Raw genomic sequence first — 576,716 nt, 5'->3', positions numbered from 1 at the left:
CCCTCTCAAAGATTTGTGTACCCTCAATATCCACTTCAGTACAATATAGGGTCTTACCCTTTTACAGCTGGGAACCGTTGTGGCTCTGTATATTTAATCTATATGATAATAGTATTAAGTTATTGGTCCCCAAATTAGACTTTATGGCCTAAAAGGGGATGTTAAACATGTGTTTTCACATGTTGGCTTTTCACACACACACACACACACACACACACACACACACACACACACACAGGCCTGAGTATCTGGAGGTCAGTGTGAAAGGTCTTCCTCATTCATTGGAAGTCCTGTCTTCAGATCACTTCCCCAGAAGCTGTTTGGGCTGTTCTGTCTCCTGGCTCCCTTCTGACATCTACAACTCCCCTCCGCCCCGCCGAGGTTAGCTGCATAACTTCATTGTTCACTGGTGCAAGAGATAGAGAAGACAGATTCCACAAAATGTTTGCAACTGTCTCCTACATTCCTAACTCCAAATCTGGTCTCGCACATTTCCCACCTCTGCAAGCAGGAACAAGTGAAAATAAAGTGGTTAGAAGAACAGAATTAGTGCCTTTTAAGTGTTAACAGTGGTTCTACCATGTGTCAGAATTGTGTCCCTGGACAAATTGCTTAGCTTCTAGGCCTTATGTATGAAACAAAAGGATTAAATCCACCACTTGGAATTGGACTATTTTTACATTCTGGTGTTCTGAGATAAGTTTTCAGGTGTATCCCAAGTAATTTTTATTAAGGACAATTAAAACACTGATTTCTAGGCTGTTGCTAAAATGATACCAGACTCACTTGACTTCTGACGATTTCTTGCAAGACAGAAGGTCGTATGTTTGCAGAGAATGCACTAGAAATTGCAAATAGCTTATCGCTGATTTAATAGTAAAACCATGGATTGCTAGTAACTTGTTCTGTGAGTGTTCTTCAAGGTGAGCAAACACTTGTAATAAATTTTAACTTGATCAATGAGCGATATCTTGCAATACGAGTGGTACGTGATGCCCAATGACACAGGATCACACTTGAGCCAATGGTTCTTGAAATTCGCTTTGATATACGAGTGCTTTGGATTATAAGCATGTTTTCAGAACAAATTATGCTCGCAAACCAAGGTTTTACTGTATGTACTCTAGCTGGTTATCTGTTGCTCATCGTACGACTGATCTTGTGTATGTCACAGCAAGAACAAGGAGTTGAGAACTTGCAACTGGGTGATATTGATGTACCACCCAGCTCAAAAATCTGTGATTGATTTTCAGGAGTATTATTCTAGGAACACCACCATTATATACAGTCTTAAAGACAGGAGGAACTTGTCTTACTCATCTGTGAAGGATGATAGAGTCAGGGAAAAAAGTTGCAGGTGCGAACACCTGTCTGTGTGATGTGGAACAGCTGTGTAAATTTTGAGACCTCTTTAGGAAGTCACATGAACACATGGGGATCGTTGTGCTCATTTGTTCAAAGATGGCTAATACCAGTCTTAACCACCTCGAATTATATTGAGGATGTAAAAGTGTTTGTAAATTATAAAGACTTCAGCTAAGTTGATTATTAAAAATGGTACCTGGTACATATTGTTGAAAAATGGAAAAAATAAGTTAATATGTAATTATTCGGGTAATACATTTCACTTTTTATTTTGGAGTCATTATAAATGCTGATAAATTGTATTTTTAATTCTCAATTATAAAATCACTTTACAAATTTCATAGTATGTTGTTCCAGCTTCTTTAAAATCAAGCTAACCTCATGGCAGAATTGGGTCTCATTTTAATATCTTACCTATAAACTTCGAATAAGTTCTTACTCTAATAGGGATAAAGGGAGATTTCACTTGAGCATTTTGCCTTGGAATAGATCACCTAAGTTCTTTTAGCTAGTTATGGACAAGACCCTGGAGCATGTAAGTGAGCATATGAAATCTTTCCAAGTGGCATTAGAATAGTGGCCTGGAAAAATGGAGTAATTCATATCTGATTCCTGAAATACAAGCATTTCACTTGATTATAATAAATAGATTATTTATTTTTAGTAATCTCTACACCCAGTGTGAGTCTCCAACTAATGACCCAGGGATCAAGAGTCCTGTGCTCCTTAAACTGAGCCAGCCAGGCTCCCCGCCCCCCCCACCCCCCCGCCATAGTATATATGTCTAAATGTTGTTCAGGTGCCATCAGAGAGGGTCTTAAGTTAATTGAACACAGAGGTTCCCAAGAAACTGTGCTTTGCTGAATTATGTAAATATTTTTTATTTAGCCATTTATTGACCCTGTTTCCCATATGGAAAATATATTGAGTGAGCTGGCCTGCCAAAGATGTTCATGAACTTTCTGTTTATGGACAAGTAAGGAAGTTATTTTCTGCTGAATTGTGAAGCTGTTTCTGTAGGAAACACCAGAGTAGTTTTGAGTATTTTTCTGATAATGCATTCTCTTCTGTTATGTACTCAAAAGTCATTAAAATTAGTTAATATTGAGCTACTATTCATTACTGAAGTTTAAGCTCTTAGATTAGCATTTTACTAACAAGGATAGTTTAATTCTTTTTTTGTTATAGTACTGTATCTTACTCTAAATTATCTCTCATCAATCCTCAATCATATAGGTCATGACTTCATGAAAAACTAAAATTTGATTAAATGTTCTAGAGAGATGAAGCTGAATTTTGTGAAATGACAATGCACTGTTTTTGGAGTGTTTGTTAATTACTTTTGAGTCAGAAATTTGTTAGAAATGCATCTGTGCTATTTTATTAGAGTTTTTTCCTCTCAGGATGAGCTAGCTTACTTTAATTTTAAATATGTATTTAGTGATAGCCCTGGGGTATGAATAATTAGAATGAATTTACCAGGGTTCTCTCAGTGTTGCAAGAAGAAGTTAGGTAACACACTAAATATGTACAGAAAGATTGTTTCCAGCACTTTGGGATGTAATTAACAAAAAAATCACTCCCACAGTATTCTGGCCACGTGATGTAATTTATCCTACACAGTCATAAATGGCTTATAACCTATAAATCTTCATGATCATATTCATATTTAAAAACAGGGCTATTATGTTATAATTCAATAGCGTAATTGTAAGCATTGCAGATGACTCTGTATCCTGCAGTTAAAATAGGAAAATAGACAATTTTCAGAATGTTCAACTGGAGATGACCAAAATGGTTAAAAATAAAACACACGTCTTTTTTTAAAATGTTTTATTTACTTTTAAGACAGAGACAGAGCATGAGTGAGGATGGGGCAGAGAGAAAGGGAGACACAGAATCTGAAACAGGCTCCAGGCTCTGAGCTGTCAGCACAGAGCCCGATGCGGGGCTCAAACTCAGGGACTGTGAGATCATGACCTGAGCTGAAGTTGGCTGCTTAACCAACTGAGCCACCCAGACGCCCCAAAACATACTTCTAAGAAGGATTAAAAAATGATCTTTCCCTGGCTCTGAAGCCCAGTCTGCTATGACCACGCTTTGCTTGATGAACACATGGGCACATGGCTCAACGTCTCTTGGCCTCAGTTTCCCTGTGTTGAGTCCATCTCTGAGAGCCATCCTGCTCTCTTTCTTTATCTGAGGCCGATGTGATATTTATCTCCAGCCTTTCTTGTTCCCTGATTCATATACTTGGAGGCTAAAAAAGTATATCATTAATTAGGAAATTGTTTCAAGCGTAGAAATATGGAGAAAACAAAAAAGGCACTTGCTATCTTGTGCATTCTAATTTATATACGTTAATATCTTGCCGTAACAGCTGAAAATTTTTTTAATAATACAAATGCGCCACCTGCAGGGAAAGTCTCCCCCTGCTCCACTCCAGGTGACTTGGTCGTCTTTGCCTCAGCTATCCTGCCCTGTGCTCATTCTGGTCCAGTGCTCTGCTCCCAGTTGACTGATGTACTCAGCCTGTTCTTGCTTTTTTCACAACCATGGTTCCCTCAGGCTCGAATGTTCCCCCCCCCCCCCCTCACCTCCATCCTCTCTCCACCATCCCAAGGTCACTCTTGTCTGCCTAGCTGGGGCTTCTCAGCTGACCTCCCTAGACCCCTTGTTACCTGAACACACCCCTTCCCACAGCCTCCAGTTCTGGCCTGTTGCACGCAGAGCCCTTATTATCAGTTCACCTCCCATGCTATCTTCTTATTTATTTTATTAGTTACCTCCCTTTGACTACAACAGACGCCCCACGTGGCCCAGGATGTTTAATCTCTGTGGCAGTGACAATGTCTGGAGCAGTGCTTGGCGGAAGGGAGGCATTCAACAGATTGTCGAATGAAAGAACGATGTCCGGTGTACCTTTGGGAGAGTTTCCATGTAGATTGTCCATTTTGCGGGGCCTAAAACTCATTATACTTGGGGGGACCTTCTTCAAGAAAAAGAACACAGAAATTAAACAACAAGTGAAGTTGAATATTTATTTAGAATAAGAAAGGAACAGAAACAAATTTTAAATGTAAAAAGGTGACAGATACCACAAATATCACACAATCCGTAAGAATAACAATGTTTTTTAACTGCCCAGTAGACTTCTAGAGTACTTTTCCCCACGATTTATTGCTCATATTCTGATTGGCCCTTTATATGGCGATGATTTTACAATATTTTTATAGGATGAATAGAGATTTATTTTTATAGCTGCCTGATCACAATTTGTATTTTATTACTGGTAGTTTAAGCTTCTTCCAGCTTCACAATTTGGAACTGAGCATGTCATGAAGAGTTTTAGGAATTTTACCAAATTTGGGAAAATCGATGTGAAGCTTCTTTTATGCATGAGCTTTAACACGTCAGGAGATTCACATTTTCTTAAGCAATGACTCATCTTAAATAATTTTATGAATTGAAAGCACTCATTTCCTGGTATGTTTGAATTTTGGTATGAGAAATAATTTTGAAAAATTATATAAATTTGGTTTCCTAAAATATGAGGTATTAAAGTTACACAAACAATGATTAAGGCATAGTCAAAAGCATTCCACGGTTGCCTGCGTGGCTCAGTCGGTGGAGCGTCTGACTTCAGCTCAGGGCATGATCTCACGGTTTGTGAGTTTGAGCCCTGCATGAGGGTCTGTGCTCAGCGCTCAGAGCCTGTAGCCTGTTTGGATTTTATGTCTCCCTCTCTCTCTCTGCCCCTCCTCTGCTCATGCTGTCTCACCCTCTCTCTCTCTCTCCCTCCCTCTCTCTCTCTCTCTCTCAAAAATAAATAAACATTTAAAAAAAAGCAACAGCATTGCAAATGTGTGTCACTCTAGGCAAATGTTGAGCGTCTTTGCGTCTGGAACCACCACACTTCACGTGGATACGATGTGTTTGATGCCAATAATTTGTCGAATTTGTCAGATATTGCAGTATCTGAAACGTGAGAGTTCCTATACAGACGTACTCGTGTATAGCACCATTGTAGGTTTGTGCCTTCTAAATACGAAGTTTGCGTAAATGCGTTTTTTGTGAATCGCATCAAAAACAAAAGCGTATGTGCAGTTATAATTGTATATGCTGCGTTATCAAGTCTATTCCTGACAAAAGAGAACTTCCACTAGGACCAGATACTTGTGAAAATCAAATTTTCGGTTTCTAATTTTACATATCTGGCAATTAAACAATTTTTCCACTGACTGGGTTTGGGTTCTGCATATTTCAAACCTCAGTTTCTGTTACATATTCCAATGCCTGGCACATTGGAACTATTTCTCATATAAATATTTCCCATATCAGAATATCCCATTTGACCTCTGGCCTTGAACTTTTGTGTCTCCTTACCAGGAGAATTGACACAGTGGGCGGTAGAAAACTTCTAGAAGCCATTCCCTACGCCAGGCCACCTTGCAATTACCCAATTACTGCAAATGTAATCACATACGTACATTCCATAAAACACAAACTGGATGTAAGAACAAATCAGCTTCCCTTTAGCTGGATGTCAGCGATATCCATGGAGAATATAGCACTTCCAGAGGTGATGGAAGGTGACAGAGAAGATAAAAGAGTGACTGTCAGGGGCGCCTGGGTGGCTCAGTCGGTTAAGCAGCCGACTTCAGCTCAGGTCATGATATCGCGGTCCGTGAGTTTGAGCTTTGCGTCGGGCTCTGTGCTGACAGCTCAGAGCCTGGAGCCTGTTTCAGATTCTGTGTTTCCCTCTCTCTGACCCTCCCCCATTCATGCTTTGTCTCTCTCTTTCTCAAAAATAAACGTTAAAAAAATTTAAAATAAAAAAAGTGACTGTCATTATGTTGGTTGTATTTTTAAAACTTTGCAAATACTCGTGACTCCATGAACCCTGGAAGGGACTTTTTTTTTTTTTTTTTTTACAAAGAACTCTATTTTTATTTTTTTATTTGAGAGAGAGAGAGAGAGAGAGAGAGAGACAGAGACACAGAAGTAGAGGGAGAAAGAGGGAGAATCTTAGGCATGCTCCTGACATGGGCTTAATTCCATGACCCTGGAATCATGACCTGGGCCAAAACTAAGAGTCCAACACTCAACTCCCTGAGCCACCCAGGCACGCCTCGAAGGTGCCTTTTTATAAGCTTTCATCAAATGGAGAATTCTATTTCAGCACAGACTAATCAGTCGAAACAACCGTCTCCCCAACCACAAGCTCCCAGACCATGTGATTTCAGTCCAGTTGAGGAAATTGATTCAGTAGCTCAATGTGTTTCAAGCATTCAGCGAAACAGACTGAGGACTAGAGTTTACAGCTGTAGCTGAGTAACACATGTTCCTTAGGCCCATCTTCTTGTTCTTGATGGCTGTCGCTGCATTTTGGGAATGTGCTACTTTATCCTTAATGAAGGCCATTCTTCCCATTGAGATAGCGTCATGTTAATGGACCATATACATATTAAGCATCTATAATGTGCCAGATGCTGTGATAGAAGCTGGAAAGAGGAAGATGTGCAAGACACAGGCTTTGCCCCTAAAGAACTTAATATTGAGTACTTAAGTTCTTACATTCCAGAGATGAATCAGATACAGTCTGTAAGAGATTTTTTTAAAAAGTGCGATGTGTGACTCGAAGAAAGATGCTGTGTGGAGTAGAGAGGCACCCAGATGTCACTGGGGGGGCCATTCGAGATCATTTTTGAAAAGTAAGAAGGACTTAACAGTCATTGTAGAGAAGAAATGGAGGTGGAGAGGGAGGGAGAACGTTCAGGAAGTAATCTTATTTGGCTGTGTGTGTGTGTGTGTGTGAAACTGCCATCATATTGAGGAGTGCCAACTTTTAAAGCACTCCTTTAAAGGGGATGATATTTTTAAATACCAGAGGGAAGAGATTTACTTTATTTGATAGGCAGCAGGCAATACTTGAAATTCCTGAGTAGAAGGAGTAAGATTGCATCAATAGGAAGATGCCTTTGGTGTAGGTGCATAAATGGGCTGGAAGAAGAGAGTGGAGACCAATCGGACACTGTCTTCATGCCCATGAGCCATGACAGGAGCATGAACATGGGTCGTGGCAGTGGACACAGAAATGATGTCATTGGTGCACTAAGATGGGTGGTGGGAGTGAGGGGAAACTGCGTGATGGGCATTGAGGAGGGTACCTGTTGGGATGAGCACTGGGTGTTGTATAGAAACCAATTTGACAATAAATTTCATATTAAAAAAATGTTTCCTAAAACACCCTTAAGTAAACTATGCATTTTCTTTTTATATTGGGTTAATAAATGGATTTTTCAAAGATAAAAAAAATGGTGCACTAAGAGAAAAGAGAAGATGTGTGCTTACGGGTCCAGAGGCTTGGTTTTCTTTCTTTGCAGGGAAAATGAGGTTTTGGATACTTTGAATCTAAGGTGACGAGAAAATGCTTATCTGGGAGGTGTAAGTGTGGTTCTGGAACTCAAAAAATAGCCCAGGGCTTGTGAGAAAGGTTCTAGAGTCCTCATTCTTGGACCCTGCACCCAGCATCATGCTAACAGATGATCTCCTTCTCTTCCTGTCCCTCCTCCTTCTTTCTCATCTTCTTGGTAGAAAGACTAGTGCTCTGGAATACTCCAGTGTTCTCTACATAAGAGCACCGTGGAGTGTTATCTTTAAAGTACATGAAAGTAGAAGCTTTCCAGAAGGGGCAGAACTCAGTTTAGGGTGGGAATTGCATACTCTGAATTGAGAGTCACTGCTCCACCATGCAAAGGGGGCTGGATGTTGAGCACTTTTGTCTTGGGGGGGGTGGCGCTGGGACAGTCCATTATCATCTCCTGATACCAGAGCAGGTTAATGTGAACAGGAGACTGAGGTAAAGGAGGGCTCTGAGACCTTGGTCATGTCCATTTGCCAGCTGGGGCAATGGACAGCTTCTAAAGCTCTTTGACTCTGAACATCTGACTCCTGACCAGCTAGTGTCAGTAAATGAATGGATGAACGGGTGCATAACTGAGTGAATAAACTTGCCACACTGTGCACTTTGCACCAAGCATGGCTTACAGGCAGGGAACTCTTTTCAACGGCTTGACCCTCTGTAGCATCACATGTGTCTCTTGGCACCCATGACCAGTTGAGAGAGATGCTTCCAGTTGGGGAGAGTTGGTGAGTCCTGTGTAGACCCCTCTGGAGGATAACAGAGAGGAAGATGGGAGCAAACATCTCATTCACTCTTCAGCTGGGCCACCATGACTGGGCAATCTGGGAGGTTTCTTTCTTTCTTTCTTTCTTTCTTTCTTTCTTTCTTTCTTTCTTTCTTTCTTTCTTTCTTTCTTTCTTTCTTCCTTCCTTCCTTCCTTCCTTCCTTCCTTCCTTCCTTCCTTCCTTCCTTCCTTCCTTCCTTTCTTTCTTTCTTTCTTTCTTTCTTTCTTTCTTTCTTTCTTTCTTTCTTTCACTTTCCAAAAGGGTACACCAATTAAATCCTTTACTGTAATAAAAATAAAGTACACCTTCCAAAAAAAAAAGTACACTCTCCAAATTAATCACTGTGATTTTGTAAGAATAACCAGAGAAATTGCCATGACCTTTTATAGACAAACACCATGCCCATAAATCTCCAGGAGGCACGTGAGATTATGAAAGCAGTGGCCCGGGCTCATCCCGTATGTTTTAAGTTTCCGAGAGCCCTATGTAAATTGTTTGTATTACTTATAGCTTTCAGAGATGACAGACTAATCTGAGCAATTAGATTCTTGGGAAAGATCAAGACACTTATTAAATCTTATCTTAGTTACTCCTAATTATAATCATCCATTTATCCCTGTGGAATAAATTACTAATGCAAAGCTCAATTCAATCACAACATAACTAGTCTTTATTTTAGATGATTAAAAAAACCAACACTATCGCCACATATGCATAAAAGGGATCTATGATTAATTAATGAAGTTAGACCCAGCAGATCACTAATTGCATGAAAATGCAAAGTATATCCTCCAATTTGCTTCGCAAAGTGACACATACATCTCACGATACCGGGAACAGTGCATTCAGTGGTGCTATGAACTGAATGTCTGTGGCCTCCTGCCGTGTGAATTTGTATGTTGAAGCCCTAAAGCCCACAGAGATGGTCTTTGGAGTGGTGCCTTTGGGAGGTGATCAGGTCCCGAGGGCAGGGCTTTCATGATGGGATTAGTGCTTTTCCAAGAAGAGACCGGGAGGGATGATCTCTCTCCACCTTGAGAAGACACATCAAGGGTGTGGCTGGCTACGACCCACAAGAGGCTCTCACCAAAACCCAGCCACGTTGGCACCTGGTCTTGGTCGTCCAGCTGGCAGAAGTGTGAGAAAATAATGCATGCTGTTTAAGCCTTCTGGTCTGTGCTGTTCAGTTCCAGCAGCCCAGAAGAACTAAGGCAAATAGCAACAGGTATTTATTGAGTGCCATGGAGAATGCTGTGGATACAGCAGTGAACAAAACAAGGTCCCTGTTCTTATGCAATTGGATTCCTGCAGGCACAAGAGAGACAGGCAGTTATGTAAAGTATAAAACACGTCAGGGGGAGACCAGTGCTCTGAAGGAAGATAAAGTAAAAAAGTGCCAGCGTGCAGAGAGGAGGTGGCGAGGTGGGTGTTGTTTTGTATGGCGCAATCTGGAAAGGCTTGTCAATAAAGTGCTATTTAAGGGGAGACCAGGGAGGAGGGAGAGGAGCCCATGAGGTACAGGGAGAGCATGTCTGGGCAGCCCCAGTGGGGAAACCCCTTTGGTGCATTCAAGGAGCTGCCTAGAGAGAGAGAAGGTTGGGGTGGGAGCAGGGGGGTGGGGGACAGCGCAGGGAGCAGGGAGGAGGAGGAGAGGAGGAGGGAGCAGAGGGGATGGAAGGTCTGGCTGGCCACAGGAGGACTCTGGACTTTATTCTGGAAGGAAAGAATGGCCACTGAGCAGTCTGAGCAGAGAGCACTCTAGCTGTCCCTGGGTTTGGATTTCAGAAGGGAGGGTGAAGGTAGCATCCTACGGGGGAGCCCATGGGCAGTGGTGGGGTCCCTTTGGACCTCTTGGGGTGGAGCAGCAGAGTTTGCAGAGAGCTGCAGGTGCCGAGTGAGTCTTCAGTTCACCCTGAACTTCCGGTCCCAGATCAGAATGCACCTGCTGAATGAGGTCTCTGATAACCTGTTCTCTGCATCAGGCCTCTGCCTCCCTCACACCAGTCCGCAGGGTCTGCTTGGCTCCCCCCGACCTGACATCACCAGCTCTTGTCACCAGCGATTTCAACCCCACATGCAATGTGGCTCCAGTCATGGGACCTTGGCACATTCCATTGACCTGCCACATGGGGTCCCTGGGACACGAAGGACACAGGATGGAAGAGAAGCAGGGTTCCAGCCACGCTTGGTGGGGCTGGGCTGTGCCCCCATCTTTCAGACCTGTTCCCTTCTTCCCAGCAGCTGCTAACTTTCCTCACTGTGGTCTGGGTAGAGGTCTCTGGAGGAGGGGCGCAGCCCTGGGATCCTCAGGGTAGGTTGTATTTACTCATGATTTCATATCATGTGGCTTGAACATGTATTAGACGGTGATTCAGCTGTGCGCATGCACTCTGCGTTCTTGTTCAATGATGCTTTTGTTTTATGCACCTGGGCTGTTGGGTAGCTTTGTGACTGCACTGGGCGTTTTGCAGTAACAGTAGAATTAAGAAACTTTGTGAATTCTCTGTCGACATTAAATCATTTGGAAAATTATTTGGATGAGCCAAGCTCCGTAATGCTCTCGCCCCAGCCAGCAATTTCTGACGTGGTCGTCATGTGCCCCTTCTCTGGATGCACACAGATGCATGCACATCGGTACTGTTCCCCGTCGAAGTGCCCTCCCAGGATGCCGCTGGCTGTGGTTTAGGAACCTCATGGTGCAAATACTGAATTCTTCTGCAAACAGAAGCTAAGTGTCGGTCGGTCACAGTAGATATCGTCTCTCCAACAACTTAGCTCATCAACGTTTGGACTCCCAAAGTCAGGTCCTCTGACGGTTGGACAGACGGAAATCACCAGCTGTGCTGCTGTGACCTCTGGGGGGGTGGGAGGTAGAGGTGAGGCGGGATGGGCTGGCCCTGCCCAGACCCCCTTTATTGCTTAATCAATCACACAACTGTGCAAACTTTGTCAGAAATGGAGAATATGAGCTTTTGGTCTTGTGGTGCCGGAATATTTCACTTTTCAGAATGTTTTTTTTAAGCGGTGGACGTTTTCCTGGTTTCTAATGCCGTTCTCTGGGATCTCAGGATGATTTTCACGAGTTTTGGCTATTTCTGTTGGTTTATCCACCACGGGAACAGCCACCTTCCAAATGCTGCATTTTATTTCACGTAACCAACTTCTAAACAAAATAACTTTGAGACCCATTCTACTATTAACTGCTGTGGTCAATCACGGTGGAAATGTTGTGGAAATGCCAGTAAGGGTCGTCCCCAGTCATGGGGAGATCTCTTTGAGAGGGGCGCCATCCATGTGTTAGCGTTCTTAGTGAACACAACATAAAGCAGATTCGTGAAGGAGGCATAAGGAGGCTTGGCGTGATATACGTATTTGGGTTTATTATTTCAGTAAAAGTGATGCCAACCTTATGTGAGTTGAGCAGATATGCACGCTTATGGTGAGATTTGCCTGTGAGATTTTTTTGAAGGAACAAGAAGAAAGCTAACCCTGGTTGTGAGGCTCTTATGCTTAGCTATTTCAGGAAAGAAAACTGACCGGAGTCTTTTCTGGTGAACAGCAAACAGGCTAGACAAAGGCACCTTCTGTTCCTTGCCGGCTCCTGTCACACCCGATCTTCCTCCTCCCTGTTTGAAGCTAATACCTTTGGCAGGAGGAAGCTTCTTTAGGGTCCAGAGGAAGCCAGAGGAGGCAGGGCTTGGGAGAAGAAGGGAGAGATGTCCAGGAGGACCGTGGGCTTTCTGACCGCCGATGCACCCACGATCCCATGTGTTTGCTGCAGGAAAGACAGAAGGGGGAGCAGAAGGCCTGGAAAGTGGAACCTCCCCCCCCCCCCCCCCCCCCGCCCCCGACAGCTACCTGCTCAGATCCTGGCCCTTCCTGCATGCTTTATTACGTGCAGAGAATTCAGACCGTGGTGGAACTCCCAGAACCTGGGAAGGAAAAGGGGGAAATCTTCTGTAAGTCTACCTGTTTGGGCAGGTTGGCGTAACCCTCAACTAACTAAATCCAGTCGGATAATAGTGAGTCTGCCCCAGGCAAAATTACGTACGCGGTCTTTCGGAAGCTCAAAAATCAGTTAACTTTTTATTTTGAAATAATTTCAAACTTACAGAACAGTTGCTGGAAGAGCGTGAGAACGCCTGTATACCCTTGGTCCAGAGAGAGTTGGGAGACGTGATGCCCTCTTGTCCCCAAATCCTATAGATTTGATTTCCTAAAAACAAGGCTGTTGTTCTGTGTGACCAGAATATACCTGTCAGCATCAGGAAATGAGTGTTGCCAGAACCTTCTCATCTGATCCAAAGATCCCATTCAAATTCTATCCACTGCTCAAAAATGTACTTTATATCTACCCACCCTCCCTTAAAAAAAAACAAACCCTAAACCAGAGCCCTGAAATCTTCCTTTTACTGCTCTCCTGTCTGTTCACATCTCATCCAGAGTCCAGCTTTCACGTTTGTCTGGAGCATTTCAGTCCTTCCTTGACTGTCTTGACCTGACATTTCTGATGACTGCCAGGCCAGTACTTTGAGGACGCCCCTCAGTTTAGGCTGATGTTTCCTGATGTTTCCTCGTATTAGAACCAAGTTATGTATTTCTGACAGGAATCTTCTGGAAGCTGTTTTTCTCAGGGCAGCCTTGTCTGGAGACCTGTCATGTCAATTTATTTGCTGCAGTGTTCACTTTTACCACCTGGTTAAGATGGGGGCTGGCATACTTCTCCTCTTTCATTAATTAATAGGCAGTTTCACATATTAATTAATAGTAATTAAAATGCATATTCAATACTATGTAAATATCCTGTTCCTCAGCAAGCTTTCCCCTGTGAATTTCTTTTTATCCACTGGTGATTCTTGCCTGAATCTGTTATTTCTCTGATTCCTGTGATGAATGTCAAATGATGATATTCTAATTCTGTCATTCCTTGTACATGTATTATTTGGCATTTTACTGTAAGCAGGGATTTACCCTTGCCTTCCATAAACATATACATATTTGTATGTGTGTGTACGTGCCAATATATATGTGGAATATATATATATATATATATATATATATATATATATATATATACACACACACATATATACATATCAGAATGGCCCTGCAGATGCTTATTTTATTAAATGGGTTACAATCCATTACTATCATTTGGCTATTGGGAAGCCTTTAGGTTGGGGTGTGTGTGTGTGTGTGTGTAGATATCCCCATTATTTTTTTGAGCACTTTTTCTTTCTGTGGACCAAGTTATTTAGAGCCCATGTTATACTTTACTTGATCCACTCCTAGAATGAGCTATATTTCCATTTAGCCCTTGAACCTTTTAGTAGAGAATGGCATTTCAAGACCAAGATCAGGGTGCTAAGTGTTACCTGTGAGTGTGGTGTCATTCCTTCCTAGATCCTCCAAGTGGACTGAACTACAAAACATATGTATATGTACATACACACACACACATACATACACACACACACACACGCATATACATGCACACACACCTATTATGCCTATCTATTTATGTACATTAAAAACCTTGAATTTACATCAATTCCTCTAATTCTAATTCAAAGCCACAAGTTTTATTTTTGCATACGTATTTAAAAAAATTTTTTTTAGTGTTTATTTTAGAGAGAGAGACAGAGCATGAGTGGGGAAAGAACAGAGAGAGAGGGAGACACAGATCCCGAAGCAAACCCCAGGCTCCAAGCTGTGAACACAGAGCCTGATGTGGGGCTCAAACTCACGGACTGCAAGATCATGACCTGAGTCGAAGTCAGATGCTTAACCGACTGAATCACCCAGGTGCCCCTCGCATATGTATCTTTTTAAGTTTACTTATTTTGAGATGGAGAGAGATAGAGCACAGAAGCAGGTTCTGCACTGTCAGCATGGAGTCCAATGCAGGGATTGAACTCATGCACCATGAGATCATGACTTGAGCCGAAATCAAGAGGTGGGTGCTTAACCGACTGAGCCGCCCAGGCGCTCCTCCGCATGTGTTTTTAACAGCTTCGAGGGGGTATAATTGACCTGCAGCTAACCGCACATAGACTCTGCTACGTCTTTTTAAACCATCTTAGCCATTTTTAGATGTCCAGTTCGGCATCATTACCTATATTCATGATGTTGTGGAACGAGCTTCCCGTATCTGAACCCCCATCACCAGCTCTGAGAACCTGGCTCCATTGTCGTCGGCATATCTACTCCTTTTCTCAGCCATCCTGTATGACACCAGTTTCTTGGCCCTGGCCCTGGCTCACAGGTGAGCAGGCCGGTCACTGTCCACTGTCCCCTCCCACCACGTTCTAGTTCCTGCCCCCTGCGGCAGCCACACTTACTGTCTCCTAGGTAATGTCCTCAGCCCTGCCATGCACTGCCGATGGTCAGGTTCAAGTAAACTCACTCATTTCTTAGCTCAACCAGACTTGAGTGACCCCAGTACCTTGAGCCAGATCACCTAGTCCAGCACTAACACGTGCCAAGGAGAGAGGCAGTGCAGGCCAACAGTTAAAAGGACCACCTCTGCAGCCATGCGGTGTGACCTCAGGGAGGCACTCAGGGCTCTGTGCCCCATTTTCTTATGTGAAGCAGAGGACATAGGACTCGTACTTACCTCTTAGGACTTTGGTTGGAATCTGGGCCGGTCTTACACGTAAAGCACATAGTAGAGTGCCTGGTACCTCATAAGTACTATTTTTATTGAAATATTGTATGGTTCTGTTTCTTGTGCACTAATTTTGGCTTTCAGCACAGGATAGGAGGCAGGGACCATACTTGATGCTTTTTATCTTCCCACAAGAAAAAAGCAGTGGTGATTCCTCAGTACGGCCTCAAGGTTACCATTCGATAGGATCCCAGTGCAGTGTTACTCACCAGCCCCTGGGAGCTTGTTCGAAATGTGTGTTCCGGGCCCCACTGCAGCCCCGCTGGGCCAGCATCTCGGGGCCTAGGGCCCAAGAATCCGTGTTTTAATGGCTCCTCAGGTGCTAATGCGTGCCATGGCCCATTGGGTATGCCCTCCCCTTTACTTCTTAGCTTTATTAAGGTGTGGATACAAAAGTGTAAGACCTTTTAAGTGTACCATGCGATGACTTGTTATACGTGTGCATTGGGGAAGAATCTCCCCCTGGGGTTCGTGGACACATCCATCACCTCACATAATTACATAATTACTTAAATGTGAGAACATTTAAGTCCCACTCTCTTAGCAAATTTCAATCATGTGATACACTGTCATCAACTGTAGTCACCGTGTTGTACAGGAGATCCTCAGATCTTGATCCATTTTTGTAACAGAGTTTCTAGCCTTTTACCAATTTCTCCCGATTTTCCCCCACCCCCAGTCCCTGGCAACCACCATTCTGCTCTCCATTCCTAGGAGTTTGACTCCTTTTTTTAGATTCCACATACAAGTGACGGCAGCGTATGACCGCCCTTGACCGAGCTTTGTGCTCGCTCTGGTTTCCTCCCTCCGCTGGAGCTTATCCGGTCTTTTCCTTCCGTCACCATCCTATAAATCTGCTACTCTTCCCGTTTAGCGTATTTGTATGATAAGAACGACAGATAGCAGACAGAGCATCTACAGCCACTTTTTCCCAGTGTGTTTGCCGAGCAAGGGGCATCTCTGGACTGTCACCACGAGTGGCAATGGAGCCCTCCTGCCCACTGCATCTTACTATTGGAGTCACCGGGAAGGCACAGTGCAGCCAAGCACTGGTGGAACGTACCTCCCTCACCCAGCGAGGAGACAGAGTAAGATGAGCTTTGGCAGTGGGTACTGGGCCCCCGTGGCCAGGAGCAGCTGATGGGGGGGCAGTTAACCTACACACACCCCTCTTGTGCTGAAGGCACACATCGTGTCTGCAGCAGGAACAGATATTCCCATGTGGGCTGGTTATCCCAGCGCAAGCTGTGAGGAGGCTTTATCTCCTGGAAGGACATGTTCCAGGGCCGTTCTTAGTGGCCCGAGTAAGGGTTAGAAGACAGCACCTCGGAGAGTGTCTTTCCTAACTTTCTGCTCAGCGGAACTATTCACCCATCTAATAAATTAGGAAATTTCCTCAAATGTATTAGATACATTTCCAAATTTTCCAAACTTATCAGATCAGGAAATAGAAGACTTATAGATTATCAATATCTTTTTTTTTTAATTTTTTTTAACGTTTATTTATTTTTGGGACAGAGAGAGACAGAGCATGAATGGGGGAGGGGCAGAGAGAGAGGGAGACACAGAATCGGAAGCAGGCTCCAGGCTCTGAGCCATCAGCCCAGAGCCTGACGTGGGGCTCGAACTCACGGACCGCGAGATCGTGACCTGAGCTGAAGTCGGACGCTTAACCGACTGAGCCACCCAGGCGCCCCATCAATATCTTTTTTAAATTAAAAAATGTTTTTAAAGTTTATTTAGTGTGTGTGTGGCGGGGGAGTGAGGGAGGGAGGGACAGAGAAAGAGGGAGACACAGAATCCAAATGGGCTCCAGGCTCTGAGCTCTGAGCACAGAGCCTGATGTGGTTCTCGAACCCACGAACCACGAGATCATGACCTGAGCCAAAGTCGGACCCTGAACCAACTAAGCCACCCAGGCACCCCTAGATGATCAATTTTCAAGAGAGGGAACATGGTATGCAGTGTTTCCCAGATTTCTTTTACTGCAAAATCTTAGTTTGGGAGGAAGAATCTTAGAGTTCTTGGAACATATTTGCAGAAATACTACCTTATCAGAATAATTCTCCTGATGGAAAATTCAGAGGATGTGACAAGAGTGAGTTATGTTTGAAAAGGTCCTTAAATTTCACTTTCAAGATACTTGGTTCTCAGGAGAGGCCATTATAGTATGATCAAATGCGGAATCCATTTAACAATGCCTGTAAAATTGAAAATAAAGACGTTCACCCAAGTACTATTGCCCTTTCCTTCTATTTTACCCAAGATAAATTTTAGTAGAATATAATAGCTTTGATCAATGTAGATTGCATTTTATGTCACCCCTCAAAATCTTTTAAACAATGTCACAAACCTCAATGCACATGTAATGTTAAAAAAAAAAAAAACTAGACAGGAATCTGAGTCCTCTTAAGGAAAGTTGCTCAGTGTTTCCAAGTCTAAAAAGAAAGAAGCACAAAGGAGTTAGATCGGTGATTGACAGTTGTTTCTGCCACTTCAGACTTAACTATTGAGTGACATTGTCTTTGTTTAAGTATCAAATAGTCTTTCAGTCAGATTCTGTTTTGATTTTTCCCTTTGCAAGACAAGAAAAAAATCCACCAAATTCTAGTTATTTTAAACACCTTAGCTTAATTATCATCTAGAGATTTTGAATTGTTCCTTTTTGGAGTAGGGTGCACTCATGTCTTGTTGATGAAAACATTTTGCATAGACAATTTTCTTTGCTGTGGTGCTGAGTCACATACAGTGATCACAATTGCAATTCAAAATGTTTCCTTTGATTGTTTTCCCCAATATGTTCATGCTGAGATTTTCTTCCTTCCTAAAACGATTCATTTGAGAATGGAGAATATGGTCCTTTATTATTTTTTCTTCTTTTAAAAAGGACACTAAGTGAATACAGGTATTTCATGTGAATTTCCTAAGTAAAGCTAGAGGTCATTATTATATATTCACCAATTGTGAGGAACTCATTTAAAAGAAAATATTATGGCCATCATGGCTTTCCACAATCTCGTGTGGTGCTTACAGGGATTTGACAGAGCAAACTTGGAGGTCATTTATTGTTCTTTGCTTTTGTCCTATTGATGATACATTTTCAATTGTTAAATTCTATTATGAGATGTTCCAAAGGATGCAGTCAAAATACACTGAGAAACTAAAGAAAATTATTTTAAGGAGATCCCCTCGAGACATATGAAGCCATAGCAAGCCTGTGTAGTGTGAACTCTATTATATGAGGGGTTCCTGGAATAGCCCTACACTAACACCACTGTTATTCTATCTCAGTCGGTTCCATGCCTTCTCTTCCTTATTGATTTTAGTCTCCCCTGCACTTTGGTCACCTTATCTATCTGCTTCTGCAACCCACAGCTTCGTCCTCATGTCTAACCGTCCCCCACTCAGCCTTGCTTGGAACCCTTGCTTCCTATAGATTTTTTCTCTAGCTTCCTTCACTCATTCAACAAATGTTTGTTGAGCACTTACTATATGTTAGATACTCTTCATCAGTGACTGAAACAAAGGTCCCTACTGTTTTCAAGTTTACATTCTTTTTTGTTTTCTTTTTTTAGATAGAGTGCAAGTGGGGGACAGGGGCAGAGGGAGAGAGAGAGAAACTTTTTTTTTTATTAAAAATTTTTAAGTTTATTTTGAGAGAGAGAGAAAGTGAGAGCAAGCAGGAGCAGGGCAGAGAGAGAAGGATACAGAGAATCTCAGGCAGCCTCCATGCTTCAGCACAGAGCCTGATGTGGGGCTTAAACTCATGAACTGTGAGATCATGACCTGAGCTGAAACCAAGAGTCGGATGCTTAACTGACTCAGCCACCAGGCACCGCAGGTGAGAGAGATTCTTAAGCAGGCTCCATGCTTAGCAGAGAGCCTGACACAGTGCTTGATCCCACAGCCCTGGGATCATGACATGAGCCTTAATCAAGAGTTGGACACTCATCAACTGAGCCACCCAGGAACCCCTTGAATTTACATTCTATAAGGAAGACAGATAATGAACATGATGGAAACTGAACCACATGGTACATTAGTGGGGGTAAGTGCTGTGCCCTCTTATGTGCAGATGGGTAATGGGGACAGGAGGAGTTTAGGGGTGAGCAGGAGGGTAGTAGCAGTACTGAATAGAGAGCTCAGAGCATACTTCTTCGAGAATGTGCATTTGGTTAAAAATTTGAAGGTGGTAAGGAATTTTTCTAACACATGTCTAGAGGAAGAACATTCTGGGCCAATGGCACAGCCAATGTAGCTGCACCTGAGAGAACAAGGGAAAAAGTAGTCAGAGATAAGGTCAGATATATAATGAGGGCCAGATCATTTAGGGCCTCAGACCATTGTAAGGACTGTGGCTTTTACTGTGAGTAAATTTCAGGGTATGGGACAGAAGGTTTGGGACAAATCATGATGTGATTTACAGTTTAGTTGGCAGGTGTGCTGAGACTAGACTGTAGGTATTCAGTGTGAGGAGCAGGTAAACCTCTGGAGAAATGACAGTTATCTAAGTGGGAGATGCTGGTGGCACAGACAGGGTGGTGGGAATGGAGGTGGTGAGGAGTGGTCAACTTCTGGGTATTTTATCAAAGAGGGAGAGAGACTTACTGAGAGTCTAGTGTGGAATGTAGGGTAGTTGGAGGATCCCGGATGGTTCTAAGAAATAAGAACGTAGTTGTCATCAACTTCGTTGGGGATGATGAGTAGGACATACTTTAGGAAAGGATAGGAGTTCAGTTCTGAGTGACAGAACTGTTACACAAGCAGAGAACTTGAGTTAGCAATTGGATATATTAGTCTGGAATGTAGGGGAAATGTCTAGGCTGGACATGTAGAATTGGATATGGTGAACAGATAGATGGTACCGGTCATAGTCCATGCCAGTTGCTATAACAAAAATCCCATAAACCGCGTAGGTAACAAACAGCAGATATTTATTTCTCTGTTCTGGAGGCTACAGGTCCAAGATCAAGATGCCAGCAGATTTGGTGTCTGATGAGGACAGTCTTTCCGGGTCTTACATGGCCATCTTCTCTTTGAGTCCTTTCATGCACGGGAGCTCTCTAGGACAGTGTAGTCACTAATTACACCCATGAGAGCTCCACTCTCATGACCTACTCACCTCCCAAAGGCCCTGCCTTCCAACAGCATCACCTTGGGGGATTAGGATTCAACATGGGCATTTGGGGGATACAAATATTCAGACCACAGGAGTACTTTAAAGACATGAGACTGGTGATCTTATGGATGGGGATGAGTGTGGAGAGGGAAGAAAGCCAAAGCTGAGAGCAGAGTCAGGCCAGCACTAGGAGGTGGGGGAGAAGGGAGAAGGCAGAAATGTAGAGTGGAAGGGAGTGGCCTGGAGTTAAGAGGGAAGTCAAGGGTGTGTAGGATCTGGGAAGCCTAGTGAAGAGTGTGTCAGGGAGGAGAAGGTGATCGCAAATAAGTTGAGGAGAGAGAATTGACCACTGGGTTTGCAATGTGGGTATTCCTGTGATCTTGGCAAAGAACCATTTTGGCTTAAAGGGGTGAGTTTAATTAATAGTGAGAGGAGGGCAATTGGAGACACATTTTAACATTTTTGATCTTTGCTGCATCTTATAGTCAGTGATGTCTCACAGTTGCATAGGCCAGGCAGTAGTCATGACATGGTTGTTATTGCCTGCCTGCTCATGACCTTGGTCACAGGGGTTCTGCGTGTTGGTGTCACACACGTATTGTTGATATGATAGGTGTGGAGTTAATCACCACTTAAAATGCTTTCTTTGCTGTCATTTGAAGATGTTCCCTTGACACATTCTAGTAAAATTTAGGAAGTGGGAGCATCAAAACTTAAAGAACAGGTGTCAGTAGCTTGGGAGAAAATGCTGGAAACAAGAGTGCAACTCTTCTAAAAAGAGAGTGCCTTTTTATTTTGCAACCCTGAGACTTTATACACCAGGCAACATTAAAAAAATTTATCGGAGGTAGATGTCATACTAAGTGTTATTACTTCAATAAAAATCAGTAGGTAAATAAGTAAATAAATAAATAAAATTCAAAAACAATTCATGATGGGATTGAGATCTGTGTTATATGGAAGTTCTCAATGATGAGAACAAATTAGGTCCATTTAATTGGCACTTTTTTTTTTTTAGTGGTCATAAAATAGAAATGTGCCTTATAATATACAGCGTCTTAGAAAATGTGAAATACGGCGTACTAGCTAAGTTTTTGTTTACAAAATGTTACAGTTTTATAATATGTGGATTCCTTTCATCAGCATATACAGACGGAAAATCATTGCTCAGTCGTGTTCGCAAATTTCTGTTTACCTGGTAGCCAATAAATTATGTTCTCTAAAGAGAGTCATTATCCCAGTAATGTTATTGGAGACTGGCTGATTTAGCTGAAAGATTTGCAAAAATCATATGTGTAAATGATTCCACTTATGGTAGCAGCAATTTATTCTAAACAAATTGGATCCATGGCCATCTGTTTTAGCTGTTAGGATAGGAAAAGCTTTCTCTTCTCTATCTCCACAAACTTATGCTCAAATCACAAATGGAAAGCTATGCAAGTAGACAATGCATCCTTTTTGAAGTGAAGGAAAGCGCTGCAGAGAGGCAGTTCAGACTCCACGTTCCTGCCAGCCTCTTGTCTCAGGGATAGAGTGATTCTAACCCAAAGCCAGAGAGTTTTGGGAGTTTTCATCTTGGATGAGGATTGTGAACTAGCCAAGGATCAGAGGAATATAGGACTGCTGCTTTGGTCTTGGTCCCGTTCTTCCATCCCTGTCCCTTCCCTGCCTTCTTTCCCTGTAGCTCTTCCCCTCTGTACCTTCAAGTCTTTAAAGGCACATCAGCGAAGCCACCTGGGGCAACAGCACAATCATCTCTATCTTGAAATCTCATCATGAATTCTCTTTCGGACAGCTGTCAGATATAAATCCAGATGTCATCTGGACATGACTAAGCCCCGTGGGAAGGTCCTGCTCTTATGTCTTGCCCAGTGTCAGGAAAGAACTGCAGCTTTGTACAGGAAGGCAAAAAGTAACAAGACTCCAAAGCAAGCCAGCAGGTTGACTTGTGGCAGCTCCATCGGTGCTCAAAGTAGGTCACAGCACTCAGCGGGCCAGAGCTCGACACACAGGACACAAGCACAGCAAGACCTGGAGCATCAGAGGGACCGGGAGCACCAATTCTCCTTCTCTGAGTCCCATGGGATGATGTTATAGACCCAGATGTCAACTGTGCACACAGTGGATGGTGCCACAGTTGACATGCCTACGGCCAGGGACCCTGAACATTTTGTAAAGCTCTGTATAGGTCAGCGCTCTCCCCCAGGCCCCAGTGCCCCATTGGGGAGTCATGCGTGTTATGGGTGCCTCAGCCTATTTGATACCTGGGTGAGTAGCTACACAGTAACCCAGGATCTGAGGACAGTTAGGCCTTGTAGATGGGCATCCTCAGCGAAGATCTGCAGGATGCTTGGGGCCACCCCTCGGCCCTAGAAGTTCTCGTTTGAACTCAAGTTTTCACATGAGTCTGCCACCCTGTCAGAAACTCCAATTAGGTGCCTTGACAGGAGCCGGGACAACATTTATTTATGTCATACAACACTTGATTGTTTTGATATTCTTAACCAAATTCTGTCACTTGGATGATGCCAATTGGTAATACTGATCTTTGCTATGCCCTCCAAATCCTGGGCATAACTAGCTGAGTTAGTCCCAGAGTGGCCTAATAAGTCTTATTTCAGATGACTATTTAGCTTTCTATCTTATGATATGTACGAACTGTCCCACATGAGTAGTGGTATTAATCCATCCATGACAGGAAGTGTTGGTGACCATGCACATACCTCCTTGTGCAGGTGTGGTCTGAGGCCAGTCCATTACCTGGTATGACCCATCATATATTAGGAATTTAGACTGCCCTGTTGATTCTCTAGGGCTTCTGTCTCATTGTCTGAAGTAGCTCAAGTCAAGGATAGGTTCCATTCATTGTGTTTAGGATGTGGATTCTGAGGATAGGAACAATGCTCGTACTACTTTGTGGAATTAGGGGGCTTTGTATTCCTCTTTACCCAGGGACCCAGTGAGGAGAACATGGTGTCAGTGCCAGTAATTATAGGGGGCAATAGATGGGCAAGAAAACAACTCCCATTCCCAATGAAAAGAACTTCCATGGCCCACTCTCCTTAACTTATAACTATGTGGGCACAGGTCACCCATGTGGGGTTTATGTTATTTGGATTACTGCTGTATAACTTTTGTTAAGCCATGTGGATAGTGTCAGTGGTATTTGCAGTCTCGATAGCCATACGTGACTTAACCCAAGACTGCTTTGTCACCAGAGGAAGTGTATGGATTTGTATTAGTCAGAATGAAATGAGTTTTAGGTGTTCATTTTGCCAGGTGGTATGCTGGATGCAGAGGAGGGAGGTAAGCATTAATTATGCCCTCCTCCCTATACTGCCTGCAGTCTTAGGTAACCCTGTCCAGCTGCTTGTTTCTCCCTCTTCACAGCCAACTGGTCTGTTTATCCAGTCATGTAGCCACCACTTCCTGCTTTGCCCAATTCTCAGATGACACCTGTCAGTGTTGCTGGTGCTATAGTAAAAGGACAAGAAGGAAACAAGTGGTCAGGACATGAGGATAGAATCACAGAGAGGGAGAATCCAGACTCCTTATTCCTCCTCTCCTCTGCCATTCCAAAGGGAACATTCCCTTGCAGGGAACAACTACATCTAATTCCCATACTGTCTGGTTAAGAAGTGTCATCCATACTGCTGATAATTAGTATTTATCAGGTGAGTGTTTGAAATCTGTTCAGGCTCTTGATGATGACTGGAGAATGTTCATCAAATGCCATGATATCAGCTTACTGCTGGTTTTTATTCTTTTTATTTTTTGCCATGCCCTGTGTGCTACTGTTTGATTACAACTGCCTGGATTAGTTTCATATGCTACAACTGTGTGGTCACAATGTGCCACTCTCACACAAATAGCAATTCTGTAATGGGATTAAGTGTCCATGGCCATTAGACCCTGCCATCAGGTGGTGGCAGAAAACCAGTATGTCTATTAAACAAGAATGGGTAGGACCCTTTTGAATATATGTCCTTGCTCACTTATAAGAAGTCAGATCAACTGCTGACAGGTAGGACAGTCCTGACAGGCCAAACTTAGCCTCCTTGGCATAGAGATAGAGGCCCTCTTTTGAGCCCATTGAGTTATGATAGCAGGATTGAGAGGCCAAGTCCAGTGATGAATCCAGGCAGTACAACTGGGCTCTCCAGTTCTGATCAGCTTCATTGTTTCCATTGATGTCTTCAGGTTATTGATCCTTCCCATGGCAGGATAGTGGATGTCTCTTTGGGTTACATAAATGTCTCATGGTATGATGGCAATGGCTTTGAGGTCCCACAGAGAGGTGTTTTTGATATTCCAGTCTGTCATCACCCAGGTATCTAACTAGATAGGTAGTCTGCTAGCCACAGCTCAACAATCTGTGAAAACAGAAAATATCTGGTCTTTAGGAGCATTGTCCAAGGCAAGGGTAATGGCTTTTAATTTGGTCCATTGTGCTGAGTGGCTCTAACCAGTCATTCATTCAGAGCTGTCATTGGGACTGGATGCCTGATGCCACCCATTGGACACCACTGTCTTTTAGTTTGGACAAGCCAACACTAGCATACTTGGGGTCTGCCTGGAAGTGAGTCCCCTAGATAGCCAAACACAGCTCCAGTCAGTGATCGGGGGAGGTACAAAACCCTCTAAAGGTGTGTCGCAAACTTTTATGTAAGGAGGACCTGCCTATAGGACCAGACTTGATTTTCATTTGAATGTACCATTTCCATTCAACATGAGGAGACTATTTGCCTTTTTAGCTCGGTCATTAGCATCTGAGTGGACTCAAACCAAGGTAGGAATATCTGGGTGCAGTGTCACCTAGTAGAACTGTGGAAGTGCCTGCTAGCAGACCAGCAGCAGTTTCCCCAAAGGAGTTAGATGACAGCTACGTTGGAGAGGCTGAGGGCTCAAGACCTCAAGGTGCACCTGTAGGTGGTGGGTCCTCCCCTTGCCAGAGACGCCATCATAGTTACCACTAGCAAATGCCCGTAATTCAGAGAGGTCCTTGGTTTTCAGGTCACAAGGGTATGATTGCTGAGACTGTGTGTCTGCCTCTGGTGCAGTCTACTACCTAGGTTCCCACTAAATTTGGCAGGTTTTGTGGTCAGCTTGTTCTCGGGACTCAACAAAATGTCATGTGAGGCACATATTGTCTCTGATACTCAAATTATCCAGTGAAGTGCTGGGCTTCCTTTTTGTTAGCAGAGTATATTTTCCTTTGTGGTCTCAGGGATCAACTTTTGTGCCTTAACCTTCATTGCTCTCAGGAACTTGACTTGGGTTTTTTATCTTATCAGGATAAATGAGCCATTCGTGGGATTGGTGGGAGTTAGTACCTGCTCCAAAGCTACTGCCATTTTTTGAGGGGCGGGGAGGCACTTGTGAACTTGAAGCCTTCAGTATAGTGGAACTAAAACTCTCTTGTACCAGGTCTCTGCCAATCCACTGGTGGCAGATAGCAGGAGGATTTTGGTACATTACAGCAGCACAGTGCATATGAATCAGGGTCCCAGCTAAGAAAAGATTTTGATCTTCCAGTGTCAAAAGGATCAAGAAAAAGGCATTAGCAGTATTCAAGAAGGCATACTAGGTGCCATCAATGTGTGCAGTTGATTCAGTTATAGTCACAATGACTGGAGCAGCTGGGGCTATAGGAGCAACCACTTAATTCAGTTGGCAATAATCCACTGTAATCCTCTGTTCTCATTAGTTTTCTCAGTGGCTACACAGGCTATTGGATTAAGATATTGAATGTCTCAATACCTGCTGACATTAATCAGGCTGTGATTTCTTGCTCTCCTCCTGAAGTTCTATATTGCTTTTGTTGTATAGAAAGGAGGGCAGCCTTGTTGGTGGTCTCTTATGCATTCTTCCTCCTATCATTTCTCTGTGAGTGGTGTTTCTCAACTAAGAAACTCACCCTTGCGCTTTATGAATACCACCATGTAAGTATGTAAAATATCCACACCAATTATACATATGGGAGTACATGACAGGTGTGAATGGCCTGTCAGATGGTTAAAGTTCCTTTCCTTCTCCATTTTTTGCCATTTCCAAATCTGGCCAATTAATGGAACGGACCTTGTCTATCAAGAGAATCTGGTAAGCTAGCTGTTTAAGCCCTTGTATCCAAAGAAACCTCATCCCTACCCCCCTGTACCTCACTAGTGCTTAAATTCTCTGTTTCCCCAGGGACAGAGAGGCCTCAGCCTTGCCATATGCTCCCAAGCAGGGAGCTTAAGGTTGTCAGATCAGGACATAGACAGCAGAGGAGTTGAAAGAGTAATCTGTCTTAAGGCAGCATACTGGCTTCTTGGTCCCTACAGTAGAAAGAGATTGATATTCATGGAGGACCTTTTAGCTTCAACCAGGGAGACAAGCTGCCTGTTTAGGATCCCACATTGCTAGATGCATGGACTGGATTTCTTCTGCCTATTGATCTCTTCATTGAGAACCCCCTGTGGTAACAGCATTGTCCTATAACTGGAGCAGGTCTGTTTTTATTCCCAACCTTGTATTTTTTTTCTTCTTGGATTGCAGAGAGATTGCCTGGTGTAAGAAGATCTCTCTGTGTCCTGGGCATCTTTTTGCCTTAAATTATCACAGCTTCTTGCTTGGGCCACTGGTTCTGATGACCAAGTTAGTAGAGTGCTCCATACTTGGGGGGAGAGGGAAGCATATCTTGAAAACTTACCAGTCTTCTCTGTGTTCTCTGTGTTATTCTGTCCACTGTACAGTGCCCAAGGTATTCCATGAGATTTTATTGGTTTCAAGAAAATACCCTCAGGTTAGCCATAGTGTAATTATTGTAATTGAAATGTATAGTAGCAAGTATTATTGAGGGACATGATTCTGTCCCAACGGAATAGCTTCACTATTGGCGTGGAGCATGGGATCAAGTGTGAGACAGCCTTGTTGCTGCCTTCTGCCCTCTGAGAACATAAATTTTCTTGACCCTTTCATCATACAGAGGCACCAGCCTTTCCTCTAACGGCTCCCCAGCCTCTTGACCAAAGGGGTCCTGTATCTCCCTTCTCTTGCTCTAACTACAGATCTGCATCGTGTCACTCTGTGCGAGGGCTCCCTGCCCTCCATGGATGGTTCTCACTGAGGTTAGCAAGGTGCATTTGTACTTTCCTCCCTGACAGGACTTGAATGCCCTCCTGCTTCCTGATCCCACAAGAGAGCATGCAAGAGTCATGGCACCACTTTTGTGGCTTCTTTCAATCCCTCTTCTTTCCCACGTCCTATCCTTTGGTATTAAGGATTGTCATTCATGGGTAGGACAGCAGTGGGCTCCATATTTCCCATTTTTCCCATCATTTGGGCAAAAACATTTGCTAATAGCTTCCTCAAATTTTTGAAACTGTCCTGTGGGGCTTTTGCATTTTCTTTCCCAAAAAAATACCTGCCTTTCCTGGTACCTTGCTCACTATCCCAGTTCGTCAAGTGAGAAGTTCAACGTCACAGAACAGGGGTTGGCAAACCATGGTTAACAGGCCATGTTTTGCCCACTACAGAATTTGTGTGTATGGCCCACAAGCTCTGGATGGTTTTTCGTATTTTTAAATGTTGAAGAAAATCAAAAGGAGAGTAATATATTTTTAAGAAGAGTAATATTTTATGACACATGAAAAATTATGCAAAACCCAAAGTTCAGGGTCCATAGACATTTATTGAAACACAGCCATGTGTTGACCATTTGTTGACATGTTGTCTATGGCTGTTTTAGTGCGAAATGACAGAGTTGAGTAATTATGATAAGACCAAATGGTCCACAGAACATACACTATTTACTATCTGGCGCTTTGCAGAAAAGTCCTAAAGGGTGGTTAGACGAACAGGCTCCAACGAAGACAAGCTGGCAGGTCAGTTTGCCACAGCTCCATCCAGGCCATTTGTAGACAAGGTGTCTGGTTGGATCAGAATAAGACAGGGTTTGCTCACAGTACAGCAAATAGTAGGGACATCAGCTTAGGAGGGCTGCTTCCCCAGCCCCAAGTCTCATGGAGTGATACATTCGGCCCACGTGGTGGCCACATTCACAGTGGGTTATGCCACAGCTGAGGAGCCCCAGGACCACTGTCTTGGTACCTTTTAGAGTAAGTGGTGAACAAGCCGGTCCCTGGGGGAATGAGTAGCTGTAGGATGGTTGCACTCCGGTGGCCTTGACTGACTTACTTGCTCATATGACTGGCTGCAGAAAAATCTCCAAGTCTGAGATGGATCTGGGCTGTGGTTTGGCACACTCCCCGGGTCTGCACAGCAGCGCACGAGGTCCACAGTGGACCCCTCTTCTCAACACCGTCATCAAAGGAGGGCACAGCACTGTATTGCATTCCCCACACCACAGCAAATGCACCTCCAGTAATAGCAAAACTTAATAGGAATTCCCTTTAGATGTTGCTCTTCTCTACCATGTCCTGGCTTCCTTACAAAGCTCCTGTCAACATTGTCTCTCTAGCCTCCGGGGGGTCTGCCTCTTCTACATCCCTAGACCCCCACCACCTCCCCCCAGGTCTCCCCTTCCCATGGGGAATACTGGTCTGTTCTCCAGGCATTCCACTGAGTGTTCTCATTCCCACTGTTAAGCTCAGCAATCAAGAAGCTTGCCTTAGTGTCTATCCCTTTCAAAAGACAGAAGGAGTAGGGGTGCCTGGGTGGCTCAGTTGGTTAAGCATCCAACTCTTGATTTCACCTCACATTTTATGGTTTGTGGGATTGAGCCCTGCATGGGGCTCTGCACTGACAGCAGGAAGCCTGCTTGGGATTCTCTTTCCCTCTCTCTCTCTCAAAATAAATAAACAAACATTTTTTTTAAAGATAGCAGTATCCTCGATAACAGATAATTTTCACCTGTTATAAATGTGTGTCATAAAACATTGAGGTAACAAGTTGACTTTTGTGCCTTAGATCAGTGAGGAGGGATGGGACCACTGCACGGGATGGATTAAGTTTGTCTATGGCTCCAGATTCACGATAAATCTGGACCTGTCCAAGAGCCTCAAGTGCCTAATAGACTGTACTAATCGAGCTAGGTCCCACAAACTTGAATTCAAATCTAGGTCTTTGGGTCCTTATGCATAAAGAACAATGTCTGTGTCTCTGCAGTACCTCGGGTCTCTCTTCTCCATCCTCAGAATTTTTATTTTCTCGGGTTCTGGGAGAAATCCTTATGTTCTCCTTTTCTTCAATTTTTTCTCTTGACTTTTCTAAGGAAAAGGCAAGAGTGAGACTCACTTTGTTTGCAGTATTCTCTTTTTATCCTTTTCTCCAAAGGAGATCAAAAGATGGAGACGTTGCTTTAGACTTCTCCAACATAAAGAGGGTGATGTCGATTATTTTTCTTGTCCACCATTTGCTCCTAAACTAAGTGATCTGCCCACCGACCAGTCCTCGGATCTTCCTGCACTCCCAGCTCCAAATGCACAGCCCAGGGTGCAAATCCTGGCCCTGGCAGAATGTAATCCCTCTGCTGAGTAGGAACCATTGCTTTTTGTTGCTTGGGATTCCATGCAGCACATGACATCATAAAATAAGCATAAAGACATTTGCCCTGCTGTTTTTCAATATTTGCAAATGGTGTTGGTACAAAATGTATCCATTTCCGACATTTTCTTGTTCTTTCTCCCCTCTTTCCGTTTCTCCTCACTGTGATGGAATTATCACTGGCAGAGAAACTCCAGGGTGATGTTAGAAAAGACCAGTTAGTCGTATGGGATGTCCTCCACAGTGCCCGCTCTGCCAAATCCAAATAGCTCCCCTGCGTGGATAAACATCTTTAATTTTGGGGGGTTAGCAGAGCACATGCATTTTTCATGTATTTACATAATGAACCTTACTCTCTCTCTGTCTTTCCTCTGTCTTATGAAAGCGATAATCAAAAGTATATCTCCATGTGAAAACCATTTTTGTAGACAGTGTCAAACTTCTCAGAGTGTTAGAAGTGATTTGAAAGAAAGACTTCAAGGCTCTTTCCAGTCCTGGGAGGCTCAGTACTTCTGTCTTATCTTCTCGGCTTCAGCCTGCGCTCTACCTGCCTTGCCTGCCACTGCACCTGCTGGGCTGCTTCTGCCTTAACTTCCATCTGTGCACCTGGGCTGCCTGCTCAGGGCTCCGTGCTGCGTCCCCTCCTTTCTGGGGCTCTCCAGCTCTCACCGTGATCAGGTTGGCTCAGGTGCCCCGATACCTCTCGTCCTCTGCACACTTTTGCTATAGTGCCTCCCACCCTTCACTTGGAATGATCTGTGTAGGCATCAGCAGTTGCGCCCTTCCGTGTTTGTGCCCAGAGAAATCAGCATCTCTTCCAGAACCAACCAGCACCAAGGATGCTTGCTGGATTGCATGAAGTCCTGTGTCTTGTGTCCCCTAGGGCAGCCCTTGTTAGAATCAGCACGAGATGAATATCCACTGAATGAAACAATGATGATTCTTCTGCCCAGGCTTTTAGATAAAAACATTTATTCCTCAGTTTTTTAAAGCTTATTTATTTATTTTGAGAGAGAGAGAGAGAGAGAGCAAGCAAATGTAGGGGAGGGGCAGAAAGGGAGGGAGAGAGAGAATCCCAAGCAGGCTACACACTGTCAATGCGGAGCCCAAAGTGGGGCTCGATCTCACGACCATGGGATCATGACCTCAGCTGAAATCAAGAGTCGAATATATAACCTACTGAGCCACCCAGGTGCCCCTGCTGGTTTTTTTTTTTTAAATGAATGGTTTTATGAGTTTGTAACTTCAAACAATTTCTTTTCAATAATCCATAAAGTTAGGTCCAAGAAGGATCAGATTTAGATATAGTCAGTAATATGTTAAACTTAGAATATGTATAAATACAACTTCAAATGTATAAATAGGTCTGTTGATAAGTAGTATACTCTTTAGCCAGGAAATAATGACAGTGTGATATGAGGATATAGTTCTTTATTTACACACATGTTAAATGCATATTTTATGAGAAATTAGGCATTTTAGGTTTATAAGATCATGGTGGATATTGCAGACTTTTTTGTTTCTTTTTTATTAAAACTTTTTTTTTTTTACAATACTTTGTGTGTGTGTGTACACATGTATGTAGGATTAAAGAGAAGAATTTTAAATTAAAAACTAAGCTTGAGAGGCACTATGGGAAATAATTTGGGAGAAGCACAGAGGCGTTGTGGAGACAAGACTTGTATTTGAGACTAGTCACCGACTGGTTTCGAAGAGACCCCAGGTTACTCTGGACTCAGTTTCTTCCGCTGAAAGATAGGGTGGGAGTTGAAATAATAATACCTATTTTATAAGGTGTTTTTCATGCATAGAAGTAGATGACACGTGTATACTATTTTATAAATTATACTCGTAGGATTATGAATATAGTCAATCCTGCTATTACGCCAGTTTTGAAAAACGTGAAGTTTCCCAGTGCCCTTGCTATATTTGGAAGCAGTCTGAGCAAAATGCAACGTCGGATTTGTTTGAGAACGATCTCACCCGTATGGCACGCTTTGCGACTACACGATTCTTCACCAGCTGAATGTGGTGTGCAGGAATACACAAAACGGGCATCTCAGCCATCAACCAGCCACTTGTGTTCAACACCCCTGTCAGGAGCCGCACCGCCCACACCTGACATTCAGCTGTCCGATTTCAGACCATGCTCCTTCACTACCATGCACATGCCGGAACTTCTGGAACTCACCTCCACAAGCAAAGCTGAGCTACTTTTTAGTACAGAGTCTCACATGGATTGTCTAGTACTTCTATATTTTTAACCATTTGATGCTGTGCTGCCACTTTGATTAAAATCTATCTCTTAAAAAATATATATGTCACTGATGAAGCGTTTGAGTGTTGTCCTCTTGACCCGACTTTCTCTGGCAACCCTGTGGTTTTATTGTGCAATTTTGCAGAGGGTGGTGATTTTTTACGTAAATCTGCACATCGTATGTATTGTAGTGGAACTGACTGTGTTTCAAAAACTATACATTGACGTGTAAAGAGAAGTCCCATCTGTCGCTTTGAAGTCATGGTTAACTCTGTCAAGGAGCTTGCGTAAATTAGCACAGGGAATTGCATCTGTGATGATATAATTAATAAACACTGAAATGTTTTAAATTGACACGTCACAAGCCAAGTGGGAAAATAGGAGAAAATACAAGTTTGTTGCAATGTGAAATGTATTGCAAGAAAAGTTGGGATTCATGAGCGCGTCAAGGGCTCGAAGTTAACCGGAAGGGATCCGGGCAAGGCGCAATGACTCAGAAGCCACATCTCTGGGTTCCCTTTGCCGCTCACGTATGCTCCCTTCATTGTAGTCAGATCATGGCACATGGAGCAGCCTCACTCCCGGCTTCCTCTCAGTTTGTTCATATTTCGATTTTTCTTTTACTGTGACCTTTTCGCTTTGTGTATATTTTTTTCAGTGTATGTGTTTTGGGGCTGTTTTGGGGCCTTTGGAATCTGCTGGGGTGAGATGCTGATCCTGCAAGGACTTAGTAGCCATGTGCTATCAGCAAGTGTCCCGACGTCTCCAAGGCTGTGTCGTCCTCTGTGAAGAGGCAATCACTGCAGTGTCAGAGGATGGGGTGTTGTAGGAAGCCAGGCGAGGGCTCAGGGGCACCATCATGAATAATTAAGTACCCTCTGCCTTCTTGGACCCACGTGCGACAGCCCAGCATCCTTATGTCCCCCAGTGCCCGCCCCCATGATTTCCACGTTCATGCTTCACACTGATGTTCGACTTTGTTTCTTGCTTTTCTGTGTCACCTTCAGTCGTCGTGACTGAGTCTGCGGCAGCTTGGACCTGTTGCATTTACGCAGCTACATTTACTAAGTTTCAGGGTGTATTAGGTGCAGTGGACGCGAGGAAGGATAAAAGCGTGGCTTCCCTGTCTGCTCTCTTTGGGGAGGCAGACAGGAAACCCTGCGATTATGGTGCAATGTGCAAATGATTTCTCTAACGGAGAGATACAGGTAAATGACAATGGTGAGGATGGGTCAGTAAATCTTGCTAGAAACAATAGTCTGGGGCTGAATTTAGAGGCATAAGGAACATTCACCAGGACCTGAAAGCAGGGGAATCACGTTTCTTTCTCAGGTCCAAGGAGTTTGCTTAGTAAGGCAGATCATTCCACCTCCGAGATGCTCTGCTGCATAGCCGTTTCTTCCTTGCAAGGAGCCCCAAATCTCTTCTTGCAGCTTGTGTCTGGGGGGTCACGCGTGATCGTCCGGTGGGGGCAGAGGCAAATGTCACGGTGGGCCTGTCTGCAGCGCTCCCCAGCCTCCACAGACATCATTTCGCTCTCTTCACTGTGTCCCCAGTCCTCTTGATCGGCTCCACTTTGTCAAAGTCACAGTGAAATCACAACGCTGCGGACGGCAGACGATATGCCTGTGTGCCCTGCTGGCCGGGAGCACCGGGCCACCATAGACAGTCCCCGCCCTGGCCCCGGTGTCTCTGCTTATCTCCTCTAACCTGACGTGACTCGGACTTCGTTTTCCTTTTTCCTGATGGGAGAGCTGATAGCAACTGTTACAGTCTCATGCCATCATTCAGACTATGGTGCATTAGCTATCATAATAAATGTCAAGATGTCCTGATCTGTCCCAAGATCCCAGACGACTAAATCAGATGAGACAGCAATTTCTTGGTTGTTAGATTTGCATCTCCCTCTCTTTCTTTTTTCGCCACATGCCGGGGGCTTTGTGAGCACTGATTGAGCCACCCAGTGTATGGGTTCTTTCTCAAGACTTGTGTGTTTTTGTTTTTGGTTTTTTTTTGGTATAAAAGCTACAGAAGTGAAAAAGAAGGTGATGGCTCATTTCAGGTAAAGCCATCTTTGCCCAGCAGTAGCTATGCTATCCGAGGCATTATTGAACACCTAATGTACTCTTACCGTGTCTTAGTTAATACACGTTGGTTGAATGGACAAATAGCCTCGATTTCATTCTTTTGACCCGTGTGTCTGTGCATGCATACGTAAACATTTGTGTATCTATAGATTCTGCACTTGAAAATCCTTTCAGGGAGCGTGCTTCACATAATTCTCTTTTCTCCTTCTTAACGTTCGCTAGCATGTTAAACCGCACAAGTGGGATTTGATTATCTTATAAGAGTATGGAAGTTAAAAAAAGGTTGGGTAAATAGGATCACTATACATCCAGCTGTTCGACTGATTTCATGTTCATCTCACAATGTAATTGAGTCTGAAGCTCCGGAAGAAGCAAATTGAAACGAACGGTAACGGAGCACATCACTTTTGCTCGTAATACCATGATGGAAATGAGCTCCACATCAAGGTAGAAAGGCGGCCACGTGAGTTATTTACACAGCACTTATCTTAACGACCTCGATTCACTTTACACACAGTGCACTGCCTCTTACACTGACCAGAGAGAAATACCTGCTTCTTTGGACAGGGGGCCGTGTCACAGGTGAAAGGGTCTGACCACCTTGCATTAGCTTGGAAAACAGCTGGCAGCAGTTTGGAAAATGTACGTCTCCATTATCCTTTGTCGGTGGTCCATCCAGAGGGGAAGAGAGGGTGGCTTTCCCAGCAAGGTCCTTAAGGTCTCAAAGGAGAGCGTTTCTCTCTTGTTGGAGATTCAGGCTTTCTTCCTGCAGGAAACCTGGAAGCCTTACCACGGGTTTTATGCAAATTGCTCTGAACTTGCAGGCTGCCTTCTGAAGAGGGGTCACTTTACTTCCCTTCCAGAACAGAAGATCCTGCCTGCTTCCTTTATATGTTTTTGTTGACGAATCTTCAAAGATCTCTTCTGTTGCCTTTACCACACCCATCTTGTCATGTCAAGTCATTAATCCTTCCCGTTTCAATGAAGAAGGATCCTTCGGTAAAGGGATCTCATGGCAGATCTGTATAATAAATGTAAAATTACATATGTTTGCTTATGTTGTATTTTGTATTCCATACAAAAAAAGTACAGCATAAGCGAACATATAAAATGTTGTTATATGGAATACTATTATGTATATTATGTGTAATTGTGTTATACATTACTCATAATATACGTAATATATATTATCCTTAGCTTTTATTCAGCCAAGTCTCTTATTCAAATATTTAAGGGGTTCCTGGGTGGTTCAGTCAGTTAAGCATCTGACTTCAGCTCAGGTCATGATCTCAGGGTTCATGAGTTCGAGCCCTGCATTGGGCCCTGTGCTGACAGCTCAGAGCCAGGAGCCTGCTTCAGATTCTGTGTCTCCCTCCCTCTCCGCCCCTCCCCCATTCATGCTGTGTGTGTGTGTGTGTGTGTGTGTGTGTGTGTCTCAAAAATAAATAAACATGAAAATAAATAAGTACATCATAATTAAAGAAGCAGTAGTTAGACCTCACATTCTTAGCTGATTTTATTTTATTTTTTTAATGTGTATTTATTTATTTTGAGAGAGAGAGAGAGAGAGAGAGAGTGAGTGTGAGTGAGGCAGGTCAAGTAAGGGAGGGGCAGAGAGAGAGAGAGAGAGAGAGAGAGAGAGAGAGAGAATCCCAAGCAGGCTCTGCACTGTCAGCACAGAGTCTGATGAGGGACTCCAACTCACAAACTGTGAGATCCTAGCCTGAGCTGAAACCAAGAGTCTGATGCTTAACTGACTGAGCCACGCAGGTGCCCCACTCGTAGCTCATTCTAAGGCAGCTCAGCCCAACAGGTACCACTGAGCACTGATGACGTCAAGGGTCTGGTCTGCTTGCTGACGATACACAGATGAGTAAGACATACTCCTGCCCTCAAGAAACTGTCAGCCTCATTATTAACCTATCTCTTGGACACCTCCAGATCTCTTTATGGTCTGGCTTTTGGTACATTATCCGAAGCTCATGCCCTAAGTTGAGTGCCCATGATCTAGGTTCCCATGGGACCCTGCACAAAGCTGTCTCACATGCTTACATTAACCACAATGATTCGTTTACCATCTGTGCCTACCATTGGAGGAGAAAACCCCTACGTGACACTTCTCTAGATCTACAGCTCTGCATTAGTCAGGGTTCTCCAGAGAAACAGAGGCCATGGGATACATTTAGATATATAGGAGGAGATTTATTATAGGAATTTGGTTCACACAGTTATGGAGGCTGGTAAGCCCATGGTATGTCTTCTGCAAGATGGAGACCCAGGAGGGGCGCCTGGGTGGTGCAGTCGGTTAAGCGTCCGACTTCAGCCAGGTCACGATCTCGCGGTCCGTGAGTTCGAGCCCCGCGTCAGGCTCTGGGCTGATGGCTCGGAGCCTGGAGCCTGTTTCCGGTTCTGTGTCTCCCTCTCTCTCTGCCCCTCCCCCGTTCATGCTATGTCTCTCTCTGTCCCAAAAATAAATAAAAAACGTTGAAAAAAAAAATTAAAAAAAAAAAAAAAAAGATGGAGACCCAGGAAAGCCAGTGATATATGTAAAGTCTGAGTCTGAAATCATGAAGATCAGGGGCTCTGATGTCCCAGGGCAGGAGGACATGGATGTCTCAGCTCAAGCAGAGGGGGATAAGGAACTCTTGCTCAGTCTTTTTGTTGTATTTAGGCCCCGGACAGATTATATCATGCCCACCGCCATGAGGGAGCCCTGTGCCCACTCAACTCAGACATGAATCCCTTCCAGAAACATTCTTCCAAACACACCCAGAAATAAAATCTTACCAGCAGCCTGGCATCCCTCAGCCCAGTCCAGCTGACACATAAAATTCACCATCACAAGCCCCGGTATAGTGTCTGGAAGTATTTGGTGCTCAGTAAGTGTGTGCTGACTTGAGCAAAATTTGTAGCTTTCTCTGTTTGAAAAAGACCAACTTAGCTTAGTTATTAGAAACGTTTTGCCACCAAGCCCTTAAGCCCTCCATCCAGTCTGTCTCATCGCCTTTAAGAAAGAAATGGGTTACTTTTGTGGCAAATGGTGGCTTAGCCACAGCTGTCCCCAAATAGGGCTATGGATGTCACGTTGGATAAGTGTCGTATGTCTACACTTGATGTACACACTTGACATATACACTTGACATCCTATCTTCTTATGAGAAGACCTTTTCCAGCTCATGCAGAAATAAAAACAGTGGAAGTTATAGAATATTCTTTTTCATATCCTTCACCACTTACCCTTGGCTTCCAATCTCTATGGAGAAGCACCTTGAGTCCAGGAAGGACAAATGTGCCAATATGTGCATGTGACACCACGTGTCAGGGAGCCCGCAATGCATTTATCCATCGGTCGGAAATGCGGTACTTGAGGCATGTCTGAGGGCTCAATAGCTGACTCAGTTTCAAGTGAATAAGAAGAAATACATTCTTAACCGCCAGATCAGGGTGACCTCTAAATTAGAGGTATTATAGGTTATTACCTTCTTACTGTTTTCGAGGCTCAGGGTATAATTAGCTCATGCATTTAGCACCAGAGCGAGTGAGGGCTGGGCTGGGCTGTGCCTTTGAGCTTCAGGCAGCCACTGTGGTCCCTTACTTTGGACTGCCTGGAACCTTTGTTCTGAGGAGGACATACGGATGTGAAAAGGGGATAAAAACAAGGATACCAGGGGCGCCTGGGTGGCGCAGTCGGTTACGCGTCCGACTTCAGCCAGGTCACGATCTCGCGGTCCGTGAGTTTGAGCCCCGCGTCAGGCTCTGGGCTGATGGCTCGGAGCCTGGAGCCTGTTTCCGATTCTGTGTCTCCCTCTCTCTCTGCCCCTCCCCCGTTCATGCTCTGTCTCTCTCTGTCCCAAAAATAAAAAAAATAAAAAACGTTGAAAAAAAAATTTAAAAAAAAACAAGGATACCAGTTTCTCATTTTCTCCACTAATTGTTCAGATGGAGCAGGGCATTCTAGAGTTGGCTTCACTGTTCACCATCTCTACTTACGGAAGACTGGAGCTCTTAACGTCACAGAGTAGTAAGAGGTGAACCTCATGAAAGATCCGCTTTAACCCATGTATCGGGAAGGACGCACGGTGCTCCCTTTTTGCCTTCCTGTAAAGAGAGCCTAAGGCGGGACCTCTGCCCTCAGGGAATCTCGGGAGCCGCAGTTCTGGACCCGGAGCTGCTTTTCCCAGGTGAACACCAAACTTCTGCTCACAAATGGATATAAGAGGCAACGTATCGAACTACTGTTTATACCAGATCTCGGATCATCTTCATTTTGAGGTGGACACCTGAAGTGTCTTGAGGCACAGTGGATGGTGTTATGGCAACTCATGCACAGGGAATTTATTTATTGCGTCCTTTCCAAGCTGTCGTGCTTCCTGGTGGGGACTGTGGGCAGATAGTGCTACTTACCATGAGTGCTTCTGTGTGGTCAAGGCAGACATCTTGCAGAGAAACACGGTGTCACCAACCCTGAGCCTTTGGGTGGCTCTTTGATGGAAATCAGGGCACTGCCTGGCCTTCTACACTCAGGCTGAAGAATGAGCTTCCCGGTCCCCAGTTACCCTGCCTGCTTTCCTACTTCCCAAACTTTCTCTCCTTTGCCCTTTCCTGTTCTTTTTCTCCTTTAAATAATACCTTTAGAGGCTTGTTTTGGGTGAGGGGAGATATTAGAGACAATTTCACAAATTTGAGCCACCAGAAGGGTAAGTCTACCTAGGGAGAGAGGAGATTTGGAGAGAGTATGTGTGTGTGCGTAATGAGAGAGGAGAGAGAGAGAGAAAGTGTGCAAGAGCGTAAGTGTGTTTAGAGAGCCACCCCAGCATGGTTCTGCTTTTGAAACTAATTTACATGTGTTGAGTTGATTCCACATTCCGAGGATGCATTTTTCCTCTGCTATTGGAAATCACACCTACTGGTTATCATGATGAGGGCTGATGAGAAGGCTTAGTCAGGGAGGAATTGTCTGACCACTTCCCACACCTACCTGTGATGACCCTCTGCCCTCCCACCTCCCCCCTGTCTCCCCCTTCATCCCCCCCCATGGCCTCCAGCACTCCTAGTGCTCTGCTTCTCTCTTCCCACCTTCTTACCTTCCCTCCTCCAGGAACTGCCCCAGTGTCTTCAAACGCTCTTATGAGCAAAGATGCAATCAACCTTGTAGGGACATTTGACCTTGAAAATACTGTTGACATCTCATCTTTGTGTGGCCACCTCATATCCAAGGTTCCTCTGGGTCTTAGCTTGTATTTAAATTTTTTCTAACAGTTATTTATTACTGAGAGACACACAGCGTGAGCAGGGAAGGGGCAGAGAGAGGAGGAGACACAGACTCTGAAGCAGGCTTCAGGCTCTGAGCTGTCAGCACAGAGCCCCACGTGGGGCTCGAACCCACGAACCACAAAATCATGACCTGAGCTGAAGTCGGACACTCAACTGACTGAGCCACCCAGGCGCCCCCTGGCTTGTATTTTATCACCTACTTTTGGCTACTCCCCTTTGGTTTTAGCAATTTCAACAAAGCCAGACAGAACACACAAATTAAATGACTTTGCTGCCCGGAATTATCATTAATTAACTCAGTTATTTATTAAGTATCTACTATGTGCCAGCAAGGTGCTAGACATGCAAGTAGATATGGGGCAGAATCCCCCCTGAGAAGGTCTCTAGGGTTGGCAGAGGGGGACGGATTACTAACTAATCCGGGGTAAGGAGTCAGCTTGTTCACGTCGCTTCCTGGCAGAATGAGGGGACTGTCATTTCTCCCTCAAGTGGGGGCAGGAAGGTCTCAGAGAGCTTACAGATGGGCTGGGAAGTGAAGAGGGTGTTCTAAACAATAAAGGAAAAGACATTAATAAAAGATCCACCTGGGGGAGACCGCTGAATTCAAAAGACTATGGTTTGAGGATTATCTTCAGATTGAGAATTTATGGGCTCGTTATAAAGAGCATTGAGGGCTGACAGAAATAGCAAAGAGAACCTTCTCCTGGTCTGTTTGTTTTCTGTGTATCCAGGGCTTACATACACAGTAGACATCATGTACATGCTTGTGAATGAATATATGAATGAATGAACACAAGCAAACAGATGATGGATGGATGGTTGGATGGATGGAAAAGCTAGATTTCAAAAAATTTGTTCAATTCTGGCTTTTTAGGATTCAGTTGGTAGTTTTGAAAGTAGAATGCTTTACTCCTTAACGCTGACTGAGATTAACAATTCATTTTATAAAGGCTTTTCTACCAAGTGAGACTTTTAATTACTGACAAGCCGACCTGGCTCTGAGTTGGAAATGTAGCTGGAGAAAGGCTTTCAGCTTTCTTATTAACTCCTCAGGGCATCTGGTTGTTAACCTTCCTGGATATTTCAGCAGTTCAGTGCTGTGGATTATTGCTAGGGACTTGGCTGGAGAGGTGTCGCCTCATTTTCATCAGGTTCGGGGAGTTTTGGTCGCATTCTGGCGAGTTTGCCTCCTGGATTTCTGCCTCCTGGATTTCTGCCTCCTGACCAGGGAGGATGCATGAGACCCACTGGGCACTGCCTGGAGTTCTCACCTCCTGTCCCATGGCTGGGCTGATGGCTCGACTGCTTTCCCAGCTCCCCACCCGTCACTTAAGAATTTGCCACCCTGCTTGTGTTCTGGAATCTGGCAGAGGTTCAGGGAGGAATTGCTTGGATGTGAACAAAATGTGCAGGAGAGTAAAGAGAGGCTGATTAAATCATGATGAATGCATAGGGCTCTTCTGCTGCTTTATGCTTTCACATGCTTGCATTCTCTCCGACAGCCAATTATCTGTCTGTGGGTATGATTTGAATACCAGTGTTTCTTTGAATGACCGGACATTGCCTAGCCTTATGGATGTTTGAGTTCAATGTAAATTCATATAGTTCCCTATTCTTGAGTCTGTTTTATCACTTCGAGAAAGTTAGAGGGAAGAGGAAGGAAGGGGGTATGTTTGTGCCTGTGTGTTTGTGTGTGTGTGTGTGTGTGTGTGCGTGCACGCACGCGCACGCTACGAAATGGTGTCGATTTAATCTCCAGAAGATAGGACACAGGAAAGTAGTTTTCCCTGGTGTTTTCAAGTTTTAACAAGACTGAAGTGTTTTAATGATCCACTCATCTGCTTTCAATAATTATGCTGTATCCCTCACTTTGCTATGCTGCTATTGGTTTTCTAATAAATTTCAGAGCTTGTTGGCCTGTATAAAGCATGGGAAGTTCAAAACTTGGTCAATATAACATTTTGTTTGGTCAGTAGCAAATAGGGTCAGTGAGGTTACTCACTTTGTTTTAAGTTTATTTACTTATTTTTTGAAAAAGCATGCTCAGGAAGGGCAGAGAGAGAGAGAGAGAGAGAGAGAGAGAAAGGGAGAGAGGGAGAGGGAGGGAGGGAGGGAGGGAGGGAGGGAGGGAGGGAGGGAGAGAGAGAGAGAGAGAGAGAACCCCAAGCAGGCTCCTTGCTGCCAGTACAGAGCCCAATGCAGGGCTTGAACCCATGAAACCATGAGATCATGACCTGAGCCCAAATCAAGAGTAGGACGTTAAACTGAGCCACCCACATGCCGCTAGTGAGGTTATTTTTATAGATGTGTCTGTGGTCTACAAACGTGCTCTGAAAATATGAGTCATAAGAATTTTTTAAAACTTTGTGAAGCCAATATTACTTTCAGTGGCCAGATGAAGAAATACCCAAATTGCTGACTGTCTGAATCAGCTTTAAGAGCTCATGAATATTTGTAATGTCCTTTTGTAAACAGCAAAGGTGTTCTTTTTCCTCAGTAAAAACCAAGGAATATTCTTTGGTGGTAACTGTTGGGTACAAATAAAATATGCCTTTACGCACGTAGAAAGGCTTTCAGGCAGGGAACAAACCTAAGTGTTTGGCTGCTTATTTTTTCCTAAAACAGGAACTCCTACTATTTCTTTTACCTTGGTTTTAAAAGTTCTTAAAACTTCAGGGAAGATTCTTGATGAAAAAGCCAAGTTATTTGTTTTATTAGCATTCTCATCAGTTCTGCAGAGACAAGTCAGGAAAATTGGAGAATGAAAAATAGTCAGTTTGGATGCCAATTACAGTAGTTTGGAAGTGATTACTTTCTATAGACGAGTCATAGATACGTTAAAAAAAATTGTAGGTTGAAATTTGAATTTTGTCCAAAATTCCTGACTGCGAATGGCCAGCTGCAGAAAACATTTTTCTGGGGTTCTGGAACACAATTTTCTGGGGTTCCTTCTCTCCACTGCCACTGCTCTGTATTGGGGGCCTCACTTCTTAACTTCTGCCATAGCTCCCTCTCTTCCCATGATCCTCCCGTGCCCCTGGGTTCTCCCTCTTGTCCAATGATACTTTTTTCTGACTCTTTAGGGCAAAGAAGCATGATAAGTGTCTTCCACTCATCCACAGTTCCCATGGAAAGAATTCACTGACAACAGTCAGTGTTCGGGTGAGTTGGGGTGTGGGGGGTCACGTACAGATTTACTTGGGCAGCAGGAGCATGAATGGTCCGATTTTAACTCCACTTTACAGCGTGCTTAAAGTCTACACTAGTGAGCTCATGGGCATTGCCAACACCATGGGTTTCAGCAAGCAATTCAAGGAGTGTAGGTTTTTGTTAGAAGCCAAGCTAGCAATGATTTAATATTGAAATGCAAGATATGGCAGGGACTGAAAACCATACCAGCTCAGAAGGTTGTTGACAATGAACTAATAGTATGACCGAATATTTTCCAGAAACACCGGCCTCTGTAGGTCCCTGTGTAGTGGATGTCTTGCCTAGTTGCCTAGCCGTTGAGGGGCAGGAAGACCCCTTCCTAATCAGGATTTCCAGCACTCTCCTGAAGTGTGCTACTCTCACTGTATACATCCTCGTGATGGTTAATTTTGTAAGTGAACCTGCTTGGATCACAGGGTGCCCAGCTGTGTGGCTAAATGCTATTATCTTGGAGTGTGTTTATGAGGATGTTTCTGGATGACACAAACATTGGAATTGGTGACTCAAGCAAGCATTTTTCCTCTCTAGGTGGGGGCAGGCATCATCCACCCATTGAGTGTCTGAATAGAACAAAAAGGTGGGTGAGGGGAGCATTTGGCCTTCCCTGCCTGATTGCTTGAGTTGGGCCATCCATTTCCTTCTGCCCTGGGCACTTTCTTCTTAGGCTTTCAGACCGGGATTGAATCTACATTACCAGCTCCCTTGGCTCCCAGGCCTTTGGACTCATCACTGGCTTTCTGGGGACTCCGGCTTGCAGACAGCAGACTGTGGGATGTCTCAGTCTCCATAATCAAGGGATGCAGCTTCTTATAATCAATCTCATCCTATGTATATATCCCATTGACTTTGTTTCTCTGGAGAGCCCTGGCTAATACAATACCAAAATTTGATGGCATTGAAAAATAACTTCATAAATCAGAACTTAAAAACCCATAACTAAGGTGACCATATAATATGTCATCTGAATTGGACAATTTGGAGAAAGGGGTCATTGTTAATAATTAACACCAGGACAGGTGTCACCTGGGTATTCCTTGCCATGGACATAAAATCACAGTATCCTGAGACCAAGGTGGAATGAGCCACCATTTGTACATGACAACAGATGGAGGAACCTAATTTTGAAGTCAGTTGGGTAACCCCAGGGTTACCACAGGCTGGACACTGGGAGTTAATGGTGTCATCTAATCTATAAAACTTGACAGACCTGTGGTTCATCTCTGTGCTCCCCTGCTCAGAAACTATTCGTGGTGAATGCTGGACTCCAGAAGTTATTGTGTGCTCTCCCTGTGTGTTCTGTTACCTTCCCTAACTTGAGATCATGGTGCCTATTTCTTACTTTTTCTGCAGGAGTCTTTGCAGAGGCCAGGTGAACCTTGCTCTCTGGTTCATGTGGTTCCCCTCCCCACCTTTTCTCTCCACTACTTACTTCTTACCATTTTTTCCAAGTTAAATCTGCTTTGAGAAAACTTAATCTCAGCTATTCTAGTTTATTTTATCAGTCTTTTTCTGTGAGCCTTGAGAATTAAAAAATATATACACTACACGTTTTGCCGATCCTTTGGAAACATGGCATGCCTTCCCAGACTGTGGAGGAAGCCAATGAAAGACAGTATCTATATTTAATCTTTCCCTTAGTCCTCTTCTCTCCTGTTCTAGCTCTCAGACATAGAGATATTCGGGGCAAATGGTTGAATAAATGACTGTTAATGTTTTAGAAAGGTTGGAAAACTTTGAAAATCAGATTATATGATTGCTAGGTATTTTCCTTTGTGACCTCTATAAATGAGCTTCCTTGTTTGGCCACACGGAGCTCACGTAGCTTGAGGAATTCTGAGTTTGCACTGAAGGGTCACTCATCTTTGATGGATACAGAGAGATTCGTGTTCTAAATCCAAACGGAACTTAAAAATATTTTTTTAAATGTTTATTTGTTTTTGAGAAAGAGAGAGTGGTGGAGGAGGAGCAGAGAGAGAGGGAGACACAGAATCTGAAGCAGGCTCCAGGCTCTGAGCTGTCAGCACAGAGCCCGACGGGGGGCTCGAATCCCCAAACCACGAGATCATGATCTGAGCCGAATTCGGACGCTCAACCTACTGAGCCACCCAGGCGCCCCTAAATGGAACTTTAAATAATTTTAAATCTTTCCTCAGTCTCTTGCAAAAGGTAAAAAGTGTTTGATTCATAAATAAGAGAGAAAACTTTAAAATCTTCTCTTGTTCCTTGCCACACCCACTCAACATAGACTGCCAGATGCCTTCAGCCTCTCTCTCCCTCTCTCAAAACTCCTGAAGCCTTGCTCAGACTCAGTCCAAAGCAAGCTTTGTATTTCTTGGTTTTTCCACCTGTTTTCCTCAAGAGATGCTTTGCCTGTCTTGAATAATTCAAGCCAGCCTGATTTTAAAAGGCTCAAAGATGGAGCTGCAGGACAGAAGGCTCTCCACTGAGTGCATGTAACATGTTGGCTCTCATGCACGACCAAGAGGGCAAAGTCTGGGGAAGCTGAAGCAAAGAGGCTGTGAAAACTCATTGTAATTTTCCCTGTCACAGTTAGTCTTGCATTAACTTCCCTCCTTGTGAACTGATTGGTGCTTGTAAATATTCAGTGAATGACCAGAGAGATATGATGTTTTATAAATGAACTCCTCTTTGAAGTGATTGAACTCCAAATGAAATCAGAAGTTGTTTTTGGACACTGTACCATTTCAAATTTCACAAAACACAAACATTACCAGAGGACTTTTTCAGCCTTCTTCTTCTCTTAGCTTCAAAAGGAACATCTTCGGGTGGAATCTGTAGTCATAAAGAATTAAAATCTAAATGAAAAAAAAAAGGGGCAAACATTATAAACTATTAAAAAGAAATCTTTGAAAGGAAGACCCATTTAAAAATTCTATCTTCCCTCCTCTATTGGGGTCAGAATAGCTTACCATTTTCATTCAGAATCTGCAAGTATTTATTGAGTGCTTACTAAATCCCAGGCACTGTGTGATTTACTGGGTGTGAAGGGGACACAACACAGACTGTCCTTGTCCTCTTTGAGTTTATAGGTTTAACGTGTGTGTGTGTGTGTGTGTGTGTGTGTGTGTGTGTGTGTGTGTATGTGTATTTTGAGTAGCAGGGAAGGATATAACAATAATGACAAAAACACTGCATGTGTACCTTGTGATAAGTACTGAGAATGAAGATTGTGTACTAATATAGAAAGCAAAATAGAGGTAAGGGAAGGCATCTCTGAAGACAACAAGAGTCAGGTGCCCAGGAACAGGAAAGGGACAACCAGGCAAGATGGTGGCCACGTTGCCATGTGGCTAGAGTTTTCTACCTCATGCAGGTGAGTGGGGTGAGGCGAGGAGGTTCACAGAGAGGTGGGAGGGGTCGACAGGGCTCAGATCACATAAGGTCCTAGGGGCCATTTAAGAATTTATTACATGTTGTTGGTGCAGCTGCTGTGGAAAACAGTATAGAGATTCCTTAAAAAAATTAAAAATAGAATGAACACATAATCCAGCAATCTCACTTCTAGGCACATATTCAAAAGGAATGAAGTCAGGATCTCAGGAGGTATCTACGTTACCATCAATCACAATAGCCAAGATTTGGAAACAACCCAAGTGTCCGTCAGCTATAGAATCACACACACACACACACACACACACACACACTCACACAGTATCATTCAGCCATTAAATAAAATTCTATCATCTGTGACAACATAGATGAACCTAGAGGGTACTATGCTAAGTGAAAGGAGTCAGCTGCAGAAGAGATCATACTGTGTGATATCACTTATATGCAAAATCTCAAAGAGTCAAACTCTTGGAATCAGAGAGTACAATGGTGGTTGCCAGGAGATGGTCTAAGTGTACACATTGTCGGTAATATGATTAATTTCTGGAGATGTTGTGTATAGCCTCGTGCCTTAGTTAATACTGCATCTCACACTTGAACTTTGCTAAGAGACTCGGTCTCCCGTGTTCTCCACACACAAGCAAAGGTAAGATGTAAGAACATGGGTGTGATGGTTCCGGTGGTCAATTATCACATCGTACACTTTAGGAAAAAAACCTCACATTGTAAAGCCAAATATATACAATACTTAGTTGTCAATCAGACCTCAATAAAACCGTGGGAAGAAAAGGAAAAAATTACTAAAATAAAGGTAAAAAATAATATGGAAGAATAGAATTTTGACTACAGTTAAAAAAAAAAAGAATTTTGAAGTTGGTCGCAAGGGCGCGGAAAGCCTCGGGATGTAATCACTTGGCCTGATAGCGTGATAGCGTGGGTGGTAGGTTCTTAGTGCACAGACTAGGTGTTGGGGCACCTGGGTTCTGCCCTTGGCTCTGTGGGCAACTATCTCTGTCAGGGGCTCCACAGTATTTGTTAACACCTGGATAGGCTTCTTTACTCATCCATAAAGAGGGGACAATAATAACCACCTGGTACTATAACAGTACAGGATATAGTTATAAAATAACCAGAGACTTTCACATATGAAACCAGGCTGTGCCTTATCCTGGTCTCTTTGGTAGCCGGGAGGCGTAGGTATCACCACTAGAGAGTTATGCACAATGAAAATACCCACTGGGCCTGCTGTGATCACAGATTCTGATGCAATGTGGCAGTTGGCGAGAACCATAGCCTCTCACGGAACAGGCACTGTTTTCTCACATGTTCTAAAGGGAAACAGTTGGTTCGGTTCACAGCGTTTTCATTATGGGCGGTGTTTCCCAAAGAGAGAAGGCAAAATCTAGTTCTTCCTTCTTTCCTTCCTTCCTTCCTTCCTTCCTTCCTTCCTTCCTTCCTTCCTTCCTTCCTTCCTTCCTTCCTTCATCTAATGTCACTTCCCTTAACATAGCCCATGTCAAGTGAACACGTTCAGAGCAGAGAGAAATGCCTCAATTTGGGTAGATTTTGGCTGAAAATTGCTGTTTCCCAATCCCCTCTCCAGGACCTGTGAGGTGTTTTGGGGTGTTGTTGTGGAGATAATACAGCCCAAGTCCTTTGAAAGGAAGAGGAAGCCAGCTGTGCTTTTCCTGTTGTTAAGCCTTCAGGCAACCTTTTAAGAGTTACCATTTACCAAGACCTACCTCCAGATACCTGCAGAAACTGCATTGCCGGCTAGTTTGAAACCTTCAACACTGCACGCAGATCAATACTGCCGAACTAATGGCTGGCTGGTGAGTAGCTGACTAGTAGCATCCGAGGGTGACACGCTCATTAATGGTAAGTTCACTCAAGAGGGACCGGAGGAGTCATTGCCACAGCAGCGTACCTGTTCCTGCAGGTGGGCATGGGGTCCACTCTGCACCTCTCCCCCCCCCACCCCCACTCCCAGCGAGGAAACCTTTGTGATTCTCCATAACAGTTACTGATGACATTGATACTGACTAGCACTGGCCAAAGTCAATGCCTTTATTATGTGCGTGCTCCCCAGGGGGCAGCTCATGGGCTTTCTCATTGAAAAGTTGATTCCCGGAATATTTCCAAGTTGAGACCATCTCCTTGGCATATGTAATGAAAGAAAATGACTCTGTAACTACTGCGTTTGTGAACAGTCCATTGAGAGGTTCCGTACTGAACTTTTAGGGAGAATTACTCTGCCAACTCTAATTTTTAAGCCTGGGTAGGTAATAGTTTGGATTTTTTTTTTCTCTCCAGGTATAGCTGGCAGGGAGGGGGTGCTTTAAAAGTGGGTGTTGGGAAGTCCCCTTCTAGGCTGTAACCGGAAATTTGACTCAAGGAACACAACATCACTTCTCTGATGCTCTCTTTTCACAGCTGTAGAATAGAAGGATCCGTTGAGATGGTCTGAAAGCCACCTCTAGCCTGGCCATCTCTCATCCAGTTGTATGCTCTTTCTTGCACTTTTACCTCACTACTCATGCATACTTTCACTGCTACTTCTTGATTGCTGGTTTTATTTGGGGAAGCTAGGTTGTGAAGCCATACAAATAAACCCTGGCATTCAAGTACTTCACCCCAACACAAGTGTCTTTCTAGGGCATGCTGGAGTCTGGTATGGGCTGGATAACTCTCCTGGGAGGTTCCCCTGCAGACTCCGACTCAGGCATCCAGGCTCCTTCCATCCTGTGGTGTCACGGTTCCTAACACAGGTCCCCAGGGGGCTTTGGGGCCAGGTCTGGAAATGGTGTTTCTCTTCTATCCACATTTTACCGGCTTGAACCCTGTGAGAGGTCCCCAACTTAATGGCCAGGGAGGCCTATACATGATGCTTCCTGAATGGCTAGGTCAGCGTCTGGTTAATCTCAACCAAATCATGTTAACCTTGAGAAACCGGTTAAATGTGGGTGAGTAAAAAACAAATGATATTCAGGCCTCCTGGTGAGCGGAAGGTCAAATATAACTTGTTCATATGTGAGTATAAAATCAGTCTTTCTGGTAACAGTGACAAGGATACTTTCTCTATCGAAGGCACGAGGCTAGTGTCCTTCCCAGGCTTTGTCACAATCTTCAGGGTCACCTACACAGATTGTCGTTCTTTCATTCACAGATGAAGAAGTTCAGGCTTAGAGTCTCCCAGGGTCTCTTAGGGACTAAGTGACAGACAGATTGTACCTCTAAAGCCAGACTCCGTAGACCGCTCCCGTCCCCCACCTCCCTGAAAAATAATGGTGCTTGGTTATTAGTTATGGTCAGTCATTTAATTTAACCCTTACTACAGATTTAGGATGGAGGGGATTTTACCGCCTTACAGCGGAAGAAGATGAAATCTGGAGAGAGTGTCGTGCACCAAAACCACAGTTTAAAAACTAAGAAGGGTAAATAGTAAGGCAGGCAGGAAGGTTTGACTTAAAGGAAGGCTTGCGGTAGGACCTTCAGACCTTGACTCTCCCCCAGGACTCTCTGGGTTTCCAGCTAGGGATCTCCCCCTTCCGAGCACAGCGTTCTCCTGTCTGTCCTCGCACACAAGCCCCAGCAGGATATTCACGGTGATGCCGCCCTAGGATGATTGGTCCCCTTGGCGTCTAACTTCACTATTTTGGTGATTACCGCTGCTTTACGAGAGCACTTTGTGGCGTTCCCACCCCATTCCGGTGTGTCTACACAAACAATTTTCAATTACTAAATTTCATTGAAGTGTGCCACAAATCACTTCTTAGTTTACAATATTCTCTATCTTTAGCTCTATCACAGAACTGAGCGAAGATTTCCTTAAAAACCAGAACATAAAACACTGCGCTGTGTATTTGACAGCAATTTATTTTGAAGGCCTCTTCTGTATTCATGGGGAGAAAAAAGCAACTGTGATAAAACCATAAAGCAAAATATTCTGAAAGGTTACATGACATCGGGTTTTTTAAGACGCTTTCATCTGTTGCCTAAGAAACGGGGTAATATAACTTCAAACATGCAATTCAAAGACATAGCCTCTAAATTACATTCTTAATACTTAGTACATTTTCCTTTTGGTGACAATAAACTAATTTGATATAATAAATCTGTAGCTTATGTAACACGGTTTTGTGTGTGTGTGTGTGTGTGTGTGTGTGTGTGTTTAACGCATGCTCCCAACCCATATGCAGCATTATTATAAGTAAGGGTGCAGCATGGACCCAGACTGTCTGCCATGGACTTATGTATTGAGTGGCCTTGCTCAGGTCACTTAACTGTCTATGCCGTGGTTTCTGTAAGTGAGGTCATGACAGCACCCATCTCATAGAATGGTCATGGAATTAAATGGGAAGTATTTGTAAAATATATAAGGAGCATTTCTTGGTGCAATGAGGCAGCGGTGTAAGTAGTTTTTTGTTTTTGTTTTTGTTTTTTAAAGCTGCGTTTTATGTGTATCATTAATCTGCAGCTCACCCTTGCTAGAGCTGACATAGTCTATATTTCACATGGAGATTGGTTTCCTTTCGAGAGAGCTCAGTCCAGTGAGACTGGGAACAGGACAGCCAGGTAGTGGCCAGCACCCACCCAGTCCCTGGGCACAGGATGCACTGTGTATTCTTTCTTTTGCTGAGAATCCACCCTGAAGAAACAGACTTCATTCTGGCAAATCAAATGCAGCGACACTTCACTCGTCTTGAATCTTCTTAATGTCACAAGCTAATATTCAGGAGGCAGGGATGGAAATGCACTAAGTGTCCGTACAATGGGATATGAGCTACGAGAGAGGACTGTGAAAGGGACCCAGGAGAAGAAGGCTGTGCGGTACAGTGGGCAGGAAGAGTGTCCATCAGGAGAGCAGCGTGAAGGTGACAGAAGATGGTGTCTGTGCACCACAGAGCACCCAAGACACGATTCCTCTGGATGCATTATAATATTTCACTTCCTCTGGTTCTTTCGGTTTTCTTTTTTTTTTCACCCTAATTGTCAAGACCCCACTTCAGGTCCTCTTTATCTGAAGGTCATTCCATCACTGTGACTTCCTTCACGGTGTCTGCTGTACTGTTCCACGCTTTTCTACTTGATTTACATTTATTTGCTCCACTGGGAAGGAGTCCTGCCCCCTTTGAGGAGTCTTCTCTCCTGGACAGAGCTACAACTTGAACCAGCATGGGGCCAGACATCCAGTTTGTGCAATAAAGTTTGGATTGAAGAAATGTAGCGTACAAGGAATATTCCTTGGAAGGACAGCAGCAAGAGGACATCCCAGTGGGGAGGTTCTGAAACCAGAGTACATTGGGAGTAAGTGAGTGTGACTGTGAATGAAACAGATTTTGGGTAGCAATTTTGTGGGTCCTTTTGTGGCTCCCGGTGGCCCCCATCCCCTGGGGCAGGACCGAGGTGCTCTTATTAGCTGATCAACCTTGGTAATCAGGAAGGAGACAGATCAGTCATTCTCCCATCTGACTGGAGTCCCTTCTTTCCCTCCTACCTCCTGTCACCTGTTCAGCTGGTGTCCTTCTCTGGACAGAGGTATGGGCTCCTTGGGATGTGTGGAGACCTTCAGAAGGGACGAGGGGCTGCACCAGGCATCTTGAGTGTCTTCATGCAAGGTGCTGGGACAGGTTTTGAGGAAGCAAAAGGTGGAGGTTCTATCCTCAGTCCTTGTTAAAGAGAGAGCATGTTCAGAACAAAAATGCAATGGATGTTTTCTGGAGAGAATCTGGCAGGAGCTGAACAACAGGTGTAGGAAGCGTGCTGTCGCTTTTCTTATCTTTCCACTGTCCGCTCACGGGTGTCACAGGAAAGCAGAAGGAATCTAAAGCCATAGTGCAGCTCTGACCTTCTGTAATCCCTTTGTCCCCAGGGGGCCATCCCTTTTGAGGTCCACATGACCTGAATGGCAGGTGTGTATCTTCACGAATATCCTCTGCTCCCCAGCTTTACCTTGCTAATAAATAGAAACCAAAGACCCAACACTGAGCATGTAGGGCAATCGGTCAATTTTCCCTGGATTGCACTGAGTTCTAATTGTCATGAAAGAATCTGAAGGTACCTATTCACACTCTTTTGGGGCCTTCTTCTTAAATATGTGCAGACTTCAAGGAAATAAAGCCGTCCTTTTCCACAGGTGTGGTAGGAGCCCATCAAGTGGTTTATCGTGCTTTTAGATTTTAAAACAATTAAAAAAAACTTCATAATTGCTTACTAAATATTTGTGGATGAACTATTGCTGTCTGATATGTGGGAAACACAAGACAGATGACTGGTGTAGGTCAGAGAGAGCGCCTTGTTTTGGCCATTATACCACCTTGGCCACTGGATAATTATGCATCAATCCTGTGGTTTCCAGGAATGGAATGTTCTCAGAATGAGAAATCCATACATCGTCAAATTACACCATTCAATACTTTTAATAGACTAGGAATTCCAGGAAAGTACAGTTAACTTTCATTTTTAATATCTGGGAACAAGAGAAAAACGAAGACCTTTCTCTCCTGTGTCTTATAGTTAGCCCTCTGAATGAGGATATATATCTGTGTAGATATAGGTATAACTTAAAAATTACATTTAATTAAGTTAATTAAATCACATTGAATTAATTGGTTAATTAAATCATTTTCTTTTAACGTAAGCATTGAGGCTCTGGGTGTTGGCATCCGATTAGAGTCAGGGCAAATGTATGGCTTGGTCTGCATGAAGATCCTCGGGCCCGACCTGGGTTGAGCCAGACATTTGTCACGAGTGACTACAAATTACATACTACAAGACATATGTGAAAAACACAGGGAAAGTGTCAGAAAGGGTAAGGACAACAGAGAGAAGTCTGGAAACAGGATCCACACTAGGGTGAGGGCAAGTGGGTCAGCGCACTGTGGGAGCAAGGCAAGGGCGTCTGGGACCCAGCTTGTTGGGTGCTGGCCTCAGGGGTCGTTGTCCAGCTTAAAGTCCGAGCCTTTCTCCAGTCACATGATGGGTAGGCCTCAGGCCTCTCGCCACCAGACCACACATGTGAACCGTCCAGCTCAGCACCTCACCCCCACTTTCCCCTCTCAGCACGTTTACAACTCATGTTGGAGGACTGCGTGGACTGTGTGTTTGGGGCCTGGGTCACACCGCCACAGAATACTTCACCCCTCGCTTGCCCTTTGCCTCTTTGACCCTTCCTCTGCTCTAAACGAAGAGACCCCTAAATTCACTATTCAGGCAAGTGACTTCAGGTCTGAACCATGAAAACCACAGCTCGATCACTGGTAGGAAATAAGGCATGCTCCTTATCTGGCTTTATCTGAGCTCAAAGATTCTGAAGAAGTCTGCCCGCCCCCCAAGTCCTTAACCAGGAGTAGCCCCCTGATCCTTCCTGTCTCATCAAAGATGACCCGAGTGTTTGCAGACAACTGAGACCCTACTGTCGCATTGGCCAAAGCGTGTGACTGCCTGAGTCACTCCAGTCAAAAGGGGACTCTCTTTATTAACTATATGCAAATCAGACAGTCGCAATTTCTTTGGAGAAATAAGGAAACATAGCACACTCATTTGGACGAGCCCCATCAGGGCCTTAGGAGCACGAAGATTGAAGATTGAGCTGAAAATCTTGGATGCCTGCATTTGCTCCACACTCCTAGGCACCTTTGAGTCCCTCGAAGAGCCTTGTTCCTGTACCCCCTTCCCGTGTGCAAGAAGTATTAATTAAAAGCAATAATTTGATCGTAGGCCAAAGAGTTGAAGAGAGAATAATGAACATATTGAGCTATTTTCTTGAGAGAAAATACTTAGCACCTTTATTAAGATAGTGGAAGAGACGTTTCAGTTCTTTAATGAAATTCATTAATTTTTTTTCAGATTTTTAGTTAAGAAACATTGAGTTACCGATAACCCACCTTTGCACGTGGATGAACCAGACGTTCTCATGTGTGGTAACATTCGTGTGTATTGTGGACTTTCCTGCCTGTCCTGTCTGTTCTTAATCATTGGTGATTTCTGACCAGGAAGTCAATTAGATTTCAGAGAAATGGATACTCCCCCCAGTTTAAAGGGTGAAGCATAAGACTGCAGCCAAACGTGTGGGCACATTCTGACCCCTGAGCCGTGTGTTAGCTGGAGTGGGATGTGACTCCAACCTGTATGATTAGAATAAATCTCAGGGCGTGTATTAGTCAGTGTTCTGCAGAGAAACATAACCAATGGGATGTGGAGATATTATACTTGTTATGAGGAGTTGGATGACAGGGTCATAGAGGCTGGGACGTCTGCAGTCTGCTGTCTGCAAGCTGGAGGCTCAGGGAAGCAGGTGGAATTGAAGTCCAAATCCGAAGGCCCCTGAGTCAGGGGAGCTGGTGGGCAAGTCCCAGTGCAGAGAACAGAGAAGATGGAATGAGAAATCACAGCTCCACCAGGGAGGCTGGAGAAGGGGTCAGTTCTTCATCCTTCTGCCTTTTGCTCTGTTCAGGTCCTCAGTGGATTGACGATCCAGGCCAATCCTGTACCAGGTGGAGGCTGGGGGGGTGGGGGCAGAGAGGGGGGGAGCGATCTACTTTACTGAGTCCATCAGTTCAAATGCTAATGACTTCTGGAATCATCCTTGCAGACACACTCATAAATACTGTTTAATCTAGGTAACTCATGGCCATTTGAGTTGACCATAAATTTAACCATCATTGGGAATTTCCTGAGAATGTTGGAGAGATGATGCTTTCCCATGTATGGATGGGAATAAATGAGGAAGCAAGTAACCCTGGGACTTCTGGCAGGCATCTTGAGACCATCAGGGCACCCAGGTGACGTGGTGGAAGGCAAAGAGGGAGAAGGAGGGGGGTCCCTGATGACCTGGCTGAACTGTTGGATCAAGCCTCACCTGAGGCCCCGGGACTGACTTGCTTTGAACACTTCATCATGTGAATCAGTCAAGCTCCTTTCTTGTTCAGTGTCCTTTGGGTAGGATGTTCTGTAATCCATAGGGGAACGATTACTTCCTGCCACAGAACGCCTCTGGGAGAACATAGTTCATTCACCCTGACATGCTATATCGCCCAACGCTCCTCAAAGTTGCAGAACTTTCCGGGTTGTTAAATGGATGTTTCATTCCCATTCGACTTCGCTGTGCTGGAGTGTTATGGTGCTTTTCATGAGACAGGAGAATACCCTCAGTCTTGTACTCGCCACAAAATGTTGTGTTTGGCAGCAAAGGGTATGGGTGGGTGGGAGAGAATCTGGAGGTCCAGCTACACCGTCTGCTCATCTTAAGACACTTACTGCTTGCCTTATATTCTCGGTGGGAGATCTGCAAAACTTGGACCACACCTCGGCCTTTTCTAGGCAGACAAGCTTCTTTCTGAGTGTCTCACACTGTGGTTTTGCAGAAACGCAACATCCCTGCCAACCCGGCTGAGTTTTGTCAACAAAGAAGAACGTCCACACAACCACAAATTTTGTCAAGGTGTTGGTGAGATTTACCTGACAGTAATCTAGTCCCAGCAGGGGCTCTGCATTCAAATTGTGTGTGTCTGTCCCTGTTCCTCGGCAGGCTGACTGCAGTGCGGCTTGATGGCCTCAGAGGATCCTGATTAACCAAGCTGTCCCAGTGCTGGGAGTCCTCCCTACATCTCACCATGTCTCCTCTTGTCCCATGTCACTGGGCATCACGTGTTTCCCTCGCTGTCTTCTCAACCCTCCGCTTTGAGGGCCTCTGGACCAAGACTCTTTCCCCTTGAAGGTGACGAGGGGTGGAAGCAGAGAAATGTTCACCTGCAGCCCAGAAGGCTGACCTATAGCCTGCAGAGTTCCCAGAAAGATCAAATGGATGGTGGTTGCTACATTCTTAAAGGGTCTCTCCACTGCCTGTACATCTCACCGATAGTTAATGCCAAACTGAACGATGTGCACCAGAGAAACTTTGTAAACGTTGTTTTACAAGTAGAAATTCGAAGAAGACATTTATGATCTAATCCTCCCTGCACGTCCCCTCCCCCTTGCGTGCTAAGTATATCACTGCCAGCTTCATACAGCAAAGCCGCAGCTCTGTCTGCCCATGGGTCCTGCTCCTGTGCTCCTTACATAAACTTACTAAGTTGCCCTGTCAAACCTCTCAAGAATCCTTCTCTTGACTGTTGCACTCAAGGATCCTGCAACAAAGGTTTCCTTTGCGGAATGGAAAGCAATGTGAGCAAATGGATGCCCGGTAAGTTGGGTGAAAGAGCCAGTGTTTCCGCAGATGAGAAAGCAGCGTGAGCAAAGTGAGACACCACACAGGTGGCGAAAAGCACAGTGTCTGGGTCATGCCCGGGCCAGTCTCCTGGCTCAGCTCCTTGGGTGTAAAGTTATTTAACTTCTCCAAGCCCGTGTGCAGTCATTTGTAGAAGGGAGGTGATTGGAATTCTTCCCTCCGAGGGTGGCTCTGAAGGTCACAGTGAGGTCCTGTGTGCCCTGGGTCTGGTGTGGAGCAAGGTCACGAAGATATAACTCATGTTACAATTGACAAAAGGTTGGAATTCAGACTCTCCGGTTCCCGGTCTAGTATTCTTTCCACTACGGCTTGCTGTGTGAAAACTTCAGGTTTTTTTCACACTCCTTGAAACTACCCAGGTAAGACAGATAGACAAAGCACAGAAACAAAGTCATGTCCTAAATGAACCGTGATCTACCTTCAATAGTTAATTACTCTGTAACAGGACAAGGCTCTGTCTTGTACGCTCCAGTTGGTTAAAATCTACGTGTTTCCAAGACTTGACCCCGGAATTGGGTTTTCTAGGGATCTTCTTGGAACACATGCCCAGTGCCCACCACCTGGCTCTCCCAATGCAGACCCACCATCCATTTTCTGTGGGTGACACACTCCTTTCCTGTCCCTCATGGACACTGCCTCCTGGATGCCATTGAAAGGGTGGTCTCACCTCATCCCCAGAACTGACCAAAAGAGGCCAAAGCGAAGGGACTTGGGGACATGCCATGGGGTTCACAGGTCAATCCTTTGCTGTTGGATGTAGTGAATTTTAAATGAATTCCAACCTTACTGAAAATGCTTTTCTCCTACTCAGTCCATTTCACGTGACCTGGTTTTTCTTATATCGGCAACACAGACCAAGCTCCAAGTAGAGCGTGAAGGTCTCAGAAGTGAGCACATCCAGAAGCAGATCAGTGAGGGCTCTTCTGCTGTGTCTCCCATTGTGGTGCACAAAGAGAGGAAGAAGTCTTCATTGCCTGAGACTCAGAAACGTGGGGGCTGGGGAAACCGCCTAGTGCCAAGGCCTAACATTTTGTTTTCTGTGCCCCAGAAGTCACTGGTATCCCTAACTTACCGCCCAAATGTTCTGTCTTAGCTCAGGCTGCTATAACAAAACACCATAGACTGGGGGGCTTAAATAACAGACATTTATTTCCTCCCTGTTTTGGAGGCTGGACATCTGAGGTCTGGGCGCTAATATGGTCAGGTTACCATGAGGGTCCCTTTTGCATTGCAGATGACCGTCTACTCACACGGTCCTCACATGGTCTTTGCTCGCTTGATGTGTGAGCATGGGAAGAATAGGAGAGAGAGAGAGAGAGAGAGAGAGAGAGAGAGAGAGAGAGAGAGATCTCTTCCCCTTTTCTTAGAAGGGCACTAACTCCATCATGAGGGCACCACCTCATGACCTTATCTACACCTGGTCACCTCCCAGATGCCTCATCTCCAAATACCTTCACACTGGGAGGCAGGGCTCCAACATAAGACTCTGTAGAGGTGGGATGCAAACCTTTAGGCCACAACAAATTTTACAGGACACCTATACCCAGACTTACCTGTGTTCCAGCAATATGCTTTGGACAGACAAAACCCCTGAATGTGCAGGGTGCTTGGGAGTTGTCGCTCCTTGTGTCACCTGATGGGGTCTTGCAAAGTGCGCCTACAGACTTGAGCTGGACTGACTTTTGAGCCCTTCTGTAAATAGGAGGGGTTGAGGGAACCGGCAGTAAGCTTTCTAAATGACCTCATTTCTAACTTCCAAACTGATACAGATGTCACCTTTTATTTACCTTTTAATCAAAACGCAGGGTATACATACCTGTTTTGTATTAGTTTCACTTGCCAAGAGTACTTTTATCATTCGAGAAATTATCATTCATCTTTGTGTGAGTGCTTCATAGCTTCATAATTTAGCACTTGAAAGCCCTCTGTTGAATTCATCCCTTGGCTTACAGACTCTGCTACAATGTGGGAAGAGCCAGGCTGATTAGCAAAAGAGAGAAACTCAGGCCTTAGGAGCCCTAGACTTGCACCATGTTAATGGCTCCTGGTTCTCGGGAGTAAGTTGTCGAAACCAGCGTTTTCTATAATCTACTCTTATCAAGCAAATAAGCAGAGAGAGGATTCTAATTAAAAGCAGCATGCACATGTCGCGTGGCTAATTCGGATTTGTTGTGGTGATTTAATTACAAGCCGCAAGAAATTTGTGCTCTGATGTTGGAGCCCATAGGATGCTGGCCCCGGTAAGCATGGCCTGATGTTAGAGATTTGGCATTTGAAAAGAGAGAGGATCATTCGGAGGAACTGCAGCCTGATCGCCTCATGGCAAATGAGAGTGTGCTCAGAAATGGGTCCTTTTGAAAGAGCGTGTCCGCTGTCAGAGAGCACATTTGACATCGCCGTGTGTGCGTCACGGTACGAGATAACCTGCAGGAGGTACAGGTCAACGGTGCGTTCCTTCAGAGTAGGGCCTGTGTCTTAGCCCTTTTGGGTCTATGCCCCTAGCAGATTCCCAAACTCATGGCAGGTAATCAACAAATGCTTGCTTTTTTCTTTTTTTGAATAATTTAAAAAATTGTGGGAAAATATCAGAACGTAAAACTCATACTTGTAGCCATTTTTTGAAAGTGTTCATTATTTTTGACAGAGAGAGCGCGAGTAGGGGAAGGGCAGAGAGAGAGGGAGACACAGAGTCCGAAGTGGGCTCCAGGCTCTGAGCTGTCAGCACAGAGCCCAACGGGGGGCTTGAACCCACAAACCGCGAGATCGTGACTGAGCTGAAGTCGGATGCTCAACCGACTGAGCCTCCCAGGTGCTCCTACTTCTAATCATTTTTAAGTGGCTTTGGGGATAGTCACATTGCTTGCAGCCATCACCACCACCCAGAACTTGTCATCTCTAAGTGAAACTCTGTAATGGCCATTAAAAGACAACTCCCCGTTACCCCTCCTTACTGCAGCCCCTGGAAATCTCCATTCTGTTTTCTGTCTCTCCGAATCTGATAACTCTAGGTACCTCATAGAAGTGTGAATTATACAACATTAACCCGGCGTGACTGGCTTCTGTTACCCATCGTGGTGTCCTCGAGGCTCATCCGTGGTATAGCAGGTGTCAGAACGTGCTTCCTTTTTAAGGCTGAATATTATTTCTCTGTGCGTTGTGCGGATTAATTTTATGGGTTGAGGGGTGACCAGAGAGCTGGGTGTGTCTATGAGGGTCTTTCTAGGACAGATCAGCATTTGAGTCGGTGGGCTGAGTAACGAAGACACCCCTCACCAATGTGGGTGGGCAACGTCCACGCACTTGGGGGCCCAGATGGAACCAGAAGAGAAGAAGGGAGTGTTTACTCTCTGCTCAATCTGAGGCATCCCGCCCGCCTGCCCGCAGACATCAGCGCTCTTGGTTCTTGAATTACACCACTGGCTTTCCTGGATTGCTGGTTTGTAGATGGTAGACCATGGGACTTGTTGGCCCCCACAGTCTGGTGGGCCAATTCCCACCCTACCTCTCCTCTTCGGTACCTCCGTATGCTATATTGTTTATGCTCCTCTGGAGAACTCTGACTCGTTTGCACGTACATAACCACATGCCATTTATCCATTCACCCATCTGTGGGCAGCTCGGACTGCTACCAACTTTTGGCTACTGTGTTTAATGCTGCTGTGAATATGGATGAACGGATGTCCCAGGGCTTGCTTTCAATTCTTCGTGGCATATATAGTAACTGTTTTTTTAATTGTTTTTTTTTAATGCTTATTTATTTTTGAGAGAGAGGCAAAGAGCATGAGCAGAGGAGGGACAGAGAGAGACACAAAGTCCGAAGTAGGCTCCAGGCTCTGAGCAGTCAGCACAGAGCCCGATGTGGGGCTCAAACTCACGAACCAGGGGATTGTGACCTGAGCCGAAGTTGGATGCTTACCTGACTGAGCCATCCAGGTGCCCCAGTAACTGTGTTTTAGACTGGCGTTTGAAGTGAGAGGGGAGGTGAGGACCGAAGTACTTCATCTAGATTGAGGCCCCAGATAACCTGTGCAGACTGACCTGCCAGGGCTCCCCCATGGCCTCCCGTATACCTGTGCTGTGAGAATCCCACCTTCTGAGTCTGGGCCTGCTCTAGCCCTGTCTGGAATGCTTCTCCTCTATCTCTCTGTCCAAGTCTGCACCCTGCAAGGCCACTCTATGCCAGTCCCCACAAGACCTCTTAACTGGGGCAGATCAGATGCATCTCTGTCCTAAGCAGTGGTAAGACCGCCCTGGGGGCGTCCGACAGTCAGCCATGCATGATCCAACAAAATCGCAGCCTTCTTGAGGGCGAGGCTGTGTGCTCTGCCAGCTCCCCCTGTCCCAGCCTAGTGCTGGAGGGGCCTCTGATCGAACCCCTGTGGCTGAGTCCGTTGGGTTCAGAGAACAATCCAGGGCCAGTGAGCTTGAATGTATTACCTGAGAATGTTGACAGTCTGGAGACGGAGCCCAGAGGATTCGCTGGCACTAAAAGACAGAGTTTAGAGTCTAGAGGCAAGAACTTTAGGGAAGCAAATGAGTTCGGGCTTTGGAGATTTACACAGCTAATAATGGCAGGGAGAGTGGGGGGCGGGGAAGGGGAAGGGGCAGAGAGCTCACACTCACCAGGTGCTTCCTGGACGTTACCGAGCACTAATTTTCACACGGGAGATGGGCAGCTCGTAAATGAAAAACCTAAAAAGCCCCGAGTCCCAGAAGGCTGTTGATGTGCTGTCACACAGCCACCTAGGAGAGACAGAATCCAAAGCCATGTTTCCTTGGCCCCCAAACCTATATTCTTCGTTCTGTCATCACTGCTTCTCTCTTTCTTCTAAGAAAACCTCTTCATCCTTCCCCTCCATACATGGTCCCCACTTTCCCCTCTTCTTCCTGGTCCTTTGCCTTTCTTCTTGTCCTCGTGCTGACTTTAACCCACTCAGAAGTCAGGGATTTCCAGATGCCGGTTCTGAGCTCAGTGGGCTGCATGATGCTGACAGTCTATACTCCGTTTTTGTGTATAAAATCATAGCGTCTGTTATGGACCGAACTCATATGCTGAGTTGGGCCACAAGCCCCCACTGTATTGTATCGGGAGCCCCCCATTGTATTGGGAGACGGCGCCTTAAGGTAGATCACTGAGGTCGAACAAGGTCCTTAGGATGGGTCCTAATGCAATGGGGGGGTGTCCTTGTAAGAGAGGGAGAGACACAGGGCTGTAGGCACACAGGAAAAGCTGTGTGAAGACACAGTGAGAAGGTGGCTGTCTGCGAGGCAAGGACAGAGGCGTTAGGGGAAACCGAGTCTCCTGGACCTTGATTGTGGATTTCCAGCATCCAGGACCGTGAGGAACGAGCTTCTGCTGTTGAAGCCACTCAGTGTGGGGTTGTATGTTACAATGGCCGAGCCAGCTGGTGCAGGGTCAGCCCAGGGTATGGCTGGAATGTGTGCCCCCAGGTAGAGGGATTTCGTCTTGTTCACTGGCATTTCCAGCAACCAGAGGGGAAGCAGGAAGCGAAAATGTATGTCGGGTCATTTGAATGATTCCTAAGAATGTCTGGGTGATCCTTTGTGTAAATAAGCTCTGGCGTGGAGTCTTAATGTACAAAAACAGACAATATGGGCGCCTGGGTGGCTCAGTCAGTTGAGCATCCGACTCTTGATTTCAGTTCGGGTCATGATCTCACAGTCTGTGGGATTGAGCCCCACGTTGGGCTCTGTGCTGACAGCACAGAGCCTGCTTGGGATTCCATCTTCCTCTCTCTACCCCCTCCCCTGCTTGCTCTCTTTCTCAACAATAAATAAATAAACATTAAGTATAACAAAAACAAAAACAAAAAAAGACAACAACCGGTTTTTCTAGGTCGGGGATTGGGAACCCCATCCACCCAGGCCCCTCCTGTCCCTTGAGGCTAATCCTCAGGACTTAAGGCTCCATGTGTCACCGGGAGGTTCTCCTTCTCATCCTGAGAAAGAACTCAGGGACAGAGCAGTGCAGTGACTCACACAGCCTAGCTCTCCTACAGCAAGAGGGCACACTGGAGGTGACAAGTGGGCTGGGGAAACCAGCTTCCCTGGGGACCAGGGTTGTGGTTTTAGGCTCGCATGGGTTGTGGGACATGGCTAGGGTGGTCCCTGATGGAGGTTGTCTCCAGTCTTCTAAGTTCCTCCTCCTACAGGACGGGATGGGGAGTTTTTATCCCTTTCTGGTCTTTATTGGAACTTTCATGGCAAATCCCCACCAAGGGGGGTGAAAACAGCAATGTAAATGAGCTTGCTGGGGCTAAATCAGGTCATTTTCTACTCCATGATGGTCACTGTTGCAGCCGGGTGGTCCCTGCAGGGTGGGATGTAGGCGTTACTTTCCTAGCTTCCTCCCTGCCTGTCTTTGCAACGTAGGGACAGCTCACCTCTGAGGCTCCCTCCACCCCTGCCCCCGCGCAGCCCTTCCCTGCCAGGGCTCCAGGCATGAGGGTCTTGGAAACAGCTGAAGCAAAAGCCAAAACAGTGTGGAAGGAAGCACAACCCAAGTGCTGTGCTAATCGGCTGTTGGTTCTCGAGTCCCTCGGGGACGTGACTTGCCTTAGGTCCCTGTTGTCTTTTTATCTATTTACCTATTTTGAGAGAGAGAGAGAGAGAGAGCGAATGAATGAATCCCAAGCAGCCTTCGTGCCATCAGAATAGAGTCCGATGTGGGGCTTGAACCCATAAACCGCGAGATCATGACCCGAGCTGGGGTCAAATTGGAATCTTAACCGACTGCGTCGCTCAAGAGCCCCAGGTCTCTGTTGTGTTCACCAGAGTTAAGCTGTCTTGACAACCAATAATTGATGGTAGTTTTATTTCATTTTAATTATTATTGTGGCCTATCTCCTCTCCCCATACCACCTACACAAATTACCCTGGTTAATTAAGAATGGACTGCAATTTCATCAGTATTTAATGATTTATTTTTTTATGCTGTTGTCCCAGAGTCCTGCAGTGCCTCCCACTTCCTGCTATATTTTCACCTCCTGCTGGGTGTGAAGTTTCTAACAAAGGGGTGTTGCATGTGGAGTACAGCCTGTTTTAAAATAGAGACGTTACATATTGTTGGAGGAAGCATTTCCAAAGGGCCTGGTGGGCAACAATGCCTTGCCCGGAGCCACGAGCCAGCCTCCCTTGGAAAATGTCCTGGACGGGGAGCATCTTCATCATGCACGTTGGATTTGCCAAACGTGAACCTAGATTTTTGTCGTTGGAGGTTTTAGGGGTGTTGTTGGGTCAGCCTCTCTCATCAGGGAACCAAAAGAAAAAACAAATGTTCTGGCCGCCTAGGAGAAAGGGTATATCCTCCACCACAGAGAGAGAAAACCCAGCTCCATGCTGCCTGCCGGTGTCAGAGGGAAGAAGCAGGTTATTTCAAGAACGTATGTGTGTGGGGTGTGTTCAACAAAACAGTGATCATTTGGAGTTAGAAATTGAGAGAATAAGAGAACAGGGCAGCAGCTAAGAGGCAGATAAGAAGGTGGTCGTAAAGCATCCTGGACCCTTTACAATTTAAAAAAAACTGGAAAAGATCGAGATTAAAGGCACATTTGCACATATAAGGACAACACATTTAGCGTTTTCTCCCGCAACATCGTTGGTTCCAGGACCGCATCCGTGGGTCCTGGCATCGGTAGATTCTAGGTTAAGAATCCTGACTGATCTCCTGATTCTGCTCTGTCTCGTCTCTCCGACTCACTCATTGACAGAGTGAGCGTTCCAAAGGGTATATCTGATTGGGCTGCTCCTTGGCTTAAACCTTTTCGAAGAGGAGATTCTTTTTTTTTTTTTTTTATCTATTTATTTTGAGAGAAAGGGAGGGGGGAGGCAGCGAGAGTCTCCCAAGCAGGCTCTGCAGTGTGAGTGTGGCGTCGGATATGGGACTTGCACCCACGAACCGTGGGATCATGACCAGAGCCAAAACCAAGAGTTGGCTGCTTGACCAACTGGGCCACCCAGCACCTTGGGGAGGTTCTGAAGTGTGGCATTCACCGCCCTCTGTCTACTCTGCTTCTTTTGTAAACCTCCCTTGTACATGTGGCACCAAGCTGCCCTTAGGTGGGGGCAGTGCCTCTCAGGCTCCTACATATTCATAGATGTGCACGTGGTTTTGTGTGCTCACTTGTTTCAGATAGAATTTAAGAAGCACGCTGCTTGGAACATGCTTGCCCTGACATCTCTGCCCGGTTGAGTCTTCTCATCCTTAAACACTCCCACTGAAGTGTCCATTCCTCTGGGAACTTTCCCCGAGTCTTTCCAACCTGGATTTTGAGTCCTGCTTACGTGCGCTTGAAGCATCCTACGGGTACCCCAGTGTAGCATGTATCTCCCCACCTTGTGTCAGTTTCCCCATCTTGGGAAGCTCCCCAGGCAGCAATGAAACCTCCTTGTCCCCAGTATATAGTTGCCACTCAAACTGTGTGAGCCGTTGGGGACAAATTGTCTGTCATTGCCTGACTATCAGGTTAAATAACTACAGAAGATGGAAATGTCTGCAGAAGTAGAAGGGGAGCCCGGAAGCCAATGAGACGAGCAATTTCAAGTCACTAGTTAAAGAAAAGAATGCAGAAAATGTTCGAATGAGGAACAAAGTGATTAAGAAGTTTTAACTTAAAAAAAAAAAAAAAGGAAAAGAAACCAAGTAATTTTATCTTCTTAGTGGTCATGTAACGAAGGTGTTGCTTCATGGTTGCCCGCCCCCTGCCCAGCACGAGTCAATACTGGTCCTGAGTGAATGGCTTTGTCCAGTTACATCGCGCTAAGTGTCCAGAACATCCCCGGGTCCCTGATGTGGTGACAGCCCCCTCCTGGCAGCTCCCTTTCACAGTGAGAGGTGGCGATTCTGATGGCGTTCCCATTCATATATCTAAGCGTAGACCACAGTGTGACATGCATCATTTCCGAATGTGCACACGGGTGATCTGTCCCGGGCTCCTGAGACCTCATTGGTCACTGAAGGCCACTTGAGAACTTTACTCCTCCTCCTCCGGACTCAGGAAAACATATGACGTAGCAGAAGCCTGTTTTTCTCTCTCCCGTCTAACTTCTTGGGAACCTCCCACATTGTTTGCTTAGGGCTTTAGGTTTCAGGTTATAATACCAACTCTGCTTCTCCTATTCAAGGGTCTACAGGCCTTTATCTCACAAGGCTCATGTCTGCCATATTTCACTCTTTGGTTCTCATTTAACTACTCCAAAAGCATCTCACTGCCCCAGCAACTCAATGTTAGTGCTGTCAGCCATTGTCAACAGAGACAGGCACATCCCTGGAGGGAGGGGAGGTTCCCAGAGACTTTTGAAGGGATGATGTGAACACAGATGGGCGCAGTGGTGCCCCAGTGAATCAAGCCTCCTAGTGATTCTGGGCCAGGCTGAGTGGCTCTCTTTGGCCTTTGGAACATGAGCAAATGTGACACAAACAGAGGCTAGATGACAGTCTGTCCTTTGGAGCTTGCCCTGTGGGAACGCAGCCTGTGATGAAGAAGTCTGGGCTGTCCTGGAGACCAGATGACAGCTCCAGCCACCCCACCAGACACGTGATGAGGATCACGTGCCCTTGGACCATGTGTCCCACATAAGCCCCAGATCAGTGCAGCTGCAAGGAAGCCCTGGGCGAGACTAGCCTGAGAACTGCTTGGTGAAGCCCAGCCTGAACTGCAGAATTATGAGCAACAAATTGTGGAAGTTTTAAGTCACTGAATTTTAGGTTTTCTTCCTTCCTTCCTTCCTTCCTTCCTTCCTTCCTTCCTTCCTTCCTTCCTTCCTTCCTTCCTTCCTTCCTTCTTCCTTCCTTCCTTCTCTTTCTTTTCTTTCCCTTTTCCTTTCCCTTCCCCCTTCCCCCTTCCCCTATCCTCTTTCCCCCTCCCCTCCCCCTTCCCTTTCCAATGCTTACCTAAGTAACTGATACAGAAATTGGTACCTGGAAGTGAGGTGGTGTTAAATGTTGCAAGCCAACCTAAAATGTAGCCTTGACCTTGGTGTGGGGCAGCAGGTGGAAGGTGAAGAGCAACTGGTTCAGCTCACAGAGGCTGGAAGAGGGCACGCTGTTGGCGGAGGTGGGGAAGGTGAGGGGTTGGAATCTTAGGGTGATGTGTGCCCTGTAATAGTGACAAAATGGCAGAAGTCCGTTTTGTGGAGACTCGGAAGATAGAAAATGTACGTGATGCGCTTGTGAATTGGGCCGAGGCTTTCTGGGCCGAGTCCACAGTGCCTGTTGGCTGCTTTTAGCAGCCTGTGAGAAGGACCAGGAGAGGGATACCAGCTGCAGGGAAGGCTGTCTTGTCCGTGTGCAGAATTCTGGGGAGGCGAGGAACAGCAAGACTTGCTGGGGGGAAAAGAAAACGCATTGGCATTTCTGGTGGCTGCATCTGGTGAGATTCCCAAGGTAAGAAATAGCCTCTTGGTCAAGATGCAGCCCATGTGTGGTGCTAAGAGCCTTCGTGACACCCTCAGAAGGGTGTGTGGCAGGTGTAGCAGACCTTCTCCTCCAGGTGAAGATGCATCCAAGCATCGCAAGAACACCGCCCCACAGTGGCCCGACATAGCTTGGGGAGGATGTCATCTCAACAAGACTTAGGTTTGTAGATCCTAGGAGGTGTGGACCTCGAAATCCCAAGGACAGCCACAAAGCCTCTGAGAGACGTGTGTTGGTGAAAGTGCCCCAACTAGAAGGATTAGGGCACAATCCAATGGGAGACAAAGGTGGATCTCCTTGCAGCTCCCTGATCTGGGGCTTATCTGAGACCCGTGATCCAAGCACACGTGAGCCTCATTACACATATTGGGTGGTTGGAGCTGTCAGCTGGGCTCCAGGTCAGCCCGGACTGAGATAATTCAATGGGGAGAAGAAGGTGGGGCCTGAACCCTGGGAACACTGTATGAAGGGACCACACCAAGGAAGTAGAGCTGGGCACAAGGGAAGAGACATTCTGCGCCAGCGACATGGGCCTGGCTGGGGGTCAAGATGACTGTGGACTACTGATCATATGCTCTCACTCCTGCCAGTTTTCAATGCCGTGGTCGGTGTCAGTTGGGTGTGTGCTGCACGAACAGATGAATTTTCCCGTTAGGTAGCAGGTTTCTCTGGACCAAGAGGAGCTGTACCCAAAGATCCTCTTCCACATTGAGGCCTGATGCAGGTAATAAGGTCATGGACTTCAAGCCTGATCCTCTGAGTGCATGAGAAGCTGGGGTCCTAGCCGGGGCTGAGCATGTTTTGCATGGTGGGGAGATGATCCCCTGAAGAAGCCCAAGGAAGACCATGGTAGATGCTTGCAGTCATGCTTCTGGTCCTCATGCTCATGGGCAGTCCCTGCCAGCATGGAGTCTGAACTTGCCACGCCATTTGCTTCATCCAGGGGCATCAGTAAAAGTGAAACAAGCAGAGGTTCATAAACATTTGCAAATGAGGACTTGCCCAAGACCACCCAGCACTCACGGGAAGAAGAGCACACTATCCTGCTTCAAACTTGTGAGAAGGAGAGCAGAGGTGCCTTAGCCAGCAGCCCTCCAAGCCCTGGGCATCTGAGAGGGGCCATCATGGGGCCCCTCGGCATCTCAGCTGCACCCGGGGAGACTGCACAGTGGGAGCGACCATCGGTATGACCACCAAGGACCTGCTCTGCTGAGCAAGATGGAGTGGAGTCATGGGCAGCACATGCTGTTGAGTTTGTCCTGCAGCGATATTTAAGGCAGAGGGATGCTCTTCAGGATCCCAATTCCACATCCCTGACATGATTGTGCCCTCCTTTCAAGGAAGCTTCCTGGGGTGCAGGTGCCTTGCTGGTCCTCTATTCCTGCCTCACAATTGCATTTTGTAGAGGAAAGATGTACTCCAGAGCCGCTGTGAATCTTACCAAGTGTTCCCGGAGCCTACACCTATAAAAACAAAACCAGGAATGCAATCGATGCTGAACTCTGTTTACTCCAGCAATAAGCTATTTTTAGCCTTGGATGCATAATCCAATTGAAAATAAAACGCACATAATTTGTCATTAAATTTTGCTTTTCTGTTTAACAATCATTAAAATGTATGTTACTTTTTGGAATTGTTTGTATAAATGCAAATGATTGAAATAGTTTGCAATAATTATTACAAATAATTATAATGACTAAATCTAGAAGAAATATTTGACACTTGGAATCTTACGATTCAGGAAATTTAAGAAGTTAATTTCTCTTGACACATATACACACAAATATGAATACATAACAGAGCAGTATAAGTGTGTGAGCAATAAATACTTTCAAGCATAAAAATGTATTACAGTAGGAGAAAATTCTGTGAGAGATATGGAATGAAATACAGGTGAAAGGTAAAAACAAACTATGTAAAATTTCCAACAGTTTAGTAAGAAATTATTCATATATCTAATTGATTTTGCTTTTAAATTCCCTTGGATATGTATAAAAGAGACACAATGCTTTGTTTTTTTTAATGTCAATATTTACAATAATACACCAGGATTTGTACAAACGTGTTGTTCTTTTGGGACTCTTTAAACTTTGGTCAACAAATTTTACATGTCAATTAAAAGGTGACAGATAGGGGTATAATGTGATTTTCAAATTATTTTGGGGAGTCAAGAAGCATAAATAATAATTTTGGGAGTGGAGTTTGAAGCCTACTGCTCTGTATTTCACTGAGGTTAATTTTCCGCAGGTCGAAGTTACCGACATTTCCTATAATAATGTAAAATTTAATGAGATGAAAAATAGCAAACTCTTAGAAATGTATCAAAAATGGAGGGTAGTAGTAACCAGGATGATCAGGTTCTTTTGAATATTAGAGGAGGCTCGGAATTATTTTGGGGTTGACCATTAACTGTGTCTGAGGCTCTCCCTTGGTCTTTGATTCAAGGTCACAACCTTCAGGCTACTTGTATGTCGGAGTAGACACGTGTTCTTTCTCTGCTGCACAGAGTAACCAAACAGCCATGCCTTCAGCGAGGTGGGTTGGAGCATTACCTCAAACTTGCCACCGTCCGCTGCTGTAGAGCGAAGACCGCTGAGGGAAGTGATATTTGCAGAGGGCTTTGGCAGAAACTCAGTTCACGCGTGGTGCTAAGACCTGACTCGGTGAAGGGAGCCCCCACGAACCACCTGCATCCGGCCGTCCTGTGGATGTTCCTCTAGGGACTGGACTGTTTTTGTTCTGACACCTTGGCCTTCATGGAGGCGCGTTACAGGCTCACGTCAAGGACGTGGTGCCTTTCATTATAGGAGACCCTGGGAAGAGATTTCTCGTCAGTTGGGCATCCATTCACTCAGTGATTGGTCTTAGCCCTATCATGAACGACACTTCTCGCTTTATATCGCCTGCTGGAAAATGTACACCTGAATTTCTGCATAGGCCTTGCAAATCAACAGGAAGTACTCTGAGTATTAATCTTATTTTTGGCTTTCTTTCTGTCATGGTTTTTCTTAGTCTAGGCTTCCTTGCTTCCTTGCCGTGAGCTTCCTAAGTTCATCTTGTTGTATTGCACGTAGCTCCATAAATCACCTTAAATTATTCTTAAAACAAAGAGTGGTGTAAATAAATAAACAAAATAGTTACTAGGAGGCAGCAAACACGGAGTCCATCATTATTATGTGTGCTGAATAGACGGATTTAACGGGAGCCTGGTGAAGCTTAGATGGCCCCCTTCCAGGACTCTGTACCTCATTTTGTGTTTGTGATTTCATATTCTTTTTGTCTTAAAGATGACTCACCCTCCAAATCGCATAAGCTCCGCATAACGTGTGCTTCTGCACCTGGTCTCATGGCGTAATGACCTCCAGTAGAAAGAGAACAATAGTTGGTGCCTGGCTGGGTCGCTTGGGTTCCATCTTTTGCAGTCAGTCACTGAGGGGTCGCTCAGCCCTGGAGCGCCGTGGCCGGCCTGGACAGTCTCTGAATGTTAGAACCAGACCGTGCTGCCCGGGTGATCATGCAGCTCTACTCCCTGCATTTGACAGAGAAGGGAAATCCATTGGGCATTTAATGAATGTTAATTATCTACTGATTATCCTGAAAATGTGCCATGTATATGAATGATGTATGTAAAAATGATTTTTTTTTGCCCTTTTAGCCCTTTCTTTTCTTTTTTTTTTAATGTTTAGTTTTGAGAGAGAGCACATGTGCAGGGGAGGGGCAGAGAGAGAGAGAAGGAGACAGAGATCCAAAGCAGGCTCTGTGCTGACAGCAGAGAGCCCAATGTGGGGCTCACACTCATGAACCGCGAGATCATGACCTGAGCTAAAGTTGGATGCTTAACCAACTGAGCCACCCAGGCACCCCAGCCACTTCTTTTAATTTACAGTTTATGTTCAATGCAGATCAATTCCATAACATGTTAAGTTACCACGAATCAAAGCATAAATACACAAACACAATATAAAATCCAAAATAGACGTACAGCATCTACAGAATAGAATGTTGGTTCACACACGCAGTAGCTTGAGCTCTGTTGCATATGGTTGCTCTGTCGTGGGTTCCTAAAGATGGGAAAAAAATGACTTTGGTCATCAATACTACTGTGGCCATATTAGATATTGGAACGTCGAAGCATCAGTGTGTGAGCATGGGAACCAAAGACTACATAGAGTGTCTATTTTTAAAAAGTAAAGACTGGAAGCTTGCTTACATTAAGTTAGGGGAAAAAAAACCCTTTTATACTCTTTCTGTAAATCCTTTTTTTTTTCTTAAACTCTGAATCAGAATAGGCACATTTGGAACACTTTCTGTTAGTCAATAGTTTTAGATAGTTAGAACCTGGTTCTAAGCCTAAAGTGAGCTTGATTCTGGAAATTAAATCTTTTCACAACTGTCTTGATGTGCAGAGAGCTTTGTAAACATGAACTGTTGAGCAGAATAGAGAATACTTAGGCATTAGTTGAGTATTTAACACTCTGATCCTTCCCAGCTCTGACAGTGGATGATTCTAAGGGTGGCTTACATAGAATATGCTAAAAATAACCCATGCCAGGGAAGCCGAGGGGCCCTCATTCCAGTGGTGACCGATCTTGCAGGAACAGGGGAAGCCATTGCTCTGCTTTTGAGGGAAGCTTTTGATTCTGGTTGGTCTGAGTTGTTGGAGAGATGTGGCCCGAGAAGGAAAACCTGACATAGTGTTTAGTTGTTCACCCCTCGATGGAGAGGAGGAATGGGTTGGCTCTTACCTACAAGTCCCTCTTTCATAAGCACTTTGTGACACTAATAGCCTCTTTTTTGGTTTGGATTTTATTTGAATCAAAATTCTAGCATTGGTATAGTGGTGAGTGTAGCTGCCTTTCAAAATTCTGAGTTTACTGTGCGGACAGAGTCTTATCTTTTCTGTCCACTCTCACATTGATGTGAGACACCCTGCTCTTTTTAGCGATTGTTTTCTATTTCTTTTTCTCTCCTTTCTCATGGAACCAGTGATGGCATGTAGAAATGTAGTATCCTAACTCATCCCTGGTGCTGCTATCACAGGGTCATTCCTAAGTGTTAGTCCTCAAATGAGGAAGTCTTGTCCCACACTTGGTGCATCAAGCCCGTGGTTGGAATCAGATCTCTTACCCCTAAAAGAGCCTATTCAGGCGTGATGCCATTTTCTCCTATTGCTTTGATACAGAAGAGAATAGGACTATATAATGAGATATTCTGGCATGTTTAAAGTGCAAGGTAAAAAGCGTATTAGTGCCGATACCGTCAATGACCCCTTCTGCCTGCTAACTTTTGTCGCATGTGTACTTAGAGTGGTGGCTTCAGATTTGCTGAACTATGTTATTTGGAAAAAGATAGCTTTGTGCCCTTTTCATTGAAGCTGGATTTTCTAATTACAATGATTTATGCTTTCCTGTCTCTGGATCCCACACCAATGTGAAATCCAGTTATTTTCCTTGCTTTCTGTGTTTCCTGGACTTTGTAGTACTTTAGAGTCTCCTATTGGTCTCCTTGACTCCAGTCTTACCCTGTGCAGATTTCTCTTACACACAGCTGCCCAGAATGGAGGGATTTACCTTCTCTGGCTCACCATTACCTGCTCTGGGCTTACCACTTCCTCTAGCAGCGTTGTGTGCCTCCAACATCCAAGTCCCCTGAGCAGCCTGCGTAAGCCCCTGTGAGCCACAGGCCACATGATAGTTTGTCTTTGGATGTTAGTGTGGAACCTTCTCCGCTACCCAGTGCTTCCCCCACCTCGTTGTCCTTTGTACATTTTAAAGTCATATTTGCAGACTTGTTTCTTCTGGGAAGGCTTCACCCAATCACCTCCCCAAACCACCAGCTCCAATTAGGTGCCTCTTCTTTGTACTGTCTTGATATCCTGTTGTCCTAAGAATGCACCTGTTATACATGGCCTAGGAAAGTCAGTGTGGTCCCAGGAGGAACCCCCCAGGAGGAAACAAGAATGGAGCGAGGAAGGAAGAGCTTTATTATTCTTATAGGTCCCAGCGAAGGCATCATGTGGGCCCACAAGGAAGAGCACCACGATGGCCAGGAGGCAGAAGGAGCAGGGACGAGGGGAGAGATGAGGCTATACCCTTTGCTGGGGTTTGTGTGGGAAAGCAGGGCAGGGGGACCGGTTTAGGACTGGGAGTTTGAATAATTTTGGTAGGCTCTGGACTATAGGGCTAGCCCCTAGTAGCCTGGTGCCAGCCCTGGGATGACCAGGGCAGAGGACTGTCTCCTCCTGGGGTATTCAGGCCAGGCAGAGGAGATCTGGCTTTGGGCTGGGCAGTTTGCATATGAAAGGCATGGTCCTGGGAAGGGCCCTGGACAGAAGGGTCTCTCCCCAGCCAGAAAGGTTTTCTGAGGTGTCGCAACACCATACTATACAAAGTTGGGAGATGAAGTCAGACACTCAACTGGCCGAGCCACCCAGGCGCCCCCTAGTTTGGAATTTTTTTAAGTGAACATTTCAAAGCCCTTTATAGGGTTATGCAGAGAGGAACATAAACTGGTTTTGAAAGTTCTGAGCGACTGACCGATGTTGCAATTGGAGTGGTATCAGTTGAAACTGTGCAGAGTCGGAATGACTTTGGGGGAGAAAGAATAAACCAGGCAAACTGGAGGGCATTGTGTTCCAACGAGAGCAAAGTCATTGGCTAACTGGAAACAGAACCCCACCCAAAACACAGAAGTCCAGTATGTGGCCGGGGGGTCGGTATCAGCGCCCAATGCCTTGGGGTCTAATGCTGGCCCGGGAGAAGTCAGGATGCGTGAGAACTGAAAAGCTAAGCCCCGGAAAAATGCTCCTGCTGAAATCTTTCGTGGCGCCATTAGTTTTGGCCACAAGTCAAAGGTGCCCCCCAGCCTCTAGTGATGGCATAGAGGTGTCAGGAGCACCCAGTGTTCACGGCGCCTGGGGACAGATGGTTGGGTGAGCTCTCCAGAAGAGGCAATGAGTTTGCAAGAGAAAGCAATAAAGGGGGGAATCTCAGAGGGGTGGTGACTTGGCCAGTGGCTCGAGCAGAGAGCAGAGACCCCATCCGAAGGTCAGCTTGGCCCTTATCCTGGAAGCATTAGGAGTTTTTCAACTTCCAAGTGGTGCTGTCCCCATGATTGCTACATCTTTGGTGAAGTCTTCCCCGGTCTCTGTAATCCGTCACCTTTTCCTTTATGACATCAATTTATTTATCGAATGAATGTTTACTGACATAATGCCACATAGGAAGCAGTGGGGAGCAGGCAAATAATCGGGGTGCCCGGGAGGGACCCTGGAGTGAGTCCCTGGGGGTGGAGGGACCCAAACGACATAGCCCTGGGAGTGAGACTAGAGATTCCATGGGGGCAAAAACGCCTTTATTAGGTGTTCTTTGACGCTGCCTCAAAGTAAAGTGTTGTGTAAACTAAACCAAGTTTACAAAACTTTGGTGCCCCTCCCAGTGGAACAGATGCTTGTTTTAATTCATCGATCTTTTTGGCCTTGGCTCTGAGCCCTTCTTCCCTTGTCCCATTGCCATAGGATCTTAGATCAATGGTCCTGGTTTTCAAATGCAGCCACTGCCAGGATTTTACTTGTTTGATGACACATTTTGTTTCTAGGGCAGAATTTATACTTGCCCTAACGATGTGACCTCTCACTTGCTCAAGTTCTGGTCCCTGAGGCCAGTCTGCTAAAGCTGTCCCCTCACTGCTGGGTGTCAGGAGAGCCCTAAACACAGCCCCAGACTAGGAGCTTTTGAGGCCCCCGACTGTTGTCACCACACGCAGGTACTTCTGCACAGCTGTGCTAGTTCCCCCACTTACAACAGCCAAACACCCTTCATTGCGATCAAGAGAAAGATCACTTTGTTGCCAAAGCACAATGAGGCGTTATTACCTTATTGACGCATCCCTTCCGGAGGACGGTAAGCCAGCTGCAGCACTGTGGTTCTTGCATGCATCAAGGAGTGAAGGTCCTGTCCCCGGGCTAGGAAGGCTCAGACACAACGGCTGTAACACTGTGCAGGAGGACCCACGCCATGTTCTGCTTTTCTGCGTTCTTTCTGCGCACCGGGGAGCCCACGCCCCTCGGCGCAGCACCTGTCCTTGGACGGTGACACGTGGCTTTGCCTGGGCTGGCCACCAGTTCCTCTCTCCAGTCGTGTCTGAACCATGGCTTCATCAAATAATTGTTTGAAGCAGGAAGAAAACTCATATGAATTGGCTAGTCTGTCCTGGATAGTTTATGCGCAAGCCCTGTCGGTATTCCATAAAATCCTCCAAAGTGGGTAGCGTTTGGTCCATTTTTGCAAGTGAGGAAACTGGATGCCACATGCGTTACCTAACTTGTGGGGGGTCGGGAAATGTCTTCTCCTCAATTGGCTGGAGTTGCCAATTTATCAGCCCATTTGTTTTTGTTGTGGGATAAATATTTGCTGAGGGTTCGGTAGGTGGCCTCCCAGTCTATGGGGGAGACCAATAGAACGTCACCGCTCACAATTATAGGGAGTTTCAGGGAGGGAGCCCATGAGACGTAAAACTGGAATTGGCCTTGGGAGAGGGAGGTGGGGGGCGGGAGGGTGGGGACCCTACAGGCGGTAACGCTTGATCTTGGTTGTAAAGGACAAGCTGTGGATTCCCAGGTGGGGCATGGAGGGAGGGCATTGGAAGCGGTGGTGTCTCATGCTGTGTGTGCACACCGACCGGACGACGCAGCATGGTTTGCTTCAAGGATCAAGATGCAGAGAACTTAGGTGCTCAAAGCTGGGACCTTGAACAAGTCGCCAAGCAGTAACGTATCCTCTTATCCCACCGTGTCCCGTTATAACTTAGTGTGACGCACTTGGGGCCATAAATGTCCTATGCTAGTGTGGAAAAGAAGAGAGGGATGGAGTCAGCTGGGCCACATCAGAGGGAGCCCTGCAGAGAGGTTGCCTTTGCGCTGGCTCTGGAAGATGCAAGGGATTAGGCAGGCAGAACACAGAGGAGGGCAGTGCAGGAGAGAGGATGACAGCAGACAGCATGAGCTAAAAAAAAAACCCAGACCCAAACCCAAAAAACCATGGTTTCTATGTGTGGCAGTGGGCAGAAAGAGCTGGGACTTTTGTTTGACTTCATATTGCAATGCTTTCTGAGGTTATGAGCGGTTTTAAAAGCAGACTTTGATATTTAAAGCCATCTCAAAATGCCAAAGGAATCCTACTGTAATGGTAAAAATTTCTGGCCTCCCCCCTGCCCCCCAAACAGTCAGGAGAAGTAGATGAGGGGTTTTTTGGTGCGCTTTCAATGATGCTGCATGAGCGGCTGCCCGCTAGGCTCCGGTGGATAGCTCAGCCTGCTGGTTTCTGCAATAAACAAAGGGCAGAAATGTATTCGTGTTAATGTTAGCGTCGTGGGGTGCGAAGCACAAGGCAATAATGTGGATGAGCTAAATGGAGAAAAAACTGAAAAGGAATGAGGAATAGACAGTTTCCACGGAGCAACTCGTCTGTACGGAACAGCACTTTAGAAGGAAATTCGAAGCCATTGTTTTAAATGTGGCTGCTTCATGTACTTGAGATGCGTTCGCATTTGGATGGCAGCTGCCGTCAGAGGGAGGGGTTTGCGTTCTTTGGTGAAGAACGACTTCAGGTTTTGCTTGTGATTCCATTGTTCTGTAGTGATGTGTTTGTATACACAGCAGGCCATTGTCTGTTAGCGTCAGGCTTTTTCACCGACAGGGAAAATGGCCTTGCTCCACAGGCACATTCTTCTTAGCAGGTGACCATCCAAACCATCTACTCTATCAGGAAATACGCGGGCGGTAAAACGAGTCCTTAGGGAGCTACGTGTTCGTAGACGGTCCCTGCGCCCTGGGAGGAGAGGGGCCCACGTTCCCTGGCTTTGGAGAGGTGCTTCCGACAGAGGTGTCTCTTGAAATTCCAGAGGAATCAAATGCACGACTAAAAACATCCTTTGCAGAAGATTTGCAGGTACAGAAACACTAATAATTCAGTGAGCTTGAATCAAGCTAAGTGAAGCCAGTGAGGCTGCCTAAAAATTAGTGCTTCTGGCCCAATCCAACAATCAATCAATCAATCGGTCAATCGATCAATCAAACTTTAGGTCCTCATCCAGGGCCCTCAGAGAATATGGCTCCATGAAGACCTACAGGTATAAATACTGTGAAAATAGTCTCCAAAGCGCAATGGGAACCACTGACTAACAAACTTTTTATTTTCCGATTTGTTAATTTTTTAGTATGATTAGTCACAAAGACGTAACAAATACATCACATTGAGTTTCAGGTTTAGGGTTTATCTGTAACCAAAGCACATGATGCAAATACACCCATGCTGGAAAAATTCAAGATTCAGGGCTTTCACAAATGGGTGCCTCCTTTTCTTATCATTTCTGCATGAATGATCAGCTAGTAAGCATGTACTAGGTTATTGAAAAAAAATACTTGAATATTCCTACAAACCTGTGTGGCACTAGAGAGTATAAATTCCAATGTAGTTGGAATCTTTGCAGCCCTGGGGAGGGGGCTGTGTAAAATTCCTCAATAATTTCTAGTATTCACCATTTCCTATGTGCCCTGTAGGGAGCCAGATACTGGTGTGTGTGTGTGTGTGTGTGTGTGTGTGTGTGTGTGCGCGCGCGCGCGCATACACAGTCTGAGTCTCAGTGATTCCAAGTCAGCTCAATAATTAAACTATAATTATCCTGTCTTTCTCCATGAGCATTGTTACAGATGTCTGTGTCTTATGGTATGCTAGCATCTGGGACAGTCAGCACCTGTCATATTTTCGATTTGACGAGGATAATATAGAGGGTGAAAAGCTCATAAAAAACAACAACAAAGTACAGACAGTTGCAATAAAATGTGTAAAAGGGAAAGAAGAGAATGAGAAAAGCAGGAGTTAGGAGTACTTTGCTGGGGATGGGGCGGTGATGCAAAATATATGGCAAGATGAAGACTTTCACCAATGTCCTAGCTTTTATTTTGTATTTTATAAATAATCGATATGTTAAAAATAGCTACTCAATTACACACACACACACACACACACACACACACACACACACATATACAGGTACACATAGGCACAGTACAGAAGCAGGGCACACATAGACTAGCGATGAGAGTAGGTCAAGGATTGTGATGAAGTCAATTCTGTATGCCCAAGGTCCAAAAGACAAATAACACAAGAAAAGGACAGCCTCCTGTTGACTCAGAAGCTTTGAGATTTTCCCCAAAAGCCAAAACAGCAACAGCAACAACAACAACAAAAATAGACCAAGAGAATGAAAACTTACACTATGGGCCAACAGGTTAATCCAATTTATGGATTATTGGTGTCTATAAAAAGAGAATCAATATGACTTTTCAGATACTACACAGGCACAAACCACGGAAGAAGTAACTGATAAAACAGCTTGTGAAAATGAAAAATCTGTTCTGCAAAAGGCAGCGTCAAGAGAGTAGAAAAACAAACCACAGAGTGGTAGAAAATTTCTGCAAAAGACCCATCTGATGGAGGACTGTCTCCAAAACATACAAAGAACTCTTAAAACTCAACAGTAAGAAAATGAATAACCAGGTTAAAAATAATGGGGCGGGGGCGCCTAGGTGGCTCAGTCAGTTGAGTGTCTCGCTTCGGCTCAGGTCACGATCTCACGGTTTGTGAGTTTGAGCCCCACGTCGGGCTCGCTCCTGTCAGCCTGTCAGCGCAGAGCCTGCTTTGGATCCTCTGCTCCCCTCTGTCTGCCCCTCCCCTGCTTGTGCTCTCCCCCAGATAAGTATTTTTTTTTAAAAATGGGACAATGACTTGAACACATACGCCATCAAAAAAGACAGATGACAAACATGAAAAGAGGCTCCACATCATGTGTCTGTCATCAGGGAAATAGATGCAAACTGGAACAGCAGTGAGATCCCACTAGACACGTATTTGAATGGCCCAAATCCAAACGCAGGTGATGGCCGAGAACAACAGGAACTCTCACTCAGTGATGTCGAGGATCTAGAACGGCACAGACGCTCTGAAACAATTCAACAGTTTCTTACAAAACTAAACACATTCCTACCGTATACTCCAGCGATCACACTCCTTGGTATTGACCCAAATGAGTTGAAAACGTTGGTCCCTACGAAGACCAGCGTACAGATGTTTATAGCAGCTTTATTCAGAGTTGGCAGAACTTGAAACCGACCAAGATTCAGTAGGTGAAGGCATGAATAAACTATGGCAGGTCCGGACAATGGAACATCATTCAGTGCTTAAAAAACGAAAAGCTCTCCAGCCACGAAAAGAGGAAATTCGAATGCGTATTACTAAGTGAAAGAAACCAACCTGAAAAGACTACATACTGTGTAATTCCAACTATAGGACATTCCGGAAAAGGCAAAACCATGGCAACCATAACACAACCCGTGGTTGGGGGAAGGAGGGACGAACGGAGGGAGCACAGAGGATGTTTAGGGCAGGGAGACTCTGCTATGTAGTACTGCATGGTGGGTGCTTGTCATTACACTTTGTCCAAACACACAGACCGTACAACATGAGGAGTGACCCTAATGTAAACGGGGCTCTGGGTGCTGATAATGTGTAAGTGTAGTTTCGTCAGTCGTAAGGCTATTCCTTCTGGATGTGTTTAGTGGGGGAGGGTGTATGTGTGTGGGAGTTGGGCCTATATGTTTCCTCTCTGTACTTTTCACTCAGTTTCGATAGGAACCTAAAACAGCTCCAAGAAATAAAGTTTATTAATTGAAAAACAGAGGAAGAGCCAATAAAAAGAATATAAGCGCTAAAGACATAATTGAAGACCGCACCCCTGGGGCGACTGGGTGGCTCAGTTGGTTAAGCGATAGACATCAGCTCAGGTCGTGATCTCACGGTCTGTGAGTTCAAGGTCTGTGAGTTCGAGCCCCACGTCAGGCTCTGTGCTGACAGCTCGGAGGCTGGAGCCTGCTTTGATTCTGCGTCTCCCTCTCTCTCTGCCCCCCCCCCCCCCCCACTTATGCTCTGTCTCTGTCTCAAAAATCAAAAAAAACAAACAAAAAAAACCCCAAAAACCCACACCCCTCGTTGAAAAGAACTGGGTTGCAGTGTGACAATGGAAAACAAATATTTATCTGTGAAAATAAATCGCAGTAACTCGGAATGATAGGCAGCTATGGAGAATATATTTGCATTATTTTCTAGAGAGTTCTGAGAATAGCTTGCAAGGCAAGGCTTCGGTACATCTGAAGTGTTCCATCTCTCCCGCCAGCTAGTTGTGCACTCCAGGAAAGCTGGCATGTCTGGGCATCAGGAATTAAACTAGATGCTTTCTAATCACAGTTTGAATTCTAGCATTCCTATTTAAAACTTTTTCCAGTAGAGAAGGCATTGCTGAATACATAAGTACGTCCAAGGGCTCAGCTGTATTGTGTTTTGGACAGCCAAGGAGAGAAATGTGGCCGTAAAATATAGTCTAAGTAAAAACGCTTTCAAAACCGCAGCATCATTATAAAGGCACTGGAAATCAATATTAAAATTATCCATTTTCTCCTGATGTATTAACTTATGCATCTAGTTTTTTTTTCTTTTGGGAAGGAAAAAAAACTGAGTAGCAATGATATTTTAATCATCTAAATTGGCTCTTCCCTACAATTAAAATCTGTCGAAAAGAACTCTCAGAAGATTTTTTTTTTATTTCCTTCAAAGAAATGAAAAGCGAAAGCAATGTTGACAAATATCATTGTATATATCTTCAAGTGAATTACGGGTTTGAGGCACAATCATGCCAAGTTGTTTTAAATGCCATCAGTTGAATAAATGCACTCCAACAAAAATTATAATAGTTGTACTTAATGAGGTCCAGCCAAAGATTTTTTTTTTCCAAATTTTTTGTGGTGAGTTAGGGTTGTTTGCTTTTTCTTTTTTCTCTAAAACCTAGGATGTGGAACATGGTAATGATTTTTCTGAGATTCAGATTTCAGTCAAAAGCACGGCGCGTGATTGACACTCATCATGAAGTGTCAGACTTTTCAGGAGCAGAGTCAACCATCAATCAGTGCAACACTGATTCCTTTCTGTATTGCATCTGATAAAGCAATAAAAAATGCCTCTTTGTGGGAAATTGTAGTAGGATTTATACCTCTTTTGGATGTCGGAGGTGTAATGTGTAATGCTAATTGATGATGTGTGACTCTCCTGGCTTAGCAGCATACCTATGAACACTCCCAGGCAACATATCCAGCTAATCTGGCATCTTTGCTTCCAGTAATGATCTTTTATCTGCATATTCAAAAATTCCTGAGGTCCCTAAAGAACTTTTATTTTTTCATTTTATTTTTGGTACTGTGTGTGTAGTGAAGAGTGTCTCAAACTTTTTCATCTCAGGACTCCTCAGCCCTTCTCTTAAGGGTAATCATATTTTCCACATTTTATTTATTTTTAACATTCATTTATTTTCGAGAGAGAGAGGGGGGCAGGGCATGAGCGGGGGAGGGAGAGAGAGAGATACAGAATCCGAAACAGGCTCCAGGCTCCAAGCTGCCAGCACAGAGCCCGACGCAGGGCTCGAACTCACGAACTTCAAGACCATGACCTGAGCTGAAGTCGGACGCTCAACCGACTGAGCCACCCAGGCACCTCTCTTTTCCACATTTTAAACTAGGACACATATTTAGAATAGCATTTATTTTTAATTCATTGAATGGTAACAAATGACAAACCCTTTATTTGTTCATATATATATGCATTTTTGCAAATCTCTTCAAGGTGATATTGCACCAAACCTCGGCAGCTGTTGGTTGTTTAAGGGTGAGTTGCAGTGTAGAAACCACATCCGTGAAGGGTTCATCGTCTGTGACGGTAACACCCATTGGCTGTTATTGCCCTCTGAGTGGATCTTTTACCCCGGGATGATTGTGTAGCATTGTGCGTTGGCCATTTGAAAACTAAATATGGCTTTGCTGACGTGTTGACACCTTCAATCACACGGTTTCAAAAAGCACGTTTGTTCGTATCATCACCCACCTTAGCAGCACAGTATCGTAAAGCCAGCAAGTTCCTGGTGGTGGATACGGGTTTCCCAATATTCCAGTTTCCACTTAAAACTCAACTTTTGTCCTTCTTTTCTGCATTGTTTGAGAGTGTGCCTTCTAAGTGGCGAAGGCTGAATCGCCGTAGCCTGTTGGTCATTCTTTTAAGTGAAAGTGATGTCCCACGAGGAGGCAGCTCACAGCTCAACCACCAGGGAAAGTGAGTGTTTCCCAGACGTGGTTGTTATGCCCCTGTGTGCAACCAGAGTAGTCTACACACGCTTCCCGTTGTGTCATGCTGAACAGTAAAAAGACGTGTGCTCACAGTTCAGGTTTAGCCACATGATTATCTATGGAATATCTATTGCTGTCCATAGTATAACTGCTTCGTCAGGGATCTTACGTGAAACTTTTCTCCCTGCAAGTGTATGGAGTTGGGGAATCGGATGACCCACAGCACACAGGATGCCGCCGCCTTGATGGCTGGGAAGGCTCCCCGCGGTTTGACTCGGCAGCGCGGGTATCAATCAACCCAGGAAAAAGGCAAATGATGTTCTAGCATCGGTCCGAAAACAGCTGGACCCGGCAGAGCCCTTGAGGGAGTCTCTGGGTGCCCTCGGGGGGGCCCACCCACGGTGCTTTGAGACCCCCCGGGCTGTGGGATTGAACGCACACTCTGCAGCATGACTTCTATATTGGCCTTGGTACCCCTTTCCGGATCCTCTCCCGCCACAGGTGGATGCTGGCCAGTCCAGGAAGGCGCTCCACTCCACGCCGTCCATCGCGGCTGGAGTTTCCTACACATGGGAAGCCTTCGGTCTGCAAGGCCGCTGTGCCAGCTTAGGGGCTGGATGTGCCAGCAGCGAGTGCCCCCGACCGGACAGGAGTGGGGACTTGGGTCCTGCCCACTCTCCTCCTACCACACCCTGCAAACTAGAGGAAAGGGTGTCTTTTTCCTTTGCACGTTTACATCACCTACTGATGTCCTGTGGGGTTGTAGTCACGTGCAGGAGGGACATTTGTCATCTGCTCGCCCTGAGAAGCCTTTTTCTTTTTTTTTAGTTAATTTTTATTTAGAAATTTTTAATGTTTATTGATTTATTTTGTGAGAGAGAGAGAGAGAGGGAGGGAGGGAGGGGCAGAGACAGAGGGAGACAGAACGCCAAGCAGGCTCCGCTCTGTCAGCACAGAGCCCGACGCGGGGCTCAAACTCACCAACCGTGAGACCATGACCTGAGCTGAAGTCAAGGTGCCCTTTTCTAATGGGCAGCTCGCCATCTGGTCTTCAGCGAGCACTTTCCCTTTTCCGATTTCAATACCACTTTTGACGACCTGTATAACTTCTATCTGTCCTTCCATAGCCACGTTCTGGCAACTTCTCTTCTGATGCCACATTATCCCTACCCCACCCCCAGTCTAGCCTAGGTGCTTCAGTATTTCTGCCCGTGACCCCAGACTTTCTCTGTCAGACCAGGGATCTCATTGTATCAGCACTGTTTATTCATCCGTCCTCCTGACTAGATTGTAACTGCTGTGAGGGCAGGCTCATTGTAACACAATACCAGGAGTACAGCTGACTTTGAATAATGTGTATGGAATAAAAATTATACACTGAACAAAAGGAACAAAATCTCAAGCTGTGTGAGGTCTTACGACAACATTGAAAAAAAGCAAATGACAAAAATGTCTTCCTACATGAGACAGGATCTTCTGTTGGGTCTAAAATTTGGTGATTCTGGTCACTGCTTGGATTGGCGTCTCGGGGCTCCTGTTTTGTTTTGTTTTGTTTTTTAATATGGACAAATATTTATTAGGAAACTAAAAAATAAAGCCTGGGGATCAGTGGGAGAGGGGTGAGGTGGTGTCGAGTGAGAGGGGTGCAGAAGAAATGTTAATTGCAGAAGAGATTAAATCACGGGAAAAGCAGTTAATAATGTAAATTTTCCAAAATTTTATAATTTCATGTTGATGAAAGGAACTGTCCCCAATGAAGTTATATTATGCTCTTTTATGTGTCAATTAAAATAGCACTCACGTTTATGAAGCAGGAGCTCTCAGACGTAAGGGAGAGATTGATAGAAACACAAACGTTGTGATGGCCTTTCATGCAGAAATTATCAGCATTTGAAAGTCATGTCGATTTGTCAAATAGGCAAATGGAAAAGCAGAATTCTTGAATATTGTATATGATTTTAATTCTCAGTCTATACTTTTCAACATTGAACTTTATGAATTTAAAAGAGCATTAAAGAAATTTTCACTGAAGTGTAACTCACATAAAGAAAAGCATATGCGTGCCCATCAGTGGAGACCATTTGTATAACCAGCGCTCAGAAATCCCCCTCATGCTGCCTCCCTGCAGGGTCATCCCTCTCCCCCCCCCCCACTTTTTATTCTGCCACTGTTGTCTTGGGACAGAGCAGAAGTCCCTCCAAAACAGCCACTCAGCTGATTTCACTTGCCTTCCTTTCCTTCACTCATGCTTAATCTAGATACATGCTCTAAGCTCCCCAGTTAAGAAAAGGATTATGTCTTTTAAGTGTCTTGTAATCTATTGGTTTTCCATCATGCCCTCCTTTTTCTTACAGTTTATTTGTTGTATGACTTGAATCTTTTGGCTGGTAGATTTTCCCACAGCTTGCATCTTGCTGATTTCAGACTCATGGACAATTCATGTACCTCTGTTACATGTATTTCCTGAAACTTGGTGGTAGAATCCAGAAGTTTGATCTGACTTTGTGCCAACTCTGTGGCTAGACTACAGGTGGTAGTCATCCGTTTTTTGGGAAGTACGTCATGTCTGTTTTTCACTCTTTTTCTTTTTTTTATGTTAGCTCAATGCCTTGATTCATAAATTAACTGAAGGCTGCAAAAGAGTCATGTGCTAATTCTATCCCTTAGCTTTGTTCATTAGCTGGGGGTCTACTTGTAAGGAAATAACACCGTTCATCTACTCTTTGGACACCAAATGGTATATCTTTATGGGTTACAATTCAGTATAGGAAAGGAAATAAATATTTGAGTAATTTAGCCATTATTCCTGCCATGAAAATTTCCCAAGGAATCTACTAGAAAACAAGCTTCAGACAAAGAAAATGACTAGACAGATATGTGGTTAAATACACAGTCACTTGAAGTAAGAAGATTGAATGAGAATCAAAAGGGAGGAATTACAATATATAATGGCTTATTTATCTAGTTTTCACAATGATGAATTGGCTTCTTGTCATCCTTAGGTGATCATTTATTATTTTTAAATATTACCATAAATTCATAGTTTTATATACATTTGGTAGGTTTTAATCCATGGCAGTTGTTATGTGTATGGAAACAAATTGTCCCTACTTTGGCCAACGGGAGCCTTCTCTGGGTATCTCCTGAGTCCTTTTGACACAATCCTGATTTGTCTCTGTTAGCTCTCGATATTTCCAGACACACCAGGCACGTCTTGTATATTTCCTGCTCCAGATGTAGAATCAGCCATGTCTTTTAAGAAGCCTATGTTTTATTTTGTTTACTTTTGTTTCAATTGGGAAATGGGCATTTTAAGGCCATGCTCTGGGTATTAGGATACTCCCGGCCACTGGTAGGATCATTGGTTTTAGGCCTTTTAAGAGGACAGAGCTAGAATTCAATGAAAAGATACAGCACCTCAGAAGTTTCTGCTGATATTTACAATACAAATTTGGGACAACAGTGTTTCTATTTGACCACTTACCTTATATCTATATCTCCTTTCTTCTTCTACATGGAGAAGGTTGGTTTTCAAGGATATAGAGTAGACATCAGAAAACTTCTTATTTAATTTTAAAGACTAGATTGTAAATAAGCTAGCAGACCATGCATTCTCTGTTACAACTACTCAACTCCATCATGGGAAAACAGCCCCATACAAAATGTAAATGAATGGGGATGGCTGTGTTCCAATGAAACTTTTTTTGTAAGAACAGGCAGCTGGCCCATGTGCCATAGTTTGCCAACCTCTGATATAGGAGAAAAATAATTCAAATACTGCATAATGATTTGCTTTTTCCCACTTTACAGATATGTCTCAGATTGTGAATATGAATACAACTATCATGAATCATGATTTCCTAAAAATAAAGATCCTTAAATATACTATCTTCATCCCTCCATTTTTTACATGCTTGTCCCATTTCTCTTTTGTTAGATCACATAGCAATTATACACCTTTAATTCTCATTTAATCTTCTTACTTCATGTGACTGTGTATTTAACCACCAGTGTTTATGTCCACATCTGTCTAATATGCTTTGTCTGAAACTTGTTTTCTAGTAGATTCCTTAGGAAATTTTCATGGTAGGCATAATGGCTGAATTACTCAAGTGTATGTTGTACTTGAAGGTCAGGTTTGCTGGGTATAAAATTCTGGGCTCATATTTTCTTTCTTGACAATCTGAGCTATTTTATTCCTCTCTTCAAGCATAAAGTATTGGTTGGAAAAATCAGATAATAATTTTATTTTATTTTCCTAATAAGTTAAGTGCCCTCTTTGCTTAGATACCCAGTGGATTTTCTTCTTCTTCTTTTTTTTTATTAGAGTATTTTTTTTTTAATTAGAGTACTTTTTATTAGAGTACTTTTTAATTTTTTTAATAGAGTACTTTTACTAGTAAATGTCTGGGTGTTATTCTGGGTTGGTATTTACAGATACTCTGTACTCTTTCAATGTATGGTTTCAAGTATTTTTTCAAAAAGTGCTTTACAAATTTTTTTTAATTACAAATTTTTTATTTATTTAGAGAGAGTGGGAAAGGGGAAAAGAGAGAGAGAGAGAGAGAATCCCAAGCAGGCTCCATGCTGTCAGCACAGAGCCCAACACTGCTCTTGAACTCATGAACTGTGAGATCATGACCTGAGACCGAAGCAAGAGTCGGATGTTTAACTGACTGGGCCACCCAGGTGCTCCCAGAAAAGTGCTTTTAAATGGTAGTTTGTGTTGTTATGCTTCATTTCTTTGAGTTTCTTCTTTAGGGGCCCCTTTTAAACTTACGCTGGATCTTGACTGCCTGTCTTCAGTGCTTTTCACTTTTTCTTAAAATATCTTTTTAATATTTTTTCATTTTGTGTTAAAATCAAAAGCTTTTTCTGGCCGTCCATTTTTCTGAAGTCTCTGCTTGTTGTCTTGTTTTTTTTCTTGTGGTCTTGCTAGTTTTATCTTCACTTCTAAAATGCTTTTCTCTTTTCCTCTATTTTTTTTTCTTGAGTTCTATCATTGTCTCATTTCTGAGTGTTTCTACTTCTGATTCATGTTGTTTCTTTCATGTCTTTTATCTTTCTATTAATTTTTGAATGGTTTTGAAGTAGTATGCCACAGTTTTATTTATTTTTAGTGTGACTTCTGGTGTATTTTCCCTGCAAAGATATTCTGTTCCTTATTCTCTTTTTTTCCTCATTGTCACTTTTATGCCACTTTGATACATTTCTGTTAGCTATGTTTCTATTCTCAGTGTGTGTGTGTGTGTGTGTGTGTGTGTGTGTGTGTGAAATTCCTTTCTTAACTTTTAGGAAAAAGCTTTGTTCAGATAGTTTTTGTAACTTTGACCAGGTCCTCCTCCTCCTGCCTCTTTTTTCTCCCCTCCTCCTTATAGTGTCGAAAAAAACATGGCAGTGTGTCTTCTGAGATTTCCCAGCTCTCTTCCTCTCCCTTATTTGTCTGACCTTGTCTTTCCTTTGTCTATGTTTTCCCTGTCTTCCTCAGTCCGGATTCTATGTTCAGCAGCTTCTCCCCAGTGTGGGGGCAGTGTCCGTTTCAGGAGTGTACTGGGGTTACACTTGTCCAGGTTCTTTAGTTCTTGCCATTGGCCCTGTGCTTATCCATCACACCTGGACAGGAACCTTCCTGCTTCCACCAGCCGTTCTCCATCTGGAACCTCCTGCTTTCCCATGAGAACCTGTTGACTATTTGTGTGTGGGGTATGTGTTCCTGTTCTCAGGGCTTTACCTTATTGGTTTCCTCTCCCATACACATGCTGATAACATGCACGTTTTGTGGCTAGAGGTGATTATCCCCCACCTAGTTGTCTTTTAGGGTTTGTAGAGTGACCTTATCATCTGGTTTGGTTGTAAACATTGATCATAGGGCTGTGGCTTTGATAGCTAATTGTTGTGTCAGTTTTTGTGTGAATTTGGGAATTTTCCAAACACCAGGCTGTCATCACCACCTTCATCTTTTAATTAAATTTTTTCTTCTTAAGGAAGTATAAATGATCATTTGCTAAAATTGAAAACAGGGGTTGACCTGGAGCCCTGGGACAAAACTGCCTTTCTAAAAAGTCTCAGGACTAGGGGCGCCTGGGTGGCGCAGTCGGTTAAGCGTCCGACTTCAGCCAGGTCACAATCTCGCGGTCCGTGAGTTCGAGCCCCGCGTCGGGCTCTGGGCTGATGGCTCGGAGCCTGGAGCCTGTTTCCGATTCTGTGTCTCCCTCTCTCTCTGCCCCTCCCCCGTTCATGCTCTGTCTCTCTCTGTCCCAAAAATAAATAAAAAACGTTGAAAAAAAAATTAAAAAAAAAAAGTCTCAGGACTAGATCATTTTAATATTAAATTTTGTTTAAAATTCTGAGGGCAGGGTGTCCGGGTGGCTTAATCGGTTGAGCGTCCAGCTTGGGCTCAGGTCATGATCTTGAGGTCTGTGAGTTAGAGCCCTGTGTTGGGCTCTGTGCTGATAGTTCAGAGCCTGGAGCCTGCTTCAAATTCTGCGTCTCCCTCCCTCTCAGCCCCTCTCCTGCTCATGCTCTCTCTCTCTCTCTCAAAAATAAATAAACATTAAAAAATTAAAAAAAAATCAAACTTTTTAGGTCAATCAATTCTTTGAAATGTGGACTTACAGAAAAATAAAACCTAGACATTGCCTCATTCATCTTATTTTGAAAACATATCTTGTTTATTTTGCTTATAAAGGATACGGTCTTTTTAAAATAGTCAAACCATACAGAAATTTGTAAAAGAAAAGCAATTATCTCCAGTGTCTGCGTTTGCTAGGGCTGCCCTAACTAAGTACTACAAGCTGAGTAGCTTAACCAACACAAATACATTTCCTCACAGTCGTGAAAGCCCGGAGTCCAAGGTCAAGATGTCAGCTGGGTTGGTTACTTCTGGGGCTGTGAGGAGGAGTGTGTTCCGTGCTTCCTCCCTAGCTTTTGTTGGTTTCCCGGCCATCTTTGACATTCCTTGGCTGGAAGAAGCATCACCCCACCCCCGCCTTCATCTTCCCTTGGTATATTGTATGTATGTCTGTGTCCAAATTTCCCATTTTTAGAGAGTTGTCTTTGTTTTTCTCTTTTATTCACTTGGTCAATGCACAGTCATTGTGTAAGTTCTTATGCTTCCTTCTAAGGCAGGGACTGTCCATTGTCTACTTGGTACCCATAATTGTTTCCTCCTATGAACAGACCCTTCTTTCTATTGAGGGATAATATGCTTGGCCTAGAGACTATATTTTTTCATCTTCCCCTAAATTTGTGTGTGGGCCACATAAGACCACTCCGATGAACATTTCCTCCCTTTTCCCTTTCTCTGTCTGGGAGAAGACAGAATGGCTACGCACCGGGGCCCATCTTATGAACAGGAGGCAGTCTTGGAATGGAAACTACACGTCGAGGTGAAAGGGCAGCAAGTAACCATACTAGCCCTGGACTCTGTCTATCTCCAGCTTTATTTTATTTGAAAGAAAGATAACCCTTTAAATTTGTTAAGCCACTGTGATTTCGGTTTTCTTGTATGTTCAGCCAAACCTAATTCTGACACAGACATATTAAGTAATACTCTTAAACTTGTATTTCTCCATTCATCAATTTCGTAAGTGAAACTGAATATATTGATTTCTCCCATGACAGAGGAACAAATCAGCACATTTTCCTTATCCTTTTCTCATTTCTAACCCTCATTCATTTATTTGCTACATCCATTTGCTGACGCAGTCTGGATTTTATCCCAATCCGCAATCAGCAGATTATTTATACATTAGTTATCTTTGGTTTTAAGAATTTCAACGGCACACAGTGACATTTTAACTCTATTTGCCCCAACTGTTGTGACTTAGTCTGTGTTTAATTGAATTTACTGTTCACTGCAATTCCTTTCACAAATGATTTCCTTAATTTGGGATTTAATCTTTTATTTGGCTTTAGCGTCTATCGGTGTCATTTAGAGTCAGATTTGTGGCAGGTGTTTGAAATCAGAAACTAACAGAGGCTCAACTAAGATAGGAGTTATTTCTCTCTCCCAGAAGGAGTCTGGAAGTGGTCAGGCCAGGGCTGAGACTGTGGCTTCATGAGGTCCTCAAGACTACAGGCTGCAGGCACGCTGTCCTTTCTGGAAGAGGGAGGGGAAGAAATGGGATGCCCCGTCCCCTCCCCAACTGTCTCCTGGAGCCCCGCACACAGCACCTCTTCTACTCCTTTAGCTAAAACCTGGTCAACATGGCCACAGCTGGAGGGAAGGGAAGTTGGAAAAGTATAAGTTTCAATCTGGACACGTAAGTCTTGCTGAAATAAGGGATCCCATCACTAAGAAAGAGGGGAGAAATGGGTTGGGGCAAAACCAAGCAGACTCTGGTGCAGTCTTCAAATATACATTCCCCCGTGAATAAAAGTTGTAGGTTCTCAGTCTTTGAAAATATGAGCATGATTTTTTTTCTTTTACAAACAAATTACAATGCACAAACTTGACACAACATACCATGTGCTTAAATTAACACAGCATCAGTGTAACTTCATTCATTTGTGGAATTCAGTCCTGTTGAAACACCTGAGGCTGGGATTCTCCTCGAATTGCTGCTGGTTTCTTATTATGTCAGGATGCTTACGGATACTTCTTTCTCCTTGAATTAGGCAATGGATTGATTGTCTGTTACATTTACCGGGAATATGGGATGCTCGTTTTGTCTACAGCTCCGTGCGTTATTGCTGGAAAATTTTTCGTATGCGATTCCTGAATTTTTTTTGGTGACCTTTGTTTTATTTTCTTCTTCGGAAACAATTTTGACCCGATTGTGTCTCCTGGGTAGTTCTGGTGATCATTACCATAGACTGTGTGTTTTCACATGCCTTCTGTCCTTCTGTCTGTCTCTGGAATATATATTATATGTCTGTCTATGTTGTACATGTATGAAGTTATAGATATGCCCGTAATCTACCGTACAGCTATATGGATGAATTTTTATATGCACAGCCATGTAGTCTCACTTAGGAATTAAAATTGAAATGACCCCTAGACGCCAGCACCACCGTCCCTGTCTCCCAGCTGAGAAAGTGGAGGCCCAGAGTAGGTAGGCGGCCTGGGAATGAATGAATACTCGCCTATCGAACCCAATCAGGACGCAAACCTAAATTGTCCCGACTCTTAAACCCCTGCTTTCCCCCGCGGTTGCGGGGTCTTGGGGGCTCCCTCTGGTATTCAAAGTGGAGAAGTGGCAGGAAGTGTGGGGCTGAAGGAGGCACGGAGAATTCCAGGCGCCAGGTGAGCGCACACCTGTCCTAACTCGGGGAAAACCGTGTCGGACTGGCGTCCAGCGTCTCAGCAGGTAGTTGCAGGGAGGGGAGGGTGCGGAGGGCTGCGACGCTGGAGCCTCTCCCCGGGCCGGCAGGTGCGCGTCTCCCGAGACCGGCAGGTGCGCGGGCGCAGAACTGCCGCCAGGGGGCTCAGTCAGGCCGCGGTTCGGGGCCGCGCTCTCCTGGGCTGGCAGGCAGGATGGTCGGAGGCTTTCAGGAGCACAGGGGCCCCGGGAGAGGAAGGCGCTGGAAATCCTAACGGGGCTGCGGGGAAGAGCGGCGTGCACCTGCTCGCCGCCTCCACAGTGACGCCCGCTGGGTCCGTTCTGCCGCGTAAGTGATGGCATCCCGGGAAAGGTCTGCCCTCAAAAGTACAACTCTCTGGAAGAAGAGAACACTTCTTTATGTTTGAGTCGTCCCCACCGTGGATGGTCTTCTTGCATCGAGGACAGAGACCCCGAGTCCAACCCGACCCTTGAGAGGGACGTATAGACGGCGCAGCAGAGGTTCCCTACACCTGGGAGCCCACATCCCACAGTCCCCGCAGCTCCGGCACTCTGTTCAACCCGAACTGTGAGCCCAGCACTTCGCGGATTAGCAAATGTGGTCTCACTTATTGAGCATGAAAACTCATTCTTCCAGGCAGTTCACACGTTGCCTCCGCGGCTTTCGCCCCAAACGCACCAAGTGGTGTCGTTCCCATTTTACAGACGCGGAGGGGACGCTCGGGGGGATAGCGGACCGAGGGGTGGAACAGGAGCCTTAATCTGCTCTTAGCAGCGCTGATGCTGCGGGTCGGGCAGCACACACCGAGGAGCAGTCCCCTGGCCCGGAGGGGGACGCCAGGGCTGCAGAGGTAGGGACTTGTTCTTCAGGTCACCCGGCTTGGCCGATGTATCCAGGGTGCTGGCCGCATTTGACCTTGGCCAGAGCTGACAGGAAGCGCTTGGGCTTTGGTTCTGGCTCAGCTCCGGCCGCCTTCTGAGGACCGAATGGCTTTCTGTGCAGTGGGACCAACCGCCTGACCGTGGAGCCCTCCCTTTTCCGCTGGGGACGCACTGGAGGTTCACTTTCAGAATCACACTGATGTTTACTGAGAGATCGTTTCACAAAGTACCAAAAAAAAAAAAAAAGGTGCTTCTGGTAAAACAACAACAGCAACAACAACAACAACAACAACAACAGCAAAACAAGTCAGGTAGAGCAGAGTCCAGGATTCAGACTTTGCTAAAGACCACAAGGCCAGGGCATAATCCCAGGGAAGAGAGAAGTGGCCACAATGTAGGCGCCCGTGCGTCTGTAGTTTTACGGTAAACTAAACCACTGCGGTGGAGCGAGTGACAGGCCCTCTTGGCAGTGAACTCATTGCAGAAGGAGGTTCCAATCGTGGGTTTGTTGGAAGCAGACGGTGGTGCTGGCTCTTGAGTGGCTCAGGATGCCCGCTTGACTGACAGCACCCAGCAGGGATGGCATGCCCCCAGCCCCGTCCCGTAGTGCCTCAGAACAGGGTAAAGAAATTCTGCTCACCCAATAACGGTGTGGGGCAGGCCAGGCTGAGCTTCTCTCTCGCTCCTCAGCACCCCTCACCGCCACCAATGGAAAGGAGTCACGGAGAGTTGAGCCATGAAGTAGGGCCACTGCCGAATGTCACCAGCGAGGACTCGAAGCCAAGAGACCGCCTCTAATGAGATGGCGTGTCAGGATCTGGGCTTTTGGCGGACTGCAGCTCAGAGATCACCTCTCTCACCTCCTCCCCGGGGAGGGAGAGCTTCAGGCTCCCTCATTAAGTGGTGTGAATGCCGCAGCTGTGACGTCCTGGAGCCTGTCATCGTCGATGGTTAGCGGTCCACCTGCCCTGTGGCAGCGAGAAAAAAAATTCCGACATAGTCATTAAGCGAAAGGAGAACTTTAAAAACACGACTGCTATTACCGCGCATGAGAAAGATCTCAAATATCTGGCGAGGACTTACCACCCATGTGAGATGGCTCCCGCTTCTTGCCCGTCTTTTCAGAAATTCTCTGCAGCTTGGCATGCTTTTACCTCTTACTTTTCTGAAACTCATGTTGAAATGCACTGTAGGGTGAATTCAGGTCCCCTGTCGGCTAATTAACTCTTAAAATAGACCCACTAGCTTTCATTTTCAGGAAAATAATTACCTGTTGAAGTAACACACCTATTTTTAACTCTATCGCTTATTCGAGCTGTGAAAGAAAAGAAAAAAAAAAAGAAAGAAAAGAAAAAAAAGAAGAAAAGAAGAGCCATGTCTGGGACCGTTGTAGACGGGGGTGTGGGAAGGTCAGGCCAATGGCACATGCCCCTGATTTGTTCTCCTATCCCCTGTTGCCCGTCTGGCCTCGTGCTGCAGAACGCAGGGAGGAGGAAGAGAGGCCAAAATGAACTGAGAGCTTTCTACTGATATGTTAGTAGTTTAGAATAATTCTACCAGCTCTGAATGCTCACCGATTTTTTTTAATATTTATTTTGGAGAGAGAGAGAGAGAGAGAGAGAGACAGAGTGTGAGCAGGAGAGGGGCAGAGAGAGCGAGAGAGCGAGAGAGAGAGAGAGAGAGAATCTGAAGCACGCTCTAGGCTCTGAACTGTCAGCACAGTGAATGCTCAACTAATTTAAGTCACTCTTGGCTAGCAGTCTCAAACTCAGGGTCAAGTTTTCCAAATAGGACACGACTCAGTCATACAAATGAAGCAAAACATACTTTAACATTCTGGCGATCAATAGATTTTTTTTTTCCTGGGTGGAAGTGGGCTTTCCCACTAGGAACTGCAACCCTGGAGTACCTCATGGTGCACGAACTTAGGTGACAATTCTTGTTAACAGAGCACTTATTATGGGCCGATCATGGCGTCAGAAATTTACACTCATCATTTCACTTAGTTCACAACAAAAATGGGGTCCATACTGTGTTATTAATCTCCATTTCTCAGACAGGAGAGTTATCCACTCATGTTAACACAACTGCCTAGTAGGGCAGTTGGGGATTTGAATCCCGATGTGTCTGCTGTTGGTGTTTAAGTTTGTAAGCCCGGTCTGCTAAAGCAAACCCAGCCATCGTCCCCTCCCTTGTCAGGTGACTTCCCCGAGTGCAGGCTGGGCATCACCCCCTCAGTTCAGTGCTGGGCATCTTTTTTTTTTTTTTTTTTTTAAATTTTTTTTCAACATTTTTTATTTATTTTTGGGACAGAGAGAGACAGAGCATGAACGGGGGAGGGGCAGAGAGAGAGGGAGACACAGAATCGGAAACAGGCTCCAGGCTCCGAGCCATCAGCCCAGAGCCTGACGCGGGGCTCGAACTCACGGACCGCGAGATGGTGACCTGGCTGAAGTCGGACGCTTAACCGACTGCGCCACCCAGGCGCCCCCAGTGCTGGGCATCTTAAGAGGAGTCCTTCTGGGCATCCTGACTGTACATGCACATTCGTGCCAGCTGAGATCGGCTGGCCGCCTTTCGTCAAGAATTATGTGAAATGGAATCCCCCTTTTCAGCTGTCTTTGGGGAGCCACCACTCAAAGGTGGTCACAACTCAGACCCTTCAAGAAAAGCCCTTCCTGTCCCCCCAAACAACAAACACACTGAAGAGCGAGTGTGGGAAGTTACAAGCTTGAAGAAATAGATTGTTTCCAGAAGGCTCCCTCTGAAATACTTGAAGGGCAAGATAGCCCAATGAGCAGCTGCATTCAGAAGGTGCTGTGTGTCTGGGAATGTGCCACACGGTCTTTTAAAATCTGTGTAGTTTCAGAAAGTAGGCTGCACCCCTGGAGGAACCCTGGTACCTGAGACAGCCAGCAAAAGGAAACAGGTAGAGAAAGAAATGCCTCCGGAGCATAGATTTCCAAAGCAGCCTTTTGCCACTGGCCTCCCCGTTCTGCCTTGTCCAGACGCTGGTTTGCAGAGGGAGATCACAGATACTGTCCTCGCGTCGGAGAAGTTTCCTCCTCTTGTGGAACACTTCTCCCGCCTGTCAGAGGGGACCCTGCTTTCGTCCAGTGTGGTGCCATCTGTTTACTCTTATGCTTAATTTAAAAAGTGATTTATAGCCTCATCCTTCTGAGGATTTAAGGCAGAATTCCATTAAAGCAAAGAAAGTTGAGTCCAACTCGTTACTGCCCCCACAAATGCCCTCCACTGTGTCCGTTTCCTCATTGAATCACAGTGCCACGGACCCATGTGCCCACATCAAACACGTGACCTCTTCCCTCTCCCACACGCCCTGTACCCAATCACGCATTTTCCTCATCTTGGAGGTTCTACCCTTTTGAGACCCTGTGAACCCACCCGCTCTTCTCTTTCCATCTACCTCCATCTGCTTTCTCACCCTTGCTATTTCCCTCAAAATCTCTGGGTACGTTACTGCCTTTGGCAGGGAGATGGCCACTTGTGTGAACCTTGTGAGTAACTGGAGAGACCAATTAATTCAAATTCAAATTTTAGATGTATACAGCACGAGCTCTTTGACAATCTCCCAGTAGCTAACACCCCAGCCTAATTTGAGCTCTGACTCCCATTTTGGGGATTCCTGATTTAGGCGGCCCTTAGCAGCGTAAAGGGGATGCTGGGAAGGCTGTATGCACAGGTGGTATGACGGCGGAATCCTAACATATGGGTACGTACAAAGTCCCTGGGGAGAGACGAGAGCATGGCTAATCGAGAACACCTCTGCTAAATTTACCGTTACCAGTGGTGGACACACGGGACCAAAGGAGGCAAAGAAGGGAGAGAAGAGAAAGAAGGACACGAAGAAGACATTAGAGAACTATACGCCATCGGGTTGTGGAGGACCCTCTTGATCCAAATGCATGTTTCCTGAGCTATAACTCACCTGCAAAGAATACCAGTGGAATTTTAAAACGAGTGTGGAGTAATTCAGGGCAGCTTGATGTGCTTTATGGAGATCTTAACTCCAAAGAAATGCTCTCCCCAAGAAACCCAGTGTCTGGCTGAGCAGAGCATTGCCTGGATGACTCCTTCCACTGCCTTGTTTATTATGCACCTTATTGGGTTGAGCAACTCCATTTGGGACTATCCAGCCTTGCATTAAAGCCACTCTTGATTTAAAGCCAAACAGTTTCATTGAACAAGCTGTTACTCAACAAAGACATACTGGTTCTGTGTCCTGAATCTTTCTAGGAACAGTGGCGTCATACTGGGACTTTTCTGAGAAATTGCACTTACCCCGCCTATTTTAGTGAAGGTCATGTCTCTAAGAGAGGTCTTCCACACAGCATCCCCTCCTGTCAGACAATCCATTTGCATTTTAGAGCTATTCCCCCTCTGATCACCAGCATGGACCCGTGACAGAAAGCAGGGGTGAAAGCATTCGGCTGATCACTCTTCGAAACGCAAGTTAACAAAACCCCACTCCTTCCCTCTTGCCTCCTCATTTGACCACAACTCCGGGCTGCAGGATGGAGATTTATGTTCTGGGAAGGAAGCATGGGGGTTTCCTAAGCGCTTGCCAAAATGCTGAAACCAAATGCTTTTCAGTGAAAAGTGCATTGTTGCTTTTGTTTAAGTGCCATTCATGGGCGATAAGCAAATTACCCTGGGATGAATATATTTGGTTCCTGATTCCCACTTTGTAGAGAGACTATTAAAATATAAAACAATAAACACCAGTAACGGATCTGCTGGGAAATTCTGTAGGTCAGTAAAACACATAAAAACACTGTGGATCTTTCAGTAGGACGGTGTTTGCAGGCTGAGTCACTACTGAACTGGGCAGGCAAGGGTCATACCTTGCAATTAGCTGTGCGCACTGAGAGATTTGAATCAGCATGGGTGCCTGGTGTCGGTCTCATGGGGCCATGCGAAATCTCTTCCACATCTGAATTTGTTCTGCTGAGGAAGTGACCATTGGGTGCCTTCACCGGACTCCCGGGACCCTTGAGTAGTTTTGTCATGTCAAGATTTGGGGATGTAATGCCATAGGAGCTTATTACAACAAAGCCAAAAGTTTCTTTCGGGCAAGTCAAGAAGCAGTTCAGGCAAGTTTGGTCTTTGTTGGACGTTGAAGGCCTTTGTTACCCTTGGCATGGTTCCCTGGCCCAGAAAGAGCTGGGAAACAAAGCGGTGTGATTCAGGGAACACTGTGGCTGTGTCGACTTATGCACACGGTTTCAAAATAGGTTTACGTCAGTTAAAATGTGAGCGGATTTAGGTGGCATCTCCAAAGAGATCACACACAAAGAACCTTGGGAAACACAGACAAAAGCATGCTGCGGGTGTCTGATTTATATCTGGTGGTGGGCTTATGGATTAAGATAAAAAAATCCTCCTAAGTGCTTTTTTATTAGCATTTCTGTTTTTCCTTTATTGTGTTCCCATGGCCTGGACTCTCCGGGGTCAATGATTGCTGAGTCCTAGGCTCCAATGTCAGAGAAGGATGGTGTAGAAGTGGTACCTCTCAGGAGGCTTGCACAGTTTACAAGTTGGAACTGGGAAGGTAGGAAGGTTTGGAAAAGAAGGGAGAAGACCCAAGACAGAAGACTAGGTATTGATGAGATGCACTTTTGGGACATGGGTGATGTAATGTTCTCTCTTCCCCCCACACTTTGTCATTTCTTTCTTTCTTTCTTTCTTTCTTTCTTTCTTTCTTTCTTTCTTTCTTTCTTTCTTTCTTTCTTTCTTTCTTCCTTCCTTCCTTCCTTCCTTCCTTCCTTCCTTCCTTCCCTCCCTCCCTCCCTCCCTCTCTCCTTCCTTCCTTCCTTCCTTCCTTCCTTCCTTCCTTCCTTCCTTCCCTCCCTTCCTCCCTCCCTCTCTCCCTCTCTCCTTCCTTCCTTCCTTCCTTCCTTCCTTCCTTCCTTCCTTCCTTCCTTCCTTCCAAAGATTTTATTTTTTTCAAGTAATCTCGACACTTCATGTGGGGCTCAAACTTAAAACCCCGAGATCAAGAGTTGCATGCTCTACTGACTGAGCTGGTCAGGCACCCATAATGTCATTTCTTTTTACTCCATTTCTTAAAGCTGGGGTTCATTCCAGATTATCTTTTTTAAAACACATTTCCTGGATTTGATCCTACTTGTGATCAACATTCCTATTAGTTTTCTCTTCTTTTAAAAGCACCTTTTTATTCTGAAATATAAAACATAAACAGAGAAGTGCATATATATATTAAGTAACATATATATTATAAATCATTGTGAATAGCTATGTAATCACCACCCAAGCAAATAAATAAAATACTGTCAATACCCAGAATCCTAAGTATTCTTTCCTATATAAACACCTTATTCCCTACCCTAGAGATATTTCAACTTTTACATTTAATTTTTTTAATTATTTATTTTAAGAGAGACAGACAGAGTGCAGACGAGGGAGGGGCAGAGAGAGAGAGAGAATGAGAGAGAGAGAGAGAGAGAGAGAGAATCCAAAGTAGCCTCTACACAGTGAGTGCACAGAGCCTGACTCAGGGCTCAAACTCACGAAACTATCAGATCAGGACCTGAGCTGAAGTTGGAAGCTTAACCAACTGAGCCACCCAGGTGCCTTTCAACTTTTATGTTAATCATGACCTTCCCTTCATTATAGTTTTGCTCTCAACTTAGTATCCCTAAACAGTTTAGTTGAATTACATCTCTCACTTTCTCACTCTCTCTCTCTTTTAAGCATTGTGTAAGTGGAATATACAGTTTGAGTTTTATGAGTCAGTCTTGTTTCTTTCAACTCTATGCTAAGTATTCAGTCATGTTGTTACATGAATTTGTAGTTTGTGCTCAGACTTGTTAGATCACACATTGCTGATCCACACCTCCAGGGCTTCTGATTTAGTAAATTCTGGGATGGGGTGTGAGAGTTTGTATTTCTAATAAGTTCCCCGGTGACACTGACACTGGCATAACACTTTGAGAACCCAAGTGACACTGTTGTAGGCATAACACTTTGAGAACCACAGCTCTATAGTACTTTGTTATATGCATATACTATGCTTTATTCATTCTATTGTTCTTAAATATTTTGGTTGTTTTGGTTTTAGACTCTTGAACAATGCAGGTGTGAACATAATTGTATCTTCTACTGGCTTTCTTTTGGCTGTGTTGTTGAAGTCTAGTTTTGTTGGGTATAGAATTCTAGGGTGGCAGGTATTGGTACTCCTTAGAACCTTGAAGATAATATTCCATTGTCTTCTTCTGATTTCCATTGCTCCTGTTAAAAAGGCAGGTGTCAGTCTGAGAGCTGTTGCTCATTTGAAATTTCTCTCGTCACTTTTGAGATTTTTCTTTTGTGTTTATAACATGTCCAAAATTTGTCATTTTTCTCTTTGTAAACGTATTCTTCCTCTTTTGGCCATATGACAGTAAATGACATAGAGAATCTGGTTAATCAAACAAGGTCTGTGAAAGACATCTTACACTTCTCCTTTGCTCTCATCTTGCCACCCTGCCTCCTCCCTCACACAATTATCCAGACCTATTATTATTATTAACAGTAGCTTCTAGTGTTTAGTGAGAACTTATTTTGTACCAGACACTGCTAGGCACTTGACTTTTATTAGCTTATTGATCTCCCTCCCGAATAGCTCTTGATTCCAACTTGACTGTATTATTCTTACAATCATGGACCTAGTCCATCTCTTATCTTTTTTTTACTGAATCTTTTCATCACACTCTTGCCTTCAGTAGCAGTTTATCTAGGGAGATGTCACTGTGATCTCAGTAAAATGTCAATTTGATTATATCGTTTTGGCTTAAAAGCTTTCAGTTGGCTTTCATGTAGCAAAAAGCTACACAGAAAATAGAGCTCATTAAAACACACAATGCCCTTTACTGGTCCCTGTCTACTTCCCCATTATCATCTCCTTGTTGACTTTATTAACCCTGATGGTGAAACTGTTTTGCTCATGTGTTTCCTTTTATTCTGGAATTAAAAGTCTTCTGAATTTCTACCTCTTTTGAAAATGAAACTTAAATATGAATCCTCAAATCCGTCTTTGTTAGATTAGACTGTTTTCAACAAATTCACTATTTTCCACCACCGACCCCCAATTCTGTGGGAGGAGTATACTTCCTCATCCAACTGATGTTGAGCTTTGTCCATAGAATGTGGGCAGAAGTGACTGTGTGTGAGTTTGGAGCATAGGTGGGGCATGGGGCTTGGTGGTTTCTACTCACTGCTCTGGGAGGTTCAGATCTCTGGCATGAGAAAGACACATAGCTGCTGGTATCATCAAAAGGAGAGACACGTGGAACAGACCTAAAAGTTCTGAAGCCCAGAACCAGGCTCAGTCAAACCTAACCACGTTGAGTTGAAGCCAGCCCATCTATATGTGTGTGAGAGAAATAAATGATCCTGGTTTTAGGCTACTGCAATGATTGGTATGTGCTGACTGCTTGTCCTCTCCTGTGCCCTTTTTCCAACCCAGTGAGTGTGGTGGCCCTCTTTTGTACCCTCCTAGTCTCCCGTGCTCGGTTATATGATATTGTATTATTCCTTAACTATGTTAATGATCTATTTTTATGCCACTTATTCTTCTCTAAGTTCCTTGGGGGTAAATAATATATTGTATATATGTTTTTTTTTATGTCAGTGATTATAATTACCTTCTATATAATAGGTGTTTTCAAAATGCTTATTGAAAAATGAAGGAATAAAAACTTATATTTCTAGCAACACTGATAATTAGATAACTTGACCAACCATGGCTGGACAAAATATAAAATAGGAAATATCTGTCTTCTCTCAGGAAATAATCCTAGAAGTTAAAAAGAATGGAAAAAATAAAGAACTCAGAGAGTTCTTCAGAAGAGTGAAGTCAAATTTTGTCCTGGGAGCAACTGGAAAACTCACATGACTGAGCTGTTCCTTTTAGGGACAGGGTGACAAGGCCCCTGGAACAGGTACCAAAGCTTAAGCCTACCCAAGGCAAAGAGTCTGAATAACGGCCACTGGCTAACTAAGACGCCACACAGGGCTCCATCGACTGCGCAAGGGTGAGCAAGAACTTTGCATGTTTCAGCAAGAACTGGCTGAAATCTTGCTGTTCAGAAGTGAAAGGTTCTTCCCTGATGAAAGTGTAACTACAGTCTGGGTTTCTATGGCCCCCAATCACTCTATACCAGTGGTCTATTATTCTACATTTTGCCCTTGGATTTGTCTTAGGTTGATGGTCCTCAAGGTGCCTGGCAGAAGCAAATTTAAAATGTCTACAGGGAGCCCATCTCCAACTCTGGCCTCAATGAATTCCCAAGGATAGATTTCCAAGACATATGAGCTTACTATAAAAGAAAAAATAAGTAAAAGGAAACAAGAAAAAGAAAGCGGTTACCCTCAGTGTGAGCAGAGACAACAGATAGCAGAATCTGACCCATGAGACTTCAGATAATGCAATTACTAAAAGCAATATAAATGATGGTGTTTCATCCATTTAAGGGGACAAAAGACGGGTTTGATGGTGAATGAAGTCAAGAGGGGTAGGTGATGTGGGCAGAAGGATTGGTTGGTGCCTCTGACGATCCAGATGACCACGCGAATGGTGAGTAGTTATTTGAGTTAATTCAGTTGTATTTATTGAGGTTGTACTATATGCCTGACAGTACGATGGGGCAGGATGCAAATGGGATTGAGAGGTCATATTAGTGCCTTGGGCCTCTCACATCGGGTGGCTTTATTCCTTTTGAAAAGATCAGTAGGTCAACTATCACGAGAAATGCAGGCTGGAAAGGTACCGGAAGCATTGGAGGAACTGAAAGCAATGAAGACTCCAAGAAAAGTTCCCAGTGGATTGTTGGAGACCAAAGTCCCCCTGGAAGGTTAGCCTCTTTGGGTGCCGTGTGGACAGATGCCAGAGCCACCCAGCAGTACAGAGGGGGTTACTCTGTGTCCCGAAGCTGGCGCTGTGTTTCTCGCTGCTTCCTTCCCTGCTTAACTGGAGGTTAGCACGGGTCACACGAGATTTTACATGAGATCTGGAGGGTGAAGTGAAGCCTTGGTCTCACGTTTTATGCGAGGAAGGTCAGTGAGGTACATGTGGTGCTGCCGCGTTGCAAGCACGTCATGGATCTCTGGCCCCTCTAGCTGGGGTGCATCAGTCCTGCAGACCTCGTCCCTTGGTTCCTTAGACTCCTGGCCTGCTGGGTGTTTAGCTTCATGATGAAGGATGCCAGCTTCTCCAGCAGGGCATGAGCATCACCATGCTGGAGGCCTGCAGCAGGTGAGAGACTGAAGCAGGCGGCAGTCTGCTCTTGGGGGCTACAGCTTGTCCTTGACCCCACACTTCACGGCCATCCTTTCTTGCCGTCAGGTGATGTCAGGCTCCAGCACCAGACCTGGTGCTGTCAGGCTCCAGCACCAGACCAAAAAAGCATCATCCTTGCATAGCCGGTTTACAGCTCTCATAGCTGCTTGTGTTCCAGACTCTGTAACAAACCCTTTATTATGTATCGCTCCCCATGGTTCTGCTTCTTCAGTCAAACCCTGAATGATAGAAGGAGCAGGAATCAGCCCAGCACCAGACCCATTGCAGCTGTTCGGTGTTTTGGGCACAGAAGTCATTAGATTTTCCATGGCTACATGATGAGCTTGGCCCTCCTTCTTCTGTTGCTGAAGCCGAGGATGTTCTGGTGCAGCCGGGGCAGGTATTGACTGTGGTGTGGTGGAGGGGGGCTGTGCTATGCTCCATGCATTACTCCATACCTGCTTTGTGTCAGAAACCGCAGCAGCTCTTGAGGACCCCACAAGCTTATATCTACTGATATTTAGCATATTCAGATGAAGACAGGTATTTAAAAACATGTACTTATTAATTCATTTACCAAGACCAACAGTAAGCCCATTACATGTTAATGTGAAAACAGACAGCAGTAAGTTGTGCAAAGAGCGGTTTGCTTCCCACTCTTTCCTTTTGCAAATCCCTTTAAGTTTGGCTTACCAGAAATCACCCAGAGTCTCCTATCCGCTTCTGGGTTCAAACGTTTGTACTATCGGATGCCAGGGAGCCTCTGGAAAACTCCACGGCATACCCGTGAGAGATTAAAAGTGGAAGAGACAAAGAGCATCTTAGTATTTCTATGCGAATGGGTTTGTCATGGAAAAGTTTTGGGGATCCTCCCATGTTCCCAGACCACACTTGAGGACCTGCTGGTCTAGGGTGGTGGCTCGTTTTAGGTTGAAATGTGGTGGCCCAAGAGTTCTTCTGGTCAAGGTTTGAAGGCAGAAAGTCATGGTGCGTCAGTGGCTAGCAGCATTGCTCTATGGCTGTTACAGGGGTTGGGACAGAAGGGGGTTGGAGAGAGCTTGAGAACACTGGTTTTGATACCTTTGCTCCCAGAGGCATGGGCTATGTTACTTTTTCTTAGTACCTGTCAGGTGTCTGTGGAAAATGGTATGTTGTTCTCTCTAAGGAAGAAGGTGAAGAAATGAAGGCAAGAAACTTTAAGAGATGACTGTGAACTTTAGTAGGACAATTGTAAGATCCTGTAGACAATAGTGGGTACAGACATGAGTTATGTAGGATGATAGGCTGGTCAGTGAAGACCACAGTGTGACAGGACCAGAATGTAAGTACCCACAGACTTGGTTTGTGTGCTGTAAAGTGGTTCCTGCCTCTGTGGGTCATGAGATATGTAGAAGGGAGTAACACCTTCTAGGTCATTCCCGCACAGAGGTTCTGCGTGTCCTCATTCCCGCCCACACACCCGCAGAGCAGACTGGGAAACACGTTTGGCCAGAATACTTTCTGTATTCTCAAGAGCCTGTAAGCACTCACAGGAGTGCACACACAGAACTTTCTTTCCTGCTCCTGAATGTCTTCATTGTCCCCTAAGCACAAATCCATCCATTGCCCAGCAGGAGGGGCAGGACTTCCAGGCAATTCTTTTATTATAAAGCATGGTCCTTTGTCCCAGTCCTGACAGGCAATGAGTTTAATTAAATAAGTGCTGAGCCTCTTTCTTCTGTGCGGAGTGCAGAATGGAATCAAGATTCTGTGCTTATTCATCTGCTCCCCCTGGGGGAACTTTCTCTTCCCTGACTCCCTCAGCTCAGATGAACCACGGTGGTGACGAACCTTCCCCAGAGTGAGTGCTGGCCTCACAGCTCCAGCATTTGCTGGGTCTGACTTCCTTGAGGGGTCAAACTCTGTAAGTGGTGAGGACAGCAGTCCTGGCATGCCACTCCGACGTCGTTTCTGAAACCGTACGTTCACCGGCATATCCACACTCAAGCAAATGAACCTAACATTGTTTCCATTTTAAGAAAGGTGTCTACCCAAAACATAAGAGACTCATAAAAATGGAGAACAAACTGAGGGTTACTAGAGGGGTTGTGGGAGGGGGGATGGGCTAAATGGCTAAGGGGGCATTAGGGAATCTACTGCTGAAATCATTGTGGCACTATGCTAACGAATTTGGATATAAACTAAAAAAAAAAATTAAAAATTAAAAAATTAAAATTTTTAATTTTAATGGCTAAGGGGGCATTAGGGAATCTACTCCTGAAATCATTGTGGCACATATGCTAACGAATTTGGATATAAACTAAAAAAATAAAAAATTAAAAATTAAAAAATTAAAAAAAGAAAGGTGTCTATCATGTATCAAACACTTCCACAACTCCTGGAATTTGTTTTGTTTCGGAGTGGAAATATAAAGGGGAAGTTATATAGCAAACAGTCATGTGTTCCATAAGAAGGCTGGCCAGTGGACCAGATAACCTCTAGGAAATTCTTTTCTTAGTTAATTAACGTGCATATTTTAAACTTTGTCTTGTTGGGGACACAATGTGAATGGCAATAGTGTCTCTTTTTCTTGATTTATTTATATCCCTTCAATAGCTCTGACAGCTTGCAAATGCAGCCATTCATTTGTCTCTGTGTATGTGGGGTGTGGTATGTATGGGAGAGTGTGTGTGCATGTGTGTCTGGGAAAATTCCTGTGTTTTCTGTCTATTTGCAGAGTATTCTGCAGGTATTCAAAACGCGGGGGTTTTCCATACACCAAGCAATTCTGTAACACTAGCTGGGTGTCTGTCCTACAATTTGATTCCATTTTGACATTATCTCTTTGGAGATAGCGTCAGATCCCACAAGACTGCCCCATCCAACTTCAGGGGCCAGTCAAAAGTTCAGATTGTCACCTGTGCTGCTGACCAACTAGCTGTAAGTTGGAGGTTCCTGTGAACCCCCCCCCCCCCCACCTCCCTCAGGTTCCATTTAATTTATTAGGGCAACTCACAGAACTTACGAGAACGGTTTATTTACTAGATCGCCAATTTATTACGATTATCTAACCCGGTAATAGTCTGATGGGGGAGATGCATAGGGCCAGGTGAGTGAGAAGGGGTGTGATCTTCCTGGCCCTCTCCTGGCGCCCCACCTTCTGAGCATCTGCTCCTGTTCACCAACTGGGAAACTCTCCCAGTTGGTGGAGTCTTCATTTTGTAGGCATGATTGAATTAAATCACTGGCCCTTGCAGACTAAGGCAACTCCAGCCCTTCTCCCCTCCCCGAAGTTAAGAGTAGGGGTGGGGCTGGAAGTTCCAACTCTCTAATCCTGAGGTTGGTTCCCAGCAACCAGTCCTCATCCCATAATTCACCTGGGGGCTTTCACGAAATCGCCCCATTAACATAAACTCAGGCGAGGTTGAAAGGGGCTTGCCATGAATAATGAGTCTCCTCTCACATTTATGGCTCTTACCACTTAGGAAGTTCCAAGGGTTTTCGGTAGCTCTGTGCCAGGAATGGGGTAAAGACCAACTATACATTTCTTATCATAAATCACAATCTCACAGTAGGTGTCTATGTGTTCAGGTTTGTACCACGGTCAATCAATATTAGGAGGGGGAAAAACCCTGCTTTCACCAGACTCTGAAACTGCCCTGTGGATAACAATCTATTCATGGCAACTCGACCTGAATTATTTTGTACCTTCTCAGCTTACTTTGTGGTCTGACTTGAGTTTTAAGAAAGCACTCTTTCCTATTTGGGGTACATTGCAAGTGTGATAATGTACGTCTTACATTCCTAGTGGAGTTATTTATTTATTTTTTTCCAGGGATCTCCTCTGACTCATTATTAAAAGCCAGGAAGTATGAGTCCAGAAGACACGTTTGAGCAGAAAATGTAACATTATTTAATTTACATGATTTAGGCAATTTACTAAGGCAATGAGAGAGATTATATGAAGAGTCATTTGCTCTCTAGAGACTGAAAAATCTTTCTTTCCTGCCAAAACATTGTTATGAGAATTTTGGCGAATGTCAGAACTAATTTGGACATGAGTTCATGAGCTTTCCTTAACTCTATATATTAACATTCTAGGCTTTTAGTTTCTAGTCAGTAGAATTGTCTTTTGTAGTTTAAAAAGTCAATGCTGTTAAAAATTCTATAGCATTCAGAAACCTCAACTGAAATTAAAAATCACATTTATATTAACTACTCATTTCAGTAGTCTTTATTACTAATTCTCCAATGTTTACAAAATATTAAAATTAGCTTAGTGAAGAAGCTTCGAAAATAGACTTAGGTTGAAACCAGGGTGGCAGTCTCTCTTAACTTCATATTTTATACCTAATTTCTGTCTAAGTATATGTTTCAAAGTATGAGGGGTTGAAAGCAAGAATTTTTTTAAAAAATTTTTTTTAACGTTTTTATTTATTTTTGAGACAGAGAGAGAGCATGAACGGGGGAGGGGCAGAGAGAGAGGGAGACACAGAATCGGAAGCAGGCTCTAGGCTCTGAGCCATCAGCCCAGAGCCGGACGTGGGGCTCGAACTCATGGACCGTGAGATCGTGACCTGAGCTGAAGTCGGACGCTTAACCGACTGAGCCACGCAGGTGCCCCGAAAGCAAGAATTTTTTTAAAAAAGGTTAATCTAGGGGCGCCTGGGTGGCTTGGTCGGTTAAGCGTCCGACTTCGGCTCAGGTCATGATCTCGCGGCCCGTGAGTTCGAGCCCCGCGTCGGGCTCTGCGCTGACAGCTCGGAGCCTGGAGCCTGTTTCAGATTCTGTGTCTCCCTCTCTCTCTGCCCCTCCCCTGTTCATGCTCTGTCTCTCTCTGTCTCAAAAATAAATAAACGTTAAAAAAAATTATTAAAAAAAAAGGTTAATCTATTAATATTGCATTTTAGAAGGAAAATGCGGCTTCCCTGTCATCTGCATCTGTTACCATATTTGGTTATAGACAACACACTCTGACTTTTAAAAAAAGATTTATTTAGGAGCGCCTGGTGGCTCAGTGGGTTAAGTGTCTGACTTGACCTCAGGTCGTGATCTCATGGTTTGTGAGTTCGAGCCCCATGTCTGACTCTGTGCTGACCGTGCGAAGCCTGCTTCGAATTCTGTGTCTCCCTCCTCTCTCCGCCCCTCCCCTGCTCATGCTCTGTGTCTCTCTCTTTTCCAAAAAATAATTAAACATTAAAAAATAAATAAATAAAAATTTAATCTCTACACCCAGCTTGGGGCTCCAAATCATGACCCCGAGATCAAGAGTCGTACGCTCCTCTGGCTAAGCCAGCCAGGTACCCCTCAACTCTGGCATTTGTCAGGGTAAAAAAAGGGCAGTAATTTTCATAAGAATATTGGGTAGGTTACATGAGTGCCGGGAAGGTTGAAGAATCAGGCTAAAGAACACATGCCCCACATGAAGCCATAGAACTGCTCAGAAGGATGTGTCATTACAGCTCACACTAAGCTTCAAATACTAGCCGTTTTTAACCAGCACCATGACCCATGCATGAGGCTTGAGTTACCACTGGTGCTTCGGGATCCTGCTGGATCCCTCTTGCTGCAGCCCTACTGTGCCTCCTGAGACAGGCCACCATTCTGCAGTGTCTGTTCTTGTGTCCCTTGCTGCTGACTCAAAGTCTGGACCAGATGCATCTGAATGGCATAGCCTAGGTCAACACCTGCATCCTAGCTGCAAGGGAAACAGTGGAAGCAAGTGGATATCATTTTCTGTATCGGGAGACAGGAAGATTTCCTCCTCCCGCCAGGATTCATTAGAAAGAGAATTCTCCAAACCTAGGAGAAGGGCTCAAAATCTGGGTGGCCAAAAAGAATGAAAAGTGGAACATTCTGGGACCCCTGGGTGTCTCAGTCGGTTGAACATCTGACTTCAGCTCAGGGCATGATCTCATGGTTTGTGAGTTCTAGCCCTGCATCAGGCTCTGCGCTGACAACTCGAGCCTGGAACCTGATTCAGATTCTCTGTCTCCCTCTCTCTCTGCCCCTCCCTCCCTTGCATTCTCTCTCTCTCTCAAAAATAAACATTAAAAAATTAAAAAAAAAAGCTGAACATTCTAAGATGACTTCCTTATCATCAGTGGATGAGTAAATCCTGCAAATAATGTAATAAGGTGGAGTGTGCACCTAAAAATAAGAGGATAAAGCCACCGAAAGAGCAAATCCTACTGGCAGGGGGGTCACTTAGGGTTGTAGCAAGAGCTGGTCTCCTAACTCTTGCCTTGATGATTGTTCGACAGATGCAACATGTCACCTGCTAGGAAGTTTTCACACTGACCTTAAGTGGTGGAGTGTGCTTATGATAACTTCCTATGTACCTGGAATCCATAAGAGTCTTTATTAGTGGATATATCGTGACTCATTTCAGGGCTACAGCGATCATACTGATCTCGGGTCCTTCCTGACTCTCTCATCTTAAGACTTAAGGATACATTCCTTTTTTGAAAGGACCTATGGCTGTACTGTTTAACTTTTACTTACATTTTTCTTCTCGATTCTTCTTCCAGAAGCAGGGCTTCCTGTTTTATACATCTAGTATTTTCTTGGCCATCCTATATTGAAGGATAAGAAGAGAAAGGAGATGCGTTGGCAGAAATTCTGTAGTCTTGTTTTGCAGGGCAATTAAAAGTGATTGTTAAATTTGAAAATAAAGGCAAGTAAAAAGGCAGGAAAATTATGTCATGATTTCACTGCAAAAACAAGACCACTGTTAATATCTTGGAATATTAATTTTCAGTTTCTATGTAAATGCAAACCTTTTTATGGTAACTGTCAAACTGTGCACACAAGTTCCTTCTCAGGTTTGACATAAGTAGGAACTTTCCAGTTATTTCCATCATGTTCACGAATGCTATTTTAATGGCTCTTGTCAAAGAAAAATAACACATGTGACACTTGTTAAAATGGTAGGGCAGACTTTATTCAGGATTATTGTGATAGGTCTAGGGATTACTGAAATGGGGTTTTTGCAGTAATGGGGAGAGATTGGGCTCCACTGTGAGTACAACCAGGAAAAGTGGGAACTTGTTGCCAAGGAGCAGAGTAGGGAGGTCGGTGGATGGGATGTTACTGAGAGGTTAGGGTTATTCTGGCTAAACCAGCCTGAATAAAATAGTTCTTTCTGCAGGCAGGCCAGGTGGCCAGACATCAGCTGGGGGATGGAGGGCATTGAGGGGGTGATCAGATATTGAGGGTATGGAGATTCTGGCTAAACTGACCGAGCAGGATTCTTGCTAACATTGGGCTCTTGAGGACATGTCCAAGGATGAAGCCAAGTTGACAAAGTGCTAGAAGGAGCCTGACTCAGACAGGTCAGGGAGAGTGAACTGTATACAGTTGACTCATGGGGATGTAGTCAAGTTTATTTAACCATTGCTGTTTTTTTTTAAATTTTAATGTTTTATTTATTTTTGAGAGAGAGAGGGAGACAGAGTATGAGTAAGGAAGCGGCAGAGAAAGAGGGAGACACAGAATCTGAAACAGGCTCCAGGCTCTGAACTGTCAGCACAGAGCCCGACGTGGGGCTGGAACCCATGAACCTGAACCAAAGTCAGATGCTTAACCAACTCAGCCACCCAGGCACCCCAACCATTACTGTTGAACATTCATTTTTTCCCAGTAGTCCATGATTAGGGGCGCCTGGGTGGCGCAGTCGGAAAAGCAATGTTTCTAGACACATATTTGTGCATAGCACATTTCTATTATTTGGACATTTGTTGTTCTTTTAGTCCTGGTGAGGCTGACGTTTCTCAATGTCATTTGTTACTCACTTGTACGATCTGTAGAGTGTAAGGGTCTGGTGGGCGGAACCTGTGTCTTATTCATCTTTTTGCCTGCAGACTTTGGCTCAATGCCCAGCAGCTGTGGGACACTCAATCATATGGGAGTGAAGAATGACATATATTTATTGTCTCTTTATGAACTTCCCCCACTTACCTACTAAGGGCTTAGTGTTTTCAATAAATATAGATCTAATTGTAAAGATTAAGATTTTAAGCCCTTCTGTTGGTTGCAATACTTTGAGAGGAATAGGGATCCGAAAAGGAAATCTTTCTAATAACCACGCACTAGCCCATAGGCTGTTTCCATGGAAACTGAAGCCTTGAATGAGCTAGCCGAGCACCTAGAAACAGAGTAGGTAATAAATGTAATTTCCCTCTCTCACTAACCTATCATCTTAAACTTTAAAGTTTCACAACATCACGTTGATAGACATTGTCTCGCAATAGAAGAGGTCTTAAAAATTTAGATTTTTAAGTATGGATGGATAGCACCGTGAAGCCAAAAGGGACCGCCAACGATTGGTGCACAGACCCCTTTAGAACTCACCAACAACCCAGCTTGTAGAGAACTCGAGAGAGAATCTTCTCCCCTCCGGCTTTCCCAGCCAGAAAGAAGCTCTCCTCAGTGGCAATTAGTGGCACGATGAAAAAGATTTACAACCTGTCAACAATCAAGTTCTCCAGTAACTCTGGGATAATTGGAATGTAATGTCTGCAGAGGCAGTTGCTTTCTTTCCTTTTTAACCCTTCCACATTTAGAGGCATTTATCCACTCAAATGGCAGTCTTGGGTTTTCAGTGACTACTAACCATCCACTTTTCGTTTGTTTTGCAGATGTTTTAAGAAGACCCTTAAGACTCCACCAAAATCGATACTTAGGTAAATTCTCTCACTCTCCAGGTAAAACCTACAAACAGCCCCTTTGCTGTAGGGGCCTCGATAAAAGTTGAGTCAGCAAAGGATAAGGGAGCTTTGCCCTTTGTTGGACATCGAGGAAACCCATGCAGTTGTCAGGAAGCTTTGGCTCTGGGCTGTCCAGGACCTTTATCCACAAGCTAGTAGGAGCGTTGTCTTGCCTCAGTTTGACATGCCCCTTTTCTGATCCAGTGGGCATGTGCTTTTCAGATGCCATCGGGACATAAAAACCACTTGAGCACAACTGAAGGAGCTGTGGGTACAAATGGTTCAGACCCGGCAGACTGTTATTCTGATACGTAAACCAGCCTGGTGGAGCTTGATAGGGCTGCCTTTATGTTTCACACCAAGTTCTGTCCTGTTCTGGATTTAATCCCAAAGTGTCCAGCTGAGACAGTTCATCTACTCAGCCACCTGACAGTCCGGTGAACTAGTCAGTGGTGAGGTTGGCCCAGGAGTCTCCAGAGTGTACTCCTCGTGGGCTGCCAGTGGGGCAAAAGGTAAAGGCGGGAGCTGGTGAAGGCCAAACAATTCTCAGTATTGAGTCCTTCATTCTTTAACCATGGCACTTCAGGTAATGTCCTTCACTAGTAGGATTCCTCACAGCTGGACTGTGGGGAAAATGAAATATAATTAATCACCGCATATAACGCTGGGACAAAGTAAGTGCTCAAAAGATAAAACTTTGCGTGGCTTTCCCTTCTCGATGACTTACGGATCTTTAGGCTACTCCTCTGCTAGACAGAAAAGGCTTTCATGGTGGGATTTCAGGCCAAAAAACGGGAAGGAAGCAACGTTAGGGGAAACAAAATCGAGGCTCCTCAAACCCTATCTGACGGACAGCTGCCCACTCACCTAACCAGAAAGCAGGCTGTGGTAGCAAGCTCCCCGTGCAAATTCAAGGTCCCAGTTGGTCTTGTATTCCTGGATATAAAGAAGACTTGGTACTGACTGTATTATCATAATCACTGAGATATTTTAGAAGTTTTAAGAAAATCATTTTACAAATCATTTCAGCATCTCTTACTGGGTGAGCATCATATTTCCCCCCTGACATTGGCTGCTAGGAACTGTGTTACTGTTCTGTTTATAACTTCTGCGTGTAGAATGCCAGCTGGCCCCAATATCAATGCCCTTTACAGTGGAGAAAATTGAGATGTTAAGAAGAATTAGAATCTGGACGTGCCATGGAGGCTTGTAAACACTTGGGTCTTGTGAGAAATAAGCCCGCTGGCCCAATCAAAGGAAGGTCATGGGGACTCGTGGAGCACAGCGAAGCCAGGCTTTAACCAATGTTCTTGCAAGAATAGGTGACTGATGGACAGGCACACGTGGGAGGGGGTTTCAGCAGACAATTTATCTCCCAGTGTGTAAGTCCCTCCCCTGGTTCCTCATTGGCTGAGTGCTACAGAGGCAAGTTCCTCCCTTGGTTCCTCATTGGCTGAGCACTACAGAGGTTATAGCCTTACGCAGAAGGCTCCCATGACCATGTAAGGCAGAAAGTAGTCCCACCGGAACAAATGTATATTCCTTGAGGTGATGCAGAGACTTCAGTTCTTTGGTGCATGCTCATTGCAAAGCCCATGAAAAATAAGCCTGTGAAATAGGAGAAGAAGAACCAGGAAGTGAAGTGTCTAAGGGTTTGGGACTCCATTGTTGGGGGGGTGGTTGGTACATACTTCCAGTAGGTTGTAAATCTATTGTTGACTAGACAGCACAACTTTTATTTGGTATTTCTTTTTTTTAAATTTTTTAAAATTTTTACATTTATTTATTTTTGAGAGACAGAGACAGAACACAAGTGGGGGATGGGCAGAGAGAGGAGACACAGGATCTGAAGCAGGCTCCAGGCTCCAAGCTGTCAGCACAGAGCCAGACACAGGGCTCGAACTCATAAACCACAAGATGATGACCTGAGCCGAAGTCGGATGCTCAAACGACTGAGCCACCCAGGCGCCCGATATTTCTAAAAATGAATCATCTCTCTTCTCACAGGCTTCTCTTGTTTTTTGGTAAGCCTTGGCTTTTCCATGCAAGGTTGCGCCTAGTTGAAGCTGAACATCTAAGATTCCATGTTAGACCAGGTCTTGGGTGAAACCCATCAGGGGAATTTAATGCTCAAATAAAGTTTAAAGAGAACACTAAAAGAACAAAAATTATTTTATTGCTTGTTTTGATTACAGACATCTCTCTGGGGAGCAGGTAGTTTTTCTTTGCTTCCCTTTCTCTTTTTCTTTTGGCCATTCGTCATCTTGTATGCTTTAATGTTATCATGTTAAATATTTATCATTTAATACAGGAAAGTAATAATAGAAATGATCTCACTTTCCCAAGCCGTGTTCCCTCTCTGGGGTAATTACTTCGATGAGTGCTGGAGGGCACGATCTTCCCAGGGTGAGCTTCGCTGGCTGGAGAGAGGATGATCAGGACGGCTCTTGCTTTCTGGTTTTGTATTCCCAGAGCTCTTGTGGAAATAGTGGATTGTGGGCAAAGGCAAAATGAAATTTTAAATCACAAATCCTTTCATTAGGAGATGAGTCTATTTATGGACACAAGGAGGGGAGGGGCTATTTGTCAACTCCAGGAGGAGTTCAATCTAGTGCTTACTGACTTAACCAGCTAAATTTAATTACACGCCATACTTAAAATTTCCAATAGGGTAAAATGTGTAGTGTCACTCCTTAGGTTTGTCATTACCTGGGCAGGAGTATGTAGGAACATCCACGTGCATGGTACGCATATTTAAGAGCATGGGCACAACCAAAAAGTACAACGCCATCCAGCATGTGCTACAACTCTGAAAACACGAGTGTTCTGGGGTTAACCACCCTCCAGACATAGGCGTGCAATAGAGATTTTTAAAATATCTCTATTGTGATATCATTTACGTATAAAATCATATAGATTTAATGTGTGCAACTTGATATTTACATTGTACAAAGATCACCACAGTGAAGCCGAATAACTTCTCCATTACCTCCGCACAGTTAGTGTGTGCGTGTGCGTGTGTCCGTGTGTGTGTTGAGAAAATTTAAGATCTAGCCCCTTAGCGAGTTTCAAGTATACAATCCAGTATTGCCAGCCATCACCACCATGCTGTAAGTTCTCCAGCACTCATTCCTCTTTCGTTGCTGAAGCCTTGTGCCCTTTGGCCAACACCCCCCCATTTTCCCTCGCCCTGGGCTCTGGCGACCACCAATCTACTCTCTGCTTCTGAGTCTCGCTCTTAGACTCCACGTGTCAGCGCAACCGTGCAGTATTTCTCCTTTTTGTGTCTGGCTTATTTCACTCAGCCCAGTGCTCTCCAGGTTCACCTGTGTCGTTGCAAATGGTAGGATGGCCTTCTTTTTTTTTTTTTAAGGCTGAATAATATTCCATTGTGTGTGTTTGTGTGTGCGTGTGCACACACACGCACACACAAAACTTGGACTGGAATCCAGTTTTCTGTAAGTAAGTTTCGGTCCTCCAATTTTGTTTCCTCACTAGAAAATGGAAGTAAGGATGGCGACTCCTCTGTATGACTGCTGGAAAGATTGGCAGACATAATTGCCCGTGTCATGGAGGAGTGTCCACCCTGTAGGGAACCCCCTGTCATCTTGGAACTTGCTTTATTTATGAAGACTTGCAGGGTACATCTTACTATCCCTCCATCACTTTTTATTTTAGTTTTTAGTTTTTAATTTATTTTCTTTATAACATTTTTTTAATGTTTGTTTCTTTTTTAGAGCAAGAGAGACAGAGAGTGGGCAGGGGAGAAGCAGAGAGGGAGGGAGACACAGAATCCGAAGCGGGCTCCAGGCTCTGAGCTGTCAGCACAGAGCCCGACGTGGGGCTCGAACCCGTGAACTGTGACATCATGATCTGAGCCGGTCAGACACTTAACCGGCTGAGCCACCCAGGCACCCACTTATTTATTTATTTTTTAAAAATTTTTTTTAAACGTTTATTTATTTTTGAGACAGAGAGAGACAGAGCATGAACGGTGGAGGGGCAGAGAGAGAGGGAGACACAGAATCAGAAGCAGGCTCCAGGCTCTGAGCTATCAGCTCAGAGCCCGACGTGGGGCTCGAACTCATGGACCGTGAGATCGTGACCTGAGCTGAAGTCGGACGCTTAACCGACTGAGCCACCCAGGCGCCCCTATTTTTAACTAATCTCTACACCCAATGAGGAGCTTGACCTTACGACCCTGAGATCAAGAGTTACATGCTGTACTGACTGAGCCAGTCAGGCGCCCCTCATTTTGATATTGTGATAAATTTACGTGTTTGCCGCAGGCAAGATGACGCCGTGTTTTGCCTTGAGTAACTACAAGGTTCCATTTTCATCCACTGTCACGCAGCCTTCCCGGATGGTGTAGTCGCTGCCTCACTCACCTGGTGAACTCAGTGGTCCTCGCTGTGCTTGGGACCAGCCCCCACTCCCGCTGAGACAGACTTGCCCTCTTAGTACACAGGACACCAAGCAAGTGGGCAATCGCTTTCTCTTTCACAGGGGACTCCGAAACTGTGGGCACAGAGCTAAAGGGTTACACATCTCCAAGGGGCTCTTTACCCCGGCGCCCCATGGAAATAGCACCACGTACAGTTGATGAGACATCCTGTGCAATAGTTATAAGCAGGGTATATAGTTCCTGCTCCAAGCCTGGGGTCTAGTGTGCAAGAGATCGTGTTGTGAAATGCTTTGATTTTGGGGGTCTTGACCCGCCTCCCTTGTGCACTTGAATTTGAAAATGTTTTCTAGTTCTGACCTCACAGCCCGCAAACGACCTTTGGAGCCCCAGGGAACAAGCCCAGCTCTTTCATGGCTCTGTCACTGCACCTTCTAGTCCCCCTGTGGAAGCGGCGTGCACCTGTTTTTATACCTGGTAAGCTCCCCCTTCTCCCTCAGGGTCTAGATTAAAGAGCCACTTTATCTGTAAAGTCTTTCCTGATTTTCCCTGCCTGAGTTACTGTCTCCTCTTCCCTTCTACAGACGGACAGGGCTCGATGGCAGGCACCATGTCCTTTTGACAGAGTGTGTCTGAGGACTTACGCACATCATCCGGGGGTCTTGTCGAAGTGCAGCTTTTGATTCAGCAGCTCTGAGAGAGGGGCTGAGATTCCACAGTTTTTAACAAGGGTCCAAGATGCTGCCGACGTGGCTTGTTTGAGAGCCATACTTCAAGGAACGTGGCTTTCTTATCGATGAGCCCCAGGGTTTGGCATGCAGCTTGCCTTCCGTCCGGTTTCGCTGACTGTTGAAGGAGTAATATCGGATGTCCTTCCCCTGCGACTTTCTCAGTGGGGAAGCGATTCTCTGAAAAGCACGCACGCGCAAATGCAGTGTGTGAGATCGTGTTTTGCGGCTTGTTCGAATCAATTATGTTCATCTGTTTGGACTGAGACCCCTCCATATCTTTTTTAAAATAGTAAAAATAGCCACGATTTCCTGGGTGTTTCCATACTATTTGCTAAGCTCTCCTCCAGGCCTCGGTTAACTTATTTCATTCGTAATTACAATGATTAGCTCAGAGCAGCCTGAGGAGAGAATGTACCGGTTAAAATAATGCCCCGGCACCCCCCCCCCCCCCCCATAAATACAGGACAGCTCCAGCCCCCTAGCGAATTCACTGTGTGTTCCCGTACAACCCTTCGTGGGGTTCCCCTGGGTGATGGCTCTTCTCCAAGCACTGACTTGGGGACCCGGTCTGCTTCCATCTTGGGGCCCTACCTTCTTCAAAATGTGCTTGTCTGCATCACATTGATGAACACACTAGCCTGTGGGGCCGTGGGAGTGCCACGATCGCTCCTACTCTTCTGCCTTTGGCCATTACTCAAGCACATGGCCATACTTGACTAAGAAGGAAGCTGGGGCGGATGGGCTAGCTGGCAGCCCAAGAAAAAGAGGAATTTGGGGTGACTACAGTCTGAGTGTGACTTACCTAAATATCTGGATTTGTTTATTCCTTTCCCACTGATGTCCAAGGATTCTGTAGCAAGTCCTGTATGTTGTCAGGCGGACAGGAAACCCAGGGAGCGATGCAGGTGGATAGGGAGGGAAAGCGCGGGATATACTTATGCTGGGAAATGGCCATGGCTGTGGGGCTGTGCGACTTTCCTGCGGGGTGTGTTGAGTGCCGCAGGAGGAGAGCAGGGATCTGTGGGGACCAGGTCAGGTCTTGGGTCAGAAATCTTAGCAGGGACAACACTTACAGTGAGAGGGCACCGCCTTGTTTTGGGGAGATTTATCCCGGGGTTCCGGGATAGACGGTGAGGGTGGCTGGGGGAGCACATCCCTTCTCTGCTGAACTGCAGCTTGGCTCCTCGTGTTCCATGGGATGTTTGCCCCCCGAAGACGCTGGATGAGCCTTTCTGAGCTCTGAATCCGCTAACGTCCCATCTGGCTGGTCTCTGTGGGCTCTGCCTGCAGCCCACTCATGCCACCGCCCTGAAGTCACGGTGTGCCACCTGTGGTTCCTGCTTGCACGGTGTGGCATGAGCCCTGAGCCTTTGCTTTGGATGCTCCTCTGGCTGCCACACACCCGTCAGCCCCCTCCGTGGTCTTTCACCCACTGCTGTTGCCACCGGCCTTGCCTCAACGTGGTTTGCTTTGCTGATTCCCGTTGGCCCCGAACAGTAGCAGGTGTAGTGTCTGACCTGGGCATACGTGCCGATTTAGATCTTACTTCCCGTGGGGTGTGTGCGGCTGGCGTCGGGCTTCCTCTTCCATGAACCCACGCCATGTGAATCATGCTGCAGTGGGCTTCTGCTCACTCAGTGTCTCCCTCTAGTCCACTGTGATCTCGTCCAAAGCAGACCCTGTGTTCTGCTCCCTGTCGAATTCTTACACCTAGAGTACTGTGTGGCATAGAGCAAGTGGCAAAAATTGCCGGGGATTCTTGAGAATCTGCAGTTCATAAGCACCCAGGTCTTAGCCCTCGTGGCAGCCGTGGGGATGGAGTGTGAGGGCCCCAGAGAGAGGGTGCTGGGTCTCAATGGGGACTTAGACCGAGCTCTGCTTGACAAGGAGCCTGGAGCCACAGGTTTGTAGTGTAGCAGGGACTCGACAGGTTCATCCTGCAGGGTAAGCCAGGTACGGCTTAGGGAGACTGACAAACCTTGAGCAAGGGTGTCCTGTGAGGGAAGAACTGCTACCCACCGCTGCGATTTGTTATTGAAATCAAGCACCTTTTCCTTAAGTGGAACTTGGCTCCTTTATGAGACTTGGTATTATATTAAATATGAACTCGGTGCAGATCCCGGAGTTAGGAAGCAGGTGCCAGAGGATGGTCACCAAAACATTTACAGGAAAAAAAAAAGACTATAAAATCGAAACTTATTTTGTTTCATAGCCAGAAAAAAAAAGATTTATAATTGGTAAAATATCTCTTGCATTTTCCAGTTCCAAGAAGAGTTCTAGCCCATCCTTTTTACTTCAGAGTAGCAGGAATTTATGGGGCTAAAGCACCGTCTTTCAAGGGCCCTGGTAACTGCTGCTCTCGTTCAGCCGGTGATTTGATTTTAGAAATTCAGAATCCAGCACTAAAATCCCCGTAGTATCAGCGGGAGCTCTTGATAAGAAATCTTGCCCAAGAATCCACTAAACCATGAGCTAAATGCCAGTGAGGGAGTAGAACTGAGAACACAGGAGACACAGGGCTTCACAAGAAGGAGACGCGCGCCCTCCCTGCCTCCCTGCTGTGGAATGTGACACCACGTACCTGTACGTGCGCGTAAACACGTCACACGCATCCCATCTCCAAGACGCAATGGTCTCATGTGGTGCGGGGCAGGACTCTGGAGCCACACCCCCCAGGGTTGACATCCTGTCTCTGCTACTTACCAACGTATGACTTGGGTGAGTTATTTGAGCTTTTCTGTGCCTCAGTTTTTTATCCTACAAAATGGGAATGATAGTATACTTCCCTGTGGCAAATATTGGCAACGTGTTCCCCTAAACAGTTAACCCTTTTCCTGAGACAGGCAACAAGACAGCATTTCTAGCTTCCCTTTTAGGTAGCCGTGGCCTTGTGATGTGAGTAATAGCCAAGTACAAACAAACAAAAAACAAAGAATAGAAAGGATCGGCTCCACTCGAGTGGTCCCACATGCTAATTGCTTTGCTATTCATGGGATGCCTGGAAGTCAGGTTTTGAAGAAGGCAGGGCACTTAGATGTTAGAAGCCTGGGTCCCCGACTCAGTGCTTTCAGGAGGCCCCCCCCTCCCCACATCCGGGGAACCCCTGATAAGGGTTACGGGAGCATGCAGCGACTTCGCTGTTTGGGTTGTTTTACCTTCATGGGTTGGTTTGTTACAGGATTAGTTTAAGCAAAACACTCCCTCTTGGGGCTATGCTGAGGGTGGAATGAGTTAATCTATGCTCATTGCTTACAGGAGGGCCTAGCAAATAGTACACCAGCACCTAGGAAATGTTGGGTATTAGTATTTTTATAATATATTTTTATCATTAGAGACGTAGGTTTTTTTTGTTTGTTACATTTTTTTAATCTTTATTTTTGAGAGAGAGAGAGAGACAGAGTGTGAGAGGAGGAGGGGCAGAGAGAGAGAGAGAGACACAGAATCCGAAGCAGACTCCAGGCTCTGGGCTGTCAGCACAGAGCCCCACGCTGGGGCTCGAACCCACAAACTGCAAGATCGAGACCTGAGCTGAAGTCGGACACTTAACGGACTGAGCCCCCCAGGCGCCCCGGAGATGTAGGGCTCTCTCGTGCCACAGCAGCTGGAGAAACCTAAAACAAGGGCAAAACACAAGTACAGTAACTGTGCTGTGCGTGGCCTCGACACTGTCTGTATTCACAGCCTGCTGCTTGGAAATGCCCCAGAAGTGCCCAGTGTCTGAAACACTGGAATGTCTCTCTCTAGGGACGTCCCTCTCCAGGGCTGGCTTATATTTGTATAATTTTATTATTTTTTTTAAGTTTTATTTATTTATTTATTTATTTAAAAAATTTTTTTTTCTAATTTATTTTTGAGAACGGGCAGGGGCAGAGAGAGGGGGGATTGGAGGATCTAACAGAAGAATGCAGTTGATGAAACCAAGTGTTCAGCACACCCCCAGTGAACCTCATTGTGTGTGTGCATGTGTGTGCGTGTGTGTGCGATATTGCTTCCAGTTCCCACCAGGATGGATGCCTGTCCTTAGGCAGCTCTGAATAAGGAAGCCACAGCCATGAGGATTAGCCCATAAATTGGGTCGGGGCATTGCTACCCTTCCGGCGCGGGGAGGCGAGCCTAACACGTGTAGTCAAGGCAGAGTCTGGAGCCAGGCAGCCTTGCCTTCCGCCAGTGACCCCGCCTGCTGGCTGTGCGGGCTGGGCATGTCAGTGTCCCCTGAGGCCCCCTCTGCTTCTGAGCTCTGAGAGGGACGAAAGCCACTTCGTCAGGTGGACGGGTGAGAAGACGTTCAAGGAGCACCTGCAGCAGTGGCCGACGCAGCCCAGAGGTCGGTCGGTCAGTGCAGACACGGGGCCCCTAGCCTTCCCTTGGCCTTCGCTGTCCACATCGCGACGCCCTCTCCTTCCCTAAGCTCCCCCCTCTCCTGCTCCCACCTCGGCCTCAGACACCCTCAGCGGCCACGGATTGCACACGTGAAGGACGTGACTCCACTCCCTCCGTCAATGTGCAAGTCCTGCCGCGCAGCCAAGGCTTAATGTGGCTTTTCCCGACCGCACAGGCGTGGAAGTTTGGACTTCCCCATGCGAAGCGCACAAGAAAAAGATCGCCGTGAGCCGAAGGAAGCTTCCCATTCCCAGGCCCCCCTGGCTTGGTTTCCCAGAACGCCTCCACCGTCCTTCCCGTTTCATTTCGTTTTTGCCCCGCGTGAGCTCGCTCGCTGCCTTGCGGGCCCCGGGTCTCAGGCTGCTTTCTCACCGGCAGGGGGCTTGAACCTTGACCAGGCCCGCGTTCAACAGCATCGTGTAGAGGAAGAATTGTTTTCAAGTACAGCTTCGACTGCCAGCGGATTTTCCTTGTACCTGGAAGACAAACAGGGCAGTGTGACAGGGGATTAACGGAGCCCCTGGGGTCTGGAGAGGGACGTTCCAGTGTTTCAGACACCCGGGCACTTCTGGGGCATTTCCAAGCAGCAGGCTGTGAATACAGACAATGTCGAGGCCACACACAGCACAGCTCCTGGGCCTGTGTTTTGCCCTTGTTTTAGGTTTCTCCAGCTGCTGTGGCAGAAACGTGGGGCTGGCTTATATTTGTACAATTTTTAAAAATTTGTATGTATTTTTAAATGTTTTTTTTTTAATTTATTTTTGAGAGCAGGGAGGGGTGGGGGGGGGGGTGGAGAATAGAGGATCCAAAGCAGGCCCTGCACTATCAGCAGTGAGCCACCCGAAGTGGGGCTCCAGCTCACAAACCGTGAGATCCTGACCTGAGCTCAAGTCAGATGTTCACCCTACTGAGCCACCCAGGTGCCCCTGGGACCGGTTTATATTTGTAAAAACTGCACTTGCCAAGAAAGTGAAGAGAGCATTCCCGAATTGCCTGTGGTGGAGGCAGGTGATCATTGACGGCCCCTGTCACCTTATAGTTGCTGACTCTTCCGCCTCTTAGTGAGTGGCAGGGAATGAGCACTGTCCCTCTGTGTGCCCAGGGTGCACCCCAATGCCAGGCATGGAGGGGGCCCACAGAAGATTATGAACAGATGGCAAGTTAGGGGATAATGCAGGAGCCTGGGCCACTCACTCGGTTAAGCGTCCAACTCTTGACTTTGGCTCCAGTCATGATCTTACAGTTCGTGGGTTCGAGCCCCATGTTGGGCTCTGCGCTGACAGCGTGGAGCCCGCTTGGGATTCTGTCTCTCCTTTTCTCTGCCCATCCCCCGCTTGCACTCTCTCAAAGTAAGTAAACATTAAAAAAGTAAGATGTCACAAAATAAAACCGATGATGCAAGTTTATTGGCAAAAGTTGTAGTCAAAAACTAATTGCGATTGTTTTTCTCTTTTCCTGATGTTTCTGATGCTTCTGACATTGTGACCGCTTACAAACCTGCAAGAATTTTCCTTTACTATAGTGTTAGTCTTGTGGTGTGCTTATAAATGAACAAAACTTAGAAATGTTATATTCTTTTAGTTGAACAAATGGTTACCATGTTTTTATAAAACCGTGCAATAGAACTACAATCAATAAGTTGTAATTATTGTCTGATTAAGCTTTTCTTTAAATCAACAAGGCAAGCATGCTCACTTGAGGTGCTCGGTAAATCACCCTTTTGATTACCGAAGTGGAAAAATAATGATTTCATTTCCCCTGTCCTGTTTTTTTTTTTTTTTTCCTTAAGAGATGGGAGCAGAGGATGATGAGTGAGTTATAAATTTAAGATATTCATATGTTCTAAACATTTAGAAAATTTGAGAATTGAGTCTTGTATTATGACAATACATAATGGTAATATCTCATGTGTTGAACGCATACCCTGTATTTTACTGACATTGTGCACTGGTCCTGTGGGTTAGACACTATTGTCTTCATTTTACACATGAGATCACTAAGGTTTGGTCCCCATTTGCCCAACACCACACAGAAATCAAGATGCAGAGCCGAAAGGGGGGGTACAACCCCATTCGATTCCAAAGGCCGATTTCCTGACTATGATGGACGGAAAGTACAGGATGTAGAGATTGGCCTTCCAATGGCCTTTTTGCGGGGGGAGGGGGAGCTTTTGGAAAATGATTTACCTAATTATCTTTATCTGCAATGGTCATGCCAAGTTATCCTGCTGGACGAACTTCTACTAATTTTTCCAGTTGGCAGCATTCCCAACTTTTAAGAAATGACTCAAAATCCCCCTCCTCCTCTATGAGCCTTTCTGATCCCTGGGTGGATCAGACCGGCTGACCCTCTCTGCTCCCAGGCACACAGCCACGTACACCGTCCATCTCCCCCGTGGTCCTTGTGGCCACATGCTAAGTTCTAGCCTGCTTGTGAGTTTCAGGCCTGCACCGCGACAGCCCCCAGCCAGAAACCCGGAGGGAAGCAGAGTGGTGAGGCGGCCGGCACCTGGGTCCTCACTGCCTGGAACACACACTTCCCTGCCCCCCACCCCCACTCCTGGCTGGATTTTGAGTGGGCAGTAAAAGCCTTCTATCATGTTGAGCTGTCAAGGTTGTTTGTTAAAGCACGTAGCAAATCTTGATGAGGAGGGTCAATTTTATTCTTATTTATTTCTTTATACCCTCTAATCATAATAGATTGCTGGCAGAGAGTACATGCTTAACGTATTACGTTTGTTTACTTATTTATTTTTAAGTTTATTTATTTTGAGAGAGAGAGAGAGAGAGAGAGAGAGCGAGCAGGGGAGGCGCAGAGAAAGAAAGAGACAATCCCGAGCAGACTCCACACCATCAGCGTGGAGCCGGACGCAGGGCTCGAACTCACACACCGTGAGATCATAACTTGAGCCGAAATCAAGAGTCAGATGCTTGACCAGCTGAGCCACCCAGAATCCATATGTATATTTATTTTTAAAGTAATGTGTGGAGTGTTGAGAATATTTAGCAACTAATGAAAACTAGGAAGAAGAGAAATGAGTACAATTATTCTTCATATGTTGGTATATTTCCTTTTAGCTCTTTCTGTTGTTTTTTGAGGATTTTTTTCCCTCCAACATGGTTGATATCTTACTGAATTGATGATTTTGTGTCTCTACTTTTTCTGCTTTACCAAATAGCATAATCCACATGTTTTCCGCCGTGTTAAAAATTCTTCATAACAACAGCTGCTCGCCATTCACATTCTCTGGATGTGCCGTGATTTATTTAACCTTCCCATTATCACTGATGGTTTAGTTATTTCTCTGTATTCAGAATTAAAAAAAATAATGCAGTGACGATATCTTCATCTGTAAATGCTCTTTCTGTAAAGAAATCACTGAAAAAAATTTTTATGCTTATTTTTGAGAGAGAGAGAGAGAGAGAAGTAGAGGATGAGTGGGGGAGGGGGAGAGAGAGAGGGAGACACAGAATCCGAAGCAGCTCCAGGCTCTGAGCTGTCAGCACAGAGTCCAACGTGGGGCTCGAACCCACGAACCATAAGGTCATGACCTGAGCCGAAGTCTGATGCTTAACGGACTGTGCCACCCAGTTGCCCCAATAAATCACTTTTCAATTAACCAGATTACTCGTTCTTAGAGACATACCTGTTTTTCTTTCAGCTCTGCTACGAACATTCTGGAAAGAGTTCCCTGTCTGAGCAGAGGGTCAAGCAGGGGCTACGTGAGCACCTAGCGTCCCGTGCATGGAATCAAAGGTAGGACCAGCTGACTTCAAAGGTTCCCGACGATTTCCGTGATTGTAGCACAGACCAAATTTTCTTTGAATTAAACTATCTCTTAACAACATCCTAAGTCCTCTCCAGGTAAAGGTAACTATGTTGGCAAAAGCCCAGATGTAGGCAAGTACAAAGTTGGTTGGGCCACTTAAGAAAATTACTTTTCAAGTAGGTAAGATGTTAACCTGGCTCCATGTTCAAAAGATAGAAAAAAACAACAGTAAAAATTCTCTTTATAACTCGTGCTCTTACTCAGTGTATTTTCCAAGAGACAAGCAACAATTTAAGTACCTTGTGTATCTTTTCAAATAATTTATTTTGTACATCTACTGAAAAACACACAGATCCTTTTTCTCTTTACCATTTTACACAAATGGTAGCATGTTGTAAACATTGCTCTGAAACTTGCCGTTTTATGTGCCGGTATATCTTGGTGGATGTTCCACAGAAGGGCCCTGTTCTGTAGTTTCGCTGTGATCTATTGTGTGGCCATACCACCTTGTAACTAATAATCCTCTATGATGATTTCCGAACAATCTTTGTTTCCAAGGTACAAACAAACTGCGATAGCCATAGGTAATTTTTACAATAGTCATAGGCATTTTGCACATATGGGCAGGGCTTGATTGGGATCAGCTGGGCTTGGTCCAGTACCTGCAGTCAGCTGATAGGTTGGCTTGGGTCTGGCTAGTCTAGGGTGCATCTAGGACACCCTCACATCTCTGGTGCTTGGATGGCTGTTGACCAGAGAGACAATGGTCTATGTGCCTGTCCTCCTCCGGCGTGCTGGCTTGGGCTTATCATATGGCGATGGCAAGGTTCAGAGAGAGAAGAATCCTGCAATGCCTCTTGAGGTCTAATCTCAAAACTGCCATGCCACTGCCTTCTGTTAGCCAAAGACCATCACAAAAGCAGCCGAAATCCATCGCTACTGATAATCACGTGATAGGAGTCACATCACATACCTGCAATATCACCTTTAAATAGGTCATCCGTTTACCTGGTGCAATGTTAAGGGCATGGAGAAGCAGAGAGAAGACTGAAGCCTTGCAGGCCTTTTGTCTCAAGCTACTGCAGTGCGGAAGCACACGTAGAGTTTCGATAACCTTTGCAAAATAGACTTAAAGGTTTACCAGTTGACCCGACTACGGGGACTGTCTGAGGGTCTCTCTTCACCGTAGCTTCACCCACAGAGCATGTTATCAAGTCTTCGGATTTTTGCCAGTTTGGGAGTTGAGAATATAATCTTGGCTTGGATTTTAGTTTCTACTATTTTCAATGATGCTGATTTGCATTTCATTCTCTCTGAATTATTTGCTCAGATTCATGTATTTAGTAGCTCTAAGTAGCATAGAGTTTGGGGGCCGAGGGAAGGAAAGAAGTGGGGGATGCTATGGGAAGGGAAAAAAAAGCCAGAAAGACGGGGGTCACACCGTGGGCACTTGTCACTGCCGTGTTAAGAAATCTGGACTCTGTACTACAAAGTAAAGAAGAAACTGTGAGTTTGAAGCCATAGGAGTGATGACATCCAAGCTGAGCCCTGTCCTGGGGAAATCCTTCCTTCCGGGGGGTGAAGGAGGTTGGGCAGTGGAAGGTAGCCAAGGGTGACCTTGGCCGTGATCCCAGTGATGGGCGTGGCCAGGGGAGAGCTCATGCCACAGGCCATGAGATGCGGTGGAACAGGTGGCTTCGAGGGGAGGACGGGGAGCTCACTCTTGTCCATGCCAAGCTCAGTGGACCAGGTGCCTCTCCCTAGAGGTCTCTGCACGCCATTTCCTATTAGAGACTGGTGCTCAAGAGCAAGGTCAGCACAAGAACTGAAACCTCGACAGTCATCCGTATAAAGTGGTAACATTACCGGAGAGGTGTCCCGTGACTCAAGAGCCAAGGACAGAGGCTGAGGAAAGACATTTTTTAAGGTGGGGTCATACGAGAGGAAATGACGAACGAAGGCTGCGAAGTAGCCGTCACGATGGCTCAGGCTCCTGGCCGCTGTAAAACTCAGCGGTTGTCTGGACAATAACGATGCATCAGGCAGTCCCACATGTGGTCTGACTTGCACAGAGCTTTGCTGCGGAGCGAGCCGCTCCTTGCTTCCGGATTTTCCTAGTGGCCTGGCTGCAGTCTCTCTCGTTCCCACCGGCAGCTCTGGTGGCATATGTTGTGGGTCAGCAGTTTCCCCCGCGTGCACTCAATGTGACGACAGAGCATCTCGCAGAGTTCAATTGCAGCGAGCACAGCCCCGCGGCCGCTGGGCCGATTGTCCTCCAGCACCGTATTGTGGGTGAATTTGTCTTTCTATTTGCTATTAAGTTGGGCTCACGGGGAACTCTGACAAAATGGGCTCCAAAGTGAATGTGACACCAGCAACGGGTCCGGGGTTTGCATCTACTCAGTAGGGTTGGAGGCCCTGCTTGAACTGATTGAGAAAGCTGAGTCAGCCACCCCGTTCTTCCCAACCTCCCAGGGGATGCGATATCCCGTTTTGGTTTGGTCTGTGTTTAATCAGTAACAATAAGAGACCCAGTCGACAGGGATGGGCACGCTGCTCTCTGTCACTGGAGAATTTAGTCGCACCGACGTGCTTGGGTTTGGTAAATGGGTCTAAGGTGGTGAACGAATTGATTAACCATTGGAACTACTTGGTTTTCCACATACGAAACAACTTGAGTAAATCACAACTCAACTTTTAATCCATTGAAAACCGAATGGCTCTTAAGGAAAGGGAAGGGGGGCAGAGTGGAAAACCTGTCAAGCATGCCTGATGTAAAAGTTGAAGCATATTTGAAAATTCCCCATGCAGAGTTGATAGGGCAATTTAAATATGAGAGGGGACAGGTGGAGAAAAAGACATACCTGTGGGTAATTCTTGGGAAACCTGGAAGTAAACGCTGGGTAACTACTTGGCACTGTTATGCCCAGAATTCGTGATCCCCAAAGACCACTAGGGAGCCGAGTCCGATGCAAAAGCAAAGAGCCTTTATTCGAGCTCGAGCTCAATCCCCTACCTGCATCAACGCGGCGGTGAGATACCAGGGAAAGAGAGCGAGTTTCAAAAGGACAAAGGTTTTATTGGGGCCTAGGGGCAGTTGGTGCGGTAATGGCTATGGCCTCAGCCGATTGGCTGGGGAAGGGTCCTGGGGAAGGGTCCGAGTCCTGTTAGGCAGGTGAGGGGGGGGTTACTCAAGGGGAGGAGGTGTGGTCAAGGTGAAGGACACAGAACAAGATGGAGTCGGCCGGCGTAGGCCCGCCCTTTCAGCACACTTTTCTGACCATTTGGACTCGAAAAGCAGATGGCTGGCACATGGGATGTTTGCGCTAAACTTAATAAGTTCCACTCAGTATGGTGACAATTTTATAAGGGTGAGTCTGCTGAGAAGCCATAAGATGTTGGGACCTTAAGAGCCCTCTCTACCTGGAAGAGGACAAACAAAACAAAACAAAACAAAACAAAACAAAAACACCCACAAAAAACAAAAAACAAAAAAAACCTAGCTGAGAAAGGCAAGCTTGAACAAGTTCCTAGGGAGCGACTTTGGGCTTTCTGAATCCTAATCCTGAGTCTGGGTAGGATCCAGTCCCCAGTGGTTCCCAAAATGTGGTTTCTGGACCAGCTGCAGGAGCGAGGAGGGTCTTGGAGGCTGGAGGGGAGTTAGGTAGGGGGGTGGGCTGGATGGGTGATGGCCATTAAGAAGGGCACTTGGGATGAGCACTGGGTGTGTATGTGACAAGTCACTGAGTTCTACTCCTGAAACCAACACTACACTGTATGTTAACTAACTTGAATTTAAATAATTAATAAATAAATAAATAAATAAATAAATAAAATACAAATTCTCAGGCCCCACCCCAGTTGCTACTGAATCAGAAACTTTGCCCCAGGGGTCCAGCTCTCTGTGTTTTAACGAGCCCTCCAGGGGATTCTGATGTCAATACAATTTGAGATCTACTGTTGATTGAGAAAATACTTCCTTCTCTTGGAACAAACGTTGGTTTGTTTCTTTCCTTTTTTAGGCTTTAGGTATATTTCAACGTTGCAGAGAGCACATGTGCTCTCAGGCCAAATCTATATTAATTAAACCTGACACGCATCACTGCTAATCTCTGGGTTTCAACAAAGCTGGGTTTTTTTTCCTCCTTCATTGTTCAATAGGCGACGTTTCCAAATGAGAAAACGTATTCTTTGCAGCTAAAATACTGTCAGCCAAGAAATGGTAGCACGAAAGTTTCAAAACGCAGAAGTGCACTGGTTGAATAGCATGTCAAGTTTTTCTTTCTCTGCCCCCTTACAGATAAGTGGTAGATAGTATTCACTGTAATTGCTACCTACTCCGTTACAAACGTCTAGAAGCGTCAGAGCCTTAGTAAGACTGGAAGGGTATGGCCCGTCTTAAAACTCTGCTGTAGCTGAAGGTCATGCTCTGGGGATCTGAAGGAGAGGGCAATTTGGTGACATGTGCCTCTAAAACTCTTATCAGTGCCCAGCTGATGCATATATCCTGTTTCTCAGGAGGATGTTTTTAAAGTACCCTTCTGTAAATGTTTTAAAGTGGAATACATGTTTAGTGAAGACAACTTTATATGCATACTTATTGTGGTTTATTATACCAACAAGTCACAGAATATATTGTGGGGATCATTAAAAAAATCTCCTAGGTGGATTGCAGGTGGGTCTAAAATTCAGTTAGCACTAGTAACGAAGTATTTCTTTTTCTTCTTTTAGGAATAGAAAATTTAATATGTAATCCGTTATTCTAAATCAAGAAATTCTATAGTACTCTGCACCACGTTCTCATGCTTGAAGTTGGTCCAGTTTTTGGATGCTGGGCATTCACATATTGGATGTATGCATCTCTAACTTATGTAAGGACACTTGTCCTTTGTTTAAGGTTTAATAGGATTTCCCCAGTGGACTTTGTTTAGGCAAAATCTAAAGGGCCTAAGCCCTGGGAGGCTATGGGTAGATGTAATCAATAGCCTTAATCTCTGTCCTGGGAAAATTACTGAAGGAGTCACTGGTGGAAACTTCTGGAAAGGTGCCTACACATTCCTTGCAGAGGCCACACTGGGATGGTGAAGACATTGAAACAAGCAGCTTCAACACAGGCAGGGGCCATTGGAGTTTTCCACCTTTGGGCACAGAGATAAAGTATTTCTGGTGATATATCTGAGTAATGTTTAAGTATAACATTAATAGGGAATAAAAGGCTGTGTGACACCTTCAGATGGTTTTTGCTTCTTGGTGATCTGAAAGGTTTACCTCATTTATTTAAAGCATTCAATATGGTCTAGCCAGGGCTGGGAGTTACAAACTCTAAAAGCTAGAGGGAGCCTAGAGACAAGCGATTTTTTTCCCTCTCTTGACATTTGGAGATGCAGAGGAGAAAGATCTTGCTCAGAATTGCCTGCCTTTCGGCTCATTAACACCAGATCCCACCTTAGATCCCATCTTAGCTTGTCTCTGACATGATGTTTCTATTTTAGTTTCTACCTTACCTCGAAATGATGGAACATATGCAGAGATATATATTCTCTGTGAACTTGACTGTCTTTTATGTGGCCAGTCATCCAAGCCTTGCATACTGACCCTACCACTCCTGCATTGTTTCATTCTGTCTCAGTCACTTTGAGTTGTTATAAAAAAAATGCCACAGACTGAGTGGCTTGAGCAACCAACATCTATTTTTCATAGATCTAGAGGCCAGAAGGCCAAGATCAGGTCAAGGGCTCTCTTTCTGTCTTATAGATGACCACCTTCCTGTTGTGAGTCCCTTCATGGCAGAGAGAGAGATCATTTGTTCTCTTAAGTGTGCTAATCCCATTCATGGGGGTTCCATTCTCATGACCTAATTACCTCCCAGAGTTCCTACCTCCTAACACCATCACACTGGGGATTAGGGCTTCAACACATGGATTCTGGCGGGGGGGCACAATCATTCAGTCCATAGCATATCCACGGTGACATCACTCGTATTTGTAGCAGAACCGAGCAGATCTATGCAACTCTAGCATTAGGTTTTATTTGAGATTCCTGCACAGACCACTTTTTTTTAATTTTAAATGTTTGAATTAGATTGAAGAAGACCCAGGTTATTTATGATAGGTGTCAACAGGAGATTCAAGAAGATGCCAATGGCTGATGGAAGAAGGAGATCAGCAGTTATGGTGGGTGGTCACTAAGGTCGATCACCTGCTTTCTCCCCTCAGTCAGCACAAGCTCAAGGGCTGAGGAACCTTCTTCTAGTCCAAACAAAAGCAAAACAAGGGCCATTAGCCTCCTGCATGGAAAACCTCAGGCTTTTTAGGAACTAGAAGTTGGAACATGCTTCATATAATTTCAATTTAACAAATATTAAGCATTCACTGTATGCCTGGCACTGTGTGAAGCCCCGTGGGGCATAGAAATAAATGTGGCTATGCCTCCAGCCTCAAGGAGCTTACAGTTTTGGGACCAAAATGGGAACAGACATTATTGAAATACAAAGGAAGAATAAGGTAATTTTCCTCATAGACTTTTTTTTTTTTTTTTAATTTTTTTTTTCAACATTTTCTATTTATTTTTGGGACAGAGAGACAGAGCATGAACGGGGGAGGGGCAGAGAGAGAGGGAGACACAGAATCGGAAACAGGCTCCAGGCTCCGAGCCATCAGCCCAGAGCCTGACGCGGGGCTCGAACTCACGGACCGCGAGATCGTGACCTGGCTGAAGTCGGACGCTTAACCGACTGCGCCACCCAGGCGCCCCATCCTCATAGACTTTTTAAAAACATCAAAATATTATAGTGCAAAGAAAGTCAAAGTGCATTTCAGAATCATAGGGACTCCAGTTCAATTTCTGAATTTGCCAATTACTATCTGTAAGAACTTGGGTGAGGTCATCTAACATTTCAGCTCCTTTTGGCTCCCTGTAAACACTGCCACAGGATTGTTGTAAAGAAAAAATGTCTCATAGGTAGAGTCCCTGATATGTTAGCACACCTGAGAATTGGGAGACCGGAGACTTGATGGACACAGGGGTGAGGTCAGAGAGGGGCTTCCTTCATCACTTTGTCCTTGGGGGATGAACAGAGTCTATGAAGAATTATAGAGAAGGAGAGCAGAGAAGCTGTCAAAGCATAAATGAGAAACGGGGGCTGGAGCACTGAATGTGGTAGGTGAGGGTATTTTAGAAACATCTGGAAAGCATATAGAAAAGTTGGAGCTCTAGATTATTCGACAAAGGGAGGCTATGGAGTGGAGTTCAGAGAGATGCCAGAAAACGATGGACATTTTGTATGATAAGGGGGATGGGACGGGCACCCCATGGATTCCATCTCCGGGCTCCTTTGGGTTTCAGTGTTGTTGTAGAAGACATGTCTAGGTCCCATGTGGAGAACCTGCAAGCTTGCGAGAAGGACCCGAAGGGTGACTTCAAGGCATATCCCTTCTCCAGCCATGGGCAGTGATGGTCCTGGACTGTGTGGTTCCCAGGTTGGTGAACAGTGTGATCAGCCGACCCGATGTCCCTGGCCTAGAGGATGTGGTGCAGCGAGTATAACCACTTGTCATTGAACTTAATGCCTGTCATGCTTCCCACGTACAACCAGATGGGTGCCGGGGGTGGATCGTGTGAGGGAGGAGTCACACGGACGGTGGCGTGGGAGGGAGTAGCGTCAGATTGGAGCACAGGGGTCATACGTTGTAGACGGGGGGTGCGCTTGACTGACCGTTCAGTCGAGAGAGATATGTGAAATGCTGATGAGCTAGCATGGTAGAGGGCTGGAGCGCAGGTCACCTGATTTCTCATCTGAGCTTCTCACTCCAAGTGGCCTCTTACTAGTAGAAACACAGTACACGCACATATGCATTCATGTTCTGTGTCTATTTGATAACTGTATTCGTTTTATAAGATCCCATGAACACGCCTCTTCCTCTGAAGCATTATAAGGACTTTTGTGGATGGAGTAAATCACTTGGTCCTATGTGCCCCTATAGGACTTGGCCCCTAACTTGATGGTGCAGCTTAATTGCATGTTTTTCTTCCTGGCGAGACTGAGAATTTATTTCTTATGGATCCTGAATTCTTAACCTCTCATCTCCCCAGGACCTAGCTTGGGATAGTGGCTTGTTCAAGAGATGTTCGTTAAGTGAGTAATGAGTCCGTGAATAAATGAATGCATATAAGGCACATCACCATGAAACTCTTTATCTAAGGATCGCACAATAATCCTAAGCACGTCTATAGAAACAGTTTTCCTATGTAACATGAAATATATTAGTCTAAACTCTATATCATGGGGTTGAATTTTAACGTTGAATACCCTGTGATATTTATGGAGCTGAGACAGTTTTGACATTTTTATTGTTCCAACGTCATGTTCTATGCAGATTGAAGGGACTTTCTGACTTTGTAATATGTAATGCTAGAAAAGATATATCTGAACAGAGGTGGAATCGAATAGGAATTTTAGAATTAGTGAGATTTTTTGGAAATAACTTTATGGCAGAGCAACCTTCTTTACTATCAAATCAGGCCACCCTTGCCTTAGGGGCCATAAAGCACAAACCAGCAGCAAAGCCCATGCAGATTCAGTCTGGAACATGGGTTAGTTAAGTTAGTTACGGTTTTATGAGGTGACGCAAATGCAAAAGCAGAGAGGAAGAAGCCCTGGGAATGAATGTTTTTGCCTTTAAAAAGATCATTGGTTCACATTTTGAAATTGGCTGCAGTCAGAAGTCATTTCACAATCAGAGCCAGAAGAAAGACGCTGATGTGCAGGCAGAGGAGAACATTCTGATGGAATTGTCACCATGTCTGCTTGTGGGAACATAACCAAGTGCGAAAGGAATCTGTTCATCTGATTGTCACCTCAGTTGATTTATTCCCGTTGGTCGCACCGCATGCAACTGAAGTTTAACTTAAATTAGGATTCCAGGTTGTTTCTTTAAAAGGCTTGAAAACGATACACTTTGATGCAGCCCCGAACAAAAAGTTATTGTGCATTCAAAAGAGCAAAAACTATAGACTTTTGGGATATAACAAGCAAATATTTCTTGGCGCAAGAGTGACTCACTTTAAAAATTTATTGTAAAGTGACAATCAATTGATGTGCAGATCCTTTTCCCCAAAGTCAAGGCATTCACAATTTAATACGACTTTCTCATCTTGGACATATGTGGATAAGTTTTGTCTGTCACCCACCAGGCGATGCAAATTAAGGCATTCAGAAATGTCACATCTTTGAGTCTAGATAATAGGATGCCAGAACCAGGAGACGCTGATGGAACTATCTCAAGGGTAGTGGAGAGCCGTCACTCCGTTAGCAAATGTGTCAGAAATTCCAGCTCACTTTCAAAGGAAGCCATTTAGCATCGAGGGCTATGTAATTCTCTCAGGGGGTGGGTGTGCCAGGCTGAATTATGGCCCCCAGGATGCCCAGGTCTGAACCCCTGAGACCTGGGGCTGTTACTTTATATGGAAAAAGAGTCTTTGTGGATGTGATCAGAGTGAGGGTCTCAAGGTGGGGTGACTTCACCAATGCAACCTGTGCTCCACTAAACATTTAGCTTACACGTGGGATGTTGGCCAGAGAGGAAGGGCCAATGTGACATTTGCTTGGTGTCCTGTATGGCCCAGCTCATCCCTTAGCATGGACCCTCACGTTTCCAACCTTTCCCAGTTGTTGTCTTACCTTTTGGGGTCTGAGTTGAACTTCTCTTGGGTTATTCTAGTGCTGGCTTGAGGGTGTGGAGCCCGCCCACTGGCCCAGCAGGGTGCCGGGCTTCCTTGGGAGCAGCCCAGAGGTGTCCTCAGGGCTTATCCGGAGCAGGAGCAGGGCGGAGCTCATCAGTAGTGACCTGGATTTTGGTAGTCACATGGTCTCTCTGAACCTCGGTTTGCGTTATAAGCAAGTTTATGCTAAAAGAGAGCAGGGAACTGACTTAGATACTCTTTGAATGTGCTTTTCTTTGTTTCTTTCTTTTCAAATATATTTTTAAAAATGCTTATTTATTTATTTTTGAGAGAGAGAGAGAGCACAAGTGGGAGATGGGCAGAGAGAGAGGGGGGACACAGAATCTGAAGCACGCTCCAGGCTGTCAGGTGCAGAGCCCAACATGGGGCTCAAATCCACAAACTGCAATATCATGACCTGAGCCAAAGTTGGACGCTCAACCCACTGAGCCACCCAGGTGCTCCTTAACGTGCTTTTCAATTCCAGCAGCTAGCATTCCAAGATGAAGTTAGGTCGGGCTTATTTTCCTTAAAGTTTTATAAACAAGTCTTGCTTTTTTTGGGTTTTCCACTATGACCAGAACATCCACAGTGAGTCCAGAATCATTGTTACCAACATGTGCCTTTTGATAAAGGACCTTTTCAATTTATGATAGAGACCCAGTAACCCCGATGACCTTGGGGAGACACCAAAGAGTCAACCGGCCTCCTACAGGGCTTGATCCTGGAAGCATCTCTGTTGCTGTCACAATTGTTGAAAGCATCGCTGCTCACGTGTAATTCGATGATTTTATGTTGCCTTAATTTGATTCCCTACCATTTCTTCTTTCAGGAAATACTAGCCTCCTTTCCTGGTTCCCTGTAAATGGTATTATGTTAGGAAATGTTGATTGATGAGTGACCAGGTATGGGAATGAGGTGCGGGTTTTATGGTCAATAGTAATTCACACAGTAAAAGTGTGTCAGAATCCAGCCAGGAAGACAGAAACCACTGTACTTGAAACAAAGGAAATTGAATATAAAGGAACTGTTTACAGATGATGAAAGGCTGAGAAGCCAAATGGGGCCATGAAGTGACTTAGAGATTAGCGACAGCAGGAAGCCTGGGTCGGAGGGACAAAGCGAGGAGGTGTTGGCCCTGTGGCCCCTGGTGGGACCTGGGGTGGAAGCTGGAAATGGGCAGGTCTGTCGCAGGCTCAGTGGTGGCCGAGCCCTGGAGCAAATGTTACTGCAGAACAGAGCAGAGGACAGGTGCTTCTGCAAACCCAGCCAGACCCTGCTGAGGACGCAGTGAGGGAGACACGGCTTGCGGGGCGCAGAGTGGGGAGAGGACCAGGATCAGGCATGGAACACACACGTCTAGAACCCTCAACCACATGACCAAGTCACCCTGATCTGGAGGTCATGGTTTCTAATCTCAGTGACATGTGACAATTTTGGGAGTGGACAGCAAGGATGACTGTTCCCAACCTCTTAGAAGAATTTTTACGGAGGGCAAAACTGGGACTTGAGGGGTCTGGCCCTACTCGAAAACCTAAGAGTGGCTTTTCAGGCCCAGTCACAGGCAGTTCCGGGGGTATACCTGGCAGGCCTCAGGGTGGCCACCCTCCCAGCCAGGCTGGGTGCACAGTGTGTGCACTGAAGTTTCCAGGGCAGCGGCCAGTGAGGACTCAGGCTCTCATGCGTGTCTGCACTCAGCCCAGGTGCCCTCATCCCTGGGTCTCTTTATTTGAGGACTTGATCTTCCCCAGGCTCTTGCTGGGTCGTGGGTCGGAAGCTCACAGCTGTTTTGTCCACCCTGACCCCGTTCTGGGTACTGTTCTACTCTAGGTGCTGTACTTCCCTGAGCCCTATGGTCCATGAAAGTGTCAGGCCTTTTTGTTTGGGGCTCTGTCATCAGTGAGACAACCGCCATGTCTGCGAGGAGCCACCCATCCCTCCACCGGTTCACCATTGCACATGGACATAGGTCTGAGGGAGGTGGCACTTTCTGCAGGGTTCGCCTCCTCCTTGTTACATCCTAATAAGTGATTACAGGCTCGACTTTGCTCTTTTGCTTTCATTGGCTGCCCTGACACCTGGGGGCGCTGCACTCTGTCCGGCTCCGCTGAGGTCCAGACAAGAGTTCAATGACACATGCACGCGGAAAGTGACAGGGTTTCTGTCTAGAGCCCACACGCTTATGTGGGCACACAGTGTGGTTGAGTTACACGTGTCATGTCAAAGGTTGAACCGAGTCTGTCTGCCTCTCAAGCCCAGAGTCCCAAACTGTGCTTCTGAGCCCATCTCACCATTTCCTGGGTTTTTGTTGTGTTCAGAGAAGGAACAGAATATATTTGGAATTCCGGGAGTATTGGGGGTTTATATGGTTGGTCACTAAGCGGGTAGCTCAGTGTCTTGAATAGGAACGTGAGAGTAATGTCACAAGATGCCTGTCGTGCTATTGGTTGTCAGGATTTAATCTACTATTGGGGTGGGAGGGTGATCTCGTCTTTCCCCCTCAGCTGTTCCTGAGGTTGTAGGTCTAGGAAGGCTGATTTCATAGAAAGAATCCCATTTTCTACTTCAGGTCGTACAATCCCTCTTTTTTTCCTTATGTTAGAATTAGAATGTCTAAATGTTTTCAATATGTATGTATGTATGTATGTATGTATTACTTAAAAAGTTTTTTTTTAACATTTATTCATCATTGGGAGACAGAGAGAGAGAGTGCAAGCAGGGGAAAGGCCGAGAGAGAGGGAGACACAGAATCTGAAGCAGGCTCCAGGCTCCAAGCTGTCAGCACAGAGCCTGATGTGGGGCTTGAAACCCTGAACCATGAGATCATGACCTGAGCCAAAGTCGGACACTCAACTCACTGAGCCACCCAGGCGCCCCTTCAATTGGTTTTTAAAGAGTTAATTACAGTGGATTTTCTTGGCTCGTTACTTTCACATAGTAGTTGCTCACTACTATGAGCTAGAGACAGTCATCGAATGAATGAATCATACGTCCCAGTGTTATAAAGACACTACATACCTATTGAAGATGGGTGAATCCCCAGAGGACTTGAAATACCTTGTGAATTCAGCTTTCTTGGCTTTTATTGCACTTTCAGTGACTTTGATGTTATGAGACAGTACACAGTCTTGAAAAACTAGTGAAGCTACATTATGCAAATCTGACTTAAAAGAAGACGATTGTTATCTAATTTATTCACCATTTTAAACACTCCCTGGCTTCTACGATCTAGGAAATAGCATCAGCCTTGAGATGGAGGCAAGACTCAGGCTGTGAAGAGTACTCTTCCTCTACTCCTTCCCCCTTTTCCATTTCCCCCGGATTTCTAGAACGTACATCTCCAGGTTTGGCGGACACGGGTGGGTAATAAGCATTTGGGTTTCAAAGATCCCTTGTCGGCCTGAAGTGTAAGCACATTGGAAATGCAGCCACAAGGTCACGGGTGGCTCGACAGAAGCCTTCTTTTCTATTCTGCTTAATTCGATTTGTAAAAGTAGAAAGCAAGATTTTCTGCAGATAAACTGTGGAGCAGATGAGTGCCTTAGGAAAGTTGATAATTGGCTCTGCTTGGCTGTGCTATTTCTGGGGTCTTTTGTCATGAGGTTTGGTTGGTTATTTCTTTACCTGTAGAGCTTTTAAGCTGTGCAGTCAAGAGATAGTGTGGGGGTCCTTAACTAATTTCCCTGGAACCTGTGTTGCCACCGGAGTCTTAGCAATTGCCTTAGTCATTTTTTCCTGCATTCGTTCATTCTTCATTCATTCATTCGACTCATTTGTATCAAGTACCTGTGAACTACCAGAATCTCCTCTGTGCTGGAGAGCGGTCTCCAGCTATAATCAAACCTGACGGCTCTAGAGGAGTATGTATGCTTCTATAGCCATCGTTTTTCTTTTCAAGAATGGGTCTCTTGGTTACATCCACTCAACGTAAACATCAACTCGCAGAAGAGACCACCTAAGTGCACGTTTTAAGAAAGATCTTCATGGCGGTTCCCTCTGGTAACTTGGTGGTGGGTGCCCGTCAATGATCAGAGTTAACCAAGCCCTAATCTTGGAGATGACTTTTCAATTCTGCCCTTGTGACAGAGCATCAAAGTAGGGCGGTTTCCCTCAGCCATGGCAGCTTCTGTGATCTTTCTTGGGAGTGGCCGTTGCAGGGACGGCTACCTGGGCTTCATCTTTGAAAAGATACTGATTTGTTAGGTTAAAGTTGAGTCACCTGAATGAGCATGACCAATCCTTGAATATTTCCTTCTGGGACTCCATCCGAGGGAGCAGGGCAAGGTCCACTCTGAAAGGGGGATCACACATTACTTCTGCCTTCCCGGAGGCTCTGCACACTTAGGAGATACCTCTTTTCCTTTCTTTTCTTTTTCTTTAAGTTTATTTATTTATTTTGAGAGAGACAGAGACAGCGCCAGAGTGGGAGGGGCAGAGAGAGAGGGAGAGAGAGAATCCCAAGCAGGCTTTGGACCATCAGTGTGGAGCCCGACATGGGGCTTGAACTCAGGAACCAAGAGATCAAGACCTGAGCTGAAACCAAGTGTCAGACACTTAACTGACTGAGCCACCCAGGTGCCCAGGAGATACTTCTTTTCAAGGACCATTAAAAAAACCTAACAAACACAGGGCACCTGGGTGGCTCGGTTGGTTAAGCGTCCAACGTCAGCTCCGGTCATGATATCACAGCACATGAGTTCAAGCCCTGCGCTGGGCTCTGTGCTGACAGCTCAGAGCCTGGAGCATATTTTGGATCGGTTCTGTGTGCCTCTCTGTCTCTTTCTCCCACTTGTGTGTTCTCTCTCTCTCAATCTTTCTCTCTCTCTCAATCTTTCTCTCTCAAAAATCAATACGTAAACATTAATCAATAAGTAAACCTTAAAAAATTAACAAATACAAAAAGCTCAAATAAATACACTTTGCTCCAAGCCCCTGTACTTTGGATGCTATCGGCTTCTCCCACTCTGTCTCTGCAGATTCTCCGAATAACTCTCTAAGGATTGCATGGGACGATCCTTTTGAAGAACCTTTGGCCAGGGAGTTTCACCAGAATAAAAAAGAGACAGGCATCTGTGACGTGAGGCGTGTGGCTGAGGTGAAACAGGGAACATCTTACGTTGGTATTTTGGATTCCAACTCAATTCGTCACCTACTTAGAGTGCCAGTTGCTGATTTAAAGGAGAAAAGGTTGTGTTCTCATGGAGCTCACAGTCTCATAGACTGATGGGTGACCAAAATACACAATGCAGAAAGCACTTGGATCAATAGCCCTCTGAGAGGGGGAGCGATGATAACTAACTGTGTCTGGAAGTGGGCGGGATGTCGGACGACTGCGTGTCAGAGCTGGGGTTTGAAAGATGTGCTTTTTCGGGAGGGAAGGAGCAGGTCCTGCCAAACGTCCTCTTCTTTCTTGACCTCTTCTCCTCTTGCTTTTTGCATGGCTGACTTCTCCTCATCTGTCAGGTCTCCACGGGCATCGTCTCTGTAAGTTGTTAGCCCCTGGGTTAGCCCATGCCTCCCCTAGTCCTGCCCACGCCAGCTGGCCGGGTGTCCTCCTCCCAGCCCACATCAGGACACAGAATGAACCCTTTAGGGGGTGGTTTTTGAGTGTTTCCCTTACTAAACAGTAAGCTTCTTCAGAGTCGAAATCGTGTCTGTCTTGGCTGTAGCACCGAGAGCCTGGAGGAGCTCCTGGCAGGAAATCGGTGTCCATATTTGCTGCAGGATTGGATGTATGTAGTCTTTATTGTGGGAATAAAGAAAGGTGAGAACTCTGCTTTGACCTCTTCAGGTGCATAGAGGTGACTTCAGCTGATTTGTCTGGTACAGATGACCAGTGAGTGATGAAGTTTCGTACACGATACATTAAAATACATCCTTGGAACTGTACTTGTGGTCCCGGTGAGACTCTATCCCGACAGCGTAAGGTTGTAAGAGATTTTCACGTTCCTCTTGAATAGGAGAGCATTCAGAAAGCTCTGCTTCAGGGGCGCCTGCGTGGCTCAGTGGGTTAAGCGTCCGACTCCGGCTCAAGTCATGATCTCGCGGTTTGTGAGTTTGAGCCCCGCGTCGGGCTCTGTGCTGACGGCTCAGAGCCTGGAGCCTGCCTCGGATTCTGTGTCTCCCTCTCTCTCTCTCTCTCTCTCTGCCCCTCCCATGCTCATGCTCTGTCTCTCAATAATAAATAAACTTCAACAAAAATTAAAAAAAAAAAAGAAAGAAAAGAAGGCTTTGCTTCGTTTCACAAACTGGTAAATAACCTTCAGTAGCTCTCCATTCCCTACCCGGTCTCGTCTGAATTTTCCCCACCATTATTTGAGAGTCTATAAAAATCTGACCTCTCCTTCTGTATCAAATTATTTCCTGGTGTTCCTGGTACACAGCTTCCACTTTAAACCATTTCTTTTGGGCCACTGCACGCTGAATCCACACCTGTTCCCCCTCTTTCACGGATGTCTTTCCCCCCCCTCATTCTTCACTTTCACTAACATTTGCCGAAATCCTTCTCAGCTCAGCCTCTGTCTGCCAGCATCCTGGCTGCCGGAGTCTGTGGCGATCTCTCTCTCTCTGCATGCTTAACATGCCTCCTGTATTTGCTCTCAGTCCTACCCTGTCCTAGGTGTTCAGTGCGGGTTCATGTGTCCTGGGCTTACCCTTCCGGCTGCATGTATCCCTATTTCCCTACCTGCAGACTAGAGCTAATGCATCTATCAGAGATGAAGGAAAAGTGCAATGCTTGAAGTGGCTGGCAATACAGATGGTCGGTTCCCTCTTGCTCTGTTTTGTAGTAAAGCCCGGGTTTCGGCACAGCTAGTTGCTTATAAATGGAATCTGCTTGTCTGATTCCTAGGGAGGTGATTCAGACGTTTGCAGAGGCAACTCAGTAAAAATCAGAGCACGTATCATCCCAGAACTTAAAGGAAAAAGTTTTGTTTCCCCTCTTTAATAGCTTGAATTGGCCTATAGAAGATCGTTTCGGCACTGTAATCAAGGAGAAAAAGTTATTGTGGTTTTCTGGTTTCTTAAATACGAGCTGGGAGCGGGGGCGGGGGCGGGGGGGGGGCAGATGAGTAGGTGGGGCACAGACGATCTGCAGGGCAGTACTCCTAAAAATGGAGTTCAGTCAATGGGTACATGTCATTAGACGTTTACGCACACCCACAGAATGTACATCACCAAGTGTGAACCCTCGTGTGGACGCTGGGTGATGGCGATGTGGTCAGCGTGGCTTCATCAGTTGTGACAAACGCACCATCGGGTGTAGGATTTGCCCTGTGGGAGGCCGTGTGTGTGGGGGCAGGGAGTCTGTAGGAAATCTCTGCACCTTCCCCTCAGTTTTGTGGCGAACTCAATACGGCTCCCCCCCAAAATAATAAGGTTCTGATTTTAAAAAGTCGGAACTATTCTACGTTTGTGGAAAATATTTTGACCAAACGTTGTCATCAGTAGGATGGTTTTTCACAAATTCTGTTGGAGTGGCTCTTTGTAAGCATAAACTGGGGAAGGGGAAACGAGTCTGTTAGCCAGTCGCGTGTGCTGATCACCAAAGTCCCAGTTTGAAGGCCCCTGGGAAAAGAAGGCAATGGATCTTGAGAACCAAGCTGATTACATGGCCAGAGATTGTTCTCAGGATTTTCACCGGCTGTGAGCCTCCCGTGGGGCCCTTCGTCTCCGGTCTCCCTTTCCTGTACACGCATATGCACACACACGCACCCCTACGCACACTTTTCACTCGCCTCTCCGGTGTGGGGACACAGCCTGGCCACCAGGTGTCACTGTATGAACCCCGGGAAAGAGCTGAGCAGGGCGCGGCCAGGAGCTGTCCCTGTGCCACTTTCTGGATGACCTTTAATGGAAACAGAACGGCCAAAGTAGCTTGATGGCAAATTTTATTAGTAACAGAAAATCCATCCTAAGACTCACTATAGAATTGCGCCGATTAGTTTCTCTTATCTAAGGCAGTCACAGTAAAAACAGCCAAAGAAAAGAATCAGGAATTGCCCACTTCACTGGGCCCCTATGAACTGGAGGGAAGGACAATTTAAAATGGCCTCAAGTCTCGCTATGCCTGGGTCTCAGTAAGAAGAGGGCGATTTAACTATGGATTAATAAAGATTTTCTTTCGAGATCAGGTGGAGATGGAAACGAATTCCTCAGGTCATGTGCTGAATGCCAGAAATCAAACAGATTCCTCCGGAGTATTGTATTCAAATTCACCTCTACGCTCCATGTACAGCTAGAACAATTACATCATTCCCTGCTGGATAACTAGCATACTTAATAAGCCTTAAATATGCATCTGCATGCCAACAGGTCCTTCAGCAAAGGCAATCTGCACATTTCAAAAATCAAAAGCAATTTGGCTTAAATGACCTATGGTATGACGTGGTTCATTCCCGTGGAAACCGCTAAGTCTAGAGCGCAGGCGTTTTGCAAAAGGGCACAGTTTTGCAAAAGAAATGGCTTCCCATTTTTTTTCCTGATACAACTCACATTGGGGTGTCTTATGGATTATCGATCCTCCCCTCCGGGGGAGGGAGCATTCCCGTGGCCGTGGCAAGGAGAGCCTCTGTCCGGATTCCGGTGTCCGCGGTGAAAAGCAGGCAAGACTCTGCAATGGGAGGTTCCCCGGAGCTGGGAGAGGGGTTCTGATGGAGGTCAGCTACAAAGCCACTCACCCAGGACTCCCTGTGACCGCACCTGAAACCGGGCGGCGTTTGTGGGTAGGCTCAGAAAGGTGTGGGGTGGGTTTGAACTGGAGGGGCATGCACTGTGCCAGCAGACTGATGGCCCAGGCATTTTTCCCAAGGGCTCACTTGTACGCACATCATCCAAGTGTTCGCTCCCATGGGCACCCTCGCTGCAGCTACTCTGTTCCTACTACCCTCAGGAATCCAACCTGGAAAATAAAGATCTCTCTCTCTCTCCTGGACGGCTGTGTGCTCGCATCCACTGCCAGCCTCTGTCTGCCCCGTTTCCTGCGCCCGTATGCGTCACAGTAGCTCATGGATGCTGTTGTATGCAGGGTTCCTGGAATGCCAGCTGCCCCGTCTCCCCACCTCTGTCATCCTCAAGCTGCCGCCTGGTAACAGGGCTGCATCAGGATTGCCCAGGGGTCTCTGCTCAACGAAACCAGAATCTCTCGGTTGGGCTTGGGCACCAGACTTCTTGCAAAGCTCCCTGGGTGATATTTTTTAAGTAAGCTTATGCCCAGCATGATGCCCAGTGTGGGGCTTGAACTCATGACTCTGAGATCAAGACCTGAGCCGAGATCAAGAGTCATGACGCTTAACCCACTGAGCCACCCAGGCGTGCCTCTCCCAGTGATTTTTAAGGAGGCAGACTTCATGGTGAAAAAAATTCATCATTTATGTAGCTGAGAGGCAGGACAGGAGCCTCTGGTGACATGCTGGTGACATGAAGTGGCCCCGGGCCATCGCTGCACCTCCTCACATTCTAACAAATCATTCTCGTTCCTGCCTGTGGGGACGAGTGCCCTTCTCCTTGTCTGTCGCACCTGCCCACAGCTCTCCCCTGGCGGGGGTCTTACCCGTCTTTTGGCTTGGCCTCCTTTCTGAGTCCCCCTCAGCTATCTGGTTATGCTGTTCTCTCCTCAGAACTGCTGCCATACCCACCTTCTGCAGTTCTGACACCAGTTCCTATGTGGGCTTTCTTGCCACCAAGGAATTCCCTGACACCAGCCAGAGTCCCACGGTTCACCTCAATTTCTGACACTATCTGCCTGCAGAGAGCATCGGGTCCCACAGGTTAAGGGCCCGGTCCTACCAGCCTGCCCTCCCTTCAGCTGCCATTATCAAGCCCTGTGTTTCCAATCAATTAGTTTTAGATCAGAGGTTGCTACAACCTCTTCCTTGATTTCAACGAACGTGCTAGAGTGGGTCACAGAACTCGGAAACATTTTGCTTCTCCTGTTACTGGCTTAGTTATAAAAGGACGTAATTCAGGAGCTGCCAGATGGGAGACATGCATGTGCTGAGGTATGGGGACAGGGTGTGGACCTCCCATGCCACTTTCCCAGTGGGTCACTCTCCCAGAACCTCTGTGTGTGCACCAACCCAGAAGCTCTCCGAGCCCCACCCTTCTAGGTTTTTATGGAAGTGTTATTCCATAGCCATGGTTGATGAAATCGTTGGCCATTGGCGATTGAAACCAGTCTTCAGCCCCTCTCCTGTGCCTGAGCTCTGGCGTGAGACTGAAAGTTCCAACCTTCTAATCACATGCTTGGTTCCATTGCGGACCAGTCTCCTTCTTTGGGTGATCTGAGGCAGTCCAAGAGTCATCTCATTAACATAACAGAAGGCACATCAATTGCTCTCTTAGGAAATTCCAAGGGTTTTAGGATCCCTGTGCCAGGAATGGGGTACAGACCAAATATACATTTCTTATTATGAATCATAATCTCATGCCTTCGTTTTATTACCTAATTATGCACTTTCACTTATGCCCAATTATTCACTATGCATCTGTGCCCATAATACCTTGGTTAAACGTGTGTGTTTGTGCCTAGAGATACACAATGTAGCTCTCGTGTTCTTTCTTTCATATCTTAGTGTTGGGCCGTGAGGGATTTGATGTCAAGGCCTGTGGTTCATACTTTGTAGTAGGCTCAATGCCCTATCACTCAGCTGAATAAATACTTCATGAATGTTCTAACCATTTACGGTTGTGATCTGCCTTACAGTTGAAGACCCGCTCCTCCATAACAGAATACCTTTCATTAGATACCTAGGGAATATGACACTATACACAACTTTTGTGATTCTTAGTCAATAGCAGCACAGGTGATGAAAAATGTATGTGATGAACACGTATGGGGAAGAAAGTCAAGGAGACTTTTGTTGCTATTTATAAAAATGGTAGCTGCAATTCCACGAGTCCTCCTAAGTGTTAACACCAGTACCCGGGTAATCCTCATGAAAACATGCAGAGCTAAATTTAAAATTTATCATTCCCGTTTTAGAGATGCAAATAATGAGTGCAAAAATTAGAAATGACGGGCACGCGCGATTACAGACTTTGACAGAACTAAGTTTAATTCCCAGTGGTACCTGCTTCCTCACGTTGCCTTTTTTTGGGGATTTGAAATCGATGACCTTAGGTGGAGGTGGAAGGGAACCACAGTTCTAGTGCTGTCTTGGAGATGCTATAGGAGGAAGGCGAGGACAGTCACAGGTGGATCGAGCCAGGATACAAGGGTGGAAAACTTGCCCCAAACCAGCCCCTGGTTAGTAGAGGAGATTGTTTGTGTGCAGGTGGGTGAAAGTATTTGCTGTTCATTGTTGCCCCTGTTCCCTCTAGACCAGGCACCTGCTCTCTTACTGACGTATGTGTGTAGCTTTGTCACACTCATCAATGGACTCACCCCGGGGAGAGGACAAATTGGCTTCCCAACCAGACCTCGGTGAGGCCACATCTCCAGGTAGCTGGTGGGAGGCTGCCTAGAAGCAAATGTGTTTTCCAACTTGCTCAGTCCCCAGATTTCCAGAGAGGGAAACATGTGACGTGAACTAACTGAAACTTGCCACCAGCTTGTCTCGTCTCTTCGGTGACACAGTAGGAGAGACGCGGTAGATAATTACTCATTTCTGTGCCCATGTCCGGATAATAACTCTCACTTCTTAATAACTTCCCTCTGGCCATCGGTATCTCAAATGCAATCACATTTGGTAAGCTGGCAGAGGATATTTTAGTAAGACAGGAAGCAGTTTTATCTAATCAACGTATAGATGATACAGAGCATAGTTCTCTGACTGAATCCAGAGGTGGGCTGGGAAGTGCACAGAAATCGTGCTTGGGTCAGAACGAGGGGGCCTCTGGTTCCCAAGAGAGTGACAGAACTCCTCATTTTCCTGACCTTGTTGCTGATTAACCTGTCTTGGGACTTTGGAGGTCGGCACTTACCGGAACAGCCCATGTGCAGGTTCCACACGGGAAGCTGGAAGGATGTGGTATGACAGGGCACAGAAGAGACTCCCTTCCCACGTAGGCTTGTGGGTGCAAGAGCCCCAGCCATACACGGCAGAGACCTGGGGTCTTGTTCTGGTTTGGGTGCCGTGGAGATGCATGGCTCGAAGCAAGTCTGTTCACTCTCTGCCTCACCAGCACCCTTCTGCTCTGAAATGCTACGCTTTTGCCCCATCCCAGAGGTAAACCTAACAATCAACAAGGCAAAGCAGTAAGATTGAGAACCAAAGTCAGAAGTTCAAATGGTGCCTTGAGGAGACCAGGGGAGAAGGTGGTTACAGTGGACCAGGTATTTCATGGAAGGGTTTTGGTCTCAGCTGTCCTTGTAAGGAGCCCACAACCTGAGTCTTTGGTGAGAAAACCTTCTAGAGTCTAGGCAGAGTGGCCAGAGGAATGCCTTCAGTGAGGCTTCGCAAGTCAGGACGGGAGAGAAGGTCTTTGTCATTTTAATGGAGAATTCCTGACCCCCCCCCCCCCCGGTTCTTCAGAATACCCTAGAAATGGTTTTAGCATGTGATTCCAGAATCCTTAAGAAAAAACGTCAATAGTTATCAAGCAATATACAGAGATGCTAAGAGAAATTATGAAATGGGTATTATTTATATTTATTGGCATATTTATGGTAGATGATCTACTCATCACGTCTACTTGCATGTGGATATTAAAATTTCCTAAAGACAAAGAGCATTTCATCCACATTTATACCATGATTGTCCAAGGGCCCTTGCCTCTAGTTATAAGAACTTAGTTAAATATGCTCCTATGTCTGTCTATATTTTGAACCATCATTTCATTTTCCTCAATCAGCATTTGAAGTTGTTCACCAGAAGTCTCCAAATTGATAATGTTCCTCTCATTTTATGTGGCTTTCGTGGTGGCATGAAAAAAAAACCCCAAATCTTCAAAGTCATGGAAATGGCTCCAAAATGCACCTGCAGCAGTCAGCAGTCCTCGCTCTCCAGGACTGGTTCCTTCCCACCTGCTTAGAGATGCACCTGTCAGCACTCAGCCCCCTCTGCAGCACAGCCCTCTCCGGGACGTGAGAGTCGAGGAGCAAAGAGGCTGCAAACCCTCGTCCTAATGGTGCAAAGATGGAAATGCTGCCTGACTGGGACGGACTGAGCTGTCTTCCTAAAACCCATATGTGGAAGCCCCAACCCTCGACATGACTGTATTTGGACTTAGGGCTTTTATGGTGATAATGAAGGTTAAATGAGGTCAGGTGGGTGGTCCATAATCCAGTAGGACTGGGGTTCTCATATGAAGAGGGAATTTGGGGGCACCTGGGTGGCTCAGTCAGTAATTGTCCGACTTTGGCTCGGGTCACGATCTTGTGGTTTGTGAGATCGAGCCCCGCATTGAGCTCTGTGCTGTCAGCACGGAGCCCACTTCAGATCCTCTGTCTCCCTTTCTCTGCCCCTGCCCCCCTCAAAATAAATGAACACTAAAAAAAGGAGAGGGAATTTGGATACACACGGAGACACGAGGGATGTGCACATGCAGATGGAAGGCTGTGTGAGGACACAAGGACAAGACCGTCATCCACAAGCCGAGGATCTTGGACTTGCAGCCTCCAGGACTGTGAGGAACAAGTGTCTGTTGTGTGTTATTGTGGCAGCCCCAGCAGACTGATCCAGTGACAGTAGAAGAAAATTGACCCAGAGGAATATAAAAGCCAACAATGGTATCTTCTAAAATGACTGTGAACAGCTTGGGAAAACGGTCCACCAAGGCTCAGAGTAGATGATTTAGAGACGGATTTCAGAGCAGCAACAGAAGTGGCTGGAGCTCTCGCTCTTCGTGCCGTCTGCATCTGTGACCGGGAAGACTCCAGGTGAAAAGCCAGGCAGGTGACTCCAGGCGCTTCGGACCAAGGTAAAGGGGTCAGGCGGGAGCCACGTCGGTTTTCTGGCCAGCTCCATACTCCTGCCGTGGGAGCCTGCTGGTGGGCGGGTTGGGGCATAGCGCCCGCGGTCCCTCCTGCTTCAGTGAGTCGTTGTTTGAGGTCCCTGCTCTCAGGAGTCCATGTTCAATTTTAACAGGCTTAATTTTCTCCTTCAGAAGTGAGTAGCTGGGGAAGATGGGGAGTGTGGGAAGGTGCTGGCCGAGGGCATGTCTTCTCTTTCCTGTAATCCGGACGCAGCGCTGGTTTTATCTGTAGTGTGGCAAAGGTGACCGCGATTGTGCCTCATGTCTCATCAACCGGGTGAGACCTCAGGCCAGGGAATGGGCTAACTCTTCCATTCTGCACACAGCCATTCTGTCGGCTAGCACCCCGTGGATGCCTAATTCCTCAGATTAACGACAACCCCAGAGCAATTCTGTGACGGGCCTTTCCCATGGAGACCTCGTACAGGTGGAAAATGAGGTTCCAAGGACGTTTACTGGGGAACACAGAACAAAACACGAGCAACATAACCCACCCTCCAACCAACACAATAAAGACATCTTACCAAGTAGTTGACTCAGTCCTCACAGAAACCTTGGTGTACGGACCCAGAAAGATAATATTGTCTCCATTTCGATTAGAGGAGGGAACAGAGAGTGAAAGAAAGCAAACTAAACACACACACACACACACACACACACACACGAAAAAAGAAAGAGAAAAGAAATGCTCAGGTCTGGGCGTGAGGGAATCCATGTGTGACCCAACAGTGGTCGTTTAAGGAGCCATGCCTGCTTTGGTCCAGGAGCGGTAAGGGATGTTTCTGAAACAGGAGCTGAGCCTCCTGCTTTGCTGAGGTCTGCCTGGGTTTGGATCCCTGCTCCACCATTTATTTGTCACGCGGTCCCGGGCAAACAGTCCCTCTGATGGGCAGAGATGAGATGACACCACCTGCCCGATAGACTGGCGGCACACTGGCTCAGTGGCGCGTGTACTGCAGTGGCCGTCCTCTGCAGGGAAAGCTGGGTTATCATGTTCCCGACCTTCAGGTGTGTCCCAGGGGCACAGCGCGGTGTTGACACCCGTCTGTGTTCCCCATGGGTCCTTGCCCTTCCGGTATTTTGTGGCCCTGTGCCCCAGCGAGCAGCTGACACTCACCAAGCGTGCGCTAGTCAACATGGGAGGTTCTGAGTGCCTTATACACATTATCTCATTTTCCTTCCAAACTCTTTTCATCCCACTTGGAGGAGACCGAGGGAGAGAGGGTACAAGTTGGCTGATGCGTTGGCACCAGTGGAGGCAGACCTGAATCAGAGACCAGGCTCCCGGCCCCGAGCCCGCCCTCCTCCAGCTCCACCCCAGCCCCCCCTCTTTAGCGTGAGGCAGAGATCCTAATTAATTCTCTCTGCCTTTCTCCACGGCCACTGATTTGGATAATTGCTTTTCAGTTAATGTTCTCATGATGTCAAAGCTTTGTCACCAAGTTCTCTTAAGTAAAAGTAAGCCAGAGGGTTCCAATACCCACAGCTTTAGGGTTTGAAGGCTTTGGTGTTGGATGTGTGTGAGTGTGTGTGTGTGTGTGTGTGTGTGTGTGTGTAAGGTGGGCAGGTTGCCATTTTATTTTCCTCTAGTGGTCATTACACTGAGATGAGCCATCCCACTGAACGGACACAGATCAGCCCTAAGATAGAGAGAGATGAGGGGATTTCTAAAGTGCTCCCTGGGGCCCAGACCCGAGAGTGTAACTGTGTGTGTGCATACCCATGCCACATACATGCACTCATGCACACATACACCCATCACGCACACAACACGTGCACATATGCACACACATGTGCACACAGGCACATGTTATGGAATTTAAAACACCCAAAGAGCTTACAGACTGAACCATGGTTTTCTTTATCTTTTTACCACCTAACATAATTTAAATAACTTTTAAACATGGGGAACAAAAAAGTAAATCCTATCTTAGGGTAAACAAGGCTTCAAAAGAAATGAAATGAAGGCAATTTTAATTTACTGTGAGTAGCAGCTTTTTCCTTACTAGCTAGCATTTAAGGCCAATTAGCAAGTATGGGGAAAAAAAATTCTAAACACGGTGAACTTCTTCGTAAACAAAAACTCACTAATCCAGGAAGCCTGATGGCTCGCTGCCCAATTACACTCCCTGATGCTACGCATGGCTGTTGCTGAGTGTAGCCAGCAGCCCTGCGAAATGAATTTTGATGGTGTAGAAAACATCTAAATTACAAAATAATAGCTTACGTTGGTACAACGTTTTTATCTGCGGTATCTCTTTGAACATCCACAGCAGCCCCGAAACAGAGATAGTGCAGGTACTACTACGTCCATTTCATAGAAGGGGAAACTGAGGCCAGGTGGGATGAGCTGACTTACCCAAGATCACACACTGATCAGTGGGAGAGTGACATCCCCCCTTCTGCGCTGTTGACCCTTCTCTTCTCCAGCCGCCCCCCCCCCCCCGAAATCCACAGGGAGATAAATGCATAAAGGAAGGACTTGTAGAGACTCTGAAATTCAGGTACATTTAGTAGAACTGTGGAGGCCAAGGGTACTCAAACAAATGAGCCCTTCAACTGGAATTCTCCTCCCCCAGCATTGTCACACGCACTCATGCATGCGTATGTGCATACACACACACACACACATACACACACACACACACACACACAGAGTGTACCTGGGGATGTTAACTCGTCATTAAAATGAACTTTGGATGGTAGCTGTTTAATAAAGCTCATCGCGCAGTGAGCCAGTGGTTTATGACAGAAAGCGATTTTACTTTCCTAATGTGTGCAGAGCCCCTAACAATACAGCTGGGATTTTAAGTCAAATTTTAAAAATAATTAAAGAGGAGCTGATAACTTGATAAGGAGGAAAGATGCACAGCTCACAGAAGATGAATTGAAGAAAATGAGAGGCAGAAGCCGGAAAGGGAGGTTACCATAGCAACCTCAGGTTCACCTTTCCCCCCCCCCGCCCCCCCCCCCCCCCCCCCCCCCCCCCGTAGTGACAGGTAAGGTCAGAATGAGCCCTGGGTCCTGGCCGGTACCAGTGGAATTAAAGGCAGCAGGTATTCTATGGAAATTCTCTCCCAAAGCACTATCTGGGTTTTGTCGATGTCTTCAAGCTAACCTTCCCTGTTTTTAATCTTCTTTGCCTCTTAGGACCTTTTTCAATCTCTCTACATTTCTGCAGGGCCTATCACTCCACCCCATCTTTTGGGGGAATTTTATCCTTTTGCTCTTAAATTGAATTGAGTTCTCGGTTATACGTTGACTCAAGGGTCTGCAAGTAATACATGCATTTTGAAATAATGACAATAAAACCCAAGCCCATCGAGTTGTAGATTTATGCAGCAGCCCCCCCCCCCCCCGCCCTTCCCTGGGGTAGGTTCACAAGGGGGAAAGCCACCGAACTCTATCCGTGGAGACGTGTCCTCGTGTTGGAGAGCAATGAGAATTAAATTGACTCTCCAGGGCTCTTGAAGTCACAAGGGGCTGAGATTGCATCTCACTTCAAGTCTAGATTATTAAGAGTTTTATTTATCATCAGCAAGAGCTTTATTTATGATCAGCAAGAGCTTGACTTGGAGGAACGATACCTTATGTAATTGAAATTGCCGAAGAAGTGTAGGGAGGAAGAATATAATTACCGTGCTTGGTAATTAGCTCTATTGGCAGAAAGGGGGCCATGGATCACAGAATGAGATGTTGGAGGGTAATCAGGAGCGCTGACTTCTTGTTCTGGCCTCGTCCCTAATTGCCTGGGCACCTTGGGGGGATGACGTCATTGCTCCTTCCCGATTTTTCTTGTTGCCTTTTTGCTGTATATAGTGGAACTGCAAGATGCTTGAGGGAAGGGACTCTTACTGTCTTTTTTCGAAAGGTCACTCTTTGGTTTTGAGAAGCAAACCACTCCTTCTCTGACATTTTCTTTTTTTGCCTGTAAAGGGATAATTTGGCGGGGGGGGGGAGATCAAGTTTTTTACATTCTGTTAAATCCCTTTATGTATCTATCTCCCCTGCCCTTTACTTGATTATTTCCCCCTGGGTTTCTGATATTGTTCTTCCTTTCTTTTTTCTTTCTATTTATGCAAGTCCCACGTTGCAATTCACACACTTCCTTTTTCTTTCTTAATCTGGGCTCCTGATGTGACCTTGCCAGTTGTTTCCCCCTCTGGTGATGTGCGGTGTAGGTTTACTCAGAAAAGGACTTAAAATATTTGGCCGCCCCAACGGCTTGAAGATAAACCAGATAGAGATTTAAAGTGAGCTCGCCTATTTCTCGAAAGAATGGACATTTATAATGATGTGAATTTCAGATGTTTGTTATTACAGAAAATGGCTTTGTAAAGGATGCAAGTCTGACTGAACAAGTTTAGATATCGGCATCTTGCAAATGTGCAGGGCCTGCAGGCACTCGTCCCCAGTGGTTCTCCAGCATTGTGGTGTGTCCACCTCTAATTCTTTACTGGAATCTCATGACATCTACATTCCCTTGGCTTGTCAAAACAAAACTGCACTCACAGAGTTGAAGTGGCAAGGAAGACTACCCAAGATGGTTGAAATAAGACCATGAAATAAGACGGAAATGAGACCGTCACAATAGGAGGAGAAGATACTGGACTGAACTCCATTGGGCCAGAAAGTGGGATAGGTTTTAAGTGGCGTATAAGTGCCCAAGTCCTGAAAGGCCTCCGGGATGGGTTGCTCACTGTCATTAGGCCATCCTTGTTGGCGGACTGGCGCTGATAGAGAAGTCAGGTTCCTGCCCTCCCACAGAGACTGGGAGACAGGGACCCCAGTCCTGGAGGATGACATTTCAGAGAGCTGGCTCCCAGGTCCTTGAGAAGGACAGTCCTGGGTTGTGGAAGATTTAAATCTCAAAGGGCAAAGAAAGAATTTATGATGGAAAGTTTTCTAAAGTAAATGCTCTAAGAAAACGGAGATCAGGGAGAAAAGTCAGGAAGAAGCCCGTCTGAGGTTCAGTCAGGCTGAGGAGCTCAGGAAGGCCATTTGATGAAGCTTAATGATTCATATGAAAGTCTGATATATAGAAATAGGCAATTTCTTGCAAAATCTGTGTGATTTATCATCGGTTCCTGGCACAGAATACAAGGATTAACTAATCCTTGGCCAAGGAAAATGACTTTGGCTGCACACCAAATTAGAGACATTAAAATAAAAATAAACAGACCATGGCAGCACCATGGGGAACTTCAAGAGTGGTCCTGTGGCTGGAAAGGGCAGCTAAAATTAATCTAAAGTCCCCATGGGAGCATTTATTTATTGATTAATTTAACATTACAGACTTTAATCTGTCTAATTGGCTAATTTTAGCTATGTTTTCTATGTGTCTCTTCTTTTGTTCTCTGATTTTTTATCTGAGCTAGAGAGACATTATGGCATTGTAAGAAGGTCCTGAACCTGGGTTCCAAGACCCGTCCGATGACTTTCTGTTGCATTGGCCAAACTCAGTCTTTCCCACAGATGGACATAATAAATCGCTTGTATCTCTGTTGTGAAGATGATTGTAGACGCTCAGTGCGTGATTATGACGATAATTATTCTGCAGGAAATAATTCTGCAAAGGGTCTCAAAAGAGATCTTATAGGTCCTTTAATTGCTAGAAAGCCTACCGTGTATAAAAGGACAGCTTTACTTAGCATTTGAGAACACAAGATGCCATTTGGTTAACACTCCTAAGTGTCTGTTACAGGGATATCATGCTCTTAAAATAGTGGCTCCTCTTTCACTCGTTTCACCCGAAACAGGTAAGAATAGACCCAATTCAATATGTGACGCCAGTTGTAGCAGGAATCACTCGGAGGATTCATTGCCCCTTTTCTTAAATTATTTGCATATATATTTTTTGGAGAACACAGGTGCATCAGCATCAGGAATGGGCAAAGCTCACTCTTACTCCCATATTTACTATTTGGCTTTATCTCCTATTTGACTTCAGATATTCTTATGTTCTTGGGTGATTCAGCCTCAGTGACTTTTAACCATTGGGAGCATCAGAAACTAACAATATATAGTGCTCCTAAGGCAATTCTCATTTTCGAGTCCCATGAGAAGTCTTTGCTGACTGATCTTCATTGCTCTTTGGTGAGCAATACTTCAAATACTCGCTCTGTCTTCCCACTCCCAGGACTAGGAGGACTCCTGCCAGGTCCTGTAAGAGGCTCATTGTGACCCACCCACTGCCCTCGACTCACTGGCCAAGATGGCTTCTTGGCCCAACCTGACCTCTATGAGAGAGGAGTGTCTTTCTCAAGGATGGGCAGCAATATTGTAATTTTGTAATTGGTAGGGGAGATTGGGGTCAGAGGCATTTGATGAAGATTAAGAGATGGTGAGATGGTGTCTGTAAAATCACCACAGTCGGGAGGGCAGACAGTTTCAAGTGTGGTCGGTGCGATAGAGGAATGGAGTGAGACTTGAACACATTAACCTTGAGATGCCGATAACCAGTCCAGTGAGGCATGCCCAGCAGCCAGCTGGATCAAGGGGTATGAGTTCAGGGACCACCAGGAGTCATCAACACGAAGGGATGGGGTCTAGAGAGTAGCGAAGAGAGGCAGCACAAATTGGGGTGACAAGGAGAATCCAGTGGAGGACATGTCATGGCATGTCAGAGGAGCAGCACACCAGGCAGTGTCCCCTGAGCTAATGTCGGAAGGCATTTCAAGGAGGAAGTCTCTACTGCTGGCCAAGTCAGGGAGCTGACAGTGCACATTAAGTGTCCGTGTGGGTTCCCTGGGGACCATAGGACAGTTTCAGGGAGGTGGTGGGAAAGCCCCATGGAAATGGGGTTAAGAAAGACCAGAAGGAATTGAAGACAGGGGGAATAGACAACTCTTTTCAGGTGCTTTATTGTGAAGGAGAACAGAAAAAAGAGACTATAGCTGGAGGGGAAAAGGTTATGGGTTTTGTTTTGTCTACTTTATAGGATGGGAGAAAACACAGCATACTGTAGACAACTGTAAATAATCTGGAGAGTGGAAAAGTCAACATCAAGAGAGGAGACGGAAGGGCAAGATTGCCGGGCGATCTTCCTGTGTCTGCGAGAAGATGGAGTTCAGTGTGTTAACAGAGGGGTAGCCCGAGAAGGGGAGGTGAGCTTGGAAATGATGGTCATTCGGCTCCCTGTAGGAGGAAAAGGAGGGCAGGGCAGATATTCCCAAACAAGGTCCAAGGCTTTTGTCCTGCTCCATGGGTGATCGTCAGCTCCTGAGAGTGGGTGAGGTCACTGGGAAGGTCTTGAGGTCATCAGTAAATCCTTCCCTCACTGAAACTACAGAACACTATTGTGGGGGTTGTTTCAGGATTGGGGGAAGACTTGCCAAAGAAAGCATACAGGAAACAAGGAACATGAGCAAATATGTGTGTGCACACACACAAGCAGTAGGTACCATATTCTAGAAAACGAAAGAGTCTGGAAAAGTGCACATGAAAGGCCATTCTAAGGATTATATGTTACTTAAAACTAAAATATCTCTGTTCTGTGGTGTCATATCTGGCCACCTTAGAAAAAGGTAAAACCTTTTTATCTATCTATCTATCTATCTATCTGTCAATCGATCTATTTAAAGTTTATTTACTTATTTTGAGAGAGAGAGAGAGAGAGAGAGAGAGAGAGAGAGATAGTGTGAGTGGGGAGGGGCAGAGAGAGAGAGAGAGAGAGAGAGAGAAAGAATCCTAAGCAGGCTCCATGCTATCAGCACAGAGACTGATATGGGGCTCGAACCCGCGAACCATGAGATCATAAGCCAAAATTGAGTCAGATACCCAACTGGTTGAGCTACCTAAGTGTCTCCATAAAAAGGTGAAACCTCTAAAAAAAGCTTTTTAAGTAAACTCTTTGTCACAAGTGGGGCTCAAACTCACAACCCTGGATCAAGAGTTATAGGCTCTACTAACTGAGCCAGTTGGGCATCCTGAAAGGTGAAAACTTAAAAACAGCTTTTAGAACAAAGAACAAGGAAACTGCTAGGTCGAGGCATAACCATCGGCTGCGGTAGAGGGCCTGCTTTGGGCTGTTCTGAGTTGGACAAAGAAGGCAGAGTCAGAGGAAAGCTAGGGTCTTCTTCCCTCCGCAGGCAAGAAAAGCCCCCTTTCACCTAATGGGGAAGAGAGGAGTCACAAGGTTACTTGGAATTGTGTGCAGGTGGTAGTCAATGGGAGAGCCAGGGAAAATTTACAACCCAAGCTGCGGGTTATTTCTCCATTTTATAATCCCTCATCTGACAACAAGGCGGTGGAGGAAGACAAGAAGTGAGAACCAGCTAGGGAGCCACTGCATTCAATCTGTGGAAGGCAGCTGGGGGCCGGTCTTCTGGGGCTGGCTTTTATGATGGCTGGGACACAGAGAGAAGAGGAGGCCAGCATCCCTCCTGGCCTCCTGTCTATGTGGCTGAGAGAATGGGGGCATAGCAGGCGTAACTGGAAAGGGGCAGGGAAGAAGGTGTGTATGTCTGGGCAGGTCAGTTTAAAAGTCCTGTTCAGGAGCAACTGGCTTCCAGTTGCTGGGAGTTGGGATTATTAGATTTATGGCTCTATCTATCAGGTTTCTAGCAGAAATCTGATGCTCGATACATATTGGTTAAATATCTTAAAATAATGAATGCATGCATGAGTCAACAAGCAGGTGGCCACAGCACCTGGGCTGTTGGAACGTGGACGTGGTCAGTCTCTTCGAGGGCGACACTGAAACGTGCACAGAAATGTCTTCTGTTTTTAAGAAGGAAGGCAGGTCTTTGGTCCAGGGCATGGGCTGCTCTTCTCGATGGCTGATGAAAGGACTCCGTAGTTTGATTTTAAAACATCCCTTAGGTTTTGATTTGTCTCCTGATCACCCTCTGAGGCATAAACTTGAAATTGTAAATATAGTTCCAACCCTTGAGTTTTACCCTGTTTTCGGGCACGGAAAATAACGAGCACTTGAGCTGCGTAGCGGCGACTGCTGGTAGTTGAAGTGGCTGTTTATTTTCCAGAATTCCATCATCTCATCAGACAGTTTTCACTTGGCTTGCGAGGCGGGCTTCTCTCCTGGAGGAAGTTTGGGGGAAGAATACGTCTAGCTGGAGGACAATACATTTGTTTTTCCCTTTGGCTGAAAATTTTTCATATCTGAAAATCAGCTCAGACGGACACTGCAATTTGCTAAAATCAATATAATTAGAGAAAACAAAATGGATGTACCGAAAAGACGATTCAGGAAAACGACTGAACGTGACTGAAGTATTTAATAGCCTGCACCGTCTTCCAAGATGGGGATGCCAACAGGAGTGAATCCCGGACTGCTGTAATGGAAATTTTACTTTAAGGCTCTTATAATGCCACTTCCCGGCAGGGTGATGTTTGAAGAAATCTGGATAAGGATTTATGTCCCTTTGAAAGGCTGGGTTCATGCTGAGTATCTTGACACCAAAATGCCATGCTCACACCTAATTTCTTCACATTATTAACGTTGCCCTCCATTCCCAGAGTTGGGGTGTAAAACTGTTACATTCTTCTGAGTATCAATTTGTTCTTTTAAGAGTGTAATTCTCCTAGGTGTTCTTCTGAGCCTTTTGTTGTTTTATTAACCATTTGTCCTCTGAGACGCCAAGTTGGAAGGAGCTGGGGACCAACTGGTGTAGCCTCCAAGATTTTGGTTTTCGCACAGAGGAACGGACTCTGTGCTGCGGGTTGGAATATGATTCATCATGCAGATGACCGGGCTCTACTTTGCAGAGCCCTGCAGTCTGCAGGCTGGAGCTCAGCTAGACTGGGCCAGGGGGTCCCTCATTCTGGAGCCTTCCTGCAGTGAGGGGCAGGAGACGTGACATTCAGCAGCATTCCTGAGTCTCTGGAAAGGGAAAATGGCATGACTCATCCATGGGTGCTCGTCAAGACCAATGAACTAAAGAGGTTCACTGAGTTGAACCAGAACTTTAAATGGAAAACGTATAATAGGGGGAAGCAGCTGGAGAAGTGGGAAGAAGTGTTGCTCTGGGGCCGGGTACCCATGGCAGGTGTCCTAGGTTGGCCACAGCTGTGCTACCTTGAGCCCTGCTGCTTTGTACCCGCCCATGATGCATCTGCTTGTGCTGAGGGTGGGAGGTAAGGCGGGCCTGCCTGACATGGTGGTTGAGACTACAAATGCAACATCATGTTGTAAAATATGTCAAACACAAGGCCAGAGACTGGCAAAGTAGGCATTCTCTGTGGTGGGCACTTGGGGAATTTCCTTTCTGACTTCTCACTACCACCATGGAGAAACCATGGGCCACGGTCGTCAGTGCTCAGACGTCACACGGTAACACCGCTGGGGTGGTATTTCTTAAACTTGGATACTAACGAAGATAAGAAATCTATGCATTGGCAATGACAGAAACTCCGGTGCAAGAAGAACGATACTCAGTGAAATTCAGAGTAATAATCAGATGCGCGTTCTTGCACGCACACGCACGCGCACATGCACACCTTGCGGTGACGGGCAGGGTCAGGTACTGGAATCCCTCCCGATTGAGTGTCACCAAGTTAACCCCCTTGATGAGCACGTCCGAGCTGGATGGCACTGCCTTCCTCCTCGAGTTGCTGCTGATCACCTTGCTGGTTGTTATGCGGCTCTCTGCTGGAGCATTGCTTCTTTCCAAGACACTTCCTGAAACTGGCGGAAACTTCCAAGCATCTCAAGGTTGGGATCTGAGGCAAGTGTTTCCTCAACCTCTTTCAAAAGGGGTTGTTGCCTTCTGACACGCTTTGTGAAATCGCCACTGCTGCGTGGTCATTAGAGAGGAGGACACCTCGACTCCGTCCGAGCTGGGCCTTGTGTGTCTGCACCAGGCGCCCCCTTTGAGGGCATTCGTGTTTCTTGCTGCCTGTGGTTTCTGCCCACGATTCGGTGGAGGGACTTGGTTGATGCCCCAGTTCATATTTCAGGTCACATTGAATTGAAACCGGTCTTTTTTGGTGCAGAAGCATGGTTCTTTGACACTCAGTGAGTACTATCAAATCCACTTTGTAGGCCCTGTGTTCTAGGAGGGTTGTGACCAACCAATACGTACTTGGAGTCATGGGAGCCCTACTGGTGCCTGGTACCGGGAGGTGTTTTGTCTCGGCAGCCGCAGTGGTGAGGCTGGTGGGGGCGGTGCTAGTGAGGGTGGTGTGGGTACCCCTGGCCGCGTGACTGCTCGGGGCTAGGTTCCCTGCTCTGCACACATCTGATTTCACTCTTCCCCCAAAGAGAGTACCAATAACACTTCATTCAATTATTTCATCCCTTTAAATGTGTCACGTGCGCCAGTTGGAGAGTGAAGTCAGCTGAAGCGGGTCTGGTGGATGTGGGATGTGCTGCCAGGGCCCCGCAGGGAGGGACTCCTTGTCCCACCTGCCAGGCTCAGTCTCTTGCTCTCAGCCCCTTGGGACTCATGGGAGCTGCTGGCCCTTCCTTCTCGGGCACAGGCACGTGGACATCCAGGAGGGCCTGGACGGCTGCAGTGCTCCCTGGGGTTGGCGAGGCTGTCCCGGACCTCCCCCCACCAGACCCCATTGGATTCTGCTCTCTCCACCCCTGCTTCCCTTCCCCCTCATCCTCTACTCATCCGTTAACCCCCTGCCTGGTAATAACACTAATAGACTCTGCTTCCCTGGACACCCACCTGGCTGTACCACGTGGTTAAGTACAGCCTGGGCCACTTTCTTCAGGCGTTATAAATTCCCAAAGCTGCTATTAGGTGATTCTGCTTAAGGAGCTGAAATGAATAGCCCAATACAGGACATTCTCGACATTCTATTAGAATGTGTCCTTAATAAAATAAGAGTCTATTATAGATGACGAGTGATTTGCATTTACACAGAAACAAACAGCAGAACTTCTACTTGAAGCAAGTTATAAAGAAATAGCAACACCTAGGGGCTGGTAGCTGCCCTTTTGGGTCCCACAACTGAAGTTAATCTCAGTCATGCACTTTATTTGCTTGTTTTACTTAGGACGTGATGCTCTGCTTGTTCGTAGCTTAGTGCTCTCTTCAGAGCCCCACGCTCTTGTAATACACATGAAGGCTGATGGGTTGTATTCCTTTTCATCCCAGGACACTGGATTCTTGGTATAATCCGGTTCCATGTTTATAACATAGCAAAATGAAAAGTGGTTTTCCCAGCACCACTGTATTTGTCTTTTCAGTAGAAATGATGTCACATCTCCTTTCAGAGCTTATTCTGCTCACGAACAGAACAGTTCCAGCTTGTTCTTTCTCTCTCCTGCCTGCTCTTTTCTTCTCTACTCAGACCGTGCCATGTGATGCCAGCACAGAGTGATGCTGTGACATGTGTGCATTGAGTACACATCACAGTCCTGTAAATGTAGGATGCGTTCTCTTTCTCACCCTCTGAACAGCTTGTAACTGGCCTTCAGTAACTTTCCCATAAAGGGAAGGGTGTGGGCATTACAGGGGGCACATGTTGGATCATGTGCCCAGTGGATTCAGGGTCCCTGGTCCCAGTTTGCTACTGGCTCATGAGGCTTTTTGTGTGACTCAGAATAAGCTTTCCCTTTGGGGATGCTACATGCCTGGGAGGACTTGGCTTGGCCGCTGGGCTGGCTTTGGTGTGAATTAGAAAACATCATCCCGCGTAGGTCGGAGATTCTCAACCTTGGCACTAAGGTCATGTGGGCCGGATGATTCTTTGCTGTGGGTGGTTGTCCTCAGTGAGGTGTTTACGGCAACATTCTGGCCTCTACTCACCCGGTGCCAGTAGCATCCACCCCCTGTTGTGGCAATCAAAAATGTGTTCAGATTGTGCAAATATCGCCTGGGGAACAAAATTGCTGCCTGTGAGAACCACCGGCTTAGATGAATGTAGCTGAACGCAAGAGTGCACAGATTATAGAAAAGAGAGTGAGCTGGCTCTCCACCTCCCACCTCTACCCCCTGTGGCTGCCTTGGCCAGCTGCATTTGTGCAATGCACAGTCTGTACAACTGTAACAAGTGGTCCTGCTGCTTCCCATATATTTCTCTGTCCTACCTAAACGTCTTCCGTTGGCATCTCCAAGACATTCCTGAATCCTTAAAACAAATGTGCCATTTTGGCTTCTTCTCGCTTGGGTTGTTACTTTTATTTGTAAGCAGACAGGTATTCTCCTCTTTTACCTTCATTCCTCCGGTTCACCAGAAATTTTGAAAAGGGACTTTCCTGTCTATGTTAGCACAAGTAGCTACTGTCTCTCTTTTGAAACTTCGGGCAAGTGTGAAAGTGTTTGATTTGGAAGGTGTTATCTTTATTCAACACTCATCGAATCCCTTTATAAGGGGGCTTTGCCCTTTTCTCTGACCTTTTCCTTTTGGACAAAACACATCTTAGATGCCAAATATCATACTGGTTTCCTTACAGGAATGTAGCGGGATCATTCCCTTATTAGCACCCATTTGATCTTTGACAAGTGATAAAGACATGACGTGAAAACATATAATTTCTCACAACTGGAAGAGACTTAAATTAGTATGTATGAGACAGGAACAGATAGATAAGAGGGTATTTACTAATTGATTGAAAATTCCATTACATTTAGAAAAGTGTTTCTCACACTATCAGAAATGCTGGTCTAAAATAATCTCATTTTAAAACTTGCTATTTTAAAATAACAGGAATAAAGTAATATTTTAAGGAACAGGGCTAGGACTTTCAATTGCTATGTTGCTGAAAGGCATGGTGCTCACAGTCTCTCTCTCCAGTCTGGAAGCAGGCAGTCAGGCAGGTAGTCTGGGCAGTAGGTCAGATTCCCCGAATCTCTGTGTCCTTTTTTTCTTCTTTCTGTGGAATGAAATATCCTTAACTCGTGATTTTAGGTGGTCAGGAATGGCAGCTATTGTAGAGCATTTTCTTACCCAAACATGACAGTGTGAAACACAAAATCGCGGAGCCTGTGTCTCCCTCCAGAGCTCCAGAAATGTCTCCACGTGGGTGGTGGCAAGGAAGGAATCCTGCAGTCACATTCAGCCATATTTGGGTCTACAGAATGTATTTTCATGTTCAGTTATCACCTTGGAGTGAGGTTTCGGAAGATGCTGTGTAGTATGGCACCTACACACAAGAAAACAGAAAAGGTCCTTCGGGATTGTCCTGCGCCTAGAGCCTCCGGCCACATGGACCTCCTTCCTGGTTCTCAAACACCACGATTCTGCTCCCATATGATTGTTTTATTTTCTTAACTCTCTGCAGTATTAACTCTTTTCCATCTTTGGTTCTTGCCCCAGATGCGACCTCCCCAGAGAGGCCTTGACTGCCTGGCCATTCTGGAATGTTCTCACTCAGCTGCTCTCTGCTCATGATCCCATTTATTTCCTTCACGGAAACTGTAGCAATCTGAAATCTGTTTGTTTCCTTGTTTGTTGTGTTTTCTCCCTGGAATGTGAGATCCAAGAGTGGGAATTGGTTGTATAGCTCCTTTCCCAGGGCCTGGGACATAGTAGGTGCTCAACAGACAGGACCAGTATAGACTGTGCTGTCATACTCTTGTGAATGCATTTGTTATTATTTTTTAAATGTTTATTTTTGATAGAGAAAGAGAGAGTGGGAGAGCAGGAGAGGGGGATGGAGGATCCAAAGTGGGCCCTGTGTTGATAACAGACAGCCCGATGCTGGGCCCAAACTCACAAACCATGAGATCATGACCTGAGCTGAAGTTGTATGCTTAACTGACTCAGCCACCCAGGTGCCCCTCCTGTGAATGCATTTAAATTTTGGTTTCCTATTTCTCTTTTTTCAGATGGAAAACTAAATTCTAGATGGACACCATTACTTTGCACTTCGTTCTGGAAAAGAAATTGAATGGTTTATCAGAGAACTTACTGTACTTTATTTGACAATAATAGGAGGGCGCCCATGGCTTGAGTTGATCCTTTAGAAAATGTTCACAGCTGTTAATCCACGGGGAGGAAGTGGGGCAAATGGTCATTGGTGCATTAGAGTCCAACTTTCAGATACCCACGACTGGATGTTTTTATTCTCTCATTCTCTCCTTTTCAACCGTTTGTAGTGTTCACACTTTTGGATGAAATGGTCCCAACATACACAATTTCAAATTCTATGTCCCCACAAAAATACTGTTCACGGTTGATATGGGCTAAACTGTCCTGCACTCCCACAAACTCGTATGTTGAAGTCCTAACCCCCAATGGGACTGTACTTGGAAGTGAGACCTTTAAAGAGGTAATTAGGTTAAATGAGGTTATAAAGGTGGGTCCTCGTCTCATAGGATTTGTGTCTGTATGAGAGGAGATACCAGATAAGCATCTGACTCTTGGTTTCAGCTCCGGTCACGATCTCACGGTTATAGGATCAAGACCCACATCTGGCTCCACACTGAGCGTGAAGCCTGCTTAAGATTCTCTCTCTCTCTCTCTCTCTCTCTCTCTCTGCCCCTCTCTGCCCCTCTCCCCCACTAGCACTGTCTCAAAAATAGACATTAAAAATAAAATAAATAAAAAAACTTTAAAAGAAGAAGAAGAGACACAAGAGATATCTGTCTCTTCACATTCATACTCAGAAAGTCATGTGAGGACACAGGTGAAGGTGGCCATCTACAGGGCCAAGGGGGAAGTCTTGCCAGATGTCAACCCTGGTGATACCTTGATCTTGTATTTCTGACCTCTAGCACCAGGAGAAAATAATTTTGTGTGGTTTAAGCTGGAACGTAGTATGTTATTCTAGCAGCTCTAATATAGCTTCCGGCAACAATGTATGTGTAATTTTGAACCTTAGAATTCAGTGTACCATTCTCAACACTAGTGCTGTTCTTTATTCCAGGGAACGGGCTTTGAACATTCATCTATTTTTAATTTGGGGATAATGAATAATCAAATACTAAGAACCTCGGTTCCAACAAATGTAAAAAACAATAGTCACTTGATTTGAAAATACCTTGGACAAGATGAGTTGCACATTGTCAGCAAAAATTTAGTGAATTCAAACCAAGCACATGTGTGACCTTCAGGAATATAATGATGATTAAGATGAAATGAGATTTCTGTGAAACTACAATTAATGCTAATGGTTCAAATGTTTGAAATATAGGCAAACATTTTTTTCATTGCTTTTTCCCCCCTGAAATGGAAATGAATTGAAAACTACCTGATAGGATTCACATTATAAAAAATACAGATCTTCCCTTTCTTCCAAATTTTATGTTTAGGAGATGGAGCCTTCTCATGGATTGGGTTTGGGGGGTCCAATAAGAATGTAAAGGTCACCTGTAACTTGTACTGAGTCTACTAAGCTGCATTTATAAGCAGACAGACACAACCTTAGCATTAGTTTTGAGGGGTGTCTGTTCTGTTTGCTCTACTAGAGCACATCTTCCCTTCCGGGCCCTGGTCTGTGTTTCGGGGTGCTGACCTCCATGGGCTGTAGCAGCAGTGTCCTTGCCCTTTGGGCCTTGGTTGGGTTCAAGTGATGGGGAGCACGAGGTGGGGGGGAGTTCAGAGAAGAGCAAGCTGAATAATGGCCTTACCCTAGAAGGTACCCACATCTTAATCCCCAGAAATTGTAAGTATGTTGCCTTATGGGATAAAGGAACTTTGCAAAAGGTGATTAAGCTAAGGATTTCAAGATGGGGAGATTATCCCTAATGTAATCAAAGGGTTCTATAAGAAGCAGGAGGGTCAACCTTAGAGGAGGTGATGTGGGATGAAGCAGAGACTGGAGTCACGGGGTCGTGAGTCAGGGAAGACAGGTCACCTCTAGAAGCTGAAGGTAGCAAGGAACACATTCTCCTTAGAGTCTTCAGGAGGAACCAGTTCTACCCATACCTGGATTTTAGCCCCACAAGACTCATTTCGGACTTCTGACCTTCAGAACTTGGAGTGAACTCGTGTTGTTATAAGCCACTACTTTTTTTTTTGATATTTTGTTACAGCAGCAACAGGAGTCTAATACAGAAGGAAGAAAATTGAGATCAGGGAATTCATCACCCCCATTCCAACCCCAGCTCCCTTCCTGGGTGGTTTCTATGTGCTGGGCATGTCCTCTGCCCTTCCTTCAGATTTGTCTCCTTAAGTTCTGGCACCTCCCTCCCCGCTTCCCTTCAGGCCATGGGGGCAGCATGCTCGCCTCATTTCCACTCCACAGGCCCCCATCACCGTGGCGTCTTTGACATCGACCCCTCAGCACAGGTGCATGTGAGGCAGGCAGGGTTTCCTATGACAGAGGACTTCAGAAGGACTGCTCAGGTCCAACTTGTCACCCCACTGCGCTCACACAGTGGGACTTTCTCAGTCACTTCTGTAAAGGCACATGAACTCTCAAAATAGGGGTCTGATGCCTCTCTATGAACTTCTTCAAGTGTTCTTCTTAAGGAATTTGTTTCATTCTCTCTTTTTAGACTTCAGGATTATTATACACCCACATCTCCTAAAACTGGAGTATGGCAGTTTTGAATCCCACATCCCCCTTGTTCTCTGTAGATGGGCTTTGGCTAATTCCTCATGCTGGGTTCTTCACATTCTTCACAACTGTTCTCCTTGCATGCCCACAGCATTTCCTGGAAGGGAGGATGATGTCTGCATCAGTGTCACATGCACTATTTAGCAAAGCATGTGGATAATTCCTAAATTGCATTGTTTTGCAATGACCCTAGGGTCTGAGAATCCTGAATAAATGTTGGTTACCTGGCCCTTCACTAAATAAACCCTCTTCTCCTTTTCCTTTGCTACACAATACTCTGGATCTTTGATTCTTCTCTCCATCTTTCCTAATTGTTTTACCTTGGGACATGGCTTTTAAAATACATTTCCTGGCTTCTTGAACATTCTGTATTAATTTTCTGCTAAGTCCTGTATCTTGCAGGAAGCACATCACTCTTTCCTTCTCTTAGACTTTGCTGACATCTTCTTTCTGTCCTTCACTCTGAAGTTTGCTCTGTAAAGTACTTCTGGTTCCAATGCTTAATGCCAACCTGCTTGGAAATCATTTCTGAAAAGTTACCATTTTGCTGAAAATGTATTTCTTTAGTGAAGTCTCCAGTGACAGATGGTCCATTTCAGTTTTGTTCTGCCCACAGAAAATCCCTATAGTGATAGAAAAGCAACGTGTACCTTTGTAGAGCACCCTTTTGGTGGGGTTGGGGTTTGGCTTCTTTGCTTGTCTTCTCTTGCTGGAAGTACTTAAGACAACCACTGCATCCTGTGGGCCTGTGCATAATCCTTCACCCACTATCAGCCCTGCGAGTTAAAATGTGATAATGAAGCAAAGGTATTTAAAGTTCCAGATAGCTTAGGCAGTGTGGAGTCAATCATACCTGCCTAACTGTCCAATTTGAGTGTGTGTGTGTGTGTGTGTGTGTGTGTGTTACTTTCAATTTTCTGAGATGAATGACATTTTTACTTGGTAAGTTTCATGATTCAGATAGAATCACACGTATTTTCTTCAAAATCTTTTGCCCAAACTGTGTTGGAAATCTAGGAAGGATGATTTTCAATAGAGAATCGTGGTCCATTAGGTTGTGACTTTTGAGAAAAGCCAATGCGACATATTTTCACATTTTCAGCAGCAGTAGGACAGCTACAAATTCATTTACACAACTTATTGGGAAACTGCAGAAATTGTTTAAATTTTATTTCTACAAGAAGTGAGAGCCAGAGATAGTAAGGAGGAGCAGGAGGAAAAAAAATAAATGTACTTCTTTGGATAAGGCTAAACCCTATCAGCAGTAGGACTCAAGGTGGACAGAAGCCAGCTTGAAGAAAGGGGGAACAGTTTTAGCCTCAGTTTGCCACTGCCCTTTTGGCCACGTGGAAGTCTGTGCCATCATCATTGGAGCACATAAAACCTGATTGTTTGAGACCAGAGAGCCCTCGTAAATATTTCCAGGGTACATAGCTTTCTTGATGCCTTTATGAGATTGGGCACAAACAGCATACCTGTTCTCTTTTCTTCTAGCATTTTAAAAAATGGGCTTTGATATGAGAATTCTCAATGGCAACACTGTAGGTCAGAAGACTGTGCACTAATATCTTCAAGGTGGTGGGAGTAGATAGTCATCAGGCTAAAATTCTATGCCAGATGAAACTATCATTAAAATAATAATAATAATTGATGCTTGCACCTGTAACAAATTTTGTTCAGGAGGAACAAAATTGAACTCAGAAGGAAAGAGTGAGATGCAAAAGGGTATATAAAAAGCAAAGAAGTTAATAAATATTTGGATAATTCTAAATAGGCCTTGATTGTATAAAGTGACATAGTAATGCTGAATTTGTGGTGACAGAAATCGGATGGAGCTGAGACAAGATGGAGGACAAACTTGGCTTAGAGTGTTCTAAAGTTTTCCTATTACCTGGGAGGTGAGACATTTATTGGCCTTAGACACTGAAAGTCACAAGTGCATGATCAAATGTGAATTATCACCACCAGAAGAAATATATATTTTTCAAATATACAGCTTTAAAATAAAGAAATGGGCTCTGGAGAAAGCTGGGCCACATATGAAAGAAGTGGCCTTGAGGAAGGGACAGGCTACCTGTCATTGGGGATCCTATCACAGCCCCACTTCTGTCCTTCATCTCTTCTGTGGGGAAAGTCCCCAGTAGGTAGGCCCACCTGTCATTGTCCCCCTGATTCCTTCTTCCTCTTTCATTTTCAGCAGTCTCTGTTCTGGGGCTCCTTGGTCTCTTAATTTTTGTTTTTAGAGACCATGTACTCCACTGAAACTGTGTGACAAAAATGTGTGTGTGTGTGTGTGTGTGTGTGTGTGTGTGTGTATACATATGTATATAGTCTCCTGGAGAAGAGGCTCAAATATTTTTGTCATGTTTCAAAGGATTCTGGGATCCAATGAAGATTAATTAAGAAGTACTTCTTTCTAAACCTGTTCAGCTTGAATTCTCTCAATGAAATTAGATTAATACTTTATATAGCCTAATAATGTGCCTATGGATTGCAAACTCAAAAGGCCTCAGCAGCCAGGCAGCAGAAGCAAAGAGCTAAAGCAGGTAGTACCCAAGATGGAGAGTGTGGGGGGCCTGCAGTCAACTCGGAGAAAGGCAGCCCGTTATAAAGGCATCCCAATTCAGTTTAAAACATTTACGTTCTGCTCAAGAAATAAACCTCAACTGCTGGCCAAATATGGTCCACAGGCACTGGGTGGGCCATTTGTGATAATTTCTATGGTTTATGATAACTTGTGCTTGTCAAGAGCAGGAAAGAGGGATTGCCTTCAGGTGTTGATTTTCTGTTAATTTGTTAGAAATGGCGATACAATGGCAGGTAGATTATCAAGGATTTGGTGATGGCTGACACCATCAGTGTGTTGACATGATTTACAAGGGTTAGATCACCTCAAACCCATAACAAAGCAGAGAATTGCTAGCATGGCCTGTTAGCCAGGCTGGCACATCTGGCCGGGACCTGCCTCCCCAGCTTTCTGTGGGGGCTCTTTTCATCCGTCACTGAGCTGGATTTCCCTTCTCCCCACCTGCCCTGGCCTTTTTCCTTGTCAGAGTCTTTGTGTATGCTCTTTCCTTCACCTGTTAGACTTTTATCCTCCCTCTCCTGGCTGACTGCTGTTCAACCCCAAGGCGTCAGCTTCCAGATGAGACTTTTCCAGTCTAGGGTTGCAGAGTATCCCGTTCTTAATTTTGCAGCATGTGCAATATAAATACAGTTAGTGTATTTTTAAAAAGTACTGCTTTCCTCTCTGGACTGTGCGCTCCACAAGAGCAGGGATCATGCAAATCATTTTACTGCTGTGCCTGGCATGCAGTGAGTACTCAGTACACACTGAGTGAATGAGTGAGTGAGTGAGTGAGTTGAGTGATTGAGCAAGTGAGTGAGTGAGTGTATCAATGAGTAAAGGGTAAAGAGAGACCTGGGGGCCCAGCTTGACCTCTCGAGTGGGAATTTGCACAGGACAGACCCTTGGTGTGGTCACCATATGCCAAGGTCTGATGCTCAATTTTGTAGGTCCCTGAACCTGAGGAATGTGTCTGTGATAACTCAGCGATTGACTGACCCACACAACCTCATAGGAGGAGACCAAGGTTTAAACAAGATTGCTAACTTTGGAATTGATAATCAAACAGCACCTGCCATGTGGTCAGAATGCGTACGTCAGGCCACTCGGTGAATTTCCTCATTAGACATCACTCGGCATGGAAGACAGTGTCCGCTGGGAAGGTTCCGAAAGAATATGGAAGAGGAGCAAGGCACGGTGTAGGCCCCTGGTGCCATGGTGAAAAGACCACAGTGGCCACGAGAATGGAATAATTTATGGTAATTGAGCAGACCAATGGGGATGTCCTTGTCTTTAACAGTATTAGAAGCAGTTTGACAAGTTATTTTTCTTGGATGACCTTTTATCTACACTCCATGCTAACTATGGTCTAATGAATACTGTTGTGTTTCCTCAGAAAAAATAAAAAGGACACTGTCATTCAACAAATGCTAAGCAACCATATACATTGTCAAGCCTTTATTTGATGGCAGAACTGCCCTTTCTGCTTTTGACCTAGGAGACACAGTGACTTTTAAAGTGATTTCTACAGCTGGCTGATCTAATCTAATGTGAATTGATTTCAATAAACGCTCAGAGGGTGAATTTACCTTGAACTGCTGATTCTTATCCTTGTGTACTAAGTAACTTATAAAGATCACTAAAGATCACTAAACAATTGTTGATTAAAGACAGTATTTGAATGACATTATGTGATTATGACTTGCTATTTGCAACATTCCTAGGTAAACAAGGTTGGAAAAATAGAGGCTGTGTTATTATTTAATTTTGGCTTGTTTAAGTTACTTTGAGATAAATTTTCTAATTGATATGAAAACATATGCAAACAAATAGCAGCTAATAATAGAGGAGACGCAAATAGAATAAATGTTCAAGGAAGCGAATTTATGTTCTTTTAAAATCGAAACAGAACTAACCATCAACATTTCATATAGCTACTGTTAAAGAATATTCATTTATCTGTTTCGGTCACTTAAAAAGATTTTGGATTTTTTTTTTGCTTCTAGGATTGGGAAGCAGCATAAAACTGATATTGCTTAAAGCAACCTTATTGATTTTCTGTCTGAAACCCCATTTATGCAACCCAAATATGGCCATGTTCACCATGCTGACAAGAGTCGAATTATGATTCATATTTAGAATCTTAGAAAATGCAATTATAGGAGAAATCAGCATGTGTGGATTTTTTTTCCTTCCTAAACTCTGACTTAGAGCACGATCCTCAAAGCAGGGGAGTGTGATCATATTATGCTATTTATATGCATCAACAAGGCTCTCATAGATGCTCAGTCTCTTGCTGCAAGGACAGCGGCTCCACAAAGCCAGTGGAGATGACAGTGCCACATACTTTGGTGTGTAGGACAATGCAAAGCAGACAGGCTGCTTGTAAGCCACTGCCTTTTGCTATCACACAATGAGAGGATAAATGGATATTGGACAGGCATGACCAATAACTATTTGCTGTTGTTCTCCTTATACACTTCATGTCCTTTTCAACCTGTCATATGATGCCAAGATAAAAGGTGACAAGTCAAAATCCAATTGACTTGTTTTTACAAATGGCTAAATATCTAATTGAGTTAATTAGCAGCCACCAGAATAATGCTCCCCTCTCCAAGATATCTGGTCTTAATCCCTTCGAGCTGTAAATGTTATATTATTTTGCAAAAAGCATTTTTGCAGATGTGACTGAATTAAGGTTTTGAGATGCAGTGGTCCTGAATTCTCCAGATGGCCCCCAACTGCCTCACACATGTTCTTATGGAATAGAGTATTGAAGGTGTGGCTGACCTTGAAGACTGCAGTGATGTGGCCACAAGTCCAAGACTATGGCAGTCACTAGAAGCCAGAAGAGCCAGGGAATGGATTTTCCCTAGAGTCTCTAGAGGTGGTGTTGCTCAGTGATGCTGATTTAGGACTTTTGGCCTCCAGAACTGTGGGAGTACATTTCTGTCATTTAAAATCACCACACATAGTAATTTGTTATTAATACATGAGGAGTCAACATATTGACTGCTTTGGCATTTGCAATCTTAAACAAATGTGTTACAAGTTAATAAGATAGGAGAATTGGAGTTCCATTATCTGCTCTGCTAATAACAATTAGCTTACTTCCTGCCCCTAATCTTCCATTTTTCTGCCAACAGAGCCATTTGTTGTTATTACTCACTAGATGTTTTCCTATGTTCATTTCTCCTTTAAGATATTATATCCTTGGCTTTTCCTGACACTATGGTGGCTTGCTTGACACAATATTCAGTTTTGATTTTATTTCTGTTTAACCAAAAGGACTGTGCAATCCACAGAAACCTGGAAATATAACTATAAGAATTAAATTACCATGGAAGATTGTCCTGATGATTTTCATAAAAACATAGGAGCAACACGTTTTGGAGTTGTTTTGGTGCTCTGTTTGGAGATACATCTTCTTCCTACATGATGACACTGGCCTTTCTCATCATTCAAAATAGCAATATGAATTTTAGCTTCCAAAAGACAATTTTGATTCCTCACAAAGGTAATAAAGAGAAGTCTCTCTCCCTCCCTCTCCCTCTCTCTCTCTCTCTCTCTCCTCTCTCTCTCTCTCTCTCTCTCTCTCTCACACACACACACACACACACACACACACACACACATACACACACATACACACACATACAGAAAAAAAGTAGGAAACACAAAAGGTAAATCCCTTCAAGGAACTTGTATTTCTTACCTAAGATGAGGCATAGTAGACAATGAAAGTGCCAAATTGTCATAGCAAATCCTTTAAACCTTTACATTCTACCATGGTTCCTCAGTACTGTCTCACATAATAGTTCTGGAGGCTATAAACTCAACCTCCATTGGGTAATATAGAATCGTTATATTTTTATGACTCTATAGCTGACAATAAAAGAAGTGATAACAATTTTTCAAAAATGTAGGTAGACCTGGGGAGCTCTAGGTGGACAGATATCATCCATGTACATTGGCAATTAGCAATATGGAAACAGTACTTCAAGGAACTTATATGTTACACAGTATACAACTTAAAGTCGGCCATGTGTTGATTTCCTTTCAAGTATTCATGATTTTTACATCGAAACTCTTACATATTACATGGCTTTTATTTACCCAACCTCATTGATGGATATTGGGGGCATATTTTTAGGTCTTATGAAAAGAAGTATGATGATGTTTTTTAGTGATGATTTCATCATTAAATTACGTATTAGCTCATGGATAATTCTAAACCTTCCAGTGAAGACAGTTGGGGAAATAATCATTATGAGATGATAATAATGTGCTTTTAATAACAAGTGAAGTATACCACTGTAGTGAAATGTCTGTTGGTAGACATTTCTAGGTTTCACATTTCTTGCTTACAAGGGATTCATCATTGACTCTCTGAGGAAATGTTATATTCTACCATCATATCCCAGTGGAATAACTAGAAACAACTGTATTTAAGAAAATTTGCTTACATATCTGTTTTTAATAGGATAATATGATATCTAGTTTTGATTTTGATATTATTTCAATGAGTTTGCTTATTTTGAATTTGTGGCAATGGTCAGGCTCCCAGGGATTAGGAAGCAGCGTATATTATTTTTCACTTTCTAATACCGTAGCATGCCTTTAAACCTTTATAAATATTTTTAATTTCCAGTCATTCAATTAATTGGTGCTTAAATATTAAATGACTTTGAATGGCCTTTGTACATGGCTCATTCATTCAACTGAATCTAAGCTTCTGTCCTGAATTTGGGTTATTTTATACTCTATTACTCTACAGCTGAATTTGGCTTACTCTACTATATCTTCATTAAATACCATATATCTGCAAAGGAGACAGCAAAACACTTATATAACAATGAAAGACATTAAAAACTGATTAAAGTTCATGAAATCACTACTCATTTCCGCCTGAGTTGCTTTATGAAGATTATCTAATACAAGAAGAATCTACTTACTAAAAATTACTCATTCTGAAGTTATACATATATGTATGAGCTTATCAAATGATCTTGAGTCTCAGATATGAGTGCAGTGTTTAGATTTCCATTTCATATATTGATAGATGCAATATCCTACTTGCTGCTCTATTATCCCAGCTATCAATAATGCTGCTAATGGTGGAGAATTACTTGTTAGTTAAACTATATTATAAAATAAAGTTTTCTCCATTAGTGTTTTCCCCTCAAGCCTACTATAAAAAAAAAGTCCAAGTAAACATTTCAATGAAAACAACATGGGGTGGTAGTTCAAACTGTAGATGAAAATTAAAAATTAAAGCAAATTCTTCTAAAATACAATAAAGATGAAATTCTTGTCCTGGGAATTGTGAGGTAAAACAATAGATCTTTGGAATAAATTACTCTTTCGAGAGGCAGAGAAATGGTAAGTTCTTAGAAGAAAAGAAACAGAATGGTAGCCCAAGTATATAGATGTGTACTTTTGTTTAAAGATAAAATGGAGTGAGAGTTTGGGGCCATGGTAAAATAAATACATCACTAGTTATCTCTATGTATAGCTTGGATTGGATTGCTTAATTTTATGAGACAATTGGGATAGGTTGTTTCAAAGTTTCAGAGCGACGGAAAGGAATTAACTGAGGGCATAATATATCTTTGGGTTTCATGTTAGTGGGTCTTTGGACAGAGAATGTAGCACATTAAATTAGTTTCATTGCCTTACTGATTCTGATTGATAGGTAGGTGTAGAATCTCATGAATGTATGTGGCTAACAGATGTTATTCAAGCTGTCTGTGGCATCAGGCACAGATGGGCTGGATATGTCGCTTGCCAACAAGACAATAGATGGACTTTGTCTCAAAGACTCTATTCTCATTGAAGTACAGTTGGCCAACAAATGTCTGAAACTATCCAAAAGAATGCTTGAAGTTCAACATTAGAATTAAGAATTAAATCCAACAGGTGTTGCATGAGCAGGAGCACATGCCAAGGGTTAGGCGTGGTGTGCGGCATGTTTTCAAGCTTGTTATGCTTTACAAGCATGTATGCGAGTAACTATAACCCAGTGCACGATACAAGGTCTGCCATAAAGATAAGGACAAAATTTGTCAGGAAAGGGAAAATATAGGCAGCTTTATGAAGGAGGATAAATCTGAGAAGGGTTTATGGAGCAACCCTAGTAACTATATGTTAGAGGAGAAGAACTGGGTAAATGAAAAACAGAGGCAGGAACAGTTGGGTGTGTTCAAATTGGTACCTGAACTGCATAGATAGCTTTGGAATGGAGAAGAGCATGAAACAGAAAAGGGGTACGTGGCCAGATTATGGCAAATGTGTAATGCAATTCTATGGATTTTTTTGTATGGATAAAGAGGATGCATCAGAGATTTTTAAGCAGGAAAGTAATCTGATTAATGTTTTAGAGAGATACTTGGGTAGCAATGTGGAAGAGGTTTGAAGCAAGAAGATTAAAGGCAGAGATACTGTATAGAAGACAGTAAAGCTGTTGTACTGACGTAAGGTAGTAACAATGAAGGCTTGAGTTTGGATAGTGGTCTTGGGAAAATTTCTTTAAAAAAAAGGATCATAATCAATTCCTAGAAACATATAACCTACCAAGGCTGAATCAGGAAGAAATAGAAAATTTGAACAGACTGATTACCAGCAATGAAATTGCATCAATAAAAAACAAACAAACAAACAAACAAAAAAAACTCCCAACAAACAAAAGTCCAGGACCAGATGGTGTCACAGGCAAATTCTACCAAACACTTAAAGAAGAATTAATACCTATTCTTCTCAAACTATTTAAAAAACATAAGAGAAAGGTAAGCTTCCAAATTCACTCTATGAGGCTGGTATCACCCTGATACCAAAACCAGATAAAGACATCACAAAAAAGAGAATTATAGGCCACTATCTCTGATGAACATAGATTCAAAAATCTTCAACAAAACACTAGTAAAACAATCCAACAATACATTAAAAGATCATATACCACCATCGAGTGGGTTTTATTCCTAGGATGCAAGGTTAGTTCAGTACTCACAAATCAATCAACATGATACATGACATCAATATGAGAAAGGATAAAAACCGTAAGATCATTTCAGGGGATACAGAGAAAGCATTTGACCAAGTACAACATCCATTCATGATAAAAACCCTCAACAAAGTAGGTCTAGAGGGAACACAGCTCAACACATTACGTGAAAAACCCATAGCTAACATCATACCTAATGGTGAAAAACTGAGAGCTTTTCCCTTAAGATCAGGAACAAGACAAGGATGTCCACTCTCACTACCTTTATTTAACATAGTACTGGAAGGCCTAGCTACACCACTCAGACAACAACAACAACAACAACAACAACTAAAAGGCATACAAATTAGTAAGGAAGAATTGAAACTCTCAATATTTGCAGATGACATATACTCTGTGTAGAAAACCCTAAAGATTTCACCAAAAAAGTACTAGAACTGATACATGAATTCAGTAAAGCCACAGGATACAAAATCAACATACAGCAATCTGTTGCATTCCTATACATGAATAATGAAGCAGGAGAAAGTGGAATTAAGAAAACAATCCCATTTATAATTGCACCAAAAACAATAAAACATGTACTAATAAACTTAACCAAAGAGGCAAAGCTTGTACTTTGAAAACTATAAAATATGGATGAAAGAAATTGAGGATGACACAAAGAAATGGAAAGACATGCTATGCTCATGGGTTGGAAGAACGAATATTGTTAAAATATCTATACTGCCCAAAGCAATCTACAGATTTAATGCAATCTGTATCAAAAGACCAACAGCATTTTTCATAGAGCTGGGGCAATCATAAAATTTGTATGGAACCACAAAAGACCCTGAATAGCCGAAGCAATCTTGAAAAAGAAAAACAAAACTGGAAATATCATGCTTCTAGACTTTAAGTTATGTTACAAAACTGTAGTCATTAAAACAGTATGGTACTTGCATAAAAATAGACACATAAACGAATGGAACAGAATAGAAAACCCAGAACTAAACCACAATTATATGGTCAATTAATATTTGTCAAAGGAGGAAAGAATATCCAATGGGAAAAAGACAATCTCTTCAACAAATAATGTTAGGAAAACTGAACAACAACATGCAAAAGAATGAAACTGGACCACTTTCTTACACCATACACAAAATTAACTTCAAAAATGGATCAAAGACCTAAATGTGAGACCTGAAACCATAAAAATCTTAAAAGAGAGCACAGGCAGTAATTTCTCTTACATCAACTGTAGCAACATTTTTCTAGATATGTCTCCTCAGGCAAGCGAAATAAAAACAAAAATTAACTATTGGGACTACATCAAAATAAGTCTCTGCACAGTGAAGGAAACAATCAACAAAACTAAAAGGCAACCTATGGAATTGGAGAAGATATTCACAAATGACACATCCAATAAATGGTTAGTATTTAAAATATGTAAAAAAAACCTGATACAACAACACCCAAAAAACAAATAATCCAATTAAAAATGGGCAGAAGACATGAACAGACATTTCTCCAGAGAAGACATACAGATGGTCAACATCCCTCATCATCATGGAAACGCAAATCAAATGACAATGAGATACCACCACACACCTGTTGAGAATGGCTAAAATCAAAAACGCAAGAAACAATGGGTGGTGGCAAGGATGTGGAGAAAGAGGAACCCTCTTGCACTGTTGGTGGGAATGCAAACTGGTGCAGCCACTGTGGCAAACAGTGTGGAGGTTCCTCAAAAAGTGAAAAATAGAACTGCCCTATGATCCAACAATCATACTGCTAGACAATCCCCCAAAGAATACAAGAACACTAATTCAAAGGGACACACACACCCTGATATTCATAGCAGCATTGTCAACAATAGCCAAATTATGGAAACAGCTCAAGTGCCCATCGATTGATGAATGGATAAAAAAGAGGTGGTATATACACACAATGGAGTATTGTCAGCCATAAAAAGAATGAGATTGAACTAGAGAGAATAATGCCAAGTGAAATACGTTAGAGAAAGTCAAATACCCTATGATTTCACTCGTATGTGGAATTTAAGAAACAAAACAAACAAACAAAGGGAGAAAAGAGAGAGAGACAAACCAAGAAATCGACTCTTAACTATAGAGAACAATCTGATCATTAACAGAAGAGAAGTGGGTGGAGGGATGGGTTACGCAGGTGAAGGGGATTAAGGAGTACAGTTGTGATGAGCACCGGGTGATGTATGGAAGTGTTGAATCACTATATTGTACACCTGCAACTAATATGACACGCTATGTTAACTATGCTGGAATTAAAATAAAAACTTAATTAAGAGAAAAGAAGATCATAAGTAAAAGCCATGCACTGTGACTAAGGAGTCAAAAATGTGAACTCAGGAGATACAGGAGCAAAGCAGAAAATGTCCATCTTTTTGCACATACCCCTGTTTGAGAAGAAAATCTTAACTGAGCTTAACATATTTATAGGAAAGGCAAGTGTTATGGGGAGGGTCATGTAACGACACATTTAAAAGTTAGAGTTCTTTGATTTAAAAATGTGATGGAGGATATTATTTAAATCTTCTACATGCAGTTTTTATGAAATTGCTGGAATTTCTGAGTTCTACAACCATTTGGTAGTCCTTGAAGTGTGGAAAATACAACCCCAGGAAACACTGATGGAAATCCTCCCGGTTGAAGAGGCAGTACATTTATGGAACTCATTTTCTTGGGTTTTCATGCCCTTGGAGATGCTTTTCCTCTTCCTCTTCCTTTCCCCAGGTCTGCAGAGCAAGGAGTTTGTTAGGTAGATGACATTTCTGTGCACAGAGGATGAAGAGGTCGCTAGAAGGCAAGGGTTGGGAGTTTGGGATCTTGGAGATAGGGAAGGTTGTAATGACTTTTCTGAGCATTGGACAGGAGAGAAAGGGTGGGGGGTGGGGAGAGGAGAGGGAGCAAGAGAGACGTTTGCGCAAGGGATTGAGATTTCAGTACCTTAGTTGTGAGAGAATCCATTTAAGCATAGCTGCACTGAACAACTCAACTGTTTGCCCAGAATGTCAGAGAAGTTGTGCATCTCTTCTTTGGATAGAAATATGAGGATCCTAGATGCAAGAACATGGACCACTGTTCCATTTCCCTGGAAGTTAGGTCTATGAAGACTCAACTCCAGGGTCAGTGCCTTGGGATGTGTTCCTGGACATTGTTACCTTTTTTTTTTCAATTGGATCACATGCAGTAGACTGCTTATAACTCTCCCATATGACTTGCTAGCCATTTATCCATAGCTTGCTAGCAGTATGAACCTGCACAAGTTACTTACACTCTGCGATTCAGTGTATTAGCTATAACCTGGGGACAAAATATTACCCATGTCACAGTGTTATTAGAGTATAAATGAGATAATTGATGTAAAGTCCTTAGCCCGATGCCTGCCACTAAATAAGCTCTAAATAAATATTACTGAAAAGTGGTTCTAGGTTCTACCTAGTGGTTCTACCATGGCGGAAGAAGATGTCCGTTGTCCCTGTCTCCTCCTTAGCAACAATTTGTCGTCCCTCCATGGGCAAAAATGCCTTTGGGGGACCTGTGTGATCCAGCACCACAGCCAACGGAAGTGGAGGAGCTTCACCCCCTGGGTACTAGGTCATAGGCAGACAGAACTGGTCCTGCCCGTGGACTCTGCAGTGGCCGTTGAGATGGCTCCAGCACCACTTGGCCGTGGTCTGAGGTCTCCCAGAGAACACTGTCGCAGAAAATCACCCACAGGCAAGAAAGCCTTTGCACAAGTCCACATTTCCGGTGGAGACATTCCAGCACAGCCCTGGAACAGACACATAGGAGTTTGGACACACTAGAGAGAGTAAGAGGACCGGTTTGACTACCCACATCACCCCTCTCCCAAGGCAGCACAGCTCAGAGACACTTTTGCTTCTGTGGTGGTGGGTGAAAGCTTGTGAGTGTGCATCTGGCTTCCCCACCTGTGCCAGATGCTGCCACCGAGGACCCCATCCTGAGTTACATGACTGGGGTTGGGAAGAAGCTGGGAGAGTAGCCGGTAGGACTCTCATAGGGCAATAAAGGGACTTGGATCCTGAAAACTGCACTGCAGACTCCATCAAGAAACCCAGCCAAGAACCTAGAGGGAAACCTTGCCCATGGACCCCCCCCCCCAAAGACCCATGGGCACCCCTACATTCTGTGTTCCTCACCCACACCGCCATCCTGTGGCCAGCTCCCTGTGCATGCTCCTGAGAGTGGCATCGAGAACAAACTTTGGCAGATGACTAGTGAGCTTGAATCTGTGGGCTAGGGAGAGACCACACACTTGAGCTTTAGTGCCATCCTCCAGAAAACAGAAGGGAGACTGACAGCACCCAGTCTGGTGTGTTAAAGGATCCAGAGAGGACATGCTTAAGAATTCTACTACAAAAGGGAGAAAGGAGTGTGGAGCACACATATCTATAGACAGTATGAGGAGACATATAAATGGCCAATGGGTGATGAAAACGTGCTCATCATCCTTCATCATCAGGGAAATGCAAACCGAAACCACAGTGAGGGATCACTTTATACCAATTAGAATGGTTCTTATCAAAAAGATAATAAATGGTGGCAAGGATGTGGAGAAAAGGGAACCCTCACACACAGTTGGTGGGAATGCAAATTGGCACAACCACTGTTGGAAAACAGTGTAGAGGTTCCTTAAAAAATTGACAATGGAGCTACCATGTCACTTCTGGGTATATACCTGAAGGATATAAAATGACTCTCTTCAAGAGATGTCTATACTCTCATGTTTATTGCAGCGTTATTCGCAATAGTGAAGACCTAGGAACAACTTGAGTGTCCATCTCTGGATGAATGTATAAAGGAAATGTGGTATATATACAATGGAATATTATTCAGCCATGAAAAAGAAGGACATCTTTCCATTTGTGACAAATGTGAATGGATTTGACAGCATTGTGCTAAGTAAAATAAGTCAGAGAAAGGCGAATACCATATGATATCACTTATATATGGTATCTAAAAAAAACCCAAAGTAGTGGAAATGGGAAAGTGTATATGTGGATCACATCATCACATCTCTTTTTTTTTTTTTTTAAATTTTTTTTTTCAACATTTTTTATTTATTTTTGGGACAGAGAGAGACAGAGCATGAATGGGGGAGGGGCAGAGAGAGAGGGAGACACAGAATCGGAAACAGGCTCCAGGCTCTGAGCCATCAGCCCAGAGCCTGATGCGGGGCTCGAACTCACGGACCGCGAGATCGTGACCTGGCTGAAGTCGGACGCTTAACCGACTGCGCCACCCAGGCGCCCCACATCACATCTCTTAAACTTGCACAATGTTATAGGTCCCTTATTATCTCAATAAAGCCAGAAAATGTACACATCGGTAATTGTTATCTGCCATTACCATTACTATCATCTGTGTTTTCCATGACAAGACCAGGATGAAATGAAATTCATTTGCTACAGTAATTGTCTGAATGTCAGAGTTACCACACAAATGCTTCTCAAGGATAAATTACACAAATCTAGATATTATATTAAGCATTTTATCAGCAAAGTACCCTGCTGCTCAACTTCTCAGTTGAGTGCTTGGCCGAGTGCGTATGTAAACACAGACTATTTTAGAGCAATTTTACAGCCAGAGACATTTGACATGTTATCGTCTCCATTGACTTTGGAATTGAAGATTCTACTGAGTTGTCACACAAAGTCTACGTGCTTTGGAAGAATGGTGGGGGAGGATGGAGAAGAAATAACCTGAACTATATTTGAAGAACGGGGTGTATCCTTTTATAATATCCATATTATAGCAGGCTTATCATTTGAGTGTAAAATCAGAGCCGAATGTCCTTGTATGCTGTTTATTCAAATTTTTAGGGAAAGAATACTATTCTCAAATGTATCATGAAATGACATTTACCTTTCCCACCCACCAGCTTGTGTTGATTGAATCGTCAAGAATGTTCAGGTGCAAGCTCTTGAAAATGAAGCTGAAGTGAAGATATAAATACAATAGGCTCCTTGTTGTTGGATAAATTGAAGAAAAAAATAAACTTGTTTTTCTAGGTAGCACGTGATTTCAAGGATTTCTGATGCAATATTTAAAAAGCCAATAATGTTAAAACTGTAGGCAATATTAAGAGCTTTAAGAAGAGTCACATCTGGCTAGTCAACAAAACAAGCATCGAGTACTTTCTCCCAAATGGCATAATGAATTCAAAACCGTTCTTTGGAAGTTTCCCCAAACTTAAATGGGGATAGTTTTTTCTGTCTCAGACTTATTTCATGAAGGATTAGTTGGAAAAGCTCATCTTCACAATTTCTCTTGGATTTATTCTTTCTCTCTCCATGCTTGCTTCCATTATTCAAGCTATGCTTTTTTTTCAATTTTGAATTATTGTATTGGCCTCCTAACCATTCTTCCACTTCCAACGTGATCTAGATGATCTTGTCATAGTTTGAGCTTCTGTAACAAGGATCCCTGAGGCTCATAAATAGTAAATATTTGTTTGCATGGTTCTAGAGGCTGGGAAGTCCAAGGTTAAGTTCCAAGCAGATCTCATGTCTGGTGGGAGCTTCCTGCTCAGAGACAGATGTCTTTTTGATATGTCCTCACAGGATGGAAGGGGGGCGGGCTCTGTGGGGTCTCTTCTACGACACACCTCATGACCTGATCACCTCCCCAAGCCCCACCTCCTGATACTATCGCACTGGGGGTTAGGTCTCAACACACGGATCTTGCTGGGATACAGACATTCAATCTGTAGCAGTGTTGCTGGGCTAATGTCTGTACAAGGCTGTTCTTGTCATGTCGCATTTCCTCCTCAGGAATCCATTATGACTTAGTTTTTTGGTTCCACTTGATCCAACAAATAGCTGTTCCTTCACATTTTCCTGCTCAGAAATCCAGTTCCATCTTGTGCATCTATTGTCATTTTTACAACTCGTCATTATCATCCACCAGGCAGCCCTGCCTTGCAGACACTTCCTCCCCTCTCTGGACCATGCCCGGTCTGTCTCTCCTTCCTGCTTTGATGGTGCTGCCACCCCCGGTCCTCTCTCTCCCCGCTGGCCCCTCCACTTCACCCAATCAACTTCATCCTTCCGGCCCTTCTTGCTGCAAGCTTGGCCATGACCTCAAACCAGAATCAGCTCTCCCATTCGACAAACAGGAGAAGGCTCTTTCCAAAATTTGGAACTAATGACCTCACGCTCCACTCTGGCCCACCAGTGTCTTCTTCTGAACTTGAATTTTTCTTTGTGCCTTCCAAAGCAGTGCTTATTTGTTTTTTTTTTTTTTTCATCAAAAAACGTCCTAGCCAGCAACTCAGTTTGCATCAGTTGGTGTGACAGGTGCACATTCTATTGCTTTACGCCTGCTCTGGGGTGCTTTTTGCCAGGCGATTCCTATAGACCTGGATCCTGGCCAACATCAGCTGCATAATGAGCTCATAAAAATAGAAGTGGATGGCAGAAGATGGCAAAGAGCACACAGAAAGGCCAGTTCTCATGCATTATTTTTGGTGGGGGAGATGCAAGGTGCTGGCTAAGGATCAGTGTTGATTATATGGTAATACTTGGAAACCTCTGAAGTACAGATGTTTTTCCTTCAAATGAGCCAAAGAAAAGGCTGTCGGGGGATGGTCAGAGCTGCACTCTCAAAGTTTAGGGAAGGAGAAAATTCATGTGTGCACACCACGAGTGGGAGTGAATAAGGAATGAGTATTGCTGTACATTTTATTTGCAGTAAATGTCAAACGTGAAAGACATTTTATTGAGAGGGGTTGGCGGCTTTGAGGCTTCTGTTCTTGTATTTGGTGTTGATCCCTTGCTGGCCAAGGCACCATGGACTTTCTGAATTGAAAGAAACCTGAGGGACCATCCATTTTACAGTTGGGCAAACTGAGTTAGGTCGCTCTGGGAAAGCACAGGCTCTTTGTTTTGCCTCTGGAACGTGTGAAGTTGATTGAGAGGGTCTGGCAGGTTCCAAGTTGGAGGCCAAGCTGAGAGGCCACCTGAGGCCCAACGGTGTCTTCTATAGCTCTGACAGAGCCTGCTTTGTTCCGAACCATTAAACTCTTTTGGTTAGCTTTGGATCCTGCTTACAGCACACAATCAAATGCCCATCTGACGGTTTGAATCATAACCGTCACTCTGTCTTCACACAGAATTAGCCAAGTTTTAGGCTAATTGAAAGAGAGTACCTGCCCCAAAGTGGTGGCTTTGATTTTTCAGGTTGAATTCTGGTTGTTCCAGCGATTTGGGGGTTTATTTATCCCATCTCTATCTTGAGTGGTGTTCAACGACATAGCCTGTGTTTGCTTCTTCTAAACGAGGGCACGTTGCATGGAAAGGATTCGCTCCATGCCTAGCAGTCTCCTGAGAGCAGTTGTCTGAAAGATAAACTGAGGCGTATTACAAATTTTAAGAATTTATTTGAGTAGAAATGGATCCGAATGGGGAGGCATCCAATCCAGCAGATAGAAGGGAGCTCTGTGGAGTTGTGCAAATGCAAGCCTTTTATAGGCAGAAGGGAGCACAACAAAGAAGTCATCCCAAGCCGAAAGCAGGTTGTTCCCTACAAAGTCAGTGTCCTTCAGTGGATGGTGGGGGTCCAGCAGGCAGACTCATGCCCGACTCGTGCTGACCAGGAGATTCCCAACTGGCTGGTTTAAGGGTCCACTTCTGGGAGATCCTGAGCTCTAATTGAGTCTCAGTTTGGTGACGTGGGGCTTAGCCATAAACAATTCCACTTGGGGCCTGCTGTCTTGTTCCTAACAGGGTCTAGTGTTTTTATTTCTTGGTGGGGAAATCTGAAGTTAGAAGCATGAGTGGCAACTCTAAAGTGGTGATTTGAATCACATCAGCGCACAGATGTACTGAAACAGGTCTGTGCTTGTGCCATTTCATCCTGGTTCTATACCTTCCTCTGTTATCTGTGCAGGTGTGGTCTAGCAGAAAGAGATGTGTTTTATTTTTTATGTTTTTTACTTTTAGAGACAGAGAGAGCACATGTGCAAGTGGGGGAGGGGCAGAAGGAGAGAGAGAGAATCATAAACAGGCGCCACCCTCAGCACGGAGCCAGATACGGGGCTTGATCCCACCACCCTGGGATCATGACCTGCGCCTAAATCAAGAGTCAGATGCTCAACCGACTGAGCCACCCAGGTGCCCCTGAAATGTGTTTTAGGAGCCACGGGACGTGAATTCATATTCAGACCCTGGACCCTAATCGCTATGTGACCAGGAGCAACTTCATCCATTGAACCTCAATTTTAGTACCTCACAGGCTTATTATGATGATTAAATCAGACAGTTAATGAGATTAAAGCATCTTCAGTGGGTGGTCCATCAAGAGGTGAGACATCTCAACCAAGGGCAAGACCACTGAACAGTCAGATACTAGTTCCTTAGCATGTTAGTATACGAGACTCTGACTCTCTGAGCAAATGTGTTCTTCTTAGTAGACTGCCATCTTTTCATTTGGATAAAGAATACATTTTCTAAAACTAAATATTCCATTTCTCACCTTTTTCTTAGTCATTGTTTTCCTCCTTCCTCTTTCACTTATATTTTGTGGAGAGTGTGTGTGAAGGCTTGTATGTCCTCATGGGTAGACGTTGATTCAAACAAAATAGGGTGTGTTTTTCTTAAAATTTGGTTAGCAGCGTGCCTGGCTCAGTCAGTTAGGTGTCCACTCTTGATTTCAGCTCAGGTCATGATCTCACGGTCCATGAGATTGAACCCCATGTGAGGCTCTGTGCTGGCAGCATGGAGCCTACTTGGGATTCTCTCTCTCTCTCTCTCTCTCTCTGTTTCTCCTCTGCTCACACTCTCTCTCTCAAAATAAATCAACTTTAAAAAATAAAAAAAGATGGTTATCATATTTATTAATTTCATTCCTAGCTCATTTTGAATTTCAACCTATTCAAAACATTTCAAAATAATACAAAAGACATTTGATCTAGACATAAAAATTGCCTGATTACATTTGCTTTAGGTGACTTTATGAAAAGACGTAAAAAAAGTATAGAGACAGCCTTATACAGACAGTCACAGACTTATTCCTACCTTCCTTCTCCCCATGCCCCCTCTCTACTAAAGTCATCTGTGTCCTTCTTTTAAAAAAAAAATTTTTTTTAATCCTTATTGATTTTTGAGAGAAAGAGAGAGACAGAATGCGAGCGGGGGAGGAACAGAGAGAGAGAGGGAGACACAGAATCCAAAGCAGGCTCCAGGCTCTGAGCTGTCAGCACAGAGCCCGACGCGGGGCTCTAACTCAAGGAACCGAGACATCATGACCCGAGCTGAAGTTGGAGGCTTAACCAACTAAGCCACCCAGGAGCCCCGACACCTGTGTCCTTCTGATACAGGGTTTTAAACTTCAGTAACAAATGCATGTGTCTACAAAATAAAGTATTACTTTCTGTCTTGAAAGTTTGTATTTATTCTTACTATATTTGCCACTCTCCAATTTGCTCTGTCTCTATATTTAGACTTGTTAAAACCTATGAATGTAGTTCATTAATATTTACCATTAATCAGCGCTCAATTTTATGACCATTCCAGAATTTGCTTATCCCTTCATTATTGTTGGATCTCTAGAGGTTATTTCCAAGTTTCTGCAACTGTAAGTGTATGTATGCACGGTGAGTGTTCTTGGATACGTGTGCATGTGAGATCCGCTGGACTGTATGCCTCCGAGTGGAGTTGGCTGGATTTCAGTGGCTTTTTACACACCTGCTCATTAAAGTGGCTGAACCAATGCACAGTCCTGCTGGCAGTGGCTAAGTGCTGCTGTGACCCTTTATCCTTGTCAACGTGTGCTATCATTCAGCTTCGATATGTTCGTCAAACTTTTCACTGTGGTGTCATTCGTATTTCTTCAATGACTCATGATTTGGTAGTGATTTGGCCATGTTTTCCTATTTATGCTGGCGATTCAGATTTCATCTGTGAATTGCCTATTTCTTTTTTTTTATTTATTTATTTTTTTTTTTTAAATTTTTTTTTTTTTTTTTTTTTTTTTTAATGTTTTTAATTTATTTTTGGGACAGAGAGAGACAGAGCATGAACGGGGGAGGAGCAGAGAGAGAGGGAGACACAGAATCGGAAACAGGCTCCAGGCTCCGAGCCATCAGCCCAGAGCCTGACGCGGGGCTCGAACTCACGGACCGCGAGATCGTGACCTGGCTGAAGTCGGACGCTTAACCGACTGCGCCACCCAGGCGCCCCTGTGAATTGCCTATTTCATCCTTGGCTCATTTCTTCTATTGTGTCTTTTGTTTAAAAATATTTGCAGGAATTTCAATTTTCTCTGCTCTCTTCTTTTGTCAGTCCTACGCCTTATGAAAATCTTCTCCCCATCTGCTTCACATTGTTTTACGACGCTCGTAATGCATCCTATAATACATATTTTAATTTCAGTGTGGATAAAATTGTCCTTTATGCTTGCTGTTTTGCTTTTGGGTCTTATTTAAGCATTCCATTCCTACCTGGGTGTCATAAATATATTTTCCCATGGTTTTACTCTAGAGGTTTTCTCCTTTATACTTAATGATATGGGTGTCATGTCGTGTATGGCTAAAGAGATCCGAATCAGAAAAGGTAATGCCTGCTTTACCAAATAAACCCCCAATCTCAGTGGACTAACCCAATAAAAATGCCGTGGAAGACCAAAGCGGGTGATTCTGATTGACAGGTGCCCCTCCTGTAAGACCTGCTCAGGGACCCAGGCTTCTTCCACACGTGGCTCTGCTCTTCTATACCTGTCGTGAGGTTTCCAGAGGAGCGGGAAAGGCATAGTGATGTGCAGTGTAGTCTTCAGTGGGTCAGGCCTGGAAATGTGTGTGTTGATTCTACCCACCTTCCTGCTGCCAGAACTCAGGCATTCCTTTTTTTTTTAATGTTTATTTATTTTGAGAGAGAGAGAGAGAGAGAGAGAGAGAGAGATGATCGGAAACAGGCTCAGCACTGACAGCAGAGAGCCCGACGTGGGGCTCAAACTCAGGAACCTCAAGATCATGATCTGAACTGAAGGTGGACACTTATCCAACTGAGCCACCCAGGTGTCCCAGAACTCAGGCGTTTCTAAAAGCAAGTTAAAGTTACAGAGAGGGAGGGAGGCCAACTGTAAGAGACTCTTAAAAACTGAGAACTACCTGAGGGTTGATGGGGGGTGGGGGAGAGGGGAAAGTGGGTGATGGGCATTGAGGAGGGCACTTGTTGGGATGAGCACGGGGTGTTGTATGGAAACCATTTTGACAATAAATTATATTAAAAAAAATAAAGACAAGGTTAGGCTGGGATGTGCCCGTGAAGAAGAAAATAGAAAGAGAAAGATGCGTTTGATCAACTACCATGGATCTAATTATAAATCCCCCCCCCCGCCCCCCAGTAACAGTAGTTCCACAACTTTTAAAAAACAACCTCACCGAATTCTCATGGCCCCTCTGGTTTAGACCAAGTTCCTATACGTATGTTTGGTTAAATTTTCACTCTCTTGTTCTATTGGTCTCTAAACCTCACTATTTTCATTAATGTAACTTACGATTAATTTTGACAGCTGGAAGAATAATCCTCAGCTCACTTTTATTCTGGGTGTGCCTTTGTATACTGAGGGAATTCTAAAACTGTGAATTCCGAAGCAATGATAATGTACTTGCCTTCGTGGGCCCCCCCCCCCTTTTTTTTGAACTTTTGCACGATCTGTGTACATTCTTTGTACGAACTGCTTTTTTCACACATCTTTGCCCCAGGCTGGAAGGGTTTCACCTCCAGAATGAATTTCATTTGTCTGTGAATTTTGTAGCTAACAACTATACTACTATTTGTTCAATTGCAAAAGGTACGAAAGCTGCCTCTAGCCCTGCTTTATTATTATCTTTAAATGTAGACAGAATGTCTTGAAATCCTAGGAAAGCAATCATTTTAGACAGTTTAGGGTTCTTGTTTCCTAGACTCCTTAACAGTAAATGAGATACATATCAAGGGCAAACCAGATTCTTATGCCATGTTTTGAAATGGATATGATTATGGAAGCTATCACAGGTATTCATAGGTGCAAATCATTTGAATACAAAAGTATTTCCTTAATTATTTCTTTAGAAATCATAGGTGTAAGTCATCTGAGTACAAAAGTATTGAATACAAAGGTGTTTCCAAAATTATTTCTTCAGAAGGTAAAAAACAAATAAAGAGAAACATTTTTGTTAAAAGTAGCCTGCTACTTCGAGGATGTCTGGGTGGCTCAGTGGGTTAAGTGTCTGACTTGGGGTCATGTCATGATAGCACCGCTTGTGGGTTCGAGCTCCCCATCGGGCTCTGTGCTGACGGCTCAGAGCCTGGAGCCTGCTTGGGATTCTGTGTCTCCCTCTCTCTCTGTTCCCCCCACCGGCTTGTGCTCTGTCTCTCTGTCTCTCACAAAGAAATAAAACATTCCCAAAATAGCAGGTTTTGTTTGTTTATTTACACATGGTTTAAGATGCACGAAATGTGGAAAGCCCGGGGACCCTCTGCGTAGGCAGAGGATGGGTCTTCGCCTTTAGAGAAGGACCAGGGCAGGTAAGCATGGGAGGGAAGCCGCGTGAGGACACAGTGCCTCACTGTCTTCCCTTGAATCTTCTCTGTCCTTATATACTGTTCCCTGCCCTCATCACACCCCACATGTGCTCTGTCACCTCCCCCGGGACCCTGGGTTTAGGATTTTGGTTAGCTCGCCTGATGGGGGAAGCGAAAATACATGGGGTGTGCTAACAAGAACGTCTTGGGGCAACAGAGCTACCGTGGGGGGAGTGGGGGTACTTCCCGCACAGGCCCCCAGCTGCTGGTTCCCTGGTGGGTAAGGTCAGTGCTCCTTTTATATATTTCAGCTCACTGTTTATGAACAGTGCTAGATGTTGGAGATGCTGTCCTCCAGTCTGCTCACCTGTTCATTAGTTGATCAAACGCCCATTTTCATAATTCAGCAGCTACTCAGTCGAGCACCTACCAGAAGTCAAGACTTTGCTGAGTGTTGTGGATTCAGCGTTGAATATGGAACAAAACACACATGGCCCGTGCTCTGATGGAGCTTAGGATTTAATGAGGGAGCGAAGTGTTGATGCATAAGCGGGCACACACACACACACACACACACACTGATAAGATTGTGAAGGAAAGAGCAAGGACAGTGGATGAGGTAAGGGGGGCAGAGGGAACTTTCTTAGAAGTATGTGTAGGCTGGAGGACAGAGCCCCGGCCGAAGCTCCATGGGGTTTGCAAAGACAGTGGGGAGGGATGTGAGCATGAAACCTTTAAGCAACTGGAAGAATACATGTTGGTTCAAGGGTAGAGACTGAGAGAAAACTGGCTCCTAATGAGATTGGAGATGTGACAAGAATCAGATGATGCAGCGCTTTAAAAATGTGAAGAACCTGGATATGGTTTTTCTTTAGAGCAGCCGTACTGGGGACAGTTTAGAGGGCACAGCATGATGCGACTGGATGGTGGCTTGACTTGAGGAGGTGGATGTGACAATGGAGGAGAGCAGACAGGTGTTAACAGACAGGGCTGCTCAGGATCTCAGGAGACCCTACTGGATATGGGAGGTGAGGTGGGGGGAGGTGTCGGGGACGACTCAGGGCAGAAGTGTTCCTGTCCAACAAGGGAGAAGAGTTAAAATAAAGCTACATAATCAAAGCTTTGAGAATGAAAGCTATTTGCTACAAAGACCCCGTAAAAGAAGAATGACCTTGTTGAAGTCAGGAAATAGATTGCGTGTAAGCAGGAAAAGCTTGCGCGGACTGTAAGGAAATCTCCAGAAACCGCAGCCAATTCTGATACTTTTCAACAACAACAAAACTCTGTTCTCTACTGCCATTTCTATTTTGGGATCTAATTAATTATAAACATAGATACCAGATTGAACTTACGTGTAGGCAGTTTAAGAAATAAAATATGACAGCAGGAATAGGACTTTGCAATTATAATCCACCTCTCGAAGCACTTTGAGGATGAAAGTCAGGTGATTTCTGTCCTAGAAAGGAGCCTAGGAAAAATTATTCTGAAGCAAGCCATCTAGAGCTTTCCATTTAAAATGGTCCTAAAATAAAAATACATTCGGAAAATTCATTTATATAATTTAAGATCTATAAAATAGTATTTTATACCGACACAGGTGCATAAGGATTTTGTAAAATCATACATCACAGCATGCGTAAATACCAAATTGAAGTTAGTGGTTACCTCTGGGGAGGGCGGGGATACAATGGGGTAGGTATGTGGGGGTGATTGGCTCTATTGACATTTTTTTAGAATAAAAAATAGGAAAATGATCGGAAACATATAGATCAAACTGTTAACAACTAGTGAATCTAAGACTCTAAGATGATACCTCACATTATTTTTGTCTTTTCTGCATACTTGAAATATTTTATGATTAAATGTTTAAAAACTGACAAGGAATTTTTATGTTTAGCATAGCATGGTGATGTAAACTCATGGCTTGGAGAAAACAACACATTCTGTTTCCTAAAGTGTTATCGATCCACTCTTTAATCATGTTTTTCTTTGTTTCTATTGTTCTGTTAGGAAAAAAAAAAAGGATACATGGCCAAAGAAATGATTCTTTTAAATATTTGCTGCTTCAAAATTAAATTTATAGGTTATTTTATTTTCCTATATTTTGATGGGGAGAATAGTGTTTTGTGGTAAAGAAGGGGCTGGATTTTTAAGCCAAAACACTGGTTCTGATTTCCCCTCTTATACAAACAAATGAATTCATTTGGGCCAATCAAATAGCTTCTATTGGCTTTATTTTCTTCAGCCATAAGAGGAAGATTATAAGTTACTGTTCTTTATATTATGGTCTTTTACTTTCCAGAATTATGTTACTATTTTGCTTATGATGATACTATTTTATCTCATGGTAACGACATTGTAATAGCATGACAATAGTTGGTAGATTTTGTTTTAATGTAGCCAAAAATAAATGCTTATTATCGAAGAAACATGTGGCCACACATATGGAAAAGTGCAGAAATCAGAAAGGTATAATTTGACCAAATTTACAAAGCAAACACACTAGTTTAACTAGTGTTCAAATCAAACATTGGAACATTACCAGTATCCAAAAAACTCTTTTAATATCCCCTTCTGGGCACATTCCTGCCACTCAGGCAATTTCTATCCTGAATTCCAACATCGTAGATTAGCTTTACCTGTATTTGAACTTTATATAAATCAGCAAATCAGTATGTGTATGACTTTTTTGCTCGTCAATATGTTGAGAGAATCATTCATATGTCGTTGTAGCTGTAATTTGCTCTGACTCATTAGCATGTAACAGGGATTGGCAACTTCTGGAAAGCACAAGAATGTAAATGCAGTCAGTTTTGTGAGCCATATGGTTGCTGTTTTTACTACTTAGCTCTGATGCTGTAGTGTGAAGAAGCCGTAGACGATATATAAAACAAGGATATGGATGAGTTCCTGTGAAACTTTATTTATAATGAAACTTTATTTACAAAGCCAGGCAATGGGCTGGATTTGGCTCATGGGCCATAGCTTGCAGAATTCTACCATGTAACATTCTGTTGATAATCTATCACAATTTATTTGCCCTTGTATTATTGACAAGCATTGGGTTATTTCTCGTTTGGGGTATAATGCAGAGTACCTATGTGCATATTCTTGTATACCTGAATTGGTGCATACGTGTATTCATTTCTTTTTTTTTTTTTTAATTTTTTAACGTTTATTTATTTTTGAGAGACAGAGATAGAGCACAAGCGGGGAGGGGCAGAGAGAGAGGGAGACACAGAATCTGAAATGGGCTCCAGGCTCTGAGTTGTCAGCACAGAGCCTGATGCGAAGCTCGAACTCATGAACCATGAGATCATGACCTGAGCTGAAGTCGGACGCTTAACCGACTGAGCCACCCAGGCGTCCCATACATGTATTCATTTCTGTATACCTCAGTATCTTAAGTGCTGGGTCACAGGACATGCATATGTTCAGCTTTCACTGATACTATCCAGCAATTTACCAAAGGGCTTCTATCACCTTCTATTGCTACCAACCAGTGGAGGAGGTTTTCGCTTGATTCACGTCCTTACCAATATTTGGAACTGTCCTCCTTTTTAGTCATTTATGTGGGTGTGTAGTGCTATCACATTATGGTTTCAATTTGTGTTTTCCTGGTAATTAATACAATTAAGCACTTTCTTCTTATTTTTGTTGGACATTAACATTCTCTTTTGTGAAGTGCCTATTCAAATATTTTGTCCATTTTCCTATTCGGTTGTTTGCTCCCTGTGCCCCCAGCTTTCTTGAGTTATAATTGACATATAACTGTGTAAGGGTAGGGTGTACATGATTTTCTTACATGTGTGTATTACAAGATGCTTACCGATCACAGTGTTAACTAATATCTCCATTACATCACATGATTACCATTTTTTGTGTAGATAGTGATGACATTTAGGATTTACTCTCTTAGCAACTTTTAAGTATGTAATATAGTGTTATTAGGTCTAATCACCATACTGTACATTAGATATCCAAAACATTCGCGTTGTTTTCCCTTTTGAAAATTGATTTGTAGAATCAATTGTGTATATATATATATCATATATATATATATATATGATATATAAAAGATGGGGATGCATTGTACTGTATATATATTGGAGATACATGTATTATAAATACAATATAAATATGCATATACTGCGTAAACATGCATATGTAAATACAAATATGCACATGTATGCATAAATATACATCTATTACAAATACCTTCTTCCAATCTATAGCTTACCTTTACCGTTACAGTCTTGAAGGTATCTTTTTTCTTCAATTATACAATCCATGTTATCAACTCTATTACCATGGTGTATATGAGATCCTCAGACATTATTCGTCTTTTAAGTGAAAGTTTATACCCTTTTACCAACATCTCTTTAGTTCCCCCATCTCCTAACCCTTATCAACCACTTCTCTTATTCTCTGTTTCTGTGAGTTTGACTTTTTATTTTTGGATTCCATAGAGAAGTGATCCATGCAGAAATTTGTGTGTCTCCCTCTGGCTCATTTTACTTGGCATAACGCCCTCAAGCCATTAATTTGTGGTAAAAGGCAGAGTTTTCTTTTTTCTTATGGACGAATAATATTCCATTGTGTGCATGTGTGTGTACCCCATCTCCTTTATCCGTTCATCCATTGAGGGACGCTTACATTGTTTCCATATCGTGACTGTTGTGAATATTGCTGCATTGAACATGGGGTTGCAGATAGCTCTTCAAGATCTTGCTTCATTGCCTTTGGAAATATACCCACAGGTGAGAGAGCTGGGTCATATGGAAGTTCTAGATTTTTGAGGAACCTCCATATTTTATTGACTCTGGATAATAAAGGTGTCATTTCTCCTAAATTATAATATAAATTGAATACAAGCCTAATCAAAATTCTGACAAGATTTAAAATGTAACCTGACAAGGAGATTTTAAAATAGAAGGGCAGAAGGATAGGAATAGACAGGCACTTGAGGAGAATGAGAGCAAATTTGGGGAGCCCTGCTTTCCTAGGTGACGATCTTTTCATAACATTAGAGTAATTAAGGTAGCATGTGATAGATACAGAGATAAACCAATGGGCCAAGGGGATAGGATAGAAAACCCAAAGTAGACTTTTGAATGCCAGGCAGTATCATTGCTGAAGAATGGTGTTGGAGAATTTATTGGCCCCCCAATAACTTAAAGCCTTATGCCACAGCAGTCTTAAGTAGATTTAAGACTTTCAAGCCTAACTTGGAAGAAAATATTAAAAAAAATAGATGATTCTATCTGCCTTTCCAAAATAAGTAACAAAAAATACAAACAGCAGGGGAAAAGATTGATATGCTCAGCATATTAAAAAAAATAACTTCTCATTAAGAAATAGAGGGACACCTGAGTAGTTCAGTTGTTTGAGTGTCCGACTCTTGACATTGGCTCAGGTCATTATCTCACAGTTGTGGGATCGAGCCCCGGATGGGTCTCCTCGCTGACAGTGCGGAGCCTGCTTGAGATTCTCTCTCTCTCCCTCTCTCTCTCTCTGCCTTTCCCCCACTCATGCTCATAGCCCCCCAACCAAAATAAATAAATAAACTCAAAAAAAATAAAGAAATAGAAAAAAGTGAAAATAGAGGTGTCAGTCATTAAGGAGACATTTGTAGTGCATATCCCTGACAAATGTTTGTAACCAGAATAAAGAACTCTGAATCAACTGAGAAAGATTAACTCAATAAAAAGCAGGCAAAAAACATAACCAGGCATTTCACAGAGATGGGGAGTCAAATGACTGAGGGACGTGAGAAAATCGTCAAGCTCGCAGGTAATACTGAACACAGTTTCATCCAGGAAATTGGCAAATATTTAAGAGTAATAATCCCAGATGTTGGTGATACTGGAAACCACAGCAACACTTCGATTTGGCCAGCGTGAGTGTGAACTGAAGCAACCAGTTTGCTTTTCAACCCGTCAAGGGGAGTATGCAAATACACTACCGCACGGTAGTTCAACTTCCAGGTAAAGAGACGTATGACAATGTTCAGAAAAACCGTGTAAATGCAGAAGAGCGGAAACAAATGTCCATCGGCACCAAAATGGGTCAACGAATGACGGGACAGTAAACAGGGGAACCAAAGAGTGAGTGCATCGGAGCTACGCATGCCAACATGATGCTGAGTGAAAACAAAGCAGTGCGCAGAAAAGCACATCTGATTTGATTCCTGGGGCAGAGGCGAAGCCAGCCTGTGGGGATGGAACGGTCGTCCGTGTTACACACTGCAACTTTCCTCCGTGATCTGTGCCGAGCACACACCACTCTTACCACACCAGATGCCCTGGCTCCTGTTCCCTCGACTTGCAGATGATGTGGCAGTGAAAAGATCACGCCTGCAATCCCAGAGCTGTGGCCCATGCCACACGGAGGGCCAGGTATTTAGATTTTCAACCCCAATAATACTCCAAATGTTAAAATATATATATATATATATTTTATATAATATGTTATATATTAATATATATATAATATTTATATATACATAAATAATATAAATAATAATATATATTATATATTATATAATTATATATATATACATATATATATATGGGCTGGTAAATATTGACATGTGTATGTATGGAAATTACAAATAAATGAGTGACAGCCCCGTACACATTACATTCAGCACATTAGGGGGTGTAGAGTTGTGGATAGAGCGTTAGAAAGACACAGCAAGGGGCGTTTGGGTGGCTTAGTCGGTTAAGTGTCCGACTTCAGCTCAGGTCATGATCTCAGGATTTGTGAGTTCGAGCCCTGCGTCGGGCTCTGTGCTGACAGCTCAGAGCCTGGAGCCTGCCTCACATTCTGTGTCTCCCTCTCTCTGCCCCTCCACTACTCGCACTCTGTCTCTCTCAAAAATAAATAAACACTAAAAAAATTATACAAAAAAGACAGTGATTCACTTGGGTAATGGATACAAAGGGTATTAATGACACTGTATGATTTTTGTACCTTTTTTATGTTAGAATTAATGTATATTCCTTTGTATGTAATATTATAGAAGCATTCAGTCCTAAAAATGATATTCTCCCTGCATTCTGAGTTTAAACAAAAGATTTTCCTCTCTTATCTCTTTTACTTTTAAGAATCTAAAGAAATAATAAAACTTTATCTATCTACCTATGTATCTATGTATCTATCTATTGAATAATTACTAAAATAGTTGTGCTCAGGATGACCCATTGGGGTACAAGAAGAACATATTACACTTTTATTGATATTTATTTTAACTCTCTACTTTTCATTTTATTTTTATGAGATAAAAATTGATTAAGAAGATATGTCCTATAGCTTTTATTTTCAGAACATCATGGCACCAGAATATATTAATATATACAAAACATGCTAGTGCTTCATTAATATTGGGGCATATTAAGTATGTCTGTCTCAGAAGTAGGTCTGGTAGACAGCAACGACAGAAGGAACTTAATACATGTAACAACTACACAAATGGAAAAGAAGGTACCATCCAGAATTTTGTAATCATGTAGACCAGATTCTCAAGTTCCTATGCCATGAATTTAGAAATGGACAACTGAGGAGCATGAAGAATTTTGATAAAAGGTCCTCCTGAACATCCAAACAAATCTGTGAATGCACCTGAGGTATCCCATGCTTTAAAAGTACTCTACGTGACTCCTGGGGCACCTGACTGCTCGTTTGGTAGAGTGTGCGACTCTTCATCTCGAGATTGTGAGTTCAAGCCCCAGGTGGGGTGTAGAGATGACTTAAAAATAAAATCTTTAGAAGTATTGTAAGTGATTATGTTACACAGCCTGAGTTGAGAATGACTGCCCTTTGTTTCGTTGTGCTTTCCATATTCGTTTTTATTTTTGTAGGTTTGCCAGAGACACACATGACCAGGCCCATTTATGTCATTGTGTGGGTTCATAGTTAAGGTGATTTTCTGTTATTGTGAAAAATAGGACATTAGATATAACAGATGGAGAAAAACTCTAACATTCTATTCTGAACAATGTAAGGAAGATATTAATGGAGCAATTCCTGTAAATGAAGTAAACATTCAGCTAAAAACCATTCGAGAAAAACCACACGATAAGGAAAGAATTTGATGGAGAAATCAGTACACGCAGAAGGAAAAATTAGTGAATCAAAAAACAAAATAATATAGGACTTGAACAGACAAAACAGAATATAAACTTACATCTTAAAAACCAACAAAATAGATGAATTGCCTCTTTCAAGTCTGTTCAAAAAAAGAGAAAACACGCAATTTTACGAAGTAAAGAAACCTTACCATATAGATTCGGGGTTTAAAATACCTTAACATATTATGAATGACTTTTCTAATACAATGATGGTGGTAATAATTAAATAATTACTGGTCATCTGCTATATATGCTGGCATATAATTCTCAGTACAGTTCTAGGAGATTGGTTATTATTATATTCTTTTAATTAAATCTTAGGCAAAATGACCTACCTGAGGTGACGACGCAGCAAAATCAGGAATCAGACTAGTTCCGAGAGCTCTTAACCACTTTGCAATATTGTCTCTTGAAAAGAGTATATTGCTAGGGAAAAATGAGGCTTTTTTCCAGACAAATTGACCCCTGTTACTGTGGAGACTCACCGTTCTGTGATCTTAAGTGCTTGGGAACCAAGTTGATAGGTCCCGATGCAGATTGATTCTTGTTCATTACAGGTTTCCTGAGGGCATTGCTCTGTGTTTTTTCTATAAACTCTTGTTAGTATATGAGGGAAGGTTTAATTGGTTGTTTCTCTTTCAAAGTTCAAAGGTCAAGCTAACATTGAATTTAAAAGTCAGGTTTATTTTCTGAAAGGAGAAAGGAAGATTGTCTCCGAGGAAATTTTCTTCACCCGTCTTTTCTGTTTCTTAGTAATATGCGGTAGTGAATTGTAACCAGTGAATCACTACCTGCTTATTATTTATTCTTATTCTTTATTCTGATCCAGAAGAGCATTTAAAGTTAAAATTATCTTGAATGACACAAAATGAGTTTATAGGTTTTTTTTATGGTTTTCCTCTATCAAAAATGGAGAAAGGAGATCACTGATAATAGTACATTATATACAGTCCTACTTGAAGTGAGCCAACTTATTTTCACTTCCTAAGCGTCTTGTTAGTTTTTTGCTTTTCTGGACGGTGGTTAGTGTTGTTTCGGAATGGTAGTGATACAACCAGAATCACCACACAAAAGGCTCTGAAAACTGTGTCAGGAAGGACATCGATGTCTACGTTGACTCGGTTTCGGGGTTAAATTGTGAGGTAGTCTGGCATTTGGGAATATTTGTCCATGACAACGGTGACCATGAGAGACCATGTGGGCTCCCCTGGGCTTCCTGAAGGCAAGACCTATTTCTTAATTTCATCTTTGTACTCTAAATGTTTAGCAAGTACCTGACAATTAGTAGGTGCTCCATGAACTAATCCAAAAACTAGGTTAGATATATTTTAGGTAAATGTAAGCAAGTTCGTGGGATGATGATTGTATCATTACATCGAAGACTTCGGCCATTATCTGGTACAATTTTAAAAGCTGGTGTTTGTTAATCATGCTGTGTGTCCTGGGGGGTTTGTTGGTTTTTCAAGAAATTATTTCCCAGAAATCCCAAGGTGTACATTATTACAATTGAGACTCAAGGCATAGTTTTGTTTCATTTTTTTTTTCTTCTCAATTCTCAGATGCTGTGTAAACGCGCACGTTATACACCACAGATACGAAAATTCCTTTTAGCTCTTCTCCTAACAAAAGTTTTCACAGGATGCAAAGTGTACTTTCTTGGAAATGAAATTTTGTTTTGATAATTTTCAATGACACAGTTGTACAATTACATCATGGCTTTTAAAAATGCCAAGTGTTTTTTATTAAGCTTGTACTTTGGCATAGTTGAAAAGCCAATAGTGTTAAAAAGTCTTGTAATAAAAACTAGCTATCAGTCACCCTGTCCTCCCCTCATCCCTACCCAAGGAAAAGATTTCAACTATCATTGTTCTGTGGGTAATTAGGTGTTTACTTCCAAATACTATGCTTTACTGCTTTGGAACAATCCCATTTTAGATATTATGTGTTGGTTTCCCTGTGTGGATGACGATTTAACCCCTCATACATTCTCCTCGATCACAATTTCTTTTTCTTTCCATGATTTAAGGATGCTTGCGTTACAGCCAGTATTTTATTAATGTTCATGATGGAGCAAAGTAGTAGGCTCAGGCACCTTTTAATTTTTCATAGAGTAAATATTTGCCTCGGTGTCGGTGTAGCTTTCTTCGTTCCCATCAGGAATACATTTTGGAACGGCCTCACATACTGCTGAATGTCTCATCAAGATTCTTTTCCAACTACTTAAACGTACCAGCTGTTCTATTATTTTCCCCCCGAAGACCTCTCTAGAGATGGTCCTGTTCTCATCCGGGCCACACATGCCGGTGAGTCTTTGTGTTCTTAAAACAAAGAGACTAGGAGAATTTTTCCTCTACTCTTTTCCAGGCTTGCTTTTGTTTCATTTTACTTCCTTCCTTAGCCCCTGCTCTGCACCTCTTCTGAATCTGGGGACATCTTCAGGGGAAGCTGGCTGTGTTGAGATCCTACAGATCTTCGGTTGTGACGGTGTTTCATTCCTCCTCCAGCTGTGGCTTCTGCCACTGAGGATGGTGGTTTGGCACAGGCCCCCGGGGAAGGGTCTCCAGATATGCAGCTCACCTGTTAACGTTGCCTCCTTCTCTGCGCTTTGTGTCCTCTTTTGTGTTCTGAAGCTGCCTGATACCTTACATATCTGATTCTCCTTTGTAATTGACCTAAGCCTTCTTGTTCCAAGACGGAGCTCTCCACTCGCCGTGCATTATTCTGTAGGATTGGTTATGGAATTTCATGTATTCGGAAGGTTTCTTAGGTTCAAGTAAGGCTTTCTTGAGTGTCTTTATTCTGTCTTTCTCTCTCACTGTCTTTTCAGCTAGACACAGTGTTCTAAAGAGAGAATATAGAGAATCCCCTGGCAAATGCATGCTTTTTGTTCTATAACCTACCATCACTGGTCACGTTTTTTTTTCTTTTTTAATTAATTAGAGAATGCAAGTGTGCACACAAGCAGGGGAGGGACAGAAAGAGAGGGAAACAGAATCCCAAGCAGGCTCTGTGCTGTTAGCGCAGGGTCTGACGTGGGGCTTGATCCCGGGAACTGTGAGTTCACGACCTGGGCTGAAAGGGCGCTTAACTGACTGAGCCACCCCGGCGCCCCATTGGTAAGTTTTTCTAATCTCCTGCTTTGATAGACTTCAATGGAAGAATCTAGGTAAAATGCTAGAGACCTCGAACTTCCATTTCTAAATTCGAGAGTTTAGTGCCACATAGAATTTCTAGTTCTCAGCTGCTTTCCACCCGCTGGCTCTGTCAGCTCCACAGAAGTCCAGAGATAGGAGGTGCTAGTGGTTGCAGAAGCAGGGAGAGGGAGAAATGGGCATCTACCACTGATGGAAAAGACTGCACGTCCTCCTCCTTTCTTCACCTGCAACTTTATTTTGCCCTTTTTTTTATGGTAGCCCTCGATGTCGTTCCCAGGTGCGAGTTAAAATGGGAAGAGAGAATGTGGATAAACACAGCGAGTACTTTTATAACCTGTCAAAGAAAAAGAGAGAGAGAGAGAGAGAGAAATAGAGAGACTGGGCACGCTCCTTTGCCTGAGTAATTTAAATATTGGATAGGAAGCCAACACTTGAGTGGTTTAAGTAAATCCAGGATGAAAGCAATAAAGGAGAACAGAGGAGTTCCAGAAATTTCTTTCCTTTTTGTGCGCAGTCTGTGAACATATGGTTTGGAGGCAGTCGGCTCAGTTGGCTAAATCGTGGTGCTAATGAAGTGGAGATCCCTGAATGAGTTATTTAGCTTCTAGCAAGAAAAAGCAGTTTGCTTTTAACAGATTACATGCCTACGGCAGGAAAACTAACCTTCACCTACTAGGCAGGGAGGCTGGAGGATGGTTAACCCAAGCAAAACTGATGTCAGGACCAGGAATCAGGGTACAACTCATGGCTTTGAGGTGATGCCTTGAGTTTGCTCGTAGGGTGGGCTGTTTAGTAAATTTAGCTTGAATCAAGTTTCTGTTCACAACCGCGTATTCGCTGACTGTTTAGTGCTGCCCTAAATACATGACTCAGCAAATCCTTTTTTGGTGGATGGTAATGGATATAGCCTCATTTTTGTTTATTTGTAACTTCGGCGGAAAACGTAAACATCCATTAATGATTTTTCATTAAATTTTGTTTGTATCTGTTTTGGAACAAATGAAATTTTATGCTATTAGAACCGTCAGTGCAGGGGCGCCTGGGTGACTCAGGCAGTTATGCCTTCGGACTTTTGATTTCAGCTCAGGTTGTGATCTTTATGGTGTGAGATAGAGCCCTGTGTTGGGCTCCGTGTTGGGCAAGGACCTGTTTAAGATTCTTTCTCTCTCCTCATCCGCCCTCTCCCCCATTCTCTCTCTCTCTCTCTCTCATAAAAGGAAAAACAACAACAAAGTAATGTAAGTTTCTGTATAGGAAATAAAAATGGAGCCTCTACTTAACTTTCAAATTTAAAGATTGCACTTTCAAATTTTTATGTTCCCTCACTTATAAGGGTTTGACTTCTAACTTTTCAACTTTGTGATGGTATGAAAGTGATATGTATTCGTAGAAACTGTGCTTGGAACTTTGAATTTGGATCTTTTTTTTTTTTTTTTAAGTTTTTAGACTTCTTTTATTTTTTTGAGAGACAGAGGGAGCAGGGGAGGGGAAGAGAGAGAGGGAGAGAGATTCCCAAGCAGGCCCTGTGTTGTCAGTGCAGATCCCGACGTGGAGCCCCAATCCATGAGTTGTGAGATCATGACCTGAACCGAAACCAAGAGTCTGACGCTTAACCGACTGGGCCTGCCCCGGGCGCCCTTGAATTTGGATCTTTTCCTGGGCTGGCACTAGAGAGGTAGTAGGATCTTCTCTCGTGATGCTGGGAAATGGCAGCCACCCACACTTCCCCGTCACCTACGTGGTCGGGAAGATAAACAGCTGACACACTGACAACCATCCTGCACCCATACAACCCTTCTGTGTGTCGCTTTCACTACAGTATTCAGTACATTGCACGATATAGTCAATACTCTGATAAAATGGGCTGTGTGTGAGGTCACTTTGCCCAACTCTAGGCTCATATACGTGTTCTGAGCACGTTTAAGGTTGGGTGAGGCTAAGCTACAATGTCTGGTAGGTTCGGTGTGTTGCGTATATTTTCAGACTTAAAGTATTTTCAACACACGATGGGTTTTTTGGCATGTGAGTCAAGGAAGATCTGTGTTTTGTTCATATTATCCCTGTGCAAACCCTGCCAAACAGCTATTCCTTATATCTGGAGATCATCATTGCCTACCAAGACTTTGAGAAAGCCGACAGTTCAGATGTAATACTTCTGATTACTTGAAGGGATTCTATCACATCTGTCCTGCCTCTCTCAGAATGTGAGCCACTCATCTGACCCTTCTGGGGAGGTTTGGCCTGATTGCTCATAGTAACTCTGTGGGGAAGCCTGAGCTCAGTTTCTAGAAGCAGAGTTCCAGGTGTATGAGCTCGGGAAGCTGTGCCCAACCCCCGGTGACTTTGTTTCAGAGGTGGATGGTGTGAGTTGTCCAGACAGCCTGGCAGTGCTGTTATGGATATGAATAAAATACACTGCTATATTCTGACTATACTAATAAATCAATAATTTTGATGATTCTAGTGAAAATAGGTGTGCAATTTATCCATAATGATAAGGGAATGAAAAGTATTCAGGGTTATGGTGAATGTATAGTATTAGCAAAATCATTTTTTTAAGTTTATTTATTTATTTTGAGAGAGAGAGAGAGAGAGAGAGAGAGAGATGGGCAAAGAGAGAGGGAGAGGGAGAGCATCACAAGCACTGTCACTCCCACTGTCAGTGCAGAGCATGATGGGGGGCTCGACCTCATGAACTGTGAGATCATGATCTGAGCCGAAACTTAGAGTCAAATGCTTAACAAACTGAGCCACCCAGATGCCCCAGCAATATAATTTTAAATAGACACACTGTGGCCTGGCTTTATAGTATCCACATGGTCAGGTCTTTCCAATCCTATCTGCCATTATCGCATACAAACCAATATGGTCTTCCTGCCAAGTGACATGCAACACAGGAGCCCTTTGCTCGTGATGGAGGTTCTCACTGCTTCAGGTTCTATTTATCCTTCAAAGCCCATCTCAAATGCCACTTCTTCATATCCTCTTTCTAGGATTCCTTCTTCTTCACCGACACGGGAACCTTTAGTTGTCTACCCAACTCCTAAGGCACATTGTCTATAATACATTTTTTGAAAAGTTTATTCTGAGAGAGAAAGAGAGCACATGTGCACATTGTGCAAGTTGGGGAGGAAGGAGAGAGAAGGAGAGAGAGAATACCAAGCAGGCTCTGCACTGCCAGCATGGATCTCAATGCAGGGCTCGATTCCACGAACTGTGAGATCACAACCTGAGCCTAAATCAAGAGTTGGACACTTGACCAACTGAGCCGCCCAGGCTCCCCCTGTCTTTAATACATTTCTGGCTCTTGCCACTTTCTGCTTTATGTGTGAATTATTTAAACCCTTGCTTTTCCATTAGATGACTAGCTTCTTAAATATATACAGTGAATCATAAGATAGGACACATTTCCTAGCATTAGCTGTGTTCCAGGAATTGTGCTAAAATTTACACATCTGCTATCTTATTGACTCTTCCCAGATATCTGATGCATTAACTACTATTATTATCTCTATCCTACAGATGGGGATTATTGAATTTATTAACTTGGTCAACATCACAGAATTATTAAGTGGTAAAACTAGACCCAAGTACAAGCTTTCACAGTCTTGCATTTTATACCCTACAGCCTTCACGTACATAGTATCTTCAGTTGGTAATTATTTGGTCTCGTGGAAAACGATATACATATCATTGGGCAGTCCCTAACAAAGCAAGAAAATTAGGAAAAGATCTGCCATTTACCTTGTATCACCGTAGGAGAAATTTGGTTAAAAAAACAGACAGACATATTGACTGTTTGGCTAGTTGTCAAATAGCATTTTACACTTTGAGACTAGAAGTATTAAAGAAGTTTTACTGTGTACTTGGGATTAAAATATCTTAAACTATATTAAATTGTTTTGCTAAACTATTTTTAAAGCATGGAATTGTAGTGTATATTCTGCTCTTCAACCGTTCCATCCACCAGTTGATGTGTGGCTTAGTTCTGATGCAGCCGATTTGACTTTGCATATAAACTTTAGGGTGGTGTCCTCCCAAGAATTTTCTGAAGCATGTTGTGATTTTTCGCTTTTATTTCCTGGGAAGGCAGGTCCTCAAAAGGAAAACGCTGTATTTCTCTGGAGTATTTTTGGTTCAGGAATTTTGAAAATCTAATAAAAATACTTTGATTTGAAATGAAAGTAATTCTTTGATATTTATATCCTTGTTATTCACCAGATGGAGGGGTACCACTAGGTGAGATTTCAAAGAAACTTCATTACATTGTTTTCTGTAAAAGCATGTGGAAAAGGGCAGGTCTTCATGGGACACAGGCACATAAGCACTCAGGGGGAGACAGTGGTCTTGAACCTCTGTTGGTCAGTACTCAAACTGAGTGAACCACCAGGTTCTGGAAATATCATGCCTTTCCTCACTTTTGTAAGGGATTTTTGGCAAGTGCCTGGGCTGTTCTTGCAGTTGTTGGGGGGCGGGTGGCAGGTAAGCAGGGGGCTCACTGCGATGCAGGTCACCTGCGGGCCTGCCCCAAGGCACCTTGCCTCATCCCCACGCCTCTGTGGGGCTTCCTGTTGTTGCTAAGGACCAAGGTGTCATGGCTGCTCAGGGATCTGAGTGAGGCTTTCCCCCTCAGCAACCGATTCTACAGTTTTTCAGCTGGGGGTCCCACAGTTCAATTCGGTTCTGACACTAATTACCCGGAGTTAGCATCAGATCCCAAAGTTAGAGGGATCAGTCCCACAAGACTGTGCCCACTTCAGATACCGGTGCGAGACTGAACCACTTATATGTCTTACCCACTGTCTATAAAATGGGGGGGGGGTCTCATGAACCTCTCCTCAGGTTCAATAGTTTGCTAGAACAGCCCACAGAACTCATGAATGTATTTTATTTATGTTTACCAGTTTATTATAAGGACGCAAGTCAGTAACAGCCAAATGGAAGAGATACTTAGGGCAAGACATGGAGGGGAGGCAGAGTCAGAGTTCCCATGCCCTCTCCAGGCATGCCCCCCTCCCTAGCTCCTCAGTGTATTCACCAACTCACAGGCTCTCTAACTCCATTATTGTGGGGTTTTTTTGGAGGCTTCATTGTGTAGGAATGATTGATTAAATCATTGGCCATTGGGGATTCACTTGATCTCCAGTTCCTCTCCCCTTTCTGGAAGTTGGGGAATGGGGCTGAAATTTCCACATCTCTAATCAATGCTTGGTCTTTCTGGCAACCAGCCTCTACCCTGAAGCTATCTAAGGGGACACCAAGAGTTACCTCTTTAGAACAAAGGACACATCAGGGCACCTGGGTGGCTCAGTTGGTTAGGTGTCTGTCTGACTCCTGATATCGGCTCAGGTCATGACCTCACTGTTGGTGAGTTCGAGCCCCACATTGGGCTCTGTACTGACATCATGGAGCCTGCTTGGGATTCTCTCTCTCCCTGTCTCTCTATCCTTCCCCCACTTGCTGTCTCTGTCTCTCTGTCTTTGTCTCTCTCCCTCTCTCTGAAAATAAATAAGCAAATAAGCATTTAAAATAATAATAATAATAATAACAATAAATAACAAAGGACACACCTATTGCCTCTATCACAGAAAATTCCATGGGCTTGGGGAGCTCTGTGCCAGAAACTGGAACCACAGATCAACTGTCTTTCCATGATAAAGGTCATGTGTGATCAACAAGCACATGCCAGGAGAATGCACTTCAGTCTGGGGTGGACGGTGACTTCTGGGTGACAGGGCATAATGTCTTTTAATTTTCTTCCTTCAGATGGCTGGTACAGTAACATAGTAGTTTTATATGGCCTCTCTGAAGATGTCCCATGAGTCTAAGTAATCAGCTCATCCAAAAAACTGTTGCCAGCTTGGCAATGCACTTTCTTGTATCTGATTTCCCTTTAGCCCTGCCTCAAGCTTTTCCCTCACCCCTGCTGCCCAGGTATTGCACTCTCAAATAAACTGCTAACGCGTGATTTGTTTTGCGTCAAGCTCTGTTTTTTGGGGAACTTAAGCTTGGGCACTGACGGGACACTTTTAGTGACTTGCAGCAGCCATAAAATGCTGCCTTTTACCAGAGGGAATAATAAATTACAGAGGCCAAAAGCTTTGGTTTCCTGATGGAGGTGGGAGTCTGAAAACATGGTATATTGAGCTACGATGATCTCCTTTCCTGCTCCAAACACCACTTTGTTAGGTTTCAGCAATAAAATTTCAAAAAAAAAATTATATATATATATATATTCAAAATTTTATGTATATAATGGAAGTTTTATACATAGAAATACATATATTCAATTTCACATTACATAATATACAATTGTTTTAAAAGGAAGGAGATAGAAATAGCTAGTTGCCAGAAAGAAAGGAAGATCACACCCCCAAGCATAAGTACCTGTCTCACACCTATGGATCCCAGGGATGGAGAGAGTATAGACCTTATAATGTGGTGGTTGCTCAGGAACAGAGAACATGGTCTTTGAAGAAAGGCAGAGAATTGCAACTGAAACCTCTGTAGGAAAGCTGAACCCACCCCCGCCCCGGCCTAAATTATGCCATTTCAATGTAAAATAATTTAGAAGGACTTTATCCATTGTCATAGAAAAGTATCAAGAAATCATGACTTTCTGAAATACTGAGTAGAAAATCTTCCTTGAAAAAATGTAACATCAAGTCTGTTCCCTACATGGTTTTGAGTTCAAATTTATATTCTCAGCATTGTAAGGGAAGTCCGAACTCAGAAGTTAATATAAAAACTGGTCCTAGACCCATAAATCTACTGGGTACCTAACACATGTAAATGGAAATTATCATTGTACAAAGAACCAATAAATATTCACAAGAACAAACAAAACCAAAGAGAAATTACAAGGCACAATGGAGTTAATGGACAATAGGGGAATTGAAAGAATGAAACAATCTGTAAGAGTCTATAAAGTAACTATGTTAAAAATAAAGAACAAAAGCAATAAAAAACTACAAAACATATTGGAATGATAAGTATAAAAAGCAGGCATATTTGGAAAAGAAACAAATAGTATGCATAGAAACAGGAAAACATGGTTATTAAAATTAAATAATTGTATGAACTAAAAGAGTTAGACTTAGTTGAAGAGAGAATAGATAAAGTAGAAGTTAGATCTGGGAAGCTACACAGAATATGTGTGTTTGGGGTGGGGAGGAGAAAGGGAGAGAAGGAGGGTGCGAGGGAGGGAAAGAAAAGTAATAAAAGTTGGTAGAGAGTCCATTTGGAAAGAGTTCCCCAAATAGACAGTAGAGTGAATGGAACAAAACTAGTAATTGAAGAGATCATTACTAACCATTTTCTATATTATAATAAGTATACAAATCCTCAAGTTCAAAGAAAAAGTATTTAGAAAGGAAAAAAAAAGTTATCATTTGCAAACAGAGCTGACTTCACACATCTCATCAGTAGATCACATTGATCATGTAGCTCAGACAGTAATGTTTTCAAAATGGTAAAAGGAAAAATATATCTAGAATAGTATAACCAACTAAAATATTATTCAGGAGTGAGGGCCAAACATATTTTCAAAGACTGAGAGTTGGCCATTCAAGGACTCTCACTTACAAGAAGTATTAAAGGAAGAAAAATATTGACCTCCAGAAGGAGGGAGTGAAATGCAAGTATTAGTGATGAGCAATGATGAGCAATGAAGCTGGCAAATAATTCTCATCAAAATACATCACTGAGAATAAAAAAACCTCACCAGTTTTGGATTCAAGAACAGTGTGCAACAAATACTAGACCATGATCACAAGGAAAGAGGCAAAGCGGGATTAGAATTTGAACATTTGAATTTATTTTTGCAAAGATGGATAGAGATATGGACTTAGAGTATAAGTCACACACTCATTTATACTAAAAATTTAAAAGCAACCATGTAAACAATAAAATTAGAGTATATACCTTCTATTCCAGCAAAGAGGGAATGTGGGATAAATCCAACGGAGGAGGGAAAAGAAGGAAGATAAAGAATGAAGCAAAACCATACAAGTAGAGAATAATAAAATGATGACAACCATAATTACAGGTAATGGAAGTGAACTAATGTATGTGGCAAAAGAAAAGAGATTCTTAGAATGGTTTAAAAAATCTGGTATATGGTATTTATAAGAGAGACATGTTAAGTCCGGTGACATGGACAATTTGAAAATAAAGGAATGAAAAATAGATATTCTAGATAAGTAGGTGAACCTAGATATTCCAGATGAATAGCCAGTGTACCAAGTAATATCCGAAAAGCAACACACACTTTAAGGTTAAGGTATTGTAGCAATTGATGGGTAGCATTACCCAATGGTACAAAAGGTAGTTAACCAAGGTTTACTAACCAGTGACCCATAGGAACTAACATGGATCCCAAACATGGAATTAGAAAGTTGAGAGAACTTGATAATGTCTCATCCGTAGTGGATGCTGGTGGTCTCCTGCCTGAGTTTCCTTGACTTAACCCCTCGTGGAGCCACTTAGCCTCTGTGTCTCTTTGTTTGGGGGTGTTGAGAGTGCAAAGTGTTGCGGCTGGCAGTGAGGAGGAGTTAGTGTCCTAGGAACAACTCCCAACTAAACAAGAATTGGTGGATGGATGCTTCAGCTTGTTGCCCACGCAGTGGGTCCGTTCTGAGTTCTGTTCTGTGGCTTTTGTCAGGGGGAGCCCGCATTTAGTTTCCTGTGGCTGCTATTGCGACTTGCCACAGGCCTGGGTAGCTTAAAATGACAGGCACTTACTGTCTTACAGTTTTGGAGGCACGTCTGAGATCCATTTCTTTGGGCAGAAACCACGGTGTTGCCAGGGCTAGGCTCCTTCCGGAGGCTCTAGGGGAGAATGAGTTCCTTCCTCTTCCAGCGTCGGGTGGCTACTGGTGCTCCTTGGCTGTGGCCACATCACTCCATTCTCTGACTCGGAGTCACGTTGCCTTTGCCTGTATGAAATTCCTCCTTCTCGTAAAAATACATTGGGCCCACCTGGATAACCTAGGATAATCCCCTCATCACAAAATCTTTAATTTACCATTGTTACAGAGTCTTTTTTTTCCCATATAGAGTAGCATTCCCCGGCTTCAGAGATTAGGGTGTGGATATCTTTTTGGGGTGAGCAGGGGTCATTATTCAGTCCCAGTGGAGTGAGCTGAATAGCAGTGGGTTTACTAATGCAAGTTTACTGATTGTCCTCCACCCCTGTCCTGCTTCCCTGCGTCCCTAGTGCTTCCTGGGATCACCTTCTAAATAAGCCACTTGTACTTAATTCCTTGTTCACGGTTTCAGGAAGAAACAAGGCTAAGATAACATCCACAAAGAGTGATTTTAAAATCCTTTTCCTTTGGCGAAGATGCGGAGAAAGGGGAACATGCTTACAGTGCTGGTGGGAATGCAAACCAGCACAGCCATTCTGAAAAACAGTGTGGAGTTTCCTCAAAAAAATTAAAAGCAGAACTACCCTATGACACAGCAGTTGCCCTGCTAGGGGTTTATCCAAAGGCTACAAAAATGCTGATTCGAAGGGGCACATGCGCCCCAGAGTTTATGGCAGCGCTATCGACAAGAGCCAAATTATGGAATGAGCCCAAATGTTCACCAACTGACAAATGGATAAAGAAGATGTGGTTTATGTATACAATGGAATATTGCTTGGTGATCAGAAAGAATCAAATCTTGGCATTTGCAACAATGTGGCTGGAACTAGGGTGTATTATGGTAAGCGAAATAAGTAAGTCAGAGAAGATAAATATCATATGATTTCACTCACATGTGGAATTTAAGAAATACAACAGATGAACATAGCGGAAGGGAAGGAAGAATTAGATAAAAAGAGAGGGAGGCAAACCCTAAGAAACTCTGAAATACAGAGAACAAACTGAGGGTTGCTAGAGGGTGGGGGGGATGGGTTAAATGGGTGATGAGTATTAAAGGAGGGAACTTGTTGAGATGAACACTGAGTGTTATATGTAAGTGATAAATCACAGGGTCCTACCCCTGACATCATTATTATACTATATGTCAACTAACTTGGATTAAAAAAAAAAAAGTACCTGTAAAAAAAAAAATCCCTTCCTTAATAATTGGTAAATCAAACAGATAACACTTATAAGTATAAAGAATATTTGAATGATTAAAACAACTTGATTTCGTGGATTTGTCTTATAACATGTAACACTTGTATAACAGCGATTATATGCTAGGCATTGAACTGATGTGCTGATTGAGGCACAGAGAGATTAAGTGAGATTCATCCAAGATCACACAGCTTATAAATGGGAGTTAGAGTTCAGGGTGTGTGTCTTAACTAGTTTGCTGTATTAGTCTTGAAACCCTAGATCTCTGCACCCGGCAATTACCGTATGAACAATTACTTCCCAATGCAAGGCACATTTACAATGATTATCTACAAAGCCAAAATGAGGACCCCCCCCCCCCCCCGCCAATAAACTCTAAGAATCAATATTAAAAGACCATGTTCTGGAACAAAAATGAATTATAGAAACAATTTACAAATAGCCACAAAATCTCTTACAACTTTGGGAGCACACATAAATAAAATGTCCATATTTCTCATTTCCTTATGGAGAAAAACGGTTCCCTATGTGAAATTGGAAAATGTTCATGACCGAATGATATTGAAAGCTGTCCTCATGAAACTTTGTAAGGTGCTGCTAAATTGGCATTGGCTGAGACATATACATTTTTAAATATTCATCATAGGAAAGGTGTCTGAGAAAGCCGGGGAGGATTCTGTGTTGCAGTTTTTATAAACAGAACTAGTAACACTCAGAATGAAGCACTAGAAAGGAAAGCATACATCGGAGGATGCAGAGGACATCCATGCTGGCCGCCATGTGTAAAACTATACATATTGAAAAAAGAGGGGAGAACGTTCCCTTGACTAGATAGCTCTTATCATTGGGTTCATCAGGAGCACTCAGAGGACAGAAAAGCATCCAGTGTCAGGAGAAACATAGGCCCTGGACTATGTGTCAAAGCCAGTTTTGAACGAGTGGAAAGAAGTGTAGGGGAGAGCATGGGATTTCCCCTAAGGCTGTGGATCCCGTGCTGTGGAGAACTGGTTGACCCCCTGATGGTTGGCTTGGCCTCTGCACAAGGAACCTGACAGTGAACATGGCAAAGACCATCAGCTAATTTCTGATTGCCCTGATACAGGTAATATTTCCAGAATAAGTCAAACAAAAATCTGAAGGACATCGGGGAGCAGGTAGTATTTTCTTGTATATTTCCAAAGGCAGGTTGGGACTTCGGAGGAAGAACAGGGCATTAGAATTGATTTTTATATATTTAATATGGCCAGAGTTAATGGCTTATAGATTTTTGTAACATTAGGCTCAGTTAGAGGTGTTGGCTTTGAGCCACAGTTTCAAAAGACTTGGGAAGAAACCTGTTTTGTTTTGTTTTGTTTTGTTTTCAAGTCAGACTGAGAAATCTCTTTGTAGGTTATTTTGGTTTACATGTATACCTCTGAAATCTCCAAGAACATGAATTTCCGATAGTTGTCATAAATCTATTGTATTTTTAGTCAAGTTACAATGGTGTGCTTGGGCTATTGGTGGTAGAGATATCGGAGAAATATTCCATGCTTGCCCTGGAAAAGTTCCTGTTCTCTAATGCATCAGATGCAGTATCTATTTAATGGGGTATATTTCCATGTAAGAGGTTGATTTGTGTTTATGTCAGTCTTTTTAATTCCAGGTCATTCGTGTAACCATGTGGAGTTTTTCATGTTTTGGGATTTGGTTACCTCCATCTGGTGCCTCGAAGTACAGATCCTTGTGTTCTGACTCCTTCCCATCTAAATTCTAGGAAATGATGAAAATCAAGATTTTATTTTCTGAGGCAGGGTGTAGGTGGGATCTTGGAACACTCAGTGTAAGCTTTGGAGAACTGTAAAGAGTATGTATGAGGAGAGATGCGTGTCTAATCCTAAAGCTTTAAAACTGAAAATAGAGGGTGAATAACATATGACTCAAACCGTGAGCCAAATGTTATGGAAAACACTGAGTAGGATACTGAAAAAGAACACCTCAAACAAAAGAAATGCTAACAATGAAAGTCATACTGCATTCATTCACAGGAACTGTTAGTTTAGACAGGAATTGTGTTTGGTACCTAAGACTTTCGAAGGGTTCAAGCTTGAGTCTAGAGGTGAAATAGACAAATAGAACTGAGTGTTCTAGAAGTATGTTAACGGAGGTGGTACTTTGTTTCTTAACATTATATATTAATGTTTCATGAAACGTATGGAAATATTAGGGGTGTAGCTCTGTGAATTTACACACGCACACACATGCACTCATGTAAGCACCATCCAGATCAAGAGAGGGAGCATGTTCATCACTCTAGAATGCTCCTGATGTCTCCTTTCATTCATTAGACTTCTCAATCTGTTAATTGCTGTCCTGATTTCTGTCACCATAGAATAGCTTTGCCTGTTCTGAACTTACAGAACACATAAATGAATTCTAGAGATGTGTTGCTGCATGACCTTGTACCTGTAGTTAACAATCGTGTATCATGCACTTAACAACTGGTTAACAGGGTAGATCTTATGTTACGTGTTGTTACCACAATATAAACAAGGAAATAGAAAATATCCTGAGTGAATGAGTTTGGTACAGTTTAACACACAAAGATTGATCCAAATATCTGTCTTACCCTTTATTGCCAAGAACACTTACTTTAAGATCATTGTAATGCTTTGAACTCAGAATGTTCTAAGGAAACTGAAATTTACGGGACACATAAACTAAGTACCTACAAGTTTTCTCCAAGAAAAAATGTACCTACTCAATAGGATTTAAGCACTCTGAAATCTATCAAGATAAACTGGCAAAATTATACTGAGCATCCAAATAATTAAAATATATATAAGTATTTTTGAAACTAGGCGACACTGTGTCCTCGTAAGATGTTTCCATAAAGAGTTATTAGATGACCATCACCTATGAGCAATTTGTGAAAGATGATTTCTTTCTTTCAGAAGAAAAGATTGAGTTTAAATCCTTGTTATATTTTTGGTCAGAAGACATGTCCACCCAGGGTGATATCAAATTTTATTTTATTTTTTGATTGAATGAATTGAGCCCTACTGATGTATAGGACACTCTCTGATACGGATTATAGTGTTTGCCACTACATAAAGCTGTTCTTTAAAAACACAGTGAGACAGGTATTTTTGGGAGCTTGAACTGCGTGGCCTTTTCTCTTGAAAACAAACAGAAACGTGTCATTAACAAATAGAAAACTATCTCACGATATACATATGAGAGCTTGAAAGCCTTGATCATGACAAATTAGATCTATAAAAACTAAAATTTATATCCACTACCAGAAAGAATATTAGGTGACTGCACAGTGGAAACTTTGAAAGTTGATGGCTTCTTACTGAATTACTTTACGACTATTACCAGATCATTAAAATGTACTGAGTAATATGCATCAATATTACCCTCTATAACATATAGTACAGAATGGACGTACAAGGAAACTCAATTCCTACACTCACGTAGTTTGTAGTTTTGGAGAGGCAGATACAAAACTTTATCCAATAAAATAAAATGGAAAATGCTAAGTGTGAGGTGAAGGCTTCCAATTCAATTCAAATTGAAAAGGGCAAAAGGTAACTTATTTTATCAAGCATGTTTTTTTTTTTTTTAATCCCTCATCTTATTCTTCACTTAAAAAAAAAACACTTTGCAGTTGTGAGGATGGCTATGATACAAATGAATAAATAAAAGACAACAAATGTTGGCGGGGACATGGAAAAATGAGAAGCCTTGATCACTGTTGGTGAGAACGTTACATGGTCCTGGGTCTGTGGTAACTAGTATGGAAGTTCCTCAAAGAGATAAATACAGAACTGCCATATGATCCGCCACATGATCTCCGTTTTGCATATTTTCCCAAAAGGATTTAAATCAGGATCAGAGAGACGTTAACACTTCCCTGTTCATTGCAGCACTATTCATAATACCCAAGATGTAGAAACGACATAGATGTACATTGATGAATAAATAGATTTGGGGAAAAAAAAAGGTGGTGCATACATACAATGGAAAATTATTCAGCCTTTACAAAGGAGGGGCGCCTGGGTGGCTCAGTTGGTTAAGCGTCCGACTTGGGTTCAGGTCATGATCTCACTGCTTGTGAGTTCGAGCCCCACGTCGGGCTCTGTGATGACAGCTCAGAGCCTGGAGCCTGCTTTGGATTCTGTGTCTCCCTCTCTCTTTGCCCCTCTCCCTCTCCCTCTCCTCTCTCTCTCTCTGTCTCTCAAAAATAAACATTAAAAATAATTTTTAAAAATGAGTAGGGTAACAATAAAAATTAAGTAAATATTGAAAGTTAAAAAAATCTCATGTGAGGGGCACCTGGGTGGCTCAGTCGGTTAAGCGTCTGACTTTGGCTCAGGTCGTGATCTCGTGGTTTGTGGGTTCAAGTCCTGTGTCGGGGTCTGTGCTGACAGCTCAGAGCCTGGAGCCTGCTTCGGATTCTGTGTCTCCCCCTCTCTCTGTCCCTTGCCCGCTCACACTCTGTCTCTTTCTTTTAGAAATGAATAAACATTAAAAAATAAATAAATAAACAAACAAAAATTGAAATACATCTCCCGGGAAAGATTATTACTACTATTTTGGAGCTTAAAACCATGTCAGGTAAGTTAACCAAATCACACAGCTGTTAAAGGACCAAACCAGGTTTAATTTAACTCCAAAACCAGTATTTTCCCTCTATACAAGGTTCTATAAGCAAGAAATAGGACTCTGGCTCAGAAAAGAAAACCAGTGACCTGGCTGGTGGACAGGATTCATACACACAGACGAGGGTAAGGAGGATATTTTAGGTGGGGGTAGGGGTGGGGGTGGGGGGTGGGCATTACACTATTATATTAGAATTGCATTATTATATAAGAAATTACAGGGGGCACCTGGGTGGCCCAGTCAGTTGAGCGTCCGACTTCGGCTCAGGTCACGATCTCGCGGTCCGTGAGTTCGAGCCCCGCATTGGGCTCTGGGCTGATGGCTCAGAGCCTGGAGCCTGCTTCCGATTCTGTGTCTCCCTCTCTCTCTGCCCCTCCCCAGTTCATGCTCTGTCTCTCTCTGTCTCAAAAATAAATAAAAAACGTTAAAAAAAAAAAAGAAATTACAGAAGAATAAACACACTACCTTGACCAGAGCAGACATTTTGTATAAAGGAATGCAGCTAAGCAACACTAGACTGACAATGGAAAGCAAATCACAGTACGCCTGAACCAACATGAGAGGTTCTCTCTTTTCTGCAGACAAGGACGAAGCATGTAATGATTTGGGAAGTGGAAATATGGAAAAGGCAGTGTACTCTGGAAGGTTATGCATTTTCAGACAGAATAGGAAGGAGTGAAAGTGTAGAAAGTTATGTGTGCCAGGAACGAGACAATAAAGGAATGTGAATAGGGACTGAAAAAAGGAAGAGATTGTATAATAGAAAAATCACAACACCTTTGTGACATTTCAGAATCAAGGTGATACTAAGATTTGAAAAAGCCAGAGTTTGTTTCTGTTATAACCGTACAAAAAAAGAACTCAGATGGCCTTGCAAAAAGAAGTGAAAAATCAAATTAACCCATTAAGAATATCAATAATATTGCTCTGGGACTGCACGGTTTTCAAGTGGACCCTTTTGTGTTAACCCAGTCCACACCTGGGAAATAATCCACTGCTTCTACCCCTGTCAAGCAGCACAACCGGATTTGCTGAAACACAGAGAAAATGAGTCCAGTCCAAATCATGCGGGATTGTCTATTGGTTCGACCAGAGAACAAAAATATAAGGAATTCATAAAAATCAATATTTATAGATGAAAACTTCGTAAGAAACACATGCTTTCAAAATAAGATGTCAAGAGTCTATGATGAATTTAAGAGTTAGTAAATTATTTGTAATACCCTTGATATTCATTTTGAGATACTTCTTCCGGCACTGAGTTATCTGTCTGGAAGAAATAAGCAAGTCTATCCAAAACAAAGAAAGGTACAATCGGCAGCTCTTAAATTGTTGCCACAGAACTGAGCGTGATAATCCCTCCCTTTTAAGATCCCGTCATCTCAGGAAAATAATTCTGCTCTGATGGGCAGAGAGGCCTGTCAGCTAGTGTTAAAAACTTAAACAGCAGATAATTGGTGTCTGAATGATGCTGAGTGAAGTGTCCTGAGATGGCGAATCACGGAACAGTTTAACCCTTGACAATTCAGGGGAAGAAGTTGTTGGAAGACAGATTGGTTGCACAACTTTGTTAATGCCACAGACCTATCCACCTGAAAATGGTCAAAATGATAAATTTTGCATTACGTGTGTTACACCACAATAAAAAATACCAAAAAAGAACATTATAAGCAACTATAACAGATTGCTCTCTTAAGCTAGTAATCTTTCTGTTTATTAGAAGTAATGTTTAAAAAGTGCAATACTGATTTGGATAAAAACATTTTCATTTCTCAATTTACCCTCCTTTCGCCTTCTTAATTATACCTTGAAAATATGTTAAGGGAAGAAACTAAGGAGAAATATTTTTAAATGTCTATCTTGAACGTATATATATTTTTGAAAGAAGTGCTCTACATTAATATAATATATAATCATATAATAATTATTTATAAAAATAATATAGATTATATATAATTATATAATATAATATAATTCATGATATATAGGGTATTTTATACATTGTGCACCATGTACATTTTATATATAGTATAATATATATCTGTATGTAAATATATTAAGTAAATAAGCTCCAAATATTTTTGAAACAAAACTAGAGGCAAGAAAACAAAGCAGAAAATGTGACTTAAACATTTTCCAAAATTCAGCTTTGGCACTTAATTAGTTTTTGACAAAATAGGGGATGCCGAGCAGGTGCTATAGTCCAAGCTGACCACCTAGTATATGTTGTCAAATGGCAGGTCACTTGTTACTTAGCAGATCCCAGACAGGACTACTCATTTCTTTGAGCTAGTTTATACAAAAAAAAAAAAAAAAAAAAAAAGAGAGGAAGAGGAAGGAGGAGGAGGAGGGGGAGGAGGGCCAGGGGGAGGAGGGGGAGGAGGGTTAGGGGGAGGAGGGGGAGGAGAAAAAGAGAGATTCCATTGAGAATCTCCATTAAGAGAAAAAGATTCCATTGAGAATAGTGGAGTAGTAAGAATCTCCAAAAATCACCTTCCTAAAAGCAATGCAAACACCAGCAAAATTATTGGGGACACCTGGGTGGCTCAGTTGGTTGAGCATCCAACTTTGGCTTAGGGCATGATCTCACAGTTTGTAAGATCGAGCCCCGCGTCAGGCTCTGCACTAAGCATCAAGTCTGCTTGGGATTCTCTCTCTCTCTGTCTCTCAAAGATAAATAAATAAACTTTTAAAAAAGAAAAATAAATAAAAGAAACATGATTACTCTTCTATTGTAGCATATATTCTAGTCTACTCTAATCTTATGTTTTCATAGAAAACACACAATGAGAAAACACCAGTTATCAAACGCTGCATCTGAAAATTATTGCTTTATTCTGACTTGTGAGTTTTATGAAAAAAATTAGTATATAATACACACATACATACACACACACACACACACACACACACATAGCTCTACAAATTTTAACGTGTTATTCTCTCACCTGAAAAAAATTTCCCTTTTAATATGGTATTTTCTTAATATTCTTACCTCCCCACATCCCTTCATGCCTCATTTTAACAAAAGAAAATTCCCCCAACTAAGAAATTTTCTGCTACTTTTTTTTTTTAATTTTTTTTTCAACGTTTTTTATTTATTTTTGGGACAGAGAGAGACAAAGCATGAACGGGGGAGGGGCAGAGAGAGAGGGAGACACAGAATCGGAAGCAGGCTCCAGGCTCTGAGCCATCAGCCCAGAGCCCGACGCGGGGCTCGAACTCACGGACCTCGAGATCGTGACCTGAGCTGAAGTCGGACGCTCAACCGACTGAGCCACCCAGGCGCCCCATTCTGCTACTTTTTTTTAAAGTAGTCATTGCCTTTTGAAATAACCACGCTGGCCTCAAACGTTGTCTCCTTGAGAGTTATAACCATCAATCATTTTTACTGCTTAAGGCAAAGTGGTGTTTATCAAGTGCTTTCAGCACGAAGTAGAGTCTTTATCCTCATCAGTGTAGACTTAGGGAGAAAATAAACACCCATTTAGCAATGATTCACTACTAACACTGGCCTTCCTTAGGGTGAAGTTCAGGACAGCAGTTCGCACTATTTTGTGAATCGAAGTACAGAGAGAGAACACAAGAGTGAGTACAGATTCCTTTATCACAGGTGGGCTTATATGATGAACTGATTTTCCTTGCTCTCTTTCTCACTTCCAAGCCCAGTTGAGCTGACTTTCCAGAAGCCCCACCTCCACGCCCCACAGTGGCCCTTGCTGCATTTGATGAATATACTCCGTCACCCTTTGGACATCTTCCCACCTCTGTCAATACCCAGGTCCCCCTCATTCTGTTGGAGAGGCAAGTTTTATTCTCAATCCAGGTATGGAACTGCATTTATTGCTGTAAAATGTCATCTTGTTAAATCTGACTCACGGTTCTTGCTTGTATATACAGCTGGGATTCTAAATCTATCAATATCTCTCCCTCATGGCTTCATGTCTCCAAGGAAACCTAATAGGTATAGCTTCTTATAACTATAGCATCTACTAGGCACAGGAATCCTTGAGGATGGAAATTATTATTTACGTGGCTCTGATCACCAAAGATGTGAGATCTGGGCTCCCACTGTTTCAGTCAGCTGTCACTGCGATATTATTTTATTAGCTGCAAGTTGTATGCACGACCTTTCCTCATGGTTGTTCCTGTTCCAGGGACAGATGTCTACATCTAGTAGATGAGGCACAGCTACATTTTAAAATAATTTGTAATTATTAAATACTTAAAATATACCTAAAATATACAGTAATAAAACTCATATACTCCTACCCTACCTTTAACAAACTGTCCTATTTGCTTAGAAGGTTTTAAAGTAATAAAATATAATAAATACCATGGATATCCTCTTTCTTGGATTTCCCTGATCCCATTCTCTTACTTCCCAGAAAAGTCGGAGTAACCTGCAGTTAGCATTTATTACATACATGAATTTCCTTATAGTTTTATGGCATGTTATGTGCATAGCACATAGACACGTATCTATATCCCTAATGATTTATAGAATCATATATACCTTTATAGGACATAGCTTTTTGCAACTAATACTTTCCACATAACTTTCTATTTCCTAGAAAATACTCCTTTTTATACATGTAGCTCTAGACTGAAGTAATACCAGGATATTATTAGTTCATATCCAATGAGAATATGCAATCTATGTAGAATCCTTTATTAGAATCTTTCAGCTCTAATAGGGGAGAGCGCAACCCACCATGATCCTTTCTCTGCAATATTGGTGGTCTTTACCCCTGTTCTTCTGTGGATAACAATTGTAGGGAAAATATCACACCAAGATAAGAAAAAGCTATATAGCACAAAAGCACAATAAAGTGTGAAATCATAACTAAAAACAAAGTCATTCTGGCTTCCAGTTTCACTCATGACAGTTTAGCTGGTATCAGACATCCTCCTACCATAAACACCCGTGAGGCATACAAAACAGATGACAATTATTTCCAGGAATTGGACAACAGTCAAGGAGGGCTGTTGCAACCCTCGAAGAGTAGGGGGCACTTGAGGCATGCCCACATTCACCCAAACTTTCCCTGTGAACAACTTTTCTAGGCCTCTTGAGCTATATAAGTTTGGGATAACACAACAGAAAAACTATCAATGAATGGTTTTTCAGGAGGCCAGTAAATGAACAGGGACCAAGGAATCTGAACAAAGCTGGAGAGATACTGAAGTCTGGGTCAGGTGAAATCATGATGATATGGTATGCTGGTCAATACAATAATTTAAGGAAAATTTAAGAATTTCTTGAAACACACAACACAGAATACAAAATAGAAAATTTCAATAGTTCCATACCTGTTAAATACATGGAATAGACTTTTGAAAATTCTAATCACAAAGAAAATTCAAAGACCCAAAAGCTTTAGTGGGGAATTTTAGCAAACACTCAATAAAGAAATAACAAAGATGCACAAATAATAAAGACACACAAAATTTCAGGAAATAGACAAAAAATGAGACTATTTTTGAAATCATTTCATGGTCAAGAATAACTGTCATATAAAAATCAGCCACTCTGGAAAACAGTATGGAGGTTCCTCAAAAAACTAAAACTAGAACTACCCTACGACCCAGCAATTGCACTACTAGGCATTTATCCAAGGGATATAGGTGTGCTGTTTCGAAGGGACACATGCACCCCCATGTTTATAGCAGCACTATCAACAATAGCCAAAGTATGGAAAGACCCCCAAATGTCCATCGATGGATGAATAAAGAAGATGTGGTATATATATACAATGGAGTATTACTTGGCAATCAAAAAGAATGAAATCTTGCCATTTGCAACTATGTGGATGGAACTGAAGGGTATTATGCTAAGTGAAATTAGAGAAAGACAAAAATCATATGACTTCACTCATATGAGGACTTTAAGAGACAAAACAGATGAACATAAGGGAAGGGAAACAAAAATAATATAAAAACAGGGAGGGGGATAAAATAGAAGAGACTCCTAAATATGGAGAACAAACTGAGGGTTACTGGAGGGGTTGTGGGAGGGGGGATGGGCCAAATGGGTAAGGGGCACTAAGGAATCTACTCCTGAAATCATTGTTGCACTAAATGCTAACTAATTTGGATGTAAATTTTAAAAAATAAAAAATAAAATTTAAAAAAATCTGACAAGACCACTACAAGAAAGAAAAATTATGTGAATACTCATTTCAAAAATATAGCAAAAACAATCCAGCAACACACACACACACACACACACACACACACAATCCCACATATTATAGCCAAGTGAGATTTATCCCAAGGCAAGTTCTGTTTTACCTTTGAAAATCAAATCAATGTAATTGACCACATTAACAGAATATAGGAAAAAAATGATGCCATTACCTCAACAGAAGCAGACAACAATTATTTGAAAAAATTCAACATTTATTTATAATAAACACATCAGCAAAGAGATGTAGAAGGAACTCCCCTAATCTGATAAAATTATCTTCAAAAAGAAAAACTAATGATAATACCTTAATGATGTAATAATGAACTGTTTTCCTCTCTGATTGGGCACAAAACCAGAATGCTGTGTTTACCATCCCTACATAACATAGTAATAGTAATCTCAACTAGTGTAATAAGGTAAGAAAAAAAATAAAAGCACAAAAACTAGAAATAAATAGGGGTAAAATTGTCTTTTCACAAATAGCACGATTGTATACATATATTATATGCCAATATCTTAATGGGTATAAACTCAACAAAACCTAAAAAAAAATAGTAAATATAATCTAGCAATAGATTTAATGAGACAGTACATCATGACCACATGAACTTTCTTCAAAATGGCAAAATAAAAAAGAATCCACAAAAGTTATTGGAATTTACATGCAAATTTAGGAAAATCTCTAGATACAAAGTCCATACAGAAATATCAAATGGATTTTTCCACATTAGATAGCAACAGACACTACACAATGAAATTTTAAAAGTGATACCTCCTATAATAACATCTCAAATGTCTAATAGCTAGGAGGAGAAAAAAAGGCAAAACATAAAAGACTCTATACAAAAAGTATGGTACATTGTTGAGAACAATAAAGAAGAACACTTAACAAATAGAGAGTAGAGCCCTTGTTCGTGGATTAAAACCATAATGGTGTTAAGATGTAAAATCCTCCTAAATTGCCCAATAAACACAATTCCTATCAGATTTCATAAGGGTTTTCATAGTGATTAACCAAGTGATTCTGCAAAACTATATGAAAATGCAAACGATCCAGAAGAACCATGAACATCTTGAAGTATCAGGAAATATACACCCTAGTTTTCATGATTTACTAGAAAACTATCTTAGAAACAGTGTGGGGGTGCCCGGGGGTGGGAGTGCTCAGGCAGTTGAGCATCCAATTTTTGATTTCAGCTCAGGTCATGATTCCAAGGTCATGGGATTGAACCCTGTGTCAGGTCAGGTGCTGTGCTAAGAGTGGTGCCTGTTTAAGATTCTCTCTCTCTCTCTCTCTCTCCATTCCCTTTGTCCCTCCTCTGCTCATGCTTGCTCTCTCTCTCTCTCTCTCTCAAATCAAAACCAAACCAAAACAAAAAACAACAGCAGTGTGACATTGGTACAAAGGGTAAATAGACCAATGGAACACAACAGTGTATAGAAAAAAACATATTTATACATTGATTTATAACAAAGGCACAATGTAATTCAGTGGGAACAGGATGGCCTATTTAATACACTGTGCTTAAGAAGTTGGATAATCTTTTAAAAAATGAAAACAAACCTCTATCCCTACTTCACACATATGCAAAAATTAATTTGCAGTGAATCATTAATTCAAACGTTAGGTTAAAATGTTCAGGCTTCTAGAAGAAAGCTTTGGGGAATATCTTCATGAACTTGAGGTAGCTTAGCTTAAAGGATTAAAAAAATGTATTACTATGGAGGAAAAAATGATAAACCAGAGTTCAATAAGATAAAGAATTTCTGGTCATCTAAAGGTACCATGATAATCACTGATATGCAAAGTATTGGAGAAATTCACAATTCTTATATTTGAGAAAGAATACATCCAGAATACATAAATACCACCTTCCCATCAATAAGAAAAAGAAAATCCAATATTCAAAATTGCCAAAAGACTTGAACAGGTGCTACACTAAAGAATATATCCAAATAATGAATTCTGAGTTCAAAGTATTACAATGATCTTAAAGTGAGTGTTTTCGGCAATAAAGGGTAAGACAGGTATTTGGATCAATCTTTGTGTGTTAAACTGTACCAAACTCCTCCACTCAGGATATTTTCTATTTCTTTGTTTATATTATGGTTTATCTACCCTGTTAACCAGTTGTAAGTGCATGATACACGATTGTTAACTACAGGTACAATGTCATGCAGCACAGCACATCCCTAGAATTCATTTATGTTGTGTAACTGAAACTTTCTGTCCCTTGAACAGCTGCTCTCCATAGCTCGCCTCCCCCAGCCACTGGTAGCTTCTGGTCTATTCTATTCTCTTTGAGTTTAACCATTTCAGGTAACTCATATGAATCGAATGAGCAGTATTTGTCCTTCTGTGATTGGCTAATTGCACTTAGCATGATGTCCTCAAGGTTCATCCGTGTTGTATCTGAAAGAATTGGAATTAGGGTCTTAGGGCACCTGGGTGGCTCAGTCGGTTAAGCGTCCGACTTCAGCTCAGGTCACGATCTTATAGCTCGTGGGTTGGAGCCCCGCGTCGGGCTCTGTGCTGACAGCTCAGAGCCTGGAGCCTGCTTCAGATTCTGTGCCTCCTTCTCCCTCTGCCTTAACCCACTAGCATTCTGTCTCTGTCTCTCTCAAAAATAAATAAACATTAAAAAAAAAAGAATTGGAATTAGGGTCTTGAAGAGATATTAGCATTCCCATGTTCACTGCAATATTATTCACAATAGCCAAGATATGCAAATAACATAAACATCCATCAACAGATGAATATGTATGAAAAGGTGGTATATACATCCAAGAGAATATTGTTTAGTCTTTAAAAAAAGCATGAAACACTCAGGGTATCTTCTAAAATTCATGGATTTACTTTGTCAGTCTTTTATGACTTGTGTTGTACCATATGTATTATATAAACTATCCAAAAATATTTTTTGGAATGAGGCTGTATCTGTCTGTCTGTCTGTCTCTCTCTCTCTATCTGTAACTGTATATACTGGGTCTCCAAAGTTGATGTTAGATTGAGAGTGGTTGTTTTTTTTTAAAGGACAAAACTTCTAAACAGTAGAAGGTAACGTACAAAGAGTAAAGAAAAGAGCTCAGGACAAGAAAAAAGTACTTATGTGTGCATGATATTGGCATCCTATTTCTCAATGGTGCCTCTGCTCTAATAATACGATAATGCTAACAGTATCAACAATTACCTACTTCAAAATTTTCTCCCTGGAAAATTATTGTCACCAATCAGACTTACCTTCTGCTACCTGTAACACTTGTAGTTAAAAAAATATATACATATATACATATATATAATTGGTAAGTTACAATGAAGGTGCAAAAATGAATACAAAAGTACTTTTCTACCTACTTCTATTCCTAGTGCAACTGACAATGTAAGTTATCCGTTTCTTCTTATCTTGTTATCCTTGCTGTTTACCTTTAGAGATAGCCTGTGCAAATAAAGGCATATAGGTATTCTTCCCCCTCTTTCCCTTTTTCTGTTATCAATTTAGCTTTAAGATCATTCTAGAATTGCTTTTAGAGGCTGCACGGCATTCCATTTTTTAAAAAGATATACATCTCTATTTATTTGTTTTATTTTTTTACACCTATTTTTTCTAGGTTTAGAAAATGTTTTTAAGATTATTTATTTACTTTGAGAGAGACAGAGAGAGTGTAAGCAGGGAAGGAACAGAGAAAAGGAGACAGACAGAATCCCGAGCATGCTCTTTGCCGGCAGGACCCAAACTCACCAAACTGTGAGCTCGTGATCTGAGCCAAAACCAACAGTCAGATACTCCACTGACTGAGCCCCCCAGGCGCCCCTTTCCTCAGTTTTAGTAAGATTTAATTGCCATGGATTATACCTATTTTTAAAATTTTAATTCCAATACAGTTAACACAGTGTTAAATTAGCTTCAGGTACACAATATAGTAATTCAACAATTCTGTACATTACTCGGTGCTCATCATGATAAGGGTACTCTTCATCCCCTCATGCTTCACCCACCGTCCCACCTACTCCTTTCTGGCAGCTCTCTGTTTGTTCTGTATACTTAAGAGTCTGTTTTTTTGGTTTGCCTATCTTTTTTTCTTTGTTCATTTGCTTTGTTTCTTAAATTCCACATGTGAGTGAAATCGGCTGACTTACCTCACTTAGCATTCTACTCTTAAGATCCATCCATGTTGTGGCAAATGGCAAGATTTCATTCTTCAGATGGCTGAGTAATATTCCGTTGTGTATGTATAGCACATCTTTATCCATTCATCCATAGATGGACCCTCGGCTGCTTCCATAATGTGGCTATTGTAAATAATGCTGCAATAAACATAAGGGTGCACGTATCCTTTCAATTTCATATTTTTATATTTTGGGGGGTAAATACCTCGTCGTGCAATTGCTGGATCATGTGGTAGTACTATTTGTTTTGTTTTGTTCTATGGAACCTCCGTACTGTTTTCCACAGTGGCTGCATCAGTATGTATTCTCACCAACAGTTTTATGGAAAACCCACAACTTTTCGAGTCATTCCCTAACTGAACTACACCGAAATAGTTTCTAATCTTTTCATATGACAAGCAACGCTGTAACAAAGCCATTTACACGCCTCACTCTACATGCTGGGAAATTGTCAAATTGGAGATGACAGTAGGTCACTCCTGCTGACAATTATCCGACTGCCTGTTTCTTTTTTTTTTTTTTTAACGTTTTTTATTTATTTTTGGGACAGAGAGAGACAGAGCATGAACGGGGGAGGGGCAGAGAGAGAGGGAGACACAGAATCGGAAACAGACTCCAGGCTCCGAGCCATCAGCCCAGAGCCCGACGCGGGGCTCGAACTCACGGACCGCGAGATCGTGACCTGGCTGAAGTCGGACGCTCAACCGACTGCGCCACCCAGGCGCCCCTGACTGCCTGTTTCTATCCACCTCTGCTACACATTCCCCCCCCACCCAGTTTTATTGAGATACCATGGACAGACAAAATAGCACATATTTCGGGCATATCTTGGGATGTTTTGAAATACACGTATGTTGTGAAATGATTGCGACAGTCAAGCTAATTACTGCATCTGCTTTCCATCATGTAACCGTGCATGAAGCGAGACGTTACTGCTGGCTTCCACTGTGGTGCTAGTTTACACGTCCTTCAGCTATTTCCAGGAAAGCAATTTTTCCTATAGTCTTCTCTCCTTGTGAAATCGAAGTCTTCTCCCGAGAGCTATTTCAGGCAAGTTCTTTGACCCCAGCCGGAGGAGACCAACTGGAAAAGCAGGGAATCAAAAGGCACTTTGGAAGTCTGAGCCACGTGGTGGAGCGTGGGAGACTTCGGCAAGAACATACAGGAAAGGGGAGCACCTTAATGAGGTTGCCGGTTGGCCGGCCCTGCTCTAAACCTTTATCGCCGAACCTGCGAGTAAGAAACAAATCTGTTTTCCTACCAGTCCACAGCACAGAGTTATTATAGCTCCAGATTGTATCTTTGTCTCTTTGCAGCTGGCATCTTAATTGGCCGAGCTATTTCTGTAACAGCTGCTGGAAATTCTGCCCCTTTCTCCAGCCGCTCTGCTATTTTCACGTGGGCAGCACATCAGGTGCATTGTGTCCCTGGCACAAAACTGTTGATGGGTGTGTGGCTCATCGAGGGTGAAACCTGCCTACAGGGGGCACTCAGGGGACCAGGGGAAAAGGAGCTGTCAGAGACGGGGCGGCTCTCAATCCAGGTTGCACCAAAGGGCGCTGAGCCTGGGAGGGTCCTCGCAGGGAGTGTTGGAGGCTGGGCTCTGCCTCGTGGGGTACGGGCTTTACAGGAGCTAGTTATTAGGAGAGAGTGAGGAGGCTCAATACAGGTGATCTGTGAGATCAGGTGAGCTACCTCTGCAGTTGCCTGGGAGGGGAAGGCCAATGCGGAAGCCAAGTAGCTTTAATTGCCTCCTTAAGTGGCTTCTCCTGGGTCTGGGCGTGGGGCTCATTTTCTGACATCAAACCTACTTAAAGCCCTAGCTGGTTCGGCCCTGGTAGGGTTAGGATGGGGTTGCGGCTCTAGAGTGCTGGCTGAGATCTCTTAGTCTGCTCTGCTCTAGTTTTTGTGAAGTGGCTGGAAATTCTTCGAATCCAGAGTTAGAAGCTGTGTGTTTGTGTTCTGAGTTTGTCCCCGAGCTGGCCACATGGCCTTTGGTAGGTCGTTACCCCCACTCGGGGCCCCGGTGGTCTCTGATGGGATGGTGTGGGGTGAGATTTTCTTCAAGGGTATCTCCAGCCATCACGTTCTCAGCTCCCTTGACTTCCCGGAATGTTCCCCCATCAACACCGAGAGTCTGTACACCCTGAGAGTTCCCTTTGGAGGAGACCTCTGTGTGCAGGTGAGTGGGCCAACCCATTTCCCTGTTTCTGGTTTCGAAGGTGAGAATTGTGTGTTTCCCTCTCCTGTGTGACTAGTGCAGGGGACCTACTGTGTCTTAGGTGCCGGGAAAGCTTGAGAGTTGTGGTGTTTTGTAGCCAGCGTGTTTTCAACAACCCTTGTCCATTCAATCCGTGCTCTTCAAGTTGATTCTAAAAAAATGACCCTTTCACTGAGTTCTCCCTTAAAGGTCAATGGAATGCTTACTAACACTTGAGCGTGTCCTAAAAGTTTAAATGATTGTCAGGTCCTTGGTAGTTTATTTACCTTTATCGAAATGTTCTTTTCTTTTTTATTCCCTGTGACTTGGGTTTTCCCTGGTATATTTTAAGACAGACTTTCTCCATTTTTAAAAAAAGATCATCTATAATATGTAATCTATAATTGAATCACCAAAAAATCTAGGGCTTATTAAAAAATGCAGACTAACTTTGGTATTTTTAGGAAACGTTTTATCATTTGTAAGGAGTCGTCCAGCCATTTTTGTATCTGAGTTTGTACGATAGTCGCAGGGTCTAAGACATGAAATATGGAGAAAAGAGGACTAAGCCATGAGCTTGGTGGAGAATTTGATGGGATGATTCTAGTAAAGTGCTTAGGATGCACCCTGTGCTGGTGACCAGGCAACAAATTCTGGTGTGTACGGACTTTTCAGATCTAGCTTATTTTACTTCATTTAAAGCGAACTCAAAAACTATTAGTGTCCCAGCACGTGGATGGGAAGTGTTGGCTGAAATGTTGGAGAAAAGTAATAACCAAAAGTCCTGAGCTACAGAAAGGGAGAGGGGAAACCCCGTAGTGCAACAAAGAGCCCTCTCCCCTCAGTACAAACCCCAGTTTGCCTCACCAGTGGCTGTGCTGTTAGGGGAGAGTTCTTTGCCCTCTCTGTGCCTTGGTGTTCTCGTCTGTAAAGGGGAAATAATCATGGTGCTTTTATTGTGGGCTTGTTGTGAAGGTTAAATCTGTTCTTAGCAAAAGTACCCGAAACAGTGCCTGGTGTATAAGAAACATCCAGTGGGCTGTGGCTAAGTTTGGGCAGAATGAATGGTACATACTTTCTAGGTTAACAAAACCTTAGATGCTAAGATGGAATTTTAGGCCAGTGAGTTCATTTTTCTACTTGATTAGCAACAACCCTTAAGAAATCCTGGCAGTTGGGGCGCCTGGGTGGCTCTGTTGGTTGAGCCTCTTACTGTGGAGCTCGGCTCAGGTCGTGATCCCAGGGTCATGGGATGGGGCCCCATTGCTGGTCTCCACGCTGAGTGTGGAGTCCGTTTGGGATTCTCTCTCTCTCTCCCTGCCCCCCTCTCCTGCTAGGATGTGTGTTCACTCTCTCTCTAAAATAATAATAAAAAAGAATTCCTGGTAACATTTCAATTACTCAGAAGTGAGACTTCCATCCATTTTGTATTTATAAAATATGGTCCGGATGCCCATGACAAAGTCTCTGAGGTCCCAGAAAGTACCACTCCATAGTCCACACACTTCTCTCCTGGGGGAGTCCTGGGACAATGCAGTGAGCCACTCCCCTGCCATGTGTCTGTCCCTAGCTGGGCATCTCCTCGGAGCGGAGAGGTGGGTGTTCAGACGTGAAGACCCGGTCTCTATCCTCAGGAAACTTACAGTCTAATGCGAGTGGGGGCAGGATAGAAGGGAAACAATCTCCTAGGACATGGTCATTTCATAAGATGGCTGCACAGGGGATACCCTAGGACTATCCACCTAGGAGGTGCGCCCAGCCTTGTTGGAGGCGGCCAGGAGGCGTCCCGAGTAGAGAGGGCGCTGTGGGCTGAGGGAGGATCCAGAGAGGGCAGGCGGAGCCCTGGCCACATCAGATCAGGTGGACAGAGGTGGCTCATGTTCCCCTGAACTGGGCTGAGGGCGCGAGCCACGATGGGTAGCGGTGAAGGGGAATAGAGCAGCCTGCCCCTGATGTCCCTGTAAATCATTTTTAAAAAGCCTGAACCTCAGCACTGGTATAACGAAGAGTCACGGACAGGCTTTAACCTGGAAAATGCCACTGTGAAACTAAAGTTGTGGGAAGATTCTTCTGCCAGTAGCGAGTAGGGGGGAAGGGAATGGACTCCCAGGTAGACAGGATTCGGTGATGAATTGAGGGGTGGAGCCCTTAAGGGATGTAGGTAGGACGCGTTTCTAGTTTGAGCAACTGCCATCCCCAAGAAAGAGGGAGCAAGTTTTGGTGGGAAGAAAAACGTGTGTAGTCTTAAAAAATAATTATTTGTGAGCGAGTGTGAGTAGAGGAGAGGCAGAGAGAGATGGGGACCGAGGATCCCAAGTGGGCTCTGTGCTGACAGCAGAGAGCCCCATGTGGGGCTCGAACTCCGCAGCTGTGAGATCATGACTTGAGCTAAAGTTGGACGCTCAACCGACTGAGCCACCCAGATGTCCCTGTGTTTAGTCTCCAAAGAAGTTTGAGATGCATTCCCCAAGTGTAAGTGGGAAAGCTTATCAGGCAGGGGCGCATGAATGAGAGCACAGGGCAGAGGCTGGGGCTGGACAGGAGTTGGCACAAGTGGTGTTGGATGGCACGGGAGGGATGAAGTGGCTCAGAGAGCCCTCCCTGAAGCCAGCATGGCCTGAGACCTAATTTGTGTGGGGAGGAAAAGAATCTCATTCAAAGCAACTGGAGGGGGCAAAACTGAGTCGAACCTAAAGAAAGGGGAATGTGGAAAGAAAGCATTAGCTCACATATAAAGGGAGTGTTGGCCAGAGAGAGATGTGTTTGCTGCAGGTTAGAAAGATCAGTAACTCAAAATGGATGAACAGTACTCCCACTGGGAAGAGCAAGATGTAGGTCCATGAGAAGACTCCATATGTGAAAGACTTGGCTTCAGTGTTCCTTAGCTACGCCTTAATTAAGGATGAAAGAAGGAGAATGAGGAACATGTTTATTATTACTATAGCAAATGAATCACCTCTAACAAGTTCAGTTGGTTTCTTACACCTTCCATGCTGGGAACTCCATGGGATGGTTTCCATAAAGAAAAACATAAGGTACGCCTACTTTCTCTTTCCCTAAATAAAACACAAGTGTCAGCCTAATGCAGCTACTCACTGTTGCCCAGGTTTCGCACCATTTCCCAAGCTGAAAAGTAACCTCTCTTCCAGGCAGCCTTTTAAGATTGCCTTAAACTGGGTGTTTGGTCTTTTGTTCTCAGAGTTTTGGAGCGTTCTCATGCGTTTCTCTGGGATACTCACGTGTTCTTTGTGTTGGTGGTTTGTGAACCTGCCATCACATTTACTAGATGACCATCCCTTAATGGTCAGGGATTTTGGTTTTCTGAGATGTGGATGACAGCCTAGTCTCAGAATATCTCCTTGGTGGAAAGGAACCATTTCTTCAGTATGTGTCCCACTAAACTGATGTATATGTCCAGCATGAAATCAAGGACAGGATTAAGATTAGACCTATGGGAAGAAAAATCATTGGTGATTTGGATTTAAAAAGCTGATGTATGAGTTCTTGGGTGGCTCAGTCTGACTCTTGATTTTGGCTTGGGTCATGATCTCACAGCCTATGAGTTCGAGTCCCACGTTGAGCTCTGAGCTGGTATCACAGAGTCTGCTTGGGATTCTATCTCCCCTTATCTGCCCCTCTCCTGCTTGTTTTCTGCCCCTCTCAAGATAAACATAAAAAGTTATATAAAAAATTATATACATAAAAACTAATGCACTCAAGAAAAAATAGATAGTGGAAGAACAGACAATCTCTGCATAATCCAGCAACATCAGGTAATCCATTACTTCGGAATTTGGCTGTGCCCAGTATAGCAATCTTCTGAACTGCCAGGGGATACCTGCACAGTGGAGCAGGGAGGCGAGGCCTTTGGCCTCTGTCCCCTGAGCCACTTTGGGTACCGCTTCCATATTGAGCCACAAAGATGCCTCAGGAGGTCCTTGGCAAAGACAGAAAAGGAATTCTCCTACTAAAACTTGAAGGTCTCCAACCATCCGGTCTGGTGAGAGCCAACAAATGTAGATACAGAGGAAAGAAAAATAGGGATAACTTGTAAACCACTGAGTTTGGGGCAAGCATTTTCATGAAGGCTGGTAGAAGTGAATGAAGAATGTTGAGTTCTTGCAAATGAAACAAGGCTGGGTATTCTAAAATAGGAGCTGATTCAGAGAAGTCTGGTATACAAAAAAGGGCTTTGAACTTGTCCTGTTTTTGCAAGGGTTTTGAATTCCATTTCTCTGCCTCTTATTTTCCTTCTTGGCTATAAGTCCTGGATCACTTTGAGAATCTGCTGAAAGAGATGGGATTCTCCCTAAGAAAATGCATGTACATGCGTGTGTGTGCACACACACACACTCACAACTATAGTCAGAGAAATAACGTATATATTGTCGAACCTCTGTGTGCATACACCTTTGCATATATGTATATACACTTCTGACTTTCACAATTCAAGGTTTCTTCTTTAGACACCCTTTCGTGGACCTTTAAGGCCCCCCCAGTACCCCAAACAACAGCTCCTCGCTCTCCCGTGGCTGCTAAGTTGTCCCTCTGTACAGGCTGGCCCTTTGGATGCCATTCCGGGCACCATTCCAAGAGTCTGTGGTGTTCCCTGGCCTCTGGCCAGAGGCATTCACACTGCTCTGCACATTTTCTTATCTAAAAAGGCAGCAAACAAATGCTGAAAGGCTTAGGCAGAACTAAGTTCCTCTTTATTTTCTTTTCACACAATTTTTCAGTGTCATCAGTAAGCAAAGCTCCATCTCTGCGAATTGTTTGAGAGCCTTGGCTGGGGATTATGTGGGAACCAATCAGGACTTTGGCCTTTTTTGCCTCTGACTTGCCATCTTGAGTCCATTTGGACAGAGAGCAAAGGGTTCTCTTGCTCGCCAAGCTGTGGATTAGTTTATTTATTAATGAGGCAGCACTGACAATTTATTTCCAAGAGCCAGCATGCTGGGCAAAGCAATTTAATACTAAGGCATTCCATGAAATTCTGAGGAAGAAGGCCACATCAGGACCCCCACAATATAATGAGAAGGAGGGTCGGAAAATCAGACACTAGGGAGGTGTGAGAATGAACACTAACTAGGCACCAACTGCATATTGTTCCTGTAAACGGGTTGATTGCAGGTCCCTTGGAAGCTTCATGAAGTAGAAATGGCCATCCCCATTTTCAGATGAGAATGTAGTTGAATAGGAGGTAAGCAGCCTTAGAAGACACTAGGTTGCCCTTTATGTTGCTTGGTAGGTTGGAATGGAGTCTGGGATGTGATTTGGGAATGGGAATGGGGTGGTTGGGAAATCCACTCCTGTGGCTCTGGCCAGACTCCTGTTACTGTGTAGATATTCTACAGTTGATTTGTTGCACCACAGCTGTAACACAGACCACATTTTAGGGCTTCTTGTACGTTATGATTGCTTATGAGGACCTGTCCTGTAGCTAGTACTGCGTAAATATTCCATCCAGTGATTGTGTAAGAACTGGTCTGTTAGAGCAAATGGAGTCTTACTAACCATAGTTACTCATATTTCATTCCTGCATGTCTTGGGTTCATTTGGGCCATCCGCCTCTGTGTGTTGTAGTCCTCGAGGATTTCCAAGAGGACCTGGGGGTGTATACGTGGTTTTAGTTTCTTTGAGCCTCCCTTTCTCTCTGGCATTGTAACAGAAGCCATTCTAGATGATGAAATTAATGATCACTGTTGATGTGGGCTCTATTAGAAGGAAGAATCGGCATGGAGCGTCCTGGCTCTTGGCTCCTGCTCTCCGTCAGCCCAGGATGAACATGTAACTGGATTGAGAAATTTTGTTGTTGAAGTGACTGACATTCAGGGGTGCTTGTTAGTGCATCATAACCAAGCTGGTACTGACTGTGACATCCTCCAACGCTGGTTTTCAGTGAATACTCAGTTTGCAATTTACTTGTCATTTGCACTGATGCTATTTTCTCTGTCATCCCATTTTGATAAATCCCTGCCTCCTTCGTGATGCCTCTTCCCATCCTGCCATTTGAATTGATTTTCTTCTGCTGTTGTTCCACAGTGCAAGGGGTTAGCTTCTTGGTGGTATACAAGCACAGATCCCCTTTGGCTCTTAATTTCTAGAGGATCAAGGTTGCTAGTGTAGGAGGTAAAACAGAGCTTGTTTTACTTGTATAGCCTTTCTTCCCAAACATGTGGACTCTACTGGGCGCTCATGGATGGGTTGAGGTAATGCAGCTGTGCTACCTGAGGGTTGCTTATTTTCCTCGGGTCGGTTGCTCAGTGGCTTTATCGGCGTTCTTTACCTTAGGAGGAATTTGCTTTCAGAAGCCTGGCTGCTGCCCTTTGATACTTGCCCTCTGATACCTCCCGTAACTACTACATGATGTTTGCCTCATAGACACTTGGAGGCTTAAAATTATTTTCTCGGGGGACTCCTCTACTCCTACATAAATTGGATGAGGCAAAGAGTAGGATGGCACTGAGGTGTGGCTCACTATCATGTGCCAGCTTACTTCTGATGGCTCTGAAAATGCCGCTTGACTTTCGGAAACTCATTAGCATGAGCATGAGCAGTTGGCGCCAAACAATGGGTTAATGTGCATTGGCATCCAAGGCTAATGGCCATTAATAATCAGGAAATGAACACATTCTGCCCTCTCGAGGGAAAGATGGGCTTTACATGTATGCAGAGTGTGTCTCTGCAAGTCTGGAGGACTGCAAATTGCTATTTTCATACTTACTTGGGTTATCTTATTTGGGGCAGAGTACACATCTGGATCAGCAGCTTGAGGCTCTAAGGATGGAAAAGGAAAAATGTGGATTTTAGGGAACTCTAGTCATTAACAGGGCTCCGCTGAGCTCTCATTGGTTTCTCCCCATCTCCTTCAGCATCACTAGCCCTCCAATCAAAGGCTTCATCTTAAATGGCCTCTTGGCAAGGTGAGGAGTAAAATCAAGCTATTAATTGCTGTAAATAAAACATAATTTAAAAAATAGGGGAGATAAATAAAAAGAATGCAGCAGCTCCTCCTTGGTAAACCTGTAAATTATGCCAGACATTTCTGACATATGTAATCCTTAATAATAGAAGTGATTAGAAACCTCACTTTGTAAATAAGGTAATAGCAGGTCAAAGTTTAACTTGGCAAAGACCACACACAGTGAGTGTCTGAATTTACCCAGGTAAATTCTCTTGTGACTGATTTTTCTCTCCTCAAATAAAATATTGATGCACACTTTTCTCAAAATAATAATTTCATGACTTTTTTGTTCAATAGATGCCAAAATTTTATTTTGGTTTGCTGCAGTTACATTGGTTACTCTTAATACTGAATTATCTGGAACTCTACACTCGTTTGCAAGGTTCTTGTATGATAGGATCTCACCCTTACTAAAAATAATTTTATTGCATTAAGTTCCTCAACAAATAGAGCTGCAGTTTACCGGGGTTTATATCAGCCAGGAACCAGAAGCATGGCCTGGTCCTCATTAAACCTTCCCTTCCTTTCTCACTTTTACCACCCAGAAACCTTCTGCACCCAACCCTGCATTTCCATAGAGGTCATGGTTTGCAGGAGGTAACCACAGCCTTCCAACCCAATTGTGTTGCTCTTTTGTAAAGAGACTGGATTTGTTTGAACAACCAAGGGCTCTAACTTCGTGAACTTTAAGCTTGGAGGTGAATTAAGTCTCTGCGGTGACAATGTCATGGGTTCTCATTCTTGGCTTTTACTTCTGGGCTCCTCGCACATTCTCCCCATCTTTGTATTTCCTTCTGATTCCTACCTGCTGCTCTCACCATGATCTAGGCCTTGCAACTTGTTCAATCTCCTGCTCTTTGTAAATCCTCCTCACCCCCACCCCCCACCTGACGAGCAGCATGGCCACACTTGGCACCTGTTTAGTATGTGGCTTTCCAAGCTTTTCAAGTGATCTGGATGCATGTTAAAGCTTGAGCACCACAGTTCTAGAGTGTTCACCATTACTGAATAGGCATTCCTTCTCGAAAAAGCTCTTTTGTTGATACTTTAAAATGTACATGTCTTGATAGCTATCAAGGAATCCATTTGTATTCTCTAATAATTTTCATGTGTTTATGTTGGGGTTTTCTCCTGCCTCTCTGACATCCTTCCCCCTGACCCCCTGTCTTTTAGAAGGACCTCAGTCTTCTTTTGGTCCCTGTGAGTTTCCCCTTCTGAGCTTCTGCCCTTGTTCTTATTTTTTTGCTATTATCTCTTACTCTCAAATATTTTTAATAACCTCATCCATGCTGTGATTCACACTTCAGCATCATGGATGTGAACCTCTCAGAGTTAGTTACGTCTTTCCAAAGGTCTAAAAGTTGTTTCTCCCTGTATTTTCTTAACCTGTATTTCAAAGGATAAAACCTTACTCTGTAGTAGGAAGGGTTGTCAACTTCAGAACAAAATTAAGAGGAGTTTCTGGAAAATAGATACATGTTTTATATTAAAAAGGTGGGATTGATAGATTCAACAATAAATATGGCTCAAAACACAAGTTTAACAGTTACTATAACCCAGGAGTAAATCTAGAGAAATGCTTAGGGAGAAAACAAGAACAGGAGGTTGCTCCAAGATGATGATTAGGGTAATTGATTAAATACATGAATATGGGACAGTGGGGCCAAAGTTCAGCCTTTTGTCTCTCCCTGTCAACACATGTGCATGCCACACATCTAGTCCTGGCATTTGTGCACAGACCAAACGAAGTAAATCACCTGCTTCATGTTGAGTATACTGGCTTCAGCGAACTGAGGTCAGACGTGGAGATAACTCTAGAGCTTTGCAGAATATTCTGTAAAGGTAAAAAAGAATGTTCTGTGTGTCATTTCTACCAAGAAGAAAAATTGATCCCAATTCCCAAATTCTAGAGTAAAGATTGTGTTGTTGTGGCCATTTGGAGTCCCAAATGGGACTGAATTCCCACCTTTGTCCAGTGGTCTGTCCATTGGCAGCCAGCATTCCAATTCCAGGAAGATCTCAGCTAGAGAAACAGGTGTTTACAACCCTGGAAAGAACCCATAAATCTGCCTCCATAAGTGATTTTAGGCCATTATATTTAAAGGGGGAATAGAGAGCAAGGATTACCAAATTTTTGAGGAAAATCAAGCATCTTTTTTTCTCAATTGAGCAATTAACTACATTGAGGTGTACAACATAATAAATTGACATTTGTATACATTGTGAAATGATTACCCCAATAAATTAACAACCATCCCCATATATAGTTAAAACAATTTTTATTTCTTGTGATGAGGTCTTTTAAGTTTTACTTTCTTAGCAACTTCAAAATATGCAATAGTGTTACTATCCATAGTCACCATGATGTACATTACATGTGCACTATGCTTTACCTGAGTCTTAGTAGGATCAAAGTGCAGCAAAAGAAAGGAAAGACTGATTCTAGAAACAACAGAATTCAGGGTACAGGAGAGAAGTAAAAAGTATTTCAAAGAGAACTTTTAAAGATACTTGGGAGGATTGTGCTTTTATAAAATAAAAATACCATTAAAAGAAGTAATCAGGGGACCTGGGTGGCTCAGTCAGTTAAGCATCTGACTTTGGGTCAGGTCATGATCTCATGGTTTGTGGGTTCAAGTCCCACATTGGGTTTTGTGCTGATAGCTCAGAACCTGGATCCTGCTTCAGATTTTGTATCTCCCTCTCTCCCTGCCCTTCTCCTACTAGTGTTCTGTCTCTCAAAAATGAAGAAAAACGTTACAAAACAAAGTAATCAGGACAAGAATTAGTCTTGCAAATTATGCTACTTATTTAAAAAAATAGCAAAATAGCTATAACTGAAGACAAAAATAGTAATCTGGAAAATACTGAGAAATGGCCTCAGACTATGGGACAAAAAGAAACAAAAATGAGTTAAAAAAAAAAAAGGATTAAAGATCTTACTGATGAGTCTACAAGGCTGACCATGTATTTTATACTAGAGATTTTAGGTGGAGAGAAAAGAGGTTGAAGAACCCAGTTGATAATGACAGCCAAATAAATGTAAATGAGTTAAATTCCATAGTAAAAGAGATGGGTTTACAAATTTAGATGGAGTGTAAGAAATAAAGTTAAAATAAATGTTGGAGAGCCTCTGCAAATAAAGAGATGAGACTGAAAAAGAATACCAATGCAAACAAAAGGGAAAAGTATGACAGTATAAAAAAATTAGGAAGCCTCAAACCCTTTAACTGGGTAAAAGATATTTCATGATGGTAAAGTATTTACTCGAAAAATTGTAACTAAGCCTTTATTAAACTCTCAATATAGCTTTAAAATAGACAGGAGTAATTAACACACAAAAATGACAGAATGGAAGGCAAATCTTCACTCACAACAACAGGACAAGCAATACAGCAAGTAATGATGTGAATACTTCAACAGAACAATTAGTGTGATGTGTTTGTACCCCACACATAATATGTAGTCATTTTAAACACAATTCAATATCTACCAAAAATGATATGGTATTATTCAAGAAAGGGAAGCTCAGGTTTTTAAAAGGGAAAATACCTCTATACAATATTTACTTAAAACAACACCACACACTTGGCAATTACAGCAAAGACCGGCAAGAACAAACACCAAATGCTATTATTGTGCCCAAACTCTTTATGGAGTTAATAAACAACAACAAACCAAAACCCTTAAAAAGAAATAATGTGAAAGAAGAAGAAAATTCTTTTTCAAGTTAGTAACAAAGATGGAATTTCCCCTAAAAATCGTGGGGGGTCCAGCAATAAGATTACATTCAGGCAGAGGCAGAATGTTGAATTGGTGAAGCACACAGACTCCGAAACCAAACCACCTGCTTCTTATTCCTGCCTGTCATGTACTTGGCGTTTATTTCCTGGTCTGACCTTGGACAAGCTCTGTAACCTCTCAGTGTTCTCCTTTCTAAAATTAGGCTAGTAGTATATACAACCTCTTTAAAAATGTGTGCATGTGCACACACATGCACACACCGACCCTTGAACAACCTAGGGACTGGGCACAACTGCAGAGTTGAAAATACATGTGTAAATTTTAAGTTCCTCAAAACATAACTCCTACTAGCCTACTGTTGACTGGAAGCCTTACCAATAACCTATCTTGTATGTAATCTGTATAATACTCTGTGTTCTTACAATAAAGTAAGGTAGAGAAAAGAAAATGTTAAACTCATAAGGAAAACACACTTGTAGCCCTGTATTCTTTTTGTTGAAAAATCTGCAGGTAAATGGACACCCCCGCAGTTCAAACCTGAGTTGTTCAAGCATCAGCTGTACGTGCAAATAGCTGGAAATTGGTCCTGTAGAAGAAGCAGCTCTGTGTTAGAACTGAGTGTTTACCTCAAAAAGATAGAGTAGTAAAACAAATCTAAAGAAAATGAAGCTAAGGAAGTATCAAAGCTAGAAGCAAAAGTTACTAAAAATAGAAAACAATGAGTACTCTTGATCAATGAAACAAAAAACCTGGTAGTTTGAAAGAACCAATAATATGAATGTTTTTGTTAAATTTGTTAAGGAAAAAAATCTATTTACATAAATAACATTAGAAACGAGTGGGAGTATAGACCTTGTTTTTAAAAGTCAACAGTTCTAAGGAACACATTTATTTTGGTAGCTAGTGTTCTCCCAATGTAATAGATGGAAAAAATGAAGCACATATAAGGATATGTAAATTCTCTAAGGTCACACAGCATTATGTGGAATAACTGTATCTTCACAAACATTCATATACTGAGATAAACCTAATACATGATTTGAAGAAACATGAAAAATTAGAAAATATGTTCCCAAATATTTTAAAGATTTTTAATTTCATAACTTTTTTTTTTCCAAATCAGACTGTAAGGTCAACATGATGCCAATAAAAAACTCAAAAGATTTTTTTTTAACATGAAATTTATTGTCAAATTGGTTTCCATACAACACCCAGTGCTCATCCCAACAGGTGCCCTCCTCAATGCCCACTCACCCTCCCACCCCCGCCATCAACCCTCAGTTTGTTCTCAGTTTTTAAGAGTCTCTTATGGTTTGCCTCCCTCCCTCTCTAACTTTTTTTTACCCCTTCCCTTGCCCCATAGTCTTCTGTCAAGTTTCTCAGGATCCACATAAGAATGAAAACATAGGGTATCTGTCTTTCCCTGTATGACTTATTTCACTTAGCATAACACACTCCAGTTCCATCCAAGTTGCTACAAAAGGCCATATTTCATTCTTTCTCATTGCTACGTAGTATTCCATTGTATATATAAACCACAACTTTCAAAAGAATTTTTCAATGAAGCCTCATAATCGACTTAAAAAATTGATCTAGAAAAGTAAATAAGAGGGGCGCTTGGGTGGCGCAGTCGGTTAAGCGTCCGACTTCAGCCAGGTCACGATCTCGCAGTCCCTGAGTTCGAGCCCCGCGTCGGGCTCTGGGCTGATGGCTCAGAGCCTGGAGCCTGTTTCCGATTCTGTGTCTCCCTCTCTCTCTGCCCCTCCCCCATTCATGCTGTCTCTCTCTGTCCCAAAAATAAATAAAAAACGTTGAAAAAAAAATTAAAAAAAAAAAAGAAAAGTAAATAAGAAAACAGGACAGAAACTTTGATAAAGAGAAACAATCCCAACTTAAATCTGTTATTTAAGCAATAGGGTTTTAGCCCAGGGACAAATCTGTTGAAAGATGCTTAGGAGAGGGTAAGGTGAAAGTGGGATGATATTGTTATTCCGAAATGACCTATGCATACTCACTGTATCCTATTTCAACAGAAAAAAAATCTAGTATTGATATAGGTGTATTGATATTGTGTATATAAATTAGTTCAATCTTAAGAGCAGCTGGCAATCTTCATATCAAAACACATGGGCAATTCCGTTTTTAGTTTTCTATTTTGGAAAAATGTTCACACACTGACAGTGTGGAGCCTGCTTAGGATTCTCTCTTCCTCTCTCTCTCTGGCCCTCCCCTGTTTGCTCACGTGAACTCTCTCTCTCTCTCTCTCTCTCTCTCAAATAAACTTAAAAAAAAAAAGGAATGGTTAAATAATGTTAAGGACTTAAAAAAAAGGCACATCTATACTATGAAGTACTTTCCACGGGTAGAAGGACTGCTACATTTGCGTGCTTGTGCACACATAAGTACATACGTGAGCACATCATCCCAAACATTAAAATGTTATTATTTTTTATTTTTTTTAACGTTTATTTATTTTTGAGACAGAGAGAGACAGAGCATGAAGGGGGGAGGGGCAGAGAGAGAGGGAGACACAGAATCGGAAGCAGGCTCCAGGCTCTGAGCCATCAGCCCAGAGCCCGACGCGGGGCTCGAACTCACAGACCGCGAGATCGTGACCTGGCTGAAGTCGGACGCTTAACCGACTGAGCCACCCAGGTGCCCCTGGTTTGTCTGTTTTTCCTTGGGCAAGAATGCAGACTTTTGAGCTCTCTAGTTACCCTATTTCCCCTTCCCATCCCTTAACTCCTACTATTCGTCATTAGTTTAAGTTTGTGGATTTGTGGTGACACTTGGATCCGTCCTTTAAAAAAAAATCCCGTATTTCATTGGTTAATATGGTTCATAATGCTAATTAGCCATCTTATCCTGTTTAGTTTTATTTGCTTTTGGTGTCTGTCAGGAAAAGACTACCCACATGCATGACAATTTGGTTTCTCCAAACCTCTATCATCGCTGTCAGTGAGGTTCGGTGCCAGTCTTTCCAGGTAAGGTCACGTCTGCTCACTCCCCTGGTCCACCTTCCACTCACATTCTGTGTGTTTCTCTCTGCTGATCCTTACAGAGCTGCACTGTGGAAGTGAAGCTCTCAGGTCCCTGCATGCACATTATGTGCCTTTGCACAGAAATGACAGCTTGAATTTGTTCAATCCCTACCATTCCTGGATCACAAAGTTAGGATTCTTAGACTACCCTACCCTAATATTCTCATGTTAAAGATTGGTAGTAAAGAAGTCCAAAGCAACCCTGCTTTGAAAAACAACAAACAACAACTCCCTTTCCTCTCCTCCCCACTCCTTCATTCTCTTTCCCCTCCTCTTCTCTCTTCGGTATTTCAAAGGGCAGAACATTTGTTTTGAAGTCTATATGCCATACGATGCCCTGTTAGTTTCAAGTGTGTATAATAATCATTTGGTATTTTTATACATTACAAAATGATCCTCGTGATAAATCTAGTTACCGACTGTCCCCTAAATTAGTACAATATTATTGATGGTATTCCCTATGCTGTGCATTACACCCCCATGACTTACTTTTTAACTGGAAGTTTGTATCTCTTAACCCCTTTCCTCTATTTTACCCACGCCCCAACCCTTACCCCCCTTCTGGTAACCAACAGTTTTTTCTTGTATTAATGATTCTGTTCCATTTGTTTGTTTGATTCCACCTTTTACTGAAATCGTTAAGGTATTTGTGTTTGCCTTTCACTTATCCCAATACCTTCTGTATAATTCATGTTGCACGTGGCAAGATTTTATTCTTATGGCTGAGTAATATTTTATTATATATATCTACACCCACAGACACCCCACATCCTCTTTATCCACTCAACCATAGATAGGCATTTAATTTCTTCCCATATTTTGGCTATTGTAAATAATGCTACGTTGAACATTTTTCAAATGGTGTTTTGATTGTTAGATAAATACCCAGAAGCAGAAGTGCTAGGTTGGAGGGTACTTCTATTTTTAATTTTCTTGAGTAGTTCCACACTGTTTTCTACAGTGACTGTACCAGTTTGCATTCCCATCAACAACACAAGAGGGTTTTCTTTTGTCCACACTCTTGCCAGCACTTGTTATTTTTATTTTTGTCTTTCCAATGATAGCCAACTGGACAGATAGGAGGCAAGATTTCAATGTGATTTTGATTTGAACTTCCCTGATGATTAGTGACATTGAGTACCATATATATGCCTTGTGGCCATCTGTAGGTCTTGAAAAAATATCTACATCCTCTGTAAAATCTTTAACCATTTTTTTGGTAAGTTGTGTAAATTCTTCATATATTGTGGATATTGATCCCTTATCACATGTAGGATTTGCAAATGTCTTCTCCCGTTCTGAGGTTGCCTTTTTATTTTGTTGATGGATTCCTTTGCTGTGGAAAAACTTGTCAGTTTGATGTGGTCCCATTTATTTTAGCTTTTGTTTCCCTTGACTGAAGAGACTGGTCCCCCAAAATACTGCTAAGACCGCTGCCTACGTTTTATGGCTTTGATTCTTGCATTTAAGACTTTAATCCATTTTGAGTTTATTTTTGTGTATGGTGTAAGAAAGTGGTCCGGTTGAATTATTTTGCATGTAGTTGCCCATTGAGGCTTTGCTTTGGCCTAACTTGGGTTTGGATAGATCCTGGAGAGTGGTCCATATGCAGTTCAGAAGGTGTATTTTCTTGTCTTTGGATGGAATATTTCCTATGTATCTATTAAGTGCACCTAGTCTAATATGTTGTTAAAGTCTGATGTTTCTTTATTGGTTTTTATGTCAGGATGATCCACCCACTGATACAAGTGGGGGATCAAAATCCTTTACGGTTACTATATTTCTATCATTTTCTTTCTTTAGGTCTGATAATACTTGCTTTATACGTTTAGGGGCTTCTATATTGGGTGCATAAATATTTCCAAATATTGTATCTTCTTGTTTCACCCTTTTATCATGATTAATGCCCATCCTTGTCTTTTATTACAATCTTTGTTTTAAAGTATTTTGTCTGAGTATAGCTACTCTAGGTTTATTTTGGTTTCCATTTGCATGGAATATCTTACTTCATTTCACTTTCAGTCTGGATGTGTCTATATATTTGAAGTGAGTCTCTTACAAGCAGAATATAGATGAGTTAAAAAAAAAACCCTTCTGCTAGAAAATTTAGTTCATTGACATTTAAAGTAGTTATTGACAGGTGTGTGTTTTATAATCATTTTGTTAATTGTTTTCTGGCTATTTTGTAGTTCCTCTCTGCTCCTTTCTTCTTCTCTTAATCTCTTCCCTTATGTTTTGATGACTTTCTTTAGTGTTGTGTTTAGGGTGCTTTGTCATTTTCTGCTGTTTTTGCTTTGTGGTTTTATGAGTCTTACTTGTGTTACCCTGTATGTATATCAGTCTACTTTAAGTTGATGGCAAATTAAGTTTGAATGCATTCTAAAACTCTGCATTATTGCGCCCCCTCCATTTTTGTTTCTGATGTCATATTTTACATCTTTATATTTTGTGTATCCCTTAACTAATGATTGCAGTTTTCATTAATTTACTACTTTTGTCTTCACCTTCGTACTATATTTATAAGTAATTAATTTACTGCCTTTACCATATATTTAATATTACCAGTGATTTTTTTTTTTTTACTTTTAAATGTTTTCTTGTAACTAGCTAGTGCCCTTTATTTTAAGCTTAAAGAAGTATTTTACCATTTCTTAGAAGACTGGTTAAGTGGTGATGAACTCCTTTAGCTTTTGCTTGTCTGGAAAATTCTTTAGCGCTCCTTCAATTCTGAATGACAACCTTGAGAGAGTGTTCTTGGTTGGAAGTTTTTTCCCTTTGAACATTTTGAATATATAATGACACTTCCTTCTGGCCTGCAAAGTTTCTGCTGAAAAATCTACTCATAGCCCTATGGGGGTTTGTTTGTAGATAACAAGTTGTTTTTCTCTTGCTTCTTTTAAGATGTTCTATCTTTAACTTTTGATACTTTTATTGTAATGTGTCTTGGTGTGGATTTTGGGGGGTTCATCTTTTTTGGAACTCCCTGGGCTTCCTGGACTTGGATGTCTGTTTCCTTCTCTAGGTTAGGGAAGTTTTCAGTTAGTATTTGTTAAAAATTTTCTTCCCCTTTCTCTCTCTCTCTCCTCCTGCTGGGGTCCTGTAATGTGAATGTTATTCCACCTGATGTTGTCCTTTAAGGCTTTTAAGCTGTCTTTATTTTAATTCTTTGGGGTTTTTTTATTAATTGTTTTCCCCTGCTCTGTTTGGGTGAGTTCCACTGCTAAGTCTTTCAGCTCTCTGATTTGTTCTGTTATTTAATGTCTGCTATTGAGCCCTTCTAGTGTATTTTTAAATTCAGCTGTTGTATTCTTTAGCTCTTGGACTTTTGTAGGTACTTGGTTATCTTTTCTATCTGTTGATGTGATCACTATATTCATTCATTATTCTCCCAATTTTGGTGAGCATCTTTATGACCATTACTTTGAACTCTTTATCAGATAGGTCACTTCTATTTCATTAAAGCCTTTTCTGAGGTTTTGTCTTGTTCTTTGGTTTCCAACATATTTTACTACTTCATTTTGTTTGTCTCTGTTTCTGTGTTTAAGGAAAAACAGCTGCCTCTCCCAGTTTTGAAGGGGTGTCCTCCTGTGTCTTGAAAGGATGTACTTATACTTACATAGGAGATTAACCTTATCATTGAACCTTGTACTAGTTCTTGGTTATCTGTGGAACCTTTGCAATTATCCAAACTGTGTGATTTATTCTTGGTAAGTTCCAATTGAGTTTGTCAAGACCTATCTGTGTTCCAAAGGGAAGACTCTCAATAGCGCTGATTTTAAACCAGACCAATAGGCAGAAGCTTTCAAAATAGACAAATATGTACACTCCTGTGGGACCACCTTCGAGAACCCTGCTGGCCTTTAGACCAGGCAATCTGGAGGTATCTCCTAGGCTACAGTTGCAAAAATCAGGGCTCCAGCATATAAGCTTCTTTCCGGGTGGTATCCATAAGCTGTGGCAAGGTGAAAGGAGGATGCAAAGAGGGTATATCTGGCCTACCATTCCCTGAGAGTCCCTCCATAGCCTCTGAAGCCTGCCTCTCATGCTAACACTGTAGGATGAGTAAATAAGCCTTTTTTTTTTTTTTTTTTTTTTTTTACAGAAACACTGATACTATGTTTCAGTTTGCTGTCTGTGTTGTGCACTGTGAGATTAGCCTGCTAAGAACGGTCTCCTTTATTTTTTCAGTCCCATGGGACACAGAAATACAAGCCCTGTGGTCACCAGAGCCAAGCCCTAAGTGTTCTCTATGTGGATTGCATGTATCCGCTAGTTTCAGCAAGGCATAAGGATAATACAGGGCCAGGGCACACCTGCTGGCTTTAGTGAGGCTGCAGGGGAGTGGGAGGGTGGGGTATGCCAGTGCTGGTGTGAGTAAGGTAGAGGGAGAGCACAAAAATGGTGCCTGCTAACACCTCTGTTCCTGGAGAGCATTCCAACAAGCCACTGACTGTTCAGAAGATGCTTTGTTTATCAAATGAATCTCTTTTGCGTATGGTCCAGGTGCTTTTCCAACCTCTTTTTCTTTTTTCTCTCTTTTTAAAAATTTATTTAATTTTGAGAGAGAGAGAGTGAGAACAAGCAGGCATGAGTGGGGGAGGGGAGCAGAGAGAGAGAGGGAGACACAGAATCCAAAGCAGGCTCCAGGCTCTGAGCTGTCAGCACAGAGATGGTCGTGGGGCTTGAACCCATAAATGATGAGATCATAACCTGAGCTGAAGTCAGATACTTATGTGATTGAGTCATCCAGGTGCCCCTTCCAACCTCTGTTTCTGTGTTGGGTCAGGTCCTGTGGTTAGTGAGTCTGTATGTGGGTCCTTTAAGGGTGGAATCTCAGTTCCATACACTCACGCTTGTAAGCTCTGTTGGTTTTCAAAGCCACATGTTTTTGGGGCTTGTCTCTCTTGTGCAGGTCCCAAGGCTTGGGGTACTTGATGTGAGGCACAATCCCCTAACTTCTCAGGGAAAACCTCCAGATTATGAAAACCCTCCCTAGCAAGGGTTGCCATATTGGGATGGGGCATTTGTCTTTCCTATCTCTTGATGTGGCCCTGTTATCCTTACTTGCAGAGGAGCTGTTCAGCTTGTTTTAAGGTCTTTGTCAGAGGGAATTGCTCCATATGTAATTGTAAAGTTGTTGTATCCATGGGAGTAGGTGAGCTCAGGATCATTATGTGCTGCCATCTTGAACTGCCTCTTCCACCCTTGGTTATTGGGCTCATTTGTTCTAGATTTTGGGAACACAGGTGGAATCTTATCTGAGCCTTTATCAGAAACTTAGGCTGGAGCATAGAATACGTTATAGTTTTGCTTCCATTGTTTTACCATGTAACGAGTTCTTTGATCCAAGATAATATTATTTGGGATATAATGCTAATCAAACATCATGAGAGTCCTCAGACAGTGGCGCTAGTTAAGGCATGGTAGGCATTGAAGCCAAATACACATTGATTCCAGTAAGAATAAATTTCCTACCTCCTCCAAGGTGAATAATGTGCAGTATAATCTTCCTGATAGCATCGTGTATCAGGCGGGTTACTCAGAAGATGGTATGTTTTTGAAGACTTATTGTTTCCCTTTGCTGATACCAGATTAGAAATTGTCCCTATATTAGTTGTTATCAAAGGGAGCTTGTGCTCTTGGGATCATAAATAGCTTCTTTACCACCTAACTGGTGACTAAGTTATGGGCTTATTGACCCAGTTCTATGGAGGGTAGGAAGAGAGACCAATACCTGTGACAGAAGTCATTCTTGGCGCGTGATTGTTAAGAGTATCGTTACAGTGAAAGCTCAGTAGTGGTCATGACCATGAGTTTTGGAGATCTACCTATTCTACCCCTATCCCATGGATCCATTAATCTCTTTCCCATACTTTCTTGATTTCTGTCTTTGTATTTTTTTTTCCTCTGTTTTTCTCCTGACCAAAAAGCTAAGGGAGTAACCTCTGCCTTGGAGTAAGTACCTCAGCCAGTCCTGTCTCCATTTAAACTAGATCTTCCCACTGAAGGGATTCTTCTCAGTACTGCCCTTTCAGGTCACTTCTGGAAGTGGTTGTAATGTGACAGCTTCTCATTTTTTCCAGTAGTAACTACATGATGCACTGATGCCATGTATGAGTTAGGTACACCTTCTTTGCTCTTTCATCAGTTGGTCATAAGGAACCCTTACGTTATGTGAGTCGAAGGGAAGAGGTCATTGTGATGTGGATTTAATTGACTCCTATGTTCTGAACCTGCATAGACTCTGTCCAAAATATGCTGCTTTTATCTCAAGGTGGATTGTTGACGGACCAATGAAAATCAGTGCCTCAGTGGCACTGGTAATATCCTCCTTCTAATGGACAGCTGCAGATACCTTGTCACCTGTGTCCTGTAGTCAGGCCATCAGGATCTATGATTGCCAGAGATGACACATAGTATTTTCACCACCGCTGATCTACAGGGATCTATGGCCATGTGGCTTGCCCTGAGTCTGAACCTGCTGAAACTCTCTTTCTGGCTCTGGCTGAAATTAAACATGAAGCTTTCTAAGTTAGCCAATAAATGGGGCCGACTGGTATTCCCAGGTGTCACGTATGCTCTCTGCAAAATCCAAAGACGCAGTTGTGCTTTGAGTATTTACCCAAATTAGTTGAAAACTTGCATCCCCACAAAACCTGCACACAGATGTTGATAGCATTTTTATTCGTAATTTCCCCAAATTGGAAGCAATCAAAATGTTGTTCAATTTTTCCTGAGTTGATATAGGGATGAAAATTCATAAAAATATTTGAGTACTTTTTCATGGAAATTAACAACACAATGATAAAATTTAGATAGAATAAACATGGGCAAGAATGTCTAGGACACCTCAGTATACCCAGACAATGGAATGTTACTCAACAATAAAAATAAATGAGTTGTCAAGCTGAGGATACTAAGATAAACTGTGGTCCATCCAAACAATGAAATGCTATTCGGTGCTAAAATGAAATGAGCCATCAAGCCATGAAAAGACATGAAGGAACTTTAAATGCATAGGACTAAGCAAAAGAAGTCAATATGAAAAGGCTACATACTGTATGATTCCAACTTTGAGACAAAAAGCAAAGCTGGAAAAGGCAAAACTATGTACAGAGTAAAAACAAAAAATCAGGATTTTCCAGGGGTGGGATAAAGGTCTGAATAGGTGGGCACAGGGGATCTTTCGGGAAGTGACACTATTCCTTCTGCTACTGTAATGGCAGATACAAGTTACTGTGTAATTTTTACAACACCTAAAATGTACAACATCAAGAGTGAACCCCATTTTAACTATGGACTTTAGTTATTAATAATACATAAACATTGGTTTATCAGTTGTAACAAATGGACTATACCAACGCAAGGTATTAATAATAGACGAAATTGTGGGTGAAAGGGAATACATGGGAACTCTCCTTATCCTCTATGTAATTTTTTTTTGTAACCCTAAAACTGCCCTAAAAAATAAAGTTGATTTAAGAAAAATATCCAGAGAGTCCTGCCAAATGCCATTCTTCTTGAGTAATATGCTTTGGGAGATTGAGCAACTTGCCCTGTATCTTGGAGTACTACGGTATGTCCTAGAGGACTGGACCCTTAAAACTTTATCAATAAATGAAGTCCCTGAATCTTAATGGTACCCTCTGGCACTACAGGTACTCACTCCTTGTTGTTCTCCAAGTTCAGACCTAATGATTTAATCAATATATTGGATCAAAGTGATGTTCAAAAGCATGTTAAGATAAATGAGGTCCCTGTGAACTATATTATAAGAGAGAATAAGAGTTGGCATAGATTGAGTGCAAAACAGTGAATTTGCCCTCCTCATTATGTGAAGATAAACTCTTGGTTTTTTTCCTACTGAGAAGAATGTTTTCACTAAATCATCAGTTGTCACATCAAGTGACAGAGCCTGTGTCCATCTCTGTGATTATCCCACGTCTGGTACAGGAGCTGCTATTGGGCTTTACTTGGTCACATTTATAGCTGTCAACTGTCATCCATCACAAGCCACCTGAGTTTTGCAGGAGCTAGACAGGCACCTCGAAAGGGGGGCCTTCTAGGGAAGTGTATCCCTGTGTGTGTCTTCAGTGGTCCAGTCTCTGAAATTGCTCATGGGATGCAGCATTGCTGATGTAGTATCTTGACATAGTGGGGCATAGTGTCAGAATCAAGTGGGCACTAAGCAAACCACCCAGATACCCCAAGCCTCCACCTACTTTAGCAGTTTAGGTCCATATGTCTCCAGGAGCCAGCTGCTGGAAGTGTTGCCTGCTGACAGCCAGCATCGGAGTCCCTCCCCTAGAATTTCTTTTTCTTTCTCTGGTGGAGCTTCCTCTCCCCCAGATTTGGCCCCACTCCACGGGTTACCACTGCCACATTCTTTACCTAAAAAATCCCAGAAAACCTATGGAAAAATGATTAGAAATAGAATTACAGTAAACCTCTAATTACACAATTACGGAGATAGGCCAATTGATAATAGCATCTGACAAATATCCTCTATGTAGAACTAAAACTAGACAGTAGTTGTATACGAAATTATATATAAAAGTCATAAAATTTTACAAAGGGATCTAAAGTCATATGCACGTGAATCAATTTGTAGTAACTCATGATATTTTGTGATCCTAATTCTTTGTCATGTGAATGCATAATAAGACTTACTACTGGGAAAATTTTAATTCTTCCCAAATGAATGTATAGATGCAATGCAAATCCAATCAAGATGTTATGGATTCTTTTTTACCTCGTGGAACCCAAGATGATTCTACATTTATATGGAACAAAAAAATGGCAAGGAATGGTAGAATACTTGTGAAAGAAAAATGCAGAAAGAAGAGACTTACCCTAATAGACCTTATTATAAAATTTATTTATATGGCTCGGGATCAATTGGCCAGTGGACTAGAGTTGATGAGTAAAAGACCCACACATGTGGTAGATCAGTCAGGAGAGGTGGTGGGATTCCTAGAACTGGAGAAGAGCTATCTTTCTGAAGACAGTGACTTCCCATCTCATGCGTTATTAATGATCTCACTGCAGAAGGATGAAGTAATTAAAGAAAAAACATCCATTTTAAAATGTAGGTGAATGTCTTTGGACCTCTGAGCGAAAAAGTTGGGATACAAAATACTTTGATTGCAAAACCAAAAAAATGGCAAATATAACTACTAAAATTAAGCTCTTTTTCATCGACGGGTACTTAAAGTAGAAAGATACAAATGGGTATAAGACAAGATTTCCAATTGACAAAGACATAGCAAGAACATATGTAAAATTTTGACTGAACAATAAGAAATATGACCTAATAAGAAAAAAAATAAGCAAATAAACAGATAATTGATAGAACATAAGACATTTGGCTACTAAAACATAAAATGATTTTTAATATCATTGGTGATCAGGAAAATAAAATTAATGATCTCAGTGAGTTACTATTTTATGTCTGAGTCCCAAAAAATTAAAAGCCTGAGACTATCAAGTTTTGTAGCAGATATGAATCCATGGGACCTTATAGACATGACTGGGGATAGTCTCAATTGCCCTATTTTGTTTAAAAACACATTAGTGTTTACTCCTAAAGTTGAATATTTACTGACCTTATGACCCAGCGATCCCACCCAAGTGAAACTTAGCACATGTTCATTAAGAGACAACAATAATATTAGCAAGTCTGTTCAGAAAAATAAACACCTAGCAACCACCCAGTTGCCCATCCATAGGTGAATGAATAAGTTGTATGTTTTATAATGAGATATTATCAGATCAGACCTCAAACAATTGAACCTATAGTGTCAGAACTCTGTGGATGATTTTTAGTAAGCAATATAAAGTGGAAAAATGAATCTCCCAGTATTACATCAATATTTTTTAAGTCTAAACCACTTACCGACATAAAATACACGATATGTATGAAAATATGATACATTTAAGTATGTGTTCTATATGTCTACATTGGAATTTTCAGGGATACCTATTAGAGATACAGTTAATCATATGAATATGGTTTCAGGACAATGGTTAATTTGGGTGTGGGAAGGGCAAGAAGGTGGGAAGTAGGTGGCACGCTATCTTCAAGGTCATAGCTTTTATGTTAGAAGGAATATTTGTAACATGTCTAACATCATGGAGAAGAACAATATTTAAAGCATCAATTATAGACCGATGATGAAAGCATGTCATAAGTGAGTGTTAGGGATAATCCTGTGCCTTGAGGTGTAAATGGGGAAAAATACGGTACCTCTTTTCGTTACATACACTATTTCATATCTATGCAAATCTATCTATTCACCATTGCTAAAAGTAGACTTTTTAGTCAAAGAATATTTGAATGTTAAATGTTGACGGACACTGCCCAATGTTCTAGGTTGAATTTACGTTCACCTCCTTCGGCAATACATGAGTATACCTATTAACTCCTGTTCCTATCGACACCGAATGCTATCATTTGTGTGAAATTTCTAGTGAGGCAGGTGAAGCGTATCTTATTGAAATTGTGTATTTATGATGTTGAGAATTACTGCCTTTTATTAAATATATCTTTGTATTTCCTTCTCTGTAAAATGACTTCTCAGCTTTATTTTTTTTTTTTTTTGTCCAATTTCTTTTGCGTTGCTTGCTATTGATGTTGAGATCCTTATAAACTAAGGAGACTAACTTTCCCTTTATGGCAATGTTGGAAATATTTTTCTTTGCTTGTTTCTTGGCTTCTTACCTCGGGTTGTTTTTAGCCTTGTGGAAATTATTTATTTTTATAGTCAGATTTATCTACAAAAAACTACATAAATTTTTACATTTATGACATCTGAATTGTATGCCTTACTCAGAAATTATTTCTCTCAAAGAATATTAAAAAAAAATTTCCTTTTTTTAGCACTTTTTCTCAAGTTAAAAAATCTGTCTCACCTGCTGTTTCTTGGATGTCCGTAGGAGATGGACATTACTTTTTCCACAAATGTCTTTGTTAATTTCACGTGATGATTGATATTTTTTGCCCACTGATTTGAAAGCTCATTTTTATTTACTAAAATTCTGTATGTGCATCTAATTTTGGAGTTTTCAATCTTGTTTTGTTGACCAGCTTAATCAGCAGGGCTATGTTTTATTCTAGAAAATTATTTTACTGCCTAATAAGTAATAGTGTTAGTATCTGTGCTTTATAGATTTTATAGACAATTTGTGTGATGGGCTTTATTATTATTTTCACTTTATCTCACAACCCCTTTCCCTTGAAGGGCCATGTAGTTCTTATTCCCAATGGGCTTCCTGTAGACTTTGGAACTGCCTTGCTTTGGCCAAAGTATGAGTGGTCATGAGATGTACCACATCCAATCAACATTGTATTTGTTTACTAAAAAAATTTTTGTAATACTCGTTTTTAAGAGACAGAGGGAGACAGAGCATGAGCAGAAGAGGGGCAGGGAGAGAGGGAGACCCAGAATCCGAAGCAGGTTCCAGGCTCTGAGCTGTCAGCACAGAGCCCGTTGCGGGGCTCGAACCCACGAACCTTGAGATCACGACCTGAGCCGAAGTCAGATGTTTAACCGACTGAGCCACACTGGCACCCCCCACCCAACATTTGAGAGGCATTCCAGTCTGCTGCTATGTTCCTGCCAGAAATGAGAGAGGCACTCCTGTGTTAGGTACTGAGATTTTGAAGGGTTCTCTTTGCAACATCACCATAAAGAACGAACAGCAGTATACCAAAGACCTAGTTCAGTCATTTATTTTCTCTAAGTGAAATTCATGTTTTCTTGTCCACAATAGGTAGGTAATTAATGTCCTCAAACAGTAAGAGAGCTATCCCACTGTTTTTCATCTCTGCCCCCAGGGAGGTCCACCCAAGCCCCAATCCGTTCTGGGTTTGCTAGTACTTCCCACGAGCTTGCGGAAGCCATCCTCTTGATCATTGAAGATCTTCTGGAACACCATGGCTTCCTTCTTCTGCTCTGGCTCCCGTTTTTGGTTTCTGCTGGCACTGTTGACTCTCTGATACATACCTGTGCTGTTTTCCTGTCACAGCTGTCATCTGACGTAGCTCACTGCTCAAGACACCTAATCTGTTTCATGTCCCCATAGTCCTTGCAGGGAGGACTGGCTTCGCTCCAGTCCTGTTCTGTCACTTAGTTTTGGATGGTCCACAGTTAGTACACTTCTAACTCATTCCTGAAGATAGAAGACCGCTGTTTTGGCTGTTTTCTTAATTGCTCTTTGTTTCAGATTTTTCTGCATTAGGTTTCTGGCACAGAGTGACATTCCCATCGTCCCGAACAAACCCCTCCACTCTGGTGGCAAGTGATCTTCCGCATCAAGCCACATTTCTCTACTCCCACTTGTCTTCTAGCCCTGCCAGGCCCTTGTGGTGCATAGGGCTTTATCTTGACTTTGCTACAGTAATTTTTTTTTCAACGTGATGGAGATAACCTAAAACAAGCAGGACTGCTGTGTCTTATTAGAAACACATTTCAGTGCTAGCGAGAGTTTTAGAATACTTTTTGTTAGTATGAATGATTTGAGTCCATTGGCTGTTCTTATGAATTTCAGGCATTTTGTTTCCATATTAGATGATGAATTCGTAAAAGAAAACAAAGGCATACGCCTTCGCCCCGCCAATGCCAAAGCACTGTCAAAATAATCTGCAATTTACATCTATGCGGTAATTTCAGGAGCATATTACTCATCTTTAAGATACTGAGTGTTGGAATGACATTTTGCAAATATTTTCTGGCTGTAGGTTTCAAATATGTGTGACGTTTAGAGCTATACAAACAGCCAAGGCTGCTACTAGTTAAAACATACTCCAGGTGTGACATGTTTGGAAAAGAAACACTGAAGATATCTGAAGTTATACCAAGGGGATTAAAACATGATGCTATTCAGAATACAGTCGCCTCGTGTGCATAGTTACACGCATGGGCATAGTACATAATTTCTATTATAGTTTTATTAAAGCAGTTGTAAAATATCACCTGTGCTAAGAAAAATCTTTTTTTTTAATGCCTATCTTTTGGCCTGTTGTTGGCCTACTGTGCTGTTCTTGCCTTACGCCAATTTGTTTTGGACGGTTTCTTGCTTTGTGTAAGGATTTTCGTGACTTCTTCCAAAAATTTCCCATTTTTTGCCTATGCCTGTGTTCGAGGGCTAAATTTTAACCTTCATCAATACTAATTAAAGGAGGTGCTTTTCATCAATAAGCGCTGTAAACTTGCTTTTGGAAAGTGCTTCTCCAGGCGCGTGGCACCGTAGCTTGGCTAGGAGGCTGCATGTCTGCTCGGAGGTCTCTGTGTCCTTGGATGTCTACCTTTAAAAGGATTGAAAAAAAGTTTTCAAGTCCCTAGCTTTTCAGTGGGAGGATAATTTTAGATTGAATTAAAGCAGAAGTTGGCAGAATAATGGGCTCCACCATATGTCCATTGTAACACTACTGAGCATCTCTAACTGCAGTGGCCTGGAGTTTTGCAAGGTGGTGATTTTTGTATCTGGTCACGATACCCTCATCAATAGATGCTTATATTTGAGGACATGTGGCTGCGGCTGCATCTCAGGCACTAATTTATTTTGATATCCCTTTACACTTTGGATCTTATTTAAAGGCTTTTCTGTATAGGTAGGGCATAGGTAGTACTCTTTCAGTTCATCCCTGGGGATTTTCTAAAATCTCTCCTACCCCTATGCCTTCAGAGGGGCCGTATTTTTCTGTGATCATGTGGTAATCAGGTAAAGCAGGTTGCATTAGTGTGTTCAGGTTGCTATGACAAAAGTCCCTTAGATGGGGTGGCTTAAACATTAGACATTTATTTCTCAGGGTTCTGAGAACTGGGGCATCCAAGACCAAGACTAGATTCTGTGTTGGGCAGGCACCTCTTTTTTGTTGCACAGAAGGCCAGCTTCTTGCTGTGTCTTCACATGGCAGAAGGGACAAGGGAGCTCTCTCTGGGGTTTTTTCTGGTTTTTTGTTGTTGTTGTTTGTTTTTGTGGGTTTTTTGCTTGCTGGTTTTGTTCATTTATTAGAGAGAGAGAGAGAGAGAGAGAGAGAGAGAGAGAGAAGAGGGGAGAGGCAGAGAGGTGGGGGGTGGGCAGAGTATCCAAAGCAGTCTCTGTGCTGACAACAGGAAACCTGATACGGGACTTGAACTCCCAAACCATGAGATTATGACTGGAGCCAAAGTTGGACGCTCAACTGGCTGAACCACCCAGGTGCCCCTGGGGTCTCTTCTATAAGGGCACTAACCCCATTCAAGAGGGCTGTACTCAATGATCTAGTCTCCCAAAGGCCTCAACTCCTGATAACATCACTTTGGGGATTAGGTTTTAACCTATGAATTTGGGGTGATACAGTCTGTAAGGTCAGTTTTTCATGAGTAACTGAAGTTTATAGGGTTTTGTATTTTAACTACTGTTAGACTAACACTCCTCTTCAGTGCAATATTTAAATACTTAATGGGAGATATAATGAATAATTATAAAGTGTTTTAAAGTTTTCCAATGAAGATAATGTTCCAATGTCAACTCCTAACCCCATCAGAGAGGACTCTGGTTACGTGCTTGCATAAGTGACAAGGGAAGCAGAGAAAATGGGATTGGTCACAAATCATTAAGTCCCTGCCATGTGCTTGTAATGGGCTGAAAACATTCCACCCAAATTCATGAGCTGAAGCTCTAGCCTTCAGTAACTCACAGTGTGAATGTATTTGAAGATGGGACCTTTTAAAGAGGTAATTAAGGTTAAGTGAGATCATTATGGTGGTCCTGATCCAATATGGCTGGTGTCCTCATGAGAAGAAGAGCTAAGGACTCAGATGGGCTCAGAGAAGGGACCGTGTGAGGACACAGGGAAAAGGCAGCCACCTGCAAGCCAAGGAGAGAGACCTCAGGCAAAACCACACCTGCCATCACCTTGATTTTGGATGTCCATCCTCTAAAAGTGTGAGAAAATAGATTCCTGCTCTGGGGACCACCCGGTCTATGGTATCTTATTTTAATAACCCTATCAAACTAGAATTCCGTAAGAGCAGTAACTTAAAATTTAATTAATTGTGAAAGAAGTAACAGATGTACCCTACTGATTTCTTGCCATTTATTTAAATCATCTTCTAGGACCTTGTCTGTGGTTCTGTAGTCTTCTTATATAGTCAAGCATATGTTAAAGTTGATTTGCTTGGCAATATTTATTTTTTGTGAACAGGATGTTTTTCAATAGGTTTTCCTGATTATTATTTCTGGTATAAAGGGAAGCTATTGATTTTTTTTAAATAATATTTTGCAACCCGTATATCCCACTGAGATCTTATTAGTTCAAATACATTTCCATTTGTCTGTCTTAACGCTGCAAGTAGATAATCGTTCTATTTCTGTGGTAGATAATCTGATATAATGCAAATGAATTTAGTACAGATTTTCTAGATTTTGCTTGCTTAAAATGTAGTAGAGTGAAAGAAGCCACAATGTTTCCTTTTATGCCTGTAGATTTCTCCTTTTGTGAAAAACCTAGCATTTGCATTCTTTATTTCTATGGTATGTATTCTTGGGGCATGCATATCTCTGTTACATCATCATGGTGGATTATGTCCACACATATGAAATCTCGCTTTAACTTTATTTTGACTCTGAATTTTGTCTTGTTCTTAATACAGTGTGAACCTCTAATTTGGGTTACCATGGCATGGCATAATTTATGGCTATTTTATGTTAACTTTTGTAAGATGTTTTGTTCAGGTGACGGGGTTCACTTATTTGGGGAAGTAAATAATTTGATCTGAAAGTCTTTCCCTTGAAAGAGAAATTTGCTCCATTTTGTCTACAGTCTTAACCCGATAGTCTATTTTACTTTTGCCATCATTCTGTGCTTTGTTACTCTCTCATTTCCTTTTATCCCATCCCATCACTACATGTTTCCTGTCTATAATACAGAGACTACATGTGTTCTTTGTTATGAGCTGAATTTTGTGTCTCTGCCCCTCTCTCCAATTCACATGCTGAAGCCTTAATCCCTCATTGTGGCTGCACTGGAGTAAGGAAATAAGTAAGGTTAAAACAGGTCATAAGGGTGTGGGGCCCTAATATGAAAAGATGAGCATCCTTCTAAGAAGACACACCTAAAGAGCTCATACTTTCTGAGTTCTCACTGAGGACAGGCCCTGTGAGGAAATAGAGGGATGGCAACCCATCTGTAAACGAAGAGGAGTGTCCTCACCAGAAACTGAGTTGGTGGAACTCCTAGACTACAGAGCTATGAATAGGTAAACTTCTATTGGTTAAGCCATTCAGTCTAGGGTATTTTGTTATGGCAGCCTGAGCAGACTAATACACTATTTTTATATAAACTTGAGTTATACTCCCCAAATTCAAAAACATGTTTTAAACTGTATTTTCTAATGTCAATGTCGGAAATAAACTCTATTGACACCCTCATGAAATAAAAAGCAATTATTAACCTTATTTCTTTTAAACTAGTTTTTATTGGTTATTCTGAAATCTTAGAATGAGGGTTCTTATTTTGAATAATATATCTTACCTGTCAATAAACAAATTCAGGAGGTCACAGGTTATAAAATCCAGGCACAGAAATCTGTTGAATTTCTACACACCAACAATGAAGCAGCAGAAAGAGAAATTAAGGAATCAATCCCTTTACAATTGCACCAAAAACAATAAGATACCTAGGAATAAACCTAACCAAAGAGGTAAAAGACTTACACTATAAAAGCTAATAAACACTGGTGAAAGAAATTGAAGAAACTTAAAGAAATGAAAAGACATTCCATGTTCCTGGATCAGAGAAACAAATATTTTTAAAATGTCTATACTACCCAAAGCAATCTACACAATTAATGCAATTCCTATCAAAATACCAACAGCATTTTTCACAGAACTAGAACAAACAATCCTAACATTTGTATGGAACCACAAAAGACCATGAACAGCCAAAGCAATCTTGAAACTGAAAAGCAAAGCTGGAGGCATCAGAATTCTGGACTTGATGATATATTACAAAGCTATAGTGATCAACACAGTATGGTACTGGCATAAAAATAGATACCTAGCTCATGGAACATAATAGAAAACCCAGAAATGAGCCCACAATTATATGGTCAAACAATCTTTGACAAATGAGGAAAGAATATCCAATATAAAAAAGACAGTCTCTTCAACAAATGGTGTTGGGAAAACTGGGCAGCAACATGCAAAAGAATGAAAGTGGATCACTTTCTTACACCGCCCACAGAAATAATTCAAAGTGGGTTAAAGACCTAAATGTGAGACCTGAAATCATAAAAGTCCATGAAAGAAAGAACAGGCAGTAATGTCTCTGACATTGGCCAAAATGACTTTTTTTTCTAGATAAATCTCCTGAGGCAAGGGAAGCAAAAAGCAAAAATAAACCATTGGGACTACATCAACATAAAAAGTCTGCACAGTGCATGAAGCAATTAGCAAAACTAAAAGGCAACCTATGGAATGGGAGAAGATCTTTGCAAATGGCATATCTAATGAAAGGCTAGTATCCAAAATATGTAAAGAACCTACACAACTGAACACCCCAAAACTGAATAATCCAATTAAAAAATGTGCATAAGACACGAGTAGACATTTTTCCAAAGAAGACCTTTAGATGGCCTACAGACACATGAAAAATTCTCAGCATGACTACATGACTCATCACAAGGGAAATGCAAATGAAAACCATGATGAGATGTCACTTTGCATCTCTCATTTGGTTAAAATAAAAAACAAACCGGGTGCTGGTGAGGTTGTGGAGAAAGAAGAATCCTCTTGCATTTGTGGTGGAAATGCAAACTGGTACAGCCACTGTGGAAAACAGTGTGGAGCTTCCTCAAAAAGTTAAAACTTGGGGCATCTGGGTGGCTCAGTTGGTTAAGTCTCCCACTCTTGATCATGGCACAGGTTGTCATCTCATGGTTGGTGGGATTGAGCCCCAGGTGAGGTTCAGAGCTAACTGTGTGGAGCCTGTTTTGGATCCTTTATCTTCCCTTCTTTCTGTTCCACCCACCACTTGCTCTCTTTCAAAATATATATTTAAATTTTTTTAATTAAAAATAGAACCACTTTATGGTCCAGCAATCACACTGCTAGATACTTACCCAAAGAATACAAGAACACTAATTCAGACGGATGCATGCAGCCCAGTATTATCAACAATAGTGAAATTATGGAAACAGCCCAAGGGCTGGCCAAGTGGTGAATGGATAAAGAAGGGGTGATATATACATATACACACGCATACATACACACACACACACACACACACACACACACACATATACAATGGGGTAGTATACAGCCATAAAAAATGAAATTTTGCCATTTCCAACAACGTGGATGGAGCTAGAGAGTATAGTTCTAAGTGAAATAACTCAGAGAAAGACAAACACCATATGATTTCACTCCTATGTGGAATTTAAGAAACAAAAACAAAGGAAAAAAGAGGCAAAGCAAGAAACGGACTCCTGACTACAGAGAACAAACTATTGGTTACCAGAGGGGAGGTAAGTAAGCACATGGGAGAAATAGGTGATGGGGATTAAGGAGCACACTTGCTGAGCACTGGGTGAGGTATGGATGTGTTGAAACACTTTATTATACACCTGAAACTGGTATTATGCTATTAAATAACTAGAACTTAAAAACGTGTGTACATATGTATGTATCTAGCTATATACATATATATACATATATATATCACAAACTTATCTGTCAATATAAAAGAGATTTGCATTCTGTTCTATAACTGTATTATAAAATTATTCAGAAAAATGTAAGTTGAAATGATATGTTTTGCTGCTCATCAATTCTTTCATACTTGAACTCAATGGCAAAGCTTAGCCAACACTCTTGATTGTATCTATGATTTTAGGTTATGTGGCTTTGTCTGAAGTTCATAGAGGGCGCTGACCAATGGGCAGTGTGCAAAGCTTTCTCCTAGAGCAAGTCCAAAGGCAGCACGTTCTTTTTTTTCTTAATGTTTGTTTACTATTGAGAGACAGAATGTGAGCATGGGAGGGGCAGAGAGTGAGGGAGACACAGAATCTGAGGCAGGCTCCAGTCTCTGAGCTGTCAGCACAGAGCTAGACTCAGGGCTCCAACTCACAAACCATAAGATCATGACATGAGCCAAAGTCGGACGCTCAACCGACGGAGCCACCCAGGCACCCCAAAAAGCAGAATGGTCTTACTGTAATGCACCCACTGCATAGATAGATGGAAACTTCATTAACAGTTGAAAAAGGAAGGGATGGGAGGTTGACTCAGGCCACAGCCTCTACCCCGGTGACAAGGAGCAATAGACTGGTTAAGTATTTTCTGTTTCTACAATTCGTGTGCCTTCTCTTCTTTGGGGTTCCTTAGTGCCTAGTAACCTACAGTGCTTCTGAATGCCACTTGCAAAGGGACATGAAAGGTTTACTTCTTAAACCTTGTTGGCCGTAAACAAGAACGAAGTTACTGGCTATAGCCACCCCTTGTCCCCCTTTGGTACAAAATTGGTCCTTAATAAATCTTTGTTGAATGAATTGCTGGATATAGAATTGTAAGTCATAAACTTCTCTATTCATAGTTCTGGAAGGTTATCTGACATTGGGGAGAAGAAGTCTTAGTTCAATCTAAATTTTCTTTCCTGACTCATTCTAATTGTTTAGATTTCATATCTGTAAGATTCTTTCCTTTGCCTTTAAGAGTTAAATTTTCATAAGATGGAATCTGGATATTTAATTCCTCTTTGTAAGTAATTTTGCTGCAAAAAATATATTTTGTTGCTCTCCTGAATGGTGGATATGCATTTGGTGTCATTTCTACTTCTGGTTCTTTGTGTCCTTATTAAGGAACATGAATCAGAGGCAATGTCATGTCCATTATACCCATAGCTTCTCTCAGATAATGGTTAACTCTTTGTCATTCATGAAAACCCAGCCATTTTTCCAGTTTGTAATTCACTCTCCTAATTCAATTTCTGCAGTGTGCCTCTGTTCGTTACTATTCTACTTAAATTTTTTTAAACGTTGACTTACTTTTGAGAGAGAGTGAGAGAGGGAGGGAGGGAGAGAGAAAGAGAATAAGGAAGGAGCAGAGAGAGAGGGAGACACAGAATTGGAAGCAGGCTCCAGGCTCTGAGCTGTCAGCACAGAGCCCAATCTGGGGCTTCAACGCATGAACTGCAAGATCATGACTTGAGCCAAAGTTGGAGGCTGAACCAAGTGAACCACCCAGATGCCCCATGTTCATTACAATTCTAATGCTGGTTCAATTAGTAGAATGGAACATTTTCTTCTGTTAATTACAAATTATTTTTTATTTCATCTGACTCCCCTTTAATTGTCTCTTAGCCATATGTTTCTGAATCTGTGGTCTAACAGTCTAGTATTTCACATACTGTTTTCCAACAAAAATTTTACTTTCTATTTGAATTTCTAAGTCTATCTGCTTTTGCAGTAACACTATTTTCCTCCCCTTTCCTCAGCTATGTTCTTCTCCCCTTTTGTTTTAGAGTCTTCTATTGTAAGTATTTTTTCCTGTTGATTTATATTTAAGTCATGTAAATTTTATCCATATCTAGTCCTTCACATATAAAGAGAGAGGATCAATTCTTACAGTATCTCTTTTCTTTTCTTTATGTTCTTAGTGACTAACTTTTTGACTTCAAACATGTGTTTACAAACCACCAATAGAAGAAACTCAATCCAGTCCCAGGCTTTTAAGGGTCTACTGAGCTCCTAGATGTCTACAGAGGATGAATGGATAAACTGTTTGTGGCATTTTCCTTGTGATGAGGGAATTAAGAGATCTTTCCACCGTTAAATTAGAATGTGGTTATGAAAGATACTTGGATCCCTTTATTGAATACCTCATTAGACTAATTAGTCCAAAAAGAGCTACGTGAATTTAGGCTGTACAGAAAGAGAATTTATTTGGAAGCAATTGCCCTGAGATTATTCAGGGTCATGCTTCAGTGTGAATGTTAACACAGTAGAGTGACCTTTATGATAAATAATTAGAATACCGTGACACAGCTTCCCAGAATACAGACTATCCACAAGTCAAGAAAGTATGGTCTTGGCTTAAACTGAGTAATATTTCGGCATCATTATTCTTTTTTATTTATCAAGAAGAAGGGATGTCTGGGAATATTATAATTTTATGGAATAAGAAGGAATTTGCATAGAATTTATGTCTCTCTCTACATCTATATCTGTATTTAAAGACAGGCTGGCATAGTATTAGTTAGGAGTTTTGTGATTTCGTAACTTCCTGTAACTTCATAATTAAAGTAGTATTGCCAGATAAAATAGAGAACCACCATTTAAATTTGAATTGTATATAAACAATGGATTTTTAAATTATAGGTATGCCTCAGGTATTATGTGGGGCATACTTCAACTAAAAAAATCATTGTTTATCTGAAATTAAAATTAAACTCCGTGTTCTGTATTTTTAGTTGCTAAATATGGAAACCCTGTTTTAGAGTTGTTTTAAAAATCACCCATTCAAACTACAGCTTCTAAAATATTGCATTTAAATATTAATGAGATTTTTCCCAAACTCATTTGGAAATAAGGAAATAGGCTTGAACTTTGAATGGAAGCAAGATGTCATGAATGGTCAGTCATCTGTGATAGCATTCTCGATGAGGTGTGTTTTACAGGAAAGAGATAAAAATTGCATTCATTAAGATAAATCTCCACCTGTACTTTTCTTTTTTTTTGAAAAACTTAGGTTTCCCTGATGTATATTTTTCTGTCATGTATCTGTATGACTTTAACATACCTAGTCTACGTTTTCTCTGCTAATACTAATGTTGTGAGTTTACTAAAAAAAACAAAACAAAACAAAACAAAAAACAGAAACATGAGTTTGGTGATATTTAAAACCTCTATTAGTGAGTTCAGCAGCATTTAGTGAGCCCCACTGAGTACTTGTTACTGTGTTAGCTGCTTAGGATAAAACTGTTGCCCATTGCTTTTCCCAAGTCTCGGGACTGGTAGGGAAGAGGGATGTGGACACAGATACATTCAATATGGTTAGACATTGACAAAGTATGAAGAGAGTGACCAAGCAGGCAGAGGGAGGAGTAGTGGAAATTGTGACGAGAGAACAATGGGGAACATGGATTTTGTGGAGGAGGAGATCGGGAGGATTACAGAAGAGAAAATCAGATGTGAGACGGCATGAAGTGAGTGAATGCCATGGTATGTGTGAGGAATTCTGTGCTTTCTGCCCAGGTTGGAGCAGAGAGTATGAGGTATGAGGCATGGGTGCTGCTGAAAGGGATTGACCTTGGATTCAGATGGAGAAGGACCTTGGATTCAAATGGAGATGATGTTGGAAGATACAGCATCCAGCTGAGGGGTTTGGGATTTCATGCTGTGCGGTTGAAAGGGAGGCATAGGAGTGTTTTGAGCAAGTGTTTTCACAACCGGTGTGTGTTTCAAACACTTGACTCTGCCTAGTGTGGTGTATGGATGTCCTGATTAGAAGAGGCCATGAATGGAGACCAGTTCTAGTGAAGGCTTCCACTGGAGGCTTAACCAGCTGAGCCACCCAAGAACTCTCAAACTTGATTTTTAATAGATTTTATTTTTGTAGAGCAGTTTTAAGTTCACAACAAGAGAGAAGGGAAGGTACAGAGATTTCCCATATACCATCTCCACATACATGGCCAGACTTCCTCATTATTCAACATCCTTCATTATAGTGGTACATTTTTTATAACTGGTGAACATACACAGGCACATCACCCGGAGTCATGGTTGACATTAGGGTTCACTCTTGCTGTCATATATTCAGTGGCTTTGGACAAATACATGATGACCTCTATCCATAATCCAAGCATTGTGCCGAATAGTGTCCCTGCCCTAAATGTTCTCTGCGCTTCACCCATTCATCTCCCCGCCACCCCTCACCCCACCCTGGCAACCACTGATCTTTTTACTGCCTTTACTGCCTTTTCCAGAAGATCATCTAGTTGGAATTGTACAGTTGGTAGCCTTCTCAGATTCAGTTCTTTAAGCTTGTATATTTTTTCTTCTTCTTCTTCTTTTTTTTTTTTTTTTTTGGTGTGATAACATGTAGTCTTCATCCAGTCATTGATGCATTTACCTAGCTAGAATAACAGTCAGTGGGGTCTGGGAATGGGCTAGGGAAGATTGGGAAGCACCATGGAGCAGGATGGGGCGAAGTGCTGACTTGTGGTCTACGGAACACTTTGTCAGTGGGGCAGAGAGCCCAGCTGAGATGTGAGGCCATGAATTTTCAATGACACTAATTCACTTGGATTTGTATTGTATTCTCTAGAAATCTTTCCTAGATACTTTAAGCTAGAACAAAACCCTTCGTATCATCACCTACCTTTTACTTCTCTTTGGACGGTCTAGAGGGATTAGCTCACTTGACATGTATCAAGTTGTGTGCCTCTTTTGCAATTGGAATCTGCAGTAAGACTGTGAGGTCCCCTAGACTATTGGTCCCCTAGGAGCGTAGAAATTACAGCATGGAAGAAAGACGGGGGGCGGGGGGAGGAGGAATTAACGAAAGAGAAACATAGCAGGGCGGTGGCGGAGAGATCAAGGGGTGTGTTGGACTCCCGGGTCCACTAGTTATGAACTTGGTTGGCTCGGGAAAGGTTATGCGTTCTTCCAGTGCTTCCAAGTTTCTATAAGCAGGGCTTTTGTGTGTCACTCAGAGGGAAGTAGGGCTCAGGGAACTGGCACTAAATGATGGTGTTCTGTCTACTGCTATGACTGTGAGCATGGGCGCGAGCCTGATACGCATCTATGCATATATTTGTAAAGTACCTCTAAGTAGAAAGGTCTCAATGACCGTAATTGTTATTTTTATCACATGGTCTTAATAAAATTGATGCTACTTGTCAATTAGTTGCATCTGAGGGGTGAGACGGAAAAGAAAGAAAAAATGAACTCTGAGGTTTCAAACCTGGGGGACTTTGAAGTTGTGGTTTGTCAGGAACTGGTAATTGAACCCGCTAGAGCTCCTCACGTGAGTGGGAGACTAGAGACTCCTGGGTCCGCAGTAAGGGATAGCAGTAGATGGAGGACGTCATTTCTGCGCCAGTGCCCCAAGCCCTGCTTCGTTCCAGGTGGCCCACGGAGTCTGGCTGGCACGATGGCTCTGTTCCAGGATGGAACCCCTGAGCTCAGGGAGCATATCTTCTCCCGTGGCCAGTAGGCAAGCTTGCTGTTTGCTCCAGCGGGAGACAGGGAGTGTGTCCTCTATACGGGCATTCCCGAGACGGTGGCCTGGAGCACAGGAACCTCAGGTCCTCCCTTCACACAACCTCACAGCAGTGCGAGGGACCCACGAACTGTCTCCATGTGGAGCAAACAGGCTCAGGCTAAGGGAACAGAAGGGGTGAGCCACGACCCAGCTGTGGTTTGTGCTCCCCATGCAAAAATCGTGCGTCTCCGGATTGAAAGGCTACTTGAGAACTAGAACGATCATTTGAGACTGTTGCTTTCTTGCCCTGCCTCCTGTTTTTAGTTTTAGCTGCAACGTCCCGAAACCTGACAGTTCCATTTTTCCAGGACCACCGTCATGTTGAGTTAAATTTCACCCGAAACACCTTCCTATTGTGTGTCGCTAACTACAAAATCTGAATGTCCTTGGGAAATTTTACTGTATACTGGCTTATTATCACCCATCTTCAAAATCCATGTATTTCCAGGTTCCTTATTTCTTTATATTCTCACAGAAGTTCAACTCCACCAGCTAACTGCTTTCAGCAAAATAGAATTTATTGTCCATATTCTGACTGCTTTTGTCAGCATGTTAGGAGTAGTTATTACTCCGACAGTGTGCTCAATATTCTGTGAAGTGAATATTAAGAAATTATTTAAAGCTATGCATTTCTTTTTTTTTTTTTTTTTTTTTTTTAGTTTTAGAACTTGCAAGGATAACATTTACATGGCTTCAGGAGTTTAGAAACAATTCGATGACGATCTGATAAGAGAAGAAGACTGTGATAACATCATAAAACATACTTAAAACTGACTCTAGAATTCTACTGAGTTAGTACTGTCTGTAAAGTGCCTTTCTAGGGCAGGGCAGAGGGAGAGAATGGCTGTACAAAGACATTTTCAAATTCTGTGTAACCGTGCCTGTAAGATAACACATTGAATCCCTAGTAAGGTGGGGAAAGGAAAGACCTTCCTTGGTCAGGGCGAGTACATTATCCTGATTCTTTGATCCAGCCTAGGTCCGGTCCCTTCTGTCTCTTGAGGACAGAGAAATGTATGATTATATATCTAAGAGAATGGCCAGACAGGTCTCAACCTTAAAATACATCACAAGATGATCATAATTCTAAATTTTTTTTTTTTTATCTGAAAAAAGTCCCATCAACGACCCAAGGTCAGAACTTACTGGAGGGTGAAGGTGAGAATGGGGACCTGTATATTGAATTTAGTAACTGACCTAAAGATCTCCTTTAGGTCTTTCACATGCTATCATTGTAAGAAAATGTGCTGACGTCTAGGTAACTCTTTGAGTCACCCTGCCACATCAGGAGGTACCACTGTTCATGATCTCTACCTTGCACATATTGAAAAAGGTCACTCATTCAGTGCCTCATGGACATTAATTATGAAACTGACATATTCTGCCTACTGCTGTTGCTGTCAGCACAAGCCCATCCCTCACTGCTGACCCAGGAGTCAAGTGCCTCACCCTGCGCCTGGAAAACTGTGGGCAGCTAGCTGGTTAGATGATCAGTTCCTTAGAGTTGCTCAAAAACCACAACTTCAAAGTCACCTAGGTTCGAAACCTCAGAGTTAATGTTTGCTTCCTTTTCCACATCAACCATCATAGGCAATTGACAAGTAGTGTCAATTTTAATATAATTACTAACATTTATTGGGACCTTTCTAGTTACGAGTGCTTTACGAATCTATGCATATATACATGTATGTGTATATATCTACAATCTTCATAAGCCCTCATTGTTATGTGTATTTTACAGAAAGTTGGAGGCATGGAAAGAACACCGGAACTTGGTGTAATTTAGCATCGAGTATGGTGTGTTCTTTGGGTATTTCTGTGGATCTTCTTTAACAGATTAAATTGTCTTTTATTCTTTGTTTAGTAATTTTCTCAATCACACAGGGTGCTTTGAATCTTCCCAAACGCTTTATCTTCAGCTATCAAAGTGATCACCATGAAAAATTTGGGGAAGCACTTTTTTTCTTAAAATAAGTGAGCAATTTTGGTTGGGTTGCCATGATTTTCTCAGTAGAATTTCCTGGTGAAGATACCCGAGCCTGGAGTTTGGTGTTAGAAAATATTTTTACCTACAAATTCCTTTATAAACCTAACCAAATTTTCTATTTTTTAATGTTTTATTTTCTAAATGGTACTTTTTATGGATTTTAGTTATTTCAAGTGACTTTTCAAAATTGTATGTGTAAAGTTGTTTATGATAAAATTTTTCTTTTTTTTCCCCATGTTTCTGTTAACTTGAGTTATACTCTTTTCATTCCTGATAATAAATTTTCTATTTCTCCTCTTTCAAACCATTCCTGCTAGATGTTTGCCAGGTTTTTTAAAATATTCATTTATTTTTGAGAGAGAGTGAGAGTGTGAGTGGGAAGGGGCAGAGAGAATCCCAAGTAGACTCCAAGCTGTCAGCACAGAGCCCAAAGCAGGGCTCGAACTCCTGAACCGTGAGATCATGACCTGAGTGATGACAGGTGATCAAAAGACAGATGCTTAACCAACTGAGCCACCCTGGCGCCCCAGATGTTTGCCAGTTTTCTGCTTATTTTCACTCCATAGGACCAACTTTTTGGCTGTCTAATTTTCTTGTGAGACGCTCCATAGTTTCATCTTTTTTCTCCATCATACCTATTCATCATGTATTTTCAGTTCAATATCTGCATGAAATATGGATCTACTTCTAGCATCATTTTTGTTATGTGGTTGGTTTGATGCCCTTATTTCTCTTGGCTTGCTTATTCATTTTTATTGAATGAGAAAGGTTTTGTAAATAAACCTTCTTTACCTTTGTAAAGAAAAGGTTTTGTAGAGGGTGCTGGGAGGACTTGCGCTCTCCTCCGCCAGGAAGATAGAATGGATCGAAATCAGGAACTGGACTCAGGAGAGTGTGAGCTGCCATTTTGATAAAGGTAACCTGTCTCTCTCTCTCCCAGCTGTGTCCTCACAGGCACCCACCACCCTTAAGCTGAGAGCGTGGTGTGCTTGCAAGACTTCTCCTGAGCTCTAATTTTTGTGTCTTCCACATTGTAGAAACTGAAAAATCCTGCTTGCTCTTCAGAGGCTAAATCTTTACAGTTTCAGCCTCCTCCCTGTGCAGCTTCACAATATAGTAGATGTCAAGCAGGGATGGGCCCACACTTCTCTGGTCCCTCAGGCTGGATCTTTGATCTTTCAACCCTGGAAGATGGCCAGAACCTCAACTGATTGCTCAGAGCTGCAACAGTGGTTCTAGATTCTTATGTTTATGCTCTGCACCTGAAACTGGGCAAATACCCCAGGATGATGTGACCACAGAGCATTTGCTAGAATCTGAAGCCTTCTTGTTCTCCTTTTTCAGTGTTTCTCTTATGCCTTTAGGCATGTGTTTTACATGATTTTCAACTGACAATGGATTTGTCATAATCTACTCTAGTCTCTGCAGAAGCAGACATGCATGGTCTTTCAATACATCAAAGTCCTGATCTTACTGCTAGTATTTCCTTGAGGACATTCCTCATGTTTATGAGAGAAATATGGTATTGAATTTTCCTGTGTCATGTCCTCATCAGATTTTAGCAATAAGCTCTTCTGACCTCATAACAAATTAACAGTTGGAATTATTCCATCCTTTTGGGGGGGGGGGTCTGTAAATATATGGCTTTATTTATTCCTTGAAAGTTTGGAAGAATTCACTGATGAAGCTTTTTTAGTAAAGAGTTTCATTTTGAGAAGTTTGTAATTACTTAACACACAGAGGAAATAATTCATTAAACAACTATTAAATAGCAGGTTGGGTTATTTGTGTTTTTCTAAAACCGTGGTTGTCAATTTCCCCTAAACATTTGTTTATCAACAAAAAGTTCTTAAATGTTTTTATGAAAGGTTATTATATGTGTGGAATCTACAGTGATTTTTTTTTTTCATTTCTGGTTATTGGTAATTTGTGTCTTCTTTTTTTGTCTTAGCAGTCTTAGTAAGAGTTTATCAATTTTATTAGTTTTTCAAAAACAACCATTGAGCATGGCAGCCTTTCTCTACTGTTTCTTGTCTATTTCATTAAACTTAGCCTTTTATTATTTCCTGCCTCCTATTTGTTTTAGTTCTTTCTCATTGATGTTCAGTCTTTTCTAATGTAGGTATCGAGACATACACTTAATCCAATTTATAGATTTCATTGCATCTCACAGTAGGACTAATTTTCATGATCATTTAATATTTTCACATGACCATTTACGTTCTTTGGTAAAACGTTTTCTTAAATGTGTATATTTACATACACGTTTATACAGTGTATTTCTATATTTCACAATACTTGGAATGTTTTATCTTTTTAAATATTCTTTTCTAATTTAATTTCACTCCTTTAATGAACATGCCCTACTATATGACAATCCTTTGACATTTTACAGATTTGCTAAGTTCCTACATACTGGCACTTTTGGTTGAATGAATCTAAAACATATTCTGAAGCTATTAGAGGCAGTGCTTTATATATGTTACTTAAGGCACATTTATTATGTTTTCCAAGTCCTCTGTTTGCTTACTGATCTTGTCTCCTGTTCTATAAATACTATGAGAGGCATATAAAAAATGTTTGTGGATTTTAAATTTTATTTTATATATGTCAAATCTACATTACTACGTGCAAATAAATTAATAATTTTTATAATTTCTATTAGTTACCCACTTGTCATTATGAAATACCTCAATCACCAATATGGTTTCTGCCATAATTGACTTCGTCTGATGTCAATATAGATTAAAATCTGCTTTAGTCTGCTTGGACTGTCAAAAAAAAAATATTGATTGGGTGGTTTAAACAAGAGAAATTTATTTTCTCATAGTTCTGGAAGCCAGAAAGTTCAAGATCAAGGTGCTTGCAGATTTCATTTCTGCTAAGAAACCTCTCTCTGGGTTGCAGTTGGCTACTTTCTCACTGTGTCCTCACATGGCAGAGAGAACTTTCCAGTGTCTCTTCTTATAAGGACACGAATACTGTTGGATCAGGGCTTCATCCTATGACTTCATTTAATCCTCATTGCTTCCTTACTCCAGATGCAACCACACTCCAAATACAGCTTACTCCCCATTGTCCCCCACCCCCACCCCCACCCCATCCACTACCCCTCCGGTAACCATCAGTTGGTTTTCTATAGTTAAGAGTCTGTTTCTTGGTTTGTCTTTGTTTTTTCCCCCTTTGCTCATTTGTTTTGTTTCTTAAAATCCACTTACGAGTGAGATCATGTGGTATTTGTCTTTAACTGACTTATTTGACTTATTTAGGATTACACTCTCAAGCTCCATCCTTGTCATCGCAAATCTCAAGGTTTCATTCTTTTTTTTTTCTTAAATTTTTTTTTTTTTCAACGTTTTTTATTTTTATTTATTTTTGGGACAGAGAGAGACAGAGCATGAACGGGGGAGGGGCAGAGAGAGAGGGAGACACAGAATCAGAAACAGGCTCCAGGCTCCAAGCCATCAGCCCAGAGCCTGACGCGGGGCTCAAACTCACAGACCGCGAGATCGTGACCTGGCTGAAGTCGGACGCTTAACCGACTGCGCCACCCAGGCGCCCCTCAAGGTTTCATTCTTTACTATGGTTGCGTAATATTCCATTGTAGGATTATAGCACCTTTTTTATCCATTTGTCTATCGATGGACACTTAGGCTAGTTCCATAGTTTGGTTCTTGCTAATAATGCTGCTAGAAACACCAGGTTGCATGTGTCCCTTTGAATCAGTGTTTTTGTATTTTTTTGGCTAATATCCAGTTGTGTGATTACTGGATCATAGGGTAGTTATATTTTTAATTTTTTGACGGCAATGTCGTCAATTAATCTTCAACACCATCACTATTTTCATTACTATTTTGTGATCTAAATTTCCATTTTGTTTTTAATTTTCTGTATTCCTTTATGTTCTGTATTTTTCACATAGTTGGGATTTGGTTTTTTAGATTCTCACAATCTTTTAATTGGAGTATTTGGAGGAATTATATTTATCTTGAGTGATATATGTCCATTTCTAATGCCATTCTATTTTTGTTTTCCCCGTGTTTCTTTCTTTGCTTTCCTCACCTTTATCTTAATTCTTTTGCATTACTAAAATATTTTAATCCATTTAGTCTTCTTTAGTTATTGCAGTGAACTGAATAATGTCCCCCCTGAAAATAAATGTTGAAGCCCTAACCCCCATGACTGTATTTGGAGATAGAGGCTTTAAGGAGTTAGTCAAGGTAAATTGGAGGCTTAAAGGGGGACTTATTCTGATAGTGTCAGTGTCCTTTTAAGAAGACGAAGAGACACCAGAGTTTTCTCTCTGTCCGTGTGTGCATGTGAGCAAGAAAACAGCTGCTTGTAAACCGGGAAAACTGCTCTCATCAGCCACCAATGCTGCCGAAACTTTATCTTGAACTTCCAGCCTCTATAACTGTGAGACACTAAGTTTATGTTGTTTAAGCCTCCCAGTCTGTGGTATTGTCTTGTCATGCCAGCCTGAACAGACTGAGAGAGTGAGGAATTGTTCATTTATTGTTTCAGTGGTTACTATATTGATGACAACATTCAGTCTTGCCTGACTTAATAGAAACATGATCTTTACCGTTCCTGGACAAATACAGATGCCTTTAGTGTCTGTTATGTGCTTTGCGGTTATGTATTTAAATTTGACACCTACTTAAAATTCATCATTATTGTTTTCATTTTTGTTTTCTACTATCAATATTCACTTAGCTATATCCGCGTACTTCCTTTTGTCATTGCCACTCACTGCTCTGTATTCATTCTCAAGCTTCTGTGTTTCCTTTTGTGTTCCTCTTGAAACTGGTTTACAACAATTTGTTTAATATGTGTCTGCTGGTGATGACTGTAATTGTGGAATTGTTCTTTCTTTTTAAGTTTTTTCCCCCTGTATTCTGGAGGATGGTTTTCCTTGACATACATTCTTTGGTAGGCAATGATTTTCTTCCAGAAGTTGACTGTGTGACTCCATTGAATTCTTTCCATCGTTTCTGTTAAGAAACCAGCCGTAAACCTAATCGTGGCTCCTTTTGAGGCAATGTGCTTTATTTGCTCTAATTTTTTTTTCTTTTTTGAATTTTAGAGTGTGAGTTGCTTGAGCAGGGGGAGGGGGGAGGTGAGAGAGAGAGAAAATTCCAAGCAGGCTCCACCCTCAGCACAGAGCCTGACACGGGGCTCAATCCCACAACCCTGGGATTGTGACCTGAGCCAAAATCAAGAGTTGGATGCTCAACCGCCTGAGCCACCCAGGTGCCATTTACTCTGAATTCTTCAGATTACTTTATCTCCAGGTCCTAGCACTTTTACTATAAGAATTCTTGGTGAGGATTTTTTGTTTGTTTGTTTGTTTTTGTTTTTTTGTACTTTGGTTTTTGGGTTTTTTTTGGTGGTTCCTACTGCTTATTAAACTAAATCTAAGAGAGTCAATGTTTTCCTTCAGTTTTGGGAAATTGTCACTTTTTTATATATGCTTCTGTCCTGTTCCTTTTTAAGATTCCGATAATATATACATGACAGTATTTTTTCATGTCTTGTATGACTCAAAATTTTCTTCTGTATTTCCCATCTGTCTTCCCTCTGTGTTGAAGGATCTGGATATTGGCTACTGACCAATACTTGAGATCACTAATCCTCTTTGCATTTAATCTGTTTAACACAATAATTATTAATGTTCTTTTATTATTTGATTCTATAATTACCACTATTTTCTTTTATAAATTACAGTTCTCTAGAATTTATAAAATTCTAGATCACCAAAATTTATTATTTCACATATCTGTGTTTCTGAAGATCTTAATCACCACCATTTTGAGTAAGACTAAGTATCGCTAATTCTAATATGTCATTTCTCCTTGACCCTGCATCTGGTGATAGTAGATTCATTGTTGGACATTGTGCATGAAAAACTTGGGAGACTAGACACTTATTGTAAAGTGATTCTTCTTTAGCTTTTGTTAAGCAGTTCCAGGGATACTAAATTTTCATCTAGTACTTGAATTTTTTTTAATTTTTTAACAGTTGTATTTATTTTGAGAGAGCAAGTGAGTGCGGGGGAGGGGGGGAGAGGGAGGGAGGGGCAGAGAGAGAGAGAGAAAGTGAGCGAGTGTGAACCACAAGCAGGCTCTGTGCTCCACAGCATAGCATGGAACTTGAACTCATGAACTGTGAGATCATGACCTGAGCTGAAATGAAGAGTTGGACGCTCAACCAACTGAGTCATCCAAGTACCCCTAGTAATCAAATTTATTTATTTGTTTGTTTGTTGGTTTTTACCGTCAAATATTTATTGAGATCTTACATTGTGCCAATACAATGCTGGGTTCAGGAGATGCCAGGCTCATTTGGCAAGAAATTCGAAAGGTAGTTGGGAGGCAGACTGGTAAAGAAAAAAGGGACAAGACAAAGTGTATTAAGTGTCATAATAGACAGTTGTATAAAGTGTTCCTGGAACCTGGGGGAGCCAGGAATGGCCTCACAGAGGCAATGCTCTTTGAACTGGATCCTGAAAAATGAGTAGCCTGGGGAGTTCAGACTTACAAATTTCAGGTAACAAAAAGAGCTTGCAAAACAGGGTACAAACTTCCAGTCATGGGGAGATAAGGTACAGTGAGATGGCCACAATTCATAATGCTGTGTTGTCCATTAGGGGCACCTGGGTGTCTCAGCCGGTGAAGTGTCCGACTTCAGCTCAGGTTATGATCTCACAGTTCGTGGGTTCAAGCCCCACATCGGGCTCTCTGCTCTCAGCACAGAGCCTCCTTCAGATCCTCTGTCCCTGCTCTCTCTCTGCCCCTCCCCCATCACTTGTGCTCATGCTCTCTCTTAAAAATAAACAAACATTAAAATAAATATTTAAATGTTGCTGAGAGACTAGATGTTAAAAGTTCAAAACACAACAAAACAAAAAAGAGACGGGAATGAAGTTGTGAAAACAGAAAGGGCTGGGAGCCATGAGGACTTGAGTGTGGGTGGCGTCCCACCATCTGCCTGGCACCTTGCCCTGGATTCAGGCTCGAATTTATTTTGGAGAATGATTTCTGTGTTGTAGTATTTACCCTCCCATTGTCTTCAGGGCCTCCTGCCCCAGACCACACAAGCAGCCCTTGTAAACTCTACTTATAACCCCAGATGGCCAAATCCCAAGGTCATCTGACTTGATTACTTCCTTTTTTTTTTTTTTAACAATTTGATTGAAGTATTACCTGCATACAGTAAACCACAACCACTTTCAGAGTACAATTCAGTGATTGTTAAGGGGAGAACATGGCCGCCATGCAGATGAGCCTCTTGTGCCCGTTAGTGTTTACTCTCCATTCCCATCTCTGGTCCCCAGCAGCCATTAAACTCTGTGTACATGCTTTTGCCTTTTTTCTTTTTGGCATTTTATATAGATTATAGGTTATATGGTTTTATATAGATTATAGATTATACGGTCTCTTTTTATTCTGTTTCCTTTCAGTTAGTAGCATTCGCTTACTGTAAGTTAAGGACTCATCTATGCTGTAGTATGTATTGCTTTTCTTTTTCCCTTTTTACTGCCATGTAGTATTCCATGGTCACATGTACCACATTTTTGTTCATTTTGTTAGTTGGTAGGCATAGTGATTGTTCCCTCTGTGAGCTATTAGGCATAATGATGTGGTGAACCCTTGTGCCCATGTCCTTGTATGAACACAGATTTTAATTTCTTGGGTAGATGGTCAGGAATGGAATTGTAGGATTGTAATTTTTGTAAAATATTTTTGAAAGTGCCCACCTGGGGACGCCTGGATGGCTCAGTTGGTTGAGCTTCCAACTCTTGATTTTGGCTCAGGTCGTGAACCCAGGGTGGCAGGACTGAGCCCTGTGTCAGGCTCTGTGCTGAGTGTGGAGCCTGATGAAGATTCCCTCTCTCTCCCTCTACTCCCCTCCCCCACTCATGCACATGCTTGCTCTCTCTATATAAAAAAAAAAAAAAAAGAAAAAGTACCAAACTGTTTTCAAAGTAGCTGAACCACCTGTACATTCCCGCCAGTTGTCACTCTTTCATGGATTATGTTTTTGGTTTTTTGTTTTGTTTTGTTTTTGACTTCTGGTACATCCTTTTCTTAGTTTGTGACATCAGCCATATCTCTTAGTCTCCTCTGATGGGTCTTACTAAGTTTCCTGACCTGTAAAATTGGAGGGCCACAGCACTTAATTTTTAAAGCCTAGGGCTGGGTGAACTATTTGATTATGTAACTGTAGACTGAAAAGAAGATATGTGGTGTGGAAACATCATTTGCCTTAATGACTTCTATATTTGTGTCCTTAGTGTTCATTTAGGAGAAAGGTCTGACCTCACATCTAACTATCTACTGGATATCTTCCCTTGGATTGATAGTAGGCCTTTCTAAATCAGCGGGTCCACAACTGCGTTCTTGATTCCTGCTCACACTAGGCTTTTGAATGTCCTCCTTACACATTCTTCTCTTTTCTAAGAAGTGGAAACTCCATTATTGCCTTGGATCAAGCTAGATACTTTCCCTGATGGCCCACATTGAATTCATTGCTAATTGTGTTAATGCTACCCCCCCCCCCCAAATACATTCAGAAAACTATCCCTTATTTCTTTTGTTCTATTCCAAGGCAAAACTCTATCTAACCAGGATTCTAAGAGCAACAGAATGGGGTTCCGTGCTCCTGTTTTTGCCCACGTAGTCTGTCATGCACACTAAAATCAGGGGGACCATTTTAAAATATAAATTAGATGTGGTTCACATACCTCCGAAGAAATTCCATCTCATTCAGAATAAAATCAGTGTACTTACCAAGATCATCAAGAATATTTGACAAAGTTATAATTACATATATTACTTGTATATTAAATATTATAGCCTGCTTATAATACTTAAATTTATAATGTTTGTAATAATTATAATTATAAATGTATATAATGTGGCCTTGCTGTTAGCCCTATGGTCTTTTTCCTACAACTTTTCCTCACCCCATTCCAGGGACAATGACCTCCTTGCTGTTACTTTAAATTTCCAATAATGTCCCCCCCTCTGCCTAAAATGTCCCTGCTGCCATCCGCAGGTGTTGCCATGGCTTATCGTCTCTTCTGGGAGGTTCTTGCTCACATGTCACCTTATCAGAGAAGGCTTTCTTCTCTAAACATGCTTTATGAAATAGCAACTACATCCATCCTTTAGCAACAGCAGTATTTTTTTTTTCCTGATCCATTTTTCTCCATTTCACTAATTGCCTCATGGCATATTGCATATTAGTTCATTTCCGTCTCCTTTTATTAAATGTAAGATGCCTGAGAGGAGGAGATGTCAGATTTATTCACTGCTGCCTCCTTACTGCTTGAGTGATTCCTGGCACAGCAGATTCCTAATGTGTATTCGTCGAATGAGAGAATAAGCAATAAAATTCTATCAGAACAAAGATAAAGATAGAGGACACAAGTCAAAGCTGGCTAGGACCAGTGAGCAAATGATAAGCGTAGAGGACATCTAATTTGTTTCTCGTCCAATATCTATTTTGCTGCCTTTTTAGAAAGGTAGACTAATTTTTGTTTCAATGCAAATCCTTTCCCAATCATAAAAATGCATATGACACAGCCACAAAAGTTGACTGACTCTCCCACGTAGCCAGCTGGTATCTGACTCAAATTAGACCAAGATCAGGTATTCTCCTGGAACTGCAATTTTGAATGGAATGACAAGGTCTGAAAACTAAGGGAGCTTCTGTATCCTGACAGTGCCATCCAGCATATACCCCAGTAGCCCTTGGACTTGGTTTGGCGTTTGCCGAATCCCAGAACTTCTTAACCTTCCTTTGGTTCTCTTGGCTATAAATCTACTTGTAGTTACTATGCTTTGTTTTATTAGCATTTGTTTCCATTGTTTTCAGTGAAAGTAGCCCACAGATATTGGCAGATTAAAAGGAAACTTGGTTGTGGTCTCTCAACTGATTTCAAATAACTCGGGAAAATCTTTGGGGAACTGGATGAGCTGGTGCATCGTTTGAATGTCATGACTTACTGATTCATTGATCCATTCAACCCATATTTATTGAGTGTAAATCCCATGTTCAAACGATACTCTGCTTTGTGTCTATAAGGATGGTTCTTTTCCTTAAAATCTCAGAATCTGGTGTAGTATTCTCAAATTCTAATCACGGTCTGTGTGGGATGTAGTGTGAGTACATTGGTATAGGTAAGTTTACCTGGACACTGATAGGGTCAGGAGGGGCCCATAGAGTTTTCTAAGTCTTGAGTTGAGCCTGGAAAAGCTGACTAGGCATTTGCAGCTTAACAAAGTGGTGGAACAAGAAAGAGCTTTGAGTTCAGCGTGGGCATATAGCCTTTGGAGGATGGGGGAATTGCAGGAAGCTTGCTGGCAGTGTGGTAAGCCTTTTGATCTTAGTTTATATACATATATAACTAAAGAGAGTCCCCAAGATAGTAGCATCTCTTGACTATCTTTTTCCACAGATGATGGGAATGATACTTGAAACTATCTCGAAAGTCAGCTTGAAATCACCCCCTTTCTCAAATCTTGAGGCCCACTGGCTGATACAGTAAAATGTGGAGAAAAGCCTCTAAAGGCATAGGAAAGGAGAATTTAACTCTCATTGGTCTACTATTTAGATGGTTCGAAGAAAAAAATTGTGTGAAATTCTCTCTCAAATGTGTTGTTGGGGACGATGTTTAGAACGAAGCATGGGCCCTCTAAGTAGCTTTGAGTTTGAGTACAAAGACCCAAAACTCTGAGCATCAGAGGGCTACTTACTTGCCTTAGTTTGGTTCAGAAAAAACAACTGCATATGCAGTGATATGGTTAAAACAAAGATCTAATATTATTGAATCTACTTTATTGTATAAATTCGTGTGACTAAACATAGAATTCAAACGAAGAAACCGTGTGGAAGAAATTACAGAAGGCTTTTCCTGGTATGAATGATACTGAATCTAAGTCCAGGAGACTGGAATAAATACTTTTGTTTTTTAACTTGTCTTTGTGTTTAAGGACCACACAGACCTATGCAAAAGAGAGATATGCAGAAATACATGGAATCAACTTTATCATTTTTCCTTCTTCAGGCATTTGGCTGAACTACAGTCAGTTATTGGATGCAATCATTTTTAGTGAATCATCTTGTTCCTTTTGGTGCCCACATGCCAAGTCATTCCTAGAAAAATAAGGAAAGAGTTCTACCAATGTCACATTAATTTGGGGCTATTTATCTTTTCTGGGTGTGACAGATCAATGAAGTGCATAAATTTTCTGTTAAATATCTGATAGCCCAAATCAAATAAAAATAATATAGAGGATGAATCCTCTCTGATGAGATGAAGAGGTGTATATCTATTTGTGAACACTTAAATGTAAATGTTTGCACTTTCCTTTGAGTTCTCCACCATAAACATTCACGACAACAGAACCATTCTGTTCCCCTTGACACTAAATTTGTCATTATTTTGTATGTGAGAACAGTTAATTTATACTCTTGGCCGGTTTCAGTTATGTAATAGAGTGTTACACACTTAGAGTCACCATGTTTTACATTAGACCTTAAGATGTTTTTCATCTGACAGGTGGAAGTGTGTACCCTTCTCCCAACTTCTCCCAATTGCCTCTCACCCCTGGCAACCACTTTTTTTCCTGTTTTGGGGAGTTTGGCCTTTTTCTGGTTTGTTTTCTGAAATTCCACTTATAAATTAGACCATGCAATATTGGTCTTTCTTTGTGTGGATTATTTCACTTGGCCTAAAGTCCTGGAGGTCTTTATTTAGAGACACAACAATTTTCTGTGCACCTGCTATGTGTTAGGACTTATTCTAGGTCCCAGAGATGCATGAATGAATGACTCTTATCACCACAACAAAGTCTTTCCCTGGTATAGCTTCATTTTAGTGAGAGGAGTTGGAAAATAACATCCCTGGAGGGCAAGTGTCCTAAAAATCTCCCAAATCTCAAGCTCTATTTAGTAAATATTAAATTTCCTGAGAGACATACTCTGTTAAATATGCACTACTCATTTTGATGAAGAGTTGATGCCCTAAACAGATAAATTATGTGCTTGTTTACATGGAAACATGACCTATGGATTGGAATCTTCTGTGTGTATGTGATAAGTAAAACTGGTCTTTCAACTGCTAAGTGAGAGGAAATCTATCTCTCCTTGTTCTTAAGTATTGTGTTTGTTCTGTGACTAAAGAAGGTAGCCAAGAAATTTTGGCCTCCCTGTAGGCTTCATACTCCTTCATACTTAGGATCCTATGATAATGATCCCATAATAATATTTTCCCTTCTGTTAGTCACTGTATTGTCAGGTTCTCATGACACTCAGAAAGTGTGATTTCTGAGCTGGGTCCCTTTCATCTTGGCCAATCAACAAGTACATATCATATCACAAATTGTTGGCTAAAATATTCTGTCCACAAAATATGGCGTGTGGTTCTTGGCATCTGTGCCTTTGTCTCAACTGTATGCCAGTTCTTTGGATTATCTTGTAGAGGGTGGGTGGGGGATATGTGTGTTGTGTGAGAAACAGAGTGGGAAAGAGGCTTGTGGAATAGGAAGAAGGAATGTTGCATTCTGAGTGAATGACTGCGCACATGGTGCGGAGCATGCATGTGAACAAGAGGACACGGAGGATGGATAATGAAGAAAGTATTTGGAGGGAAAGCAAACAGCACTTGCCCCTGCTAAAAGCCAAATGACTTTTCCCTATGAGTTATCATTTTGAGCAATGAAATAGCATACATCAATTTTAACATGAGTACACTTGTAATTTTACATAGTGTTGAATGTTAATATTAGATTATGATCGTGCCATTTTCCTTCCGAATTCTCAAAATTATGGTTCCACATGATGAAGCCATATCTTCTTTTTGTGTCTCCATCACATACGGAAAATATCTCATGCATGAATCCTTTTGACCTCTTTGGAAGGAACTGGTTCTGTTCCAGATGTCATTTCAACTTGGATCGCCAAGGGACTTTAGTTAACAAAAAAACAAAACAAAACTGGGTGTTAGGAGAGGATATAAAGAATGAACAAGACAGAAGAAACTCCAATGGGCATCTGCTGCATCTGGTGGGGTCCCTTGGGACTGAGCGAGAGCAACGATGAAAAATACTGGACCACTTTCAAAGAGTTCCAAATTGCATGGCACTATCCTCCAGGGGCCTTCAACTACGAGACATCTGTTGGGTTACAAATACAGCCATCAAATGGTTCCTAAATTATGTTGAGGACAGCTTTGTGATTCAGCAAGTGGGAATCCCACCTGAGTGGAAGTCATTCTGACTTGAGAAGAAGAGAGAGAGTTTACATCGAGGTATGTGGGAACAAAGGTGTTTTTCGAGCAAATAAATGTGCAGAAAAAAATGTCTGGGATTCTAAAGAGAAATTTACATCTGTGGGAAGTCTTTTTTTTTTTTTTTTTAATTTTTTTTTTTTCAACATTTTTAATTTATTTTTGGGACAGAGAGAGACAGAGCATGAACGGGGGAGGGGCAAAGAGAGAGGGAGACACAGAATCGGAAACAGGCTCCAGGCTCCGAGCCATCGGCCCAGAGCCTGACGCGGGGCTCGAACTCACGGACCGCGAGATCGTGACCTGGCTGAAGTCGGACGCTTAACCGACTGCGCCACCCAGGCGCCCCCATCTGTGGGAAGTCTTGATGAGTGGCACCAAGTGCAGAATTTTTCCTCAGAAGAGTGTGAATGTCAAGAAAGAAGTCAGTTTTCCAAGTAAATGTGAAGACTGAAGAAAGGAGTTGTCGAACAATTTAAAGTGAGACACTTAGAATATATTCCGTGCTGTGTTCGTACACGGGTCCTGCCATATTCATGGGCAACTTTGGCGAAAGGAGTAGGAAACCTTATCAGTGACAGAGTTGTTAAGTGATCTCCCTTTTCTTATTGTACATTTTAAGTGTCAGTGACAGTAGCTGTTGACCAGACTCGGTTTCTTTCGAGTCCTAGTTACTCCACCTGCCTCAGCCTCCCTTGCAGGTGGTTACCCTGGAGCTGATTTCTAGCCCGTGAAGGGGGTGGACGTGATCAGCATACTCCTTCCAGCCGGTGACTCAATGCAAATGCTCTGAACCTTGCAAAGGGCAGGTCCTTGACACCTCAGAGCCTGGCCCTTCCTTGGCCACATGGGAGGCTACCAAACAACCCAAACACACCTCTGTGTGTCTTCTCCATGACATAAAAAGAAGAAAGCAGTTGTGTAATTGTGCCATCAAGTTGCATGGTCACATTCCTTGGAAAATACTGGTTTTCCATGCGGTGTTTATTTATACGCTCTAAGTATGCGCTTTGAGCGGCTATTTGCTGCTTTCTGAATAAAGGATTATAGTTTTTCCTCAAAACTTCTAAAACCCATAGATAATTCAACTCCACTGTCTTGAACCGAACAGACAACAGGAATCTCAGAGAACGTGTAATACTTGGAGATTTATCAGGAAACGGTGACAATATGGCACCTACTACCATAGTATGAGAAGATGCTGTAAAAGGGGACCATTGGTGATAGACTAAACCTTCATTAGGAGCTGAATGAGCTGACCTGGAGGTGCAATGACAAGTGTTGACATTTGGACTTTGAATATTTTAAGAAATTATCAGAGTTATTTGTTAGCTTGCATAAACCAACAAGCACGTGGTTGCCAAGTAATGCGTGGTGTTAGGTATTAAGGAAATACAAAATGGATCAGGAAGAACGACTTCCCTTAACTTACCAGCTAATGACAATACATCTTGAATACAGGATTCAAGATGATAAGTATCAGGATGGAAACAAAGACCCCATTCTCTCAGTATTTAAAAGAAAGCAAGCTTAACTCCACCGCTGATACAAGATGCCCTGCGGGAGAAGCTATTTGCACTGCTGAGTGGTGACAGGCAGCCCACTTTGACCCAGTGTCACTAGGTTTCCTGTCACACAGCCTTGTTGTCAGAGATTTAGATTTACTTTTTAAAATGGAAAGCTTCCCAAGCAGATGTCCCTCCTGAATCATTTGAGGGGCTCCATCTGACCTGCCTGGCAGGTCTCAATCTTGTCAAACCAGGTGCCGGGTCCTTGTGAGACTTTTCTCTTTTATCTAGGACTTGCTCTCCTACTGCAGTCAGGACCTGCCGGATGGTCTCTGCAAGAACACAGTACTGCCGTCGGTTCCATGTTTTAGGCCTTCTCTGGGTGACTCAGCATCAGTCTTCATCACCATCATGCGCTTGCTTGGACGTTGTTGGACAAGAGGCACCGCCTGAAGGACGGACTTCGAAACCAGGGACTCTTTGGACCCTGTACCTAGTTGGCTTTGTTGAAGTTGGGAAGCCATCTTCTGAGATCGGTTTCATGTACTATGAAAATGAAATGATCTTCTGTAAGAACTTTGTCACAGATTGACTACCAACCGATTTGGGGCACCTTGGAGCTCAGGAAGCACAGGGACATTCTGTGCTAGCAACGTTTGATCAGTGGTGGTAGGGAGAAGAAAACCAACAGGATGTTCTTCAAAAGTGAAAAAGTTTGTTTGGAATATCTTCATCTATTACCAGATTGATGCTGCCTCGCAAACGAGAAATTTCCCTGTGGTAAAACAGTCTGTGCCCACCTTTCACTGAACTCCCATTGGGAGGCATGGTGCTTATGTCTTGCTAAAGAGGAGTGATTTATTCTAGAAGCAATAGATAAATGGATGAAGACAGCTTCAAAAACAGGGTTTGTGGATTTCAATTGAGTTATTATATGTAATATTCTTAATAACAAATTTAAGGATTAAAATTTTCTTTGAGTACTTTGGCCACACATTTAGCATCAATTTATTTTATCTGTTTTTTCCACTGCTTCATCTACTACTCATAATTTTTTTATCTTTGCATGAGTGTAGTTATAAGTCGTATCATAATAGAAATTAAAGGTGGATTACTATGATAATTTATGCACCATTAGTATGCTTTTATGTGTATTTCAAGTAAGTTTGACAAAAATTATCTACATGAAGTAATCACCGTTTTCAAAAGTATGCCCTTTTGCATCTTTTGTTATCCGTTAATGTGCTTGTAAAAATTCGTGTTTGTTATTTAAATTTATCATATTAGCTGTCAACATATTGCTTAACGAAGCAAGTGGTTTTTGTTCAGAGAACATGAATGTCTACCCTTGGATTAGCTGTTATTTAAAAAATGTGCTGATAAAAGCAAGTTAGTTATTTTTCAATGGGCTGATCTGCACGTTACTAACTTTTGAAAGAAAATTAAACTATGTGTACGTATTTACAATGTGACCATGACTCAGTAACTTCTAATTCGAGGCACCATGTAAAAAAGTCAACTGGATGAAGTTTTTTAGATTGATAACATTACTGAAATTCAAATCCTTAAGAAAATTGAAGGGCATTAGTACTATGAGGTTGTAAAAATCTTGTTTTTAAGCACTGACAATTCTCTAGGCTGGAACATCTTTTAGTTTTGATAAATAAGGTTAATTTCATCTTCCTTTTGAGATTGCATGTACATTTCAGCCCTTAAATAGAACTGAATTGCAGCTTGGGGCATAATCTTTTTGTGGCTGTTGGCTGTTAGCATTACCAGTAAGAATGGTACTTTTAATTTTGATCTCATGGCCTGTGATTTTGTTTTTTCGTCCTTGGCAAATGCAAAAGTTTATTTTGATTGAAACCACTTTATTTTTTATTCTTGATTCCAACCGATGTTATGTTGAAGTGCCAACTGACCCTAGTAAGAACGAAAAGCATTACTAAGTACCCTTCTGAGTTTGCGTGGTGTTCTTAGGATGAGACAGAAATGAGCTGCACCATTTCATGAAAGCCATAGGGGTGATGTGTGACGATTCTGAAAGTCAATCTGTCAACATAGGGCACAAGAGACACCAGAGTAGAAACCTCAACTTGGTGAAGAAAATGAGCACAAAAAAGGGAGCAGTCACGGTTCTTGAGGGGAGTATGGAGAGGCCTGCCAGAAAGCCAGTTGTGGAATTCGAGAGGGCAGACTGATGACAGACGGACTCTGTGGCCCTGTCACACCCTGAATGCCATGCCATTACACTGCCTCTGGTTCCTCACGTGGTCTCAGCCGGGTCAGGCACACACAACTGTGAAATTGCCTTGCTGTGGACTAAGGTTTGGCAGTGTGGTCAAGGCAGAGGGCACAGCTTTGGATATGGGGGTGGGTGTTACGGCCAGCGTGTCAGGCTGGTGGAGCGGGGTTGGGGGGGGGGGAGGGTGTGGTAGGATTCTTTCGGGAAATAGGACCGATAGCGTGAAGGAGAGCATGCCAGTGTCTTATCACATGTGATACAATATGTGAAAGGGAAATTGCTTATGTGATGATGATGGAGGCTGAGAAGTCCCCAAGATGGTCACTCAGGAAGCCAAAGATTGACGAGAACTGATGTTGGGCAGAGCTGATGCTTCTTTCCCAGGAGCAAGGCAGGGAAAAAATCAATGTCCCTGTTTGGAGGCAATTAGGTGGGAATTTACTCCTCTTCATAGGAAGTTCAGTCTTTTTTTTTTTTTTTTAATTTTTTTGAAAGAGAGCACGAACGTGAATATAGCAGTGAGCAAGGGACAGAGAGAGAGAGAGAGAGAGAGAGAGAGAGAGAGAGAGAGAGAGAGAGAGAAAGAGAGAGACAGAGAATTCCAAGCAGGGTCTCTGCTCTCAGCACAGTCAGATCAAGACCTGAGCTGAAACCAAGAGCCAGATGCTTAACCGATGGAGCCAGCCAGGCATCCCTCGGTCTTTTTGTTCTATTCTGGACTTCAACTGATTGGATGAGGCCCACCTACATCAGGGGCCCAATATGCTCTGTTCAGTATATGGGTTCAAACGCTAATCTCATCCAAAATAATAGTAATTGACCAACTACCTGGGCACCCTGGGGTCTAATCAAGTTGACACACAAGATTAATCATCACAGACGCTAAGTAAGAAATGCAATACTGGAGACCCAGTCCGGGAAAAGGTGCTTTGAAGGCACGAGAGCCAGAGATTTGGAGTGTACCAGAGCAGGGAAGAACAAAGGACGTTGTAGTAGGAGTCAGGAGACCTTGGTTTTAGTTACACATCTGTCACTAGCTAGCTGGGTGACCTGAAATCAAATAATGAAGTCTTTCTTAGCCTGTTTTGTTGTCTCTAACACAAAGGGTATATTTGTTTTGTGGTTCTTGTTACAAAAATACCACAAACTTGCTTTGCCCCAGGGTGGCCAGAGTGTGTTTCTCTTCCACAACTGTCAGGAGGAAACTCTGTGCTTCTAAAGGACTCAGGTGATTAGGTCAGGACTACCCAGATAATCTCCTATTTTTGGGTCAGCTGATTTGGGACCTTAATTATACCTGCAATATTCGAGACTAGTGTTTGAACAATTGGAGAAGGTGTGTGCACACTAGAGGCCAGGAATCTTAGGGGGTGGCAGATCTTAAAATTCTTCCTCCTCTCAATGAGTTTTCCTTCTGAAATTCATGCTGATTCTAAATTCTCAAAGTTTGCTAGTCAAACAACTGCAGTGGCTTTTGCAAAGAGCATGGTGATCTTTGACCTAAGCGTCACACCTCTTAGAGTTTTAGGGTCTTGAGAGAGACACCAGTAGAGTGTCAAAATGAAATGATCTTACAGAACTTAAATGTGCCGCCTCACATGCTCCATTTCAGGGACCATGGCACTGAGTTTGGCCAACCCTGAATCTACTGTGGCTCCCTCCTTTTAATCTCCGATCTGTACTCCTCTGTGTTGACTCCTGTTCTTTTCTCGTTAAAGCAGAATTATGTGTTCTAAGTAGAACAAATGTAAAAGCAGGAAGTTTTCCTGAATTGGCACCTCTGTTCCAAAAACTTTACTTTTTCATCCACTGTTACTTCCAAAGTCCCTGATTTCCTTCCTCGCTTACTGACATTTAATTTGTATAGCTGTTGACATCACATGAGATTTTGGTTTCACAATCCTGGATTCTGGTCTTTGTTCTCCCAGTTACGATGTGTGTGAAATGTGTGTGAAAAGTTTCAGGACTGAAAATGTATTTTTAATTGATTAACAGGGATACTGGTGCTTTGTGAGGCAATTTCTAAGCTACAATCAGAGAGGAAACACAAAACTTTTTAACTAGGAAGCACTCTGTGAGGATAGGGTATTAATAGTCACAAAGAGTCTTCTGGTAATGCCGTATCCTCCCACAAATCTTTATGAATTAGGCACATCAGTGATGTGGACATCACTGGAATTCATTCCACATCTAGAGAAACACCCTCTGCTTCCAAGATCTTCCTAGAACACAGCACTGATGGTTATTTCTTTGCTTAAAAATCTTCCATACCTACCATTAAAGTCTCAACTAATTACTTTGGCATTTCCTTCCTTCTGGTCTAACTCGTTTCCCTTTCTCCCTGGGAGTAAGGTTATTGGTATACATTCTCTGTTCCTCCCTCTGCACGATGCCCTCCTCACTGTAAGTTTACAAGAACAAACTTTTCATAAATCGATTTTAAAGATCTTGAGAAAGTTCACAAAATCTGGTCAAATCCTCTCTTTTCCGTTGAGGTCAAATTTATTTTTCAAACCTATGTAGTAAGCCCACGGAGTTTATTGTACACTGAAGCATCGGGACGTGGAGCTGGATGAAGTGGTGAAGGAATATTCTATGCTTTTCAGAGCAAGCAGGGCCTACAGACTAAAGCAAAAGATAAGAAGTGTGAATCTTCTCACGTGGTACATTCTTGAAAGCCCTGACATCTCAGAAAGATAAAACAGAAAGTTTAAAAATTAATACAAAGAAAGTGAGACCCTTGATATTTTTTTTCTTAGATCGGGAACAGTTGCTTTAGAACTGAAATATTCTAAGACGGCACGTGGGATAGTACAGTAATACATTTTCTGCAGAAGATAACTTTTTTTTTTTGCAAACTCAGTGTGGGTGCAGATAGTGAAAGCCAGAAGAGTAAGAAAATATGAAATACCCACAGTGTAATATTTAAAAGTGAAAGACAGCAAAGGGGGGAGGGAAGAGGGCTCTTAATGGAAGGACAATCCTTGTATCGCCACGTGTGTTCCGTAACTTTCTATTAGCACCAATGCTAATTGTTTTCTTTCTCCCGGCAGCCTTAAAAATGAGAGAATGACGTGTGCTCTCCTTTTCCATATTGCTTACTGATGGTTCTGGCGTCCTTATTTGGATTGGCTTGCGTTATTTTTCCCAATTTGATGTGGACTTCTTTGCTCCCATTTTTTCCGTGGCTGGGGATTCATTTATATTGTAATTAGCCTCATATTTAACATGATTCATAGAAACAGCCTCAACAGTTCTTCTTGAATGGTTAAGAAGAGGAAAGCAAAAGGACAATTCTGAGTTTGGTGGCTTTGCCAACCATGTCCTGGGGTCTTCCAGGCAAACTCGGTTTGAGGGGGAAATAGCTGCGTTGATGTGCTGTCACGAGGGCCTTTGTATTATAATTGCACAATAAAGAGGAACCAGTAGCCAGCTTTCCAAATGCTCCAGACACTCAGGCAGCAGAAAACTATGTAGACAGAGACAGGTGTGAGAAATGGATGTATGTGTGAATGAATGCATGAATGAATGAATGTTTGGATATAGGAATGAATGGATGGACAAGTGAATGACAGCTAGACAAAGAAGGACTTGTAAAGCCAAGTGACTAATGTTGTTTAAAAGACATGGGCCTATGGATGGACAGAAAATGGTCCAAGTTTTAATGGCTTTAAAACTATGAAGGAGACAGGGGTGGCTGGCTGGTTCAGTCAGAAGAGATTTCGGGGTTCTGAGTTTGAGCCCCGCATTAGGTGGAGAGATTACTTTAAAATACTTAAGGGGCACCTGGGTAGCTCAGTGGGTTGAGCATCCAACTTCGGCTCAGGTCATGATCTCTCAGTCCGTGAGTTCGAGCCCTGCATCAGGCTCTGTGCTGACAGCTCAGAGCCTGGAGCCTGCTTCTGATTCTGTGTCTCCGTCTCTCTCTGCCCCTCCCCCACTCACACAATGTCTCTCGCTCAAAAATAAATATCAAAATCAAAAAATATATATATTTAAAGAAAACAGCAAAACTCTGAAGCAGACCAAAGTATTATATTAATATAGCTATTAATTCTTTACAGAAGATAGCGATGATAGCATTTATTTTTCAGTATTTCTCCAGATTGTGCATCATTTTTTTTTTTTTCAGTTTTAAGTCATTGGTCTTTATTCATGTAATCTCATTAAGCCTCAGCTCTGGGCTGGCTGCATGAAAACCAGAGCTAATGCAATGTGTTCACATCAAGATGGTGTGACTCAAATGTATTATTTAATAATTATTGTATAATCACCATAAACTCCATTCCTTTGGACATGTCCCACTCAGGAAGAAGCCAAAACCTACAGAATCGTGAGCCTTTAACTTTTAGCTGTGAATACCTTATCTGTTGGTGCTAACCAATGCTCTTTGGCTACCTGTGGAGTTTTCTAAGCCACATGCGAGGCAGGTGATGGATCACCTTGGGAATCAGTGCTGTTGTCTCTCTTAATCCATCTTTTAACCCCTTCATGGTCTCCGATCTCTGTGCTGCTGGTGTAAGTCATTTCTCTTTGGTGCAGACTCTTCATATATTTTAGGGGCAGCCAAATAGATTTTTACCAGTTACCTCCAAGAAACCGGGATGTGTATGTGAGCCTCTGAAGGAGATGTGTTAATGAGTAAGAATGGTCAAGGCTGCCCTTGTAGGTCAAAGTAAATATCAACTCTAAAATATGCAGCTTAGGTACCAAATAATTCCAGCCATGTCTCAGCTGCTTTCCTTCTCCAATTCATCACTTTCAATGAGAAAGTCTAAAACAGGTCAGAGACACGATCATTTATCAGGACTTTCACTTATAGACGCATGTGAATGAGATGCGCACGTGTTATGCCCATTTTTCTTGTGGCATTTCCATGGGATATTTTCAGGTGAATTTGGCAAGGTGCAGCCTACTCTAACTTGACTGCAAGTTTTTGGATGGCCTGGTAGACTCTAGGGTCTAAAGGGTGTACGGATTTCATTAACTTAGTACTTTTTTGGTTCCTTCCCAGACCCCTTTCTCCGCCCAGAAGGTGATTGTGTGATACACTGAAGTTACACTTTCTACTTCTTGCTTGCCTTTCAGACATTGTGGTTGAATATATTTGCTCTTCATTTTCTTCTCATCACATCTTGTCATTCAAAAGAGAGTCATTCGGCAATTACAAAATACCAAAGACTGTACTCTGGGATGCAATGCATCATCAAGCAAAACAAACATGATGCCTGGCCTTTGGAGACTTCTGTGTATGGGGGAACTACTTTGTTTTCAGTTATAAGACTAAAGGCTAAATGTGTGAACTCATGGGGAAAAGAAACATTGCAGTATCATCAACTTTACTCTGAGCAACGTCCCATCAAGCTTTGTGGAGAAACATTTAACCATGCCTTCTTTATGATGCACTTGTACAGGGGCTGTATCCTGAAGCCTTCCCTCTTCCAACTCTGTCCTCTGTCTACACCACAGCTTGTTATTTGTGCCAGGGCTTTCCATGTAGCAGCACGGCTCTGGCCCGTTTCCTGAGTGCCTCAGGTATTGCCTCAGCAAGGGGATGGAGACTAAGTGGGGTTCCAGGATTCCCACCCTGGGAAATCATAAGAAACATGTATTGGTTTCTGTTCTCCATAATTGCTACTCTTTGCTCTTTGACCCTGGTTCCTGACACAGAAATTGTATAATTTTCTGAGGAATGGGGGTGATAGGCGTGTCTAACATAGAGTTCCTAAATTCTTTGTAATTTTCTGGGTGATAGGAGCATCTTTTGATGGGCTTTCAGACCTGGGCTGGTCACAATAATGATCAAGTGTGATTAGAAGCTTAGAATATTCAGCCCCATTCCTGTCCTTTGGGGAGGGGAAGGAGTTAGGGATTGTTCACAATCCATCATGACTGTGAAGAAGCCTCCATAAAAAATTCCTAAATTAAAAGGTTCTGAGAGCTTTTTGGGTGGGTGACACATCCATGTTTGGGAAGAAGTCACCCCCCAACTCCATGGGTCAGAAGCTCCTGCTCTGGATGCTTCTAGAACTTTCCATATGCATCTCTTCATATGGATGTTCATCTATATTCTTTAGCATATCCCTTTTATGTAATAAAGTGGGAAATGTCTAAGTAGCCTGAGTTCTTTGAGCCATCCTTGCAGATTACTGAGCCTGAGGAGGGGGTCATGTGACCCCTGACTTAAAACCAGTCAGGCAGGTGACAACCTGGGACTGGTGGTTGGCATGTGAAGTGATGGCTGTCTTGTGGGATCTGCAGGTAGGTAGGTTGATAGTGTCAGAATGGAACTAACTGACTTGCAGGACACCCAGCTTGTGTCAGGATAGTTGGAGAATTGTTTGGCGTGGGGGGAAGGCCCACACTTCTGGTCACCGAAGTGTTGTGAGTGAATAGGTGAGGGGCGTGAGAGCTTCTTCTTTTTGCTTCTGAGCAATCCCTCTGTTAGCTCTTTATTCCTGTTCTGTGTAGGAAGCATCTGACCGAAAGAAAAAAATCCATAAGGAAAACAAAAATCGAGGTTTGGGAAGGAAACTACTTCCTAGGTACACAAGATCACCTTTGCAAATGTTGGAACATTGCCCCAAAGTGTAAAGGAACTTCATGGTGGTCAAGCCAGTGCTGGCAGATGTACCCGGAACTCTCTTAACTACTCTTTTCCTACTCCCACGTGACCTCTTCTTAGCCCAAAGGTTGACTTCTGTTCTACCTCATACTGTGTGAATGGAAATCAGGATCCTCAAGTGGCCTCAGGTAATTCTTATTGATCACCCCAGTGATTTTATGTGCACTGAAGTTTGGAGACCATGGGAGACATTGGGCCTGGAGACAGAAAGGGTTTTGTGAATTGACTCCCCACAATCACTGCCCTTTATCACTTCTCATGGTGACAGACCATGTGTTTCTCATTGAAAGCTTGCAGCTTTCTTATACTTGGGATGCTCCTTGGCCAGAGGTACCCTTCCCGTCCCGTCTACTGGTCCAGGTGACCTGGTTCATTGAATCTTGCGTAAGCCATCTGGCAGTGCGAGACACGAGGCCTGTGTGATTCCCTTCTACCTTATACATTTCTTCCACAGCACGTGCTTTTTTGACCTTTGTCACCCTCTGCTAGGACATGAGCTTCCTGCAAGCAGAGACAGGGACTTCTTGATCTCTTCAAAGCAAGCACAGGTCCTTGGCCCATGGTAAGCTCTCAAATGCATGAATGAATGGATGCGTAAACTAAATTCTCTTTCCAATGTTAGCTATCTTACGCTGAACAAGACATTGAACTACTTTGATCCTGCTTCCTTATCATAAAAATGAATGTTTTCTTTAAAGCTTGCTACAATGACAGATGAGAAAATATTATGTGATCATGCTTTGTAGAGCACAAAAACATGATCACAGTATTTTTTCATTTGGTCATTATATGTATATGTATATACACATATATCACATGTATTACAGGTATATATGAATATTATAGGTATATATTATATATGTATACATATTATATACACATGTCTATATTCATTCCTTCTTCATGTTCATTTCTATACAATAATACATTCAAAGAAGAAAAAGAAAAAAATAGAAAACAACAAATCTGTCAACCAAAAAAAGGAAGAAAAGGAAAAAAAGCAGTCATGACAGCAGTCTGTCAAATTTCTCCCCCTTCATTGGTCTCCTCAACTCTTGGATGAATTATATACCTTTCTCCACAAACTCTGCCTTTGCCAAGTAAATCAACCTGGCCTTTCAGTGTCTTTGGTTTTGTCTCAGTATTTGTTGTGCCAGTTTTTTCACAGGAGGCAGCAAAGACGATCTCTCCATGGTGGGCAGGGGAGGGGGCTGAGACGATGTTAGTTCTGGTTTTCTGACTTAGGACATGCACAGACTCATACGAGCCTACACACCTCACACAAACAGCAGGAAATGTTTGCTCTATTTTTTTGTTCCTTCTTTCCTGTTCTCTGAACCTTGCTAGATCAGTGGCCTTAAAACGTAAATACCACCTTTTATCCATGATTTATTCTGAATTGTGAAAAATGGGTCACATACAAAGCAGATGAGCAAATGCCCTAATCAAGGACATACACCAGTCAAGGGGGAACCCCTGTGTGTGCGTGTGCGCATGGCTGTGTGTGTGTGTGTGTGTGTGTGTGTGTGTGTGTGTGTGTGTGTTGAGTAGACTGTGTACTCACATGCTTAAAAATCAGGGTGTAATATCTCTTCCCCTTTTATAAAAGCGAGACACTACTGTGTGCACAATAACTGCCTCTTTTTTTGTATCCTTATCAGTGTACAAAGACTTCCTTCATTCCTTTTGCAGTCCGTAGTATTTTTTCTCTCTTGTGTTAGTTGATTTTGTTAGTTCCTATTGATGATTACATTCATTCTTTTGCTTACATAATTAAATCATAGCCCTAAAACACCCTCTTTCTGCTTTCTTAGAGCATGTAACATAATCCTGATTCGTGCTTCTTCTTGCTCACAGTGGGCGTCTGTCCTTCTCTCTGACTCCCTCCCACACACCTCCCTCTGCCCCTATCTACTTCTCTTAGACTCTTGTATTGAACGAATCCTTACAACTCCAACCTCTACCCAGGCTATGAGGAATTACAGGATTCCTAGGCCTTTGGATACTCTTTGGATCATCGTCCTAGATAACCTTCTTGATCTTCTTAAATTCATCAGGAAAATGGACATTTAATCATGAAGTATTTCACTGAGATTTTTTGCATTGCATTGACCATTACCTGCCCATAAAAAGAGACCACAACTCTGAATAGTTTTAGTGAGTTGTCTCTCTGTCAGTTCATCGATGACGTATTACCATAAAGCATTAGGCTGGGTACCCCATGGGGAGAGGTGTGGAAAGATCAAAGCAAATACAGGACCATTTCTTGCCATCATCAGCTCACCATCTGGAAAGGAGACATTGTTTCCCCATGTTCTATGTAATCATCAATAGGGAATTTACAGGTAAATTCCTTATTAGTTCAAACTTCTCTTTGAATGGGTGGAATTAATTAGATGGAATTAATGCTGTACAGATCCAACAACAGTGGCCAATGAAATGTTTCACTCCACATAGCTTTATGCATTATTGCACTTGACCCTGAATGTGTCCAACCTTTCTACGGTGCTGAACTATTTCAGATAGAAATTTTCCTAAAATATATTACAAGTGTTTCTACCTTTAAAAAAGAACGTGTGGTAATGTGACCTTTCTTTCCTTGCTAAAATTGGGAGAGGCTATGTAAGACCCTCTCCAAAGCCCTTCTGCTCTTGACCTCACACAGTTACATGATGACTAATCCATCCATCATTGCAGCGGGATAATGCCATGCTCTCTGGGCCTGCTGAGAGTCCAGCAATATTTGTTCCTACAATAAATGGTCCCAGATGAGTCTACTTTAAAAAAAAAATTAGTGGGGCGCCTGGGTGACTCAGTCAGTTAAGCGTCCAACTTCAGCTCAGGTCATGATCTTGCGGTTCATGAGTGCAAGCCCTACATCGGGCTCTGTGCTGACAGCTTAGAGCCTGGAGCCTGCTTCGGATTCTGTCTCCCTCTCTCTCTCTGCCCCTCCTCTGCTTGTACTCTGTTTATCTCTCTCTCTCTCGAAAATAATAAACATTAAAAATTTAAAAAAAAATACTAAGATAAAGACACTTCGGAGAAAGTTTGGGAAATGCTAGGAAGGAAGAAAATCATAACATCCAACATTCTCATCATTTCTTTGTTTGGCTTTCCTTTTTGCATATCAGACCATCTGCAGTTACTTCCTTCCTTCTCATGTACATTTTTACTTTCGTTGAGTATAATTGTCTCAATTTTCTTTTCTTTTGAACATTTTTTTTCCACTTGCTCTTGGTCACTCTCTCTCACTCCTTCTTCCCCTTCCTTTCTCACCCAAAGATGTCCTTATTTGCCTTCATTATTTGAAGATTATTAGGGTATGGAATTTTCCTGGGTGATTGTCATGATGGCTAATTTTATGAGTCAACCTGACTGGGCGAAGAGATGTCCATAGAACTGACGGAACACCACGTCTGGAGGTGTCTGTGAGGATGTTTCTGGAAGCCATCAACATTTGAATCTGTAGACTGAGTAAATGAGATCACCTTCTGCAGTGTGGGTAGGTATCCACCAGTCCACTGAGGGCCTGAATAGAACAAGAGTGCAGGGAAGGGGCCAGTTAGCTCTCTGCTTGAGCTAAGACCTCTGTTCTCTGCCTTCTGACATCTGGGCTCTTTGTTCTCAGAACTTCAGATGTGGACTGAGTGACACCACTGTTTTTACTGCTTCTCTAGCTTGAAGAGATCAGAGCATGGGGTATCTCCTTTTCCACAATTACGTGAGCACAACTTAGAATAAATCTCCCCTTATCTATCTGTCGGTTTATCTGTGAATCTTTTTTTTTTATAATTTGTTTAATGTTTATTTATTCTTGAGAGAAAGAGAGGCAGAGCTTGAGCAGAGAAGGGACAGAGAGAGAGGGAGGGAGGGAGACACAGAACCCCAAGTAGGCTCCAGGCTCTGAGCAAAGGACAGAGCCTGATGATGTGGGGCTCAAACTCCCTAAATGCGAGATCATGACCTGAGCTGAAGTCGGAAGCTTAAGCAACTGAGTCACCCAGGCACCCCCCCCCATGTGTGTATATCTTACTGGTTTCATTTTTCCGGAGAACCTTCACTAATAGAAGAGTTAAATTCCTTTGGTACTTTCATTGATAGCATTTTATTTTTTGATATAGTCTTGAAAAGCCTGCCATTTGGTAATATTCTGCCTTTATAGGTCTTTTAAAAAATCTTTAGCATTTTCACTTTGTGTTTGGTGTTCTACAACTTAGCACAACTTGTCTGAGACTGTATTTCCATTTGTTCATTTATTCTCAACTATTACTTTATTGAATATTGCTTCTTCCCCATTCTATTGTCTCCTTCATAGCTGATTTAACATTGGTTCAGACTCTTCACTGACTCCTTTTCTCTTTACCTCCTTTGTTTTTCGATGTTTGTAATCTCCCTTTCTCTCTGCTGCATCCTATGTTACTTCCTTAGCTATGTCTTCACTAACTCTCCTGTCACCTTACCTGGTCTACTGTTTAAACTGGCCATTGAGATTCTAACTGAATATTTACTTGTTTCTTCTGTGGATCTTAGGATAAATTTGATTGTCTTCTACTGGCAAATTACACTTCCAAAGCCCTCTTATTTATTAATACACATTAAACATTTTTTTAAACAATTGGAAGTGTATAATTCTAATACAATCTCTACTTAATTGTCCATGTTGTGAATTTGTAGTCTTTGCTCCTGTTGAAATGGACATTGCCAGTTTTGAGCTTGTGTTCTACAAAAATCTTTCATTCTTTGAGATCTGCATTTTTTCTTAAAGTTTATTTTTATTTATTTTGAGAGACAAGAGAATGAGGGAGAGAGCACAAGCCAGGGAGGGGCAGAGAGAGAGAGGGAGACAGAATCCCAAGCAGGCTCCATGCTGTCAGCACAGAGCCCAATGTGAGGCTCGAACTCCCAGAATCATGAGATCATGATCTGAGCTGAAATCAAGAGTGGGGTGCTTAACCATCTGAGCCACCCAGGTGCCCCTACATTTTTTTTCTAACTCAATTTTACTGAACTATAATTTACATCCCAAAAACATATCCAATTTTGGGTTTTGAGATTTGTACAATCCAAGAAACTATCATCACTATCAAGATATGGTTTCTGTCACACCTCAAAGATTGCTGTGTTCCTTTTCAGACCATCCCATCCTCTGTCCTTGGCTTCAAGCAACCACTGATGTGTTTTCTTTTTCTTTTTTTTTTTTGACAAAATAGATTAATTTGGATTTTATATAAATGGAATCATACCTCATAGATTTTTTTTTTAATTTTTTTTTAATGTTTATTTATTTTTGAGACAGAGAGAGACAGAGCATGAACAGGGGAGGGTCAGAGAGAGGGAGACACAGAATCTGAAACAGGCTCCAGGCTCTGAGCTGTCAGCACAGAGCCCGACGCAGGGCTCGAACTCACAGACCGCGAGATCATGACCTGAGCTGAAGTCGGCCGCTTAACCGACTGAGCCACCCAGGCGCCCTCCTCATAGATTTTTTTTATGTCTCACTTCTTTTGCTCAGTGTAAATTTTCTTACATTTATCCTTATTGTTATGTGTGTCAATAATTCATTCCTTTTTATTGTTTTATAGCATTCTTTGTATGGATGTATCCATATCATCTGCCAGTAGGTATTTGGATTAGTTCTGGTTCCTGGTTATTGTCAGAAACCTGTAGTTCCCTCAGATCTATATGCTGGTTGGAACTCTATTGAATGTCAAGGGTACTGCATGGAGATTGCTAGATATCTCTCTGTGCAGATTGCTCCTCTCTGGTGTTCTTACCTGAACACTCTAAGTGCCACACCTTCCCTGAACTCCTAGGAGACCACCCGGTTTTACCTGGTGGTTCCCCTCTCTGCTGCATCGTCTAGTCTAACTTCTAGTAGTCAGCTGAGCAATCATTGGGTTTTCCTGGTCCTTTCCAATCTCTTAAGGGATCATTGTCCTCTGTTACCCAATTCCTAATATCTTGCAAATCATTGTTTCACATATTTTGTCCTTTATTAGTTGGTTTAGATTGGAATGTAAATCCATTGCCTTCTTACTTCATCTTGGCCAGAAGAGGGTGTCTCACTTTCATTTGATGACTAGTCTTGCTGGAAGTGAATTCCTTGGTTGACAGTTGATTTCTCTCAGTACTTTATATCATTGCACTGTATTCTTACCTACACTATTTGTAATGAGCACTTGGCTCATTAATCATTGTCATTTTGTTCCTATATGTGATGAGTAGCTTTTCTCTTCCTGCTTCAAGGTTTTTTCTTCCTCTGAGTTTGAGCAGTTTGGCTATGATGTGTCTGGATGTGCATCTCTTTGTGTTTCTGCTACTTGGGGTTTGTTGAGTTTCTTGGATTTGTGAGTCAATATGTAATCACCTGTTCTGGGAACTTCTCAGCCGTCTTTCAAGGGTTGTTTCTATTTCTTTCCTTCATTCGTCTCCAATGGGATTCTCATTATGTGTACGCTTGATGCTTGCTGTTTGTTTAACTATGGGGCTGAGTCCATGTCTGTTTGAATTCCTCCCCCCACCCATTTTGTTCACACTGAACTTTCTACTATTATATCCAGTTTGTCGATTCTTTTTCCCTCACTTCAAATTTACTAGATGGACTCATTAGTATATATTTTTTTACTTTTTAAAATTAGCTTTAGTATTTCCCTGTATTTACTCTGGGTGCTTTCTTATTTCTTTACTGAGATTCTCTATTTGTTGAATTGTTATTACATATTTTTCTATAATTCTTTAAACATACTTCTTGTTCATTATTTGAATACATTTTTAATATCTTCATTTTTTCTCCTCAAGTATATAACACACCATTACACTAGTTTTAGGTATACAGTATGATGATTCAACAATTCTATACATTTCTCAGCAACATGTGTACTTTTAATCCCCTTTATTTCACCCATTCCCCCACTCACCTCTGACTGGTAACCACCAGTTTTTTCTCTATATTTATGAGTCTCTTGGGGCACTTGGGTGGCTCAGTTGGTTAAGCCTCTGACTCTTGATTTTGGTTCAGGTCATGATCTCACATTTTGTGAGATTGAGACCCACATCAGGCTCTTCACTGAGAGCACAGAGCCTGCTTGGGATTCTCTGTCCCTCTTCCCTCCTGCCCTCAGGCGCATGTGTGCATGCTCTCTCTCTCTCTCTCAAAATTAAATTTACCAAAAAAGTCTGGTTTTGTCTGTTTCCCCCCTGTATGTCCATTTGTTTTGTTTCTGAAATTTCACATATGTGTTCAACCGTATGGTATTTGTCTTTCTCTGACTTCTTTCACTTAGAAGTATATCCTGTAGGTCCATCTATGTTGTGACAAGTGGAAAAATTTCATTCTTTTTTTATGGCTAATATTCGAGGGTGCATGTATGTGTGTGCACATGCGTGCATGTGTTTCTGTCACTTCTTTTTACATTCAGCTATCAATGGACCCTTGGTTTGCTTCTATATCTTGGCTATTGTAAATAATGCTGCAGCAAACATAGGGATACATATATCTTTTCAAATTAGTGTTTTCATTTTCTTTGGGTAAATACCCAGGAGTGGAATTACTGGATCATATAGTAATTCTATTATTAAATTTTGAGGAAACTCTATACTGTTTTCTAAAGAGGCTGTACCAATTTGCATTTCTATCAACAGTGCACAAAGATACCTTTTTTTTTCCTACATCCTTACCAACACTTTATACTTCTTGTGTTTTCAATTTTAGTCATTCTGTCATGTTTAAGGTCACATCTCTTTGTAGTTTTGATCTGCATTTCTTTGATTAGTGATGATGAGCATCTTTTCTTGTGCCTGTTGTCCATCTGTATGTCCTCTTGGGAAAAATGTCTCTTCAGGGCCTTGGTCCATTTTAATTCGATTTTAAGTGGTTGGTTTTGTTTGTTTGTTTGTTTGTTTGTTTGTTTGTTTTGGGTATTGAGTTGTAGCAATTGTTTATATTTTGGATATTAACCTTTTATTGGATACATCCTTTGGAAATATCTCCCGCCCCCCACCTTTACTGGGTTGTAGTTTTGTTGTGCTGATAGTTTCCTTCACTATGCAAAAGCTTGTTATTTTGATGTAGCCCCAATAGTTTAATTTTGCTTTTACGTCTCTTGCCAGAGGAAACATATCTGGAAAAACATTGCAAGGCTTATGTCAGAGAAATCACTGCCTATGATTTCTTCTAGGACTTTTATGGTTTCAAGTCACACATTTAGGTCTTTAATCCATTTTGAATTTTTTTTTTTTTTATTTATGGTGTAAGACCATGGTCCAGTTTAATTCTCTTGCATGTTGCCATTCAGTTTTCCCAACAGGATGTGTTGAAGAGACCATCTTTTACCCATTGTATATTCTGGCTTCCTAGGTCAAAGATTAATTAACAACATAATCATGGGATTTTTTTCTGGGTTTCCTTCTGTTCTGTTGATGTATGTGTCTATTTTTGGTGCTCTACTGTTTTGATTACTACATCTTCAAGTATATTTTGAAATCTGGAATGGTGACACCTTGAACCTTCTTTTTCGTTTTCAAGGTTGCTTTGGATTTTGGGGTGTTTTGTGGTTCCATGCAAATTTTAGGATTATTTGTTGTGAAAAATGTTGGGATTTTAGGATTATTCTTCTCTGAAAAATGTGGGTATTTTAATAGGGATAGCATTAAGTCTGTAGATTGCTTTGGGTACTATGGACATTTTAAACGATATTGTTTCTTCCAATACATGAGCATAGGATGTATTTCCATTGCTTTCTGCCATCTTCAGTTGGTTTCATCAGTGTTTTCTAGTTTTCAGAGTACAGGTGTTTCACCTATTTGGTTAAGTTTATTCCTAGATACTTTGTTTTTGGAACACTTGTAAATGAGGTTGTTTTCTTAATTTCTCTTTCTGCTCCTTCATTATTACTGAATAAAAGTGCAACATGTTTCTGTATATTGATTTTGTATCCTGTGACTTTACTGAATTATCAGTTCTATTAGTTTTTGGGTGGAGTTTTTGGGTCTTCTGTATATAGTATGTCATCTACAAATAGTGAAAGTTTTACTTCTTCCTTACCAATTTGGATATGTTTTATTGATTTTTTTCTTGTCTATGTGCTGTGGCTAGGGCTTCCAGTACTGTGTCGAATAAAACTGGTTGAGAGTGGACATCGTTGTCTGCTTCCTTATACTGGGGGGAAAGCTTTCAGTCTTCCACCATTGGGTATGATCTTAGTTGTGGGTTTTGCACATCGGCCTTTATTATGTTGAGATCTGTTGCATCTAAGCCTACTGTGTTGAGGGTTTTTTTTAATCATGAATGGATGCTGTATTTTGTTAAATGCCTTTTCTGCATCTATGCGGTGATCATTTGGCTTTCATCCATTCTCTTATTGATGTGATGCATCATGTTGATTGATTTGCAAATATTCAACCACTCTTGTATCCCTGGGTAAATCCTACTTGATCATGTTGAAGTTGTTTTTAATGTATTTTGAGTTTGATTCATTAATATTTTTGCACCTATGTTCATTAGAGATACTGGCCTATACTATTTTTTTTTTATTTGTAACGTCTTGTGTGGTTTTGGTATCAGGATAATGCTGGCGTCATAGAGTGAATTTGGAAGCTTTCCTTCTCTCTCTCTCTCTCTCTCTCTCTCTCTCTCTCTCCCTCTCATTTTTTGGATTAGTTTGAGAAAAATAGGTATTAAGTCTTCTTTAAATGTTTGGTAGAATTCTCCTGTGAAGCTGTCTCGTCCTGGACTTTTGTTTCTTGGGAGTTTTTGAGTACTAATAATCAGTGTTAAAATTTTCTATTTCTTCCTGATTCACTTTTGGGAGATTTTATGTTTCTGGAGACTTATCCATGTGTTCTGGGTTGTCCAATTTATTGGCATACACTTTTCCATAACATTTTCTTATAATTTTTTGTATTTCTGTGGTATTAGTTGTTATTTCTCTTTTTTCATTTCTGTTTTTACTTATTTGAGTCTCCTCCCTTTTGATTAGTCTGGCTAAAGGTTTATTAATTTTTGTTTATCTCTTCAAAGGTCCAGCTCCCAGTTTAACTGATATTTTCTGTTGTCTTTTTCATCTTCACTTTATTTCTACTCTAATCTTTGTTATGCCTTTCCTTCTACTAGATTTGGGCTTTGCTTTTTTCTTTTTCTATCTCCTTTTGGTGTAAGGTTATTTTTCTTGGGTCTTGATGTAGGCCTGTATTGCTATAAAATTCTGTCTTATAATAGCTTTTGTTAGATCCCAAAGATTTTGGACTATTACATCATCATTTTTATTTGTCTCCATGTATCTTTTGATTTCCTTTTTGATTTCTTGGTTGACCATTCATTGTTTAATAGCATGTTATTTAACCTACATGTATTTGTGTTCCTTTCAGATTTTTTCTTGTGATATCTAGTTTCAAACTGTTGTGGTAAAAAAAAAATGCATGATCTAACCAAAGATGTAAAAGATCTGTATGCTGAAAACTATAGAAAGCTTATGCAGGTAATTGAAGAAGATATAAAGAAATGGAAAGACATTCCCTGCTCATGGATTGGAAGAATAAATATTGTCAAAATGTCAATACTACCCAAAGCTATCTACACATTCAATGCAATCCCAATCAAAATTGCACCAGCATTCTTCTTGAAACTAGAACAAGCAATCCTAAAATTCATATGGAACCACAAAAGGCCCCGAATAGCCAAAGTCATTTTGAAGAAGAAGACCAAAGCAGGAGGCATCACAATCCCAGACTTTAGCCTCTACTACAAAGCTGTCATCATCAAGACAGCATGGTATTGGCATAAAAACAGACACATAGACCAATGGAATCGAATAGAAACCCCAGAACTAGACCCACAAACGTATGGCCAACTCATTTTTGACAAAGCAGGAAAGAACATCCAATGGAAAAAAGACAGTCTCTTTAACAAATGGTGCTGGGAGAACTGGACAGCAACATGCAGAAGGTTGAAACTAGACCACTTTCTCACACCATTCACAAAAATAAACTCAAAATGGATAAAGGACCTGAATGTGAGACAGGAAACCATCAAAACCTTAGAGGAGAAAGCAGGAAAAGACCTCTCTGACCTCAGCCGTAGCAATCTCTTACTCGGCACATCCCCAAAGGCAAGGGAATTAAAAGCAAAAGTGAATTACTGGGACCTTATGAAGATAAAAAGCTTCTGCACAGCAAAGGAAACAACCAACAAAACTAAAAGGCAACCAACGGAATGGGAAAAGATATTTGCAAATGACACATCGGACAAAGGGCTAGTATCCAAAATCTATAAAGAGCTCATCAAACTCCACACCCGAAAAACAAATAATACAGTGAAGAAATGGGCAGAAAACATGAATAGACACTTCTCTAAAGAAGACATCCGGATGGCCAACAGGCACATGAAAAGATGTTCAACGTCGCTCCTCATCAGGGAAATACAAATCAAAACCACACTCAGATACCACCTCACGCCAGTCAGAGTGGCCAAAATGAAGAAATCAGGAGACTATAGATGCTGGAGAGGATGTGGAGAGACGGGAACCCTCTTGCACTGTTGGTGGGAATGCAAATTGGTGCAGCCGCTCTGGAAAGCAGTGTGGAGGTTCCTCAGAAAATTAAAAATAGACCTACCCTATGACCCAGCAATAGCACTGCTAGGAATTTATCCAAGGGATACAGGAGTACTGATGCATAGGGGCACTTGTACCCCAATGTTTATAGCAGCACTCTCGACAATAGCCAAATTATGGAAAGAGCCTAAATGTCCATCAACTGATGAATGGATAAAGAAATTGTGGTTTATATACACAATGGAATACTACGTGGCAATGAGAAAGAATGAAATATGGCCTTTTGTAGCAACGTGGATGGAACTGGAGAGTTTGATGCTAAGTGAAATAAGCCATACAGAGAAAGACAGATACCATATGGTTTCACTCTTATGTGGATCCTGAGAAACGTAACAGAAACCCATGGGGGAGGGGAAGGGAAAAAAAAAAAAAAGAGGTTAGAGTGGGAGAGAGCCAAAGCATAAGAGACTGTTAAAAACTGAGAACAAACTGAGGGTTGATGGGGGGTGGGAGGGAGGGCAGGGTGGGTGATGGGTATTGAGGAGGGCACCTTTTGGGATGAGCACTGGGTGTTGTATGGAAACCAATTTGACAGTAAATTTCATATATTAAAAAATAAATAAATAAATAAATAAATTAAAAAAAATGCATGATAGGATATCAATCTTTTGAATTCATTGAGATTTATTTTGTGGCCTAGCATGTCATTTATTTCGGAGAATGTTCTATGAGCGCTTGAAAAGAATGTTTATTCTTCTGGTTTTGAATGGAGTGTTCTGAATACATCTGCCAAGTCCATCTGGTCCAATGTGTTGTTCAAAGCCACTGTTTCCTTGTTGATTTTGTGTTTTGACAGTATATCCATTGATATATGTGGGGTGTTAAAGTGCCCTAATATTATTATATTACTGTTAATTTCTTCCTTTATGTCTGTTAATGGTTGATTTATGTATTTATGTGCCTTCATGTTTGGTGCATAAGTATTTATAATTGTTATATCTTCTCGTTAGATTATTCCTTTGATCATTATGTAGTGTCCTTTGTTTCTTGTTACAATTTTTTTTAAAGTCTATTTTTTCTACATAAGTATGCTACCACAGCTTTCTTTTTCTTCGATTTTCATTGTAAGTATTTTCCCATCACTTTTATCTGTATGTGTCTTTAGATGTGAAGAGAGTGTCTTGTAGGTGGGATACAGTGGGTGTTGTTTTTGATCCATTCAGTCACCCTACATATTTTAATTGGAGGATTTAATCTATATATATTCAAGCTAGTTATTGGTAGATATGTATTTACTGCCTTTCTGTTACTTGTTTTATGGTTGTTTTTTGTAGTTTTTTCTCTGTCCCTTTCTTCTTTTTTGCTCTTTTCCCTTTTGCTTTGATAGCTTTCTTTAGTGATATACTTGGATTCCTTTATTTTTATTTTTTTGTGTGTATCTATTACAGGCTTTTGATTAGGTTCATATATAACATCTAATGCATATCATAGTCTCGATTGAGTTGATGGTTGCTTAAGTTTGAACCCATTCTACAAGCACTCAATTTTTACTACCCTCAGCCATGTTTTATGTATATGATGTCATCCTTTACATCCTTTTGTGAACTCCATGCCTGATTTTTATAGCTCTAATTGATTTTACTGCCTTTTGTGCTTTAACCTATGTACTAATTTAAAAAAATGTTTATTTTTGAGAGAGAGAGAGAGAAAACGAACAAATGAACTGGGGTGGGGGGGCAGAGACAGAAGGAGACAGAGGATCCAAAGTAGGCTCTGCACTGTCAGCACAGGGCTCAAACTCATGAACCATGAGACCATGACCTGAGCCAGAGTTGCATACTTAACTAACTGAGCCACCCAAATGTCCCTATGTACTAATAAGTAATTAATCTATAATTTTATATGTTTTCTATAAAGCATATAATTTTACGTTTTAAACGTGATTAGTCTATAATTAGTTTGTATTTACCTGTTAATGTTTTTTGTTTCCTCATGCCCTTACTCCTGATTATGACCTTTTATTTCCATTCACAGAATTCCCTTTAACATTTCTTATAAGGCTGGTTTAGTAGTTCTGAATTCCTTTAGTTTTGTTTTAGTTTATTTCTCCTTCTAGTCTAAATGATAGCTTTGCTGGATAGAATATTCTTGGCTGTAGCAACTTTTTTTTTCTTTCAGCCTTTTGAATATATCATGCCACTCCCTCCTGGCCTGCAAAATCTCTGCTGAAAAACCAGCTGATGGCCGCATGGGGTTTCCCTTGTATGTAACAGTTTTCTTTTCTATTTTGCTTTTAAAATTCCCTCTTTTTCACTACTCTTTGCCATTTTTTTTTTCAACGTTTTTTTTTTATTTATTTTTGGGACAGAGAGAGACAGAGCATGAACGGGGGAGGGGCAGAGAGAGAGGGAGACACAGAATCGGAAACAGGCTCCAGGCTCCGAGCCATCAGCCCAGAGCCTGACGCGGGGCTCGAACTCACGGACCGCGAGATCGTGACCTGGCTGAAGTCGGACGCTTAACCGACTGCGCCACCCAGGCGCCCCTACTCTTTGCCATTTTAATTATTATGTGTCTTGGTATGGACCCCGTTGGTTTGGTTTTGTTGGGGGATCTCTGTGCCCCCTTGATCTGTATGTTTCCTTCTTTTCCCAGGAAGAAATGGAAGTTTTTAACTATTATTTCTTTAAATAAATTTCCTTCTCCTTTTTGTCTCTTCATTCTGGGATCCTTATAATGTGAATGTTATTATGCTTGATGATGTTAAGTTCCCTTAACCTCTTCTCATTTTTTAAAATTATTTTTTCTTATTGTTGTTTAACCTGGTTGTTTTCCATTACTCTGTTATCTGGCTTGCTGATATATTCCTCTACTTCATCTAGTCTACTATGTATTGATTCTAGTGCATGGTTAATTTGTTATTGAGTATTTCCATCTCTGGTTCGTGTTTTATATTTTCTAACTGTGTCAAGTGTCTCACTGATGTCCTCCACACTTTTCTCAAGTCCAGTAAGTAACTTGACCATTACTTTGAATTCTTTATCAGACCTATTGCTTATCTCCATTTCATTTAGCTCTTTTTTCTGTGGTTTTGTTCTGTTCTTTCATTTGGGACATATTCCTCCATTTCCTCATTTTGTTTAACTCTATGTGTTTGTTTCTGTGTGTTAAAAGTCAGTTATGTCTCTTGATCTTGAAAGTAGTGGCCTTATGAGGAAGAGATCCTGTGGTGCCCTGTGCTGCAGTGTGCCCTATTCACCAGAACAAGAGACTTCAGGAGTGTCTCCTATGTGTTTGTGTGCATCTTAGTGTTGTGGCTGAATTGCACTTGCCTTCAGTACATTTGCAGTAGTCCCGTTTGTCCATGGTGAGCAGGGTTTTGTCCCTGTGCTGTTAAGGGTCTTGTAGTTAGGAGGGGTATCAGTAGTCAGACCAGATGCTTTAGCCCATTTGTGGAGGCATCAGTGACACTGAACTATGCTGGCCATGCATTGTTCCCTGAGAGGCTTTCATTGGTTGGGAGACCTGAGACAAACCAGATGTCTGTCTACAGATCTCTGCTGGGGCTGGAGACACAGTGATAGGCAGGGCATTCTCTCTACACTGTCAGTTACACCTTTCAGCTGTTGTCACTGCAGTGGAACTGATCCATGTGGTTATTTTGCCCTCTCTCCATGGGAGAGGTCACTTTGGAGTGATGCTGGTGTCTGATGGGGCTGCTTACAGCCATGCTGGAGGGACTCCTGCTGAGTGGGGTGGGTTGGATTGGGGGGAGGGGCCTGCAGGAGAACTTGGGGGCAAGGTACACAGTGTTAGCAAGCTAGGTAGTGAGTGTTCATGCTGGTACCTGCAGGTGTCAGGATATCTAAGTTGGGGGCTGGAGGACAGAGAAATGGTGCTTGCCAGCTCTGTAGTTCTTGCAGAAGTCTCCTAAAGACCACCTCCCCAGCCCCAGCCCAGGTTCTGAGATTAGTAAATAAATCTTCCTGTATGTCCCAGGCATTTTTTAAACTGCTACTTTTATGCTATATCTGGTTAGTGTTGTTTGTTATGCTAAGTGTGGGGACTCTGTTTCCTCTCTCTCTCTCCAGATATCCCTTTTAAAGTACTTAAAAGGTAAGCCCCGCTGGTTGTAAAAACTTGCAAAGTTAAGCCCCCACCCTTGTTTCAAAGCCAAATGTTATCAGGACTTTTCTTCTTAGTGCAGGTTCCCCATGTCTTGGGTGCCTGGTGTGGGGTCTGCTCCTCTCCTTTCTCCATGCTTGTGGTGTCCTTCCAATTGTGGACAGTCTCACTGGGAATATGGTTCCCACCCGTCCTGTCCTTTGTAATGTGTCCTCCTCTTTATGATTAACTGGAAAGTCTTTTCTGCCAGTCTCTGGGTAGTTTTCTGGATTATTTGCATTGATGTGGCTGTCATGTAGGTGAGTCTATGAGAGGAGGTAACCTTAGGATCCTCTTATTCTGCCTTTTTTTTTTTTTTCCCTGAAGTGTCCTATAATAGCTGCTTTGAATCATTGTTGGCTAAATCCAATGTCTGGGCCCATTTAGAATCCTTTGTTTTATTGAGTATTTTTCCCCTCAGTCATACAGCGTAGGTTCCTGTCTTTGGCTGTCTTCTAAATTTGTGTTATTGAAAACAGACCATTTCACATACTTTTTTATAGCATCTTGAATTTTTATATTTTTCCTTGACTTACTTTTTGTCCTGGGCTTAAAGTATGTGTCTTCTAGAGGAGTGTTCTGCTGCTGATATCTATGCTTCATCTTACTCTTAATTTTTAGTCTAGCTTTCCAGGGGTGAAGCCTATGACTTTGCAGTTTAATGGTTTTGGCAGAGATTGTGGTTAATCATGTGGAGCCTGGGGGTTTTTAATCTCTACAGGGAAGGTGGGAAAGGACACTACAAGTTTTTTTTAATTTCAGGTTAGTTAATATACAGTGTAGTCTTGGCTTCAGGTATCCAACCCAGTGATCCATCTGTTATGTGTGACACCCAGTGCCCATCCCAACAAGTGCCCTCCTTACTGCCTATCACCCATTTAGCCCATACCCCCACCCACCACACATCTAGCAGCCCTCAGTTCTCTGTAATTACTAGTCTCTTATGGTTTGCCTCCCTCTCTGTTTTTACTTTATTTTTCCTTCCCTTCCTCTGTGCTCATTTGTTGTGTTTTTCACATTCCACGTATGAGTGAAATCATATGTTGTTCTCTGACTTATTTTGCTTAGCATAATACACTCTGTCCATCCATGTTGCTGCAAATGGCAAGATTTTATTCTTTTTCATTTGAGTGGTAGTCCATTGTATACATACACCACATCTTAATCCATTCATCAGTCCATGGACATTTGGGCTCTTTCCATAATTTGGCGGTTGCCAATAGTGCTGCTGGAAACATTGGGGCACATGAGGACACAACAAGTTCTTAACTGTCTCCCACTCTTCCTTTCCACTAGTCCCCATCAGTGCTTCCTGCACATGTAAAGTGTTTCCCTGATAGCCAAGAGTGTGTAGTGGGCTTTTATGGCTCTCTCATTTCCAGGCTCTCTCTGTTACATTTCTGGCTTCACTTCACTCTTGCAACTGGACTGGATCACAGGGCAGCAGAGAGGCAAGATTTCCTATTCATCTCTCACAATTTAATAACTTTACTGATGTTGTCACCATGGGTTTTTGCTGCCCACCTGAAGTCAGGTTGGGCCCTCTGCAGTAAGGCTGCTGGTTTCAGCTGCCAACTCTGCCCCATCAGATAACATCTTTGTTGACTGAGTTTGCTAGATGACATACTATAGACCTCCACCTTTCTTACCCAAACTCTGCCAAGTTGGCATGAATAAGTATTTTCCATTTGTTGTTTGCCCTTTTTTTTTTCCAGAGCCTGGAATGGGTTGTTGTTTTTGTAGATTTGACAATCCATGTGTGTGTGTGTTTGTGTGTATGTGCATGCATCTGTGCACATGCATGTAGACGATTCATCAGCCACTCCTTGCAGGAATAGCTGGAAGTCTTACCTTGTAGAGACATAAACATGAGCAGAATGTCATAGGGATCTCTGTGTGTTCCAGAGTCACAACCACCATGTCTCCTGCTCTTCATTGCTTGGTATCTATTCAAACTTCCAACTGCTATAATTTTCCTCTTGTGTGATGAACTTCATTTAACATTGATTTCAGCGCAGATACACAGTTAATTAATCTCATGTTTTTTGGGCTGAAAATATTGTTATTTGGCTTTTATTTTGAAAGATGATTCACTGGACAAAGAACTCTAGATTGACCATTTTTTCTTTCAGTGTGTTAAGTGTTTCACCCTTGACTGTTGGCTGTGGTCTTTGATGAATCATCTGTCACTGAAAAGAGAAATCTTTGTCTTTGCTGTGTGATGTGTAATACATTCACCATCCCCAGCCCCTATTAGATGTTTATAAAGTTTTTCTTTTTATTCTTGGTGTTTAACAACATGATTAGGATTGCTTTTGAGTGGTTTTCTTATGTTTATTCTGCTTGGAATTTGCTGAATTTTTGAATCTTTGAACATCTGAATTTATAATTTACCTAAGAATTTGGAAAGAGTTGGCATTATCTTAAAATATTTTTGTTTCCTCTTCCTCAATTATATGTATATTGGACTACATACTATTGCCCACCAAGTTACTAACGATCTGTTGTACCATTTTTTTAAATCTTTTTTCTTTACGTGCTTTATTTTGAATAGTTTTTATTGCTATGTCCTCAAGATTACTAGTCATTTCTTCTAGAATGTCTGATCTGTTCATCCAGGCAGTATGTTTTCTGGTACTGTAGTTCTCATATTTAGAAACTTTGCTCAGTTCTTTTTATATCTTTATTTGTCTGTTTACTGCATTCATCTTTTTCTCAACCTTCTCAAACATACGGAGCCAATTTTTTATTACTAGGTTTTATTTTCTGCTAGATCTATCATCTTTGTCATTTATGGGTATCTTTCTATAGACTGGCTTTGTTAGTGTTCATGAGTTATATTATTCTTCAGCTTTGCATGCCTCATAAATTTCATTGGATGCCAGACCTGGAAAATTTTATGTTGTTTGTTACTGGATTTTGTTTCATTAATACACTGTTAGATTGTGTTCCAGGATACACTTAGTTATTGGGATCTTTCAAGACTTCCTTTTAAGCATTTTGAGTGTGGGTCCAGAGAAGCTTTCACTCTAGCATAAATTTATTCCTATAGTAAGGCAACATCCTTCTGAGGATTCTACCCTACCTATCACAAAGCTTTTCCTCCATGGTTGGGACCCTGTGTGAACTCTAGGAACTGTCAGCATAATCCTTGGTATGGTTCTTTCCACACTGTATATATTTTATTTTCAAACGTGTGCATTAGAACTCAGCCAGAGACTCAGGACCCCCTCTGCGTGTATCCCGAGTTGTCTCTGACAACCACGGTCTGCCTTTCTGTGCTTTGCTCTGCAAAGTCTCCATCTGACTCTGTTTTCCCACTCCTCACTATAACCTGGAAATCGCCTCCCAAACCATAAACTCATGTAAATGTTGGACTTGTTTTTCTTCTGTCCCTCAGAGATTATGGTTCTGCTCTATCTTTTCTGAATATCTGCAATATTTTGTGTAATTTCCTCCCTGACAGTGGCTTTTAGGTAAATACAATCCTTATCACTTTATCTTGGCTGAATATGGAAGTCCCATTGACTAATGTTTTAAAGTGTTTCTTTTAAGTTTATTTATTGAGAGTTCAAGGGAGGTAGGATCAGAGAAAGGATAGAGAATTGCTAGCAGGCTCCATGCTGTCAGTGCAGAGCCTGATGAGAGGCTCAAACTCAAGATCATGAGATCATGACCTGAACCACAATCAAGAGTCTGATGCTTAACTGACTTAGCCACCCAGGTGGCCCTCCATTGACTAATGTTTTAATGTCGAACAACTTCACATCCCTAAGAGATTTTTTTTTATTTTCCCTAAGAGATTATTTTTTATATTTTCCTCCTTATAATTTGTTGTATTCTATTGTATTTGTGAAAGATTGTTACTTCTATAAACCTGAGAGACGATACTCTAAGTTTATTTCTCCCTCCCTCTCTCTCTCTTTGTGTTTTTGATATCAGAGCCCTGGCAGCATTATAACACAAGTTGGAAAGTGTTCAAACTTTTTTATTTCATGAAAAAATGTATACAAAAATGATATTTATTCTTAAAATTTTTTTTAATATTTGTTTATTTTTGAGGGAGAGAGAGAGTGAGTGTATGAGCAGGGGAGAGGCAGAGAGAGGGAGACACAGAAGTGGAAGTTGGCTCCAGGCTCCATGCTCCTAGCACAGAGCCCAATGCAGGGCTCAAACTCACAAATGGTGAGATCATGACCTGAGCCAAAGTTGGTTGCTTAACCAACTGAGCCACCCAGGCGCCCCATATGGTATTTACTCTTGAATGTTCAACAGAATTCACCAATAAAGGTGTGTACTAATACATGGAAAAGTTTTTATATAATGCAGTTTCTTTCAAAGATTTATTTTGTGCCAATTTGGCTGGGTTGTACATTTCAGCTAATTTATCCATTTCACCTAAGATGTTGAATTTGTTGGCATCAATTTATAATAATAGGTTCTTGCTATACTTTTAATTCAATACTTTTAATGCTCTGTAGTGAGAACTTACCCTTTTTTTCTTGAATTTCATTTTTCTTCCTCAGTTTAGTCAAGTATATACCAATTTTGTTAATTTTCCCCCCCATAACCACATATTGGCATTGTTTCTTTTCTCTTTTGGTTTCTGTTTCATTGATGTCTGCTCATTGTATTCTTTTCTTCTTTCACTGTATTTACTTTAATTTTCTAATCTTCTTGAGGTAGTAACTTAGGGAAAGTCTTAGATCAATATCCTATTTTCTGATGAAATCATTTAAAACTATAACTTCCCCTCTAAGCACTAACTCTAGTCGTCTTACAGATATGTTGATGTAAATGTTAATGTTTTTATTACCAGTTAGGGTAAAATATTTTCCAATTTCTTTAGTAATTTTTCATCTGACCCATGGATGATTTAGAAATAGATTGTTTAATTTCTAAAGGTTTGAGGTTTTCCTATGTATCTTACTGGTATTGATTTTTATTTTAATTCTGTTGCTACCCGAGAACATACTTTGTATGAATTCAGTTCATTAAAATGTACTCAGACTTATTTTGTGCCCCATTTAATGGGTCTTTCTTCATGAGTGTGCCTTGTGCACTTGAAAATAATGTTTATTTTTTAGTTCTTAGGTGTAGACTTTCATACATGTTAGTTAAGGCAAGGTACATGTGCTTTTCATATATTGTCTGCCTTCACTGATTTACTTCATGTTTCTATAAATTGCTGAGAGGATGTTAAAATCTCTGATTATAATGACGGAATCCTGTATCTCTTGTCTGTCAGTTTATCCTTTGCGTATTTTGAAGCTCTTCTTTTGTGCGGACACGTCTATGGTGGTTCTGTCTTCTTGATGAATTGGCAACTTTGTCATGAACCGTTCTGTTTCTACTCGGTAATACTCTAACTTCTGTTGTAGTATACCTTATCAAATATTAATAAAAGCGCTCAGCTTCCTTATTCTTACTGTTTGCGTGGTATATCTTTTTTTATTGCTTTATTTTCAGCCAATACATGTCATTATATTTAAAGTGCATTTTTATAGGCACTTTAAATATACATTTTTCATTGGCAAGTGTAATTTGCTCTTGCTTTTTGTATCCAGTGTGATCACCCTATAATATTGTATGTACGCACACACATTTATATACTATTTTAGAGTTAATAAAGTTCTTTCTACGTGTTCATTTAGATGCTGCTTTGTATAGTTTGTTTTCTATTTGTTTTATCTTTTTGTATACTGTCTCATTCAAAACCTTCACCCATCATTCATTATACTATACACATCATGTCTCTTGCATTTATAGACATTAAAGCCTCAAGATAAGATTATAAAATAATCTTTATAATTTTATATTATATAATGCATTAGTAATATATATAAACAAGGTAAGTTAATAAAAATAATGTGCATATTGCATGTTTAGAATTGATGTTTAGTGTATGTTTTTAGTTTCTATATTTTATATTTTTATCCATGAACTTTTCAGTGGTATTCCATTCCTTTCTAAAGATTTGACTCTCCCTGTGTAATCCTTTATCTTTGACTCAGAGAACTGCCTTTAATATTTCTTGTAGGGCAGATCTGGTGGGCTGATGTTTGGTCTTGGGACCCAGAGTTTGAGGAAAAATCCCATCATCCATGACAGGTGCCCTGTGTGGGCTGTGTCTTTTCTTCTGCTTCCACGCTTCTCCCCTTGTCTTATTTGGCCTTTGCTGACATGATCGAATCTGGAAATCTAGGTCACCAGTTGGGAAGTTTGAAGTCATTATTTTTCCATTGTTTTTCTGCCCCTTTCTCCGTCTTCTCTTCTGACACACTAATTACACTTACATTGGAACTTTTTTTTTTTAATTTTTTTTTAACGTTTATTTATTTTTGAGACAGAGAGAGACAGAGCATGAACGGGGGAGGGGCAGAGAGAGAGGGAGACACAGACTCAGAAGCAGGCTCCAGGCTCTGAGCTGTCGGCACAGAGCCCGATGCGGGGCTCGAACTCACGCACCGTGAGATCGTGACCTGAGCTGAAGTCGGACGCTTAACCGACTGAGCCACCCAGGTGCCCCTTACATTGGAACTTCTGTTGTCACAAATTTTTGAGGCTCTTTTATTATTTTCTTGTGATTTTTTTCCCCTTCTTTAGATTGCACATTTACATATATATGAACAATTACATATATATGTAAGTTTATATTACATTATAATTAAAATCATAATTATATACATAATATGTATATATAATATATAATATGCATATATAATTATAATTATATATTACACACATATATATTATATATGGTAATATATAACATATATCACATATATATGGTGTATATATATGAGGTATATAATATATATGGTGTATATATATATCATATATATGTAATATATATGTAAGTCCTATAGTTTACCCTGTAGAATAAGGAAAAACCTTATTCTTGTGATTTCGACTTCTGTTCAGGAGTTCATCCCTCAGGGTATTGTGTCTTCACTGCTCTTACTACTGTGGCCTCAGATTTGTCTTCTATTCCTGGATCATATATCACATTTAAATCCAGACTTCAGGGTTCTAGAAATCACCATTTAAGGGCACCCTGAATCATTCAGGGCAAACCCTGGCTCTGGTATGTTCTTGTCCCTATGGATTCATGCTTTTTTGTTTCTGCCCTCGCTGAGGAAATCACAGTCTACCTCCAGATCGGACCGGCATAATGAGAGATTTTGGAAAGATTTAATCTAACTAAAAGAGTTAAGTTGTAGCAAAAGACGTTAACTGGACAGGTGGCCATCCTTTTGCTCAATGCGACAGTCTCCACTGTCAGAGTTTCCCTTTCTTTTGGTTGCGTCTCTCTGTGGTAAAGATGCTGGAATACATCATAAGCAACCTTCAGGAGTGCAGTTCAGAAGACCAGTGTAGGAGTTTCAGAGGTAACCGGAGAACAACAGTGATCATATACTGTTTTTTATGATGTCACTAGTTATATATAAAAGGGCTAGCATGTTTGATAAGTGCCAGACCCTTTTTGAAGCGACTTTTTGTAATCCTCACCAAAATCCTGTATGTTACTTATTATTCCCACTTTACAGATGACAAAACCGAGGCACAGACAAGTTAACTTGTCCAGCATCACACAGGTAGTTAGTTCGCCATCTTCCTCGTGAATGCCAGAGACTGTTTGTGCTGGGTTGCTGTGTAGGTTAGCTACCCGAGTTTCCTTAGGAGAGGAGTGACTTCTCTGCTCCAGTAAATACTGCCATTTTCAGGGCCTAGGGGCCTCCTATGTGCTTAGCTTATATATGTGTATTATGGTTTAGTCTAGGAAAGAGTGGGGGAAGTGGCCCTAGGGAAAATTCCATGAGACCAACTACCTCCAAAATTAATGTGACAGAGTTACAGAATTGGGCCTTATCTTTTGAATATTCTACCTGTTGGGATAACAGAGCAGGCGTCTACAAATGAAGACTCTCTCCATTAGCAAAGTATATGAATTTTACTGCATATATTTTTTGTGGTGCCAATTACAGTTAGGAGAAAGGTTTGCTTTCCTAGGGCGCCTGAGTGGCTCAGTGGGTTAAGCGTCCGACTCTTGATTTCAGCTCAGGTCATGCTTCTTCAGTTTGAGTCCTGCATCAGGCTCTCTGCTGGCAGGGCATAGCTTGCTTGGGATTCCCAGTCTCTCTCTCTGACACTCTCTCTCTCTCTCTCTCTCTCTCTCTCTCTCTCTCTCTCTCTCCACCTCTCTCCCGCTTCCCCCACCCCTCCTCTGTCTCTCTCAAAAATAAATAAGCAAAAAAAAAAATTAAAGTTTTCCTTTCCTAAAATTATTTAATGTTGTTTTCTTTCCCCCATGATCCGGATAGACATATTGGAGATTTAACTGAAGGGCTTTTACTATATATTACATACATGCACACATTGAACACAAATGTATATAGTCTATATACATGTTAATATTTTATTTCAATGACATTTAGAAATTCTGCCACAGCAAATACATGAATGATGTGGAATTTTCTAGATTCAAGATTGCTGTAAATGTTTTCAGGCTCAGTGATGATGCTGAACTATAAGATTCAATACATTCAAGTTTCAGTATAAAATAGGGAACTTTAAATTACCGTCCTATTTTCTAATTATTCTGCAACATGCATTTGCATTTTCACAGCAAACAGAGGCTCGCAAAACATATTTGTAACTTTGTTTTCTAAGAGACAAATTAAGGTTGTTTTTCACAGGACTTACCCACATGGAATCACCTATTTTCAGGGAAGTGTCCATTTGCAAATCAACAAAGCAGTTGGAGCAGGGGGGATGCTGGGCTCTTGAGTGAGGGGTTAGGTGGTACCAGCTGCATCGCCATGAGTTGATTAACTATGTTCAGGTTAATAAGTTTGTTTTTGCCCGAACTTTCTGGGTTCTACGAGAAAATTCCTAGCACTGTTGCTTTCACCTTGAATCTAGAATGCTCCGTGGATTGAGTCAACCATAAAATAATTGCTCTACCTTCTGGTTCCCTTTATCCTCTTCTAACAACTGGTCAATTGCTTTGAAATTTAAAATAGAAAGCCATTCCAAATTGGTTTCCACAAGCCACTCAAAGTCAACTCTATCCATATAATAGAAAGGGGAATATTAAGTATAAAATTCATGGAGGTCAATTAAAATTTTGGAACTTTTGCCAAGAATTTCAGCAAAGAATGCAACCAATATGCCTTGGTGATGACACAATCACCCTATGAGGGGAGAGCTTTGTGAGGGGCAAAGTGAAACATTAGCCACACTACTCTAGAAGTGGGCCAAAAGGCAAGGGGAAGTAATTAAAGAACACAGAATGCTCTTGAACAGTTCAGGACATTTCAAAATCTATGTCAAAGATGCTGGGGAACATTAAACTCTGAGAAACTTCTTGGCATTAATTAGAAGGTAGTGTTTGGTGCTAATACAAATGAAAGCCATCAATATCCAGTTCTGCCTGAACAAAGAGGGACTTCCTACCTCAAGGTACATTTACCTTAATTGCAACTCTCAGAGCCTAGAAGTCGTTTCCCATTGAAATTATATGGGCTTTTATCAGAAATGGGGTCAGCATATTCGTGACATTCATTATGATGGTCTTTTCTTACACTGACTTTCAGCCACTTTAATATAGAAATAGCATTGAGCAATGTGTGTTTTCTTTCTCTTAGACTGAACTTTGATCTAATTTGTGGTGATACCTGTAGTGGCTCCCGGGGATTAAATTAAAACACCATGTAATTTATACTAATGCAGCTAAGAAAGTAATGATCCATTCTTTACACAGAACCAGTTAATTCAGATCCAGATAGCGTGGAGGAAGTTCTGTCACCAGCCACCATGATAAGAAGATGAGATTTGGAGGGATGTGATCGGGCCCAAATGGCAAACTGACACTTTAGGCATTTTGTTGCCTTGTGTTTTTTCTTTAATCCTGGCTTGAAGTGATTGCCAGAATTCTCAGTTGATCAGAGCTAGCGTCCCAGAACTGGAAGGTCTGAGTAGCAACCAAATCCGTTCTTTCACACCTTGTTTGGCGTAACCGAGACTCAGGTAAGAATGATCTTTCCCAGGTAACTGCCAACTCACAACATGGACCTGATTTACTAAGAGATAACAGGAGATTGGGGAAACCTGCAGATAAATTCCCTCTCCTTGCCCATCCCCCATGGGTTATCCCAGGGCCTATTGTTTCTGTAGAATCATCTGGACATACCCTCAAGGCCAGGTGGGGAGCACTGTTTCTTTAAAAGCCCTGGGCAGCTTGGTTGTGCATTATGGGGGTTTTCCTCCCTCCCCAGGGCCTCATCCCCTCGTAAAGCATTAGTTTGTAAGCTCTGCTCTGGGCTCTCTTTTCTGGGGAGTTCTGTCTGATCCGGTTTAGGAAAGTAGGCCCTCACAGTGGGACCTTACAGTTGTATTGCCCTACAATACAGTCCTTGTCCTGCCCTGCAGTTGTATTGTCTGAGAGTAGTGCTGGTGGAAAGTGGTGAGGGAGTAACTCTTGGCATGTGGGGAACACCATTTCTCATGGTCCACCTGCAGTTGGTGAGGTTGATGGGTCAGTGCTGGGAGAACATGTGGCTGTAACATGTAACTATGTGAGAAATGATCATTCTATGATTTGTGGGGTGGAGTCACTTATTTTGGCTTTACAGACAAGTTTTATCAAAACAATTCCAATCTTAAATTATTCTGGAGTGTGTGTGTGTGTGTGTGTATGGAGACAATATTCCTGACTTATGATACTAGTGTAAGTTTGACAAAGGTAGTACAAGAAAGGAAAATTAGTCTCCCTCATTAACATATATGCAAAAACACTAAAGAAAATATTAGCTATCAAAATGTAACTGTGTACAAAAATTTAATACATCCTTTTGAATTGGGTTTATTCCTTTTGTGAAAAGTTGATATTAACATAAGAAAACTGGTCAACATAGTTCTTCATACTATCAACTAAACAAGAGAAATTACTTAATGACTTTAATAAATTATGTTCAATGGATGTCAATTTTTATCAAATAAACAGTCCATGAGCAGTCTAGGAGATAGAAAAATGACTAAAACCCTGAGAATGTTTCCTGTAAGGATGAATAAACTACAAGGGTGCCTGCTGTCACTACCTGAGTTCAACATTGAACTAGAGATCTTAGCCAGTATGATAACATAAGAAGAAATAAAAGGAATAAGGTTTGGAAAGGAATTATTGTAACTATGAAGGAAACCTAAAGTGATTTCCAAATTATTACAACTAAAAAAGGTAACATATATTCATGGGTAAAAAATTACTTGGCATAAAAAATATTTACAATCATAACACCAAGAAACAACCAGAAGTAACATGTTGGTATATTTTCCTGTGATTTTTTTTCTATTAAAAAAAATTTTTTTTATAGCATGAACTTTTACTTGTCAAGATGAGAACACATAATGACTGAATCACAAGGTGTTTTTAAACAAATGGTAATGACATGAAATTATGGTTAGAACAATCAGTTTAATACTAAGAAACACTAGTTTTAGACTATAACTTAATAGGAAACAAAACGATAATATTCAGTTCATAGGATAATCTCTTTAACTGTTTAAAAAACATAGTCTTTAAGAGGATTCAAACCTTTTTTCGTCTAACCACTAAGGAGAGCTTTTGTACTCATGAGTTGCTGAAATAAACTTCCTGATCTTGCTTTTCTTCTTTTTTCTTTTTTCTTTAAACTATAGTTAACAGACAGTGTTATATTAGTTTCAGGTGTAGGATATAATGTTTCAACAATTCTCTACAACACTCCGTGTTCATCAGGACAAGGACCCTCCTTAATCCTCATCACCTATTTAACCCACCCCCCACCCACCTCCCCTCTGGTAACCATCAGTTTGTTCTTTGTAGTTAAGAGTCTGTTCCTTGGTTTGACTCTTTTTTTCCCCCCTTTGCTCATTTATTTTGTTTCTTAAATTCTGAGTGAAGTCACTTTTAAAAATGGTATTAGAGCCATCGCAGAAAGAAAATAATGGAATCATGACAATTAGTTGTCATCTTAGGACATGATCCGAAGGTCAGAACACCTTAACACTACTTTTGGAGGACGCTTAAATCTTGCAGCCACAGGACACACTGTGCCAAAAATCAGACCCAGGATCTGATCACCATGGTAAAGGATCTGGAAAGGAAACTGAGCACACAGATATTCCTGTGTCAATGTCAGGTCTCTCAAAAGAGACTTGAAGCCATCCAAGGGTTGAGACTGAGAATTTTGAGCCCTTGGATTCCCCTGAACCTTCCAGTTAACAGAAGCACATTTTTTAGTTACTAGAAAGAAACGGCCTCAACTTTCCTGGAAAACATGTGATGATACCACCTAGAGAAGGGGGCTCACAAGATGAATTTTGATCCCCCTTTGATCGATAGCCCCAAGGAGGTACAATCACTGCTTCAGAAGGAAATAGGTTAAAAGCCAAAGGTATTCAGGACCTGTATGATACGTGCTGGCAGTTGCTGGGATGTCACAGGTGGGACTTGACCGTGAGGATGTTCATCTAGGATAGAATGTGGGCTTGCATATGGGGGGAGTTTAGAGGGCATGCACTTTTGACTGAGGATTTAAAATTTTGTCAGACACTTGGAGCTTGTCCTAAGAGTTCCCTGGTATGGTTCCCTAAACGTCAAAATGGCCCTAAGAGAAGAAGATCAACATGTCAGAACTTCTCTAGCATTTTCGTGGGAAAATGTCAGAATGCCTGGGGAGGTAGGAAGGTTAGAAAGGATTTATTATGTGAACCTGAGAACCTAATACTGACATTGTTCCCCCACCCCCAGGAGACCCTAGAGGACATTTCTTTTACTAAGGCAATAAGATGTGTGCTGGTGAGGGGATCAAGAACATACTTGAAAAAGCTCTGTTGTGCGTGTCCTCCATAGATCCAGTTTGGTGGTGAATGGGGCTTAGAGAAATCGAGTAAAAAGTAGGGATTTTCATATTATGGTGGATCCAGTGATTCTGTGGATAAAGAAATACATCATTTAACTTGTTCCCCAATATCAGTGGCGGTTATGGGGTTATGAAATGAGAGAACATGAACAGCACTTATCCATTAGAGGCAGTGCCTTGCCATCGCGGTCTGCAAGGCTGGAGTGCCAATCAAGATGCCAATCTAGATGCTCAGGATCTAGAGCAATGCCTAAAAGATCATGGTGATTCTAGGTACTGAGTGGATGGACTGATGAAGGTATTCTTTTATATTCAGAATAAAAGCAAGGGCTCCCAGGCAGGAGATAGGCATTAGGCACTGTAGTGGATAAGTGTGGACTCGAACTCATATTACTGTTCTTTGTCAATTCACTGGCTTGAACCCTTTGTAGGGGAGGTCAGGTCCCATTGAGGAAAACTCCTGCAGTATCTCTTCAAGGTGATTTTTCATATCCTTCCACAAAGGTAATTACAGTCATCTGCCAGGAAGTCTGTACTTTATGGGGGTGATGATCAGATTTTGAGGATTATTTGATATGGTGCCTGAGCTGTCACTGAAGTCAGGAGATCCAAACACCATAATTGGTCCCCATACAGAAGGGAGTGCTTCTAGAAGCTGAGTAAAATATTTTCCTTTCTCACAGTGGATGCAGTGAGTGATTCTGTGGGTCTGTTCTGTGGTGATTTCTCTCCCCAAAGTATAAAATGTGATATAATTAGCAGCTGGAAGAAACTTTACCATGGTTCTCTAACTTGTGGAAAAAGGGACATCAAGACAGGAAGAGCAAAGTGTGAGCCCCTTCTCTGCACATACAAATGCAAATCAGAAGTAATGCTACATTCTCAGAGGAAAAGAAGAGTCCAGAGATAGGATCACACATGAAGGACTGGGCATTGTTGGTCCCCATCTGTCTTGCCTCAGTTGACCTTTCTGGTGTCCACAAAAATAATCTGTATGGTGGCTGAAGATCGTGGACAACCCTAAACTAAAACGGGTAGTAAAATGAATTGTAACTATTGTGCTGAATGCCAGATGTGATATGTTGAGTAAATAGACAGACATAGCCTGCACTCTTGGTGTGCAGCTATTGAACTGAAGAATGTTTCCTTCCTGATACCATTCAATGGGGATAATGAAGTGTAAGTTGTCTTTGCATGGAGAGGAGAGCAGTAGAACTTGTGGCCAATTCCACAGAGAACCAATCACCTTGACATTCTGGAGACCATCTTGTTTGCCCACGATATGGGTGACAGCTTCTTTGAATTTGGCAGGCAGGATAGCTATCACATTTGGGAGCACTGCTCTGGTGCACTTACCAGATGACCCAAAGCCCCCCAGATTCTAGGACACAGAGCAAGTGAGAACTCCGTAGCTGCATCTGGCTGTGATTTATGCCATTTATCCCATAAACCATGGTTTCAGCATGCATCCTAATGCTAGAGTTCACTGTGGTAGATGAGGCTGTTGAATGAGCCCTATCAATCCCTAGTAGATGTACAGTAACATTGACCTCTGGGCTTCAGGAACAAGGTTAATCCCTTCCCAGGCTAAAATATTTTCAGCTTGAGAAATAGCTTGTTTTATTATTCTGGCCTTAGTATAGACTGAGATGGGGGACACAAAGTAATTACATCATCTAAGCCAATCATAATAAGGTGTGTGTTGTTGAATCCATTGAGCCAGAATTGGGGAGAGCAGGGCAGCTCTCCATTGTGTGATTTAAATGGTACATTCAGGATCAGATTTGAGCAGGTTCAGGAGGCAGGATTTTGGGCCACCAATCTCTTTTGAAGTTATTCCTCTCCCTCAAACCATGACCAATTGGGAGGAGAAGAACTTGAGTCTGGATCATAGGAGGTTGACATCCTATGTGTCTTTGTTTCTTAGAGTTTCGGTAACTGCGTGCCCCAACTGGGTGTCTTTAAGCAATAGAACTTGATTCTCTTGCAGTTCTGGAGTGCAAAAGTCGAAATCAGGGGGTCCGCAGGGTCATGTTCTCTCTGAAAGATCCAGGAGACAACCCTTCCTTGCCATTTCTGGCATTTTTCAGCAGTCCTCGAGTTCCTTGGCTTGTAGATGCTGCCAGTCTCCGCCTCTCTCATTGTAGGCTGTCTTTTCTCTCTGTGTCTTTGCATCATCATCTCTGTGTGTGCGTTTTCTCTTTCCAAATTTTCCTTTCTTTTAAAGGACATCAGTCAGATTAGGGCCCACTTTCATAACCTCATCTTCACTTGATTACATCTGCCAGGGCCTTAGTTCTAAATAAGGTGACCTTAACAGTTACTGGAGGTTACAGTTTTAACACGTGTTCTTGAGGGACACAGTTGAACTTGTAGATTTAGCTAGTTTTTAATGTACTCCTGGCACATTTTATCCCCAGTTTCAGGAGCATCTGGAAATGCAATGGTCAAGGGACATTTTTCCAGTAAGAAGAGCTTTGAGTTGTTTATGCCTGTAGAGGGAAATAGGATCTGGTGTACAGATATTAACTAACTCCTGGGCAGTGAGTGGCAAAGGATCGGTTAGTCAGCCAGGAGCCTGGATTGAACATGACTGGTATGTTGAGAATCCAAATATCTGGGGAAGAGGTACGTGGCTGAACTCTTGATAGTGGGGCTAATGTGTATGGACTTTTGATGTCACTCGGCCATCCTTCTCAGCTGCCTGGAGGTTTACACATTGCATTCATGGATAGAGTGGCCTTAGTGGCAGGGATGGAGACTATAGGTGCAAGAGCATGGCTGTCTCTTAACAAGGCTGATCCTACCAGAAGCAGAAACCAATGCTGAGCCTTAGAGAAGGCTTCATTTTGCAGGGAGACCTTCTAGCCTCTTAGTGACAGGTCAGTTTCACGGTCAGTTCATTCCATCTTAGGTGGGGCAGCAATTTGTTTTTATCAGAATTGTTATATATTTGGGATAGTGAATCACCTTCACTGCCAGCAGTTTATCTGGAAGTGTCAAAACCCAAAGGTTTATAGAGCGCCTTCTCCATCATCGCCTGACATGTCATTGCCTTAGACCAAGAGATCAATTTTTAGGCAAGGAAGTTACCACATTGGAGCTTATGGCTGTAGTTTTCCCTAGTCCTACGTGTTGCTGATGAGATAGAGTGCTCAGCTAAAGACTAGCTTGAGGACAACAGTTTGTGGGGATGAAGCATTGTGCTCTGGGATATGCCCTCAGTATAGGCATCATCGTGTATGGCACTGCGTCATTTTACAATGCACAGTTTCAGGAAGTAGGTCTTTCTACTATCACAGTGACCGACTCTTGGATTTGTGTTTCCTGTTTCTCTTCCAGGTTAACATAGGCTCTTCCTGGCTATAACTGTTGGTTGTCAAAGGAGAAATTTCCTTCACAGGGAAGAGTAGACCATGACAAACAGCTGACAAGTTTGTTTTTCTCATTCTGTTGGAAGAACAGGCAAAGAAGGGAGTTGCTTTTCTGGCTGGAATCTCTGGTTCTGTGACCATTCCCTTGAGGAAGCACCACAGTGGAGGTTGTACTATCTGCCTTCCCTGGGGCAGCTGCAGTTAGCAGGTGACACACGATGAAAGTGAGGAAGATTTAACTTTAATTGTGTATTGTAGATACATTGGATTTTCTGTATATTACCGTGTCTTGATGTTGTAAAAACCCTTTCTGGCTGGAGATAGACTGCCCCTCCCTGGGATAGCCAATCCCTAGAAATAACAAGGACTCAGTTGGGAACATACCTTTGGGAAAGTAACCAACGTAGAGCCATTTCTTCTCTCTCTGGCCTGTGCATCCCAGGAAGCAATATTACCCTGCCTTAATCATCCAACAGCAGCCAGGCACCAGGCAATTCGGGTATACCTCTAGAGCTGAAAGCCTGCCAAAATTATCCAAGCTAGACATTCCTAAACTCCTTACCCTGCCCTGCCTTTCCTTTTCCATGGAAACCCCAATAAGATTATGGCCTGGCTCCCCTTGCTCCTGTCTTTTGCCTCCTGACATCCTGGTGCTTCCCCATGTGGCCCTGAGTGCTGTACTGTGCCTCCCATCTCTAGGACCTATGAGTGTAATAAACTTTGTTTTTCTGAGCTTCTCCTCTGTCTCCTCTTGTGGCTGCACCTGATTGGACATGTCACGGAAGAATTTAAAACAAATAGGGACACATCTTGACCAGTAGGGGATTAGAGATAGGAGAGAGCTGGCAGATACATTTTCTCCCCATTTGTCCCTTCAATGGACAATCTGGAAACATGCTATTTCATGAAAGTACATCCAAAGATGCACTGTGGGACTCAACACTAGCCAGTTTTTGTTTTGTTTTTTTTCCCTTAATCTTCATGAAACTATTCAATTAATGCACATGCATCTCCTTTCCATTCTTTCCTGCCTCCCTATCATTCTCCCATGTGTTTGCTGCTCTGGGATTGCACCTCCTGATAAATATTAGCATTTAGATTTTTCTGGAGCTTTATTTTCCAGGGACCTCACTGACCAACTGTCTTCCCTAAATCCTCCCGCCTCTCCATAGGTGGTACTATTATTCTCTTTCCCAAGACTGTGTTCTTCCCTTCTGGAGCTACAAAAAAATTGCAGAATTCCTGCTCATGTGTTTGTCACTGAGTGGTTCAGCTTTATTTCCCCCTCAGGAGAATCCTATTAAGACTGTGCCCCAAAGATTTCATCTTGTTTATCATGCCCACGCTTAGTTTTTGTCTGAAAGAAAAACATTGTTGAACTCTACAGTCAGATATTTTTCCCTTCTGACTGAATGTGTAAATATTTGAGATGCATCAAAAGGACTGTCTACCAAAATACTCTTCTCTGCTTTGTGCTCAATTTCTCAGCTCCTTGCTAACCTAACTCCTTGCTTTGGGTTCAACACATAGGGGGATGAGGAAGCCGTTTGCTATGTCTGAATAAGAGAATTGCCTGTGATGACCTCTTCACAGTGTTGCCTTCTTTTTGCCAAGACCACAGAGATTGCCATTGGGGTACATAGAATTAGATAGATGGCATCTAGATAAAGAGCAGCTGTCTGTCTTGACAGAATGTTCAAAGCTCAGAAGTCCTGAGATTTAAGTTTGGATAAGTTTTCCACTGTATTGTCATGACTTCTTAGCACTCTGGAGTTACTTCTTCAAATCTTGGAGATTCTTTCTTTTAGGCTAGTGTATCCTGAAGATTTATTGGCCTTTGCAGCCCTGATGCCACTCTCAAGCTCCAAGTTGATACGTTTAAGAAAGAATGTGCTATAAAATGGTCGCTGTGTGGGGCACCTGGGTGGCGCAGTCGGTTAAGCGTCCGACTTCAGCCAGGTCACGATCTCGCGGTCCGTGAGTTCGAGCCCCGCGTCAGGCTCTGGGCTGATGGCTCGGAGCCTGGAGCCTGTTTCCGATTCTGTGTCTCCCTCTCTCTCTGTCCCTCCCCCGTTCATGCTCTGTCTCTCTCTGTCCCAAAAATAAATAAATAAACGTTGAAAAAAAAATGGTCGCTGTATTAGATATCGGGGACAGGGGTTAACACAGCTGTCATGGTCTCTGCTCTAGGAAAGGTGGGCACTGACACATTACTAGAAGTAGTTATATTACTATACATGCTGTGTGGGAGGCAGCATGTATGGTAATATAAAGCAGCCCTTGAACTGGTACAAAATATATGATGATGCCACTCAGAAAGCATGGCCTATTGGGGTAAGAATATTCTCTGCATGGCTTTGTCCAAGGTGGTAATGTTGGGAGGGGTGTGTGCGTGTGTGTGAGCATGTGTATACCTTACACATCGGAATTGATGAGTGAAAGCAACATATAAATTCCTGCATGTTCTCCCATCTTAAAAAAAATCCTGTCTCCTCCAGGTATCACCCCATTTCTCTGTGGCTATATAGGAATCTTCTCTGCATCTCTTTATTGGACCCTGTAAATCCCCTTCTCCTGTGAGCTGACTATGGGCATCGCTGACCCCACTGTTCCACCGAGGCAGCTCTCTTGACAAGACCACCCCTGATCTCCCTAGTACTACATCTGACACTCCCGTCTCAGAACTCCTTTTCCACTTTGACTCCCAAGCAACATCTGACTGACTGAGTACTTCCTCTGCTTAACACATGTACTGCCCTTGTGTGTAGAGTGATCCTAGTGAATATGAACACAAGCATGTGACTTCCCCCCGTTTCTCAGAGTAAAAGGAAAAGGCCCAACAGTGGCTTATAAGGTCCTTAGTAACGTGGCCCCGTCACTGGTGGGACTTCATTGCCTTTGACTCTCCCTCCAGCCCATGTGGTTCCAGCCACAGTGGCCTCCTTGCTGTTCTTGAACACCCCAAGCGTGCCCTTGTCTTGGGGCCTCTTGACCCGTGTTTTTGTGGTCCCCGGTGTTCACATAACACCCTTCTTCACCCCTCCCCCATATAGCTCCCTGGTCAGTTGTTCACTCTTCAGCGTGGCCTTCTTTGACCACTGATCGAGAGTAGAAAGACTTTCCTCACTCCTGCCCTTCCCACCTTCCCCGATGCTCTTGTTCCCACTACACTTGTCCTCACTGGCACCACACATCTCCCTTTGGTTTTCTTCTTCCTTGGCTCTGAAGAACATCGGCTTCTTGAAGGCAGGGTAATTGAAATGATTTGCTCACTGTTCTCTCTTAGTGCCCAACACATCCTAGCAATTCCATAAATACTTGTTGAACAAATGAGTGAATGTAATGATAATTTTCATAATGTTTGTACTGGTTGTCTCCCATCTTGGTTTGGATATTGACTGGAATTTAAGATTTGTACCCTTGAATAACTGAGCATTTCTACTTTTCCTGTTTCCATTTATGTATTCATCAGGCAGGTGCTGAGGCTATGTAGCATTCATGGATACCATGAAGACCAGGAAGGGGCTAACTGTTTACATGGTGCATGGGAATGCTTGTTGAGATGCCCTAGTTGAAAGTAGAATCAGTGGGCTGCATAGAACCTGGTTAACAGGTTAACCTGTTGCTCCAGAGCTTGGAGAAAAGGAATTACTTCTAAAGGTGAGTGAGCTGATTTATTTAGTAAGTTTCATCTGTCATCAGTGGTGTAGATTCAGTCTGGGCCTGCCCAGTCCCTTCCCTGGTACTGAGAGACAGCCTGGAAGGAAGGGAAAGATAAATCAAAGACAGATCTTCTTTCCTCAAGGAACTTCAAATCCAAGTAATTTCTTGACCACATTGGCAGTGGATGATGCAAATAGAGGAGAAGAGAAAAACATCCTCAAAATTTTACTTTTTCTCCATGTAGGCCAAGCTCATTCATATCTCTGTGTTGATACACCTATGGTTCCCTTTGCCTGGCAATAGCATGCGTAACGGTCAAGACCAAGTTCACTGTCTGCATCTGAGAAGCATTCCCCAGGCCTGCTAGGATTCATTACTCCCTCCTTTGTACCCTCAACACACTTTGTGATAGCCTTTGTTATATCATTGATCGTCGTGTGTGCACACAGGTGTGTGTGTGTGTGTGTGTGTAGGCACACTCAACTATAAACTTCTCACAGGCACACACTGTATCTTCCTTTTCTTTTGAAATCTGTTGGAGCTCTTCTCCCGCTACCAGCTTCTACACCCAGAGATCTGCTTCTAAGGTAGTATCCAGGCATCAGTAGATTTTTCGACTCCCCAGGTGATCGCAAAGAAGAAAAATACTAGCAAGAAGGAGGCTGATGTCAGCCACCCAAATGGAAAGTCATGGTTGCCGATCCATTTCAGGGTCTAGGTCAGCTCACAGAAAAGGAGCCTATTGGTAGAAGGGAGAGGCAGATCGTTTTCAATAAGAAATCTGAAATACTTTTGCAGGCTTATCTGTTAAATGTTCTTGATCCCGCCCCCCCCCCCCAAGCCCTGATAAACTCAAAGGCATTGCCAGAGAAACTGTGAAGTTCCTTAGACTCCACTTTGTGGGAAGTTCATCCCATAGCATGGGTACTTAGCGGTGACAGTTGTCATGACAATATCACAGTGGGGCACAGTGGTGCTGGCACAACCAGGAATCTGTAGCACCACAGTGAGATCAGACCCAGAAAGCTTAGACTCCACTCATGGATATCAGACACAGTAGGAAGATTGATATTCTTTGGGGAAATTCCAGTGATGGGGTGAAAACCCTGACAGGTTTGTGGCCAGAGATGCTGGGTTCTCTGGGGAGACCAGGCTAAATTCTCCGGGGAGAGCAAGGCAAAAACGATACTGAGAAACAGTGCATGATAGAGGAGAGCATCCGTGAAAATACAGAAAATACCCCCTAGGACCTCCTCTCAAATATGATCCTGTAACTTGGAAGAGTGCTGGGCACTTAGCAGCTGTGGACAGAGATAAGAATCAGAGAAATGCAGTTTAAAATTGTTACCATCACTCTTACTTTATGACATCTGGAGAAACATAGGTGACAAGAGCAAGACAGAAGTTACTTCTCTGTGAGGTGAACCTAAAACTACATACTTTTCACTCTGTAGACTCTTAATCATGTTCCCTTGCTTAAACAGATCCTGCATTTGGAAAGAAACTATTGTATCCTTGGCAGAACAAAGCTTATGCTTTCTCATGTCGTTTTTCCTTCTCTCAGTGCTGCTGCAATAATGTTATTTCATAACGAAATAGTGCTTTAAAGTGGTGCATAAGGCTTTTGCAAACGTCTTTCAGCTCATATTTCCCCCACAGCTTCCTATGAACCGGCAGTGATATTCAGATTCTACAGGTAAGGCTGAAGCTCAGAGACAATGAGTGAACCTCTCGAGATCCCACATCTAACGAGGATGGGCTTGCGATAAGAACTCCGATCTTCTATTTCTCAGCTGGCTGTTGTCCCCTCAACGTTACTCGATTCTTTGAACAGAATGAGACATAAATGTCATCCAAACAGCCCTGAGGGATAACAGTAAAGGGATTATGATGGAAGTCAGCTCTATTATGAAATGGGCTTTGTGTGTTATAGATGAGGGAAAGGTTCCTGGGGGGGGGGGGGTGTTGCCGCGTGGTCATGTGGAGCTACGTGGCCAACAGGTGTCATTGAAAGAAGATGAAGTATGTTCAGGGATGCGGTTGAAGATTGGAAGGGAAGGTGCCCGGGAGGTAGCAAAGCAGTGGTGATCTTTGAAAGCCACTGAGGTTCAGGAAGAGTAGTCGCAGAGAGTCCAGAGAAAGGATGCAATAGTGAACAAGTGGCAGGCGTTGCATCTGTAGACAGGTGTGTCGTGTCCGTGTAGCTAGAGGCCAAATGGATTTGCTGGAGATAGTGTAAGCTCTGCTCTCCAGAATTTTACTTCATTTTTCCTGAAGAATAAGGAATATTTTGTTAGGGATATTCTAAATTTAAAAAATGGCCATAAATTGTCACAGGAGTAGTGAAGAAAAGTAGTGCTACAAGAGAATATATCAGGAAAACCAAATGAGCGTGGAAGCAGAAAGATACCTTTCATTGAGGATGTGGCATTGGGTCAAAACCCTGAAAATACGTCGCCTAAATCTTGAATTGTCCGGGCGCTTGGGGCAAATGTCAAGCTGCCACGGATGTGTAATTTAGTGCCTATTTTCTAACACAGGAATTTCTTTATTAAATCTGGCCTCATGGAATGAATTTGGAAGCTGTGCTTTCTCCTCTGTTTTCTAGAATAGTTGGAGAATAGGTATTAGTTCTCTGTTAATTGTTCAGTAGGCGTCACCACTGAAGCCATCTGGTCCTAGATTTGGTTTGTCGGGAGTGTTGTGATTGCTGATTTAATTTTACTGCTGGTAATTGGCCTGTTGAAATTTTCTATTTCTCCCTGATTCATCTTTGGAAGATTCTATGTTTCTAGGGATTTATCCATTTCTTCCAGGTTGTCCGATTTGTTGGCATATATGTTTTCATAATGTTCTCCTGTAATCCTCTGTATTTCTGTGGTTATTTTCTCTATTTCTGGTCTTGCTTATTTGAGTCCTTTTTCTCTCCTCTTTTTTTTTGGCAGGGGAGAGGTGAATATGACTAAAGATTTATCAATTTTCTTGGATCTTTTCAAAGAAGCAGCTCTTGTTTCATTGGTCTGTTCTGTTGGAGTTTTCTAAGTCTCTGTTTATTTCTGCTCTAATCTTTATTATTTTCTTTCTCCTACTGGCATTGGGCTTGCCTTGGGCGCCTGCCACTTGTTCACTATTGCATAGCATAGCTCCTTTAGGTGTAAGGTTAGGTTACTTATTAGAGGTTTTTCTTGCTTATTGAGGTAGACCTCAATTGCTGTAATTGTTTCCTCTTAGAAACACTTGTTGGGGGCGCCTGGGTGGCGCAGTCGGTTAAGCGTCCGACTTCAGCCAGGTCACGATCTCGCGGTCCGTGAGTTCGAGCCCCGCGTCAGGCTCTGGGCTGATGGCTCGGAGCCTGGAGCCTGTTTCCGATTCTGTGTCTCCCTCTCTCTCTGCCCCTCCCCCGTTCATGCTCTGTCTCTCTCTGTCCCAAAAATAAATAAAAAACGTTGAAAAAAAAAAATTAAAAAAAAAAAAAAAAAAAAAAGAAACACTTGTTGCTATAATCTTTCCTCTTAGGTTTTCTGCATCCCGAAGATTTTTGAGCTTTGTGTTTTCATTTGTCTCCATGTATTTCTTGATCGACCCATTTATTGTTTAGTAGCATGTTATCTAGCTCCCTTGTGTTTGTGTTCTTTCCAGATATTTGTTATGATTTATTTATAGTTGTATTCTGTTGTGGTCAGAAAACATGCATGATACGATTTCAATCTTTTTGGATTTATTGAGACTATTTTGTGGCCTAACATGTAATCTGTTCTGGAGAATGTTCCACAGGCATTTGAAAATAATGTGTATTTCACCGTTCTTTGGATGGAACGTTCTGATGACATATCTATTAGTTCCGACTGGTCCAGTGCATCATCCAAAGCCACTGTTTCCACTCCAAAATGAAGCATTAACGCCTAAATATTTTTGAACACTTTAAGCCATCCAGGAAAAAGGATGAGTGTCTTCTAAAACTTTACCAGCATATTTACAAGCTTATTTATCAGTTTACTTGGTGTTCTGAGTTAATTTATGCCTCTACTGTATCTCTTGGATTCTGGTATCTTTCAAAATGTGTGTGGGTAACTAACCACCTGGTTTAAGACAGACTAGGTCGGTTCCGGTAGCGGTCAGTGCTAGTATTTAACATCAGCGAGTTTGTCCCAAGCATTAATGCATACTGATTAATTATTTTTAAATTTTAATTCCTGTACCATTAACACACGGTTTTATATTCGTTTCATGTGTACAGTGTAGTGATTCCACAATTCTATGCGTTACTTGGTGCTCATCATGATTAGTGTCCACTTCATCCCCTAAGGTGCACTTATTACATCACCGCTTCCCTCCTCCAAACCCTGGCTCTTTGATCTTCCCTTTGTGTTTCCTGTTTCTCATCCTATTTCTCAAGATTTGGGATTTGCGACCTGGTCAACTAATGGCCACCCCTAGTGTCCCCCTCCCGTGTTTCTGGCTCTGTTGTGGCCTGGCTTTGTGTTTGCCTGCTGGGTTCTTTCAGTGTTCTTGGTTACCAACTTGCTGCTCTCTCTAAAGTCGGAAGCTGGAGCTTTTCTTCTAGAAAGGGGGGGAAAAAACAGTCTACACCAAGTCACCGGAGGAACTTCCAGATGGTCCCTGTTAGTAATCAAATGGCAAAAGTATTTACCTTAAAACCAGCAAGGTTGGAGGGTAGGATTGAAGTACCCACTGTTAGGGTTAATTGGGAATTTCAAAGAGTTTTATGACATCCTTTTGATAAATACTTGGTCCCCTTTGGAGACAAGGCTGTGGGCTTCCTGATGACAGGAACTACATATTATCATTCCCTTTGACAGCCCCAGAGCTTTCCAAGGTGGACACATCTGAACGAATGAATGAATGAGTGAATGAATGAGCAGAGTGGGAAATTGTCAGTTCTTGTTTCTTACTGCAGTGTCCATGGCATTTCTAATGTGGGAGATTTAATTCTGTGTGTTTCTTGGCCAATCAGGAGAAGTTCTGTTCTCTCCAAGTGAAGGCACATTGCTCTAGGTGTTTGGGTGTGAGTGGCAGGGAAGGAAAAGCAGATTGCAGAGTGAAAGGGGGTTTTGCCAGGAAGCCTCTGGAAAAAGTAAGAAGGCCCTGGAAAGCAAATTGTTGCCTTGCACTGTGCTTGTGGTTCCATAGAGGGAATGGGACGGAGAAGTCCAGAGCGTTCACCTTAGGATGTGACAGCAGGCGTACGCTAAATATTTTAATGTATGAGGCACAGAAGACATTGTACCTTAAAATATATGCTGAAAATTGTACCTTAAAATGTTACCTTAAAATATATGCTAATAAATTGGTGAACTTTAGAGGAAAAACAAGGTAAAAAAGTGTTTTACTAAGTAAGCAAGGGATAGGAAATTAAATTTTAGTGTTGATTTCTGCCAGTAAGCAGTGTATAAACTGCAATTTCATTCATTCCTGCCTAAAAAAGGATTGAGAACCACTATGAGCCGGGCATAGTGTATACAGTTGAGGGAACAAGAGAGACAATATCTTAACTCTGTTTGTAAGGAGGGAGAAGCAGACAGAGGTATCTGATACACATGGTGTGTCAGATGCCCACGAGTGTTGGCAGAGAAGCAGGTGCCTGAGTCTGGAAAGTGGAGATGTTTGGGGGAGAAGCCTTGAGGTGATGCTGTGTTTGTGTTGAGTCCCGGAGACCTGAGTGCGGGACGGGCTGGCACCTGGGAAAGACCATTCCAGAGGGAAGAGTGAGTACACAGGTTCTAAGATCATGTGACCTTGGTGTGCAAGGACACCCAAGCAGACACTGAATCAACATAGGTTATGGGCAAACCCAGTGCCTGAAGGGCCCCCCATCCACCACCACCTGTTGTAGAACCCTGCACTTCCTGCTGGATGTGCCCCTCCTCCCTGCTAGACAGGTCAGCCTGACCTATAACCAAGTGAGGGCACCACGAACGACCTTCTGTGAAAATAATTATATTTAGGAAAAGATATAGAAAATTCTAATCTTCTCTTTATCTGATGGATGTTTCTGTTCAGTACATTTTAGGGATCAGTCTTCACACCCCCTACTTCCATTGTGTGTTAGGGTCACTAATAAACTTCAGGTACTTCTTACTGGATCAGGCTTACCATTATTTTCAAACTCAGTCTCAGGCTGAATTGCTTCCATCATCCCTTTCCCCAGTATGTGTTGTGCACATTTGAACATTAGGATAATTTAAGGGGCAGCTATATGGTGACTTCCCTAGTGCAAATAAACCAGCCACAAAGAAGCCAACAGAATAAATTAAAGAGGAGAGTGAGTGAATGTGCGTGTGTTTGCACACACAAGCCTTTGTGCCGATGCATTCAAAAGGGAGAGCTGAGGGGCGCCTGGGTGGCTGTCGGTTGGCTCAGGTCATGATCTCACAGTCTGTGGGTTCGAGCCCCAAGGCGGGCTCTGTGCTGACAGCTCAGAGCCTGGACCTTGCTTCGGATTCTGTGTCTCCCTTTCTCTCTGCCCCTTCCCTGGTCATGCTCTGTCTCTCTCTCAAAAATAAATATTAAAGAAAAAAAAACTAAAAAAAAAGGGAGAGCTGAGATGGACACTGGATGGTATTTAGTTAAATGAATGAATGGAAAACTCAAATTGAGACATTAACACAAAACCCACATATAGGTCTGTCCTTGGGAAAGAGTATTCAGTATAGTGTATCTTGAGAATTTTATCATTTTAGGATGGAACAGTAATTGATTCCATGCAATGAAGGGTAAAGATGTAGGACTGGACCTGTGGGAAATGCCAGCACCTTCTGTTTCCACAGCCATCTGACCTCCAAGAACTGTGGTGCTCTCCCACAGGAAAACCCAAATGGAATATTTCATTTGAGCCAGGGAAGAAAAGACTGTTTATGTTTCAATTTTGTATTCATTCGTTCATTCCTTATTTATTTATATTTTAGTTTTTTTCTTAGAAGAAGAGAAGCTACATTTTCTGCTCCCCTGCGAAAATGTCAGGTACAGCTCTGTGGATTAGTCTCCCTGACAGAAATAGAAAGCGATCACCGCATAGTTAGGTAGAGTTTAATTGTAGAGAAACAATGGAAAGCTCGTGGAATTCACAGGGAATTACCTCCTAAAGGAAGAAAAGAATAAATCAGTGAGAACTTAATGTGAGTCTGAGGTCTTAAAAGTCATTGTTTTCTTCTTTCTCTTGGTAAATATGTTCTTTTCCCCTGAAGAAGCATACCCTTGTGCCTGTTTGTGACAATAGTATGTAGTGATACTAATGGGTCATTTATATATTACATGGGAAGGGGAACGTGAAGTTTAAAAGATTCTTCTCGTCTATATAAAGTAAAGGAGCGTGGCTTCCTATTGATCGCTCTGTTATAGTAAGTCTTTTTTTATAAGCTGGTTTTTCTCAGAGAAATATCCATGGTGGTATGGGAGATGAAACTTAATTTTGCCCAAAGCAGGAAAAAAGTGAATTACCTGTGCTACTATTTTTGAGATGTGTTGACAGTGTGTTTGAGGTATTGGCCTTGATTAGAGCTGTTACCGCAGGGCTCCCCTGAGAGAAAAGCTGGGCTTTGCCATGTAAACATAGGGTGGAAATGCAAACACATTTTCATTTACTAATTGCTGTAATCAAGGCAAGGCTCCTCCATCTTGAGCTTTGAGAAAAGTATGAACAGAAATAATAAATTGATTAATCATCTACGAAGAATCCAAACTGCGCTCACCGTTGAAGCATTTTAGCGCTACACCTAAAGTAAAGTGGTGACCTTAAGTAAGTCAAGGGCTGTTTTTCGACTTTATTTAGTTGTTTGTTTATAAAGAAGCAGTGGATGGTAGAGACTGACAAAGCATTTAGGGGAAGAAACATCAACGATAACTCCTGGAATGGAAAACGTGAATTGCATTAATGGGCTAGACACGGAAGTCCTTGAGCTTGCCTCCTGCATCTGCAACTCAGTCGCTGAACAAATGAAGACACACACACATACACGCCAAGCCTTTTTGAGAGCTCTGTAGGGAAGAGTGGAGTGTCCAGCCTGATGAAAGGGTAGATGTTAAAATTCCCATGGAGACGGTAGAATTCTACGAATGATTTAACAGAAGAGAAAGATGAATTTTGAGTATTAACTGAAACAGTAAAGACGAGTCCCCTTGCCAGCTGAGAACTAGTCATTGAGGAAGGAAGACTGTTTCACACTCAGGTCACCATCACGTGAAGCAATCCTGGAGGCATGTGTAAACCTCGCACCTGGCGAGTCACGGACTTGGGGAGCTTGACTGTCCTTGAGGGAACCTGGTGCTGTGGGATGCAGCGGAGTTGGTGGTGTCATAGGTGAGGGGAATGGGGGAATTAGGGTCGTTTTGATAGCTGTCTATTGTGGCATGTTCCTTCAAAGTCTTTCCTTTGGTTTCTAATTGTTATTCTTAGCTGCAAGTGTTTTAAAGATGGCAAGACAGATACAAAATGTAAGTGGACACAGATTAAAAATGTGTCCAATGCTGTGAGAAATGTTTCTATTTTATTATTATTGTTGTTGTTATTATTAGAGAAAGGGGGTATGGGAGGGGCAGAGGAAAAGAGAATGAGAATCTCCACCTCAGCATGGAGCCCATGGTGGGGCTTGATATTAAGACCATGAGATCATCATCTGAGCCAAAATCAAGAGCTGGATGCTTAACTGACCAAGCCACCCAGGCCCCTAAGAATGTTGTTATTCTTTAGGGATAGGGTAACTGAGGGGAACTGGATAAAAACCAGTAACTGAAATCATGTAAATATTTCTAAATTGTGCCCATGTGTATTCAAATCACTGAACAATATAAATGCTAACTTAATAAATTATAACTTACAAAGTGTTTTTATGCATTATCCTATAATTATAAATAAACTCAAAAAAAAAAAAAAAAAGAGAGATGCCTGGATGGCTCAGTCTGTTAAGCATCCGACTTGGTTTCTGCTCAGGTCATGATCCCACAGGTTGGTGAGTTCAAGCCCCACATGGGGCTCTGCACTAACTTTTTGGGATTCTCTCTCTCCACTGCTCCCCTGCTTGTGCTCTCTTTCTGTCTCTCAAAATGAATAAATAAACTATAATTACTAGTAATCATGTATAGCTATTTATTGAGTGCTTACTGTATTCCAAATATATTGCCAGGCACTTTATTTATTTAGAAGGTGTGCATGTGAGTGGAGGGTGGGGGGCGCAGAGGGAAAGAGAATCCCAAGCAGGTTCCACACTCAGCACAGAGCTGACACGAGGCTTGATCCCATGACACTGGGATCATGACTTGATTGAAATCAAGAGTTGGATGCTCCACCAACTGAGCCACCCAGGTGCCCCAATTGTCAGGCACACGATATGCATTAGTTTATTTAATTATAAAATCCCATGAGGTAAGAATTTTTTTTTTTAACCGTAACAACTTCTCACCTAAGGATCCTAGATCAGAGACATAAGTGAACTTGTAGAACGTGACAGTCTGGGCCACGGAGTGTAGGGCTACCTGACTCCAAACCACATCCTTGAGTCTATACCACTGTTTTCCACATACCGTAATCCTTTCCTTTCTCTTTTATTCTGTTTTATTTTTGTTTACATGCTGAATGAGACCCACTGCGCTAATATCATGACCCACTGATTTGACTCACCGTTGGAAAAATCCTGCCCTAAGCAATGTGCTTCATTACAGAGATGGCAGGGGGAGGGATTCAGGGAATGCTTTTGGGTATGGATCTCTCATTTTATCCTCATAGCCCTGCCCTAAAGGAGATCAAGCAGACAGGAAAACAATTTCAATGCCACCACCACCACCAGAGTCTTCCAGCTAGTAATTAGTTAGGACTTGAGCCTACAACCCTGGCTCAAAAGTCTCACATTCTGCTCAGCCCCACTGATCCAAGCCATGGTCACCACTTATGGGGCCATGACGGGAGTCTCCAGCTGGCAGTTCGCCGTGTCTCCTTCCCTCCAAGAGCCCATTCTGCACGGAGGAGCCGCGAGGGTCCTTGCAACACCTGAGTCTAGTTGTGCCACCCCTCTGCTCAAACCCCTTCAGCTGGTGTAGGTAGAGCATGCTGGGAAGGCTCTCATGACCCGCTTTGCAGCCACACACACACACACACATCCGCGTATACACACATCCACAGTGCACGTGCACACGGAAGCGTCCATATGCCTGTATGCCCAAACACATCCAATCACATCACGTACACCTGTTCACATACATGCAAACACACACACACACACACACATCCGCGTATACACACATCCACAGTGCACGTGCACACGGAAGCGTCCATATGCCTGTATGCCCAAACACATCCAATCACATCACGTACACCTGTTCACATACATGCAAACACACACACACACACACACACACACACATCCGCGTATACACACATCCACAGTGCACGTGCACACGGAAGCGTCCATATGCCTGTATGCCCAAACACATCCAATCACATCACGTACACCTGTTCACATACATGCAAACACACACACACACACACACACACACACACACCCTGCCCTTCAGTTTGGTCAGTTTGTTTCTAGCTGGTTTATTTTCAGTAACAAAATCGTCGTACAATTATGTTTTCAATTATCCTGATGTCCAAATGTGCTTAAGGCATAGTGGGGAGAGGGCTGATGGGAAGAGTTCGGCGATCATGCCAAGCCTGGTCTAAGAAGGAAGAGTTTGATTTGTATGAGTCACCATTGCCGACAGCGCAGGTGAGGGCTGTGGAGACCGATTCCCAGAATGAACTTCCCAGGAATATCTATTGGATGCAAAAAGGAAATATGAGAACTTATTTTCCATATTTTTTTTTTTCTAAATGGATTTGTACTAGTTTTCTTGGTCACGGGTGCCCTCACTTGGTTACACATCTGGCTGACTTGTGTCTAGGGGTGAGGACTGAGCCATCCTCTGGGAGAGTGGGCTCCCCAGCGAGGGGAGGGGGTGGCAGATGAGAGCATCTCAGGCATTGGGTGGGCTTTTACTTCTTATAGCGTGTACGTCACTTGACCTTCGTCTGGTAAAGTGGTTTTGTAAATTCTCCCACTTCAACCAAACCAGCCCTCAGCACAAAGACCTCAGCAACGAAGCAAGCACAGATGAACAGCAAGAAAATAACAGGGGTTCATCATAAACCATAGACATCATCGAAACTTCAAGACAGGTACTCCTTTAACATCCTAACATCAGAACATACGTGGTGTTTTGGGGTGGTGAAATTCACACTACGGAGAGAGTGTTTGGAAAGAGGTTTCCCTTTTTTTCTTTTTTCTTAATTGTGTCTGTTTTTTCATGGTTTTTATTTCAGAAAATGATAGGCATATGCCCACTCTGAAATCTTTTCATATTTGCACACTGGATAAAGTAACCTTGGGAGTAAATTTCAAAAATCTTTGAAATGATGAGATATATTAAATATATATTTTTTAAATTTCAGAACAATTTTAGATTGACAGAAAAATTGCCAAGTTGGTACAGAAGGTTTCTATATATCCTGCATAGAGTTTCCCCTTTCAGTAACATCTTAGGTTAGTATGGTACATTGGTGACAATTAATGATTCAGTATGGATGCGTTATTATTAATTAAAGGCCACACTTTTTTCATATATCCCTGGTTTTCCTTGATGTTCTTCTGTCTTTTCCAGGTAGCCATCCAAAACACCACACTGCATTTAGTTCTCACGTCTCCTTAGGAGTTTTTTGGCCGTGATGATGTCTTAGACTTTCTTTGGTTTTGATGACCTTGAGAGTTTTGAGACCTTCAATTGGGATTTGTCTGATATATATTTTTTCATGATTAGATTGGGGTTATGGATTTTGGGGAGGAAGATACAGGTAAAGTGCCGTTCCACCACATCATATTAAGGCTCTGTACTGTCAAAGGACTTACCTTTGCTTATGTTGACACAATAGGTTTTACACACAGTTGCAAACATGAAATATAACATTTTCCAACTAATTTATTAGGAAAGCCCAGATATGTGAGGGAAGATGATAATGTAATAGCCATACTCATAAACTTTTCTGTATTTGGTGGATTGGGATAGTAAGTGTAGCCAGTAATCCTCTCCTTTACTTTTGGAGTAACGGTGTTTTTTCAGTTACCATAGCCAGGAAGTAAATATTGAAACAATCTGAACTTAGATCCAGATTTCCAAATTGCCATCTTATAAAGGGTAAGAAACAAAAAATTTTAAAGAATTACACGTATTCAATCATTCAAAGCAGCCAAATGATTTTGTTTAATTAATAAACAAGTGGAATAAATACCTGAGTAAAATTAAGAATACTTCAGTTAATAAAATAAAAACATAAAACATTCTATTTCCTCTTAAAAGATCTTTTGTGCATTGCCTGTGAAGTTAGGCATTAACAGGCTCTTCTCTGAATACTAGATAGGATTGGTAAAAGCTCATTTATTTATTTAACAAGCATGTATCCTACCTCCAGTGGTCATCCAGAGTCCTTCTTAGAAACTGGAAAACCAGTGCTGAGAAGGGGTCATAACTTTTGGGAACAGAATTAGGATTAAATGCCAGTCTTTGCATGCAGATAGATCGGGGTTCGTGCTTCAGTTAGGAGATTTTAGCGACCTTGGGAAAGTTGTTTAACTTTGTTGAGCCACGTTACTAAATGAGTAAAATGGGTTTGACATATATTTTCTGTGTTAAATGCAATCCTAATTCCCAGTACAGTGGCTCATGATTGATGTTCCTTCCCTTCTCTGCGCTCTCCGATAACACCTTTATTTATTTATCTTTTCTGTGAGGCTGTAAGGACACAACACACAATCTAACATCTTAGCAAATTCCAAGTATACAATACGGTATTATTAGCTATGGGCACTGTGGTTTGTGTGGCTCTCCAGAACTTACTTACCTGCATAACTGAAAGTCTGTGCTATTTTACTTTCACCTTCCCGTTTCCCCTCCCCCGAGCCCCTGGCAGCTGCTGTTCAAGTCTCCACTCCTATGCATCTGACTGTTATAGATGATACGTATTGATCAGACCATGCAGTATTTGTCCTTTTGTGTCGGGCTTATTTCACTTAACGTCCTCTAGATCCATCCATGTTGTTGCAAATGGCGTGATTTCTGTCATTTTTTAAGGCTGAATATTCTCATATATGTGCCACATTTTCTTTACCTGTTGATCCATCGATGGACACTTAGGTTGTTTGCATATGTAGGGCTGTATGAATCGTGTTTCAATGGATGTGTGAGTGTAGGGATCTCTTTGGGATCCTGATTCTAAGTCCTTTGGATAGAATTGATGGTCAGTGTGGTTAATGCCAGTGGGTGCAGCTTCCTGATGTCACTGTTGTCTGCATAATGTTCCTTAGCTTCTCAGTTTGTCCACAATTCAGCAGTTTTCTACATCAAATATGTTTGGTTTAAAATGCCCGTAGTTGCTTTTTGTTTGTTTTCTGTTTTTATTTTTTTGATTTTGATGTTTTGATTTTGATTTTGATTTATTTTTTTTTTTTTGCGAGCCAGCTATTGTTGGATACAATTATATAAAAAAAAAAAAACAACTGTATTGCATTAAGTTTTGAGCAGTCCCCTAAAATTGTAATTTTGCCTTGGATATTCTATCAAGGGATTAAAAGCTAACCCTTCTCAGTTTTGTTTTATTGTCAGAGATCACCTGCAGCACAGCGTTAATTTTTCAAACATGAGTGGGAAAGACTAAAACCAACAGGAAAAAAAAATCGCGGGATGTAGAGAAAATGGAAGATACAAGTTAAAATTAGAAATAACCAACAGTTTTCCTTTTGTTTCTGAAAGAAATGACTTGATTGAGTAAAACAAATAAGGGCTGCGTGTATGCACTGTCACATGTCTGTGTCTATAATCCATAAATAAAGCTGATTTAGTAATAATATTGCCATCATTGGAAATTCTAGCAAGATACAGACTTACATATAATATTATAGGGGTTTGAAAACATTAATAACAGATGATTTAAAATGTACTGCCTTAGATAATTTTATTATTAAAAAGCCCTGACTTGGAATATTTGGGCCACTGTGTGCTTCCGGTAGATACTTGGGAGTTTAAACGAATGGCAAAAATTCTTCCTTCAATCAGAAATGAAAATCAATTTTTTTTTTTATCTCATCCCAAAGTGAACCAAATGGATTTTCTGTTACAGTATGTGAGCCCAGAGAGTAGAGTGCATCAACCTAACTATTCCTGCAGAGGCTGAAATTGTAGCATTCTGAGCCCCTCTTTAAAGATGGAAACTCATTTCAACCTCCTTCATGTTTCTTGAGCCTTAGCCACAGGCAGCTGAAATGAGTCCTTCGTGCTGTTTTCTTACGCCTACAGCAAGACAAATGCTCCCTCACCCCACGTGATAAAGTAGCACCTGCTCTGAATGTGTACAAATTGGCTAGTCTAAGGGTCCCTGGTCATTATTTCCTGTGATTTGTGTGAGAGACATTTAGGATGGGCACCAAAATTTTTCCAAGTGGGCTATATTATTTGAGTAGAATGATAATCATCTTTCCCAATTTGGGGAATACCATGATTATCCTACATTTACTGGTGATCCGTTCTTATTTTTAAATGATTGTATTTGGCAAGTCTTGTCATTGAGGCAGAGATAAACATGCCAAAGGGACCCGTATGTTTGCATTTATACACTCATTTTTTTCTCTGATATTTATGTCATTTTAATATCTTAAATCCTAATTATTTTTGATTTTGTGTGAAATGGACTTTAAAAAATTTAAAGATGTTGTCTCTATGAGCTAATAATAATTTTCTCTGCCATTCCTTTGAAGCACATTAACTTGATATTATAGGGCCTGGCTTCCAAATTCATAGATTCTATTGGTCCATTTACAGATATTTAGAGGTTTTCAATTACTGTCAGTATGCTTATACTGTTTGGTAGTTAGTAGTTCTAAAATCTGAAAATATGGGTGCCCACCATAAAGAGAAGAAGAAGACACAATCCTATGGTTCTCAAGTCAAGGAAAATGAATAAATAGTGTCAACCTCAGTCTGTTCCAATGACATAAATATGACTACATGCCAGTTGTTAGAGTGGATTACATCCACTGAGAAATATAAGATTGAATGTGTCTACTATAAAATATCCCTGTAATTATTTGATATCAAAACCAGCAAGTATAATGTAGACATTTAAATATGTGTAAGAAAACTGTAAATAGTATTGTAGGTTATTGTGTATTTTCCCAACAGCATCATAAACAAAAGGGGGAAATGAAAGTATTCTATGTCAGCATCCACACTTACACTGTATACGTACATGCATGTATATTAGACAGGTGATAATATGGTGACAACAATGACCACAAGACAGAAGAGTGTACTCTTTCTGATGCTTCCTTGTGGCAATTGATTGCAGCCCCAGCTTTGTTTCTCTAAGGCTATTCTGTGATGCTCACTGAGCCCTGTTGCTGTGGTGACGTGCTCACGAGGTGGTGCTCGTGTCTTTTCGACGTTCTGACAGCGTGGGGTGATGACCAGTCTCCTCATTTGGTCTTTATCCCGAGGTGACATTTCCATGATCACAGTTTTGGTATGGTAAGAAACAATTTCCTTTTCCAGCCTTGAAAGTTTGGGAATGTATGGGTTTTCCACTTGCTTTCTAAATTTGCCAGCAAGATGATTTGTTCTTTTCTGAGATGGTCATACTCTGGTGGTAACTTCTCCAAGGTAACTAACAACAGCTGGCTCTCACATAAAACATGCTCCCGTGGAACTTCCTCCAGTGCCACAGATTCGTGAACTCTGTCTTTCATTTTGCACTTAGCAACATTGGCAGTTCTCCCAATTTTTTTCTCCACCACCTCACGGGAAGTTAGCATTGTCCAGTTCTTGAGGACGGTCCCTTCACTCCCATTGCCCACTCAGGCCCAAAGGCAGTGCTACGTATTTCAGGTTTTGGTTGCAGCAATACCCCCCACTTCTGGTACCAGTTTCTACACCAGTCACGTTGATGTGTCACATAATACTCACAAAGTCTCAGTGACATAAAACAGTAATATCACCTGGGGCAACTCCACCTGAGACCGCGTTTCTCTGGAGGTGACTGGAGGGTCTGTGACAGCCGTCCCAGGTGTGACTCCTGCTCTGGCCCAGACCTGTCCTTCTCAGGGTCTTGTTCGTCAGCCTGGATTAAGGAGGCAGCAACGTCCTCGACGTCATTCTTCTCAGGACAGCGGCAGGAGTGCAAGAGGGCCAGCCCAACCTCGCAAACAGTCAAAATCTCGGTTCCTACCAGATGGGTGGTATCTCATCAGCCACAGCCCATGACACGGCAAGACCCAAAGCCACAGGCTGGGGTGTAAATCCTCCTTGCCCTGAGGGAAAGATGTGAATGCAAAATCATTTTAGAGGAGTGAAGTTAGGACTGATAATTCAACCTGGCAATTACTTGTTCTTTTGGAACAAAAGGCCCTGATAGTGACTATATTGGGTTGTCGTTATCGGCTTACTTGTTTTGCTACTCCTAAATGCTGAGCTACTAAAATCTTCAATAAAGAAACTCTTGATGGTTTTGTCTGCATGCCCTACACCTGCTGTGGGTTGATGTCACCTAGTTGGCATTCTATAAAGATGCCCAACGTCTGTTCATTGATAGCAGCAAAATGGAAGCAATTATCTTCCGTGATGCATTTTCATTTTCTGGAAGCATTGACACAAGTGAGGGAGAAAGGGGAGAAGGAATTAGTTGGGTCATAGGTGTAGTGTTGGCAGTGCTCTCTCTTGCTTCTCTGTGTGACCCATAAATGAGATCTCAGACTCGCTGGTGGGCAACAACGCTTTTCTCAGAAGAAAGAGTGGGTGCTCTGTTCTCTTGTGTTTCTCCTGTGTAAATCATTTATGTCACGATCCTTCAACATACTTAAGGACTCCCCTCCTGTATTCTGTTTCTTCCTTCCCATGTGCAAATGGAGAACTACTAAATTTCCATCTCTTGTTCTACTCGTATTATGACCAGTACCTGTTCTGGACATTTTAATGTCATTGGAGGAATGCAGCAGGCTATGTAAATGATTTGACATTTATCGATGTCAAGCACATGGTAAGAGAATCATGAGGCTTTAACATCCGCATAGCATTCTTATTTTGTGTATGTTAAACTTTTTTTCTTGGCTACTTCTTGTATTTACAGAAAGATGTCTCTTTCATTTGGGTGATGTCCTACTCTAAATAAAAGACGTGGGAAATACAGAAACGGAAGAAAATTTAGCAAGATGAACCAAAACATATTAAGAATGGGAAACCCGTTGAGTGTAATGGAAGTTTGCACTCCTAATTTGTACTTAAAATTTGCATTTGGAGTCTTAGGTTCATGAATGTACAGTAGATCCAAGCATAAGATGATTGGATTAAGAGCAAAATAAAATCAACCTGGAGACGACTAACACCTCTATGTTAGGAATTTCCCTCAAAACTAAGGTAGCTGGAAGCTGTATCTTGCTGGGGCATTTTAGTGAGCAGACAACTCGATTATTCAGTTTCAGAGGATGAAATTCACTAGTTCTGCCCTGAGAGTACCATGGAAAGGCTTCAGAGATTTCTTCCTTTCCTTCTTGGGCGGGTCATAGCACCCTTATTCCCTCGGGATAGGTTTTTAGTCTTCCATTATTTTTCCTCTTGAGTTCCATTTGAGTTTGACAAGGCCAAATCTTCTCTGATCCCAAATTTATATACAAAGTACCGTCCATCAAGAACAGTGATGACAAACCTTTCCCATGCAAGCCACTGTATGGCTAAATCAGGAAGGTGAGCAGTAAAATAATCATTTGTTTGAAGGGTTTTTTCTTTTTTTGCAAAATACTTCACTTGTCTCCTCTGAGCACATTTACTGATTCACGAGGCTGGCAGAGGTTGTAGTGGGTGGTGTTTGTCAGCCCCAGCTCCCATTCTAAGCCAATAGTCTGTGTCTTTGATCATTTGCAGGAAGTTTTGGAATATCATCGAAGATGGTCTGGAGGTATTCTCTTTGGATTATGGTGCCAGCATGAAAAAAATTATCTTGGTCTGCTTGTCGATGGGTAGGCTTCTCCCCACCCCCACCCCCCGCCTCCATAATAAGCTGGGACGATGACAAATGCTTACCGCGAATCAACCATGAAGATCCTTGCCTCCTTTGTAAGCGAAACCCAGACTTTGTGGTCTGATGTGGAATGACTACAAGCTGTGCTGTGCCCCGAGGCCACCAGGCAGAGGAGCATGGAGCATGGACGTTAGCTTTATTTGTAGTGAAGAAATTGGCAGAGAGCAAACCTGTTCTCTTGCCAAATGGCTTCCGTGTTCTTGAAGGTTGTACGGTTGTCCCTGGGGTCAGAGAAGAAAGCTGATAAATCAACCAAAGAGACTATGACACAATCCCTGCTTCCTTGGTGGGTCCCTGAATGTCCTGCGCCCTGGGAGTCCTGGTGATCGTATGTACTAAGTGGTACATATAATAGGATATGTATAAAGGTGCTCATTAAAGAGTAGTGCAGCTGGCATTTTCCGGCTTCTTGAGCTTGAGATGCCTTTGTTAATAATGTGGCCTTATAGGCTCCAAACTGGTTGTTTGAATATACTGCATCTACCATATACCTTTCCTGGCTCTTGGGGACATTCCCCAGGATTAACCTCTTCTCCTCCTGACCTATTTGCTAGGTCCCTCCTGGCTGGCTAGACTTGGAGCCTTTGCTTTTTTTCTGGACGCCTACTGCTACGTGTTACAGGTTGAATGTTTGGGTCTCTCGAAATTCCTATGTTGAAGTCCTAACTCCCAATAGGATGGTGTTTGGAGATGGGGCCTTTGGGATGTGGTTAGGTTTAGATGAGGTCATGAGAGTGCAGTTCCATGAGGGAATTAGTACCCTTATAAAAAGAGACATCAGGGAGCTTATGCTCTCACACACTCTCTCTCTCCCCCTCTTTCTGCTGTGTGAGGACACAGCAAGAAGGCTGCCATGTGCAAGCCCGAAAAGAGGGCCCTTACCAGTATCTGGTAATGCTGGAGCCTGGATCTCAGACTTGCAGGTGCTAGACTGGGAGAAATCCATTTCTGTTGTTTGTTACCCAGTTAATGGTATTGCGTTATGGTGGTCCAAGCTGACTAAGACAGTATATCACCCGGTCATGATGACGATGATAAGAACAGCAGTAGTAGAGTGATAGCCCTCTTCTACTGAGCGTCTTTTCCATCCCAGACTCCGTTCTAAGTGCCAACGGTATTTAGCCATGAATTCTTATTCCTCTTCCAAAATCTGTGTGGTTACTATTTCCACTGTCCCAAGGACAAAACAAAGTACAAATTAGGCTGGGTGATTTGGCCAAGGTTGTATGGGTAGTAGGAGATGAAGTTGGGACAGGACCCCACCTGTCCTGGTTCTAGAGCTCGGGCCTTTAGTCACCATATTGAAATCTTACTTCATTCCCTTGTTAAAATTTCATTTTATTCACTCACTTACTGAATACTATTGAGCATTTTCTATCGGCTGGCGACATACAAACATAAATGACCTCTACTTTCAAAGACTTCGTATTCTAGTTTGAGAAAAAAAAAAACTTGCTGTGGCATACATTTTAATAGCTGGACAAGGCAACAGAAAGTTTGATTCTCAATTCTTTTTTTTTTTAATTGGGACACTTGTGCTTTGGCTGAGACATTTAACTTCTCTAAACCTCATTTCCTCATTTGTAAAACGGACATCTTGCATACTTTGGCATGAGATGAAACCATGTAAGTGAAAAACGCTTTGCAGACTGAAAAACCATACGTATACCAGCTGGTACATATTGATAATATGAGTGTTTGTGCTTAGACCCGAAACACTGGCGGGTTTCCTCTTCAATATCTGACTATATTTTTATATGCAATCATTCCAGAAACACTTTCTGACTCCCACACATTGCATACATGTCGTGTAATTTAATCTTTATAAAGCAAGACTTCCATTATTATTCCATTTTAAGATTTGAATACTGAGTACCAGAGAGGTCAATTCATACAAGATTATGCTACCAGAAGAGGAGAGAGCCAGTCAGTGAATCCAATTTTTCTGATCCTGGAGGCTGTGCTTTTTCCACCATGTAAGTCTCTTGGTAGGCATATTAGTAATATATATTTTCATTCTTCAAGCATCTCACATTTTCCTAAAATTGAAGGGATAATGTTATGAGTGGAATACATATAATACATTAAGGAATAGCGAAAAAGAAGTGACTACTGCTCTTGGTGGAGGCTTTAGAGGAGAGGGAAGAGTGGACCTAGCATTTCTTTGTGGTCAGGGTTCTTGGTGCAAGAAACAGAAGCAAGCCTGAACCAGAACTGGGGCAAAGGGCAGACACCAAGAGTGTTTTCTGGAGACAAGTGCATGAAGCATCTTACAGCCTAAAGCACCTGCCTGGAGAGTTCCCATCAGTGCAGCTGGTGGTAAAGTTCTGCTGAGAAATGACCCTTGACCATTTCCACTTTGCATTTCCCCTGAAGATCCTAAGTATCCAGAAACCAGGTCTGTTGTGTGCCCTGTTCTGCTGTGCCAGGACTCAGAGGAGGCCTGGCCCTCTTGGCTTCCACATCTGGGACAGGCCTTACTCTGTGTTGCCAACAGGACCAGATGGAGGGAGGGGACAATTCTTTCATGGGGGTCAGTGCTTTGGGATAACGTGGATGCCGGACAGCAGCAAAACACATGCCACCATTTTGAAGAAAATGGACAAGTGCTTTCCAGGTAGAGAAGAAATCGTGTGCCCTTCCAAGGGGGTAAGGGTCAGTGTGGAAAAGCAGAGAGGCACAAAAGAGCATGGTCTATCTATTGAAGAAAAAAAAAAGTGAGTATGGCTACAGCATAGCAAACTTGGCTGAGTGGGTTGATTTGGAGTCAGGGAAAGTAAATTGGATTTGGGAAATAGAAACCTTGTCCCCTAATGTATTTCAGGGACTGTTATGACAGGTGAGTGAGAGAGATTTAGGAGTAGGACAGGACTGTGGACTGATAGTTATGCTATGTGTGCCCCCAAAGCCATATGTTGAAATCCTAATGCCTTATGTGATGGTGTTAGGGGTGAGTGGTTTTAGAAGAGGACCATGTCATTAAAGGTGGAGCCCTCCTGATTAGTGCCCTTCAGAAAGACACCCCAGAGAGCCCCCTTCTACCATGTGAGGATACAGTGAGAAGGTACCATTTATGAGCCAGAAAACTCTCACCAGACCCTGACTCTGGGAACACTATGGTCCTAGACTTCCCAGACTCCAGAACCATGAGAAATTAATAAATTTCCGTGGTTAATAAAGTCACCAAGACTGTGACATTTTATCCCAGCAGCCCAAATGGACCGAGAGAGACATACAGTTGCAATTCTTTGTTTGTAATTTGTGGTTAAATGTGTGTCTCTTTTAGCGGTGTCAGAGAGCAGACTATAAGGGGACCAGTCTCAAATGTACAAGATGGGGCTTCTTTACTCTCTTTTCCAGTGATTTATCCCTAACAGTAGAGAACTCATCAAGTGTCTCCTGGGGAGGTATGGAGCCTGACTCAGAGCAAGCCCATCATGCATAAGTATGCACAAATGTTCTTTTAAGCCTTCTGTTTGTTCTTAAAATGTATGTGAATTTTGAAATTTTCTTCCTAACATATCCACACACACACACACACACACACACACACACACGCACACACACACGCACACACACTTGAGGGACAGTAGGTTACTCACTCAATGTCCATTTCCTCTTCCTTCTTCCCTGTAGTACCTTTCCACATACACAGGAAAGGTAATTCTGTCTTCAGCATGAGGGTCGGCACTGATTCATCAGCGTGGATCATGGGAATCCCATCGTGATTGCCCGCCCTATAGTTGGGAGTGCCCATGTTACTTGGAGGGGTGGTACTGAAAAACATTTTCTTGTTCTTAAAAGATAGATGGTGCCTTACTCTTCTTTTCTTGGCATTGTTTTGTTTCTGGATCTGATATCTGGGGCTGTGGTAGTTACTTCATAAGTCCTGGAGAGCCAGCCAGAGGAGAAAGCCCCTATTGGGAAAATGACCAAGGAAAATTATACAGAATGGAGGGATTTGACATGGTATCATCGAGTCTCTGGGTTAACCAAGCTTGGAGCCACCTGCCTTGGGGACCTGCTGCCTTGTGAGGTGATGAAATGTTCCTAAGAGTGAGTTCAGGCTTTCAGATTCCTGCAGGAGAAAGTATTCTTGCTAATTTACCTCACCTCTCAGAAAGGCTGGTGCTCCAGAAAGATGCACAATATGAATGTCCTGAATTTCTCTCTCTCCCCCCGCCCCCACCACATGTCTTTGAACCCCAGAGATAATTCATACATGCATTTGAGAAACTCAAACTGCCATCCTCTCCATGGTGCCAAGTCATTTGCTTTTAATGTGTGAACTTATTCATGATGAAGTATACAAAACACAAACTTACAAAATCTGCATTCATTGGACAGTCCTAATGAATCATCTTCCTATTCTGCACATATATACGGGTATAACTTCAGCAGGGGTTGTCTGTGTAGTGCAAGAATTAATTTTGGTTTTGCGGAATTATATTCAATTTAACACTAGCTGATAAATGTGTTATGTGTGAACAAACACGTCTTCTGAAAGCTAGTTATTTTCCCTAAAGTCTAAAAGTATGTAAAACACATTCTCTATATGATATAAACAAGTTGTTTTTATTTGGAACATCTTAAATCTGTGTTTCAGTGTACTATTCAATTCAGTATCTACTCTAATTTTCCAACAAGGGCTTTGATATGGAACATGAGAAGGGACCCCTGGGGGGTTGGTCCTCAGAGGCAGCAGTGGAAGCCAGAGAAGCTTTTCTCTTCCTTGTTTATTTTCCTGGGCAGCATCTGTTAAAATAAGGTGGAAGAAAGAGAAATCTTCCACCTGATTTTTTTTTCTCTCAACTGCTCCTTTAAAAAATAAATGAGCTGGAAGAGGTAGGGAGAACACCCCCTGGGACTGGCCAAAGCCCACGTGCTGTTGCCCCCTGCGTCCAGTGCCTACCCACCCCACCCCACCCCCCCGCTGACCATGATGCCCAAGAGAAAGGCAGCAGGGGATTCTGAAGGAGATAAAGCCAAGGTGAAGGATGATCACAGAGGTCTGCAAGGCTATCTGCTAAACCTCCTGGAAAGCCAGAGCCCAGACCTAAGAAGGCCCCTGCAAAGAAGGGAGACCTGGTACCCAAAGGGGAAAAGGGGACAGCTGATTGTGGCAAGGATGGGAATAACCCTGCAGAATATGGAGTTGCCCAAACAGACAGGGCACAGAAAGCTGAAGGTGCTGGGGATGCCAAGTGAAACGTGGGCATTTTGGATAACTTTGTACTCCTGGTGACTGCACTGTTTGAAATACTATTTTTGATCAACTTTTATAAAAATGCATACTTTTGATTTACTTTTTTTTTAAGCTATGTTGTTAGCACACAGAACACTCTATTGTTGTTTTGAGGGAAAGGGCATATGTCGCTAACAGAATATCTCCAAAGCAAAATTGATACAATGGGGCAAAACACCATTCCTTTCTAGGTTTGAGGAGCTTCCTCTTGGTTCCCAGGAGGAGGGATTCCTTGACGTAAACACACATTAGTCACCTTGGCACAAATGCCTTGTGGTGTGGGAAAGCTAAAATTCATTCTTTATGTCCTCTTCTCCCTGTGCTGTCCACATAGACTTGACTCCCTTAAACCCACATCCCTGTTGGAACTTGACCCCAAGAAAAGATTCTCAGTGTGGTGGGTGATCTGGACTTTACAGTGTTGCGATCGAGATGACATCTCTCAAAAGAATTCCTTTTGTAGCTTGTGGATCTTCAGGTGCATAATTCTGCCATTTTCACTTCATTTCCCGAAAGGCTTGGCTTGTGTAAAGTTTAATAACTTTTAATAACAAGATGCTAAATGTCAAGCGTCGACCCTCACTCTAAACTTTCCCTGTTGAGAGCATCAAATGAAGACTTCATTGGCCTTGATTTTGGTAGTCCACTGAAGAAGGAAGTTTAAAAATTGTTGTATACTGTTAACGACTGCCCGCCCATGTCCTGCCTGAAATACTATGATTGTTTATGAAAACTATGTGGATAATAAAGCTGGATACAGGGGCACCTGGGTGGTTCATGGGTTAAATGTCAGACTTTGGCTCACATCATGATCTCACAGTTTGTGGGTTCACTCTGTGCATCGGGCTCTGTGCTGACAGCTTGGAGCCTGGAGCCTGCTTTGGATTCTGTGTCTCCCTCTCTCTCTGGCCCTCCCCCACTCACATTTTTTGAGAGTCTCTCACTCTCAAAAAATAAACTAAAAAAATTTTAAAAATTAAAAAAAAACTGGATACAGTTTGAACAAAAACAAAACAACCAATAAATAAATGAACTACTTATTTACACTAAACAAAGGAATATTTTTCCTTTTGTGAGTTATGAAATTTAGTGAGGTGATACTTACTATGGTCATTTTATATACATCAGTGCATTTTAATTCTGATATCTTTTCTTCATGGCTTCCTTAAATTATTTCCATTAGGGTTTGGGTTTTACATACAGTGCTAACAGTTAATTTGGAAAGATGTAATGCAGCGACTTGAATTGAATCCTCAGTCCATCTTTTTTATTTTTTTTAAATATTTATTTTTGAGAGAGAGACACAGAAGGACAGAACGTGAGCGGGGAAGGGGCAGAGAGGGAGACACAGAATCTGAAGCAGGCTCCAGGCTCCAAGCTGTCAGCACAGACCCCGATGTGGGGCTCGAACTCACAAACCCCAAGATCATGAGCTGAGCCGGAGTTGGACACAGCCAACTGAGACACCCAGGCACCCTGCTAAGTCCATCTTTTATGACCAAACACTAAAATAAATATTATCTATATTCTAGAAATTGTTAGGGATGAATTTATTGTAATATTATTTGTGTTTGGATGGAGTGAATTTTTCTTATTTTTATGTTTTCAATCCTAATTCATGTCTGAAGGAAAAAACCATTTGGCTTACTATTTAATAGAAAAGCTGTATTTTCTTCAGTGGGATTTTTTTGGGGGGTAACTCTCCTGTACTTGTTTTATGTAATATAAAATATGATAGATGGGGGATACCTGGGTGGCTGAGTAGGTTGAGTGTCCAACTTCAGGTCATGATCTCATGGTTCATGAGTTTGAGCCCCATATTGGGTTCTTTGCTATCAGTGCAGACCCCACTTTGGATCCTCTGTCCCCCTCTCTCACTGCCCCCCCCACTCATGTGTACACTCTCTCTCTCTCAAAAATAAAAAATAAAAATAAAAGTGATAGCACATGAGAAGGAGAGAACAATTTGTTTTCCTACACAGGTGGAATTTATTTTGGGTTAGAAATGTCAAATTCTGGAATGTGGGTCCTGTCCTCACTGTTGTATTTTCCCTCTCCATGTTGTCAGTCATGGTCTCTCCCCTCATTTTCCACCTTCTAAAATACTGCCTGTGTGTATGTGTGTGTGGTGCTGGTTAGTAGAAAGAGCCCTGATCTTTGACTCTGAATTTGAGTTTTAGTGCATCCTTGTTTTGATACTAATGTTTTGTTAGACCTCCCATTTCTGCCTTGATAGAATTAAGATACTAGCAACTTCGTGGGGTGGTTTAGAGTATTAAATGCACAAATCCCATATGCAGGCCCAAAATAGTTCATTTGGTCCAAGGGAGACCATAAGATGAATATTTGCTGAATCTTATCCCTCAAATAAGAAATCTAAGAATGTCCGAACTAAAAGAGCTAAGGAATACTCCAGTCTGTCTGCCTATTTCACACGTACGAAGACTCAAACTCTGAGAAGTAATAGGCAAGGTCACAAAGCACCCTAGTGATGGAACGGTGGTGAGGACCCAGGAGCACATGTTCAGCCCCATCGGTGGCCCCACCTAAGCAGGCTTTATTCCAACCCAGACCCGTGTTGGCGTTTACCTGACGTATCCATCAAAATGCCAATTGCAAATGCCCTTTCAAAGCATTAAGCTACGTAATTATATTCCAAAATTTAATTTGATAGTCTGATGCCAAGTCACTGCTGGATCTAGACATTTCCTGTTTCATAAAGTGTAATGATTTGTGTGCTTTGGGTTGTGGCTGAGAGCAGCATTATTGTTTGTGGGAGCAAGGAAGGGTTTTGGGTCAACACACACACCCAATCCATAAAAAAGTCCTTCTCTATTATTATTCCAAGGTGTCCTTTGCCTTGGAGATACTGGTTTAAATGATACAATTGCTTTTTCCTGATTTCACATGGGCTGAAGGTTATAACAAGAATTTTCAGAACTTTTAACACACTCCATGTGAAAGACCGTTGGAATTCCTACTAATCTGGAAGTCTTAGATCCACTCTTGACTAATGTTACGATTCTAAGTCAGTTAATCACTAAACTCTCCTCTCCATCAATACAAAGAAAAAGATTATCAATGATGCTGTCGGTGTTTGGGGTCTTTAATAAATCATCTCCGTATTTGAAAATAAGATTGGACCTTCCAAAATGTATAATCACCTGAAGGAAACAGAGTGGTCCTTGTATCTGCGCAGACCTTTCTCATCCATGACCTTTTCTGAACGTGTGTAAAGATCTGGTCACTCATCAGAGAGAGGTGAGCCCGCCATGGAATCCTAGAGAAAAAGTAAGACTTGCTGATGTAAAACATGGGAGTCCCCGGAGCGCTGTGTTGGGGACCGGGAATGTAAGCCCTGTTACTGCAAATAGTGTCCTGTCCCCTGTAAGGCCGTTTCTGCTGTCAGGTGCATCAGGAAGCTTTATTTAAGTCATTCAATGCAGAGTTTGCAAAGTTTCTCTTGCCTGTTCTAATTCTGTGCTTATCGAATACAAGCCTATTTACGACTTCCCTTTCTGATAGGTCTGTGGGTCAGGCCATTGTTGCTGTCGCGAGTGTCACTGCCCATTGGTGCCTTCAGGCTGCCGTCAGCGGGGTGGCCCCACCTCCACGTGTAAGTGTGGCTGGATCTATTGCAGTAGGTTTGGCTCCCGCCGGCTCCACAGAATTGACCTTGGCCGAAGAGGCAGGGGGACCACTTGGAGGTTCTCGCTATGACCGCAGAGCACCCAAGAGCAACCCAGCCCTGACGCACATCGCGAGTTTTTGCTGTGTTGCATCTGCTCCCATCCCATAGGCACGAGCAAGTCACATGCCTGAGCTGAGCAACCAGGGGGCAGGGAAGTGACCCCCCCCCCCCCAACCATGGAGGTTGGAGGGCATATTTTGAGCGCTTATCTCCCACAGTCTGCCTGTAGGAGCAATATTCTCATTACTCAGGCATGAGTATTCCAGTTCCCTCCTGCTTCTATACCTTAGACGTGAGGGCTTGGTTCCTATGACAGTTTGTATTCAAAACTTAACCTTTGAGCGCACTTCAAGTTTTTGCCTCTTCCTTTGAGAACAGCTCCCAGGACCAAATGTGCAACAGGGCACATTTCCTCTGTGCATCTGTGTCCTGACTCGCTTCTCGTGGGATGGGGTCAGATCTCAGAATGTGCGGACAGGTAAATGGTTACGATGCAAATGAATGAAAGGTCCCAGAGAAGCACTCACAGCATGAGCATGATTATTTTCGAGACTGAAATAAGGGAGTAAAATGTCCCACGAGACGAAGACAACTTACTGGGGAGGTATTTATAGAATTTCACAACTCATCAGTTTGCCTGGAGCAGCAGTGTTTTGTTTATGTATTTTGTCTTATTTTCTCACGTGTTCATCCTTCTGCAAACCCTAGAAGGGACAGCTCGGTTCTGGGTGATGTGGACTTGGCTGGATAACAGCATCTGGGTGTCCGTTTTCTGCCAGGCACGGAGCGGATGAGCCCTTAATTGATCTTCAGGAGAACTAAGCCTTAGTTACCAGTTAGCTGGTATTTAGATGTGTGAACACACGACACAGAATTTCCCTTCTCTGGGCTTCCCCAAGCTCGATTTAACTTGAGGCGGCTTTGTATTAAAGGGTGTCTAACAGCCTTCTAGGCTATTCTGATGCTCTGATTTTGTTTATCTCAGATTACCTGCTCTGGCATCACGGGTTGCACTTCCTGTGGGAGAGAAAGCAAAGTGGATGGGAGCCCATGGGCATAGGAAGCAGCAACCCATGTGTTTCCTGGGGAGAAGATACCTGGGACATCTGTAGTGTGGCACGTGCCACGGACAGAAACAGTGCCCATCGTTCCTACCCCGACTTGGCTCTGAATGTTCTTCCCTGAGGCTTCAGAAATGAAGACAGGGCTGAACACACGCTGAGAGCTTGCTCACTCAAGGATAAATCAGAGCTCTCTTTACCACTTCAGTTCACTAGTTGATGGTAAACCTAGTTACCACATATGGTTTGTACAGAGGCTACTCACTATGGACCAAATGTTTGGGTCCCCTGGGCATGCATGTGTTGACATCTTAGCCCCCGAGGTGGTGGTGTTAGGAGGCAGGTCCCATGGGGGAAGCCCTGATAAGTGCTTTTGGCTTCCTTATTCAAGAGACCCCAGAGGCGTCTGCCCTTCCTGCAGGTGAGGACACAGCGAGAACCAGGAAGGGAGCCCTCACCAGACACCGAATCTGCAGGTGCCTTGATCTTGGGCTTCCCAGCCTCCAGAAACTGTGGGAACCAGGGCTCGTAAGCCCTCTGGTGCATAGATTCTTCTACAGCAGACCTAACTGGTCCAGTCCTGAAGGAGAAATGGAGACAGGAAAATATGCACAAGCGTCCTTTGGCTTTCTGGGAGGGAGTAAATATAGCGTGGGAAGTGGGATTTTCGTGGAACTTGGACTAGGTACCATATTAGAAAGGTTCCAAGAGTAAAACCACCACCCGTGTGTTCAGACGTGTGTGCAGTGATTGAGGTCTTGGGGGGAGTCCCTACAGGCCTTGAGCTTGGTTAGCATGAGGAAGAAAGTAGAACCCGTTTTCAGATTTAAAGTGTAAATCCAGTTGATGGCTTTCTTTGTCCTAGAATTCCTCCTTTCACTGCCCCGTGCCCCTCCTACCAGGGCCCCATGACACTTCCTGTGGCAGCTGGCTCTTCAGTAGATGCCTGTTTGGTGCATGAATGAGTGTGGACGGAAGGGATGTGGGTGATTCAAGGAGGTGAAAAGGCAGGATTGAGTAACTGTGTTACGTTGGTTATTGGGTGATGCTTTCCATCCTTCCTTTGATTTTGATGTGTACCCACACCTCATGGTCAATACCCATGAACGGGATGTGACAGCTAACAAAAATATCTATTTGGGCATCAGTCAGATTCTTCTGAGTTTTCCTTTTCACATTTGGCATACATCTTCAAGACCTCTTTCTGCACGGACTCGCTAGAATCATTATTTATGTATAAAAAGGACGGTAGCTGTACCTGGATCCATCTGGAGAACTCATGCACTCTCTGGAAATAGCTGCATGACTGGGTTTCTGCTAAAAGCAGAATGTGATTTGCTCCTGTACCTTCGTGCTTTGTTCCATGCCCTTTTGGAGTTTGGCAAAATTACTTTTAATTATCTCTGCCGCTTCCTTTAATAAGTAGCTTTGAGCAGCTTCCTAGGGCCGCCTCTCCCCTTTCTGTGTGAGGTTGCACTTGCTTCTCCAAAACACGTTAAAAGGACACACTGAAGGCAAGTTGGCACTGTTACATTTCAGTTACACTGTCTGCATGAGAGCACCGGCTTGCTAGGTTCAAGGTAGCACCTGCTTGAAAAAGAACATGGCCTATTTTGGGAATCCGGGCTTTCAGCTGCTGTAATAATCACAATGGCACATCCACCGACCCCCCCCCCCCGCCCCAAATTACATGGTTCACTGTGTTTATGGTGCAGAAAGAAACGCCAACCTCTGGGGTGCTGGGAGATCAATGACATTATTTTTTCACTTATTTTGGAACCCATTTACATTTGTCTGTTGTTCTGAGATAGGGTGACACAAGAGGGAGAAACTCCAGAAGCAAATCATGAGAAATCAGAAACGATTGCAGTTTGTGGGCTGGGAAAGCATAGGTGGGCTACGTAAAATTAGCCACTCACAGAACATTATCAAATCCCACCGCCCAAAGGTATTCTCATATCTCCGTTGTAATTTTATTTTGTATTTCAGTTGCCAGGATAAGACGTGTGTAAGGAAAAAGAACCAATTATGTCATAAAGAGGTAGCTACACGTATTGGGTAAATAGTTTATTGAGAAATTCAACTCGTTGGATTTGATCTGCTACAACTTTCCCCCTGTATCTAAACATGGCTTGGGATATTTGACCACACACTCATTTCTCCTTTGGTGTGAGGCAATGAGTAACCCTCTTGTTCTACGAGAGGTCCCTCCATTTTTCATAGTGGCTCCTAATGCCATCTTCCTCTAACTCACTGGGGTCCTGATCTAGCGGTCAGTCTTCCGTCTTGCCCTGCCTGTCCTTCCTTGTCTCTCTCTCTCTCTCTCTCTCTCTCTCTCTCTTACTCCTTCTCTCCCTGCAAATGCATTTCACTTCCTTATCCTAAAATAAAAGAAGCTAGCAAATGAACAAAATCCAAAAAAAGAAAGGCAAAAAAAATGTTCTCAGCTACCTACTCAAATCATTGTTTTGTGTTGTTCTCTTTCATGGGATGCTACAAGTTTATGTCGAGGGTTGATAGCTAGGGTGAGGATTATGTTTTTTCTAACCACGTTGTGGTGATTATGACCACACACAGTAATTTGTAAAAGAAGACTCAGGAAATAATTGCTATATTTATATATATACAATATATATACAATATATATTTTTATATACACAATAAAACCTTGGATTGCAGTCAGTGTTCTGCAAGACGAGGAAACATTTCTAATAAATTCTAACTTGATAAATGAGCGATATCTTGCAATATGAGTAGTACGTGATGCCGAACATCATGTGATCACAACTGAGCCAATGGTTCTAGAAATTCCCTTTCATCCATAAGTACTTTGGATTGTAAGCATGTTTCCAGAACGAATTATGCTTGCAAACCAAGGTTTTACTGTTTTTTTTAATGTTTGTTTATTTATTTTTGGGAGATAGAGCGTGAGCAGAGGAGGAACAGAGAGAGGGAGGGGGAGAGAATCCCAAGCAGGCTCCGCACTGTCAGTGCAGGGCCAGATGCAGAGCTCAAACCCATGCACTGTGAGATCATGACCTGAGCCCAAATCAAGAGTTGGATGCTTAACTGACTGAGCCACCCAGGCACCCCAAGAATTAATATTTTTAAATGGGTGAGTTATGTTGTTTCTAAGTAGCTGACTTATCTTTCTTATGAATGATCTTGTGAATATGGTTTCCTTCTCTTGGTAACAGCTTGAGAACACAGAACTCCATGTGGGGCTTACTCATAACAAGAGTGAATGCATTAAATGGTGTCCACTGTTTCCTTAGGCCCATTTTTGGCTTCCTGTTATGATCTTTCCTTTTCTCTGATTGATTTTGAAGACCAGGCTAAAGATCAGTAAATATATACAGTGTCTTTTTACCTCTCCTATGAAATGACAGGTTTTATTTTGATTATGGCTCATCACCAGCTGCCCTGCTCAGTCTTCAGGTCTTTTTGTCTCCACTACTGGTGACTGCTGCATTCTTTTCTTCTGTGCCCTGTTGCCTCTACTTGTTTGGATGTTCTCTACCCCCGAATGATGCCGCCTTTCCCCATTTCCTGATTTGTCTTATCTGGCTCCTGTCTGTACTTCACCACCGATCTCATCCATTTCCATGCTGTTATCTGTTACTTTGGGGTGGAAAACCTGCTGATACTTACCTTCAGCCTGTGACTTCCTTCTGTAGCTCTCTACTTCTGTCTTTCAGGTTCTTCATTTGAGGGCCTGGCGATTTTCACTTGGCAGTTAACAGGACTCTCCATCTCATCTCTCACACTTGTGCTTCATGGTTTCCTTTGTTTCCGTTAATGTTACTAACGTCTTCCAACATTGGGGCCTCAGAGCTCACATGGCTTTTCCATCAGTGCTGCCTTCTTATTGGTCCTCTCCCTGCTCAACTCTCTGTTGACTATGCCACAATGGACTATGTCCATTAACAAATAAAAGGAGTATGACAAAAAGGAATGAACCTGGCCACTGAAGTCAAATGGCAAGGATTTGAGTCCACACTCTCCTCCTCGCTGGTTTAGCTCCGTTATTTTGTCTCACAAGATAGCTTCAAAGTTGGTTCTATCAGTCATGATGGGCTGGTTTATTATGCCTAGTCACAAATGCCAGTGATTATAATAGGATTTAGCTTTCTTTCTTGGTTTATATATCCAACATGGAATAGTAGAGGACCTTGAATGGGAAAGGAAGTGCCATACTTTTTTGCAGTAACAATTAAATGCTGGGGCCCAAAAACAACACAGGTAATTTCTGCTCAGTTTTGTTGCCATGGCTAACTACAGATGGTGGGAGGGGTAGACTGATGAGTCAGTACTCTCAGGTTTGGACTTGCACCGAGGGGGGATGTGTGTTCTATGCAGAAGCTGGGCAAGCTACTGTGCTCTGTTCTCTCTTCCATGGTGTAGCATTTGTCAGATGGGCCTCAGCCTGAAATCAAATGATGTGGAACAGAGTTGCTACTCACTGGTGAAAAACTGGCAATGTAACTGAGAAATATACTTCTATTATTTTAAGCCACAGAGATTTGGGGATTGCTTGTTACTGCAACACAGTGTAGGAAAAGCTGATGAATACACCTCTGAAGGGTACTTACAATTACAGTTACTACTGTTCTGCCGTCACGGTGGGGGTGTTCTGCAAACAATTTTGCAGGAGTTACCAGATTAATTGTGTCTGGTCAGGGCCCTGATCATACAATTTCCCTGCTCAAACTCCATTGTTAGAAAAATTTAGTTGATCTGTCAAGATTTGTTTGTACATTTTCACTTCAACCATACTTAAAAACTATTAATAATCTCAGCCATTGGTTTTATGCTCAAACTCAGCTCCTCTTCTAAACGCCTCAGTTTCTTTCTTTGCAATTTCTTAATTTGTGGTTTCCTTCTTTGGAATTCTTCTTGTAATGTTCTTTCTACATTTTGCCCTGAGTACAACTTCCAATTTGTATCCTTTCAAGACTACTTTCCACTGATTTTTCCCTTCTTGAAAAGTTTCCTGATCTCTCAGGTAGATGCCCACTTTCTTCCTCTGGTTTCTATAGCATTAGAACTACATCAGCAGCTGGTGTATCACTTTCTTAATATGTAAATTATGAATATGCCTTATCTGTTTGAGAGAGACTCTGTGTGACAATCTGGATACAGCCTTGAAGTAGTGAACAATGCCTCTTGGATACTGAATAGGGGAACGACTTTATCTCCAATGCATTGGGTTCTAAAACAAGCAGAATCTATTAAAAATATCTCTCAAAAGTAAATGATGTTTATTTTCTATTGGAAGACTTTGGCCGTTGAAAAGGAGCCCTAGCAGGAGCTACAGAATCCATAATCACAGTTTGTAAGTTTAGTATCAAATGTAGAATGTATGTGGAAAGGAGATAAAGGAAGTGAAAGATCATGACAGAGTTATTTAGCTAAGGATTGATGTGAAAAAGTCTGTTGACAACCTTGACTTTAATTCAAACTTTTATTGCCTATCTCTCGAGAACAGACATATTCATTCTTGTTTTTAAAATAGATTATCTCCTCTCAGGTATTCCTCACAAGCCCTTAACTCCTACACCAGCCATCCCTATTTGGAGCCATTTTATCCTGATGAAGACAAAAAACATTTCTATTTCTTATTATCTGCACCTCCCTGCCCCTCTACTCTTCAGGGCTCCCTCTGTGTGATAGGGACTTCGTTAGTCATCCTTCTGTAGCAAAGGCAGAAGCGTGGTCTTTTTTAAACCCTGACACTTTAGAGGTAGATTGTCTCTATTCACTCAGAAGTTCTCAATTTACTGGTCAGTTGGTATTCCGGCTGTCATTAGCCTCAGGGATTTAGGATTCAAATAATTTGTTCCAGGTGGTAGGAGAGAAAGCCTAGGCATTGGCCGATAATTAAATCCTACTTTGAGAGTTGAAGTCCGAGATAGTGAAAAGAAATACAGCATTCTGTAAAGGAGAAACACACAGCAGTTTTTAAAATATTATATATACATCATAGAGCAAGCACATGAGTAAGAGAGATGGGCGTAGGTACAGGCATACACATTACTCTGAAGAATCAACAAGTTGTATAGACGTTGGGTAGGTTATCGTTACGGACACAAAGCTACCAGTTAGGAAACAGAAATATAACTCTGTAGTGATGATTACACACACGGGCCATACACATGAAAACAAATCATTGTGCATGGCACACAAAGAAAAACCCACTACCAAAGTCAAAGACTTGAAACACTCCTCCGTGCGATTAAACATGGAGATTAGAACTAACTACCACTTGAATTGTTAGATGCACGTTCCTTTTAAATGCACATAAAATACCAATGTAGATCATGTGCTGGGTAATAAAACCAATGTCAATGAATTTCAAAGGCTTGAAATCGCCAACTACAAAATAGATTCACTGACCACAATGAACTAAAATGAGGAACAGTAACAAGTAAGATGTGTTAATTGGCTAGGGCTGGCATAACAGAGAACCACAGACAGCCAGCAGAGGGGTTAAACAACAGATATTTATTTCCTTGCAGTTCTGGAGACTGGAGGTCCAAGATCAAAAATATCAGCAGGTTTGATTTGTGGTGAGACTTCTTTCCATGGCTGTCTTCTCCCTGTGTCGTCACATGGTCTTCCTTTGCTACCTGTGTCCACTGTTCCTCTTCTTATAAGTGCACCAGTCATACTGGATTAGGACCTACACTGTTGAACTCATTTTTACATAATTACCTCTTTAAAGATCCTGTCTCCAAATACAGTCACATTCTGAGGTAATAGGGTTTAGGACTTAAGAATATGGATCTGAGGGGCACCTGGGTGGCTCAGTTGTTTAACCATCCAGCACCGGCTCAGGTCATGATCTCACATTTCGTGGGTTGGAACACTATGTCGGGCTCCATGCTGACAGCTCAGAGCCTGGAACCTGCTTCAGATTCTGTGTCTCCCTCTTTTTCTGCCCCTCCCCCACTAGCTCTCTGTCTCTCAAAAATGAATAAAAATGTTAAAAAATATGAATCTAGAATGGATTCAATTCAGCCCCTAGAAAAGCCCCAGATATTTAAGCATTCAACAGTGCATCTGAAAATAGCTTACACGTTAAAGAAAAAGTAAAAGGGACAATTTGAGAAGTTTTGAACTTCAAAATAAGATCAAAACATTTCAAAATTGGTGAGATGCAGCTAAAACAATACTAAGAGGAATATTTATAGCTTTAAATGCTTATGCTAGAAAACATGAATGGTTCAAAATTTTCAAAATCAGAATTTCCACCTGAAAAAAAAACTATTAAGAATAAAATAAACCCAACGCAAGCAGGTGAAAATAAATAATAAATATAAGAAGACATGAAATAGCAAACAGATAAATGATAGAGAAAAATCAAAAAAGCTAAAAGCTGGCTATTTTAAGAAGATTAGTAAAACTGATAAAATGTTAGTCAGAAAGATAGAAAAGGAAAAAGGCAGCAGTGTAGTTTAATGGGGAAAGAAGAGTATTCAATAAATGTTGCTAGAAAAATTCTATACACAAACGGAAAAAAAATCCTATTCATAATCTCACCACAGCCAAAAATTAACCCCATATTGACCACTAATCTAACTGTAAAAACTAAAACTTTCAAGCTTATAGACCTAGCGGATTTTTGCAACCCTAGTGTATGCAACAATTTCTTAGAATACAGAAAGCACTAAGCATCAAAAAAATCTACATTTTTTAAGAAGTTGAGTTATAATTGACCTATAACATCATATAAGACTCGTGTAAAGAATGATAATTTAATATATGTACATATTGCAGACTGATCACTAAGTCTAGTTGCCATCACCACACATAATTAACATTTATTTGTGATGAGATCTTTTAACATCTACTCTCAACTTTCAAACAGGCAATAGAGTGTTATTGACTCTAGTCAGCATGTTGTACATTACATCCCCAGGACTTATGTTATTTTGGTGGTCTTCACCCATTTGCCCACCCTACATCCTCTGCCTCTGGCAACCAACAGCCTGTTCTCTTGTTCCATGAGGTTTTTTGTTTTTGCTTTTAATTCCACATATATGTGAAATCATACAGTATTTGCCTTACTCTGACTTACTTTACTTAGTGTAACTCTTTCAAGTTTTGTTAATGCTGTCTCAAACGGTAGGATTTCCTTCTTTTTATGGCTGAATAATATTCCTGTGTGTGTGTGTATAAAATCCCACATTTTCTCTATTCATTCAGCAGACACTTAGGTCTTTTCTGCCTAGACTATTATAAATAGGGCTGCAGTGAACACGGAGGTGCAGGTATCTCTTCAAGATCCTATATTTATTCCCTTTGGATAAATACCTACAGTTGGGATTGCTGGATCATATGGCTGTTCTATTTTTAAGTATTTGAGGAACCTTTATATTGTTTTCCACAGTGGAATATTCATTTATATTTCCACCAATCATCACAGGGATTTCTTTTTTCCCCACATTCCTGCTAACACTTTTTATTCCTTTTTTTTTTTTTTTTTTTTTTTTTTGATAATAGCCATTCTGACACATGTGAGGTGAGACCTCATTTTGGTTTTGACATGCATTTTGCTGCTGACCAGTGATCTTGAGTATCCTTTTATGTACTTTTTGGCCGTTATATTCTTCTTTGGAAAAATGCCTGTTCAGATCCTCTGCCCATTATTTAATCCAATTGTTCATTTTTTTAAATTGTTTTATTGAGTTGTATGAGCTTTTATATATTTTGGATATTACCTCTTATGAGATACATGATTTGCAAACATTTTCTCCCACTCTTTAGGTTGCCATTTCATTTTGCTGGTGGTTGCCTTTGTTGTGCAGAAGCTTTTTAGTTGAATGTAGTCCCATTTGTGTATTTTTGCTTTTGTTGCCTTTGCTTTTGGAGTCAAATCTAAAAAATCATCCCCAAGACTGTATACTGTTTCTTCCAGGAGTTATATGGTTTCAGGTTGTTTTTTCAAGTCTTTAATCAATTTTAAGTTAATTTTTGTGTGTGGGATAAGATAATGGTCCAGTATCTATCTTCCCTTCCCTCTTCCTTCCTTCCTTCTTCTTTCTTTCTTTCTTTCTTTCTTTCTTTCTTTCTTTCTTTCTTTCTTTCTTTCTTTCTTTTTTCTTTCTTTCTTTCTTTCTTTCTTTCTTTCTTTCTTTCTTTCTTTCTTTCTTTCTTATTTCTTTCTTTTTTCTTTCTTCTTTCTTTTTCTTTCCCTTCCTTCCTTCCTTCCTTCCTTCCTTCCTTCCTTCCTTCCTTCCTTCCTTCCTTTCTTTCTTTCTTTCTTTCTTTCTTTCTTTCTTTCTTTCTTTCTTTCTTTCTTTCTTTCTTTCTTTCTTTCTTTCATGTGGGTTTGCAGTTTTCCCACCACCACAGCACCATTACTTGAAAAGACTGACTGTCCTTTCCCCACTGTATACTCTGGCTCCTTTGTTATGAAGTAACCCTATATGTGTGCATTTATTTCTGGGTTCTCTGTTCTGTTGCATTGATCTATATGTCTGTGTTTATGCCGTAACATACTGTTTTAATCACTAGCTTTGCAAAACGTTTGAAATCAGGAAACACGATGCCTCCAGATTTGCTCTTGTTTCTTAATATTGCTTTGGCTATCCGGAGCCTTTTGTGGTTCCATATAAAATTTAGAATTATTTAAAGTACATTTCTTAAATATTTAAAATCCATTCTTATCAAGAGTCAGCATTTAGAAAATAATTAGGCAAACAACAGCCTGGGAGATAATCTATTCATTACATACCTATAACAAAGATTTATACTGAGAATATATAAAGAACATCTACAAATCAATGTTGAAAGACAAAGAGCTCCAGAATTTGGCCAAAATCACACGCATTTCAAAAATGTGGATATCCAAATGAGTAATAAGCACGTAAAAAGATGGCCAACATCATTATTCATTAGGGAAAAGCAAAAGCACAGTGCAATACGATTTTATACCTAGGAGAATGGTGCAATTAAAAAGTAAAAATATTCCATTTTGTCAAAGATGTACAGCAACTGGAAGTCTCATACATTGCAGGAGTTTTAAGCGTTACAAATACAATGGGAACTTTTGTGTTTATTATTCAAATAAAATTAGATATTTAGCCTTATGACACAGTTATTCCACTTCTAGCTATCACTCCCCCCAAATTACAACGTGCATTCAACCCCAAACGTCCACAAGAATATTTTATTACAACAACCCCAGTCTGGAAGCAACCCACAGATCCAGCAGGAAAAATGTTAAATTTTAACATCTTTATACAATAAAATATTACATAGCAGCTAAAGAGAACATGTTCCCAGTACCCATGGAAGCACATAAATCAGTACACTGAGCAGACTGTGCCATTTGTGTGAGGTTCAAGAACAGACAGATCTCATTTACGACAACGGGAATAAGAAAAAGGTTGTACCTGGGACAGGGACAGGGGACTGGCCTTACAGGAGCTTGAGAAAGTTTGTAGGGTGATCACAACATCCTATATTTTGACATGGCACAGTTGTCAAAGCTTATAAAATTATACACATAAGATCTGTGTATTTTCTAACACATAATTCTATGCCCCAATTTAAAAGGAGCCTTTTAATGTCTTGGAAGGTGACAGTCCTGTAAACTGTTACATAGACTGAATATTGGTGTCCTCTGAGAATTCAAATGTCAAAACCCCACTCCCCCTCCCCCCATGTGAAAGTATCAGGAGGGTGGGCCCTTTGGGAGGTGATGAGGATTGGATGAGGTCTTGGGGGGTGGAGCCCTCGCCAATAGGATGAGTGCCTTTCTAGGAGTCACAAGAAGCTTTCCTGGCCTCTCTGTTCTCTACCACGTGAGGGCACAACAGGACGTCAGCCATCTGTGAGCCTGGAAGAGAGCCTTCACTGAAACTCATGCTGGCATCCTGATCTCAGACTCCGAGCCCCCGGCACTAGGAGAAGTAAAGTTCTCACATGGAAAGCTCCCCAGTCTGTGGTATCTGTTGTCACAGCCCCGAAGGACAGACAGAGGCCACAGATCTGAATGGTGGGAGACAGTGTGAAGACAGGGACAGGAGACCCCAGACTCCAAACAAGGGAGAACAGGTGGAGGTGAGGGGAGACCGTGGCAAACGATGGATCCCAAGCAGAGAAGGACATGTGCTTGTTTGGTGGCTATATGATGATAAAAACAGTCTGAGTAAAATGGACACATTCTTCATGAGTTTGGGGAAGAAATATTATATTCGGCAGTGCAACAAGAAAAGGCGCCTGATAGGCCACAGACGAAACTTGGAAATTGATTATTTGGAGTTGAAATACTGAGATAGGATTATGGTGGATGTTCTTGCCAAGACTGTTTTTACCTTGAAAAGCGGTAACAGAAAATCTCCCCTACTCACAGCCTGATGACCATGTGGGGTCCCTCAAGCACCACTGTTTTTCATCAGCCAACTCCCTGCCCCCAAATTATCCTCCTCAGTTGAAGGAAAAACCTGGAGTCTATTAGGTAAATACAGAATAAGGAAAGGTCTTTTGTGGTCTCATCCCGCATTTCTGAAACTTGAAATCTTTTATTTGGAAATTCTGGGAGCCACTGCAACCTTAGTCTTTATAAAATCCAAAGAACCATGGATCTGTTGGGACAGATCAGTGTACCTGTTCACAGAGGTGATGGTCAGCCTGTCATCCCAGGCTGTATGGCAATGACCCATCTTTTCAAGTGTGAGTTTCAGCAAAGAGCAGAGTTTTCATCCTGAGACCTTTCAGGAACGCTGGGAAGCACAGACCCTCAAGAAATCCATGCTAATCTCATTCCTCTGTTATTAAAGTAGCTCAGATTCCTTGGCACTGTTTCAAAAGCATGGTTTGAAAACTTCCCTAAACTCAAACCTGAACCTTCTCCAAATTATACTGACTTAACCGATTGCATTTGCTCCAATCTTGTTAAACCTCACAACTCTGGAAATAACTAATGGAACAGATAGCTAAAGCACATCAGCCGTTCAGTTTCTGGACACCAGATCAGTGTTTTTAAATTTCAGATCCCTGGAGTTCTGGGGCTGTTTCAGACATCCTGAGGGTTGTCTATCTACAAGGCTGAGCAGGCCCAGAAACTCGGAAAGATGAGGGAAGAAAGGCTTTCTCAGGAGCTTGATAGACTCTGCCGTCCAAGTCCAACATCAAAGCCACAGAGAGCCATTACTCAAAAGACATCTGGCATCAGTATCTCAGAATTAAAATGATTTATTTAGAAAAAAATTTCACGCCACTGGAAGATAGTTGGATGAATAGATAAATGTAGAGAGCATTGCCCTATGTTTGTTCTTTTACCCTTGTGGGTTCTTTCTCCTCCTCATGGTTTCTGTCTTAGTTATTCTGCACCAGCTTCGTGGGTCTTTTCCTGCATTGAGTCTTGCAGCCCCCTCCAGTGAGACTCCCCAGCTAGCCTGCTTAGAGACAACGACGCGCCTGCAGGGACCCGAGCGGGTGGCGCACGATGCCGCACCTGTGCGGAAATGAAGGGTTCAGGCTGGCGGGGGAGGAGGAGCCCCACTGGGGTGCAGACGCAGGAAGGTCTCCCCCATCTTACAGGGAACTCTCTCCAGCCTCAGGCAAATCCAGAGAAACTCAGCAGCCACTGAGCAGACAGGGTCTGAATGGGTGCTGGCTGGGACATGACCGTGTCCTCAATGAGCAAAATCCTAGCTGAGCTGCAGTGAGAGGCGACCCAGCAGTCTAGGATCAAGAGCAGACGGGACCAGAGCTATGTGGATTTGTCCCCATGTGTCCGTTTTCCCCTTTGCCCTGCCCAATACAGCCCAGCGACATCGCCTGAACCCCTTGGGTTGGACTCTTCAAGACTCATCTCTGGTACCTCCTCCTTTGAGGCACCTTTCTTGACAAAGTGCACTGTTTAAAGTCAAGCACATAAGCCACTTCTCTTTCAGAGCATGAAATTCACTGTGATGTGCAAGTTATGTTTTCTTGTCTGTGTCTCCGTTAAACCGTCAGGTCTCCTTGTGTGGAAGGGGGATGAGAATATATTGCTCATTTGTATTCCCAGCGCCAATTCAGGGCTGGTTATAGAGCATGATATCTTAGCTAACAGCCTATGTGTATACAACAGGGTTCTGGAAACGTTGAAGAGGGGGAAAGAGCCCAGAGGGGTGTGTTCTGCCATAGGAGTGGGGAGAGATCTGGACGGGAGGAGAGTGCAAGCATCCAACCAGCTTCTCAGTTCTTGCTGAGGTCTGAGGCTCGATCATGATGATAACTATGAGTGGGGAAAAACTGGCTTCTGGAAGACACGGCAAAGATTTGAAAGAGCCACCTTAGGGGAGGGAAAACAGACAATTAAAGACTCGAGGAATAATACTGAAAACTCAGTAAAGAAATTTTTTTTAGAAGTTTAAGGAAATGATTCAGTGTTGGTGTGCTCGGCTAGAAATAGTTGGAAAAGGGGCAGGCAGAATAGGTACAGCAGGACTTCAAAAGAGAGAAGTCAGTCTCTCCTGGGAGGATGGGAAATAATTGAGCCGATTGATGAAGCCCCAGTATTGTTCTGAAATATTTCAATCTGAAGATAATTTGAAAGGAACTACCTTTCTAGTTTCTTTCTGCCATCACTGGGGGAAATGGAAAAACCTTCAAAGATTTACTTAGGCAATGGCCTTTTAATGAAACCACAACAGGGTACTGTTGACCCATAACTGAACTCTCAAAAGATGTTACTGTTTGTGCAGATCCTGCCTTGGTACGAAATCAGGAAAATCAGTAGAGGAGTTACGCGACAGACAAAACTTTTCAGCGCTTTGTGTCTCGTTGAAAGGGATTTTCCAAAGGAATTATTAAATACATGAACATAATTTGAATTCCGGAGAAAAAATGTCAAGGAGGCCATGTCCCTATTGGCTTTTGGTAGCTGAGTTCCAAGGCGAGCAGAAATAACCATTTCTGAGACCCCGAATAACCATGGATAGCGGGTACGGTGGATATGGACAGGGCATTAAGGGCTCTGAGATCTTACCAGACCTGGGCGTGTCTAGGACAGTGTGTGGCATGAGCATAATGGAGAAAAGTTAGATTCAGGTTTGACCTCAGCCCAGGAAGGAGGGTGGGAAGGCACATCCTAGGAATGTGGAGCAACGGCAGAGCATCCGAAAACACTGGAAATGGTGCACAAAAGGCGGACAGGATGTCATAAAACGGTATGTTTACCTGGAAGGCTGAAGGAACGTCATTTTCTGGGCATGTCCCCAGGACTCTGGGACTGTGTTGCCTGCCAGACGTGGTCATGAGATCTGTACGGCTCCGGCCACTGTGGGCTTGTTGTTTGGTGCCCACAGCATGTGCCATGCATCACAGCCCGACAGTTGTCACAGAAATTTCACTTACTCTCCACCCTTATGCAAGATATTGAAGTTTCCTTCTGTTCCAGCAGACGGCGGTGTTTTTTTGTGGGGAGGGGTAGATGTTTCATGCACGCATGAGAAGGTGTATTCTCCGTGAGCCGGGAGGAGAGATGTCCATTGGTGCAACCAGCTCCAGTGGTTGGCTGACTGATGCTGCCTCTGTTCATACGGACTTTAGTCCTCCTGATGGGTTTTGGACAGAGCATCGTATGTCCGTCCCCTTTCCATGGTGCCGTCCACCCGTTTTTTCTTGCATTCTTTCATTCGTGCTCCGTCATGGTGGTTTCTGTGCTATTTGGTGCATGGGTATTTCCCAGTATTGTATCTATATTGTGAATTGGGACTTCTAAAATAAAGGATCCTTTTTCTTTTCACTCACTTAAAGCTTTGTGGCCTGATGCCTACCTTGTGTTTTGCAACCGTGCTTTCGTAATATCTGTCTTTGTTCTGTAACATCTACGCCCCTCCTTTGATTTTTAGTTTTATCCAGCTCACTTTGCTTTTATGTAGGTCTCTTCTCTGCAGTACAGAGTTTAGCTTTTCTACACACACTACCCTAACGCTGTGTTTTAATAATGAGGTTATGCTCGTTTACATTTATAAATTTTATAACCTTACGCAATTTACTGAATATGTTTATTGTATGTACCGTGTTTCTTTCTCTCTAAACTGGTATTCATTTGTATTACTTACTGCCTTTTTGGTCTTGTGGCTTTCTAACAACACTTTATATAATGACCTGAGTGCTTTTTTCCCAGCTCAATCATCCCTTATCTGTTTAATCGAAATTAGAAGATGTCCGATCTTTACTTATAATAATCAATAAGCTTAATGTATTTTCCCTCCACTTCCACTTTGTTTCAGCTTGTTATTTGGATTTTGTCAGCCCATGCCTCCAGTCTTACCCCCTCTTTGATTTCCTTTGAGATCTGCATTAAATATGTTCAGCGCTTCCGCACTGATCCTTGCCGAGAGACATATGTAGGTTATATCTTGGAACTGACCATTCTAAGTCAATTTCCCAGATTCCTGGTGAGCCCTTCCAATATGCAGATCTATGTATTCTTCAATTTTTGCAAAGTTTTGGTAGGTTATAGTTTTAAAGTTGGGCCGATGATTGTTTTGGCTTTTCAGTCTTTGAGGACTCTGACTATAATTTTGTTGTACCTTCTCTTTTATATCAATTTCCTCTTTGCGATTTATATATATTTCTTCACGTCATGTTTATTTTATTGTCTTTGCATTCATTTCTCTTTGGGGACTGTCTAACTTAGTATTTATTTTTTCTCCTTCAGTTTCTTTCCTCAGTTCAGGTGACTCAGTTCATATCCTGCTGTGTTGGTCCATTTCTGTCTAAAGTTTTAAATTTCTGATAGAAAGTTTTTCTTAATTGTTTTTAATGTTTATTTATTATTATTGTTTTTTGAGAGAGAGCAAGCACAAGCAAGGGAGGGGGAGAGAGAGAGGGAGACACAGAATCTGAAGCAGGCTCTAGAGCACAGAGCCCAATGTGGGGCTCGAACTCATGAGCCATAGATCATGAATGACCTGAGCCAAAGTTGGCCACCCAACTGACTGAGCCACCCAGGCACCCCTCAAAGTTTTTAGTTTTATTTTTATTTTTTTGTATCTACAAATAGTTTTTTAAGATGACTAATTATGGGTAGGGTAATTGGTAAGTGTCTTCCTTTGTTCTCTGACATTTTGGGAAGATTTGGTTATGAGCGTCAGCTTCTATTGGTAACTTCTTTTAATACCTCTACATGGAAGCCTGTTTTTTTTTTCTTTTTTTCGCCTTTCAAGTTTTTTGTGATGTTTTATATATTCAGGAACCAGATGTGGGTGACGATTTTGGATTCTTATTGGTCCATTTTTGTTCTTGTTTGCTCTGAGAAGGGCTCTAATGGCTGCTGTTTCCTTCTTCACGTTTGCCACATCTCTAAGGACAACCTCTGGCTCCAAGTCACTTTGCTCTCACTTTGAGTTGGTGGCTTTCTAGGACCGCCACCTCTTGTTCTACACATTCCCAAATCCCTTCTCTTTTTGCTGCAGGAGGAAGTTCTCTGCTGTCCCCAGTCTCCGACCTGGTCTCAGTAGTACAAAATACAATACCCTCCATGCAGGGTAGGGCCTTTCCTTTCTAAACCTTGTTGCATTTCTGTTCTTCCACCATTAGGCTCCTGCTATTGATACTCATGTTTTTATGGCGCGTGTGTGGATATCACACACAATCTTCTAGATGTTTCCGGGTGTACACATGAAAAATTCCTTCAAGTCTAGATGCCGGGGGGATAATTGGTTGTTGTGTGGAAAACTATATAAAAAGACCAAGAAAGAGCTCTTACCAGAAAAAAAAAATTAATGAGCCATTATAAAGTATGCCTAAGTATGTCACGAGGGACTTTTAAAAAATGCTACAATAAATAAATAAAATTTCTGCATGTGTGAAGAACACAAGGTAAGGATGTAAGATCTCAGGGAAGAGATGGCAAAGTCCTGGGAAGAAATAAAACTTTGGCAGAGATCAGAAAAGAAATGGAAAGAAAAACATCAGAAAACAAAAGTAACATACACATCTATGTGCAAACAGGTGTATATACAGAAACATAATGCCCCAATGAAACAGTCTGCATGGCTATTTATAATTTTGTTTAAATGTTTCATTATTTTTGAGAGAGAGAGAGAGAGAGAATGAACAGAGAACAAACAGGGGAGGGGCAGAGAGAGGGAGACACAGAATCAGAAGCAGACTCCAGGCTCTGAGCTGTCAGCACAAAGCCCAGCGCGGGGCTCAAACTCATGAATCTGGAGGTCATGACCTGAGCTGAAATCAAATGCTCAACTGACCAAGCTACCCAGGCGCCCCTGTGTGGCTATTTTTAGGTCTATTGAACACAAAGCTTGAAATAATCCTGTAAGAGCTGTAATACCAGTATATAAATGCAAATGAAGGGAGATGAAAACCCCTGTTTGTGAAGTCATTTGAGACACTTTATACTTGAGAAACTCAAAAATAATGAAAATAATGGATGTGGAGCACAAACCAGTCAAATGCGAGCAGAATTTCCTAAGTGGATAGATGCTAGCTCGCTAGATAATACAGCAGCCTGGTAGATGTCATGACCTTATAATGAGGCTATTTATGTTTAGGGTGGAGACCAATGTTTAAAAAAGAGGGAGCACCTACAATGATAACACAATTCACAAGCAAAATACAATATTTGTAGTTCTTAAGCACAAACTATCATAGTGTAAAAAGATTCAAAAGACAAAAGCTGTAACTTACATATGTAGAAATAAATACAGAGTGATTGTAAGAGACCTCATTGAACTGTTCATTTCATGAGTGATCAAGAAATCAGAAACATCAACGACATAGATCAGATCATATTCGGAATGCAGAAAAATGGGTACATGTTCATTTCAAATGTCCACTATGTACAAGACTGATCACAAAAAACTCAATATTTCTGAACGCTAGCTAAACTCCCTTCATAGAAGGGCAGGGTGGGGGGCGGGGGGAGACTTTTAATTCTTTATGTTTGGATCTATCTGTTTCTTATGGTGTTTTGTTGAATTAATCTCTAAGGCCATCGGAGACCGTGTGGGAAGTTTTATATAATTGCTGGTTCAATTTTGGCAGTGGATATAGACTTAGTCAAACATTCTGTTTCTTCTTGAGTCGGCACCCCTCCAGTTTTTATTTTCCTGATGTCCGGTAGGAAGGAATCACCCTTGTAATAAGCTAACCACACACATAAGTCCACACTGGCGTTTTCTCAGCAGAATGAGAAATGTGGCTACATTTGAGCAGAGATGAAATCTTGAGGTGCATTTCTCACTACAAGTATCACACGGGTCTTGCCATGTAAAGGCACTAAGATATTAAGTTGTCCTGGAAAGGGGAGGTGTATAATTTCACACGTTTTAGGTTTGCAGCTATATTATGATTACTGTTAACTTCCTGTTAGAGTGTTCGTCTGAGAAAATCTGCCCTTTTGTTTATGAACGATGTTTTATCTGCTATGTTTTCAACGTACAATGTCTCTGCACAATTGAAAAATCTGTCTTCATCCATTTACAATTTGGTAGAATAATCATCCAGCAGGCATTTATAAAATATTTATTACGTGTTCAGATACTGGACACAGCTCTACAGACAGCTACCCTAGGAAGTTACAAGGAATAGACATACATATAAAAATGGCCAAATAATACAACTTAGGCTCTGACTGGAATTGATGAACTGTTCGGATAATAGATGGTACATTGAGAGCAAGGCCACATATGTAATTTCTGGAATATCTGGGAAAGGCTTCAAAGTAAAAATGAGATCTAATAGAATTTGGAGAAATTTTATGTAAGTGAAGAAAGCAGGTGTAGATTGTTCTTCTAGGTTTTCAGGAGCCGTTTGTGGCTTACAAAGAGCGTATTAAGAAACTGGTTTCATTAAAAAGGATTTCCTTGAGGTAAATATAAATGCTTTTGTTGAAACAACTCCTCAAAATGTGACTGTGTGGAAAGCACCTATAGGAGCACATTTCCAAGGAGGGGAGTTTCTCCAAGCCTGGGGGCTAGGAGACCACTCAGGAATCTGGGAGGCAGAACTTTTTGGTAACTGTCACTACAACAAACAAGTATTCCTCCCTGTCAAGGATCAGGAAGTCTGCACGCCTTTCTATCCAGGTCTATGAAATACGTGGTGAAATCTTCAGGGCGGAGCTTGCCAAGACCACGTCCCTAGAACACTGGTCCTTTCTGGGTTGTGAGAAAAACACCAACAAGGATCTAGTAGGGAAAACTATGGAGTCAGCTGTAGATGTTTCAAGGAAGTAAAGACCACCCACATTGAAAGGAAGGCAGAAAAGGGGGCATTCCACCTAGGGTTAAGGTCATCTCTTAAAAATGTGTATAAAGAGTTGGCTCCCTGGATTGCATATATTTAGATGGTATTCCCTAAATTGCCTGCTATCTCGATTTTTAGTAATATGTCTGTATCACAGTATCCTTCTGACACAGCATTTTGTTCCTGTGTCTCAATAGATTCTGTATTTCTTAATATCGATATCATTTTCTAATAGTATTAAACAACTGTGATCTTTGTACATATTAAACTGTTTTATTTAGCATTAAAAAATCTTATTTACTTCTCTTTGGCAAATAGTATCAGAAAGCTTTTCTAATTTAAACTTTAAAAGTAGCTGAACTCCAGTAAAAGAAATATATTTCTACGTTAACCCTATTATGAAATGCTTCAAAGTAGTAGAAGGCAGAAAACATTCTCACTGTTCATTACTACTGATGGGGAATAAAGAACCAAGAGTGATTTTTTTTTTTTATTTCTTAGAGGAGTTTTAGAGGAAGAAATTTTATCCTGAAGCATAAAAAGAGATAAGTAAGTGTAGTGCTCTGAAATAAAAGGATTTTTTAAACTTTATTTGACCAAAAAGTCCTATGAAGATGCTTAAACAGTTTATTTCTATTGATGCAGAAACTATGGGAAAGGACCAAGATAGGCGATCAGACAAATATAAGAGGCCTTTAAAATTCAGGGGGAGTTAAATCCTGAATGGTAAGAACTGAATTAAGCTATTATTCAGTGGAGCAAAGTCTGGCAGGAGAGCTTTCGAGAAGGTCTCATGAAAATCATGCCTCACCTAACTTCATGAAGAGGAATCTGAAAAAGTTACCTTCATCTACGATACGATTAACGTTGTATTTTATGGCATAATTTGCAGTCTACTCCTTTTATTGAAAAAAAGAGCAGTTTTAGGTTTGGGTAAAAGTTGAGGGGAAAGTACAAAGTTGCCAAGTTCCCCCCTCGCATGTACAGCCTCCCCCACTCCCTTCAACATCCCTACCAGAGTGTCACAGTTTTTACAATGGACAAACCTGCAGTGACACATTATTATTACCCAAGGTGCATAGTTTATGTTAGTGCGTTAGGGTTCACTCTTGGTGTTGTACATTATAGAGGTTTCAACAAATGGATAGTGACGTGTGTCTATCATTATGGCATCATACAAAATTCCTCTGGGCTTCGCCTACTCGTCTCTCCCTCATACCTTCAACCATTGGCTGATACTTCTACTGTCTCCATAGTTTTGCCTTTTCCAGAATGCCACAGTATTAGAATCATATAGTATGTAGCCTTGTCAGATTGGCTTCTTTCGCTTAATAATATCCTTTTAAGTTTCCTCCATGTCTTGTCATGGCTTGATAGCTCATTTCTTCTTAGCACTGAGTATGTTCCATGGTCTGGATGGACCACTGTTTACCCCTTCACTGACTGAAAGACATTTCAATACTTCTGGATAAAGTACCTCAACTTGCTCGCATGGTTTGTGTAATTGATTGGAAGTACCAGAGAACCAGGAAGAGAACAAGGTCAGGGACTGATGGAGTCTGGGTGGGGAACGCACCTCCAAAGTCAAGCCATAGGAATGGGCTGGTTAGAATCCCCCCGCCCCCCACTAGCTACAGTTGGTTTGCACAATACTGCTGAACATGGGTACAGATGGATTCCCATCAACCACTGTCTTTGAGTCACATGTTCGATGTTCCTGGGTGGAACAGTCAGTCAGCTAAACCTTGCCCTGGATCCCAGGACACTTGGGGAGAAAAGTGTCTGAGACTGTTCTCTGTAGCTGCCTTAGAGAGCTGTGCCTTTTGTCTCTTAAAGTCCTGCATGTTAGGAGATTTCTTCTAAGTAGAAAGAACATTTGATGATAGGTACTCAAAATGATGACATATCACCTAGAAATCACCAAAAAGTACTGTGCAACATGTAACATGATGTGCATTTTGAAAATCCTCCCTAGTAGGGCTCTTGGCTGGCAACCCTTGATCTCGAGGTCATGATTTTGAGCCCAACGTTGGGCAGAGAGATTAATTTTAAAAATGAAATTAAAAAAATAAAGTAATTAAAAAACTCCTCTCTAGTTATAGTATAGATTATGGGTTGGAGGGAGAGTTTACTTCAGGCAGGGAGGTAGGTTAGAGGTCTATCGCTGTTGCTCAATAGAAATCATGTGGGTTGGAATTAATAGTGTTGGCAAGAGATGTTGAAAAGGAGGTCCAGTAGGCAGGACTGTTGGTTCAAAAGATAGAAACCTACTTAGAGAAAAGAAGAATTTATGGACTCCTCATGGCCTAGCAGGTACGTGTGAAAGTCTGCAAAGGTGGTTCATTAGTAATGTTAAGATACATAGTTAAATGGGAGTTAATGGTCAATTAATTTGTATTGTCAGCTCTTTTGTGACAATTAGGATAAAATAGAGATTGCTTTCACCATTCAGTAGAGGGTAGACATGCAGTGTAAGAAATATTAGATAAATAGAATCTCAAGAATCAGGACCTTCCACACTTGCTGAGCTACTCCACATCCTGATATACTGACTACCTCCCCCATTTCTCCTGTACATTACGACATGGTGGTTACTAGATTTTAAGCCCCAGATTGTGATGCTCCTGCCAGTTGAAAAGGACATGAAGTGTTCCCTGGGAAGTCTTGGTACCATTTTCTAGTTTATTGCTGCCCTTGGCGTTCCTGTCTTGTCTTTCCTACATTGTTGATCTGTTCTACTGCTTTGGCTCCTCTAATGAATCATCCACTGCGCCATGCCTTCTGGTCCTCTGCCACATTGGGATGCAAAGTATCATCACGCAGAACAATATCCGTACATGTTTGGATCGGGGTGTATGGTCATGAGATGCTGGAGTATCTTTTCTCTCTCACTTTCTTATTTAGTATCTTTGGACAAACCAAAAGCCTTAATTTTGATTCTTTATTTATTCCAATAGGCTTTTTGTCATACAAAATAGGATTTTGTGTATGTCTTTGATTTTACAAAATTCCCAAGGCGAGTGTGCCTCCAGTATGATCATTGCTGTATAAGAACAAATAAAACTGTAGTCAGTTATAAGCTATGCAAAATGTGGGTTATATAGTTTGAATTATTCATCTGGAATAGATCTTCTGTGCAGTGAGTGATTGTGTACTTGACAATAAGTGATAAATAATAGTGATTTTGATATATTTTTTTGGATGGATGGCTTATGGCAATGCATAAACAGTGGGAAAGCATTACATTTTAAATTGGGATCACTACCCTAATACCAAATAAGCAGATGCTATGACTTGGCAGTTGCTGTTAACAACAAGGATCTAGTATCTAAAGTAAAGAAAAATGATGGAAAGTCAAGAGCAGCCATTCTACCTGGCACACTGAACTTAGTTTCGGTTAAAACAAAGAGAACCAATGATATTTTGGACTTGGTGTCTATTCTTTCCAGTTATAGACATGGGTCTTTGTAACCCACCTGTCCTAAACCTGTTTATGGATATTGACTCAGGGAAAGGCAGAATGCTAATTCCAGCGGAGATGCAAGAATGATTGAGGCATTCGTGTCTTTAAAAATTAAAATCTGGTGAAACATTCCCGGAGCCCTAAGAAAAAGCCGACAGATCATCCTTAATATGTCACTGAGGTTGCTCAAGTTAATAGAAAACGGTTCTCTGCAGAATTCTGTGTTCATGGCTTCCTGTATTTGTTTTTTCTCTGGCTAATAGGCAAAATATAATGCAAAATCTTTAACACATGTATTAAGGAAAAAAAAGACAAGATTTATGGTAATCATCAAAAGTTGACATACTTAAATCATCAAATTTCATAAGCAGCTAGCTGGGATAATTTTCATGTGCTAGCAGTTTTTCCTAACAGAAATATATATATATATATATGTTAAAGAAATAACCCCAAATATTTTTTTCTTCTCTATTAAAATTCTTCTCTTCAGTGCTCTTCCTCTGTGAAGTTCTCTGTCTAACCTCCCACTGGTAGCACGAGGGATTATTTCTTCTGAGCTGTCCTACTGCAGTGTTTATGCTCCTGGGTACAGAGTGAGGGGTATCTCTATTTATCCTCCATGATGGGAGGTGGGGCTCTGCCTCTCAATGTGATTTATAAAACCGAGTGCCTAAAAACCCAGGAAAAGGTGCTGGGTAGGAAGCTGAGTGGTTGGTAAAATGTCAACTGCCCTTTTTAGAAATATACTTTCTGATTATGCAAAAATGTAAAACAAAATGTTGCCTTCGACTAACAAATTCATACTTACGAGTAAAACAACTAGAGATATTTCTGTAACAATCAAAAGGGAATGAAAATATACCATGACCATTTAACCGTGTGCTAGAAGTTTTTGACAACGTGATAGGGCATGAAACAGAAGGCATATTGGATGGGGGGGGGCGGGGTCTAAATCCAATGGCTGGTGTCCCTATGAGAAAAACAATTGGGACACGGAAACACAAAGAGGGAACACACAAGAACAAAGGCCATGTGACAATGAGGACAGGAACTGGAGTGGTTCAGCTCCAAGCCCCGGAACACCAAAGAATGGCAGCAACCAGGAGAAGTAGGCCCCGATGCAGGGAAGGTTTTTGCCTAGAGCCTCTGGGTGGAGAACAAGCCTCCTGACACCTGGATTTTGGGCTTCTCGCCTCAAGGAGTGTCAGTAAATTCGTGTTGTTTGGAGCCACCGAGTTTATGAAACTGCTTTTATGGCGGCTCTAGGAAACTAATACAAAGTGATACTAGATTGAGAATATATTAATATTAAATAATACTAATTCTGAGGTTTTGTAGATTTTTTTTTTTTGTACATAGGGCCCTGGGGAAATCTATGATACCAGTGCATAAAATGGAACAATAATTGATGGGCCTTCTCTGTAAATCTACCTTACAGAACATCATCACTACCACATTAATGGGATTACTGGTTCAATAGGCATCTGTCTAACTATACAACAGAATATGAGTGGGAAAACTGAATTTGTCATGTGCCATGCCAGAAAAGTTGCAATTAGAGATAAGACGTTTATTGAGGGATGATAATCTCACCATTAATGAACAAGATGTGTATTTCTTATGTAGAAGTAATAGTTTGGGGGCCCTGCTTAACATCACATGACTTTAGATATTTTGACTATAAAGAGGCCTATGTGTGCTAATTTGAATGTCCTATCAGACTCAAGTTAAAAAAAAATTTGCATTTTAAGAGCCACATATTCACAGTAGAAGAAACCTACCCCAGGACTTCCCTTCTAGCCATGATAGGTTAACTGGGACAGGAATTGCTGTTCCCCCAAAATGACTCGAAAACTAGACAATACACAGCAACGTTCATACACCGAACAGCAAGCAGTGTATGACTGCGTCCTTGATAGACAAGAAACACAAGAGCTGAATGTCACGGCTGCCCAACGTCCTGCTTTACGCACACTCTGCTGTGATAGGTGACACTTGGTGGGATGCCAGGCAGGTCTTGCTAAACGAGCATAGAGATGAGGCCCAGGTGCTGAGCCAGCTGGGATTTGTGGGGCATGGGGGTTCATGGCTGGTCTCTGGTTTAGGATTCCTCTTATGTGTACAGAGTTAGACTCTGTGGCACTTAGTAAAAATGCCTAGATTTGAAGTGTGCTAGCCAAGGCTGTAGAGTGCGTGCATACAAACTGGGACAGCTCTCTCATCATGTCCGAGATGCCTGGGACATCCCAGAGACCATGAGTACCCCGTGGACACCAGCCCTACTCTAGGACTGAGATCAAAACCCAAACAGGCCCGCGGTAGCAAAGAGCAAAATCAAACAAGATAGGAACAAAGAGCTCACCAGTGATTCAAATGGCTGCCAAAAAACCCACAAAAAACAAAAAAGAAAACCAAAAAACACTCCAAAGAAGCCAATCCCTCAACAGCACGTTGTCAGGATGAGCTGAGCCCTATTAAAAATGACTGAACCTACAAAGAAGTAGGAGACTGTTATCAACTCAAAACATGTTATCAATGGAACTTTAATTAAAACGTATCAGTTTTTTTTCAAAAGGAGCAAACAAAAATAGATCCCAAGATAACACTGATGATGGAAACAGCAAAAGTATATTTTGGCATCTATTTTAAGTAGATTTTATAAGTATGTTCAAAGACTTAAATAAAAACTCCATAATTAGAAAGGAGATAGGGAATCATAGCAGGTAAGTAAAAAGTATAAAAAGAAGCAAATACAAATTCCATTGTTAAACATGTACTATTTATAAATTGCAGTGAATGAACATAACATCAGATGGATACCATGGAATAAATTGTTACTGACCATGAAAGCAGTAAATAAGTCTTCCCAAAAAAAGTAGAAGAAAAATAATGGGGAACACCCAGAGACTTGGTAACTAATGGGACAATATCAAATGATTCAACTCCTGTGTAATTGTAGGTCCAGAGGGAAAGAGAAGGAGAAATAGAATGAGTTAGAAAAAAATACTTTGAATAATGATGGGTAGGTTATATTAAATGTCAAAAGTCAATTCATAAAATGAGGAAGCTTAGCCATAATAAATATAAAATACAAACATATCAAAACCAATATAAATACAAAATACAAAAATAAGCAACCGTGGCATATCATAGGCACATGGTTGGAAATAAACGGTAAAGAGAAAAAAGCAGCCAGAGACGATTGACGCGTTATATGTAGAAGAAAAATGACTTAGCTGACGAATGACTTCACATCAAGAACAATGGATGCCAAAAGACACATCTGAGATGCTGAAAGGAAAAAAAATAAAACCCTTGAACCTTACTATTTTTCTTTTATCCAATGAAATTGTCTTCAAAAGTTAGAAGAAATAGATACACATTAACATGAAAAAGAAAACAGGAGAGAGAATTCCCTGTTAGCTTATGTACCCCGGAGTAATTGCTAAAGAAAGTTCTTCAGGATAAAATGTCAGCAAGAAAAGACAGAAGCTCAGGTCCAAAGAAGAAATGAAGGACGTTGAAAAACATAAGTAGATGGATATACAAGATTATGCTTTTTTCTTGGAGAGATAACTGATAAATACATATAAAAAAAACATTTAATTGGGCATTTGTTACATATTTGGAGGTAAAACTTGTAATAAGCATGAAATACTGGGAGAGTAAAATTTTAGAGTTTGAAGGATATTACATTTTATATAAATAATATCATGCCTAACTCCAGTGTATTCTAATAAGGTATGAGAGGAGAGTATGATACTGGAACAAATAAAAAAAAATATTTGCAACAATGGGGAGCTAAAAAACCTATAAGGAAATTAAAATAACAGTAAATTAATTCGCTTAATCCAAAACAAGGTGAGGGGCACCCGGGTGGCTCAGTCGATTAGGTGTCTGACTTTTGATTTCGGCTGAGGTCATGATCTCACAATTCATGAGTTTGAGCAGCTCTCCCGGTTCTTTGCTGGTATGGAGCCTGCTTAAGATTCTCTCTCTGCCTCTCTTTTTTCCCCCTCCCCTGCTGCTTTTTCTCTTTAAAAAAAAAAAAAAAAAAGAAATTAAAACAAAACAAGGTGAGGAAAGAGAAACACAGGAGAGAAGACAGAAGGCAAAGTTAGAAAACAAAGAACATGGTAGACGTAAACCACACATGCGGATAACCACACCGAATATAAACAGAGCTAACATTCCCAGTAAACAGGCTGCAATTTTCAAAATAGGTACAAAAAGCAAGTTCCCAATATATTCTGTCCACGTAGACACAAATGGATATAAAGGGAACTGGAAGTACTTTATGCAAATAATGTTACTGTGGCTCTTTTAATCTCAGACTAATTGGATCTCAAAACAAGTATTGGTAAAGAGGAACACAATGGTAAAATTAAAGGGAGCACTAGAGAAATTCACAATCATATTTAAGAATTTTAATTCTCTCTCTCTCTCAAGATTTTATTTTTAAGTAATCTCTATACCCAACGTGGGGCTTGAATTCACAACCCAGAAATCAAGAGTCACAGGCTGCTCTGACTGAGCCAGCAAGGTACCCCCAGCATTCTCTTTTAATATTTGGTCAAAAGAAATTATAAATATATGAGAGATCTGAAAACAGTATTTACCAATTTAACATGAAAATACATGTGCATAACACTGAACACTACACATTCTTTTCAAGTGTACTTGAAATAGTCACCACCATAGACTGCATGCTAAGTCATCAAATGCATCTAAAAATTTAAAAGTCTGAAATACTGGTTTCAGTTTTGTTACATCAGGCCAGATTTTTTTCCAAAAACAGAAGCCCTAATTTGAGTGTTTGCAGATTTCCATGGCATGTCCCATTTCAAGCTTGTTAAAATCCCGGGTATGTAGCTAGTTTCCCAAGTCAGATCAAGCTGGATACCTCTAACAGTGTATGTTCTTTAACAAAACTAAACTAGAATTGAACAAAAGTAGGATACATAGAAAAGATTACAAATACTTGGAAACTTAAAACCAGAACTATAAATCAACTATAGGTCAAAATGAAACAGCAAGAGAAATTATAAATATTTTCAACTAGAGGCTAATGGAAATATAAATGTGGGACATAGCTAAAAGCAGAGAAAAGTTATAGTTTGAAAATTTCATATTCAAAACACCACCTTATTTGAAATTATTTAAATTACCACTCTAAGTTAGGAAGAAAGAAAACCAAAGCAATTAGGATGTTACATCAAAGTAATTAGAAAAAGGAATATAAATTATAGAAGGCAAACAGAAAAGAATAGAAAATAGAGCATAGAAAAAAAATAACACACCTCAAGGTTGATTCTGTGGAATGATTAATAAAATTAATAAAAATCGAACAAGAATAATCAAGGGGGAAAAGAAAAAAAATCACACATCACTATTGGCAGTTACAGAAGTCATATCATGACAGATATGACATTAAAAAATAATGAAGTAATCTTGCAAACAATATTATTTGTTAGCATAAATCAAAATAAATACTTCTTATATATTCACTCATTTGCTCTAGAAGTTTATAGGTTCCCTTTCTTCTACATATTTATGTCATCTGCAACCAAAGACATTTTTTGTCTGTTTCCCCCCAATCTTTATATATTCTGTTTCTTGCTATACTCCACTTTGACAACTTAATAGAATTGACCAATTTTGTCAAAAAATTACTTACACGGACTCAGGAAGAAATAGAGAAGCTGAGTGGGCATACCTCTGTTAAAGCAATTGAATCCATAATCAAAAGCCTTACAGGGAAAAGAGCTGCTGCAGATAGTTCTACAGAATATTGTCACAAACATTTAAGGGGGAAGAATGCACATTGTCTTCAGAAAATAGGTCACCATAATCTCCTACCCCTGCACTTATTTGAGGAAACCAGAAGAAATACTCTCATTCTAAAACGTCAAAAAGCATTGCAGGGAGATAAAGTCATAGATCAAGCTCTTTCATAAAATTTAGACATAAAAATGCATCGTAAAATATCAACAAATCTAAGTCATGTAACTGACATGCAAGCATTGATTTTTGAATCGCTTGTGAGGGGCGGCAGGGAGCCTTTTTAATTAGCACAACTAAGTAAAGAAGAATGTAAGTTTCCTGTCTGTTACCAGCTTGCCCTAGGAACTGAAGCGAGTTAACTTCTTTCTCTGATCTTCAGTTTCCTTTTCTTTTAATCTGACAAATATAAAATGGATATGGTGAGACTTAAAGCATATCAAGTGTCGCTATTGTGCCTAAGGGGAGTCAACAAATGATAGCATTCACCATATATAGTTTCCTTTGCTCCTAACCTCTTTAATTGCACTTAAATCCTTGCTGGTGAAAAAATAAGAATCTCGAAAATTCCTGAAAAATTCTCTTGCAGTAAGAATAAGAATCTTGAAAATTCTTGCAAAAAATAAGAATCAGAAAAAAAAAATGTCCTGATTTAAGTGGTATCTTAACCCTTCGGGGCTTCCCTTGGCCAATCTATAAAAATGGGGATTGGATGATCTCTGGGGTCCCTTTCCGGCTTCAATATCTCAGGATTTTTTTTTTTTTTTTTTTTTTAATTTTTTATTTTTTTAATATCTCAGGATTTTAAATGCATTTAAAATTCCCTTCTGCAGACTTGGTGAGTGTTAAGATGATCTCTTCAGGGTTATAGAGCAAGACTGGTGCAGAGTCAGCATCTGAACTTGGTGGCCTTATTTCAAGTCGAAGTGGTCATGTTAAAACCTCGTTCTCTGTGTGTTTTAAGGTACCCCAAAGAAATGACTGGAGAGTTGCTTCATCAACCTCCTAATGAACCAAATACAAATGCCATTGGATTTAGGTTTGGTGACCTTCTGTGGTTTCCAATCTCTGGTTCTCTTATGAATTGGCAAGGGCTCATTCATTGGTTTGGTCTGAAGTCTATTGTGTCACAGTTCTAAAGGTATCATAAACACACTGTTTCTCTCCACCCCACTCTTTTAATAGCTGAGGTGCCAGTATTAATTTCCAAGTTTGTTTACATGACTTAAAGAAATAAACCGAACTGAGTGCCCCCCACCCCCCACCCCCGCGCGCCATCCAGTCGGTACTTAAGTTCCGGTGTTTTCTTTGCCAAGTGTATTCACAGCTCTGGAAATAGTAGTGAAGGATTTGCAACAGTCTTTCACATTAACATAGACCGTGTGCACAATGCTCAACAGTTTCCTCATGAGGTGTCAAAGATCTTAAATCGGTGCTTTAAATATTGTGTCACACGAAAGTTGTTTTGTTGCATTTCTTGTGGGTGAAAAGAATCAGGATCTTAAGTATCCAAACTTCACATTCCATTTAGAGACCATGTAATGACATCTCTGTATTGAGCTGTGTCATCAGAGATATTGTCCAGTACAATGCTTTTGTTTGGACGCAAGTGGGTAGTCCTCACAGGTTTACGTGGGTAAATGGTTAATGCGTTAGACTTCCTTGTGTAGGCAGGCCCTCCTGGAAGTGCCTGTTAGCCTGGCTGAGGGACTTGAGAGGCAGGACGTCACCCCTGTAAACGATAGCAACAGGTTGTGCATTTGATCCTGAGGCAGGCGGTAGTGGCCCACTAGGGTTTGCTTTAGTCTGCTGGCTTCATTTCTTGACCCCCCCCAGTCTGATGTGGCCCTGTTTGTCCTCTTTCTCAGTGTGAGACATCTGAGTAAAAAGCTTGGAACTTCAGAGGGCAGAGGTTCAGTCTTCCTTCAACCACTTGCCCTTTTGTCTTTGGATCCAGAGAATTCTAAGTAGGAAAGAGAAGTCTCATTTTCCCTGACCTTTTAGTATTCCTTATGTCAGTGGGGTTAGGGTTTTTTTTTTTTTTTTAGTTTCCTAAAGGTAGGGGAGAATGTAAACACCATTGTCCCAAATAAGCTCCAAGTATTTTGTTGGGTAACATCACCATTAAGGGCAGGGGCTTGAGAAGTCACACAGATAGAGTATGTAAATACACATATTTTCATGATGTTGGACTCATCCTGAGCTTTACTTACCTCGTGGGTGACATTGGGCTATTCATATGTCCTTAAATATTTCATATATAGAAGCTCCCTCTTCTACATGGTTTCACTTTCCCTGGTCTCAGCTACCCAGGGTCAACTGAATCCAGAAGTAGATTGTCGTCCTCCTCACATAGCCTCAGAAGGTCAGTAGTAACCTAATGTTACATCACGACACCTACAGCATTCACCTTATTTGGTCTCCTCTTATAGGCATTTCATTATCTCGCATCCTCACAAGAAGCATGAGTATAGGACAGTAGGCTATCTTGAGAGGGAGCTTACATTCACTTAGCTTCTGTTACAGTAGATCGTTATATTCTGTTATCAATGTTGTCCGTCTCTTACTTGGCCTAATGTAGAAGTTAAACTTTATCATGGGCGTGTATGTATAGGAAAACTATAAGATACCCGGTTTCAAGCATCCACTTGGGGGTCTTGGAACGTATCCCACAGGGATAAGGAGGAACTACCATATCTTACGGACTTATATCTGCTAAACAGTAAACAGTTGGTATCTTTTCAAAATCTACCAGATCTTAGCAGGTGACGGTAGTAATGCCATAATGCTGGTATCCTCTGGTATACCTCTTTCTCCTGATTCAAGTCCAAACTTTCAACGGACTCACAAAACATGTATGGACATACACTGCAACCTTTGATGTCTTCTGGTATCCAGTGCCATTGCTAGAATGCCAGCTATTGCCAGCTTCCACCAGGATTCCTGCAGTGACCAGTTGTCAACGATGCTTCTCTGGTGTGGTCCCTGCCTCTGTTCCCCACGCGACTCTGTCCAGTTACACTGGTCACTCTCTCAGTCCCTCTAAAGAATCGAGTGCTCTTTGTTTGGGGCGGGGGGAGAGAATGGCATATGTACAGTTCCTTTGGTATAAAATGTGTTTCTCTGCATTCGTTTTTGTCTTACGTTTCTAAAATTTTTATTTCCCCCAACCTTTAGCAAAATTTTTATTTAATTTCTGGTGTAGTTAATATACAGTGTGATGTTAGTTTGTTACCACCTCTTCTGTAACCATTCTTCAGTTGACGGACCCTTGGGCTGTTCCACATTTTGGCCGTTGTAGATATGCAGCTATAAATATCAAGGTGCATGTACTCTTTTGAATTAGTGATAAAATTGGAATGAATGCGTATCTATCAATAATGACTCTGAATGTAAATGGACTAAATGCTCCAATAAAAAGACATAGGATGTCAGAATGGATTAAAACCATGGCAACAAAATAAGACCCATCCATATGCTGCCTACAAGAGACTCCTTTTAGACCCAAAGACAACTGCAGATTGAAAGTGAGGGGATGGAGAAACATGTATCAGGCAAATGGATGTCAAAAAAAAGCTGGAGTAACAATACTTATATCGGACAAACTAGACTTTAAAGACTAACAAGAGATAAAGAAGGGCATTATGTAATAATAAAGGGGACAATCCAATAAGGTCTAAAATTGTAAATAATTATGCACCCATTGTGAAGGCATCCAAATATATGAAACAATAACAAACATAGACTCATTGATAATAATACAATGTCAGTAAGAGATTTTAACACACTAACATCAATAGACAGATGACCTAAACATAAAATAAATAAACAAAGGGCGCACCTGGGTGGCTTAGTGGGTTAAGTGACCGACTTCGGCTTAGGTCATGATCTCATGTTTCTTGGGTTCAAGCCCCACACAGGCTCTGTACTGACAGCTCAAAGCCTAGAGCCTGCTTCGAATTCTGTCTCCTTCTCTCTGCCCACCCTGCTCATGCTGTCTCTCTGTGTCTCTCAAAAATGAAAAAAGCTTAAAAAGGTAAAAAAAAAAAAAAAAAAAAGGGAAACAGTGGTTTTGAATGATACAGTAGGCCAGAAGAACTTAACAGACATATTTAGAACATTCTGTCCTAAAACAGCAGAATACACATTCTTTTCAAGTGCACATGGAACATTCTCCAGAATAGATCACATACTAGGTCACAGATGAGGCCTTAACAAATACAAAAAGATTGAAATCATAGCATGCATCTTTTTTTACCACAAAGTTAGGAAACTATGAGTCAACCACGAGAAAAAAATTGGAAAGACCACAAACACATGGAGGTTAAACAACATGCTACTAAATAATGAATGGGTCAACCAGGAAATCAAAGAAGAAATTAAAAAGTATATGGAAACAAATGAAATGGCCCAGGCCCTTTGGGATGCAGCAAAAGCAGTCCTCAGAGGGAAACATGTAGCAATTCAGGCCTGTATCAAGAAAGAAGAAAAATCTCAAATAAATAACATAATCTTACACCTAAAGGAGCTGGGAAAAAATGAAGCCTAAAACTAGCAGAAGGAAGGAAATAAAAAGACTAGAGCAGAAATAAATGATACAGAAATTAAACAATAGAACAGATCAGTGAAACCAGGAGGCTGGTTCTTTGAACAAGTTAATAAAATTGATAAACCCCTAGCTAGACTTACCAAAAAGAAAAGAGAAAGGAACCAAATGAATAAGATCATGAATGAGAAAGGAGAAATGCACCACAGAAATGCAATTATAAGAGAATGTTATGAAAAATTATATGCCAACAAACTGTACAATCTGGAAGAAATGGATAAATTCCTAGAAACATAGCAACTACCAAAACCAAAACAGGAAGAAATAGAAAACTTGAGCAGACTAATAACCAGCAGTGACATTGAATCAGTCATCAAAAATCTCCCAATAAACAGAAGTCCAGGGCCAGATGGCTTCATAGGCAAATTCTACCAAACATTTAAAGAAGAGTTAATACCTATTCTTGTCAAACTATTCCAAAAAACAGAAAAAGAAGAAAAACTTTTAAATTCATTCTATGAGGCCAGCATTATTCTCATACCAAAACCAGAGAAAAACCCCACTAAAAAAGAGACCTACAGGGCAATACCCCTGATGAACATGGGTGCAAAAATTCTCAATAAAATTCTAGCAAACCAAATCCAACAGTACATTAAAGAAATCATTTACCAAAATGAAGTGGGATTTATTCCTGGATTGCAAGGGTGGGTCAATATTTACAAATCGGTCAATGTGGTACACCACATGAGTAAAGGGTAAGAGCTGTATGATCATTTCAATAGATACAGGAAAATCACTTGACAAAGAACAACATGATAAAAACCCTCAAAAAGTAAGTTTAAAGAAAACATACCTCCAAGTAATAAAGAACTTACATGAAAAAAAACTACAGCTAATATAATCCTCAATGGGGAAAAACTGAGAGCTTTTTCTCTAAGGTCGGGAACAAGACAAGGATGTCTACTCTCACCGTTTTTATTCAACATAGTACTAGAGCTCCTAGCCATGACAGACAACAAAAAGAAAGAAAAGCTACCCAAACTGGCAAGGAAGAGGTCAAACTTACACTATTTGCAGATGACATGATACCCTGTATAGAAAACTCAAGACTCCACCAAAAATTGCTAGAACTGATACACGAACTTAGTAAAGTTGCAGGGTACAAAATCAATGTACAGAAATCTGTTGCATTTCCATACTCCAATAATGAAGTGGCAGAAGGAGAAATTAGAGAACCCCTCAACTTTTCATTCTGGAAAATCTCAAAAGTCACAAGAATATGTATAATGCATCCCCATACACCCTTCATTTGGTTTCATCAGATGTCAACATTTTGCACCAGTGTGTATTTCACTCTGATATGCGCTGTTTTGTATAATAAAACAACAATGGAGCTATAGAAGAGAGAAATTGAATTAGGAGCATAAGTAAAAGTAACTATAGGCACAAGTAGCTGATGACATTAGACGCCGGTAAGCAAGTGAGCTGAACATAGATGGAAGGATAAGGAGGCACCAACTATGATTAATACTTTAAATACACTTGAAGCATCCTAGGTGTCCAGTGTTCATGACCCATATGAAGTGATCACTATGTCAGTATTCATGAGGTCTTAAATCAGCTAATTATCAATGACATCTACTGCAGCCCCATGTGTCTTCTGCTCAACAAACACGACATTCACTGGTGTTCATCAGGTTAATTGGCCAAGGCTCATTAATACTCACCTCCAGTTGTTTCTGTCTTTCATAATCATTTTGATTATGTGAAGCTTGTTCTCCAGTACATTCCTTAGAAAACATTCAAACAAACAACTTGGGACGCCTGGGTGGCTCTGTCGGTTAAGTGTCCGACTCGATACCAGCCCAGGTCATGATCTCATGGTTCATGGGATCGGGTCCCGCATTGGGCTCTGTGCTGACACTGTGGAGACTGCTTGGGATTCTCTCTCCCTGCATCTCTCTGTCTCTCTCTCTCTCAAAAGTAAATAAGTAAAATTCAAAAAATTTGCATTCAAAGAAACAATCTTCTGAACTCTTTCATGTTGGTAACGGGTTGTAATTAAATTTTTTTATATACTTGAAGATCAGGGTTTTTTTTTAATGTTTATTATTGAGACACACACACACACACACAGAGAGAGAGAGAGGGAGAGAGCATGAGCATGAGCATGGGAGGGGCAGAGACAGGAAAAGACACAGAATCCAAAGCAGGCTCCAGGTTCTGAGGTGTCAGCACAGAGCCTGACATGGGGCTTGAACTCACAAACTGTGAGATCATGATCTGAGCTGAAGTTGGATGCTTACCTGACTGAGCCATCCAGGCTCCCCTACTTGAAGATCAGTTTTGTTGGATGTAAATCCTTCGTTCACATTTTCTTTCCCTGAATATCTCTCACATGTTGCCCCATTTTCTTCTGGAATCAGGCATTGCTGTGGAGAAGCTGGAAGATCACATAATTTACTTGGAAGCCTGAAGACTGTCTCTCTAAAATTCAGTACTTTTCCTGTACTATGTCTTGGTTTTAGCCATTCTGATTTGATTTTCTTTGGCGTATGATGTCCTCTTTCAATATGTATTTTCATATCTCTTCTATTCCAGGAGAGATATAGATATAGGTATAGATAGATATAGATACAGATATATTGTACTTAGCATTTGTTCTAGTCTCTTATTTTTATTTTTCAAGGACTCCTATTACTCATATATTGTGCCTTCATTGCCTACCTTTAATATTTGACATTTTCTCTTAAATTATTTTTACCTCCTTCACTTCTTTTATTTTTTTCTTTTGTTTTTTTAATGTTTATTTATTTATTTTTTTTGAGAGAGAGAGGGACAGAATGTGAAGGGGTGAAGGGGCAGAGAGAGAGGGAGACACAGAATCTGGAAAGCAGGTTACAGGCTCTGAGCTGGCAGCACAGAGCCCAACACGTGGCTCGAGCTCGTGAATTGCGAGATCATGACCTGAGCTGAAGACAGAGGCTTAAGTGACTGAGCCACCACGGTGCCCCTCTTATTTTTATTGTCATAATTTTCCTGTTGTGCTTTCTGTTTTCAAGACATTATTATTCAGTTGATTTGCTCTTGTGTTCTTTCTTATTTAATGTTAATTTTTGTAATAATTTGTATCTAATCTTCTCTTGAGTCTGGCTCCTCATAACTTAGTTTATCTAATTCTCATTTATGTGGTTTGTTTTCACATCCCACATCATTTCTTAAATGTCTCATTCTGAAATAGTACATTAATGCTATTACTCAATTTTGCTTTTGGCTTGTCTTTCTCTTGTGCTTTCTTTGTAGGGATGTTGTTCTGTGTCTTTCTTCGATCTTACAGTACATTTGTATGATGTGTGGCTTTGATAATTTCCTGTTGCTCATTTTTATGTGGATTTTATTTTCTTGTCACATGGAAGGCGGCATCTTCTATATTTTCCAGCTTCATAGAGCTTCCTCGTGTGTGTGTGTGTGTAGTGTTACAATATATAGTGACTGATGTTTTTATATTTCCTAGTTCTGTTCCCCTTTTCCACTCTTCCTCCTTACAGTTTCCTTCTTTGATCCTGCAAGCAAATTCTGCCAGGTGACTGAGAGTCCATAGGGGCTGGGCTGCTCTCCCTTTGCATGCATTCCCGCAGTGGCTAAAATCTTTCCTTGTTTTATGGAAACGAGCCCTGCCTTGTAGTGTGGGCCGATGTGCCCTCCATTACTATCGGTTGGCTAGTTTGGCTTTCCCATGATCTCAGAACCATCAGGTACCCTTGTCTCCATCTCCCTGCTTCTGCACAGATACCTTCCGTGGTGCCGGTCTGACAGCTGTTGGTGGCTTCTCCTTACTTGCTTGTGTTTGGGGATTCTTGAAGATCTGCTAGTCATCTAGTTTTATTGTAAACATTAGGCAGGGATATTTATTCTTGATTTTAGTTTGCTCTCTAGTCAACCCAACTGTTTTTAACTTGGGGTTTGAGAACATTCAAAAAACTTGTCCTTGCCACTAGTGTCTCCTCAGAATCCTGGATTTCCTATAAAGCTCATCTCTTTGAGACTGATTTTGTAGATGGCATGGCCCATGAATTCAATATTGTATTTCACCAAATGTCTGAATTCGTGATGCTGCCTTTATCAGATACTACAATTTCATGTCAATTGGGATCTGTTTCTGGATTTTCCGCACTGCTGGTTCGAATCCATTTATGTGGTGACACCACACTGCTTTAATTACAGGGTCTTGATGGTATGTTTTAATATCTGGGTGAGTCCCAAATTTTCAGGAATTTCTAGCTATTTTTATATACTTATTTTTCTTTATGTACTTTAGAATCAAATTGACCAACACTGGCTTAGAAAGGGTTTGTGGTTGCTTTGATTTCTATTTACATTAAACTTGCAAATTAATTTCAGGAGTTCTATTATATGTTTTGTCATCCTACCATGAGGGTCATGGGATGTGTTTATATTTGTTAAAATTTGAGCATAAAACTCAGTTTTTCAGGGCTCTGATTAAAAGTCACTTGTGAGCTTTTCTCAATACCCCAAAACAACATGTATCTGAGCCTGAAGCTCTTTGCTTGGTATAAGAAGAGAAAGAGTGCGTGTGTGTGTGTGTGTGTGTGTGTGTGTGTGTGTGTGTGTGTACACGTGCATGCACGCTCAGGAGGGGGAATTCATGAGGGATTAAGTTTTGTTAATATTTCTAGGATTATTAAGAGTCTCTATTTCTTCTTTAGTGAGTTTTTAAGAGGCAGATTTCTTTAGGAAATTATTCGTTTCATCCAGTGTTTCAAATTTCTTGAGATAAAGTGGCTTATAATATCTTACTATCATTTTAATATCCACAGGATCTACAGAGATGTCCCATTATTCAATTCCTGATTTCATTTTTGCCTTCTCTCTGCTTTTAGTCAGTACTATCTGTTTAAAAAATACCTCTCCTGGGTTTATTCCTCGTATAGTGTTTTCTGTTTTATTGTTTTCCATTCTTACATATACATATTTTTTCTTAATTTGAGATGAAGGCTTAGTTTGTTAAATTTTGGCTTTTTCCACTGCCAGTGTATACATTTGTATACCTTTTAAGTACTTATTTGGTGCATGAATGAAGTGTTGAATATTTTCACCAGAAATCAGAAAATCTTGGGGCGCCTGGGTGGCTCAGTCAGTTAAGTGTCAGACTTCGGCTCAGGTCATGATCTCACAGTTTGTGAGTTCGAGCCCCACGTGGGGCTCTGGGCTGACAGTTTGGAGCCTGGAGCCTGCTTCTGATTCTGTGTCTTCCTGTCTCTCTGCCCCTCCCCCACTCGCACTCTGTCTCTGTCTCTCTCTCTCTCTCAAAAATAATTTAAAAAAGACATTAAAGAAATCAGAAAATATTTCCTTCTTTAATTCATGGTTTGTTAAAAATTATTTTGAGGCGCCTGGTGGTACAGCTGGTTAAGTGTCCAATTGTTGATTTTGGCTCAGGTCATGATCTCATGGTTCCTGAGACTGAGCCCCATGCTGTCAGCATGCAGCCTGCTTGGGATTCTCTCTCTGCCCCTCCCTCACTCATGCTCTCTCCATCTCTCTCAATGAATAAATTAAAAAAAATTATCTCTAAATTTCCAAGTATATGAGAATTTTCTAATTATTATCTAGTTCTCTATTTCATAGCATAATTACATGGTAATAAGAGAAGATACTCTCTATAATCTCTATTCTTAAAAATACGTTGAGAGTCTTTTGATTCCCGTATGTGGTTAATCCTTCTAAATATTCTGTGTCCTACAGAATGTTTATGTTTGGGGCGCCTGGGTGGCGCAGTCGGTTAAGCGTCCGACTTCAGCCAGGTCACGATCTCACGGTCCGTGAGTTCGAGCCCCGCGTCAGGCTCTGGGCTGATGGCTCGGAGCCTGGAGCCTGTTTCTGATTCTGTGTCTCCCTCTCTCTCTGCCCCTCCCCCGTTCATGCTCTGTCTCTCTCTGTCCCAAAAATAAAAAATAAATAAATAAAACTTCTTAGCTTTGTAAAAGTTGCACTATAAAAAAAAAAAAAGAATGTTTATGTTTAAATGTTGCCTGCGATGTCTTATGCCTTTTGATTGTAGCATTTGTTAATCATACTGATAGAAAATACACTGATTTATTTTTTTGTGTTTCTTAAAAAAAATCAAATAATTTGAAGAGGTGTGTTCAAGTCTTCCTTTATAACTGTGATGTTTTCTTTTGATCCTTACAGATCTGTCTGTATCTTGAAATGTATACATTTAGTTTTTGTGTTTTCCTGGCTAATTTTTTCCCATTTTGAAGTGGTCTTTAGATAGCTAGCCTAGCCAGTTCTGCTGTGGTGCTGATTTTGAAAACTTGTACTTTTTCAAGCACAATAGTCACATGAGTGGAAAACTTGAAGAATACATAAATTTCACTTTTTACCTATGTGTAATTTTGTCCCTGCAAAATGGTGAGTGAGTGAGTGAAATTGCACCAACATGAGCTAAGCCATATAGAAAAATACACAGTGTCTGTCTGTCTGTCTCTCTCACACACGCACACGTTCAGATTCACCATCCACATGGTGCTTTGGTATTCTCTCTCTGCCCCTCGCCCCCCTCCCCCCCATTTCTTCTTTTCTCCTAATTCCAGATAACCTTCTTCCCACTGGTGACTCATAAACTACAGTTCTCCCAACGCCCCTTTCCACAAGCAAACCTCATGTCTTCTTCAAAATTCATACTCACTGTAGTATTTATGTAATTGTCGACCTTCTACCACGTGTGAATTGTACCGCCTTTATCACGTGGTCCTTTGTTACCGTATATTGCACTGACCATGTTTCTGTTGGTTTGTTCCTATCTCTGTTTTGTCCTTCTCTATGTTTTGCTTGTTTGCTTTTTTAATTGCAAGGTATTACACGGCGCCTTCACTTTTAGAGATACCTATGTTTGCTACAGCAGAAATGACTGCTCTTTTTGCTTTAGAATCTATTTTGACTGATATCACTGCAGATTCGACAGGATTGTTGCACATGGGGGTGTTTTTATTTTCCCATTTTATTACTCTCCGATTTTGGATGTAATTGGTTTCACGTGTCTCTGGTCAACAGCACGTAGGTAGAAACATTTTTATCTAGTGTGACGCTTTTTGTTATTTAGCTGGAACTTTTATTCCTTGGGATGTGTCATTGTCACCATGGTAGAGTGGTGGGAATACGTGCTTTATTCTAGTTTTACTTTCTCACGTTCTTCCCTCCCTCTTTGTTAACCTCTTTTGAATTGATTGTTTTTATCACACCTTTTCTTCTCACTTACTTTGAAAAGTATATCCTCCCACTTATTTTTACTTCCTTCTCTAAATAAAACATGTACTTTAACTCATTCACTTGCAATATTAATTGCAATTAATTGCAATTAATCTTCTTCCTGGAGATTTTTATTTATCGCTGTCATGATACTTGCTTTATTGTGGTGAGATATTTTAGATAGATAAAGATACATATACCTATATATACATACCCTTAAACCTATGTAGAAGGATAGACATTTTATCTTCAAATATTATTTTTTCCTTATCTCTCTGTTTTGCTGTCTGGCTAATTCTTTTTATTATGTGTCTTAGAAATCATCAATTTTATCTTGTGCTGTGTCTAATATACTTTGCAGCCCATGTTTTCAGTCTTTTTTTCTTTACTATATTCATTTTCATTTTCTTGCTTTTCCTAATTTCCTGTGAGCTTATTCTCATTACTCTAATAACTTTAGTTATTCTAACCTGCTATGTTGTTCTTGTTGTTTTAGTTATTTTTAACTTTGTCTTTTATTTATGTCAACATAACAAGCCTATTTTAATAATGCTTGGCTGTGAAGCCAGTATCTTTTTGCACATTTCTTTCTTTTGTCTGTTGTTTCTGATTGTTCTGAATCAAAGAGTCTTGTTTTCTTGTGCTTGGGTATCTTTGGATAGTTAGCTATGTATCAATTTGGAGAAATAATTTTTGGCGATAACTTGAGGCCGAGGATGGGGATTTCAATTTTATTCTGCCCCCTGGTATTGGGCGGGGGTGTGGGACATGGCAGGACTATAAGCTCTCTGGACACTCACACGATTTGGATGTACATGTTCACTCATGTACAAGTTTACTTCTCACTCTCCTTCACTGTATCAATTAAGATACAGTCAGGGAAGCCAAGCCTATTTTTGATTAGGAAAGATAAAGTAGTCTTTTTAAAACCACAGAAAGGCTGGGACAGTGATGTCAGCAAAGCTGGGAGTTCTCTGTGGGGATCAAGAAGTTTCCAGACACTCTGGAAGCTGCTGGGAGTGACCTAAGATACCCACAGCCAAGATGCTTTCTGGGGGAAACCCTGAAGCTCTTGGAAAACCTGAAGCTTCTGGATGCACAGTAATTCCTTCTGCTGGTTTGGCAGAATCTAAAAGGGAGCCCTGCTTGAAAGAGATTCTAGGGAATGAAGTTTCCCAGATTCTTAACTCTGCAACATAGAGAAGAGCGCACATAGGGAAGGGAGTGAATGCTGCTTGTCAAAAGGAAACCCAACCTCGGTGTCCAGCTCACTGAAAGCAGAAGGTACATCCTTCCAGGTTATTGATTAATTGGTGTCATAGTCATGGGTTCTTTCTAACTAATTGCTTCAGTTTCTCTCATCCTGTAATGTCAACAGACACTTCCTAGTTTCTGCTGACATTTTTTTGGGGGAAAGGCACTTGCCCTCAGAGCAAAAGAGAGGTAGGCCTTACGCTTGGTTTGGCTTTGTTTTTTCTAAGGTTTGGTTTCATCATTTTACCTTGTCTTGTGGCTTTTTGATGTTTTTAGCGTTTTTTAAAAATTTTCCTCAGTGGGAATACTGATCTGAATCGTGTATTCGCTTTATGAGTAGTGAAACAGTCTCTTTTTTTCAGAGTGAAATGTTTTCCATTAGTAGAAGTAGAAAGTGTGACTAATGTCATTCATTCTCTCAAATGCATTAAAATTAACCAAATACAGAAGTTATGGTGCTAACTACGTTTTTTAATGGAAGTATCGCCATTGAGTATTATGTTAATTTTAAAAAAATATTGGGGCACCTGGGTGGCTCAGTCGGTTAAGCGTCAGACTTCAGCTCACGTCATGATCTCACACTCCGTGAGTTTGAGCCCCGTGTTGGGCCCTATGCTGACAGCTCAGAGCCTAGAGCCTGCTTCAGATTCTGTGTCTCCCCCTCTCTCTGCCCCTCCCCTGCTCATGCTCTGTCTCTCTCTGTCTCAAAAATAAAATAAAAAAACATGAAAAAAAATTTAAAAAATATTTTTATTTATTTTGAGAGACACAGCGACAGCATGAGCAGGGGAGAGGCAGAGAGTGAGGGAAAGAGAGAGAGAATCCCAAGCAAGCTCCGTACTGCCAGCACAGAGCCCATTGGGAGGCTCAAACTGATGAAACTGTGAGATCGTGACCTGAGCTGAAACCAAAAGTCAGATGCTTAACCAACTTAGGCGCCCAGGCACCCCTATTTTTAAATTTTTTTTTTAACATTTACTTATTATTTTTGAGAAACAGAGACACAGCATGAGTGGGGAAGGAGGAGAGAGAGAAGGAAACACAGAATCTGAAGCAGGCTCCAGGCTCTGAGCTGTCAGCCTGGAGCTCCATGGGGGTCTCAAGCTCATGAACTGTGAGATCATGACCTGAGCTAAAGTCAGACACTTAACCGACTGAGCCACCTAGGCACCCCTAGTATTTAATACACCAAAAGAAACTTGAAGAGTTCTTTTTATGAGCTTGAAATCTATGTTGGTATGTTTTTTGTTTGTTTTGTTTTGTTTTGTTTGTTTTTTGTTTGTTGTTGTTTTTTTTAGATGGAGAAGATCCATATGACTTTATTCAGCACATTTTCTTCTTCAAAAGATGTTTCCCCAAATCTTCAAAATAAAGGCAAGTGATGAGGGACAGGGATCAAAATAGTAAAATAAGGTTGACATATTGGGATCTGCTAGAAAAAAAAATCCAACCACATAATATAACAAAATTGCTTTTTAAATAAAAATAAGATAGTCTTACCCTTGAGAAGGTCTGAAAAATCAAACTGTCATCAGGCAGACCTCTTTGAAGAATGACACAAAAATATATGGTTCTTTGTTCTTAGAGCAGTTCCAAACAACACTTTGCAGCTTCCAGAAGAGTCATGAGAAAAGAATCATTGCTCATTGAACCAGATAGTTTCAATGCCAAATAGTTCCCAAAGCTGTATCATTTACAGCCAAAGAGAACTTTAAATCTTTGCAGAATCTGGTTCATTACCAGAAAAAAAAAAATCTTCATGCCTACAATAGTTCTGATTAAAAAAATTCCAACCTCAACAGGAAAAGTTGCTAATGGGACTTAGCAATATTGGATGCTGTATATACTTACTTCAGGAATGGGAGAGCATGTTGAATACAATTTTTTTTCTTCTTATTCTAGCCATGTGTTTTTGTTGAAGTTGAAATGCTAAAATTCGCTACTATAGAATTTTCTCTCTTTTTAAGAAGTATCTTGCTATAGTCGGAAATATCCGATGTGTAATTTTAAAAAGTAAATTAGATGAAAGAGTGAGTGAAGTCTGTGTGAACAGAGTTCTTTGAAAATTAAAGATACAAAAAGAGTGGAAATTATGGAAATGTATTCACTTGATCGCTTAAGAGATAAGAAAGGGAATTTAGCAACGGCAAGGGAACAATCACAGTGTTGGTAGCTACTTGTTTCGGGGTTTAAATATCAGCACTTGTACTCACTGTTTATAGCAGCACTTTCAACAATAGCCAAATTATGGAAAGAGCCTAAATGTCCATCAACCGATGAATGGATAAAGAAATTGTGGTTTATATACACAACAGAATACTACTTGGCAATGAGGAAGAATGAAATATATGGCCTTTTGTAGCAACGTGGATGGAACTGGAGAGTGTTATGCTGAGTGAAATAAGTTATACAGAGAGAGACAGATACCATATGTTTTCACTCTTACGTGGATCCTGAAAAACTTAACAGAAGACCATGGGGGAGGGGAAGGAAAAAAAAAGAGAAGGAGAGAGCCAAACCATAAGAGACTCTTAAAAACTGAGAATAAACTGAGGGTTGATGGGGGGTGGAGAGAGGGAGGGGTGGGTGATGGGCATTGAGGAGGGCACCTGTTGGGATGAGCACTGGCTGTTGTATGGAGACCAATTTGGTAATAAATTCCACATTAAAAAAATAAATACCGGCATGGGGGAACTACAGAGTGTCATGTGGCATATATTTGTGGAACCCACCACAGTCCTGGGGAGTCAAAGTGAGAGAGTAATGTCTGTGCAATAGTCTGAAAGACGGGAACCACAGCCTGGTTAAAGGAGCATGGGCAAAACAGCTTTCCTGAGGTATGTTAGATACCCACAAAATTGCCTGGATTTAATACATACATTTTCATGAGTTAGGACATACTCATTCAAGAGTGAAGCCATCACCACAACCAAGGTAACAAATATCTCTATCACCTCCACAATTCCCGTGTGTGTGTGTGTGTGTGTGTGTGTGTGTGGCAATAATACTCAACATGAGATCTAACCTCTTGACAGCTTTTTAAGTGCATGCTGTGTAGTCTAATTGTGTCCACCCTAATTCCTATGCTGAAATTCTAACCCACAATGTGATGATATGAGGAGGTGGGACTTTGGGGAGGTTGTTTTGGTCATGAGGGTGGAGCCTTCATGAGCAAGATTAATTCTCCTTTAAAAGAGGCCCCAGCCTGGGTGATTCCATTGGTTAAGAGTTGGACTTCAAGTCGGGTCATGATCTATCTCAGGGCTCGTGAGTTCAATCCCCGCATCGGGCTCTGTGCTGACACCTCAGAGCCTAGAGCTTGCTTCAGATTCTGTGTCTCCTTCTCTCTCTGCCCCTCCACCCCTGCTTGCACTCTCTCTCTCAAAAATAAATAAATGTTAAAAGAGTTGTTTTAAATAAATAAATAGAAGTGGCCCCGGAAAGCTTCCTCATCCCTTCTGCCACGTGAGGCTACAAGAAGTCTACAACCAGGAAGAGGGCAGTCAGTTGACCGTGCTCCCACCCTGATCTCAGAATTTCGGCCTCTACAGCTGTGGGAAATAATGTCTCCTCTTTACAGGCAACTGGTCTGTGGTGTTCTATTACAGCAACCCGAATGGATGAGAGCATGCACAAGGCCATATTGTTAAGCATAGACACCGTGTTTGCAGCAGATTTCTAGAACTTCCTCATCTTATGTAATTGTCACTTTTTACCCATGGATAACTCCCCTTACCTTCTTCCCCCCCAGCCCCTGGCAACCACCATTCTTTTGTCTGCTTCTATGAGTTTGACTCTTGAATGGATTCGGGTCCATACGTGTAGTTAACAAGTGGTAGGATTTCCTGCTTTTTTAAAGACTAAATAATATTCCATTCTATGTATATACCACATTTTTTTTACTCATTTATCCATCCATTTTAGGTTGTTTCTATGTTTTGGCTACTGAGAAGAATCCTGCAGTGAACATGGGAGTACAGGTATTTCTTGGAGATCTTGATTTCAGTTCTTTTGGATACAGACCCCGAGCAGCATTGGCGGATTATAGGACAGTTCAATTTTTAATTTTTTTGAGTAACTTCTAGATTGTTTTCCATAGTATTTACATTCCTACCGACAATGCACAAGGGTTCTCCTGTCTCCACATTGTCACAATTGTTGTTATTATTTTTCAAGAACCATCCTATCAGGACTGAGGTCATATCTCATTGTGATTTTGATTTTCACTTCCCTGATAATTAGTGGTATAGACTACCTGTTCATGTAACTGTTGGCCATTTGTATGTTTTCTTTAGAGAAATGTTTGCTCAGTTTCTTGGCTCATTTTTAAAAATGGAGTTATTTGTATTTTTGCGATTGAATTGTAGGAATACCTTACAGATTTTGGATATTAACCCCATAGCATATATATACCTTGCAAATATTCTCTCCCATTCAGTAGACTGCCTTTTCATTTTGTTGACAGCTCCTGATGTGGATAACAAGGCAAAAGAAAAAAATTAAATTTTATTACAATTTATAGCCCATTGACAAGTCCTTGAGACAGGCAGAGTGTTCCTAGGAACTCAGCTTCAAGTTAATACTTTGCTAAGGACAGAAGGGAACCATAGCTTAACATTATTCTGACCTCCAGGATCCTGTAAGTCCCCCCAAGACATATGGTAGCATCATTCTCCAAACATATGGCCCACCCATACATGTCTGAAGAGTCACATGACTGAGGTTTTACTAGCCGGTAGGAAATTGCCTTTTTCTCACAGCAGCTAGCCCTTCAAAGTCCTGAAAACCTTGGTTCAAAATTCCTTGGAGACTTACACCTAACCCCCTCCCAACCTGAAGATATATAATCAGCCACTCTACACAACATCAGTGCAGCTCTTTCTGCCCATGGGTCCTGTCCCCATGCTTTAATAAAGCCACACTTTTGGCACCAAAAGTATCTCAAGAGTGCTTTCTTGACTGTCATCTCCCAAACCCCAGCATTTTTCTTTGCCTTGTGAGGGTTTGGTCTGATGTAGTTTTGTTGTGGGGTCGTCAGGTACAATGGCCAAGAAATTCTTGAGACAGTTTACAAGTACAGCTTAAGAAGTTTATGAAAGCAGCAGAGGAACAGGACCCATGGGCAGACAGAGCTGGTGGTTATATGCTTCGTGCTCAAGTGGGAGGGGATGTGCACGGAGTGTTAGATCATAAATGTCATCTTCGAATTCCTTCTCATAAAACTACTTTTGCAAGATTTCTTGGTGCGTATGGTTCAGTTCGACGTTAACTGTGGGTGAGATGCACAGGTGGTCGTGAGTCCCTTTAAGAATATAGCAACCGGTACGTATTTGGTCCTTATCAAAACTCTGTAGGTCAGCGTTTTGGACTAAAGGTGAATATTTCCTGCTGCCATCCCTCATCAATCTCACTTGTTTCTTTGGGCTTTTGCTGCCTGAGCTTTTGGTGTCTTATCCAAAAAATCATCTCCAAGACCATTGCCAGGAAGCTTGTCCTCTGTGTTTACTTCTAAGAGTTTTATAGTCTTAGGTCTTACATTTAAATCTGTTGAGCGAGTAGAAAGAAATATTGAGAAAGTTTGAGGAGGTGAATTGGGGACAGATCACAAAAAGCCTTGTAAATATGTAGCTCTTTCTTTAAAAAATTTTTTTTAATGTTTTTATTTATTTTTGAAGGAGAGAGAGAGAGCGAGCGGGGGCGGAGCAGAGAGAGAGGGAGACACAGAATTCGAAGCAGGCTCCAGGCTCTGAGCTGTCAGCACAGAGCCCGATGCAGGGCTTGAACCCACAAACTGTGAGATCATGACCTGAGCCAAAGCCAGACGCTCAACCGACTGAGCCACCCAGGTGCCCCAATAGGTAGCTCTTTCTATGCTGTGCACTAACAGTTTCTGAAAACCTTAAAGGATTTTCAAGGAAGGAAGGGTACATGGTGAGATCCATTTTAGAAATAATATGTCGTATGGGGAGTTTTTTTTTTTTCTTTTTTGGATAGAGGTAGGGCTAAAGCTGGAAGACATTGCAGCCAGGAGGCCCTTGGACCATTGTAGCAAAAAGTTATTTTGTCTGAACTAGAAGAGAGATGACTGGAATAAAATGAAAATAGTTGCCGTTGAGTTGCATGTGGGGGATTAGGGTTGGTGGTTATGGGGTGTGCTAGACTCCTGGGTCACTGCCAGGTTTCTGACTTGAGCAACAACATGGAGAGTGGGACTCTTTGCTGACAGAGGCAAACAGTGAGGAGCAGAGCATTTGAGAAGGCAATGGGGGTTCGCTTTTTAAAAGTGTGAGTTTGAGTTTCCTGTGGAGAGGCCAATTAAGTTTCAGGGCAGCAGTTATAGACATGCATGTGGATTCCAGGCAAGAAGTTGGCAGAAAACGCACACTGGGAAGGCAGCCGGGCCCTACGTAGCACCAAGGTGCCTCAACCACGGAGTCAGGTGTGGGCATCCAGAGCGTGTGGAAGGAGGCTGGCTCTAGGGCGGGCTTTCTAGCAACAATGGGGACCCAATGGAGGACTGAGAAGCTGAAAGGAAGGGAGAAAATAAGGAGGGGCGTTAAGTCGGGAGAAAGGAGCCTGACAGGTGTGGTCCTCGCTTCTCCAGGCTTGAGTTATCATCTCACATCTGTTAGAAGGGCTCCCATGAAAAGAATCAAAAGATAACAAGTGTTGGGGGAAGATGTGGAGAAATCGGAACCCTCTTTCACCGTTGGTAGGAATGTAAGTTGGTGGAGCCGCCATGGGATATGGGATAGAGGTTCCTCAAAAATATGTGTATATAATTAACATATGAGCCAGCTTTTACATTTCCGGGTATGTATCTGAAGCAAATGAAATCAGGACCTTCACTTCCGTGTTCTCTGCAACATTATTCACAACAGTGAAGATGTGAAGACAGCATACATATCCATCTATGAATGAATGGAGCGAGAAAATGTTCTATCTATACAACAAAATTAATCAGCCTTGAAACAGAAGGAAATCCTGCCATTTTGGATGGACCTAGAGGACATGAAGTTGAGTGAGATAAGCCGGTCCCTGTAGAACATGTATTGCATGAGAGCATCTTCAAAATAGCATTAGTTTGAGAGTCACAAGACCGGGAGGGAAACCCTGGCTCCCGTTTTCCCCTCTCTAGCCATGCAGTGGTAGGCAGATCTCTTGTCATTCAAGACGTCACCTGACTGAAGAAGAAGAGATGCCTCATGACCTTAAGCGATAGATCCTTCGCACCTGGTCCTTTGCGTGCATTGTGATAAACCTGGTTTTCTGCGCCCAGGAATCTTGGATCTCCTGGACATTAGAATCTGATGCAGAAACAAAGCAAAAACAGACACAAAGCAAGGAAGTGCAGACACCAGTGACACAAAGTCAGTCAAGGGTGTGACAGCGGTTGAGATGGTCACAGAGGGCTGCCGAGAGGTCAGCATGTCAGCAGAGAATTGAAGTAGATAGTCACAAAGAGAGAGTTCTGAACAGGGACGTCATCCTGTACCAGGGTCCCTGAGGCCAGAAGCACTGTGACTCTCCAGGGAGCTGACAGATGGTCACTGTGCCCTATGGGGCATGAGGAGCAGGTAGGGACCATTGCACAGGATCATGCAGACAGACTTCGTTCTGCGGGCCCTGGAGCTGCTGAGGACCTTCTGGTTGCTTGCGTTCTCTGGTTTTGGGTCTATGTTAGCCAGTCCTCTTTTTCCCTGTTGAATATCTTGTAGTTCAGTGCCTGCGAGTTAAGGTGGAGATAGAGGCAATGGCAGATACCCTGGAAACTTCCGCATGTCGTTATATTGGTGTCGCTACATGTAAAAACGTGCAAACATTATTTATGAATGAATATGCCAAGCTTCATTCCTTCACTCAGATGGCCGAGAGAAGTTCTGGCCAGCCCTCACAGCATAAGGCTAGAGACACAGAATCCTTAGTGGCAGATTCCAAAGAGTCAGGATGGGCTACTTGTAGGAGAAAGAGGCAGAGGTTTAGTCGGCTTTGCTTATCATTCTTCCCTCCCCGCTGCCGTGTCACTTCTTTCTTCCTCTCTCATCCCAAATCCCCTTCTCTCTGCAGAGGTGGCCACATCCATTAAAAGCCTGCTGAGACCTAGGGTAGCGCTTAGGACAAGTCCCGGGGATGGGGTGTGTCTGCGAGCTGGTGCACGTGACGGTGTGTCCATATTTCTGTCTACTGAGCTATCAAGACGGTGGGAAGGGAGGAGGTGGTCAACGTGCAGTAGGAAACAGGAAACACTTGGCAATGTGAATCCTACTTTGAACCCAGCATTTTCCCCCTTTGTCAAATTAAAAGAAAATTCTCCCAAATGAATTTACTTGTGTGCGTGACTTGAAAAAAAATAGAACTGTAGACTATACACCCATGCCCTGTACACGTACGAGTGTTTTGAAATCACCTCACCAACTTTACTGATGAGCAGAGTAAGCCTGTGAGGAGGGACTATTTGCCCCAGTCCCACAGCAGATTGGTGGAGAATCTGGATTCAGAATGAGACTCGCGTCAGTGTTTTCCAGACTTCCTTATGCTGCCTTTCAGCCCCGACGAACTGGCTCCACTCCTGAACCTGAAATTTAAATAAGCAGGAGGATAACACAGCTGAGGCAAGAGCAAGATCTGACGTCAGATCAATCAGGCCACAGTTTGAAACCAGACGCCACCATTCCGGGAATTACCCTTGCTCAGTCTCCTTGAGTTGAGTTTTCTTGTTTGTAAAAGGCACCAGTAATATCTGCCTGAATGGCTCATCATGAGATTGAAACACGATAATCACGTGAAAGCACCCAGTACACAATACAGGTTCAATCCAACTTAAAGTGTATCTCAGGTAGCAGGAAAGGCATTTGGAATTGATCTCTTGGTAACTGGAGTCACACAGTGTTGTTCCAACGCATTGACAGGTGTTGTCAAAATACAGAAAGGTTTTCTAAAGTGATGGGAAGGGACGTCTGCTGAGTGAGCCCAGCCCCAATGAGGTGAGCCCAGAACACAAGCCAAGGTGGAAGTGTCAGGAGAAAGACCAGAGAGAAGAGTCAATGTAGCCAGCCCAGGGCCCCCTGAATTCACGGGCTTCTCTGGGGCTCTGGCCATCATCACACAGCATGGATGGAAAAAGTGTCTAAAAGACGGAGAGGAAGTCACTGCCACGGGACACTTAACCGAAGAGCCCCAGTGAGTCCCGTGGACAGAAACGCTCTCTGAACAGCCACAAGCATATCCCCGCAGGCCGTAGTTAGCAAACATTATAGTTTTTCTACTATGATTTACTGCCAATCGGAGAGGAATATGCTGAAGAATGGTTCCATTACAGGCTTTATGAACGTCTGGTTCCTGGTTCTGGTCATTTCATAGAACAGAATGGGGCACTTCCAGGTGATGTCACCAACACGCAGTCTGGGATCCTTGAAAACAAGGCGAGTGATGTCATTCATGGCAAGCTGGCTGGTTGAGACCAACTTAGTTCTCATTTCGAAAATGCAAAACCGGGATTTACAGTCTATGAAGTGGAAACTTGTTATTGGCTCTCAGCATTAATTGAGAAGAGATGATTAAAATAAGCACATGGGATTTAGAAAGTAGGTTAAAGTCATTGGTTTAACACGTGTTTGTTCCTCAGCACAGGAAGCAGAAATCTCGGTCAGAGACATCAGACGCACCTGGATTTTAACAATTTTAACACATTAGGTGATGCATTTGGAATCGGTTGCAAGACAGTATCCATAAAGATCTGGTTAATGGGCTATATCCTGCCACAAGATGTTCTCTAGAGAAGATTCTCAGACCTCGGTTCTGTTTCTTCTTTTTACCACTTAATTAAAAAGACCATGTAGAATATTCAGCAAATGATTTGAGAACTAATTTGTATACACTATGCAATTTGCCAAGCCCTGGCCATTAGAAAGTGAATAAGGAATCGTCCTGGACCTCAAATGTCTCATAGTTAATTAGATTCATTAAAAGCGTAGACCACAAATGCAGGGGCATCAAATATTTGGAAAAACGGTGAGGAGACCATGAGTAGTAATCAAAGAAATGCCAGTTTAAATGAGATTTTTTTTGTCTAACAATTCCTAGTTTGCATCTTTTATTTTAATAATGGTTTAGCATAGAATAGCATATATAGGATCTCATTAAAAACGATCCTGTGAAGGCTGAAACTGAGGCATATTATCGTATTGTCATTTAGATCAAAGGCTTCAATGATTTGCTTAAAGGGTAATCGTGATCAGTGCAAATAAACTTTTTGAAGAACATTTCGGAGCCGTGAACATGCTACACAGCTCTAATACCTTTTGAATGTGGTTTTTTAAAGATGTTTGCTTATTTATTTAGAGGGAGGGGCAAGGTTGAGAGAGGGAGAGAGCGAATCCCAAGCGGGCTCTGTGCTGTCAGCATGGAGCCCCACGTGGGCCTCAGTCTCATGATCCGTGAGATCCATGACCTGAGCAGAGGTCAAGACTCGGATGCTTAACTGACTGAGTCTCCCAGGTGCCCCTTTATGGTGTGATCGCGATGGCCCGGCGTCTTGGTCTGAAAACGTGGGAGAGAGAGACACAGAAGTGTGTTGCTCTTTACATCATTGCCCCATCTAGCTCTTGGACGGGTACATGGGAAACAATATGCGGCTGTTGATTGTTTAGCTGAGGATCATGAAATAAGGATTTAGCCCCAATTCACCTAATCCTGAGACCTTGCACAGGGGTGGCTCCGACGTTACATTGTGTTCTCTTACTTTCTGCTGTGGATTTCCAGCGGTGTTAATGATGCGGCGACAGAATGAATAAAAATAAGCAGAAGAGACAAACCTGCCCCTTCTGTTTTTATGAATGAAATAAGATGCCAGCAAACAAATGGGGGAGCTCTGGCTGTGGGCTGTATTTCACAAGCCTTTTATGTTCCCATCTGATGTAGAAGTAGTTGGTTATAGGGACTAGCTCACCATGTTTTCTCTCTTGCCTTCTGTGTCCCATGGCACGTGTCCATAAGGGAAGGGTTGATTTGCAAAAGATTATCCTGCAGCACTTAAAAAAAAAAAACAGTCAAGGGAAATAGAGTTCCAAGAAATGAATTCCACTGGAATTTCCATTGGAATATTAATATCCTTTTTCCCCCAGACTAGACGCATTTAGCTTGATTATACCTCCTCCCTCCACCACCCAGGCGCTTTGGTCTCCCACATGCTGCATACCAATCCCTCACCTGCAGGCATCTCCAGACCAGACGCTGGTGTTCTGGGACCTGGTGTGAAAACGGAATCACTTCCCCACTTATTATTCTTCTGAGAACAGTCTTTATTTCTCTGACTCTAGATGTCAGATCTGAGGGGGAGAAAAAAAGTATCTCACTGATCTCACTGACTATGCAAAAATTTAAAAAATCAGATTTTCTTTTTATTTTATGTTGAGGAATCTCACAGCAAACAGTGTTCTCTGCTTTCTTGTCATCTTGGAGGCAGAGAAGGAGCGGGTGGGCGCTTCCCTCAGGGCAGGGGCAGAGGTTCTCCTCCAGAAGTGAGTTGGATTGCATTGATCGGGGAGAGACCTGGCTTTATCCTTTGGGCCACGTGGTGGAGTCCAGGCTTATTCTGCACATTACGTACGCACCAGGCACTGTGAAATATACATTGTTTGAATATTTAATCTTTCTGACCATACCACCATCAAATTTCAGACAAAGGAGAAACAGCGGTTAAAGAGCTTAAGTAACTTCCTAAGTTCACAGAGTTTGTACATTGAAGAACTGAGATACGAGCCCAGGGTTTTCGGTCTCCAAAGCCTGTGTTCTTCCTGTTAACTCCACGTGCCGATTGGGGCACCTTCCGCCATGATCTGAGGGCTGGGGCTGGTTCCGTCCACTTGGTTGGTTGCTGTGAGAGTATTTGCCAATTTACAACAACGGCAAAATGTTCCCCTATTATGCACTTGGGATTTTATTTTGTTATTTTGTTTCATGATGCCCTTTTTGGAAAGCATAAATGTGGGGTCACAGTGAGGGACAGATTGAAGTGACAAGTGCCCTTTCTGTATTACTGTCTATAGACACAGATACACTCACACACAGATGCCATGGATGGGCTTTCCGGGCTTTCTGGTGATCAGAAAGTAATTATTTTTTAATTTTCTAAGTTTATTTACTTACTGGGGTGCCTGGGTGGCTCAGTCAGTTGAGCATCCGACTTAGGCTCAGGTCATGATCTCGAGGCTTGTGAGTTCGAGTCCTGCATCGGGCTCTGTGCTGACAGCTTGGAGCCTGGAGCCTGCTTCTGATTCTGTCTCCCTCTCTCTCTGCTCCTCCCCTATTCACGCTCTGTGTCTCCCTCTCTCTCAAAAATAAATAAACATTAAAAAAATAAGTTTATTTATTTATTTAAGAGAGTGATGGAGGGAGAACAAGTGGGGATGGGGCAGAGAAAGGAGGAGACACAGAGAAGCTCAAGCAGACTCCATGCTGTCAGTGCACAGCCCAATGCTGGGCTCGATCCCATGAACTGTGAGATCGTGACCTGAGCCAAAACCAAGAGTCAGACGCTTAACTGACTGAGCCACCGAGGCGATCCCCAGAGAGGAACTTTTGTAATTACATGTGAAGTTATCTAACATTACTGAGTTTAGGTTTTTTTCCCCATGTGGCCATTTTAGTTTGAATATATGCAATTGGCAATACAGAATTCTTAGTAACGTAGCATCTAGCATATTAGCATCCTCCAATAGTGTGATTTTAACATTTTGCTTGGGATTTGTTCAATATGATGTCAGGGTAAAGGAACTCTTAATGGCATTTGCAAGAAGTCTTAGGAGTTTTCTAATTCTACCCGGTGCTTATCAACCTGCATTTCTTCAGAGAGCTACAAGGAACAGGACCATATGGCAGGAATGGCTTTAGAGTTCTGATGGACAGGCCCAAAATTCTGATTCTTTTCCATCTTTGACTGAAATATTGGGAGCTACAGAGATAAATAAGTGGGGATATGTGCCCTTCAGGAACCATTATGTAATGCTTAAGACATGACAAAAATAATATCTTGAGATAAATATGATGGGGCAGCACCTGGCTGGCTCAGTTGGTAGAGCGTGCGACTCTTGATCTCAGGGTCATGAGGTCAAGGTTTGCATTGAGTGTGGAGCCCATTAAAAAAAAAAATACATATGATGTAACTAATGTAAACCAAGTAGAAAAGGGAACCAAGGACATCCACCCCCCTTCCAGGTGACCCAGTAATAAATAAACACATGCACACACACAACCCTCTCCCCCATACACTCATGTGTACCTCATTCCCTCTACCACCCCCCAAAAAAAACCAGACACACATATTCCTGATGGAATATGAATTAATTGTGTAAGGTCTTGGGTCTGCTATGGTTATATTTATGGTGTAAGACCAGTTTGGCTTTGGTCAGCCCATTACTTTTTTATTTATTCAATTTTTTTAAGTTTATTTATTTTGAGAAACTGAGACAGCATGGGTGGGGGAGGGGGCAGAATGAAAGAGGGAGAGTGAGAATCTCAAGCAGGCTCCGTGCCGTCGTCCCAGAGTCTGATAAGGGGCTCAAACGCAGGCAACCATGAGATCATGACCTGAGCCAAAACCAAGAGTCAGAGGCCTAACCAACTGGGCCACCTAGGCGCCCCTGGTCAGCCCTTTCAAAACCAACCTGGCCCCTGTCCAAACGCTGATCTGTAGAATCCCTTGCTTCTGTTGTCTTTCTAGTTAAGTGTTAACAAACTCCTAAGTATTTATAGTGATAGCTGTATTGTGGTGTTCTCATTTAACAGAAATTAGGGTGGCTACCAAGAGCTCTGAAGGGACAAAACCAGTGCTGTCCTATCTCTTTGAGGCTGTGTGATGGATCATCCTCCTGAGTTTATGCTTTGGTTTTCCCAGTCGGGACATCCCACACGTCAGCAGTGGGCTCCCCGGACCATCAAAAGAGGCCATTAGCTGCAGAGAACTCCAACATTCCTCCTCGTTCTCAACACACTTCCTCTGAAGGTTTTGCCTCCACATTGTAAGTTGGAAATGAGAGAGAGCAATCAGCGACCCATTTTCAGGGCAGAGATAGGGGCATCCATTCATTTTCATGGTTTCTACATAAAAGGACATTGGCTCTTAAAATGGCCTTTGGCCAATCACTCACCGACTGGCCAGTCTGAATATGTGGGAGCTTAGCTGGTATAATGAGGAAGGAAGGAAGGAACAGTTGATGAAGTAAAATATTGACTAAACCGCAGGGAATAAGGAAAACCTAGACCTGACTCACTGACATGGTGAGTGTTTGTTACTTCCTGGTACTGGAAGTAACAGGGAGCTGAGAAATCCATTCTTAGGAGAGTCCCAGCAGCGACAGATCACTGTTTCTCTTGACTGAGCACACACTCAGTGACTGAAGTCTGTGGGCTGTGACCTGAGACTGTTCCTCTGAGGACAGAAGCCCACTTACCAGAGCAAGGAGCCTGCATGTGTGTCTCTAAAGGGAAAAGGCCCAGCCTTCCCTGTGGCTCCCACACACTTTGCTCCCATTATGACTGTGTCTGCACTCAATGTGCTCGTGTATAGTATTTAAACATGCGCTGTGCATCGGGGACCTGGGTGCCTTAGCGTTTTTAAAAACCCTTCTCCTCTGGGGTTCCTGGGGAGGCTCAGTGGGTTAAGCATCCGACTCTTGATTTCGGCTCAGGTCCTGATCTCATGGTTGGTGAGATCGAGCCCTGCTTCGGGCTCTGCACTGACAGCACGGGGCCTGCTTGGGATTCTGTCTGCCTCTCTCTCTGTCCCTCCCCTGCTGTCTCTCCTGCTCTCAAAATAAATAAATACACATTTCAAACACTTTCTCCTGAGTAGTTCCACATCCAAAAGACAACAGCATAACGGCAATGAACAATCAGAGGGCAGGATGGGATTTTTAACTTGCTGAATGTGTTAGAACAGATGTGTTAGAACATGTGCTGCTTTGTTTCCTTGATGGCATACCAAGGACCGTGACATTTGTGGCTGAGAAGAACCCAAATGTGTGAGCTCACCGTTCTGTAGGTCAGAGGTTGGCTGGGCTTGGCTGGTTTGTTGGCTCCAAGCTGGGGGCCATCGGGATAAGCATGCATTTCCTTCTGGAGGTTCTGGGGGCCAATCAGGTTCTGACACAGAGCACCTAGAACCCTGGTAATTTCTTCCAAGAGCAATTAAAGAGTCTTTTGTTATGTCAGTGAGTTGCCTTTTTGGAAAGCCTTACAGGCAGGGACTCATTGATAAAAGGAGCCAGCCATCCCTAGAGGCTGGAACTTCAGCCCCACCCTGGACCTCTGGGGGTGGCCGGGGAGCTGGAGGTTGAATCAATCACCAATGTTGGTGATTTCAGCAATCTGCCTGAAGTCAGTAATACAGTAGGTACAATGTTTCTCTGAGTTCTGTGGCTGCTTTAGCAAATCAATCCTCCTGATGATGGGTTCGATGGGTTCGTAGGTACCTCTGATCTTATAACCAGCCAATCTGAAAGTACTGGTGACAGCCTGGGCTTGTGACTGAGCCCTGAAGCCGAGGTGGGGACCTTCTTGCAGGACTGAGCTCTCAGCCTGCGGAAGCTGGTGCTAACTCAGGGTGGAGGCGGGGGAGCAGGGTGGGGGGAGGGCGCGGGGAGCGTCAGAATGGAGGTTAGTTGCAGGCATCCTGCTGGTTCTGGTGTGTGGGACCCTCATCCCTGGCCACACACAGGTTAGAAATTGTGTCTCAGAACCATTTCGTCTTATTTTGAGGTCAGCTGATCGAGCTGCTTTATTTCTATCTGTGAAGTCCCTTTTGTCATGTAACAAATCCAGTTCACAAGCAGGAGATTATAGGGGACACAGTCCTGCCCACCATAGTTTGTAAGAGTTCTTTTTTTTTTCTTTTTAAGCTTATGTATTTATTTTGAGAGAGAGAGAGAGCACGCGCACGTTCACCTTGGGGCCTTCAAATAGGGGAGGAGCAGAGAGAGGGAGACAGAATTCTAAGCAGGCTCCGTGCTGTCAGCACAGCATCTCAAGAACCTTGAAGATCATGACCTGAGCCGAACTAAGAGTCGGACACTTAACCGACTGAAGCACCCAGGTGCCCCTGTAATAGATTTATTTCTGTTGAACTGACAAAACCTGTCAGGATTGACTTGTGGACTGAGACAAAGGGATTTAAAAGAAAATCCTCGTACGTATGACTAGTTTCAGCCAGACCCAGGGACACTGTTTTCAGGACACTCTTCCTCTCTCTGTCCTTTCTCTGCCTCACCTTGAACTGACTCCCTTCTCGGACAAGCTCCCTGTGGGGTGGCAACGGTCCGCTTCAGGCTCAGTCCTGTATGCGGAGCGAGTGCAGAGGACACGGTGTCTCCCCTGATCGGTGTCTCTAATCCAAGTACCAGAGCTGGGTCTCCTTACTGTCCTTCGTACACACACTGCTCGCCCAGATTAGGGTGAAAAGTGAATGGTGAGGCCAGGGCAGTGCAATCCTGGGGGACCAGAGGCATGGGTGCCTCCATCCTGTCCAAACTCATGGGTTGAAGACGAGGGAAGGGTATTTCCCAAAGGAAAACAAAGTCGCAAAGTCACAGGGACCAGACGACAACAGACTAGATGCTGGGCAGGTACAACTTGGTCTTTTCAGGGGTTTTGGGTTTTGCCGTTAATCCGAAGGTCATTGCTCAGGACTCCTTTGTGCGTGATTCTACCAATCAGCGGGGCTGCCTGATGTACCAAGAAGTGTCTTAATCAAATTCTTTGTCTTCCTACCCCTGCCCCCGAATTATATTTCAATCCTGGTAGTGTTTTACCCTCAGGTAAGCAAATGTCTCTGCTGCACATCTCAGTTTCTCTTTTTCTAGATGAGGACACTGTATCATGCTACTTGATTTTGCCACAAGAACTTGTATCTAAATGTTTGAGCTGCATGTGATTGTTTTGGTCAAAATCTCTGTTCCCAGGACGTGGCCGGCCGGGGTTCACCGTGGGGCCCTCTGCTCTCTGAGCTGATTCCTTTTTCTGTGGCCAAATTTATCCCAGGGCCTCTAGAAAATTAAATACACCAAGCCCCAGATCTCCCTATGTGGCACAGGCCCCTTGGCCTGTTAAAGTTTCCACAAATGTGGCTGCAAACCATTGGCGTATTTGGGGCAGGGCTGACAATAGAGGATGAAAAATAAATTGTCCCTGCCTCTTTGTCTTTGATACCAGTGCCACTGAGGATGGAGCCTTGGCTGCTGACCCTGATCGTTCTGAGAGGACTTTGGCTCAGGTAACATATTGACGCGGCACCCGGGGTCTCCGGTCAATGCTGTCAAATTAACAGGAGCCACTAAGACATATCAGCTGGCAGGTGAGTCTTTGTTCCAAAGAATGACAGCCCTGAAGAGCCATGCCGACTTCTCTGGCACCCCGAGGGTGGGGGTTGACATCCCGTTGTGGAAGCTAGATGAGAAGCCCTATTTCGGTGGGGATGGTTTGCCGCGTGTCAGAGATCACATGCATAATTGAAAGATCTGCTGTGTGCGTAGGGAGTCTCCCACAGTAGGCAGGTGGCGGACTGTTCTTGTGTATACTGTGCTAGCCCAGCACGGTGACAGCCACGCAATGGAGAAAATCAACGTGCGTGGACGTATATCTGTGTGCGTATGTACATACATGGACGTGTGCGTGTACACAGTTTGTTGTGATCTCCTGTGATCCTGGACTTTTCTTCCTTCTTTATCTGTCATCTACTGTCTTGTAGATGTCCTACTCCATCCAGCCCTGCTGGGAACCCCCTTGCGTGCCGTTTCCTCCAGGGTGAGAGGCACCCTCCCCTGCGCTCTGAAGCCGCCATGATCGTCTTTGGCCCAACACGCGTCACGTCCTACCATGAGCACCGTTTGTGGTCGTTAAGGTTTTGGTTTTTGTTGTGTTGTTTTTAGTCTATGTCATCTGTGTTCAGCCAAGTCCTCAGCAGAGAAGGCCCTCAAGTTACCTGTTGAGGGAATAAAGAGGGCACCAAAGAAAACAAGAAACATCTATCCGTACAATTCTACTTTCTTAAGGAATCCAACCAGTTGTCTTCCTTTCCTGTCTCAGCCTTTGTACTTAAAGTAATCAAAATTTCACAGTAGCTTAGCATCGGCACAAATGCATTGACTCTTAAAACAATTTTTCCTGTTTTTCTTTTTTTTTTTTTTTAACCTGAAGTATGGTTGATACACAATGTTGCATTCATTTCAGGTGTACAAGTAGTCACGCAAGGACTCTATACTGATGCTGCGTTCCCAAGAGTAACTACCCTCTGTCTCTATACAACACTGTTACAGCACCGTTCGCCGTGTTCCCTATGTGGCACCCTTCATCCCGTGAGGTACTCATCCCATAACTGGAAGCCTGTATTTCACTTCCCTCTACCCTTCACCTGTTTTGCCTACGGCCTACCTCCTCCCGCCCCTCTAGCAACCATCGGTTTGTTCTCTGTATTTATAGGTCTGTGTCTGCTGCTTGTGAAAACATAGTATTTCTTCGGACATTTTTTAGTGTTAACATTTATCTAGACGATTCACAAAAATAAATAGAGTGCCTTCATATCTTGCTTTCTTAAATATTTTGCTGTGCCTCTCAGGCCACACAGCACACCTGACCAGCAAGGCAGGCTGGTTTATCAGGAAATGACAGGGTGGGCCTAGAATGTGGCTGGATTCCCAGGGGATCCACAAGTTGGCTCTAAAATGGCTGGGGCCAACACCACTATCATGAAGCTTTTCTGCCCGTGTTTTCTCATTGGAGTTTTATAGTTTCAGGTCTTGTGTTTTAGTCTCTCATCCACTTTGAGTTTATTGTTGTGTATGGTGGAAGATAGGGGTCTAATTTCATTATTCTGCATGTGAATATCCAGTTTTCCCAACACTGTTTACTGGAAAACTGTTCTTTCTCTGTTGTGCATTTGCGGGCACCCTTGTTGAAGATCAGTTGACCAAATATGTGTGAGTTTATTTCTGGGGTTTCTAGTCTATTCTATTGGTCTATATGTCTGTCTTATGCTGGTACCACATAGTTTTAATTACTGTAGCTTCGTTTTATATATATTGAAATTGGGAGGTTTGGGATCTCCAGTTTTGTTTTTCTTTCTCAAGATTGTTTTGGCTATTTGGGGTCTTCTGTGGTTCAATGTGAATTTTAGAATTACTTTTCTCTTCTGGAAAAAAAAAAAACCTGGTAGGATTTGCAGTGATAGGATTGCAGTGATCCTCTAGATTACTTTGGGCATTTTGGATATTTTAATACCAAGTCTTCCAATCCACGAACACAGGTTGTTTTTCTGTGGCTTCATGTCTTCATTCATTTTTTTCATCAGTTCTCTTGGGAGTGATTTACTTGGTATGACCCTATACGCATAAATAACAAAAGAAAAAATAAACAAGTGGAACCACATCAAACTAAGAAGCTCCTGCACAGCAGAAAAAAAAAAAAAACACAACTATCCAACAGAGTGTAAATGACATCTAAGAATGGGAGAAAATGTCTACAGACTATCTAGTAAGTGGTTAATATCAAATATATGGAAGGAACTCTTACCACTTAATAGCAAACAAGCGCATAACCCAGATAAAAAGGAGCAAAAGGACTGAGTAGACATTCCCCCAAAGAAGACATACAGATGGCCAACAGGTACCTGAAAAGACGTTCAGCCTCACTCATCACCAGCGAAATGCAAATCAAAACCACATGGAAGGCCGCCAATGTGGATACTAGCCATTCTACTATGGCTAGTATCCACAAGATAAGAAATAACAAGTGTTGGTGAGGGTGTGGAGAAAAGGGAACCCTCATGCACTGTTGGTGGGGATGGAAATTTGTATGGCCACTCTGGAAATAGTATAGATGTTCCTTAAATAATCAAAAATAGAACTACTAACTGATCCAGCGCTCCACCTTTGGGATCTTTATTCAAAGGAAATAAAAACAGAATCTCAAATAGATCCCTGCCCTTCTATGTTCATTGCAGCGTTATTTACAATAGCCTGCAACGCGGGAAAAAAATTGTCTGTTGATGGATGAATGAATGAAGAAAATGGGGTATATACATCCTAGAGAACATTATTCAACCTTATAACAGAAGGAAATCCTGCCATTTGTGACCACATGGATGAACCTGGACGACGTCATGCTGAGTGAAATAAGCTGCTCACAGAAGAGCAAACGCTACATGCATTTTCTCACTTATATGAAACATCGTAAGCCATCAAGCTCAGACACAGAGAGGTCGCCAGGGGCAGGGAGGTGGCAGAAATGGGGGAGTTGGTGTTCGATGAGTATAAAGTTTCAATTAGGAAAGATAAAGAAGTTCCAGAGATCTGCTGCCCAACACTGTGTCCGTAGTTCACAACACTGTGTTGTGCGCTCACAAATGCATTAGGAGGGGAGAGCTCGTAGTAAGTCCTCTTACGCGATTTAAAACGTAAGTACAAGGAAACAGATCAAAATGAAAAGGCTCGGGCTTCCCCCTTCCTGCCATGTTCCTGCCATGTTCCTGCCATGTTCCTGCCATGTTCCTGCCATGTTCCTGCCATGTTCCTGCCGGCTGTGCCCTGCCCTGGGCCGAGCCTTTCTCAGCTGTGCTTAACAAAAGGCAACCCAATCAATTGGCAGGTGATTAAAAGTGATTATCCAACTGCCTCCGCTATAGGTCTACAGGGAAAATTGAACCCTTAACTGCTGGCAGAACTTGGCAGGCCCCTCCGGGGTGGCCAGCCCTGAAGTTAGTGGAATTGGTGACTATCAACAATGCTTTTCTTTTTCACCGAGACAAGGGGCAAATGAGCATCCGGGGTGGTGTGCGTGTACCTGACAAATGTAAACAGAGTACTTGACCTTGTCTGAAAGTAATGACAGCAGGACAGCGGCAACAGTGGTGATCGTTTTGTTCAAAGGCCTGCACTCCTACTTTAAGCTTGCTTCTCCATGAGATGGAGGCAGGAGCTGGAAGAAGGCTTGGGGATCTCACGTTGAGATCACACAGCCCACAAATGGTGCAGCTGGCCTGTAGGTCTGCCTCAATACCTGCACACTTTCTCCGATATTGATGCCCTTTCTTATCAGCTGCAGTGTTTTGTATGTCTGTCACCTGCCCTACAGAACTCCACTGAACATAAAGGAGAATGTCGTGATTTTTCCTCACATCTAGACTTTCTAGGAATATGGCCAGGAATGGCCATGCTGTCTCTAGATTGTGGCTTCAGACTGTCTCTTTTCTGTGGTTTCTGATTTCTCTTTCTAGTCCTTAGCCCCGAGGGGGATCTGACCAGGGTTTGGGGGGAGGACAGCAAGGGTATCCCCAATGGCTTCCCAGTTCTGACAAGGCCATGTGAGAAGGGAAGAAAGGGAGTCATTTGATGGAGAGTCAGAAAACTACCATTCATGGAGTGCTGGAATGGGCTCTGAGCAGCCCCCCCAGCCTGGGGCAGGAAGAATCTGAAGAAGTTTCTAGAAGTCACAGATATTAAGTGGCAGAACTGAGACAGGAACTGGTGACTTTTAGTCCACATTCCAGGTTTTGTTTCATTCTCTGTCTTCTGTCATCACGGAAGCTAATGTCAAGAGAACGTTGTCCCTCAGGGAGGGTGCTGTGTAGTGCAGAGAAGACATCAGGAGCCCCCCTTCTCTTGGGCAAAGTCATCCTGCCCCTCCCCCATTGCCACTATCTCCATTTTGCGTGTGTACCCCTAGATCTTCTACCTTAGAGTTACACACTATGAGAAATGAGAAATGGCCCCTAATACATTACAAAGAGCAAAGGACTTGCCGTATAGCAAGTAGGTGATCAATAAACATTCGTTGAAATTTTGGATATTAAATAAAGAAGGGAGGAGAATGAACTGGATTGTCAACATACAGAAGTGAAACCAGGTGGGAAAAAATGGCAACGATTCGTTGAATAGGCAAACCCAATGTTTCCAGCAAAAGAAATGTCTAGTACTGAAAGAAAGGAATATACTTTTTATGCAAAGACTTGGGATTCATTCAGTGTTATGAATGATTGGACATATTTTTGGAAATAACCTGCCGGTTGCTATGGAAATGCAATATACCCATCTGCCTCCCTCCCTCCCCCAAAACACAGAGGCATTTTTGTTTTAACAGTCACTGGTACAGCAAAGCCATGAGCGGGCTTCTTGTTCCAGAGAACATCAAGTAGAACTCAGGACAGAAGAGGCTGAGGAGCTGGGGCTCTCGGTGGATTCCCCAGCTGGTCTCCCTCCTGCTCTTTGTGGCCTCCAGGAGGGGCACTTGTCTCCTCCCCAGGTGGCCTTATTTTACCACATCTCAAAATTCCTCAGAAACACGTTGATTTCACTTGGTTTTCTTCCTTTTTCGAAATCACAAATGCCGCTTCTTCATTTTCCTTGCCAGACAAACGTTTATAGAGTCCCAGCTGTTCTAGGGTGAGTGTGTATCCAGCGTTCCTTGTTTTGCTTTTGAGTTTTCCTGCTGCGCGTCAACATTCAGTCCCTGCTCCACACGGTTTAGACAAGTGTTTTGGCATTTTTTTTTCATATGTTGTAAGAAGATCTCAAATTTTTATCCAAGTTATTGATTTACCTTAAAACTAGCTTCGGGTTGCTTGGGGTAGGGCACGGATGCCCCACCTGTCCAAGGCACCACATTGCCTCCATTCTGGTCCTCCCTGCATCTCCTCTGAGCTCTCAGGACCCCTGGACCCCATGATCTAGTCTCTCCACGCTATAAATGCCATCCTTGTATCTTTAAGACACATCAGGATGTTGGTGTCATTCTCTGTTTTGGAAATTATTCTTAAAATCCTTTTACTTAAAGCAATAGCTCATCCTTAGGATACATGCGTATTCTAAGGAATTTAAGAATTACACTTTTTTCAGGAAAGAACAGCAAAATTGAAGAGGAACATTATATTTCTTCATTTTGGGACAAAAACTTGTCATTCACGTATAGAAACACTGATAATTTTATTCCAACAAGAAGCTCTGTATGCGTGCACACACGCACACACACACACACACACACATTTGATTAATCCCAAGAGAAAAGACCAATCCTTTTTTTTTTTTGAAAATGTATCTTCGTTGTCAAATATATATCTTAATATGTGGCATATAAGGGGAGATCAAAGGGATCTTCTGTGGATTTGGGAAGTGTTGGAAATCATTCTCTAAAGGAGTCCTCAAAATGGCATATGGAGGCCTTCATGCCAACTTGTTTTTTTTTTTTTTTTCCTGGAGAAATCTCCCACATGCTTCAAAAATATAGCCAGATGTGCAGGCTCCGTGAATATGTTCCCACCTATGGGGAGTATGAGCTGAAGTCTCCCCCTTGATCTCACAGAAAAGGCACATGCAAAAATTCGAGGTGCTAGGTCATAAGAATGCTCCAGGAACATTGGGTGTTTTTCAGCTTACCATGTATGCACCACAATGTGATTCAAAATGCATATTTCTTCTTCATATATTTATTAGAGAGAGAGGGAAGGGGAGGGACAGGGAGAGAGGAAGAGAGAGAACCCCAAGCAGGCTTCGTGCTGTCAGTACTGAAACCCTATTCAGGCCTCGAACTCACAAACAGTGAGATCGTGACCTGAGCCGAAATCAAGAGTCAGATGCTTAACTGGCTGAGCCACCCAGGTGCCCCTCAAAAGGCATGTCTGATGTCATATTTAGTCTTAGTTGAAAACAGTCAAAACAGAATGGGGGGGGCTTTCAAGAAGAAATAGAACCAGGGGAACTTGCTCATCATGAGGGTGAGGACATTTATGTGCACTGAGCAAGTGGGAGGCCTCAGGCATGTGCCCTCCAGTGGCTATCTTCCCTGGGTAGGAGAAGTAAGTACTTTTGTCAGAGGAACCAGGCAAGTCAGCACATCACATGCAAAGACAAGGCCAATTGGGTACATTAACTGGTTGTAAACTAAGCTTGAGGCAGTTGTTAAAAAAGTTGCCAGAAGAAAAAGATAAGAGAATTAACATTTATGATGGGTATAGCGTGTATCCATGACCATATATTAAAAGCTTCCACATGTGTTATTTTGCTATATACTCCTATCATCAAACCAGGTAACATCATTCCCATTTTATGAAGAAATGGGTGCACAGAAGTGAGTCTTCCTCCATAAGTGTATTGAATGCCTAGCATATGACCCTTGGTATAGAAATCAAAGAAGTCATAATCCTCGACTTTGAGGTACTTGATAGCTAGAAGGGATAGCCAAAAGAACTCAACATTCGGCACAGGGAGTTAAGTATGATAGTTCAGGAATCTGCTACGGTCTGTGGGGTCACAGGTGCAGACATGATTCAGGTGGGTTAGGGAAGGCTTCACAGGGTAACAGTGGAGCTGAGACATTTAGGATAAGTAAAATCCAGCTCTGTGAAGGTAGGGTGTGCATGGAAAAGGGAGAGCATTCTGAAAAGAGAATATATATATATATGTATATGTATGTGTGTGAGTATACATATATACATATGTTATATATATAATTATATATAAGCATCTGTATATATATATTATATATATAAACACACATACATATATGTATATTGGCATATGTATATGGCATATATATTGGCATATATATATATATATATATATATATATATATGCTCATTGGCATGAAATACCTACAAACAATTTGCTGTGGCTTAGGAAAAGGCTTGCTTGTAGGGAAATGAGGGGAATAAAATCAAGGGAAATCTGGGTGCCAGGGCATGAAAGACTGGGTGTTCCTCAAGATAAACTTGCATACGGACACAGTAAGTGATGCATCAGGTATATAAATGCAGGACTGGACCTTACCAAGCAGTTCGATCCATGACCCAGAAGCATGCATCTCAGAAGTAGCAATGACGGGGCCTCGGTGAAGCCAATGGGTAAGCTGAAACCCCAGCAATACACGGAGAGAAGTCAAGGTCTGTGGTCAGAGGTCAGAGAAGCAAGTTCTACATCAGTGAACAGGTAGGAATGAGGAGAAAGTACTGGGCTTCAAAAACATACGCATGTTTCCTAAGTGTGGAGCGGTGGGTGAATGGATAAAGAATATGTATACGTGTGTATATATGTAGCAGAATATTATTCGGCCGCGAGAAAGTAGGAAATGTGCCATTTGCAGCAAGGTGGATGAACCTTGAGGGCATTATGCTAAGGGAAGTAAGTCAGAGAAGGACAAATACTGCATGATCTCTGTTACAAATGGAATGTAAAAAAAGCCCAATCAATAAAAATAGAGAGTAGAATGGTGGTTGCCATGGGCTGGGGGTGGGAGAATTGGGAGATGTTGTTTCAGGGTACACACCTGCACCCAGTGGATAAATGAGTCCTGTAGACCTCAGGCACAACATAGTGATTATAGTCAACAATACTGGATCATGAACTTCACCATTTCTAAGAGGCCAAGTCTTCATTGTTCTCACCACAAAAAAGAAATGATAATTAGTGACATGTTGGATGTCACTACCTTGAACATCCCCCCCACCCCCAGCCAGACTTGGGCAGGTGAAATTACGGCCACTAATTTGAGGTGTAGAAAACTAAATTCCAGGAGAAGGCAGAGTTTTTCTCTCCAAACTATTACCAGTTGATCAGGCACAGTTTTAGTGTGGAATATATTATTTGCACCATCAAATCCGTCCACAGGCCAGAGGGAGATGATTGCACTCAACAATGGAGACTGTGTTCTGACCGGGAAAGTGTTTAAATGACCGAAAACAGTCTCTTTGTTCTCTTTTTATATTCTTTTTTCTTTTGTTCTTGAGTAATTTTTTTTTTCTTGGTGGCAGTGTCAGAAAATAGAGATACTTAAAAATAGACCACACCAATAGTGAGGAAGAAAACGGACTCCTCGAGATGAAGGCACCCAATAACTGTGTCTATCTATGTATATATCAATAAATGCAATCATATCATGGCTACATTTTAGTGTGATGTATATAGATTTTTCACTTCCGCACAATTAGAAAATCCTCAAAGGCAGCTTTTGTTACTAATTCCCTATTAGAACCTTCTAAGAAATAAGGTCTGGTAGTAGATTTTGGAGGAAGAATTCTGATTTAGTTATAGTAATTATTTATACTGCCTCCCCAAACCATGCACTTTATTGGCTTTTGGCAGAGTCATAGATTCTTCCTCTACTAACCATAGTCTCCTGACCTTCTCAGTGTCCCGTGTCTGCCTTTTTAAGTTGGACATCTAAAAAAATTCACATTTCCTAAAGGGCTGTTATACCCTCCTGTGGTTTATTGAATTTTGCCCATTGATCTAATTTAAATACACGATCCCAGAGGCCTTCAAATAATGATGCATTTTTGTGTTGTTGTTGTTAAAGAGGGAAGGGATTATTATTATTATTTTTTAAAGAAAGTGTATTTTATTTTTGTTCTTGTTGTTTTCAAGTCAAAATTTTACCTGAGGAAAATTTTGCCTGGGAAGCCAGCGTGTAGCAAAAGAAAAATTTCTTTTAAAAAGGCATTCTTCTACAAACGTGTTTGGGTAACTCTCAAAAATTACACTTGATGGAATTTGGAGAGGAAATAACACTACTCATTAATCTGTCATTTAGAGATGCTTTTAGCTAAATAAGTGTCAGAAGAGTGTTAAACATGCATATAAGAATTAAAAAAAAATTAATGTTTATTTTTGTGAGAAAGAGAGGGAGAGAAAGCACCAGTGGGGGAGGGGCAGAGAGAGAGAGGCAGACACAGAATCTGAAGCAGGCTCCAGGCTCCGAGCTGTTAACACAGAGCCCGATGTAGGGCTTGAACTCGCAAACCTTGAGACCATGACCTGAGCCAAAGTCAGATGTTTAACCTACTGAGCCACCCAGGCGCCCCATGCATATAAGAATTTTCGAGTAAGATCAAGTAAATTACCTGTGCCTGCCCTAAGTATGGCTTGATGAGGTGGTTGGTGACGTGACCCGGTGCTGGTCCACGGGAAGGAGAGAGTCTGGAGGGGTGTGGGGGAGGGGGAGAAGCCAATCATCTTGCTGACGGACAAGAAGTGAAATGGGTCATAGCACAATATATCTGGTAGCACGAAAGTCACATACAACACGTACTGTCTTCAGGTGCGATACAGTTCTACAATGATTTGTGGGATTCGGTGTCCCTCTTTCAGAACTCAGACGGGCAATGTTTGAAGCTGGAGCTTAAGTACTGGAACGGTATTTAACAGCTCTAATACTGACAATGCACAGTGGTGAATGGAAAGGAAAGATGGGAAGCCAAAACCGACAACCCTGAGTGTATGATAATTTCTCTAATAACATTTGCTCGTGATCTCCTCCCAGACTGTCTCAGAACACTGCTACCCACAGTGGGCTGAAAAGATACTGGTTCATCAAAAATCCTAAAATGAAGCGGGGACATTGAGGTTACTGGGATGAATGGGATTATAAGGTCAAGGGGGTGTGTTTTCTAATATAAACATCTTATGCGAGGTTACGTATACTATAGGATAGAACATCCCCAGCAACAGTTTTCAGACCTTACTCAAGTGCCTGCAGTGACACAGCGGCCACTAAGTGAGCCCACTGGGGGGTGATTGACAAGGTAAGGTTGATATTTTTAATCACTCATCAGTGATGAATGGTGCCTTTTGCCCACCTCTTCGACTTCTGTGTTGACTGTGGTTCTGACTTTGGAGCTGCCTAGAGGAAATTTAAGGACTTCTTCACCTAATAGTGCTTCTGTCTGCGAGCACAAGCACTGGGTCAAACATGGTCTTTCTTTTCCGGAATAAACGCTCTGCCTCTTTATCCATCTCTGGAAAACATACAAAAATGTTGCAATGATTTCTATCTGTAACATTGTCCTCTGGAGACCCTTTCCATTCTTTGACTCCGATTTAGATCCTGTGGCTTAAGAGGTAGTACTATTAGTATGATTTTAATATTTTGAGAATGATACTGAAGGCCACGTCAACCCAGATATCTAGCCGTGAATAGCTGGGAGTGGAAGCATCCAGAAATTTTTCACGGACTCTTGTTTTGACAAGCTGTCCACAGGTTCAGCTAAATATTTCTTTTCTGTTTGGAAGAAATTTTTTTAAATTTTTTGATTTAAAAAAATTTTAATGTTAAACTATTTTTGAGAGAGAGAGAGAGAGACAGAGAGACAGAGCATGAGTGGGGGAGGAGCAGAGAGAAAGGGAGACACAGAATCTGAAGCAGGCTGTAGGCTCTGAGCTGTCAGCACAGAGCCTGATGCGGGGCTCGAACCCACAAACCGTGAGATCATGACTTGAGCCGAAGTCGGATGCTTGACTGACTAAGCCACCCAGGTGCCCCTGTTTGGAAGAAATTTTATTTTTAATTTAATTTAATTTAATTTAACTTAATTTAATTTTTATTTATATTAAAAAAATTTTAATTACACTTTTTTTAACTAAAAAAATTATTTTAGAGAGCACATATGAGAGGTGGGAAGGGGCAGAGGGAGAGAAAGAATTTTAAGCATGCTCTGTGCTCAATGCAGAGCCCAGTGTGGGACTTGATCCCATGATCCTGGGATCGTGACCTGAGCTGAAATCAAGAGTCAGACACTCAACTGGCTGAGCCACCTGGATGTCCCTAGGAAGAATTTTTTTAATGGTGTGGGGGACATTGTGTGTGATCCCCTCCAGAGCAACAAAACTAAAATGATCCTATCACTGCCAGAGGGAGGGAAATTCACATGATTGTGTTTGGCTTCTCAGAGTCCCCAAGACAGGATGCTCCTTTCTAATGCCTATGTACATGCTAGCATATGCTGATTTGTAGTGGGTAATCAAGGAGCCAGAAAGATTGGCTGGAGAGAGCTGAATATTAATAGACTCTGCGAAGGGAAAAGCAAATGTTCTGGAATAAGAGGTGATTGAGCTTGTCATGAAGTTCATAGCTCTGCTGAGTGGGGCCAGTCCTGCCAAGTGCACATCCTTCATCTCCATGGAATCGACGAGGTGGGTAACGTTTCCACCTATTTTTTCCAGTGTGCAAAGATATAAAAAATGCTTTTCTCTGATGAAGTCGGGAAGTCATGAAGAAGTAGCCAAAAAGTCTCATTTATTTTTTCCTCATGAAAACTCTGTGATGTAGGCAGATAGATCCTGGATTCCTCTTTGAAGACACGACTAGGAAGTACAATACTGTGTGTATTGTAAGGTGTAAGTGATTGTGTGGATTTAATACATTTAGACCTTTGTAAGATAGTCATTCTCACTGAAGTCGAGGGTGGTTTGGGAGAGAATTGCAACTGACAGGGTAGCTGGAAGATTTCTTATATTCTCTTATAAAGTCATAGAAAAAGGCACAGCATGGATGCATTGAGAAAGAGAATGCGAATTAATAAATAGATAACATACAAAAATATGCATCAGATCTTTTGAGAAGAAAGAACTCCTTGGGGAGTTCAAGGTTCCTCCAGAGGGAATTTCAGTAGATAGTTCCACGTCTTTAGTAAAAAAGAGTGAAGACCATAGAAAGCCAAGGACTGCTCCTCATTTTAGCTCAGGGCTATAATTGCCTCAGAGTCTTGAGTCCTACTTAGGAGGATTTCCAGAACTAAGCAATGAAACTGAGAAACCAGTATTATATTTAAGAAATATTTGAAGACACTAACCATGGGAAGGCTGAAGTACAAGAACCCTTCAACATCTGGGAATACACCATTGGCCTGCACTTAAGAAAACTGATCCAGGGGCGCCTGGTTGGCTCAGTTGGTTAAGCATCCAATTCTTGATTTCAGCTCAGGTCATGACATCACAGTTTTTGAGTTTGAGCCCCTTGTCGGGCTCTGTGCTGACATTGAGGAGCCTGCTTAGGATTCTCTTTCTTTCCTTCTCTCTGTCCCTCCCCAGCTCATGCTGTGTCTGTCTCTCTCAAAAATAAATAAACTTAAAAAAATTATAGAGGAGAAAATTAAGTATTATGGGGTGCCTGGGTGGCTCAGTCAGTTAAGCATCCAACTCTTGATTTCATCTCATGTCTTGATCTCATGGTTCATGGGATCCAGCCCCATGTCAGGATCTTTGCTGACAGCATGGAGCCTGCTTGGGATTCTCTCTCCCCCTCTCTGTCTGCTTCTCCCCTGCTCACACATGCACATGCTCTCTCTCTCTCTCTCAAAATAAATAAACATAGAAAAAAGAAAAAAATTGATTCAGAAGATAATTAAGCACTATAAGTTTTACTTTAAGGTATTAGATCTTTACTTATTTAAAGTCTGAGTATTAGGAAGCAATGAGGGCAGATAGGAGGTCATGGATACCACCATATCTGTCTCCTTATGCCACCCATTGGCCTGATTCTGTTCTTTGTGGTCACAGAGCAAAGTTGATCTCTGACAGCCCTTCTGAGGCTGAAAGAGAGTGGGGAGCTACCTGTTCAACATTGATGGTGTTGAACTGACATCCTACTTATGCCACAGCTCAGCTTACCTAGAAGCTCAAGGGCCCAGTTCAGGGTCCTGAACTCTTGATGTTTCTGGAGCATAGGCACCTGTGGTCAAGGTCTCTGAACAACATATTTCTGAGTAGTTTTTATCTGTATCACCCAATCTTGCTACTCTTAATCTATCCATTTGTTTACTGTGGGGATAGTTTCTGGAAGTGATGAATCCCTACTCTCTCTTCTAGAGGGGGACAGCTTGTTTATCCTAGTGGATAAAGGGTTTGGGGCACAAAACCAGGCCTGTAAGTCACCAGATTATATCAGTACAGGTCAAATCTGGCCTTGCTGTAACTTAGCTTTATCTTTCATCGAAAGAGAAGCCTAAGGGGGACATCCTGATAGAATTGACTCTCCTTCAGTTAATTCAGGAAATAATTCTGTAATTATAACTATTATTTTTATTATATTATTTTGTAATGAGCCCAGGGAAGGGTATCTCAGCTATTTTGGCCTCTTCCAGTGCCATGATGGGCAAGCCTCAGTGATGCGACGATGGCAGCTTTGCAGGGCAATTCAAGGAAGCCTTTGGCATCCCAAGGTGGAAGGAAGCAGCCAATCAGAAGACAGAGTTTCTCTGCCAAGCAGGCAGGATCCGTGATAGGTTACACAAGAGCCTTCCAGCTCTTCCCAGACCAGTTCCGGAAAGGCTGGGGAGGCTCCATAGGATAGGAAGTAAACCAAGCAGAAGGGTGCCATTTTCTGAATTCAGTCATGAGCCACGCAAACCTTACATCCGCCTGTGAGTTAGGGGGTATTTAAGTTTAGAAACCCTACCTGTCTTTATAGCTTGAAGTGACTCCCTTAAATTACTACTCACAGAGCCCTGCATTATTGAATTGATCTAGGGTCACTATGGAGAATGGCTACAAATGAAGTAAATCACACACTGCATCCCGGAACACCCCAGATTTTAGGCAGTAGTATATGTGTATGGAGGGGAAGAGACAGAAACGGAGTGTCACAGGTCCTGATCATGGTTATACATGCTTGCTTCCCCTTCCTTCTCCCCCCTTCTCCCTTTCCTTTCCTTTCCTTTCCTTTCCTTTCCTTTCCTTTCCTTTCCTTTCCTTTCCTTTCCTTTCCTTCCCTTCCCTTCCCTTCCCTTCCCTTCCCTTCCCTTCCCTTCCCTTCCCTTCTTTCATTTATTTGGAGAGTGCATGAGTGCATGTGGGGGAGGCACAGAGGGACAAGGAGAGAGAATCTTAAGCAGGCTCCATACCCAGTACCCCAGCGCAGAGCCTGATGTGGGGCTCGATCTCACAACTGTGAGATCATGACCTAAGCCAAAATCAAAAGTCAGATGATTAACCGACTGAGCCACCCAGGCACCCCTACACTTCTTTCTTTTAAAGGCCACCAATGGCTCATTCTTTCAGAAAAACATGGTGCATTCTTTTCAGCTCTGTTAAACCCAGGTGCCTCAGCAACATTGCTGGATACACTTAAAGTGTTATTGAGGGCCTCCAAAAATGTAATGAAAATCATTAATGTATGACTGTTTAGATATTATTTATCATGGGAGTGCTTGTGTGACTAGTCAGTTGAGCGTCCAACTTTGACTCAGGTCATGATCTCACAGTTCATGAGTCTGAACCCTCCATCGGGCTCTGTGCTGACAGCTCAGAGCCTGGAGCCTGCTTCAAATTCTACATCTTCCTCCCTTTCTGCCCCTGCCCTGCTTATGCTCTCTCTCAAAAATAAACAAACATTAAAAGTAAAGAATTTATTGTGATTGGATTCTGAGAACAGGAGACTGATGTCCCAGGAGAATTGGTGGCATGATTGTTCTTATTTCCAGATTTGTTCCTCCTTCCTACTCAACCAAACTTCACCCTTCTGTGGAAGCATTTACACATTCAATACATCTTCATTCCACATGTAGCACTTCTTTAGATCCCGACGTAGTTCCAGACGTTGGGCTAGAAAAGTGAACAAACTTAAAAAAAAAAAATCCTTGCTACAATGTCTTACATTCTAGAGTAAGTAGATAAGTGAGCCAGTAAAATATGCCAGTTCATGATAGGTGTTATGGAGAAAAATCAGGGGAAGGGATCAGGGGATATTTGAGAAGGGGTTGTGGTTTCCAGTAGAGGGGTCTGGGAACATCATAGAAAGAAGGACCTACTGGAGAAATGGTCTAAAGTGGGAAAAGATTCTGAAGAGTGTTTGGGGTGTATCTGGCAGAAAGTATATGAAGTCTAAAGACTCTGAAGCAAATGTGCCTAGTGTATTCCGGGAAAGATGAGCAGTGTGACTTGAATGGAGGAGGTAGAGAAGTAGGAGATTAGCTCAGAGAGGTGATGGGCGGGTGGTGGTGGCAGATCGTACTGAGTTTTGTAATCACGAACTTGGCGCGTCAGTTGGAGGGCTCTGAGCAGAGGAATTACATTATGCGGTTTATATTTTACAAATACGATTATTAAAAATAATTATTAGCTGACAGAAAGGCAAGGACGGTAGAAAGAAGACTGGTTAAGAACTTTTTACAGTAAATGAGGCTAGAGTTGCCGGTGCCTTTGACTAGTGCGGTAATCGTGGTGGTTTCAGAGGTGACTGGATTCTGCATACGTTTTCTTCCAACGCTTTATTTTGCAAAAAGCACTTGAACACCTAGATACCTGTATATACCCTTTCCCTACCTTCGCTAATTTGTAACATTTCGCCGCTTATGCTTTAACTTTTTTCTTTGCGTTCGCGCGCATGTGCGCGCGCGCGCACACACACACACACAAAACCATGGATGATTCATTTGAAAGCAACTTGTAGACAGCAAGATATTTCCACATCTCTTGAGAAAAAGTACATTCTCTTATATAACTTAAATGCCAGTTCCGCACATAGGAAATTATCAGTGATGACATAATATTATTTTGAATTCACATTCAAATTTCTTTACTTTTATTTAAAAAAGTCTCCTTATGACTATTACATTTTATTCTTTGGCTTGATTTTAATACATGATATGTTTTATTGCATGCCACACAAATACTCCCAGCGTTTTAAATATGGCCAGGACAGTACTACCTATGGAAAGATAGAAAAGGTGCCCTTGACCTTTCATTTTAGAGAAGGCTTAGATGACAAAGTTTGCTGAAGAATTAGATGTGAAGTAAGAGAGAAAGACAGGGGTCACAGGAGCTGCAAGGTTTCTGGCCGTAGCCAAACCCGAGAAGCCGACTTGATGTTTGCTGAGGTTTCCATTAGACATCTAGAGTTCAAAGAGAAGTCTGTGCTGGAGATGTAAATTTGGGAGTCATCAGCATATAATTGGTCTTTAAGGCCAAGCAATTAGATGAGCTCACCAAAGGCTTACGTTTATTGAGAGAAAAGGTCCCAGGACCTTAGCCCGGGTCTCTTCAAAATTGAGAAGTCTGATAACTGAGGAGTCAGCAAAAGCTACTAAAGAGGAGTTGCCAGACCAGGAAGGGAGGAAGAGGGAATATGCTTTGATTGTTGTGGATAACCTGAGAACAACAGTGATTCAAAGAGGACTAACTGTGCCAAACCCTGGTGAAATGAAATAAAGCCTGGAATTTGACCTTTTGATTTGCCAACATGAGGTGCTAGTAACCTTGACACAAAGCAGTTTTGGTAAAATGTTGGAGGCCAAAAGCCTAACTCAGATGGGAGAAAGGATTGGAGGGATTAAAATCATCAAGGGATTTTACTGTAAATGGTGATGGAGAAAATAGGAGAGTAATGGTAGAGGAGGAAATGGGGGTCAAAGAAAATTTTTTCAACGTTTTTTATTTATTTTTGGGACAGAGAGAGACAGAGCATGAACGGGGGAGGGGCAGAGAGAGAGGGAGACACAGAATCGGAAACAGGCTCCAGGCTCCGAGCCATCAGCCCAGAGCCTGACGCGGGGCTCGAACTCACGGACCGCGAGATCGTGACCTGGCTGAAGTCGGACGCTTAACCGACTGCGCCACCCAGGCGCCCCAAAGAAATTTTTTAACTAATGAGAATATTGCTCCAGGAGACGTGGACTGGTATTCTTCGACAGGTAGTGTGGTGGCTAATTTTATTTATCGACTTGGTTAGACCGCAGTACCCTTGTATTTGGTCAAATGAGATTAGTATGTTTGTTTATTTATTTATGGTTTGAGAGAGAGAACATGCATTCAGGGGAGGGGCAGAGAGAAGGAGAGAGAGAGAATCCCAAGCAGTCTCCATGCTGTCAGCACAGACCCTGAAGGGGCTCCATCTTACAAACCATGAGATCATGACCTGAGCCAAAATGAAGAATTGGACACTCAACTGACTGAACCCCCAGGTACCTCTAGATTAGCACTGATGTCAGTATTTTCTGAGGAAAGCCAATTACTGATTACTCTTCATCATGTGGGTGGGCCTCATCCAATAAGTTGAAGCCCTTAAGGGTGGGTGTGGGTGTGGGGGGAAGAACTTTCCTGAGGCAGAGGGATTTCTGCCTGCACAAGTGCCTTCTGATTTGACAAATGCATCAACTCTTACTGGATCTCCAGCCTGCCAGCTTATGAAACGAGCAAGATTTAGGACCTGTACACAATCCACAGTGGCATCAGCCAGTTCCTTAACATAAATCTATACCTATCCGTCTGCCTATTTATCCATCCACCCATGCAACCTATTGGTTCTTTTTCTCTGGAGAGCCCTATGGAATATGACTCAGTTCATAAATGAAAGTATTTTCTTAAAAATAGGAGTGGGGGATTGCTTTTTAACAGGAATGAAAAGAAACAGCTGCATTGATGTAGCGGTAGAGGTTCTGGATTCTACTGATAGCTTCAAATGCTGGACATTATGAAGATACAGTAAGGTTAAGTCATATATTTGAAGGAAGATGTCAACAGTCATGCGTTTCCCCCACTCTCATGCAGCTGCACTCATATTGTCCCCGAATGGCAGAAAACTGTATTTAGTGAGGGTTGAGATCTTGCCAAACCAGAACAGCAGAGTTTGTGAGGCTAGGAGTTGTAGAGGGAAGTTGAGGCTTGTAATAATGTCCCCTGCAATTTAGGCTGATTAAGGAGAGGTGCGAGGCAAGGAGGGGGGTAGTAGCACAATGCACTGTGGGTGTTGGTAGTGTTGACTTGTTACTGCAGTCAAGATGTAAGGAAGAATGACAAGGTGACCTACTGGATGGGAGAAGGTCAATGAGGGGTTACAGTCAATTATATAGTCAATAAGGGGTTAATATCCAAAATATATAATGAACTTAATACTATTCAACACAAATACAGAAACAATCTGATTAAAAATGGGCAGGGTGCTCGCATAGACATTTCTCCAAAGAAGGCATCCAGATTGCCAACAGACAGATGAAAATGTGCCCAATGTCACTCATCCTCAGGGAAATGCCAATCAAAACCACAGTGAGTTATCACCTCACACCTGTTAGAATGGTAACATCAAAGGGGCGCCTGGGTGGCGCAGTCGGTTGAGCGTCCGACTTCAGCCAGGTCACGATCTCGCGGTCCGTGAGTTCGAGCCCCGCGTCAGGCTCTGGGCTGATGGCTCGGAGCCTGGAGCCTGTTTCTGATTCTGTGTCTCCCTCTCTCTCTGCCCCTCTCCCGTTCATGCTCTGTCTCTCTCTGTCCCAAAAATAAATAAAAAAAAATGTTGAAAAAAAAATTAAAAAAAAAAAAAAAAGAATGGTAACATCAAAAACACAGGACCTAACAAGTGTTGGTGAGGATGTGAAGAAAAAGGAACCCTTGTGCACTATGGGTGGGGATGCAAACTGGTGCAGCCACTGTGGAAAACAGTAAGGCGGTTCCTCAAAAACTTGAAAATAGAACTACCATAATATCCAGTAACTCAACTACCTAGGTTTTTACCCAAGGAAAATGAAAACACTAGTTTGAAAATCGTATGCACCCCTCCGTTTCTTGCAGCGCTATTTACAGTAGCCATGATATGGAAGGAGCCGAGTGTCCATCCATACGTGACAGGATAAAGAAGTTGTGTATAGGGAGAATGGAATAATACTCAACTGTAAAAAAGAATGAGATCTTGCCCTTTTCAGTGACATGGATGGAGCTACAGGGTATAATGCTAAGTGGAATAAGTCAGAAAGAGATAAATTTCATATGATTTCACTCACATGTGGAATTTAAGAAACAAAGAAGTGAAGGGAAAAGAGGCAACCAAGAAACAGACTCTCACCTATAGAGAACAAACTGACAGGTGCCAGAGAGGAGGTGAGGGGGTGGGGCTGGGGGAAATAAAGGGGCTCAGGAGTGCACTTGTTGTAATCAACACTGAGTAATGCATAGAATCGTTGAACCATTATATTGTACGTCTGAAAGTAAAGTAACACTGCGTGTTAATTATACTTCAAAAAATATACAGGGATGAGCTCAGCAGAGAAGAGGTAGAATGTAATGTTTGACATTGAACTCATGATGGGGTAGAAGAATTTGGCAGTAATAACTATCATATGACTATGGTGTCAGATGGCTTGGAAAGGGTTGGGCCAAGGCAATTTAGGGGACAAGGTGTGGGCACCGTGTGGACAAAACACTGGAAGGGGCTTCTGCATGGGTACCGTGACCATCAAGGAGTACAACATGAATTGTGATGGGGATCCAGCAGCTGATATCTTCAGGAAATAAAGGAGGGGCAAACCCTGGCATTTGGTAGATGATGGAGTCCATGTGACCAGTTTATGTCATCCACTCCCTCTTTCGTGTGAAACTGGAGAGTTTTAGGCAGGAGAAGGAAGAATTATTTGGGGGCAGCAATGACAAATAAGAAGCTGGGGTCCCCAAAGGATGCCTTCATCCTGCAAGGACACCTACACCCTAATGCGTGGAGCCTGTGGATACACTGCCTTACAAGGCAGAAGGAGAGTTGCACATATGATTGAGTTAGGGAACTTGAAATGCCTGCCTTGTGATTAAGTGGGCCTCACCTAACTGCAAGAGTCCTTGCAAGCAGAGAACCTTCCCTAGCTGCAGTTAGTGGAGATGTGACTCTGGAGGAGTCCTCAGAGAGAAGCAGTAGAGACAGATAGAGCCAAGAGCCAAAGACAGAAGCAGTATATGAGTTGGAAATGGCCCTCAGCTCCCAGCACGCCAGAAAATGTGGACCCAATTCCGTTGTTTCAAGGAACTGAATTCTGCCAACAAGTCAAATGAGCAGGAAACAGATTTCCCTCTAGAGCCTCCATAAAGGACCACAGGCTGCCGCCATCTTATTCTAGTCCACAAGGAGCCGTGCTGGGCTTCTGACCTAGAGCAGTAAGAAACCAACACAGAATCAAACGCGCCCTGCTAATAAGTCTAGTGATGTTAGGCAATGGAAGAAAAAACTCGGAGCTTCGGTAAGTTGTGGAGAAGCGAATTACGTGATGCCCTCATCAAGTCTGAGTTACTCTTGGGGCATCCCAGCCAGCTCTGATCCTGACTTCCCAAAGAGGTCCCTGTGTTCTGAAAACACAGCTACATGTGGGGCTTACCCTCCGCTGCCGGAGAGTCAGAGGGTAAACTTGACGTTGAAAGGCCTGGATATGTGAAGTCAGAATCTTCTTGCTCAAACCCACATCTTATTGAGAATTCCCTGTCTCCATGAGTAAAAATAGAGCATTCATTATTGGAAGCTGGATTTGGGGAGTCCTTAAAAAAAGCTTATTCCTCAAAGTCTTATAAATAAATTCCTCTGCTGAATTTATGTACATTTGCATTGTCCGTGGCATGATTGTCTTTAATTTAGTTAGGATAATAGTCTCCTGGGAATAATGGTCTTTTACTCTGTTGGCACCTACATATTCACCCATATATTCTTCATCTAGCAAGTGCAGTCAACAGGGCCCACTCTTCTCCTAAAATGTTTCAGTGTCGTTTCCATTGGCTTTTGGAAGGAAAAACAAAACAACAACAAAAAAAACATGATGATGCTCCGTCACCCTGTCTAGAACAGTTCTAGACTCTTCTCCAGTTCTCTGCACCCTGTCTGTTCAGTTTATTCATGTTACCATATATATATGTCTGCATAATCCATGCTTTCTCGGGTGAGGATGCCCTGCTTCCTGATTATTTGCTCAATCACTCTTAGTATATATTCTCATAGCACCGTATAATGCCTATCAGGGGAGTACATTATTTAGCTGATGCTTTGATTAAACTTATCTCCTCACCACTAGGCTTTAAGATAGTGCCGAAGGTAGTATTTCGCTCTCTATTGCTCAACGTGGTGTTGGGACGTGCCAGGTACTGAAAAATGTGAATGAATCATACACAGATGTTAAACTTCCCAAGGTCATGTAGGATAACATGTGCCTGTAAATGGTATGTTTTCCCTCTTCCTTTGTTCCCACCTGTAGGCAGATCAAATTCTCGAATCCTTCAAGTGAATTCTTATTTTACAAGACATGTAATTCATTTGGGAGTGTTAGAAGAGAAGTAAGAAAGATAAATGTAATTGTATTTATTCCAGGGTTGTTTTGGGGGGAGGAAAGGACATATAGTAGTACCATTAAGGAACAATATTTTCAGTAATCACTTCAGTTGCTTAGAGCAAGGAAAATCCCCTGATTTCTTTGGGGGAAATGATCTGTAGGTGAAATTGTAGATATTCATAGGCTTGGTAGATGATATGATAGGAAGCATGTAAATCACGTTTATCAAAAGCCAAAAGGAGCTCCCAGGCACACCCGCCAACATGACTGAGTGCCAGTACAAAGTGCTTGGGGACGTGTGTCCCTAGGAAGCAAGATAATAATGTACGTGGCTTATTCAGTAAGCACTTAGCCTGAGGTCTCTCCGGTACGCAAAGCAAAGCAAGTGCATGCATCCACTTTCTTCTGTCCTCGTTGGTGCGCTGTCTCTCTTGCAGCAACCCCAGACTTGTCCTATAAAAGTTCTGTAATTCATTTCTCCTAGAAGGCCTTCATGGTAGCTGCTGTTTGAAGAGATTATGAAACGTAGGCTTAAAAGAAACATATCTGAAATGGATAAATGTGGCTAATGAGATGTCTTATAATTAAACTGTAGAACTCGCTGCCACAAGTTATTAAGACTTGGAAATCTTCAAACAAGGATTAAACAAGGAGAGCATCAGCCATCCCATTAACTGAGATAAAATTAGACGGAAGATCAATCATTCTACTTCAGGGCATCCTCTGAGGACCAGATAAGTTTGTGAAGATTTTTCTTCATGTTGGAGGATATCACTTAAGCATTATAATTTCACACATGAAACCCTTCAATAATCTTAAGCATGGGCAATTTTCCTATAATTACTCCCTTTTGGTATCTGTTGCATATTTACCATGGGTTGACTAATGTTTCCCTTTTCAGTACTGGATGCTCCCCCTTTCTATCCTTGGTTCCAACAGTACAATGGTTCAAATCTTCTGGCTCCTTTTAGGCCCACGGTGATTTGACGTTGAAACGGTACAAGTAGGATTATTGGTTGGAAATGAAAAGATGCCAAGGTTTACAATCTTTTTTTCTTCCAGTGAATGATTTATTAAATCTTACATATCAAAAATAAAAATTGAACTTTGAAGTTTTTAAAAAATGCTTCTTTTCAAATGACATTAATTCTGTTTCTTTTTGGGATTTGCATCTGAGAGTTTTATTGCATGAAACCTGGAGAAAACATCTCTACCTCATTTCTGGGCTGACTTCAAGCCAATAAGAGAGGAAAGTGCTAGAAAAGAGCTCACAGTATTTACCCTTTCCTCCAAGATGTCCTAATTAATTACACTTTTCCTCAAAACATTTCTCCTGCTACCCTAGTAGGAAGTCAAGACCCTCAAGATGGTTTATTAATATGTATATTTTTACATGTAATTAGCATATAAGTGGCCTGAATATTTTGCAAATAAAAGTTTCAGCAACATGGCTGACAATCTTGGGACGTAAAAGACCAACAATACTGGGAAAATTATTACATTGTTGCGTGTGTGTGTGTTTTGCTTAAGTTTCTGATGGAAATAGCAACAGAGCTGTGCAAAGCAAATTTTGATAGGTGTCTAATGTCCAAGGGCTCTTACTTTCTCTCTGGTTTTCAGTACAGATACTATAGGAATTTAGGAGCTGGGATATAAAGGATGATGGTCATAGATACGATTAAAAACATACATGTTAGAATCATGGAATATTCTCCGATCTAGAAATAATCTTAGTTTTAGACTGCTTTGTTTGTTTGTTTATGCAGGACTTCCTAGACATAAAGGAGGCTTGGTGTCCCTTGTATAGATCCAGTAAATGCCAGTAGCTCCAATGACATCCCTAGTTATGTGGCAACCCAATTGCATTTCAAATATGTGTGTACCTGACCATCTTCCAAGTTGAGGATGCTCAGATAAGAATGCTGAGAGGAGGAGCGCCTGGGTGGCTCAGTCGCTAAGTGTCTGGCTCTTGATTTTGGGTCAGGTCATGATCTCACAGTTTGTGAGTTCGAGCCCCACAGCAGCTCTGCACTTGGCAACACTGAGCCTGCTTAGGATTCTCTCTCTCTCTCTCTCTCTCTCTCTCTCTCTCTCTCTCTCTCTCTCTCTGCCTCTCCCCTGTTCATGCTCTGTCTGTCTCAAAATAAATAAACATTAAAAAAAAGTGCTGAGAGCAGTAAGGAGTATTTCCTGCCCCACCTTCCACATCACCATACCTCGAAGGTCACTGCGCCAATGACCCCCGGTGCTAGAATTCTGGCCACTGAACTGCTATTTCCACCCTGCACCCCTTAGACTGCTCCCGGCTGCCTACAGTGGCTGCAGTGACCATGAACAGGTAATGGCCAGCGGAAAGTAACCACCTGCCTGTGGAGATCGCAGACAAAGGGGAAGTTTCCTAGGTCTTTTCCAAACATACTTTTTTCCTCTTGTATCTTAAGTGCTCTTATCAGAACAAAGAATATAACCTTGGTAGCATACACAACTGTTTTTCTCTATGAATAAGCCCATGTATTTAAGTTATGTGCCCACGGTGCTACCTAAACCCAAATAAAGGGCTGTCAACAGAAAGGGCCTACTACTTACCGAAGACCTAAGGCCCCATGCACTTTGTTGCAAAAAAATAAGTGGGTGTTTTTCAAGGATGGTTTCAAAATTACTGCAGTCTATAAAGCAGCTACAATTTGTGTGCCATGAGGTGGGTCTTATTTTGCTTTTCAGTTTCCACATCAAAGCCAACATTCACGTAGTGAAAGAAGTTGAAAGGTACTTCAGTGTGACCTACATTTTAGTTTTCTTAATATGTCCATTGTTGTGATGAAATGATGTAAATATATGTCTGTTTTCATTTAAGCATGTTTTTCATGTTATAAAATCATTCTAACATTTATCATTTTAAGAAATAAGTGCCTTTCATCTAGGGATCTTTCACTAGTCCAAACACATTAAATTTATAGTCGCGGAACTGAAAGACGGAAAAAGTATATACACACATTTGTGTGTGTGTGTTTGACAATAGTGGGCATCAAAACAGTTGAGAACCAGATAGTTGGCAAACAAAAGTTGAAAATGAGATTATGTGATAGTCTAAAACTCAATAATCATCCCTTTGGGTCTTAGAATGTTTCTTTCCTTCCTTCCTTCTTTCCTTCCTTCTTCAGTATTCCGTAAATTCATTTAGCTTCCATGCCTAGGGAATTATTGTGACTTTAACTTTGAGTTGTTCCAAAAATTCACTGAGAATGGAAAATAAAATTTTCAATACCTTCAAAGGTATTTTAAGACACCTTTCCTTCATTTTCCCATTCTGGTCCTTCTTAAGATCATTATCATAAGAGATATCAGTAAGTTGAAATAGTGGCCATTCTAAGGTATTCTAGAAAAATCTATGATCTATTTCAGTGGACCATGATATTTCTGCTTCTTATAGACAAGAAAGGAAATGTGCTAGGCTGTAGAGTCCATTTATTGGGCTCGAATCAGTATTGTGTCATTAATTAAATAAGCTAAGACTTTGTGATGAAATATGTAATCCTGTATATGTGAATGACTATACTGGCTCCAGCTCAAGTTCTAAACTTAGCAGAAGATGATGAAAAGGGATGAAGAAACTGTCAATTTATGTGGACATGTGGCAAAGCTGGAAATTAGGTCAATGTATTTAAGAGGTCATATCTACAAACTCTCTACTCTGCTTCTCTGTAACATAAGAAACATTTGGCCACTGCTGAGTAGAACAAAGTCAGTTAATATCTGTGCCCTCCTCTAACTACATATCTGGGAGAGAATTTAAAAGGGTACAGCTCAGTCTTTTAACAGGGTTTATGTAATTACCAAACAGCGTATACACAGACATATCGATAGAATTTTGTCACCAATTTTCCACCCAAAGTGCACCCGACTTGTCAAGAAACAATGATGCCAGGATGTGGTGAAATCACTTGCCAGTTGCTGGAATGCAACGTGTGAGACAAGTAAATAAAACATCCATTTCAAAATTTAGGTGACATTTCTTCATAGTTGCTCTTCGTTAATGTGAAATGTATTTCACCGTTCAAATGAATTTTTATTTTGTTTAGTTTGGCTTTACACTTGCTGTCTTGGATTATTTCCCTGGGAGCGTTCACAAGCTAAAAGAAGGATGTGGGTCTAGTCATCAACCTGCGTCCTGGAATGTCACTGAATTCGAAATCCTTCAAATAGAAACAATAAATTCCATTTGTATTTGGGCAGGCTAACGATAATCATATACCCGAGTACTGAAAGTGTTGTAACATTCTATTTTGAACTCTCTGAAAGCCAGATGAGTATGTATATAATTTACATTACCAATTGCAATTTGGAAAAATGGTTTTGGTGAAACTACAGGTTGCTTGTAAAGCTGTTTCAGAAGACTCAAATAGGTGATTTCTGGAATGAGTGCCATGTCCCACTAAGAATGCAAAGAACCAGTCAAAGAAATTTATTGGCTAGAGTTTTGGTGTGATTCACATCTGCAAAGTGGGCCCAGATAAATTTCTGTAACTCAGTAAGGCGTTCTTATGTAAAAATTAAGGTAAGGGGTCTGTATCTTTAAAGGGACAACATCTTAATAACATGGTGTTTAGTCATAAGGAAACCATTTGTATCAAACCTACTTTTACGGGAGAAAGATATTTGGGGAGGGGCTCTTCAGCTCTTGAATAAGAATCCCTTTCTTTTAACAAGTAGGGTGTCTTCTTATAGTTAGAATTGCATCTGCAGTGAGGGGAGCAAGATAGACCTTGTAATAGTCTTCATGGTGGGACCTGAAAATCCTAAGTATACACATCTTTCTACCTCTCCGTTCTTTTTTTCCTCCAAATAATAGTTATTGAACCCCAAGTACATGTAAGGTGCTGTTTTGACTTTGGGATCACAGGACTGAATCAGATTTAGTACCTGTTCTCCTATAGGGTATAGTCGAGGAGGTATTTGGAGTCTGGTCTCTTCCTTCAATACAGCAGTGTCGGCTTCAGTGTCCAAAGGAATCGGAAAAGAGAAGTCACATGCTGACTTGAAAAGTGAAGATTCAGACTTCTGGCCCCCATGATAAACAAATAGACCCTCTAGATTCCCCACTTTTCCACGAAGTGGAAAATATACTGCTTTCAATGCTAGATTCAAGTTGGATAATAAGACAAGAATCTCAGGTGCCAGCTTCCATTAACCATATTTTAATTATTTCCCACAATTGCGTCTTCCTTCCTAGTGCTTGTTCTTTCAAAGAAAGTGAGTCTCACTTTCCAGTTCATGGCCCAGTGACCTTGGAAAGATAATTGTGTTGAAATGCAGCTACAGTACGTAGACTTCATGTGTTTAATTCTTTTTTTTTTTTCCAATTTTTTTTTTCCTCTGTAAAATCAACCCTGTGCTAACTGGTATCTGCCCTGGTACCAAGTCACAATCTATCCCAGAAACTGCGGCGATTCAAAGGCGCTGGTGGGCTTGGTGTCATGTTGGTCGTGTAACTCCTGAATGCTTTGTGGGTGATCAAGAGATCTATCTTGCCCGCTGTCTTTGAGGTTTTTAGACCAGAGTTTGAAAATAAAGAAAACTATAGGCACAGCCATTTTATTGTTGTGTTAAAATACATTAAAAGGAAATGAATGGGGGTGCCTGGGTGGCTCAGTCGGTTAAGCATCCGACTTCAGCTCAGGTCACGATCTCGTGGTCCGTGAGTTCGAGCCCCGCGTCAGGCTCTGGGCTGATGGCTCAGAGCCTGGAGCCTGCTTCCGATTCTGTGTCTCCCTCTCTCTCTGCCCCTCCCCCATTCATGCTCTCTCTCTGTCTCAAAAAAAATAAATAAACGTTAAAAAAAATTAAAAAAAAATAAAAGGAAATGAATGGTGTTTTGGGCTTCAAGATTCAAATCTTTTAGTCACATACAATGGAGGTTTAATTATTGAGAAAAGGAAACGAAGACCATTTGCTTTCGGCTTCAGGACCACCTCTTGGTACTTTTCTCACTGAATGTGGAGGAAGCCAGAGGAACGGACTGGGGACCCTTGGTGGCAATGCTTCTGTTTTCAAAGAATGTGCGCATCTCCCCAGTCCTTCTCATGTCCTGATGCCTGTGGGTTTCTCCCCAGCTTCTCTCCTTCTGGTGCCCTGTCCTGGCCAGCTGTACTCCAGAACACCAGACCCGCCTTGTCTGCCCCCAAGCCAGACAACCTCCTGCCTTGGCACTTGTGGAGCCCCTGCTTCCCTGTGTGGCGAGCGGTGTCCTCACCTAAATCAACAACTCACCCTCTCACTTTCTTCGGGTATTCGTTCCAATGCAGCTTCTCAGAGAGGCTTCTCTGCCCATGCTATTAGATTTCATAGCCCTTACCTCTTTCTGTTTTCGTATCTGCCACTTTGATTTCCTCTGTCTGGGCGAGTATCAGGATTTTATTATGCTACTAAAGGACACATAAATTGAGTTTTGCTCGATACTTGTTGCTACAGGAAAAACAGAGAAGCCAGAAGGGTGGTTCCTAGTTTCAGGTCAACAAGTTAGTAAACAAATGTGCTCTCAAAAATGTCATTAACCGGAAATGCCTCTTTCATCCTGGTTTTATTGGTCTCTTTTATTCCTTGATTGAGGTGGGTACGGTATGGCAAAGGTCAGGCAGGGTCAGCTCTTATCAAGAAGCAACACTTTGGGCCCCAATAGTAGTAACTTTCATCATTCAGGAAGAAGGCCAGATGGGAAACAGGAACACCTAAAAGCAAAACAAAATACAAAACACCCACTCCATGTTGCTTTATAAGCAATGTAAGTTTTGACACGGAAACCCAAGTATGTGAAAGAATGATGGGGATCGTCTCTGTTGATAGGCAGAGACACGTTCTCCCTGTGCTTTTCTGTAGCGTTGAGAGTTGAATGTAGGAGAGATAATAACTACTTGTCAAACTATTACTTGGAAGCGAACTTGGGGAGGGAATGCAGAGCTGCCGTGCGGAGCTTGGGCACCAGAACAGTCAGGTGGGGGCTCAGCAGGAGCACTCAAGAGGCACGCAGGGTGATCAAAGGTGGCAGGTGGTAACTTGGAGGCTTTGAACATAGAAACCCTAGAGATTTATGAGAGGAGGGAAAGAGAAGACTGAAGAAAATAAAATCTTTCTCCTGCACTTCCCTGAAAAGGACATTTTTCATTGCTGGTCCAAACTTTCTCTGCCTCCCTCTGGCTCTGTCTCATGAAGTTACTTGTTTAATTCTTTTGAGCCGTTCTTTGTATTATGAGGGTCATAGAGACAGTAAGAAAAAAGTCTATTAAAATAACCCCACATGTTATCACCCTATGTCCCAGCTGTTGGGTTTTGTGGCACCTCCTTTTGTTCAAGGAATATTCTTTAAGATGTGTGGTCCTTTTACAATTCAAACACGTAGTGCTAGCTGGTAGAGAATGTTAACGTGGGTTCTGGAATAGGAGGTGCCAGTGAGAAGCCGAAGCATTAGTGGATCATTAGCAATGTCTACGGAGGAGGGGGGGGAGTGGCACCAAGCAGGTGCCATTAGATCAGGACAAGAGACAGTGGATGAGTAGATGGAAGAAGGTAAAGAACCATGTATGTTGTGCGTGTGTGTGTGTTTGCGTACATGCATGTGAGTGTGTGTGTAGAATTGCCACGCAGTTGTATCTGTAGTGGAGGCTCAAAGATTTTGAATGATGATAAGGATCAAGGTTAAGGAGGAGTGATGACAAAATCCAAAGGGCAGCTGGGAAATCTAATTGTCCGGGTTTGGTAGAAATGACAGGTGTCAAAGATAAGACAATGAAGGCAGTGTGAGGCATCATACTGGGAGGGGGTCCCTGTCTTTATAAGTGCTGTCCTGAATGTTTGAGGTGAGTCGAGTGCTGAAGGTGTCCAGCAATGTGGAGCAAGGTCGTTGACATAGTAGATGATGAGTTAAAATCGATTGGTGATCTGTAGTTGTACGAGAAACTGCACCTGTATTGCTTCCCGACCTCTAATGGGGTGGTCTTATAGGCAAAACTGTCTCCAATAGTGAGACTTGTGATGGTAAGAGTGCTGGCAGTGTTTTCCAGCCTTCACTTGATATGTTGAGGGGAAAAAATAGCAGATAGTAGAAGGAAATCTGCTCATGATAGGAAAACAAAAGTCAAAATAGAAAGTCACAAAAGATGAGTCAGAATCAGAAAGGGAAGCCCTGGGAAGTGCTAAGAACAGGGAGGCAGTAGCTCTCTAGAAAGATTAATGTTCTTGTTAGTAAAGGCAGGCACAGAGGTGATGGGTATGGGCTGGATATTGAATGTCCCGTGCATGATTCTACTGCCATTGTTGTGGAGACCATTCTTGTCTGATGTCGGTGTTTCAGTCTTAAATGTGAACCACCTAACTTCATTTACACAGAAGAATCGAGTGTGACATACTAAGTTCAGAGCCACGTCCCGTGTTGCTCAGTATGTGTCCACTAGTCTCAGTGCATTTTTGCATGTTTAACGTGGGTGCAGTTGAATTTCCTTTGAGTGGGGCTCTGTTTCCATGAGCTACTCTCTTGGCCATCTGTATCTTAATGAGATCATCATCTTTGGGTGAACATCTTATGTATTAAAAAGAGTCTGAAAAGAATAAGTCTGTTTCAGTTTTGTTTTGTTTTTTTTTTTAGTAATGTAAAAGGGCAATAGAAGCTGAAATTTATTTTTGAAAAGCAACTGTTCAATTCACAATTGTTGTAATTTTACAAAGGTGACATTTCATCTTTCCCTGAGGGAGCTGGGGAGGTTTTCCTGTTGGGCGTCAGTACTGTGGTCCGTATGGACTCTCTCACCTGTTTGGAAATGGCATGAAAGTTTTCAGGGACCAGATGCACATTTTGGAAAGGTGGACGTTAGCCAAGAACTCACCTCTCCTACCATCTCCAGCTTCCAATTCTGTAGCCAAAAAGCAATTACTGAGAATAAGAATCCCAATTTTCTTCAGTGCGTAACACAGAGTATCGCACGGCACCTGCATGTGGGTGGAAGAGAATCGTCACAGTTGGTGCAGAAGACTTCCCCGTGGTGGGCTCTGGGTACTTTGTGTGCAGCCAGACGAGAAAGGAGCCCAGCTGATTCCAGTTCCGACACCTTTCTTATCTCTCTGGAAAAGGTGTCATCTGTGTGGGTCTTTGGGAGCTGAATGTGAGCAACTAGTAAGCACTGGTGGAAGGGGCCGATCATTTGTGGCTTGAGTGATCTAATTCACATGCTCCCTGTGTCTGTTGTTTATAGCACTGCTTTTAAACGTTTTCTGATGCTTAGAATAACAGAGTCTACCTAATATGGACATCCTTCTAGGACTTTCCATCTAGGACCCTCCACCTGAAGATCCCCAGGGTAGGAGCCTGGGGAGCTGAATATTTTTAGGCTCTCCGCTTCCTGGACTCAGAGAAATTTGAGAAGCGGTGGTTTCGTGATACTTGTGCATTGATATCTCTGGTCAGATCGCGAAAGTATATGCTTATATTTGCCCCTATGAATGAAATCTTGTATCCCTGAGGTTTAAAAAGCCTCTATGCTTTTTATAAAATCCCCTGAATATACACACCTACCTTTTGCTTTTTATAGCAGTAGGGTAGGAATATCATTGATAATTAACATCTAAAGGAAACACGGGAAACAGACAAATAAAAAGAAAATCGCACCTCTCTTGGAGCAAAATTCCTGGGGCATCAGAGACTCCATAAAACCACAGAGCTGTGCTATATCATTGTTCTCACTTCTTTTAAGAGACTCTTAAGAGCTACAGAGACAGTGTAGGAGGCACCGAAAGGCAGAGCTTGGGAGTGGGAAGCACGTGTGATGCGAAGACAAGGGCTCAGATCCCCAATAGCTGCTGTTTGTGTCCCTTGGGGGAGTCCCTCATGGACAAAGCCATGGACATAGTCAAAAAGCCAGTGGTCGCCAGGGGTACAGGGAAGGACGAATACATGGAGCACAGAAGATTTTTAGGGCAGTGAGACTACTCTGTAGGACACTATAAGGACAGCTATGGGCCAGTGGACATATGCCCAAACCCACAGAATGTAAGACACCGAGAGCGAACCCTGATGTAAACCGTGGACTCTGGCCGTGTAGGTTTCACCAGTTACCACAAACGTACCCTCTTAGCGAGTATGGGGCCAGGGCATTTACGGGAAATCTCTGTCCTGATTGCTCAAGTGTTCTGTGAATCTAAAACTCTACAAAATTATAGCTACTAATTGGCAAAAAAGAAAAAATGAAGACAAAGAGGGATGCTGCTTTCTGATGCTTTGCTGTTTCAGGTACACCAGCTGGTATAAGGGAGGGAATGGGGGGCCGCGTTCGCCATGGACCTCTCATGGCTGTCCTGAAAGAGAAAAATGGGCAATTTTTGTGCTTAACCATCTTTTTGAACTAGGTTACTCTGACTTCCCCCCAAACATACCAGTTTTAAGGAAACAGCAGATCCATTTCCTTCAGGATTTTTCTATAGAATTGTAGTGAAAATCTCTTTTCAATCAAGCTCCACTGTCTGTCAGGAGGAAAAAATCAATTGTGGGTCACACAGAAGGAAAAACAACCTGAATTTAACAAGTATATTGACTCTGAGAAATACTCGAGTTCCCTATCCTGGCAGTTAAGGTTAAATGCTACAGAAAGTTAGCAAGAGTCAGTAGAAGAAAGAAAACTATTAAGACGTTTCAAAGAGCAGGAGCGTAAAAGGAGGACAAAGCCTGGCATTTGGGAAAGAAAGACATGAAAAGAGGGATCCCGAGGTTGGCCAGGAAGAAGGATAGATTTGAGAAAGTAGATTTCTCTTCAGAGCCCCCCAGATCCTTCAGGCTACGGGCATAAGATGAATTATCATGCCTCTATTATCAGCGTGTCATGCCTGGAAAATTCAGATGAGCTCTCTTGCAGTTTGGAGTCACTTTTCTATAATATGCGACAGATTTCCCACATCCACTTCCAACGTGCACGTGTGCTTTGCAAGAAAGGTTTATTTTTCCCCACGAAACTCTTAAGCCTTTTGTTTTTTTTCAACGTTTTTTTTATTTTTTTTTTATTTTTTTTATTTTTGGGACAGAGAGAGACAGAGCATGAACGGGGGAGGGGCAGAGAGAGAGGGAGACACAGAATCGGAAACAGGCTCCAGGCTCCGAGCCATCAGCCCAGAGCCTGACGCGGGGCTCAAACTCACGGACCGCGAGATCGTGACCTGGCTGAAGTCGGACGCTTAACCGACTGCGCCACCCAGGCGCCCCGAAACTCTTAAGCCTTTTGTAAACGCGGAGGTGATGAGTTAGCTTTAGAAACGGGCAATGGAAGACCAGCATTATCGATGTGTTCAGTGTCTACGGGTGGGTTTTATTTGCCTCAAAATATGATTTGCTTCTTGCTTTCTTTAGCTTTTCATCTATTGTTCGGAATTAATTTTGAAATGAAATGCAGTTTAAAACAAATGCGTGCTTTGGAAATAATATAGTCAGGAGAACAGCAATTGCGTTTAGTGAAAGTATCGTTACAGTAGTTACATCCACTGACCACTTTTCACTCCGATGGGTGAAAATGATGCCTCTGCCAAGGTTACGGGGAGGAACAGAGCATCCTTCACTTCATGGATGTCCCTGAATAAACCCAGGTGCATGCCGTTGGGTCAAGGTTGGGCAAAAGATAGGCTCTCCACAACAGTAAGAGAATTTAGTCTTTTTTTTTTTTAATGTTTATTTATTTTTGAGAGAGAGAGAGCATGCACACAAGAGGGAGAGGAGCAGACACAGACGTGCACACACACACACACACACACACACACACAGAATCTGAAGCAGGCTCCAGGCTCCCAGCTGTCAGCACAGAGCCCAATGTGGGGCCCGAACTCACAGACCGTGAGATCATGACCTGAGCTGAAGTTGGATGCTTTACCATCTGAGCCACCCAGGCGCCCCAGGAATTTAGTCTTAATAAACAAGTGGGGGTCCAATCAAAGTTGTTTGGTAAGAAGTGCAGTTATGATGGCTCACTGGTGTGTGAGAAAGGCTGTGGACAGATTCTGGGGCTGAAGACACCTGGAAATCTGCAGTTGTTGGGGGACGGAGGTTAGCAGTGGGGACAGTGAGGAAAGGAATCTACCAGGTAAGTTTCACTGGTGCAGTGCAACGGGGTAAGTGGTTAATTCCCTGTGGCAGATGGAGGAAGAAGGAGTCAGGGAACCCATCAGTTTCCTGGTGTGGTCTAGCTCAAGTTTGGAACTGAGGTTGTGTTAATCTACCTGCTGAGTAAAAACACGGACTGCTGGTCAGTCTCGGTGCGTGTCTCTATGTGTGTCTTCCTGTTTTAGCAACATTTACACATTAAGAGAAAAAATAAAGATGCTGAATGCTTTTACTTTAGCTGAACGCTTTTACTTTAGACGGATTTATCAGTTTCTGTCATTTTGTTTATACTATTTCAAAAAGCACGGACGGGGGAGGGGAGCAGGGGCTGTTAGGTGACCTGAGGACAGGTGTGGTTGAATAGAAGGAGCAATCCAGTGACGCCTGCAAAGATCCTCAAGGGCAGAGTGTTGTTGGCGCTTGATTTTGTTTTTGTCTATTTCTGAGTCTCCACTACCTAGCACACCACGAGGTAGTGCCCCACCCTAGTAGTGTCCCACTAGAGTGGGACCTACTCTGTGTCCTACATGTCATGCTGGCTGAATTTCAGCCGTCTGTGAAGCCTGCTGCTTGAAGGCAAGGTTTTCAATAGAGAAGAGGGTTGGAGGGAGCATCGATCATAGGCGAATGAAGCTCAAGTCACGCCGGGGCATTTGCGTTGTTTCTCCCCAGAGGTGTAAATGATCGTTTGTTGCAAATATCATTTTGCACTGGCATTCTTAGGGACTTATGGTAAGGGGAAGGCTCACTGAAGTTCCTTTCAGTCCTTCCTTTTGCCGCCGAAGCATTGATTCTGGGTGCAGGTGGCCATTCTCTGGGGCCGAGCGCCTTTCTAGGGCTCTCCCTGCTGACCACCCCTCACCCACTCTTCAGAGACCCCGAGTCTTGCTCTCACCTGCAGAGTCTCAAGGAAAGAAACCCTGCAGTATCTGATGAGATTTCCAGAACGTGCAAACAAATCACGGAGTCATGCCGTCATTTTTACAGCCAAGACAACTGAAGACCTGAGGTAGAGGCAATGCTTAGGGCACAGGAACCATTGTTGGGCACAAGCTCAGGCTTCTGTGGGGTGGGGGGGAGGGCAGCCCAGGCAGAGGGTGTTCTCAGCTTTTCCAGTTTCATGGAGACATAGCTGGGCCTTTGTGGATGCAGAAACCTCCTCCTGGCTGCAACCTGTGCTTCTAGTCTCGGGACCTGCTGCCCTTCTCCGTCTCTCTCTGTCTCTCTGTCTCTCTCTCTCATCTTTCTTCGGCCAAAGTGCAGACTTGTTATAAGGTCCTGCATAACCTCACCTCTGCTGAGCTCTGTTCGACTTCCATCTGTTGCCAGTTTATTTTCAGTATCTTAGTAATCACCGCTCGATGCCAGCCTCTGTGATGTAAAGCTTCGGCTGCTCCCAAACCCTCCCCGCTACCCCCCACCCCTCCCCTAGGTGGAGCTCGCTCGCCTCCACCATGTTGCCCCAGCCCATTTGCAACTGGGTCTCCATTTTTGGTGTGGTGGACAGGAGGGTGTAGGACAGGCAGGGTGGTGGCTGCAAGGTTTAGTCTTGGCAGGCTGCTCTTTGCCACTCACTTGGACTCCAGCCACGTCCGTGGCTTCCCCCACTCCCTCGATCTCAAAGAGATGTACGTGCAGCAGCCTCTGAGCTAGGTCTTGCCTGTTTCTTCTCAAGTCCTGATGAACTCTTCATGTGTCGTTTCCTCTTAAAATTTGAGTGTGTGTGCTTGTGTGTGCAAGGAGCACAGCCATGAGATCGACCCTCGCTACAGACTTTGAAGTGCACAGTCTGCTGTCGTCGACCACCGGCGTGATGTGGTCCAGCACGCCTCTAGAGCTGATTCACCTTCCTGGACTGAAACTTTATGCCCATTGATTCCCTTCCCTGCGAACTCCTCATTTCCCCCTGCCTCCAGCCCTGGCAGCCCCATGCTACTCTTCCATTCTATGGATTAGACTCTACTCTCTCTGCACCTGAGCCCTTACGTTGGGACTTCTTGTTCGTGAGTGCCCACTTTTCACTTAACTCCAGCTAACACCAGATCTTAGCTGAGCATCATGGCCAGGGTCCCTGTGCTGGCATTACCATACGATGTTAGAGCGCTCTGTTTCCGCCTCCCTCACTCTCCTAAAGTGTCCATTCCTTGAGGACAGGCAGGTGTCCTTGTGTTCACTTCTGTAAGCCTAATACTTAGCTTCGTGTGCGAATCACAGCATAGATACTCTTTCTGTGTCAGGGCAGAATGTGGAGGGCATTTTTTCAGGCTGGCACCATTTATCTCTTGCTTTCGCTCAGACCTTAGGGTGGTGAGAATGATGATGATTGCTGGAGAAAACACGAGACTAGCAGCCCAGAATCTGCTTCCCTCAGTGCCCAGATTTGATTATTTTTTATTATTAAAATGTTTTTGAGTGTTTAATTATTTTTGAGAGAGGGACTGAGTGCAAATGGGGGGATGGGCAGAGAGAGAGGGAGACACAGAATCTGAAGCGGGCGCCGGGCTCTGAGCTGTCAGCACAGAGCCCCATGTGGGGCTCAAACTCACCGTGAGATAATGACCTGAGTTGAAGTCGGATGCTTAACCGATTCAGCCACCCAGGCGCCCCGGTTGCCCTAACTCTAAATGCCTGTGTCATGGTGAGGAAGTCTCTTCAACGAGTGCAGCCTCAGACTTGATACCTGAGAAATGATTTTGCTCTTACCCCTTCTTCCAGTGTTAGAGATTCAGTGCGAATTATAATTCGGGTGTTTTTTGGGGATCTTTTAGACCCCACATGGGAGTTCGCTCTCTGGATGAGTTTCTCACTATGTTCATGACCCTGCACAAAATGTACCCAGCTGTTCTGGCTGAAACTGTTGTCATTGACCAGGTTGGAGGATCTTTCCAGGTGTTTGGGAGTCCTGTCATGCAAACAGAATGACAAGAAAGGAAGGTTGGTGCCTGGGCTGGCTTTGTTCCACGACTTGGGCCACCACACTGCCTATGGTCGTTTTACATGCCAACTTTAGCCTATGTGACGTCATTTGCTGAAGCCCAAGCTATAACTCTACAAGGTCTTCATTCCAACTTATTTGTGTATTCGGGAAGGAGTAACTGAAATATTTAGTTAGAATTACTAGCCAGACATCCCACTGAACGTTGAAGATGAATAGCTCAGTGTGTCACCTTTAGCTCTGATGATTTTTAAAAAACTGCATTGTGCGGTTTACTTATAATACCCTGCATGGAACATTTGGAAGGACATCCTGTGAATTGGGGGCCATGCTACTTATCGCAAGAAAGTCTACCAGATGGCTGACGTGATGGCTGGTGCCACTGGGAAATGCAGACGGCCTCCCGTTACGTGCCAGAGAAGGGTAGGGCCACTTGTGATCAATGAGATGGTCAGTCAAGTGTGCACGTGGAGTCGGAGGTACCTCCGAGTTCCTTTATTTTTATGTCTTTTTGCTTCTTTTAATTTCTTAGAACAAAATTATGTAATCTATTTTAATAATTTCAATTAATCGAATCCCGGTGACCATTGAACAGTTGGATGTGAGCTGTCCTTCTGGTGGAATATTGACAGCGATCTTTCCCCCCTCCCCCCAACACATTTGGAGGTTCTGAGTTCGTGTCAGTTTGCAGGTCTAGATTGAATCGCTGGAACTTTATAGCAATGAAACACAGTCCCTTTCAAACTGATGAATACACAGTGACAACGTGCCGTGGGTGGGCGCTTTTTATAGATATGTTACATGAATGAGAATATTAGCTTCTATTGCAACATCATTTTTATCATCCATAAAGCTAAATTCTGAAATCCATTTTTATAGTCAGTTTTAAGTATGAAATCCTTTTTTGCTCTGTAACTTTATTATGTGCACTAGAGAAATATTTTCTCTACTCCCTTTAAAGCGAGCTCACTTTTATTAAAAGCGAATTTGCTACCGCGGAGTGCTGTGACAATAGCTGCAAATCGTGTACTACTGATTCCAGAAAACACCGTTATTATGAATGTCTTAGTCCATTGGCTCTAGATAGAAAAGCTCAATATGAGCAGACAAACACACTTGCCTGTTTCGAGAATACAGACAAAAATATTTGGCCTGGGGAATTGCAAAAACAAAGCAATAAGAGCGAGGGAACTCAGTGCTTGCTTCTGAGCACAAAGACATTCCTGATGGCTTTGATTGCACCGCAGCAGATGCTTCCGGTGGTAGGTTCATTTGCCAAAACACGAGATAAAATAAACCTACCCATCAGAACCTTCTCATTTAAGCCCCATTTTGAACTGGGCATCAGAGAACGCTCCAGAGTTGCTGTGGGCATCCGGGAATGATGTGTTTTGTTCTGTGGAGTCGTTTTATTGCTGCATAATTCGATGCTTCCCATTCTGATTGGTGACTGGCCATCCGTTAAGATCTCTTCCCTGAAGGGCACAATTGCCCATTCAAATGTTTATTAATAAAAGAGTAAGTCTGATTTAGCCCCCAAACACTTCAGGTCCATTTATCGCAATGCATTATTTAAGAGCTGTTTGTAGCAGATTAGAGATAATAATTGCCAGTATTATCAGGTGGAATCTTGCAATGAAGGATCCACTAATATAATGTAGTGAGCTCCCTGAGAGAGAGGGATAGTACTTTTTGGGAACCACAGACACTTTGCCGTTAGCTGCCAAGTGGTGTTTTTGGCGGATTTACTGTCACAGAACGCTCACAAAAGTACTCTTTGGTGGACAGTAAAAAATGCAAATGGCAATTCATTCATCGAGTAATGATTGCTTTGGACAGACTGTGAAGTGTAATGTATCGTAAACACTCAACTATCAGCCTTATTTATGACGCCCAGTGTCAGTGCTCACCCACGATGGAGGGGATTTTCGGCTGATAGTGTAGATATATTTCTTAATTGCGTGTTACTGTTGCGGGTGACTGAACACGATCTCTCCTGGACGCAGGGTACGCAGGTTGGCAACACTACTGCATTCATTCAGAAAAGAATGCCTCATTCACACAGTTGCTACTGATGGGAGCAACTGGGCCTGGGTCTGGGCCAGCCCAGAGACGCTGGCCTTCTTCCAAGTGGGACCCACTGTGAGGGACATAGGCACTTCTCACTCAGATTCCCAGACCTCTCCTCCCAGTCAAGGTCTGCTAGATTTGACCCAAATGTGAGCGTAGACTCCAAGTCCTTTCTCAGTCTGTTCAAAGGTGGAGTTTCCTGCTACGTCCACATCTGATTTTGACTTTCCTTCCCCATCCCTTTATGATGCCACTGAGGAAATCGTGTCTCCCCAGAACTTACTGGAATCTGACCTCAGCCGACCCCATGACCTTCACTTTGCACTTTGCTTCTCTCAACTGCTGGCCACGGGTCCACTCTGTCATGCAGCCTGGATACACGAGCCACATGTAAACACATCAACCCATGGCACACGACTGTTTAGTCATTAGAGGTGGGCCCGTCTTTGTTTTCTCGGGCAGTGCTTACCAAGCTGTGGGAGTTGTCTACAGCAAGAAGAAAAACAAGCTTATTTTGCAGGTCTGTTAAAACTTCGTAGATGTCGTACAAGATAACATCCAGGAAACTTCCCTGGGAAAGAAGTTTCATTACTTGTAAGCCAGAAAGAGGAACAATGACGTGTTGTGTCTTTTCCAACTTTGCTCAGCAGTTCGATCTCTTCCGGACTTGGAGATCGTCACAAAGTCCTCGGCTTTACTATTTCTTTTCTGAGTGCTCATCATTTACTCGGTAGGGCCATAAATGGGCCATTAATTAGGGTACTAATGATTTGTCCACAGGCTCACTTTAATTCTGAGGATTGTCCAATAAAAAAGAAAAAAATGCCTCCCTCATGTAGACGGCTGAGTGCACTAAGCAATTTAATGCTTTCTTGTAACCAGCAGTGATTTTTTTTTCCTTTTTGATTATGAAACTCACCAAGCGCCCCATTGTAATGATAAACACCAAATAGAGCTTCCTTCACACCGTGAGACTGGCTGCAGGGGAACATCCTTATTTTAGAGACATTGCACAGGGTTAGATTTTCACCGACAGTAAATCATAATGCTGTGTTTCTTCTACTTTGAGGTAAGGCACACCTGTTAGAATAAGCTATATATGTGCTAGACCGCTTTCTTTGTTGGCTTTGAGAAACATTTTTGTTTTTCCTCTTAAAATGAAAATCAGCTCGGAAATGGAGGTAAGGGAGAAACAGGCTTCTTGAAAGAGGAAGACATTTAACAATAGAAAGAGAAAAAATCCTTTATATGTCGTAGAAGGTGCTTTCTTGAAAGAGAGGAAAATCTGCTTTTCTGTTTCTAAAGTTAAACTGTATGGGGGCTTCGTTATGCATTGTAGAATTGTCAGAAGTGAGCCCATCGGGCGTAAGAACTCAAAATCTAACCCTTTGGAAGGAATTTTCCTTTTTGGTATGGACCACCAAGCTGGAAACTTCCCAACCGAGTTCCCCTGCTCCTGCCGAGGTTGGAATTGAAATTTCTCCTCTCAATTACTGAGCTGCAAGTGAAATATAAGTCTCTCACTCTGTAGACCGAGGGGACAGCATGGCACTGACTTAGGCTGACTTGGTATGGATTTCCTTTCAGCGAATTAAAACCTACCTCCCTTGATGGGGCAAAAAAGAGGATGTGGTCACATTTTGCTGGATCTTACCAGGGCATCGCTGGCATCCACCACTTTCGAGAACTTTCTTCTTTAAAGTTTTTCGGAGTTGGAGAGATTTTTTGAACGGTGTGCCTGCATTTCACATCTTCTAAGAAGAAACATTTCCCCTGAAAAGTGAAAAGTCAACCTGGGAGGGTGGTGAGGTACCAATAAAAGAGTATCTTTTTTTTTTTTTTTTGGAAAAAATGTGCACGTATACATTATGGGATGTACTTGCTGTGTGTGATGGTCAATGTGGTTAGTCATCTGAATGGAAGAGAAAGGGCAAGTGGGTGGTTTGACACCCATGTATCATTCGCTTTTTTACTACTTTTGCAGGATATCTGCTATGCGTGGTCAGGGGCTAGCATCTGTGGTCGATACAGAAATCAGGAACATGTGACCCTGTGATGGTTAGCTTTATGTATCAGCCTGACTGGGCCACGGGTGCCCAGAAAGCTGGTTAAACATCATTTCTAGGGGTGTGCATGAGGATGTTTCCAGAAGAGATTAGCACTGGAATTAGGTTTCAAGGGGCAGGCTTAGTAACACGGGTGGCCCCCCCCAATGTGGGTAAACACCATCTAATCCACTGAGGGCCCAGGTAGAACAAAAATGCAGAGGACGGTGAATTCGCTATCTGGCTCTCAGGTCCTGAAACTACACCAGTGGCTTTTTTGGGTCTCCAGCTTGTAGATGGCATATCACGGGACTCCTCAGCCTCCATGACTGGTCCTGTTTCTCTGGAGTCCTCGACTTATACAGACCTGTTTCAGGGTTTCTCGAATGGCGTTAATGGTATTGAAGACATCATCTGATATTTGAGTGCAGTATGTGTCCTTTTTTTTTTTTTTTTTTTTTGGTGGAAAGAAACTATTTCACTAGACTATGGAAATTGGAAACTTCCATGAAAACTACTTTGGGAATTAGAAAACGTAGAACAGGGGTGCCTGGGTGGCTCAGTCGGTTGAGCGTCCGACTTCGGCTCAGGTCATGATCTCACGGTCCATGAGTTCAAGACCCACGTCGGGCTCTGTGCTGACCGCTCAGAGCCTGGAGCCTGTTTCTGATTCTGTGTCTCCCTCTCTCTGACCCTCCCCCGTTCCTGCTCTGTCTCTGTCTGTCTCAAAAATAAATAAACATTAAAAAATTTTTTAGAAAACGTAGAACGTAAGTGTTCAGGTAGAAAAATAAAGATGATAGCAGTAATGATAAAACAAGCATTCAGTGTTTCAGAAAGTTACAAAAGGAGCACACAGTTTGTATGGGGCTTTTATCGCTGAAGAAGAGATTCCTGCTATTGGAAAATTGGAATCACATCCAGGGCCGGCACGGACCCAGCAGCTGTAGACGCCCTTGGATTAGACCACGCAAGTAGGGCTGAGGTGGTTACTCAGACAGGAACTTGGAGCAAGTCTCCCTCCCGAGGACTGTTTCAGTTCCAGCTTTCTCCGAGACCTTAAATGGTGATGTGGAATATTGATCATCCAATAGTTTTTAGGCTGAAGAAAATGCAGTACTTGGTTAAATGAACAACAGAAGAGAAAGAAAAGATGGGGAAGAAAATCTGCTAACATGTACCCTTTGTTCCTAGAGCCACATGGTTGGTTCCAAGGCATGGACAGAGACTGGATAATCGTCATGGTGGTTTAGACTTGGATCGGGGAATATGTATGAGTTTAATAATGGAGATTTTCCCATTATGTGAGCATAAGAGAAAGACGCTTAAAGAATTTTAAATTGGGTTGGGGGATGGAGAGGTGGAGACATGGCTTAAAGAAATGCAAGGGAGGACAAAATATAGTTTTCTAAGCTTTTTAACAAATATGCTCAAGAGGTTATTTCAGACCTAGGGTCTTCAAGATAAAGGAACGTGGCAAAATGGGGCACCTGGGTGGCTCAGTTGGTTGGGTGTCCGACTTCGGCTCAGGTCATGATCTTGCGGTCCATGGGTTTGAGCCCTGCATCGGGCTCTGTGCTGACAGCTCAGAGCCTGGAGCCTCTTTCAGATTCTGTGTCTCCCTCTCGCTCTGACCCTCTCCCACTCATGCTCTGTCTCTCTCTGTCTCAAAAATAAATAAACGTTAAAAAAAATAAATAAAAAAAAAGGAAATGTGGCAAAAACATAAAACACAAGAACAATCTATGAATTTGTAAGGCTATCAGAATATTGGTAGTTTCTAGAGAACTGTGTGTCCCTGCAACGTTGGCTCATGTTACCCTGAGAAGCGAGGGCGATGTGTTTTCTTCTCCACCTGGCTTACACCCCCTGTTTTCCATGGAAACCATCCTGATGTTTCTGGGTGAAGAGTGACTGTGAAGGGTTAATAAATCCCAACGATGAGAGAAGTGATAAAAATGTGGAAAAAATACCTGGATGCAAAGTTTAAAGTCTAAAAATACTTTGAAGCTGGAGAAATCCTTAGCCAAAGGGCTGAAGCTAGAGAAGACAGTTGACAAAATCCTTGGGGTCAGCGCGCTGTTGCCCTCCGTGATTCTAAACTGCTCGACTGCGCTCCGTCTCATTAATATTTGACCATGATCATTCATTTTGCTGTGAAATTATTTCCTTATATGATTGTAGTTTGCTACTGTTTGCATATTTTTCATGCACATGTCATCAACGTTTTGACATACAGAAATGACTTTGTTTTAATAATGTAAGCAGAACGGTAGGTTTACAATAGAAGGCAGAGCGTAATGGGTCCAGCAAGTGAAATACAGCAGATTTTAGGTGAGTGTTAAAGAGGGAGCGGCTTCCTTCGTAGGGGAGGATCAAGGAGGACACGATGGTATTGGGGGATAGACGGTTTCCGTCAGACTGTTAGGAGGGGTGGGAGCGTGTTTCAGAATGAGCATGGGGGCAGAACACTAGCACGTGTGCAGAGCGAGTGTGTCAGGGGACAAACGTAGTTCAGCGAGGCTGGCTGCTGGAAGCTAGGAGGGAATGCTGATCTTAGGCTGGATATTTAGTGCAGAAGTTTGGGCTTTGTCCCGTCGAAATAGACTGAAAAAGGCTACTATACAATTACAGAATAGTATATATACTCATATTGTTAAAAAAAAAATACATAGTATACATCTCTCCTGTCTGCCCAGTGCACAGCCCCGCCAGCAACATCCACAGAGAGCCATTTGTATTTGTTTTCACGCGGATCCTTCCACGGGCTCTTTAGGCAAATATAAACATACATCGTTATTTCCGTCTTTCTATGCAAAAGGGAGCCCGCTATGCATTCCCGTTGCTCCTTTCCCTTGAAATGTGCTTCCTGGCGACTTTCCATACTTTCTGTAAAGGCTGAGTGCCCTGGAAGTACTTGGTGTGTTTCTTTATTAGCCTCTCGCTGACTTTGGGATGGTTTTAATCGTTTACTGTTACAATGTAAAATCATCCGTTTGCTCGCAGCAAGGATACCTCAGCAGTAAGTGGCAAGAACCAGGATTATGGAGTTTAAAAGACACTGAATTTCTAATCTTGATCATTATCAACAGTTGTCATTTCCAGACTTAGGTTCATTTATATTCTACATGGTGTTTTTTTTTTCTTTTTTTGCAAGAGCATTACCAACAGCGCGCTACCCGTATTCCCAATTTCAACAATCTGATTGGTGAACTAAAACAATCTTGGGGTACTTTAATAATCAGTTTTGTTTTTAAGAGTGAATTTGAATGCCTTTCTTGAGTGTTGAGATTTTTTTGTGTGTGCGTAGTGGTCACTATTCACTGTTTTTCCCTGATTTTACTGAGGCAGTATTATAAATCAAAGGTGTTAATTAGAAGTTCGGATAGAAACCCTTAAGATCACATGAGTGACAATTGTTATTTTTCCTGATAGATTGTTTGCTATTTAACTTTGCTTATGGTGTTCTCTTTGTTTTGTCCTCATGTATACACTTGGCTTAGTGATTAAAGGGTCTGCACTTTTCCAGGGTTATACATGCATTCTACCATTCTAACATTAAAGCCTCTTATTTAATATCGACTCGTAAACTTCGATCTTCTCTTTAATTTATCTTATGTAAATTCTGAGATAATGTGGATTATCTTCTCATAAGACAAGTCACTTGTCTGCAAATATGCTCTTTCTTAATCATCCACCTTTTCTCAGCCAATTTGCGAGGTCACCTTTTCTCATGCATCCAGAAGACATGGAGGTTCCCTCTCTGTTAAATAATAAATTTAATGGGGTGGTGACACACACAACCAGATTTTGAAAACTAGCTGCGTCTCAGTATCACGCAGACGGAAAGGGTAAAAGTAACAATATCCAAGGAACACTCGAAAGATGAAAAGGAAAGTGAACACAGAGTAAATGAAGGGCAATCGCCTTATCACATAAAAAAAATGTATTTTCAAGTGCAGGGGTAGAGACACAGATCCATGGGACACAATAGGATTTCTAGTATAGAGTCTTTTTGGGGACACCAGGTATGTTTATAGGGGCACAACTTGGCCTGGTTTTGGTTTTGTTTTTTAAATGTGTCTCCTGTCTTTATTCTACTCAATATGATTTCCTGCGAGTACCCCCCGTCCCCCTTTTCCCCTGCATTTCTCTTTTCTCTTTGGTCACTGTGTTTTCTGCAGTATCTTCAATTCCCCCTTACGGTCTCACCAGTTGTGTCTTAGATTATGAGAACTTTTTCTTCCTTCCTTAGTTCTGCAAGCTCAGATTCGGTCCTCTCCTCTCTCTTCACAGAGTTATTGTGTCGGTGCTTTGTGGTAGTGATTGCGACATAGAAGATTCTGTTTTTGAAAGGCAGAGAAAATTTTCATTGCTTTATGACATCATCTTCTTAACAGTATTCATCCATCTGTTGACAGAATTGTCTTCGTTGATATACTTGGAAAAAGTTTAGTTATATATCTACTTTTCTGACCCACAGCTCACAGCAGTTTCTGGAGGGGCCCAGGCAGGGAAGCTCCAAGGTCCTCTCCTTCCTCCTCAGGGAAGAGAAGGGCCAATTCCTTCCAGCTTCCTCTGTGTTGGTTCTGTGACAGCCTCTCCTGGTTTCTTCTCCAAACCAACGTGAATGCCTTGGGACCGCTCTGGCTGGTTCTGATGGCCCTGAACCCATATTTCTTGTTGCAGGAAAGATCGCACCCACAGGGGGCACCTGGGTGGCTCAGCTGGTTAGGCATCCGACTCCGTCTCAGCTCAGGTCACGATCTTGTGGTTCGTGAGTTCAAGCCCCATGTTGGGCTCTGTGCTGACAGCTCAGAGCTGTTTGGGATTCTCTCTCTGCCTCTCCCCTGCTCACTCTCTCTCAAATAAATAAACATAAAAAAAATATTAAGAAAAAAAAGATGGCGCTTTCAGCATGGGCCAGATGGGCCTCCTGTCCCCCCGTTGCACCTGCACATCATTCCTTCGGTGAATTGGCATGGCTTCTCCTGGACCTCCGGGACTTTTGGCAGGCCTTGCATATGTCTGTCTCCTAGTTCAGCTGAAAATCAAGCTGGTGTTGCCTGCCCAGTCTGCCGATAGTGTTTGTATAAGGCGCGGGTGGCCTACAGTGACTGAAGTGGCAGGTACTGAAGCAGGGGTGGTGACAATAGTCCGTGTGACCAGTACTCTTCTCTGCCACGTTCCAGCCATGTGGTCCTCACGGCACCCCATGAGGTGAGCGCAGTTATTTCCTTTGCACAGAGAGGGGAAACAGAGGCACAGGGGAGGTTGGGTGGCTTGACCATTTGCCCTCAGCTGGTAGACAGGGCAGTGGGGGTACATACCGAGGTGGTCTGGCTCAAGCCTCTGTATTTTTAACTGCCTTGTGCCTGTGCCAGAGTCTGATTGGAACGTTTTAGAGCCTAGAACTTACATGTGTTTCAAAATGTAAGTGGCAGCAGCCTGGGGGAGGAAGAAAGAGGGTCACTAACGTAGGCCCTTTTGTTAAGCAGAACTTTCTCAAAGTGTTGTGTGCACAGAAACCACTTGCGAGCCCTGGTAAGATACGGATTCTCATTCAGTGGGGCCTGGGAGTCTGCATCTTTTAAGGTTTATTTTTTTTAGTTTATTTTGAGAGAGTGTGCATGCAAGTGGGAGGGGGCAGAGGGGGACAGGGGCCCCACCCCTTTAACACGGAGCCCAATGTGGGGCTCGATCTCACAGCCCTGGGATCACGACCTCAGCTGACTTCAAGAGTCGGTAGCTTGACTGACTGAGCCCCCAAGGTGCCTGGAGTCTTCATTTGTAACTGGGGCTGCCAAGGTGCCCTGAGTAGCCAGGAGGTAGGACCCTGGTCAGGCAGCGCAGGGCAGAGATAAAGAGAGTCCGAACTAGAACATCATCCTCTGGTATGAAAAAAAGCAGATTGAAGTGAGAGTGCAGCTGCGGGATCGTAAGAAGTATTGACAGGTTGAATGTGGGCGGTGAGGAATGAACGGGAAAAGATGACTCCGTTTCCTAGCCGGGGAGACGCTTTCTACCTCTGCAAAGCAAACTTAAGCAGAGAGCGAGGCAGCTTTGAAGACGTTGGCTCTGCGTTTTGATTCTTGAGTTAAGAGACACCCATTTGGGAATGCGTAGCATGCGTGAACCATGGCAGGGGGTGACTGACCAGACAGCTAGAGAACTTCTGGAACTCGGAGACCTTCTGCACTTAAACTACAGTAATGTGCATCAGCCAGCGGGTGGGCACGTGCAAGGCACCTGCCGAGGAAGTAATTTGGGGCCTGCCCTCCATTCCCTCATTCCTTGGACTGTAGAAGACAGTGGTATTTGTGGTTCCCCAATCTTTAGTGACAGACTGGAGAAGGAAAGGAGGTCCTGGGTGGTTCCAGGTGCTGGAGGCGGGCCTGTAAGTATGGAAAGAGGGAAAAGTCTCTTGTCTGATTTCTGTCAGGAAATTCAACCAGAAATGGGCCATAAAAGCCCATCTTTTATAACATTTCTAGGGTCTCTTGAGATATTTCCTCTGATCACACGTTGACACTTCCAGGAACCAGCATTTCTCTTACTGATCAACCTCCATATTTGCTTGTTTTCCATCAATTAAAACTCAAAGTTCAATTTGCCTTCCTTTTCCCACAGTCCCTGGGTTAGTTCTGATCTCTGAAATTAGGGCACAATGGAAGCCATGATGACAAGGGTAGAAGCCAAGAACTTGAAAGTAGCGTGTCTCATGTAAGTCTAGTGCCTAGAACTAGAAGATCTCATTTAATTAAACCCCGTGTTGATCTCTCTGAGAATCTGTTTATCTGTAGCAAGCCCCCGTTATTTACCTTTTGAAACGGATCTGTGCTAACTCCAACCCCAACCGTCTAAATCAGGGGTTGACGTTTCAGGAGGTAACTCCACAGACCATTCCTCATGTTTTCCAATGTGAACTCTGACCTTACATCAGGATACTGTTGCCCCAGTCACATTTCTTCTGGAAATGCACATGCCTATCAGTCATCTAGGGCTGGGTGATATTATTTATACCCTCAGGAAATACGGGCTCTATTGGTGCAGAGAATGAGAGGCATCTTTTTTATTAATATATATTTTTTAACATTTATTTATTTTTGAGAGACAGAGAGTGCAAACAGGGGAGGGGCAGAGAAAGAGAGAGAGAGAGGGAAACATAGAATCCAAAGCAGGCTCCAGGCTCTGAGCTGTCAGCAGAGGCCAATGCGGGGCTCAGACCCATAAAATGTGAGATCATGACCTGAGTTGAAGTCAGACATTTAACTGACTGAGCCACCCAGGTGCCCAGAGAGACATTTTTTGAAGTACTTGACATTGTCAAGAGAGGACATTGGAAGGAATTTCCTATAGGTCACTAAAGTATGCACTATTGTTAACTAGAAGGTGATAAAGAGTCACAGGGCGGCAAGAAGTTGGGATTTGATTTGAAAGGGCACAGAGGGGAAGATGAGAAAGCCCAGGTACGGCCAGATTTCCTTGTAGACAGTCCTTTCCCGTATCTACTTGGAACACAAATGGCATGAGATCCTTGTGTCAACTCTGCATATGCGCTGCGTATGATAGAAGGTTTCAATTTTGATGATTTGTCACCTATAGAGGTCAGTCTAGCCTGTACATGCCACCCCACCCCCCACCCGTTGGCTGGAGAATGGGATCACATGCTGACAAATCACTGAATTCTCTTGCCCTTCCTTGCTGTTTCTGCTTTTCCTCTCATTCTTGACCCACGGTCTCCTGTTTGTTTGCTTCCTCTTTTCTAAGAACAGCACATAAAAAGGTTTGAAGAGTGCATCAAGAGTGCAATCAATCTGTTTTGTCCAAACCCCAAATACACATAAGCATTTCAGCATTTATGAAAAATATAGCTGAATCGCAAGTATTCTTAGGATTAAGTACATTTCCTTTGTTAGACTTACCAAATTGCTCCTATTAATATGAGGTTATCATGCATTATGTAACAGCTGAGAACAAGGAAGAAAGTCTGAGAGCCCTCCATTTTAGAGGTTTTATCGCTTTCATAAAAGGCGGGAAGCCTTGTGCACCAAACCCCCACCCGCCATGTTGAATTGGACCTGTAATACAACAATGGCACATCCTACTGCATCTACAACAATGCATCTACAACAACTGCACCTACAACAATGCATCTCCTACTGCAACTCATCCCCAAACATTCCCTGGAAGTTAATTACGTTTTCCCATATTTCTCGGGAGGAGAATAAAACATTGTGACTTTCAAATTAGATCTGTAAGCAGAATTAATAAAGAATTTGGGAGACAGAGCTTGAATGAAACAAGAAAGGGAAAAATACATGACAGAGAAAATCGTAATGAATTATAGAATGTTAGAGTTGCTTCAGTCCTCAGAGATCTCTGTCCCAAACCCTCACATTGGGATGAGGGAGCTGAGGTATGTAAGGTCACAGAGCATCTTACCGATTTGGATTCCCGCTCTGTGAACATATCTCTCTAGGAGAATGTTAGGTGCTTGTGAATGTTTCATTCTTTTTTCTTTTTTCTTTCTTTCTTTCTTTCTTTTTTTTTTGTTAGTCCACTAGGGCACTCTTGGGTGCTTTAGAAACACTAATTTCCCTCCAGTAATCTTGAGCACTGAGGCTATCAGACTGTAAAAATTAAGCTGGGCCGTAGGAATTACTCAGAATGGTCTGGGATCTGGGGCCCTCAAACCCGTAACTCCAGAAATTCAATTTTGACCATTTACCAAGAAATGATCAGGCTCTGGGGAGAGGACAGATGCAAAACTGACTCGTGGGCCATAAATACAAATATGCTCATGTACTGGAAGTTGGAATCAGCGAGTGAATGAACTCTGTAAAACGTGTAATGCTCTGCATGGAAATTATATTTGTGACAGTGAAATTAAGATAATTAGAACTATTATCATTCCACATGATTGGGTCCACACAGAAATCCCAGTTATGTCTAAAGCATTTTCAGTATGGTTACAGCCTGACGAGGTACCCACATCTTCTTCAGGGACACTGAGGTTTAAATACCTGTTTCTAGAAATTTCTCTCTTGGGAATAGTGGGGGATTTTAACTAGTCCGTGCTATATCCCAAATGATACAGTGGAAAGCGTTCTGACTGAAGACTCCTGATATATGCTTGGAGTCTCAGTGGTGTTGTTGTGTGGTTGTACCACCCAGGAAAAGTCCGGAGATTGCTCTGGGCTTTAACTTGCTCGTCTTTGAAATGTGAAAGTTGACCTCGGTGAGTTCCAAAGTTGTTTCCAGTGTGCGCATTCTCAAACTTTAAGGAACTTCCTTCTGTAGATACCATATGCCCTTTTCCTCTTGTTTCCCACATGTCACTGACGTTCATCATGGTATTACCATTTATTTATAGTATTTTTATGATAGACAGTGATTTCTGAGTTAGGTGTGTTGGGAAAATCTTCAAGAAGAAAGCACCTGAGACCCAGAAGAAATGCGGCACCGTATTCGGGAGGCCCGAGGCTAGAACAGGGCGGGTAAGGAAAATGGGGACGTGAGGGAAGGAAACATGCCAGGAGATGAAGAGGCCCATGGTACCGGCCACGGGCTCGTGTGTCACTGCAGAGTACTGGACACTGACTAGGTCAGGGATGTTTCCAGGATGGTGTGCACAGAGAACCTGTACCTTGGAGTGGTCCCAGAGGAAGAAAAAAGCAGGTGAGATCTATCTGTGCTTCTCATGTTGGTCGAGCTTCACCCCCTGCACATCTAGACTGTGACATCGAGTGCCCCAGCAGACACCGAGGGAGCCAGAAGTCCCTCTGGCATGCCGTCCGTGACAGAAGTGAAGGGGGTCAGTGTGCAGGCGGGACTCCATACATCAGAGCTCCGGAAACCCAAGAAGGGCACCCGCAGTGTTGGCAGTGGTGTGAGTGGAGGGCTTTGCGGAAAGAAGGCAAAGACAGATTGTCGGAGGGGTCACACAGTCCGTGTCCTGTGCGGTCCCCAGTTGTACTGCTCTGTCGTGTTTGTGCCCCCTGACTGGCTTCTACACTGTAATGTGTGCCTTCTTTCTTCAATTTCTGTGGGAATGAATGCACTTTCGCTCTTTCCCTGTAAGTGCAGTCAGAGGACTTTCCTCTCCCTGAAGCCCAGGGCTGCTTGTTATCACCTGTAAATCCTAGGGTCACACCTTAGTGACCCAAACGACAGTCACCATTGCTGTGCTTGGGGTGAGGCCCCAACTAATACTCACTTTCACCTTCTTTCTCCTTGCCTCCTACCCATTTTAGGTTTCCCTTATCCTCACTTTGACTAATCAGGGTTTATTGCCAGGTGACCCCGACCTTGAACCTGAGGGTCTGGATCCTTAGTTTGTCTCCCTTTGTTAGTTTGTTGTTATATTTCCCCCCGCCAGATGGTCACTGTGAGGTCGCGGAAGTATAAAGAGGCTCCCTGTGTGGGGTCCAGACATCGTGCCTGCCTCCATTGTGTGGTGGCAATCCTACTTCTCCCCGGGAGTTAGAACGGGTCCCCAGCCAGTGCAGCAACCCCCTTTTTGCCCACACACCCTTTGCCCTGAGGGGCCACAAGGGCCAGGAGACGGTTGCAGCTTCTACTCTACTGGAACTCCGATGTCCTGGGGCACGACTGTGTTGACTTCTCCTGGTATTTAAAGCATGGACCAGCCGAGGGCTAAATATTGGCAACGGGAAGATGAAATGTTAAAAATGTGTCGTTAGGTATGATAGTGAGAAGGACAGCTCCCACTTCCACACATTGGTGGCAGGACCCGATTGTGAGGCATTTGGATCCACTAACCTGGCTTCTCTGAGCTCCCACTCTGCCCTGGGGTTGATGGTGTTGTGTTGTGTTTTCGGTTTTTATTGGCAGCTCAGACCTTACTCATGCCTGTCCTTGAGAATTCCAGATAGTCTACTTTGCCCGTTGCATGGGTACCCTGCAGGATGGCCACAGGCCCCTTCGCAGAAGGGTCAAAGGAATGACACGATCTTCTTGTGGACTGGCGCAGCCCTTCCTAGAGAGCGTCTTCTCACGGCAGTGGTTTCCGTGTGGTAACATTCTAGTTTTGATGATAACGCAAATCCTGTAACCTGTTAGTCAGATGTTCATCTGTCTGACTCCTACCACATCATGACCTGTGATTCATAGACACCCAGGTTTCCACTCTGGTGGTTTTGCTGTCATTGCAGTGATGACACCCACTTTACCTCTGATGACCCAGGACTGCCCCTGTCTCTGTCTTTCTGTAGCCCCAAGATCCCCAGGTATAGCAGGGATCCCAGCCCCAGGACCAAACCTTTGTCAACCTAGTCAGGACAGGACAGGACAGTCATGAAATTCCAAAACATATGCAGGAGCCAACCCTTAATAGTCCTTTGTCACACTCTTAGTGGAATGCCCTCCGGGCGTAAATCCATTCCTCCTTCCAGCTTCAGATTTCTCCATCACTCGGCTAGGAAAATTCTGGCAGGCCATCTCATTTAGGACAAGCCATCATTAAATCCACATGACAAGGAGCTTCCTTAAATGCTTAGGGCCAGCTGCAGGGATTCGGAACAAAACACGCAACCCACATTGTGGGTGAATGTGCTTATGTTGCTTAATTGTCCGCTACTCTGTTGGATTCTGTTCTCAGATACGCGGAGCGTGCGCAGAGGGCCGTTTTGCCTCTCTGCCCCGTTATAATCAGATCCTCATCTTGATTCCTAACATGCTGAGAGGTAAGTTCCTCCTGAAAGATGCCACGGAGACCTCAGACTTGTGCCACCTGTTGTTAGCTGGCAACGGACTGTTGTGCTCTGTCTCCCATTCCTGTGTCACACCTTCTCTGGTGCCATCAGTGGGGCCCCCCACAGCCATTGTCCCCATGCTGGCTGGGTCCGCAGCACCTTGCCCTCACGCTGATTTGCCCCCACCTGTATTTCATCCCAGTTAACCACTGGTGAGCTCTGAAGCGGTTTTCATGCCTGCCAGAAATTATTACCATCTTGTTCACTGCTGTGGGCTGTGAGTTTGTATTGCCCCAAAATTCATGCATTGAAACTCTAATCTCCAGTGTAATGGCATTTGGAGCGGAGACCTTTGGGAGTAATTAGCTTTAGATGAGGTCATGATGGTAAAGCCCCCAGGATGCAGATTTAGCCCTTATCAAAAGAGGAAGACACAAGATCTCTCTCTCTCTCTCTCTGCATGTACACACCAAGGAAAGGCTATGCAAGGACATACCCAGAAAGGCCCTTATTAAGAATTTGACCACATTTTTGGACTTCCAATCTCCAGAAGCATGAGAAATAAATGTTTGTTGATCAAGCCACCCAGCCTATGGTATTTGCTGGAGCCTGTTGAGGTAACACGCTTGCCATCCATGAAGGGTTCCTTCCACTTTCAGATGGTTGAGCAATCCTATTCACCATCTTCGTGTTGAGGGCTGTTTTCAGAAAACTCTGGCACCAGTTGTGTTAGCCTGGGTCTTTCACAAAGCAGAGCCCAAGGAAAACTTCACTCTAGTCACAATTTATTTGGGATTTTCAAGCATACAGTGGTAAGGCTGTGGTTGAAAGGGGAGGTATGGGAGAAGGAAATGTGTGTAGCAGTGATCCTTTTTGATTCCATGCTGGTTGCCACCTAACTGAGGGCCAGGAAGAGACCCAGTCGATTCATCAGCAGGTGTGTTTCTTGGAGTGTGGGATTTCGAATGTGTGCAAGGGAGAAAATCACACACATACAGCTCAGAACAATCCATGGAGGGGAGAAAGAAGGCTACGTCGTGGAAGTTGTTTCTGTCTCCTCTCTTATTAGCTAAGATTGACTCCAGGGCAATTTCTCCATAGTTCTCAGTCATATCTTCTGATCCCTTAGGAGCCTGGGAGGATGCTACACACCGTCCCTATGATGTGATGCTCCATCTATGCCTAGAAGTGGAGGGGTCATTATGTTGGGTGTAAGGGTCCTGAGGCCCAGGGCTCAATGAGACTCTCACCTCATGAAACATGGCCAGACATGAACAAGAAGATACAATTTCAGATGAGGGTGGAGTCTTCAGAAAGAAGGGGAGAGTGTGCGAAGATCTGCAAATGTACATGGCACTTTTGTGTACATGATAGCTCCAGTCCTGATCTGTGCAGCTTTGTGTTTGCAGTTAAGAATAATATGTACTTAAAGATGTTCTAAGACCCGGGGTGCCTGGGTGGCTCAATCAGTTAAGCGTCTGACTTTGGCTCAGGTCGTGGGTTCGAGCCCTGCATCAGGCTCTGGGCTGATAATTTGGAGCCTGCTTTGGATTCTGTGTCTCCCTCTCTCCCTGCCCATTCTCTGTCTTTAAAAAATGGATAAACATTTAAAAAAAATTGTACAAATGTGCTAAGACATTAGATCTCGTGTGAAACATCCTTATCACAAAAATACCAATAAAGAGGGTGGAGGGAATGTGTGGAGGTGAAGGATATGTTTATGATGGTTTCAGGGCATATACTTACATTCAAACTCATCAAGGTGTGTATGTATACAGTAAGTCTGTACAGCTCTGGGTATGTCAACCACACATCAGTGGTTTACTCATTTATTGCATTCGGTGAATTACCTCGTAATGAGACCGCATCATTCATAATGGGACCTCATCATGAGTCATATCTTAGGTTTGTTCTAACTTGGGGACAGTCTATGCATGCTGATCTGGTTGGCTCCATTAAAAGAAATGGCTTTTGGCTACCTCAGTGTGGGGTTTCCTTTATAACCAGTTTATCCTTTTCCTGGTAGTAATGGATAAAGACCCCCGGCACGGAGGTGTGAGAGCTAGGATTTAGACGTACATGGGAGGGTTTGCAAGACCCCTCACCTTCATTGTGCCAATTACTCACTGCAGACAGACAGAGAGGATAGAAACCTGAGTTTTCCTGGTCTCAATAAACAGCCCTACGTGCTCATGTTGTCTACTGGACTACTTCTCACTCTTGGGACTTTGGCGTTTTGACTTTAGACTGAGCTTTGCAGATGGACAGATTATAAATCTTTGCTCTCTCAGAATATCAGTACAAAAAGAGATCTTAAATAGCCTCTAATCCAACTGTTCATTTGAGAGATGAGGATTTTGTGGGCTACAGAATTTCTGACTATCCAAAATGTACACAGTGCTTCTCTTACAAAATCCTTCTTTCTTATTGTTTGGGGAGGAAATAGGCCAGCAACTGGCTCTAGGTAGCAAAGAACCAGCAAGCTCTGAGGGAAATTAAACCAACAAAAACAGAGGGAAATTTTGCTTATTTTTATAATCTAAAAAAAGTGTTATATACCAAAGTGTCTTCCTAAATATTAGTTAGTGAATCATAAGGATGTGATGTCTCAGGGTTTTAAGAGTGGAGTGAAAGATGATGGCCGTCTATACAGCATGAAGTGGATTCACAGGAATGCTATAATCACAACCCATGTGCCCCCCAAATCACCTTTCACGTGGCATTTGCTTGGTATTGAGTTGGATGATCGTCCAGAAGACAAAAAATCAGATAGTGCCATTCTCTCTCCACAGAGATAGCTATATGTTTCCTCTAGCTGAAAATTCATGTCAGCCAATGGATTTTTCCAAAATCCATATTGATAAAAAATAATGTTATCCAAAGACTCTATAGTTCTAAAGAATAAAATCATGATATATTCTGAGAAATTGATTTTTAGGGCTTAAATTTGTGTTTTTTGGACCCGTGTGTGTGTGTGTGTGTGTGTAAAATAGATGCCTGTAGCGCTAATGTCATCAATTAACAAAATCTGTGGATTGAAAGTGATCTTAGAGGTTATCTACATGACTCTCCATAATTTTAAGGAAAATCAAAGTGAGACAAGAACAAGTGGCTGATTGCTGAGAGCAGACACACAGTGGCCATCTAACTTTCAAGCCTCAAAGACTTCTCTCATTTTTACTGGAGTAAAAAACGGTTATTAATAAATGATTACTTAATTAGCAAAGAGAAAGTCTCCATTGAACAAAGAAATCTAGGCATTTATTCTGCACGTTTTATAACTTCTTCACACACTCCTTCTTTTCCATCATTCAGACGGTAGAAACTGTCTGCCTGAGAGGACATTGAATTCCTCTGCATGTGTTCTGAGAGCTGAGCTCATTTGACTGCTGATCCCTTGGTGCTACAAGGTAGCCCAGAAAGAGATGGAAAGGTAATTTAATTGAATTACAATAACATCCATTTTAGTTCTCCTTTTCAGATGCCCCTGCTGTATTCCAGCCCAGTGATGGCATCCTGCAGACTAGAAGGGAAAAGTCTATTATAGAAGCTCACAAACATTACACTCACACAGCACATTTATAAGGTTCAACGATCACAAAATATAAAGGGCCCAAGCAACACACTCTGCAGAATTATATTACTGGAAACTGTAACCCTTTAGGAAGAAGAGAGCCCAGGATGGCCACCAAGTTGTGGAAAAGATGGCACAGGGCAGAGTCAGGGAGTCGTCGCTTAGACTCCTGTCTGTATGTGGGTGTGACATGTCACTGTTAGAAAATCCTGAGTCCTGGGCGCCTGGGTGGCTCAGTAGCTTAAGCATCCGACTTTGGCTCAGGTCGTGATCTCACAGTTCATGAGTTCCAGCCCCGCATTGTGCTCTGTGCCTACAGCTCAGAGCCTGGAGCCTGTTTCAGATTCTGTGTCTCCCTCTCTCTGCCCCTCCCCTACTCATGCTCTGACTCTGTCTCTCAAAACTAAACAGATGTTAAAAAAAAAAGTTTAAACAAGCACACCCACGCCTACACATGCATCATACAAATATCCACCTAGGTACACTTCTGTCTATGTGTTAAAATATATTATGTGTTTGCTTGGGTAATTTTAAAAAGTAGGTGCCAAGATGAGAGACCGCTGAAGTCTGAGTGCTACTGGAAGATTCTACCGGAGGGCACGTTTTTGTGGGAAGGATGACCGACTTTGCTATCAGAAGCTCCAAAGAACTTGACACTTTTAAATGAAAAGACACACCCTTAAGTCTCCCCCATGTTGGATGTCTCTGGCACAGTGACCGCCACGCGGTAGAACACTTTGTGCTTAGCCGTCCCCGCTGCGGGGATGGTTCTGAGTGGCATTCACACAGCTCCATGGCCTTCCCAGTTCCCTTCACACGCCTGCCTTCGTGCCCACCCGCGATGCCTTGGCCGTAGCCTGCCGCTCTTTAGCAGCGAGCCCCTTAGCAGCATAGTTTCCTGCTGCTTGTTTTGCCTTTCAAGAGCCATTCATGACTTATGCTCTAGGCTATTGTCTAGTAAGAGAGAGACATTCGGGGTCCCAGAGGTCCCCTCACTGGAGGATGCGACCACGTGCATTGCTGTCTGCGTGTGTCTGATAAGTAGCACTTCTTGTGTGTGTGAGTGGACTATTTGGGTGTAGTTGCCTGAACAAAACCAAGTAGAATGGTGGGCATTACACATATACCTTTTTCCCGGTTTTACACAGGAAAATGTCTTTTTATTTGAGCACTTACTTTTGTGGTTATTAAAGCTCCCTTTAATTTCCTTGATTTTCTAGTTTCCTAAATGAAAAGTGGCATTAAAAATGTATACTTCAGCGATGCTGTTTACAACATTGCCTAGAGAGTGGGGAGAAAAACAGAAATTTGCCTTCAATTTTGTGTTCACAGTTTCCCTATCCTCCCTTCCTCTAATTCTTCTCTGTCAGCTTTTTGGGTGATTGTTGTTGTTGTTGTTGTTTGGACATCAATAGGACACACAAGATTGAATTCTCTGAGATTCTGAAAGAATCCTATAAATCCACCCACAGGGATAAAGTCTTATTAAATGATAAGACTTTAGTTAAAGGTTATCACTACTAATACTGTTTGTGTTTGTTACTAGCATTGTTTGCATTTTAAGAGGAAAGCAGACTTAAGCAAATGAAACTTAGAAGGAACAATTAAGTTTCAGGGAAGTATTTACTCTCTAAAGTCTTAGAATCAAACAGTGCTTATAATTGCCGGCTCCAACGATACGCGGTGCCCTTCCTCTCAGGATTTTGTTGACGGAGGACTTGTCAGGGTCCTGGGAAATTAGGCAGTCTCAACAGAGGGCAAGAGGTGACGGGTCAAAGAGGACAAGGCGCCAGTTCAGCCAAGGATTTGAAGCGAACCCTCAGGCACTTACCTGGCTATCTGCCTCTCTGGGTTATCTGAAATTCCACATGCTCATGCAATTATAGGCATCCTCTAAAATACCCAGATCTAGAGGCTGGCCAGTCTATATTTGAATGCCACCTGGGAGAGGAATAACCGCTCACTGGAAGAACGTAGTCTATTTTAGGAAAACATTTGAAAAGTCATATTTGTATTGAACCACAACCTCTTAGTAGCATCCAATCATAGATATTAAAATATATATATATATATATATATATATATATATATATATATATATATATATATATGTAATACTTAAAATATATCCGGTACTATGCAAGGTGGTTTACACATTTTAATTAATCCTTAAATGGGGAGGTGCTATTCTCCCTACTTTACAGATGAGAAAATAAAGACTGAATTTAGAAACTTCGTGCTAGGTTAGTACAGTTGATAAACGACAGCCTGATTCACACCCAGGGAGTTAGACTCTAGAGTCTGTGCTTTAAACACTACCATACTATACCATCTTTTTTAAAGCATTGGGTACTTTGAGGGGAGAACTGATAACAGGTCTTTTCCACAGGATGAAGACTGCAGCCTTCTAGGAAATTAAAATAGGCTCCATAACAATGTCACCAGCCTGCATGATGGCCACAAATATAAGATTTGATGTACATCAAGTATAGTTACAATTAGAAGACTCAATTCAGTTCTTGGCTACCTGATTCAATAGCTCTGAATAAAAGGGTTTGACTCACTGGTTTTTGTACCTATGAGTCAAGGTTATCTGGTGAGCTTGAATCCAGTGCAGATTATTAAATCATATACCCTGTAAATGTTGATTCCTGAGATCTGGGTGGTGATCAGGATTCTGCATTTATTATGATTATGATTATTAATTGCTTTGTGTTTGTTTTATTGACATAGTCTATCCCATTGAGTTCAGGTGTACATCATAGTGAATCAGTTTTTTTACACATTCCAAAATGATCCCCACGATAAGTGCAGTCACCATCTGTCACCATACAGCATTATTACAGTATTATTAACTATATTCCCTAAGCTGTACATTATAGCCCCATGAATTATTCTCTAGCTGGAAGTTTGTACTTCTTAATCCCCTTTGTCTACTTTTCTCTCCTTTCAACACCTCCTTCTTTGGTAACCAACATTTTGTTTCCTGTATCCACTTATCTGTGTCTGTTTTGTTTTATTTTTTTTTGTTTTCTTATTTTGTTTTGGTTTCCACAAATAAGTGATATTATATTTGTCTTTCTCTGACTTCTTTCACTTAGCATAATACCTTCTAGGTCTATCCATGTTATTGCAAACAGCAAGTTTCATTCTTTTTTTATGATTAACATTCCAGTGTGTGTATATAATATATATGTATTGTATGTGTAAGTATATATATTATGTATATAGTGTATGTGTATGTCTGTATATAATTTTTTTACTGTTTATTATTTTTGAGAGAGAGAGAGAGAGAGACAGAACATGAGTGTGGGAGGGCCAAAGAGAGAGGGAGACACAGAAACAGAAGCAGGCTCCAGGCTCTGAGCTGTCAGCACAGAGCCCGACACGGGGCTCGAGCCCACAAACTGAGATCATGACCCGAGCTGAAGTCAGATGCTTAACTGACTGAGCCACCCAGGTGCCCTTGTGTGTCTGTACGTAGCTGAATGGATAAAGAAAACGTATGTATGTGTATCTGTATATATACAGACTTTATCCATTTATTTATCAATGGACACAGGTTGTTTCTATATCTTGGCTCTTATGAGTGAGGCTGAAATGACCTTAGAGGTGCATGTATGTTTTTGAATTGGTGTTTTCTTTTTCTTTGGATAAATACCCAGGAGTGGAATTGCTGGTCATAGCATAGTTCTATTTTCAGTTTTTGAGGAGCCTCCGCACTGCTTTCTATAGTGACTGTACCAATTTGCATTCCTACCCACAGTCCATGAGGGTTAACTTTTCTCCACATTATTGCCATGAATCTGTTTTTTTTTTTTTTTTTTTTTTTTTGCCTTTTGATAATAGCTAATCTGATAGCTGTAAGGTGGTACCTTACTATGGTTTGGATTTTCCTTTCCCTGATGATGAGTGATGTTGAGCACATTATCATGAGCCCGTTCACCATCTGTATGTCTTCTTTGGAAAAACGTCCATTCAAGTCCTTTGCCCTTTTCAAAATCAGGTTGCCTTCTTCTATTTTATATTTTTAGAATGTTTGTTTATTTGAGAGAGTGAGTGAGTGGGGGAGGGGCGGAGAGAGAGAGAGAAAGAGTGAGAGAGGGAGAGAGGGGGAGAGAGAGAGAGAGGGAGAGGGAGAGAGAGATTCCCAAGCAGGTTCCACACTCAGCACAGGGCTCGATCTCACAATGGTGATCAGAACCTGAGCTGAAATCAAGAGTTGGACGCTTAACCCGCTGAGCCACCCACACACCCCATGGTTGCCTTTTAAAAAATTAAGTTGTATAAGTTCTTTGTAAAATTTGGATATTAACCCCTTATCAGATGTATGATTCACAAATATCTTCTCCCATCTAGTGTTTGCCTTTTCATTTTGTTGATGGTTTTCTTCTCTGTGCAAATTGTCTTAGTTTGACATCATTCCATTTGTTTATTTTAGCTTTTGTTGCCCTGCCTTGAGGATATTGGCTCAAAAAAATATTTCTAAGACTGATATCAAAAAGCTTACCACTTTTAAAAAAAATTTATGTTTTATTTATTTTTGAGAGAGAGAGAGAGTGAGCGAGCATGGGAGGGACAGACACAGAATCCAAAGACAGACTCCAGGCTCTGAGCTAGCTGTCAGCACAGAGTGCGATGCGGGGCTCGAACCCACGAACCGTGAGATCATGACCTGAGCCCAAGCTGGATGCTTAACCAAGTGAGCCACCCAGGTGCCCCAAAGAGCTTACCACTTTTGTTTGCTTCTCAGAGTTTTATGGTTTCAGCTCTTACATTCAAGTTGTGAATCCATTTTAAATTTATTTTTGTAAATGTTGTAAGGTAATCGTGCAGTTTCATTCTTTGGCATGCAGCTGTACGTATTTCCCCATGCCATTTATCTAAGATAATGTCTTCCCCCATTGTATACTCAAGCCTCCTTTGTCATGGATTAATTGACCATATATGCGTTGGTTTATTTCTGGGCCCCCTATTCTATTCCATTGATCTGTGTGTCTCATTTCATGCCAGTGCCATCCTGTTTTGATTATTCTAGCTCCGTGGTATAGTTGGAACTTATGGACCATGATACCTCCAGCCTTGTTCTTGTTCCTCAAGATTGCTTTGGCTATTTGGGGTCTTTTGTGTATTCACCCAAATTTTAAGATGCTTTGTTCTAGTTCTGTGCAAAATGCCATTGGTATTTTGATGGGGATTGCGTTGAATATATAGATTGCTTTCGGTAGTGTTGATAGTTTAAACACTACTCTACCAATCTATGAGCACAGTATATCTTTCCATTTATTCGTGTTGCCTTCAATTTTATCATTGTCACAGATTGCAGTGTATGTATCCTTCATCCCCTTGGTTAAATTTGTTCCTAGTTATTTTATTATTATTATTATTATTTTAATGTTTTTATTTATTTTTGAGAGAGAGAGAGAGAGAGAGAGAGAGAGAGAGAGAGAGACTGAGTGCTAGTGGGGGAGAGGCAGAGAGAGAGAGGGAGACACAGAATCTGAAGCAGGCTCCAGGCTCTGAGCTGTCAGCACAGATCCTGATCCGGGGCTCAAACTCGTGAAACATGAGATCATGACCCCAGCCTAATTCAGATCCCCAACTGACTGAGCCACCCAGGCACCCCTGTATTTTATTATTTTTGATGCATTTATAAATTATATTGGTTTCTTAATTTCTGCTTCTGATAGTTCATTATTAGCGCATAGAAATGCAATCAATTTCAGTATATTGATTTTGTGTCCTACGAATTTACTGAATTCATTTTTTAGTTTTAACATTTTTTGTGGTCTTTAGGGTTTTCTGTGTATAGCATCATGTCCTCTGCAAATAGTGACTATTTTACTTTTTTCTTGTCTGTGGCTAGTACTTCTAGTACTATATTGAATAGAAGTTGTGAGAATGAACATCCTTGTCTTGTTCCTGACCTTGGGAACATCAACTGAGTATGACGTTGGCTGTGTGTTTGTCATGTATGGCCTTTGTTATGTGGAGGTATGTCTCCTCTATGCATACTTTGTTGAGGGTTTTAATCAGAAATGGATGTTGAATTTTGTCAAATGCTTTCTCTCCATCTATTGAGGTAATAGTATGATTTTTGTCCTTCATTTCATTCATGCAGTGTATAACGTTGATTGATTTGTGTATGTTGAACCATCCTTTCATCCCTAGAATAAATCCCCCTCGATTGTGGTGAGTGATCCTTTTAATGTATTTTTGTAATCTGGCCTGTTAATCTTTTGCTGAAGACTTTTGATTTATGTTTACCCGGGATATTGATCTATAGTTTTTGGTTTTTTGTAATGTCTCTGTCTGGTTTTAGTGTCAGGGTAATGCTGGCCTTCCAATGAATTTGGAAGCATTCCCTCCTCTTCTATTTTTGGAATAATTTGAGAAGGGTATGTTTTAACTCTTTTTTAAATGTTCGCTAGAATTCACTGTGAAGACATCTGGCCCTGGACTTCTGCTTGTTGGGAGTTTTCTGATCACTAATGCAATTTGTTACTAGGAATTGGTCTGTTAAGATTGTCTTGTGTCTTCCTGATCGAGTCGTGGAACGTTGTACGTTTTTAGGAATTTACCCGTTTCGTCAATGTTGTCCAATTTGTTGGCACATAGTTTTTTGTTGTAATTCACTTATTCCTGGAGTTCACTTGTATTCCTGGAGTTGTAACTTTTTCCCTTTCATTTCTGAGTTTGAGTCATTTTTCTCTTCATCAGTCTGGATAAAGATTTATCAATTTTGCTTATCTTTTTAAAGCAGCAGCCCTTAGAGTGTGTGTGTTTAATTTCCCCTGATTTCTATGTGGACTCATTTTATTATTATTACTGTATATTTCTCCCCTTATGTCTGTTAATGCTTGATTTATATATTTATGTGATTATATTTTGGGTGCATAGATATTTACTCTAGTGTATTTTTTATTTCAGTTATTGTTCTTCAGCTCATATTGGTTCTTTCTTCTATTTTCTAACTTTCTGCTAAAGTTCTCAGTGTGTTCTTCCAATCTTCTCCCAAGGTCAGTGAGCATCTTTATGACCATTACTTTGAATGCCTTGTCAGGTAAATTATTTATCTTCATTTCATTAGTTCCCACCCCCCCCACCCCCCCACCCCCCGGTCCCTGGGGTTTTATCTAGTTCTTTCATTTGGAATATATTTCTCTGCGTCCTCATTTTGTTTGCCTTTCCGTGTTTGTCTCTATTGATGTGATAGAACAGCTACTTCTGTTTTTGAAAGTATAGCTTTTGTAAGTGTGTTCCCTGTGTAGACTGCATGTGCCTGCCTGGAAGCTATGGCAGGCCAGCTGGAGCAGGAGGAGGCATGGGCTGGGGGTAGTTCTGAGTGTGCTGTGAATTCTGGCTGTCTTGGTAGGACAGCTGGAGTGGGTGTAGGTTGGCGAGTCCCAGGACATGCTTGCTTTGGACCACCTTGGTGGGTTGGCTGAGTTTGCCATGACACAGTCTGAGGGTCTTGATGTACACCCTTGCCAGGGCCATCTTGGTCTGTTGGCTGGAGTTGGAGTGGGCTTTGGGGTCCTGGAGTGGGTGTGGTTAGGGGCTCCAGCACCCACTGTGCCCAGGCTGTCTTGGGCAGGTGACTAGAGTTGATGTGGGCCAGGGATACAAAACACGTGGGCGGGGAGGCCTTATGAGGCTGACTGGCTGGAGCACTTGGACCTTGCTCCTGCCCTGCTTTCTAGGTGGAGGAGGGAGGTAAAAATTGGTGCTCAACTGTGCCTCTGACCCTGGAGAGAGTTCCAGCAGTTCTCTTCCTATTTGGCAGATGCTGTATGGTCAGTAAATAGATTTCCTTCTCTTATAGTCTAGTTGCCCTTAAACCATTGTTTTCGTTGTTGTTTGTTTGTTTGTTTTGCTGTGCCCAGGGTGGGTGAGTCTGTGTGTAAGTCCCTCAGTGATACCCCTCCCTATTGCAGGTCACTGCCTTGGAAGTGGGGTTCCCACCATTACCATGTCTTTATCTCTCCTACCCTCTCCTACCCCTCTATTGTTTGTTGTGTAGGGCTGTTCAGTCAGCCCTTAGTTCTTTTCCAGGTGAGATTGCTCTATACATAAGGGTAGATATGATGTGTCTGTGGGAAGAAGTGAGGTCAGGATCTTCCATACCACCATTTTGGTTTGGCTTCTGGGATTCTGCATTTTTAAAAATAAGGCTCTCTGGGGGAATCACATGGATCTGATTTGAAAATCATTGGATTTCTTCAGTGTTTCTCAAACTGGCTCCGAGAGCAGCACCAGCATCGGCTGGAAATTGTTAGAGGTACAAATTCTCAGGTCCCACCTAGACTTCCTGAGTCTGGGACTCTCTGTTTGAACAGTCCCCATAGGTGAGTCAAATGCCTCTTATAGTTTGAGAACTGTTATCTTTACTTCCCTTTAAATCAAATCCACAGGAAACAGAGAACATTAGTTTAGACATCAACTCCCTAGAGAATAATATCAGTGCTCAGACAACATTCCATGTAATTTTGTAGTATAACTCCTTCTGATATTCTTTTTTCATCATTCTTCCGGTTTGGTTCCCTCTATACAAAAAGGAAACCAGGTTGCATAGAATATTTCTCCAAGGTAAAAGCTAAGAGAAGAGAAAACCTACTTGCATAGTTATTTCTGAATCATCTTTTAATTATTCCATCATTATTGATGGAAGTTATGCTTTTGATTAGAAAAAAATCCATTTCCTTATTTATCACTCAAATAACACTTGAAGGAGCAGACACTATTTGTCACCTTTCTCTAAACCAAAGTATTAAAAATTCTTCACAAATACTAATTACTCTCCTTACCATTTGGGGAAAGTCAAGTCAAAGGTATTGACCTCATTGTATGTGAGAGAAAATTGAAGGGCATGAACAATTGTCTCCAAATTTGTATTCATTCTCCACAATTTAATAATAGTGTTCTTTCCATTTTTAGTTGACTGTATAGTAACACATAGTTGACTTTCAGTGGCTAATTTCTTACATTTTTGGAAGCATTCATTTGTAATTAACCTTTGGACACATTTTAAATGTGTCATTTGGCATCCAGCTCATAACAGGCTGTACCTAAGAATAAAATATTATTTTGCACCATAATTTAAAATAAATGAAGGAAGTGGTTTTAAAAAAAGGACTCACCAATTATCAGCGACCTTTTGTCATTTGCCGTTGTGATTATACAGTATGCTTTTTTTTTTTTTTTCCAACGTTTTTTATTTATTTTTGGGACAGAGAGAGACAGAGCATGAACGGGGGAGGGGCAGAGAGAGAGGGAGACACAGAATCGGAAACAGGCTCCAGGCTCCGAGCCGTCAGCCCAGAGCCTGACGCGGGGCTCGAACTCACGGACCGCGAGATCGTGACCTGGCTGAAGTCGGACGCTTAACCGACTGCGCCACCCAGGCGCCCCAGTATGCTTTTTTTTTTTAACAAACAAATCCCCTTCTAATCATTCAACCAAAACTTAGAGACACCTATATTCATAATGTCAGAAATTTTAAGTGTTTTTTCCTAAGTATCTCCCTATTATATACTTATTCATAGTGTTCGTATAGAGTGCGCATATGTGTCTCAGGCTGCTCTGAAGGCTTAACACATGTGAATAAATATACAAACTATAGCATATCAACCCATACTGATAGATGGTTAATAAATAATAAGTAGACAATTGACGGACTGCAGATAGCAATATGGATAGTGATAGATGAGCTTATAATTTCCCAGTGTTTATTTTGCATATGGAATAATCGTGTGTATGTGTATGTTTGTAAATATTTTATGTCAGCTACTTATTAGATATGTATTGTTGGTCCCTAATACTCGGTCAGTTGAACTTGAGATGGTTACACGAATTTATTAGAGCTTAAATTACTCCACCAATAGGCTGAGTCTCTGTGTGCTATTTTTTAAATTTATTTTTTATTTTAAGACAGAGAGAGACCGAGTGAGTGAGCAGGGAAGGGACAGAGAGGGAGGGAGGGAGAGAGAATCCCAAGCAGGCCCCACCATGACAGTGCAGAGACCGATGCAGGGTTCAAACCCACAAACTGTGAGATCACAACCCAAGCTGAAGTCAAGAGACTGCAGACTGAATCCCTTTTTCATACTCCATCCTCTCTTGTCACGACTTTATCCAGGCTGTTGATGTCTCATGAGTCTGTGTCATTTGGAAGTCAAGAGGGTGGGCGCCAGAACCAGACTGCCTCCCCACTTCCTAGTTCTGTGACCTCGGGCGACGCACATAATGCCTTCGTATGTGAACTGAGGGTGATAATAAGATCCCCTCGACAGGCTGTCGTGAGGATTTGCTGAGTTAATGCGTGCAGCGTTTTTGAAGAAAGACACAGGAAGGTTTCATAACTGTTGCTGAGATTGTTTTGTAAAGATGCCTGCTGGCGTAGGTGACACTGACGTGCAGAGGTGACCTGTCTGCCGCCCACCAAGCACCTGCTCTGCAGAGGCACCGATAAGAAGCAAAGCTGCGTGCTTTCTACCCTCGGTGCTTCAAAGCATCCTGCTGCCTTTTGTTCCCAAAAGGGAATCTGTTCTGTGGACCTCATTTTGGGTTGTTTTTGGAGAAGTGGTAATAGGTTTATACTGATTCTGTAAGGCTGCTCTCGGGAGGGTTGGGACAGCAGATTTTTCCCAGAGAGCAGGGAAAAGGCAACGTTCTGTTTCTTCTTTTCTCCAAGTGTGGAGTGTTTAGCTTTATGATCCAGCCTGGGTATACACTGCAGTGATCACCACCACCAGCGTTATCCCCAGCACTACTCAGTTAACCCCCATCCCCTGTGGTAACCACTAGTCTGTTATCTGTATCTATACATTTGTTTTCCATCTTATTTTGTTTGTTCCTTAGGGTTTTTTTGTTTGTTTGTTTTTTGTTTTGTTTTGTTTTTAGATTCCACTAACTGAAATCATATGGCATTTGTCTTTCTCAGACTTACTTTGCTTAGCATAGTCCCCTCCAGGTCAACCCATGTTGCTGCAAATGGGGACATTTCTTCCTTTGTATGCCTTGGTCCCCATACCATTTGAATTTCTCCAGAAAGGGAGAGTGGACTTTATTGAATTCCATGTAGATAAACTCCCTTTATTTCATACATGATTTCCTAAATATTCTTTTCTTTTCCGTAAGTTTTTTTAAATGTTTATTTTTGAGAAAGACAGAGTGTGAGCAGGTGAGGGACAGAGAGAGGGGGAGACACAGAATCCGAAGCAGGCTCCAGGCTCAGAGCTGTCAGCACAGAGCCCCATGCGGGGCTCGAACCCACAAACCCTGAGATCATGACCTCAGCTGAAGCGGGATGCTGAACCAACTGAGCCCCCAGGTGCCCCCTAAATCTTCTTTACAAACGGTGCTGGAATGTAAGAACTCAGCTGTGCAGACACTGTGCGCAATTCTAATTCACGCGCTTGGAAAGAAGATGCCCTTGCCCCCCACCCCGTCCTCCGTCTACTTTCATGCATGGCAGGAAGCTCCATTTTCACGACTGACAAGTCCATTTTGACCGCCTCCGACTGTGAGGGAGAGAAGCAGCTGCTGGCCCAGGCCCTTGACAAGGAGGCAATGACAACAGGTTGTCTAGGAGGGGTGGGGTAGGGGGTGCCCTTTGATGGCTCACGCTGGGCACATCTGAATTTCAAAACGTAAACATCTTAAGGCAATCTGGGAGCAGGGAATAAAGCTTGATCTCCATGAGCGTGGAGGGAAGGTTCTTAGCCAATCCATGCTGCTTCCCAGCCTGCTCCCTGGAGGCGCCCACCCCCAGCAGCTTCCAGGCCTCTGCACTCACAGCCCCAGCCAGTAGCGATGGAGCTGTCCATCCTGAAAATAGAAATGCCTGGTAGAAATTAAATAACAAAGTAGGAGAAAGGGCAGTGCTCTCCGTATGTCCGCGGTTGCTGACATGACTGCAACGGTCTTCTCTTCACACCAGGCTACAAACTCGTTTTCAGAAACAACTGCCCACTTGCGTAGAGCGGCTGGCCAGCCCCTAACCCCAGTGACTATGGCTGGGGTGGATGGGGACTTGACAAAGTCACGGCTCCCCGAGCCCTTGCTGTTGGAAGTGCATGGACACTAGCCTTTTTTTCTCTCTTCTTTTCCAAGGAAAGTGCTTCAGAGGCTCATTATTGTTGATTGTGGGCTTCCATCAGAGATTTTCGTTTGCTCTCACTTGTGGATTTCGTGGACTCTTAGTTCACTCAGTCGCGCCTGATGCGGGATGGGCGGGTGACCCGGAGAGGAAAACCTCAGTGGTCCCTCACTGCCTTATGGCACTGCGTTCCGAAAAAAAAAAACAACAAAACTTTTGTTTTGCCTTTGTCTGGAAAGTTGGCCTTGAACTTTAAGACGCTGTTCCCCTCGGTCAGGACCCCACCCCACCCCGGGCCATTTTCCCCTCCCTCCCCATTTTCCTTGGTGTTTGTTTCTTGGACTCTCCGCTCTGAGTCCGTGGTGTGTACCATGTGTGTGGCATTAAGGGCCTTTCATCTTATCCCCTGCCTCCAAGAACTTTCTGTTGTGGATTATTTCATATTCTAGCCAGGGGGATTAATTAGGGACTATTAATATTTCCGTTGTAAAGATTTAATCGTGTGTCATGATACATCTGTCCAGCCATGCTGAGTTGAAATCAATCTGATAGAAAATTTGGTCTATCCCATAGAACTCAGGGTTCACTAATCTCTCAGGGGCCCACCACACACACTCAAGGTTTCCAAGGGCTTCAGAGACCTCACCCTACACATTTCATTCTACATTTTGTCTTGCTGTCATTGGCTCTTCTGGCGATGTAACATAATGTCATCCCCACTGGGGCAAGCCCTGTGGGCATCCTTGTTTCTTTTTTCCCTAACAGCCATTTTTTTTTCATCTGAGTCTAGATTCGTCACCGTGCCCGATGGTTTTCTCATCCATTTATCACTTCCCCTCCCTCTTCTGTCTTCCCCTCTGTGCGTGCCTCACCCTCGAGCCATATCAGATGGTCCGCCAGAAGAACGTGAAATTGAAAATGAATTATTGAAGGGATATTTACCACAGGCTATTCTGTGAGCGTGCTATCTGCTTTTAACCACTGTTCTACTTTATCAGCCTCCACCAAGGTAAGTGCCCTGCTCCCGCTGTCACCCACCTAGGAAAGCGCTGTATTAAGGCCCAGTTCATTTGCCAATACCTATTAGAAGCCCCACCTGACTTCCTGGGTTGCAGAGGGACCTGGCGTCTCACCTACATTTGTCTCATCTACATTTCTCCTGTCTTTGTTGTGACACCTTACGGGTTGCCTCACCCGGGAGGGCAGAGGTTGTGTTTTGGGTACCCGTGTTCCCAGGATCTATTATGGCATTGTTTGCTCAGTAAGAATGATTGAATTGAATCCTTACTAAGGAATTGCTCTGCTCATGCATATTTGAATTGTAATGGGAAACTCTAAAAGAAAGAGAGTAAGAAAGAGGAAGAGGAAGGAGAGAAAGAGACAGTTACTGAAGAATGACCCACCATGGCTTTAGTGAATTGCTGGTAGAATTTATAGTGGGGAATCGTTCAGGGAGGACACTTATCTTTCTAAAACGCTGTCTGTATTACCGTGGCTGTTGGCTGTAATTACTCAAGACCCAAATTCTTTGTCTTTGGAAGCAGAAGTTGATGAAATGTTATGAATGCTTAGTCATAACTCAGAGTAAGAGAGAATCTCTCACTTTGCAGGGAAGAATGAAATAGTATGACGTTACCCCATCTCAAAAAGCTGGGAGGCCACTGCAACCTGGGTGAGGACTCTTTAGGAATACACACCGATTAATGCGTTATGTGATGCGTGCTTTCAGAGACTCAGTACAGACCGATGCTTTCAAACCAAAATTCAAATATTAGCTCCAATACAAGCTTCTAATATAACCTTGAGGAATCAGCTAACAATTCTGTTTCAGGTTTTTAATTTGCAAGTTAGAATGTTACAGTATATGTCAAGTGCTGTGGAGTTTTAAAGCGTCATGCTTTTTAAATGCACGATGAAGGTGTTTAATTACAGCTCCTTGATAGATTGGGAAATATTTGTTGAGCACTTGTTCTAGGCATTGCCTGAAATACAAAAAAAAAAAAAAAAAAAAAAAGAAAAGAAAGAAAAAGAAAAAGAAAAAAGAAAAAAAAAGAAAATGAATCAGGTCTGGATCTTGCCCTCAGAGAGATTCATAGACTAAGGAAGATTAAAAGAAATGTAGGCTAATAATGGTAATCAAGGTAGGGCATATCCCATTTACATGAGAGAAGGAGTACTATGAGAGAAGAAAGAGAATTTGCCTGAGACTGCAGCGTCCTTCTGGATTGCTTTTGAGAGAGCGATGGGAGATGGGTAGGCTTTCTTTTTTTAAGTTTACTTATTTTGACAGAGAGGGAGAGAGAGAGAGAGAGAGAGTGAGAGAGAGAGAGAGAGAGTGAGAGAACATCAGCAGGGGAGGGGCAGAGAGAGAGGGACAGAGAGAATCCCAAGCAGGCTCAGGATTGTTTGCGTGGAGCCTGACACGGGGCTTGAACTCCTGAACTCCAAAATCATCACCTGAGATGAAACCAAGGGTTGTACACTTAACCGACTGAGCCATCCAGGTGCCCCAAGACATGGGTAGGCTTTGAATATGTGAAGTTGAGAGAAGAAAGGAGTATCCCAATGAGGGAGGGATGACAGAAGAATGATCTGAAGATGGAGACACATGGCGTCCATGAATCTTGGACGCACGCAGCACAGTAATGGGCTTTCCCCCTGATGGTGGAGAGGGAGGGGAGGATTTAAGGTTACATTTCTACCACAGAGGGTGGATAGGGCAACAAGAGGAGGATGGCACCAGTGTGGGTGAGGGGCCAGGATGTCCTACAGAAACGAGCAGCATTGTGAAAGGGCAAGAGAAAATGGGCCGGTGGATTATTGAATAAACTAACAACACCACTGAGTTATGGTAAATGAGTGATCACATAAATTATAGAAATTGTTATACACGTACAAATATTCTACATCTATAGATGTTTTCCTGTTTTTCTTTTTAAATGAACTTCTCATGTATTATGGAAGAAGTCACTGAAACTATGAGCCAGTTTGAGTTCATAATATAATAAATCCATCGCGAGACTTGGGAGAGCTTTGTGAACATGATGAATTATCGGAAGAATTACAAGGTCTTGCTACCGTGTTGCCTCATTAGGGCTCCACAGATGCAAAAGACAGGCAGCCAGGCAGCATCCTTATCCCCTTCCACCTTTCCTATGATATTACTTCTGCTAAACGTCATCAATTGACAGTCCAAAATGTATCCCCAGACTCAGAAGGAAAGGACTTAAGTTCTTCCTCTTGGTGGGGCGTGTCAAGATTCTGTAAGAGCCTCCGGGGCCAGAAATATCACGGAGACCACTTTGGAAAAATTCATTCTATCCATTTGCCTCTTGTTTCTTATAGTGTCCGGTTACATTTCATAGATCGTGTATTTCCTGTGCTTTACCATAGGGATTTACTAGGCATGTTAGTCCCCTGGGGCTGGCGTAATAAAATACCACAGACTGGGTGGCTTTACCAGCAGAAATGTGTTTTCTCCCAGCTCTAGAAGCTAAAAGTCCAAAACCAAGGTGTTGGCAGGTGTGGTTTCTCCTGAGGCCTCTCTCCTTGACTCGCACAAGGCTGCCTTCTCCCAGTGTCCTCACAAGGTCCCTCCTCTGAGCCTGTGTTTGAATACTGGATGAGACCAGTTGTACTGGATGAGACCCACCCTGATGACCTCATTTTAACTTTATCTCTTTTAAAGACTCCATCTCTAAATATATTCACATTCTGAGGTCCTGCCCGTTAGGACTGCAGCACATGATTTGGGGGGGGGAGGTGCACAATGCAGGTCCATAACACTAGCCCTGCTTCTAAGTTTGTCTGCCATGGTTTTCAGTACCTTGATAGGAAAATGGAACCAAGGAGGAGAATAAGAGAGACACTATCCTTAGGAAATGTGGAAGATGCTGAAACAGAAGGTGCAGATTGGGGGTGGATGGGGGAGGGGCGCCGATGAAGAAGAAGTGATAGGAAGTGGACCCAGCTGGGCAGTCATTATGGACCCCGACAAATAAGAAGCAGGATTTTTGTAAGGCGGGAGAGGACAGGCTGTGAGGATACATGAGTATGTGGGAACATGTGGTCCCTGACAGCCTGGCAGAAATCCTTGGCATCTCAGAGAGCCCGGCCTTGAGAAATGGGAGGAGGGTGGTCAGGAAGCGTACTTGCAACTTAATGACTTAGCTAGCTATGGAGGTTACCTTGGGCTTGAAGTTAAGTCCTCAAGTATAAAATATTTGATTCCGTTTTTCTCGGATTAAAAATTGTTTTACCCGATAAACATTTTGAATTTACAATGGGAAGTCTAAAGGATGCACAAAAAACAGAGGCTCCTTTTAATTTTCTGAATGATTAGGCTTCTCCAAGTGAATAGAAAAATAACACTTTAGCATTGATGGTACTTCGAATCTGTAAAGCTAACCTGTAGGTTACAAATCTATATAGACATTCATTTTAAAAGAATCAAGTATTTAAGTGCATAACAGTGCAGAAAACACTGGGTTTTTTTTTCTTTTTTTAACTCTTGCCCTCAAAAATTTAGATCACTTTGGGGATAAAAGACACATATGTATGAAATAAAACAACACGGAATGTTTTCTGGTGACCCGTAATTGGTGGTAGAAAAAATACTAGCGAAAGTGGTCTGAGTGGCAAGAAATGGTGTTAGAATGATCTGATTTGAGAAGATGCAGCTGGACTCAGAAGGTTTGATAATTTGTAATCCGAGAAGAATTATGGGAAAGATTTTCCAAGTTTGAGAAAAAGCCTGAGCGAAGCTCTGATGGTAGAATGATTGTACAATTTCTGTTATTTTAGGAAAAGTAGGAAAGTAAACCCACATGACCAACTTAACTACTCTGTTCATTTTCCATAGTATTACAAATAAAGTGAGTAAGAAATCACATTCTCCACGTTTCAGATTTGTTTGACTTGCCTGAACACAGACAAGCAAAATATAGTCTGTATTTAAAATGCTAATTTGGCCTTTAAGATTGAACAATATTAATTAAGATGAATTAGAGCCAACTTGTCTGTCAGGTCCACCAATTAATACATATGGCCATTAGATTTCAATCCGATTGCCTGATGAAAACATTAGCACACGGGTGAAATGATTCGAAACAAGGATACTTCCAACTCTGTGCTAAAAATCTTGAATACTGTGGACTCCAAAGAATGTGTTTACATGCTCCGGTTGTACCAATGTGTTAACCATTGCACTTGAAGTACACGGCAGAGTTCCTTTCTTGTAATAAACATTTAGACTCTACGATGGAATTCTGGGGTGGAGTGAAATAGGCATTTAGGCTGCCTATCACCACTCTTTAAATGCTTTATGCTATAGGTTAAAGGCTAGGAATTGTTCGTCATCCACAAAATATACTGTGGAATCCTAGAACTGAATGCCACAGGAGATTTATCCTATCTTTTGTGATTATTATTATTATTAATTCCAAGACAAGTCAACAAATGACGACCTAAGAAGGACAGAGAAGAAACACACACGATAGTGGCTAGACGGGAAAATGTGTGCTAGTAAACTGTCAAGAGACATCCTGAAATGTGGAGATCGAGTCCTTGACTGTTCACCCTGTAAGTGCAGAAATTCTGGCACGTCCATTGTCTCCAGAGCCATGGATTTGACTCCTTTCTGTAAATCAGTTACAAACTAATCGATCCACAACTTGCTCAAATATGTAAAATAATGTAGCAGTAAAATGGTATGCTTATTTGAGTCTCCTGACAATTTATTTTTTTTTTAATTTTTTTTTTCAACGTTTATTTATTTTTGGGACAGAGAGAGACAGAGCATGAACGGGGGAGGGACAGAGAGAGAGGGAGACACAGAATCGGAAACAGGCTCCAGGCTCTGAGCCATCAGCCCAGAGCCTGACACGGGGCTCGAACTCACGGACCGTGAGATCGTGACCTGGCTGAAGTCGGACGCTTAACTGACTGTGCCACCCAGGCGCCCCAAGTCTCCTGACAATTTAAAACATTATGTAATAAGTTATATATAAAAGAGGTATTATTTGGTGAACATTAGATATTTGTTGAAATAGTGCAAAAGCAAACGTCTGTAACTCTGACACATTAGCAATTCCAGGTCTTAGCTGACTTTGCCAACTCTTTCAGATCTGCTACAAGCAGGTAGAAAGAATAATGGTTTCCCATAAGAAATAGCAAGTGTTGGCGAGGATGTAGAGAAAAAGGAACCCCCGTGCGCTGTTGGTGGCAATGCAAACTGGGGCAGCCAAAAGGAAAAACAATATGGGAGTTCCTAAAAAAAATTAAAAATGAAATCACCATATGATTTGCTAATTTCACTACTGGATATTTGCCCAAAGAAAGTGAAAACACTAATGTGACAAGAGATGTGCAACCCTAAGTTTGTTGCAGCGTTATTTCCAATTAGCCGTGAAACAGAAGCGACCCAAGTGTCAACAGACGTGGGGATAAAGAAGTGGTAAATGTATGCACAACGGAATATTACCAGGCCATAAGAAATGAAATTGTGCCATTTTCAACAACTTGGATGGAACTAGAGTGTCTTCTAAGTGAACTGTGTCAGAGAAAGAAATACCATATGATTTTGCCTCTATGTGGAAGTTAACAAACAAACAAGCAAAGGGAAAAAAGAGAGAGAGACAAAGAAAGAAACAGACTCTTAGCTGTAGAGAATAAAATGATGGTTACCAGAGGGGAGGTGAATTGGGGGGTAGGTAAAATAGGTGGCGGGGATTAAGAGCACACTGACCGTGATGAGCACTGAGTAATGCATAGAGTTGTTGAGTCACCATATTGTACGCCTGAATCTATTGTAACACCGTATGTTAACCATACACGCTGGAATGGAAACATAAGAGTGATGGTTTCCATCACTCTGGGTTCTGAAGAATATATCTTTTTTTTTTTAATTTTTTTTCAACGTTTTTTATTTATTTTTGGGACAGAGAGAGACAGAGCATGAACGGGGGAGGGACAGAGAGAGAGGGAGACACAGAATCGGAAACAGGCTCCAGGCTCCGAGCCATCAGCCCAGAGCCTGACGCGGGGCTCGAACTCACGGACCGCGAGATCGTGACCTGGCTGAAGTCGGACGCTTAACCGACTGCGCCACCCAGGCGCCCCTGAAGAATATATCTTTAACACAATACTTCCCTCTCACCATAAGGGGTTAAGGTCCCGAAACGCACAGTGGGAAAATATACGTTAAGGGAACAAAATGGGCTCAGAGGATGGGAGTATATCACCATTCAATCTGTTAAAACCCCAACATAAAACAACAGTATATGAAATAAAACTGGGTAATAGCATTTCATGTTCCACTAGTCAGATTAAGGCCTGTGCTCTTCGTTATGTCTAGGGCGTAAGGAGACTCCAGCCTTCCTCTGTGGCATAGACGCTGGGAGCTCACTACCTAGAAGCCCTCTCGTACGCTTCCTGACTAGCGACAAGGCCTCTCTCATTTTGCGTGTTCATTTGTGATTGGGAATCCTCATAGTTACCCAACTCAGCAGTTTGCTGTGATGGATACATGGAAATCTGCACGGAAGCACCGTGAAGCCCTCAACAAAAGCTCGTCCCTACTGATACCACCATTATTATTAAGTCATCCTTAATAATACTTCTGTTGTCACGTAGAAGCTTTCGCCTCCGCAGATCCACCGATGCTTGCAAGGTTCCCTTTTTACACGGTGCAGACTGTGAAGGGCGTTTCGTTTCGTTTTGGGTCTTTTCCTTCATTTTAACCGGAGATGGCAGTGAGTCGTCTGCAGTGCTTTGAGTCTCCAAGTTCCATGGTCAGGGGTGGCCCAGAGCTTCCTGTGAGGGTTGTGTTGAAACTGAGCCTGGCACACCAGGAAATAGGGTTGCGCTTCATAAATTGCCAGAAATTCCTAGGAGCCCAGAGTGTGGAAGTAACAGATCGCACGGTACGTATACGCTGCTGCAGAAACACACGTACCCGGGTACATACATCCTATACCGCGTGTGCGTGTGCACGCACATGTGTGCAGTCAGGGCCTTTCTGAATACGTTGCTTTGAGCCACGCTTAGGGTAGTTTACAGAATCTCGCAGATGCCTAGTTTGGAAATGGTCTGATTCACTTCAGTGTTTCCAATTGCTGTGGTTGAGTCATTTCTGCAAACACCCTTCAGAATCATGAGAATAGAACGCTCTTCTCCACTAGAATAGGAACTCTGTAAGACCAGAGATCGTTTCACCGCTGTATCCTTAGCCGCAAGATGGATTCTTGGCTAAGTAGGTGTGGCAGATGGTAAGTATCAGTGGGATAGAGGAAAAACGGGCTGGCAGATTTAGCTCGTCAGGGTTTCCTCTTGGCCAAAGTTTATAGCATTGGCCCTTTATATTCCTTTGTTTTTAAGTTTATTTGTTTTGAGAGAGAGTATGTGTAAGTAGGGGAGGGGGAGAGAGAGGGGGAGAAAGAGGGTAAATAGGGGAGAGGGAGAGAGAAAGAGGGAGAGAGAGAATCCCCAGCAGGCTCCTCACTGTCAGCATGGAGCCCGATGTGGGGCTCGAACTCATGAACCACAACATCATGGCCTGAACCAAAGTCGGTTGATTAACCGACTTCAACACCCAGGCTCCCCGCCCTTTATATTTCAAGACAAAGCTCCTTTCTTCCTAAAAGGAAATCACAGTTATGCTTTTTATTGTCGTAAAGGAATAGGAATGTCATGACTTCCTTTTCTCAAGATTTTGTTTTGTTTTTACAAAAATATTCACTTCTTCTCTGCCTTATGGATGACTTCTTTTGTTCTGCTCTTAATCCCTGATTTCATCTTTGACTAGCTCTTGCCCATGAGAGTATTATAAAGTTTGTGTATGTCAGGTGTACGGGATTCATTACTGTTTACCACAGTTTCAAGAGGGCTCGTAAAATAGTATGCTATCTATCTGGTAACTCTCAAATTATCGCTACTTCTGCTCCTACCTGAAAACTTTTTGTCACCAAGGTAACCCTCAAGATAATCGGGAATGTGTTGATTTTACAGTTTATTTTCAGAATTTTGTAGATTTTATTGCAACTCCCCAATGAAAAATAATAGTTAACGCATATGCAAAAGTGTTTTACAAGCTACAAAGAACAATAAAAGAACTAGGTGATAATGTCACTATTTATTGTACCTTTTCACAAGGCACAGATGTGTCCCCAAATTATTCTAATGTGTCTCATAGATGCATATTCCATTTTTATGTATGTAGATGGGTAAGGATGAAAATAATAAAACGAGACCATTGTAGACTATCACTTAACAGAGATGTTCTGAATCTATCAGTACAATGAACAAATTGTGGTCATCCACAGAAATTATGTTGGTATTTTGAAGTTTTAAATCCCTGCAAACCATTGACACAAAGAAAAGAAGCATCTTATTTGCTAAAGGTTCTGATACCCCTAAATAGCATGGTGGCTATTTGAGATACTTGCTCAATTTTTGGAAAACCCACAATTTGGATTGATTTTTGCATTATTTTGTAGTATCTCACACACAAAAATCTTAATTGGTATTATGTTTATTTAAGGGTACACATTTGAATAAAGGGTTAGCTGTTAGGATTTCTAAGGCATATTTACGCTATGCCTGCTTTATGAAGAAATCCTTTCTCCATATGATTGGAGAAGGAAAATGTCCAGTTGGGGTGGAGGGTGCCCTAACTCAGCACCTGCTACATCATTGTCCCAACTGGAAGGAGTCTGTAAATTAGTTTCGAGTTAAAATGCAGGCCGTTTTATTAAAAAAATTTTTTTTTTAATATTCAATATTGAGAGACAGAGCATGAGCGGGGGAGGGGCAGAGAGAGAGAAGGAGACCCAGAATCTGAAGCAGGCTCCAGGCCCTGAGCTGTCAGCCCAAGGCCCGATGCGGGACTTGAACTCACAAGCCTTGAGATCATGACCTGAGCCGAAGTCAGATGCTCAACCGACTTAGCCACTCAGGGGCCCCCAAATGCAGGCCTTTCTTAAAGACTTTTGCCACATTCTATAAATCTGTCCTTTTATAAAATCGACTTTCCCACTGGCACATTAATTACTCTAGAGGCTTGACACTGGATCTCATTCATCTTTGCACCTTCTGTGCTCATTGTTGAAGAAAGTTACACTGCATTCATCTGTGGAAGCCTTTGAAACTGGAGACCCTTCACCCTTCTTACCTAAGGAGACTTTGCCTTTATTTTTGGAAAATTCATTCTCTTTGCCTGTTCTTCTCAAACTTAGAGAAGGCTCTACCACGACTCCTGATGCCCCGCTCTTTTTCCAGAAACGGAAACTGGAATGATGACGGACACGTGAGACCTCACGTGGGCCTGATTAGCCAGCTTGGAGTCTGTCCATGTCTTCTCGCTCCCCTGTGACCCCCTTGTCATCCTGCCTTTAGGGAGCTACTTCTTCACAGCTTTTCCAATGAGGTTGATCTGAAGGGAAATTTTGTTAAGGATCTCTCTCTCTCTCTCTCTCTCTCTCTCTCTCTCTTCCCTAAACATCACGATGGCATTTTGGGTTTGTTTATCTTGCTCTTTGAACAGTGATGAGCCAACAGAAATCAAACGTAAGAGTAACTCTTTTCTTATATTTAAATATAGAAATTGCATTTTCTTTAAGTGTATTTTGAGAGAGAGACAGACAGGCAGGCAGACAGACAATATGAATGTGTGCACAAACGAGGGAGGGGTGGAGAGAGAGAGTGGAAGAGAGAGAATCCCAAGCAGCCTCTGTGCTGTCAGTGCAGATCCCAACGACTAAGCCACCCAAGTGCCCCAGTAATTGTATTTCTTTTAAACAAAATCATGGTGGTGGGGACACCTGGGTGGCTCAGTCAGTTAAGCATCAGACTCTTGATTCCAGCTCAGGTCATGATCTCACGGTTGGTGAAATTGAGCCCCATGTCGGGCTCTGCCCTGACAGCATGGAGCCTGCTTGGGATTCTCTCTCTCCCTCTCTCTGCGCCCCTTTCCTGCTCATGCATGTGCACTCTCTCTAAATGAATAAATAAACTTAAAGGATATTTTAAAAAGTATAGAACCTTTAGGCAAAGACAAGTACATTGCATGTAAAGTGACAGCTCTTGATAAAGATGCTGCTGTAACAGGACATGTTTGCCTGGAGATGTGAATTCTGAGGGAACGTAGGGTAGGATTCTATAAAATGTGGCACATTTTAACAGTTTTGTTCAGCACACTTTTACTGATGCCTACAATGTGGCTGGATGTCTAGGATGTAAGTGCGTGTGCACACATGCGTACACAGATACACAACATTCAGCCATTTTGTACTAAGACAACTTTTTAGAGCAGTTTTAGATTCTCAGCAAAATTAAGAGGAAGGTACAGAGCTTTCCCATATGGCCCTTGCCCCACGGCAGGCGCAGCGTCCCGCATTATCAACATCGCCCACCAGAGGGTGCATTTGTCACAGTGAACGTAGGTCCTTATCACCCACAGTCCAGTTTACATTAAGGTCCCTCTTGGACATGGACATCCTATGGGTTTGGACAAATGTATAATGACATATATCCACCATTAAAGTGTCACGCAGAATACTTTCACTGTCCTAAAAACCCTCTGTGCCCCACCTGTTCATCCCCCCTCCCCCAACCCCCTCACTCTTTTAAGTCCGTAATTTACTAAGCGAAATCTGTTAGGAGAGAATATTATGTACCACAAAGAAGTTAATAAGGCCATGAAAAACCAGCGATGCTTATGGAAATTAGAAAAAGCATCACAAAATAGGTAGCATTTATGTTGGACCACGGAGAAAAAGAGAATTATTCCAGGTGGTGAAAATCTGGGTTTTTCTGGTCTGTACAAACCTAAAGAGCTTTCAAATGGAACAGTGAGCTCACAGATGTGTGAAGCATTTGGTGTAGTTATTTGCAAGAAGGAGATGGTCAAGGGTGAGGATGGGAAAGGAGGTTAGGACTGGGTAGGAATGGGTCTTGCACCTCATGAGAGGGGACGTAGATTTCATGCTGTAGTCACTGGCGAGGCATTGGGCTTTAACAGAAGGATGGCATAATCAAGTGTAGTTTTGGGGATGATTTTATTGGAAGATGGAAGACGTTAGAGGAAAGGAAAAACTGTAAAAGTAGGTGATCAGATGGCAGTTATTACAACAGTACAGGAGAGATTCTATTCAGGAGGCAAGGTCACTCCCAGTGTGATAATTACTGTTGATAAATCTTGTAAATATATTTGCAGATGGGGCACCTGGGTGGCTCAGTCAGTTAGGCAGCCGACTTTGGCTCAGGTCATGGTCTTGGGGTCCATCAGTTCAAGCCCCATGTCAGGCTCTGTGCTCACAGCTCAGAGCCTGGAGCCTGCTTTGGATTCCATGTCTCCCTCTCTCTCTGCCTCTCCCCTTCTTGCGCTCTGTCTCTGTGAAAAATAGATGAAAAGCATTAAATGTGTTTAAATATATTTGTGTATTACAGGGAGAATCATGGCAGAAGTTAGACAGGATCATGGGTATTTGACACTGGGTTTTCATCTTGTTTTCCTGAATATTTCTCTCTTCTTAATAAGCATTTGATAAACACTTGAAGAAAATATGTTTAAGAGACCACAGCTTTGGACACATAAGATGCGAGCATAACCAAAAACAACAAGCCCATCTAGCACTTTGGGATATATCCGGACTTGATTGAAGGGCAGCGAGGAGATTTATAGCCTGGCTTCATCCCTTATGATCTTTGTGGTCCTGGGATAGTAAATTACCAACCTCTTCTCTGTATGGAAGACTTCAGGATACCTCCCCTTATTCTTCCCATCGCCAGTGCCTGCGGGTTGGATTGGACATCTAGGACAAGGGTGATGTCTGGTAGAAAGTAAGAAGATATGAGATCATTTAGATGTGACTTCACATTACAAGGTAAGGGCCGCACAGCTTGGTTTGGCCTCCCTAGTCAGGAGAGCAGAAAAAGATGGGAGCCTGATGAGGCCTTGGCATCTGCAAAGAGAGCAGATTTTCCTGAAGTGTCTCCAGAGAGCACATTCTTGAGAAAATAGGAAAAAAGTTGTGGCAAGAGGTAAAATATGACTGAGCTCCAATGCAGACTTAATGCCAGGGTCTTTCCACATGCCCTGTATTTCGTCACCACTAGGTTTCAGATTGTCATTTGGAACCCGAAACTCACCTGTTTGCCGGCTCTTAGTTATACTAAAATTCCTATATTGTGGGTCCGCTCAGCCTTCTGGGGACGGTCCCAGAGCCTGATGTATTTAGCTTTGATTCTTCAAAGTAATAAGAAGCAAGGGTCCTCATTTTGCTCTTTATTAATCATATGCTGAGTTAATGAGTAAGGGTTTCTGTTTTTAGAAACTCTATAAAGAAGCAATTGCTTAGAGAAATTAGAAATGTCCTTTCTCCCCCCCCCCCACCCTCCCCCACCCCCCAGTGGAGCCTGCCAGCTCTGGAAACTTTGAAGATCTCCTGTAGAGGTGAATGAGTTTGCATCCCTGTTAGAGTCTCCCAGAGCCCACATACTAAGGATTTGGGCATCTTCCATGAGGGACAAAATAATCTCTTTGAGTGAAAGAGGTTGGCTGGTCTGGAAAGATCATTTATAACCTGCTTAAGTCAGGCAGAAGCTTAACTCCATTTAGCCCTTTTAAGTTGGGTGTGGAGGATCCATTGCTGGGGCTGGAAGGAATCAGATGTTCGTCTTTGTGCCTTTGACAGTCTTCCATACTAGTTAATTTTTGGCATCGGAACCAGTCTACCGTGCCTTTTCAAAAGTCATGTGGTGTCAACAGGTTTTCAGGGGCGTGATTCATCCTAGATTGGAAGATTTGCAGGGGAGAGGATTCCACAACCTTTATTGCTAAATCATTTTGACGTTTAACAACGTTCCCTGCCAGGAAGTTCTTTCTTCTGTCTAAGGGGTCAGCAGCCTCAGGCAGGAGTTCTCCATCGTTTGATTAAGAGGAGATCCTTTTCATTTCATGGAGCTTGAAGGTGACTAGCGGGAGGAACAGAGGGTTGTGAAACATGTTTGACATGAGGGGGTATTCACTCTCCCCTGGTGGGAATCCTAAGACACTTGTGGAGGAGGGTATCCACGTGGATGTGTGTAAAAGGGGAGACATAGGCGTGGACACAGAGTGGCCTGCATCGGTGAGGGGCTGCTGGGTCTCAGTGCCATTCATCTACTGTGGCTGCTCAAGGGCGAGTATCAGATTAGAAATAAAAACCAGAGAGAAAATGACAAGCAAAAGAAAAAATGGGATCTGCAGCAGCTGCTCAACATTCACTTCTCTATTGCTGTGTTCCTTTCTCCCCCCTCCCCAACTCTTGCTTTTGGTGTCAGTGTCCCAGTGAGTCCTTTTTTTATTACAGGTGACTGGAAAGTAGTCCGTTTCTGACAATCACTGCAATCTTCAGATTTTCAGACTGCCTCCGTGAAGCACTTAGAATTTTCTCCAAGTCATCCTGTTCTTTCTGCTTTTCTTTTCTGCCTACTTGTCTTAATTACAACAGAGCAAGCGAGACCAGAGATCCATCCATGCTCTGCCCAGAATGCTCAGTCCCTTTACCCATGGGACTCAACCCATGCCATATCTGTCCATTAACATCACTTTCTTGCATTGCTTTTTTGGCTGTGGAAACTGCTAGGATTGAAATAGCTTCTAAATTACTTATTTAAGATTCACTCATTTCCTACTGTGCTGTGAGATGAGTGGATTGGGCGACAAAGCCATCATCAGAGCGTCCACGGTGCTCATCTCTTAGCGGCTGAAGCCGGGCGTCTTCCCTGTGCTTAGCAGCAGGTGCACTGAAGACACAATCAGATGACAGCCTTGCTCTGGTCAGAAGCCAATGAAGTATTCAGTTTTCTTGTCTCTGTGTTTATTTATTAAGACCAGAAAAGACTACCATGACATGGAGTGTTCTGGCTTTGCATGGTCACTGAATTGGTGATTAATCTTGCTTTATAGCTTTCTTTTCAAGAATATCACTCAGGTTACTTTTTGTTTCCTTAGTATTCTCAAGAGATATAGAATAAACACATGGCCTTGTCTCCACCTTCAAAGAGCTCTTATTTCAGTTGAGAGAGATAAATAATACACAGGAGATGGAACTAGAATGCAGGACGTGACAATGAATAAGTCATAAAACACGTGAGGCAGAGCACTAGGTCTGAGGAAAGCCCACTGAAGAGCGTGCTGTTCTTGAAGTTTCGGTGCAAAAGACTTAGGTTGAGTCCCTGGGTTCCATTTGGTGCAGAAGGAGGAAGAGGGCATTGGACACTCTGTTACACCGTGCGCTGAACTGTAGGAAATCAAGTGGGAGATCAAGGCTCTGGCAGGACTACACTACCTCTGAAGCCTGGATTGGACTTCCTTGCTTCTGGTGTCCCATTGGCATCTTTGGGACTCCTTGACTTGTGGCTACATTCCTCCACTCTGCCTTCATCATTGTACAGTGCTCTCCCCATGTGCCTCTGTCTTCACAGGGCCATCTTCTTACGAGTACCGGGCACGTTGGTCTAGAAACCCACCCTACCCCTCCTCTTAACCCGTCATCCTAACGAATTACATATGCAAAACCTTCCTTCCAGATAAGGTCACGTTCTGATTTAGGGGTGGGTTAGGACTTCAACATGTCTTTTTTTTGGGGGGGTGGGGGTTGGTGGATGGCACATGGTTCATCCCGTAACAAGGGATGAAGTCACACAGTCTGAAAAGAATTACAATTGCTTCTCCATCTTTAATTTGTATTCTTCCAAATTTTTTAGGTCTAGATTACGTGACGAAAATCTTCAGAAAAATATTAAGTAATGTAATGATAAAGGATTTTCCTCTCTTTCCCTATTTAGGCTGAGTGTCGTATATTTAAGTCGACTTTGAGCAGATTTGAACAACTCTAGTTTTAAAAGCCAGGTGATTAATTGGTGGTATCATCGGAGAGGGGGCTCTCTCCTGGCACACTCAACCCTTTGTCTGTCCTCCTTATTAGTGCTATTAATGGCATAGAAAGATGAATACTTAACTGATATAGTATTGATAACACGTAGTTCGTATGCCAACTGAAGTTAAGAAAACAAAAATAAATATAAAATCATTTATTTAAGTTTTTTTTTAAGATTAACCCTCTAATTCTCCAAAAAGGTCTTCTTGACTATGAAACCTAATGGAAAAAAGAGCAGAAGCTTTTGATATAGCTGTCAAAACTCATTGCAACCATAGAGACGATCGGCATAAATGTAATATGCAGAGAATTCAAAGCATCATCGAATCCTTAGTGCCTCATGAAATGAGGACATGCACAAGAAGGGTTAAGCTCGGAGATGGTTGACCAAGAAAGTAAATTTGGTAAGGTGAGATAGTAGGTGAGTAAAGACAGCTTTAACACAGTACTTGGAAATCTGAGGTCCCTGTATTTCTTTCAGGTGCCGTCTCTGATATTGCAAATCCAGGGTAGGCAGCCGTCAGAGACTGTAGGAATGCTGATGTGGTACCTGGGAGGGCTGATGGTCTCCAGGGACAAGGAGATAAGTCTGGAAGGCACCACTGCATTTATAATCGATATACATCCTTCAATTCACTGTCTCTTCTCCTGTTTTTTTTTTTTTTCCCATCTCACCACGGTTAGAATTGTAGGGCGGTTTGCTGCAACTCCAAATGAGATGATGCACTTGGGCTCCTAGAGCATTTTACCCTCTCGTTTTTCAATTAGCAAATGGTGAGCAAAATAAATGCACCCACCTCACACCGACAGGTGACATTAACTCTCATCTCCCATAGATGGTGCTGTTGAAGCTAAAAGCACAGTTGAGTGCACTGTTGTCATTCTGAGGAAGGTTTCTGGGGTCCTTTTCTTGTCTTCCAAAGATCTCTTGTTTGTGAATGGATATGACTTGTGCTTGCTGTTTTGTTAAGAATAGTTTTGCTCCTGGGGCACCTGGGTGGCTGAGCTCATTCGGTTAAGCATCTGAGTCTTGATTTCGGCTTAGGTCAGGATCCCAGGGTCATGGGATTGAGCCCGCATTGGGCTCTATGCTGAGCGTGCAGCCTGCTTAAGATTCTCTCTCTCCTTTCTCTCTCTCTCTCCTTCTCTCCCTCTCCCCCCTCCACCTTTTCCCTTCTTCCCCCTCTTTGCCCCTCCACTGCTTGCATGCTCTGTCTCCAAGAAAGAGAACAAAAATAGTTTTTTTCCTCATCTATGATTTTAATAAAAGTGCAAAATCCTTAGTCTGCAATGAAGTGTTCTTGACATACTGACCAGCCTTCAAAGCAATTTAAACCCTCATGGATATTCAATGTTGAGAATTCAGTGGCTTCTAAAAATTCAACATAAATACACTAGATCTGTTATAAAGCTAATATTGCTATAACTCAGGAATTCTGTTTAGACCACTATTTGACAGAATTGGATAGCTTAATGGGGACTTAAGAATAATGGATTAGAATGTATTTAGGAAAAAAATGAAATCTGATTGCAAGTATGTTTTCTTTTCTTCCCCCCCCCCCACCCTTTTCTATATCTATGACCTCTGGCCTTATTAATTACTCTGAATGCCTTGCGTCCACTAATTCCCCATTACCGTGTCCCCTGGATTCTTGTTGAACTTTCTGCTCACACTTCCTTCATCCTTTCACTGTTTTTTCACTGTACATTTATGGTGCACTTGCCCTGTTCCAGAACTGCAGCAGACCGTGGCTAGATCAAGAAAGTAAAATGGAGAATGAAACAGAGTCTCTGCATTCACACGTTTTGCAATCCAGTAGAGGTGGTAAATACATCACAAAATGAGCGCATGGTTTCATAAGTACTGTCCGCCTTCGGATTCCCAGCCCAGTAAGCCACAGATATTAATCACTCAATAAATGAGTGATGGCTAATCCCATTACTCTAGACAATCTTGCTATTTAAATATTATAAAATGCACTCGATGAGGGTGGGGGGGAGAAGCCCCTGGACATTTTGTTAACAGAAAAGGAAGGGCCACAGCCTCTTAGGAAACACTTAAGCAGAAAATATTGCAGACGTGGTCACTGGGTGTCATTTTCGCTGAAAGTTAACCTCACGGATAGGAGTTTCATCAGGCTGAAGGCAAATGGTTTCCGGAAAAGGATTTATTCAGTTCGCGTTTGGGATTTTCTGTTTGCTGTCTGATATGCATGAGTGTGTTCATTGTTTTGCTGAGACCACACCGTGTTCCAAGTGTTCTTTATATTAATAAACACCACGCTGATGACTCTCCTGTTATTTTTGTAACCTGATGAAGCAACACTTAATATTAACTCTTCTTGACTCACATTAATACACGGAATTTGCAAATTAGAGTCAACTATGATTTGCAAATTAAAGTTCATTAGAAAGTCTTAATACAGCACCTCCTAAAAAGTCCAAAACACTTTGCAAAGAAAGAGCCAATTTAGAAGTCACAATTTTCCAAGTGCTTTTTGGCAAGCCATTATTCCTCTGAGCTGTCCTCAGGATTGGAGGGAAGAGAAATATTCACACTGTAAGTGAGGACTTAAAAAGTGATGATAGGCCTTCTTTTCCTAAATACTCAGTATGCTACCCTGGCGCTCTCTTTCGAGTAACCAAAATTCATAATTTGAGAAACTACAATAGCTGGTCACTGAAAAGAAAAATGGCTTCAGAAGGAATTTCAGAAATTATACACCAGAAAATATTACAATATAATTTACCTAATTAATGGAATCGAGGAATAGCATAACCTTCTTGATGCATGCTGAAGAAGTATCTGACAGGATGCACTAGCCAGAAATTAAAAATAGAAGACAGGGGCACCTGGGTGGCTCAATTGGTTAAGCATCTGGCTTCGGCTCAGGTCATGATCTCAGTTTGTGAGTTCGAGCCCAGTGTCGGGCTCTGTGCTGACAGCTTAGAGCCTGCAGCCTGCTTCGGATTCTGTCTCCCTCTCTCTCTGCTCCTCCCCCGCTCATGCTCTGTCTCTCTCTCCTTCAAAAATAAATAAAAACATTAAAAAAAATTTTAAAATATGGGGCGCCTGGGTGGCACAGTCGGTTAAGCGTCCGACTTCAGCCAGGTCACCATCTCGCGGTCCGTGAGTTCGAGCCCTGCGTCGGGCTCTGGGCTGATGGCTCGGAGCCTGGAGCCTGTTTCCGATTCTGTGTCTCCCTCTCTCTCTGTCCCTCCCCCGTTCATGCTCTGTCTCTCTCTGTCCCAAAAATAAATAAAAAACGTTGAAAAAAAATTAAAAAAAAAATTTTTTAAAAAGAAGAGAGCTCCTTTTATATACACCACTAAGATATCCTGCAACCAAGAGCATATGCAAGACGGAAATTTTTGACTCAGTATTTCTAAGAAATGTCTAAGAACAAGGCAAAAATGTTTCTGTGATCAAGGAAAGAATGTTCGTCAACATAGAACTAGAAGTTCTAGGCAAGGCAATAAAAATGAGTATGAATTAGGCAGTAGAAAAACTGTAATAAAAAATAACTTGCAGAAGACATGGTTATGTGATTTTGCAATTAAATATGTAACTAGCCAAATATTAGAAAAAAAATTAGAAAGAATTAGGTAAAATATCTGGATATGTAATCCATTTACAAAAAGTGTCTATGGCACTAAAAGTCTAGAAAATATATTATGAAAAAAACCACAAAATCCTCAAAGAATAAATAGAAATTGACATCACAAAGTATGCGCTAGATATTTGTGGGGCGAAATTTAAATTCTGTTAAAGGATCTTAAAAGTTAGCTAAAATAAGAACAGTTATATTTGTATTAATTTCTAAATTCAATGCGATTTCAATGAAAGTTTCTACAACTTGGTTTTGCTAAGGAAGTTGAAAAGTGGATCTTATTATCTTTTTGACTCTTCAATTTATATTTTCCTAAAGTCTGTAACCTAGAACACATAAATATCTAGGACAGTTTGAAAAATAAGATCAAAGGAGATAAAATCACTATTAAATACTAATACATAAAATACTGGAGTAAAAACACAGTATGTAGTAAATTACAGAAACAGACAAATAAATTAATGAAAGGTCTAGAAATCCTAAGGAAGAGACCAAGAGTAGAACTTGGTATACCATGTCTCAAGTGAAACCTCAAATTATTGAGAAAAAGATGAATCGTAGATCATATTGGGAAAACTAACTAATTAAGGTGAATTTTCAGATAGAATCCCCATATCATACATATTCAAAATAAATCCCAATGACTTAGTGACTGAAATATATAAAACTCTTAAACTAATGGAAAAAAATTAATGTTTTTATAACCCTTTGGGGAGATGAATTTATTAGCTTTAAAAAAAACACAATTTTCATTCACAGGCAAATACTCCAGTGGATACGAATACAGCAAAATTAACGATTTCTGGTCAACAGCGGTCATCTTTACAAAGTCAAAAGAGAGGTAATACCGGGAGAAAAATTGGCGTTATCTAATGCTAACAAGAAATGAGTATCTCAAATGCACAAGGAGATTCTGTAAAGTAAAACTCGATAGGAAGAAATTTGGATGGCTAGGATATAATTGGAGAGACACCCGACTTCGGTAGTCATCAGAGGGCTGAAACAGAAGGAGTAAGGAGACATAAGTGTTACCCACAAGATTAAAAAAAGAAAATTCAGAAAAATGGCAGTGCCAGTGTGGAGGTCTGGGAAGAGATAGTTGCTGCATTGCTAATTGTTCTCAACTTAAAATAGATCCTTTAGGTTGGTCTTATTCCAGTGTGACTGCTGTCTTTATACCAAAGAGAAATTTGTCCTCAGAGACAGACACACATGGAGACAAGATGAGGTGATGGCAGACTGGCACAAGGTGGCCACGTGCCCGGAGCAATGGGTCCATAAGCCAAGAAACACCAAGAATGGTGGCCAACACCAGATGCTGGGACGGAGCCAGAGAGGGTTCCCTAGAGCACTGTGCTGCTAACACCTTGATCTCCCAAGAAATTTCTGTTGTCGAAACCACCAAGTTTTGGTACTATGTAACCAAATACACTGATTTCATGTACCAATAAAATTCAACTAATTTTATTTAAATTGGTGGAGAGTAACCCAACAGTACTCCGTTATGTACTTGCCATAGTACCGTGAAGATCTCATTGAAAGGGGAACACACAGCAGAAAATCTCTCCCATGGTGGCTACACAGGACAAGCTCAAACCTAACTTATGAAACATACTTATAGGAACAAAGAGCTGAGGGCCGTGCGATCCTTCATCATAGAACTGGGATAAGAACAATAGGATCCTATTATGGGATGTTACTGAGTAGACAGAAATAATGCTAGCTTTGCATAAAGCAATAGGGATTTTTTTTTAAATGGCTTTCTGTGCATGGAACCTGTTTTGCAAAGTGTTTGCCTATCAAATACAGTGTTTTCTTTAATAACTATTTTACTGTTTTAATCAAACACATATACCTTTCCAGTACTTTTTAACAGTATTGGACATTTTAGTAGTGCTATAAAGACTTTCAAAGAAAACACAATTTTTATTGTGTCAAAGTTTTTTTTCAGACCTCCAATATTATCACTTCAGATCCCTGACACCCCTTAAGGTAGGAAAGTTGCGACTCATTTGGTTTTTATCACCTATGCCATATCTACACACAGCGTGACCTTTATAGAAGATAAATGTAAAAGGTTGAGGGAAAATGGGTTTTGATTAGCTTGAGATTTTGAAAATTGTAAGAAAAAATATTAAATGAATGGAAATTTCGTATAGTGGAATTGTGTTAAATAGTTTTGAGAGAGAATTTCTTACCAAATTAGAAATTTGAGATCTAGAGAGATAGAGTCAGTCCCAGTTTGAAATCATTCATAGTTCTGAGTGATGTTTACTCCCTGATGCTTCCCCTTATCTGCAAAGAATGCTGATATCATTAGGTGGCCTCTAACACAAGAAGTATGCCTTTCTTTGGAGCAACATTTGAAGAGAATAAATTAGTAATATTTCTGAAATGCTCCCAAAAGTTTATTCTGGAAGAGGAAAGAGCTCAATATCCTTGTCATTTTGTCCCAGATTTTCTTAGGCTAATTTTATCTCACAAGGATCCCTCGAAACATGACATATTCAATGAGCAAGCTCCTTTTGAGGTGTTTTGTTTTGTTTTGTTTTGTTGTTTTGCTTTGTTTTGGCTCAGCCAAATCATCTGCTCTATAAGAAAACTGGGAGTTAGAGGTCACTTATTAATGTGGTTCAGCTTGTCGCAGAAGATTTGAAATTGTGCCTAGCCCTGTACCTAAAGCCCATGGTTGTGCTGTCTTACCATTTCCCCCTAAACTGGAAGAGCCTTGATCTCTAGGGAGATAGTTCCAAGGCTTGTTACACTTGAACATTTGTATTTAGATGCTCACCAAAGTTGATCTAGGAATTTTGCCCTGTATACAAAGTGACAGTGTGATTTATCGGCCAAACCAGGGCACTTTTGAGAGGGAAAGAGGAGTACTAGATAAATCCAACATCAAAACCACAGAGAGAAACTAGGATGGTCTGTGACCAATTGGGTCATGCATTCACCCGCTACTTATGGACATAACATTTGCTCTGAAGACAGAGTCATAAATTGATGGTGGTGAAGGCCCAGGACAAGTGCAATAATAAAAAGAAGGGTTTTAATCCTGAAAAAGCCTTATCATCTTTTATTTTCTCGAAAGTCATTAAATAATGTTTTGGCTCATGATAGAAATTAGGTGTTAATTAAGAATGATTTAAGAGGCTTACACTAAGCATGTTGAAGACATTTCTTTCGAATCTGTTTCAGGGTGAATTACAGGCTTCACGGAATAGACGTGTTGATTATGGAAAGAATAGTATAGCAAGATAATATGGTATGTAGCTAATGGATGAAACAGCATCCTTCCCTTCTTCACCCCAAATTTAGCAAATGCTTTACCTAAAGTCAGCTCTGCTACTACACATCCAGTCAGGCACTGAACAAAAATGTAATGCAGTTTTAAAAGGTTTTATGGGGGCGCCTGGGTGGCGCAGTCGGTTAAGCGTCCGACTTCAGCCAGGTCACGATCTCGCGGTCCGTGAGTTCGAAGCCCCGCGTCAGGCTCTGGGCCGATGGCTCGGAGCCTGGAGCCTGTTTCCCATTCTGTGTCTCCCTCTCTCTCTGCCCCTCCCCCGTTCATGCTCTGTCTCTCTCTGTCCCAAAAATAAATTAAAAATGTTGAAAAAAAAATTAAAAAAAAAAAAAAAAAGGTTTTATGGTGTGCGTGTGTGTGTGTGTGTGTGTGTGTATGTGGTTACAAGTGATGTTCAAAATCATTCTTTGAAATGTTCCCAGCCCTAAACTTTTCAAAGGTGTGATGACTACCATAGAATTCCGCACATTTCTGCCCCTCCTACATGCCTTTTTATCTTTTGTCAGCCATGATGACGTCTGCACAGGAAGGAAGGGACACCGATCTCGACCACTCGAATTTGTCCACCTGATGACTTCGTGAAAATATGACCAAGTATTTGGCCAACCCTGGTACTAAGAGTCCTATAAATTTGATTTTATCCTTTGGATTATTTCTTTCCTTACTGTGGGGAGTTACAAAAACACTGCTAATTGACTGTCACTACTAATAAGCTATTTGCAAGCATTGGGTGTCGATTTCATGTTGTTTGATGCTAGAGGTCAGAGCTATGTGTGCGCTGATCAGATATTTTCAGGAAACAAGACACGGAATGCGTTTGGCGGTGTTGGTGCTTTGTGCACATGCAAACGGTCACCCTTGCTTTCTTGGTTGGTAAGTCACCTTTAAGTCAAGGCAAGGGGTCTCCCTTCTCTCTAGAAATTGAGAGCCACGAGATCATTTGCATCCCCAAATTGTGGTGGCCTAGAGAACATTGCAATAGATATCCTTAGAAGTTGGAGGAGCTCAGTCTCTCTTTGAGAAAGGGGATAACTGGATGCTTTCTTCTGAAGATTGAATATGAAAATTAGTTCTTTTTTAGACACACGGAGAGAAAGGGGATGGTTTTCTTTCCTGTGTCTGTGTGAGTCAGATATCTATGTGTGTGCATCGTTTCTGGCAGCTTCTTTGACAGTTGTGTGATATCATTTCAGCATAAATTACTCTAAAATCTTTGGCCACTCATGCTTTCCAGCAGCCAGTGCACATATCTCTAGGACCCAGACACCCTAAGGACGTCTAAGATATGGAGAGGTGGCTCACTAAGTTTGGAAAGGGCATTGATTTTGTGCCCTGTCACTGGCCAGACAGCGGTATCTGTTTTATTTAGAAGTCATCTAGATTATACTAGCATTACAAGAACCATGTATATTCTCCATACTTGCCTTTAGGGATATCATACAGAAGAATAATATCTATAGAGAGGATAGAGTCCACAATTTTATAATTTAGGTTGTTAAGGAACAGATGTTATTTCATTAACACAGATTTCTGTCCCAATTATGAATCTAAAAACTTTAGCTTTAAATTGTGAATCTTCTGTCATTAAGAAAAAGACATATTCACTTAAAAAAAAATGATCCCCAATCCATCCTCCCTAGAGAAATCTTATATAATTCAAACTTTAGGCATCAAAAAGTCATTTTAATATCTTCAGTATATTAGTGAAGATACTAAGTATAGTATATTTAGTGAATCCTTTGAGTAATGTAAAAAGAGTTCTTATTTACTTCTAAATGTTTTATAATGTTTTCTATTTTTTAATTATTTAAAACATAATTATATAATACTTTATAAGTAGAAAAATAAAGATGCAGATAAGCAAGAAATTCAATGTTAATTCCACCAACCAGCAAGAATAACTATTAACGCAGGTGACATGCATCGTTCCAGAATTACTTCAGAATGCTCGCATGCGCGCGCGCGCACACACACACACACAGAGTAACATATTTTAAGGGATTTCTGTACTTAGGGGACCTGAAAGGGAAAACTGTACTTAACTCTTGGTGACTGCCCTTTCGATCTAATTAGTATATTATCCATGTAGATGTGTTTTGTTGTTTTTTAATGGTTCTATCCTTAACACTTTTAAGACAATCGACAGTCTCACAAGATTCCTTCATTTGTTTGTTTACAAATTATAAGGCATATTTTTTCTTCATTGAACTCAAAGTGCTTGGATATTGTTAATTGGAAGCAATTCTGTAGGCAGAGTGTGCATGTGGAATTATTCTTAATTGGTGCACAGGAAGAAGCATGGCTTGTGCCTTAAGACCCAAACCTCACGTTCGAAACTATAGACACAATTGTTTCTGAAATAAGTTGCTTGTGATATAATTCGTGCTTCATTGCTAGGAGAGCAATTTTTTTTTGTAACTTGTAACTTCCTTTCGTTCTTAACACAGAAAGATGATCCATCCATACGTGGTGCCAGCTTGGCATCCTATCTGAGGCATTTGTGAATTGTGAATTATGCTCTCAGAGCCTCTCCTGGCTCCCGATCCCCTTCTGTTTCTGCAAAGTCACGGTAGCTTTGTCAAATCTTCTTAGTTCAAGGGGTGTCTTCCCTTGGTCTGTCTTTGCCTTCTGCAGCTAATTCCTAATGGTTTCACATAACTCATTAACTCTTTGGGTGTAATTATTATTTCAGTATTACAGATTATAATATATATGACAAAAATACTTCAAAATTATCGATAACAACACATCATAATAGGAAGGTATATCATCTGCCTAACCATGTTGTCAGATGTGATGAACTACACATTAAAATCGCCGCCATTTTAAAATGTCTGTCACAACTCATTAGATTTTGATTATTTATCTGAACCAAAGGTGTATATCATTCAGAGTTAATCATTGCAGAGACTGATAAGAAGATAGCTTAATAATATCTAAAATTTCATGAAAGACATCCTTTTAAGACACAGTGAAAGGGATGTCAAGGTTAATTAAATCTCATCCTTATTCTATTTTCACTTCACACAGCAAGCACGTCTTTCAGATTTTAGAATGTGTTCAAGCTCAGAATTAGTATTAGAATTTACTGACATTTTTGGATAATTGATATATTTACAATAACATAGTTAAAATTTTCAAGGGAAATTAATTACGGTCTAATGTGAATTTGTTTTTAATTTCAGGTAAAATAGATCAAAGATACTGTATCGTGTACTGTATAAAATATTTATTTTAAAATACCAGACAGTATTTAATAACATGTTGAACGATCATACCACAATGTAAGAAAATCTAACTGTCCAAATTCTGTTGTGTCGGAACTTAAAAAAAAAAAAAATGAAGCATTACTGGAAATGAATGGGCTGCTTGTGGAACAGAACTTCCTTTTTACCGGGTTTAGGAATTTTTGTTGTCAAAGCTTTGCGAGAATGGGTTTTGAAGTATGCACAGTGTCACATTTAATAAACTGTGAGACTTCCAATTACTGGTTCTAAGGGCAGTTTATTGAAATAGATGCATTACTCACCAATCACATGTCTGTATTGAGAGGATCTGCAGATTAAATATGACAGAAACTCTTCCTTTCTATAATGGATGAATTAGCAAGTAAATAGAATTGTTTGGGACCCAAGAAGACAGGTGTTCCTGCACACCACGTTCCCCCAGATAGGAGACTTGTTCAGGAGCAAGTGAGGGTGACTGAGTCCATTTGTTCATTGGTAGGTTGGTGTATGTGTGTGTGTGTGTGCACGTGTGTTTACATGTGTGTATGCATCTGTGGTGAACAAGGGTAAATGCTAAACAAACTTAGGTAAAGGCTGAAGTAGAAATCAGCTCATTTTATTTCTTGTGATGAATGAGAAGATTCATTAATTTATTAATTTAGCCTTCATTAATTTAGCCAATACGTATTGTAGTAGTCCTAGTGTGTCCTACATCAGACAACTGAGATATAAAAGTTAAGTATGTTATTCTTTGATCTTTGTAGACATACAGTCAAGGAGGGGAGATTTTCAAACATATTCCTGAAATTAATTGGGCTGAGGGTTAGGATAATGGTTTGTACAGAGTTTGTGGGGGGAATGAACATTTTTTCTTGGGGAGCGAGGAGGTTGGGGAAAGTGTACAACCAAGGGAGTCATTTGTAAAGTGAATCTTAACAAGGCATTAGGTATTTATCAGGTGAATAAGCTGAGTTAATGTATTCTTGTCAGAAGAAATACCACGAGCAAAGGCCATGTGGACGGCATGCCCGAGAGTTGTGTAAACACCCTCCTGGTTAGAAAACACAACACAGGCAAGTATAAATCAGTTAAGCGTTTCACTCAGTCACTCAGTGGCTCGCCCCAAAAAGGGTTTATTTTTTCATGTGATAGTTCAGGAGTGACAGTGGCTGGCACTGGCTTAGAAGCATGGGTGTCAAGGTATATCTCTCCCATAGTTCTCTGGGACTTACCCACATGAGCCTAGGATGGCTGATGGTTATTTTCTCTCTCTATTGGCTTTGCCTTTTCTGGAATACCTCTCCAAGATAAGTTTAATCCACCCCAGAGAATTAAGGCTGTTAAATATTCTAAGCTATTTGATCTCATTAAGAAGAGTAACTATTGGAGTGGTTTACCACAGCTTGGATCCTAGTGACTCTACAGGGTCTCATGAAATCCATTGTAGGAAAGGCTAACAGAAAATTGGGGGGGATGCTTCTGACTGTGCGCACTTTGGAAGACTGGAGTTGGAAGGGCTTCTGGGAGGGTCAGATGCCATTATAGTTTACAGATTTGTGCCCTAGTTAATTGAACATTACACCAGTTACTGAGATAATTGTGTGTGTGTGTGTGTGTGTGTGTGTATGTGTGTGTGTGTGTGTGTGTGTGTGTGTGTGTGTAATATGCTTGCCAAAGCCCATTAGGATCCCTGAATGTAGAAGTCTGGGTAAGGGTTTTTTAAAAAGTTAGTATTTATTGTTTACTGTCTGGTATTGTTTTTGAGAGAAAAAAGAAGTTTCTTGGGGTTATGTCTTTAAATAAAGCTTTTATTTTAGAGCAGTTTTAGATTTATAGAAAAATTACGAAGACAGTACAAAGAATGCTTATATACCCCCATCCTGTTTTCTCTGTTATACGTACCTTTCATTGGTCTGGTCCATTGGTTACAATTAATGAACCAGTAATAAATAATACATTATTATTAACAAATATCCATTTTTTATTCAGATCCCCTTGGTTTTTCCATTAGTGTATTTCTTAAAATTTCAGGATCCTATCTGAATACCACATTGCATTTGCCATGCCTCTTCAGGCTCCTTTCTTTTCTGGCAGTTTTTCACACTTTCTGTTTTAATGTCCTTGACTCTTTGAAGAGTACCGATCAGATATTTGGTGTACTTGCATTATTTGAGATTTCTCTGATGTTTTCTTCATAAGCAGACATGGGTGATGTGTATATGGGAAGAAGATCACAGAGGTAAAGCACCATTTATTCTCATTGTATCAAGAGAACCCATTATCACTATGAATGCTCAATAGAGATGTTGAGTTGATCACTTGGTTGAAGTGGTGCTTGTCGAGTTTCTCTGCTATAAATTTCCTCTTCCACTGACCACTTCTTTAGTCTATTCTGGAAGGAAGTTACTGTGCAAAGCCCAAATGTAAGGGATGAGGAGTTATGCTCCATATCCTTAAGGGCAGAGTATAAATTATATCCCAGATGTAAATTATTTGGCATCTTAGTGCATGACAGATTTATCTCTTCTCCTCTGTTAGTTAATTAGATCATTTATTTACACCATGGATTCATGGATGTACATTGTACACTTTGGGTTATGTTCCTATCGCTTTATTGTCTTTATTTTGTTTCTCAAATTGTTTCGGCTTTGGGTATTGAGAATTCTTGGGGTTTGATCTTGTGTCTCTGTAACATACCTCCATCATTGTGTGTGTGTGTGTGTGTGTGTGTGTGTGTGTTTAGTGCTTCTTAATTTCTGTTATTGCAAGATGTTCAAGGCTCACCTTGTGTGTTTCCTCCCCCAGTCCTAGAATCAATCCATTCTTTTTTTTTAATATGAAATTTATTGTCAAATTGGTTTCCATACAACACCCAGTGCTCATCCCAAAAGGTGCCCTCTTCAATACCCATCACCCACCCTCCCCTCCCTCCCACCCCCCATCAACCCTCAGTTTGTTCTCAGTTTTTAAGTTTCTTATGCTTTGGCTCTGTCCCTCTCTAACCTCTTTTTTTTTCTTCTCCTCCCCCATGGACTTCTGTTAAGTTTCTCAGGATCCACATAAGAGTGAAAATATATGGTATCTGTATTTCTCTGTATGACTTATTTCACTTAGCATAACACTCTCCAGTTCCATCCATGTTGCTACAAAGGGCCCTATTTCATTCTTTCTCATTGCCACATAGTATTCCATTGTGTATATAAACCACAATTTCTTTATCCATTCATCAGTTGATGGACATTTAGGCTCTTTGCATAATTTGGCTATTGTTGAAAGTGCTGCTATAAACATTGGGGTACAAGTGCCCCTATGCATCAGCACTCCTGTATCCCTTGGGTAAATTCCTAGCAGTGCTATTGCTGGGTGGTAGCGTAATCACGCGGAAGCAGCTTTAGCAACTAACGTCCAGTGCTTACGTACGTTGCCTTTTGCTTTTGGTCTTAGACTCCGCTCATTTCCAGAGTTAACATAGGTGAACGGCCTCTCTCTGCCGCCTTCAGTGGACTTGTGTCACACATGGGTGACACAGTTGGATTGTCTGGCCACATTTTCCATTCCTTCTTAGGACCTTCTTACCTCCTAGTGACTTAAAAATTTGCATGCATCAAGATGACTTTGGGGACATATATATGGACTTTGAAAAATGCACAGTGCCATATCTTCCCTGTGACAGTTGCCATACAGAATAATTTCACTCCTCCCCAAAACCCCCTGCTGTGCCCCAATGCAGCCCTTCCTGCTTCTCCTAATCTCATAGAAGCCACTGGTGATCTCATCTTTCTGTAGCCATAATGTCATATAATTGGAATCATACACTAATGTAACCTTTTCGGATTAACTTCTCTTAATTAGCAGTTTGATTTAAGATGTCATACATGTCTTTCCGTGGTCTGGTAGCTCATTTTTTATTACAGAATAATTTTTCATTGTATGATTGTACAGCAGTCTCTTTTTCTAGTCACTTGTTGAAGGACACCTTGATTGTGTCTAGTTTTTAATAATTCTGGATAAAATTGCTGTAAACCTCTGCATACAGGTTTTGTGTTTTCACACCTGTTGAGTAAGTGCCTAGGAGACTGATTACGGGATCAAATGGTCAAGTATGGGCTTTTTCTTTAGCTTGATAAAATACTGCCAGACTGTCTTACGAGGTGGAGGTACTACTGTGCATTTCCCCCAGGAACGGATGAGAGCTGCTGCTGTTCTGCATCTGGACCATCAGAGGATATGGTGAACTTGTTGGGTTTAGGTATGCTGTGGTATGTCACTATTAGTTTGCAGTTCCATAGTAAGAGGATGTTGACTCTCTTTTCCCATGGCTCCCTGCCATCTGCATAGTTTCTTTGGTGAAGTGTCTCTCCAGATATTCTACCCATTCTTTAATAGCTGTTTTTTCTTATTAAGCTTTAAGATTTCAGGGTACCTGGGGGGTTCAGTCACTTAGGTCTGACTCTTGGTTTCAGGTCAAGTCATAATCTCAAGGTTCGAGCCCCACATCGGGCTCTGCCCTGACAGCATAGAGCCTGCTTCGGATTCTCTCTCTCCCTGTCTCTGTGTCCTTCCCACACTTGCATGCTCTATCTCTCTGTCTCTCAAAATAAAGAAATAAACTTAAAAAAAGCTTTAAGATTCCTTTCTGTGTTTGCAAGATAAATCCTACATTAAATGTATATTTTATAAATATATTTTTACACTCTGTAGCTTGTCTTTTCACTCCATAAACACAGCATTCCACAGAGCAGAAGATTTTAATTTTAATGAAGTTCAACTATCATGGTTTTCTTTTGTGGATTGTGCTTTTGGTGTTCTCTCTAAAAGAAACCACCTGTGAACCTAAGGTCCTCCACATTTTCTCTTATATTTTCTTACGGAAGTTTTGTAGTATTGTGTTTTCCATTTAGGCCATGTAGAGTCATTTTTAGTTGATTTGTGGGAAAGCTGTACAGTCTGTGTCTGCGTTCATCTGTTGGCTTATTGATGGCTACTTATTCCACCACCATTGAGTGTAAACGTAACTCTTTTTAAGTTTATTTATTTTTTTGTTCTTTGTCAAAGAGAAATTAAGTCACCTGACCATATATGTTTGTGTGGGTTGATGTATGAGCTCTCTATTTTGTTCCCCGGTTGCGTGTGCTGTTTCTGTAAGACTGGTGAAAGAGATCATCAAGAATGAGCGTCACATTTTGCTTTTTCTTTAAATGTTTGGTATAATTCATCAGTTAAGTCATGTGGGTATGGTGCTTTCTTTTTTGGAAGGTTATTAATTATTGATGAAATTCCTCAATAGAGATAGGCTGATTCAGATGATCTACTTCTTGTATGAAGTTTAGCAGTCTGTGTCTTTCAAGGAATTGACCCATTACTTCTGTGTTGTCAGATTTGTGGGCACAGAGTTGTTTACAGCGTTCCCTTGTTTCTCTGTCATTACCCATGGGATTAGTAATGGTAATACACTCTTTCACTTCTAGTGCTAGTAACTCAAATCTTGTCTGTGCTTTTCTTGGTTAGCCCGACTAGAGACGTATCAGTGTTATTGACATTTGTAAATAAACAGCTTTTGGTTTTATTGATTTTTCTCTATTATTTTTGTGCTTTCAGTTATATTGATTTATGCTCTCTTTTTTATTATTTTGTGTGTTTGCTTGAGGCTTCAATTTCTTTTCTTTTCTTTTTTTTTTTTTTTACTTTCCCAAGGTGGAAGCTGAGATTACAAGTTTGAGATCTTCTTTTCTAATATGTTTATTCAATAATATAAATTCCCATGCTTTTCTTGAAGTTCACAAATTCTGATAATTTGTCTTTTCAATTTTATTTAGTTCAAAATCTTAAAAAATATCTTTTAAGACTTCCTTGACCCATGTGTTAGTTAGAAATGTGTTGCTTTGCCTCCAAATATCTTGGTATTATCCAGCTTTTTTTCTGTTTGTGTTTTCTGGTTTAATCCTATTGTGATCTGAGGAAACACTTTGTATTATTTTTATAAAAATAAATTTACTATGATGCTATTATGACCCAGAATATGTACTATATTGGTAAATGTTCCTTGTGAGCTTGAGAAGCACGTGTATTCTGCTGTTTTGGGGTGGTATATTCTCTAAATTTTAATGAGGTCAAGTTGATAGTGTTGTTGAGGGAGATTATAGACCTGTTTTCTACCTGTTTGATCTCTCAGTTACTGAAAGAGTTATGTTCAACTCTCCAACCATAGTAGTGGACTGGTTTATTTCCTCTTTCAATTTGTTTTTTAGTTTCGCCTCACATATTTCGATGTTCTGTTGTTAGGTTCATATATATTTAAGATTCTTGTGTCTCCTTGGAAAGTTGATCCCTTTATTGCTATGTAATGCCCTTCCACACCCCTGATAATTTTCCTTGTTTTCAAGTTGGTGTTTGTTTTTTCTTGTGTGAATATAGTATTGCTCCTGATCAGTGTTAGCATGGTCGATCTTTCTTTATCCTTTTACTTTTAATATATTCATGTCTTTACGTTAAAATGGGTTGATTTTAAGTGAAGTATAGTTGGGTCTTGTGTTTTCATTCACTTTGGAAAACCTCTATTAATTGCTTTACTTAGACCATTTCCATTTAAAGTGATTTTTTTTTTAAAGAGTACACTTATCTTTATGAGCACTGAGTAATATGTAGAGTTGCCAAGTCACTATATTGTACATCGGAAACTGATAGAACACTGCAGGCTAACTACACTGTAATTGAAATAACAATAACTCAAAAAGGAAAAAAAAAAAAGAACACATGACAACTAACTGTGATGTGACAAATTGAATGGGATCCTGGAATAGAAAATCTGATTAAGGGGCGCCTGGGTGGCTCAGTTGGTTGAGCATCCGACTTCAGCTCGGGTCATGATCTCGCGGTTTTTGAGTTCGAGCCCCGTGTTGGGCTCTGTGCTGACAGCTCGGAGCCTGGAGCCTGCTTCGGATTCTGTGTCTCCCTCTCTCAGCCCCTCCCCCACTCACACTCTGTCTCTCTTTCAAAAAATTATAAATAAACATTAAAACAATTTTTCTAAGTATTTGGAAACTCTAATATCTTTATATTATTTTCTTTACATTTAAAATTATTCTGAAAAATGAAGTGTATTTAAAATATGTAAAAAATAAAGTGATTATTGATATCATTGAATTAATATCTATTATATTTGTAACTTTTTATTATTTATATTGCATATTTTTCTTTATTTCTTTTCATTTTCTTTCTTTTTCTTTTTTTTCCCTTAGGTTTTAATTAAGCATCTTATAATACTGCACATTAGGTCCTCTTTTAGCATATCACGTATACTTCTTTGTCAGTTTTTGTTGTTGTTTTTGGTTTTTGTTTTTGTTTTTTGGGGGTTTTTTTGGATCTTGCCTTAGAGTGTGCCATATATATTTTTAACTAATAAGTCAATTTTCTTTTTCTTGTATTTTAAGTTTATTTATTTATTTTGATAAAGAGAGGGAGTGTGCACAAGTGTGTGGGACGGGTAGAGAGAGAGAATCCGAAGCAGGCTCTGCATTGTCAGCACAGAGCCCCATGCGGGGCTCAAACCTGCAAACCGTGAGGTCGTGACCTGAGCCGACGTCAGATGCTCAACCGAGTGGCCACCCAGGTACCCTCCTAAGTCCATTTTCAAGTAACATTACCGCTTCATAGGTAGTTCAGGTCCCTTTGAACAACGATTCCTGATTCCTCCCTCTCGTGCCTTGTGACATCACTGTCATTCATTTCACGAATTCAGCTGCTATTATCACCTAATGCGTTGTTATGGTCACTACATTAAAGGGACTCTTGTCTTTTTGACCAACTAAGAAAATATTTTGAAGAGTTTTTAGTTTACGTTTTACATTTGTTCATCCGCCAGTGTTTCCTAGTGTAAATGTAAATTTCTGACCTATATCAGAAGTTTTCTTCTCTCTGAAGTTTTTATAGATTTTCTCTGAGGGCAGGTCTGGTGGTTCCGAATTCCCTCATTTTTGTTTGTTGGGGAAAATATTTGCTTTTTTCTTCACTTTTGAATGATGCTTTCACTAGAATTCTAGGTTAATGGCACTTTTTTTTTTCCAGGTGAGATATTTTACTTCCCTCTCGTCTCGTTTGCAACATTTCTAACGTCAAATCCAACCTATTGATGACCCCATTGAAGACGTTTCTCATTTCTGTTAGTGTTTTGATTTCAAGCATTTCTTTGTGTTTCTTTCTTAGTGTTTTCATCTTTGTACTTGTATCACCTATCCATGTGGCACATTGTCCCTTTTGTCATTGGAGCCCTTAACATATTAATCATTTTTCTTTTAAATGCCATGTCTGATGTTAAAAAAAAAATTAGTGTTATATCTAAATATGGATCTGCAACTTGCTTTGTTTCTCCAGACTGTAGTTTTTCCTTGAGTTTTGGCATTCCTTACAATGTTTTGTTGAGAGCTGGTTATGATGTAATAAAGGGTAGGAACTTGGGTAAACAGGTCTTTCTTGCAAGATTCCATGTTTATTTGACTAGGAGTTTGGTTGTTTAATGTTTACTGTCACCGTTGGTGCCAGAGGCTTCCGCTTCCCCAGAGTGGGTGTTTTTGGCTCCCATGTTGTCTTTGGGCTTAGCTAAGACCTTCTCGTCAGGAAAAGTCTTCGTCTTGCTGTTCTTTCACCTGGAATCCATGCTGTTGGACTGACGTCCCGCTGGTGTGGTGATAAGGTGTGGAGGAGGGAAACAGCCTCTCATTTTATAACTGAAAACACTTGGGTCTCCGGGCTGTGACCTGCACACGTGTTTGTGTTTCCCAACTTCTTTCCTTTCTTAGATGAGTTTGGAAACCTAGAGGAGGCAGGAGACGGAGAAGTTGCTGGAAAAGTCTTTGCCCCTGGAGAGTACATTTTTATTGTGCAAAGTGCATTCTGTAAGCACCACCCTTCTGCTTCCTCTGCCAGAGTCAAGAGCAGATCTTTCTTGACTCTGCACCAAGAGAACCTGATAGGGTTCCCAGAGGTAAAAATCACAAAAGGGAGCCACTCCAAAGACTGCAGCCTCCCCGAAAACCCCCTCTCCCGCTAGTCCACACTCCACACTCCACCTCCAGCAATTGATCAGATTTACCATTTCAGCGTTTCCACTGGTTGATGACCCCAGCTGGTTCCAGGGAAGCAGGTCTCAACTGTGACCCTTTTTTTTAGTTTATTTATTTATGTTGAGAGGGTGCATGCAAGTCGGGGAGAGGCAGAGAGAGAGGGAGTGAGAGAGAGAGAGAATCCCCAGCAGACTCTGTACCTGTCAGCACAGAGCCTGATGCAAAACTGGAACCCACAAATGGTGAGATCATGACCTGAGCCCAAGTCTGACACTGAACTGACTGAGCCACCAAGGTGCCCCTCAACCATGACCTTCTGATTCCCCTGTGTCTCTAAGTTTCAGGGTAGTGGCTTTCCCTGAAGCCCCCTTTCTCTAACGGGTCCTAGAAAAGTCACTGATGCTCAGTGTGTCCAGTTTTGTCTTAAGGATGCAAGTGACAACTTCGGAGCTTTTGACAGGTCAGGGAGTTCTTTTTTTTTCTTTCTTTAAGTTTATATATTTTGAGAGAGAAAGAATGAGAGAATGCGCACATGCGTGTGCAAGTGAGGGAGGGGCAGAGGGAAAGGGAGGGAGAGGGAATCTCAAGCAGGCTCCGCACTGCAAGGCTGGAACTCATGAACCTTGAAATCATAACCTGAGCCAAAATCAGCGAGCTGGACACCTAACCAACTGAGCCACCAAGGAGCCACCCAGGCATCCCCACCTTGTTTTTGTTTTTTAAGGGAACTTCAAGGATCTTGTTTTGTGTGCCATGATAAGAACCAACCGGGAGGTCTAGTCACATTCACGTAACAAATTTCTGTGTAAACCTGTATGCTCATTCTATGCTTTGCTTTCTGATTGTTCCTATTATACTTATTTTTAAATGTTTGTTTATTTTTGAGAAAGAGAGAGAGAGAGTGCGCGTGCGTAAGTGGGGGAGTGGCCAAGAGAGACGGAGAGAGAGAATCCGAAGCAGGCTCCAGGCTCTGAGCTGTCAGCACAGAGCCTGACAGGGGCTCGAATTCACAGACGGTGAGATCATGAGCTGAGCTGAAGTCGGATGCTCAACCGACTGAGCCACCCAGGTGCCCCAACAATGGACTTGTTTATATTACTTTGTATTCTGCATCCTCAGCATCATCACTTATTAGTTCCAGGACTTTTGTTGTTGTTGACTCTTTGGGATTCTCTACATAAGCAATCATGTCATCTACATATCCACTGTTTATTTCTTCCTGCCAATATGTCTACATTTTATTTCTTTCCCTTTTCTTATCAAGTTAGCTAGGACTCCCACTACTATGTTGAATAGAAGTGGTAAGAAGGGACATCCTTGCCTTGTTCCTGATCCTAGTGGGAGGGCATCTGATTCTTCAATGTTATGTGTGATGCTAGTTGTAGTTTTTTTGTAGATGTTCTTTATCAAGTTGTGGAATTTCTCCTCTCTATCTAGTGGACTAAGAGTTTTTATTATGAATGGGGGTTGGGTTTTGTGAAATGATTTTCTCTGTCTCATACGATCACGTAATTTTTCATTTTTAGTCTACTGATGCGATAGATTGCATTAGTTTTTGAATGTTGAACCTGCATTGCATACATGGAATAAATCTCACCTGGTCATGGTGTATAATTTCTTCTATACATTGTTGGATTCAATTTAGCTCATATTTCATCTTGGATTTTTTCATCTGTGATCTTTGGAGATATTGGCCTTTAGTTTTCCTTTTTTTCTGGTGTCTTTTTCTGTTCTTGGTATTATGTAAATGCTGAACTCAGAATGAGTTAAGATGTATTCCCTTTCTTTCTATTTTTTGGAAACAATTGTAAAGAATTGGTATCATTTCTTCCTTCAATTTTTTAGTAGAATTCACCAGTGAAACCACTTAGGTCTGGTACTTTCTCATTTAAAAGGTTATTAATTACTGATTACGTTTCTTTAATAGATGTGGGTCATTCAGATGGTCTATTTTCCTTTGTGTTAATTTTAGCATATTAAATCCTTAAGGGAATTTGTCTATTTCATCTAGGTTTTTACGTCTGTAGACACAGAGTTGTAGATAATATGTAATGTTCATGGAATCAACAGGAATAACCTCTCTCATGTCTGGATCCTGGGTTTTGAATGTTTTCAGGTACCTGCTTCACTTATATTCAAATCATCTCCAGAAACTCACTTTGCTATTATATTAGACTCACTAATTTTACCTGCTTGTTGTCCAAATAGCTTCTGCTTTATTTTTCATGTTACTGTTACTATGTGTTTGTCATACGTGTTTTTATTAATACGTAACAAGAGCTGGTAGAGCAAACCTAATTGCTCCCTAATCAATAAAGTTATCAAGGGAAGAGTCAAGACTTTATAAGCCTATAATATTAGCAATAGCTTGAAACACTATCTCACATTTTGTGGGTGACTTTTTTCCTTATTTATGCTACTTACCATCACAGAAGTCTTGCGTGTGGGTGTGTATCTTTGATCTGACACCATCCCAAGACCTTGAAATGAATACTCAGCATCACTTGAGATGGAGGGTTGGAAAAAGCAGGAGAGAAGAAGAAGAAGAAGAAGAAGAAGAAGAAGAAGAAGAAGAAGAAGAAGGAGGAGGAGGAGGAGGAGGAGGAGGAGGAGGAGGAGGAGGAGGGGGAGGAGGGGAGGAGGAGGAGGAGGAGGAGGAGGAGGAGGAGGAGGAGGAGAATTGAGAAACTATATATACCAAGATAATTTTAAGTTATTTCTTCTGGTGACCAGTTGTATTGCGATGCGTTGTACAAAGAAGGAAAAATAATGCATTTCTCTGTCGTGCAGCAGACCCAGTACTGCCACAGTGGGTACACGAGCAGAATTTCCAGGGCTGTAGTTTCGAGGCTCAACATACACGAACACACTACTGTGGTCTTCTGCTCATTGAGGCAAATTTACTACTGATGTTCCTAATGTCCAAATTGAAAGAAAAACAGTTCAACCCTGAGCCCCAGTTTGGCACTGTTTTTTGAGAAGACATCCAGCTGTTGAGTAAAAGTTGACTACATTGAATTACTTCCACCTGTAAAAAGACTGTGACTTATTTTTGACCGGAGAAGAAACATATTCTGGATATTGCTTTGCTTTTCTCTACTTTATTTAGGACCTCAGTGACCAACATGACCCAAGAGTTCAGTGTGATTCAGCCACCAATATGGAACACATTTCACACTGAGTCAGGTCAAGGGATCTACCTTATAGGAAAGTAAATGCTTCTGTGGGCACCAGACAACTGAATTCGCCATTGTTGTCACAGACTGGGCCACCCAGAGGCAGCCAGTCTGAAAAGGGATGCGCTATCTTACAGATGGCATAGCTGAAATTCACAGCTCAGAGGTGACATCCTGTGAGAATAGGACCTTATCCTCTGAGATGCAATATATATTTAAAATCAGTGACCACCATGTGGTGTGGGACCCCCAATAGGTTACATGAATAGGTCTGGGAATCAATAATGAAAGTAGGTGTGGGTCTGCTTATATCACTCCCAGTGAGCCACTTGGGGTAATTGTTCTTTTTCCCTCTCCAACTGTGGGGTCTGTAGGTTCTCTTGTTCCTAAAGAGAACTGGGGAACTCAGTGAGAGCCCCTGGACTTCACATGACTTCTCAGGCACGTTGGAATTTTACACCAAGAATAAGCAGACAAAAGGAGTCACTCTCCTGGCAGGGATAATTGTCACTGGTGACCAGGAGGAGACAGGGTGCTTCTATCATATCCTATGAAGAGCATTGTTACGAGGGGATTAGAATCCTCACGATGAAGATCTGGAACAAAGCATGAGTTTACTCAGACCCCACAGATAGAAGCTGAGAATGAGGGCACTTTAGAAAAGCTGGCAAAGAAGGGGGTGACATCAGCTATGGTTTGGGGACAAGATGCGGGAGTGGGAACTACATTTCATTCTACTGGCTTTTCTGAGTTGCCCTTGGGAAGAGAGGCACAATGGTCTTGCCACTCCTGGAGATCGTACGGAAAAGGAAATGTGAGAAGCTCAAAGGATAGGTGAGAGTTGGTACCATAATACGTGTCCAGATCCTGCTTCAGGATTTCAGCACTTATTCACTGAACGGTAGGGAGCCCTTCAGGCTGGCAGGTCAGACATTAGCTCATTCTAAGTTTTGGTCTCTTGTGAAGAGAGTTATATTGGCAGCTGGCAGATACTGATTGCCCCACACAGGAGTACACAGGCTCTCTCCTCTCATCTGATGTCCAGGTAGCTTCGCTGGGCCACGTCAGCCTAACAGTTCCCTGTGTCACCCCTGAGTGCTTTATTAAAGTTGTTTTATTAAAGTTTAGTACAAGCCCTTCCTACCCAGTCCTGCGACCTCTTCTTCCCGCACTGGTGTTGACACCGGAACACGCATTAATACGCTTCCTGCGTGCTGTTCTCTGAGTCTGAATCTGCTTCCCAGGGACCCCAACCAGCAATGATGGTGTTTCAAAAATTATCCAAAGAGCAACATCAGCAACGTGGCAGGGTAGACAGCTCCAAGCTCTCATTTCCTTAGAGAAAGACTGAAAATATTGAAAAATAAGCAGAAAATTGTCAGGATCAAATTTGTCAGAACTCTGGAAAACAATCAAAGGTTTAGAGCAGACAAAGTAAACACTGAGTCAGGGAAAATGTCACTTGAAGATGATAGGAGATGTTTGCAATGTTTCTACTTGCTCTTGCCCCATACTTTCCCCCAAAGTGGTCATTAATTCTGCAATATCAGCATTAACCAGGGACAAGAGCTAAGGGCATACAGAGGGAGGCAAAAAAAAAAAAAAAGCCAACAGAATATGGGTATTATTATCATTATGTCCTCAGATGTCCCCAAATGCAGTTGAAATCAACAAAAATATATTTTTTTCCCTCATTCCACAAAACAATAGGCATGTCCTGTTTGAACACGCAACAACAAATGGAAAAGTGTTGCTGAGTGGTGATCGAATAACATGATGATTTTGTTCCTAAAATTTGTATCATAATGAGTACAGCACCGAATCAGTGCTTCGAAAATATGATTTCCATTTGTAAAAATGCATCTCATGACCTGGATGTACATGAGCTTACACCATCAGTAAACTCTCATTGATCATTCAGATCTTTCTGATTTTCCTCTATCGGAAGGATTAGGAGGAATATTCTCACAGCTATGTTTGTGTTCATATCACTATATATTCAAAAATATTGATTTAGTTCTTCTTTGGGATAGTTATTTTTTTCTTCATTGTGTTCACGCTTAAGGAAGTTTCATCCTAGCTCAAGAAAAAATTATTCTGTCATGTTTTTAGAAATAAGTAGCTATTGATGCAGACTATTAAGAATCTTCACATTTATACTACAGTGTTGCCATATAAAGAACTAATCCTTACTCACTTTATTAAAACATTATTTAGTGTATCTCGGTAAAATATTTAAAATGTCCACATATATAGTTTCGGTATTTTTCTTTTTTTTTAAAATATCGATGATTTTCTTAAGTTTCTTTGTTTAGTTTGAAAGAGAGCACATACAAGTCAGGTAGGGGCAGAGAGAGAGGGAGGCGGAGAATCCCAGGCAGGCTCCGTGCTGTCAGCACAGACCCTGACTCGGGGCTTGATCTCAGGAACCTGTGATCATGACCTGAGCCAAGGTCAAGAATCAGATGCTCAACTGAATGAGCCACTCAGTCACCTTTCAATATTTATTCTTAATGTTATTATTAGGGTTTTTACATTTTTATCTCTTATTATAAAAAAGAATAGAAAAATAGATACCAATTAAAACAAACCGTCGCTGGTGTTTAATGAAGTTACTGATTTTTGCCTCTTTATTTTTTATTGGGTCATATTATTAGATTATTTAATTAGTTTAAATAACATATTATTTAATTTAATAGTTTAAATAGCATATTATTTAATTAGTTTTAAAATTTTAGTCAATTCCCTTCTGTTTTCTAAGTTACTAAGTATCATGTCTAAATTATGATAAATGTGTCTCTAATTTCTTTTCTGATATTTAAGCTCATACCCTAGCTAAAATTTCAAAACACCATAAACTATAATGGTCAGAGTCATAATTATTTTATTCTTTAATTAGAATTGCTCTTTCTTTTACATTGAATTTAGCTCCAATGAAGAGGAAAATTTACAGGCTAAGGAAGTATCTTCCTGTACCTAACATATATATGTTCTTAAAAATTAAGAATAACATCAGAACTTGTGGAATGCCTTTACAGAAACTACAGCGGCAGTTTCTTTGTTATTTAGCATGTTTTTCCAAGTATTACAATAGCAGTTTCCTAAGTGAAACCATTCTGGAAATAAAACCTGACTCATGAGATGAATATGAGTTGTGGACTTAGCTACAGAAGCTCAGATTAAAATAGTAGCCACATGTTTAATCTAAACTTGTTTCTCTCATTTAGGCAATGTTATCTAAATATTTTAGATGATGATTTCATGGGTTTTTAAAATTAGTTACCTTTAATGTTTCCCTCTGACTGGAAGCAGATTATATGTTACGGGAATTATTGTTCATTTAACATGCCAGAAAATTTGTCTGTGAAACCACATGGGTGTGCATGGAAGGCTTGGAGAGAAAATTTAAAGTAGAAAGAGGAGAAGCAACAGAAACGTCATTCAGGAGTGGAGAACCCTAGGCCTACAGAAAAGAAAAGAACAGTCACTGAAAAAGAACAGACATAAGTATACCAGGCTGGGACTATGAAGGGAACAGTGTTCCTGGGGGAAGGCTCAGCAGGGACTCTGATGAGAGGCGCATTGCGGCGAGATGTAAGAGTGGTCCAAGAATGGGAAAGTAACCCGGGGACATGAGTACTCACCGGCAGTGCCGTTCTTTATAATGGAAGTGTGACGATTCCTCTACTGCACTGATATGAAAAGTGATGTTGCAGCAACGTATTTACTAAGAGGAAAAGAAGTTCACACTAAAATTTTAGCCGAACAAGAGGAAATCACCTAACAGGATATAATCAGGAGAGTGAGGGCATGTATGTGTGTATTTTGCTTATCTGCCTATTACTTTATTTTATATTCTATTTTATTTGCAGATTTGCCTATTTAAAAATTCTACAGTGATCACGTTTAACTTGTATCACAGGAAAACGCAGTAAGAGTTCTTTAAAGAAGCGTCCTGTGGATCTGGCCACTCCAGGGACTCTAGCGCAAGCTGTCGCCATGGAGTGAGGGTGCCCACAGGCAGGGGGCAGGCAGCCGAGGAGTGAGGGTCCCGTGTGGAACAGAAAATGGTAAACACGCACGACTGTGCTGGGATTCTGCCCATGACGCAGGGAGACAGACAGAGCGGTGACCAGAGACACATGCAAATTGAGGAAGGATTTGATTGTCTGAATGGAAGTGTCTTGTATGGTGAATAATACGCTGGAAAGTGTCCAGGTGAGAGACAAACATTAAACATACTGGTGGAAAAGGGCAAAGAAGATCATATTATTACTGATAAAATGAGAGTAGTTAGGCTCTCACGCATGGGTGAAAATCCCTCGGTCCCAAAGGAAGAATCAGCCTGTCTGGTGCAGGAGGCAGAGAGACGTGGGAAACAGATGTGCTATTAGGAAGGAGAGGCTGTTTCTTTCCGATGGATTATTCTCTTTCAAGTGAGAGGTGGGCGTCAGCATCTGAGAGTGAGTGGAGATCAGGTGGTCAGAGATGTGAGGAGGGGAGGATCATTTGGAGGAGGTCCCTTGAGGAACAGAGAGGAGTGATGTGACCTGAGAGATCGAGCGGAATTGCACTGGTGGCGGTGTCGAGGGTCCTGTGGTTGATGATCCAGAATTTCTAAGGGAAACAGTCTGCTTTCTGGTCCATCCTCTCTGGCGGTGATCTGCTCCTGGAATCCAGGCAAGTGCATGATCAGGAAGTGGGTTCAGGGGCTAGACTATAAAACAGTGGCAGTAAGTACAGCTCCTGGGGCTGCTTTGGAAATTAAATGAGATGCTTACTGAATGCTGAGATCATGGCCTGGCCACCTCAAAACTCTGCAAGTAATGGTTTGTATTCCTGAGACACTGTTCACACACACACCCACACACACACACACCCCTGAAATAAATACTTACATCAATAAAGTAGAGAGGCTTACATGTGTGCATTTTATGTAGTAACAACTTCAGTGATATTTTAAAGTTCTCATCCAATTGGCTCTATTGTGTTGCTTCAAATCTCTATTGCCTTCATTATAAAATTCATTTATTCTTATTTTTGCGTATTTTCATTTTATCTACCTTTTCTTAGTTCAAGGTCTAAGTTGTTTCAATTCATTTATTTGTATTTTTTTAAGTTTATTTATTTATTCTGAGAGGGAGGGAGAGAGAGAGCGTGAGTGCCCTTGCAGGGGACAGGCAGAGAGAGAAAGAGAGAGAATCCCAGCCAGGGTTCACACCGTCAGTGCAGAGCCCAATCCAGGGCTTGAACCTGATGAGGTTTTGGGGTGATGGTGGAGTGGTCCAGAGCTGATGATCAAGAAAGAATTCTTGAAGAGGTATTTGGTGCAAAAAGGTGATTTTATTGAAGCATGGGACAGGATCCATGGGCAGGAAGAGCTGCGCTGGGGTCCTGACTGGTAACTCGTGATGTACCCTCAGGTTAGGATGGGATCAGGGATAAAGTCTCTAAGGAAATTTGGAAGCAAGGTTTCCAGGACCTCAAAGGGCTAGCTGTTGCTCGGGAAACACCATTTATTACCATTTAATAAAACCTCAGTCACAAGAGCCTTAGATGCCTATCGGGGGGCCATAAACTTGGAGTATGTTTGCCACCAAATTATCTTGGGGCAGTTGAGATAAAGGAAGTACACTTTGTAGGATCCTCAAGGTTGGGATAATGTTAAGCTAAGGTTCTCTTTTGCCCCCAGCAAAGTGTCATCATCAAGGCAGCTGAGCTCCTAGAGGGAGGTCACTATGCCAGTTTCAAGGACTTGTCAATGAGCTGTAGGCAGTATGGGAATTTAATTTTTCATTTGCCTTAGTTTCCCTCATTACCATGGCAAACACATAAACCCCTTTCCTTTGTTCTTGGGTAGCCAGAAGTGTCTGAGGAATATCACACAGATCCCACCTGGGGTGGGGGTGGGGATGCTAGATTGTTCTTTGCCCCTTGGCCTGCCTCATGTTCCCTGGTTAAACCCACGAACCTTGAGATCATAACTTGAGCCGAAATCAAGAGTCACCCAGGAGCCCCTCATTTATTTGTATTTTAATCTTGTTTTCTTCATCCTGTTTTGTTTGTTCTAATTTCAATTCTTGTAATGAATCCTCGTGGTTGAGTCTTTATTTACTGATATGCTTCGTTGGATGATTGATGTTAATCTCTGAGTTATCTCTTTGACAATATCCTCTGAGTCTAGATACCCAGTTTTATGAAGTCTAGAATCCCAGTTTTATCTATATTAGTCATTTAATTGACCTAGTGGCATTAAATGTTTAATGCAGCCTTTAAAACAATGGCGGCATTGTTTTTACATACGTGTTCTGATTAGAAGCCCATTGTAATGAATAGAGACAAACACAGATCAGAACAATACAGCTGTCACCCAGCCCTTCACCCAAAGACAGCCCCTGATGACATTTTGGGGTCTTTGGAGACTTTAGGAAACTCACAGGGTGATGGCACCAGAAGCCAGATGGTACAGAGTTGCCAAGGGAGTTTATAGTTCTATATCCGTGTTCAGATTTTTGTGTGTATCTAAACAGACATGTTAATGGAAGTTGAACAATGTATATCAGAAAACCTGCAGTTAGTTTTTGCTCTCGAAGTTTGTAACATTGTTTGTTTTTTTACTTAAACTTTAAGTCCGATATTTACTTAACATAGGTTTTTCCAACATGTTTCTGTAGACGGGCATTTCCGAGTTCTGGTTGTAAATTAAGATTTACTTAAAACCCATTCAGATGGGTTGGTTGTACTGGATCTCCTCTCTCTCACTGATCAATGACTTTGTGATCAAGCAGCTTTTGCTCTCTATTATCACCTTGAATTTGACACATTAGGAAACAGAATGAAAAGAAATCAATTAGCATCAGAGAATATGATTTCCTTTGCATTTTTTTTTCTCCCCCTGGGTAATTGCTTTCAGAGGCTTTGCTTACAAATGTTGGCTATCACTGTCTCTTGTATATCAAATGCTAAAATATGGTATAATTTTGCAACTCTTTTTTTTATTAATGTATTTCAGTGTTACCTTTCAACACCTCTTATTTACTTTTTCTGAACTCCCATCTATCAGAATTGCAGGCAGGAGGCCTGTGTGTTGTGAGAACATTGGTGTTTGTGTAGAACATTGCATTTGTGGGTGTGTTGATGAAACGAGGGCAGGTCAGGCTGGAAAGATAACTGTTTCCCTTTCTAAAGTTTAAATTCCATGAAACAATTTTGAAACAAAATGTCAGAATATCGTCCAAAAGGTATTGATTATTATTTTTCTTTTAATTTTCTTTATTTTATAGGGGAGGGAGAAATATTTTCCCTGTCCTCTTTGGAATTCTTGGCTGAGAGTGCTGTAATTAAAGGTAGATTCACAAGAGAGGGACAGAAGTTTGTTAACTTGTATACTTCATGTGTGTATGAGAGATGCTCAGGGGGAAATGAGTTACCCCCTAAGGTGGCTTAGAATTCAGGCATAAATCCCAGCTTCATAGGGAAAGGGGAAGAAAGGTTGGCCTTTTAGGGGAGAATGGTTTTCCTGAAATGGGTTTCAGGAAACTTGAAGGGGCCCTTGTGAGAATAGTTGGGAGGTGTGATGGCTTGTGGAAAAGTATGTATGAGTGTGGTGCTGACGTCTAATTTTTAGGCTCCTCTCCTGTGACAAGAATCACTTCTCCTTGGTTTGGTGACACTCATGGGAGGGGATTTATGACAGTTGGTTTATGACAATCCTCTTTATGGAGGATCTGTCTTCAGACAGATAACGGAGCACAGAGAGAGCTTCTCCCTGCATTGGCGTTTTTAAAGTGCCTACAGCTCAAAATACCCAGTGTACCAAAGTGGTATATTTGGGGGTGGTATGTCCTACAGTCTTATTTGGGGGTGGCATATTCTACTCCTCAATTTCCGAGTTCTGGGCATGCTGAGTGCGGAACAGGTGCGGAATGCGAATGTCAGTCCAACAAAATAGTTTTCCGCTACAAAATTTAATTGTAGAAGACTGGTTTATTTCTTGCTTTAAAACACAACAGAGTATCTTGTAGTAAATTTAACTTCCTATGGAAATAAAACCCGATATTTAAAGTAAAGCAAATATCTTCTCCCACTCCCCGGGTTACCTTTTAGGTTTGTTGATGGTTTCCTTCGCTGTGCAGAAGCTTTTTATTTTGATGAGGTCCCAGTAGTTCATTTTTGCTTTTGTTTCCCTTGCCTCTGGAGGCATATCTAGAAAGAAGTTGCTATGGGCAATGTCAGAGAAATTACTTCCTGCATTCTCTTCTGGGATTTTTATGGTTTCATGTCTCATGTTTAGGTCTTTAATCCATTTGACTTTATTTTTGTGTATGGTCTAAGTAAATGGTCCAGTTTCTTCCTTCTGCAGGTTGCTGTCCAGTTTTCTCAACAGCATTTGATGAAGAGATTATCTTTTTCCCATTGGGTATTCTTTCCTGCTTTGTGAAAAATTAACTGACCATGTACTGTGGGTTCATTTCTGGGTTTTCAATGTTCCATTGATCTGTGTGCCTCTTTTTGTGCCAGTACCATATTGGCTTGATGATTACGGTTTTGCAGTATAGCTGGAAGTCTGGAAATATGATGCTTCCAGCTTGGCTTTGCTTTTTCAAGGTTGCTTTGGCTATTTGGGGCCTTTTGTGGTTCCATACAAATTTTTGTTCCAGCTCTGAGAAAAATGCTGGTGGTATTGACAAAGATTGCATTAAATGTGTGGATTGCTTTGGGGAGCATAGACATGTTAACAATATTTGTTCTTCCAGTCCATGAGCTAACATATACTGTATGTTAACTAATTGGAATTTAAATAAAAAACTTAAAAGCGAAGCAAAAGTTTTTTATAGTTGCTTGTAAGTGTTGTATTAAAACTAATAAAAATAAGACGTTTTACAGTTAACGGATAATGTGTACTTAGTTTTCACAGCAATTCCAAGGAACTGCATTTTTTTTTCCTCCATGTGGACTGAATGACTTCTTAATAATTGTTTGTGTTTCTGGCAACTCTGTTCTACCCAGTGCCCTCTGTGATGGGGGAATGGGGTGGGGTTGATGGCTTTGCTATACAACCACTTGTCCTGTTTATAATGCAGGCCCTGCTAAACTATACCTTGCGTGAGCTACATTAGATATTTAAAATTCTCTAAAAAAAGCTTCTAGCCAGTCAGACTGCATTGTTTCACGTCAGAGGAATGAAATGAGCCACTTCAAATAAAAATGCTGGCCACAGCATGCAGGTGCAGTGATGAGCAGCGGCTTGGAGAGTCAGCATAACAGGAAAGTAAACTCTAGAATATCTTTAGGACAGCTTAGGCACACCGTGCATGCGGAAACCCGAAAGGGAGAACAGGTGCTGTAAGAGAAAAAAATCCCGCAACGTGTTACCAGCCAGATTGAAACCCATCACAACTCAGAAAGTATCACAATAATCTGGTTCATATTTGATGAGATTAGGTGATTTCATGATTTTAGATCTCAGTGAAATCTTAGAAGTGTATCATATCTACAACTATTTTTAAAAATCATGTCACACAGTAAGTGTGTACTTAAAACAGTACTTATAAAATACTGAGCACATAGCCCTCGTCAAAGGTAATTGGCCGAGATGAACATTTCAAATTTCCCGTGAAGCCATTGCCATATGCTTGCTAATTGTGAAAGGTATATCATAATGGTATAGCACTGCGTTCCTATTATAAGGGTGTGTGGTGCCTTGGAAAGTACTTTTCTGCCTTTTCTGATCAGTACACAAGGCATGAGTCATGTCAGAATTCCCCAAATACAGCTAGCTAGATTTTTTTCTTTTTTTAAAAATTTTTTAATTTTAATTCTGGTATAGTTAACATACAGTGTAATATTAGTTTCAGGTGTACAATGTGGTGATTCAACACTTCCATGCATCACCTCGTGTGCATCCCCATCACCTGTTTCTCCCATCCCCCACCCACCCCTGCCTCCGGTAGCCATCAATTTGTTCTCTGTTTCTTGGTCTGTCTGTCTGTCTGTCTGTCTCTCTCCCTCCCTCCCCCTCCCCCTCCTGCTCCCTCTCCCTGTCTTCCTCTGCTCTTTTTCTTTTGCTTGTTTTGTTTCTTTTTTTTTAAAGTTTATTTACTTATTGAGAGAGAGGGAGAGAGGGAAAGAATATATATATATATATATATATATATATATATATATATATATATATATAATATGTGTGTGTGTTTATAATGTGTATGCACACACACATATACATACACACCACATCTCTTTATCCATTCATCAATCAAAGGACACTTAGGTTGCTTCTGTATCTTGGCTATTATAAATAATGCTGCTATAAACATAGGGGTGCACATATCCCTTTGATTTATTTTTTTTTTTTTTTGGTAAATACCTGGTACTGCAATTGTTGGGTCACAGGGTAGTTCTATTATTAATTTTTTGAGGAAACTCCTTACTATTTTCCACAATGGCTGCACCAGTTCGCACCCCCACCAACAGTGCACAAGGGTTCTCCACATCCTCACCAACACCTGTTGTTTCTTCTATTTTTGATTTTAGCCATTCTGCCCGGTGCCATATCGTTGTAGTTTTGATGTGCATTCCCCTGATGATGACTGATGTTGAGCATCTTTCCATGTGTCTGTTGGCCATCTGTACAATTTGTTTCTTAAATGCCAAATGTTTGTGTCCCCCCTGAAATTCACACGTTGAAATCCTAATCCTCAAAGATAATGTTATTAGCAGGTGGGGCCTTTGTATAAAAGTGCTCACGTCATGAAGGCAGAACCATTCATGAATGGGGTTAGAACCCTTATCAAAAGGACCCCGGAGAGCTCCCTAGCTGTTTCTACCATGTGAGGACCCAGTGAGCAGGAGCCAGCCAGGACGAGAGCCCTCATGAAAGCATAACCATATGCTGGCATCTTCCTCTTGGGCTTCCAGCCTCTAGGCTGTGAGCAGTAAATTTCTGTTGCTTATAAACTACCAGGACTTTGGTGTTTTATTATAGCAGCTTACATGGCCCAAGAGAGAACATTGGTACTGAGAAGGGAGGGTGCTGGTGTAATACGCCTGGAGGTGTGGAAGTGGCTTGGGAAGTGGATGATAGGAGAGGCTGGTTTGGAGGTGCATGCTGGGAAAAGCCTGCATTGCCGTCAATGGACAGATATCAGCGATGCTCGTGGTGGCTCAGAAGGAGAGAAGGGGCACTGTAGAGAAAGCCTCTGTCTTTCTAGAGAACACCTGAGTGGTCATGAACAGAATGTTAGGAAAAATATGGGGAGTAAACACCATTCAGTTGAGGTCTGAGATGGAAGTGAAGAGCATGTTACTGAGAACTGGCAGAAAGGCGATTTTTGTCATAAAGTGCCAGAGGACTTGGCTGAACTGTGTTCATACCCCAGCATTTTGTAGAACTTGTGAACAGTGATGTTGGCTATTTGGCTGAGGAAATTTCTAAGCAAAGTGTTAAAAGAGCAGCCTGACTCCTCTTGAATGCCTACAATAAAATGTAAGAAGAGAGAAACAGCTTAAAGACAGAATGGTTCACAGAAGAGAAGCAGACACTTAAAATATGGAAAATTCTTAGCCTCTTCATTTTGAAAAAAATAAGAAAATATGTCCAGGAGAGAACAGGGGTACATGGCCAGATAACTATTTGAGGAGATTAGTACATGGCTAAACAAAAGCCAGGCCAATCATTAAAGTAGACTGGCCAAGGGGTACCTGGATGGCTCAGTTGGTTGGGCATCCATCCGACTTCGGCTCAGGTCACAATCTCATGGCTCATGAGTTCGAGTCCCGCGTTGGGCTCTGTGCTGACAGCTTGGAGCCTGGAGCCTGGAGCCTGCTTCAGATTCTGTCTGTCTGTCTCTCTCTCTGCTCCTCCCCCATTCATGCTCTGTCTCTCTCAAAAATAAATAAGCGTTAAAAAATTAAAAAAAAATAGACAGGCCAACACCAGTTACTACCTACTTTTTAGATAGTCCCTGTCTTGGGATATAGGAAGAAATGGCTAAAATTAAAAATCCTGACAATTTTGAATGTGGGTGAGGATTTAAACCTATGATTATGTTTGGGGAGAATGTGAAATGGTATAATCATTGATCTCAATCAGTTGATTGAAGGTTTCTTAAAATGTAAAGCTTACACCTACTCTATGACTCAGCCATTCCATTCATAGATATTTAGCCAAGAGAAATGGAATCATATTTTTACCAAGAAGACTGCACCCAAATGGTTGTAGTGATTTTATTCACACACATACACACAACTAGAAGCAGGAACAAAACTTTAAATTTGCATCAGTTGGTAAATGGATAAACTGTTTTGTTTATCAAAACAGCATATATTCCCATGGAATACTACTTAGGAGTAAAATGAATAAATTGCTTTCATGTGCAGTAACTTGGATAAGTTTCAGATTCATTGTGCTGAGTGAAAGAAACCAAATAATACCTACTCGATGATTCTGTTTTTATATACAGCTCTTCAAAATGAAATCTAATTTACTATACCACAAAGCAGATCACTGGTTACCTGTTACTGGGGTCGGAAGGATGGATTGCAGTGTATCACTAGGAAACTTGGGAGGGGAGGACAGCAATTCTGCGTCTTACCTGTGTTGGCAGTTTCACAGCTCTATAATCTTTGGATTATACACTTTATTTATATTTTTAAATGTTTTCTAATGTTTATTTTTGAGACAGAGACAGAGTGCGAGCTGGGGAAGGCAGAGAGAGAGAGAGGGAGACACAGAATCTGAAGGAGGCTCCAGGCTCTGAGCTGTCAGCACAGCGCCCGATGCGGGGCTTGAACCCACAAACCACGAGATCATGACCTGAGCTGATGTCGGACACTTAACCAACTGAGCCACCCAGGCGCCCCAGATTTCACACTTTTAAATGAAGCATTTGAACATAGTGAATGTTTTTATTTATGCCATGCATATGTGTTCTTATATGATGGATCATATTTTATATTTTATTTATTATTTTTTTAATTTTTATTTATTTTAACTCCATTTGATGGATCTGTTTCTTACCTTAAATGTCCTATACTTGCATTCAAAGGGAAATATTCTGGAGTGAATAAGTGAGTACTTGGGTTGAATACCTGCTTTTTTACTTTCCCATTTTGTATCGCTGCTAAAATCAACAACATATTACAAACTCTGGTTATTCTTTATTATAATCCTTACTCATAATAATAGTTTAATTTTTTATGTGTCCGGCAGTAATTTCTGACATATGTAAATAGATTAGCTTCCTATTGAATATTCATCAGAAAATAAGATGTCTTTTCTTTTCAGCTTCAAAAGTCCTTGGGGCGCCTGGGTGGCGCAGTCGGTTAAGCGTCCGACTTCAGCCAGGTCACGATCTCGCGGTCCGTGAGTTCGAGCCCCGCGTCAGGCTCTGGGCTGATGGCTCGGAGCCTGGAGCCTGTTTCCGATTCTGTGTCTCCCTCTCTCTCTGCCCCTCCCCCGTTCATGCTCTGTCTCTCTCTGTCCCAAAAATAAAATAAAAAACGTTGAAAAAAAAAAAAAATTAAAAAAAAAAAAGTCCTGCATCAGGGGCTCCTGGATAACTCATTCGGTTAAGTGCCTGACTCCCGCTCAGGTCATGATCTCATGGTTTGTGAGTTCGGGCCCCGCATCGGGCTCTGTGCTGACAGTTCAGATCCTGGAGCCTGCTTTGGATTCTGTGTCTCCCTCTCTCTGCCCCTCCCCTGCTCGTGCTCACTCACTCTCTCTCTGTCTCTCAAAAACAAATAAACATTAAAAAAAAAGTTCTGTGTCATATTGTGTGGGAATCTGGAATTTAGCTTGTGCTGTTGGGTTTTAAGCTTTAAGCTTAATCTAAAGATTTGCCTTGTGTGTATAATGTATTTCTTTCTTTTTTTTTTTTAATTTTTTTAACGTTTATTTATTTTTGAGACAGAGAGAGGCAGAGCATGAACGAGGAGGGTCAGAAAGAGGGAAACACAGAATCTGAAACAGGCTCCAGGCTCTGAGCTGTCAGCACAGAGCCCGACGCGGGGCTCGAACTCACAGTCCATGAGATCATGACCTGAGCTGAAGTCGGCCACTTAACCGACTGAGCCACCCAGGCGCCCTAATGTCTGTCTTTCTTTCTTTCTTTCTTTCTTTCTTTCTTTCTTTCTTTCTTTCTTTCTTTCTTTCTTTCTTTCTTTCTTGGTTTGTTTGTTTGTTTGTTTGTTTGTTTGTTTGTTTGGGATCCCCCCAACCATGTTGCTGTAACTTTAGACAGTAACCTGAGTCAGTGACAGATGTAATAAATAAAGCTGAAAATATAAAATGAGTTTATTTATTATTTGCTTTAGTCTAAAGAAGTCATAATTTTATTTTATAGAATCTTAACTAATATAGATGACATAATCAGCTGGTAGTAACCATCTGTATGCTTTTCGCTCATAGTGAATCCTTGGGCCTCTTGTAATAAAGTAGTCAAGTTACAGTTAACTCACCTCACTGTGGAGAAATTGAAGTCCTTGTTGAGATATATTTTTAGGAACTACTAAGGAATGGACTTTGTGTCTCTTAAAACATGACAATCTCAAGGATTTTGTTTGCTTGTCTCTTTGTGTGAGATGATGAAGTAACAGTGGGAATGTGCCCTCTGTAGACACCTGGGGCCCTTCCAAGCAAGGCCAAATCACACAGAGGGACAGAGCAAAGGTAAATGCATGTTAACATGCCTGGCGGAGGCCAGGGCATGAAAAGTCACTGTCAACGTAGCACTTCTCTTTAAAAAATTTTTTTTAAGTTTATTTATTTTGAGAGAGAGAGAGAGAGAAAGAGAGAGAGAGAGAGAAAATGCATAAGCACTTGAGTGGGAGAGGGATAGAAAGGGAGGAACGGGGAAAGAGAATCCCAAGCAGGTTCCACGCTGTCAGCACTGAGTCCCACGTAGGGCTCAAGCTCCTGAAACATGAGATCATGACCTAAGCTGAAATCAAGAGTCAGAGGCTTAATGGACTGAGACATCCAGGTGCCTCAAAGTGGTTTGTTTTGCTTTGTTTTTTAAGTAGGCTCCAGGCCCAACATGGGGCTTGAACTCATGACCTGGAGATCAAAAGTCGGATGCTCTACCAACTGAGCCAGCCAGGTGCCCCCACATGACACTTTTCTAAGCAGATGCTGAAAACTGGTTCAGCATTCTTGCCCCAGGTGCTAGAATTATGCGTATGAAACTCTAAACAACTTATATAAGTAACGGCCTGGTGACTTGAAATAACCCATGAAAATGTACGTAAGCAGGACCAAGAGGAGAGTCAGAATTTCTGCACCTACCTTTCAGTAGTGGCACTTTACAACTACAGTATATATGTGGGGTATTTTTTTAATGTTTTATTTATTTACTTAGAGAGAGACTTAGAGCATAAGCAGGGGAGGGGCAGAGAGAGAGAATACCTAATAGGCTCCATGTTGTCAGTGCAGAGCCCGATGTGGGGGCTCAAACTCATGAACTGTGAGATCATGACCTGAGCCGAAATCAAGAGACCCTTAGCCAGCTGAGCCACCCAGCCTCCCCAAATACGTTTTTTTTAATTTGATAAGAAACACGCAAAATTTACCGTCTCACACATTTTTAAGTGTACAGTTCAGTAGTCTTAAATAGGTTTATATTGTTTGTAACAGATTTCTAGAAGGTTTTCGTCTAGTAAAACTGAAAAAAACTCCCCGTTGCCCCTACCCCCAGGCCCTGGCAACCATCATCCTACATTCTGTCTCTGTGACACTGCCTACTTTATTTTTTAAAGTTTTTATTTAAATTCCAGTTGGTTAGCATACAGTGTTACATTAGTTTCAGGTGTACAAGGTATTGATCGGCAATTCCATACATTACCCTGTCCTCATCACAAGAGCATCCTTTTCCCCCATCCCCCACTCCCGTCCCCTCTGGTGACCATCTGTCTGTTCTGTGTAGTTAAGAAACTACTTCTTTATCTGTATGTCTATCTCTATCTCTCTTTTATTTTTTTCCTTTGCTAGTTTATTTCTTAAATTCCCTATATGAGTGAAATCATATGGTATTTGTCTTTTTCATATACTGTCTAGCTCTATCCATGTCATTGCAAATGGCAAGACTTCCTTCTTTTTTATGACTAATATTCCGTTGTATATATACACCACATCGTCTTTATCCATTCATTACTTGATGATCACTTGGGCTGCTTCTGTATCTTGGCAATTGTAGGTAATGCTGCTATAAACATTGGGGTGCATGTTGTTTGAATTCGTGTTTATGTATTTTGGGGGTAAATACCTAAAAGCATGATTGCTGGATCATAGGGTAGATCTATTTTTAAATTTGTGAGGAACCTCCATACTGTGTTCCAGAGTGGCTGCACCAGTTTGCATTCCCACCAGCAGTGCAAGAAGGTTCCCCTTTCTCCACATCCTTCCCAATACCTGTTGTTTCTTGTGTTTTTGATTTTAGCTATTCTGACAGGTGTGAGGTGATATCTCATTGTAGTTTTGACTTGCGTTTCCCTGATGATGAGTGATGTTGAACATCTTTTCATGTGTCTGTTAGCCATATAGATGCCTTCTTTGGAGAAATGTATGTTCATGTCTTCTGCCCATTTTTTAATTAGATTATTTGTGGTGTTTTTTTTTTTTCTTTAGGTTTTGAATTGTATCCATTCTTTTTATATTTTGGATACTAATCCTTTATTGGATATGTCATTTGAAAAATCTCTTCTCCCATTCCACATGTTGCCTCTTAATCTTGTTGAGTGTTTCCTTGGCTGTGTGAAAGCTTCTTATTTTGAGGTAATCCCAAGAGCTTATTTTTACTTTTATTTGCTTTGCCTCAGAAGACCCATCTAGAAAAAAATTTGCTATAGTCTATGTCAAAGAGACTACTGCCTGTATTCTCTTCTAGGATTTTTATGGTTTCAGATCTTACATTTACACCTTACTCCATTTTGAATTTATTTTTGTATAAAAGTGACCTATTTTCATTTTTCTTCATAGAGCTGTCTAGTTTTTCAAACACCATTTATTGAAAAGACTGTCTTTTTCTCATTGGATATTCTTTCCTGCCTTGTTGAAGATTAATAGACCAATATAATGTGGCCATATTTCTGGGTTTTCTATTATGTTCTATTGATCTACGAGTCTGTTTCAGTGTCACTACCATACTGTTTGGATTACTACAGCTTTGTAATAGAACTTGAAGTCCAGAATGGTGATGCCTCCAGGTTTGCTTTTTTTTTTTTTTTTCCCCCTCCAAGGTTGCTTTGGCTATTCAGGGTCTTTTGTGATTTGATACAAATTTTTGGATTGTTTGTTCTAATTCTGTGAAAAATGGCATTAGCATTTTGATAGGTATTACATTAAATGTGTAGATTTCTTTGGGTGGTATAGACATTTTAACACTATTTTTTCTTCCAGACCATGCTCATGGAATGGCTTTCCATTTCTTTGTGTCATTTTTCAATTTCTTTGATCAGTGTTTTATAGTTTTCAGAGTCTAAGTCTTTTACATCTTTGGTTAGGTTTATTCCTCGTTATCATATTATTTTTGGTGCAACTGTAAATTTCATTGTTTTCTTAATTTCTCTTTCTGCTGCTCCACTATTGGTGTGTAGAAATGCAACTGATTTTTGTACATTGATTTTGTATCCTGCAACTTTACTGAATTTGTTATAAGTTCTAACATTTTTCTGGTGTAATCTTTTGGGTTTTCCATATATAGTATCTGTCATTGGCAAATAGTGAAAGTTTTACTTCTTCCTTAACAATCTGGATGCCTTTTATTTCTTTTTGTTGTATAATTGCTGTGACTCGGGCTGGCAATACTATGTTGAATACAAGTGATGAGAGTGGATACCCTTGTCTTGTTCCTGATTGTAGAGGAAAAGCTCTCAGTTCTTCCCCATTGAGGATGATGTTAGCTCTGGGTTTTTCATATATGGCCTTAATTATGTGTGAGGCGTGTTCCCCCTAAACCTACTTCGTTGAGGGCTTTTTATCATGGTTGAACGTTGTACTTTGTCAAATGATTTTCCTGCATTCTATTGAAATGAGCATATGGTTCTTATCCTTTCTCTTATTGATGTGTTGTATCACATTGATTGATTTGTGAACATTCAACCATCCATCCTTGCAAACCAGAAATAAATCCCAGTTGCTTGTAATGAATATTTTGGAATAATGATGTATTATTGGATTGGATTTACTAGTATTCTGTTGAGGATTTTTGCATTTTGCATCTATGTTCATTAGAGATATTGGCCTTTGGTCCCTTTTTTTTGTGGTGTCTTTATCTGGTTTTGTTATTAGAGTAATGCTGGGTAGGGCTCATAGAATGAATTTGGAAGTTTTCTTTTTTTTTTCATTTTTTTATTTTTTTATTTTTTAAAGTTTGAGAATAGATAATTAAGTCTTCTTTAGATTTTTGGTAGAATTCACCTGTGAAGCCATCTGGCCCTGGACTTTTGTTTGTTGGGAATGTTTTGATTAGTGATTCAATTTCTTTGTGGTTATCAGACTGTTCAAATTTTTAATTTTTTCCTATATACATTTCGATAGTTTATAGGTTTCCAGGAATTTATCCATTTCTTCCAGGTTGTTCAATTGTTGGCATGTCATTTTTCATACTATTTTCTTATGATTGTTCATATTTCTGTGATGTTGGTTGTTGTTTCTCCTCTCTCATTGTATGATATTATTTGAGTCCTTTCTTTTTTTCTTGATAAAACTGACGTGAGCATTTTCAAATTTATTGATTTTATCGAAAAACCAGCTCCTTGCTTCACAGATATGTTCTTATTTATTTACTTATTTATTGGTTTCTATGTCATTTATTTCTGCTCTTATCTTTCTTACTGCCCTTCTGCTGCTCCATTTGTTGTTCTCTTTCTAGCTCCTTTAGGTGTAAGGTTAAGTTGTTTATTTGAGATTGTTCTTGCTTCTTGAAGTAAACGTGTGTTGCTTTATACTTTCCCTATTATGACTGCTTTTCCTGCATTCCAGATGTTTTGGACCATTGTGTTTTCATTTTCATCTGTATCCGTGTATTTTTTCTTCCATCTTTCATCAAGGATGACTACTTTAGATACTTCTTTTGGGGTGATTGATTTAAGTCCTAACAATTTATGTAAAGATTTATCAAAGTTAACATCATAAGGGATAAATAATCTGTAGAGCCTCTATGCTCATACTCAAGATTTGCTTAAATGTTAATAAATCAAAATTTATAAATTTGAAGATGTCAGACGGAGTCACAAATAATTTAGTTTCTGGTTTTTAATTCAACTTAGCACGTATTTATAACATAGCTCCTATGCGCCAAGCACTATCTGGGTGTGGTGGAGGCCACAGCAATGAATATCACTTCTTGCAGTGGCTTGCCACGCAGTTGAGAAAATTATCATGTAACAACTCATGTTAGGCTGAGGTGACCTTGTTGCTCTAGAGACACTTAGGACTGTGAATAGCAAGGAGGGAGAGTCAATTTTCTTTTTTTTTTTTCTTTTTTCAATATATGAAATTTATTGTCAGATTGGTTTCCATACAACACCCAGTGCTCATCCCAAAAGGTGCCCTCCTCAATACCCATCACCCACCCTCCCCTCCCTCCCACCCCCCATCAACCCTCAGTTTGTTCTCAGTTTTTAAGAGTCTCTTATGCTTTGGCTCAGGGAGAGTCAATTTTCAAGGAGACCAGGGAAGTTATTATAGAATACTTGCAAATAGGTAGACCTTGAAGATTTCAAATTAGTGACAAGGAATATCTAAAAATGTGAGCTATTTGAGTTTTGTCCTCGGAGAACCACATAATATTCCATTATTGTTTATGTGAAACTCTTACCTTTTAATCAATGATCAGGTGTGATGCTAACAACAACCATGTACATAATTGGGCGAAAACAAGTCACGGGCCAAAGCTGACAATGGGGAAGGGAAGTATCGTCTTTCCTCAGAGAAGCATTAGGTATTTGTTAAAAACCAATTATAGATATATATAATAAGTCTGATCAACTGTTGTGTGACTTGATGTTACTTGATAAAAATAATGTTAGTTAAGGGACATAACATGCCTTTTGCATGTGAGAAAAAAACTGTATGCATAAGATCAAAGAGTAGCTACAAAAGAATATATATATATATATATATATATATATATATATATATATATATAAGCTAAGTGGTATAAAATGCTGAAAGTACAAATATATATATATATATATATATATATATATATATACAGACACACATACATATACACATGCATATATATAAGATTATATGTCTTGTATATGTAATAGAAGAATATATATATAAGGATATATGTCTTGTATATATAATAGAAGAATATATATATATATGGATATATGTCTTGTATATACAATAGGAGAATATATATATATATGGATATTATGTATTGTATATATAAAAGGAGAATACATATATAAGAATATATGTATTGTATATATAATATATGTATTATATATAATATATGTATTTTGTGTGTGCGTGTGTGTGTGTGTATATATATATATATATATACGCATATGCACGTGCCTGGTGGATCAAATGGATTGGGTTCCATATGTTCATCTTTGAGGTCAGTGTCTGGAAGAGGAAGCATGCTCAGAATGTCAGTGATGAATGACTAATGGCAAATGTTGCTTTCCATGTTTTTCCAGATTCTTATAAATAGGGCTGGTGGCAGGATTGCTAGAAAGCCCTCTAGCATGTTCACATCTGAAAACGGAAGTCATGAACACAGACACAGGAAGTTGATGGCCTTGATAGGGCAGGGTACGCAAAAGTGTTGCATTTTATTGTTATTAGTAGAGAGTGCCTTTTTTTTTTTTCCTTTTAGCTTCCAAGTCATACCAACATATAGTTCAAAGCCACATAGTTTGAACTATTTTGTGCTCTCGCCTCAGTGGTGAAAGATTAAAGATGTGTATTGCCCAAGATCCATTCATGGATAATTAGAAGCTGAGTGACTATAAACCTCTAGACCTTTGAATAAATATGCTCCCTTATCAACTCTAAAGACATTATATTGAAGACACACACCGTGCATCAGCATTCTTTGAAAATAAATCATGATGTGTTCCTGAGCCGTTGGAATATAATTAGCCATGTACTAGCTAAGTGGTATAAAATGCTGAAAGTACAAAAATCAATAAAAAATGAGAGGCAGTTAAGTGGGTTTGGCCGCGCAGTGAGCTCATGTCTCCTTCTCTGAATGGACAGAACAGGCTGCTTGCACTTGGTAGTAATGAGTTGTCTCCTAACCGCGTCCTCTTAGGGGAAGTTTACCTGTATCATTCGGTTCATTATCACAGTGTTGACTCCACATCAGAAATCACTTTTGCATTGGAACGTGATAGAGATTCTTATATTTTCCTGTTTCATTGGTTTTTTTCTTTGCTTTCAAGTGCTTTGTTAACAGTGAATAGCACAGCAACAACGTGAGGGTTTTGATGGTTTTAGCCTGTCAGGTCGTTCAGCTCACTGTTATGCCCACAGGTAATAAATATTTTACTGTAATTACCATATAGAAGTATTGGGGCTACAGCTAAGATAAGAACCCTAAACAAAGAGGTGGTGAGTTTATTTATGTTTGCATCCGTAACGATTTAAAAGTGTTTTGAGGCGATTGTCATTAATACCTATATTTAAAAAAAGAATAGGGGCATCTGGGGGGCTCAGTCACTTGAGGTTTGTATGTACGAGCCCCACATCAGGCTCTGTGCTGCCAGCTCAGAGCCTGGAGCTGCTTCGGATTCTGTGTCTCCCTCTCTCTCTGCCCCTCCCCCACTGGTGCTCTGTCTCTCTGCCTCTCAAAAATGAATACATGTTTGCAAAAATTTAAAAAGGAAATAAAAGAAATATGGCCCATGCCACATCATCTAAGTGTATTCTATTTGCACATTGATCATCCATGTGACACAGGAAGAACCAGGGTCACCGTTCGTGGATCAAACATCAGGCATTCGGCAATGTCTCCTGCAGGTGGACTAAGGGACTAGTGTGACATCCCAGGGAAGGTTGGGAAAAGGCTGAACCCAACCTCCTCTCCTACACCTTCACCATGATTGGTCCAGCACAAAAAAAGCAAGAATTTTCCTAACTCAGCAGGACGGGGCAATTTGTAGTATTTTCCTTCTATTTTCCCAGTTAATAAGAAGTTGATGATAACTAGGTATAAGAATTGGGAAAAACTTCAGATGAGTCAGAGAATGAAAGCAAGAAGGTGAGAGAGAAACGCAGAAGGAAAGGATTAACGATGGCCTTCATTGGGCTCCGAGCTCCTAGCAACCAAACCCGGAGAGGGATCTGCTGTAGGAAAGTCATGCTCTGGGCTCCTCAGAGAAAACAAGGTTCCACCTGCCACCAGGGTCTGAGACAGCTTTCCCACCTGGAAACCTTTCACAGAGGACCCCGAGTAGTGTCTTCAGCCTGGCATGCAACAACCCTTGGCGATGCGCAGATGAGTTTAAAGGACTCCAAGCAAGGGCGTGTCAAGCTCAAGTGAAACTCATATGTCATAGGTCCTCTTTGTACAGCCCAATGGGGCTGACAGAGCAGGTATAATTTAAACCAGAACTGTTGTTGTTGTTGTTGAATTTTAAAGCCTTATAACTCCTGGGGTATCTGGGTGGCTTAGTCGATTAAACGCCCAACTTCGGCTCAGGTCATGATGTTGTGGTTCGTGAGTCAAGCCCTGCTTCAGGCTCTGAGCTGATAGCTTGGAACCTGGAGCCTCCTTAGGATTCTGTGTCTCCCCCTCTCTCTGCCCCTCCCCTACTTGTGCTCTCTCTCTCTCTCTCTCAAAAATAAACATTAAAAAAAAACACTTATGAACTCCTGAAATATAAAAGCAGTTTTCAGAAGCATATACTAAGGTGATCAGTGAAGGCTTTGAAGAGTAGAAATATGCCACATTAGGACAAAATTCTGTAGGGTAAATGGAGGAGTGCTTCAAGTTCACTGAAGACAGAGTAGCAATCTATAGTTTCTTTCTCGGAAGGAAGAGCTTATTCCTATTTTTAAAAGGAAAGTGGTGAGTTTCATAGAGCTATGGTATTTGGATGTCACTGGATATTTTTAAAAAATGATGTGACAGTTTTATTTTTCACGGTTGATATTTGCAACATCAGAGATGATATCGTTTGTAATTACTTCAACTTATTATAAGCATTTTAGATTCAGACTAAAAAGTCTGAATGGAGAGGTCATTTTCCAAAATTATTTTCCAGGTTATAAGAACAACAAAAAAATGTTGATGACTCTTGTTACAGGGAACTGGTATTTCAGCAATATCCAATAATAAATGTAACAGCTAGTTCCACATGAATGGTTTTCTAAGCGTCACCCAGCTCTGTGAAAATAGCACGATGTAAAATGTATGTGTGCATATGCCTGTGTGAGAAAAAGAGCATGAGAAAGGTTTCAGCTGACGAAGACAAGGTAGTCTAAGAACATGTCCCCAGAGCCCATGAGGTCAAAGCCTAGACTGTGCAGAGATTAGCCCTCCAGCCACATGTGGATATTTAAATGCAAGTTACTTAATAATTCACTGAAATTAAATGCATAGTTCTTCTCCAACACCATTGTGTTTCAAGGGCTCCTTACACGTGCCTAGCGACTGCCCCATCATACCCTCAGGAGAGAACATTTTCTCACTGATGTTACTGGTGTTGGACTCCGGTTATCTGGAGGAATGGTTGGATGGCATAAATATCAATTTTCTCAGATGGACTTGACCTTGGGTTTAGGCAGCAGTACACATCTACTTTTCTCTGATGAGGTCTGGAGGGTATAATAGAGTCAGTATCCTGTGTTGCAGACTAGAGGGTGATTGATGAACATCTGAGCATATGGTGGGGTTGACAGACTTTAAGGAGGATGCAACAAACTGATATTTGAACTGATCTGGAAGCTATATTTTAGCCAAAATGTTAAAAATTGAGTTTTACTTTGGGTCTTATCTTTCTAGAATGGTCTATTTTTGAATATATCCTTTTTTCTGTAGAATCAGAAAAGTCCAAGCATTAAACTTCAGTATCTGTCCTCTTTATATATGATGCAATGCTCACAATAAAAACGCAGTAAAGATCATTGATGGAGCCCTCTTATCTAAGTGTAGAGGCTTTGATTTGTCACAAAATCATTTTACTTGATTGAATTCTGTCTTAGGTTAAAGATGCTGTGATGTGTTCCAACTTGACACAAATTGTACTCATTTATTATCAGAGAATTTCTTAAAACTTTCCATGAGTTATTATGAAAATTAGTTATTTCTGAATATTTAGAAATGAAGTCTCTCATTTTGAAAGGCTCAAATGAATTTAATTAATTGAGCATATTAACAGTGATTAGAATGAAAACCTTTTACAAGTCAGATGAAAGCAAATCCAAGCAGCTTTTAGATGAATAAATTTCAGGAATCAGAAATATCATTTAAAATAGAAAATACAGAATTAATCCAGAAATTAGAGACCAGAAAACCTGTTTGATACACTCTCCAGAAAAATTGCTTTTGGGGAGATAAATATCTAACTGTACCCAAAGGGGGCATTGTGATCGAGGGTTATTAGGGTCAAAACTCTTCTCAAGTGGACAATAAATCTTGAGTTTTTCATTGAGTTAAAATGCCAATAAATATTTTGCTACAAAAATGCTAACAACATACTATGGTCATATTTTCATATTTTCTTATAATGATTTTCAGGGAAGACTGCTATTTCCCTTACCATAGTTTTGAAAGAAATAAAATCTATGGAGATATTGGGATAAGGAATTGATCGTGGCCAATTTGGATGCACCTTTCTTTGTTCTTTTTCTTTCTTTCTATATGTCTCCTTTGAGAGAAGGTGACTTTGCTCACGTATCTGATTTAACTGTTGACTTTTAGTTGAGAAGAAGCACCTGTTAATTTTGTAAAAAGGAAAAAACAGTTCCCCACAGGTGGCTCAATGGCCTCCAGGAGTCCAGATTGACCCCTGATGTGCACAAGGACTCCCCTGGGAGGTGTCCCTTGATTCCCAGGTTGGCTGAAAGAGCAGAGAAAGGTCTGTGATTTAAAATTTCACAGTATATGAACCATGCCTAAGATGTAATCTTCACTCCTCTGGTGAGAAAAGATGCCATGGGCGAGCTGTGCTGTGCTGCACAAGGGTCCACGTTAACGTGTATGCGTGCGCCTGTGCACCAGGTTAGCAAGGAGAACGGGACGGAGCAGAAATCTCTGCCTCTGTAGGTCTGTTTGTTTGCTGGCTTGTTTCCTTGTTCCTCTTGGGGGGTGAGTTCAGGGAAAGGATAGTTGTACTCTCTGCAGTCAGCCCTCCCTTGCCAACTTATGTCAGTCTTACCCACAGACATCATTTTACCAACAATACTGAGTTAGTCTAACATCAGAGAAACAATTTGGAGCAATAAACACTGAGGAGCTTCTGGTTGCTCCTAAAATACCCAGATTGGAGCCAGTGGCCAAGTCCCAAAACCCTGTAGGGACCTGCTGTTCTCTGTAAACCGAGCATTGCAACCTGGGGGTCATGCACGTGGTGCAGGGGCACAGCACACAGAAGGGGTTTTGTTGAATGTCAGGGTCAGGTCTCATGCACCCCCATCCCACCTCTTTCCATCTTTGCTGGCCTCCTGTAACCCACCCTGATGGCTTCATTTGGAGTCCCGAGTTTCTTAACCCCATGCGATGCAGAGGAAACCAAAAATAATTCTGGTTTACAATAATGTGGCATGTTCTGCTGCCATGTCCCCAAAGTGGGGGGCCATTTGTGATCATTCTGCTCAAATGTAACCTTGAAGCCTTAAGTAGAAGGGAAAGGCTCTTCCTGGTGGAACTCTGAGCTCTGTTTATCATTGAACAGCCTCAAGAAAGACCCTGAGGAGCCCACCTACATCAACAGATAGACCCTGCACTCGAAGCCTTGGCAGCCTTTGGAAGAGGCAAGATCACAAAACTGTTAACAGATCTGGAGCAGAAGTATGTGAATGGCCAATCGGAATGAGCCCAGAAAGTAGGCTGAAAAGCTGCCGCAATTTTCTTAGAACTTTCCTGCATCTTGGGAAACTTTTCAATGCCAGGCACGTTCGGACATCTGGTCACCCTACCAGAAGGAGAGAATATTTTGTCCCATGTGAGAAATCATGAAAAGGGTGCCCCCAAAAGAATGTTCTTAGAAAAGACAGGACACCTGAGCCCGGTACAGTCCTCTAGCTCTGCCAGACACCCAGCATTGCTGAGTGGGCTTATGAGCAAAGCAACTTTGTGACAGGGCTGGGGACTTGCCCTGAGCTCAGGAACCAGATTTCCATGCCTGGTCTGCCTGCTGTCACTCGTTTGTCAGGGGGGAGAACCCAATGTCTAAGTACCATTGTGATGTCTTACTCCAGGGAACCAGAATTCTGTTGGCATGCTGGTGACATTGGGCCACTTCTAGAACAGAAGTAGTGGTTGTCGCTCACTGAAATAAGCAATGATTCTGACAGAGGCTGGCATGAAGCTCTTGCGCCATTCCAGGGGGTGCACACTAAGAGATCCTTCTGGAGGCAGGTACCGCTGTGTTTGCCTCCATTGGCCTGGCCCAAGCTCTGTTCTCCAGCCTTCTTGACACGTCCTTAATCCCCTTACAGAATTTGTCTTTTCTGTTTAATTCAGCCAGAGCCAATTTATTTTCTTCTTGACCGTGACAATGACCATCCAGCAAGAGAGTGTCCCCTTTGAGTTTTCAGATATCGTTTTAGTTATGTGAGAACCAGCCTCCAGCTGAGACACTTCTAACAGGGCCCCACTCTCTGGGCTGATGGAAGCCTGAGTGTTGCCTGGTTATTGTTTGTTCTATGACTCTGCTTCCTCATATGTGGGAACAAGTCATTTATCCCCAATTTCTGAGTCTTTTTATTTATAAAGCTGTAACAATGCTTTGATGTCCGAGTGTGTTGTGAAATGTAACTCGTGGGGGATTCCTGCAGCTGTGGTGTTCTGTGCTCCCAAAGGGAGCCTTCCATATGCCAGAAACAGAGCCAGCAACTTCTCTGAAAGTTTACAGCTCAACCTATTCCCTAAAGCATGTCTGTACCTGACACAGTGTACCTTTTTTTTTTTTTTTATCCCACCTATTGTATTTCTTGAATGTGTTATGCAAGGTGTTACTGCAGTATATCTTGTTAGAATGTCCTCACGGAAAAATGGACTTGCAATGAGAAACTGTTGGTTTGAGTCCAAGCTTATTAAACGTGGATCCTTACAATTGACATCAAAGTGGTCACAGTGTTAAAAAATCAAGCCCAGACTCAGCACACAATTTTGAACGAATTTGGAGTGTTGAGTGTTGACCAGTTACAGGTAACTTGAATGTTACACTTTTCCCTCAATCACGGCTCTCCCTGTTGGCTGGCGATCCCCCCATTACACATTTTCCAGCGTCTCCCTCTCCCCTCTGACTGGAAAAGGAGGCTCCGTGCACTCTACAGACACCACAATCACAAGTGAGTTATTATTGACAACATCCAGGTGGAGGTGGCTGTTCGTCATGAAGTGTTTAATAGTTTTGCTCAACCCAGTCATCAATGAAGTTATATTTCTCTCCCTGTAATTGGTAAATTATTCATTTTGAAGTTTCTTTTGTAAAAAAAAAAAGCAATCAGTAATGAATAGTTCTATGCCTAATGCACAGGTAGAAAAATATAATCAAACTATTTGGGTCAACAAGGCCCATCCATTTTGGCACCCTGACTTTTCCATGACAGTATCTAATTGCTTCTTGAGTATGCGTTAATATATATGTTTTTAAAGTGGTCCGTTGGCTTTGTGGAGGGTTTATTGTTTTGCTTATGTAAAACTGCCTTTTTCTGTCTGATTGACATTTTTTGTTACCTTTCATTTAAACCCTCTGGTGCTATCCTCTATCGAAGTCTAATAGGGATGGTCTCAGCTGAATTGTTGGCTCACGATGTCTGTTTTTCCTGAGTCCCTCTGATGTTTCCAGGACTTGTTACCCATTTGAGCCCTGGATTGCTGTCTTCACTGGTTTTCCTTGTGGAGAAAGTTTGCCTTAAGCGCATACTGAGAGGTTTATGTGGCATATCGGCTCTCATTTGGATGGTGCCCCAGAAACCACTGTTGCCTGTGTTAATATTAATTTCCCCTTCTGCCCCCTCCTCACCATTTTAGTCTGGTGCCTGGCTGCCCAGAATAAGCTCCACATTTCCTATTCCCCCTTGTAGTTAGATGGCAGTGTGGTACCTTAGAGGCAAGGAGCTCTCCCTGTAAATATCTAACAAAAACTTAAAAAAAACATTGTCTTTAAGAGACAGCTGACCCACCCATGTAGCTCCCTCCTTGTTGCTTCTCTGTTGGACTGCCTAAATATGTATAGTCAGGGAGCCCAGGGGCTCCTGGCAACCAAGAAGCCCTCCTTAACTGAGAATGAGTCATAGGGATGGGTGGGGGCGAGCTGGAAGCCAGTGGCTCTCAAATGACTTAGCGCCGTTTCCATGCATTTATATGGACAAGCAGAAAATTGATACACTTCGCCACATGTGTTGTGGGTTTTCTCTTATATGCAGCTGAACTTCATCCTAGATGATAGGTGATTGTTTTTCTCGACTCAATGAAACGGAAACAAGGCTGGATGTTGTCTTGTCTAAATACCACACCCAGTATTTCAAACCTTCCTGTAGCATCTGCTACAAATAGGCTTCAAGATCCAGTTGAACATCTTTGGTTATGAGGATTCTCTATCTCCCCAGGTCAGCTGATCTGTTTGAATCTCTTCCTTTACCATGAAACAGAACTCAGGCAATCCATCCGACACAAAGCAGATACTCGCGAATCAAAGGCAGCTCCTATGTCTTCTTTAATATGGATCTCCAGGCTAAAAATTCAGAATATCGGTAACTCCTTCAATTTTCTCTACCACTATAGCTACCATTACCTGAGCATCTTATAATTGTCAGCATCCCACCTTTTAATTGCTGATGGCCAGAATGGAAACCACTCTCCTCGCCAACTTGACGGAAGCCTAGGGGAAACAGTATTCACCTATACTCTGGCTCTCACACTGTCTTCTTGTTGGGATATAAAACCCCTCTGACTTCCGAAGCAGGTGACTGTGACAAAAATAAATGAATGGTAATGCACATCCGGTTGTCTTCCCTTTACAAACAGCTGCTGTATGCTTCACACACGACCTGGATTGCGGTGGGGGTGGGGGTTGGGGGGGGGCTTATCTATTACGAAGCCTAGAAGTGAGTTACTCTTCTGTAATGCTGGTCCCCATCTCATCCTCTTACCTTTCTTCCAAGGTTAGTTTACTGATTGAGTTACCCAAACCAGTCACGCTGATTTAAAAATATATTGGTTTGTATTTTGATACCTGAAATAACTTCTTTTTTATGGCTCACCATTTACCTTCATTCTTATGGAGATAGCCGTCCTCGGGAAAATGTGTGTATGTCAAACTCAGTTTCCTTTGGGAGCGCTTATGTCAAATGGGCTTGCTAAATTAGTCACAGGTCACGGATAATCATAAAGTATTAGATGTATGTAATTAGATTAGAAAGGAGGTCATCGAGTACAACCCTCATATTTGGCAGAGCGAAGAAGGTCCAAGAGATGAAGGGGTGAGAGTCATTTACCGCGTTAGAAAACAATCTGCACTGGAAGCAAGAACCACTGATCTCAGTTTCTGTCTCCTATTGTACAACCTCTTGGTTCATTCCCTGTTGACTCAGAGGGGAGCTTAAGAGGGGGGGTGGTCACTGGGCCACTGAGTGGTTGCCACTGAATCCTGCAGCCAATCAGAATATCTTGTTTTAAATCTGTTTTTATGTTCTGAGACTGAAGGGGTTGATGTGAAATTTTGAAAAGTAAAAGCCACTTGTTTACAAAATAAAAATCCCAGTGAAATCCCCAGCAAAATAACCTTGCGTGTGCATTGGGACATGGAACACAAAAGGAAAATCTAGTCTCCCCAGTCATTAAAAGTAATCGAGGGACTTTTTATTACTGTAGAAAAAGGAGGAAAAATCTCTACATCTTTTTGGCACCAAAGGCAAAGAAATATTAGAATTGGGCCATTGCCATTGAATGGGCATATCAGGGCAGTGCAGAAATTTGAGTAGGGTCATACCTGCTTTCCTGTGTGGGGACCGGACAGGCGTGCGTACCTCCAGCTCGGGGACTGGCAAACCATCATGTGACTGTCCCAGCCTCTGTCTTGTCTAACTGGCCTCTTGGGTTTCCAAATCCATGACTCTGCTGGGCAACAGGGGGCAGCCTTATCATCATTTAGCCTCTGCCTTTCTCTAAATAATCTTATTAAATTAGTGTTGTCCAGGAGAACACACGATTATGCCAGCCTATCTGGACCATTGAAATTTTATCCCCACGCTTTGAAGTAAAAGAATGGTGCCCTTCATTCAGTACCTGTGCTTTTTTGTTGTTGTTGTTTTTTAAGTGTAACATTGAGTGTATGTAACAAGCTGAAGTCAGTATGTCACTAACAGAAGACAACTGCACCATCCCTCGTGATCACCTTCACAAATGCTCTCTGGAGACTCAAATGAAATTTTTCAGCAAAGGAGACATCTTATCCAACCAGCACCTTAACATCCCCCCAACTTAACATCCCCCCAACTTCTCCTTCTGTAAATGACAAACTTTACCAGCAGCCTCTGCACCAAAGATCTCTTTCTTGGTAGGAAGCCCTTTTATGTAGGTACTTTTCAAAAGTTCTCGTGGCTAATGTCCTTCTAAAGGTTTCCACATCTGGCTTACGGAAAATATCTGTAGGGGGTGCCTGGGTGGCTCAGTTGGTTGAGTGTCCGACTCTTGGTTTTGGCTCAGGTCATGATCTCACACTTCGTGGGTTCACGCCCCTTGTTGGGCTCTGCGCTGACAGGAGCCTGCTTGGGGTTCTCTCTCCCTCTCTTTCTCTCTCTCTCTCTCTCTCTCTCTCTCTCTCTGACCCACCACCCTCGTGCTCTGCCTCTCTCAAAAATAAAGAAACATTAAAAAAGAAAAAATATCTGTATATTCTTGGATGGTCAGCTCATGCCCAAAGTCATATTCTTAACTTTGCTTCCCCTGCCACAGCCTATCTGCTTTTAGACCATTATTATGTCACACAATTACCAGTATCTGTGTTGTTCAAATTCTACTAGACCAATATGGAGCCATCTGAACAGACCTTGTAAGCATCCTATTCATTGGCTTAGAGTGAAGGATTATGCACCTCAATTATGTCCTATCGGTATACTAGGGAACTGATTTGTTTGTTTGGTGTAACAAATTAAATTTGACCCTTGACCCACACAGGTTTGAACTGCATGGGTTGACTTATACGTGGATATTTTACAGTACAGCCCTGTAAATGTATCTTCTCTTAAGATTTTCTTGTTTTTAATTTTTTTTAATACTTATCTATTTTTGAGAGAGTGAGAGACAGAGCACAAGCAGGGGAGGGGCAGAGAGAGAGGGAGATACAGAATCTGAAGCAGGCTCCAGGCTCTGAGCTGTCAGCACACAGCCCAATGTGGGGCTTGAACTCACGAACTGTGAGATCATGACCTGAGCCAAAGTCAGACATTTAACCGACTAAACCACCAGGGTGCACCTCTTAAGATTTTCTTAATAACATTTTCTTTTCTGTAGCTTACTTTATTATACGAATACAGCATATAATATATACAGCATACAAAACGTGTGACCATTGATGATATTATTGGTAAGGGTTCTGGTCAACAGTAGGTGATTAGTGGTTAAATTTGGCAGGGGTCAAGAGTTAAATGTGGATTTTCAGCCATGTGGGGTGTCCACACCTCTAACCACTGCATCGTTCAAGAGTCAACTGTACCGCAAGTGAGTGGCTGAAAATAGCAGAAATATATTCTCTTGCAGTTCTAGAAATTGGAAGATTAAAATTAGTTATTAGGTATGTGTTGCTTTTGGAGGCTGTACGGGAGGACTTGTCTCCTTGCCTTTTTCATCTGTTAGAGGTGGTCTGTGTTCCTTGGGTCCTGCCCCTTTCTTCATCTTCAAAACCCGCTATGTAACCTTCTCAAATCACGCGCTCTCTCTCTCTCTCTCTTACTTTCTCAGACTCTGCCTCTGATATCACATCCCCTCCTCTGACCCTCCAGCCTCCCTCTTTCCCACATAAGGAGCCTTATGATTATAGGAAAATCCAGGATACTCTGGCCATGTCAAGAACTTAGAGTAATCACATCTGCAAAGTCCCTTTTGCAATGTCAGCTCACATATTCACAGTCTGTGGGGATTAGGAGCGTGTTTTGGGGGAAGCATCATTGTGCCTAATACGGTGCTCCCACCCAAGTAGAGCAGGACAATGGATGTTTCTCCCTCTACCTAAGGCAGATGAGATACAAGGAGCACTCCCATGTCTCCTCTGTAGATTGGGGGTCATGAGATGCCAAGGGTGCCCAGAGCCATGAGAATGGGGTTTCCCTGAAACACTGGTGAAACCTCCCGCTGGAGAAAATCATGCATCAGCAGCCCCTGGCTCTGAAGAATGTGCTGCCAGCTCACTCCAGTTCACCCGGCCATGACTTTACAGAGACAGCAGCCACAGTCACCAGTCTGGTAGGGTCGTGCTTAGCACTTGAGGAAGAGAAGACACGCTAACTCAGATTCCAGGTGACCTGTTGGGTGCAGCCTGGAGCGTGCAAAAGGAAGAAACTGGAAATTGCTTTAAAGTTTTGATTACCCTGGACTCCATGAATTCATTATTTTATCATAAAAAGAGACTGATAAATGTCAACAAAAAACTGGGTTTTTTGGGGTTTTTTTTGGTTCTTGTTGTGTGTTTTCGTTTTTGTTTTTTAACACAAGAAATGTTCTAAGGCTTGCCCTAAATTCATCCGGAGACACGGGAACTTCACAGTACTGGTTCTGCATTCCTATATATTTACACATTTAAAACATTTCCTTTAATGTTTATTTTATTTTTGAGAGAGAAAGAGAGAGAGACAGAGCGTGAGTGGGGAGGAGCAGAGAAAGAGGGAGACACAGGACCCAAAGCAGGCTCCAGGCTCTGAGCTGACAGCACAGAGCCCAGTGCAGGGCTTGAACCCACTAACCACGAGATCATGACCTGAGCTGAAGTCGGATGCTTACTGGACTTAGCCACCCAGGCGCCTCTAAAACATTTCCTTTAAAGGTAAGTTACATTCTGCCAAATCTTGAAGGTTCCTTTTAGCTTCAAGTTGCCATGATTTAAATTTTCTTCTCTCTTCTCTTATGGATTAAATTGTCCTCACTGAGAAGTTTAATGTTGCAGACTGTCTTTATCACAGGGTCTATGGTGAAAGTGCATTTTGTACAATTGCACAATGCTTAAATGCCAAACCTTTTATTCATGTACTTTCAACGTGCAATTTGCATGTTATTTTCATGAAAATGAAGTTAGGATTTAAAAAGGCATAGAATGGAGAAGGTGCTATTTATTATAATGCATCTTAGTAAATATAACTCTCGTTCCATTTTGTGTTAATACTCATGTTTGGGAAATACAACGGAAGAAATAACAATATAGTCCAGAAATGAAACAAAATAATATTTAGACAGCTGCAGAATTTATATGAAACAGCTCCTTGTCTCTATGGCCTCTGTGGTTTTCAGCATGCAGGGCTCTGAGCTTTGAAGATGAAGACAAGAATACTATAAAAATGAGGTTAAGGAAACCGGACCAAGCCAACCACTCGATGAAATTACATTGCTAAAATAAACACAAGTGTTATGATACTAATTAATCTGTAATTTGCTCATAGGCAGACTATGATTTATATTGCTTATTACTGTTAGTGTGTATCTCATTTTTTTAGTCTCATAGATACACAACAGGAGCTTAGCCCCTAGGACCAAGGTCAATCAGCCATCAAACTCAGCAGAAGAGAAGATCAAAAAGAAAAAAAAAAATTACTACTCTCTAAAACTGTCACCTCTGACCCTTGTCTGTAGCACAAAGGAAAAAAGAAGGCTGATTGAAAATAGCAAAACCGCCTCAGCTTCTGCTACACATTTACCATGTTCTTTATTTCAAACGCAATAAAATCCAATAAATAATAGGAGATAGGTTTAATGAATTTCTTAGAAGCGCTTATATTTTCCAACCAGCTTACGCTGCGACTGTTTAATTATGACAAAACTTGAATCCAACCCTATTAGAAAACTCTGAGAATAAAGCATGCCTTTCCATTTTTCACACTGGTTCATTTGTATTCCTTTTTCCTTTTTAACTTCTGCACAATAACATCTAAAGAACTGTAAATATTTACATCAGTATTCTTGTCTTACCCCACCCATATCGTGGTACTATGATGGAACTAGGTAACATGTAATGTGTAAAATGTAACTGTAACGTATAATGATTCTATATGGCATTAATGGGTTTGTTATTTTAAAATAGCGAATATTTGACCCTCTTCTGTGTATATTGTTTGACTATGTATATTTGTTTAAAAATAGCAACAGTAAATCCTTCACACGTTAATAGAAGAAAAAGATTTTTATTGTGGTAAAGAGCACTTAACAGTGAGATCTACCCTCGTAACACATTTTTAGGTGTACAATATCAAAAGGACAGGCAACAAAAATGGCATTCAAGGGGGACTACATCAAACTAGTAAGCTTCTGCATGGTGAAAGAAACAACACAATGAAAAGGGAACCCACGGAATGGGGGAGCATATTTATAATCTCTGTTAAGAGGTTAATATCCAAAATATATCAGGAGCACATACAACTCAATGCCCAAAATACAAATAGCCTGATTAAAACACAGGCAAATGTCTTGAATAAATGTTTCTCCAAAGAAGATATACGAATGGCCAACGAGTATATGAAAAGGTTCTCGGCCTCACTCATCAACAGGGAAATGTAAATCAAAACCACGATATCACCTCACTTCTGTTAGGATGGCTACTATCAAAACAAAAAAATCAAAAAATGACAACAACAAAAAACAACAGAAAATACTAAGTGTTGGTAAGAATGTGGAGATATTGCAACCCTTGTGTGGTGCAAAATGGTCGAACCACTATGGAAAACACTGTGGAGGTCCCTCAGAAAATTAGTAAGTATAATATGATTCTACAACCCCATCTCTGAGTGTATACACACACACGAAAAGAAATTGGAATCTATTTAAGTTTTGATACATTAAATATTGGTAAGTGTAAGCCACATAAACAAGATATTTTGAGGGGGCTTGGTAATTTACAAGAATGTAAAGGTTTCCTGAGACCAACATTTTGAGAGCCCGTGATCTTGCTTGTGGCAAGATTTCATCCTCTTATATATACCTAAGAGAAATGAGTTTATATGTCCCCAAAAGACAAGTTTAAGAATTCTGGTAACAGTTTTTCTTTATAACACCCCCACATAGAAATACCACAGAACAGTCCTCTGTCAGGAGAATAGAGGAGTAAGTTGTGGTGTGTTTGTAAATTAAACACTACAAGTCAATAAAAAAGAACAAACTATAGCTCTGTGAAACAGCTAAATAGAATTGAACAAATAAATAAATAGAATTGAAAATAGAATGAGCAAAAGAATAAACATGCAAAGACAAATGAATACTGATTGATTCCATTCACGGGAAGTCTGAGAACAGGCAGAAGTAATCAGTGGTGATGACAGTGAAAATAGCCCTGACCTCAGGAACAGGGAAAGGACTATGGACAGAGACACAATAGAAATTTCCAAAAGGGGGCCTTTGCCATCACTGCCATTGAAAGTTTATTTAACACGTCTTGCCAAAATTTTATCCGCTATCTGTAAATGACAGAGACAATGAAAGTCAGGTAATCACAATCAGTACATAAATATCTTACACAAGAACACCAATGAACGATAGATAATGGGAGGGAAGTCTGAAGTACATAAGGACTGAGGAATAATAGGCACCATTATTAAATACTATCAGAAGAGATGACATGGTTTGAGGCTGAAGGAAAATTGCTTCTGAAGAGACCCGTGTTTTCATGTTTCTACACGTTACGTGTGGTTCTCCATGACTGGACAGTCTTCTGCAAACTCTATACTGTGTGGGTTCTGGAGATAAAAAATTTCGTGGAATAGGAACGCCTGGGTGGCTCCGTTGGTTGAGTGGCCGACTCTTGATTTTGGCTCAGGTCATGATTCCAGAGTCGTGGGATCGAGCCCCACATTGGCCTCTGTGCTGAGCAAGGAGCCTGCTTAAGATTCTCTCTCTCTCTGTCTCTCTCTGCCCCTCTCCCCGACTCACATGTACTCTTTCTCTCTAAACAATAAAAGAAAACACACTCATGGGCCTTGTTAAAGTGCACGTCAGGTTGCTGTGATCTACTGACTGCTTAGCTGTCTCCCTGGGGGCTGTGAACCCTTGCATGTAGGGGCCACATTTAGTAACCACTGTGCCCCACTGCTTGCTCCCGCTGACACATAGTAGGCACTCCGTGCTGGATTTTCTCCATTAAATTCATTAATTAGGCAATTATGTGGAGATGTATGGTGTATTAAATATATTAAATGTGTAAGCAGAGAAAAATCATGATGTTTGTGAAATAAGAGCATAGGAAGAATAACGGAGGGAGGGTGAGAATGAAGCTGAGACTGGGAAGAGAAGGGTACGTGAAGGTAAGTGAACCCATCCTTCAGGACGGTTGTCCCAGCCTACAGCAGACTGGTGGCCACCAATAGAGTGCCCTGTTTTGTGCTGGGACAGGGTGCACATTGGATCTGGTTATCCCAGATGGTCCCTCCACCACGGGGGCTGGGACAGCCACCTCCACGCACCTCATCCAGAGGGGCTGCGGGCACATCACCCTCCCTCCTGGCTCCAGGCCCTATCCCAGCCCAGGCTGGGGGATGGTGGCAGCTGTCATTGGTCAGGGAGGAGGGCATGTTACACGGGTACAGGATGGTGCCCCCGTGTCGGGGAACCTACACCCAGAAGAGGGTGAGGAGTCCTTGCAGAAAGCAGGCTCTGTGGGAACAGTACCCCCTGCCCATGCTCACTTTCCTATCAGCTTTCACTTACGAAGCACAAAACACGAAAGATAACAATACTAAGAATTTTGGGACTTTGACCACAGAGCATTTAACTCTAAGTGCAGGAGCGTTAAGAGCCTGGGACCCTTAACAGGGTTCCAGTTGCCCCTCATGCAGGGGGCCTGGTTCTGGGGGTGGTTAAGTCCTCAAAGACAGGTCATCCCACACCACAATCTGATAACATTGTGGGGTCAGCTGTGAGTACCCCTGCCAGTGGGGGACATGCTGTGAGAGGCATCCCCCAGCACATTGGAAGGCAGCCTGGTGGAAAGGGAAGCTTGTGCACCTGACCTTATCCCAAGGGGCCAAAGCCAAACAACACCAAGGAACACCCTCTTTTTCTCCTGGGACCACCCACACTCTGTGCCCCCCTTAAGATCTAACTGAAGCATGGTGGAAAGACCCACATGATGACTGAGACTGAATATCCCATCTGTCTTGAAAAACTGGAGCTTAATACAGAGACAACCGTGTTAAAGGCTTGAAGCTGAAGGTTGTCGAGCAAATTCATACTAGTTACCCTCAAGACTCTGCCTGTCTCTAGAGTCTGCAAACTGTCAGACTAGGAATTTCAAGGGCACCATTCTGGACTTGTTCTGAGACGCTACTGGCAAAGTACAGAACACATATAATCTAGTTACGTTAAAAAAATATATTTCCTCTGGCCCCAGACAGACTGGGGACACACCCAAATCCATCGATGAATTTTGGGGAAGGCGGATATTATTGCAATCACCATGGAGTCAGTAGAGATAAATGAATATCTCTACTATTAAATAGTTTTGAGCTTTTTTAATTTAATTTTTTTAAACAAGGAAAGGACAAACAAAATCTTTGCACAATTAAATTACCCACTAAAAGTAAAGTTTAACACAGTTAAAACACTGGCTTATGAAATTAACAATGATACCATTTACATGTGGAACTCTGGTCTTCCTAATGATTTATCTTTATGGCTCAGGTATTTCCGTATGCTCTAGTATTGTTGATTAGCTATGTCTTACACTATGCCAAGTTTTTGAAAGTTTTTAACAGGTATAATTTTTCTCTTTATAAATTTTAAAAGAAATTACCTTAACTTTTATGGGATATCATTGTAAGCATAAAAATAAATAAGATAAAATACAAAGACTGTTTTAGAAACAGGTGGAAATGTTTGTGTTTCTGAGGTAAATTGGCTGAATCTTGCTTTTTAGAATGAGCTTCTGTTAGTCCCCAAAACATCCTGATTATCTTTGGCTCCTCCCTGTTTTCCCCTCCCCCCCCACCTCAGCCCTCCTCACCCCCATTCCACATTCTGCACTGTTCTTTGTTGAAGCTTTCCAACTCATCTCAAAACCTATCTGAATTTGTTCATTTCCCTTTCTTTCCTCCTCCTCCCTTCCCTTGCAATATGGTTTTCTGATTTTTTTGTTGTTGTTGTTGAGGGATATGGGGAACAGAGATACGTGTTCTGTCATTGATATTCCGTATCAACACGTGGACTTGATGTAAGCTATAAAGAGATGCAGGGATTACTTTTTGGAAAGGCAGGATCCAGTGAGGTTCTAAAGGAAGATCAAAGGTAAATAAGGAAAGTAGGTGCAGGTGAATTAATACAGTCGTGGGGTATATATTGCATGTGTCTGTCCAGCTGAACCATTCTTGTCTTGTTTGCAACCTTGAGTTAGTCTTCTTTCCCTATCAGACTAAACTAGTACCGACATCTAATGGGTGAAATACATCGATTAAAATTCAGATGCCTTCTGCCTCCTCTGTCTCAACCACATGCACACACATGCACGCATACATATACACACAGCGCTTCCTCATTCAATGGTGTGGCAATATCAGGCTTTGCTTTTGTCTTGTTGCTCATCTTCTTGTACTCGGTTCCTTAACCTCCAAAAAGCGTGCGTGTGATAGATGATTGCATTATTTGACTGGCATTGTCAGGGAATGAAGAACAATCCATCTAAACGCATTTTCTGGATAACAGAAGGCAATCTATCAGGACGTGTACCGTATATCACCTATTATGGATGGGACCCCGCTGATGCCTGTCGTCCACACCTTACATTCTCTCTAAGCGCAAACACGGTGTCTCTTTTTCTCCACCTCTGACACCAAAGTCCGTCCTCATTGTACTGAGCCGCACGTGCCCGGAGCTGTGAAGGTGACTGGGATGATTTGCGTTGCCATTGTATGAGGCCAGAGTAATGGGCTCATCATCTTTGTCCATGTTTTGTACATCAATGTCTTTGTCTATGTTTTGTACTATGTGGTCTCCTGTGCACATACCTCATTTGTTACTGCTCTCCGCCCTCCCTGCCTTCTACAGCTCTGGTGCTCCAAAATTCTAACTTGCGTCTTCCAGGCTTCTTCAGGCTCAGAAACAAAAGGACCCAGACGTTTAAATTCTATTGGAAAGTGTGTGGGCTTTAGTCTTTAGTGAGAGTATTGGCATCCTGATTTTTGTTGCTGAGACACTCTTCCTCCTTCTGCCATCTTCTTGGTGAGGGGTCAGCTCCCTTACTCACTAGTGCAGTTAGATCCTGAGTGGGTCACTCTAGTTCTGAGGGTTTATCTCCACATCACTCAATGAGTAGACTGGATAGGATGATCCTTCAAATTCCTAACATGTGAAAAGTCTGTAGCTCTAAGTGAGCTCTGCCTTTGCATATGAATGAGAGTTGGACGATGCGTAGAGAACATACCAAAATGGAAATGTAATATATATTGAAAAATGAATATCACTGGGGCACCTGGGTAGCTCAGCCAGTCAAGTCTCCGACTTCGGCTCAGGTCATGATCTTCCGGTTCGTGGGCTGGAGCCCTGTGTGGGACTCTGTGCTGACAGCTCAGAGCCTGGCACCTGCTTCGGATTCTGTGTCTCCCTCTCTCTCTGCCCCTCCCCCCTCTCTTTTTTTCTCTCTCAAACATAAATAAACACTAAAAAATTTTAAAAATGAATATCATTAATATGGACATAAAAGCACAAAAATGAGGACACTAGAGTCATACCACATACATTTTTTCTCTTTGTTATAAATATACTGAATTACATTAATTGCTTTAGAACAAACATAATTTTACCAGAAGGATACTTAAATGATATAATTTATTGTGGTTTTGAGCAAATCTATATGACTTTTATATATATAAAATTTTACTTGTATATATTATATATATGTAATTTTATTTTGTTTGAAATGTTGTCTCAAGTATATCAGCTAAATTTTGGTTGGCATTTTTCAGAGATTTTTCTAGAGTATTCCAAAGGGGGGCATTTGAGATACTTTCATCCATTTGGTATACGTTAGAGGCTGTGGGTTTTGTTGAGATCACTTTTTTGTATCAGTAACATTTTTTCTATTTTTTTTGTCAGTGTCATATCCTGAAGACAGTCCAGGTCATCTGTTACTGACAGTAAAAAATTTGTATATTGAACAGTTCATCTGCGTAACCTATGATGGGATTCTAGTGCACCTTTGTGACTGAAAATGTTTCTATAACCATAAACCTAACATATCTATACAGGAAACATACTCCACTCTTCATGAGTTCAGTCGATGGTGAGAATGTTTCTAACGATTTTATTTTCAGAAGTGTGAGGGGCTCCTGCTTCAGAAATTAATAACATCATGCATCCTTAGTACATTTCAAAGCATCTGAAAACTGGCCGTGATGTTGATCTTCCAGCTTGACCCAGTTTCCAAAGGGAATGCGACACAATCGAGCACTGAGACACAGCTAGAGAAATAACTACCATGGGTTTGTGAATCAATGTTGTTGTAGCTAAGTGACTGACACCCCCGGGCTAGGAGAAACATATTAAAATATATAGATTTTCTGCTTGGTAGATTCCTGCAAGAACTGTCTCGTAGTTGGCACCAGTTGACAATGGCCCAACAAGACATAGTAAACAGAAAAAGCTACAAAGCCAAAATTACATTTTCCAAATGGTTTGTCTTGCTCACTCTCTGCTGTAATTTTTGCTTGAGTTTGACAGCTAATCATTGGTAGGCATATGTTGCTTGTGAGTCTTGATCTTGTAGCAATGAGGCTTAGAGCCAAATTGACAGTAATTGCATTTTAAGTATCTATCAGCTCAAGAATTCACAAATATCCAAATGGTATTTGCAAAGATATCGACCATATGAAATCAAAGTACTTTGAAGTATAACTGCCTTCATTAACTCATTCATATTTACTGAATGCCTATTATGAAGGCACAGCCCAAAGTTTGCCAAGTGATGTGAAAGAAAATCGGGTGAAAAAACACAGAGATTCTGCCTTATTTTCTGTCAGCCAATAGTTGAAATAAAAATATACATATAACTCTAGTGCAACACATCATGTGTGGGTGCATTAAGAGTTGTGAAAACAGAACGCTGAACCAACTTGGGCGAGGGACTGATGTGTTGTCGCTGGAAATAACAAGAAATTACTTATTATTTTTTAGTGAGGTGGCATCTGAAGTGGGTTTTGAGACATCACGACTGCAGATGAGATTAAGAGGATGATGCTAGTAAACATACATATAGGGATGGGAGAGTATAGGGTAATTATTTTAAAACACTGATGGGAGCTAAACTTGAATTAAGCACAGACAAATGAAGGACATAAATGCTGATATACTTAAAATTATGTTGAGTTAGCTTGAGCTATACATATGAGATATATATGTGTGTGTGTGTATGTACATGCATGTATATATATACATATATACATATATGTGTATATATAGAGAGTATATATAGAGAGAGTGGGAGTGGGAGAAGGGGCAGAAGGAGAGAGAGGGAGAATCTTAAGCAGGTTCCATGCTCAGCATGGAGCCCTATGTGGATCTTGATCCTATGACCCTGGAATCATGACCTGAGCCAAAATCAAGAATGGGGTGCTCAACTAAGACACCGAGGCACCCTAGATTGAGATAGTTCAAAGTTATTATAAAGATATGTGTATTTTTAAATAGGGAGACAGCATGAATGGAAGCAAGATATGTAGATAAATGGGGAGAGAGACAATGATCTGAGCACCCTCTTAATATTTTTAAAAACATTCACATGGATACTGGTCTTACATACGTTGATTATGTTGAGCTATGATATCCATTGAGCTGGATGGGGCAGCGGAGGCCAAGGGAAGGTAAAGGAATGGACAAGAGCCCCCAGCTTATACCTGACCTAGCAGTATTGAAATGTATTCATTCTGACCCAGAGCCTGGGCTCTTAAACAATAAGGGAATTCTGCATCCCTGTAGGTAGGTCCTATTACAAGATTACTCGTGTGGTACTGAAACACTTAGTGACACTCCCGAGTTCTCATTCAAGCGTAGATCCATACCAGACATTCTCCCTGTCTGAACTTCTCTAATATTGGGACTTTCCTTGGTCATTAGAGTTCATTAGTTTTCTAATGAAAGCTTAATTTTTGAACAGCTTTAGAATTGTTTCGAATTTATGTAAGACTTGTGAAGATAATGCAGAGACATGACACACACAATATCTTCCCTGTGCTGTAAGACCAAAATTAATGTTATGTGCAGGTTTGACGTGTGAAACTAGGAGGGCTTTGATGGCTGAACTCCCAGGCAGTCCTCCCCACGAATTCTTGCCAGTAAAGTCCCTTCACCAGACAGCCTTCTCTCGAATGTACCCAGTGAATTCCTGCTTATCTCTGAGTAGTGGGTTTCAGTTCCTGTCAGCTGTGGAATTAGTCAAATAAGACAATCCTATCTTCCTGCGGGAACTGGGGAGCAATACATATATATATATATATATATATATATATATATATATATATATATACATATATATATATATATATACCCCTGAGAATATATTTTAAGCTAAACAAGATTTTGTGCTTAATTATTCAGTTCCAGCAGATATGTATGGTAATATCAGGATTGTTAACCTGTACCACACAGGAAACAACTTTATCAGCTAGAGTACGGCGCTTACGTACAATTCCTTCTCTCTTTTTTCTTATGGACTCTACTCATTTATGAAGCAACTCAGCTCAGCACCCTTTGCCCCATCTCTTTACTTGAGATTATTTTATACTTTTGTACTACAGCTCACAGTTTGTGTTTTGCCACATTTCTGCATTCCATCCTGGTGTTCCTGTTCACGACGTTTTGAAATGTGTAGACACGTAAAAAGTCTCCATCTCATTTTTGCAACGCCAGTATTTACAGAGATTTTTCTTACATTGTTAGAAAACACCTCTGCGTGGTTTAAAACATTTGGTGCTTTTTACGTTCTTTTCTGTGGCACAAACGATATCTCTTCCTTTAGTATACGGTGACTCATCAAACATTCCTTGAAAATGGTTTTTTTTATCCCTAATTCTTCTCTAGGAAAGAGAAAGAAACCCAGTGTTGCTGCCGTTTGTAGGATGATGTGATTCCCAGTTTTCTACTGAAATAATTTCCTTTTTTTTTTTTTTTTTTTTTTGTCAATAGTGGCCATAACATGCCGCAAATTGAGCATCTTTTGGGTGGCCTTGGTTTCCAAAGCCTTCTCCTGATAGGAGACCAGATAGGTTTCAACTGTTTTTTTTTTTTTTTTTTTTTTTTTTGCGGTTGTTGTCTTTATTACTACATGGTGTTTTTCTGGGTTTGGACCCAGGTTCCTGTACTAACTTTATTTCTAAGTTCTTCTTCACAGGTAAATTGCTTCGTATACTTTTGATGGTGAGAATGTTTCTAACGATTTTATTTTCAGAAGTGTGAGGGGCTCCTGCTTCAGAAATTAATAACATCATGCATCCTTAGTACATTTCAAAGCATCTGAAAACTGTTCTTCTTCACAGGTAAATTGTTCTTCTTCACAGGTAAATTGCTTCATATACTTTTTCTATCTAACATCATGTGGCATTTACAAATACTAGTAATTCTTTTCCCCTCCCATTTCCCCACAGTATCCTAAGCATCAGGTAAAGATGCTTTAGTCTTCATTCGGCATGAATCAAGAACTGATAAAGTTCTTCGAGCAGCAGAGGGTTGATGCAGGATGTATGCATTTGGGAGATTAACCTGACATCCCTTATGCAAGATGAATGAGCTTCTTCATTCAATGAATATCTGTTGAGCAGCCATAAAGTGCCAGGCAGGGGTTACAGGCACTGGGGTTACAGCAGGAAGGAATCCAGACCCAACCGACCAATTCCCTTCTCTCATTAAGTTCCGGTTCTAATGCAGAGATACAGGAGGTGTATGGACAATAGAAATAGAAACACATAATATGTCTAGTAGGAATAGATTTTATTAAGAACATTAAGCAGCATAAATAGAGATTGATGAGAATGGGGGCCTACTTAATATAGGATGGCTTCAGATAGGCTCTCTGACAAGCTAATTTTTAAGCCGTGACTGAAACAAAATGCATGCATACATAGGGAGAAAGAACATTTCAGTTTAAGGAAGCACCAAATACAAAGCTTCTCAGACAAATCAGATTGAGTGCAAATCAGACTGAGAGGCAGCATCGAGGCGAATGTGGCCCTTCCACCACGTAGAACCCACCTAAGAAACTGCCTCAGGTTTTTTTCTCCACCCTGCCATCAAGCTTGCCCAATAAAACCTTCTTCTTTTTATCTTTTTCAAAAGACCTTTATGATGAGGGTAAACATGAAATTTAAGACCCAACTAGGACTTTTTAAAAAAATGACAGAGGAAACTATTGATGATAATATTGTATACAAAGCATAGATGGGATTGCCCTGGCAATCTAGAATATGCAGCCATCCTCTTTATGTTCTATTAAACATAGAATACTGTAAGTAAGAACTGATTCATATTTTCTTTTTTCAATTCATATTGTCATAAAAGCAGGAAAAGAGTAATCTCTCAGTCTTTATAGGCAGTGAGGTAGACAAATTGGACCATATTCTTTATTTTATTTTATTTTTTTAAATTTTCTAATGTTTAATTTTGAGAGAGAGACACAGAGCACGATTGGGGGAGGGGCAGAGAGAGAGGGAGACACGAAATCCAAAGCAGGCTCCAGGCTCCGAGCTGTCAGCACAGACCCTGATGCAGGGCTCAAACTCATGAACCACGAGATCATGACCTGAGCCAAAATTGGATGCTTTGCTGACTGAGCCACCCAGGTGTCCCAAGGACTCTCTTCTCTTAATACAACAATGAGAAGGAATAGATCCCAAACAACTTTGTTACTATTAAAATAAACAACATATTGATACCCTTTTATGTACGTGTTAGAACCGCTCTAGAACAAGACTTAACTATGGGTTATTTATGGGGAGGAAATCCAGGAGAACACAAAGAAAATTAATATTTAGATGAATGATAGTAGCATGTCAAGAAATAATGAAGTCAGACACATACTTTATTGGGTAGGTAGCAATGGGTGTAGCTTTAAACTTTGGATGCCATCTAACTGGGGGGAGCTGTTGGCACTCTGGGATTGGATATTGGAAGAGAAGTCTTCTGGATTAACATGCACATTGTTGGTTGAAGCCAAAGTAATGGCTGGGATAATGTGATGAGACACTGCAGATAGGAGAGAAGAAAAAAGGCGGGGGGGCATTGGACAATGTTCACATCCACAGCGTTGAGGAAGGAAGAAGAGAGAACAAATGTGGGAAAGAGTGGGGTCAAAAAGGTAGGATGTCAGGAGACCATTCTGTCAGAGGAGCCACGGCTTCTGAGAGTTTTTGCACTTCTCCCCTGTTCTATCCTTGGTATCTCCATGCCCTCAAATGTGACGCCAAAAAGTATGAAGAATGCAAAATAGAGATATCTGGTTGACCCATAAGTAGAGGAGGCAATGTGGAAAAACGAGAGCAAGGTGAAGAGAGCTAATTTCCATATTATAAGTGCATATGAGAGCTGGCTCCTTTCCTTATGAAAACTATTAATTGGTAAAAAAATAAATAATTTTGAATATTTAATCTATAAAAGCATAAATACTCCTTGTACAAATTACATCATGTGTTGCTATTTTACCTGAAATATTACAGAGGAAATGTTTTATGATGAAATGTTTAAAATATGTCAGAGAAGTATTACAGTTCTGAAGTTTAAAAGAGAGACAAATGTTGCCCTCAGGTCCCTTAGTTCTAGAAGTCATGGGTTTGTGTGATTAAATCTTTTATAGGTGGAACTAAAGAGAGAGAGGGAGAAAGTGTAGTCTAGCAGCCTTATGAGGTTCTGCCACTGCTTTGTTTAGTTGTTGTAGATCTGTGAAATGGTAATAATATTCCAGAACTCTCATGAAATGGGGGGGCAGATACATAAACATGACCTAACATTTGGATTAGGACTCAGGTACAGAGACCATTAGACTGGTGAATTTTTCTATGGCTTGTGGCGAGACGGCAAGGAGGTAGATGGTTTGGAGCTGTTGGGAAGGTAAAAGCAAAGTGGCCTTTTTTCCCTGTGGGTTTTTCTGTGGATACTCTAATTCAGCTCATAAGTGAAAGAATAGACCTTTCTACAGTAAAGTTTGGAGGGAGTTTCTCTACTGCTAAAGTGTGTTCAACAAAGTTGAAGAGAAATAGGAACAGCAGACACTATGTGAAATAGTGAGGTCGAACTACTATGTTTGAGCCCTGCCCTCGGCATTGTCTGGATTGTAAGATTGAGAGGCAAATGGGCATTAACTCTCCTTGGGAGTTCCAGAGAGCGTGGTGGGAAGGGGAATGCTGTTCACTGACCCTTTGTGTGGCTTCCTCTCAAAACTGGGCAAGGACCTGAGAAAACATAATTTGCAATTTGAAAGAAAGTAGGAAATCTTGAGATTTTCACTCCTAGACATTAAACTTAGACTACCAATTAAGCACCTTTAGGTGCCTTCCAGTGAGACCACAGGCAAATCACTTTACCTTCTCTGGACTTTATATCTTTCATTTAAATTTAAAAAAAAAATGAAAAGAATACCCATCTTCCCATGTGAGGTAGTTCTGGCAGGAAAGTAATGTTTGTCATGCAGAGTAGAATCGGTGAGAAGAAAGCACATTGTTTAGAGACTCGATGGTGAGTCCGTGTATTTCCTATTTGTTGACTGTTACAGTTTCACTGTACAAAAGGCATTTCTGAATTAAAGTCCAGCCACTGAACCCAAGACGGGAGGTTCTGACAGAGTATCACACTGTCTATTCACTCAGGTGGTGAGATTTGCGGATTGTCCGCTAGAGTAACCTGTGGGCCACCCTCGGTGTTCTGTTGATGGCTGTCTCAGCCTGCCCTTTGTTAAAACCAGAGAACCCCAGTGCTCCTACTGGTGGGAGGCATCTGAGAAGTCTTCTCAGATGCTGTCCTATCAGACTCAGCCTGAAGGAGGAGCTCCCGTCGCTACAGATCCATCTGACTTCTCATGTCTTACCACCTTCCTCAACTTCGCTGCTAAGGATGAATGCCGGGGCACCACAGGCATACAGAGCCCCCTCTCCATCTGGCAAAGGGACATTACAGGCAGAATCCAAGGGAGGCACATGTCCTGAGGGGCCTTTGCTAGGATGGTCAAGACTTTGACACTTTAAGAAGCAAAGGCTGAGCTGGAGATTGGAACTCAACAAGAATACTCCTGTAGCTGACTTCATATCAGACATTACCTTTTTTTTTTTTTAAATTGGTTTAAGTTCATAGCAAAATTGAGGGGAGGGCACAGAGTTTACCCATAGACCACTGCCCTCCCCCACATACACATAACCTCTTCCATTATCGGCATCCCCCACCCGAGTGGGACATTTGTGGGAATTGATGAAGCTACAATGAACATCACAATTATCCAGAGTCCACAGTATACATTACAGTTCACTCTTGGTGTGGTACCCTTTATGGGTTGGAATGTAGAATGACATATACCCATCATTATAGTATCAGCGTCATATTTTCACTGCCCTAAACATCTTCTGTGTGCCACGTATTCATCCTTCCCCCAACCTCAACCCCTGACAGCCACCCATCTTTTTCCTATCTCCATAGTTTTGTCTTTTCCAGATTGGCATGTAGTTGGGATCCCACAGTCTGTAGCCTTTTCAGATTAGCCTCTTACACTTAGTATTATGCATTTAGGGCCTTTCCATATCTTTTCATGGCCTGATGGCTCATATCTTTTTAGTGACACCTGACAGTTTTATCATTCATTTCTTTAAGGTTGCTGCTGGGCTATAGATGGTTATTTACTATTACTTATCCCTCCATCAGCACCTATAGGTTCCTCACCTTCTGACAACCCACCCCCATGATCCCCATTCCCCGCCCCATGAAGGGCAGGGATCTTTTCGACTTTGCTGTTTGGTAAGTGTTTTCCCCAGTATTTGTTCTATATCAGGAGCTATCATTTAGGAGGAAGGAGGGAGGAAGGACAGAAATAAGGGAAGAGAAAGGAAAGGACTAGTCCTTATTTAGTTAATGCTCCAACCACCATTCAGGAGATGGTTCCTAATATTTCCATATTTTGACTGATAGGTACACTCACCATCAAAGTGTGAAAATCAGATTAAAATGTGTACTTAATTCTTTTTAGATACAGGAGTTGTGGGGAGTGAAGAGACACTAACCACTCAAGATTTCCACTAGATGAGTGAAAAGAATACCTCTCAGTATGTACAGCAGGGGCACTTTTGATGCCCAGATTTTGGAAATCAGTTGGATGTGAGTATTTGCATGGTTAAACTTGACTGTTTGTGATATAGAGCTAATGGAAAAGGTTTGAAGATATCTTTGAGGTTGGAGCAGTTATATCTGCACTAGGAAAACTGTACCACGTTGCCTCTGGCTGTGTGAAACCCACCTGACCTGGCTCTCCGATGGCTTCTGTCAGCCACGTGAGGGGTCAGAGAAGGCAATGGGGTTGACACGGTGGATATCCGTGTCAGTGTGGGAATACAGTGGGCAGTAGGCTCAATGTTATGTAGGTTAGGGGATGCATGTATACGTAAATGTTAGTGCTGTGATGTTACTTAATATGAAAACCTTTGCCAAGTATTCCCGTATAAACAACCGCCACAAATGAGATTAACTGTTCCATGAGTTATTAGGCGCTTAGGGGAAATTCCCATGCCATCAGATAATAAGCCATTTTCATAACACTAATGGAAAACAGAGGGGGTGGGCTTATTGGAGTAGCACCTTAACACCATAGGGCCCTATATCAATGGGGAATTGTCTCATGAATTAGATAAGGATATTTTGTTTCTCGTGTACGTGTCTGCAAGTCCAGGGGAGATCCTAAAACAATGCCATGATTTCTGCAGATAGCTCCAAACTCAGCTACCCTCAGTAAATAATTAAGTCTGCATTAGGAGTTTGAGAAATGGGCCACTAACCAATGTCACAGGAGTGGAACGGGTGTTTCTTAAACATGGTGAATTGGAATTTTCTTAAAATGTCTCATTAGCAAGCTTTCTTGAAAAAGTAGAGAATTCATATGACCAGAGCACACCCTAAGAGGGTTTCTGTATTAAGGAACTTTACTGACAATCGCCAGTTTTTATGAAAAGTAAGAAGTTACCGAACTGTGTCAAAGAACCTTACTGACAATTGCCAGTTTTTATGAAAAGTAAGAAGTTACTGAACTCTCACAGGAAAGGATATATCTTATTGTATAGTCAACCTCAAAACCTTAAGAATGCTATTTAAAACAGTATTGCGTGTTTGTGTGTGTGAATGTGAATGTGTGTACCTGTCTGTGTGAGTGTGTTCAGGGAAAGGCAGAAAGTCCTCTAGAAGCCAAGTGCGGCAGATTGGGTAATTCACTGTGGGGGTGGGGGAGGAAATAACTTTCCCTCTATACTTTTAGATTCTTGGCTGAAACTCCCTGATAAAAGACAGTTTAACCAGAGGAAAACAATCAGTTCATAAAAGAGGTACCCAGAAAAACTGAGTAGTTCCCAGAGATGGCCCAAGCCACCACCTTAGACGTCACCTCTAGCTACAGACAGAAGACAGGTGTGGGAGGGACATGTTAGTTAGGGAGGTGACCAGGAAAAGCAGGGTCAATGGGTGTGGTTGTTTTGCACATTAGATCACTGCGCTTTGGGATCTGCTTGTCTGTGGTAAGAAATGTGACACCCGTTGTGGGTGTAGCAAAGGGGATGAGGGAGGGGCCAGGACAGAATTCTCCTTGGCGGTTCCATTTGACATTCACAAAGCAGACTTTGGGTGAACTTTGGGGACAATGAATTAAAGCTTCCCCAAAAGCATGACCCGTGCTATTGCTTATACACACAAGAGTATATGTGCATGTGTTGGTGTGTGTCAGTGTGTGTAGTGTGTATTCACTCATTTCGTGGATACACCTGCTCCAAGGAGGGAAACTGCACACAAATACGTCCCATTAGCTCTCAAACATGTGATGTTGGTTTCTTTCCTTTTATGTGTACATAAGGACCAATGATGTACTTGATCTCTGTCTCATACCCTGTCTCATTTGCAGGCTGGACGGCACCCTGTACGTTATCATTTCCACTACGGGAAGTTCAGTCTCTTACCTCATGTGTATCCTAGTGTGATCTCCTCGGTTGGAAAGATGCTGTGTGAATGTGGAAAACTAAGTGGCTTTCCTCACCTGTGTGCCAGAGGGTTCCAGTACCTGCCTTGGCCACCTCACAGCAGGCCTTGAGCTCAGACAAATAATAGCATCGTTAGAACCAGGAAAATATATAGCACTATACACATTTAAATGTTTTATTAGGTATGCCTACAGATTCTATTTAAATCTCGAAGGGCTACACATCATCATTTCTCTTGCACCAAAGCAAAATAAAATAAGCCTAAATAGACCCTGAATTCCTCTCCTCGAATGGCTAATATGAAGAATTTCCTACTATTTTTACTTGTATTAGATGAATTTTTTCTGCTCTCTATAACAACTTACTTTTAGCTTTTAAAGAGGCAAAGCATCCTAGCTTCCCATTTGAGGTACTGATGATATCCTGAATAGATTCAAAGGGTCAGACTCACCCCTGGAATAAATTAACTGTGTGATCTTGGCACATCACATTTTCTGACTCTTGGTTTCTTTAACATTAAAATTAAGAGGTAAGAATATATGATCTCTAATGTTACCCCAGCTCTGAAATTACAGGATGTGGGTAGTTTTAAAAAAAATCCATAAGACATTTTTAACTAGCATAACCATGAAAATAATACAGTTCAACAAAACTATGTGGGATAAAAAACATTGGATTTTACCCAACATTCATCAAAAAAAAAAATCCATCCGTTTGCCAAAATAGATGATTAACTGCTACTTCGAGGAAAATCTTGAACCATCTTAAGTATGAGTTTTAGAGATGCTTACATGTTTTCCTAATTGGTTGATGCGTGATTTAAAACAAAATAAAAATAAGAAAAAAACCCCACACATTTTGCCATCAGTTTTCATAAAGAATATTCTTGTCATTCACCCTCTTTTATCCTTCTGGATATAGAATTAATACAAGTTACAAGTAGGACGATTGGCATCAAAGTTGAAGTAACCCATCTGTTAACATTGCTAGATTTTGTAGGTAAAACTAGCTGGCATTCAACATTTGTTACTTGAAGAACGAGTTCAGGATTCCCACTGACTCGCTAATTGTGAGTGATGAGGAACTTTGATTGGTGTCAGGAGACTTTCTTTTATGTTTTCTCCATGAGCCGGATTACTTTGGCAAAGCACAGAGAACCCTTTGCGCTTAGTTTACACTTGAACTGCCTTTGGAAGGATTCATCGTCCTTCAGGTGGCCCTGTGAAATTGGTCAGCCTTGCCTGTCCCATTCCATGGAAAAATTAAATGCCCATCCCCATACCACACATTTCTCCCAGGGCTCAGACTTTAAGTGGAAATCAGAACCAAAAATAGAACAGGAAAGGGATGATCTGAGTCCAAACTCAGAGTCTTTAACAGCTGAGATGAAAAAACGGTCTAATTCAAGTCCCAGAGTTACTACAAAGCTAATTTAACTTCGACACCACAGCAAAGTGCTATCAGGAGAAGTAAAGTATTACAAGCAACATCATTGCAAAAGGCTTTAAAGAATGTTTTCTTGGTCTTAAAGCTACTTTGTCTTCTACAAATAACTTCCATTTCAATGAAGAAAAGTGGCTCCAGCACTTAGCAGGCTTGATAAACAAGCATGAATAATAATAGTAATGATAAATTACTTTGCTAAATCTATACCCACGTAGTCTTTTGTACATTCTAGTAGGAAAACAGTTTGTGTTATAAGTCCATTTAAAAGGAATAACGAGTTTTCAGCGACAACAAAATGGTTTCACCTGTCTTGCTGAGTTTTAAGGTTACCTGGCAAACAGGAGGATTCGGATGTCAGCTGATCCTTCATTATCTTTACATTTCTTTTATTGAGCCTAACTGGCATAGAATCACCCTGGTAAATTTACCATAAATGAGACAGTGAAGGAATAGGGACATCTCATTTGTCAATAATTCAGATTTCAACAGATAGTCACAAGAATTCCAGATGTGCAAGTTTCTGAGTCAAATGCAGTTTAAAATATATCTGCTGCTTTCAGACGAGGAAAGAGAAAAAGGGAAAGGAAAGATAAATTTAGAAGATATTATAAATGGTATTTTCCTGCATGTGTTGATTTCCAGCTTAAATGCATATGTGATAATTATCTAGCTTGATTTTCACAAAATGATAAAATGGGTTTACGTTGATAGAGAGAAGCTAGTTTCATCTGTAAGAACTTACCCAGTGCAGAGAGAGACACCTCAGAGTAACAGCTTAGAAAGTGAGACACAAGTTATGGCTGAGGAAGGAAATGTAGCATCTCCAGCTGTTAATACTCTGGTCTGCCTAACAGAATATCCCAATACCCTGCAACCAACAGAAAACAAACAAAGAACCAATGGATTCAGCACCATCATGGTGACCAAATTGTGTCCAGTGCAGTGGCCGGTAGTATGTTCCATGCGGGGCCTTGGGACAGGCGATGTCGTATTTAGAAAACGGTTGATTCACTACAGGGTATTATTACAGCTGCCTTAGATATCGAACTTGGTGTTGTGAGATAGAACTCTGAAAGTGAGGCCATCTAAGTATTGGAAACGTCCTGGTACTTCTTGACGCCATGAAAAAATATTTTGTAAGCCTGAAACAAGTAACCAGTGCTGATGAGTAATGGATGTTTAAACATAAAATGAAAGTGGTTCATCCAGACAATGGGATAGTATTCAGAGCTAAATAGGAATGCACTCTTGAGTCACCTGGGTGGCTCAGTCGGTTAAGCGTCTGACGTAGGCTCAGGTCACGATTTCACAGTTCGTGAGTTTGAGCCCTATGTCGGGCTCTATGCTGACAGCTCAGAGCCTGGAGCCTGCTTCGGATTCTGTGTGTTCCTATCTCTCTGCCCCTCTCCCAATCACTCTATAGTCTCTCTCTCTCTCTCAAAAATAAATAAACATCCAAAAATTTTTTTAAAAATGTGCTCTCAAACCATGAAAAGAGTGGCAAGAGTTCTGAATGGACGTGGCTAAGTGAATGAAGCCAATCATACGTATGTACTGTATGATTCTAACCCTATGACCTTCTGGAAAAGGCGCAACTGTGAAGACAGTGACAAGATCAGTGCTTGAATGTTCAGGGGAGGGATGAATAGGAGGAGTGCAGAGAAATTTTAAGGCAGTGAGACTATTCTTTATAATGACCAGTACATATCATTACCCATTTGTGCAAACCTATAGAATGCACAATGCCAAGAGTGACCTCTAATGTAAACTATGGACTTGGGGTGATAAGGACATGTCAAGGTGAGTTCATGGATGGTAACAAATAGACCAAATGGTGGGGGCTATTGATAGTGGGGGAGGTTGTACATGTGTGGAGGAGAAGGGGTATATGGGAACCCTCTGTACTTTCCACTTAATTTTGCTGTGAACCTAAAACTACTATATACGTGTGTGTGTAATTTATATATGTGTATTATACATAACATACATTTTATATATGATATAATATATATGACTTATGTATATACTTATATATTATATATTTATATTAATATTTAATATATATTTATGTTATGTATATTAATATATATTGTATATATATTTATTATATATATTTGTATATATGATAACTGGAAAAAATTTCAAATGCAGCCATCCAGGTTTTCTTGCGATTCACATTATTTTATTCAAAGTGTGAGTCGTGCTACATATTAGCCCATCATCAAAGTAGGATTCAGTAGGCCCTCCATTAACATGTTTAGTAGACTCAATAAGAACATAGGAAAGTTCTGCTAAAATGCAGCATATCCTGTGTGTTTAATGTTTGATAAAAGCATCTACTAGTTTAAAAAGTTGTCTGATGAATGGTTCAGAATCCAGTCATTCATTGCATTGGTTGAAAATTTACAGGGCACCTGGGTGGCTCAGTCAGTTGAGCGTCTGACTCTTGATTTGAGTTCACTCATGATCTCGTGGTTCATGTGATCGAGCCCCACATGGGCTCTGCCCTGACAACACAGAGTCTGCTTGGGGTTCCCTCTCTCCTTCTCTCTGCCTCTCTTTATCTCTCTCTCCCTCTCTCTGTCTCTCTCTCAAAATAAACTAAAAAATTTACAATGTACGCAGCACTGTTTTCAGTTTTTTTCTTTTTTTTTTAATGTTTATTTATTTTTGAGAGAGACAGAGACAGAATGCAAGTGGGTTAGGGGTGGAAAGAGAGGGAGACACAGAATCCGAGGCAGGCTCCAGGCTCCAAGCTGTCAGCACAGAGCCCGACACGGGGCTCGGACTCACCAACTGTGAGATCATGACCTGAGCCGAAGTCAGTCGCTCAACCGACTGAGCCACCCAGGCGCCCCCTCAGCACTGTTTTAGCGCAATGATCTTGAAATGGCCTGAAGAGAATCAAACCCTTGCTTTTCTGGACATTGCATTCAGGTTGGAGCGTTAGGTGTGGTACAAAATGGCACAATATCTATTAGGCTACATGATAAGAACTTGTGAAAATACAGAACAGTGAAGAAGATAGTATAATGACAAGCAGATATAATTTGGAGTAAGGTGGTCAGGAAGGCTTCACTGAGGAATTATATTTAAGTGAACTTGAGAAGGAGGATAGGGAGCATGCAATGTGGATATGGATGTGGGTGGAGAACATTTTAGGCAGGATATACACCCAATGCAAAGTAAGACAAGAGTTTGCAGAATGGCAAGGAAGCCATGACAGGTGCTTGCTAGAAAGAGCTGGTCTGATATTGGTATGACACGCAAACAGAAAGGTAACATGAGAGCTTTATAGATCCTGCTGTTGTGTTCAGCTCAGACTGTTGTCAAATGTTGTCTTTTACACTGTGAGATAGGAAGCCGTGAGCAAATTTTGAGCACAACTGAGTGATATGATTTGATGAGCATTTGTAGATCCAGGTTTCCAAAGAGCATCTGCTTTTAGAACGACAGAATAAAATGAAGAAGGGTAACACGGTACCACGGTACAGAAGATTGCTCAAGAAGCTACATGAATTCAAATACAATAAAAATGGACAACCAAAGATGCAACTCCCACAGGTACACTGCTCACAAAGCACTTATCTTTCCTTCCTTCACTTTCAACCTGCATCTTGGGATCTTACCTTTCCTTCCTTCACTTTCAACCTGCATCTTGGGATACAAGTGTTGTCTCTTGTAGACAGCACATCATAGGTTTTGATATTTTTATCCAGGCACACAGCCTCTGCATTTGAATTGAAATATTTAGCCTACTCATACTTAGTGTAACTATTGATCTGGTTGGAATCATGCCTCAATTTTGCAGTGATCTTAAATGTCTTATTTATGTCTTAGGTTATTTGTTCTTCTATTTATAGTTATGTGTTACACAGATGCTTTATGGTATGGTACATTATCTTCTCTGTTGCTTTTTTTAGCTGTGTGGTCTTATTCTTAGCTTTAGTGGAGGCACTAGGGATTACAATGATTTTTTAAACATATTTATCGTTGGTACATCATCAATGTATACATGTTGTATATATTCAGTGCGTACAAGCTGAAGTTTTGATATACACATACACTGTGAAATGATGCACGATAGTGATATCAAACTCATTACCATGTCCATCACCTACCTCTACATAGTTACCATTGGGTGCATGTGTGTGTTTATATGGTGAGAAGATTTAGTTCATCCTCCTGGCAAATTTCACGTATACAATACAGTATTTCTAACTATTGTCTTCAGAGTTTATTCATCCTGCGTAACTGAAGATCTGTTTTCTTTGACCAACACTCCCCTCCCCCTAGCTTCTGGCAACCACCATCTTACTCTGCCTTTACAAATGTCACTGTTTCAGATTCCACACGTAAGTGAGATCATACAGCTGTGTGTGGCTCTTTCACTCAGCGTAATGTCTTCCAGCTCTATCCATGTTGTCATATATGGCAGCACGTCCTTCTTGTTATAAAACACAATAACATTCCATCGTGTGTGTTTGTGTACCTATGTATGTATATCTCATATTTTCTTTATCCGTTCATTCATTGAAGGATATTTAGGTTGTTTCCATACCTTGGCTATTGTGAATAATGCTGCAATGAGCAGGGGGATGCAACTGTCTCTTTGAGATCCTGGTTTCAATTTCTCTAGACATGTACCTCAAAGTGGGATGGCTGGACCATACTGTAGTTGCTCCATTTTCCATTTTTTGAGAAACATCCATCTTGTTTTCTATAATAACTGTACTAATTTACATTACTGACAGCAGTACACAAGGGCTTGCTTTCTCTACATTCTTGCCAATCCTTGTTATCTTTGTTCTTTTTTGATAACAGCCATTGTAATAGCTGTGAGTTGATACATCGTTGTTTTATTTTGTGTTTCTTTGATGATTAGTGATGCTGAATACCTGTTTTTATACTGGTTAGCCTTTGCATTTCTTCTTTGGGGAAATGTCTATTCATGCCCTTTGCCCATTTTTAAACCAAGTTATTGTAGTTTTGATAGTGACTTGTATGAGTTCCTTATATATTTTGGGTATTAACCCCTTATTAGATATGTGGTCTGTAAATATTTTCTCCCACTCCA

The 576,716-nt window shown here is 42.1% G+C and overlaps 1 pseudogene; it reads left to right on the top strand.

Moving 5' to 3' along the window:
• Window positions 1–349,415: 349,415 nt before the first annotated feature.
• LOC131506049 (non-histone chromosomal protein HMG-17-like) lies at window positions 349,416–349,681 on the top strand (annotated as a pseudogene).
• Window positions 349,682–576,716: the final 227,035 nt, after the last annotated feature.

Source organism: Neofelis nebulosa, chromosome 3 (genome assembly GCF_028018385.1).
Source record: "Neofelis nebulosa isolate mNeoNeb1 chromosome 3, mNeoNeb1.pri, whole genome shotgun sequence".
NCBI lineage: Eukaryota > Metazoa > Chordata > Mammalia > Carnivora > Felidae > Neofelis > Neofelis nebulosa.
This window is presented reverse-complemented; position numbering and strand designations above follow the sequence as displayed.